Source organism: Apiospora hydei (assembly GCF_038363865.1).
Source record: "Apiospora hydei strain CBS 114990 chromosome Unknown utg000007l_segment0_segment0, whole genome shotgun sequence".
Lineage (NCBI taxonomy): Eukaryota > Fungi > Ascomycota > Sordariomycetes > Amphisphaeriales > Apiosporaceae > Apiospora > Apiospora hydei.
In genome coordinates, this window is record NW_027117366.1 from 658,861 (window position 1) to 1,149,434 (window position 490,574).

The following is a 490,574-nucleotide window of genomic DNA, read 5'->3' on the forward strand; positions in this document are numbered from 1 at the left end:
TTGTGGTCTATATCACGAAAGCAAAAGAAGTGGGCGGTGCTACACGAACAACTCATTGACACTCTCGCCAAGTCAGGCAAAGCTTATAAACCCTCCTGTCTGTCTTTCTGGAAGACGGAACGGAGGATTGGCCAACTTCCCTTTAACAGCAATGATGATGGCGCTTTGGTTGTGAAGCGATTGAAGATATATGGGTCTGCGATTGTGATCCGACGTCAACGTTGTGCGCCGGTGTCATTGTATCCCGGGAGAGCCCCTCCGATCATGCTGGTCGTCGTGCAAAACCTTGGATCTCTACAGAGCTGGAGTCCGACCTATGGCGTCAAAGCCTGTACCTGCCTATATACATACGCAACCGCAAGCCTACGGGACCTGCCATCCCCCCTCGGATCGAGTTCCGACTCGCCCTCCTCGCCAATCCAAATTTAACCGATTTACTTTCCGACATGGGGCTCTCGCCGTCTTCTTACACAGGCAGAAAGTAATACGCAATGGTGCAAGCAATGAGAACAACCCGCTAAGCGGTGCCTACAACCTGTACCTGCAGCGATTGGCGATCGCCGGGGGAGAACTTACGAGTCGCCCCGGAATACAAGCAGACCCTGGATCAGCACCCTACCCGAAACGCAGAACGCCTCCGCATAGACGTACTAGCATATAGCAGAAATATCCTACACTCACGGAAACAAGTACAGATATACACATACAGCACATACATGAGTACACGGAATCAAATGGCAGACGAATTTGACCCCATTTCCTCAATGTCCGAGTTCCAAGTGAAGAGTGCATGTAAAAAGGCTTTAAAAGGGGTAGGGGGAAGGGAGAGAACAGCAAGCTAGTGTCCAGTCACAAGTTCCGCTGACTGTTTCTCGAAACGCAAAGAGCGAGACGATCAGTCTACGAAGCCTTACACGCCCGCTTCTCCAAGTACTTATTCACTCAATAAACTGAACACACCTTGTAAGATAAAGAACATCATCATCATTGGTGTAGACGAACATGCCAATCAGTTTCCGACCAGTAGTAGAGTTCCCTTCTGAAACCCTTCATCTTTCCCCTCCTCATCTCTAACAGCATTGAAAGCAAAGGGTATCCCATTTGAATCATCGCATCGCATCGCAGCTTGCACCTCGTAATATCGTACTACAACAAACAAACATATCCTTCCCGTGCAAAACAGCCTCGACCTCGGTCACTAACCAATACCAATCTCCTTTGAAAACACCTAGAATCAATCTGAGCTACTCGCAAAGCTTTCTTTCCAAGCATCATATAAGCAAGCCCAGTATTGCCAGCGCCTGGCAAGGTCAGGCGATCGAAGGTGGTGTAATCGCCCGTGTCAGATCTCATTGTCGCTATCGATGCTGTCTTCAACCTCCGCCACGTCACCTCCAGGGTGCACTACATCCTCGAGCGCGAGGGCCTGGATGTACGCCTTGTCCGGTCTCAATGTGGCATAGAGTTGAGGCCGAACAAGAGCCAGGGCGCCGCCCGTTGCCGTCCCCTCAGTCGTCTGCATGCTTTTCAGAAACTGGAGTTGACGGCCGGCGATCCACCATGTCACGTTCTGCATGTAGAACTTCTTAAACATGACCGACGCCTTCAGCAGTGACCATTCAGAGTATGACCCCGTGCCGCCGCGGGTGAGAATTCTTTCCAGCGTGCCTGTCAGCTTCTTAGGCTGTATCGCATGGAAATCCTCGTACAGTCTCTCCATTTTCACCTCAAATGGAACGTCTTTCCACCGAGCTTGATTTCCCGTGCACTGACCATATAGAGCATCAAGATCGTTATTAAGTTTTGTAATGATTGATTTTACTCGTGGCTTGTTTTGGCCGAATTCATTGTATAGATCATAGAGCTTGACTAGGTCCTTGTCCCATGGTACCAATAGTGAATTTGGCTTGGTCTTATCCTCGGATAGGATGGCAAGCTCTCGCTCAATAATGGGTATCAAGACTGAAAACTTCAAGTGATCAATGATATGTGAGAACTTTCGACGGCCCGGGCATGAGTCGGATTTGTACCTCGGTTGGGGTGGTTCCGCCTTACCCCCAGAAGAGCGTTGCGAAACTTGGTCCAATCTTCATTCGTGAACCGGATGCCCTGCTTGGCCTGGTCGACGAGGTTACTGAGAAGAGTGCTGAGACGGACGGCGGCCTCGTCGCCCACTGAGCGCCTTGAATAACCGAGCCGTTCTTTGAAGTTGGTGCAGAGGCCGAGCAAGTTGGATTGCATATTGAACTTGAAGCTGGCATCAAAAAACTTTGAATTGGCCTCCTGTCCATATTGGTCAACAAGGTCTTTGTAAGTCTCCTTCTGCTTTGCTAAGACGCCCTCTTTGAACAAGTCAGGACATTCGGGCACTTCTGCGTTGACGAAATTGCCCACAATATTCGGGTCCCAGCATACCCAGGCAATATCGCCGTCATAGTCCCCTCCAGACAGCTTATCGGCAAGGGCAACATTGCCTTTCGATGGGAAAACGACCACGTCCTTCAAGGGACCGAGCTCGGGTCTAAACACAGCTTTCACCTTCTGGATGTCGCTCGTATAATGGGCAGGCGAACGAGCCACAAGAACATCCATTCCATGCAAGTATGTCTCTGAGAAACGGGAGTCATCATCCTGGAAGTTGGACGAGAATCCCAGATGTATCTCGCCTTCGTTGAGGAGGCCCCAGAAGTCCACGACCATGAAAGCATACGTCGAACGTCCGATCTTGATATTCATTCTTTTCTTCATTTCCTCGCACTTGTCCTTCCGAAGTTTGAAGGTCACCTCCCATAGCATTCGCAGCCGTCTTGGATCGAAGCCCCCATCGAGTAGAAAGTTGATCCTATCTTCGTCCTGCTTTGGCAGCCCCCTACGAATGGGACTTGGCCAATCTTCAGGCGCGCTTCCCGCAGCGAGCTTGTTGAATTGTTTTGCACCCAAAGTCGTAGTCTGCAAGGGTCTTGGATCGCCATCCGTTGCTCCTCCATCTCTTTGCATAGCGACCGTTCAAGTATATCACTGATCGCATTCTTCATGCCGTCTTTTTGCTTGGCTCTGTCGTGGAGGATGGGAAGGAACTGGTTGTTGAGGTTGGCCGACTTGAGTGGATTGACTTCGCTCCGCACCTCAAACGTCCTATGTTCTTCGTCCATGAAATCGCATTTCCATTTTCTTTGGGAAGGGTATAATACAATCCAGTCAAGATCTGTATCGTCCTGTATGTCAATAATCCAAAACCCTTTCGCACTGCCAATACGACCTTGGAAACCGGTGAGGTTACCGAATGAACCCATCATGGTCCGTATTTTGCGGGCAAGGGATTGCGAAATGCGGCCAATACCGTCGTTCATGACATTTCCAGTGGGTGATAGCCGATCGCGCTTTCTAATCTTGATCTGTGACTTTTCAAGCACGGCAGTGGCGTCGGTACGGCTCAGGCCCAGGACGATGCGTGAAAAAAGTTTCGTAGCAGGTTGGTCCATGTTCTTTGATATCTGTAGAAGCCATGCGATCATGTCGTGCTTGGTTGCCCTCGTATGAGCCGCAAACGGTTCCCCTTTGGGCGGGAGCTGGCCGGAAACTGACGGGCGGAAGTTGTCGCCATCCTCCGCAAACAAGTAGAACCGATGTTTCCTGGACACGTGTTGGACCGGATTGAACATATCCTTCTGGTCCTTCGCTGTTTCTTTCGTGTTGTTGTTGCGGTAGGGGCGAATGAAAAATCCCGACCAAACTCTGCCTATGAAGTAATGCAGCGTTTGACTGGCCCAATGACGGAGAATTGATTCCGCTTCACTTATATTCTTGATGTGGCTGGGAGATTCTTCTCGTCAAGAGTTGGGATAATGATTTCCAAGAATCGATCTGACCCGAATCGACGGTTCAGTCTGTGAGGCCTCTCGAGCCTTAGAGGATCCAGTTGGATTGCTAACACGGAATCGAGGTCAGAAGATGGGCTGAATTCCAGGGACGCAGTGAGAACAACGACCCGATGTAGTGTTCGAAAGTTATCGAATGCAGCAGTCCAAGCTTCGGCTCGAGATCGTTCTGGTAGGGCCCTGCCCCTCAGCAAAGGGTGAACTTTGAGCATTTTCCATAGGACATCTTGATCGATCCAGGACTCTTCGTAGGAGAGTTGAATATCGCGTGTGGCTACGCCGGCAAATATGAATACACGCAATATTTCCCAGACAATGGGCAAGGGGGCTTCGTTAAGGCCAGCGGGCACCGCCGGCCACACGGTTTTGAGACGCTCCTCGAAATCCATGGTCGCAGCCTGGAGCCGGTGACCTTTTGTTGCATTGGTACCATTGTCAAGTTCTGCCAATGTGGATTGGCCAATTTCGCTGGAATATAGATCGGATGAATCACTTCCAAGCACGAATGAGGGCTCATTGACCGGGTCGGCTTTGGCTGGTGACGCCTTCTCTTGGTGGACGAATGAATCAAGCAACTCCTGCTCAAATCCCAAAGAAGCAGGAAACGAGTCTTGGGTGGAGGGAGCAGGAGGGGGCAGTCTTCTCTTCTCTTGGCTGCTTGCCTCGATGGTTGTTTGCGTCGCTTGGGAAAGCGGTGGCTCCTGACTGAAGACAAGGTCAGCAGTCCTAAAAGAGTCTCGGCTAGAATGAGCTGAGGTACGCTTCAACGGGTTGGCACGCTCAGTAGTCTCTGCGGCCTGCTCGGTAACGGCACCTTTGCAGTCAGCAACAGTAACGGGATCGCCACTCGTATTTGAACTACTTCGAGCCCTCTTGGGAGGCGATCCTGGGGCAAGAACTGCATCCCGTGGACGCGGCCGCTTCGATGGCGTACGGTCAGACGGAGCAGAATCTTCAAACTTGGAGTTGAAAGACGAGACCGGGATCCGTCCAACAATATACTGGCCGAGGACATGATAAAGCAGATCAATCAGATCGGATCTCTCGTGTTCAGAGCTGGCACTTGGCAGGCCTGTCACCATCGGCAGAGTATCCTGGTCTGCAAGCGGTTTGTGAACCCATCTTTGAGAAACTGCAATGGCCTCTTTCCTAAAGGCTGCCAGAGCCTCAGGCAGGTTACCATAGAAATAGAGGTGTCGGAATCGCCCGTAGTAGATGCGGTCACCTTGAGGGCCGCCCTGCCTAAGCTTTGAGGGTGGCTGCGGCTTGTCGGACAGAGTCAATCCCAGATTATAGTTATCTGAGACATAGAAGAAAGTATCTCTGAGCTCCCCTTCGTCTCGCCGCTTGGTTGGCGTCTGCGGTGCCAGGGCCTGCAAGTCCATGACGGCGTACTAGGCCCTCGAGTGCATAAGGGCGAAGGTAAAGCTACTGGCAGTGTGACCTGCATTTTCCACTTTAATGTCAGGTAACGCACAAGGAGCCAGCCACTCACTGATGGCAGTTGGGAGGGGCAACTTTTACACACCTCAATGGGTTTTCCTTGTGGCCAACAACGAAGACCCCGGGCGGGCAGGCAGGCAGGCAGGCACTGGCGTGACCGGTCCCGGCCCAATCGGTACGTGTCGAAACAGCGGGAGCTAGTTGCTAGTCAGATCTTCGGGCCAAGGATGGCACTGGCACGCACAAGTGCTGTTGTGACGGAATCGCAAATTGGCCAATATGCGACGCGTCCAAGCAAGGTGTGGCTGTGGAGAGCAGAAAGCGAGTCGTCTGCTGTGTCGTGTTGCGTGCGTACCGGTGACCAGAAACCAATTGAGTTGAGAGCTCGATAGTTGTGATCGGAAAGAGGGGTCTGCGACGCGAAACGCGTCGTCTCATTTGATTGATGGGCAGCTCTCCCAGCTACGACTAGACATGAAGAGGCCTAGCGTGAGTAGGTAGCTATGGTCGTATTGAACTCTTGAAGTACTGGAGGTACGAGCTGCAACTTGCAAGTGCACTAGCAAGGGTCTGGAGCATGCCTGTCAGGAACTGACCGGGACGTTACTCTCAGATAAATCGTGAGCTGCTCCACTACCACCCGTCGCCATCGGTCGGCCCATCACCAGTTGTACTGTCGCCGCCGGCTAGTAGGTAAGTATACATACTTGCCAACTTCTTCATTTGCCACTACTTTTGGTAGGTACGTGCCTAGTATTGCACGTCAGTAGTCCCAGCGATGTAAGATATGTGTTTTCTCTAGCACTTGCACTGCCCTCTACCTACATAGGTACATATAGACAAGTTAAGGGGAAACCGGTACCAAACATATTCAACATGGAACAGTACAAACGTACCCTGCGCTAAGGCATCACATCGATTCGGGCCTAAGGAAGCTACCTACCTAAGGTATTGTGCAGCTGCACGTGACGTTACTAAGGAAGGAGAGAAGATGGAAGGGTTCTTCTGGAAGCGACAACCGGGCAGTACCAAGATGCTCGCCATTAGCTAAGCCTGTTTGGAAATGGCACGTCCCCAATTTATTTACATGCAATGGTCTCGGCATGGTCGGCCCAAGAGCTGTGCTGTGCCCATGCTACATGTATGCAGCTACTTGTACCTACCTAATCAGAAAGGAGTGTCGAGTGCAGGCAGTGTGCAATGCGCAGTTGGCAGAGTGCAGCGCAGTTGCAGCGAGCGAGTGCCAAGTCGCTCCCAGTTAGGCTCTAGGCTCGTTGGCTCGTGGCTCGCTCGCCCGCGCCCAGCTCGCTCTGCCGAGAATTGGAGCTACTAGACTAGCCTCGTTGGAAAATACGTCAACTTTTTGCATGTCGACCGCCCCGCCTCATCTTCCTCGATTTGTTTTGTCGGTCTTCAATTTACCTTACTAAATAATTAAAGATTCAAAGGCTCCTTTTCGCTCCTCGGCCTCTGGAAACCCTCACTTCTCTCCTTACTTCTTCGATTCGAATCCCGTCGTCGTCGGCTTCGCTGCCCGTTGGGCCAGACAGCTACTCGGGGACTGAACCCACGACTCCGCCCAATCAGACGATCGTTGCCACACTCTGAACTAAAAACTAAGCTGCCAGATTACCGCGCTTATCAGTCTGGTGCTTGGTGCTTGGCGAGGCCGGCATCCCGCATGCCGCAACGGAGCTCTGTCGTATCCTACCCTTTTCTTGCCCTTGCCCATGCCCAAATCACAGGACGCCCACGTTTCCGTGGAGGAACTCACCCCGGAAGAAGCTAGCCGTATTATACACTCCCATCGCAAAGTTCGATATGGCACGGCCTGCTGGCCCTGCCGCCAGCGTGCGTCTTCTCCCAAACTGCCCTCCAACGTGACACCTCCCTCTAATCCGGTGCGCAGGGAAGGTCAAGTGTGACAACAAGCAGCCGTGTGAGAATTGTGTAAAACGGGAGCACCCACAGCTGTGCTCCTATAAGCCAAACCGCTCCAATGTTGCCAAGCAGGGTTCCGCCGACATCACACATGGCCAGAAACGCCCGCATTCCCCGGATCCAAGTGCCGAGCCGGAGCGCACCAGTGACCATCAGCCCAACGGCTGGCCCCGGGCCCTAGGTATGCCACATACACCCCGATTGTAACTTCGCGGCATGTTCATGACCTGATGATTGCTTAGACCAGTCCGAGTCGATGGAAATACCGCGCTTCGTCGGGCAGAACAGCATCCCAGCTCTGCTAAGGGACCAATCTTCGCCTAACGAGACGAAAGATGGCATCGACATACGTCGAGACATGCGCCCCATTTGGGGACTCGACAATTCAGCGCCATTCCCTCTAATGTCGTCGCACCACCTAGATCGAATGACACGAGAGATCTCTGCCGAGCTTCCTTCCGATCGTGAGGTGCTCAAGTAAGTCGCTGTCGCTAACCGCAAGCAACAACTAAGAGCCGCACTGGTGGCTTTTCGTCAACTCTCTAACCCTTTATTAGACTCTTCAAGACCTACAAGGAGGTGCCACACCCCTTCTGGGGCTTTGTCATCGATATTGAGGATCTGGAGTCGAGGCTCATGATCTACCTGGAGGAACGTGCCAAGAATGCCCGCGAGGGCCCGGCAACTTCCCGACCGGTGTCCGCCTCGTGGCTAGCCATTCTATTCGCCGTACTTGCTGTAGGCTCTCAGTACCACGACTCGCCATACCACATCAGGACGACCGATTCCCAAAGATACATGCAGATTAGCATGCATTTCTTGCGTCTCGGCAATTTCTTGCTCAGGCCCAACCTCGACTCTATCCAGGCTTTGTTGATGACGAGCTTCGTGTTGCTCAACGATATGAAGGCAGAGGCGTCTTGGGCCTTGTTGGCTCTTACGTGTCGCTTGGCTCAGTCACTAGGGCTACACCGCTCGAACCCCCAGGATGGGCGTGAGAGCTCGTCAGGGATGTCGACGAAGGACTATGTTCGGCGGAAACTATGGTATGATTGATTAGGATTCTACTCAAACAGAAGCTGATATGTTGAACAGGTGGACATGCCAATGGCATGATACGTTGACCTCTTTGTCTTTTGATCGGTAAGTCGCGGGCTGGTGGTCGAGACGATCAGCTGTGCTAATGATGACCAAGACCCAATATGACCAACATTCAATGTTGCGCCATCCCACTGTCCCCCGATTCGACTGTGCAGGGCTTATCCTACCTAGAGGCCATGTATCATCTCACCAGACTTATCTCCGAGAAACTGAACCCCGACGCTACTGATACGATTACTTACGAAAATATCATGGGAAATTGCGAAGCGGTCGAATCAATACGGGACAGGGTGTATCCACAGTTACGAAGCAAAGAGGCGGCGAAAACGGCGATAGATCGATTACAACACTACGCTTGCCGCTTGCACACGGCCTTTGTGGTTTCTGTTTGCTGTCGTCCGGCTCTTCGAAGCGACTGCACCAGACTGAGTGCCGAAGAAAAGCAGATCCTGTCCGACAAATGCAAGGAAAACCTTACCGAGACCGTCAGGATGTTTCTGTCCATGCATAATATCTCGGTGATTCCAACGAGAAGCTGGGCATTCACGTACCATGGACTGTCCTCTGCTGTGCTCCTTGGTATTCTTTGCGAAACCAAAACTGATCCGGAAGTCCGCGGGCTGCAAGGCGATCTCATTTCGGCGCTCTCGGCTGCTGCTGCTAAGGAGAGGTCAAGTCCGCCACCAGGTCATATCAAGCACAGTGAGAAGGACATTGAGCTGTCGGGGCCGCTTTCGAGAGCACTCACGGCTTTGAAGAACATCTACGATTACGGTTCTTTACATGGCCTGTCAGGGATGAAAAGCGAAAACCCATCTGGCTCAAGGACACCCGTCACTCTATTGCAAAATGTACCACATGCGAGCCAGCAGCAGAAGGTGCATGGAATGGTGGATCCTCATCAAGATGCTGCACTTGCTATGGCGGAACTACAGAACGGAGCTACCATGCCCGATTATTCGACGTACGTTCATATAAATGTGCTCAAATCATCATCACACACTAATTGAAAACAGGAGTATGTCGTCATATCCGCCGGCTCTGCAACAGCAGCAACAGCAGCAGCAACAACAACAAACACAACAACAGCAGCCGCCGCCTATGGGTATGCAAAACGTAACGGACATGAGCCAGATGGACCCAGCCGCATACATGTCACCCATGGATCTCTATGATTCCATCTTCTGGGGTGAGTACATGTTTCCGGATTGAGCCCTGACGGAAGGAGGTCTGAAACTAACGTTTGGTCTTTCTCAAGAGTCACCCCCTGATCCGTTCTACACCGGCACGGATATGAACTTTGATTTCCTGGCTCAACCTCCACCCGGTCAGCCTCCGCAGCAGCAATTTTACTTCTAACCTTGTTTTAACTGTGGGCTTTCTAGCGCGTTGGGGCCAAGTGTCCTCCGGTGTCTAGGCGTTCAAAGGGACGACATAACATCGTCCATACACACAAAAGGGCGTCGGCGAGGACCTTGACGGGATGGATAGATTTTTCTCCTTTTTTATTTAAGCCAATGGGGTTATTTGAGAGTTTGTATGCTAGAAGGGATTTTGAAGCGAGTTTGTATTTGACATCTAGAGGCTTTCTATCATGCATCGATCCTGGAAATGAAAGCTTGCTCGTTTTACGTTACATCGATGAGGCTTGTGCTTGCTTAGCACATCCGGGACAGCCGAAGCTGCAGCTCCTTATTTTAAATCAGCGCTCCTTAGCAACTTCATGGCAAATAACATCATGTCTCGTATCTCTGTCATGACAAGGCGTCGAGGACTACTTTCACCATAGCCACGACTTTCTCTTCTTCAAGTCTGGGTAGCAATCGTTAATTTTTGTCCGTGGCATGGCGGTCAGGGAAAAAGTTGGAACTCACCTCCTTCCTATCAGCTGAAGGTTGATCGGCATGCCGTGTACCGCCTCTGCATGGTCTGGGCAGAGATAAAAGAGATTGTCAGTAAGGGTAAACAGTCCCCTTCGGCCGATCGATCGGTAAACCCAGCAGTGGACATTGGAAGAACTCACATTCGGATTGGATCATCTTGTCTACCTCGCTCATGGGCTGGTACGAGGACATGTCGAGCGCCTTGTCGAGGGCGGCATCCACCCTGATGCCGGTGGGGAAGCTAATGCAGGCCTGGTCTAGAACGTTGTACACACCCGTGTACCCGACTAGGAGCAGTTGGAAAGTCAAGTCAGAGAAGCAGATACAATAGATTCAGTTTCGGTTACCTAAGCCGGAAACGGCGACTTTCGAGGCCGATCACGTCACAGGGCTGAAAAGGTAGGGGGAGGGGGTGGGAGTGGAATATAGGGGGTAGGTAGGTGGGGATCAGGGACAGCGCAAAGCGCAAAGCGGAGAAGGGGGATGGGCGCTCTTAAGAGCGAGCGAGTGAGCGAGACGCGAGGTCTGTGGGAAATGAGGGCGAGAACGCACACGAAAAAGAGAAGGAAGCCAGAACAACGCAAACGAAAAAGAAAAGGAAGAGGGGGGAAAACAAGGTGTGGTAGGAGAGATAAGTTCTGAGATTAAGGAAAGAAAGAAGAAGAAGAAGAACCGGGAAACCCGAACAGAACCCCCAATACGAACGTACCGTGTCGGAACTTGCCATTCTCCACACTCGCATACGGCGTCGTGGGACACAGCAGCGCGTCGATCCCGGCCGCGTTCCAGCGGTCGAGGTGCCGCTTCTGGTAGGCCTGGCGCTCGGCGTGCAGGCGCCAGAGGTCGCGGGTGCCGAGCTCGGAGCTGACGGCATAGGCCTGCATCTCGGGCAGGAACCAGGGCTCGCCCGTCTTGGCGATCTCCTCGCGGATGGCGAGGCCGCCGTCGGCGACGAACATGCGGTTCAGCAGGTCGAGGCCCTGGGCTTGGTCCCGGGAGGACCACTCGACGATGTCGTGGCCGGCTTCCTGCAAGGAGGCGACGGTCTGCCGCAGGGCGCGCGTCACGGGCGGGGTCGGGAGGGCCATGCCGTCGTCCCACATGACGGCGATTTTCAGCTTGCGATTGTCACCGGAAAGGGGCGGCGCGGGCATTCGCCACGGAATGGGCAGGCAGCGCGGGTCCGCATCATGCCAAGGCTCTGCATCGACGACGGCGCGGCAGTAGATCTCGAGATCGCCCAGGGTGCGGGCCAGGGGCCCGTTGACGGACTGCACGGCCTCCTGGCCCGGCATACCCGACCGACAACCCAGGGTCGGGAACCGGCCGAACGAGGGCCGCAGGGTGAAGAGACCCGTGCAGGCCGCGGGGATGCGCAAAGAGCCGCCGATGTCGGTGCCGACGCCCAGGGGACTTCCCTGAACGCAATGAGCGCCGCTTCGCCGCCCGAGGACCCGCCGGGCGTCAGGCGGCGGTTCAGCGGGTTCACGGTGCGGCCCTGGACGTTGTTGACGGTCTCGGCCATCATCATGGCCGTGGGCACGTTGGTCTTGACGTAGAAGACGGCGCCGGCTTTCGTTTGGAGCAGCTCGGCCAGCGTCGCGTCTTGGTCGGCGGGCGCGTCCACGTGCGAGACGAAGCCCACGGTCGCATCTAGCCCCTTCAGGTGGAAGTTGTCTTTGAGCGAGACGGGGAGGCCGTGTAGGGGGCCGACGGGCTTGCCAGTCCTGGCCAGATGCTCGTCGAGTTGGCGTGCTGTCTTGAGGCCGCGGTCAAAGCAGGTCTCAGAGAGGCAATTGGTCTACTCTTCGTCAGTAAAGTCCTCATAATGCTCACCTATCTACGTTCTGGTTTCCTTTCGTCAACTTGCCCCTGTGTTCTTTCGTAGCACCCCTTTTCTCTCTCTTTTTGAAAGACACGATTCACTTGTCCTAATGTCTAATCTCCCCCTTCCCCGTGTGTTTTCCTACCGATATGATACATTGAGGAACGGAACTTACAAGTTGGTGGGCAGCTGCGGCCCGCTTGCAGAAAGCCCGCGTGACGGTCTCGGACTTGAGTTCGCCCGAGGCGAGTTTGGGAAGCAGCTCCAGCGCGTCGGAGTTCGTGATGGAGAGCTCCTCGGTCGTGAACCAGCCCGACGACTCGGTGAAGGTCGTGACATCATCTTGAGTGTCGGGCGGTAACAGGTGGTCAGGGATGATCCAATCCGCCGGTATCGAATCCATCACAGCCTTTCGCTTTCGCGCCGCCACTTGTTCCCAGGTCTGAACCTTCATCTTGACTAATAGTGGTAGGTACACGTGTTACGAGTTGCTATAAGAATAAACGCGTAGGAGTATGACGAGATTTGAGCAAGTAAATAGAGTATTCCGAAAAGGCCTTTGCTTGCAAATATCACATCTTACATCTTATATAATACAGCCTGGGAGCGATACCCGACTGCTGTTGTTGGTCTTGGGGGCGAGCGACGGTAACTCCGCACCATCGGCACAGGTCCGATGCCCGCTAGAGGGGGTGTCATGCCCATCCCTCCCTGCGCTTGATCATGTTTAGATTAGCCGACCGCCAAGATAGCCACAGCAGCTTGTATCTTCATGAGGTAGCATCACTCCGCAGTTTGGCTGCTCCGGATGGAATGATGGACGTCTATCGCATACCCCATCCCACTTACTCCGTCGTTGTTCGGGTACAGTGTCTGTCCCATCCATTGTTGTTCATTGACAGTGGCCAGCGTTCGTCTCAAGAAACCGGCAGAACCCCCAGTGGACAGTATGACGCGAACATGCATGCAGCAGAAGTCTCCTAGAACGACTGGGGCTGGAGACTGTCTGGGGAAAGCAAGATAGTGCATCTCCTAGGGGAGGGGACCACTATCTGAAGCGGGTCATGATTCGGTCCAGTCGTTATCATCATTTCGGCACTAAGGCGGTGGTACCCACGGCGGTTTTTGCACCTGGCTTTTTCTAATCGGAAAGGAGCGTTAGCGATATAGTCAAGGTCAGTTGACAAATTACAGGCGCGACACCCATCAAATGTTCGCCAAGCCCGACAGACAGTATCTTCTGGGCGCCTCCCGACGGCCGCATTGGAACCTCCGGCAATCTTCGCCGGTCGCAATTGCTCATAACTGCCTTATCGCATACCACCGATAGTCCATCGACATGTTTACGTCGGATCGGCGTCTTGGATACTGAACAGCTCGAGCATGGTAGCAGCCACCCTCGGCCTATCTTACGTGATACATATAAATAAGACAGGCGCTTCCAGCCGTTCGCGGGCCCCTGCCTGCACTTGCAGCTCTAGCAAGTATCATACGCCGTAAACCCGTCACCATTATGGCGGGGTTCAAATCCAAGCTGAGGGACTACCTCCACACCGAATACCGACCCGGCGAGCGGCGGTTGGTCATGAAGATTGACTTCTTCATTCTGACCTTTTGCTGCCTGTCCTATTTCACCAATTACTTGGACAGGTCCAACCTCACCAATGCCTACGTCAGTGGCATGAAGGAAGACCTGGGCTTTGTGGGCGACCAGCTGAACCAGATCAATACCTGCTTCACGGTCGGATATGTCATAGGCCAGCTGCCGGCCAACATGTCGCTGCACTATATCAAGCCACGGTATTTCTTCCCGTCCATGATGGTCATCTGGGGCTGTCTGACCATGATCACGGCTTCGGTGCACCGGCCCCAATCCATCATGGCCATCCGGTTCTTCCAGGGCATGGCCGAGGCGACCACCTTCGTGGGAACTCATTATATCCTGGGCTCGTGGTATACCGAGAGAGAGCTCGGAAAGCGGAGTGGCATCTTCACGGCATCGGGCCTGGCTGGGACCATGATTGGCGGCTTCATCCAAACCGGCATTTACCAGTCGTTGCACGAGAAGAACGGCCTCACTGGCTGGCGGTGGCTGTTCATCATTGACGGGCTAATCACCATACCTGTGGCCATCTACGGCTTCGTCTTCTTCCCAGATACGCCGCAGACGACGACCGCCTTTTATCTTACAGCAGCTGAGAAGGAACTGGCCATCGCGCGTGTACCGGCCGTGGAAGAGCGCTCTCCAGTATCCATCAGCTTCTTCAAGAAGGTCTTTTCCTCTTGGTACTGGTGGGGTTTCGTCGGTCTTTGGATCATTGCGGGCGAAACGGAGTCGTTCAGTACCAATGGCCTCATGGCGTTATACATGAAGAGCCACCCGACCAACAAGTATGCGGTGTGGCAGTTGAACAACTACCCTACCGCCATTCCGGCAGTGGGCATTGTGTCGACACTCTTCTGGGCGACGCTCACCGACTTCTTGCGCGGCAAGCGTTGGCTTGTGGGCCACTTCATTGCCATCATCGGCGTGGTAACGTCGGCCATGGTGCTGGCGGCGTCCAGAGATCCCGCCAACGCGGCGTCGACAACGGTGGTTTTTGCGGCGTACTACTTAGCCGGGACGGTGTACGCCTGCCAAGCCACGTTCTTCGCCTGGTGCAACGACGCGATGAGGTACGAAGACCATATGTTCCGAGCCGTCGTCTTGGCGGGCATGAACTTGGGATCCAACGTGATCAACGCCTGGTGGTCCATCGTCTTTTACGGCGCCTCCATGGCGCCGTGGTTTAAAGTAAGTGATGTGTTGTGGAAGCCTCCATGACAACATGAGCCCTTGGTTATTTCAGTTGCTGACAATTGCTTTACAGCGGGGTATGTGGGCCATGATCGCGATGAGCATCGCTTTGACGATATGGACGGGCGGGCTTTCGTTCTTGGACCGGAGGAACAGTAAAAGACGAGAGACAGTACATGGCGAGTCGACGCCTGTGGACGTGGACGTGGATGTGGATGCAAAGTCCGTCTAGATATTGTTCGGGATGTGCTTTAACAACAAATTTCGCCTGTTGTTGGTCGCATGCCTGGACCTACCCCGTTTGAGGGAGGCGTGTTAGTGCTGTTCATGCGACAAGGCCATCACCGCTAGTTGTCTGTAGGTACGGTCCCATTCGCGCGTCAGCAAGACTGAACAGGCCATGAATCCGAACGAACCAGCAAAACCGCCAAAGCATCTATCTGGCCGTAGGCGATGTGACCTGAAGTGCATGCCTTGGGTAAGTTCGTTGTTGAAAAGGCGTGACGGTTTTACGAGGCTCGTAAGTTAGCGGGCTTGCAGGAGGAGCTGGATGCGCTGGTCACTGGCCGCAGTGAAGTGAGTCTTGTCCAGCGGATCTTGCGGCAGTTTGCCCATTGGCGATTTGGCGATTTAGCGATGTAGCGATTGGCGAAGCGACCTTACCACCCGCAGTGGAGCATGATCAGGTTAGCGGGGAGGGGCCTGGAGGGGCTGGGCCAGATTGATTCGATTCGGCCCATGACGCAGGGTCTGGGTCGGGCAGGGCAGTGCAAATGCCTAAATGCTACCTACCTACCCAGCAGCATCCCCCTTTACCACCATAATCTAACCCAGCCTTGTTTTCTACCTCAAGCACCCAGATGACAATTGACCGGTCAGTCAGGGCATCACGCGAATACTTACTTACTACAACCCTAAAACAAGGCGAAGCTCAGCCGTTGCATGAATTGCCCGATATCCCGGGAAAAAACCTCTTGGAATCGCTAGTGTTTGTTGGGAAGACGCCTGTATCTGCCACGTGCGAGCGATAGGGATCGGCACTATTAACGGAGCCAGCTGCTACGTCAAATCTCGTATTGATCCGTTGGCTCTTATGCAAAAGGCCACAATAAACCGGCTACCTAGGCTTGGAATAGTAGCATCGAGAAAGACTGAGGAGAGTTGCCGTTGACTTCTAAAGTTAGGTCGTCCGTTTCTTGGGGAAGGAGGTTCATATAAGAATGGGATGCGCCCGTCCCTACTTCATCCGATTTTCAGTCCACCCACCATCCCACGATCTCTGTACATCCTGTCCTTCGTTACTTGCAAATACTCCAACAAGAAACTTAATATTCCTTAATATATAACCAACCACAACATCCCCCAAAATGGTTTCCATCAAGACTCTCGTCGGCGCCGGCCTGGCCGCTCTGCCCTCCGCCTCCGCCTACATCTACGGCTTCGAGGCCCCGCCACCGCCGCCGCCGGCAGCACCATCCAGGCCAAGCTCCTGACCTCGATCTACGTCCAGAACTATGTCGACTACTCCATCATCTGGGGCATCGCCCGAACCGGTCTCGGCAGCTGCGCCCCGGATGCCTGCGTCGGCACGCAGATCGGCTACAAGAACTTCTAGTACGTCTCTCCTCTCTCTTTCTCTCTTGGCACCTCTCTGCCTAGAGCGATGATGAACACATTTGCTAATACGGTCTACCTACAGCCCCGAGGAAGTTCCCCTGGGCAACTTCACCGTCGATGTCACCATCCCCAAGGACACCCCCGCCGGTGAAAGCGTCCTGACCGCCGCCATCCCCTACCTGGTCGGTGCCGGCGGTCTCACCAAGGTCGCCGCGTACAACGCCACCATTGATATCACTGCCGCTTAAGCGTGTCCGCAACCAAGTACGAAATTTAACGACGAAATGAAGCCAAGAAGTGAATCGGCATTTCACCTAGATTATCTAAGTCCTAGGCACGCTGTTATATCTTAATCAACTTACAAGCGCATTGCATTAACAACCCTGTATGTCTTTTTCACGTGACTTGTATGTGATGTGTATTTGGCCATTGGGAAGATAAAACTGCCGATGAGATCGTGAGTCAGGTGTTTCATATATGCTTTAACGTGTAGCAACCCCAGGATTCTTGGTGATTTAGACTTCGATATATAAAACCGCCTGCTACCTCTATCCTGTAATGGCTGCTCTGTACCCAAAAGGTTGCCTCGCCCCGTGCGATAATGCACCCACTTCTACTCGTCAGATCGCTCCTGTTGACGATCTTCCCCTCCACCGCGCCCACAGCCAAATGTTCTGCCATGCGGTATCAATCCAAGCAATAGAAACGCCAGTACACCAAGTACTCCTAAAAGTGTAGCCAACGACCTCGCTCATTGCCATGAGCGCCATTGACCAGCCTCGCAGCTTGTGCTGCAACCCGCACCGTGAACTCCTTGTCGACTTCTCTAGTTGATCCCCATCGCAAGTCCGATCGATCTATGGATGGTACTACTCCATCACGTGTCCCCACACCTGTGATGTCGATCCCTTGCTCCTGCGGCGGCGGTGGCTGTTCGTGCTTGTCTTCTCCGCGGCGTTCGGGTCCGACCCGCTCCCGACGGCGTTCCACAAGGCGTTCCAGAGGCCGAACATGATTCCGGTTGAGTGATGGAAGAAGTCGCGGTTGAAAGTAAGTGCGTTTTTGGTGTGTTGTTAAGAGGAAAGTAAGCAACTCGTGGGCGAGAGCTTAACGGGAACTGTTGTATGCCTTTCGTTTTTTGGAGAGTATCCAAGGCTGTCTGTGTTCTTTTCTTTGGAGGAGGACGAGTATAGAGCGGATTGAGTAGTAGTGTTTGTGCATGTGTGTTGTGTGTTGTGTGAGTGTGGGTGTGGGTGTGTATTTCTCCGAGTAAGACGAGAGAAGGGACCAGATCCAGCTGGCGAGGGTTAGAGATGATGAGTATTGGTGGTGAGGTTCGTTCTTGAGAGAGGTTTTGTGAGATGATGAGAATGAGGTCGGTTTACCAAGTTCCAACGTAGGCTGACTTATATATACCTCATATCTTTACGAGACAGGTGAGCTGACTGCCGACAAGGATTGCCTCACCTGAGGGCGCGCGAGTCGTCGCTGACAGGCGCCAAGCGATAGCCCTGGCTCGGCTCTGGAGAGCATCTACTGTGTCTGCCTGCCCGCGGGCTACCCAAACCAACATGCAACTACCTGGTCATCTGACGTTGGGTTGGGACGGGCGGATACACACGGGCCATGATCTGATGTGCATGTTCGCTTTCAAGGCAAACACGCATATACTCAGTACGCGGCGGGCTGACGGTCGAATGGTTATTGGACGAGGAGCAGAGGGGATCGCCAAACATGCGTTCATTGCTGACAGGGCGCAGAAATGGGGGTCGGACAGTGTCCACCGTGTTTCGTTCGGACCACTAATTGCAGCAGTAGACAGCGAAACAGCAACTCGCCTTTCAGCCGTCCTCGCTCTCGCAACTTGACACCAAATCCACCTGCAAGAAGAAGCTTCCCGTATGCATGAGCAGATCTCAAGGCCAATTGGGACAAACCCCGGAAGACACGGCTGCAGCTGGAAGTGCCGCAGCACTCCACTCCCCCAGGTTGACGACCAAGGCCTTTATTAACTCAGATGCCCCCGCCCTCTCGCTTCTTCGACGACCTGCATCTACATTTGATCTACATACATACGAACCTGCCCTGTCCGCGGCTGACGATTGGTCAATCTGAAGAGCTTTTCGTACGAGGTATACGGGCGGCTCACCAGCGTGTGCATGATTACGCGGATGAGCAAACTGCAGATGCCGCATCGTATGTAGCAGAGCAATACCCCCCACTTCTCAGAGGGATTGGGGTTGCAGCCTGGTCTGTGGCATGCGACGACTCTGGGTCGTCTCAATCCGACCCTCGACTCATCATCAATTTACCACGATAATGAGGCGATATCGCTTTTGAAACTATGGGCACTCTGTATTAAAACCAAAGTAGTCTGCGTTTCAAGAAATTAATACGAGCCCACAGAACCGCCCATTCATGACCCATACTGCTGCTGAGGCAAAAGAATGTCCGCGCAACCCGTACTCGCGAACTCTGCTGTCCTGAATGAGCCATTCTACTTCTCGGTCCTTCACCTCCGCGGCCGCGTGTTCCGCATAGACGGGGCGCCGATGCATGCACTCGGCCGGCGCTTCAAGGCCTTGCGGAAGCCCAATCGACCAAGGTAGCCGAAGGTCGCGTAAAGGGTTACCTGCGATTTGGGAGGACACAAACATCCCGCCTAGTGGAGGAATGTACTGTCGCAACAGCAGCAGAAAGATGGAACCCCCAAAGGTTGCAGAGCCGTTCTCTCACTACACTCTCAGTCCAATTGGAGAAGATTCGTTTCTCGAGTAAGACCTCGAGGGGAACATCTATTTCATCGAATTTCTCAGTCGGATTTGCCCGAACCAAAACCGAGTTGGATGCTTTCGACGCCCCCCCGAGTTAACCCGTTGATCTACAGCACATGCCGGACAAAAATGCGCCTCAGAGCTGCAATACTACGTGCATGTAAGCTGATATGCCCAAGCCGTGTACTCCGTATTGACATGGACACCGAACATTCAACATACACAAAGACCGTTGAGTCATCCAGCCTAGTTGGGGCCTTTTGCGACGGCGGTTGCAGGTACGCAGCAAACATGATGCACGCCTTCCCGAGTCAACCGAGATGATGTCACGGGACACGGCAGGATCTCGTTGTTACATGCAGCGGCGTTGTCGCCCGCTCTTACCCAAGAGGCCGAGCGAGGCCACAGATTCGCCAACCAAAGATAGGATGGTCCAATTGACCGAATCGCAACGGGGTGATGCAGGAGCAAGCAGATAAATGGCAAACATTGGATTGTACGTGCCTATCACATCCCGCCGTTTGACCAGTCTCTCTTTCGGCCAGCAAACGCATGCCCATTGGGCCGTCCCCGGAGCGGTTCGGGTCTGGGGGAATGTTTGCACCGTATGTTTGTGCTTCCAGGGTGCATGTGCGGCGGATGCGCACTCCATCTCGAGCAACACCAGACAATTATCGGCATGCAGCTGGTTATCTAGAGGTCGTCGTTGTTGCCGTTGTTGCCTCGCCACGCTCATCGTTCCTCAAGGAAGGCCACTCCCGAACACGTTTCTCCCTATGGATCGCGACACCTCAAAGTTGCAGGTCTAGACCGTTGGAAATTGCCTATCGCAAACGAACCAGATGGAAGGAACCAACCCGTGCGTGTGAGGCAGGCACATGCTGCGTGACCTCGTGGTCTCGACGGCGCCTTCCTCCCCAACGTGTTCAAACTGTACACCATAGGCCGGGAGAGAGTTGCAGCGCGTCGAGATCAAACCGTGCAACCAGAGAGACCGACTACATTATCAACCACCACGAATGATCCCCCTCTCAAAATAACGCCAGTATATCAATGGCATTAGCAAAGCATCTATTACTCAGTGACATCTCTTATCCAATCCACAGAGGAAACACGACATACAGACGTCTCCGGTTCGCTTCAAGTACACCATGAAGACCACCACCGCCATCATCACGGCTCTTCTCTGCCATGCCAGCATCGTATGGGGTCTGCCAAACTTCAATCTCACCTCCGCGTCTCCCGCGCTTCAACAGCCACAGCACCAGCCTTCGTCACCATCCCCGCCTCGAATCCAGGGGGAGACTTGGCAGTGCAAACCTATGTACGTGTGTGATGGGAGAATCCCCACCGAGCTTTCATCTTCCTACCTTGATCCCCCTTGCGCTCGGAGGAAGCGAACACAAGCTAACAGCAAAACCCCATCGTCTCCAACGATAAACAGTGCGTTCCCCGACGACTTGTGCCTCTGCGTGCCAATTGACTGCCAACTCGGCCCGCCGGACTGCTGGTCCGTCTACATCTCCAAGGGCGTCCTGGGTTGCGACCAGGCCTGCAACGGCTGTCGACCCGACGAGTGCCACCAGTCCCTTTGCAACTCTGTACATGAGTCCTGTCCCCTTTACTTTGGCAAGACCATTCTCTATGAGCTCGGATTTTTCCTCTTGTGCCTCGTTTTGCTCACGGTGTTCTTGAGTTATATTTACCGTCTTTCCTATTTTTGTTCTTGAACAACAGATACGGTATGCTGACTTGAGTCGCTTGAGCTACATAGACTGTAATGGGATAGAAAGAAGGGCAGCAACCAACGGAGATGTTTTGGCAGGCAAATTCAAATCAAGGACTGGACTAATGTCACGTAGCGGAGGAGTAAGGCGTCTGGAAGGGGTATAGGTGCAGGTGTTTTGGCGAATCCTTGGTCTTACGAATCCCCTAGGAACACATCAAATAAGTATTAAAAATTCTCAACCGTATCACGAAGTCCGTTGCCGACTTGTCCTTGTTTGCTGGAGTGTAATGTTCATTCAAACGTAACATATCTAGGGTGAGCGGAGCAATCTTAGCCATCTAGACCACCTCGACCAAGTATATAAAGAGATTCGAAACATGAGAGATATAGACAATCCTGAAAGCCAACCTTAACCTGTAGACCCAATCCATTCGCGCAGTAGCCAATACTCATGATTCGGAAATCATCCATGAAAGGAATTATGTTCCGATACCTGTAAAAGTTACAAGTAGCGCCCTCGTCAAAGCTACTATTTGTGGCAGTAGCTGTTTCTGTGTCCGATGCCTAATGGGGGCTCTCAAAAGCCGCTACGCGATTCCAAACCCGCTGCGCCATGCTCATAACGATTGTTACCAAAGGAAGAAATGGAAGAAAATGCACCAAACGTATCAAATGTCAAGAATCATGACGATTCCAGTCGCTTCTGCGGCGAGCAGTCGCCGCTCGCGCTATCGGGGGTCGCCAACGGAGTAGACTCCTCGTCATCCGAGGAGTCCTCTGAGTCCGCCTCCGCTCCATCGTCATGATTGTTGACCTTAAAGACAGGCTCATCCGTCTTGTTCCCCTCTTTGTTGTCGTCGGGCTGGACCTTCTCCTTGACGACGGCGGCACCGTCAATTATCTCAACTTGGTCTTTGACGTTGTCACCTTCCATCTTCTTCTCGCGTACGCCAGAGGCCGCATTGATCTGGGCATTGTCAATGTCTTGCGCGCCCTTCTCGCCCATGCCATTCTCAGCGAGGTCGCCGCCCTCAATAACCACGCGTAGTTCCAAATCCTCATCTTTTGAGTAGACGCGGAAGCCAACCACGCAGACAGCATTCCATGGATCAGGTAAGCCAGCCTCTTCGTCGGTCTCTACAGCCTTGTCGGTGCTCTGGGGAGGTGGTGGTGGCGGTGCCATGCGCGGCTTTTTAGAGAGGTCGGAACTATCATAAAGATTCTCCCAATCGGATACCGGGCTATCGGAAGAGTCATTGTCGGAAGAGTAGGCGGGCTTGTTCTCCCTCTCCTTCTCAGGGGCAGGGGCAGGGGCAGGGGTAGTAGTAGAGTTGCCGTCCACCTTCTTTTCGTCAGATTTATTGTCAGATGCCTTGGCATCCTCGGATTCTGTCTTATTCTCCTCCTTGGAAACGTCCTTTGAGTCTGGGGTACCATCCTTGGTGTCGTTGTCCTTCTGGCCCTTCGACTCGGTAACATCAGTTTGGACGCTCTTGTCCTCGCTAGCCTTGTCCTTCGGCTTCTCCTCTTCCTTCTTCTTGCGCTCGGCCTCGGCGGACTCTTCTTGTTTCTTACGCTCAGCGGCATCAGCCTCGTCCTTCTTCTTCCGTTCGGCAGCCTCGGCTTCCTCTTTCCTTTTGCGCTCTTCTTCCCTGGCGGCGCGGCGGCGCTCACGCTTCTCCTCATTCTTCTTCTGCTGCTTCTTGCTAATCTCGCGGTTCATGTGGCGCTTCTCCCACATCTTTCGACGTTCATACTGGCGCGAATTGCTAGCCTTCTTCTGGTCAGACTGTTGACGCAGCTTCCGCACCTGATCAAGGTGCGCGACACCCTTGGCATGTGCGAGATCGTAAGCGTAGCCGACGGAGGCCAGCTTCTCGTGGTCCGAACGCTGCTTACATTCGCGCTTGACGACATCCTCTACAGTCGACATGTTGGTGTCCCGCTCTCCGGCGACGCTCACGAAGACAGAGTACTTTCCGGGCTCCATGCAGGGCAACTCAATCGAAACTGATCGATCCATCAGGTAGTTGCCGTGCGATCGCACAATGTAGTCTTCCGCATCTGGCCGACCTTGTTCATGAATCCTGAAGTGCAGGCGGAAGTTATACTGCCCATGAAGACCTTTGTAGTATCTGTTATCGAGCTGCGATAGAACAAGTACCAAGGGCGACTCTTTCGTCAGGGTGATATGGAACTTTTCGTGATACTGTGCCTTCCACGGGACCTCGACACCGATCCAGCGCTGGCAGCAGCGCCAGTCAGGCTCGCGGAAGAGTCGCGTCCGATCGATGTGTTGAAACTTGCGAAGCATATCCTCGTACCGGATCCAGAAGACGGAGTCGTTGCCAAAATTGTGGCCCAGCTCCTCCTTGACATCGTTGGTCCATTCCTTGGAGCCGTCGCTCCAGGGACCATCCCAGATGCCCTTCTTCAGCTTACCCCACGGGTTTCGGAGCTTAACGAGGCGCTCGCCGCTCTTTAGTGTTCTTGCATCCATGACAACGTAGGCATGGCCCTCACGAATGCCATTTCGCTCACCATATCCGCCGTCGAGGAGACCCGTGGAGCAGCCGAAGAGAAATTCCTCATTGACGCGGCTCAGATCATCTTCCCAGAAGCCGTCAAAGTCTAGAATGTCACTTGCCAGAAGCTCAGTAGTGACTCCACCACTGAGGTCCTCCACGCCTTCACCAATCCAGCCACCAATGAGGGATGAGAAATCACCATGGATTTTGGCAAACGCCTTCTCCATCAGAGGGATCCAGGTTTCATTCTGGTCTTTGTTGCCACCAAAGAAGAGCGCCTTGGAGCCGGTCTGGTACGTCTTACGGTACCAAGCTTCGGCATCCTCGTGATCCCGGTCGATCTGGTTCAGCAGGTCACGTTGCAGGCTGGGCTATTGGCGAAGTGTATTAGTAACAGCCATTGTGGCATAATTGGTTTAATTCGGACTTACCGAGTCCCAATTGGGAGATGTCATGTATAGCTTGTCATCGACGATGGAATAAACCCACTCGCCGTCGCGAAAGAAGACAAACCCGTATATGCCAATGCCTGTAATTGGAATAAGCAATCGGATTGAGCCACGAAATATCATCGACATGGTGGTACTTACGAGTGTCATACTCGACACAGATCCTTTGAATGCCGTTCTCCACATTGGCGAGCGCACTGAAGCTAGCAATAAGCCAGCAGTTACCCAAAAAGCCTTGTTTCACATCACTTCCATTAATCTCCTTCATGAAAGTAGGCTTCTCGTAGATCTCGTGGACGCGCTTCACGGCCTTCGGGACGGAAGTACTGGAACTGAGACGAGGGCCCGCGACGTCGAACTTATTCGATCCAAGGTAATTGAGGGTGTTCCCCTTGGTCATTTTCAGGTCCCAATCCTAGTAGCGCAAAGAGCACCGTTAGCTTCTCCTACACGATACACCCAACCCCGTTCTACGTATAAGTGGACTTACAATGTCCCAGCCTTGGTCTCGGTATCTGGTGTTGACTCTTCGGCATTCTTGTATGATTTTCTTCACCTTCCGGCGACATTCTTCAACGGCTCGGTCGTATCCGGCGCTGAGCAGTTCGTTCGGCCGCTCGGGCTCAGCAGGCAGTGGCACCGGGTCGAATGGCAAGATTGCCAGCGCGCGGCTAAACTTCTTGGCAGAGAAGTGTCTCCAGATCTTGTTGATGCTTTGTTGGGGCGGCAGCTTGCGCTTCTTCTTTTCTTCTGGGTTTGGCCATTGCCGTTCGAGTTGTTGGACTTGCCGGGCAGTTCGGACTCGGAGGAGGAGGAGGAACTGTAGCCAAAGGCTTCCAGATCTCTTCGAGGTTTCGTCAAGGTCATTGTGTGTGTAGACTTCGATTACAGCGGGTATGTCACTAGTATATCTCTAATAGAGCCGTCAGTACAGTCACTTGTGGGGTCTACAGTACACAGTAGCCAAAGAAGCTGAACAAGTCAGTAGCTTAAAGTTGGAGGTTTGTATCTTACCAATGGTATCCGACCAAAGGGCACGCGAGGATGCTACACACAACGCACAGCACAACGTCGTATTCAATGCAATGGCAAACACTTTAGACAGGCTACTAGGTGGGAGGCAGCCACTCGATGGTGGTAAAGAACGTACAGCCTCAACGAGGTAGGAAAGGAAAGAATGTGGAAGAGATGATAAGAGAAGAGGAAAAACCAGGGACCTCACCGACTCGAAGGGTAAGAAATACGAGTCGTCCGGACTTAAGAACCCAAGCAGGTGGTCGTTGCTGCCGGGGGCCAGCGACATACCATGTCGTCCGAAAGAGAGGCGGCATGGCGGATCGATGTCGCGTTTCTGGGGCTCATTGGCGCTTCCTGGTGAAGCGTGGGGAACGAGGCAACGATCCAAGACAACGATCTTCACTCGGCCATTCGGAGTCTAGACCTGCATATCAAGCGCCATTAACTGGTGACTGGGGTCTTAGGTGCGCGTCGGAGGAGGTTGTACCATTGATAATCCAAGATAGCCGTCTTCTAGACTGGCCAGAAGACAAGCGGTGGCCCGGGTGGGGCACCAAGGGCTCCTCAGAAGGCGAAGGCATGGACCCTTGATTCTGGTCAGATCCATGTCAGGAATCTGGCCCTGCAAATCAGCCCGGCTCCTGTCCCTCAGCCGGACGGCCTTCCGTCTAGTCGTACGCGGTTGCAATGCCGAGAAACCCTCGGGTTGGGGCAGGATAAGGTTCCATTGGTTTCAGTCCCAGAGTCTGGCCGAATCGCATTGCGGGCACCCGAATGCGCAAACGACGACAGCGGACAACAAGACTTCTTGTTGTTGTCTGGAACAGACAGGCGTATTCTGGATGGCGCGGAGGATGCAAGTCAGCCTTGCTGACTAGAGAGGAGATGGACCCTTGTAGTGGAAGGGGTGGTGCGTGCCGTTCAGTTCAGCTCGAGTCGGAATGGGGCTGATTGGTGGCGGCACCCAAGCCCGACAGGCAGTTGCTTGACTCCGCGCGCCACCATCTCTAGAAGTCATGTCGGGTCCACCGCGACTCAGGCCAGGGCGGCTTCTAGCAAATATCCAATCGTGAAGGGCATCTCAATCTCCAGTTGCCAATTGATCGGGTGGTGCTGCCTGGTCGAGGGATGACTGATAGCGAATGTGTGAGTATACTGATCTGACGCGACGTCCGAAAGTGATCACGGGGTATCATGCATCTCTTCATGCATCTGGCCAAAGATGGATGTCCCTCCTCCAGTAGGTAGCACAACAGTTGACAGTAGTGGTCGAGGAAATAGAGTAACGGGGCGCACACTTCCCGGCATGAGACTTCAGGGTCTTTTTGCGGGCCAATGTTTTTGATTGGGACGTTGCAAGCCAGCCCGCTAAAACTCCAGCGCAGCGCCAGGAAACGTGGAGCGATAAGAGAAGCCGGATATAGAATTAGCAGCCTCCCGAATTGTCTTTTGGCTGGAATTGATTTGTCTAGAAATGAAACCGTTTCTTTCTCGGAGTAGGGTGGTGCAATCGGTATGGACCGCGTGGACGCCGGAGATCCCTATGAAAAGGAGAGGAAGGCATCTGCAGAAGAGGATGCAGTGCACTTTGTCGTGGCGGGCGTGCACGACTCGAGCTTACCCTCCAACTCGTACTCCCCGTCAGGGTCAGACATTGCATTAGCGCATCTGGTTATCAGTCACTGCGAACCTAAGCTACATGCTCCGAAATCGCTGGTGAAATTAATTGATGGTTCGCGCAACCGCAATTGGATTGTAGCTCTGCAAGCAGTTCCAAGAGAGTCCCCGTTATGCTGTATACGGCTTACCGATGTCGTGTTACCGCTTCCAGCATCTTATCTGGGGTTGCCAAGTGGCTCCGCATACATTTACTAACTGATGACTGGTGTCTCGTGTTCAAGCATCGACTGGTTCATTCGTGTGTTGCCGAAACGCCAAAGAAGACACCGTTGAGAGCAGGCTGCTTGCAGCACACCCTTCCCTCCTTGTCCTGACAACCGCCCTCCATCCCGTTGGGAGGGACAGTTCAGTCGATGAGGCTGCATGGGATGGTACCCAGCAGTAAGCTATCGGTTTGCTGCTGCTATCCCCCTATCTGCCCCTTCTGAGCTATCAACAATCGGTGTGGATGGACCCTTGGTCGATCGTCCTGGAGTCTGAACACCCTCTAGCCTAGCAACCCAGCCGCTATCCGCCGTCTTCTCCACCTAAAAAAGCGAACTACTGCACCCTGGAAGAGTCGGGAACAAGGCTTCGGCGGAGCGACGGACTGTTGTTCGTGTCTCGCTAAGTAGTCTCGCCCTCCTTTTTCCTTCTCCATGATTTGATGGTTCGGAAATCGCATGACCACCTTGTCCAGTCTTCCCTGTAGCGAACCACAGGATACCAGCGAATTCCGACATTGCCATGTGTGACCCGGGGGACTCGCCGACGAACAGCGGGGCCGTTCTCCTGACAGCCTCATGTGCTTCAAAACATTGAAACAAAAACAGCAAGTTACGTGCAGAGGGCAGGGTCCAGCCATTCATGCGATCTTCTCGGCTCGAAGCCGGGATACCAATTGCCAGAAGGAAGCAAGCAATCAACCCAGCAACCACTTGCAGTAATCAAGCAACCGCAAGGCCGAAGGTTCGAAACGCTATCCATTGGCTCAGAAGGTGTCAATCTTTCGGCCGCAATGTTCAAGCGCATGCACATACTTGGCCGCTTTCGGAAATGAATATCACGACAGCAATAGTTTCGAGCACCCAACCCATCTGTTTCTGGCCAGCGACAGCAAACGACGTGTACATATTGAGTATCGCGCCTAGATCTAGATATTCCTCGTTCATTCCCTGAGTGTTGCGATAGCCCTGGAACCCACACTTGGTCACTTGCATGTTCGGGTAACCCACCCCCTTGCCAGCGGATCCCCCATCCCGCGTTGCTCAGGCGTAGTAGTAACAGAATGGCCCATCCACGATACTGACCAGATCGCTGATCTTGTACACTTTGTCTGCAACGACGTCCAAGTCCACGGGATCTTCCAATTTCTGGAGCCGACTTCCCCATCCCATCATCGATGTCCCCCCTGTGAGTTCTCTCTTGTCAGTCTCGTCCGGTATATTCCATGTGCGCATCTAAGTAGGTTGCGGGTCCTGTTCATAAGATGCTTTTCTACTTACGGCGATGACTTGCATGCGATTGGGCAAATCCTGCATCTGCCAGATGGCCCAAGTCCGATCAATCATAGCGTGATGGAGATAGCTGTTGTTTCAACCCCATAGGTATTAGCCAAACCGGGAAAGGCAAAGAGGGTACATGGATACTCAGCTAAAACTAGCAAGCACGAAAGCGAGGACCACTTACAAGGCTGGGTCGCCGGGTGAAGTATAGAAATCACCCGCAGGATCACCGGCGATGGTGAAGTGGCCCGAGGTGTGCACGTTGTTGAGAGCCTGCATGGTGTTCTGGAACCGAGCCACGCCGGGACTCTGCGTGATGAGGTTGACGATGCTCTGCGCTGTCAGGTACTTTGAGCTCAGCTGGTTGCTGATGTCGCGACGCAGGCACCGCGGGTTGTGCCCGAAGCCGTCTCGGCGTGGGTTGGCTTTCGGGGCTGGGCTGATGGCCGGGCTCATGGGGCTGTGGTCCAGAAGACGGGTAGGGTCTTGGTGTTAGTCATCATGGTGCTTGCCATAGGTACGTATGGAACGGAAGCAGACCACGAGGTCTGGGTCATAGTAAAGGGGCACAACACATACCCAAGGTTCACAGTCATGCTAGTAGAGAGTACCAACGGTTAGCTGTCGTATCTGCGATTCATCCTCGTGTGGATCGTTTGAGTGTGCTTACTTCTTGAATGGCCCCGTTTGTACGCACCCACCTCCGTTGCCGGTTGGCACGCCGAGGCCTTGGTGGGCTATCTTCTCGCCGTTGCCGCTCATGCTGAGGTCGCTACCGTCGAACAGCGGTGAAGTCTCGATATCAGTGGTCCAGCGAGCCCAGTTCCAGTACTGTTACGCAACACTGATTAGTCTATGTTCTACAAGGATGGCAGCTTTTGCGAGGGACGGTTTCATACCGGCTGTGTCCCGTTGTAGCCACATTCGTTGCGGAGGGCTTGCTCATAGGCCCACGTGAAGTAGCGATGCCAGGACAGGAAGTTGCCCTTGATCAAAAGCCAGTCAGCGAGTTTCTCGTGTGAAATCTTTGGTAATGGTCTTGTGTGAACTAACGGTGCCATGGATGCTCATTGTCTGGTTGATATGGACAGCCACGAAGTCGTCGAATCGAGTTTTCGCGCCGGGATAGTTGGTAGGATTCAGCTTGGACGGTGCCGATGTAAGGCACTGCACGGCCGTGATGTAGGCCTTCTTCTCTCCATCAGTGAGGTCGCCCCTGTTAGACACCATGTTAGTCCTCTCAGGTTCTCCTGTTTCCATCCGCCTTCCACGGTTGTGCGTACCAGTCTTTCCGGACTTGTAAGTTGGCTCTCGTACAAGTCGGTGACTTATCCAGCTGTGCGTCCAGGGCAGACAGACCCTTGGCCCACAGATCGTGGACGGCATCACCAGCAGCAAAACCAAACAAAAGCAAAAGCTGCACAGAGAAAAGTGCTAAAGCTATGAGACGCGCCATTGTGGTGGCAATATCTTGTCTTGCTTGCTTGTCAGGGGCTGGTTTCTCACTGCCGTAGCTCAACCAAAACTATTGCTTGCTCATCCTAATACATGACAAACTTGGCCATACTTGGTCCCCTGATATAACGTGGACCGTGACAACGATCATCGTAGCAAAACGCTGCATTTGTCTTAGGGGACTCAGATTTGTATTTTGCCGGTAGTTTTTCGACATGTCGAAAAAGCTTGGCGTGCAGCTGCGGTTGCACTGCTGTCCTAATATACAAAGTCTTGGCTTAATATACCCCCTCGCCCCCGACTGGATGCAGGATGCACCGTCCAACAGAACTATGGATCTCGATATTGGCATATGGGGCAGAGCTTGGGTTTCCAGGGCTCCGGAGTCAGATGCAGCGGCATCGAAACCCACATGTCGTGCAAGATTCTGCTATTTATCCGGCCCTTGCTCCTGCTCCTCCCCGCAGACTGCGAGATGTGAAGTCGAACAACGCAGGCCTTATGACTGGTAGGACAATATCAGCTCTATACTATGCAAGACGACGCTAGCCTTACTGCGTTCGTTCGGGTTTTGCGGCAATGATGATCGTCGAATCAGCTGCCCAAACAGGAAACTGGCGGCCACCTTCCACATACGACGACTGGATGTCGTGCCGTGTGTCTAGGGCCAGACTGATCTTCGGAAGGAGCGTGCGCGCCATTATGGTGATTCTCTCAAAAACATACACGCCAAGTTTGGTTAAGCCAGGCAAACCTTCAGATGTTGATTCGGTGAAATGGGGCGCATGCAAGACCTCAGTTAATATCGGTTTTGTTATAGAAGCAAGTTCGGTTCCTTGGCCTGCCGCTTTTGATTTGCCAAGCTCTAAGTTGTAGAGAGCTGGCAAACGAAATATCATGATCTTGGGTATGGCAGTTGTTCGATTCAAGGGACAAGCCCTTTACGCCCGGCACTTACGCCTGTCCTCCTGTGATTCACAGAACTGATGACCCCGTGTAAAAATGATAGTTCCCAGGCCAACATCGTGGAAGGAGCAAAATCATACTGATATTACCTCCACTTTATATCTTGAGAGAAGTCTTTATAACATGGCCAAGTAGTTGGTTGAAACCCCTGCATATATCAGGTACAATGCTCTAGAGCGATGGCTATATAGACAAACTTGCATGGTGTGTTAGACACAGTGCAATATTTCTTCGTGCAGAGAGTATTACAGGCAGGAACATGTTGTTCAAAATAACTATTGACAGGAAAAGCAAATCATGGGAAGCTAAGCATCTGGTATAAGGCAGAGTTACACTCCTCAACTAGTGAAGAATAAATGGCATATTCCTTGAAACTATTCTATCTGGCAACGCCCGCATATGCCTGAATTTTCAGACATGAAACATATTATAGACTTGACTTCAGGATTGTTATTAGTGGCTAAGACTTCGTTAAAAAGAATTGTAAGTTTGCAATGTAGTATACGGGCTTGACTGCCCCCTTTCGGGCCGTTCATTCAGGGGCATATTGGAGCTTCATCTCCAGATACCGAGTGCATTCTTCGCATGAGCTTGCTTTTGTTTTAGGTGGTCATAATATATGAAGAGTAATAATCATATCATTATTGCCTTCCTTTCGTTCTTTTATCTGTCGCTAATATTCACTTAAGCAACGTAACTCCCATTGCTTCGAGAATCCAGTGATAGGGTAGCTGCAAGGATAGTCAAAACCATCAGACAGAAGTAAGTTCCAACAAGACAGGTCCTTGGTCCCCTACCTTACGCCCAACGGGCATACAGGCAGTTAATGGTAGCTGGGAATATTTAAGATGACCTCATCAAGGCGAATACCTGCCACCTCAACTATCCTACGCTTAGGTATTTATAATTGAGATTCTATATCGAGCTTAAGGCGCTTCTGAGTACGAGTAAACCGTGTGTATGAACAGAATTTATGATTAATTGAACAGGTAGGTTGTGCGAATACATGCATCTTTGGTGATGGGCCAGGGACCGGTCTGCCGGTGATGGCGTGCACGACGTACTGGATAAGGCAGCAGCGAACAGTAGCAACAGTAGCGGGATTCGTTGTTGGAATACATTGAATGCAGTTGGGGAACAAGCACCGAGAGATATGTCTCTATCAATCGCTAGCTTACCAAATCATCTCTCATAACTCTGCATCCAAAAGACAGTGGGCTATCATCATTGGTCATGATTTCATGTGATAGCTATGGCAATTCCCGTTTAAGCTTATCGCCCATTTTCGTGGTGGGTTCCTCAAGGTGGTTTAGTTCGCTGCTCATGACGTGGGGTTAGTCCAGATGTCAGATAGCATCAAGGAGGGGTATGCGCGCGGACGAGCTGGGTGCATGCTCGGGTATTCCCATGCCAAAAGGGAAGAGGGCAATGTAGCCCTGGAGGTCAAGATTTTCGCCGGGGCAGTTCCAATACCTCATTTTGGCGAATGGTGTAGGTTAAGGCGTAGCTGAAGAAGGTTGTTCCCAACTTTGAATCTGTATTAGATAAATACCAACAAATCTTGCCTCCCAAGAGATCTCCTTGCGTTCGGCTGGTCGGGTCGCGCCAGGTGCATTTGCAGGAGGAGCCCTTGCCTCCTTCTTACTGACCAACAACTGGCAAAATAGCATACGACGATTAAAGATGCCCTGTTGGCGTCTGCTGCCGAGGAGGATGGACGGCCTCAAGGGCCTCCCGCCGGCCGTCACGCGGGTCATCTCGCTGCTGGTGCTCGCCAACGTGCTAGTCTGGGTCGGCGTGGCCGTGGTCCTGAAGTTCTACCCGGCCATGATCTCGCCCGCGGTGCTGTCATACACACTGGGCCTGCGGCACGCCCTGGACGCCGACCACATCTCGGCCATCGACCTGATGACGCGGCGGCTGATCGCTTCGGGCCAGCGGCCCGTCACCGTCGGCACCTTCTTCAGTCTGGGCCACTCGACCATTGTGATTATCACGTGCATCATCGTGGCCGCGACGTCGGGCGCGTTGCGGGATCGGTTCGACAACTTCCAGTACGTCGGCAGCATCGTGGGCACATCTGTCAGCGCCGCGTTTCTGATCCTGCTGTGCCTTGGCAACGGCTGGGTGCTGTATCGCCTCGTATCGCGGCTGCGCCAGGTGCTGCGGGAGCCCGACCCGCACCACCCGGAGGAGGGCGACGAAGACGAAGACCGTGCGGCCATGAACCTGCAGCTTGAGGGCGCCGGGTTCATGGCCAACGTGTTTCGGAAGCTCTTCCGGATCGTCGACCGACCCTGGAAGATGTACCCGCTGGGGGTGCTGTTTGGTCTCGGTTTCGACACCAGCTCGGAGATTGCCATTCTGGGAATCGCGAGCATCCATGGGGCTCAGGGAGTCAGTCTCTGGGTCATCCTCATCTTTCCGCTATTGTTCACTGGTAAGCATACATACATAGTCCAATGGCATTTGCATCCCCAAGCTTTTCGAAACAACGACTCCTAACAGACTGGAGCGGGCATGTGCCTCCTCGACACCACCGACGGCGCCCTGATGATGGCCCTCTACACCTCCAAAGCCTTCGCCAGAGACACGGTGGCGATCCTGTACTACTCCATCGTCCTGACGGGCATCACCGTCATGGTGTCGGCCTTCATCGGCATCGTGCAGGTGCTGTCCCTGGTCCAGAACGTGGCGGAGCCCGAGGGTGAGTTCTGGGACGGGCTGAGCGCCATCAGCGACAACTTCGAGATCATCGGCGGCAGCATCTGCGGGCTCTTCCTCGTCGTGGGATTGGGGTCCGTGGTGCTGTACAAGCCTTGGCGCCGGAGGATGGACCGCCGCCGCGGCGCGCGTGCTCAGCAGGTCGTGTCGGACCCGGAGTATGATGATGGTAATGGGTTCAGGGACCATGTCCACGATGATGAAGAGGGTGTGATCACTTCCGAGCTGCTGGAGACTCTTGACTCGCCGGTCGAGGCGGCTCCGCCACCTGCAGGGGACTCGAAGAAGGGTCCGGCTGCGAGAGTCTCCGAAAGGCCAGGCAGTCCGAGCTTGCTACACTGAGGAGGGTGGGGCGCTCTTGTGCTTCAGGCACGTAACTTATGCGGTACGGGGAAGCCATGAGAAGAAGCGGATCAAGTATTAATAGAACAGTTGCGGACAATAACACTTAGCAATAGCCTCTTGAGGATAACATTATAGCATTGTGATAAACCTCATTACATCTTCAACAGCCCGTGCCAACGATGCCCCCACATTCCTTGATACATGGTTACATGTATCCCTGACGAACCATCTTGTATCGCGCCTCTTCTCCTTGAAGCAATCAAACATCAAATCATTCAAACCTCAATCGGAGTGCCGCTGTTCGGTGGAGCCTCCTCGGGGAAAGAGATCTGAGGCTGAGCGCGGCTCTCATCATCCGGCGGGAAGGGCGAGCTTGGGCTCGAACTGGGGGCACTCATTTGTAGGCAGTTGAATCGCGCGTGTCAATTAGGTGTCAATAATACGGCGCTTAACCGTGGGTAATATAATGTTTGAAGTAGCGATGTGTACTTAGAGATTGCCTACCTTGAGAAGAGCTGGGGATTTTATACTATACACAGACAGTGGAGAGCGGCCGGTCATCTTGAGCTGTATGCAATCAGGAATAGAGTTGCCGTGATGTCTATGCGATGCAGCTCAAAACGATCAGAAAACAAGTGCGTCAGAGATAACTCTGTCATGATGTCGCCTGAAGACAACAATTTCGTCAGCATCTGGCGATACACTTCTGAGGTGTTACTTGGTTTTCCGGGTGTTGTTGGTGGATCTAGTGGTGGATAAAGCGCCTTTCTTCCATCAATCAAAGGGTTCGGTAGCTAAGTGGTATAGCGTGGGATTGCAGTTTGTACACTGATTATCCTAAGGTCACGTGTTCGATCCACGTTCGGACCTCTCCTTTTGCATTTTTGTTCGATTTATCCTTAGCCATTTGCCATTGTTTATTTTGTCCCAAACCTCTGCATCATCGTTTTGTCGTGGTTTCTGTAAATCTCTGTTCTATTTGAAGGTAGAGGCAGCACATAATCGCGGCCTCGGCAACGTCCCATCATTTATAGAACATCCAAATACGATAACCGTCACTATGTTCTAGTTGTAGCTTGTGGTTTATCTTCTTAATGCGTACTGATGATCGTGGGCGATTATTTCATTTAATGTTTTACAGGAGTCTTGTAGTTTGGACAGCCTATTGGATACCCAAGATTTGTCTTTTGCGCGCGTATAGTCGCATTGCCTTCCGGATGCACGATGTGGCAATATCTACTACAACTTTGGTTCTCAACTAGGCTGAGGTGCGTATAAACCCCTTGACGGCTCCCTGATCCAGTGCATGATGCGTTTCCAGATCTCATCGCCGTCGTGCTCCGTCTCTATCTGGGCCTCGAGCTTAGCCCAGGCCTTCTCGTCCACGGCATTGAACCCGAACCACCTCTGGGTATCGTGCAGCCGCAGCCGGGCCGTCTGGGCGTCTTTCTCCGGATGGCCCTGGAAAGTGAGGATGGTGTTGTTATCATTGAGGAAGATCTGGCTCCCCTGGGCCAGCGGGGTGAATTTCGCCGGGGCGGCGGCGACTTCGCGTCGGTGGTGCTGTTGAAGACGCACGACGCCAGTCGCCGCGGCATGCGGGAAAAACTTCCGGCCCTCCTCCGTCAAGTTTATGGAGGTGACGCCCATCTGTACAAAGATCGCATATTAGAGAATGCAATAACTGGAATTACGCGCTTAATTGGTGGCTAGTAGTTACCTCTGGGACATCCATGTTTACAATGTCAGCGCCGAACACACGACCTATCGTCTGGTGGCCCCAGCAAATGCCCACGACCTTCTTGTCCGGGTACTGCGCTACGACGGTACGAATAAAGTTGTGGATCTTCAGGATGAAGTCCCACGAGGCCCGGGGGTCGACGTTGGCGCCGGCCAGGACGACCAGGTCGAAATCGATCGGGTCCGGGAACTCGCCCTTGTTGGCCGACTCGAAGAAGGCGAGCTGCGCGCCCGGCGCAACCCGGCCGAGGACGCGCACGTACGAGGCTTGGATCGCCGGCAGGAACCTCGAGTTGTACGAGTTGAGGCAGACGGCTATGCGGGGAGGAGGAGGATTGGGGTCCTCTGGAAACGATGATGGATACAGCATACTGGCGACACGAAAAAAAAAAAGCGATTAGAACGGCCCGAGATGCATCAGAGCTCAACAAAACAAAGGGCACAGCAGGAGAATGCAGCAAGTAGATTATGGAGTTTGTTATGGTTTAGCCTCACCGAAGATATCTGTTGAAGATATCTTTGCAGGCTTTCTAATCAGAGATGTGTTGAATTTCTGTTGCATTACGGCAACAGTCAGGAAGAGTCGCGGCTCGGCTGCGCCTGTGAGATATATAACCGACGGGCCAAACGATCAATGCTTGCTCTTGAGGCTGCAAGCGGCTCGTCTTTCATTGAGCGCTCGGGCCATGTGGATCGGTTTCGTGCCATATTTATGCGGTCACTGAGCAATCTTCGGAGGTTAGATGCAAATCACCAACATGATCTAACGATGAAGGAGACGGGGGGGAGCGGAGTCTTGTGGCTGAAGAGGAGAAACCATGGAGTGCTCGTAAAAGGAACGTAGGCCAAGTCCACAAGATGTGATACTGGCACCTACACATCGCCGTAATCCCGTAAAGTCAAATTGCGGGGTAGAATCTCAGTGGGTTGCAGCAAGTGAAGGTGTTGCATGCAGCGGTATTGCCCGCTGTGTCCGCTGCTGTGCCGCTGTGCCTGGCGGCCTGGTGGGCAGAGCGGGCTTAGCTCTCAACTGTCTTTTCGCCCCACGATCCGGCCAGAACTCTTAAATTAACCGGTAGGGGTAGGGGTACGACAAGCAATAGGAGGGACGAGACGGGCATTTCCAAGATTGTCTATAGGCTGTGGAGAAATAAATAGCACGAACAGAAAGATAAAACAATCTCCAAGTCTTTCCATCGGGGCAGTAATCGGGCAGCCAAGACATAGTAAAGAGTAGTAAAGACAGGAGCAACCGAAGCTATTGGGCGGCCTCATGCGCTCGAAATAGCACTTCGGTTAGCTGTGGAATGGTACGGTCGCATAAGGACACCAAGGGCACCTTCGCACCCCTGATTGGCCCATGTCTCATAGATGCTCAACTGACTCGACCAGGCACCGCTGTCCATTCACACGCCCTGCTTCAGCCCAAGGCCCTGAATAAGTGGCGATGTCAAAGATGTTGAAACCCATCAACCATGGGTCCAGCTCAGCCTAGCTGTTCGTGCAACAACGTAACCTTACGGTACCATTCAAAAGGGGATCACTTCTGAAAGTGGCCGTCAAGTCCGCAGAAGTCTTGGTATTTGGGCTTGCTGCTACCCAAAGCCACTGAGATAAATACTTGCACATGTCGCCAACTATGCACTTTTAGCGAGTCGCCGTTGTTGAATAGCAGCAGCAGCAGCTCTTCCTTTCGCTCTTCCAAATCTTGCGCAATCCGCCTCGGTCTTATCGATTCTGACCCAACAGACAGCAGCAGCTTCACTCCTTTTTCAACATGCGCGTTCAAGTCATCACCGCGCTATCGGCGCTCGCGGCCAACGTGCAAGGCATCCGGATCCTGCAGTCCAACGACGACGGCTGGGCCGAGCTCTACATCCGCTCGTTACACGAGTCGCTCAAGGGCGCCGGCCACGATGTCGTACTTTCCTCGCCCGCCGAAAACAAGTCGGGAGCCGGTAAGTTTTTCATGTCATGATCCAATTACCTCCTCCTTTATTTTCGCATCCGCGTCTCAATAGGGGGGACACGCATGGGTCATAAATAAGTAGGGACTATCTACTGACATATCCCGACCCTCTAGGCTCGCGCGACGAGGAGCCCGATCCGCGCAAGGAACCTTGCATGTACGACAGCTGCGCCGCCAACAGCGGGCCCGTCGGCACCAACGCGAGCGACCCGCGGCTGAACTGGGTGAACTCGTTCCCCGTGACGGCGCTCAAGTACGGGCTGTCGACGTTCGGCCCGCAGCAGTGGGACGGCGCGGCGCCGGAGCTGGTCGTCTCGGGCCCCAACGTGGGCACCAACCTCTGGGTGCAGGTGCCCTTCAGCGGCACCGTCGGCGTCGCCGTGCACGCCGCGCACGAGGCCAAAGTGCCCGCCCTCGCCTTCTCGGGCGCCTCCTCGGGCACCCTCCGCTGGGACACCGACCCGGTGCCCCAACGGTTGGCCGTGTACGCCGCCCTCGCCGCCAAGCTGACCGACGCCGTCGTCGCCTCGGGCGCCCCCTACCTGCCCGAGGACGTCTGGCTGAACGTCAACATGCCCAAGGTCGAGGGCGACTGCACCGACCCGGCCAAGTTCGTCTGGGTCCTGACGCGCCTCAACCCGGGCTGGTTTTCGCAGAAGGATGTGGATCACTGCGGCAGCACGCGACTGCCGACCGAGACGGATGTCGCTTTGTCGGGCGGGTGTCGCATTGCAGTTAGTATCGGCGATGCGACCGATAAGACGACGGCGCCGGTGGAGAAGCAGACCATAGTGCGGGACAAGCTCAAGAGCATGCTGACTTGCATGCCTTGAGAGGCCGCCAGGGGGTGGGCTTGTCTTGTCAGATATCAGATATTACGAGGATCGATTGTATACCACCTGTATGATATACATGATGAAAATTCAGTTCTTGGGAGTCACGTTTTCCTATTCGCATGCATCGAAATGACCTTATGTTGCCACGTCGCCGATGCATCTGGCCACAACGCTTGTTGCATAAGCCATACATTATCCGGGCCCTTGGGAGAGTCGCCTACTATCATTGGACCGTATCTAGCCTTCGCCAAGATCAGGAGCCGAGAAGGTGGGCTTGATGTCATGGAGGGGTGTGATGGCAGTCTTGACAGACTTGATATGTGACGTTCGCTAGCCTGCCTCTGCTTCAAAGACAATCAACATGTGGTTTTACCCCGGCACCCACCGAAGGAAGGTGGAAATGAACAGATGCCAACAAACAACCAAGTCCTTTACAAGTACCTACTTCATTGGTGGGTGCTGTATTCTCTCGTATACAAGGCGGTGCTATACTATCGTGATGTGGTCTGATTTGTGTGTGTTCTTTTGCTCGCTGTCTCCTTTCTCACAACGTTGCAGCAAAGTTCATTTGACTTCGAGCTGCAGGTTGACGAAGCCGGCGATCCCCAGCTCACTGCCAGAGGTCGACACCACACATCAGCTTCATGCGCGATTGTCGGTTGGGTGGGCCGGTTTAGGACGGGATGTAACTGTCCTTGCACTAAGTGCTATTGAACAGGGGCATACCTTCAACTAGATTGGCCCTCGATGGGATCTGGAGCCTGCCGGAGCAAAAGGGAGGAGACCAGGTACAGCTTGAGGGGAATCAATCAGACTACCAAGATCCAGAGCTGCTGCACATGGCTCAATCCAGCCAAAGAAAATTGCTCCTCAGGTAGGCATTGCCCGGACCAGGGTACCATATGTCGTCAGATCATGGATCAGCACGGGTGGGTGTTGTATTCGCAACGGGAGTGCGTGCAATTTGTTCGGGCACCTTGTAAAGTTGTGTCTGCAATTTGTTTTGGGACGGGCAATACTTTGATGATGTCTCAAACGGAGTGAAGGATGCATCCACAATGAGATGTATCGAAGGGCGATACGTACGTGTTGTACGGTTCTTCACGGTCAACCAACGGTTCATGTAGAACCCCACGCCGACCAGTCCGCCAGATGCTGTTGCGTTACATGTACTTTGCGGGAAGCTGACGTCGACATTGGACCGCAGATCTCTACCATCACTGGCTGTCTTTCTTTGCGTTTCGAAAGAAAAGTAGACCGGCAAGCCATGCGTCTACTGCGCCTCTTGAGTAGCAGCTGCGACACTTGATAACAGCGAAGACTCTGTTGACAATGACTCTTTCCCTCTACCAACGCTATCCGTAAGTGCCGAGATTGAGGACGCCGTTCTCGGCAGCTGTTGATCGTGATCAATCATCTCGGAATGTCCAGCCGACACCGTTAGCTGTCTGAAGTAGCCAGTGGGCACTGTTTGGATGACAGGGGCAGGGGTTTCCAAGATAAGTACATACATAACATGGTAGCTGGCGGGTATCGCTTCCGGACACGGGTTACTGGTTGTCATTGACGCCAATAGTAAGCAAGTACAACCCCCACCACGATACATGTCTTCTGCATGTCGACAGATGTGACCATGCGTTGGAGAACTGGTGCAGGTACTTCCCTCCTCGTGTTGGTCCATTCACAAGGGACAGAGCTACTCGAACCTTGACGTGGAAGGAGTCCGGGGGTGACATAAGGGCCAGATGACATGTCACCGCGGGTATCGAGTATACCGTGATATTAGGGCTTGGTTTTCTCGGTTTTCAACTGAAAAGATTTGCCGAGTAGGCTGTACACTGTTGCTGTCACAGATTAGCCACTCACTTTTCATCTAGTCGAGGTAGTAGTGAGCCTTATACTTCTGTAATGCAGGCAAAAGAGAAGGAAAAAGAAGCACTTCCTGAGCAAGATCTAATCGAGATATGATCGTGAAGGAGCCCGATTCCTGTTCTGAGCGATGATACTAAGATAGACATGGTGGAGGTACAACATGATACCGTTGATAGGCCGGCAACGGTTTCCCACACCTGCAGCTACATCTGCAGACTGTTGGCATATACCGTTGTGTATGTGTACGAGCTGGTTTACTTGCCTGGATTATAGTAAGCGGCTCGGCTAGAAAGGCAGAGGCTTGGCAACTGAGCAGACCCCGAAGAGCTGAACTGCCTGAGGCCATCCACCAAGTGTTCGCCAGCGTTGCGGAAAAGGCGCGCAAGTTTGGGCCCGAAATGGGCATGGCAGCAGCTCCCAAAGATGGACCGCTGCAGATAGCCGTTTAATGTCTTGACGTTTCCAAGAGGCCGGTCATTGCTGCAATAATCGCAACTGCCAACTGCGCGATACGGCCATCAAACGTGAAACAGGCTCCACGATAGCTGGGGTTTTTTCAAAGGAAACCCTGGCTTATAGTTCAGGTTCTAATGCAGTTTGCTGCACTGCAACGTCTAGCCGTCTGACAGGCAGCAGATGTTGGCTCCGTCGACGAGGAGGGACAGAGCCGCATAACCTCACATCTCATTTTCTCTCGCTGTATGCGGAGGTCGTCACAGTGAGCGAGCGCGGCACTGGCGATGACAGCGGCTCGAAGGGTTTCTCTATATCAGGACCAGGGAGGGTAAGAAGAGTTAGATTAGCGGTACAAGCATGTAGGTACATGTGGACGAAATATGTAGGTATGTAGAGGCGGATGGTTATTGTTGCCCGCGGCTGTTTGAACCAAGCCAGGGCGAGTCACGGGAGGGAAGGGCTGGAAGAAGTACGTGTTGACCGATTGGGAAATTCCACCATCGAATCGAGCAAGAGCGACCTCGCTAGTCACTCCTGCCCGCCTCCCGCCGACCTCCACTCAAGATTCCGCCAGACAAGCAAAGACAAGAAACGTCGACTGATCCCCACCTCCACCCTCCAGATGCGTTGAACATCAAATAATGTAGGTATGTAGGTACTTCAGGTACCTCATATTGGTGAATCAAAACAGGAAGTACTTACCTACATTGATACTCTCCCTCCGCGAGCGTGTGTGTATGCGACGGGCGGTTGATATCCTTCCTCCTTGCCATGCTCGAGGCCAGATTCGGAAAGACAATGGAGTCTGGAATCCTGGAAGCGTAAGTAGTAGATCATAATGATATTTGTTATGGTCTGGCGCGCGGGTAAGTCTACAGTACGGCCCGTCTCGAGCACTCTTCTTCTATTTTAATATCTTGTTCTCTTCCTCATGTCGTCTATATATCTCCATCCCCTCATTGTGCCATGATCCAGTCGGGGCATCATTCTTGCTAGACGTACATGCAGCAGTACCAGAAACACCCTTCCACTTCACCTCTATTCGCATGATCTTGCAACACGTTGCAGACCTCTCAAACACCCAAGACGCTGCCATAGGTCGTACTAGGGCAGCGGTCTGCACGTCCACCTGCAGCCATCGAAGACATCAGAGGCGAACCCATCCTATCACTTCAACCTGCCCATACTAGTCATCAGCTCTGGGTTGAGGCTATTGACAGACCTGTTTCTACCTATTGTGGGGAAGCAGTTCGCGGTGAACCTCTTCCACGGGAACCCGCACGAGATCTTGCATCGTTGCCGGCGAACACTGGGCCCTGACCGCCAGCCAGACTGCAAGCCTACCCAATTTCCTTCCTCTTCCCCCGTCTCCCGTCCCAATAAACGTCCCAGTGCGGGGGCTGCAAGTCATCGGCAACGATACTCACTGGCTCAGCCTGGCCGAGACTGCCCAAGTCGAGAGATCGGCGGTGAAAGCCTAGCGTAGATCTAGATCCCAGTTGCCCCTATCCTTATAGGAACAAGCCGGGCAGCAAGAGAGACGACGTAGGGCCGAGAGGGGTGTAGATTCGGGCAGAAAGTGGCAAGGAGAGGCATCTGGAGGGCTGGGTAACTGTCGGTGTTGCTTCGGCCCAAGACACATAGACGAAGAGCCCCCTCCTTTGGCAATATGTTTATCAACACGTCACAACCCCAGCTTGTCTGGGACGAAAACCTTAGACCTTCAACGGGTGACTTTAACCTGGGGTCTCAGTTGCGTAAAGAAGGCATTGCCCAACTCAACCACCTTACCCAACACGACTTCCGTGCCTGGGGTGCTGCACTCGCCCCAACTACGTCGACAACGACAACGCCAGCAGTACCAACAGCTGCAAAAGCACAAGATATCTCGTCAAACCGGTCGAAAGTTCAACACCATGGATTTCACCCAGTATGGCAGACGAAGCTTCTCATCACCAGCTGCTCAGTCGACAGACGATGATAATTATTTTGTAAGTACTACCTAACCATATCTTAATCATGATGTGAACCTGAACAATACCACTTGAGAGTTGGCGCCGCTAACGAAGCACCAGACCGAGGATAGCTACAGCGATTATTATCAGGGTATCGACTTCGATTCATTCCCAACGGCGCCGCCAAATGCCGTAACTCCCATGAGTGGCAGACTACAATCTCAACCTGGTCATGTCTCAGCTGCGTCAGTCGGGAGAGACCCGATTCATACCCAACATCTAGACAAAGGATCGTTGGAGGGGAACGATTTCTCATGGAACCCAACTACCATGAACACTGCCGGGGCTAGCACCATGTATTCCAATTCATTCAACAGCGGAGCTGACCTTCGACACCAACCCTTCCAGATGTCGGACCCTGCGTACAATTTCATGGGCCTCAACAACGGCATTAGCTATTGCGACGGCCTCCCGTCCAGCAGCGATGTCATGTCAAGCTCACATGTCAGCCCGACGGCCACTCATAACAGCAGTTTCTCCTCGTCGCATGGCACAGCTGGTTCTGACGTCTTTGGTTCGATGAACGTTGAGCCTATGCCGAGTGCATCGTACATTGTCAGCACTCCACCAATGCAAACCCATGCCAAGACCATCCCGTCACCCTTTGACTATTCTAGTTGCCAGTCTGTATACGATGCTGCCATCGCAAATCCCCAGATGGGTTATGTGTCCCCCAAAGACCTGCGAAAGCACCCATCCCCGTCCCTAATCCCTACAACGGCTTTCAACTCTTCAACCGAGTCACTTCCTGTACAGAACTGCCCGTTCAAGGCCGAGCCCGAGTCTCGCAACATTCTACCCTCCATGCCATTGCGGCTGACTGCTAAAGCCAAAGGCAGAAAGGAGCTCCCCATGCCAGTGAAGCTAAGACCCTCGCCTTCGCGGTTGCCTACCCCTTTCTCACGCAGCACAGTATCCCCGTCCTCGCCTTCATCATCCGCTTCCAGCAATGCGCCGGGCAGCTTGGCCAGTCCAACAGTGAAAACGTCCCTGAAGACGGGCTTGGCGCATCGCAGTAAGCTACCCAAGGACAAGCAGCCCGAAGCAGAAGAATCAGACAGTGAAGTGATCAGGGCCAATGCCGAGCGCGCCAAGAAGGACGAATTCCTGGTTCAGAGCAAGCGCGCGGGAATGACCTACCGGGAGATTCGGCGCAAGGGTAACTTTACTGAGGCCGAGTCGACTCTTCGTGGTCGTTACCGAACCCTGACCAAGGACAAGAATGCCCGAGTCCGCAAGCCCGAGTTCTTGGATAACGATGTAAGTTGATTCCAATTCATCAATGTCTATACTCCGTTTCATACTCGTGGGCACTCTGCGCTGTGTTTCAACTGTCATTGCTCATTGTGATCGACCGCGCTGACACTTTGTGCAAAATTAGGTTCTCCTGCTGAAGAAAGCCGTCCATGAGTTGGCCAAGGGCGACAGCCCCACGAAGGCCAGGATCCCCTGGAAACAGGTCGCAGATTTCATTACCAATAACGGCGGCTCATACCACTTTGGCAACGCAACTTGTCGCAAGAAGTGGGATGAGCTCGTGGCTCGAGGTGAGGCGGATCTTTAGTTGAAGTTGCCTACCTGATCTTACGTGATGATGAGAGTTCGTTTGTACGTATTGGGGAGGACGGGTTGATGAAGGACAGTCGATGTCTGGGGCAACAATGTACAACAGAGAGTGAGCGCGTGTTTTCCATGGTTGGTTGGTTATGTGCGAATGGCCGGATTAGGCGGAGATGTAATATTTGCTGGATGTTGAGGGTGTATTTACTTGCTCGAACTGGCCTGAACATACTCTTTCAAGAGCCAGTTCGCATTAGTGGTGGTACAAAATATCACTTCCCTGCCTGTGTAGCAATATGAAATACCTGGAACCTTGCGATCAGAGATCGAGTTCCACTACTACATTGCCTGTGCCCCTGGACACCAGTTCCATCGACCGTAAGTTCTTGCGAATGACTGCGTGTTGTTTAGAGATTGCTACCAGTTGCGACCCCCTTCGTAGAAGAAGACACGCCGATCTTGCTTAAGACCCCGAGTAACTTGTCCGGATCCTCCCTCAGTGCGTCCCATTCCGCTTCGTTCTTGACGAGAGCTGTGCCCGCCAGCACGGTGCCATTCAGAGCCACCGGTCCCACCACCTCCTCCCCGGACTTGCTCCGGATCGTCGCGCCTTCGACGATGCGCGGGCAGAGCGCCATGGTCGTCCTCGTCATGGCCAAGTTGTAGCTGATCCGTGCCTCCCCCTCGCCAGCGACGTTTTCGTTTTCCTCCGGGTGCAGTAGTCGTACCGCATCTTTATATAGGCGCACGTAGGCGGCATGCAACTGCTCGGCTGTGGCCCCCGACGCGATGCGGTCCGTTAGTACCGCGAACGGCACATCGGCATCGCTGCGGCTGCTCAGCGCGTCGGCCATGACCTCCCAGTCGGCACCGTTCTTGGCAGACTCGAGTCCCGCGCGCATCTGGGCCACGGGCAGGAGCTGGATGTGCCGGTGCGGCTGGCTGGCGCCCGAGTGCGGGCCCGAGTTGAAGAAGGCGAAGAGGTCCTGGGCTTTGTCCTCATCCTCATGGTACGCGCGGATGCACGCGTAGGCGGCGGCGATGTCATCGGACTCGAGCACGTGCGTCTGCGGTTTTACCGTACGCGTCGCGAGGATGAAGTGCTCGGGAACAATGGCGAACTTGTTCAGGACCAGGACATGGTTCGGTGGTAGCGGGGCTATGGTCATGGAAGGCAAGGGGTTCTCAAAGGGGTTGAAGGGCTTCTTCTTCTCCCCCTTGTCCCCTCCTGAAGGCGGAGGGGGCTTGGGCTTGGAGGCCAAGGCCGGGGAGAAGCGGAGCTGGAAGGCGATGCCGGAGTTGCCCGGCCTCAGGATGGCGACTTGGGTTGGGTAGTATGTCAGGTCGCCCGCGACTCGCGCCTTCTCGAAGGCGGCCTTGACGAGACCGGGGAGATTTGGCGGTGCTCTGATCCCGAGCATGTCCTCGACCATTTTGCTTTTCTCTTGGCAGCAATTACCGACTCATGGATAGTAGATTCTCGAAGTTATTCAGCGATCCTTATTTGCGACTGCTAAGGGGGTGGGTACGATCATGAGGCTTCGTGGCGTGAACAGTACTACTCTCATCATGATCGACGCCGTTACGCCATCCACTAAGATTATGCGATCTGGGGTGGCGGCTGGGATAGTGTCCCGCCAGCGTCCCGCCAGCTGCTCGTCGGCTGCGCTATCGTGTGGTCGCCCGCCCACTCGCTTAACCGCCAGAGAGTCCAGGTTGTTTTTTATTTAGAGCGACGAAGAGCCATAAAAATTGCCGCTGCACACATGGATTGGAGTGGAATGACTTGCTGGCCCCATCATGGATGATTTTGGAATTGCTTTGGACGGGGAAATCTCCGGCCACTAACAGATCGTACCGCATGCTCCACCGTTGCCATCCCAGACCAGGCGAGAACTAAGGTTGACGATCACACAGACCCTTGGCAACAGCCCCTTAGAAAGTTTCAAACACACGACAAATCATCGTCGTTTTTGACTAGTCATCATGCGTTGTCGCCCAACTCCTTGTTCGAGATCGCACCAGAACGAGAAACGAACACACAGCAGACAGCAAGCCGTGTGGAAGTGGGCACATGAAAGAAAGCTAACATGCTAACTGCTGATTTGTTCATACCTACATACTAAAGTACATCATCCTAGGCTTTGCGGATGCGAGAATGCGACGATGCGCAGGAAAGGATGTTGGATGTGGCCAGTAGGTAGCAGTGGGAAAAGCATCATCCATGGCACGTGGAGGATCGACGCACAGTCATCCTCCTCCCACCACCCCGCCTTCATGCAAGACCAGACCTCGTGGGTTTCTACCTGCGCCTTGGTGAGCCACCATTTGATTTGAATTACCTCATTACGGAGTGTCCGCCGCAAATGTCTGCTTCATTCAGCCAAAAGAAGCTCGAAGCCATTTGGTCCTGTCTTCGGATAGAGCGCATGAACAGATATCTAATGATAGTCAAGCAAAAGAAGCCCGTTATCAGCCGGCCAGCCAGGAAATTGCAGACCTGAGTCGGGATTGGTTGGTTGGCTGGCAATGCAGCCGGTAATTGTTACCTCAGGTAACGCTGGATTACCTGCAGGATCTGGAACGCACATTGGGCCTTGACGTTTCAGATCATCCTCCTCCCATATCGCTCGCTTCCAGCACGCCGTTCTTCTGCTGTACGCCCATCCTTCGCTTTTTGAGCCCGTCCTTTTATTTCCAAGAAAAAGCGAACATCTTTCCTCGACGGGCCGGTGTTTCTTGATCGTTTCTCCATATGCAAACCCTTTGACGTCGTAGGACCTGTGTAATAAGCGCCCTCTGACATCAAGATCCATCAAGCAAGCGCCCTCTCTGTGCATGTAGGGTGCGTGCGTGCCTGCGTCGATCCATCCGTCGCTCACCACGTCACCGGTTACTGGGTTACTGCACTTGGTCACTAGCGGTTGCTTGGCTTGTTCTACCAGACATTCTGCGATCTGCCAGCGCCAGATTCTAGATGTTCCACGAGGGAAGAACCACGATCGACAGCGTGGAAGCTTTGAGAAAGCTCCAAGCATCGCAAACCCTTCCAGATTACAGATCTATCTCGGTCGGCTCAATGAGGCTATCCTGTATTAGAACGGTTTTAGTATTGGCCAAGTCATAGTAAGCCGACCAATACGATTCAAGCTATTCGAGAGAGATGCTTCAACTAGTTGCACAAATGAATGCATGAACACCTGCGCTACAATAGTCTGGCATGCAGGAACAGACGTAAATCTTGCACGGATCTTGGTGATGGCGTCACAACAGTGCCAACGGATATGGTGCGCCATCGCGCAACTTTCAATGTTGTCTAACAGGTACTGGATCCTTCGGCCACTGTTCATCGCCCCATATGTTCGTCTTACGGTATGGCATCGTGGCCCCCTGGATGGCTCTCTGCCCAATGTTGCAACGGGCATGACAGGAGAATCACCGTCGCGTCCCACCTCGCCGCAACCTTATTACCGAGCGATGCGACTCTGGCGTTTGCTTTGGCCGGCGTGTACGGCTGCCGACGGAAGAGGACGTGATCAAATCCAGCAGCCCCTGTGACAAAGGAAAAGAAGAAGTTTGCCATTCAATGAGTCATGGTACATCGATGGATGCCTGATCATGGATGCCTGTTCTACTTGGTATGGATGTTTGGACGCTGGTTTGGTTTGCTCTAGTGATTTCGCTGCTGCTGCATTCCAGGTACCGAGAGTGTGTGAGAGAGAAGTGAGAATCCCGAGGATTTGTGACCAAGGAGGCCTATCCAAACCGATTGATCCATGGTGACACCCGGCCTCAACTCAGCCAACGAACCACCTGCACTACGTCGCTTCCACTCGCTTGCACTGCCGGACGGGCTTGGGTCTTGGCATCCGAACAATTAATATACGCGAATGCTGAAGATCGATGCGTTTCCTTCTGGGGGCCCCCTGGCCGCCTGGACCTTGTTGCCCTCCGCCGGCTGCCCGTTCCAGTTGCTGGCTCCTGGGTGGTGCGAGTTTGCCCCTGCCTTGTTCTTCTCGTCCAGCTGCTTGGTTTCTTCATTCCAGAGCGTGGACGGGTGGGCCACGCGCTTTTATGCGTGGGACCCCCCATGGCACCATGCAGCGATACTGCCCTATAATAGGGGGCGAAAGAAAAAACAGATTTGATACAATCACAGCCCGTGGTACATAATCTCAGTTAGGTTGGCAAAAGGCAGGTGGCCAGCATCAATGTGTACATGCAGGTTGGTTGGCAGCCATGCTCGGCAGTTTTCAGCCATGGCTGAAAACCAGTGGTTGACAGGCAAGACATCGCACCTCGCCAACCCGTCGGGTGATTGATGCACTAGGTTAGAACGGGAATTTCAGATCTCAGCGGCTCTGATTGAACGACTCGCTCTGCGTTGCAGCGCAAGGTTGCGGAAGGGGCTGCCCCTCCCCACATCGCCGCCGGGATGCGAGGGTGATGTGCCAGGATGGTGTGGTTGCGCAGGCCTGGGCAATTAAAGTATTACAGGAGCACCTGACAAGGATGACAAGTGGTGGGTAGCGCAGTCCGCTTTAGGAAGGTTGCCCCCCCAAGGAGCCGGCTGCTGAGTGGCAGAGGGTACCTGAAGTAAAAAAAGAGGCGGCGCCGGGCAGCTCAGCATCCCTGCACGGGCGGGTTTGGGTAACAGCCTGTAGCGCTGTGCTAAAGTAGCAGTAACTCAACCTCAGGTGGCTCCCAGTGACGGAGGGCCAGTCAACGCCCGCCGCTAGCAGCAATGTGAATCCAAAAGAACGGATGGGGGGGGCTCTCGGCGGTCGGATATGCTGTGATGGCCAGTCATACATGCCATGCTAAGGTCAAGAATAGCTGGAAATGAGCCCAGGCCCTGGTAACTGCAAGTGCTGTGCTTGTGTGCTAGATAAAGTAGACAGGATCTGATGGATCAACGATGCCTTCGACCCCGGGTATCCATGCCGCTCCCACTAGTTTGTGCGGAACAATCCAGTGCCATACCACGGCCATCATTAACTGAGCTCCATATCGACCCGACTGGCACCAGATTTGAGGCAACGGCGAGCTTGGTATAAACTCGATCGCTTCCTGGCCGCTTTCCTGTTTCCCGTTTCCCTCCTCCTTTCCCGTCCCAACGCCCGCGGCTTGTTTCTTATTTCCCTCCCCGCCCCCCAAGCCAAGTGGAGGTAGACTTTGATTTTCTAAATACACTCTACCTGCTGCTTCGCCATCCTATTCACTTCCACTTCACCTTGCAACAACACAAGCACATTCTTTTTTCACCAACACGTCTGGACGCATTCGTTTCGGGAGTTTTCCCACCTACGACCTACATTACTCCATCCAAGTCGGCGACTTCTTTCCTAGGACAACAACAACAACGACTCGTTCCTTGTCAACACCACCTTCGTTCTCGAAGCTCCTAGAACGCTGACGACGACTTGCCAACACGAACTTGACTTACCTCGACCCGGTTTACTGTCTGTTCGTTTCGTTTCTCTGCTGCCGTCGAGTCAACTCGACTGACATCATGTAAGTCATAAGAGTCCTTTGATCCACGCGTGATTCACATATCAACTTTCCGCCCACCACCTATTATTGATGATCGCGCCTCTTCGGGTAAAATTTCAACAACAAAGGTCTCGTACATTGGGGCATTGCTCGACCTCTGATTTAATCACTCTACCCTCCATGAGTTGATTGAGTGGTTCCTGGTCGACAACAATCATCATTGTCCACGAGTGTTGCTTGCCCATTCAAATCCTTGGACTCCCATTGTGGAAATCCAGTTCTTATAACAACCTCCCCAACACAAATCAAACCTGTGTTATTTTTTTCTCTTCCCCGTATTCTCAAGCAAACCAATCTTCTCAAAGACTGTTGGTTTTCTCTTTCGATTATTTCGTATTTTTCGGGGACGCAGTTTTCTCAGCACTCCTCCAACATCAACACCCATTTTGTTTTCGCTCTATATACTGATATTGATCGACAGCTCCTACAAAACACAAAACATTCTTTTCGGTGCACAAGTTATTGAAGACCATCCACGAATAGCTGGCACTAAACGTCAAGATGGGACTCTCCAAATTCCTAACAGCATCCGTGCTGGCCTTGGGACTTCTAAGTCCCACGCTGGCCGCTCCAACCACATCAGCCCTCGAGGCCCGCCAGGCTGACTCCAGCTACTGGGTTTCCAGTATCAAGCGCCAGGGCACTGTTCCTTTCGGCAAGGGCGACTCCAAGGTCTTCCGCAACGTCAAGGACTACGGCGCTGTCGGTGATGGCAAGACAGACGACACTGCCGCCATCAACAAGGCCATCCAGGATGGTGGGAACCGCTGCATCACCAAGTGCGACTCCCGCACTAACGCCCCTGCTTTGGTCTACTTCCCCGCCGGCACCTACATGGTTTCCAGCCCCATCATCCAGAGCTACTACACCCAGTTCGTTGGTGATGCCGTCAACCTGCCTACCCTGAAGGCTACCTCCAGCTTCAAGGGCATGGCTGTGATTGATGCTGATCCGTACATTGAAGGTCTTGATAGTGTCAACTGGTACGTCAATCAGAACAACTTCTTCCGCCAGATCCGCAACTTCGTCATCGACATCACTGCGCTGCCGCCCAGCGAGGGTGCGGGTATCCACTGGCAAGTAGCTCAGGCCACCAGCTTGCAGAACATTGTCTTCAACAGCAACCCCGACAAGTCTCCTGCCAACCAGCAGAAGGGTATCTTCATGGACAATGGCTCCGGTGGTTTCATGGCTGACCTGACCTTCAACGGTGGAGGTTATGGTGCCTTCTTTGGGTCTCAGCAATTCACCACCCGCAACATGACCTTCAACGGCTGCAACACCGCAATCTTTCTTAACTGGAACTGGCTGTGGGCGCTGCAGGACGTTAAGATCAACAACTGCAACGTCGGTATCGACATGGCCAGCGGTACTACGACTAACATCCAGACCGGCTCGCTCATGTTGATGGACAGCAAGATCTCGAACACACCTGTTGGCCTCAAGACACTGTACCGCCCGGACAACACCATGACCAACAACACCCTGGTTCTCGACAATGTCGACATGTCCCAAAGTGTCCAGACTGCCATTCAATTTGCCGGAGACAACAGCACCGTTCTCGAGGGTAACCAGAAGATCGCTTCGTTCGCCCAGGGTCGTGACTACAGCAGTGGTACTGGCAAGGCTATGCAGGCTGCTAAGAGCGCGATTCCGGTTCCCAACGGCCTCAAGAAGGACGGCAAGGTCTTCACCCGAACTAAGCCTCAGTACGAAGGTGTCCCCGCCAGCAGCTTTGTCAGCGTGAAGGCCTCCGGTGCCAAGGGTGATGGCCAGACCGACGACACCGCTGCCATCCAGAAGGTCTTTAACAACGCCAAGGAGGGCCAGATCATCTACTTCGACCACGGTGCCTACCTCGTCCAGGATACGATCAAGGTTCCCAAGAACATCAAGATCACCGGAGAGATGTGGCCCATGATCATGGCTGCTGGCACCAAGTTCAACGACGAGTCGAAGCCCACTGCCGTCTTCCAGGTCGGCGAGCCCGGTGATGTCGGCACTGTTGAGATGTCTGACCTGATCTTCGAGACCAAGGGACCTCAGGCTGGTGCCATTCTCATGCAGTGGAACTTGGCTGGCTCTGAGGCTGGTGCTGCTGGTCTCTGGGATGTTCACTTCCGAGTTGGTGGCACTGCTGGTACTGATCTGCAGTCAGACAAGTGCTCCAAGAACCCCAACGCCACCCACCCCGCCGACACCCAGTGCATCGGTGCCTTCATGATGTTCCACGCTACCCAGACCGCCTCCGTCTACGTCGAGAACTGCTGGTTCTGGGTCGCTGACCACGAACTCGACCTCGATGACCACAACCAGATCGACATCTACAACGGCCGTGGTGTCTTGATCGAGTCGCAGAAGCCTGTTTGGTTCTGGGGAACTGCCTCTGAGCACAGTCAGATGTACAACTACCAAATCACCAACGCCCAGAACCTTTGGATGTCTTGCATCCAGACCGAAACTGCCTACATGCAGGGCAACCCTGATGCCACCACTCCCTTCAAGGTCAACCAGAACTTCCACGATCCCGACTTCAGCAACTGCGATGGTTCTACCGAGGGTTGCAAGCGCACTTGGGGTGTTCGTGTAATGAACTCGACTGACATCTTTGTCTACGGTGCTGGTCTTTACTCGTAAGTTTTTACCCCCTGACCCTTATTCACGCATGCGCAGTAACTAACCATCTATCCATCAGTTTCTTCGAGAACTACGACCAGGAATGCCTCAAGACCAACAGCTGCCAGCAGAACATGGTCAGCATCGAGAAGTCGAGTGTCCACATGTACGGTCTTAGCACCAAGGCTTCCGTCAACATGCTCACTGTCGATGGAAAGTCTGTTGCCCTTGACAAGGACAACCGTAACAGTAAGTGCCACATTCCATAAGATCCCTGAATGCTCTCTATCATTGTTTGACTCGACTAACTCGTCTCCTTTACAGCCTTCTGCGCCGCCATTGCCAAGTACGAGTCCAATGGAGGACCTGCTGGTGGCGCTGCCCCCGGTGGCGGCTCCTCTGGAGGTGGCTCGTCATCCGGTGGTAGCTCCAGCCAGGCACCCAAGCCCAGCACGGCACCCAAGCCCAGCACACCTACTCAGCCCCAGCCTGGTAGCTCTTTGGTTCCTTCTGCTCCTAATGCCCCTCCCGCAGCTTCATCCCCAGGAAGCGGTTCCGGCTCTGCCCCAGCCTCCTCTTACCCTGCCAACCCTATTCCAGCTACGACTCCTCAGCCTAGCACTGGAGCTCCTCAGGGATCTCAGCCAGGATCTAAGCCATCCGAGACGACCATCCCCATTCCTTCTGGATCGGGTGGTTCCGGTTCTGGAAGCTCTGGGTCTGGAAGCTCTGGATCTGGAAGCTCCGGCTCTGGAGGTTCCGGCTCTGGGAGCTCTGGCTCAGGTGGTTCTGGCGCGGGAGCCCCAGTTCCTAGCCCATTCTACACCACGATAACAATGACAGCAACTGTCACTGTACCAGGTGCCTGCGGCACGTCGGCATAGGCGGCTACGCCCGCTCAGACTGGGCAATGGAGCGTGCCTACGAGGACGGCAAGCATCTATAAGGCAACCCGGCCGCCCACGACGAGGAGCGTTTACAAAGCATCCAGACCCGCAACAACTTGTTGCGAATCATACGGATTGTGACGATCTACCTGTTCTCTTCACTTCGACACAGCCTACTTTTCAGGCACTACGTTTTACTCTTCTCTTCTTCTTCACTTTTTTACTTCTTTATTTGGCCCCAGAGGCATTGACACGATCTTCCTATTTACGGAACAGGACAGGGTATGATTGCATTCACGACCAGTACGGGATTGGTCTAGGGAGTTTCGGCTAGACAAGCAACAAATCAATGGCAATGTACAGAGCGGGTGAATGCCCAGCAGCAGACAGTGTGGATACCCGATTTGTTTCTTGATGATACTTGAGCAACACACCACCGCGGACGGAGAGGCCTGACACGGATGATGGCACGGTGGAATAACAATAAAACACATGACACATAGGTTGCTAGTAGTATTCAATATTGAATGTTCATGAATAATTACGTATCCCATAAAATTGCGAATTAATAAGGTGACTTGACGACCATGGTGCGAATGGCCGAGTACGTCATACGTTGCGGTCGTCTCTCAGCCACAGCTCGGCAGGCAGCGCGAAGTGGCATGTGGCGTATTTTCCTGGCTGGCCGGTTGGCCTTTACTAGTGTCGTCCTGGCAAGACCACCTTGTAACGTCATAGGCAGAAAGGAATGCCTGTATGATATTTGCTACAGCCTTCTAGTTGGTGACCACACGACCACTGGTCTTCGGAAACAGCTGGACATCGATATTCGTCCACCTAGTTTTGCAACTAGAGGTATTTCTTCCTCATTTTCTAGACAAGGCAACTCCCCAGCTGCTTTCATTCACGGCCCAATTCCAGTCACCTTTGCCAACGAACAAAGACTCGTCCACCACTACCTACCTACCTACGCATCTTGCGCTTTGCCTCAGATCACTTTTCATCTGTTGTCAAGATTCGCTCTACGAGATACCTTTCCGATGGCCGACACAAATACATCATCCTTGCGGTCACGCTCCGACAAGATGGCAGCCACGAGTAACGGGCCCGAGTCTTCGGCTTCACAATCAACGAGCGCTGCGAAGAGAAACCCACCACATATCCCGACCGCACTCGAAACCCTGGCGTTGATCCTCTACCCGACCGTCCTCGCTTTCGGTACACTTTTCTCGGTGCTCAGCCCGGAAACGCGCGCAGCACCCTACGACAGCACGAGGCAGTCGCATGTTCAGGACCTGGCGCCCAGCTACTTCGCCCGCAAAGACAACCTGCTCAACGTCCTCTTCGTCAAGCGCGGCTGGGCCTGGATCACCATCGCCTTTGCGGCGTTCGTGGTCACCCACCCGGCCCTAACTTCGAGCACGACGCGAACGGCGCGCGCCGGACTGAGGTGGGCAGCCATCACCGGGTGGTGGTTCCTCGTGACGCAGTGGTGCTTCGGCCCGGCCCTCATCGACCGCGGATTCCGGCTCACGGGCGGACAATGCGCCATCGCGGAGAGCAACGTGATTCAGGGCGACAAGCACACGGGGGCGCGCGACTTCGCCACGGCGGTGGCGTGCAAGGCTGCGGGCGGGCGCTGGAGCGGCGGGCACGACATTAGCGGACACGTCTTCCTGCTCGTCCTGGGCAGCTGGTTCTTGCTGCAGGAGGTCGGCTGGGTCGCGGTGCGGGTTGGGGCGCTCGCGGGCCGCCGCGATGAGCGCACCGTCGTGATGGGCGATGGGGCCGTCAAGGGCGCGGGTGTCGAGGCCGAGAAGATTGAGGGTCAGGGGGAGACGACGGATGCGCACCGGACGCTGGGGCTTGGGGGCAGGTTTGCGCTCATTGTCGTGGGGCTGTGCCTTTGGATGCTGCTGATGACGGCTATCTACTTCCATACTTGGTTTGAGAAGGTAAGCCTCTATTATTTCCCACCTGCTGGCCATGCAGCAAGACCCGACACAGGTTTATAGTTTATACACATTGATGCTAACGATTCGACCCGTCATAGTTTACTGGACTCATGACGGCCTTTGTCGGCATTTACCCGGTCTACATCCTGCCCCGGTGGATACCTGCGCTACGGGAGATCGTTGGGCTTCCCGGCATATAGACGGACCGGTCAGTTCGATGTTGGCAATCATGGAAGAAAGAACAAGACTGTCGCGGACCAAGAGAGACTATCGATGATGTACACGACTAATGCACCGGTGTAATATAATAGAGCTAGAACACTACACTGTATTCTATACTGACCACCCACTACCCAAGGAGAATGCGAGAGCTGATGGATCATTACATTATGTGTGCCTGGCTGTTCGCATCCATGGATTTCATCACCTATCGTTTGGGTCTGTTTGAATGCGAACATGTCCCCCTCAATCAATGCATGGGCACACCCATTCCGCCCAAGTGCCCCTTCCCTCCTGATTACCTATTACTTACCGGACCATCTAACCTTGGAGGCTGTGCCGAGGAGTGAGCAGCACTGCGTGCGCTGGCATGGGCATGCTACAACCCAGGTCATTGACAATACTGCAGGCGGTAGTTGCAGCTCCTTGAATCAAACGGACGAGGAAGCCACGGGGGTTACTAATCTCCAGCTTGGTCCAGACATATTGACCAGTGCTGCTATCTGACTACCTGGGTACCTATCTGGCGTGACTCACCTTTGTAGTGTCTAGGTGCCAACGGGGAGATGGTAGTTTCCAATGTCGGCAACCTCAAGTGGCCCTATTACATACCCGCATACCTACTTGAGTAAGAACGGCAGAGATGGCGCAGGTCCAGGTCCAGGTCCATTCCAAGATTGCCTACCTCCTGTGCCTTCCCCGTCCGACATACAATATATGTATTGACCTACCTAGGTACATTTTGATGGGATCTTCACACTGCGCGGCCAGGTCTTGCTCCACAGCACTGGTCGATGACAGCCGGGTTCTTGCCTCGAATGCTTCCAAAGTTGTGTGTCAGGCAGTAGGTATGTGTGCGTAGCTGCATGTAAAAGGTGCCTGCCCCAAACACAACATCCTCTTGAACAGCTGCCAGTTGCAGCAATGCGGACAGAGATGACAGCTGCTGGAACTTCTCTTGATGACGTTCTCTCTCTCGCCAGAAGCCCGACCCTTAGGTATTTAAGCCTCGATTTCTCTTCTCTCTATCCTTCCCTTCCAAATCTTCTTCCTCCCATCATCCATTGCACAACACCAAATCTTGCGACGTGGTACCGTCAACAAGTCCAGTGCCTTTCTCTCTACGCCGTCTTCTCTTCTCGCCCAAAGAAGTCTTTCTCAAGTTACTCATCACTGGTGTATTGACACACCCTCCTTTTCCTCCTTCGTCGTCTTCGAATCCACTCCTCCAAGCTCTCTCGTCTACCCACCTGTCGTCAATCCATCTCCAACATGTTGTGGCAAAAGGTCGCTTTCATGATGAGCCTCATCCCCAGCGTTGCCTTGGCTGCAGGCATCGCCATAGCGAACAGCTCTACCTATGCTGGAGGCCTCGTTGCGCTACCCCAGTCCGATTCAGATACCGGACCTGCCGTCACGACTCTTGAGGCTACCTTTACTGTGCCCAACCTCACCTATGCTTCCGGTCAGAGCGGCAACGGTGACCCATACAGACTGGCCGTACAGTGCGGCATTTCTGCCGTCACCGACGCCAACCCCAACGCTGCCTGCAACCACCGTGGACCTCACATGGGTATCTTCGCCAATGTTGGTTACCATCTCCTTGCAAGATGGCATGATCGTGTCTCCTCGCTGACTAGTCATTACAGTTGTCATCTGCAGGACAAAGCCAGCAAAGCTGGTACAACTGGCCAAATCTTTCTGTTGAGGGCCTGAGCAGCGCCCAGGATAGTTTGCTTAACTGTATGTTTTCATCTAACTTCGTGCCGCGCAGATTATTTCTTGTTACTGACATGTCCTTTTCTTCAGTCACTGCCGGAGATGAGATGTTTGTCACGATCAGCCTCCTCAGTGCAACCAATGCCACTTAGTAAGTCCTCTTTTGATATTTTGTCACCTCTATGAACATCGGCTCGCCATACTAATACGTTGATACTGTCAGCACCTTCATGAATCTCAAGAATGAGAACGTTACAGTGACGGTAGCACAAGACGGTGGTAGTAGCCAGCCCATGTGTTCGGGCCAGGGCACCACTGCCTACGCTGGCTGTTATATTGGTGTCACGGATGCTTCCACCATGCCTGGTTTCGTGGAGATCGACTTTGAATCGGTAATGGTATACGATCGGTCCAACACGACGCATGACTTCGGTCTTGATCAAACGGTCCAATTCTATCAGCTTGTCGACAGCAATGGCAAGCTCAAAGCCATGCCCAAGCTAGATGATGCTTACGACTTCTCTGTAAAATGGTCTGAGAATCCTGACTATGGTTCGGGCACTGGTGGCGCTGGTACTCCCCCATCCCCAGATACCACCACCGCCTTACGTTGGTGAAATGGCTGAAAATTTGTTGGAGAAACGCCTAACTTGTTTTGGCAGATGGCATAACATTACTTGGGATCTGGGATCTGCCTATGGCTGTTGTTAATATATCTAGCAATGGGAAGCCAATGTGTCAATTGTCAGGAGAAGCTGCACTGCTTCTGGGGAGCCATGTCAGTTTTAGCTATTTTAGCTTGTCCCTAATCCAGGAATGGAATATATTCTCGTTACACACCACGTACATCACTAGCATACATGGGATTTTACACGCGAGTCCCTTTGTCAGTCACAATGATGTCTATGATGTTTTCAAATAGTCCCTACCCCTGACAAGCATCCCTTTGTCCGTGAGCTTGATTGTTTGCACCTCCACACTTCCCGTCACATTCTCGGTCAGTACAAGGTGCATGGTGCTGTCTGGGTTTTCGTATATCTCAAAACAACCTCGAGTATGGTTTGGGTCATAGCAGGCCTCCTTATCCTTGAGGCATGCCTCCTTTCCTTCCTTCTTGGTAGAATTATCATGGTTGTTCGCCCTTAGCACGTCCGCGGTGTCGCTCACAATGTCGCGGTTGTATATATACTTTCGGTCTTCCAGGAATCGTAGCGTTCTAGTCTCGTAGTGTTGCATTGACGCTTCTTCGGATACATTGACTGCCTCGCTCTTGATGGCCACAGATTCTAGAGGCAAACCTCGTAGAACGACTTCCACCGCCGTAGATTCCAGCCCATCTTCTTCTTCGCTTGGTACGCTAGGGACTGACAAGGAGGAAGAGGGGTTCAACGGGGGTGTGCAACACCCACGTCCCCATCAGCTTCTCGGAGACCACCCTGCACACGGTGCTGCGGTCGACCCATAGAATAGAGTCCAGTATGGTCTTTGCAAACTGCTTGACGGGGCTCAGATGGTCCAGGTCCAGGTCCAGGTCTGGCGGTGTTGGCGGCGGTAGCAGCGGTGCGTAGAAGGAGAAAACGAGGCCGTGGCCGAAATTAGTGGAGGGGATGGCGACGAGCTTGTGCAGGGATAGTATGTCGCCGTCGGCGTCGGGGGTGGTCGAGGCTAGAGTGATGGCGTGGATATGTGATTGTGTGTTGTTTATGTCGACATCGTCGTTAATGGTGACTGCTACCACGGCTTCTGCCGCGCCGCCCTTGGGCCAAACGTCTGCTTCTTCGTTGGCGGTGACGGTTTCTCCTGTCACTTGAGGGTTGTGGCTGGTGGCAAGCGTGGAGATGGAGGCAGGAGAAGAAGCGTGAGAGCTGTATGGCTTGACGACGACGAAGTTCTGGGTCGACACGGTGCTCCGCAGGGCGTTGATTTCGTACTGGATTTGGGTTGGGTTGTACAGGAGTCGGATCTCGAAGGCGATGCCCTTGTCCGTGTCCAGGTCGCCGATCAGGGTGTTAGGGCTGGTTTGCTGGAGGGTGGTCACGGGGGCAGCAGGACGGACTGGAGGCCGAAGAATGGGAGGTGGTGCCGGATCCAGGGAGCGCTTTGGTTTGGTTCCAGGGGCGGCCTTGGTGCTGGCGGGTCGGGTTGGGGAGGGGGTAATGTTGCTGTGTCTAGAGATGTTGATGGAAGAGGCTGGGACACGTTGAGGTCCAGCTTTATATTGGGAGATATGTTGATCTCGGGGGCTAGCTTCCCGTAAAACTCTACGTTGTAAGACGGCTGGTGGTTGACTGTTGCCTCGGGGTTACTGACGTTGGTTGTTGAGCCGCTGGGATGACCTGCTGCTTGCGGTACGCTATGCTGAGCGTGCTGCTGGCCTGTTATGCTGGGAGTAGCATTGTTATCGCTTAGTCCTCCCGAACCCACGGGGGCTAGTGTTGTTTGCTGGGTGTGTGACGCAGGATGTGCCTGCTGCTGCAGCAGCTGCTGTTGGTGTTGAGAAGTGACTTGAGCATAAAGAGCAGCGTTCGCGGAGAACTGATCAGGTGGATGGTGAGGGGCTGGCATAGTAGGAGCCGACGATGGCGTCGTGCTATACTGATGAAAGTCCCCGCTCTGCTGGGTCTGCTGCGGCAGCGCGGAGTTTTGAGGAGTGCAGTAGCTCAGTGTGAGCTCGACTTGGCCATTGTCCAGCCGCCCCTGAAAGGTTGGTTGTCCTGGTGTCTCACCCTGCTGCTGAAGCTGCGGTGGTGCAACAGCGGTGTTGCTGGCTGCTGGAACCGAGGTATTGGGACCAGTTGCCCCCTGTTGAGTGTGTTGCTGGGTCTGGGGTTGAGGTTGAGGTGCTGTCGAGTAGTTGTTGTTCATGGGCCCAATGTGCTGATTGGGGTTCGACACACCAGTTTGCTGAGGAACAAATGGCTGTTGGTACTGAGATGGCCCCGATGGGCCGTTGTAGGAAAAGCTGGGAGGGTATGGGTCTTGCGATGCACCTAAAGGTTCTGCTTGTGGGGGATTTGTTGCCGGCTGGGAAGTATTATGAGTAAATGCTTCACTCGGCTGTGTTGCTGGAGTGCTAGCAAAGCTAGATGCCCCGTATTGCTGTTGTTGCTGCTGCAAAGCAGCGTTGAGGAGCTGTTCTTCATAAGCCGCGTGTTCCTGTGGCGACAGCGTCGAGCTCTGTTGCGCTGCCGAGGGCGCAGGGTTTGCTTGTTGTGTTGGCTGCTGCTGCTGTTGTTGTTGCTGCTGCAAGATGGATGCTAATGCTTGAGCTCCGTAACTTTGGCCATTCGTCGAAGCCCCTTGCATGGCCGATAACAGCGCCTGGGTCGACGCCGTCTGTTGCTGCTGGATCGCCGCCATAAGGTCGGCTTGGGCTTGCGGTTGTTGCTGTTGCTGCTGGCTCAGTGCATTGAGCAACTGGGTCCCGAAGTCTTGCTGCCCCTGAGCCGACGATGGGCTGTTCTGCATGGCCGAGAACAGAGCTTGCGTCGATGCGGCGGATTGCTGCTGGATGACGTCTATGATCTGCTGCGAGGGGTCTGTCTGGACCCCTTGCGCACCACCTCCGACCAGAGTCCCTAGTAGAGATGGTGTCGCGTCGCTATATTGCTGCTGTTGCTGCTGCTGCAATATGGCCGATACCAAGTCCGGCTGCTGCCCGGGGCGGCCCCTTGAAACAGTGCAGTCAGATCTGGCTGCGTCTGCTGCTGTGGTGTACCTGCCAGCATCTGCGTTAAGGTATCGAGGCCACTATTTGAGTCCCCGATACCCATGGAACCATCACCACCAACCGCTTGCAGCATGGCATAGCCCGCAAGTCCCGCTGCTGCCAACCCACCCACAGCCGCGAGCCCAGTACTACTACCACTATTGCTGCCACCGGGACCTGCGGCTCCAAGTTGCTGCTGCTGCATCGTTCCCGGCCTCAGCGCCTGCTGGAGCTGGTACGCCGCGGCGATGTCCGGGTTCGTGGCCGCGAGCAAGGGCATGGCGGGCTGCGCCATCCTGTCCACCCACTCGCCCGTCTTGGTCGCGTACTCGAGGCCAGTCTTGTACGCCTTCTTGGCCGACTCCTTGTTGATGTACTTGGACATCCGCCTGAAGCTGCTGTTGCTCGGCCGCGAGTTGATGAGCGGGATCGTGGGGCCGGTCATACTCAGGCCGAAACTCGGGGTCGCAGCGGGGCCTAGGCTGGGCATGCCGCCGCCGCCGCCGCCGCCCCCGTTGGCCTTCTGCTGGGTGTGGGAATAGGGGAGTTGTGTCGTGGCGTAGGTTGGGTTGTAAGGGGGTATCGTTGAGGAGGAGGAGGAGGAAGAGGAAGAAGAAGGAGTGGTCACTGTGGGACTGCTGGACGAGGAAGAGGAGCCGCTCGAAGAGGGATTCGGCTCGGTGCTCTGCCCGGGAGGTGGTGGGAAGTACATCATATCCTCCTGCCGCTGCTGCTGCTGCTGCTGTGGGCGCTCATTGCTTGGTTGATTCGACGTTAAGAGACTAGCACTGGGAGCTTGCGGTGGTGGTGGGCCCGGAGGAGGTGGAGGGAGATGCATACTTGCTCCGTCTGGACTGTGCGGCGGCAACGGGATAGTACCAATAGCGGAGACGTTACTATTACTCGTTTGTGGACCCGGTATCATCTGAGAAGCAGCGATACTGTCAGCAGAGGAGTACGAGTTATTGCCATTATGAACCGCGGTGTTCCCCGCTGTTGCGGTTGCTGCTGAAGGCGGCGGTGGCGACAATGCGTAGGCAGGCTGTTGGGCTGCTGGTTTATGAGCATGGGTAGCAGTAGACACTGGTCGACGTCGAATCGCGAAGCTGTTCGCCCTCGGAATCGGAACAGAAGCAGTAGGAGTAGACGAAGAAGACATGATCCTTCCTGGACCTTGACTAATATGATTCTGTATAAGGTGATGTGGATCACCAGTTACTGCTGGCAGCGACACAGAGCTTTGAATGGCTGGCGCTGCCATGTTTATCAAGAGAAAAAGGCAATCACTTCTTCAAGTTACAATGATATGTATGTGTGGACTCGTGGTGACACTTCAAGTTCGAAGTCCGAGAAACATGTGGCGCCAAGCTTGAGATATAGTCCTCAGAGCTTAAAAAAAGCAACCCGTTCCAGCCAGGTCCGTGTCTTGGCTCATCTCCCTCCCTCCGGTTGTTGGCATGCTTCTGGTGTAGTCAAAAATGCCTGACGGAGCCAGGGCACATGATACCGCAGATGTGGTAAGGTGGTCTGCAGCTGAGTGTGGCTGCATACATATTGGCGCACTTGCCGAGTGAGGTTGGAGACTAGTTGCAGGAGCTGAAAATACCCTATTGACAAGGGGTCTTTTGCTTGTTGGGCACGCTTGCAAGTCCCAGCTGTCTTGTGCCAAGCCCAATATTTCCAATAGACTCCAATAGAGACGACCAATCCCGGGGCAGCAACCAGAACATGCATCATTCTTGAAAGAGGGTAGCTTTCTGCCCCGGCGGCCTCGCAGCTCCACCACATTCCGGCATCGTCGCGGTGCATGTATACGGCTGGAACAATGCTTGATCAACGCTATTATGTAGTGACGAGGCTGAGAAATTTGAAGAATGTAGCCATGGTTGAATGCAGGCCATAAGGTTCGAGCAATCAGTTGATATAGAAGGGGCCGAATTGGGATATATGACAAGGTCGGCATGTTCAATGAAGCAACATCCAATGCCTCTGGGTTATCACGCCAGGCTCCATCCCCTAGCGTGAGCACGCTCGGCCCTCTCCGTCAATTGGGCCTCCTGCTTCCCTCGGCCATCCTCTCCGCATTCCCGTCCTCCGGGATGCCATTGGGGACCGGACTCTGCAGCCAGCCCTTCTTGTCGGCCTCGAGGATGGCCTCCTTGAAGATGTCGCCCATGACGAAGTAGCCCTCGGTGGTCGGGTGCATGTTGTCCAGGCCCATCTCGGGGAGGTCGACGACGTGGCCCGGCTCGCCCCCCTGGTCGCGGTGCATCTCAGCGAGGAGTACCGGCTTGCCCTCGCGCGCGAGGTCGCGGCTCACCTGGCGGATCTGCGCGTTGGCGCTGCGCACGCAGCGGTCGACGTTGGGCCAGGGGCTCATGATGATGGTGCTCATGATGACGGTGGCCCGGGGGAGGCCTCGAGCAGGAAATCGACCAGGTCGCGCATGTGGTTCAGCACGTTGGACGAGCCCCAGGCGCCCTCCTGAAAGCAGTCCGACGAGCCCGCGTTGATGAGGATCAGGTTGGGCTGTATTGCGGGCACGATCTCGCGGGCCCGATCCAACGTCGGCTTGATCGGTTGGGCCCCCAGGCTTGCACGTCGTTATCCTTGAAATCGCCAAAGCGGTTCTAGACCCAGGTGTTAATGGAAATATTCTAGCGGTGAGTGAATGGAGGAAGACGTACAGCGCCAACGCAGTTTACTGGGTTTCCTTTGGATGCAATCCAGTCCCGGATCTGTTGTCGGTATCCCCTCTCGCCTTCACTGTGCTCTCCAAGGGTCATACTGGCGCCGATGTACATGATACGGATGGGCATACCACCGCCGAGAGACCCGTGTCCCCCAACACCGCGTACTAGGCTGCTCCATTGTTGGTTGACGTCTACTGTACCAGATTGGAAACCGCTCGCTGCTCGCTTAGGATTAATAAGCCGACTAGTGGAAAGTAGATGCGTAAACACGAGATACAGAACTTACCGAGCAGAAAAACCACCGCCAGAGTGACTGATACCAGCTTGTAGATGCTGGGGAGCTGTTTCCACCACGACACCGCCGAAGCAAACCGCGAAAGGAATGGCATGACGTCGAGCGCATGCTACGTTGTAGAAGCAATCTTTCGTAGATATCCGCAGGGGATTGTATTTTTCGACAAGTAATAGTACACGGAAATCGGCGGGAAAGTCGAACAAATGTAATCTGCGCTGCTGGTTTGGGGCAAACCAAATCGTTGGGGGACGACGGCGGCGGTTCAGGAGTATAAGAACCCTGGATGAATGTTTCGAACGCGCGTCACGGAGGCATTAGAAGGCAAGCGGGCGGCAGGTTCCCGAGCATGGCTCCCTGGTCTGCCGGCGGTTTAAGCTTCTTACGCGGTGTGTAACGTCGCTTGCTTTGATGGTGGAAATCCGATGGCTGATACATTGTCGAGCAGGCTAATGACTTGGTAGGTAGGTATCGCTGAAGACGAGTGCACGTATGAATCGAGGTCCCCCGAAAGTCAATTCTGGATTCTGGGGAAGATGGGTCAATGAATAGCGGGCATCTGAGATTAAGTCCCTTGCTTGCCTTAGCCTTTGGCGGGTCCGGGGTTGAGATGAGATCGGCAACCCTTTCCGGCTGCCACTCTTTTTCAGGGTCCTTGGCCAAGAGTTGGGCTCCAGCTGGAATCCAGGCAAAACTGCCACGTCAAACAATACGAGTAGGCAATATACCAATTATGATTGTATATCTTGTTCATAAAATATCAATAATATATGGCATTTAATGACGTCGTGCTTCCATCTGGTTCGACTTACCGAAGAAATGATCAAAGTATCGAAAAGCAATACCTCAATGTTGTTGAATCTCCACATCGGGACACGCTGGCCAGCTAAAGAGCCAAGAGGTTTGTCCGACTACTATTCGGTATCGTCGACAATCATATCATTAAGTAATCGTAAGGGTGCCAACTAAGAACTATTCAGAAGCTTTTCAACTGCCCATCTGACAGAGAAGTTTCGGATATCCGAATAATGCTGCCCAACACCCACAAACAGCACCGGCACGTTGGTCGCGTGCACAATGCTGACAAGCGTGCCCACCATATCGCCGACGGTATCGCACTTGGATATTATGAATCCGTCCAGCGTCCTGCCCTGCCCAAACGAGGCGTTAAAGTTGCGTGCTTGGGCAACCGAGTCGTTTCCGACCAAAGCCTGCCGAAAACCGGTTAGTCATTACAATCCAGCAAAAATAGGGGTAGCCCGTGTATCTTCCTGCTTACCTCGCCCACCATGAGAATTTTGTCCGGATTCGCCAACTTGGCAAACTTCTCCAAATTTGACATCAACCTCTGATCATTGTGTCGTCGACCCGCCGTGTCAATGAGCACGACATCGTACCCTTCGCTTGTAGCCGAGCGGACGGCATCTCGAGCCACCGTGGCCGCATCACCTCCATAGCCTTTCTCGAAGATCTCGACCTGCCCGCCCTCACGTTCCGTGAGCTCCTTCAGGTTGCGCACATGTACCTTGAGCTGCTCCACGGCTCCGGAGCGGAACGTGTCTCCAGCGACGACAAGCACCCTCATTTTGTTTTGTAACAAGAAGTAACAAATCTTGGACAGATTTGTAGACTTGCCCACGCCGTTCACGCCAACAATGGACATGACGTAAGGGCGCGCTTTCTGGCTGGAGAAACCCGAAGGCCTAGTCACTAACTCGATGTCGCGGAGGAGGTCAAGAGAGGACGTAGGCGTGAGCATCTTGGTCAAGCACACCTCCATGGCCTTCTTTATGCGGGTATCGATAGACTCGAAGCTACCGGTCTTGACGCCCAGCAATTCCTTCTCAACACTGTCGCGGAGGCGTACTGCTGCCTCGGGGGGCCACATTCTTCTTGATCAGATGTTCCTTCATGCCGTCCATTGGCTTGGCGAGATCTTCTTTTGTCAGGGTCTTGCCGCCGACAACATTGCGAAACAGGCTGTTGATGGTGCTCAGTCCAGATCCGACTAGCCCAGAATTCGCCGTGGTGGAAGACTTGGATTGAGCTGAAGCCAGGATGTCATGCACTTCGTCATCCAGGTCTCGAAGCACGAATTGTCCCTTGGAAGTCTTGGTGCCCCATGTCGACGAGTCCACAGAAGCAATGACTGTTGAACGGCCTTCGACTTCGCTATCGCTCGTGATGGAGTTCGGGGCGGCCGAGTAGTCCAGTTGCACATCATCCTCCTCGTCGGCAAAACCATCTGCGTCCCACTTCCTGCCCTTCTTAGGCGCCTTCTTTTTCCTGGCGGATGACTCGTCGCCCGATGACATGGGGGCAGAAGCACCCTTCTGCATCTTGCGCGCGCGTCGCGACATTTTACTTATAGGCCCGCCTTTTCCAACCACTAGATGGTTACCACCCGGAGTTGAGGGCCGGGAGCTCGTCGGTGTGGCGATCGGCGTAGACTCGACGGTAGAGGGGAGGTCGTGTGTGCCATCTTGAGCTTTCGCGCTGCGGTGCTTCAAGCCCGGAGGAAGGGGTGGTTCGTCGCCGAGGTTGCCCGATATGGTCTCGTCTGTTTCCAGAGCAAAGGTAGGCGCCGGGGCGCCTTTCGTGGCCGTAGTTGATTCCAGCTCCCTCAACTGCTGATCGAAGTATCCGTCGAATTTGTGGCAATGCACAAGAGTCGTGTTGGGCTTTTTGAGTTGGTCGCCATATAGATCGACGAAGATAGTCTTCAGGTTGTCGACAAGTTTATCAACCCACGACAGGTGTAGAAGCGACCGGTATACAGCCTATTGAGACATGTGTCAGACAAAGCAAGCGAAGGCGATTTAATTTTTGCCAAGTATGTAATACGTACAACGAAGATGATACCGAGCTCCTTCACAAAAGTCCACTTGAGCGTATGTTGGTCGGCCTTGTATGGCGGGTTTTGGGCGGCCGACTGGTTGTTCTTTGCACCGGCGATTGCGCCGCCTTTCTCCTCGATGAAGACATCGGTGATGAAGTTGTTGATTATGGAGGGGCTGACCTGCGCATACGACCGTGACCAGAGGACCACGCCTGAGGTGGTCAGGATCTCGAACGTGTCCAGCATACTTTCGGCGCGCACCTTATAGCGAGATAGGCAACTGGGCTGAGGAAAAGTTGAAGTTCTGAAGATTCGAGCTCGAAGGCTCAGCCACGCGATGCACAATGAGGTAGCAATGGGGACAGATGGATGGGGATAGATGATGCAAATAGAAGCCTAAGCCACAGCGCTTTCGGGGGCGCGTGGGGAGTGTATCGAATCAATTCTCAATTGACACATGTGCTAAAAGGTCCAACTCTGGGCCTACGCCACAGCAGTTGAAGCCACATATCCCCCAAGAATGAACTTAAAACAAACAGGTGCCTAAGCTTTAGCAGGGGTACGTATGCGTGGTGGGTGGTTACGGAGAAAGGCTGCTGTGACGGCACTTCCAATCAATTAATAGGTAGAAAACACCTTTCGCGATCTCAAGCCTCCCGAGAGCTCCTATCCTGGAAGTTGGAAGCTATTCTTTTTTCTCCGTCCTCGCCGCACTCGCCTCCCACTCGATCCCTTCACGACGCCGACTACTCATCTCCCATTTCAACACTCGCTTGAATCCGCTTTTGACGCCCGCGCTTGGATTTCGTCGCCGATTCACGATCAACCTCCAAAATGCAGCACCAAAACTACGGAAACTCTCCACCGCTTCACCATCCGGTCCCTCAACACGTCTCGACAGTACCTCAACTCAGGTCGCCGCCGCCGCCGCCAGGGTCGCAACCGCAGTCCAACAACTATGGCAACCCCTATCAGCAGGGCCAGCCCACGCCGGGCGGGAACGCGTTCGGACAGTACGGCAACTTCATGAGTGACCCTACGACGCAGATCGCCGCGCAGATGGGCCAGAACGCTTTCAAACACGGCCAGGAATATTTGGAGCAGAACGTAAGTATACGGTCTTGATATATGGTGCTTGATGCCGGGAGCAGTGGATGCTGACTATGGATTGCAGGTCAACCGATGGGTCAACTTCTCAGCGCTGAAGCACTACTTCAATGTTTCCAACTTCTACGTCGCCAACAAGGTGTTCCTGGTGCTCTTCCCTTTCCGACATAAGCCTTGGTCTCGCAAGCAAACTATGGGCCCTAATGGGCAAGAAGGCTGGTATCTACCGCCACGGGACGACATCAACAGCCCGGATATGTACATTCCGGTCATGGCTCTGGTCACCTACGTCCTCCTTTCGACCTTACTAGCCGGTCTCCGGGGACAGTTTCAGCCTGAGCTGCTTGGTTACGAAGCATCGACAGCCGGTGTTGTGGTCCTTATGGACATTATGCTGTTGAAGCTATCGTGCTACTTCTTAAGCATATCGAACGAGTCACAGCTTCTCGACCTCGTGGCGTACTCTGGGTACAAATTTGTCGCTGTCATCATCACGGTAGCTGTAGCCGAGCTCGTGAACGCTGGCAAGGGGACAGGTGGTTTTATCGGATGGGCTGTCTTCGGGTACACTTGGTTTGCAAACGCATTCTTCCTGGTAAGTGGCATCACATTCGGCCCCTAATGCTGCTATTGTGGAAAGATAACTACTGACACACAAGGTACAGATGCGATCTTTGAAATACGTGCTGCTTCCCGAGACAACTGGAGACCCGCGGTCAACGATGCAGACGGACTCGCGATCGAGGAGGGCGCAACGCACCCAGTTCCTTTTCATCTATTCGTTTGTTATCCAGTTCTTCTTCATGTTCCTCTTGACTAGGGCATAAAGGCGTTTGTTGTTATGGAGTTCGGGCACGGGCAGGCAGTGCTTAAAAGACTGGACTTGGTGTTCGGTAGATGGCTGGGTGGAATTCAGGGGTTGCTTTGACTAAACGGTAATCAATCCCTGGAAGATGATTGAGTCCGGCGTTGATATGGGCAGGCTCGATCGATGTAAGGAAGTAAAAGAGACGATGTTCACCAATGAAACTCGATGAAAATAGATATTACCAATATTCGTTTTACCAAGTACCTAGCTTTGGTGTATTCACAATGGATGCCCTTGGCATAGCAACGCATCGCCAGCGCTGCTGTGTTCGAGTCCAATTCGTATCTATCCATTGATCTTAGACACGCGGGAGGCCTGCTCCATTTGATGGCGTCATTCAATTGGTTGCTTCTCCAGACTCCGCTGTTGCCAGCTTTCCCCAACCCCCACTAGCCAGCCCAATCTATCTGTCATATCTTTCTTATTCCTCTACCTAGATCTTGCATAAAAGATACGTTGCTAACATTAGGTAGTATCCCGTGCATGTTCTGGCGCAGAAATCTGTTTTTCATACTTCGCATTCTAGAACCGATGACAGCTGGCCTTTGATTGCATTGCATCACCGGGCTTCAGAACGTGTCAGAGTTTGCATTGTTTGTATACATCTTTGTTGCTGAGCCGTTTGTCTAAAGGCCAACTCTTGTCTCGACTGCAACCTTGCGATTCGGGTAACGGCGTGTGTTCCTTGGACTGGAGTATACCGTTAGAACACTATCTCACTTCATAACGAGAGTCTACACCACACGAAGTAAAGAACGATAGTCGGTTGCTCCAGTTCCATAGGCACGCCCACAGGAGACTATAAGCCAATTTCTCCGAACCAGCAAACCATGGCTCCCCCGATCGTCAACGCGACGGTCCAGTCCGCTATCCTCGCTGCGACTTCGAACTTGCTTGCGCAGGCCCTCTCGGCGTACCGGAACGATGTATCGTTGGTCATAGACTGGGTGCCGGTCGTCCAATTCGTTTTCTACGCCATTATCAGCACGCCGCCCAATTTCATGTGGTTAGTTTCTTCTTCTTTTGCCTACAGATATGAATCACTATTACTGCTAACACTTAAACGTAGGCAAGATTTCCTCGAGTCCAGCTTCCCGGCCTACCACATGTCGCCCACCAAGGCGGCCGTGGCCTCGGCAGCTGCCAATGACGAGAAGGCCCTCGAGCAGGAGGAGCGCGAGGGCCAGCTCGTCGAGCCCAAGCTCAACATCGCCAACACGCTCGCCAAGACGGTGCTGGACCAGACCCTGGGCGCCTTCGGCAACACCTACATGTTCAGCCTGTACATCCACTCGGTCCAGGCCGCCATGGACCGGCCCCTCGGCACGCCACTCAGCACCCCCGACACGAGCGCCATGTACCTGGCCAGCCTCCTCTTCGGCCTCGCGGGGCCCGCCGCGGCCAAGAGGGTCCAGTACGGCAACGTGAGCTGGGATGCCGTCGTCCGGACCAGCCAGGCCGAGTTCTGGAGTATCGTAAAGGCCGGGTGGCGCCTCTGGCCCGCGGTCAGCATCATCAACTTTGCCTTCATCAAGAGCATCGAGGGCCGCAACTTGGTCGGTGGTCTGGCCGGTGTCGTTTGGGGCATCTACATGAGTCTCCGGGCGGCTTCGTGAGCACGCGCGTAGGATCTCCTCTTCACAATACTGTCAAACACGCCATATCTGGTAAGATGGTAAGATATGGTGGTATGGGTGATGCGGCGCACACACACGGGCAGGGAAAACGTATTATTTCCTCTTGCCCTATCGGAAGATACCCTAGGTTTTGGGGTTGCTTGGTTTTACTATGCCACTCATGTAGTCGTAGAGCTCAGGCACTGGGGGTTTTATTGCCTACCTTCAATTTTGACAGGTGATCCTGTCTACTATCTTCCTCTCACTTAGTCACACGCAAGGGCCTCCTCTACAGCATGACAAAGTCGAGCCTCTACTGCCGAAGCATGTACTCAGTGTCATCTTTTCAACAATGGGTCTTAATGTGTGTGAGTAAGATATCAAAACTATGACAAACGGTTATCGCGCATCTATAAGCATATAAATATGGCCAAATCCCGGGGACTCTAGGGGTGTTCGCTCTCTTACATCCATCAAGACTTGAAGACTCGACACTATCGCCAAGTTCGTGACCGACGAACGACTACGAAACGTAACCGAGAACACAACATACAAGCAAGTCCCACCTAATTGATATACCTGCTCAACGACTCAGTAGCAGACATGCCAAAGCCTGGTTTAGCTCCATTAATGCCCATACTGGGGACCGCGAACTCCAGAGTACTTTTGTACTTGAGGGTTCTTGTTGACTTCTTCTGGCGCTGGGTCAGGACAGATGTCAGCACTCTTGCAGCGTCTCTCGCTGTGCTTGGCGGTCTGAAGACCGGTCTCAAGACCGTATTTGGGACTGTGTCGGACCTCAGGAGGTACCTGAGCCACTTCTTTACCTCCTCCGTGACTATCAGCGGCGAAGACCAGTTGAACCGCGAGGTTCTCGACTGGCTCTGTGCCCATGTGCTAGAGCGCAAGCAGGCACGGTCGCTGTCGGCACATTCGAATAACAACACCGGGCTGAAACTTGAGGACCGCGGCCTGCTTTTCATGCCAGTCCGTGATGATAGGCCGAGCCAACAGCAGTTCGTTATTAAATACCTGCCCACGTTCCATATGCACTATTTCTGGTTCGAGGGGACATTTATCATGGTCCAGCGGAACCTTGCACAAAGATCTCTACGCAGCCTCTTTTTTGGCCGGTCGACCGATGTGCCCACAGGCAGAGAGCCCCCTGCTCATCACATCTATCTCCAGATCGGTAGACCCAATCAAGAAGTAAGTATCGGGGGTTTTGGTGCCTCTTTCTATCATATGGTACTGTACAAGTTGGTAGGAACTGACCATGATGCTCCTCGATAGGTTCTTGGCCATGTGTAAGCTGTCTGCCAGTTTCAATACACAGGACCATGTTGTGGTCCGAACCAGCACGCTTAGTATCTTATGGGACACGCAAGTGCTCCGATCGCCGCGCCCTCTCGAGACGGTACACTTCGATCAACAAGTCAAAGATGACTTGGTAGCAGACATCGCCCACTACCTGAAGCCTGAAACGAGGGAGTTCTACCAAGAACGTGGCATTCCGTACCGACGCGGCTACCTTCTCCACGGTCCCCCGGGGACGGGCAAATCGTCGCTCTCCTTTGCGATCGCGGGCCACTTCAACCTCAAGCTCATGTTGGTGGAGCTCCCCAACATTCGGGATGACCTGGCACTCTCATGCCTCTTCACGGACCTGCCCGTGCAGTGCATCGTGCTCATCGAGGACATCGACGCCGTAGGGCTGAAGCGGAAACCGTCTGGCGGCGGCGGCGGCGACTCCGACGAGGAGGAGAAGAAGGAGGAGAAGAAGGAGGAGAAGAAGGAGGAGAAGAAGGGCAGGAAGACCTGGTGCACGCTCTCAGGGCTCCTGGACGTCCTGGACGGCGTGGTGGCGCAGCAGGGCCGCATCGTGCTGATGACGACGAACCGCGACGACGAGCTGGACGAGGCGCTGACGCGGCCCGGCCGCATAGACCGGAAGATCTACCTGGGCAACATCGGGGCTGAGGCGGCTCGGCAGATGTTCGTCCGCATGTACGCGCCGGACCACACCGAGGCGCTGCCCACAGCGTCGGCGGAGCTCTTGGCTCTGGCCGACCGGTTCTCCGGGGCGTCCGAGCTCGATGGGAAGTTCACGCCCGCCCAGGTGCAGGAGTACTTGCTGCAGCACCGCGACTCACCGCAGGCTGCGGTCGAGGGGTTGCAGGCGTTTATTGAGAAGGAAGTTAGGCTCAGGGGGAGAAGAACAAAGTGCTGGAGGAAATGACTCCAAATGATCGCAAGGCCGGTGACAATGCCTTGGCGGACAGCAAGGAGATTATCACGACTGAGGAAAGCGACAAGATGGGCGGCGCGGCTGAAAAGGTCGAGGACAAGATTGACTCGAGCAAGAGTAGTTCGGACGTGGAAGAGGTTATGACCCTCTCCGCGGAAGGTTCAAGCAGCACCCAGTCTGACAGCTCGGATTCGAAAGATTCGCTGGTAGAGCCCGAAAACAATGACTAGGGCCTTGTTATTGATTTTTCCTGAGCAACTAAGGACACACTGTGCCTACTAGATATTCTACCGGTAGCTACTCCGCAGTTTCTTTTTACGTGCCATTCTTCCGTTACCTGGTATCACATTTCTACGTAGTTGGTTCGTTGACAGTTTGCCCACCAATCCCCTGTTCCCAGTTGCCTAACGCCGTGGCTATGTGAGATCACATTTTCGGGTTTCTTTGCTGCCACTATAGATGATGAACCAAGGCCGCGTCCAACAGTCATTCAGTGGTATAATCAGATCAATTATCCCCGTCCCGATCTCTTGCCAGCAAGACATCAAGTGCAAACTGTGGTACCTGGCTCAGGAACGAGAAGGCCCCGGGGCCAATCTTCTTCCGCGCTGTCTCGTACTTTTCATTATACCAGCCAACCTAGACAGACGTCGATGACGATTAGTCTGATACTCTCTCTCTCTCTCTCTCTCTCTCTCAAAGTCGAGGAACTCCGTTCGAGAGTAGTAGTCTCTTACCAATACTTTCCGGGCTTCCATGAGCCGGGGCGTCTCGCTGTCGGCCAGCTGCAAACCATACGCGTACTCGACGGTCTCGATGAACTCGGGCCAGCGCCGCCGCGTGCCGCCGCGGTTCAGGCATGACCGCAGACGCTCCAGCACAGCAGCATGGCACTCTGCGTCGAGGAGAAAGTAGTCGGCCACGACCACGAAGTCGACGAGCAACTTCAGGAGGTCATGGGTTGCGGTCTCGGATGAAATGTTGAGAGCTACGATGTTGTGTTAGATGCCGCAAACGGAAAGGGGTATGGAGGCGGAAACAGAGACTGGGATAACGAACTTCCAGTGTATATGTAGCATATCAGCATCTCAACCTGCTCCGTGGAAAATGTTGTCAGAGTCACTATGTTTGTCTGGGCCTCCTATGTACGTAAAGCAACTGGTTAGCGAAACCGCGCCTTTACTGCATTGTACCTCCCCCTTCATTCCTCTTTGACATTGAATTTCAAGGGTGCCCAAATTACCTTGTAACTGCCGGTCAGAGCCTTTTGGAACCATACGCAACGGCTGCATATTATGGATTTGTGAAGGTTCCAGGTCCTATCTCCGCATTCTAACTTGACATCAGAGAAATTGCCTGTCTCTAGGAGCCTAGAGTATGCTAGTAAGATTGCTGGACGAGCAGACGACAACAACTTATAATGCAACTTACTCCTTGTCGTACCGCGAGAAATCAGGTTTGCTGATGTCGGAGCGCGAGATTATTGTGAGTTGCATGGCCATACCCCGAGTAGTCGAGCTTTGTGGGAATGGCAGCCATTGACGGACTACCTTCTCATGTGTCGTTCTGATATATATCTACTCAAAAGGGAATGAGCAGGCTGTGCCGAACGCATCTCGGCCATCGATCTGGATTGTGACTGTATATTTCTGTTTCGTGGGATGGTAGGGAGGAAGGTCTTTGTCGACGAGTTCCAACACCAGCACCCTTTGTCTTGCCGATCGAACAATTTGGACGGACCCAGCTCTTTTTTCGTTTTCGGCACAGACGCTGCTAATTATATACTTATAGCTTATCTACACAACATAAGACACATCTTCATTCTTTACATTCTGCCCTCCCCTGGGCCCCACTTGTTGCTTGCCGCAAGGCCTATGCCGGAAGTGTCGTCCGTCACCGGCTCCGTGGCCCGTCCGCCCAACTCTTTGAGCCTCCGTGGAGGCATTTTAGTCATAAAGTAAGAGAAGCGATCCGACTTATAATGCGAATGACCTTGGCTTCAAGGATCGTGACATGAATACGGCAACGTTATGCTCCGGAGCTCTTCTGTGGGCAAGCAGGCAAGTGTTGGTTTTGAGTTTCATGGACTATCTATCACTGTCACTCTCTTATTGTAGTTAGCATCAACTACTTTCTGAGAGCTACAATAATGACTACGATGCATGCCACTGGTTTTCGGTGAGCTGTGCGACTGGTATTACATTGGCGTCTCGGAGATCGAATCACTGAGGCATATGGCATATACATGTAGTGACCGCTCCTTCTTCTACATCAGGATGTCAAAATCATCAAACCGTAAGAGCCTCAACGGCGCCTACACAATAAGTGTGTTTCGGGAAATTTCAACTAGACAGGTCGTGTTTAGTTATGGACCATGGCGGAATAAAATCACCGAATCGCGATCCCTCGTGGTTCTTTGTTAGCGGGAAAAGGCCGGGTTACCCAGCCCGGCGGTCGCTGGTTTCGACGGGGGCCGGCAGGAATAGGAAAGATCAGCGTGGACGTGTTCTAGGCCGCCAGGTGGTGCAACTTTATTCCCCTCTCGGGCGACCGCCACATGCCTCTTGCTTGGACCTGACACTGAGGCACAGATTGGAAGTACCGCATGGGGCAAATGTGGAAATGCCTTGAGCAGAAGCAGAAGCATGCTGTAAGCAGAAGAAGCGAGCCGTACGACGCCAGGTCGCCTGACGCATTTGCGGAGGAGATAACGCCATGGGTGAGGGAATTAATACACTCGCGACCGAGTGAGGGCAGGCCCGGCAGGCAGGCAGGCAGGGTCGAGAGGCGAGAAGACGACGAATGAGCTACTGGAGCGAGGATGGGGACATGATTTCACCGCCTCTTGTCTTGCAGAATTGCAAATTAACCCTTGACGATCAATTGAGCTTTTGCGGCTTCCTGCCCGACCGTTGGACCGAAAACATGATTTTGCACGCCCAGCGTGCCCTTTGTTCGATCATATGTGTAGATTGCCGAATGCGGTACTCGATTGAGAAGGGAACCGCAGCCGGGGTTGACGGTAGGCATTAGTATACATATTTCCTGTGTGCCGATTTACCGTTCGCACTTAATGTATCACCCCAGTCGGATACTATTTTTGGCAAGCCGCACCCTGCGTGGGCGGGCAGCTCGGGAATGCGAACAACGGTACACCGTACCTCAGCACCGCGACATTGGAAAGAGGGATCGCAACGGGAGTATGTGCATAGTAAGTTGCTAGCAGGTGGTCTCGTCGCTGCGGTGTCCGAAAGCCACGTATGCCGCGTGTGTGTGTCCCGGCCGAAAGTCAAGATACTGGACGAAGGCCTTGATGTGAACCATTTGCGGACCACATTCTGCGACGAAACCACCCTCGCTGCCGTGGCAGTGTGTTACGGCATAAACTTGCTGCAGAGTCAACAGTTAAAAGCGCACGTCGGTTGCCGCTTTGGATGCGATATGGCTTCCATTCGTCGTAGCGTCTATACATGTATTCATCCACTCGTTTCTGATCGGGTAGCCAGTAACCTAGGTAAGCATGTTACATTGACCCCTACCAGAATATCTGATACCTTGTTGCAGATCGCGCCAGCGTCTGGCAGGGCGGTGCGGTGCGCACTAACTTACCTCGGGTCCTCGAGAACCACCCACCTCCTATCTGCACTGCTATGCACTGCTCTCGGCTTATGGTGCGGACCAATTTGCCGGATAACGCTGCTTCAAAATGTTTGTTGAGCCGCATCTGGAACGCGCATCAGATGAGGCATGACTCGGGTGCGCGGTGCCATTCAGGGGAGGCATCACCTTTTCCCCCATCATCCGTGGGCCGCGAAGACCTTTCCCCGAGCGCGCCCAAGGCCTGGCAAACTGGGATCAGTGGTGTAGATTAGGCATTAGGCTCAAGTTTCCCCCGGAGACGGCCAACATACGATTTGGGCATGGTCTTGGTCTGCCTCTGGGGCGCGAACAAAGCTTCCAGAATGAAAATGAACGGGCCTATGTTTTGATCTTTGCATACATGTACATTATGTACATACCTGCGCATATGTGTCTAGCTGCCCACAGTAGGTAAGCACGGTATCGTACTAAGCGGCAGGTAGGCATATCCAAGGCGCGCGCCCTAGCAAGCAAGTTCTTTGACCGACGCCTTTTCCAGCCTGGCTTTCGTCAGCCCTTGCTGCTGACTTTCGCCTCGTGCTGGTGCCAGTCCATGGTCCGTCGCCGATGGGATGGGTGCCTAAAAGCTGCGCGCGCCGTGGAAACCGGATTGTTGATCTTAGGCATGAGAGTTAAAACGACAGTGTTTTTTTTTCTTGTTTTTTTTGTGTGAGGCCCAATGGTGCGGTGCAGCTCGGAGCTCGGAGGTGTCAACCATTGAACAAGTCATGCAACGGTCAACACGATATCATGGGAGTCCTATGGATACGTACCTACTCAGTAATGACATAGAACGTCTTTTACCGAGTAATGAGGCCATATCACCTTTGCAAGGGCTGACTCAGCTTGCATCAACGGCACCAGCCGCAATTTTTCCTCTTTGATGGGATACCCCCTTTTTCTTTCAGCCGGTGGAAAACATTAGGCCCAGGCCTCAGCAGGTACCAAATGAAGGAGGCCTGTCCCACCCAAGGGCAGTGGTATCTCGTTTCTGGAAGACCGGGGTACACGAGATCCGGTTCAGTCACGTCAGGGAACTTCAACGCCCGACACGTGAGTGGCCTTGCTGTTTGCTTTGCTGTATGTAATCTTTTGCCACCATCTTGCGTGCATACCTGACTGTGTGTGTGTGTGTGTGTGTGTAGATTCCACAGTCGCGGGGCTCGTCCACGAATGATTGACGAAACCGTCCAATTCCAAGGGCGGGTTTGCTTGCCAACGTACAATTACCGTAGGAAAACCAGGCTGGAGACATCAAATTGAATGTATTTCTCACGCACGAGCCAGCTGCACACTGAAGAACACGATTTCCCAAATAACTTCAATATCAAATCAACGCGGAATGTATGGTACATCGAAGTCCAGTCAGTAATGGAAATACGATAGGCAATTGCGGGAAGACTTGAGATTCGACCCAGCCATGAGCTATCCGACAGGCGCTTACTCTGCGTGTACAATGAAATCATGGTGAAGTCCAACCAGTTGCTGTTACGATTGAGTGATTTGCCTAGGTACAGTATTTGCGCCCTGCCGCTGAGCAGGTTGGCAAGGCACTGCACGAAGCTCTGTGAGTAGGTAACAAACCGGGCCCTGCTTAGCCGCGGGAGCCTGACTTGCCCACAATTTGCTGCCTCGCCGGACTGCAATGTCATCTGAAAGGGATTTGATTCAGATGCCCGTACCAGACAGCTCAGGAAAACGTCATATCCAAATGTGCTGTTCGTTCCGTCCAACATTGAGATCAGGAATAGGCCAGGCGCTTGAAGGCAGGAGTCGGACACACAAAGCTTGAGGACATTCCCTACTGCACGTCCAGTGAGTGCCAAAGTGCTCTACTAGGTTACCTAGCAGCTGGAACTTATTAGCAGCAGCGCGCTGTCTGGCGGCAGGCCCACTCTTCTGCAAAGCAGAGCCCTGGCCGAGCATTGACTGGGCATTGAGAGGGCGCTTTTGGGCTCCTTTCAATTGCGGTGTGTCACAAGAAGGGAAGAGAAGAGGGAGCGAGGGAGCTACCTACTTCCACACCCCCCATCGCCCATATCTGCCCACCCACGGCTGCTTTGCCTTTCCCGTCATTCATTCCCAATTCTACTTCTTCCGATCCCTCTCAGCAATTCATCAATCCATTCCTCCTTCTCCACCACTTCAGGAGGAGTCCGCCGACCGAGTAAACTGACATTTGACGGCCGCGTTCTCTGTCTCTTTTACCACTCTCACACAATCATCTTAATCTTCAGTATCTCACCAGAGCAGAGTCATCGGAGCAATTCTGTGTCTTCTTGCGGAATCGACGGGTAAGTCGTTGCCATTTTGCATGCCTTTCCCCCTCTCCTCTCTCCATCGCCCAGTCCTCTTCATTCACCCGCCCATTTGGTGTCAACGGTCGGTGCCGCTTATTCCTTGTGGTTTTTTTTCTCAAGGCATCAGGCTGCATTGATCATTTCCTACTTCATCTTCTGCACATCGTTTATGGTGCCCCAAGACCAATACTTCCACCTTTCCCTCAGCCCGAGTGCACACCAACCCTTCCCTTCCGGGTCAACAAACTTTGCTGCACTCCCTCAGCAACTTGCCTATCCCATTCCTTCCTACTGACACATTTCCTGCCCTGCAGCAGAACAACACCACAAAACGGAGCCTTGCTTGAGAGCATCTCCCCTTCGACAATTCTCCCGCTACAGCCACTCGCATACACTGCAGTAGCTGCACAGCTTCTGATACGATGACCACCATGGTAAGTTTCTGATAATAGTGGGCATACTCGATGCAGTGCCGGCTCGAAAGGTGCGGTGTTTTGCTCGTTGGTTGCTTGGTTTGCCTAGTCTCCCTGTCAACGCCGACATTCACCCGGCTTGACAGGACTGCATAGTGCTTTCTAGCCAACCAGACGAGCATGACTAGCACGTTACTCGTTACCTCGACCGCTAGCTAACTTTTCTTTTCTCTTGATAGGATCTTCGCGTCGGTAACAAGTACCGCATCGGTCGTAAGATCGGTTCCGGTTCCTTCGGTGATATTTACCTCGGTACCAACATCATCTCGGGCGAGGAGATCGCCATCAAGCTCGAGAGCGTCAAGGCCAAGCACCCGCAGCTTGAGTATGAGGCCCGTGTCTACAAGTCGCTCGCTGGCGGCGTTGGTATTCCTTTTGTCCGCTGGTTCGGCACCGAGTGTGATTACAATGCCATGGTCCTTGACTTGTTGGGCCCCAGTTTGGAGGATCTCTTCAACTTCTGCAACCGCAAGTTCTCACTGAAGACCGTGCTGCTGCTTGCCGATCAGCTCATTTCCCGAATCGAATACATCCACGCCAAGTCCTTCATCCACCGTGATATCAAGCCCGACAACTTCCTGATGGGCATTGGCAAGCGCGGCAACCAGGTCAACGTCATTGACTTTGGTCTGGCCAAGAAGTACCGAGACCCGAAGACTCACTTCCATATTCCCTACCGTGAGAACAAGAACCTGACTGGCACGGCCCGTTATGCCTCCATCAACACTCATTTGGGTGTCGGTACGTATTTGTTTCATGTCTCCCACCTATACAACGCTAATATGATTTGGCAGAGCAATCTCGCCGCGACGATATGGAATCTTTGGGATATGTCATGCTTTACTTCTGCCGCGGCTCTCTCCCCTGGCAGGGCCTGAAGGCTGCTACTAAGAAGCAGAAGTACGACCGCATCATGGAGAAGAAGATGACCACGCCGACCGAGGTCCTTTGCCGTGGATTCCCCAACGAGTTCGCCATCTACCTTAACTACACGCGATCGCTCCGCTTCGACGACAAGCCCGATTACAGCTACCTCCGCAAGATCTTCCGTGATCTCTTCGTCCGCGAGGGCTTCCAGTATGACTACGTCTTTGATTGGACTGTCTACAAGTACCAGAAGAACGCCCAGGCTATTGCCCAGGCTGCTGGTCAGCCCGCTGCTGGAGACGAAGAGGAGAAGGCTCGTGCCTCGCGCACCAACGCGGCTACGGCTGGCCAGCCCTCTTCTGCTGTCAAGCCCAACGCCATCCCCGGCTCTCGCCGTAAGGTGCTTGAGCGCGGCGCCCCTGGTGTTGACACTCCGGATACCAACCGTGCCGTCGGTGGAAGCGATAGGATGTGAGTGTCTTGCGTGCCCAGCCCAACAGCCTCAAGAGTTTCCTCGTAAGGAATCATCTTTTCCTTCGCCTTGGTGTGCTTTGATGAACCGCTGCTGGCCGAAGGAATTGCTGACATTGATGGCTGACACTTCAGTTTGCGGTAACAGGCTGCGATCAGCTTCTAAAGGTCAAGGCACTGGCTCCGGATACGGCTCGTACCGCCCGAAATGATTCGATATCGTGACTGGCACGCCCCCCTCCGACTCTCTCCGTCTTGTGCATTGTGCGTAAAAGCGGGAGCCATTGTACTAGCGTTTGGCAAGCTCATGCCGAATATCTGTTTCTTTTGGCACCTCCCGCCGTTCCCATGGTGATCTTGGGCTTGAGATGTTATACAAGTTTGGGAGACAAGCAGCGATTGTCGACCTGCTTTTCGACAATCCCCTCGACACTCATTGCCATCTGACACCGGAACGTACCGCCTTGCGTCACCCAAGCAGCGGACCCTCCTTTCATATCACATACATTGCTTTTCCTACCGTTCTGCGATGAATCCCCTGGTTTATGATTGCATTCCCTGGCTCGGACATGCCAGGATTCCCAACCCGACAGACCTCTATCGACGGCAACACCGATAACAGTCTCTGTCTTGTTGTGGATCCTCTGGCGTATGTCTGAACGGCATGCCCGGCATCCTGAATTGGTCGGGATGTCGATCAACAGAACATACGATCTGTTACCAGTACCTATCGTTTCTGGAATTTCGACACGAAGCAGTCCTGGGGTTCGCCTGTGGAAACCCCGACGTAAACAAGTTTATTCTTCGTGGGGGACCCAGGATATCGTTGCGATGCGTTAAGCTCAAGTGATATGGATTCGGTCTTGGTTTCTTTCTTTTTCCTTGATCAAAGTTTCGTGTTTTCTTCAATTCGGTTCTCCCCCCTCAACAGCCTGCCTTGGGGTAGGTGACTTAATTTGCGGCGGAGGATATGGCATCACGGACACTGTGGACACCCGAACGTTCAACCTTGGCATTCCTTACGACTTTTCGGCAACGACTAGGGCCTCTTGCTGACGGGCATCGATGTACTCTACATGAGCCATTGCGGCATCTCCTATTTCGGACGTACACCGATGCTCTCAGTCCGCACCATATCATTCAAGTCGTCCATGATCTCAGTTTGGCTGTGGTGGAAATGGACCTGCTATGGTTCAAGAGGTGCCATGGGATGGATAAGAGACTTGACCTTGCGCAACACACGGGGATACTCACCTGCGCCGACTTCTGATGACGATCTGTTCTAGTTCAGTACGTCGGTCGAACGCTCGGTGGGGTTCACGCATGTGCCAGCAGGCTTGTCTCGATCGTATTGAAGGCCGGCAACGATACACGCTACCTAGTTCTCAGAAATTGATTTCGCTTCTCTAACTAAAGATTTCCATTGCATGGTTTTGACTGTGATTCGATGTGGCGTAGCTTAGTAGTGTGGATGAAATACGGCTATTTGGGTGAGGTGTTGAGGCCTGGAAAGCCTTGGGCGCGATCAAGAGATGAAGAGCCCCGCCCCTGAAGGCAAGTGTCGAGTTCAACGCTGTTTGGCTTAGCGGAATTGCTCGTCTGTGGCTGTACATGGTCCATGAGGTCAGCTGGGCAGGTCGAGGTTCAATGTCCATTATGCCTTATGCTCTGGCCACCCACTCGCTAGTAACCTGTTTATACACTGCCCCGCACCTTGCTCTTGATCGGTCGTCGGTGGGGAGTCTGGGACCCAGTGCTTTCCATTTCAAGAAACCCGGCCCCTAGGCCACCCTCCCTAGGTACGGCTAGGTGGGCTGAGCTGAATGAAGCGCTCATCGCATTCTTTCACTCTTTGCTGCCGTGTATAGTCCTTACCCTTTGTGCGCTGCTTGCTGCCGGGTTCCCCTTCCCTCGTCACTTCCGTATATAGCCCGCTATACCATGCTGTTGCAGAGTTTCTCTTTTCGAGCTGCTTGAACACCAAGTTTCTTCGTACATACTCTTCTCCTGCCGTGACCTCTGCCATCAGCATTCTTCTCAACAACGCGCGAGATCAGGAATTGTCTAGGACACTTTACGCATCTGCGCCACTATCGAAAGCACTCGAAGCGGCGATGGCGTCCCTGGATACTTTCTACCTCACCTTCAACGCTGCCAAGCACTTCATATCTGTACCTGCGTTCGCCAATCACCTGTTTCGAGCTTTCGGCCAAAATGCCACGCATCTTCCTGAGCTGGTCGTTTTGTATGTCGCCCCAGTGGCCGGGTCTGCGTTTCGGACCCGGAACATGCATGACCTGAAGCTAACACGCGGACAGTTCGCTGCAAGAGATGGCTCCCATCTCGGCAGCATTCATCGGCTCCTACTTTTTGAACCCGTTCTTCGAACGATACGAGTCGGCCTTGAATATGGCAGCAGCAAAGTTTGTGGAAGCCGAAGAACAAATCTCCCAGCCCGGAGAACGGCTGTACACGCTTGTCAGGACACGCAATGTTGGTATGACCGGCATTATGCTCTTTGCTCGTGATCCGGCCGCCCTCACGAATCTACAAGCGGCCGAGGTTGGCTTCGGTGCTGGTGATATGGCCAACAAGGGAGCTGTTGGACTTCGCATGACGTACACCAAAGGCGGAAAGGAAACAGAGCTGACGTTCGTGAGCACGCACTTGGCCGCCATGGAGTGGAATCTGGAACGTAGGAATCGCAACTGGGAGAGCATTGTGAGCGGACTAGTCTTTGCCGACCCAAAGAAGATTGTCCAAGCGGATCACCCAGCACGGATCGAAAGGTCGTCACCCGAAGGTGACATAGAGCCGCTGCTTTTCCATCCAGAAACGGAAAAGAAGCTGCATGATGTCAGCATCTACAAACCCGGTGGCCACCTCTTCATTGCCGGTGACCTGAACTATCGTCTGTCAAAGACGCCACCTCCGTCGAATGCTGTGTTCCCCGTTGTGGACGACGAGACGAGCGAAGACTACTACCCGCGTTTTCTGGCACTCGACCAACTCACTGCCGAGAAAAAGGCGGGCCGAGCGCTTCACGGACTCAGTGAGGCACCTATCCACTTCCCACCCACATACAAGTATAAAGTGTTGCCCAAAGGCACAGCTGGGCCTGAGCTGGAGGAAGATAACGGCGACGAGGAGGTCAAGTGGAAGTTTGCCAGGCACCGGTGGCCTGGCTGGTGTGATCGTGTACTGTGGCTCGACATCCCCGACTGGGTCAAGGGCGATGGTGCCAGCAAGAAACGCCCCGATATGGAGGTGACGGCATACGACTGCTTGCCTGTGGTGCGCAGTAGTGATCACCGAGGTGTGTTTCTGAGAGTACAGGTTCCTGTACTCTCCCCAGACGAGCTCAAGCCGCCTGTCGACTTGGTCGAGGCCACGCTGCGAGATTCCGAAGTCGCAGGGCGTACCTCGCGTGAGAACGTAGCGGTAGACCCGAGAATACGGCTTCCTAAGGCCATTGACGTTGATTCGTGGGAGCATCGCGCATCTGTCAAGAAGTGGGAGTCGCTCGTGGGCTGGTCCATGTACATCTCCCAGTCCAAACAAGGCATCATGTTCTTCACGACAGCCTTCATCGTTGCTCTCGGCATATGGTGGTATCGTTCTCAATAGGTGGAGGGGGCGAGACGCATGCTGCACCGACTCTCGACTTGTGGCTCCAGGTGTAGGGAGTGGATCAAGGGCGTAAAAAGGGCCATGTTTGCGTGACAAGGAACGAACTGATTGCGGTATATGGAATGCATGGCGTTGGTATGAGAGGTCATTGTTTTTTATCACCGTTTTGGGGCGGGGTGTGTGTCGTGTGTGTGTGTGGGTTCGCATAGAATAGAAGGCAGGTTTGAGTAGTACAGTACGGATTGGCGTTCGCAGTGAGTATACCCCATTGGGCGCTCTCATCTTTATAAAGCCTTCGAGGGCATGGCTTCCCAGGACGTTAAAATAAAGATTCCATTATCCTGTACTCCTCGTTACCGAATCAATCAAGGCTGGTTTGGTGCCGTACGAAGCTCCCTATCTACCCAGGGGCATAACAGCAGCGTATACAGGCCATAGTAAATCCTTCAATGATTCGGTATACCGCCTTTCTGCCGAGGAAATGTCCGTAATTCCCATGGGTTAGCTATTTTTCGAATTGATAATGCATTTGTTACCTTGCTCAATGATGCCCACGTCTCGTCTCCAGAGCTGTCATCCGTCCACCGTGTGCGTTAATCAAGCAAAGAATTTCAAAAGACAAATACACTGGCTCCTGACATGCTGGCCCAATTGAACCATAGTTAATAACAGGACGAGAGTGAATTACCTCTATGGTTCTCATATACATACACTCGTAGTTGAAATAGTTATCCGTATCTCAAGATAATGGGTGATCGTAAACCCCAGAGCCTCTAGCTTGATGTCGACCTTGATGATACAGCTTTCGGCGACTTATACCCTGCCGGAACTGCTGGCTATTCCATCACGACTATTACCTATCCGGGTAATAACCCCTTTTCCTTCTGCTGCTGATATCCATGCTGGGAAGGCCGGGTAGATGCAAGACAGGTTTCCGTCTGACCCAAAGACCGTCTATACCCACGTGCCTTTGTAACATGCCCACACACGAAGTCGGAGCCAAAAAGGGGTCGCCGAACCCCTTTCGCCATTATAACACGCGGTTTGACCAGAGTTGGGATGGCTCAGTCACCAGGTACCCCGTGGCTTCGCCACTCATAATCCAACACGCCATTGTATCTGGCTGTCTCTGTAGTCACTGTAGAGTGATGCTGTGTTCACCCAGCTTCACGCCGTTCTAAATTGTACCTTCGACGATAGAAGCTTCCGCCCATGACCGTGGAAATCTTGCTGCTGCTTTCTTTCTTCCACCTTCCGCCCTCTGAAGATTGTGAAAAACTCAACCAGGCCAGCTCAACCGTTAGAGTCGAACAGTACACAGTTGGCAAGTTTCTTCCCATCACAGTCAGCCAACGACTGTTTAGGGAAAGAAGGATAGGCCGCCGCCTTAGGCATGTAACACCAGGTTGCAGCTTCCCACCAAACGCGACACTTCGAGTTCAGCATCCACGCAAGTAGCCTGTTCAACACCAAGTCCTCCGAGATACATCAAGTTGATGCTTCCACTTGCAGTCGACCCGAACTGCTCAACTGTCAGTCACGCTCTCACACTGTAAGCGGAGGGTGCCGCACCCGAGACTTGCCAATTACTCTGAATGACATCAGTAACTAAACCAATGCAGCAGCCCTCCTCAGTCAAAGCGAGTCGCTCCTGCCACACTTGAGCATCAAGACGGTACCCCACACAAGACGCCGGACACGGCATCGCAACTTTGGTAATGGCTCAACGTCGTTCCCTTCATCACCTCCCCTTGCCTCCTGGGCCGGGTTCGCCAGTCGTTCCCCCCGCCGATGCGTCGCTCCATGCTGGCCAACCACAACTTGGTCATGGTCCACCCATTTCTCTGGCTACCTCGCAAACATTGGTTACTGGAGACCAGCTGGTAGACTTATCGTTGGATCGCCAGTCTACCCCAGTGGATGACCAGTCCACCCAAAATCGTACAATGGCGAAGACATTCGACCTCCTCCAAACCAACCCTGAGAATCGTCAACTGATTTACTCGTATGTCTTTGCCAATGGGGATGGTAGGAAGTTGTGCGCAGCAGCCCCGATCCTGCGCAAAGAGGCACTGCCCATGTCACTGTGCAAGGAGGAGCCTCTTCGTCACCTGACCGTCTATATCAAGGCTTATGATCAGAAGACTCGCGATGACTGGCTCAAGATGGAGTGGAAGACGCAACAGAATGAGGTGTTCACCCATGTTTTCACCACTCTGAACCATAGCCTTGTCCGGCGTCTCAAGGCATCTGTCCGAAAGATCGAGCAGCTCAACATCATCATTGACCCCCCTGCCGCGGACGATACTGATGGCTCACAGATCCTTTACCTGTGGGCCAAGGTTCGAGAGGTGGCTTTCCTGCTCAGCAATATCAGCCATTGGAACGTCGATAGTCTCATGATAAGAATGAGTTCGGAAGGCCCCCAGACCTTCAATTTCTGCACCAAGCCTCTTGGCGACTTGTCTCTCAACCTGCAGTGCGATTACAACTTCTTGTCTCTGGTTCACATGGCTCTTCTGGAGCCGCTGTTCAGCGCCAGGAAAATGGGCAACACATCTCTGAGCTGGTATTGTCAGGCCCTTCCGGATGACGACTCAACTCCCGGACCCATGCTCGACTTGATCAGCCTCCCCGCGGCTCCGGAAGGGGGCGGATACCCGCGTCTCAGAACTTGGAATACTGGGAAGCCCACTAACATCAACGGCTTTTGGCATGAGTTGACCTTGAACCGAATGCGCGTTGAGGTGCTTAATATTGCCTTCAAGTTTGACGCGGCACTCGACTCTTTCGCCGGCAACGCTGCCAACCGCCTTCGCCTGCAGCGCTTCCGCACCTGGGAGGAGGGAGAACAATGCGCCCTCAGTCTCAAGAGCTGGAAGAAAACGGCGATGTCTTTGAAACAGAACCGTCAGCAGCTCCAGTTCCTCAAAAACCTCCGGCAGACTTCACTCACGCCTTTCGACCCCGCAGCTTTTAAGCGTAGCGTGGAAGCGATCCAGGATAAGGAATGGAACGACACTCTCATTCGACGCAACGAAGCAATGCGACTAAATTTGCTCCCGACCAGCCCTTCCTCTGCCCCCACCGCCGGCGGAAAGTCTCGGGCCTTCGTTGCAATGTGGACGCGAGGCCAAGTGAGAGAGCCTTCCGGTAAGATGCGGAAGCTCATCAGAAGCCATGCCGTCGATGAATGGTCCAAGCAATATCCACTCGGGATTCCCCAAATCTCCAAGATCCTCAAGCTCCAGGGTAGGGAGCATGTTGAGAACCATGATGAGAATGAGGAGTTTGCGTCATTTTCGGAAGCTTTCCCGGACGAGACTGATGATCTCGAGGAACGACTTAAGGAAGCAGATCCGGACGGCGACGACGACTTCGACGGCTGGTGTAATCTATGGCACTAGGTGCAGGCCTTGGACCAACCTGAGGACGGTGACTTGGGAATCACTGGCAGCTAACCAACCACTTTGCTCTGAGGCTCCCAAACTTCGCTCGTGTGTTCGATCGGTCAACATTGTTCATCGGCGATACCGCGAGTCGCTCACCCGAGCCGAAACGAAAATTACGAAAACAAAAGAAAAATAGAAACGAGGCAAGAGAACCAAAACAAAACTGGAGTTGAAGGAACCGCCCTTCTTGTCGGAGTACTGTACCAGTAACCAACCAAGCCGCCCGCAACCACTCCGCTCTACTGAATTAAGGCCGCTTTTCCACGACTGGCACCAGCTCCACGACAGCTCTCAGCTCTCATCTACTCTGTGGCCTAGGAGACTCGAGCCTCGTTCTCGTATTTGCATGGGAGCGAACAGTGGCTCATTTGATATTCCGTCCGTGGATGCCAGCGAGCGACACCGTATCAGCTGGACAGTGTCTCGAGGCCCAAGATCTAGCAATAAGCGGACCAACGCCTTTTCCCCTCGCTACCGAAAAAAGGACGAAGATTACGAAGAAAGGAAAAGTTTAGGGTATTATAAGGCAGCCAGACACGTTGGCGTTGGCTAAGCGTTTTTGCTTGATTTTCTACATGGCGATTCGTTTTGGCACCTTACTGCCGAGATGCCTTTTGTGTATATATAGATGATACCCTTTTTGCGGATAGATTGATTGGGCACATGATTTGATGCATTCTGATCATATTGTTCGTGTACGAATCTCGTGTACCATCGTGCTTTGGATGATGTACCTACAAATGTTGTGGACAATAGTTGCCATGGGTGGCTGCCTACGCGGCAAATGACATACGGCTGCCAACGGTCAAAACAAACAAGAGGTGCAAGCCATAGTAGAGAAATAAAGCGACGGTCCAGAATCGAACCATTGCGTCCGTCCGTTCAATTATTACACAAACAAGACTGGCCACACTATCACTATACCAATCAGCCAGCCATACATATTGGGATAGACATGTAGGGAAGGGCAGACAGCGCCAGCACATGGCCGCCCTTCCATCACAATAAAGTCCTAAGCTACGAGTGAAGGCAAGAAGAGTTGTTAAAGGATAGAAAAAGAATATAAGCGAAGGTGCCATCTTGTAAGCCCGGATGGTGGGCGCGCCTATGGAGCCAGATAAGGTGTTTGAGCTACTTCGCTGTTGTAAGTCGACTCTATTAGAATTTATATATGATTGCGTTGCTACGGATATTCCGAGGAACAAAGGAGGAGCCTCCAAAAGCAATACCCCTGCGCCATTCCACCAACGATACATCCAACGTAGAGTAGGGAGTCACCAAACACACGTCGCCGCAGTTTATCTTTTCTATAATACTTTTGACGACTACGGTTGCCATATGTGTCATACCGCGACCGGGGTCTAAGCACCGGCTGGCACTGGAAGGTATGCAAACGAAGAGTATGAAAAACAGAAGCAAAAGTGAAAGCAACTGCCCAGGATCGAACCGTCGCGTTTGGGCATATACTCAAATGAACAAAGCGCAACTTTTACCCCTATGCCACTCCGCCATGGTCGCATTGATGGACGTAGATAGATAGGGGGCAGCACACCGCCACCACACACATGTCGACCTCTCACCAAGATGATCATCAGACAACAAGCAGAACAAGTAAGTCCCTGTAGTTTTTGGATGTCCACAACACGAAGGATCGAAGCAGAAAAATAAAACAAAAAGCAAAGGAGCCATCCGCTATTAAGCCTCGGATGGTAGGCGTGAATCCATAATAGCAGCTACTTCGCTGGATTGAAAAGGCACTATCAGAACTTATATGGACAGGCGTTTTTGCTGTTAGGGGTGTAGTAGAACTCATTTGACCCAAGGAATCCCGACTGACACGCCATACCATTAAGCCACCATGCGAGAAGAGGATACCAACCAGTCCATGTGAGACACAGGTTTAGAAAGGGAGAGCGAGCCAAAAGAAAAGAAAAGAAAAGAAAAGAAATTCCCGAGAGTTAGGCATATTCAGGAGACAAATTCGATTAGGGGCAGACGACATGTCTCGTAAAAGAGAAGAGTGCAAAAAGCGAAGCCATCCGTGTCGGATGGGAAAGACTGCTTATTCATGTTCAGCTACTTCGCTGGGAAAAGATGCTGTAATTGGGATTATATAGCACTCTTCTACCTGCTTTGTAAGTACCTAAGGCCACATCGCAGTTGTTTGCCTACCCAAGCCCCCTGGCCGGCCAGCCACCGTGTAGCAAACAGCAAATAGTTTGAACCCCGAAGAGCCTTCTTTCCCAAGACCATATTCATATTGTATTGCCAATCCAGAAGAGACATAACAGGCGGCCTGAAACCAGTACTAGGACCCGACTTCTGCCTGACTACCAAGGAAAGAACAAGGGTCAAATACCAGATGGGCGCCAACAGCCACACCACCAGACTTGGCAGACCTCATCCCAGGATGCCATCCAACCACCAAGGACAATGCCACGCCCTCCCATATGTCCAGTGCCGTCATAAAAGGTACGGTATAATATGAATTTTAGTGTATTGACTCGTCCGTTCAGCTATAAGACGTTTCATCGCATGAGCCCCTATCCCAAAATTTACCCCAAACGAAGCAAGTTAAACGTGGTAAACCCCCATCCAAACTCCAGATGCTTGTGCTGAGCTCCCCCATGGAGTGCTTCCCCGTAACTCCTCTAACCGGTACACAACCACAACTGCTCCTCGCGCGCGACCCCCCCTCCTAGCGCCTGAAAAAAAAGATAATAAAATATATGGCAGTATGTGTATATGACAACATATGGTACATGGAACAAAATTTGTCTTGTTTGTTCCTTAGGAGGGTTCGAATTCTCGTCAGTCGTAAAAAATAGCCCATAAGTCAGAACCTACTATAAAAATCTCCGCAAGCCGAACTGCTTCAGAAGCCTTCAAAATACTTGTCGTATTTGTTGAGCAGCTCGTCCGTGTACGGCTCGCGCTTGCCGTCATCTTCGGGATAGACATCGAAGCATGACGCATCTCCGGGGAAACGCACGGCGGGCTGGATGGGCGGGTGTACCTGTCGTCGCAGCAGAATCTCCCAGTCGACCCCCTCAAAGAATGGATGTTCCTTCACCCGCACGGAACCGCCGTTGATGTTGCCGAGCCGCCGCGAGCGGTCCACCGTACAGAGTGACCGTATTATATGCTGCGCATTGTGCGAGATCTGCGGTTCTGCCGGGAACATGACCGGTTTTTCGACAATTCTGCGCCCAAGGTTAGCACAACCGCTCTATCATCTCCACCGTTGGCTGGGCCGAGAATGGATATAACACACTGTTTGTAGATTTCGATGGGGTTTTGGTGCCAGAATGGGGGTATCCCGTCAGGAACTCGTAGATGAGGATCCCCAACGCCCACCAATCCACGGCGGTCGTGTGGCCTTTGTTCTGAATAACTTCTGGGGCGAGGTACTCGGGGGTACCACAAAGGGTGTACGTCTCGACGGGCCGTTCGTCTTTGCTGCCCAACCGCTTGGCGAACCCGAAGTCGACCAGCTTCACATGGCCCTCGGCGTCCAGCAGCAGGTTCTCGGGTTTCAAGTCCCGGTACGCGACCCCGCCCTGTTGTTCGTGCAGGAACTCTAAAACGAGCACGATCTCGGCCGCGTAGAATTGCGCCCACTCCTCCGGGAAACGCCGGTGCCGCCTGAGGTAGCTGAACAGCTCGCCGCCGGGGACGTAGTCGAGAAGCATGTATATCGAGTCGCGGTCGGCGAAGGACGCTATGAGGGTCGTGATGAAGGGGTGCCCCGCCACGTCGGCGAGGATCTCGCGCTCGTGCCGGACATGGTCGATTTGCTTGAGCTTGATGATCTCGGCCTTGCGCAGGATCTTGAGCGCAAAGACTTGGTCGTTGTCTTCTTTGTCGGAGGCGGATTTGGGCCGAACCAGGCAAACTCGGGCAAAGGTACCCTTGGAGACTGTTAGCGGACTGGCGGGACGCCCCGACGCGCAAATACCACCACCACCGCCATCACCACGACCACCGCTGCTCCCACTCCCACTTGCGGATCTAGAGGAGGAGCAAACTCACCGTACCCAGAGTTCGCACCAAAGCAAAATCAGAAGGGCTGAGTTGCTGGTTGTGCGCGCCTAATTTCAAGTCCCCCGCAATTTGAGCCATCTTGATACCGCCGCCAGCCAGTTGGATAGGATTCGGTTGGGTTGCGACGGCGGCCATGGCCTGACGGGCTGAAAGGGCGGGATTCGTGCGTGCGTGCGTAGCCAAAACCCCGAGAGATTATTTTCCGTATTGTGCAGGACCGACTCGTTTGTGACGGTGGTGAAGTTCCCAGCAAATCAAGTTTCAGACGACGGTCCGCCGAAGGATCCTCTTCGTCTCGTTTTCCGGTGGGTCGGTTGACATTGATTGATCTGAATTAGAGCCGAGTGAGATCCATCCAGCAGCAAGTTAGTCGCTCGAGTGGGTGAGGGAGAGACACACGATGCACTGCCGAGGAAGTGAAGGGAAGTGCGACAGACGATTGAACAGCAATCGACAGGCAGGGGGTGGAAAGCTTTTTTTTCTTCTCCCTCGCAGAGATCGCGAGTCTGCTAGTTTAATAAGTCTTTTTTTTTTTGGCACCTCAGCTAGGCTACGACTATTTTACTACCTTGCTCCGACCCTCCTCTCCGAAATAGAGTCAAGTCCTGATGACGTTGTGCGCTTCAGCCGCGCCCGCTGCGGGGTGAGAGACGAGAAGTAACTTCAACGGATCACTTTATTTGGGGGTGGCATGCTAAGAGTACGTACCCGGCTGGTATGATACTATCGCTCAACTAGGCATCCCGACTGTTGGGTAATCGCTCCCCTAATCAATCGATTGATTGATTAATCGGATCTCAAAATAGTGGTCTCTTCCAGCCACGTCCCTGGCCTTCAGATTGTGTCACAGCGATGTTGAACGTCATGCAGAACCGCAGTGCTCAGCAACCTTGTCACATTCCATGCTGCATATGAAACTGATTTCCGTGATGGAAGGGCCCCTGCTGTGGCGGCATTGACGGGCGGTGGCTGGCCAGTCATCTTAACGCACATATATCCAGGCTAGGCTCGATCCTGTTGCCTCTCGCCCCAAGGGTATCGGGTATCGCTTGAAGGACGAAAAGTCGCGAGATGGTTCACAAAGTTCTGACCTACAGGAGGGTCTCTAACATACCTTTGTATCCAGCTTGCAGCATCTAGAACCCCGCATCCACCCAATTTCGAGCTGGGCGGATGAGCATATACACGACATGCATTGAATCTATCCGCACGTGGCATGTGCATCCGGGGGGAGGGGGACTATAGATCGGGCAGATATCACTATCGATAAGTACATCTTGTAGGCAGGTGTGGATCGCGAAGCTGACTATGACCACTGCATATGGCTACAGATTGTAGTAGGCTCTCCATACTGCTGCTACGATTTTTTTCTCTCCCTCTCTCTCGCTGGTGGTATCTACCTGCAGTGGTTTCTTCGTGAAATGACCCTGTTATCTTCCGACTCGAATCTGCCGTTTGGAGTTGCAGATCGATAGCCCTTTTCTGCGAGGACGACATAAGTGCTGCAGCTCCAATCGAAGAACAGATGAACTCTCATCTCATCTAGATAGCTACATACTTAAGTAGGCAGGTGCTGGAACCCTTTCATTGGTGGGATTGAGAGATGAGCGATACCGTTGGGTGTTCTGGAATCGTATTTTTGTTTATACACGTGCCAGTCGCTGCATACCGCTTACCACCAGTCATCCAGTCGTCAAAGAATCAACTACTTACCTCATTGCATCAAGGGGCGTCTAGGAACGCCCTACTACTACTATGGTCACTATGTACATGCAGGGACAACCGGTTGGTGTGTATGAAATCAACGTACATATCGAGCAACCCATGTATTCGATAAGTGCCCCAGTACCTTCTACTTCGTATGGGTAGGTAGGTAGATCCTCATACTGAATTGCCTAGGTAATCTGATAAATGATTATCGAGTCATCTCATTTCTCCGTGTCTTCGACTTTCGTAAAAGATACGCGAGAGCTCCAATTTGGTCTACCTATCCCATGCTCTCCCAAATTCAAAATGGTTTGCGGTATACGGCTGGAGGTCGGCAATCGGTTCAACTGAAGCACACAGCATCTAGGTACTGTAGCTTGGGCTGGAGCACAAGAGCCCCCAACTTCCAAGGGCCCTAGTTGAGCAGCTGGAAGCAGCACTACCAGAAAGCCCCACCCAGAGCCCCTGACTAAGCCGCCCGATCCTTGTACCTACCTATGGAATCAGCTAATGCCTTGTCATTGCTCCCGACTTACTACTAACCTTAACCTACCTGCTCCCCCTCGACGACAACATCCATCAAAGACATACAGCCAATAGAGTGCGTTTCTTTCAGCCGTGACCAAATAGACAAAGTCCATTTCTGCCCGTCAACCCGATAGTTGTTGATCGTTGCGTGCTATTGTTGCATGTTTCCCGACATGCTCTGACCAGTGGGTCCTAACAACGAGACCTTGGTCCAACAACACCACCGACGACGCGATGTTCAACATCTCGAACCTCGTGCAAAAGGCCCAGTCGGCTGCCCAGCAGCTGATTGACCCTATGCAAGGCCTGAACCTCACCAATTCCGACCGCAACCCTGCCAAGTCCACCCTGTTCCAGCACCAATTCCGCCTGCCCAGCAGCCAGACACCTTTGTACGAGATCCCCGCCGAGTTGACAATCCCCCCTTCCAACGTCACCCAAGGCGACAAAGAGCGCGATCGAGGCTGGCATTATGCTGGGAAGCTGCACCTGTCCGAGGCCTACATGTGCTTCTCCACCACTCCGTCAAGCTTCGTCAGCTCCGCCAGCACCTCGACTTCTTCGGCCTTCACCGGCCAAACCCACGGCGGCGGGCCAAGTGGCAATGGCTTCACATTTCCACTATGTGCCATCAGACGGGTCGAACGTCTGAACAGCCAGAGTTTCCAGGTCAGTTCATCGTGCCTTTCCCCACTTCCACGCCTCGGCGATTGTCATGTTCCTGTGAAGCTTTGAATACCGTCGCTGACCTATCTGGGTATTCTAGTTTGCGCTTGCCATTACGACATGGAACGGTATCCCACAAGAAGCGTCCAAGGACAAAGATGCACAGAAGGACAAGAGCCAGGTACGAGAGCAGAGAATTACCATTCAGCTCGCCGGGACCCGCCACGCATGTGAGAGGTTCTGCGATGGCCTGAAGAAGGGCTTGAGAGGTGGCGTTGGCAATGTCGGCAAGCTCAAGAAGGTTGTCGCTGAATGCTACTCTGAATACCTACTCCGACCCGAGGACAAGAAGGCCGCCAACCCACCAGACGCCGGCCTAGGGATGATGTTCAAATACCCAGGCGATCCCAAGAAACTGAGGGATAGGGCCAAAATGAGGCTATGGGCCGAATACCTACGGGACAATGGGCGGAATGCGACACTGATTCGCCAGCCGACATTTCACAAGCTGATCCGCGTCGGTCTGCCCAATCGTCTCAGGGGAGAGATGTGGGAGCTGACTTCTGGGTCTTTGTATCTGAGGCTTGAGAATCCCACCCTCTACACCGACACTCTGGCCAAGTTCTCGGGCAAGGAGTCTCTCGCTATCGACGAGATTGAGAAGGATCTCAACCGAAGTCTTCCCGAATATCCTGGATTCCAGTCCGAGGAGGGGATTGGACGGCTACGTCGGGTTCTCACAGCCTACAGCTGGGTCAACCCCGAAGTTGGCTACTGCCAAGCCATGAACATAGTTGTCGCGGCCTTGTTGATTTACATATCAGAATCGCAGGCCTTCTTCCTCTTGTCCGCTCTTTGCGACAGGCTTGTTCCAGGATACTACTCCACGACCATGTACGGAACTTTGCTAGACCAGAAGGTCTTTGAATCGCTAGTCGAGAAGACGATGCCTGTTTTGTGGGAGCATTTGGTCAAAGCCGATGTCCAACTATCAGTGGTATCACTTCCCTGGTTCCTATCGCTTTACATCAACTCGATGCCACTAGTATTTGCCTTTAGAGTTCTGGATGTCTTCTTCGTTGAGGGGCCCAAGGTGCTATTCCAAGTCGGCTTGGCTATACTACGTATCAACGGAGAGGAATTGCTGGACGCCACAGACGACGGTGCTTTCATATCTGTCTTGAAAGGCTATTTCTCACGCCTGGATGAGTCGGCTCATCCCAAGTCCGAAAACCCAAAGCTGAGAGCCATCAACCGTTTCCAGGAACTCATGGTTGTCGCTTTCAAGGAGTTCTCTGGAATCACGCACAGCACGATTCAAGATCTGCGGCTGAAGAACAAGGATGCTGTCCTCAATAATATTGAGAATTTTGCAAAACGAACAGCTATTCGGAACCTTGGGCCAGACAGCAAACTACTCAGCCCAGAGGAGCTCGGCGCCGTATACGATAGGTTTTATACCATTCTCTATGAGCGCCAACAACGCGATCACATTATCCAAGAAGAGAAACTCCGCCGAGCCAAAACTGCCAGACCCAGTGCAGCGTCCGCTTTTTCGGAACATCAAGACCATGGCGTCGAGAAAGGTCGTGTCGGTCTGGGTCCCAGCACTAGTCTGATGGACTACGATGCCTTTCGCGAATTCCTCGCCGCGATGTCGAAGTGGGCAATAGCCGACTCCCCGGCCACACCTAGACGCGATACATTCCCAGACAGAGACCAGAACCAATACTTCAACAGCTTTCGAAAGCCTAACACCAATCTTCTTTCGCCTTGGGGATCTGGGCCGGAGCCCGCCGAACACGAATTCATGCAACGGTTGTTCCGGCGGTGGGATGTTGATTCAACTTCGACATTGACGTTACAGAATGTGGTGACCGGTCTTGCTCAGATCAAAGGCAGACGCGATATTATGGGCACTATTACGTATTTCTTCGAACTTTACGATGACGACGGCGATGGAAAAGTTGACAGAGAGGGCATTCTACGAATATCCGAGGCACTTCTGTTCTTATCGCGCCGTGGTTTGGAAGGCACTCTCAGTGCCTCGAGTTCAAACCCATCCCTCAGCACATTAACGGAGACCAATGGCCCAATGAGCCCACCTATTGGCGGCACCATGAACGAACGGTTCCTTGGGAGCGTTAGTGCTTTCATTCGACGATGCTTCGAATACGCCGACCCGGATCACCCCTCCAACCAGTTAGAGCCTGCGACCAAAACCACCCGCCCAAAACAACAGGGTCAGATGAAAGCCAGACGCCTGATGACAGCGCATTTGCCATTGGAGATGACGAAGATGAGGAGGACGAGGAGGATCTCCTAGCATTTGATGCTCCCCAGGAAAGCCCTCAAGAGGCTCCCAAGGAGAGCCCGAGTGCTGCTAAGAAGAAGGCAGCTTTGCCGTCCAACCCCTCAGCCCTTGGCAAACCAGATACAGAAAACGAGACACAGCGCTCTGTCTCCAAGGCACAATCTGAGAAGGCGAATGTCGCTTTGGATCCTTCCAACCCCTTACACATGACATTACCCACCTTCCGCATGGTTGTGTTGGCGGACGAGCTGCTTGAGCAGTTTTTTGAATCGTCATTCCCGACGTCGCTGCACGTCACTGAAGGTCTTCCGAGTATCAATCCATCCACTCCTTCTCTCACTACATTCTCCAGTTTCGGACGCTCAGCAGCAAGTGCTCTGCCGATTCCACAGGCTAGCGCAAATAACGCTACCAGGGGCCTCCGCGGTGTCCTCGACAACATCGTTACTGATGCATCGAGGGTAGCGGCCGAGGTTCGCCGCCGTATGGAAGAGGCGCAGCGAGAGCTCGAGCAAAATGCTGTACCCGGGCAGAAGGATGAAGAAGAGGACGATGATGAAGATTTACGTGTGCCTAAATCAGCGGGCGGCTACGGCGGAGATGCGGAACGGCGCAGTGTACGATCATCGGATCTGGATCTCCTGGACGGAGCGGATGCCGAGGCAGGGGCCTCAAAGGGCCAAGAAGGGTCGAGCCAATCGATACTCAAACCTACCGAGGCAGCAAGTAGCCATTCGGGAACTGTGGACACGCCACCTCAGAGGATTGTAGAATTTGAGGGATGATATTGGCTCATCTGCTTGTCTCTAGGGAAATGGGTCTGGAATTACTGTAGCTGTTGCGTTTAGGAGTTGTTGCTTGCTTTGCGCAAGAGGGATTTCAATGGGGGTTGCCACTAGAGCAGTAAGGGTTGTGTTCAGATCAATTGATATGTTGTTCCCTCCAGATGGCTGAGACATGGTCTGGGACCGAAGAATCTGATGAGATACGACGCTGACCACGCCACGGATTGGATTCCATTGGACGTCTCGCACTACTACTCGACTAAACAGCTGCTTTTCCAGGGCAACCCCTTCCAGACTCCTGCCACATTCCCTAAGCTACTAGCCTAGGGTGTTTGGCATCGTGGCGACGGGCTTGAGTCAGGGAGGGAATGCTGCCCCCTACGGGAAACTAGATGACTCTCCGGCCAATCCAGTCGAACATTCCTTGGTCAAATGAGACTTCACGGAGCATGGCACTGCTCCATCCCTTTCCCAAGCGACTGGTCTTCAAATACCCCCGTCTGACGCTGTACGTTGAGCCCGGAGTTCCAATCTACCACCAACCGATCCACGCTCCTTACCGTTTAGACATTCGTTGTACACTTAATCACATCATCGGCCTTCTTGTAACTTCATTTCGCTTTGTTTGAGTGGGAGAGGCGCCGTTTGCTCGCAGAGGACTCACCCGACAAGATGGGGTCGTTTAAAGCCGCAGCGCTGACAGCCCTGTTGGCTACTGCTGGGCTTGTCAGCGCTCAGGGTTATTACTTCGAGGAACCAACCTGCTCAGCTGCCCAAGATCACCAGTACCTGGGTTGTTTTTCTGTCACCAAGCAACCGTTCGCATTCAACCCCCAGAACCCTATTGCACGGCCCGCCCCTGGGGCTCTTCAAGGTGGCGACCCTTCGTTCTCGTACTTTGGCTATGCCGCCAGCGGGCATGTGGATTCCACTGTCCACCCCAGAGGCTGCACCAGAATCTGCCGTGCCCACGGCTTCAAGTACGCTGCTCTGTAAAATGAAGGATGCCGCTGCGGTACATCCATTGCCACGTTGGGCTCCGCTGCTCTCAGCGAAGCACCGTGTCTCGCCGGAAACCCCAACCCATGCCCAGGAGATCGTCGGGAGAACTGCGGATCGCCCACAGGCGCTCGTATCTTCGTTGATCCCTCGTTCCAGGATGATAGCACGCTCACTGACCGCACCGGTGGTTATGGTAAACTGGGCTGTTTCTACCATCCGAACCTGCCATCAGGTGATGTAGCGGTTTCTTCCAAGGTTGTCAGCAATGCGGGTGAATGTCTGACGTACTGCGGTTCGCTTTCCTACCCCTTGGCCTATATGGCGAGAAGCGGTGGCAGGTAAGGATTACCCTCAATGTCTTTCCCGTCGGCTATTATTACTGACATCAATGGCGCAGCATCAAATGTAAATGTGGACAGGACTTTGGTGTAGAATCACGGTCATACGACGATACGGCAAACGGCAACTGCAAGATCAGCTGTACAAGTGGTGCACCGTACGTACTTTTCTCTACCCTACTCTTGATCTAATCGCTAACTATTTATAGGGACTGCATTGGCCAAGACTGCTGTGGTAATGACGGCGCCCAGGTCTATCCCGTCTACGCGAACCCGGCATACATGGGCTGCACCGTCCCGCGGATTCCAGGATTTGCAGCCGTCAGCGACTACGTCGACCCATCGAAACCGACGCCGACCAAGTACACTTGCATCTCCACCCCTTCGAGCATCGTCAACCGTCCGACGTTCACCGCAGTTTACGACGTCCGGAGGATCACCCGCTCAGCTTCGATCGTCGCCACGGCCACCGCCTCGGGCACCGAGTACGTCAACTACGGATGCTACCCTGGCGCAAATTTCTGATGGCGGTAACGTTTCCAGCGGCACCGTGACTGCTTCCAGTGGCAGCAACGTTCCCAGCGGCCCTGTGACAGTGACAGACAGCCCTGTGACAGTGTCAGACAGCCCTGTCACTGGATTCAGTACCATCGTTAACGGATCTTCGGCTACTGGCTCAGGTGATGCTGGGCCAAGCGGCTCTGCCGGTACGGGTGCATCTGCTACCAGCTCTGGCGGCGTTACTGGTGTTACCGATCTGCCCCAGGTGCCTGTCCTCCTTGCCGTCATCCCTGGCAGTGTCAACGTGACCAACAAGAAGCGTGACATGGCCAACATCTACCGACGCCAGTCAACTGGTGGCTTCATCGGCGGCGCTGGTCCTGTCAACCCCGCTTCTTGCAGCGATGCCACACCCTTCAACCTGACTGAAGGCCGTCTCACCAGTGGTGGCCAGGCCATCGCCACTGACCCGGGTGTTCCCTTCATACCGCTCAAGGTCTCGCCCGGTGGCAGCATTTCGACCGCTTTCTCCGTCGTCAACGGCATCCTGTTTTGGTCCAACCCGGCCTTCTTCGGTGACCAGGCTCGTTTCTGCCAGGTTCCCTCGGGCCAGATCTTCGCCACCTTCGGCGCTCCTGGTACCGGTCCCGCGGACTGTGGCGCTGTTTCCATTGCTGTCTACCAATGTACGTTTCCTCCTCCGCCTCCCAAAACAGAATGATGGTGGTGAATTTCATAATCACAAATGCTAACTTTCGAATCACAACAGCAACTCAATGCCAGAATGGCGCCATCAACTCGGCGATTCCCATTAGCAGTAGCGCCCAGCCAACTGGTACTGGAAGTGTCTCTGGAGGCCCGCCTACCGGCACCGAAAGCGGTTCCGCAGGCCAGACAACCAGTGCCGGAAGCGGTTCTGGAGGCTCTGGCGGCTCTGGAGGCTCTGGAGGCTCTGCCCCCAGTGACGGCGTTCCCTCGAGCTCGGGCATCTTCAGGCTCACCGAGAGTCCGACAGGCCTGAGCTGCGCTACCACCACGCTTGCCTTCGTCCCTGGCGCCCCGACTTTCGTGCCTCTTGCATAAACGGCTCGGCATTACCGGTCTCCATCAAGCTCACCTCGGGCGCATACAGCAGGTATGATATCTCGTCTAGTGAAGAGTTTGCCGACGACCACTGACAGGGCGATCCAGAAACCAACCAATGTGCGAGACATATACACGCACGAGATTGCCCTCGTCCCCCCCTTTTCGAAAACCAAATAAACAAAGTTTGGTCAAAGTAATACGAGCTATGAAATGAATGGACGATTGCCCAAAAAATCACCTGTTTCCCCCTTTTCTTTCTTCTCCTTCTCCTTCCCCTTTTCCTTCTCATTTACTCTACTTGTAACCAGATTGTCGACGGTGGAGCTTTATTCTCATCATCCCAGTCGTTTTCTATATTATTTGGGAGCGGGTTAGGCGAGGCGCATGGGATAGATTGAGAGGTTAATGACTTTTACCATCTCCCAAAGCTCCCAGACTGGCGACTTGTAGGGGCTATCTTGGAATTTTTTTGAATAGAATTAGTCTTACGGGATGTAATACGAACATGATGGGCCTCTTCTTTGCCATTACCGTCGCAAATCGACTCAGAGTGAGAAAGATACGCTGAGCTAGAACAGCAATCTATACTTGTCAAAGCAACATCCATTCCCGGCTGAAGTAAGCAGAGCAGGCCTCTCTCTCTCGGGGACTTCTGCTATCTTATCGATCCCGCAGCAGCGACTATACCACAACACACACTTCGCACTCTTTCTGTCGCATCTGGCCCAACCCCCATCGACCGATCATTCAATCACTCAGCTGTGCCCCCTTGGTAAACTGGAAAAGAGCAGCGCTGCCGCCCCGGCTCCTCGCGCGCATCGACCGCTTGGTAGTCGGCGAAGACGTGTTGCTCAGCAACGCGCCCGCCTCCTCCGCCGCCTCGACCGCCGCCGCCACCGCGTCCGCCCCCGGCGCCGGGATCTCGCCCTCGGCCCCGCTGCACACGGGCACGTTGATGACCTGCCCCGCCTGCAGGTTGAAGCGGTCGACGCCCGGGTTGGCCGCCTGCAGCGCCGCCGACGAGATGCCCAGGCCCGCCGCGATGGTCACGAAGGCGTCGCCCGCCTGCACGACGGCCGTGCCCGCGTCCGCGCCCGCGCCCTCGCCCGCCGCCGCGACGACGCACGTCGCGTTGGCGGGCGGCGTCACGCACGACGTGTCGTCGGGCGCGGCGAGCGCCACGGGCACGGTCAGGGTCTGATTCGGGAAGATGACGTCGAGGTTCGCGAGCGCGTTGGCCGTCGCGATGTCGCAGATGCCGGAGCCGAGCGACTTGGCGATCTTGCCGACCGTGTCGGCGGGCTGCACGGTGTAGGTCACGGACTGGCCCTCGGCGCAGAGGGCGGCGTCTGCTGCCTCTTCGGGAACGGCCTCTTCTGCTTCTTCTGGGACAGCCTCCGCTTCTTCTTCTTCGGGGGCGGCTTCCTCTGCGGGTGCCGCCTCCTCTGCGGGTGCCGCCTCTTCAGGTGCGGCGGCCTCTTCTTCTTCTTCTTCAGGTGCAGCCGCCTTTTCCTCTTCAGGCGCGGCCGCTTCTTCAGGTGCGGTCGCGTTTGCATGTGCGGCTGCCTCTTCAGGTACAGCCGCGACTGCGTGCTGGAACCGTCTTACGACGTTTGCTTTATCATTGGCGGCAGTGTTTCCGCGGACGTTTACGTTGCTAACGCTGGTGTTGCCGCGGACGTGCTTCAGTGGTATGTCAGTCAAGGCATAACCAAGTGAGTAAAGTGGATGGATACGCAGGAGGTGGTAAGGAGCGGCTTCGCTTCGAGGTTCATACACATATATAAAACGTGGAAAGAGTGTATGTAGAGTCGGTTAAGGGAGAGACGGAGTGAAGGCTATAAGCCAGGTGCCTGGGGTAGTCATCTAGAGTAATGACTTACAAGCTGTCGGAAAGGGGGCACGGCAGCGATGGCTTGCTCTGCCACGAGAAGCCACAGCAGGGTTGGGAAATGCATATTAGCGGTGTGTGTCGGAAAGGACAGGAGGGCTTGGGTTCGTTCAACGAATGTATGTTTGAGAGCCGGTCTCGGTAAGATGATATTCTCGCAGAGAAGATGTTTAGATGAGTGGATGCGCAGGGAAAGAATGAATACACAACAAAGCTCGTCCGCACCGATATATATGTAGATATTGGACATGAGAGTGCCACTATCTACAATAATAGCCTTGGTATATAAACCTGTGTCTCTCTGGGGAACTACATGGGTGGCGTAGAGTCGGGAAGTCTTGGATCTTGACTGACACACCGGCGACGCCATGTATCATCGACGCTTCAAGTTGCTGGCTTGGCTAACTAAACAACATTTGGCACATATCTTCTTCTGAAAGTACCCCTGCGATGACGGCAAAAGAGTGCAGTAGTTTCTATACAGACCGCATGGTATGTTCGCGAAAGTCAGAACCAGAACCGCAGTCGTTTATGGTTCAGACAAGCCTTTATTCGCGACGATCATTCACCGCGGCCAAGAGAATCCGGGGAGAAAACGTACAACAAGTCTAGAAGCGCGGAGGCAATGACGTATGGCACTGATAGGCGCTCCAGATGGCATCGTCCTATAATTAGTGACGTTCATCTCAGAATCTGAACACTTTGAAAGGAGATCTCCGAACCCGGTTTTAGTACCCATCTTGTCGTGTGTTCCAATCCCGAGTTATCATCGTTCAATCGATGATCCAGCGCCAGCGGCTTTCTCAATGACATAGTGGAAGGTGTACCGCCTGACGAGAAGCGCCAAGTACTAACCCGCCACTGACCATTGTCTGAAGACCTGTTAAATAGGGTAAGAGAAGAGCAGTCCACCCTCTTCTTGAGTTGCTTGTTTCCCCGGCATGACCGTCGATATGCGACAGACGCCGGGCAGGGTTAGACGAGTCATGTTTGGGTGACCCAATCAAAAGGAACAGAAACCGATACACGCCTAGGCCTGCCACAGCCTGCCAAAAACTTGGTCGTCAAACTTCTTGGTGTCCGCGGCGTGATGCGCTGCGTCGAGGCATACATACAAGCAGGCACTGTCGCCAGCCGGTATACATAGGCGACACGTATATCCCCAACGGCCAAAGTTCGTACAGTAACAAACAATTATACCTAGATAAAAGATCTCCGTATAAGCATAACTGACACTCCCATTCTCATCAGTCTCTCCATCCACGGCATTTGCTGTATTAGTGTTCAGACCTCTTGCTCTACGCCGTCAAAACAAGCCCGCCGAGTTTGCTGTGTATGTTTAATGTCAGGCCAGCGAAAGAGAACATAATCTTCTCTAAAAACGAACCGGCAGCTGGGTCGCTTCCTCCAAGGTCTAGAATCATGGCCAAGAGAAGTCTGGGCCTATGGCAAAACAATAGGGGAAACTGCGCCACCCGTTTCGTCGCCATATATAGAGCTCTTATGCAAAGCATACAAGCTATGCTATAAGGCGAAGCATGCTCTAGCATTCCTAATCTTGGGCGTCCGGATCGAGAACTTCTGATCACCTGCCATCCTCTGTTCCTCTGGGCGCAATACAGATAACACAAGATCCCTGGTATTCTCCTGCGCTACGTGAACACTTATCACGAATAGTTCAAGGGGGTCACGCCAACAAGGAATCCAAAACCTCTGCACCGGCTTCGTAGCTTTTCGATTTCATCTCGGTCAACCTCATCACACGCAAAATGCCCAAAATTCGAAAGAACGCCTATCATTAATGACTCCAAAAGCAACCCATCAAAATCCCATGGTCCTGAACCGTCTCTCAGTTTGGACCAAGCACAATCTACTTCAGTTTTCTGCTTGAACGCTTTCTCGTCCGGTCGAGTTTGTCAAGTCCTCGAGACCCAGCGCAGCGAGCCTTTGAATATAATTTCTTCCCAGCATAGCCGTAGGAGAACCTATCCTCCTGACACCCCAGAATGACGCCAACGCAAGCAGCTTGCACGCTTAAAAGATGGAGTTGACAATGTTGCCACCAAACGTAGCACCAGCACCGAAGAGAGCCGCATTTCCGAACTTCTTGCCCATCTTCTTGCCCATGCCCTCCTTCTCAGGCTCGCCCGCGGGCGCGGGTGCCGGTGCGGGCTGGCTGCTGCTCTCGGCGACGGCCATGGGCGGCACGCTCGAGTTGTAGGGGTTCTGGCCGGGGGGCGGTTGCGGGTAGCCGCCGCCGTACTGCTGGGGCTGGGCGTAGTTGGGCTGCTGGTAGTAGCCGGCGCCCGGGGTGGCGGCCTTCTCGTTGGCGTAGCCGTTGCTGCCGCCGTCGCCTTCGATCTGGACATAGTTCTTGGGGAAGATGCCCTCGGCGCCGGTGCGCTGGTTGCGGCCCATCCACCAGTCGGCGTTCATGTACTCGTGGACGGCGATCTTGTCGTCGCGCTCAAACGACAGGTCGCGGGCGTCGGCGGCGTTGTACTTGTACAGGGCCCGGGCGTGGGCGATGACGGGCTTCGAGGGAGGCGGGGGCGGGGGCGGGTTGTTGCGCGTCGGCAGGGCGGGCGGGCCGGTGGTGTTGTAGGCCGGGGGCGCGGGCGAGTGGCTGGGGGTCTGGGACAGGGCCAGGTTGGCCATCGAGTTCACGGGCGGCGACGTGGGGTTCTGGCTGGGCGCCGGGCTGGCGTTGGAGGCGGCCGAAGTGCCGCGCTGGGATGCGCCGGCGCCGGAGAGGGGCGTCTCGTTGGGGAGCATCTGGTGGATGCTGTCGAAGACATTGTCGTCTATCACGCCCTTCTCCAGAAGGTTCTCGAGTTCCTGGTTACGCTGTGTGAGTAGAGGATGGTGGAATGAGGGACTGCTCGTAGTAACCGTACATTCTTGATCAAGCGTAGCGACTTGTTGTTCGCAATAATTTCCTGGCGGTCGACCACCATTTTGGCGTTAGGCAGATAGATGTACTATCGATTGGGCTAGAGGATGCGATGCCAGGCTCCAGCGGTCGTCGTCGGGCTGTCTCAGACAGGCAATACAGAGAAGTCGGGGCGGGGTCAAGGACAAGAATAACAATGTGTATAGTATTCAATTCCCTAACCAGCGAGGATGGAGTATGTAGTAGGTTGAAGGGGGTGGAAAGGACGAATGGTACGGAATCACAGGATGGTTTGGGTGAATTGGCAGTGGTTATTTGTTTGATTGCGCTGGTCTGAGTCGGTTTCTGGGGTCCATTGATGCATGCTTCGCCCTCGCCCAAGCCCGAGAGTGGCCAACCAACAGCAGGCAACGTCCGCTTCGTACATACGTAACACCCGTGTTACGCATAAAACTGGCCAGCCCCCCACCCTTTTTCGATCCCTAGGTGCGTTTAGTGGTCTTGGGCCTGTTTGGTCAGTCCGCGAAAGCCGGCTTGGCAAAGGAAGCCTGCACCAAGAAACGATTAGGTATATAATCGATTTCCTGTTCAGTTCCTAATAACGACGGTAGCGGTGGAATGCCTGGCTAACTGATCGGTAGAGAGAGACATGTCTGGATTGGATTCTACGTGTTTCAAGAGCATAGTATGTTGTTATTCTGTCGTCACTTCAATAGACCTAGCGATGCTACCTACAGGCCCAAGTGGTGCTAAAAAACAGTTCCGGTTCCTACTCGACCCTTATAAAACAATATCTTTTAAAATTTATACTAAATTAACCACAACCGATAGAAAATCAGAGAAAGTCGTATAATATATAATGGTCACTTAAATATTTTATACCAATTATACTCTAATTTTACCGGTAAGAATTGATTTTATACAGATTTTTAAAGATATAGACCCAAAGAGGTTAGACAGAAACCGGAACTGTTTTTTAGCACCACTTGAGGCCAAAGAATGGTACTGATGGTACTACCACCAACTCCGCTATCAAGGAAACAACGCTTCACTGCATCAGTATGCGCCGCCGTTATTTCGGCAGGCAATAGACCTCTGACCTGTCCCCCAAAAAGCACATCGTGTATGATTGTTACCGTTCCCTCTCTGAACGCCGTACCGTAGGGTACCCGAGGGTAGAGTGGTGGCTGGCTACTGGACAGCGCACTCCCTACCTATATCCCAAATGTAAAAAATGAATGCCAAAATCAATCGCTTGGTTCTACGCCCTTGCTCATGTCGCCGACTTCGCACTCAGCCGCTGCAGCCCCTATCACCTCCTCCAACTTCCCGAGTATATTCATAGTGTCATCGCCCAGTCTTTGTGCCTTCTCCTTGCCTAGTTCGCCGCGTGGTAGCCACTCACTCCATCTTCCTACTCTTCTTCACTAATCTCACTCTCCTCGACCTGTTCCTGTTGAGCTCTAAGCTCGGCTTCGAATTCGGCTCTTACTTTGGCTCTCAGCTCGGCTTCCATTTCAGCTCTCACTTCAGCCGCCATTTGAGCCCTCAGTTGAGCCTTCATCTCCTCTTGCTCCCTCAGTTCCTGGTCCAGCTGCGCCTCCAGGACCTCAACCGTAACCTCCTGCTGTTCTTCGCCGCTTGGTTGGTCCTTCATGACGATATCGCTATCAGGAGCTGATGTATGAACATCAGATTTCTGTTTCTCGTCTCCCTGCTGTTCTCTCGTGTTGGTCTCTCTCTCAAGGGCCTGTGCATGATCATTAATTCCTGGATCCTTCATGTCGACATCGCTCGCAGGGGCCAGCGTATTGTCATTAACCTTCTGTTGTTCGGTTTCCTGTTGTTTGTGTATATCGATGTCGCTCCTAGGGGTAAGTGTCTGGTTATTGGTCGTCTGTTTTGCTTTCAGTTTGGCCTTCAGTTTCGCTAATCTCCTTTTGCGGACGACTCTCTTGCGGGCCGATTTAGAGTTCTATTCCTCTTCGCTGACCTCACTGGCGGCCAGTTCGGCTTCCAACTGCGCCTCCAGATCTTCGTCTGCTATGTCTTCGAAGCCATCCTCTTGTTGTTCTTCTTCCTCCTCCTCCTCGTCTTCTTCGGACTCTACTTCTTCCTGTGCTGGCTGCGAAAACTGCGGTGGCGAAGGTTCTTGTATTTGCTGTGATGACTGTTGCTGCTGCTGCTGCTGCTGCTGTTGTTGTGTCTTCTGCGGGTTCATGGGACTGGGCAGCTTGAAGTGCTCTTCTTCGCTCATGTCATCTTCCTCCTCCTCCTCGCCATCGGCGTCCTCGTCGTCCTCCTCACCGTTAGCCACGAACTCGGAGAAGCGTCGCGGTGGGAATGCCGGTGAAAAGTCGCGGCTCGGCTCTTCGCCGCCGGGGAATTCCAAGACAAGACCACCGTCGTCGTCGTCGCTGTCTTCCTCGTCGTCCGACTGCGGTGTGGGTTTCTTGGGTGGAGGCGCGGGTGCGGCAGCAGCCTTGGGTGCTGCTTTCGGCTTGGCGGCGGGTGTTTCCTTCTTTTGCTTCCCCTTCGCAGGTGCTGTGTTGGAGTCCTTGGCACCCTTCGCGGATGCTGCGGCTGTGGCCGGCCCCTTGGTGTCCTTCGGCTTCTCGTGGATGGGAATGTTGATATTGCCGGACGACACTTTGGCAGGCTTCTCTAGGTGAGGGAACTCCTGCCGTAGTTTCGCGGCGCTGTTGTTGTTGGGTGTCTGCGTAAGATTCATGGTGAAGAGCGAGTCCACCTTGTGTAGAACGAATACTTCGCGCGACGGGTCGAAGATGAGCACGTATTGACCGCCGTCGCCCGAGCGCGAGCCTTGGTATTTGTACATGCCATTGTCGTTGTAAGAGAGGTCGTATTTGGAAGGGCCGGCTACCTTGAGTTTGGATAATGAAGGATTCGTATCGGGCTTGTGGTTGTCTTTGGCGTGGGCAGTCGGTCAGTTGTACTGTTCCGCGAAGAACAAGGCAAGAGAAGAGTTATGGGTACGGCTTCTGCTTACACCTTACGCCAGTAAATGTCTCCGTAGACGGTTTACCCAGCAGTTCGTCGCTGAGGATCACCGGGTACTTGCCGGCCTTGGTGGGATCCACGAGGTCGGCCTGGCTGGCCATGGTCGCAATGGTTCTGGCGCAATTGAGAGTGGTTTTACGGTGAAAAAGAAGACAGGGGCAGGCGATACAGTAGAGCGAGAAAGGGGTGCTCAGTAGAGCGAGAAAGGGGTGCTCAGTAGAGACTCTGCGGGAAATCACTGCAGAACGAGAATATGTAGAAGCAAAGACAATAATGTTAAGCAGGAGTAGGCGGCATTGGGAGAGTTGGGGGTTAAACTTAGGTAAGTCCATGCATGCATGTGTTGATTGAGAGAGTGACGGTTTAAGCAGGTAGTAGCAACAATGACCGCCGATCTTTCTCTTTGTGGACCTGGGATCAGATGTGCTAGAGTCAGAAACGCTGAGCGCCCCGCCGGCCTCTCGTGTGGTGTTCTAAAAATGGTTTCCTGCCGTCGTATTAGCGGGATATCCGGCAAGGGTAGATGCTATGTACTCGAGAACATGATGACCATTTCAGGGAATGTCAGTACAGGAATATGTAGGCTCTATATATTGCTATTATATTAAGTACATACCTTTCAGTCTCTGTGTAATACACGAGATCCCTCTAGTGTCGGGTGTCTTGCAGTCAATCATGAGCCCACATACGCACTACCTTCTAGACGCATTCTGGCCGGCTATAAAGGTTAGACTTCGGCTGGGCAAGCAACTCAAATGGGCAGCACTTTCGTTGGCTGCAGTACATGTACAATGCACACCCAGGTAGGCAGGCCGCATGCGTTGATTGCCGTCACTAAACAGGAAGCCAGAGAGAAAACAGCCTTCTTCTCATAGCCATTGTGCACTGACTCAATCAGTACCTAACCTATAGCAAATCCGATTCTGCATATAAAGGCTTGTTTTCACGGAGTTCTGTTTGTCGCGATGCTCCGTACATGATGTACCTAGCCGTAGAGCTTGCAGAACCTGCAGATGATGGAATGGCTCCTGGTTCAATTTCACTGTTGGGACCACACCAGCAATTGACTCAAGACTCAAGGCCAAAGTAACGAAGTACTATGTGACCACATATTCCAGTTAAGTATATAGACTTTACCATCGTATATACATATAGCAATTAATGACCATATAAATTATATCCTACCTGATAATACCATGTCTATGGTCGTAGGTCCGAGGCGGCTCGAATGTCCGATCTTAACAGCGAGCCAGCGGTCCAGAAAGCCCTTAGCCGAGGGACTATTCAGCGGTACAGGGGTTAAAAGTAGAGCCCCTTGGCGCTACCCCTCCACCCACGGGGGGCGGGGGCTGGTCTGGCAGCTGGGGTTGGTCTCCCGAGGCAAGAGCTGGGGTAAAGCCGCCTGGCCGCTTCCCTCGTCAGCCAATCGAGCGCGCCTTGGAGAGCTCTCCTCCCTCCTACCACCTCCATAGTGGTACTCGCCAGACTTTTTGATTGATTTATTTCAAGCCGCAGAGGGAATTTGATCAGCAGGCGATAGCTTCTTCTTCTTCTTCCCTCCTCTTCTCCTCCTTCTCAACCAACTGCCTTGTCTGTCAAGATGTCTGCAGTCAACCGCAGCCTGCGAACAGCCTCGAGATCGTTGCGTACCTCTTCTCCCGCCACGGCCACTAAGCTCCCACGAACCGCAGCTGCGCTCTCGGCCTCTACGAAGCTCGGCACCAACCCTCTGTCGGCCGCCAGAGCTTCTTCCTCTCTACAACCATCCAACTCCTTCTCCACCACCACTCGAAAGCACTCAATGGCTCCCCCAATGCCCTCGGAAGGACGGGGTTACGACCCGGAGATCAAGGACATTGCCGACTATATTCACAACAAGCCTGTCGACTCCGAATTGGCTGTAAGTTTTCCCCCTTTGCGCGCACGCTGAAGGCGAACTCTGAGTGGGCTTCTTTCCGTTGTGCCGTACAGAGCACTGAGCCGGGAGAGCTTCATACAAGTTCATATGCCGGCTTACTACCCCGCGTCCCACCAATTCTCTCAAGCCGCGGCTAACCGTCGACCTCCATGACACATAGTTTGACACGGCACGATGGGTCTTCCTCGATACATTAGGATGCGGCCTTGAGGGCCTGCGATTCAAGGAGTGCACCAAGCTGTTGGGGCCCATTGTCCCCGGCACCGTCGTCCCCAATGGCACCAAGGTGCCCGGCACCGACTTCCAGCTCGATCCGGTCAATGGCGCGTTCAACATCGGTGCCATGATTCGCTGGCTCGACTACAATGACTGCTGGTTGGCCGCTGAATGGGGTCACCCATCAGACAACCTCGGTGCCATCCTCGCCGTCGCCGATTGGATCACGCGAACCAACAAGGCCGGCGGAAACATTGCCAATGGCAAGCAGTTCACCGTCAAGGACGTGCTCGAGGGCATGATCAAGGCCCACGAGATCCAGGGCTGCCTCGCGCTGCTCAACTCGTACAACAAAGTCGGCTTGGACCACGTCGTTTTGGTCAAGGTTGCCAGTGCTGCTGTAGTGTCCAAGATGCTTGGCCTGAGCGAGAAGCAGACTGCCGATGCCGTCACTCAAGCCTGGGTCGACGGACAGAGCTTGCGCACTTACCGACACTCCCCCAACACCATGTCCCGCAAGTCATGGGCTGCCGGTGACGCTTGCCAGCGAGCTGTCAACCTGGTCCTCAAGGTTATGAAGGGAGAGCCCGGTGTTCCTACCGTCCTGTCCGCGCCTACCTGGGGTTTCTACGATGTCTTGTTCAAGGGCAAGAAGTTCGAGTTCCAGCGTCCCTACGGCAGCTACGTGATGGAGAATGTGCTTTTCAAGGTCTCCTACCCCGCAGAATTCCACTCCCAGACCGCCGTTGAGGCCTCTGAGAAGATCCACGCTATCCTCAAGGACATGGGCAAATCCGCCGCCGACATCAAGTCTGTCACGTGCAGGACCCACGAGGCTTGCGTCCGCATCATTGACAAGCAGTTCAAGCCTATGGACAACTTTGCCGACCGCGATCACTGCATTCAGTACATGTGCTCGGTCATGTTGGTCTTCGGTCGCCTGGAGGCGACTGATTACACTGACGGTGGCGAAGCGGCCACCTCCGAGCTCGTCGAGTCTTTGCGCCAGAAGATCAAGTGTGTGGAGGACCCCAAGTTCACCAAGGACTACCATGACCCCGCCCTTCGAACCATCTCCAACGGTCTCACCGTTGAGCTGAACGATGGCACTGTTCTGGACGAGGTCGTCATCGAGGCTCCTCTCGGCCACAGACTGCGCAGGGAGGAGGCCAAGCCCCACATCCTGGCCAAGTACAAGAGGCACCTGGAGCAGCACTTTGCCGACGCCAAGGTCAAGGAGCTTGTGGACCTTGGTATGGATGGCAAGAAGCTGGAGTCCACGCCAATTGACGAGTATGTTGACAAGTATGTTGTCAAGGACAGCAAATTTGTCTAAATCACATCGCAGCCTAGGATAGGGTAAATTTAGCTGGCACAATGTTCAAATAAAGTTCTGTAGAAATTCAAACGACATGAGAAGGGTTACAAATTTTTGGCTCGCTCAGCCCCACCACTGCATGATACATGATTTTGACCAAAGACACCATGAGATCCCGCTGGACAGATCCTTCCGCGTCGGTTTAGACCCTGAGCGCTGCAGCCATGCTCCTCCTGTTCCCTGCCTTGAAGCTGAGTTTCTCGTTGCCCACGACGGGGTTCAGCACGTTCTTGCCGGCCACCTGGCCGTTGCCACCCTGCATGATGGCCGAGAAGCTGTCGGCCATGAGCTGGACGCCGCTCACGAAATCCTTCTCGTCGAACTCGCAGTGGCCGCCGTTGGGGCTGTTGTCGACAGTCTGGAGGACGCCGATCTGGTCGGCCGCGGCGCCGGCGCCCGAGGCCAGCTTCTCGTAGGCCGCGATGGCCTGGGGGATGGCGGGCTGGAGGCTCGAGAGCTCCTGCTGGGTGCTCTGGAAGTGGATGCGGGTCTTTGCGATGGCGGCGGCGTCGGCGGCGGCGACGTCGACCTGGGGCGCGAGGCCGCCGCAGTTGAGCAGGACGCCGCCGGAGGCGCCCTGGAACTGGGCCGCGTGGGCGGGGACGAAGAAGCCCGAGAGCAGGAGGGAGCCGCCGGAGACGCCGGTGAAGGAGACGTCGGAGGCGTTGAAGGCGGCGACGCCGGGGAGGACTTTGGTGACGAGGTCCGCGACGGCCTGGGCGTGGGCCACGCCGTCGGTGCGCTGCAGGCCGCTGCCGCCGCCCCAGAAGAGGTTCTTGTTGGGGGCCAGGACGGCGACGCCCATGAGGTTCTTTTGCACGGCTTGGTTGGGGAAGTCGAAGAAGGATTGGCCTCCGTCGCCTGCGGATCGGGGTGGGTTAGCTACCAATATATATATATAAGGGGGTGGAGGGACACTTACCATGCAGGAGCACGTTCAGACCCATGGTGCCTGGTGTCCCCGCGGCCGCGGCGCCGCCGGGCACGCCGGACTCGGGGTGAAGCCGGCGGCGGGACCGGAGATCTTGTAACGGATGTCGAGGCCACTAGAGATGGGTTAGTCTTGACCGTGTCTTGTAAATTCGTTTCTCCCGTTGTGTGCTAGCTATCGACCGCTGGTTCCAATATTGTAAAGGGTTGTTCTTTTTTTTTCCGCCACCACTTACTTGATAGTAACCGTCGTGTCCAAGATCATGGATCCGTCCGTCGCCTTCGAGACACCCTGCGGGATCAGGGCAGCCTGCTGCTGCGCCGTCTTGGCCCTGCCGTTGCCGCCCTTCTTCCGGCTCTGCGGCGAGGCGTCGGCCGTGGCCCACAGCAGACCCAACACCACGAGAGAGCGAATGGTCAACATCTTGTCTTCTTTTATCTTGAACTTCTTGTTTCGATTGTCGGGGAGGAAACAAATTATATATATCGTAAAAGAAATATATACGACAAAAATATAAACAACAGAGAATGGCAAGAAGAAGAGGACGAGCCCGGCCCGTACGAATCGAAGAAACGGTAAAACAACAGAAAAGAAGAAGATATCACCAACGACAGTCTTATCCCGCCCAATTGATGCCTAGAAATAATAATAATAAAAGAAGAAAGAAGGAAGAGAAGCTTATCCAGCGGGTCCTGCCCAGTCATATCCAGACTACCCAATTCATGTCACCCCAAACATGCATTCTCACCGCACTACCGGCGCTGGACAAGACGCGGGGGAGGCGGAGAACAGGGGGCTCGGGTCGAGTCGTCCGTACCTATCGCAAACCTCGAACCGCACACTCGCCTACAATAGCCAGCCCATGGGAAAGGGCAAGGAATTGCCGCCAATCGTAAGGAAACGCTGTCGCCGCGCTGCCATGATCATTCTGGTGCCTTTGCTTCGCGCCATACTCGTAGTGTTAGACATGCCAAGTTTTGAAACGCCATCTGATTCTCGCCTAGCTGGTTCGTGTTTCGTGACCACGGCCTGCTGGGCGTTTTTCTGGGGCAGGACGGGACGGTCTTGGCGGTTTGGAAGGCTTTGTGTGTTTGGGAGCTTCAGAGCTTGCACCCCAAAGACCCCCTCCCCTGGACTGGGTCGGGTAACAACACCCAAATCCAGAGCAGAATGGCAAATGAGGGCTGTAAAGCATGTCATTGCAGATCGACACCGTTCGCATATCGAAATTTCCGACAGGGCCCAATATACCACGGCCAGGCGAGTTTCACTTGTTAATTATAGCAACTGTAGCGCCCTTGCGGCTTTCCACAAACGTTCAGACCAGGCCAGACCATCAGCAATAAGGTTGCTAATAAGGTTAAACGTCGTGCTACGCTCGTTTGCACCCCAGCGCGGCTGTCGACAAAAGTGAGCCGAACCGGTGCAAACACCACGTCGGGAGGCGTCCGATGATGGAGCAAGTCATTGCTGTGGATTCGTAGCAGAGGAGCTACAACTGCTGCTGAAACCACGCAGTTTGGATTCGATTTTTTTATGTTCCTACAGTAGTACTAGAGTCGCTACCCGAGGAATATCTTGAATACACAGGGATGACGCTGTTTGTGGTATCCAATCTTCTAATCAAGATTGAAGCCAGTAATCCACCAACGCCATGCACTTTCCGCCAAACGCTAATAGCCTGAATGGCCCTCTGACAAATGTGTCCGTATTGCCTTTTCAAATGACACGAATTACAATGATACGTATGGGAATGAGGGGTAGTCGAAGAGGATAGGCCGAAGCGGCATCGGCGTCTTGGGGAGTCAAGACGAAGTAATACCGATCAGCCGAAGGAGAAATGGGGTAAGAAGCGAGTGTGATGCAGGCGGGCATTCGATGATGGTGGTATGGTAGTGGCAAGTCGACAATTTACGGCCCCTCGAAACCCAAGCGTACTCGATTCTTCACGAGTTTGCTTGGTGCTCTCGAAGCAGAAGAGAAGCATCAGCCTTGTGTCTGATCCATGGCCTCTGGGTCGATAGTAGGTGTGATGTTGTGTTTGTTCTGCATGTGCCTTCTCCAATTATCCTTGCGAGGGAATGCCTTGCCACCCTTGAAATAGGGGCACCCTACCTCGGGACAATGGAAGCCCTTCTTCTTCTCGTGTTTATCGTTGATGTGTCGGTCCAGATGTGTTTTCGTCCCAAACCGTTTATCGCAGTTGGGGTAGGGGCATTCATGCTTCCGATCGTGATACCGCTTATGATGATTCAGCTTGTGTAGCTGATCAAACGCCCTGTGGCATTCGTCACAGGTGTATGATTGTGGTGTTTGGGGCGAAGGCACAGCGCCGTAGCTCTCGGGAGAGGTGCTATTCTCCTGCTTGATGAAGATGTTCTCGGTAGAGGAAGGCGATGCCGTGATCCTGGTATCTGGTGTGACCCCAGCCGAAGGGTTCGACGAGCTTTGCCCCGGAGTCGAGTAGTCAACAGATGGCGTCAACCTGTGGTCTGGCGTAACTCTGTTCGGGTTATTGGTGAAGTTTTGCCCGTTATCGCCAGCATAAGTGGGATTTCCGCCGAGGTATGCCGTTTGGTCAAGCTGCATTTGTGTATCGTCCTCGTCTTCGTCTTCGCTATAGTCATCGATCACCTCATCTTCGACTTCTACTGGCCCATTATCCGTGCGCGTTCCAGCAAAATTCGGCGGTGAACTCGATCCTCCCATGTAGGTTGGGGATGATGATTTCTCATACCGTTCCAATTCCGCATGTGTATGGGCGGCCTTCTCGGCATCGTTGCTCGGTTGGAAGATGTCAATTGGCGCGATGAAGCTGTCCGACTGCAGAGGAGGTGAGTGCGATGGGCGCAAGGCTTGGTTATTTGCGTCATCGTAAGGCGCGCCTTCCATAGGCTCTGGAATATCAGGGCTCTGGAGTCGTTCGTTGGAAAATCTTGAAGTATCATGGAATGGTCCCGCTGGCGCGTCCATTCTGTGATATGCCGAGGACGGAAGCGAGGGGTCATGAGGCGGCTCGGTCTTCAAGGCAGTGTTCAAAGAATCCAACCTCGGATGGCCAGCCGATGAGTAAGAGTCGTCGTGTTTCGTCTTCTTCGCGCGATGTAAGTCGCTCCCAGACTCGTCGCCCATGGCCTGGGGCTCCGAGTACATGGCAGAGCCCTCAGCGCCCTCAACCGAGAAAAAGGGCACATCGGCCTGTCGCGAGAGAGGAGAGCCCTCAACCGGGCTAGCCAGCGAAGACGATTTCGAGGACCGTTTTCTCCGCAAAGTGTTAATCACTCGGCTCATTACCGACCCTTTGCTGCTTTGGCGCTCCTTTTTACGAAGCTCGCGTGCCTGCTTGAGCTGCTCCTGGTAGAGCTCCGTCATTTGCCTACTGGGAGGCGCCATGGGAGGGAGGTTCGGATCCGACTCCATAGCTATGTCCATGTTATAATAGCTGGCAGCCGCCGAGGGCTCCCCAATGGGATAGTTTGCATAGTATGCGCTCGCCGCCCCTCCTGGGGCTGGATCCTGCCCGAAACCTTGCTGGGGCGATTGTGTATAGTAATCGTTTGTCCCTCTCGCGAAGTTGTTACCCTCGGCGTTTGTGATGGGAGATGGGTGAAAGTTGCCCCCGTGCTCAGCCCGGGGGCTCCCGGTTCAACCCTCCCATTGGCAGTAGATGTGCCTTGTTCAACTTGGGACGCATCTGTCTGGCCAGGGAAAGAGACCCTCCGCTCTATAGGAGGCTTGAATGTGTTTAGGTCCGCCTCGGCTGCCGCCTGTAAGCGCCTCCGTTTATACCGGAAATAGAGGAACAGGAGGACCAGAAAGACCAGTGTCCCCCCAACGACTGAGCCTACTACGGCTCCGGCGATGGCGCCATTACTCAGGTCTGACCGCGGGGCGACGGCTGCCCTGAGACTCAAGGTGGGAGCCATGCTGGATGTGTTGACGCGGAGCCCACTTCAATCTGGAAGGTTGAAGGGACTCCGGGGTTGTCAGTTGAAACTCTGGACCGACGATGATCGATATAAGTCCAGCTGCAGCGGGCGCATGAAGATGCAGTGCAGCAACAGCCCTAAGATGCGAGACCCCGGGTAGCGACGTCGAGAGCGCGCAGCTGGGAGATCGCACGTGAGATAATAAGCGGGATATAATTGGCAGGTTTTCCACCGCAGAAGAGAGGCGCGGAAGGAGAAAGAGCCTGGGCTTGGCCGCGAAGCGGACGGACTAATTGCTGGGCTGGGAAGGGGGAAAAAAAGTGGGATGGGGGATGGATGCTAGGGAATGGCGCCGACGGTACTTGATAGATATAGGATAGACGCGCCGCGCATAGTTGGATTGACCGTTTGATTGATTGATTGATTGATTGATACGGTCGGGGGAGGGAGAGCTATGATGTCTTTGAGGTAGGACGTCGAAAGCAAGGTAGAGAGTGTGTGTGAGGTAAACCTGCTCTGCCTCAGCCGCAATGCAATATTGGCACACGCTGGCCGCTGTCCTCTGCGCGGGCGAATAGAGAAGCAAAACGTACCAGACGCCCACCGCTAAACCACATGCAATGCGACACGAGCGTGAGCGACAGGAGAGCGAGAGCGAAGGCAGCTCATTGGAGTCCTCCCGCCCCCGCTGTTAGAGTCGACACGCCCAGACCGCGAATTCAAGCGGCGGGACGGGGTACCGCACTAACAGATGGCCGCAGTTGGCTGCGAGTGGCTGGTGCTTGCAGACAACCAAAAAAGTCGTCACAGGCGCTACCGCTACCAAGATGGCTGGACTGACTGAACTCTGGCCGGCGGTCGGTCGATGAGCTGCCCCCCCCAAAACGGCGAGAACGGTTCGGCTTCAGCGACGAAATCCGATTCAAAAACGGTAGGTGTAAGTACCTAATTGGACACCGCCTCTGGGCAATTGCACCCGGAGACCCCTATGCTGGAAATAATGATTCCTCGCCAGCAACAGAGTTCGACTCCTGAGATGGAAAGTCTCTGGCGTCCAGGTCTGGGGTGCATCGGTGATAGGTTAGATGTCTGTCTGGACTCGGGACAGCGCAAGGGTTGGTTGGAACCCGACCAGGATTGGCCGTTCGAGTATCCGGTTAGGCTTGCCCTTTATCATTTTGACTGACACTCGGGTGGGGAAAGGGGGGTTGGCTGGCTCCGTCGCGGATGGGAAGCGAACTGGTCTGATTCTCGAATTCAAGATCTGTGGAATCGGGTGTGCTATTTGCGCTGTTACGAGATGTGCCACCTGGGAACCACACAATGGCACGTCGCTACTGTAATGCCTATCTATGCCCCCGCCTCTCATCGCCATATTTTCCAGGTTTCATGTAATGGCCAATCCACCCGAAATACCCGTGCTCTACGTGTAGATGAGATGATGCTGTCTCCCTGTGACGTCAAATGTTTATTAGAGACTTAAATCAAAGTGACTCCTTGACCTATATATAGGCAGCGGAATTGTCCGCATCACTGGTATGACCTCTTCGGCCGAATCGAGGTTACACAACAAGTGAGCACGGGAGGATATTACGAAACACAGAAAGGAGACAGACGGTAGGTAGCAAGTAGTTCATTATGCTTCAGCGTTGCATCATTGCTGGGTATTATCGTGAAGAGGGAAAAGCTGAAAGAAACAAAGCATGTTTAGCTATTCATGAGTCGTGCGTGCATCATCTTCATCACCGCCTGATAACTTCGACCTTCTCGAACTGCCGCACATCATCCGGCATCCTCGTAACGGCCAACTGCCTGCAGAACAGTCCCCATTCGCCCGATGTCCCATCCCGGATCGCATCGGACAGGTCCTGGCCGTAGCGCTCCCGGTAGGCCCGCTTGACAGCAGCCATGTGGTGGCGATCCCAGTGGTACCGCACCAAGCGACTGATGAGCAACTCTCGGCGCAGCCCGTCCTTCTTCGAAGACGTGAGCGCATGGTTCAGAAGCAAGGCATCGCGCACTGGCTTATTGATGACGCCATTCAGGATGTGAGCAAGTAGCTCGCCCTATTCGCATATGTGAGTCAGTTATGCTGTCCAGCACAGTACATCGCTTGTCGGGTTGGCTCGGGGAACTTACCACCAGGTTTCCGCTCTTCTTGAGCGCATCTCTTGCAAAGTTGCTCTTGTACGTCCTCTCGTACATCTTGAGAACGTCCCTCAAGTGCGAGTCGCTTCGCATGATGACTATCTGAATCATGGCCGTCTCGCCGCCCTTTTCGCTCTTGACGGCCTTTCGCAGGTCGTGCACATCATCCTCTACTAGATGCCTGTCAACTGGCAAGGGACGGCCGTACTCATCATACTCCTCCATGCGCCGCTCCTCCAGCACCATAAGGACCGCCTTCTTGAATTTGTCCTCCTTGAGTTCGGTTTTCATGCACTGCGACAGACTGTCACGGTACTTCTTGTCGCTGAAGCCATCCTTGATCTGTCTTACCTCATGGTTGGTACGGCCCATGATCGACTCGATCAGCAGCTCACGCCGCGTCTTGTCTCCTTGATACCAGAAGTTGGCCCAGTAGGCTTCGCCTTCCCATTGGCCCAGGGCGCAGGTGTAGCATGCCTTCATCAAGAGTGGGTCTTCGTCCTTAAGCCGGGCACGGATATGCTTCGCAATGTTCACGCCCTTGCGCTCACTACCGGTTTTTACCAGTCGCTTGTACTCTAAACGTAGATTCATGACCTGGCTGTGTGTCATGGCCGGTAGGATCTCGATGAGGGGCTCCGTGTCGGGGCGCCTATCACCCTTGAGGGCTTTCGCGAGGCTGGAAGCATCGTCCACCGGGTCATTGAAGCGAGCTCGTCGCTTCTTCTTCTCGCCACGCTCGTCGTCCGAGTACCCGGGCGACAGAGGCTCGATGGGTGAGCCGGTGGGGCCACGTGAGGCCAGAAGAAGTGGTGAGGGCATAGGAGACATGGACTGGTATGTGCCGTGATACGACTCCAGGAGAGGCGACGCAGGAGCATTCGAAAGTGACAAATGCGAGGCAGTGGCAAACCCCGTGTTGACGCTGAGCGAAGACATGCGCGCTGTTGGTGGTTGAGGCGAGTGCGAACGTGTGCGTGAATGCGAACGGTCTCTGCGGCCTGGCTCGACCGTCAAGACGTTTGCGCCGGAGTACCGCGGGTTCTCCCCGCCCCATGAGTTACGAGAGCGGTGCTTGCTCGAGCTGGACACGCTCGAACCAGACAAGAAATCCGGATTGGGGCTGGGTGATCTCCCCGGATCTTCTGGTCATGCGCCACAGGGTCGTACTGGCCTTCCCGGGCTGCATATGACGGCTTAGTGTCTGTGGCATCATACTCCCACTTGGGCGTGTTCGCAAAGGAGAAGTTGATGGAAGGAGTAGTTGGAGTGCCGTTAGTGGAAAAATTACCTGGCATAGTAGAGGCGGTACCATAGGCCAAATCTTCTTCCAATTTCTCCTTCTTGATCTTCTTCTTCAGCTCCTTGTCGCTGTCTGAGTCGCGCGTCACTAGACTGTCGAGCTTTTGGGAGTATTTGGCAGGGAGGAAGGCTGCAGCACTGCCCAGTGCCTCAGTCAGCCGGTGCTTCTCCTTGTCTGAGTCCCGGTCTTTCTCCGGGATTTTTCTGCTATAATTTTCCGGCTCGATACGCCTGGTATAATGGCTGTATTCATTATGAACATCAACTGCCTCGCGGCTTTGGCGGTAATACGACTCATCCGTGGGAGAGGTGACACGGTACGAGGCGTGACGGTCGTCCAAGTCATAGTCAGACCGCCGAGGGGCCCTCATCTCCATATTGTCGTATCTAAAGCCAGTAGGCGGCGACGGCATGCGAACCGCATCCATTATGATGGGATCGTGAGCGGGAGCACGACCGCGGCTACGGTCGCGCTCATCGTCCCGACGTCCTGGTGAGTGGGAGCGGCCTCTGCGGCCGCTGTCATCTACTCGCAGTGACATTGTCCGTGTCCTGAATCAGGGTCCTGCGAGTTGAGACTGCGGGGTACCAGCCGGCACGGGAACCAAGGCGCGTAACTTGGTAGGGCTGTCCGTCGGTTGGGATGAAGGTAGAGCAACCGACGAGACACTGAAATTACTCGTGAATGGGTGGGTGCAGTGAGAGAACTTTGATTGTTTATGAAATTTTCTGAAGCGGCGACCTCGAGAAGCGCCCGTTATTTAAGAACATCGGTGTGAGACGCAAATCGCCCAAATGCTTTCGGCTAGGTCCTCCAAGCTGCATGAGGGGCTGACCCAGCAAATTTGGGGGCTGTGAGAATAACCAATCGCAGGATGTGTGAAGCTCCTGGCTCCATCCTCTCAACGATGTATGGTGGCCAGGCTTAGCCTCCTGCGTCTGTGACCCTCACGGCCAACCTTGGATCGCAGTGCAGAATCTCATTGGGCCGTGGAACCTCACAGGTGCCTTCCTGCTCCGCAAACATCTCGACCTCATCGCCCAGCAGCCCTAAGGCACGAGATACGGGAAGAAGAGAGCTAGCTTCAATGCATCGACGGAGTGAGGCTCTCAGTAACACTCTGTCCGACGTGACCTTCCTCGGGCATCAATGCTGCGATAGGCGGCAAGCTCGTGTGGTTTGAGAGAGTCGGTCCCTGTACTAGCAATTAGTGGAATCCGATTGCGCCAAAGCGCCAAAGCCAAAATGCGGTGGGTAAAGATGCGGCAAGTGGCTGTGGATCAAGCCCAAGAGCCAGAAGAGCGAGACTCTCGGCCGCCTGCGGCCTCGGCCAGAAGCAATGTGCAGTGCATGCTCACGGGAAGCCCGAGTGAGGAGGATGGAGTGTCTTCCGGATCGGCCACCTCTTGTGCAGCCAAGACGGCTTGCAGGCGGTCGTCGCAGCTTTGCTTTGCAGCCAGAATGGGCTGTGCTGCGAGGCGCAAGCTTCGGGGAGAGCCCCGCTCTACACTTCAGAGTCCAGACCGACTCCCCGCGAGGGACAGTTGACAACACAATAGACTGGAAACGACATGTCATACCGTCATATCTGACGAGGCCATAACAAGTTCTCGCTATTCCATGGACAATATGCATTGTCCGGGAAGTTGACAAAGCCCCGCCGAATCAAGTCTGCCTGCAGAATCGGTACGTTGTGACCAAATCACGAGGTCCGATGCCGAGGCAGACGCTGGCTTGGCTGCTTGTATCAACATCAAAGACAATGCCGGTATCCGGTATCTGTAAAACGTTCTCGCAATACCCCATATCCTCTATAACATAAGTATGGATCCCATAGAATATCATATTCGCCGTTTGTTGATCAGGTTAGCTGGCGCACATGGGCTCAAAAGCGAAGAGCACGCGAGCAGCGAGACTATCCCGTCGGCTCGATTTTCACCTACAGTCGCCGAGATGCTGCCCTGGCGGTAATCAATCGTCTCTCGTATCCCTTTGCACAACACGTCCACATCTGTAGAATAAGTGTATCGGGGAGTTTGAGCTTCGAGGCGTGCCAATAAGCCATAAAAGAAGTAATGGATACTTCGTTCCCTTAGAGAGAACAAAGTAGCATCAATCCGTGCGAACCCTGCCGTGTTGGCGGTGTCTGTGTCCTACACGGGGACTGCGGGATCCCAAATGTATTGAGAGGAGATGGAATGTTGCTACAAGATTATCATGGTATGTGACATGACAGTTCAACCCAAGCGGTTCACGAGCCTCACGTTGCTTAGGCAGCGATGACGTCTCTCATCGCGGCAGTTCAACGTGACACTACCTTGTGTAGCCAACGACCAAGACAAATGAACGTTCGCTCTTTTTTGCTCAAGTGCCATCTGCAATATGTCTGACTCCAGGCGTCAATAACTGACTGTATTGGCGAAGCCGGTAGCCAATGGTCTGCCTCGATGAAGCCTCGCTCCCGTTGATAGGCTGAAGGTATCCGTCCGCAAAAACCGCCATTGATGCCAAACCGGTATGCCTGCATTTTTGTCATTAGATGTCGTGCGATCCCGATGAGACCTTATACTTCATAGTGTCACATAGGCTGGGGCAAAACCTCCTTTTCATGGCCGTAAACTAAACGAGGTCTTAGCCTTGAGCCGGCAGATGCATGCTCACTCGCCTACTAACATGATGCTAAGCCTCGGTTCGAACATAGTTGAACTCGACCCAGTGTCCAGCAGCTCCCGCCTTCGGGCGAATTGTTAGCTCTTCAGCAATCATATCTATCATTCATGGAAATCTTCCCCGAGGTGTTCACCAGTCGTTCATTGCATAGCCAACACTTCAAACCCCATCCCGAGACTGGTATCACTGAAAGTGGTATCTGCTTCCCCGTGATTTGCCAAGAAGAAAGGAGTTCAGGGCCGGCTTTACAGGTATATATCGACCATCCTTTTTCTCCGAGTATTTTACAGGGTTATCCCCCGACAAAGTCCTAGTGAGACTCGTATAGATATAGTGGTGCAACCGCGATGTTCAGACATAATTATGGATACTATGGTATTCTCTTATAACAGGCAGTGTGACATACGCAAGACATCTGGCATATGCCCTGGGTGACAGGCAGATAAGCAGAGGTAGTTAAGCAGGCAAGTGTCGGGTCTATTGCTGCTGCCATGACAACGCTGAACCTTCCACGCACCTAAGAAAGGCCCTCGTATGATTGTATTGGTGCACACACAATCATTGGTGATCTAATATTCGAGGACAGCATCCATGCCAAACCCGCACTTTCAATTGCTACAAATGGTTGAGGTGTAATCCGTCTTCATCTCGTCATTTCGCGTGAAACAACAGTCCGTGACATGCAATGATATAGGCACTGCGCTCGATTAAACTTATGGTATATATAAGAACACTGCCATGTTCTGCGACCAATGTTCAGATACACGTCATCCGTGAGCACAGGCAATGACGTTATCGGCTTAGGCGACGGGCAGTAAGCAAGTAGATCCTCGTTGCTGCTTATTATGGATGCTGGCGACTGGGTACTGAGTGGCCTGCCTGTATGCATTATGACAGGTTGACAGCTGTCTGACTTTGAGACCTGCGCCTGTCTTGTTCACATCATCCGGTCCGCCCACTTCGGGGGACCGATTCGACAACATTGCGTGCATATTCAAAACTTTGCTTTCGAAATTTTCTGCGTACCAGGCATTTGCCCTTCTAGGAGAAAGTGTAGTAGAGGTTCGAGATAGTAATGTATATCTCCAGACAACCCCATATCGCTCCTACCCGCGTCGGGTCGTCATCTCATTTCTTCGAAAAATCATGCCCATGCATCATTCGGCCATGCAACAATCCCCCAACGCCATTTCATGCATGGTCTGTATGCAAGACCCCCTTATAAACGCCTGCCAATGTGGTATCTCAAGAAAATTAAGGAAATAAGACGACTAAAAACCCAGCTGACTGCTTTTTTTAATTAGCTTGTCGAAGCGGGCTGGAGAGTTGGTGTCGATAGTTGTGGTACGGGGGACCGTAAAACATCGGGCGATGATGACATAGGCCTCTTTTCCTCGTCTCCCAAGCGGATGGCTCCTTCGTTGTTCCGCCATTGTCGCAGCCTGTCGAAGGTTAGCTTTCCTGTCCTGCAGCATCGCAGTTTGGTCGAGGGATATGGGCCAAAGTATTTACCTTGAGGAGACCGGAGTCCACAGTTCGATGACGGCAACCGCCATTAGGAAGACGGCCAAGACACCAACGACCACCATGTCTGCGTACTGGCGCACCAAGTGATAGTGCTGTTTACCCCCGTGCTTCTGGCAAGGCATAAAGCGGTAGAGGCGTTGCGACCCAGCAACCTCCTCTTCGACTGTGGTGGGGTTGGGCTTCGAGACGAAGCCCGTCTCGGCGCGCACAGTGCTGGACTGCTCCATCTCGGGAATGGGACTCTGCGAGTCCGAGTCCGAGCCCGACCCCGCCGAGATTATAAACGAGGGTGGCAATGGCCGGTGCATTTCGATGGCCTCCGAGGAACTGATCTCGTTGGAGGGGGCAACGCGATAGTCTTCCAAATGATGGCGGAAAAAGTCCTTGATGCTCATGCGCTCTCCCATGGCGGCCTTGGAGTGGATGCGATGCAGCACATCCCTCAGCGACGTGGTGGGGTTCACAGAGGCCTTGTCGCTGAACACTGGTGTCGGCGCGCCAAGAGCCATGGCGTAGAGGCCAAGAGCGGAAAGCATAGTAGAGACCTTCATCTTGTTTGCTGCTGGCGGGGTGTTGGCCAAACGAAAATTGAGTTGTTCTTTGAACAGGACAGTAAGACAGAGTGGAAGCGATTCCCCAAAAAGACCGAGTGAGGTGCCACGAAGTGAGATTATAAGTAACCTCGACTCTTACGATGTGGGCAGCACGACAAACTAGGATACCCTTCTTATTGTCTTGGCGCTTTAGAAAGACCGTCTAGACCGATCGAGGCGTATGTTCTGAGCTGGAGCGTCCCGGAAGGGCGACTTGGCACTGGGGCTGATGCTGTGGAATGCGATTAGGGGTGGGTACAGCTGAAAGGAGGGAGAGCTCGGTGGGAGACAAGATTGACCATGGACATAGGCATGGAGAACCGCAGGAGGGGGAAAAAAGGGAGAGCAATTACCTGACTATAATATAGAGCAAGTGTAGTGCGAATGACTAGTTGTGTTGCGTCGATATACGATGGATGATGAATTGATTGCAGCGGCTGGCATATAAGGTTCTCAGCAGTTCCCGTCCCGGGATGGCTGAAATGTAAGGCAGGTATGTAATGTAGTGTAATGCAAATGTGCTCTTGACAGGCGAACCAACTGAATTGCGTTGGCGAGTCGTGGGCGGGAAGGAGGCGGTGATATGTAGTAAGAGATGGACGACTGATGGTGTTCTTCTGCCAGAGAAGTTCCCCCGAAAGTCTATTTCGAGATTGCCAAGATGCTCCGAGTGCCCACAGCACTGGTTCTTTGCAGTAAAGATCTCTGAAGGATCGGCCGGCCTGAGTCCCTCTGGTGGGCGTGGACAGGGTTGCGTGCTGCTGCGGACGAACAAGCCGTTGGGTAACACAGACAGGCTTGGGGCCAGTCGGATTGACGAGATGATACGCACGCAGGAACAAATAAGTTGAAGTCACCCAAGTATGTAGTTTAATTTCTGAGAGGGCAGAAGAGGAGGGAAGGAAGAATACCACAGCACGGCTCCCGTCCTGGACAGCAAACCCGCCCGGCGATATATATGCTATAAACATTTCACGTCGACGATCTAACTTTGACGGCAACTATAGACGTTGAAACGTCTGAATGTGTTCTCGTCGCAATGGGACCTTATGGAGTGCGTCTGTCTTGTCTCGAGTGGGTGGAGGAGTCAACTCATTCCACCCACACCCACCGAGCCAGGTTGCCTGTTGCCTGCCTGGAGGCGTTGGAGGGGGACCCTAGAACCTAGCAGCCTAGGTTGATGCTTGGTTGATGCATCAATACATATTGCTTGAATCCCTGCGCTAGTGCTACATCGATACCTACCAGTACCACTAGAAGCAGGTACGGCGAGAAGTGCGGTTCTGCACAACGGACATCATCCGCGAAGAAATATACGACTCATTAATATACCATCATGCTGCCCGCTGCCGTTCGTGGTATGCCTACCAGCGCTAACCGTGGAGACGAGAGGAGATCGTAGTTTGCGTCCTGATGACGGCCTTGGCGTTGTTGGCTTGGTTTCATCTGACACAACATGTTTATTCCTAAAGGTACCTCAGTAGGTTCTGTTGGTAGGTAGGTAATACGCCGTAAAACGCATAGCCCTTTGGCAGTGCAGGTATTTATCTATATTTGGTATTCATCGTCGCGCCTCGTTTGTACATAGTAGTAGAGAGCATGGGCATGATAAGCGTCGATCTGTTGCGATTGACCCAAACACCAATGCAGCGGCATGGAATGGAATACGACTCTACCCTAGAACTACTATCGCTCGGAGGAACCGCCAAGCCTCTCAGCTTCTCTCCCCCAGCATCTCATCATGCCAAGTAAACCGGTCGCCAATACCAACCAGAGGCTATCGCACGTGGAGATTTGCACACCTCGGGCATGCGCAGTCCAAGCTGAACGACCAGTCGTGCTGCTAACGAGCGAGTTGCTCCCTTCCGCAACAGACTATTGGCTGTCTCTTGGCTCCGCTGATCACTAAGCTGCTGCTCGCGCGTTCCTCGAGAGCTGAAGCAATGAGGCTAGACCGGTCCCGGCACTTACAGGTTGAAAAACAAAACAACTTCGAGGCGTCGGGTAACACGAATCGGAATTTTAGCATAATGGTTTCCATTCCCTCTTGATAGTTGATCCTCGAATGGTGCATAGCATGGGTACTAGGAGAAGCGCGACCCCCGAATACCGTACTAAGCACTAAGCAGCTAGACGTGATGTGATGTGTGCTGACAGGTATTCTGACTTGCCTCCAAAGCGGCATGATACCACAGGTAATAGATCTGCGCAGGGGAGGTTATAATGCCTCACTCTTTACCGGAGAAACACCACTTACGATTGCTCAATGCTAACCAGGTTGGAAGTCGTGTTGCATGCACAGATAAGCTTGTCCGCCTGCCAGGCCCAGTAGCAGGCCTTCCGTTTCAACTTCCAACATGGCAACTATCAAGCATCATCATGAGAGCAGTGGCCTGGTCAGCACTCCAGGCCAGGCCAGGCTGCGCCTGTTGTTTGAAACGGATGGTCAACATGCACTCTGACCTGTTAAAGCCAGGCTATTCCCGCGATGCCATCGTGAGGACAGCGTTAAAGTTACAGTTCTCAAACCACCCCACCACCACCGTCAACCCACCAGCTGCCGATCTCTCCCCACCACGCCGGGACTCGAAACGGCAATCTACGCGGGACGACTGCCAAGCCGTTACCAGTTACCCTGTTTCGTGATTTGCGGTGTTAGTCTCGCATCCTTTTGCTTTCTCCTATGTGTCAGTCAATGCTGGCGTGGAGAGCGAGAAATGCATGTATGTCTCGCTCTAGCCATAGCCGCAGCATAAGCTACATCAATGTAGGTATGTCTACGATCTACACGCATGTAGCAAGCAGAAATGACTGCGGCTCTTCACTACCCAAAATTTGCACTTCGATTCCAAGGCAGACGGGACGAACGGCTTGGCACTTACTACATCTTGTCGGCAAGGCCTCTGTTTCGACCGGCAAGGATAGAGTGGTATCGCTTCCGCCGACTGTGGAGTGGCCGTCTCGGTATTCTGGATTATGTGCCTGAGTGTAGACCGGGGCAACATGCTCCGACCTGGGCTATATTACGCCTACCGCGCCGGGCAATGCCTACTTTTCAACTTGGAGGAGTGGGCTGATCCAGGGTCTCGCAAAACCCAGTCGAGGAGAGGTTGAGTTGTGGCATGACCTCGTTGGCGGTACTGGAAACGCTGCGTAGCTGGCCCCTGGAGCTCGCAGCTTTTCACAGGTTCTCCGAAGGCACCGTGGGTTGCTTCAGCGCACTGCAGTAGGTCAAGCGCCGACTTACCCCAATTACCACCAGTGATCGTTCTACCCACTGCTACCCACTGCTCCATATCGCTTACAACTGGTTAATGCGTGGTGTCTTTCCAAACTGCGCCAGCGTCAGGACAGACTCAGGCATGTGGAATCCGAGGTGGTATTCGCATCTAAAGAAAGCAATAAGCTCAAATCCGGCACATCGAAGGTGCTTCAATTGCCCGAGTGCCTGGCGGGTCGCCTTAGGCACATGTACCTATCAATCATACCTAAATTCCATGTGGGCCCGGCATTAGGGGCACTAGCAGCGTCGGGAAAAGGGCTCCAGAGGCACCGACAGGCGCTAAAGGCCAACTGCCCATCAAAAGAACAGAGTTCTGGGTTCTGCTGCTTCACCCCATCCCATCACTCAGGCCACTTCAGAGATCAGCGCGACAAGGCTGACGCACACACTGGCCCGCCCGGTTCCGAGCTTTCCCCAGTTGAACCTTCTCCAGCTCTTGTCGGGTTCGGAACCCTCGGGAGTCCAGTGGTTCCTTCGTTGGTTCGATTGTCTCCTCTATCTGTCGTGTCGTTCCAAACCATGGCCGGCACTGGCATGCGCCAATCCGTAGTAGGACCCTACTCGACCCTGACGCCTGCCGCTGTCTTGCCCTTGGACCACCTCACCACCTCACCGCGCTCGTCGCGCTCCCATCTGGCCCCCGAGGACGCCTTCAATGCAGCCTCGCCCCCGCGTCGCTCGGGCGGCTTCGACCACAGCAGCAATAATAATAACAACAACATGAGTCTCTTGCGCGACACCGTGGCCGCCGCCGGATCCGGCGATGTGCGGCCGTCTCGGCACCAGAGTCCAAGTTCGGCAGCCGGAGCCGGAGCAGGCGACGGAAGCGCAACTGGAAGAAGATCCTCTGGGTCAAGCAGTCGTACCCGGACAACTACACGGACCAGACCACCTTCCTGGACAGCCTGCAGCGCAACCCGCGCCTCCAGCCGTACGAGTTCTGGCCGCTGGTGGCCGACACCACCGTCATCGTCCAGCAGGTGTGCTCCGTCACCATCTTCGTCGTCTGCTTCGTGGGCATCTTCACGGAGCGCGTGTCGCCCGTCGCCGTCGTGGGCTGGGGCAGCTTCGCGACCTTTGTCGGCTGGGCCGTGTGGGACTGGTGGGTCGGCCAGGAGGGCGAGGACGAGGTCCTGCAGCGCCAGAACAGCCACCGCAGCCGCGGCGCCTGGCAGCCCCGGCAGGACGGCGGCAGCGCCAACTCGACCACGGCGCCCACCACGCCGTCGGCCGCGAGCTCCGTCACGAACCTGGGGTCTACGGAACGGACAACCTCGCAGGGCAACCTCATAGCCATGCGCAGCCAGCATGGCGGGTCTGTCACATCCTTGCATTCTAACGTATCACATACCAGTCGTCTCCTGGATCCCCAGGACGGCTTGAGACACCGTCCATCATCGCCTCTTCGCAGAGGGCGTGCGACCCTCCGCCTGAGCACCATCAAGTCTGCGTCGTTGATCTACTTCACTATTCTGGGCTTATCACCCATACTCAAATCACTTACCCGCTCGACCTCGCCTGACAGTATCTGGGCCATGTCGTTCCTATTGCTTGCCATCAATATCTTCTTCTTTGACTACTCGGGCGGCGTGGGCGTCAAATTCCCAGCCTCGCTATCTACCAATGCCGCATTGATGGCATCGACCGTGTTGGCCTCTCGTCTCCCGTCGACCGGCCAAGTTTTCAGCTTGACGCTATTCAGCATCGAGGTGTTCGGCTTGTTCCCCGTCTTCAGGCGATACGCGCGGCATCGTAGCTGGCGTTATCACGTTACACTTACGGTGCTGCTCACGGTTGGGGCTGGTGGAGGTATGGGCCTTATTCTTGGCGAGGGAGAGATGGAGTATGGCCTTGGAAGAGCGGGCTCCTAGGCGTGTTAGTCAGGGCATTCATCGTCATCGTCGCCATGGGCGCATCGAGTTGGTGGCTCATAGGGCTGCAAAAGTACAAGAACGCCATGAATGGACCATGGGATCAAGCGCGCCCTATCATCATCAGTCGGCGTCAATGGGAGTATGACTAGCTAGTGAAGCGCTATATATAGATATAATTCAAGACAACAATTTACCTCTGTTATATTCACTATCCAAGCCTCCGCCGAATACTAGGGGCCTTGGTGTCTTCTCTGTGCTAACCCTTGCCGATCTGGTGCGTGTTGCACTCCATCTCTCTGGTCTCGACTTGACAAAGAACTGGCGTTGGACCAAAACACCGACCGATCCGTGACCCCTTTGTTTATAACCAGCACCCAAAGAAGCCTTACGTCATGTGCCGATAAATTGTAACGGGGGGATGGGTAGCGAGGTCTTGTTGTCCGGCGTTACTACACCCAACAATACTCTGTAGTACCTCGGGTTCTTTCATCATGAATCTCACAGCCCAGGGAAGGGTCTTTGCCAGACTCGCTTGCAGACCCTCCGCGCATAGGGCAAACTTATTCATACGAAGGCGCATTAAAGAAATGAACGACAATCGCCACGGCAGCGTGTGGTGTGCTCTTGGTGTATATATAAATGCCATGTATGCAACACCAATACGCAGATGGCAACAGTACGGGCTGCTGAGTTATATTTCGTCCCAAATATCGTACCTCTCCGTATCATTTCTATACAAAATACTATTAATATCTTCTTCCTTCCTTCTATGCTCCTCTATTTCTGATCCATCGCGTTAAAATGATATTACAACGAGCCGTGGCTGCTGATTTCCCGGCGAAACTGCACATTCCTGATATCACCAGAGCCAGCAACAACCGGCCTCGATTACCGTGCCCGAAAAATAGGCGGAAACAGAGGGTATCCTTCAAACGAAGTAGGCTTCGAAACAACTGGCATGGGCTTACGGAATGCTATCAAGACAGCCTGGCAGCGCCACCCGCAGAAAAAGTGAAAAAGACAGACGACGGCGACGACGAACGAAGGAGCTTCGATAACAGAACAATAGGCCAACATTCTCTCAGTACTACTTCTATTACTATGCGGTCCACAGAGCCGCCAGTCATCACACAGCTGGAACAACGTCATCTCGCAAGCAACGCCCAGGGAAAGTGATTGTCACTACTATACCGCTTCGCCTGAAGCGCACATGGATTTACCACCTTGTTTTTCGCAAGTTCGGCCAGGAGGAACAGAACCAAATCCCCCCTTTGCCCCGCGCTGGAGACGCCCAAGTCCACGATCCAGACCGAGGACCTCCTCTTCTTCGGCATCGGCAGCCAGTTCGACGATAAGGCGTCCTCGCCCCGGCGACTGTCGTTCGTAACGACTTCGACCCACAGCCAGCATAGCTGTGTCTCTTCTACCAGGTGCTTATCGCTTGGCCCAAACGTTTGTTCGCCAGTCGACACTGCCACTAGCACGATGGCCAATAGGGAAACGCCTTTCCTTGACGGGTATCAAGAAGACGACGAAGACGAAGAATTTGATGCTTATGAAAGCGAAGAGAGGTTCGTTTCACTGGACAACGGAGAAGACCTGTCTCGTCTGTCTCTCTTGCGCGACAAAAAGCCGCTCGAACTCAATCCTACCACCTGTATGTCGAAATCCGGTTCCTACCGTTGTAGCCTCCCAAGACCCTGGCGTCGACCATGCGTCGAGTCTTGGCAGGAGTATGGAATCTGTTGAGATGGAAAATATGTGGCGGGTTATGCGTGAGCAGTAGCCATCGTTTTCGTCACCATGGACAGCAGAAACAACAGGGTGGGGAGAAGAAGCTCCAATAAGTGCGCAGACTTATATATTTGACTTGATCCCGTAGTGTTTAAAAGTAAACAGCATTCTTATCTATTCCTGACCGTACCTACTTGAGGAAATCCGTCGCTAGCCATGAACCCGTATCCATCTACTTTTACATACCTGCCTAAGCAACAACAATAAGAAAAACAATGTAGCTGGTCGGCCGAGCCCCTTAATTTCCAATCAAGGGCTCTTACTTTGCCCCACCTTGCCATTTCGCCTCATCCAGACGGAGTCTCGCTCGCAGCTCGGCTCGGAACCCTCGAGGGTCGTCCCGCGAGCCCTGTCCCAAGATCACGGAGCAAGTTCCCCAGACTCTCGACCAGCGGCGGTAGGGGCTCCGAACGTACCGGGTAGTTCTCGCGAAAAACATTCCGCGCGATATCGAGCACCATACCCGGGTTGGACAGCGACTCAGCACCTCCTCCACCTTCGGCCGCCGAACCTAAGCCCGTGGATAATCCCGGTATGCCCTTATCGAGCTGCAGGAACGCGCGTGTCTCGCGGCTCTCGTCGCCATCCAGCAAGACGTATTTCGTGGGCGGCGGGGGCGGCATGATGGCTGATGTCGCCGCTGTGGAGGAGGATGTGGAGGAGGTTGCGGGAGCAGCAGAATAACTAGCTCCAACCCCGTCCTGTTGCTGTTGCTGGCCCTGCGTATAATACGAGCATGATAGCAGGCCGTATACCCAGAGCGTCAAGGAGGCGAAGTAGACTGCGATAGCATGAAAACCGCGCAGCGAGGCCGGCGGTAGGGCCCTGGCATGCCGGAACACCTGTCCCGCGTGCCAGACGGCGTGGCGGGCATCGCGGCTGCCGGCCCAGGGGTCCTCGAGGGCCATGGCGGCGTGGCGGGCCTCGTCCTCGCCGTATTTCCCGGCGAACCGCTGCAGGTCGTCCGGGTGCACGTGCAGTATCATCATGAAGAGCTCCACGAGGATATAGAGCTGCGTAGTTGTAGTCGTGTCCCTGGTTGAGGCCCTCCTACTGCCACTGCCGCTCGCGGCGGTGATGGGTAGGCTACTGACAAGCGTGGAGAACTCGTTGATATCACGATAGAGCTCCTGGTACATTGAGGTGAGCCAGAGACGGTGTGTAGCATTGCGAGACGAGTGCATCGTTGAGTGCAGCCGCGGCGCAGCAGCAGTGCCGTGTCCGTAAAACCTGACCGCCTCCCTGTACGAGGCTATTTGGCCCCAGAAGCCGTAAAGCGCAGCTGCATAGCAAAGTTCCACATCGATAAAGTCTTCGAACTCCTCGAGGATCGTCATACAATTCATAATGTCAGAGATTCGAGGAACGGTAGTATCGGCCGCGAGAGGCTTCTTTCGAAGGTACATATTCCGCCATGCCTCAGCACTCGATGCTCTCCAGAGATCACGAGACGCAGGCAGGCTGAAACAGAGTTCTGTGTACGTCATCAACGGATTCTTCTGCAGCGCGATTGATGCTTGGACGTCGTGAAAGAACAAGTGAAGAACGAGTCTATAACAGTATTAATAAACCGTTATAGGCTGTGGCATGGCCAAGATGCGCGCCACTCACCTCTTGTACGACTCTCTTTTGATGAACTTGCGCCACTTGGATTCAAGGAGCTCTGGGGTGTCCGATGGAGTTGGAACCAATGCAGGCGTGTCTGCAGGGGCCGAGAAAGTTCCAGCTCGGCGCAACATCTAGTCAGTGTGAGCAAGACAAGGACTGTCGGTAAAGGGGTTACCACGGAGACAAACCGTCATCACCGGCTGGAGAAAACTCTCGGCAATTTCCATCTTGCGTTTAAAGCCACTCCATAAGCCGATATCAAGGATTTGCATGAATGCTTGCAGGCATTGCAGATCCCGCGTATATGCATTTCGCGATTCGAACTGACCAATGTGAGCTTGCGTTTAAGGCTAGGGTTGCTACCTTGCAAAACGTACGAGTATAGATAGGGACGTCCTCACAACTTCTTGAAGCGCGAGTCCGAATTGCCATATGGAAGGCACGGCAATGAAGCCCGCTCCACTAGCAACCAACATTGCCAATAACTCGGGCATAGCTGTAGAAGGGTCCAATGAAGCAGCGTGGATCCAGTTATCCGTCTCATACTCATCATGGACAAAATGGGTTTGGAGAAGATAGTTGAGTAAATCTAGCGAGGGAAATGAGGGAACCTTGCCCGGGCTCTTGTCTGAATGACGTCTTGGGTCAGCATTTACTATTCCGGTGCGGAAAAAAAGGAGGGGAATCTCAGTCAGGAGTTGACTTTCTTCAGCGAGTTGATTATCCTGAAGGGGGTTCTTACGCTGTGCTAGCACAATGGCGAAGAGGCGGTCTCGGTCCGCAAGTCCCATCTTCAAGCGTTTGGAGCTTGATGCCAAGATCTTCTCATAGGCAGGTGACCCGGCTATACTCTCTTCATTGACTGCAATACTCTCAGATTCCCGAAGAGCATTGTCTCTCGACTTTGGCTCCCAGAGCCAGGGAGATCGTTTGAAGGCGGCATGACCTCTCGATGGATCTCTCGGTAGCCGCGCGTGCCTAGCTACCGAAGCCGCCGACGAAGACTGGGGGCTCGGACCTTGAATGTCGACTTGCGGTATTGTGTAGCTATCGAAGTTTAGGTCCCACGAGGTAAAGTCCATATCTTGGAAGAAGTTGTTGTGCGTGGGATTGTAGAAGAACATATCGTCGGCGGCCGGGTTCATAATGTGGTGGCTGGCAGCATCCTCGTAGTGTGGGAGGTATGTCGGGGCTCCAACATGCAGCGTGTCTGCTTGAACTTCCTCCATCTGCGGATACGGGACCCCATGCTGCACATTCGGCCTAGACGACCCCATATAGTGCTGCATGGGCACGTTGTTATTAGCCTCAATAGGCTCTTGATCTGCTTGCGATAAATTGTTGGTGGACTCGGGACTATCTGCAATGGAGCCGTCTCCCCTAGCTGTTCAGTCAATGATTGGTCAGCATATGTCGACCAAAGACGGGTTAATACCACATCCCACAGACGGGTCAGTGTATCAGGGATCGTACCTTCACTGGGGGTTCCGTAGGTCAATGTTTTTCTCGTGGCCGTCTGGCAGACCAAGCTCTTGCTTCGACATCGGCCACACGGTTTCTGATCGTCGCATTTCGCCTTGCTCGCGGCGCAGTTCAGGCAGGCCTCGGCCGCCCGATCGCTTCTTCGAATTACCGGCCTTCCCTGTGCTTGGTCATCGCGGTCGTGTGTCGTCTCGTGCCGCGTCAGGAGATCACTACCAAGACGTACGTGTCGTCAGTATCCTCTTCCGCCATCTATTACCAAGATTGTGTGTGTGTGTGTGTGTGTGTCGTTGGGAGAGTGTTTGGGGATGGATGGCTTAGCACATACGCTCGGTTGAACCTCTTGGGACATCTTGAGCACTGGTAAGGCCTCGCGTTCTCGTCTGGCGCACATAGTTAGACCGACCGACCATGGACGCGCCAATTGGTAGTGGAGGTACGAGACTAACGCGATCGAAGATGTCTCGTCAAGTGGTCAGCTCTAGAAGGACGCGCACACAGTCAGCTTTGTCACGAAGACGACGCGGGTGGGGGGAGGGCGCGCGAAGAGGTGTCCGGAACCTTTCATATACGCGCTTGCAGATATGACAAACGTGCGCCGGGACTGAAGGGGATGCGTCGTCGGCGATCTTGATGCGCTTGGCTCCTCGTCCCGACGACGGCGGCGGCGGGCGCAGTTCCTCTTGCGGGGAGGAAGAGGCCGGGAGGAAAGTACTGAGAAGCAGGTCCGGGCCGGCAGCGTCGCAAAGTATATCAATGCCGTTCTGCGGCTCGCTCATGGTCGACCGGCGATGGCAGCAGAGCTCGAGAGGCCCTGCGCAGGTTCCGGAATTGATACTGTTAGGGATTGAAGGATGAAGAGTGAAGATGCGCGTCGGGCCATGTGGAGGCGGGGCCCGGAAATAGGTTGTTCGCGAGGCTTCCCGGCTAATGACGTGGGGAAGGTCCAGCCAAAGTCTCGCAAAAGTCTAGCAGAGTCTGGGGTAAAACAAGTAATGCACCATCGACTCGTCCCCAATTGGTCAGCCACTCGATGCCAATGCGGGATATCTCGACAGCGTCGGTTAGTGCCTGATCTGGTCATTGGTCAGTGGCTCATGTGGTTTGGAGAATACCCGCCCGATCAAGTGCTTAGTCAGTAAGCATGCATGATGTACCAACACCGGCACCTGGAAGTTGGATCAGTGAAGTAAAGAAAGATGTAGGTATCGCGATTTGTCTTAGTGCTAGCTAATGCGGTCGCATGACCCTATTTCTATTTGGCAGCTTCTCAATGCTCTCTCTACGTTGACGTGTATCATTTCCGCCACAGAGCCGGTATATAGCCGGAAACGTTCCATCTCCTTCCTGTAGGCTTGTCCGCTTACGTTGGTTGTCCGGAGCTGAAGCCGAGCGATCAACGATCCGAGTCTTAGTTCCTGAGCCAGCGCCCAATCACGGCTCAAGCCCTCGCTCTCGACGAGTCACAGTCCGCCTCCAAAAGACAATCAAGCGATTGGCGGCTTCTCATTCGCCAGCCAGCCCAGGCCACGATGTGCAACATGTGTGATAAGTGACTAGCGCGTGGGGGAGGGCAGAGAGCTGGCAATAGGCCCCAATACGCACGTGGGAAGCAGGCCGTGCCGTATGCGACCCCCGTGGATTGCAGAATCTGCAAGACTTGATCTGGGGAACTAAATGTACATAGAGATGTATGTATATGTCAACTCTTATTTGTCTATGTATAGAGAGCCCGTCTTCGGATAGCTGCCACGGCCCTCCTTGGCCAAGGCCTGCCATTCGAATTTCGGCGTTCCCGCGCCCTCTTTCGATACTTGACAGGATGTGGAACGACAGGGACTGCCGACCTGCCGCGAGCCGTAACTTGTCGAGCTAGCTCCATGGACCCCGGTTCGACGGGCGTGCCTCAAGCTGAGATGTCATGTATCATTCAAAGTCACTCGGATGAGGCCCGAAACCTTCACTGCCTGGGGCAAGATGATATGGGGTCATGATGGAACCACCTTGATCCCTGAAGAGCCGGACCATAATAGCGTACATAATAGTAAGCAGTGCGTTTTCGTTTTTACCTGCTCCCAACCTCCGTTCGTTTCAAAGGAGAATTGACTTGCAAGTATGCGAATTCAACCAGCAGTCGGCGAAGAACCCTCCGCTTTCTGTATCGCAATATGCAGTCATTTGCAACTTCAAATCTGTGTTGGAAGACAGTGTCGGGCTTACTGCTTTCTGTGTAAAGGGAAAGAAGCCCGTAATACACGAGGCTGACCCGGAAGCACCGGAAGTCTTGCCATGTCAACTTGAGGAGAACAGTAGCGTTTTAAAAAGAACAACATCGAGGAAGAAGAGAAGATATTGATGATCAAAAATGAAGCAGTAACACCTATAGTTGGCCAGGTCACGATCAAGAAGGCCAGACTGCTACTCATCCATAAAACATATTTAACCACGTGGCGTACAACTAGTCGCAGCGCTCAAAGAATAATGTTTCTGTTTGCTGACTTAACGATGATAGCCATGTACAGAGTGGCAACTCTATGCTGATGCAGACCATTAGAATTATAGCTCCGTATCTGATATCCCAGGCACCACACACACACACATTGTAAGTGCTGCCAGTGCTGCCAGACCACTTGCCGAGGAGCAAGAGGTTTAGATGACCTCCGCGTTGGACCTTGGTGACGACCTCAATCTACCATCCTGCGACGAAGGGCTCCCGTGCTTCCATTATCTCTGAGTTGGCCAATTGCACAGAAACGCCCGTTTTCCCCCTGCCAACTCAGTACAAGCTCCATAACCATAATCGAATAACAAATGCGTGGTGTCCCCAAACGCCCCTTCCCTATATGCCCGGAACTAAGACGACAATGAGAAAACCGGTATGGGTGCAGATATATGGCAATGGTATTGGTTCATAGACCATACTGAAATGAGATCAGTCCCGATGAACGCTTTATGGCGGTAGCGTGGGGAAGTTGGGCTTAATACCTCTCACAGCCGCTCTTGTCTCAATAGCATGGGGTGCCATCGTTGGGACAGGCTCTTCCGCGGAGAACCCAAGTGCCGCATTTCGGACACTGGATACTGGGGGCCTGTGGTCTTGACTTAGCATCTATCCATGAGGTTATTCGCCGAGAAAGGGGAGGTGCCATACTGTTCCGCTGTCGCCGCTGACGGGACGCTCGACCGCTTCACTCTTGGAGTCGACGGGGTAGCTTGGGATGGCTTGACAACACATGTCTATGGTTGGCGGCGAGGTGGGCGAGGTATAGAGAAGTAGCTGTGGTGTGGAAGAAAAGGTTGAGGATATCTTAGGTGGGCGATGATAGAAGGGAAGGCACCGATGAACTATGACGAAGAGAAGAGGCGTGGAGAATGGTGATGGGTAAGGCTGTCTTGACGAAGGAAGCAGACCGTATTTATAAGTGTATGCTCTACCCATTAGCCTAGTCGTTCCCCCGGGGTACAAGACCAGAGAACAAGAGAGAAATGAATTAAGGGGGAGGGGGAGAAAGTCGAGCTAGATCGCCAGAAGGTTTCCGTACCGGTAACGGCTTGTATGCTTTTCTTCCTGCCGCTTCATGGCACCCGAGGGGACTTGATTGGGCTGTACCTATCCGATATGCGATATGAGAGAGGGCATATGTCAAAAGTAGTATGGGACCACGTCACGGAAGGCTGGCCACAGGCTCGACAACGATTGTGCTGCTGGAGCAGGAAGAAACAATACCTACATCATGGGTGCCAAACCATCCGGGCGAAAGTCCGAACGACTGACCAGTGAGTAGTACATTGGATGGGGGATGGGGGATGGGGACGGAGACGGAGACAGCAGAGAGTACGAAAGAGAGAGTGAGGGTGAGAGGGAGGAAGGCCACTGCAGTGGGGTTGTTGTAACAGGTGAGCATTTCGCAATTAGGGACGATCGCACGATAGATTCGGATACCATTCCGCCTTTACCAAGGAAAAAATGGCACACTGGTTTGCTGCTTGAGTTGGGAGTTACATGGCGCTATTCATTAGCCAGGACTCGAGTGCCGGGTACCAACGACCGACCACTAGACCCTCCACCATGGCGATGCTCGGAGACTTTTTATTTTTATTTTTTATTCTTATAAGAGCACTAGAAGGGCGGACGGGTGGGCGTGGCATACGGGCGCGGGCGTTGGGAGATCTAAGTCCCAAGTGGGGTTTATTGTCAAGGGGACGGTGGTATCTTGGGAGAGAACTACGGAGTACCAGTCCTGAAATCCTGAGACTGCAAACAAATAGAATCATGGGCAGCTAGCTGGCTGGTCGTTTCGCGACCAGGGGTGGTCGAAGAGGATGTGATAGATCATCCCAAGCTGGGGTGTACCGTACTTGGGATGATGGATCGATAAAAGAAAGAAGCAAGAAGAAAAAGCAAAAAAGCAGCCAGGGAACAACTGCAGGCAATCTTCGAAAATGGGTCGTCTGCGATTGTCTAGCAGCCAGGCTCCGTGTCGTTCCGCTCCGAGCCTCAGGCTCAACAACGCAAGGCAATGCGAGGCAAGGACCGAAGGCGCAAGGCGGAAAGACAATGGATGTTCGCAACAAGCCCCTCCGGGGGCTTATCGACCAGTCACATAGGAAGATTGCTCGAGTCACGGCCTCACTACCTACACATCACCGAGTATACAATATGAGACACGTCACGAGCAATTGCCCAGCGCGAAACGTCATGCCATTCGGCGTTAGCCTTGTTTCGCCGCCTCTCTCGGCATCCGTCCAGAATTCAACCGTGTACTTGTAGCGAGTTCCGCTTATTTGCAGGAAAAGGAACCATGTGCGGATATACAGCTCGTGGCATGGAGGAAGGGTCAGCGACCGGGACGGGAAGCGGGAGATTGTGTGCAGCGCAGCGCTGATGGTACTGTTGACGGCGCATAAGAAAATGGTAGAGACGAACTGCAGCCAGAGAGCACTGTCACTGTAGTAGGTAAACATATCGTGGATGTAGGGATGCGTATTCCCCTGCTGCGCTGCAACCCAAACATTCATCGTGCAGACCGCACAACCGGGGACCCGGGTCGTTTGGGAGGCAGGATTGGGAAACCGCGCCCAAGATCTCACAGTGATCGGGCTTCCGGGAAGTGCCTTTGCCCGCGCCCGCCCAGCCCTCAGGCCCTCCTCCTCCATCCAGCCTGGGCAGGACTGCGCTGGTTGATGGAATTTGTAGCAAGCAAGCAAGCAAGCAATGCAATCAAGTCAAATCCAAGTCAAGCAAACATGAAGCAAGCAATCACGATTGGCATATGTCTACTGAAGTAAGTACTTTGATGTCAGGTCGTCGTAAATATTGATTAGTCTTGAGTAGGCAACCGTAGTTCGCTGGATTTTTCCCTCGAATCTGCATCATTCCGAGTGGCCGAGAGTGGCAGGCAGAAAGGAAGGACGGCAACAAGCCAATCATCCCGTATTTGGCAAAGAACGATATGCGACGTGTAATCTTATTTCTTTCTTTCTTTCCCACCTTCGACTCCGACTGCTAGCCTTCGGCCTCGAATCTGGCTGGTCTTGAAATCGGAAATTCCCTCTGCCCGCAGCCCTCCAAGTCTGCCGCCGGTCCCTTCGCAATTTCTCCTGTACCCAGGTATTCCACCCCGCCAAGCCGCATGGTTTCTTTTTTTGCTGCACTGCAAACCGTTGACACATTGACACACGATATGTATGTCACAACCGTGTCTTATGTATGTGGCTGGCTAAGTAGGTATCGATTCCGTCTACGCACTCCCCCGTCCTCGCCCAGGCCGAAGGACAGGAAACGCAGCAAACCGTGACTGCGCGCCAGGTTCGGTTCGGTCTGTATCTCCAAGGCTCAACTGCTATTGTCTCATGTACCCTCAGGCATGTCGTGGTCAGCCAGTCACCCAGTGTGTGTGTGTGTGTGTTTCCTTTCTTTTCTCTGGCCTGCTTGATCCTGAGCGGAGCCCATCACACCACCAAATTCAGCCGGTGAAAGGTTTCAGACGGGGTTGGCCTGCCTGAGAGCTGCTATCTTCCAAATACCTGTGCTGTCTGCTGGCCGTAACAGCTGCTTTTGTCTCTTCGCTTAGCCTGCGATGTGTCGGCCATGTAACCGTATAGGTACCAACTACCTACTGCCGCCTGCCTATAGCCAAGGTACGTGGTTTATATCGAGCATCCCTTCCGACTATCCACTCGCGTGTTCAATACGGGATGCTTTCTGATTGGACGCTTTCCATCCAAATACGACGCAGTATAGTTCTCCTAGACTGTCGTCTCGTTACAGTCTGACCAATCGTGCCTCGATGTCAGACTCCACAGTTACACCGGCAGGGCCTCTATCGCCCTTCGGTTATATAACCTGCACGGAATTATAGCACGCATGCCTAGCCACAGCGCCGTCTCTTCTTCGCTTTCAGCCTTCGCGAACCTAGCAATGCATTTCCGTGTTCCTCCGTGTTCCCACCTTTCATCCTCGGCAGCCGCCGAGGCCATGGTCTCGTTCGATTGAACACTCATATCTGCCCAGCATAATTAGAGCACAACCGCTTTGTCAAACGGTGCATTGTTGGGCTTATCTTGAACACTGAGCCGCAACTTGCAGCCTCCCGTCACTCTCGCCAGAATACCTAGTCTGCCCGGGCTAAAGGTACACTTCCGTTTCCTGAACCCCGCCAGACTCGTGAAGATTTCCCGAAAGGAACAAGCCTCGTGTGAGACCCGGTACTTCTGGGGGCTACCTGGACCATGCAGTCAGATATGATCTTCTTTGGTTGTCATTGCAAGGCGCTCTTGGTACGCTGATCCTGTGGATTACCTTGAATATAGTGCAACGCCCCCTGCAAGCTGCATGTGGGGCGAGAGAGAGAGAGGAGGTTTCCCTTCTGTAGCCGCGCTTGGGGGTATAACCTTACCCTATCTTCTGTACTACATACAGATACATGATGTACGCCATTGCTGGATGATACTTAACCGTCAAGGTGAGCATTGCTTTTTGGCTGTGAGATATCGAAAAGGGGGCCGCATGGAAACTCTGTCTTCATCCAGAAGGTTGTATAGATTGGGATTTTGCTTTTTGATCTTTTAGGGGTAGTGCGCTATGATGCCGCCAAAATGTGACAAGTCGCAACGGCCGGCCCAGTTTGCCTAGAAGCCTTGATTTCCCGCCGTTCTCGAGCCGGGATGTTCAACCGGTGTAGTTTAGTTCGACTGCCGAGACCCTCGTGCTGCTCCAGAACACCAAGATATCCTCCCTTCCATTGCGTGTTATCTCCATGCAAGATCTGACGACATGTCATTACTTACCTTGCCCACGAGGCGGCGCCCCTGGCAGCCACATTTACAGTTTGGAACAGCATGACTCTCATCCTTACCGCCAGCCCTAGGTTGAGCCCTCAGACGCTTCCGGGTGGTTCAGCTCCTCGCACTCGATCCATAAAACGCCCCGGAATCGAGACCTCGGCTCCCTTCGCGCGTGTGAGACAAACGAACGAAGCGGTGATGCGTATCGCTTCAACTCCCACTTTCTCTTCCGCCTCTGTCTCTCTCCGCCTCTCTGCCTCTCGCTCTCTATCTCCCGCCGGGTGCAGCTCGGGCTTCCACAGCTACACCGGTATCACAGCCAAGGGTGATCCTGGGCAATGCAGGGAACCAGCAGGTTGCGTGCAGATTTGACAGGCCCGAGCTGCTGGGACGAACAAGCATTCTTCTCCCCTCGTTCATGGCCCCGACCACGGCGCGTGTGTGAGGGCGAGTGAGTATACATACATACATACAGACGTACGATGTGCGTGGAAGGCAGAAAAAGAATATTCTGCGTGGAATGGGAATGATCTGCGAGAAGAGGGTGCCACGTCGGCGCGCCGGCCCATAGGCAATATCCCGAAGGAAGCCCTTAGTCTTTCCATGTCACCTCACGTTTCGGTTTTATGTGTCTCGCTCGGAGATTGGAATGTGATCTATTATCTTCTGACTTGTCGCTTTCTCTCTCGCGCGCCGGGGCAGACTGGCTGGCAGGCCGACAGCCCTCCAATGAGAAGAACAATAGCATTGCAAAGCGACGTCACAGAGAAGCAGGGAGGTCGCATAGAAGGATCTTTCGTGCAGTATTCTCCATGGCTTTCTCTGACCAGTAGTATCCGGCTGTTTCGTGCCGCGAGACCTCGAGCTCGTTGCTGTCTTTGCCCATATTACGAGAGTCAGAGGCCTGCGGCAGCTCGTGGAAGTTGCATGAGACAAAGCCGTTGACTTCTGCTGCTGCTGCTGCGAGACGGCTTGCGAGTGGCATACTAGTATCGACGATTACCCGTCTCTGGAGTGTCACCGCATTGCATACTGCATATGCAAGCTACCACCGGAATGCTTAATTGCCCACTCAGGTGCCAGGTATGCGTCAGCCAGCAAGCTTCCTTCTCTCGTGTCCCTTATCCATGCCTAAGGTATTGATTTCCCTTGTGGATTCTTGACCCGTCCCGCCCAAGGGTCTTTTCCTTCTTGGCCGACTCGTGCCGTGGGATATCAACGTGGCTGACTGGCCGGCCGGCCGACTGACTGACTCGGCACGTGCGGGCCCAATTGATCTATCAAACCTGTGGCGGCGGCTCTTGGTGAAGTTGCTCCCGAGACGGGCTACACGATACATGGCATGGCACGAGGCTCTGTGGGAAGAAAGAAAGCCGTTCCCGTTTTCCCACCGCTGCTTTCCCAGCTGCTGCCCGTTTGCACACCACGCCATGTGCTACGTGCAAATGTATGCGGTATCTGGATACACACATTGCCCACGGCTAAATTCACCGATACGTCCCCTCGGGTTGTGGCGTCTGTCAGCTTGGCTGGGCATGGTGCTGGGATACGTAACCGACACAATATGCTGTTGCCAAAAAGAGGAGGCGGCGTGAAAAAAAAAAGCAAACTGCCAGAGAGATAAAATAGATCAAATAGAAACATGCTGGATTACTAAGTAGCGCAGGTTTGTACTCCGTACCTGAGTTGTGAATATACATGTAGGATTGTTTTCGTGGAGAGCGGCTACGCACCACACCCGCACCAATAATGCAAACCATCTGTCGGATTGATCTTCATAATCGAGTCGGTCGACTGGCTGGCTCGCTGGCCCAAGGTAGAACCGTACATACCGAGTCAGATGGGCGAAGGGGCGTGTGTGTGACGGAGCTGGGAGCCACAAACCACGCCCTCCTTTATTCACCACACTACCCATCCATCCCCTTCCGACATTCCATTCCATGGATCGATTCTCTTCCTGCTTGCTCCCAGCCGTAGATTTGACAGGTCCTCGTGCTGTGAAACCCTTCTTGTGTCGCCACTGGCGGGCATGCGCAGCGCGTGTTGATCTCCGCCGGCCGCACAGATTCCTCCCTTCCGCCGTGCAACAATAACAACCTTCCGGGGCCAGGACATTGCCTTTCCTTTCGTTCCTAGACTTACCCTGTCCCCACTCGGCTTCTGGCGTCCTCTTGCCAGACGCGCCCGCCCTTGAGCGAATTGGCAAAAGGGACAGATATGACAGGCAGGCATACAGACAAGCGGACCGTACATGAACCCTGCTTTCCCGATACATCTGCGCATATCCCTCTCCTATACGTATGTGGGGGAGAGAGAGGGGGAAAAAAGCAACCAAAACTGCCTTATATACAGCGCTAATCCAACTTCGTGTGTATACCCCGAGAATTTGAACCCCCAATGAGCGCGTGTGGGCATTCTGCAACAGATGCCGGCTACTTACCTACTAGCCTCCCTACCCTGGCCCCCTCCGGCCCCCTCCCTTTTTGCCATATGGGTCGGGATGAGCCGTCTGACAGCAGCAGCACCGGCGGGCGCGGCGTTCTTTCACTCACAAATAAAAATAAAATAAAAGTAAGAGAATTAAATAAATCTAAGCACGGGTGTTTTCTCCAGTTTTGACTGGAAGAGAACAGCAGCAGTAAGCCACCCACATACTTCCATGCATACTTACTTCCCGCCGTAGCCACGGCTCATCGGGGATATAAAGTACATGCGTGTAAGCCGGGAAGAACCATATCCGCACTCCGAGTGCATATACTCCATTGCACTGGCGCCTAGCCCCTTCCAGTCTTCTTTGCGAAATTCTACGTACATTCATGTGGCTCCTCTTACTTACCCAGACGGAGGGAGAGAAAGAGGGTACGGCTTCGAGGCCCTGTCGCTTATAAGGTTTTGCTTGATGGATACCTGATGCCGATGAGAGCCTGAGCGGAGTCACTGTCACCACCGAGCAAGGATAGTGGACAATGCCAATAAGCGAAAGCCTGCCTGTAACGGGTATCTCGTGATATATTCAAACACATTGTATAATCGTCAGCGATCAGCCCGCCGGCCTTGTTCAAGTTTCTGCAGTGGGAATCCACCCCTTGGCCTCCCCTCTAAACCCTTCGCTTCCTATTCTATAACCGGTCTAGCTCGGACAATCTCCCAAGAAAGGAAGAAGCTGTCAGCCCCCACGTGCCATGGTAAAGGTGACGCTTTCGACATCAACTTCTCATTTCAACATGCCCCCAAAAAATCACAGGCCAGAGGGTGTACATGGAGCCTATAATTACACGCCAAACGCCATACAGAGAGGTATCCGTTACCCCTTCTCTGTACATGATATGCTCCCAAACTCCCGAGGCGAAGCACACACGGCTCTCCTCCAAACGCATGAATACAAACGAGACGGGAAAAAGCAGCTGTTCTGTTGCAGAAAGCAGCAGCAATGACGACGCGAATACGACCCGGTCAATATGGGGCAAGCACAGGCATCGCCATTGTCCACTCGTGCAGCAGCAACCGGATTCCGACAACAGGGATCATGACTTACATCACCCGCCCCCTCCCCTAATGGCAAGTAAGGATCATGATAACACCTTGTCGACCCGAACCAATAAGACACCCTTGGTCGGGTTCCCTTTCGGATCCTTGAGGTGGATGAAGCGATAGCCGGTCCCTAGCCGGTCTAGACGGATGCAGGCCCAGCAGGCGAACGGGTCTCGATGAATGGGTATCCGAGAAGCGCCGTCCTCAATTTTGAACCTGAGAAAAGTAAAGTCACATTAGCCAAAGCTGCCCAAGTATGATGGTTGGGCTTCAAGGGATTAGGAAGGTCGATTCCACTGCAGGAGAACCGGTGCACGGCAGGAAGGTGACAGGTGTGGCAACCATCGCATGCGGCAGAATATGCCTCGTTTTCTTCCTCTTCTCCCTGTCGTGCACAAGCAGCGTAGGCAGCTGCATGTGTGATGGACGCTTCCGCTGCTGGACGGGCCGTTGCGTATGCCAGCTCAACCACTTTCTCGCTTGAGAGCAAGCTGCACATGCTCTATTGGCTATGGGGGCCAAGTAAAATCCCGACGGGTCGGATGAAATGCGGTGCAGCGTGACAGAGGAGGGCCACAATGAATTGGGCAGGGAAATGGTTCGAGTGAAAAGGGACAGGACGATCGCGAAAAGCATTCTTACCTTACGAAGCTGAGCTGCTCTACCACCTTCGGGACACCGATGAACTCGAGCAAGTTCTTGGTACTGCCGAAGTCGGGGTGATCAGTCTTGCCGGGTACTGTCTTCTGCTTGAAGTCGTCGAGCGCACGGCCGTTTCCATCGATAATAGAGGCACTGGACCGCTCCTCGTACTTCTCGACGTGCAATTCGCACTTGACAAAGGGACGGAACGACCTCGTATTGCCATTAGCGCTGCCGGCACCCTCGGGCAGTGGGATATGCTGGCCGGCGAGAACGGTGATGCGCAGCGCAAGCGTCCGATGAGGAATGGCATCAGCCTGTGAGGTCGACAGGTCGTCGCTGCGGTACCCCGGAGGCTTCAACACCCATCCGTGTTCGCCCGAGAACATGCCATCGTTGAGCATCATGGCCTCGTCGGTGGATTGCCAGTTCAGTGCCACCATCTGCACTCCCTTGCGCCAGTACAGCGATGGGTCCAGATTCGACGAGTCGAACCTCATACCTTTGGGGAAAGCTCGCATAAAGTAGTCCTTGTTATGAGTAAAAAGTTCTTGGGGCTTTGTTTGATGAAGCTCAATATCCTCCCCTCGCTCACCGAGAAGATATGCGAGGGGGGTTTTGGCCGCTGGCGAATCGAAGCTCTTGAAATGCTCGCTGTGGGTGTATATTCCCAAAGCACCCAAGGGTTCTCCAATGAGCACTTTTGCTTTCTTGATGCTTGACGAGCTCCCGCCTCGCTCGTCCTCCGAGCACGAAACATCATCGTCGATGGTGGGTACGGGCGCCAGTGTAGCCATTGGAGCAGGCGCGTCCGGCTTGACGGGCTTTTTGACCTTTACCAGGATCTTGTTGAGCAGCTCCTCCAGCCTTGGCATCCTGTCCAGTGGGCAATCCTCAAACAGCTTTTCCACCAGTACTCCGGCCCATTCCTCCTTCATGATCTGGACCATAAGTTCCTGTTGTTCAAGTTCTGCATGCACTTCAAGACTGACGATAATGGGCAGATTTGACGTCTCGAACGCGGTCTCGCGGACTGCCTTGCAGACCTCCCTGAACCCTACCGGCCTCGTCAGGGTATAGCCATGCATTACAATAGGTTCCGTGGGTTTGAATGACTGCCTCGACGTGGTCCTCTCCAACTTCTCAGCGAGCACCGACGGGTCCAAGGATGACGAGCTGGCCTTTGCAATGTCTCGTGTGCTGTCTCTAGCGCTGTCTTTTCCCAAAAGCAGAAGGCGCATCTAGACTTGTGAAGCTTGGCGTGCGACTCCGAGGTTTCTTCTCGCCCAGCAAATGTTTGCTGGTCTGTTCAATCTTCTCCTCTATCGCGTCTTTCCATGTCGCCGCGGCACTGTGCCAACTGCTACCGGAAAGATGCCGCGCATGCTCAGGCTTCGATCGAGTTTTGGACACCAAATCTGGAGTCGAACTGGGCGAATCCCCATTCCAGACATCGATCTCTATACACCGGCAGCCCCGTCGGAGGACCCTCCTATATGCATCCGCACTGCTCTTCCCGGCTAGCTGGTTGCCGGACAGGTATGTATTGTGGCTGCTGCTGATGAAGTAGTTGCTGATAGGCTTAGTCAGGTCCTTCTCTGAAATTGGAGAAGGCTTTTCTGCCTCCAAACCGAAGCGCATCCACCACTCTTCCAAAAACTGTTCGAATTTGTAGGAATCTCGGTCGAGTTGCGGCGCTTCCTCTCCTGCTCGTGAATGAGAAAGTACTCAAACTTCTTCCGAGATAATTGGGGCTCCTTATCCCTCAGGTAGTCGAAAATCTTCCTCAGATGTTTTTGTATCGCAGCGCTTAGGTAGATGGATTGCCTTCCGTCTGGCGTGCCGTCTCCTGGAAAGTGTATGGGCGTTGGTGAGATGAAGGTGGTCAAATCTACAGCTCTCTTGAGTGCCTGGAGATGTGCACCGGCGGTGGGGTTGAAGGTGAAGTTGCGGCGCATCGTGGTGGCATCTTTGGTAGTCGTGGAGGTTTTGGACTTGGATACCTTGAATAGTTCACGACGTTAGCCGCTGGCTCGACCCCTGGCATACCCCCTTCCGAATATGAAGTAAATAAACCTACCGAGAGACACATAGGGGTTATTTCTCAGATTTAGTTGAAGCTCAACCAGTCAACCTGCAGGTCGGCGTTTGTTCAAAAGCCAACGGAGGAGGGAGGATCTGGTAACGCGACGCGGATATGATTCGGTGATACGGCAGCAGCTGAATAATCGAGTGAAGTCCAGTCGAGCCGGACGGTGCAAGATAGCTGAGGTTGGCTACGGTATTGGGTGAGTGTGTACTTGGAAAAGGAGACCAACCGCACAACAATAAGGAACGAACAGGTCCAGAAACGATTGAAGGAGTGGCAGAGCACGAAGAGAGCTCGCCAGATCTCGTCGAGATAATAAGATTGAGATGTAAGACAGGTTCAGCTCTGGGCCGGGGGTCCAGGAGTGGTGGAGCGCAGCCTCGCCCCGCCGTCAACCTGTGAGCCTGTGCCTGTAGGAGGTCAGGACAGGGATGCAGCGGCGATTCGGGGACTGAGTGCAGGCCGTTAATGGAGTAGCGCTGCGGATCCAGGCCTTCATGGGCTCCTATTTGGGCGTTTTGCGCTCTGGCACCTTATTAATAGTCCAAGCCTTAGCTCTATAGGGCTGTGACGTGGAATGGGCGTGTGTCTTTCGACCGTCATGCCCAATGCGAGCCGAGGACGAAGGACGAAATATGAGATGTTAGAACAAGTTCCCATCACGGGCTGCCTGTCACACACGTCGTCGCTCTTGTTGCTGCCATGGCGGAGGCGAACCAAATGCTGACGGCAGCTCAGATGCGACCGCATGTATGTACATGAATGTATGTCTGTTGGATGCAAGATGCCAAGTTTGGGGGCTGAGCAGCAGCAGCTAGCCAAAAACCGTTACATCCCCCATCAGCTCCAGCCCATGGCCCCCAAATATAGACTTGAATGTAAACAGGCCCAAAAACGCTCTGTTTGCTCCTTTGGGGATCTTCTCAGGCTCACATCACAGGTGCAGTAGTATCCCGATCGGACAACATCCACCGATGAGCGCGTATGTTCAAAGGGGCTATCAATGCTTGGTTGCAGTGCCCCTCCGCCAATTCGTCGGTATGACCTGCATCGAGAACGGACGTTGCTATTTCTGTTTGGAGATCGACAGGAAACAACTGGTTTACTGGGTGGATAAGCATTGCTTGTATGATTGCATTGCTCGTGAGACCCTGACCTCTGGAGCCAGCCAGTGCTACCTGAACGGTTTGGCTTGATCGAGCATTGGATTGGACCTTGCCAACATACGCGGCCTTCTGAGGAAAGGAGAAGGGCTGGACTTTCTGCCATCATGCGATTTGAGCTCTTTTCCGTTTCAGATCGCGCCCAATGTGATGGAGTTCAATGTGGTTTTGCGTTGGTTGGTCCCCATCCATTTGAGCAAAAGCAAAAGCAAAAGCTCGACCGAACACATCACTCAGCTGGCTGTCAGGTACATGGATCAATGATCACCTTGAAGGGTTGTTGTGTGAGTGGATGGCTTGCTTAGGTAGCTAGGTAGGTATGTAGCTTGGCGGAGGGTGGGATCGGGGGTTGGCAGGTTGGTTGCCGTCTGCCGTCCATCCAGCTGAGGCTGAGCTCCTTGGGGTCTACCCCAAATGGTAAGCAAAGACATCACCAGCCTGCCAGCCTTTACGAGTTCTTGTTGTTGTAGTATGCATTTGTGTTGCGTGTGCATTCTCCGTTTATGCAGACGTCAGCAGTGGAGGCACTGACATAAGGCCGTCTGCACACTGCTTCACAGCCACGCCACCGAAGCTATCAAATGCCAATTCACCACTTCTTCTGCACCTCGAAAATTTTCCTTCCAGATAAGAGAAAAGATCATCAATCAGACTACATAATTGTGGTGCACGGAAAGTCACATTCGCAATGCAGTCCAAATCTCGCAAGGAGTATGAAGCAGAGGTCCGCTCATGGGGTTTCCCGCACGTCTTCACCTGGACCGATGGGCCGTACGTAAACAATCGTTGCCGGCCGGATAGGTTACCTACCTGTCGCGACGCCTTGAATGAATGAACGGAGGCTGACATGAAGCATGGGAGCCCAGCAACGCGCATTATAGCCCGCATTCTCACAGTGGCCTGACCACGCACCTGATATTGAAGGGCCAGCTGACCATCACATACCCTAATGATGCACAGCCCGAGAAGAATACGTTCTCAGTCGGCGACCGAATTGATGTCGAGGCTGGGCGCGTGCATGAGGTCTGGATGGGCGCAGACGGCTGCACCTACGTCATTGGAGAATAGGCTGATTGAAGTCTGCATATGTATGAGTATGCGTCAGTCTGCAGTCTGCAGTCTGCATCGCAGCTCATAGGACTCCGAATCACCACTTCTGCTCCTCCGTGGTGCGGCAAGTGCAAAGGTGTTGACTCTTGAGACGAATCGGGCTTCAGGGAATCGCTGTTCAAGGGCCGATGGTTTAGACACGTCTTTGAATGAAACGACGAGTAATAACCAAGAACTCCCCGTTCCTGCGGTGACAAATATTATGGCATTCCAAACCTGGGCACAAGGTCGCCTCTCGAGGTTGAGATTGGCCAATTGGTCAGACAGGAGACTCAGTTTCCCAATCGCGTGCAAGCCTTGGGAAGGAGAGTTACTTTTCCGCACCAAAGAGGCATCAACTTCCGCTGGCTTGCGATTTGTGCTAATCGCAATGTTAACTAGGGGGCTTGAACGTCCGGTAGGGCTCATGTATAATCTTGATGCGATGGCCTCGAGTTACATCAGGGGTAACGGAAGGAAATTGAATGACTTGCGTCGAGAACCAGATGCGTTTGCAGCATGGTCGGGGGATTGAACAAACAGTGGTTTGCCGTTTCAAGGAGTTCATGCACGTCACGGGAATGGCCAATGTGCCAATGTTGCAGCGTACAGGAAATTGCGGATAGGATTCGGGGGAACGCTCCAAGTGCCTCTTTCCTACTCGACGAAAGAATTCTCCGAATATGTAAGCTGGGCGGAAGGGCTAGAGGGTTTGACTCGCTGAGACGGAGGGCGAAACTTCAGCTCGGCGCCGATCGCGAGGAATGAGGCGGCTCAGGAGTCAGAAGGGCGGTTATTTCTGCTGGCTTGCTGGCGCGATGGATTTTGATTCTGGAATCTGGATTCTGGAAATGCATTTGCTCCACTTGACTGGCCGACCGAATTACTCGGTGAAAAGGGCGATCAATGATCGGCAGGGTCAAATACATACATACTTTAAATTTTGATATAAGCGCGTCTTTGAGCACATGAGTACCGAGTCAAGACGGCGCCTATCGTCATATCGTCATGAGCTCGTATAGTAAGCGGCAAATGCCATTTGTCCGAGTATACGGAAGATTGATAGACATACAATGATGATGATGATGATGGAGATGTAACCAAGGAGGCATTCATGGGGTAGACAGATTATGGTATAGACTAAACAAGAAACGGATACATCGGCCATTGATTTCTCTCTACCTACATACCTCTAAGCGGACCCCCGAAACCAGTTTTTGGAAGCGTGCAAAGCTGCAAACCCTTTTTAGCGCAGTAGGGAACATGACCTCAGTCTTCAGTATTCGGGCGAAAGCTTCCGCTCTATCACGAACAACTGACGTCAAAGAACAACCGTTACCTCGTGGCCGTGCTGGTTCGGCGGCAGCGGTGGATTGGGTGGATTTCGTCCAAAGGACAGAGTAAATTTCGCAATCTTGAGCGCGAGAGAGTTGCCAGAGTGCTCACAATTTGGGTCAAACACGGGCCGTCTCTGCTCAGATGGCCTCGAACTCCGGAGATGGCGCACAGTCTGCACACTGACCGACAGTCCCCTGCCGCACATCTGCAATAGGATTCTAAACAGGCAAGGCGGTGGTAATCACTGCGAATAGACGTGAGCATCACCCGCCACCTGCGCGCAGGAAGAGGAGGAGATATGCATGCAGCTCCCGGGGTGATGCTGTCCTGTGTCCTGTGCCTGTGCCACATGAAGGTGCAAAGGCGCGAGGTCATACCGAAGACCGTCGCGCCGTCCAGATCAGACCACGGGCAGTCCAGCATTAACCGAGAATGACGTCTACGATGGTCTCACTATTCTCGACCCCAAGGCCGAGTCGTTTTTTTTTAATTACCAGGTGGACCGCCTACTCTCCGCGGGTGCGATATAGCGGCTTCATTACACGCCGGCCAGTATGTCCGGCATGTACTTACACCAAATCGATCAGTGATGGATGGATGCGGTTACGATGCGATTACATGTAGTAGTCGGTAGGTAGTGTGGGTTTCGAGGTTGGTTGCTGTTGGAGTTATCCCGCGCGCGAGATTGATCTTCCTGCAGGCGAATGCAACGTGCTACGATCCTTAACCTTGAACAGTTCTAGTTATGCTTGGCTAGTTCAGCCACCACTGCTCTGGCCTCTCGCCTTCCCGTTTGACGAGGCGCGCCAGCCATCCGACCTTGATATGCCGAGAGCTAATTGAGACGACTCCAAGTCCTTGCACTCGCGTAAATCTGGATTTTGCATTACCTCCTCCTTGCTTGGCTTCATGTGCAGTGCATGCATGTATGTATGTATTTGTGTATGTGGAAAAGAGGAGGTAGGTTCGCGGAGATGATGCTCGCAGCACTCCGTAGTATTCCGTTGACCGGAGTAGTGCTGCGGTTGGTTTAGCCCCCGCGCAGGAAATATGCAAATAATATGAATTCCAAACACTTCGATAGTCAGTAAAACTACAGCATTCGTAAGATTACCGAGCTTGTCTTTAATCTGAAGCTCAGCGTACGACTCATGGACGACGAGGAATGAATGTAGATGACTACTACATGTACCTAAAGTTTACGACATGAGATGCAGTGGCTTGTACTCGTAGCGAGGAAAAGAAGGGAGAGAAGAAAAAAAAAGCACTGACGGCGCGACCGCTAGTCTGGTCGCTGTAGCTGAATCTGTCAATCCAGGAGTGCCCGGCCAGCCCATGTCCACTCGTTAGAACAAGAGCTAGAGAGAACAAAGTCTGAAACGACTCCCACGTCAAAGATATAAGCCACGAGAAATGCACTTCTGCTGGAATTGCGCTGCCTAAGGCGGACTAGCTGGATGTAGCTCATGCGCCGGCGTGCTGGAACAATAATTGGAGGATTCCGGCCATAATGAGCCAGCTACAGGATATAGCGCCATGGGCTGATGCTGCTGGGCTATAGGAGCCAACGGTATTGCATTCGCAGTTGGGCGACACGACCCAGAGCCGGCCGCGTTCTGGTTCAATGGGAGGAGCGGGAGGGCATGTGCATGTGTCCTGTGTGTGTTGTCGAGCAGTCGCTGTCACCCAAAAGCAGGCTTTCTGGGTCCAGCGCGGCGTTCCATCTTCTGATGCGCGGGAACAGTAAGACAGTCGATCCAATCCGGCCCCCCTGTTGCTGCCGACCAGGGCTACCCCCGTGTCAGACTTTCCCCACAGCCCAAGGCGGTCTCCTCTAAACCAAACCCATCGTCGTGCAATCCTCCTGCACTCTCGTTGGCCTGTCTGAGGTCTGCCCAGGTCGGAACCCAGGTCTGAGGTCTGTACTTCTGCCCGTACCTCGCCCTCGCTGCAGGGGGGAGCACTCGGGAGATCAGACAACTTCCCAAGGCCCCAAGCCAGGGAACAAAAAACACACGGCGGCCAGGCGGCTAGTACGGCATCAAACCCCCTCTTTCCAAGGTGAGAAGGCCGCATGCTCGACTTCTTGGTCCATGTCGCATCCGACTCTTGTTCTAATCTCTACGATCTCGATTCAGCATCCGCATTCTGGGCTTCGTTCTTTATCCGAACTGCTGCTGTGGTAACTTCCAAGCAATCGATTCAGGTTTCTTCTCAAACCCGACTCTCTACTTACCCACCGTCTACAGTACAGTACTTCCTTGCCTGGTCTTGACACTTGCACTTGTACTTGCCTAGCCCACTTGAATATATCTGTTTTGTTTCGGCTACTCTTCTAGACCTTTTTTCCTTCTCTCTCCTTCTACTAACTTACATCGTAGACGCCCCTGTCTCGATCTAATATGACCTACACCTACCAACAATAAAGCCCAGCAGGTTCCTGCTGTGTGTTTGTAACCCGCCCTATACTTGGCCCTTGTCCTTACCTTCTCTCTCACGTTGTGACCTAATTGCTCTGTGGCACTGCCGACCTTGCCTCTCTCGAGATATAAGAGTATCTCTCGACTCGAACCTTCAGCATAATTATTGGGTTGGGGCGCTGCTACCTCGGTTGCGCGGCATGGATTTGAAGAAATAGGCTACTTGTCGAACCTCGGAGGATTTTGTGGCATGGGCGCTGTGCAATCGTGCAACAGTAACGATAACGAAGGAAGGCCTTTTTCTAGTCTTCCGACCCAAGTATGGGAAATGTCCCCTCCAGCGAGTCCCCAGAGGGGGGCCGGATGGCTCCTCACAAGCTGTCCAAACCCCGAACGACCAACATAACGACAGCTGGACTGTCGAACACAAGTCGCCCGGCAGACTTATCCAAACGACGCTCACTGTCCTACAGGACTTGTTCCGTCCCTTATGGCGCTTCTCCCTCGTCCTCCCCCGTGCCAATGCCGCCAATGCCGCCTCTCCCCCACGCTGGCGACTTCGACCAGACGGAACCTGCCGCCAGGCCAGAAGGTGCCTCCCGAACCCTGTCTGTCAAAAGCATATTCCGGTCTCGATCTTCGAAAGGTGTCACCAAAAGACCCGGAAGGACAAACAGCGTCGGCCCTTTGATGCCTTCGCCTTCGCCTGTGCCAAGTACACGGCCAACCAGAGCGAATTCCATGGTCGTAGACGGTAGTGGGCACTACGCCCAAACTGCAGGGTGAGTTTCCAACCCAGCTGGGGTGTTATACTCTCCAATGTTTTGCTGACAATTCTACTCCAGGTGGCCAACTACCGGTGCCAGCTCTTTCAACTACGATCCCACCTCTTACGAAGCAAAACGCCTTTCGTACCTAATGGAGACTCCTATCTACATTGAAAACCTTTCAATGATGTCAGATACCCAGACAACAGGAAGCCGGAGAAATTCACATTCAGAAGCCAATCCCGCGTACTCCTCGACCGCTGCTATGCCACGGGCCAGTTCAGATATGTCCCTATACACCCCGATGAGGCGGCGCTCGCTTCTTACCCCTGGTCTCGCCACACGCGCATCTCCAACACCCCCGGTTCCGCGTAAATCTAGAAATAGATACAGTATGCCGTCTACACCATCCCGGCGCGATTCTTTCGACGGCCTCGAGATAGGCATGTTCGCGATGCGTCCGTCTTCTGCTACTCAGCCAGAGTCAATCCCACGCGCAGCAACACCATCTGATGATGAATATGCCCAAACTGGTGCCTTTAAGCTGGGTACCCTTCGAATCACCAATGGTAGTCCTGTGACTAGCCCATCTTCACACGTAGAAGCCGAGTTCAATCTGGCTTCAGGGGTAAAAAAACCAGGACTACTTCCAACAGCCTCGGATCCCGGAATTAGGGGCAGAGCCGTCAGCGACTGAAGAGGGTTCTCTTCATGCAACACATCTAACTCCCGGATATCTCCCGCAAATATGCGTGAGCCCAATTCGGCTTGACGAGGTCAAGATGGAGGATGTCGAAGGATTGCAAACCACAAGCAAGACCACAGCGGTTGAAGACGATTTGTTTGAGGTGGAGCCCGATTCCCCCAGAGCAGAGGTTCTCGATGTGCGAGTTGACCCCAGCGCAAAGTCTCATCCCCGTCCCAAACTCGCAGCCGGGGCGAAACATTCGAAGGATATTGGCCGATCCGATAGTGGCGTTGTTGCGAGCCCGACCTCGGAGTACTCGCAACAGTCCTTGTCAAAAGCCGATTCTGGCTATAGTTCCAACGTCTCATTGCGTTCGTTCTCAAAGCCGCTCGCTGCGAAAAAGACAGAACTCGCTAGCAAATCTGCGCTCGATACACCACCAGATACGCCGCACAAAGAAAGCGCGATTCTGCAAATGCCTATGTCGGCTAGCCCAGATCTGGTCGATTCATCTTCCTCGAGAGAGGGTACCCCTCCACTTGTCCAAGAGAAGGAACAGCACAAAGACACCCCTGGGCGTCACAATATGTGGTCTCGGGGTCGCACAGCCTTCTCGAAGAGAGTCAAGAACTCAGCACCATCCGCCATCAACCCTCACAGCCAGATCAGTGCTCTTCAAGCACCTGAACCGTCGCCGCTAAGCCCAACAAGCTCGATCATGTCCAAAAGCAGTCTCAGTAGTATCACACGCCGAAATGGCAAGCTGCACCGTTTCCTCAGCAGTGGCCGCAAGCCTCACGAAGCCCAAGCACCTTCGCAACCAGAGGAGACCGATGTGCCAACCGCTTCGCAGGCTGTCGAAGCCAGCTTCGCAGATCATGTCGGCCCACTGCCTCTTCCCAGGAAAAGGTGGGATCTCAGAGCCGAGCCTAGTAAGGAGACTCTTGGCACAATAATGAGCGTTGGCAGTGCCGAGTTCGACCATTCGCCCACTTCACATCGAGAGGTGGTTGTACCGAGTACACGCAAACCTAGGACCGATGGCCAATGTACTACTACGAGCGCTGCACTGCAATCTGCCACGGAGCCAACCGTTCGCAAGCATGTACCTATCTGGAAATCGATGACGACTCCTCAGCAACCTTCGTCCACGAGCCCGTTGGCAACGGCAATGTCGCCCGAGCCGGAAGCTCCCGCTGTGCCCCCAAGCAGGTCCCCGCCGTGGGAGGTAGACTAAGAACTGCCACCACGTCTTCTTTGGCTAGAAGCGGCCTCCGCAAATCGCACGTCCGTCAGAGATCAAGTACCTTGAACGCACAGATCGAGAAGGACCTTTCGATGCGATACTCAGTTTCGAGCAATATTGCGTCAAATGTCGCTGCTAATGAAGTGCCGCCAGTGAGCCAAGCAGACATTGTCAACAAAAGGATCAGATCGCCTCCACCGGTGAGCATGCGGACACGGAATAACGGAGACTTCATCAAGCCTCTGACCAGAGCTCAGTCCACACCTCCGGCAGCTATGAGACAGCTCCTTTCCAGGAAACCCAGCCGAGAAGGCATTCAGAGCTACCCTTCAGTTGTCAGTCAAGAGCCCAGTCGCGAGGCCATCCACGGCTATCCCCCGGTAGCTGAAGCTTACCGTGGGTGCGCTCCAGTCTCTCCGACAATGCCCCATTTGAATCGTAGACTCTCCGTGGTTGTCAACACCGAGTCGGGGTCCTTCCGAAGACCCAATTGGGATGTGCAGCCAGAACACCACAGCGGAACGTGCTCGGGGGCATCATCGGTTGACCAGAGCCGACACAACTCTCTCACCAGTCAGACCAATCCACAAATGCGTGTGATGGCACGACCAAAACTAGCGCCCCTTCACCAGAGGTATAGCTATGATGGCTATAGTCTCCAGCAGTTCCACGCGAACGAGGATGCCGTCCTTCCCGAAACGGAAGAGATTTTGATTCGAGACAATGGGCCTTACCCATCCATGCTTCATAAGGACGGCCAAGAATACGTCACCGACCCATGGAGTGGTCGTCCTATGCCACAAGTACTTGGTAATCAGGGTCGCTATCCGCCGTATGTACCCCGAGGGCATTTCCGAAACCGGAGCATGGGCGCCGATCAACATCCAGCACCATACCGCGTGCTTCACAGCTACAACTCTCCAGCATATAAGAATGCACCCATCTGGGGCTGATTCACATATGTATATGGAAACACTTTTGGGGCCGTCCCTTGATTCCAGCAAGCCCTCCTAACTTTCGATCTTATTGCATTTCAGGAATCTTTTGCATCTTCTGGCGTTATCTTTTAGCCTTTTGATTTTCGTTGGTCATCAGCGCCCCATTGGGCCCTTCTGTTCTCCAAGAACACGACTCCTCACTTGGAGATATTTCTTTTTTATTTTACACCGGTTGGGTTCAGGACACTATATGAACCTTTGGGGAGTTTTGGCAGGCTTGCCATTGATTTTTGTTCTACCGGTCTGGCTGCGGTGACAGCGTGTTTGGTGATACCAGGATATACCGTCATGATGAACCTTTTTTTTTGCTTTTGTTCTCACATTTTTTTTCTTTGTACATTGAATGAGGATGAGGCGAACCCGGAGTATACGCATACGGAAAATCCCGTCGGGGGCCTCGGTGGCTTTTGTCTTTTTATTATTGGCTAGGCCGAGAACGCGTTGGGTACGAATATCGTACAGCTCCATACTTCTCATTAGAAGATGGAATGCCTCATAGAAGTCGAGCCTAGCTTATGGGCGGTCGCTTCCAGGATGAGGGGGGGAGGGGGTTCAGGGAGACAGGATGAACCCCCAGGCGTCGAGACAATCGATGTCTTGTCAGTGTCGCGTTGTGTACTACTACTATATCGCCGAAAGCGGGCTTGGTGCTTGAGCCTTCTATCATTGCAATATACGACGCAACTTGGCATTGAAATCACTTGATGATACACCTTTCTTCTTGCGTGACAATTAACCTACTTATGTGACTTGCCAAAATGTCCTACCCTTCGAGTGTAAGCAGTAGCGACTTGATTTAGTGTTGTGTATTGGGGCTGGCAGCAAAGGACTAATAAGGGAGTAAGCATAAACCATAAAGGAGGTCTAATGAACCTCTGGGCGGGTGGAACCACATGAATTCTGCCAGTCTCTCATCGCCAGGGGGATGTTCCGGCTCACTTGGCCTCAACTGTTGCTCGGTTAAGGTCAGCCACTGACGTAAGTTCTAGCCGTGAGACCTGCTACTCATTTTTGTTTCCGGTCTCGTCTGCTCGGGCGTTTGACTTCGTAGCCAGCCGGCTTACCAATGGTCTTGGGTATATGAGTGTCATGAAATATACAAGCAACCCCCATATTTGACCTCGACACAGCAAAAAGGGGTAGCTCGTATTTTTCGATGTTGCTGCTTCTGGGCACTGAATTTCCAACCAAGCCAGAACCGTTTTCGAGTCAAATAACAACACCAAATGTCCTCCATTCTGCCCTGGGGTCGTGACTATGGCTTAGAAAGTTCTGGACGTGATTCTATGGATGGGCCCATAAGGTATTACGAGCCGCCTTGATTGCTGCTTCACCAACGAGCCGGCTGCTCTAGCGAAGACAACTGATGTAAACATGACGAGACCCAACATGCGGCACATCACAACATGAACATTGATAGTGGCATCCTGCTTCTCACCTTCACACCCTTGTTCAATAGTCATGGGGGAGGGAGACATATACCCGGCTATAGTTTCTGGTGACACGGCATTTTGCAAAGCGGCTCGCCCTGCCGGTCGCAGGAAGCTCATTTGTCCACCACCCACATGAGATTGGTGACGCCTGCATGCGCATAAGCCGTCTCTGCTGCAGAGGGGAAATCTGGGGTAACGTGGCCGGGGCCTTGTCCAGCGAAAGGGGTCGAGCCGATTCGTACTTCTTTCCTGTGAGCTTTCTATCGAGTACGGCGCTCGAGGGAACATGCTTGTTGGGGGAGCCGCATGGCTGACCTGGTCGCTGCATGAAATCGTTTGCCCATACCCTCACGTCAGAGCAGCATTTCCCTTCTCGGGCGCTTGCGGCAGATCCAGAGGAGGTACGGTGTGGCGCTGCCACTGGTGCTGACGGGACGGCGGTTTCTGACGAAGTCTTCTCAGAGCCACGCCCAAAGTGAAGGAAAGTCTGCTACGAATATGTTTGCGGCTGCGTTAGCACGCAGTTCAATGATGGAAGTATTGCGGCATTTGCAAGAATGTAGGATCTAGCTTTGCGATTTGAGCGGTGCTTATGGCCCAAAACAGGCTGAACGTGAGCTACCACTGGGTGTAGTAGATCGCCCTTGAGAAGCTCGCGGACGTCGACTAAAATCTGCATCGACGGTCGTCATGGCGCATGGTCTCGGGAGCAAACGAAAAAGAAATATGAGACAAGGGGGAGAAAAGGAAAAGGTGACAGATTGCGTAGAGCTTTGCAGCAAACGTGGTGGTCATTACTGAGTTGACGCTCACCGCTCATGCGAACCGAATCAGCTTGAGCCGTACGAGACCCATGGGAAACCGCAGCATTTCGGGGGCGCCTGGAATTTGTGAGTACATGTAAGTATAGAATGGATTGGCCGTTGAGGTAAGCGAACCCAAACACCACATGGCGTCTTATTTTGCTTTCACCCGAATACGCATTCGACATCTCGGTTCGGTGAATGGGACATGCGTTGGCATTGCCAGATGCTGTGGCACCACGAATGGGTCCTTTCTAAGCAGATCTGCCACAAGATCTAACCGGCATACAGCAGGCTAAGGGATCTCACAGCGATCTCAGTCATGGATGTATAGTTGAATGCCCAGGTAGCCAGTGGCATCGGCATCCAGATAGATTGCAGGCGCACGTGGGGATTGGAGATTGGATTGGTCCATGCAGGCCGGTTCACGAGACGCACTAGAGAATTGCGCAAGAGGGTGCATCAGAGGGAACCGGATGGTGAAGTCCTTGTCCTTCGCGATGCGGAAAATGCCAATATGCCATGTTGATCGAGGGTCCCGACAGCTGGGCACGCCGAGACGCACGTCGCCGGGTAGGAGGGTAGTCATGTCCGGCTCGCAACATTTCCCGTTCTGCTTCTGCTTTGGGTAGATCGCTGACGAAGGGCCATTGACGAGCTCTCGATGCTGGCAGAGTGGTCTGGCCATGTTTGTCTTCTTGTCGGTAGTAGCAGCAACTGTGTATTGCTGACAGAACTTAGAAGACGGGAAGCAAGAGGTTATCACTTTGACCAAAAGAGAAGCGCTAGTTGTTAGGTTGCTGTGAGACACGGCATCGGAGTGATTGGACGGTTTCTGTGCGATCGCAGATCATGACCGTTGACGTAGTTCCGAGCTAGAGCTTGGACCCTGGAATTAGTCATGTGCGTACGTGTAGTGCCGTCGTATTTGCATTGCAGTATGCGATGGATGCGCGCGAGCTGACTGCCAGAATCATTGACCAATGCAACCCCGATTTGTGTGGCCGCATCGAGGCAAGCAAACAGCTGCCGTCCCGGCCAGTCGAGGGGAGGCAAAGACAGCCCCGTTACCTACATGATGTAGGTAGGTTGGCAGGTAGGTAGCCATTTGGATGAAAGTGAGGCGGGGTCCACTATGATACCCGCACCCGCACCCTCAGCCAGAGTTTGGTCATGATGCCGCCTCCGACTTCTGTCTCGAGACGACCTTCTGCAACATTTGAGCAGGCGCATTTCAACGACTACAGACGTGTCGTAGTAGGATAGAAGGCACAACTGATTATTGTTATCAATTGAACAGACAGCTAGGTCACGAGTCACAATAGGTAGGTCTGGTGCATGAAAACCAACCTGGAATCTAGGTTAGGGAGTACCTTATGTGGGTTACATCAGATACTTACCTTACACCGAGTCCTCAACTCTTCTCCTGCTGAGCCCTCCCGCAACTGCACCGCACCGGCCAGAAAATGCAGCATGTCATGGACTTCTTTAATTTTGCAATTCAGGGTCCTGCAGGTTCCTGCTAGCGCCTCCCTAAGCTCCTGGGTCCCGCCTAGTGGGAAGGAGCTCGCTGCACGGCCTGCCCACCCTGCAGGCTAACAAAAGCCCACACCCAACCAAAGCCGCCAGCGAAGGGCCATCCATCCGATCGCCGTGTTATTCTATCTTCTCGAGATCTCACGCTTTCCCAGACCATCATCCATTCCCTCCATTCCGCCGCCCTGGACAGCTAAACGTTAATAAGACCAACCATGACCTCTCCCTCTGCTAGCAGAACCGGCCGCGGGCTTGCCCGTTGTGTGTCTCCGTATTCCGGTTCTGGTTTTGATACGCCTTCCAGGCCTGGCCTGTCCTGACTTGTCTTGCCCTGCAACTACGTACATGCACACACACGACTTGGTCCTGGGCCCTTATCATCATCATCATCGCTTCCATTGTATGCGCGTCTCACCATGACCCAAAGTCTATTCCCCTAACAGACCGAAGCCCCTATGCTTTCCATTACCCCTCCAAACATCATAGACCTGTACCGAGACCATACGGTCATTCCATTATCTGGTCCCTTGCGCTGCCTATTCGTTTGTCTGCCTGCCTATTCGGAACCCAAATTAGTCAGACCAGTCCCGAGTGTCTGTCTCCATCGCCCACTACTACATCTTCATCCGCAGCTGCTCCATATACCGACAAGGTGGACCATTCTGGCTTCTTGCCTCCACTCTTGAGCTTTCCAAATTCGATGAGATTCTCATCAGTGACTTTGGCATCAGCTCAGATTAGGCCTCGCTGGTCCCGTTAGAGCTGTTTCCTGGGCCTTTGTCAAGATACTACTTACACATATTGTATACCCGACGTCATCGCCTACGAGGTTGAGGTTGGTGGGAGATGTCGGAAAGCAACGTCCTCATCTACTTGGTTCGCCGGGACCTGCGAGTTTCGGATAACCCTATACTGCACCACCTCGCCACGACCGAGGGCCATGGATTCACACATATGTTGCCCGTCTGCGTAGTCACCCCCAACCATTACGAGGTGTCCGGTTTCATCAACGATGGAAGCAGTTCGCCTTTTCCCGAAGCCAGGAGTATCGTGGGCGGCTTTTGGAGATGCGGACCACATAGGGCCAAGTTCGTTGCTGAGTCGATTTGGGACCTAAAGAACTCATTTGAATCCCTGGGCAGCGGGCTTGTTATCCGCGTCGGCCAGTTTAGCGACACCCTGAAGAGTCTGGTCGGCGGTTTGAAGGCCGAGGGACTAAACGTCGGAGCAACGTGGATGGTTTCCCAGGAAGGATATGATGAGAAGCTGGAGGAGGATTCCGTCTCAGCATACTGTGCGAGTGAGCATATCGAGTTCAAATCTTGGGTGGACGAGAAGTACTTCATCGACGAGTGAGCGACCCCCGACACATGCTCCCCTTTCCTACTTAGCCGCATTGGCTGCAGGCGACAGTATGGTTGCTAACCACAAAGCAGCCGTGACCTGAATTTCGAGAATGCACAGGATTTGCCGGACGTTTTCACTACGTATCGGAAAAGCATGGAGCCGCTGCGAGAAAGGCCGAGACAGGCGGTTCCAAAACCCCCACAGTCTTCGCTCCCAGACTTCCCTCCTGCATCGTCCATCGCGCCTCAAGCGGCACCATTCGAGATTCCAACTGATCTGGATGCGTTCAGGGAAGCAATGCTGAAGAAGGTTCGGGATTTCATACAGTTTCTTCCTCCGTTTCCCGAGGACGCGGAGTCCGCCCATCCGTTCTCTGGCGGAGAGACGAACGCGCTTGTTCGCCTTGATGACATCATAAAGAATGGTGTTGTCCTTAGATATAAGACATCCCGTAACGGTCTTGTGGGGACCGAGTTCAGTACCAAACTCTCAGCGTGGCTGGCACTGGGTTGCATAACTGGGAGACAAGTCCACTGGCGAATGGTTGATTACGAAGACGGCAAGGATGAGACCTTTGCTGAGGCCGAGGGATACGGAAAAGGTGAAAACGAAGGATCGAAAGGTGTGCGGTTCGAGTTGCTGTGGCGGGACTACATGCGTCTTTGCCACAAGAAGTTTGGCAAAAGCTCTTCTATCGATCCGGCTTTCGCGAGGATCACAGCCATAAGTGGAAAGCGCCCGTTAAGAAAGAGGGTACCCAAGAGCCATCGGAATCGGACGCGGCGGAAGACGTTGATCGGACTCTCCAGCGTATCTTCGACGGGACCACTGGTATGGGCCTGATCGACGCAACCCAGCGCGAACTTCTGCACACTGGCTATACGTCCAACCGAGCCCGCCAGAACGTGGCTAGCTTCATTGCGAAGCACCTCAATATCGACTGGCGCTATGGCGCCGAGTGGTACGAAATGCTCCTTGTCGACTATGATGTGTCCTCGAACTGGGCGAACTGGCAGTACGTGGCTGGAGTTGGAAATGATCCCAGAGGCGAGGCCAGAATCTTCAACCCCGTCAAGCAAGCCTTCGACTATGACAAGGAGGGCACCTATGTTCGGTGCTGGGTCCCCGAAGTGCGCGCTGGAGAGGCTCGAGCACGTGTTCCAATGCTGCACGACGCCCAAGGAGGATTGGGACCGTTTCAACCTGACCGGTCTCGTCATGGCCGAAGATCCCGTGAAGAGGATCGACTTTACGGTGGACGGCAAGCCCAACAAGCATGTCAAACGGCCCTTTGACCGACGCCGAAAGGATGGCCGTATTCGGAGTGCCACCAATACCCAAGTCGTGACTGACCGGCAGCCTCACCAATCCGAAAACGCGGCGAACGCGCCCAATGGTAATAATTATGGCAGCCAGTACGGTCCCCAGGCGAGGCATTTCCCTCAATTTGACCCCCACGCAGCCCAAGAGGTGGAGGGTTCCGGGGAGGTCGAGGAGGAGGTCCTGGTGGAGGCGGTCGTGGAAGAGGAGGCGGCTATGGCGGTCCTCCAAACAGAGGGTTTCCGAGGGGTGGTGGGGGGTATCGAGGCAATGGCCGTGGGCAACCACAGTTCTACCCAAATGCATACGCCCAATACGGGCCGCCTCCCGGGCCCGGAAGGCCGATGCCATGGGGTCCTGCGCAAGGTCCGGTATAGAGTGCCGCGAGCTTTGCTTTTTACCCCATGCCACCATCATCACCACCATTCCTTGATCATCAGATCACACCTCCGCAGTCACCTCTTCTCCACCATCCTGATGAGATGGCGTTATACCTTCCGTATCAGGTTTACTCCCATGTGATGAGTTATGACCAATGAAATTTGAAAAACGAAAGAAACATCATCCGCGTTATTAACATCAACAAACAAACGGGTGACGCTGACAAAAGTGGTGGTCAAGACAACACTTTTCGATGTATGTCTCGGGTGTTCCAAAGAAGAGAAAGTGTGTTCTCAAAATTCAACTGTACTTAGCATACCATATAGGCGTACTGCGATGCATGCTGCCAGGCGTGTGGTGTTTTGGGGATGAATGAGGTTTATGTAAAGACAACAAAACAATTTCAAAATTACGCACATACGGAGTGCTGGGTCTCTCTTCATATATTGATTTGTCGTTCTACGCAGAGCTCGGTAACAGCATAACGTAGCAGATGCGGTTTCCATCCACTTCTACAGTACGGATCCGAATGATTACTGATACGCCGAATTTTGATGCCTGCCTGCCTCCACCTAACCACCAGTTCCATTCAACGAATTACCACTTTCTTCACAATCAACGTACATGCATAACAGTTGCTAAGCCGTAGGCAAACTCATACCAGCAGCTACCACCGAGCCTCCAGGGGCGCCAAGTTGATACCCTTGGGCACGACGAAGAGGGCGCGGGCTTCGACGCAGACCCTGCCGTTCTCGGCCTCGACGTGGCCGTGGACCCAAAGCTTGCGGTCGCTCTTGCGGCTGCCGTCCTTATTCATGGCCTCGGCGCCCTCCTCGACGACGGGCCGCGTCCGCACCGTGTAAAAGGCGTTAGTCACGGTGGGCTTCTTGTAGTTGAGCTCGAGCCGGGCCGTGACGCCCGTGCGGCTGGGGAAGCGCAGGATGGCGCAGCGGCCCAGCGTCTCGTCCAGGACCGTCGCGAGCGCGCCGCCGTGCACGACGCCCGGCCAGCCGGCCGTGCCGCCGCCAAAGTAGACGACGTTGACCAGCTCGCCCGTGGACGCGTTCCAGAAGACGCGCTGGTAGGCCAGGCCCTTGGAGCCGGAGAGGGCGCCCGCGGTGACGCTGCCCTTGCGCTTCTCGCTGTTGCCGCCACCGCGGTCGTCGTACGCGGCCCAGGACTCCCAGGCCGGGTCCGCGGAGAGCTGCTGCACGAGGGGCAGCCTCGCGGCCCGCTCGTGGATCCCCGACGTCACGTACAGGTCCTCGGGGCGTGCCCCGTGCTGGGAGCGGGGGCGGGGAGATGGTGAGCCGGAAGAGCGAGCCGACGGTGGCGCCGAGGCAGGCGAAGACGACGGCGTAGATGAGGCCGCGGCGGCGGCGGCGGGGAGGCGGCGGTGGGGGCCGTCGCGCTTCTTCTTCTGGCAGTGGTTCTTCGGGCGCTGTAGGTATTTTGGGGGGCCTCGGCGGCGACCGCTATCGGGCTTGGTTTGCCGGGTTCATTGGTGCGGACCTCGAAGCGGGCGGGTGTGGTCGCGAAGGAGCGCTGCCATTGCGACTTCAGCCTCGGCTGGGACAGGGACTGTCGCTGTTGCAGAAGCTGTTGGGCGCAGCAGCGTGTGGCTGTTGTTGTCGCATTTCGGGCTAGAAGCGAGTGCGAGGGGGCGAAAGGCCGGCAGATGCGTAGGTTCGTCGGATGTCGAGGTCGGAACATGGCTGCAGGTCTCAGGCGCATCGGCAAACAAAACTTCACGATGCTGCTGCCACTACTGGCTGGGTAAGGTACTACGGGGTACCTGAGGTTCACTGGGTTATGGTGGTGGTGGGGTGCATCACCGACCGCTGGGACTCGGATCTTTGGGCAGGTCCGGGTCCCAAGGTCCCTAGGCTCACAGACAGCCCGCTAAAGAAAGTCGCTAGCTGATAGGCAGCCAGTCCACCAATCACTGATGGCAATCGGGCAGTTTCTTAGTAACTCCGAGTTCGCATTGCTGGATGTAATTCGCTCAAGCAACCTTGGGAGCGTCGGGCATCGGTGTCGCCCTCAATTGACCCATGGACTGGAATGTTACATGCCGTAGGCCGTACCATAGAGCTTCAACCAGTATCAGTATCCATCAATCCCAGATGATCGGCTTGGTGCTTCTATAGTGACATCTCAGAAGCAGGGTTTGCTTGATTGGATAATTGACCCATGCATGCACTTTTCCCCAATCCAATTGGGCAACACATCGTGAACGGCACATCTATCTACAGTACATCGCATTTGCAGAATCCCGTCCATCCAACGACAACTAGATCACCCTCGGCGACTGCTGCCAGTGCTAACGAAGGAACTAGGATCAAGCCCGGTCTTTCGGGAATCTGGCAAGTGACACTAGAAGGGATAAAAAGGCCAGTCGCGGCTGCCCGTCTTACAGGAGCTTACTATCGGATATCTATGACCTCATTATTATGACTGCCCAAGAGGTTGTATATATGCAAGGCAATTAATTGTGGCCCCTTCCGCCCCGACTATTGCATAGTGACAAGTGCTCTCGACAACATGGATGGTGTTGGATGCAAGGTATGCTCTGCCGATTACCACCCACCAGACAAATGGCCATGTTCTATTGCGCTTGTCATCTCTTGCCGAATTCCAAGAGAACGACAATCATAGGTATTTGTTTTCACCAGTCCGTCGCCCACTTTGCTTGACGAATTCTCCTTACCTCATGCCATCTTCACGAACCGAAGCCCGCCCCGGCCAGCAGCCACACACATACACACCCCCCAAGTCTAACTTTGGCTCCCACTACTCCATTGGCGCCTACACTTCATACACTACAGCCGGTGCCGTCGTACCTGGCTACAGATACCTCCCTGTGGATAAAAGAAACTCGCGCTATACCGATAACTTCTTGGGTGGACGCTGTCCCCCGGCCGCTGGAGAACACCTTGCTTATTCCCCTTTGCTCCCATACCACGCTTTATAAGGTTATAGTTGCGCAACTTTGAAAGCTTTCGCCTGGTCCTGCACACATTGCCGTAACCGTCTTTCCCTCGAGATTTGGGACAAAGTTGCCCACCAGTGATCTATTAGGCCTGGTATTACTAGTAACCCCCCCAAAAGAGGCGTCTTCCATAATGGCGTACGACTATGCGCTCGTGTAAGTTGTTGTCCATCGCATTGCCGCACCCTTATTTGCTTTCCTCGTGCGTCCCGACTAACGGCATCTCCCTGTAGGCACCTCAAGTACACTATCCCATTGGCTGTGGTGCTCACTCTCATCCAAAAGCCACTGCTCACCAGGCTGGACTTGTACAAGACATTAGCACTTGTCGTCGTCGCCTTCACTGCAACTCTGCCGTGGGATTCCTACCTCATTCGCCATGGAGTCTGGACGTATCCTCCCGAGGCCATCATAGGCCCGAGGCTCTTCGGTGTGCCTGCCGAAGAGCTGTTCTTCTTCGTGATTCAGACATATATCACATCCATGTTCTATATACTGCTGAACAAGCCCGTGCTGCATTCGCAATATCTGACCAACAGGCACGACTCTTCGCCAACAGTACGAGCAGTACGAACTTTGGGTCAAATTCTCTTAAGCGCCAGTATCGCGACAGGAGCATACCTCGTCGCTAAGGGCGGCGAAGGGACGTATCTGGGACTGATTTTGGTTTGGGCATGTCCATTTGCTCTTCTCACGTGGACCTTCTCTGGATACTTCATCGCTCGCCTGCCAACTTTTTGCATCACAGCCCCCCATTTTTATTCCTACGCTCTATCTCTGGGTTGTGGACGAGCTGGCACTGGGCCGGGGGACCTGGTCGATCGAGTCAGGGACGAAGCTGAATCTTCGTCTCTTTGGTAGCCTTGAGATTGAGGAGGCGGTCTTTTTCCTCGTCACAAATGCCTTGATCGTCTTTGGCCTGGTCGCCTTCGATCGCGGAATGGCTGTCATCAACACCTTCCCGGGACTTTTCCCCGAAGCGCCCGGGACCCCTTCGCCACGTTTGCTTCTGAAGGGTATCCTCACCCGCCCGGAACAGTACGATCTGCAACGTGTCCGTGGAATTCGTGAAGCGGTTGCCACCCTGAAACGCAAGAGCCGAAGCTTCTATCTCGCCAGTGCAGTTTTCCCTGGCCGACTACGCATTGATCTGATATTACTGTTGGTAGACGCCGCGATTCTTACAAGTCAGTCATGCTAACATTACATTAGGTATTCGTTCTGTCGCGTAGCGGACGACCTGGTTGACGACTCGCCTACCAGGGCGGAAGCACTCGAGTGGATCAACAAGATGACAGGTTACCTTGACCTCGTCTACCCGACGGAGAAGACCATCTCACCTTCGGATGCCAAAGTGCAGGAGTATATCCGGAGCAACTTTCCCAGGCCAACCCAGTCTGCTTTTGAGCTGCTTCCAACCAAACTGATGCCTAGCAAGCCGTTTTACGAGCTGTTGGATGGTTTCCGGATGGATCTTGCCTTCAACCAGAATAAGGAGAATGGCCCCCACATGCCGGCTGACTATCCTATCAAGAACGAGGCGGACCTGGAACTATACGCTCACCGGGTTGCGAGTACAGTTGGCGAACTCTGCCTATGGCTTGCTTTCCATCACAACGAAACCAAGCTTTCCCAAGACAAACAGGAGATACTTGCCCTTGCCGCCAGGACCATGGGACACGCGCTGCAGTATGTCAACATTGCCAGAGATATTGCAGTAGACGCCGACATGGACCGGGTTTATCTCCCTACGACGTGGCTGAAAGAGGAGGGTGTGACGCCGCGTGACATTGTCAAAGCACCGAGACAAGCCATTGTTGAGACGCTACGCGAGAGACTGCTTCAACTTGCATTCAAGGAGTATTCGAGGTCCCGATCCAATATGAACATGTTACCGGCCGACGTACGCGGACCTCTCATTGTGGCGGTGGAAAGCTATATGGAGATTGGACGAGTACTGCGGGAAAAGAAGGGCGCGTGGTCACCCAAGGACCCCAAGAGAGCGACGGTGCCGCGTTCGAGGAGGATAATGGTGGCCTGGAAGGTGCTTGCCTCCCAATAGCTGTGTACTTTTGGTGTCAAGATACCCCCGTTTCCTATCTGCACTTATGGCCAAGGGCGTATGGAGTTCTGGCTGTCACCCCCACCCCCACCCTCCACCTCTTGTTAGACGTAATATAGATTACCTAAAATAGTAACTCTCTTATAACGATATCGCATTCACGAGGCCACGAGCGCTAGGGTATTTAGCGATTGCGGGAATAGCTGGGAACTCGGCCGCTCATTTGATCTTCATTTCCACCACTTCAGTCTTCCGATATCACGGCCTCAAGTGTTTTGAGATGGCCTCAAGCCACTAAGATTGCAACGCACGGGAGAAGGCTATGCAGATCTGAGTTTTGGCCTGATTCTCCATTGTTGGTTCGGCGCTGGACAAGTCAATATATGCGGGCAGGGATAGGCTGGTTGCATTTTGCGCGCGGGCAGCTGGGGTCCAATTTCCCCTTGGATCTTGGCTCGAAATGATGATTCATGAACAAAACACACGACATCCCCCTCATACCACTCTGCCATTTGCAGTCGGTCTTCGGGCATTCCAACCAGTCCCTGTCTCGTTGGGCCGTAAGCGAGCGGTTCGCACTCGTTTTCCTAGGGCGGTGGAGACTGGTTTTCTTACGTGGTACAGGACCGGTGATGATTCAAGACTTTCTGCGCCGGTGCAAGGAGTCTCACATGCAATTCTGTCACTAGTGAATATGTATATACCCCGTAAGCTGGGTGGTGGCTGGGCTTGACAGACGGCCGAACAGAAGTCGGTACTATCTAGTAGTGTCATACTAGGATAGAACCGCTTACTTGTGCCTGTCAGATAACCCGGAGTTATTATTAATACAAGATACCAGCCAATCACTTCTTACGCCCAAGAGAAACCTGGTAGAAAGACAACGACATCTACTACGCGCACATATACACACGCAAACGGGGAAATCGCGTATGTGCGTGTAAGTGATCTATCGATCTCTAGTTGATCGCCTCCCAAAACTCAAAAAAGCCTTCCGCCTACTAGTCACTTTCCTTACGGGAAGACCGTCCGTCCATACAGCTCATTACGAACTTGTGTTTGTCTTACTATTGCTTCAAATCACGAATTCAGGGGTTCTTCGGTCGTTTCGCTTCACCAGTTCACTCCTTCTCTTAACAGCAACAAGTGGTTATTTTGGGCGAATATTTGGTGAACCTCACTGCGCGCCTCTGTACAGCTTGGTGTCTCTTTTGAAGTCTCATAAACTCCAAATAATCGCAATACGCTAAATCCAAACCCATCATGTCCAAAACAGGCCAGAAGAAGGCCATAGTCATTGGTAAGGAATACTCCCTCCCTTTTATTGGCTTGCAGCAATTGACTCTTGGCCACAGGCGCCGGCGCTGGCGGCATTGCTACGGCCGCAAGATTGGCCAAGTCAGGCTTCGCCGTGACTGTACTGGAGAAGAACTCCTTTACGGGCGGACGCTGCTCGCTGATTCACCATGATGGGTACCGCTTTGACCAGGGCCCGTCGCTGCTGCTCCTGCCGAAGCTGTTCCGGGAGGCCTTCTACGACCTCGACACCACGCTCGAGGCCGAGGGGGTCGAGCTGCTGCGCTGCCCAACCAACTACAACGTCTGGTTCTCCGACGGCGAGAACTTCGAGCTGTCGACGGACCTGGCCCGCATGAAGGACCAGATCGAGCGCTGGGAGGGCAAGGACGGCTTCGAGCGCTACCTCGCCTGGCTGCGCGAGGCCCACCAGCACTACGAGCTCAGCGTCTCGGACGTGCTGCACAAGAACTTCACGAGCTGGTGGGACCTCGCGAACCCGTCCTTCGTCTGGACGGGGCTCAAGCTGCACCCGTTGCATAGCATCTGGAACCGCGCCAGCATATACTTCTGGACCGAGCGCCTGCGCCGCGTCTTCACGTTCGCCACCATGTACATGGGCATGAGCCCCTTTGACGCCCCCGCCACTTACTCTCTTCTCCAGTACACCGAGCTCGCCGAGGGCATCTGGTACCCGCGCGGCGGCTTCCACTCCGTGCTCGCGGCGCTCGCGCGCGTGGCCGAGCGGTTGGGGGTCGAGTTCCGCCTCAACACGGCCGTGTCCGAGGTCCTGACGACGGCGGACGGCCAGACGGCCAACGGCGTGCGCCTGGCGTCGGGCGAGCGCCTGGACGCGGACGTGGTTGTCGTCAACGCGGACCTCGTGTATGCGTACAGCAACCTGTTCCCGCAGACCGCGGCGACCAAGAAGTTCGCCGCCTCCCTGCGCGAGCGCGCGGGCTCCTGCTCGTCCATCTCGTTCTACTGGTCCCTCGACCGCAAGGTCCCCGAGCTGCAGACCCACAACATCTTCCTCGCGGACGAATTCCGCGAGTCGTTTGACGACATCTTCACTAAGCAGTCCCTGCCCGTCGAGCCCAGCTTCTACATCAACGTGCCCAGCCGCATCGACCCGACGGCCGCACCCGACGGCCGCGACGCCGTCATCGCGCTCGTGCCGACGGGCCACCTGCTGAAATCCAAGGGCCACCCGAAGTCCGCGACGACGGAGAACGGCATGCTGCGGGACCAGGACTGGCCGGCGCTGGTGGAGCGGGCGCGCAAGTCGGTGCTGTCGACCATCGAGGCGCGGACGGGGTGCGCGCCCCTCCAGGGCCTGATCCGGCACGAGATCATCAACGACCCCTTCACGTGGGAGGACAAGTTCAACCTGGACAAGGGCTCGATCCTGGGCCTGAGCCACTCCTTCTTCAACGTGCTCAAGTTCCGGCCGGCGACGCGGGCCGTCGGGCTGGCGAACGCCTACTTTGTGGGCGCGAGCACGCACCCGGGCACGGGCGTGCCCATCGTGCTGGCGGGCGCCAAGATCACGGCCGAGCAGATCCTCGCGGACCGCGGGCTCGCGCCGGGCTGGCAGACGCACCCGGACCAGCTGGTCGACTTGGGGGTGCCGCAGAACCGGGACACCAAGATGCTCGATCGGGTGCGCAGGCCGTTGTTTTGGCCCGCGGTGCTCGTGGCGTTGTTCGCGGCGTGGTTCGCGCTGGCGGTGTATTACTGGACGCCGCTTGTTGCATTGAGGAGGTAGAGGAAGGAAGTGGGAGGCGAGTGAACGAGAGGCAGGGTCTGGAGAGCCTCCTTAGGTTCCTGGCCCTGGCAGTGGGCGGGCTTGTTTAAGCCGTCCTGTTGTTCCCCTGAGATGTGTTGTTGCCGGTTATGATATTATGCATATTATGTCACGTTGTTCCTGGTCTTAGGATGCTTAGGCGTTGTCGGGTGTCAGGGTATAGCCAAATTTCGGTCATATAATATCATATAATCAAGTCTTTGCCTTATCCCAGCCAGATATTTGGTTTCGAGAAGCGTTTGTAGTTCTGGGTTGCAACCCGTGAGACTTGGCGAGTGTGGCTAGATTGCAACATGATGCCAAGCAATGCAACAAGTTCAAGAGGTTTAAGAGACTTGAAGTTGTGTAAGTGTTGCCCGTTGGTCGAGAAGTCAATCCTACTGAGAGTATCTTGAGCAGAAGATCCCGTCCGCTTCACCTCCTCCGTCATGTCCATGAACGTACGGCTTGTAACTGATTAGCGTTGGTATTATGCAGGTACGTGGTCGACAGTCGGACTCTGTTTGGACATGGCCAGCAAAGGCATTTTCGCACGAGCAACACTCTGCAGGTCGACTACCAGATACTTATCCGTCCTTGGCTTACAAGACTGGCAATCCCGTTAGCTGTCATGGTTATATTTCATCCTTTCGCCATCTTTTCCAGAACATACGTAGTGAACACAATTTGCTTTACTATACCAGAGGTTGTATAGGTCCAGACCGTACTGCGTTGCGCGGCTTTGATTGTCACTCGAAGGTCTTGCCACCCTGCAGTGTCACCGGAGTTGCTTGCTCTACCATCGTTTCGATGGGCTGTCACTGCATAACAACGTCTCAGGTTTTGGAGGAGAAACCGGGAAACCCGATGCAGACCTTTGCAGGTCTTCCTTACTTTTTGCTTTTGTTTGTATCAATGAGAGTTTGTGCGCAAATGGCAGCCACGCGGGAAGCTGCTTCAGACACTCGATGCCGCGTTTTATATGGACCAGCGTTCCTGGACGGAGCGCCTCGGTCGGTCAGCGACAGCTATCAAATACACCCAAGGCGGATTTGCGTCGATGGGGCGGGCGTCTCTTGAACACTAGCAGGGGGCTGGCTCGGCAATGTTGATGTTGAAACAAGACGTTCTGCGAGAAGCCGTGAATCCTGACTTGACTGGCAGGTCGGAAGCACGAGCGCCCAGACAATGGGAAAGTGGCATCGGATGGAATCCCAGGTTGCCAGGCAGTAGCCAGGCACAGGCGACCAGATTGGATCCGTCTCATTGTGTGGGGTGTGGCGCTGGACGGACGTCGAACTGTTTCGTTCCATCTCGAAATGGACATTGCCTATTGCTCTGTACTGCGACAGTATATTCTTTTCCCACAAGAAAAGAAAAGAACCGAACAGGCACCGACTGCATTGGTGGGTGCCGGAGGAAAAGCATATGCATCCGAGAGGAGCGATCCTGTTGCTATCCGGAGAAAGGGGAGGCTCCATAACCTTAGGTAGGTACATGTATCAACGTATGTAGGTATGGACTTATGTAGAACTCACCCAGGCATCGGCATCCTCATACCGGAACGTGCATTTATACATGGGTCCATCCCTATCAACGGTGGTTCTGCAGATATTCAACTTTCTGCCTCTGCTATCATCTGCCACTCCACTGCCATTTGCTGAGAGTGACAAAATAAATATAGTACTTCGACACAGGTACTTGTTCGCCCACGAATTCTCCCCTGGCTGGCCCAAAGCTCGGCTCGGGTCCAGGGAATGCCTGGTGCGTTAACACCTAGCAGCCAATTCTGCGCATTATTGTCCGATGTTCTTGGAGCCAGGACTTGGGGCCAGGAACTGGGGAGGTTCAAAATGTTTGGTAGCCGAACCTTGCTGTGCAACGGGCTTGACAGCCGTTTTTAGCGCCCCGTAATTTTCTGCCTGGGTAAGGCTGGACGTCGGGACGTCGTACCTGGCTGCGCTGCTCCGAATTATTATTGGCTCGAGGTGCTGTGTGTTCGCATTGCACGAGGAGGGAGGCATCAATACATCGATCGATGCCCCTCCGTTTCAATCAACGTAGCATTTCAACTCAATACGAGCAACTGCTGCGAGCTGGAGCACACACGCGCGCGCACACGCACGCACACACACACACATACACGCAGAAAAGAAGAGCGGACATCTCCAGCAAACTCGCCGCTGCGGGAAACAATCCAATTCTTGCCGTATGCTGCATGTGTTGTGTGTCGAACCATCCTAGCGATCCTCGCCAGTGGCATAATTGCACAGCCACGCAACCGCTTGATTTCGATCCGCCTCGTCATCAAAGCCCAGAGCAACTCCCAAGCTCTAAATTGAAGCATAGCGGCCGATCAACTTCGAAGCAACGGGATCCCGGCGAAACACATCCGTTCCGCATTCCAGCCAGCTGTTTACTTACTTTATCCAACACCCTCCGCCCGCATCATGGCAGACTTTAGCCGCCAGTCCCCCGACCTGTCCTCCCCCCCCCTCCAGCCGCAACCAAACAGACCGCCGAGTATGTCGTTTGGGAGCTCGACCGGTCCAGCAGCCGAGAACGAGGCATCTTCTTACCCAGCGAATGGCCCTGCCGCCTCTGCTCCCACAGGAAACACACCCGGCTCCGCCATGCCCGCCGGCGCTGCCACGGCCGGCGCAAAGCCTGACCTGCCCGCCCAGGTTCAGGACGTGCTTACCTCAGATGTACGTCAACTGAGACACGGGAGTATCGCAATATCGCAGTACCGCACTCGCTAACCATCCGTCGCAGATTGGTGTCTCTACCATGTTAAATCGGCTCAAGCAGAGCATAGCATCCGCAAGGGTTGGTCAAACCATCTGCCACCTCGTCTCTCGCTCTTACTCACAACGTCTCCACAATCTAGGAATTCGCTACGTTCCTGAAGAAACGATCCGATCTCGAAGATGGCCACTCCAAGGGCATGAGAAAGCTATGCAGGATGACACAAGACAACATCCACCAGATGGACCACAGGCAGGGCTCTTTTGCTCATGCGTATGATGAAATGCTCAAGATCCACGACCGAATGGCGGAGAACGGCGCGCAATTCGCCCAGTCATTACACCAGATGCACGAAGATCTGTTGGAAGTCGCCAACATCGCCGAGAAGCATCGCAAGGGCTGGAAGCAGAACGGTTTGGCTGCCGAAGCTCGACTGCAGGACATCGAGTCGGCCATGCGCAAATCCAAGGCTAAATACGACGCCCTTGCGGACGAGTACGAGCGGGTCAAGACCGGCGAAGCGAGGCAAGGAGGCAGGTTTGGCTTCAAGGGCCCCAAGTCGGCCGCCCAGCAGGAGGAGGACCTCTTGCGCAAAACGCAAGCCGCCGACACCGACTACATGACCAAAGTCCAGAACTACCAGGCAGAAAAGGCCACCATGGACACCTCGACAAGGCCGGAGGCCATCACGGCTTTGACCGATTTGGTGCGGGAATGCGACTCGGGCACGACTCTTCAGATGCAGAAATTTGGTAAGCGCAACTCTCCTTCTTTGCCCCCTTTTCTTTTCTTCAAGAACGTGTAAACTGACCTGCGGCAGCTTCCTTCAACGAGAAACTACTTCTGAGCAATGGCTTGGTAATAAGCCCCCTGAAGCACCAGTCTAGCCTTCCCGGCCATAACAGCCGGAGCTCAAGCATGAAGGAGGTGATCCAAGCCGTCGACAACCACAAGGATCTTGAAGAGTATCTCCTGAGTTTCCACAGCAAATTACCACCAAAGCCGGCTGAGGCCAAGTATGAGCGCAACCCTGTGCTTAACCCGCAACAAAACATGTCCATGTCGCAGATGCACCAGCAATCCCGACCGCAGTCCCAACATGCAGCTCTACAAATGCCGCCAGTCGGATCCATGGGGTCGCGAACCGGCCCCTTCGATGCCTCGTCCCCCGCGGGAATGCCGTCGCCAAATTATGGTCAACCTCCCTCCATGCCAGCAGCCAGCCAGCACCGCCCAAGCTCGCAAACTGGGCATGAGCGAAGCCTCAGTCACGGGGACATGCTGACCCAACCGTCCATGGCCTTCAACCCATCGCCCATGGCCTCTCAGCAGCCGCAAAACAACCGGAACTCGACTCAAGCTGCACCACCCTCTCATGCAAGGTACGGAAATGGCAGTATAAGCCAGTCTGGTCCTCCACAGCTCGGGGCTCTGCCGTTCCAAACTCAACAACCCCCGCAAGGGCAGTCGCCACCTCGTCAGACCGGTCCGCCGCTCTCCATGCAACCTATGCCGCAGCAACAGCAGCCGCCGCCGCCGACCGGGCGTTCAGCCTCACCCCCTGGTGCCCTCACAGGACCTGGATCGGGCGGCATGTCCAAACCGAAACAAGTCTTTGGTGTGACCCTTGATCGGCTGTACGAGCGAGATGGGCTGGCAGTCCCCATGGTTGTGTACCAGTGTATCCAGGCTGTCGATTTATACGGTCTGGCCGTGGAGGGCATCTACAGATTGTCTGGCTCAGCAACACACATCCAAAAGTTGAAGAATGGATTCGACACAGGTTCGTTGCTTTTCTTTTGCCCAAGATTGTACCCACGAACTAGTACTAACTAATACTACCCAGATTCCGACTCTCGGAACCTCGATTTCCGTAACCCGGAGAACTTTTTCCATGATGTGAACAGTGTCGCTGGTCTCCTGAAACAGTTCTGCCGAGATCTGCCCGACCCCCTTTTCACTGGGGAGCATTACGCCGGCTTTGTTGAGGCAGCCAAAGCGGATGACGACATTGTACGCCGAGATAGTCTTCATGCCATCATCAACTCACTGCCCGACCCCAACTACGCAACACTGCGCGCACTGACGCTGCATTTGCACCGGGTGATGGAGAACTCGGGCGTCAACCGAATGAACTCGCAGAACCTGGCTATTGTGTTTGGTCCTACTCTCATGGGCACAGCACCGGGCGCCAACATTGCGGACGCTGGGTGGCAGGTCAGAGCTATTGACACGATATTGCAGAACACATACCAGATCTTTGATGAAGATTGAGATTGCTAGATGGAAGGAAGGAGTATGCGACTCTCTACGGAGTAATGGTTAGAGGTCTTGGCCCGATGGAATTTCTAGACGACTTTTCGAGGAATTGTCATAATACGGTTCGGGCTTTCTTTCGACGAGCCATTCCGCGACGGCTAACTGGGTTTTATTGGCACTTCAGCGACCGAATGCTGGCCAGAAGACCCAAACAAAAGTGGCAGGCCGCCTGGAGAAAGAGGAAGTGTCTATATGTGGCTGGCATCCTCCCGGGCAAGCAATGCAGCGGTGGGGGATATGAAGTCTTTTCTTCTGGAAAAAGGGGTTCTCGATTCATAGCGTGTGTAATGTATTATTCGTCGGTTGGCTTTGGGTCCTACGTGTATCTTAATGAGACATACCTCTTGGTCTATTCTTGCAAACTGATACTTGGTTTTGTTTTTCTTCATTCCCATTTCCAGAAATTTTCTACGCATGTGTTTGTTCTGAAGTAGCTCACCCCCTTTTTGACGCGAGTGTGATGCTGAACTGTAAGGCAAAGATGACAGCTGAGAAGATCAGCAATAACGGGGTGGTGACGGTAGGAAACTATTGGGTATGGTGTCTTACCCCTTTCCGCCAAGTATACGACTGCCAACTGGACATACCCAGCAAGTCTGCTCTAGTTACCAAGGAACGGATGTCCAGTCTATCCTCCGGTGATCGGGATGACCTGGAGAAACGACTTGTCGATAATGGTGTTGGGCCAGCAGCAGTGCAGTGTGCATTTGTTCCAGCTCCCGGCCTGTCCAGTCTGGAGCTCCTTCGCCTGTGGTCCTCGTGCATTGTCCACGTGTTGGGGAAAGGCTCGCCAAAGCGAGACTGTACGAGTTACGTCCATGTGCAATGAGAGGCAGGCCTCTGGTCTTATTGACGAATGCGATATGGTTCAGGGGGTGTGAGGGCAGCTGGTTTAGCCGAACAAGGCCGACTATGCTGTATGGCATGTTTGAGGTAAATACTCCTCAGAAATCAGTTGTTGAGCGGTGGCTAGACCTTTGAGTCCCCAGCCCGTAGAAAGCATGCCGGAAATATACGAAAAGGGGCGAATGGACTGCTCGTACTTGAAGGCAATTATGCCCTAGCATATTGGTATTTTTGCTTCATTTCCCATAACAGCAGTAACGTATGATTTTTGGCATCGCCATGCTGTTTTATTTGTACATATTACCAGAGCGACATCGTTGGAGGGGGCACACCCATACACACACTCCTTGTCTGTCTGTCTGTCTCGGAATACCGTTACTGCCGGCGGAATACGCTCTTCTCTTTTCGCAGCACCTTGCGATGTAATACTTGGGTCCGATTCCCTCTTGCAGCTGTTCCCATCCTTGATGGCGACTGTCCTCTCCGCGTTGTCCGCCATTATTAGTCCATTCCCTACATGCTTATCCCACCTCTTACGCTGCGGCAGGCGCCGGTGCTCCAGTCGCGGTCCCGCCTGATGTATTGGGCGGTTGCGGCAAGAACATCGGAAGGTAGGTGACACCGAGGGCCATGACTATTATGAGGCGTTGTTAGTATCGTCAACATTCGCAATTGTCGCCCCCGAAGGGCCTTGCCGTCTTCTTCGTTCCAAGGATGGGAAGGGTAGCCAGAACTTACGCGACATGCCAATGGTGAAGTAGCCAGGGGTGCTGGTGTTCTTGGTCGTATCCTCGCTCTCGCCCAGCCAGTTCTGGATGCTGAAGACTACCGAGACCCTATGTCACGCAACGCATATGTTAGCTTCCTGCGGGTTTTGTACCTGTTTTGTTTCATTCTTGCTCTCCGATGTATGTGCCGATCCACGGACGGTCTTCTGCCATGGTGGTTTCCATCCCCGTCTTCTGCCAATTCGGAAAATATATCTGGACAGGTGGCTCGGGGAAACTGGGGCGGATGCAGGCGCGTCGCATCACACATACCATCCGATGTACTTGTTGCGCGTGAAGATGGCGGCCATGGGGAGGGTCGAAGACAACGTGGAACCGAACTCGACATTGTCACCGGGCTTGCTGATGGGCTCCTGGTACGGGACGACTGTAGAGAACGAATGCGACGATTTGTCAGTCCTGGTCTGCACTTGCCATTGGCGACTTGACGCTGGCTGGGCTGTTGCGTGGGCAAGGAATAGACTTACCCAGGTCCGAGCGACGCATATCCTTCTTGTTGACCGACATGATTTGGGGAACGATGATCTGGCTGTTTTGCTGGTTGGTGGTTGATGTCGTCGCTGGTTGTCAATTGCGACATGTACTTTACTTAGTAAGTTGCAAACTAACCTAACAACAGATCTAGGTATGTGGCTTGAGCTCTCAAACTCCCAGACTTCCAGGGAAGTGTGTTAATGGACAGGGGCCCCTCCGGACCGCTAGCCCCCAAATTCCCAAAGCTACAGCAGCAACAGTACCGCTGCGGGGTTAGCATCTCTCTGGGCCCGGCCCCGAGGCCCCTTTTGTTATGTAAGTGCCCTCTGCTCAATAGGGCAAGTGCTTTCTAGGTAGTGTCGGTGTTATCGCTGATGTTGGCATATTGGTATCAGGTCAGATTGATTTGTCACATATACACCTACACTTCCAAGGATACACCGACTTCTGGATGGCTAGTGTCTTTTTGTTGCTTGCTACGAAAATGTGCCCAGCAAGCAAGCAACAAGCAAGTAAGTGCCTGCATATGCGGCAAGCTGCCGCACCCACCGGCAGCAAACAGCCTGAGAGGAACAAGTCCGCAGGTGACGATCTGGGATCCTATTGGCCAGGAGCCCCGTTTCATGGCTGGCTGATATATAGTCACCATTGCTGATTTCTCCTCTTGCAACGTATGTTGAGGTGTGCTTTTGTTGTCAGGATGTCCTCCCGGCCGACCAATAGGCGGCACCAGATTTCATTGTCTCGGGTGGTAATTGGTGTAATTAGGCTATCTCGACGATCGCCCCGTGAACCACCCATTGAGACAAATCCGACGGGGGAACGAGGGTCCTGACGGGTCGACCTTATCATCATCCTACATGGGAGACTGACACATCTTTTTCGGCAACCGCGGCGTCTTACTGAATTGGGTGCTCGTATCGCCGGCCAAGATCCCGAAGCGAGCGGGTACATGCTCACCAGACTCGCATCCCTCCGGCGAGTCGAGAATCCTTCGGGGACTGCTGACCGACACGACTGCTGGTTGAATCAGCAGCGTTTGGCCTGCCCTTCGGCATAGCAGCAAGCAAGCAATGAGGCGTTCCTGACGGCATCCCCATGGCCCAACAGGTGTCTGTCTTCTGTCGCCCGTGTAACCCAAATAGCCTGCATGGTGCAAGCAAGTATTACCAGTTGCAGAAGGTCCTGAGGGGGCCAGGGGGCAGGGGGCCACGACAGACTCGGCTCGGGATGGCAAAGGTTAATCATGCTGCGCTACGGTATCCACTAGCCATCTAGGTAGATGCAGATGGTTGGCCGGACAGGACGAGTGTCCGCCAGATCGATCGCCTTACTAGTTACGTTGGGTTGCACTGTTGGGCTGGGACAGGCGAGGCTTTGTAGGCAGCTCTGTCTGCTTCTGCATGCCTCATCAACATTGATGCAGTGTTGCTTAGACCGCCCGACGAGAAGCAGCGTCGCGTCACGAGGAAGCTAATACTGCACACGGTCGACTTCAACGGGGACGCCACCGCACCTACTTGTTAGAGATGGATGGTGACGCTGCATAGCGCCAACAACCGAGAGGTTTGTTTCGCCTCCGTCAGCTTACCGCAGAAGCAACGCTCAGCGGGAGAGTATGGGGTACATCCATCATGTATAAAAATACCTTATGCAGGCTTGGCCGAGAGTAAAATATCAAATTCGACGGCGGTGCCGGGACAGAAGCCGCCGTGTCGCGAGTTGCTTTTGGAGCACTGTGCAAGTGCAAGCAAGTAAGTAGGTAGGTATGTGTAAAGTATGTATGTATGTATGCCATGCAGCAGCGACGCAGTTCTGTTGATGCTGTGCCCAATGTGCATCATCTTTACCGACTCGGAATCTAGCCCTCGGTCCGTTGCTATGCTATTGAATCGCCCTCTGGCTTGTACTGTAGGCAGGTCATACGTTGGCGTGCTTGGGCTTGGCGACCGGAATCATCCCCACCGCAGCCAGCCAGTGTGGTCCGTCTGTCTGTCTTCGCTATCCATCCATCCTCTCCTCACGTGCCTGTGCCTCCAGGCCAGCCAGACCCGGGCCCAGACGAGCTGCACTGTCGTCTCCATTCATGTTGCGCCGCCACCCTAATTCCTCCTCTGTAACTGCTGCTCCACCTCCTCCCGACCCTCTGCGAGAAACAGGAAACCCGACTCGTTCGCAACTGCTGCTGCCAATTGAATTGCCGCCGCTGCTTGCTCTGGGCCGCCCTGCTCGCCTTGCTGTCTGCACATTTCCAACCACGATACCATCTCCGGCCTGGCTTGCTCAACCCACCACCCCCCATTTGCCCATCCGTCCTAAGGCTCCATCCACTCTCCTTGCATTTGCTTGCGGCCGATCCCGACGTCAGCCTTGGCTTCCACTTTCGCTCCGACGAAACGACAGCGACGCTGCACGACTCAGGTCTTTGCACCATCCCACACCAACACCCCTTCTCCGACCTCCTCTCGCCATCTGCCACGACCGACAGCAATGACTACATCTTAGAGAAAGACATGGCGCCTCCGTGTACCGATACACGATGACCTCGCGGCCCCCATTGGCCGTGTCGCAGCGACAACCACAGCGCTCGCTTTCCGGGCCCGGGTTGTCGCAGAGGCCCCCCACCAACGAACCATTTCCCAGCAGCAGCACCTACCCCCGTCGCCCATTCGCAAGTCGGAGGGCTTCAGCGACTTCGCCGCCGCCGACGCCGCCGACGGATCGCAAAACCAAGCACGCTATGGCACCACCCCCCGGCGCGGTGGGTCCAAACTCAAGCTCGAGCTGGCCAACGATGGCATCGACCACGCCGGCTTCAGCGAGAGCCCCCAGAACCTCGCCTTTACCCCTCGCGCATCATGCCGCCCATGAACGACGTCTCCGACCTGGGCGACCTGAGTCCGAACCCCTCCCGCTGCCCGACGGCCGACAACGACGCCGCGCCTCTCCCCATGCCGCCTCGGCGGGCGCGCTTCATCGTCCCCGTCTCCAACTCTCGCCCTCCGCCCGCCACCGCACCCACGCCCGCGGCGCCTCCCAAGAAGGACGTGCGGCCCAAGCCTTTCGTCCTGGAGACCCCCTCGGCCGCCCCGCGGTACTCCAATATGGGCAAGCAGGAACCTACCGGCTTCGCGGACTTCTACGCGTGGCATGGCAATCATCCCGAGGACAAGTTCAACGACAACATCATCCGCCACGGCTATTTCGACAAGGCTCCGCCGCAGATCGGCTCGGAGTACACGTCGGCCAAAACGCCCCTATACCCGGCGCTGAAACACAAGAGCGGCCTTCACACCCTATCTACTATATTTACTACCATCATGAACCAAAGACGGCTCGGCGGGCAGATCACGTCTGCCTCGACGTTTAAACCGCCTCCCAGAGTCACTCTTACCGACACCAAACGAGAGGTCTGGCTGAAAGATCTCGCCAACCCCGCCATCTCGCTCCGGCGGCTGAGCAGGACCATACCGCATGGGATCCGAGGCAAAGTCCTGCTGGAGCAGTGCCTCAACAAGAATGTCCCTACCGACCGCGCCGTGTGGCTCGCCAAGTGCGTCGGCGCGAACGAGATCAGGGCTTTCAAGAGGAAGGGGGTGAACGGCACATTCGTCATGGGCGGCGAGACCAAATGGATCCGAGACTGGACCGTTTTCGTGGAACAGTTCATCGAGAGCGTCGTCAGTGCCTTCGGGGAAGCCAACTGGAAGGCGAAAGTCACTTATGCGTAAGCTCTCCCTTTCCGCCATTCACAGCATACCACGCTAACCTACCCGCAGCATACGTCTCGCAACCCACCTGTACGCCGAGTTCTTGATGGACCGCGACCACTACTTAGACTGGCTCGTTTCCGGGCTCGAAAGCAGCAACCAGGCGCGGCTGCCGATGTGGATTCTGGTTGTGCAGATCTACTGGAACGACCTCCTTCGGTGCAGGAAAAACGGCCGGCGGCTGGTTGCCACCATCTTGAGCCACCACGAAGCCATATACCGCCATCCGGATCGCGACATTCTGCTCCCCTTGCATACGCAGCTGTCGTCGCTCCTGCGGTCTCTGCTCCTCGCCAACCGAGAAAACTTCATACACCCGACGACGTGGTCGAAACATCGAGAGACCATACTGGCCTCGGCGCCCGTCGACGACGACGCCTACAGGCTTTCTTGCGACGTGATCGAGGCTCGCAACGATCGACTCACCAGCACCCAGATCAAATCCCAGCCGGCCGTCCGCGGTACGGTGGTCAAGCTGCTCGACAGCACCCCTCCGAAAGCCCTTCACCAACGATCTGGCCACGCAGATATGGAAGGCCAGCGACGACAAGTTCGGGCTGGCCAAGGTGGTGGTGGAGTGGTGCGTATCGCTGTATCGCCCCGGTGTCGCGAAGATCTTTACGGCCACCGCCATTTTCAGGTCGTGGGTCCCCTTCGGTATCAACATCACCGGGGCCATCATCGACTTCCTGGCCACGGAGGTCCCGCGTGAGCTCGAACGGAAACACTCCATCTACCATCTCGTGTCGGAGCTTATCCGGGCTGGTCAGTTCTCCGTGCCCCAATATCTGCAGTGGCTCATCGCCAGGGGCGGGTTGGGAAACCCGTCCGAGATCGAGCCGGACGGACCGTGTCTCACTCGCCTCCTGGTCGAAGTCCCCACCCATTCGCTGAGCGAGTCGATGAAGGGCCTGCGAGCGTCGATTTTGCGGCGCGCCGGATACTCCGTCGAATACGAGGCCAGCGACATCGAGAGCGCCGTCAAGTGCGTCAAGTACTCGCTGGGAGTCCCCCTCGAAGCCGACGACCCTCTGCTGCAGAGGAAGCCGCCCAGCGTCAAAAGGTTGACGAGGCTGTTGAAGCTGAGCAGCCGGGCTTTGCAGTCTACCGTGGGGAACTGGATCGCCAGCGAGTTCGTCCCCAATTTCGCCCCCAACCCGCAACTCGGCAAGGCGGGCATCGAGATGACGAGCCACAAGTTCGACTTCGTCCGGACGTTGCTGGAGGCCGTAGAAGACTTCACGATGCTGGAGCGTGCGCTCACCACCCTGGTTGCCTCGTCCAACGCGGAGCTTCTGGCCGCCTGCGCCGATACCGTCAACCGCCACCTCCCGGTCTTTGCGGGCATCGGCTCCGCCAGGCGCCTGTTCGACGCGTTCCTGGGCCGGCTGAAAGCCTTGCGAGAGGAGCAGGGAATCGGGGCACGTCCGATCCTCGCTTCGCTGGCCAAACTGGCGCCTCGCATTCCGGGGCTGCCGGAACTGGCAGCGCAACTCCAGAACGATCTCGCCAGAACGGATCGCAGCAGCGCGGTCGACGCGTCCTCGCCGCTGTCGGACAACATGGCCACTCAACTGCAGGACGACGAGACCGAGCTGAGCGAGTCGATCGAAAAGCTGGCGAGCTACACCAGCGCCGACCGCCCGACGATGGAGAGGCTGTTCCAGACCATCATCAACCGTCTGCAGAACTGCTGGGGCAAATCCGACGAGCGGCAAAGGGCGTACTGCGTCCTGTTGACGAGACTGCGTGTTTTTGACACGCCCCACTTCGACACGATGATGAGGGGCTGGGCGCTGCATATCCGGAAGCTCACCAATCGGCCCCCCATCTCGCAAATATTTCCGCTGCTCGTCAGCTCCGGATGTCTGGCCGTGGCGATCTTGTTTTCGACGGCGAGGAGCATGATGCAAACGGCCCAAAACCAGCCGGGCCTGGTCGGCTTCGCCTCGATCTACACGCAGGAGATTTTGCAGTTGCTGATACTCGAGCCCTCGCCGAACCGGTTCATGACGCACGAGGACTGCTACCGGCTATGCATCGTCCAGGAACAAGTCAAATACGACCACGTGAAGGAGCTGATGCTCCTCACCCGGGGGCGCTCTTACGGAGTACTCGAGTTCCCGCCAGCAGCAGCCTCCCATCGAACAGCCGCTGGACGACGAAAAGACCCGGGCTCGGTTCCTGGGGCTCCTGCGAAACCTCATCCTGGCTGACTCGCACGCCATGAGCCAGACGCTGGCTCTCAAACATCCGGATTCCAAACTGACTCTACTAATCGACACGTTGACTACGAATTTGCTTATCCCCGGAGGCGGCAGCGAGCAGCAGACGTTCGAACAGGTCCTCGAGTTGGCAAACGAATTCACCCTACCGTACTGTCAAGTCAAGCTGTCGCTGAACCTGGCCTTTGACGATGCGTCCGGGCCCGACGGTGCGGAGAAGCTCCAGTCGCACTTGGCTTTTCTGTCGAGGGCGATGGACAACGCCATCGAGGCAAACAATATCATGTGGACGGGCATCCTGTCCTGTCTCAACTCGGAGGTGACGTACCACATGAAAGGTCGCGCCGAAACGCGGTTTCTGGATCTGCTCCCGTCCGCCAAAACGATGGCCTGCTCGGACGGTACGGACCGAACCAATCTTCACATGGCCGAGAACCTCTTGGCGGTAATCGAGTCGATCATACGAGGGGTCCCCAGTCCCAAGGCGGCGCAGCTCTCGAGCGCCATGGCGGAGAAGCTGGCCGACCAGTGGGAAATACTCGCGACCGCGGGCCCCGAGATGGCGGCGTGGAAGGACGACGTCATTTCGAAGTGGCTGCCTCTCGTTTTGTCGTACGTCACGCTGCACGTCACTTCGTCCGGAAGCACGGCCGACGGCTCGAAGCCCGCCCAGGAGACCCGCGCCAAGGCGTGCTTGAGTCTGGTGGGGCTGGCGCAGGAGCTCGACCTTGCGCAGTCGCCCGCCGTGGCCGAGCGCGCCTTCGACCTGGCCCTCGTCCTGGTGGACAGCCTGGGCGACGAGGCGCGCCAGCAGTGCGTGCGCGCCGTCAAGGACTCGGCCTCGGACGCGCGGGTCCGGTACCTGTTCAGCTTCGCGGCCAACCCCGCGGACAGCCTGATGCTGTCGCACCGGGAGAAGCCGTCGCCGGCGATGAGCGCCAACGAGCGGCGCGCCATGGCCATGGGCATCGGCATGGGGATGCTGCCCGAGCGGCTGAGCCCCTTTGTGATGCGGCGGTGGGAGATCCTCAACGAGCCCACGCCGAATGTGGGGGAGAACGACACGAGTCTGAGCCTTCATCTTTTTGAGGCGCGGAAAATCGCATGACCATAGCATGGTCTTTCTTTCCTTTGTTTATGAGAGAGATGTAGGAGTATATGATCAGGGGTCTTGGCCTCTCGACTCACGGGCGAGAGTAGGGCTAAGAGGGGGCGTATTGGAGGGGATAGGACGGCGACTGGCGTAAGCATCGTTTAGGTGTCTGGAGTCCTTCATTCTTTTGGGGGTTTTCCTCCGAATTTGGGGCATTTTATCTGGCGTATTATCGCGCGTAGTGTATGACGAATATAGATGTATCGCATTTTCCATTTGTCACGCTGCCGTTGTCACTCACGGGGCGATCTGCCGACAGTGATGATCTAGTCGAATTAATTACTATACGTATTTTCAAAGTGGCTCACTCTATCTTCATATCTTGGGATGTATCGGCTTCAATCCGGCTCTGGCTCTGAGTGGCTCTGGTTCTGAGACCTAGCTGTAATAGGAGTGGCGTCCGAGTCTCGTTCACCATAGTGTCTTGAAACTTTTTGAGCCCTTTTCACCAACTTTGAAACAAGCAATGTGGGCTAGATCCCATACACGCATGAACGTGCCAAGTAACCAGGCTCCTCCGAATGTACGACTCCGTATCTACTTGCTTTGCATGCACGGCGGAGTAAGGCAAGACAAAATCTACACTCGACCCATTTTCAGTCTGTGTGGAAATTTTAGTGGTTTGTTTCGTCTGTCATAATTCTATATAGTACATTTTTTCGCACGTTGGTGGATATCAAAGAAGAAAATTAGGGAAAAATCCGTCCAACATTCTGAAGCTATTAAAGTCTAGCCTCCTCGCTGCCACCACGATTCCCAGGGAAAGTTAGTCAATAATTAACCCTGTTGGCAACTCGCCTGCTGCGCCGTACAATCCGATAGGCTCTTCCCTGGCAGTTGACCTGAATTGACAGCGTCACTGCAACTGTTCATCTGAATAGAACAGGCACGGTTCAGTGCTTCTGACTTTGACGTGAATAAATTGCCGTCGACAGAGAAGGGTCGCGCCGGGTTGCCGCTGTTACCGATGGGGGAAGCGTCCGAAGCCTTTTCCGAAGCCTTTTTGTTTTATAAGTCAGTCAAATCCAGGCAAGATATTGCGCAACTCGGCCGTATCGCACACAGCCGATAGCTCAAACTCTGCTCTGACATACGCTTAGTTGCGCCCACGACCACGACCACGACCTAAATATGTTAGTTTTTGCAGATTCAAAAGTGGCAGGTATGTGGAGTTGGGCTAGGCTGAGGAGGCTGTGTCTGGCTAGAGGCTGTGTGACGATATGTCGGACGAGTGCGATGCGAATGCTGGAGCGGATGGGATGCGAGGAAGGAGTGTTGAGTTGCAAGAGGGAGATGTTGGGCTCGGACGGATACAATCCACCCCGTCGCCTTGTTACCACCGTGTCTGTGTTGCTCTGGCTCTGGCCCTGGCTCTCGACAAACACAGTGGAAACGAGCGCGGGGTGTGGAAAGGGTCATGCTCGAATGGAGATGAGAAAAGGGGCGATGTTCGGACTTGGGAAGGAAGCTGCTGTGAAAGGGTTATTGGGAGAATGGGATTCGCTTACCTTGACCGCCGTTGCCTCCACCGAAGCCGCCGCCACCGCCGCCGCCGAACTTGTTGCCGCCTACCGAGTCCCAAGGTTAGTATAGATCCGCAGGAGGTGACTCCGTCTCGTGAGAGCATACCGTTGTTTCCTCCGTTGCCGCCGTTACCACCGTTGCCACCGTTATTGTTGCCGCCTGTCGAGTTAATGTCAATGTTGCTTCGTAGGAAATGAACAAGTCTCGTCAAGAACATACCGTTGTTGTTGCCATTCCCGCCGCCGACGGTGAATTTGTTGCAGCTGATCTTAGAGTTAGTACGAAGCTGCTAGAAATATATGAATACGGCAGGCACTTACTCGTCTTGGGCACCGCGCTGAGCGACGGGCATCAGCACAGGCTGGTGGTTGGCGGAACTGACCATGGTGCAGACACGGTAGTTGCCGGCGGGGAGACCGCCGGTCACGGTGGCCTTGAGCTGGCCGTTGCCGTTTCCGGCGTCGTTGATACCCTTGAAGAAGACGAACTGCGAGGCGTCGGGGGTTGTTGGGGTTGAGGGTGTTGCCGAGATCCTGGACAGTAACGTGGGTGTGGCCGATGATCTGGCCAGCGCCGTTGAGGTCCTGGGGCGCGGAGTAGTAGGTCGTGTCCGGGTTGGTGAAGGTACCCGGGGCGAAGTTGCGCATCTGGACGGTGATGTCGAAGTTCTGGTTGGCCTGCACGTTCTGGTTGTGCTTGGGGTTCTGGAGAATGGCAGACACCATGTTGTTCTGGGAGGGAATCTTGCCCATGGGGATACCGTTGCAGGAACCTTGCTTGACCTGCTTGCCGTTCGTCAAGGTGGAGCCTTGGCAGAAGTTGATGAAGTTGTTGTTGTCGCTAACCGTGTATTAGTATCAGTGGCCATGATGACCGAAGCGAACAACTTACGTCTTGGAAGCGGCCTGGCCCTTCTCGCCGTTGGCGTTGCCAGAGGATGCACTGGCTTTCTGGATGACGTTCTGGTTCAAGCAGTTCTGGCCGTTGTTGTTGTTGTTGCCCCCATTGTTGTTACCCCCGTTGTTGTTGTTGTTGTTGTTGCCCCCCGTTGTTGTTACCCCCGTTGTTCTGCCCCTGGCCACCTCCGCCGAAGCCACCGCCATTACCGCCGAAGCCTCCGTTGCCACCCTTGTTGCCGCCGAAGCCGTTCTGGCGAACCTCGAGACCCTCGGAGCGTCTAGCGAGGAGTTTATCGAAGGGTCCAGGAATAGCACTAGCAGCAGCCGAAGCGCTCAGCAGTCCGACCACTATGCTCTTTGCCAACATCTTGTCTGGTGTCGGGGGTCCAGGTGACTAAGGAATAATAGGATACTTCGGTTGTTGGGACGGAAGATTTCTAGAAGAATAGAAGTTGCAAAATAAAGATGCAAAATAAGACTGTCGCAGACAGTATGATATTGAATAGAAAAGTCGAGAAAAGAACGAAAGACGAAGCACAAACCAGATCCCACGGATAAAATCGAAAAGAATGTGGAATGGAGGAAGCAGGATAAATGTGCAATGGAACCGGCCAAGCCATATATCTTTATATCGTGGCCTCGGACTGGTGGGTTAGCCTCGAGGCGACAGGGGTTCTGGAAGCATGGCCGAGTGCCAAGCTTCTGTTTGCAACCATGTTAGTATCATGGAGCAAGGAGCTGTACCCACCCCGTTGCCCAAACGTCGTCGCGTCGTGGTCCTACAGACGGCAAAGATAAGTGTGTGTGTGTGTGTGTGTGTGCCGTCAAGCCGTGTGTGGGAAAGGCGGCCGTCGAGCGTTGAGGCCACCAGAAGTCGTTAGGATGACAGTGACACTGCTGACAGGGGGCCCCCGGACCGGCTGTGGAACCCTGACGATGGAGACCCCTGGCCCGGGACTGGCCCCAGTCTAAGGACCAAGCGAAGAAGGGCATCTCGTACCTCCCTGTTCGTCCAACCGCCTGGGCGCTCTTGCGCGCCAAGGCAGGCCGAACAGAGCGGTTGCTGCTTGCAGAACAGGATGCGACCGACTTGTTTGGAACGTCACAGTTGTACCACCCTCATCCCCAACGTTCATCGCGCATCGGAACGAAGGAAGGCGTTTCAATTCTGCACGCTTCGCCAGATCGGCATGAAGTTCCAGCTCCAAGCCGGCTGCTAGTCGCCCAAGGGCTGATAGATCTTCGCCAGATGGCTATTTCACCCGACGGTGGTGAACAGGCACCTTGGCGCACTCACGTCGACTTCTTGGCCCGGCTGGCCCGGCTAATCATACTGCATGCGCCCTACGGCTGGTTGTCGTGTGCACGATGCGGCATTTGATCTCGCATCCGGCATTGGGAGCAGCAGGCAGCCAGCCAGCACCTGTCGTTACAGCATAGCTGTGTGCGGCACTCCATGGACAGCATAGCCCCCTGCGGCCGCTAATCGAGTTGCCAGAAGTAAGGTTAGAGGTTATAAGGTTATGTGTATAGTTACTTTGGTTAGAGTCGAGTGGCCCCATAACTAAGGGAAGGCTGTTTTGGGTTGGGAGGGGGGAAAGGGTGAAGATTCCCGATCCGTCAGTTCAATGTTGCATCAGACCAGCGTTCAACCCATGTTCTAATTGCGTTGTTGCGTTTGGTGGAGGGCGGCCTGGGCGGCCTGGGCGACCCCCAGCCCCCGGCACTGCTGACCGGAATCTGTCTGTTCCTTGCGGCTCAACTTGTCGCAAGTCTCCGCCTCGACTCCAGCTGCTAGCGCGATGCGCCAATCAGCAGGGCCGCGTGCCTGCGACATCAGGCGAGCGACGTTTCGAACCCAGGCGGCGATGAAGCAAGTCGATACGGTGCGAGCCCCTCGGACGTTCCAAACAAGCTTAATCGACTCGAGCTTCTCCCACTCCAGGACGACGGTCGTCCCGCGCGAGGGTCGGGGCCAAACTCTGCAGAAAATGGCAGGAATCGTTTCTGACGTTCGTCGCTTTCGATAGCTGACTGACTCAAAGGTCGGATCGCCACCGGTCACGACCTGCCAGCAGCAGATCAAAACCGCCGCGTTCGGTTCTTCTTGTTGGTTGTTTGCCATGTTCGGGAACGGCTGGCTTGGGAGCGTTTTTTCTCGTTTGCTTGCCGAGAAGGTCGTTCCCCGAGCCCGGCCGCACTTTCCCTCGCCTCCCACTCCTGTGCCATCTATCGTCTATCTACATATGCTCGCATACCTACATGCCTACCCACTTTTCCCACGGCCAGGCAAAGGCCGTCCCACTTGCACACAGTACGCAAAACCCCCGGTCAATCAGGGGGTTCTCCACTCGCCCACCCATTTTATGGTTATTTTCCTGATGCGAAATCCCCAACTTCCGTTGAGATCTGATGAATTGAAAGATTTCGGATGGCTGAGTGAGCCTCTCCTGCTCTCGTGGCAATGGTCTGACTTCTCCCACCGGCTCCAGGCTGGTCTATTGAAATCTCATCGAATCCGTCCAGAAACAAGTTCCCCCACTTGCGACCTAATGATGCCATCGGCACCGGATAAGTCGCCGGAAAGAATGGTGCCGATTGAGGTATCTTCGCGCCCAGCCAAGGTTTGTCTAGAAGTCGCTATGCCCATGTTAGATTGTCTAGGCAGAGGTTTTGGCCGCGGTGACGACGACCCGCGGTAAGAACAACAAAGCTGTCGGCAAGATGTACGATCATTTCATTGAAATAAGAGCCCAAGCGGCCAGCTGCTGCGAATGGTGTGGCCGTGTGCGCGATCGCAGAGCCTCTCAAATCCGGGCCCACCGCCCGCCGTTATCCCGCCAACAGTCCTCCGGCCGACAGACCCGAGTCGGAGGGGGCACGCCTAGCACTGCGCTTGAGGGGGCCCCTGTCGAATCTCCCAAAGGCGCTGCCGAGAAGATCTCCTCTCTTAAAGTTGGTCAAGTTGGGACGACAATAACGTTTTGGAAACACAGAATCCTCAGATGACAGCCAGGATGCCAGGAAATAATCAATGCGTCGATTCTCTTGTCTCTCTCGCTGTTGATCGCCTAAGCGACAGCTGTCTGTCATGCTTCATGCGCGGCGATGCGGCAGTTCTACTCGGTGGGTTCCCACCGTGCTTGGGTTTTGGGGGACGCTGCGTTCCTATGAGGTAAAGTCACATTCATGCGAGATTCTAATCTCTTCATGCCTATTTGGAATCGGATTGCCGCTACCTTTTGGTCGCAACGGTCACATTGTTGACGCCCTGGCCCACAAAAGCAGCAGTCGGGGTGAAACCGAGAGCCCCGTTCAGATACCTGGTACCAGAACTGGGCAGAGGGAGATCATCATCGCCCTGCCGCCGGGCCCTGAGGAATCGGCAGCGCCGCATTTCCGTCTGGGTACGTATGTACGTGGCCCAGATCGCCAAGCAGAAGGATTCACCCCGTCGCGCTAACCCGGTGGCTGTTCACCAGCCGCGAAGGCGGCGGATTTATGAAACTGATCGCTCGGAAAAGCAAACACCCCCGACTCGAAACGTTTACACCTACTTGCTGACTGGCAAACGAAACGCCAGAGCGGGGCGCCGGCCTTTCTCCTGAGCCTGACCTGCCGTCCCGCCAACTATGGGCGATCGACCCTCGAGGTTTCGGGCCTGTTGCCGTGCACCTAGCTGGCTTCTCGATGACATAGGCACGATAGGCATCACTCCACAAGGACGTCGGGCGTGCGAACACCAAGATACCTAGGTAGTTATCCACTGGGAACCCGCCAAGGCCTCCTGTGGAGCTTGGCGTGTGAAGCCGTGCTTGCTCTCACTTGTAATATATGGTCGCATTCTCGCTGTTGGGATCTTTGCCCTTGTGTCTAATCCCCTAACTACGAAGAGCAACCAACCGACATTTACAACTCATTTTCGGCTGGGCTTGGAGCATGGATACGCTCGACGATGAGGTCCAGCCACTGCGCAAGCCTATAACCGGCACGGGCCACTTGCAACTCGACAACGGGCGCGGCACGCTCAAAGTAACCACCAGCGAGCTCTTTGCCGACAATGGCAGATGGCCCATCGGGTAGCACTTTTATTTTCACGACATTGTCAGCACGGCAGGCTGTAGGAGTTGCAGCAGCACGGAACGGACTCGCTCACCTGTGCCACAAACAATGGCATTGGACTCGCGAGCCCACAGCATCGCCGTCTGGATGGGATCGTCGAGGCTCATGCCATCCGCCCAGGTTTTGCTTTGCTCCGAGTACTTCCCGTTTTGGATCGCGGCGGTCAGATTGGCTGCCCAGGCGTGTGCAGCTGGGTAGGGCTTCCGATGAATGCCCCCAGCATCTGCTCGGCGATGCTGGAGTCCCAGACGTGATGTAAGTTCAGATCGGCGCCCTCCCACCGAACATGGATTCCGTTGCCACCCTGTGCAACATTCTCCGCGTGCAACGGCTGGGAAATATCCCCGACGAAGTGGATCACGAACTTGGCTGCCTGGCTTCGCCGCCAGGGCATCAACTCGCTGTCGAGCAATTGCCGGGTGTAGTTGTCGAGAGACGACACTACGCAGCCGTCCTGTTTGATTCACGACGTCAATACAGCTGGATTGAAGCCGTAGACGCAACTGGAAGTACCTTTTTGCAGTCGCGATCAAAGTCGACATGGCAGTTCGTTGGTGGTGCGTCTTTCGCATCGATGAAGTGGAAATTCTTCGTGAATTGGCCTGAACTCCGTTTAGTGACACCTTCCGAACGACTCTTGCGTCGGGACAGAAAGTCTAATTACCCCATTTCGTGTAACGAATCTGAACAAAGTCATGGCGTTAGCATCGCTTTCGCGCAACGAGGTACAAGGGAGTACCATACCGTATCTGCCCACGTGGCCACGCCTGTGTCGCCCAGGTTAGTGTTGGAAGCGGAGATATCCAAATGTTTTGATAGAATTGATCATGGGTTCCTCTGAAGAACACCCCGATCTGTGACAAAATTGCACTGCAACGATGACTAAAATCAGGAGCTGTAGAACAAGGAAAGTATAAACAAACCCGCCAGATAGTCCACGGTATCATTCCGCAGTAGCTCTTTGAAGTAAGTCGCCGTGTCGTCCTGCACAAAGTTGGTGGCAACATAGGCGATCGTGATGTGACCCAAACTGCCCCAGCAGTGAGCTGCGGGGAGGGCGACGAGAAGCCCGATAGCCGCTGCGGAGAGTCTCATGATGGAGGCACAAGGACGAGCACAGCGCTAGGAAATTTCGCGATGGCCGGAGAGTACAAGAGGAACAGTTACAATCATGTAAAATAGACGATTGGTAGTTTATTGACGTGGGACCGGAACACAGGCGGCACGGCACGTCTACCTCGTTCATTAAGATCAGTGGCGGAGATACACGTACGGTCGCGTTGGTGCAGGTGGCTCTCCTGCGGCTGCTGGCGGTTGCTGAGGGAACGTCCTGCACCCAGCCATCGGACTGATTCGCTCATAGCGCACCAGTCGAGAGCGGAACCTCAGATGACACTTGCTGCAGGCAATGACAAAGGCAAATGCCGCGGGTGACAAAGGACGCCGGGGTTGACCCCGAAGTGACTCAGATTTGCTACACGTTCACCAGCAAAACAACCCCCACCCCATCCCCGAACTGCATACATGCATCGAGGAGAGAAGGCACTTGACTTGAAGATGTCGCGGACTCGGCTGTCTGGTTCTCGTTGGAATGCAGCCAGCCCACGTCGGGCGTGCTGGCAGGTGGTAACGAAGCTTTCGTGGGCGGCCATGCGGGCAGCCCCGAGCACTCGGGATCTGCTAAAGCAGGTGAGCTTTTTCGAGCGGCAGGTGACGGACGATAGACAACGGATGGCCCAGATCCGCGTGAATTTATTGGACGGCCTGGCGAGGGTGACTGCGGGAGCATCTTGGGTCAAACCGGGTTGCATTAGGGCGATTCCGGTTTCGTCACTGCGCCCATTTAGCTTTGGGGCTTATCTTTGGGTGTAAGTCGTAACGACACCAACCACATTGGCTGATAAGGGAAGGAAAAAACGGGCAGCCTCTTTTCGTTGCAAAGCAGCCTATCACGGTGCGTACAGGTCCAGCTGACTCCCTTCCTTCTCGCTATCTCGTAGCACATGGGACACCCCACGAACAAGAGGCGGGCCCACCTGACGACTCTGATAAGAAAGCCTGTCCCCGTTTTCGCAACTAGGTGTCTATCTATCCTGTCATGGTGATCTAAGTAAGGGCTGGCAACCGAGATTCTTCCTATATACTTTCTCCTCCTCCAAGACCGGCCAGATTGACCACCAGTCTTTGCCATCAATCCCTCGCAGCTCCTAGAACCTCACTTCTCATCACCACTTCGACTCTGCCTCCCGGGGACCGATCAATCGATATGGCTGTCGTCCACGGCATTTCGGTGCACGAGGCCATGTCAGGGGTCTTTGGCAGCATTTCTCTTACCGCCTGGATATGCCTCCTGGTTCGTTATTTTTTTCTCGCCCCTTTTGGCCTGCTGCTACGTCACTCGGACCTGCTGCATTGGATCCGGGCGGGACTTGACTGACCTTTGGTGGTAGCTTCCCCAACTCTTGACGAATTACAGGGCACAGAGCGCCGAAGGCCTCTCCATGCCATTTCTTCTCATCTGGTTGTTTGGTGATATCGCAAACCTGTGTGGTACGTTCAAATCTCCTGGTCTTATCTTGCCTGAACTATCGTCTATGCATGGGCGGGATTTCGGCTTTTCTTACGTTGGATCGCAATGCACCTCTCACGAACCTTAAAGACATGCTCGGGGCTACCAACGGCCATCTTGCATGGAACCTCAATCTCGTCCCTAGCTGCATCGGCACGTGCCGTTTTGCTTACCACTGCCCAATTCCGCAGGCGCCCTCGTGACCGGTATCGCGCCCACCGCAACAGCCCTGGCAGCGTACTTCTGCTTCTCGGATCTCGTTTTGATCAGCCAGTGCCTATACTACAACACGCTGAATGCCCGCCGCGCCCGCCAGCGAACGGCATCCAACGCCACCGACGCCTCCGAGGACGAGCCGCTGCTGCGCCGGAGGAGGGCCTCTTCTGGAGCGGCCCTTCCGGGCTCCCAGCGCCGCAATTCGATGCGCCACGAAGAATCCGGCTTCGATCCCATCCGCCGTGTCGTCACGGGCGAGGACGAGACGCCCGACAGCAACCCGGCGCTCCACAATGCTTTGAGTGTCGCGGCCGTGTATATCGTGGGAACCCTCGGCTGGTTCATCTCGTACAAGGCGGGCGCGTGGGACGCCCCCGAGTCTCCCGACCTGCCTGCGGCGAAATCGGCTGTTGCCATTGTCGGCATGTCGCTGGGCTATTTGAGTGCGATCTGTTATCTCTGGTAGGTCGCGTGGGGTTGGAAGTATCCTGCATGTGCAACGCTGACCCCTTCCAGTGCTCGGATACCACAAATCATTAAAAACTACCGGGAGAAGTCCTGCGAAGGTAAGCTGCCGCATACGCGAGCGAAGCATGAAATGTTCAAGGCTAACTGGCCCCGTCGCAGGCCTTGCATTGCTGTTCTTCTTGCTGTCTTTGACGGGCAACCTTACTTATGGCGCGAGTGTCTTTTCGTATTCGCAGACTGCCGACGACATCATCAAGGCCGTCCCCTGGCTGCTTGGGTCTTTGGGTACCATGGTGGAGGATTGCATCATATTCTACCAGTTCAGCATCTACTCGCCGAAACGAGAACCACCAAAGACCAATGGGACGGTATAGGTGGGCTGAGCCAATGGTGGCCGATTCGATTGACGAGCATAGGGCACAGGCGAGGTTGACTGCATAGTGCATGGGTACGGAGTCTGATTTTGTTCATTACCAGCATTGATACACCGGCAGTCGGCGATGACTTATTGCATTAGACATGTTCATGCATCGGATAGATTTTTATACAAATTGACTTTTATGGGTTAAAAAAGCATCACAGAATTGATGATATCTATACTTCCCTTGATGAACACTCCTGGGCTTATATGTGTTTATTGTTTGGGGGTATAATATTGAGGATTATTACATCAACGCAAGTGCCGCGTCGCAGGGCAAACGGCTTCACTCTGCAGCAGTATGGAGTCCGAAATTACTGCTCAGTCCAGTCCAGCAGGCTTGTAACTCTAGCGATCAAGCTCCACCTTCGCAATCAGAAAAAAAAAGGCCACCAGATTGGCAAGTTTAAGCCAACCCAATGACTCGGTCGCTTTCATATAGTCTGGAGCCCTCCTGAGGCTGCCGCCCTTGAATGACTTGTACTGGCAAGGAATGGTCCGGGTGAGTATAATCCGGGCCCGGATGCGGCGATGGTAAAAGTATGGCATGCGCAAAGCTATTATATGGAGCCAAGATGTCGTGTTCTGTTCTTCGACATTTCTTGATGAAAGGGGGATTTGCAGCGCATGCGCATACGGTCCGTATCCATCATCAAGATCACTGCTTCTTGGGCGCGGGGACGACGCGGCTGTTGCGCAGAGTACTGTTTGTTCCCGGGTCGCATATTAGCAAAGGCGGACATCATACTACTCGGACAATGAGGAGAGACGAAAAAACTTACGCGCAACCTTGAGGCGTCGTCACGCCGAAGAAGCAGTCGTCGGCAACCTTGGGCACGACCTGGTCCTGCAGGATGGGGGTGATGACCACACCGGCCGAGGCGAGGGACGCGGCGGCGGCGAAGAGGAGAGCAAAGGCGGTCTTCATCTTGGCTAGCGGTGACAGTGATCGATGCTAGGTGTTTGTGTGCGGCGTCGACTATGTATTACTTGCTTGCTTTCCTCAGACCAGCTGCTTCTCTTTTTTCAATCTTCTCGATTATCGAAAAGATGGGGCTGGCTACGGTATATAGTGACAGAGAGCAAGTGGGCTCGCGATGGAAGTAATATATAAGTGTGGTAGTAATAGAAGAAAACGAGAGGGTAGTGGTAGAAGATCACGGATCTTGTTACTTAGAATGGAATACGCACAGCGGAGGGAGAAACGGGCGACGGCGACGACGAGAAGATTATACGAAAAGAGAAGAGGACTAAAATGAATCCATCACGGACAATGCAGGCAAAAAAGGGACACAGGCCGAATGAACTGGTCTGCCAGGCGTGGGTTACCGTCGGATAGTAGACGGGGCCCAACTCGCCCCGCAGAGGCGCTTGCTTCGCCGCCATGTCTCGGCTTGTGACGTGACATAGAACGACTCCATACCGAGGGAGGTACTTACAGGTATGTAGGGAAGAAAAAGCTCGGATGGTACGATGCGACCCATGGCCAGCGGACGCTTGGGATCGCAGCCACCCCCAGCTCAGGGCTCCTCTCATCGGTCGCCCCTAATAAGCCCAATGCTGCTACAGGCGCTGCTGCTGCTGCTGCTACAGCCTGTGCCGGCCAAACCGAGAGTGAGAGGTAGGTAGCAGTGGCATTTCCCTTTTCGCTTGGTGCCTGTTCTGGGCCTTCACCGACTCTGCGACGGAGGTTGTCGCAGGGGCCCGGGCGATCAAGCAAGACCAAAAAGTGAGGGTTTCAGGAAAAAGGCAGGCAAAGTGAAACGAAACGGGGCCGAATGGTGCTGTTGGTAACAGTCTACCGTCCGTGAGTCTCCCATCTTCGTGCTTGTATCTTCGTGCACGCTCGCTCACAGGACGATGGCACTTGAGGCAAAGATGGAAAAGCAAATGCCTTGAATGATCACGGGTTGCTCTTGGCTTGTCGGCGTGTGCCGCCACCCGCCAGCACTTTGGTGGTCGAATGGACGGGAGAGACAGGTCGACGATTGGAGGTTGACAGATCGGGTTGCGGGTGGGCGTCTGGGAATCCTGCTCGTGGCCCCCAATCAATTCATGCAGGAACAAAAACTCCATCTCCTCCAGGCCGCCCGTCCAGGTTGTGGTTGTCTCTGCCCCCAGCATGCGCTGTTGCAGATTCAGGGTTCTCAAACGGGAGCGGCAGGGATATTGTCGCTTGTCTAATTGGGCGGCAACATCGGTCGGCATTTTGCTGCCGCCGTCGACGCTTGCTAGATTTGTAGTACAACGAGAGAAAACAGCCCCAACCCACCCTACAAGCTACGCCGAATAAAGTTACACACAGAAACGGGAGCTAAGGGCAGGAGCAGGTCAACAACGCTTTGTGTAACGGATCTGCCGAGGAGAGGCTCTCTATCGTGCTACGGGGGGTTATTGCGAGCGCGCGGTAATTATGTTGTCGAGCGATCGATGACGACAATGCATGATGCAACAATAGAATTGGCTTTTGCGCGCAGAGGCATCGAAGAAACGAATGCAAGGGGAAACCGTGTTGACAGGCTGGGATGAATCTGTTCGGGTCGATCAAGGCGGCTTGGCTGCCCTGTTGTCATCGCGAACTTTGGGTGACAATACAAATCCCAATACCTACATAATGCAGGTACTCTCCCCAGTCATGTTATGAGTTCACGTCATCGTGGTTGTTGATCAATCGTCTAACAAACGAAGCAGGCGTATACTGGTGCGAACAAGCCTTGACAACTGCATCCTGAACTGCCGATGCCACTCGCTTCTTATTCGAAATCCACTGCGGTCAGAAAATCCAAGCTTTTGGTTTGGGGTATAATATTCGATCCCTCACAATGTTGTCCGTGGTGCAATTTTCCACGATTCGGGTTTGGCGAGAGTCATGTAGAAGTATCGAGTGTTTCCATTATATCCCAGATCAGACGACAATCCAGCAATATAAGTTCCCTCGGGCTCTCCCCCTTGCATTTCGCACGCTGTTGGTTGCAAGAGCGGCTCCTTACAAGGTCACGACAGCAATGTTGGATGTTGGAGGTTGAGCATGCGCTACCTTCTGTTTGCAACAAGTACAGGCAAATGTCCCGAATATACGGGATTTAAGGAGGGTAGAGGTTTCATTCGATCTTGGGTTTCTTCACGTTCCTCGCCCGATGAGAAGGCGATTGGTGGCTTGAACTGTGGTCTTACGATGCATGCTCGTACGATAAGATGATCCTCACCACCAACACGCACTGAGCGCAGCCTTGCTATACTCTAAATCATGCGACTAATTAGGAAACCGCCGGAGTTAGTATATTGAAGGCTTTTCAGTGTCTCGGTCTACATGATACACGCAATTTATATATCGATGTGATCCCCAGGTCTAAGCCTGGTTCAAGCCTCGCCGAATATATTAGATATAACCCAATACCACTATATACTGTCTATCGCCGTAACAAACAAGACCAAAAGGCCGAGACAGCAAACGACCAGAGATAAAAAGAGGACGTATAACCGGCAGTATCAGATCGACTTGCTCCGAACCAACAGCAATCATGAGCCCAATGGACAACACCCAGACATCTGGCATCTCGGAGCCGACGAGCCGGCGCCGCCCGTCGACGTTGGCGGGACCCGAGGGGCCGATCGCGCGCCCGCGCCGCATCCACATCCACAAGTCGCTGGCCAGGACGGTCGACTGGGAGCTCTACGACAGGCGGGCGGAGCGCGAGGCGCGCCGGTACACCGACGAGGAGGTCCTGGTGTCGCTGAGCACGCGCAACGCCCTCGCCCTGCACGGCACCCTGACGTCGCCGCTGCTGTCGCCTGCGTCCTCCACGGCGTCTGATTCTTCCTCTTCCTCGAGATCCTCCACCTCGACGACAGCGACGACGCCGTCTTTCTCCCAGGCCTAGGGCGGCGCCAGGAGCCCGGACCAGAGGCAGCCACTGGCTGGAGTCAATCGACCGACGTCGTCTCACATTCAGTGGAGGACGGGGGTGGGAAGGAGGTGGAGGTTCATCGAAGAAGGAGAGGTGTGGAGTCGTCGCGCTTCCCGGACGTCCGGAGCGCAGAGAGTGCGATGCCGAAGGCCGTTGACCCAAAGCCGTATGGAGAACCTGGCTTTGGGGCTCTGGACATATAAAGAGAAACTGGTGGTTTTTTCCTCAACCTAAACACTGTTTCGATCTCCTTTTCTTTCACCGATTACCCTTGCGCCTGATGGCCCTTGGCAGCAGGCGATCGAACCCCTCGAACCTTGGACGATCATGCAACTAAAGAATACGACTTGACGACCGGTCCCTTGATCTGGGGCATTGGATCGAACGACATTCTCTCTCAGGGACGGTACGACGCTCGGATTTCTCGATTTTTTGCAGGAGGACATCTTATGGCGCAGCTTCACGACGACTTCTCCCTGGGCCCGATAGGAGAGTGAGGGTACTCGGATACGAAGCGGACACGGCCCGCAGCTACTCGGTCGGTCAGCAGTCGCAAGGAACCTATCGCCAAGGACGCGTGAAGCTTGTATGATGCATACTGGGGTCGACACGCCGTTTCATGGTGCTTCATACGGAGCCGAGATTCGTGTTGAGTTGGATGACGGATTATCTCGCATACCTGTTTCGCCTCCCACCCGTCAACGAACACCTATCTTCCATCGCGTCGTTTCTGTAGCATGCAGAGATGACTTCATGGGAGGTGGCGATATGTTGACACCTTTGTTGAAAAGGGGGTACCGACAACCACACCGCTGTTCAAGTATGCCGCGTCCCACGACACCGAACATCGCACGAACCATGGCCGATACGACAAACCAGGGACACCACAGCCAGGGACAACGCGTCTGGATGACTAAGGTAGTCCGGTCAGAATTGCCTCTTCGTCAACTCCTATGGACGAGGACAAGATTGGGACATCGACAAAATGCTCCCTTGTAATAGGGTGAAGACTTGGGATGCCATGGGCACTTGCTTCCAGATGGGACGAGGGCCGGATCTGATTCCAGTTTCCTTTTTGCTGGCTGAACGGAACGTACTCGAGAGTATCGGTTTATCGTCACGTATCTCTAGTTCATGCCCAGAACAAATAAAGAAGACGTTTGCATCATTGGCTATGTTCGTGTCACTTGTTTGCTTAATACAACTCTTTAGGATTCAATATATTGCGTTGACATCTGGCAATAGCTGTCGTCTTGCTAGAAATCATTTTCGCTTCACTTTGGCACCAGTCGATGTTACCAATCTTGGGGCATAGTTTGTGTGTGGGATGGGATGTTGCCAGCCCTGAGTGAGTGTGAGCTTCAGGACCACGTATGTCGTAACTTGACCCAGCCACTAACTTCAAGCCATAAACGAGAAGGCCACTGGTAAGAGCTATTGATGATGTACGGTCGGGGTTAGACTTGGGTCGTCGGCCGTATTGCAAACTGCATGTGCTCCGGGCTGCGCTAATAAACCTTCGATCGCTGTGGTTCAGGAGATGGACGTAATTGGGATGAAATGCATGTATGTACCTGCTTCAGCTTCAGGGGCTCTGGACCTGGACCGTATTGGCTCTGGCTTACTCACAGACAGACATCCCGAAAGAAGCAAGTAGCATCAATGCAATGGAGATGATGTTTTTTTACGCCCAGATCCGGTCCCATGTGTTCATTTCGAGAGGAGGGGGGAATCGTTGATATTAATGCTGGAAGCAATTGGAGGGCAGCCCCCATGCATCGGGGGAGGCAGGAACATGCAGTTGCATATGCAATTTCAGAAGCGTCCGCCGTCAGCACCTTATTTCACGTCAGCTCATATTGATATTTGGTCCGATGTGAGACGGAAAAGTGTACATAACTCGACGCACCTTGGGCGCAGGTTAGCATTTGCCCTTTGGAGACATAACCGAACAAATCGGATTGGTAGAACACCCAGCCAATAACATTGAATATTGTTCCGTCTCGCACACATGATAATACATGGCTGATATAGTACCTGAGTGCTGAATGCTGTTGAGGGCACAATTACCCCCAGCTCATTCTGCAAACGCTCTATCGCCAACCAGAAAAAGAGGTTGCCTAACATCAGGCTGTTTGTTAATTCCATGCCCTCCATGCGTTGCAACGGCCAGACTGCATTCCATGAAGCTCGCTCGGTACCACGTCGCAGGAATCGCTGGCGGGCTCCTATCACGGTTTATAGCGTGGGGCTTACTTGCAAAGAAGGAGCCCAGATACAATCATGTCAAAAGTGCCGATAGGGTTTGAGCCTGCCTGTACATTTCTGTGTGTATCTGGTCCTCGGCACTGATATGGAGCGCAGGGCACGAGAATGAGTTCATCCATCGTGGCCCGTGTATTTTATTGCTTTTCTGTACACAAGTTGCTTTCCGTCTTTTCCCTCCCTCCATTTTTCTTCCTCTTCAAGGGCTTACACTCCCCAAATCACAGCGGACAGCGGGCTGTTGTGCGTAAAACTGATCTTGACATTTTGGTCGAGAGGATTTGACTTGTCATCACAAATCATCCCAGTTCTGTTAGCTCCATGCCGACTTCCCCGGCCCCATGCCAAGAAGGGAACAGTGGGGTACGGGCAGTGCAAGTTCAAAGTTCTAGGGCGATCATCAGCCGGGGGCTAGGCATGCTAATGTGATGGTCGATACGCCGACCAATCAGATCGCAATAGATGGTTGCCTTTGTGCGATGTATACTCGAGAGATCATGTGCCTTCCTTGTAAGTGCTGGGAAAGAAGCAATGTCCAGATTGCGTTCATCTTAAGAGCAAGGTGACTGATCCCATCTTCGCCAGACGGATGGCACCCCATATCGAATTGGACCGTCCTGACGTCAAGAATGAGACAGACCCAGACTGCTGGGCCTCTTGGCCTTGAACTTCTCGAACGACCAGCACCGCGTCGAGGCCCTTTACATCAGCGAGTGGCCTGCGTCGCCTCAGAAACGCCTCACGCCCAGGGTGGGTGGTGACTTTGAAAAGCAAGTAAACGGACACGAAGCCGCCACTCCTGCCCTGCTCTGATCCTAGCTGAGGACTGGGAGATACACTTCAATGGACAAACGAATCAAATAAGATTTCCCGGGGCATCGAGTCAAATCGAGTATCGAGACCGTCGCGGACACTCGCGGGTTTGCCAAACGAGCGACAACCAATAAACCGGATTACGTCTTCCTGAATATTGGTGCACCAGACCACACCGCGAGTGCCAGAGTGCGTCGCATCGATAGTTGATCCCACCCACCACAACCCGATAGCGTCGTTGTCATCGGCCGCAAAATGTGTGACAGCACGAACCACATCGTAAGATGGCTGAACTTCTTCTGCTCAAAAAGAACTGCTGCGCTGCTGGGGCCGATCGTGCGCTGGCTGCCCACACCCCCCTTGCCCTTGTGCAAACCACTGCTGTGCTTGCTAATGTTGTTTCCCTTTGGCCCAGATACGCCCCAGAGGCCCAATAGAGTCACATTGGCGGGGGGTTATGACAGCTCGTCCCCCGGTGGCCCCCGCCTCACCCCGACCATCACAGAGTCTATCTGCAAAGGGCACAGGAGCTAGGTGCTCCATCTACGCATCCCAAGCCAGCACACTTTGGTCCAGCTCGGGTCTAATCGTGCCAATTCCCCAATCAAAGTCCCCTAGTGCTGAGCTATTCCTCGGGATCTAGGCTGGGTAGTATAAACAAGTGGTTGGCTACTCCTCGCCGGACACGGGCGTTGGCGGGACCTATCCCTTGTGAGAGGTACTTGATGTTCTGACTTGGACCCCTAAGATTTGAAATACTTTGCCCATTGAAGGGAAACCTTAAAAGGGTCGGTGACATGCCGGGACGTCTGAACTGGACTGAGTGCGCCTGGTCACAACCACACCCTGCTGAGAATAACCTTGGGGTGTTTGTTGTGTGCTACGCTTGCTGCTGTACCGTTGGGGAGAGTTTCTGCTGTGCAGCAGAACAACACCTAGGGAGCTGCATCCTGCCTTGAACTAAGAAGGCTACGCGCAGTTATTTGTCCGGGTCGCCGACAACTCAAACCAGCGTATCTTCTTGTGCGCCTCTGCAAAGAATAAATCTCCGCGAGTGCTGGCAAAAAGGTCGGGGAGTGGAAGGAGTACAGGCAGAGGGATTACCTACCTTTCCTTAGGTATCTTCTCTACATGCATCCCGCTCCTGTCTGCGCCGGCGCCAGCTCCAACTCTAAGGGATGTACCGCTCCTCTGGGCGGCATCGCTACCTAGGTACAGAAGACGGACAGACTATTCGAGTCCTCTCCCTCCCACCTTCTCCACATGAGGTTGTCTTTCGCTTCTTCCCACTCACCCTTTCAGCCAACCACCCACCGCCCGCCGCCCACCGCCCAGCTACACGCTCACGCTTTCGATCTCGTCTACCTACCCATTACTACTACCACCTCTAATACAGCACTACGCCGCTTCACTTACACGGGCCCAGGCACTTAGGTATTCTCCCAGCCAAGCCAAGCATCAAGCCCTCGAAATCTAGGCCGTCTGCTGGACCACGACAGTGCCTCGACACTTGCTGTGTTTTACGTTTACCAGCCCAGACACTCTGCTCGACAGCCCGGACGAGCAACAGGCTGCCAAAGCCATACATACCCTTCTTCCGTCACTCACGTAACCACAACCCGGGAAGGGAAGGGAGGACAAACGGGACACGACGGGACTTTTTCTTAGATTGGCTTTGGTTTCCCATTGATCGACTGCCAGGTTCATCTCCCACCCTCTTCCTTCTTTCCCCACTCTCCACCTGGAAATCTCCACCACCAAGTCAATCAATCCATTCGCTCCCGCCCGCCTACGCCTACGCCAGGCACTGGCAACTGGGGCGTATAGCTGCCGTCCTATGTACTGGGGCCCTTTCTGTATAGTGCAGTTGCAGTACAGACAGCTGGACTGGGTGTCGCATAACATTGATTGAAAGTCCCCCCACCCTGGCTGTTGACCGCATTCCGCATCGCAGAGCCAAAGCCGCCCAACCGATCGGTAAACCTGCCTAACCTGTGCTGGCTCTATCTATCCGACACGCACTCGCTCGCTCTCTCGCTCTCTCTCTCTGTGTCCCTGTCTCTGTCTTTCGACTTTTCCCCGACCCAACAGTGATGCATGGTTGAACCAATCCATAACAGTCTTTCCCATGACTCGGCCGTCTTTTTTGTCGACGAATTCGACGTCTTGCACTTCCTTCGCCCTGCCTCTCGATGCGAGCGCGATATGGCTCTACCCGCCGTCTCCAAGCCCGCGCTGGCCGAGACACCCCATCCTAGTCCCGCCGACGGCACCGCCCCTCCAGAGCTGTCCGACGCCGACTTCCTGAGCCAGGTGCTGCAAACAAGGGCCGACAACACTGAAAGATGGCTTGATGATTTGATCAACAAGGCCGCCTCTTTGGGCATTCAAATCTCCCGTCCCTCAACTGCGCTGTCTGCGCCGGCGGAGCCCAGTAACTTCAGGACTGCCGAATCCAGCGTCACGCTAGACACGAGCCACACTCGAACGGCTTCAACTGGATCAAATGGATCTTCTAGTACCGCCATGACCTCCGACGATGATAATCACCAGCACTTCCCACCGCAGAAACCTAATAATAACAGCACCACCACCAATAATAACAATAACAACAACAGCATCTTGACGCGCCGGCGGTCGCGAAACCTCACGTTCGCCCACTATGACAAGTACCTGGCCCAAATAAATCCCAACATGAACCAGCCCAAGTTCCTGTCCGCACTACCACCTCCCCCAGAAAGGACTTTGGCCCCCAGTCTGTTCAGCGTCAGTACCAGAAAGAGTTACAATGGCTTGAGGAATGGCTTCTTGAAAATCCGTCGCAAGCGGAAATCCATCAGCTACCCCGACTTGACCATGTAAGTAGCCCTCGCACCCTCGCACGTCCTATTGATGTCGCTAAATATCATTTGTAGCACTTGCAGCGCATGCCGCGAAGACTTCAAGCCTGACCAGCCGCTCGAGAGGCTCCCCCTGTGGACACACCTATTGCAGCAAATGTCTATGTATTATGATAAACCAGTCGTGTAATGACGAGAGCAAGATGCCGCCGCGATGCTGCACCCAACCGATCCCCGGGCCCATCGTCAAGTCGGTCCTGAACCGGGAAGATCAGCTACTATTCCTGAAAGCCGTGGTCCAGTACAGCACGCCATGGCAATCTCGTATTTTCTGCTGCAACCCAGCGTGTGGCGAGTTCATCCCACCAAGGAACAAGGTAGAACCGAAACATCCATTTCAAGTCATCTGCCGGAAATGCCGAACGAGGGTTTGCGTCATGTGTAAAAAGGGAGCACACCCTCTAGGACAAGACTGTCCATATGACTGGGAATTGGATGCCGTCTTGAAGATGGGCGAGAAGTCGGGCTGGCGGCGCTGCTACAAGTGTAGGAATCTTGTCGAGCTCAACCAAGGATGCACTCACATCACGTGCCGGTGTAAGGCTCAGTTCTGCTACATATGTGGAGCGGTCTGGGATCCGGACGTCGGCTGCCCCAATTTCTGCAACGGTGATGAGGAACTCGAGCGGCGGCAGCAAGAAGAAGAAGCCCGGATTGCAGCGCTGGAAGCCGAGCAGGCGCTGAAAGAGGAAGAAGCCGCGAAGGAGCTGGTCGAGAGGGAACTAGCAATGCAACGCAGCAGGGAAGCCCCCGCGTTTGAAACACTGCGCCAGGAACAGTGTACAGAAATGGATAGGTTTCTGCTCTTTGAAAGGAGACAGAAGTGGCTGATGTGGACGCGGCACGCGCAGCAGAAAGTCGCTTTGGTCGAAAGGCATTCGGCCGCGCTTGAAAAGATGAAGGAAAGGCATGCCAAGACGGCGGAAAACCTCGAAGACCGGCAAGTCGCTGCCGAATTCGAACTGCGATCCTCCCTGGAGACCGAACAGAGGAATATCCGCATCCGACTCCGGCACATGGAGGCATACTGTGATGGGCTAGGCAAGAAACCTAGCTCCGATATGCCATCACGAGTAGTCACCGAGCGCGATCTACGGGAGCTCGGCCAACAATACAACGTCGAGAAGAACATGAAGCAACTTCACCAAGCCAAAATCAACGTCATGCGGGACCGGCAGGCCAAGGCTCTAGAGGACCTCGTGGAGCGTCAGGATACGGAGCTCGAACGCCTCACGGAGAAAGACCGGCAAGAAGTCGAAGGCCTCGAGTCGAACCAGACAGACGAGGAAGACCTGCTCACCGTAACATTCAGCCGGCGCAGGACTGCTATCGAGAAGCGATGGGAGGTCGCGATAGAAATGGTACGAACCCAGCTGGAGACTTCGAAAGGGGTCAGGTTTGCGGCGATCCCACTACCGGAATGGCCCCAAGAGAAGGAAGAAGAATTCGGGCTCCCTTCGTACGCTGATGAGTTTGTTGATATGGAGGATATGGAAAAAGCACTGATAACGTTTTCATGACATGATTTCAAGTCTTTACGAAGCCAACCATTTCCTTTGTTTATTTACCAGCTTTGCATATCTGCCGATGGCACATTTGCCATGATTTTTACTCGTTTGGGTTTATATTGCCGAGATACCACAAGAGGGCAGGAGTTACCTGGTTCATTTTCCCTGCACAAATGTTTTGAGATTTTAGGGTGCAGAAATACTGAGCAATTGGGTCATGCTCAAAGCACATACGGATGATTGGTTGCTATACCCCTTTTATTTGTTGGAGCGGGGCGTGCTTATTGATGCGCCGATTTGGTGGCTCTACGTTCTCTCCTGCGGCAGATAACGGAGAGCCTTGCACGGGGGTCCAGCCCTATCGAGGTGTGGGCAAGTAACAATAATCTTAACTCACTTCGCTACGTATGCATCGGGCATCATACGTGCTGGAAAAATAGGACATATGTATTCGGCGCGACAGCTGCCTCTTCATGGTTCTTAATACACACACACACACACACACACACACACACACATACTTCTCCATATTTGCGAGGCCTCAACCAAAGAAAAGTCAACAGAGTGCATGTGGTTTGGTCCGCAAGGGTGAACCGGGACAGGAGCTGGCGTGTTGACCAGGTTTACTTTGACATTAACCCCGCGCAGGTCCAATATCTGTCAACCATCTTGGGCGGAAGAGAGTATTCTTGGAAAAGAAGAGGTTGCGTTTTGGCCACTCAAGTTACAGACCAGTCCATCACTATTGAGGTGATCCGTTGTCAGTTATATCGGAAAGGAAGAAGAAAAAGCGATATACGTAACGCCTAGAACCCCAACTCGTGCTCACTGTACATAAAGGGGCAAGTTGCAGTGCATTTGATGACATGCCCATGGCAATGTAGTACCTAGTAATAAGTCGCTTACTCAAGGGCTCATGTTGATTGACCGCAGACTCAGGTGGACCGGCATATAGCGTGCTGGGAATGCAGTCGGGAATATCTCGCTTTCGGGGTGTGTAACTCCGCCTAAACAGGCCAGAGGCTTATGAACTCTTCAGCAAACGTCACGATGAATTCAAGAACCGTGGCTGGGCTACGTTGACTGCCAGATTTCCATCGTGTCGATGGCGAAACGGAGGAGACCGATTGGTTAGGTAGTCATATGGATCTTTTGGTGAGTGTGAGCTCTTCAGGGAATATCTAGTACAGACTATACAGGCAAAGGAGATACCGGCAGTCCGTCTTCGTACTAGGCAACTTCTCAGAACGAGTAGGGAAACTTCTGCGTACGATGGATACATAGGTGAGGGCTCGGGAATCTCGTCCTTTTTGTTGGAAGGGGGCAATGCTGATCCCGTGAGGAAAATCCATAATGAATCAAGCCTGGGGATATTTGATGTAATGCGTGTCACAGTTTCTCCTGGTCAAAATGCAGTCCCCCTTTCACATTGTCGACCGTCCCGAATGTTTACTTTGGGGAAGATCGCCACGCAACCCAACACAGATATATCTCCGTGTGCCATACCAATAATTCCAGACATCCATTACTGGTTCCTAGTTACGACTGGCGGGAGATGTTCTCGGCGAGGGTGAGTCAAGCTTCGGAGGAAAAGGTGGGAAACTTTCCGCATTGTGGCGCGAGAAGCGACCAGTGAATCGGGTAGCCGTTTGTTGTTTCGTTGATTCCAGCTATTGCAGTCCATCAAAAATTCATTCGCACTCTCCATTCCCATGAAATCTCGATTGTCATTTCAAAGGAGACCACTTTACTTGTCTACGAGATGACGCCGTCCGGAGGGCCGATCTCGGCCGCGAAAGGAGTACCAATCTACGGTGTCTGAAACGAGGCAGGTATGCGTGTATTTCAGGGACGATCGCGTTGATGGCCGCAGGTTGTAGCTGTGCTCAGCAATATGTGTATGCAAGAGCCGCGTCATCACCTGGACCAAGTGGCATGCCCCAATGCTAGCCAGAGACTCAGAACCTATAATATGGCCATGATCGAGTCTCGAAACAAGCACGATGCTCAAGCTAGAGCAGCCATTGACATTGGCACATAAGCCCCTATCTATGTATAGCTACATAGCCCGTCACAGTCCCGGGCTCTTCCGTCTTTCTCCAGCGAAGCATCCACAGGGGGGCTCTGGTCGATGGGACAACCGCATTTTATCGCCGCGCCGAATCTTATCAGATCCGATTTGGTCCCCTCCTGTACTTCCTGTATGCAGGACCGCCAACCTGACCGCCAGGGTGGAAAGGGAACGAGGAATCCTTGCCTGCTTGATGGGGAGGAGCTAATTAAACCGGGATCCACCGACCTTCCATCATACATGTGTCAGAACAGCCAGTAGCACGCAGATAGGCTTGCACTTGCATCCGACGGACCCAAGTGCCAAGGCTGCTGCTGTCCCGGCCGAGTGGTCTTGGCCCCTTCGAGAACTCCTCCCTTGGCTAGATGTCTAAGATACTTAAGGTATGGGCATGCCCAGGTCGGTATGGTAAGGCGGCGAAGTTGCAGTTGGCTTGCTGAGGGCGGCAACACAATGTTGGATCACCGCCTAACATTAAGTACCTAAAGCATGCAGGGGACACCATAAAAACCTGGCCACGAGACTTACTATTCAAGGAAGACACGACCACTCCGGGCTCGGAGGTCCACACAGCTTCGGGGCAGTTTAATTCGAGATGTCAGAATGCCGATCAGGACTACGGCTGGCATACTAGGTTGCCGGATAGGAACTTGCTCGGCCATCTGATGACACCAACCTCTTCTTCTTTCAGCGAGACATACCACCGGCTTTTACACGACCACTTGGTACACACAAAACAGCCCTAGTAGGTACCATGTGCCCATGCTTCTTATTATCTACAGTGTGCTCCTACTCCGTACGAACACAGAGAGGGGGAGAAAAGACTCTGATCTGGTCGTATGTAGTGAAGTTGGATAAGAGGCCTTTGGAAAGGTAGGTATTAGACTTGGCTTTCCTTAGCTCCATAATGGGCCGATCTGATAAAAATTTTATCAATCAGATAACGCCCATCAGCCCCACCATGCAGGGCACTAGCTGGGATCATCTCCGAGGTCCAAGCAGCCGGCCAAGGAAGGAAAGGATCACTGTCTTTTGGGGGGGGACCCAACCTGTCAGAGCGAAGAACGCGTTCGCAAAGCTCAAGATGTACGGAAAGGCTTCAAAGAGGACTTTCCCACGATTCATGTTGGAAACGGCTACTGATATGGGTGAAACTGTCTGGCGAAGACCACTCACTCTACAGCCGCATCGAAAAGACAGTAGGGAACCCGGATCCGGTGACGTCGCTACAAGATACTTAAGAAAAAAACCACTCACCTCTCTACCCTACCTGAGGCCCAGCGACACTAGGTACTGCGACCGATTCCGACCTGTCCCTAGCCTCCTTCCCCTTAATTGAAGTGGGACATCCCCATCTGGCGCACCACAACATGGGGACTGTACGACTCCATGTACGACTTTACGACTCTGTCATACCTTGAAGCTTGGTGCTTGGGGCTTGGTGGCTTGTAGTTCACCCGCCCAGGGCCCCCACAGAAACACGACCGGTGCGAGTGGATGCGGCCTGTAAAGTCCAGGATGCAGTTCGTAGTCGAATCGCATGATCAGTGGTGATCAGAGGCCAACTAGCCTATTCGAACTGGGGCTTCCGTCCCGGGTTGGGTTTGTTGGCAGGCTGGGTCCTTGCATGCATGCATATGCGCGCGAGAACTGGGAGCGGGAAACTTTCAGCTTAGACTTCCTGCCGTATAATAGGTGGCCAAGGTTCCTCGCCCAGGCCGCTTGCCTATGCTTTTTCCCCCTTCATATCCCTCGCCAACCAATCCCGCCCCGCTGGTCGCGTGCATCTCTATCTTGCTCCATATTGCTACGCGGCCGAGGCCTTCCGAGCCAGACGTCGTCATACACTGATACGTCTTGGCCTTTCTATCGTTCTTGGACTTTTTTTTTTCTTTCTTGTCTTTCCCGGAAGGAGGGAAGGTAAAAGCAAAGAAGGAGGAAAAGAAAAAAAGGAATAAAAGGACGGCAACATAAGATGAGGTTTTTACTAAGCAGCGCGGGCCCGTCGAGGCTCCGGTCGTCGAGGAGGAAACGCCAAAGACCCGCGCCGCCGAACCCGAGGCCGCCATCGGCACTGGATCCGGAGAAAAAGCACAGCAACTCAACGCCACGGACGGCGATGTCTCCGACAGCGATGCCATCTCGAGCGATGCCCAGGAGGGTGTCAAAGACATTGAGGCCATGACCAAGGTCTGGCCCAAGTCCCACCTGGCTCTTGCCTATGTTCTGATCTGGATCATCTACTTTATGAACGCCCTGCAGCAGGGGACGGTTAACCTGCTGTCAGTCTATGTGACCAGTTGGTTCGGACAGACGTCCTTGACGGCCGCTACCTCTGTCATGTCCAGTCTTATCGGTGGCCTGTTTAAGCTGGCACTGGCCAAGATCATCGACCTGTGGGGTCGGCCACAGGGCTACGCCTTAATGGTTCTGTTCATGACCATCGGGTTGGTCATGGAGGCTGCTTGCCAGAACCTCGAGACCTACGCAGCTGCTCAGGTCTTCTACTGGGTTGGGTACGTGTTTCGCCATCTTGCTGCCGATGTGAAACGTTGCTAACACTATCTCCCCTTACTATAGCTACAACGGCCTCGACTACGTGATTAGCGTTTTCGTCTCGGACACTTCGTCGTTGAAGAACCGAGGCTTGATGTTCGCATTCGTCTCGTCGCCTTTTATAATCACGGCCTGGATTACGGGCTATCTCGCGGATGCCTTCCGCGAGGGCCCTGGCATCCGATGGTGCTTTGGCGCATTCGCCATCATCATGCCGTTCATCCTCATGACTCTGTGGGCCCTTCTCATCATCAACTACCGCCGAGCCAAGAAAATGGGCGTCATGCCTGTGAGGGCTGCCAGTGGTCGCACCAAATGGCAGTCTTTCATCCATTACGCGGAAGAATTCGACATCCTGGGCGTGTTCATCCTTGTGGCTGGACTGGCCCTGTTCTTGCTGGCCTTCAATATCTACTCGTACCAGACGGAGGGGTGGAAATCGCCCATGATCATCTGCTTCATCATTTTCGGTGGCCTTCTCATTTGCGGGTTCGTCGTCTGGGAGAAGTACTTCGCCCGCGTCACCTTCATCCCCTTCCACCTGCTGATGGACCGTACCTGCATGGGCGCCTTCATCGTTTCTGGCAGCGTGTTCATCAGCTTCTACCTCTGGGACAGCTACTTCCAGCCTTTCCTGATCATTGTCAACGGCCTTAGCACTGTCCATACGGGCTACGTGCTTAACATCTACACCATCGGCTCCTGCCTCTGGTCTTTCATTGTTGGGTGGGCCATCCGCTACACCGGTCACTTCAAGTGGATCGCTGTCTACTTTGCCATCCCCTTCACTATCCTGGGTGCTGGTCTGATGATCAACTTCCGGGAGCCCGACGTCAACATCGGCTACATCATCATGTGCCAGATCTTCATCGCCGTCGCCGGCGGCGGTATCGTCATCACGGAGCAGGTCGCGGCCCTGGCCGCCGCGTCCCATCAGTACATTGCCGTCGTCCTGGCCATCGAGGGCATGTTCTCCAGCGTCGGCGGCGCCATCGGTACCACGGTGGCGACCGCAATCTGGACCGGCATCTTCCCCGGGAAGCTGGAGGCGTACCTGCCCGAGGAGGAGAAGGCCAATTACCTGACCATTTACGGCAGCCTCGACGCCCAGCAGGCGTTCCCCATCGGCAGCCCCGCCCGCGACGCCCTCGCCCGCGCGTACGGCGAGACCCAGAAGCTCATGCTCATCGCTGCCACCGTGGTCTTGATCATCCCCTGGGTCGCCGCCATGTGCTGGAGGGACATCAACGTCAAGAAGTTCAAGCAGGTCAAGGGCACTGTGGCATAAAATCACAAAGCCCGCCCCTCTATTCAAGGATTGCTCTGCTATCCTCGTTGAAGTTCTCGTTCGCATATGATTATAGTATCCATAGATACCCAATGTTTTAACGAAGTAGACATACGTTAGGTGGCGGGAGGTTATGTATGATGAGGAAAACGAGTATTGAACCGGGTCTCTTTCATAGATCTGCTTAAACATTAATATACCCAACGTCATGAAATAATACCCCCCCGAGATTTGCAATATCTATAGAAGGAGGGAACAAAAAGGGATGTAATGGCCTATACGTTTTTGTAAGGGTGAAAGAGGGGAAAAAAGACTGCATCGTGTAGATAGGGCCTTACGATGGGGACACTGCGCACCCCGGTGGAAGATTTTCGATACGGGGATCCTCGGCCGTTGTTGCAAGAACTGGAGGGGGTCGGAGAGGAGGAAATGGAGCGTGTTTGTTTGAGGAAGAAAACCCAACCATCCACGTGTTGGCCATTGGCGGCCGAACGTCGGACGGGTGAACGAGCGAGATACTTGCTCAGCGGCAAGGGGAGGTTCTATTTCTAACGACGCTATTGGTATCGCGTGTACACCCTCGTTAACCGACTGCTGCTGCATCCTGCTCTTTCTCTCTCCTCCTTTTCTATCATGGGCCGCTAAGCTAAGTAAGCCCCTCCAAGCGCCATGCATGTCGACGGACTGTATCGTGCTCAGCAGCAACCCCAGCAGCCACAGCACTCTTCGCCGCTGTTGCAGCAGCTATGGAAGGAGGGACAAAGTGGTGTCAGTCTTGGTTACGGACCACTTCTAACATCAATGCGGGTAGGGAAAAAGAAAACGAGGAAAAAGAAGAAGCTTGCGGGGGAATAACTAGGCACTTGGGCTCGCGCGCAGCAAGGGGAAGCGGACTAACACCGGCGGCGGCGATGGGACTGGCCTGCACAGAGGCAGCTGCCGCCAGCATGACGACTATGGGAGCGAAGGTGGCGAGCTGCATTTCTTTTTGCGTTGGATCGAATGGTGTGTTTCTGAAGGATCCCAAGCCGTTATCCGACACAAGAAAGTATGTACGACGAGACCTACGTAACAGGAATTGACGTGGGTATACTGACAAAAGGGCGACGGATAGGTCTCGTTTGGGAGAAGAAGGGTAAAGAACAGATCTGATAACGAAGACTGGTGATCTTGGTAAGAATAGCAGTGACTACATGTTGTTCGAGGCGGCTCTGGGTTGTCCGTCTTCTTATATACCCCGAGTGTCCATCTATCGGGGCCAAACTGACGAAGGAGGCGTGAAATCACTCACTGGCAACCAACATGGGATGCCGCTTTAGGCAGCGTACGACCAACAACCAACATCACGGCGGAAAAGATCGCACATGCAGAGGAACTTTTTCCATCATCGCCCCCTGACATTAGGTTACGCAGTTGGACTTACATATATGTACCAAGCGTATGTAACAGTTTCCAGCAAGAGGATGGGGCAACCTCTATTGGTCCACCCGCCCGCCTCCTTGCTTGGTCACATTTTGGTACATGAGTTGGTTGGCTTTGAATCCTTCTCCTCCTGTTAACGAGCGAAATTGGAAAAGGCCCCGTTATTGGATCGAGGTTCGGTAGTTGGCGCTAGTTCTGTTCACAAGACCTGCCGCCCTCGACTAGAGGAGCCGCATTTCATCAAGGTGCGCGAGATACAGCAGAGTTAGGAAGGGAGGCAAAGCTACTTCGCTTAGTAATGCCTGGCTTGAATGTATCTATTATATAATAATACTCTCAAGCTCCCGGGCGAACGAACAATACTGTCCGCCAAGGCCAACTCGCCCAGTCTGACCCGCTCCGGCCGGGCCATGACCGGCCAGCATCCGCTTTGTCCGCGCCGTGCCCGTAACGCGCGTGCCTGTCAGGGTCCTCGCCGAATGGACCAGGCATCCTCCTTCACCAGCAAAGGAACCCAGGTATAAGACAAAATTACACATACGCACTCCTGCGAATACCAACATCTGGAGAGCATCATGTCCCATGCAGCCACCAGGGGTAGCGCGCATCATAAATGTTTCCAGTATTGCCACGGTCCATATTGACTGAATATTACATTATTAAGAGCTATCTAGCTTGTAGGCGCTCAAATGACTATTGGAATCGAATGCTACATTTTGTGCTCCAAATTGCTATCCAATGATTTTTCAGCTCATTGCAGTGCATGCCATTCGACCAGGATCACGCCCTTTCCCGATAAGGTTCTGACATTTGGCAGGCGTGCCTTGAAACTCTTTTTTTCTTCTTCCGATGTCCAACTATAAACTACAATGCAACAGCAAGTCCGACCATGCCAGCCAAGACTCCGCCCACCACCCTCGCGACACCCTGGGTAGCCGCCGCGTTGGCGGGCGCGCTGGTGGAAGAGGCACTAGCACTGCTGTCAGCAGAGGTGGAGGCCCCGGTGCTGCTGCCGCCCCCGCTCCCGGTCGACGTCGTGACCGAGGCGCTGCTGGTTATGGACATGGACATGGACCTGGACATGGACGCCGTCACGTTGGACGGGATCGAGGTCTGGATGCTCATCAGTGGCTCGCTGAGGGTGGTGCCCGAGGCCGAGCCCGAGCCCGAGGGGGCCGTGGTCATGGCGGCGCTGGCGCTGCTGGGCATGGGCGAGGCCGTGAAGGTCAGCTTGCCGGCCGAGTAGCTCGAGCAGATGTCGTTGCCGGCCTGCAGGGCCTGGCCCAGCTCCTTGGCGGAGCACTTGCTCTGCAGGCAGGGGCCCACGAGCGGCACCAGGGCCGTCTGGGTGTCCGGGCTGCACTGGCACTTGATGTCGCCGGCGGCGCAGCCGACCTTGCCGATGGCGTCGGTGAGGCAGGGGATCTGTATATTTTGGCGAAGAGCGGGTGGTTAGTGTAAGCTCGGGATATGTTTATCCATAATGGCTGCCTGCCGATACGTCTCTCCTTTGCATGACGAAACGAAACGAAACGAAACCTTCGAGGGCGAGTCATGGGTACGGGGATGAAGCAGTGGCTACTTACAGCGCAGTCAGGCTCGCCGACAAAGTAGCCCTGGGCGGCAGCAAGGGCCGCGGTAGCGAGGATGAGAACAGCCTTCATTGTGTCTATATATGTGGTGAATGATCGAGGGCAGGTAAGCTTTTGAACGGAGAAGGAACGAGCGCAATTGACCACAACTGTTGGTTGAGGAAAGAGGGGGAAGGTGTAAGCGGGGAGAAAAGGGACGCTGTAAGGGAGGAGGGAGCTGAGATCAGGTTATATAGCATCCAATGATGGCATGACGCTTGGCGTTGGCGGCGAGAATGGACGGGAAGCGTGCTCTGTTGGGCTGATCAGCGGCCGGAACTGGCATGGATAGGCCGCGCAACACCTTTCTCTTCTCTCGACGTTCCATTGCCGTAATTGGAGAATCAATAAAAGTCATCTCTGCGATGGGCAGGCCAGGGGGACGTTCCAATTGGCCTGGCGAGCAGGCCGATCGGCTGCACGCCACCCACTGTCTAAGATGCACACTGCAGTATTGGTTGCCAACCTGGACTTGTACCCAGACACCCGACCCGGGGGCGTTTACTAGTTCCCAGCCAGGTACGACTGTCTGGGCGCAGTTTGCAGGGGCATGCATGCTTGGGCAATACGAGCTCAAAGGCTAGAGGCGGGGGTTAGAGAGGTACTTGAAGTTGTGATATATTCGCGGTGTTGGGGGCAGGTATTGCAGTATCAGAGCATCCCATCCCCCGCATCAGAGTTCAATTGGGGTTTGGGGTTTGGAGTTTCTACCCGCGCGACCCCATCCCGTTCGGGCAGTCGACCAAACAAGAATTTTCTAGCAATTTTGTCTTGCAGCTTCCGTCCTAGCATTCATTTCCCTTTAAACTTTCCCCAGGGCAAGGTTGGGTGTAGTAGCTTCCTCGTCGTACCGTCTCGTACGTCGGCCACATTCCGACCAATTCCTACCTATATTGGTACTTCTTGCCTCCTGGCAGCCTGGCCGTCCAACAACTCAATCGAGATCATGAGTCCGCAGTCATACGCTTGGAACTACTTGGATTGCCACCTACCGATTGACTCCTATCACCACGCGGACGACGACTGCAACAGCTCTTCCCTTTGCGAAACCGCCGGAGTATTCGCCAGTTGATGCAAATCGATACCGGTATCCCTACGCCCAGGCCGACCCCGAGACCAATGGCAAGCCTGTGATCTGGTTTCTGCGCCGGGCCACCAGCAGGGCCAACATCAGTACCGGATCTTGTCGTCGGTAGGGACCACGCCTGGGTGGTCGTGGTAGTCGGCAGGCCGGGCGAAGCCAAAGCCGTGACGGTCGTCGTGGTCAGGAGTGTCGTCCGCGCAGGGGGCCCTGTGGAGTTGCACAGAACACTTGCGACGGAACTTCCCGTGGAGAGATGAGATCGCGTCCCCCGAGAAAACTTTGAATCGGTGCATGGAAGAGCCGCTGACGTGGCGCTTGTCGTTGCCCAGGACGTGGCCCCGGGGATGAAAGAAGCAGAAGCAGAAGCGGTGGAATCGAGCTTGCTGCTTGATTTGTCCAACGATGCGGTGCTGCTGACATATTCAGCGTGGCTTGCGGACGACCGCTGCCCAGCTCGGAACGCCTCGCAAGACTTGGCAAAGGCGTCCAGGGCGTTCAGCTCTATATCGTCCGTCGCCGCCCCCGGCCCGCACAGCTGGTGGACCAGACTCCTCGCCAACGACATGATCCGGTGCTGCTGGCGCCCACACTGGCAGTCGAGGGTCCAGAGATAGCAATTTTGGACAGAGGAGATCGCGACTGCAACCGCATATCGCTATGTACCCGTCGGAAAGCGTTAGCTATCACAATACTTGCAATCTCATCGTCTCACCTGCTGGTAAGTTATGAGGGGGAAGGGGCGGGGTTGTCCCTACAGCGCATTGCGGCTCTCCATAGAATTGGGCTGCACAAACGCCCAAGAGCAGTGACACGATAATCACGAGGCCTTTCATAGCGGCTTCATTATATCTCATTACAATAAGTATATCTGGTGCATTGACTATGCAAAAGGGCATCGTCATATCCTCAGGAACATACATATCCTTTTTATACTAATAGAACGGTCTTCTAATGATCCAGAGAATAGTACTTTCAAGAAGGCACAGGCATGACAATAGAAGGTGTTCGCATGGCTGACTGAGACCAGGTACACAATGGAGTCAAACAAGGCCAACGGTAAGAGTCATTCATCACCGAGAATGAACGAAGACCCTCCATAGTGAAGTATTGTTTTGGTCATATTCAAATTGCCTGCGCTGGATTGTCCAACGCCAGTCTGCCTCCTATATGCTATACAAGATCGTGAAAACGTTTCGAAAACCTGACTCCCATGCCATCCTGGAACACATCAATCAGCACTGTTTTTTTGCTGTTCAATCTCTCATCTCTCATCTATATACATATATTCATATAACGAATAAATCTCCTTACTTTGCTAACTAGATCACGAGGACCAGGCCCGACGCGACAACCGCCGACACCAGACCCAGGACCTTGTTGAAATCGCCGGCACGGGAGCTGACTCCCGCGCTGGTCTCCTGGATGCCGATGACGGCGTTGGGCTGGTAGCCGCCGGCGATGGGCCGGCTGTCCGTGGTGCCGTCCCAGCAGTGGGACTGGAAGCACTCCTGGCAGGCTGCGGGCATGGTGGTGTTGGTCTTGAGCATGCTACGCTGCAGGACGGCGCAGCCGATGCAGGTGCGCCACTTGGTCGACATGTCGCCCGTCGTGCCGTTGCCCATGGTCGCCACGTTGAAGCCGTTCTGGATGATGGCGTTGCGGTCGGCGTCGCTGTAGCTCATGGTGAAGGTCGAGACGTTGCCCCAGGCCGTGTAGGCCATGAGGGCACGTACACGATGAGCGGCGGCAGGGGCCCGTTGGCCCGGCCGCCCGTGGTGTAGTTTTTGGGGTCGCACCCGAAGAAGGTCGGGCGCTGGTTCAGGGCCCTTGTTGATAAAGGTCTCGGCGTCCGGCACCACGGGGGAAGCGGGTGCCGTTGCTGATGGGCTCCGCTGTGCGGTCAAAGGTGGCTCGCAGCGCCGTACCGTTGGGGAAGTTGTTGTCGGTATCGGCCGACGAGTCGACGGCGAAGATGACGTCGAGGCCGCGCTCCGGCTGAATGAGGGGGTGGAGGGGCATGTTCTGGAGATCCTCGCCGCCATCAACGAGGGTCAGGGTCTTCTCCTCCGCGGACGGGTTGGTCTTGGTGTTGTAGCGGTAGAAAGGGTTGGGAGAGTAGACAGCGATGTCATCGTTGGCTTGGCCAATACGTTCTATGAGGCCCTCGATCGCGTTGGTAACGAAGCTTGGGACTTTCTCCGACGAGATGTTTCGCAGGGCAATCTGGTTGAAGAGCGAACTGCTAGTGCCCATGACATACCCATACTGGTCGAAGCCGCTCATGCATCTCTCGTTGTCGGGAATAGATCCAGCCGAGAAGTTGGATCCGAGGTACTGCAGGGGCACAAAACCGAATACGCTAGGGTCGAACGAGCCCATCTCCCACGGATTGAACTCGTACACGGTCGAGTTGAGCGCGACGACCTTTTCGTTGGGCAAACGGCCATCCGCCACCAGGATCGGCAGAGGCTGGTTGGCATCATTGAAGCCAGGTGAGCGCGAGATGGACGAGAAGGTGTAGGAAGGACCGCCGTCCTTTGCATTGATCAGCTGATACGAGAGCGTGCGGCCCCAGTAATCGGTGATGGAAGCTTCGTAGCCGGCATCTCGCTTCGCGTCGACGGCGTCATGCACGTCATCCCAGTAGGAAGCCGTGTTGAGGATGGAAATGCCGTTTTCCTTGGGTCCTTTCAGGATGGATCGACTGAATTGCCACAGGTCGGAGCCGGCGCTGCCATCACGGAGCTGGGGCACCGTCGAGAAGTTGTTGGCGTATATGGAACCCACAAGCCAGCCTCCGCCCGATAGGCCAGCTAGGTAAGTCGTCGACTGCAGCAGTCCTCCAATACCGTGTTGGTCGGTGGAGCCGGCGACGCGGCTGTCGGCGGCGGCCACGAAACCCGCCCCGTTCATCAGCGCCCTGTAGCCTCCGCCGGACAGCGCAATACCCACATTGGGCAGTTCCGTCAGGTTCTGTCGGTGGTTGTTGATGTAGGTCTGCGCATCGAAACCGGCGATGTTGGCTCCACGCAGGAAATCAATCATGGGCTGAACGGTGTTGCCGCGTCGTGTTCGCAGCCAGTCGGATTCTTGCTGTGAAACATTTTTGGCGCTGCGGACTGTGGGCCGGGTCGAGGGACATTTGACCTCGGCCGGCGCGTATCCTCCAGAGGGCGAGTCCGGGAGCGCCCGACGGATTACATCTCCGACTTCAGACGAGACGGAGACGAGGCTCGGCGAGGCCAGGGCCAGCGAGGCCAGCGATAGTAGTGAAAAGCTCGAATGCATCGGGCCGTGCCTGTGTTTTCGTTACGCCAGCGATGCGTTGCGCCCGTTCAAAGGGAACAGTGGGATAGGAAAAGCAGGTGCTCGAAAGCGATGAAGAGAAAGAGAAAGAAAAAAATTAATCAATCGAGAAACAACCAAAACTCTGAGCGAGAGTGAGCAAGGCCGAATCTAAATATATCAATAGAAGAATGAGTCGAGTCGACAGCGTCAACAGCACCGGAGTGCACTGCCCCCAGCCAGCCCACCGCGGCTCACACACGACGTAGGATGGGAAGTATGGAGTATTGGTTTCGCTGGTGTCCTATTGCCGGGAGTGCCGGCAAGGGTCGGTGTTATGATGGGGACTTTTGTCGGTAAGGAGCCAGTAATTTTGACGCGCGCATGCGGCGTAGAGGCAGGCTATGAAGAGTAAGCAAGAGGCTGCGCAAAAGGCTGATTGGCCGTTTGTGTAAAAAACGCGACGCAAATATCCGTTACAGACCTAATGAATTGGGTAAAAAGTGCTGCCTATGTTGTGTATCCAACCAACGTTTGTTATGATCATCGATCTCGAGAAAAAAAAGCGTCTCTTGTTTTTTTTTTGTTAGGTACAAACAAGGCCCAGGTGGAGTAGGGGGTGATCCTGAATCCTGATGATTTTCAACTAATCATGCAGATATTAGTTAGCGATCTCTATTATCGGCATTTTATTGAGATGTCCATCCATGCCCGTACCACGGCACGCGGGTAAGACCCGTCGAGGCACGGTACCTGTGTCGACAGGCAGTTGGGTATCGCTGGTGCTGTGGCTCTTGGCTGGGCGCGTGTGTCTGCGAGCTAAAGGGATGCTAGCCAGCTAGTGCTCGTATAAAAAAGGGTTGCTGCTGTTGTCGACTGACTGACTGCGCACCAAATTGCGGCTTGCATTGCCAAGTCAGTCATCTCCGCCGCATCCTAGTCATGTCAGCTTCGGGTTGGCAAAAGGCCCAAGAGGCCCTATTTAACACGGACCACACAGCTTCTTGGCCGGTAAGCCAATGATGTAATAGGCTATGGCCTTTTGCTGTTCCCATCTCATGAAACGGCGTGGCTGTCGTCCCCGAGCTGCCGAGAGCACATTCCCCGACAAGGATGACAGCATGCGTTTCAACTTTCGTATCTTGCAACCATCTGCCGAAAACGCACCACACACCCTTCCTCTCGTCGTGCCTTGCAGCCGGTAGGGGTCTGACTCTGGTTACTGTCTGGTGGCCCTGAGGCGTCAAGGCGTGTGGCCTGCGGACCGTAAGGGGTCCTGAGGTTGCACTCTCCGGGGTAACGCAGATCAGAGGTGCCGCGTTTCCGTGCCTGTCGCCTGCTCCCTAGCCCGGATCAGGACATAACTGACGCCAAGGCGGCCGCAGCCCCCCTTTTCCGCCTTTCGCCTCGTCTGTCTGACTGACGGTCAGCCATCAGATCAAATCAATTGCCATCACGTCGCACGCCTGTCAGCCCAACCTAACTCCTCCGTGGCTCATTCATTCCTGTATCGCCACAGCATCCATATAAAGAAAGACCTACAAGACATACACATGGCGTGGTGCTGACAGATAAAGTGCTGTGTGCGTAACTACGCCTTTTCTTGCGTAATTCTTTTTCGCAGTCTGTTCCTGTGTTCCATCCAATCCCTCTTATTTGTCAGCTATCCAGTCCATAGGACGAAGACAAGAAAAAGAGTCGGGGACTCGGGGTGCTTGCGGCAGCCACCACGGTCATTTTGATCAGGTGCGAAAGCTAATTGCCTCGGGTCGTGAACCTTCAAGGCTCGATGTATGATCGATCCTGCTGACTCTCTCCTCGGCAACAACAAGGCACAAGTTGTACTTCTTCGAGCGCAACGCCCACGACGCGGTGCACTCATATTCCCCGACACGCTCATGCTTCCGGAGAACGAACTCGGGCGCCTATGCTGTAGCCAAAAATGTGCTCCTTCTTTCCATTTACGGGTATCGTAACAATGCACGCAACTTCTATGCGATAACCTAATACACGGACAACTCCTCTCCCTCCCTTTGTTGCTGGATCGGGGAAGTAGCCAAAAACAATCGGGGGTATTATGTGAGCACGAAATCGTACAGTCCATCTTTCAAGCCAAGCCAACTCTTTCTTGCATTCGTCAGGGCAGCCATTCATCATTCGGTGAGACGTGAAACAAAAAGAAAACGAGAAAAACAAAATCAAAAACCCCAGGTTGGTTGCCTCATCCACATCTGACCGGATACATCCTTCTCTTTCTTTCCGCCTTGTCTCTTTTTCCTTCCTCCTCTTAGTAAGTTCGTGGCTCATAAAGTCGTCCTAAATTTTTAGGGGGGAAACGTAATTTGGTTCAAGCGGTGTAGATCACCTAAACGTATGGTAGGGACCATCGACCTTCACATCCTTGATGCCTTCCGGTAGCATGCGAAGCCAGTTGGTCCAGCTCTCAATATTGAGCGTCTCGTCGGTTAGTCGAATCGACAGGTTCAGTTGAGGCCCCCATTGGCCTCGGGACTAAATAAGGGGGTTTGGGTGGTGCGAGTTGCAGCGGGGCTAACGTAATCGAGGGAAGCCTCCAGTTCCCTGACATCTGCAGGTGCAACGGCGATGGCGTTCTAGTAACAGTGTCCAGTCCAAGGTGCCTCTCGTGGACGATTCGGGGTAGAGTGCCAGAAGTCTCGAGTGAAACTCGGCTGCCGAAAGAGCATCTGATGGCCTCTGGTTGATGCGAGAACGCAATTGCTCCGTCAGTGCCCGCGTGAGACTATTCCTGCCGATCAAGTTGTATTGTTCCTGCGAGGTAGATGCGGCAATGATCTCGAGAACACCCTTTTGGCGTACCATCTTGAAGGATGGATAGAATGGCGCATCGATAATGACTAATGTGTCCGAGCAGGCTTCTTCGAGGGTCTGTTGGAGGCCGTTCCATCGGATTGCCGACGTTCTTTCCGTGTCCTCCACACTGCGACGAGTCAGCTGTGTCATTGATAAGAACAGTCAAGCGACGCTCTCACCTTGCCAGAATCATCTCCCGGTTTTCGTCCAAAAAACTGCCCCCATTATAATACACGACCTTCAATACATCTCGCATATCACTATGATCAATAAAGTCATTGATCGTACGAGAAAGCCATCTCGATGAATTCTTGCAACCATCAGACGACGAAGGTGGGATTCGGATGAAGTCAATCGTGTAATGGTACATCTTGCCAAGTACATCGGCCAGCTCCTCGACGGCGGCTGCAACGTTTGCATCCGTATCATCTTGCCAGCAGACAAGAAGTACCAAGATCAAGCTATACCGTCCCTTATGGGGCCCGGAAAGAATCCGAGAAGCGGTTGTTTCGAGCTCGGATTTGAGCGAGTCGATATTGGGCAGAGCTGTGTACGATGGCGGGCCAGCTGCAAGCGAAGGCATTGTCATGGCCTTGTCTAGCCTGGGACCAGATGGCAAAGGGGTTCGGATGCGTGAGTCACTCAACGGCGCGCGGCCGGGCGTGGTCTGATGAGCAGGAGGGGTTGGAGTCGAATCAACGTCCATATCCTGAGGATCTTGTGCGTAGGGATGCCGCAAGGCAGCGTGGCTAGATGCCGGGCTGATTGGTCGGCCCGCAAGCGGTACCAGTTCCTGCATCGGGCTGTGAGATCGATACTTTCTCATGGCGTCTTCCCAGGTCATATTGTGGTGGTTGGGATGGCACTATAGATCATGTCAGTCGCCGACCCTCCCCTCCCCATTACTTCTTGCATGGTAACGGCGTGCGAAACGCAAGGGGGAAAATCCAGCTTACAGCAACCCGGCGTCGGCGGCAATCCTGGCAGGCTCCTAGCTTGCGTATTAGAGCGGCCTTTTCCCTTTGCTGGGCCGAAAGGGGGCCGGTACGCCGGCGGCTAGCGCGGCGACTATTGGAGATTTCCGCGCCATCTTTGACCGAGAAAATCGACTGTGATGATTCCACGCTGTAGATTGTTGCGTTGGTGTCAGACGAGGCGTTGGTCACGGCTGTAGCGTCCGTCACATTTGTAGACGTGGAGGAGTCCGTGTCTTTCCTGCTGGGCCGAGGTGATTGATCAGGGGAAGCCGGCATATGATTCTCAGGTTGATGGTGGGGTAACGGCTGCTGTTGATGTTGGTGTTGCACGCTCTGGTCTTCAGACTGCATCTGGCCTTGGTGTTGGTCCGGCTGCTGGGACTGAGACTGAGGCTGGGACTGGGACTGGGACTGGGACTGGGACTGGGACTGGGACTGGGACTGATGCGGCGGCGGCGCTCTAGGATCTTCCGACTTGGGGAAATGCCTCTACCAAGCTCGGGGCGGGATGCATTGCGCGCGCGAACGGAAAGCCGACTACATCATAGGGAACGTGTAGCAAAGTCACTCGCCTAAGAGCACGTGCTCCACACTGGATAAAGGTATTTTTAAAACAGCCAAAATGAAGGGCAGAATTCGATCTCGGCAGCAAAAAGTAGGCAGAAAACGACGATGGCTTTGTTGTTGTTACCCAGCTGCACGGCTTGCCGGTAGGGGAGGAAAGGGGGAGAATCCTTTTGGGCACAACTTTGGACGGAAGCGAATATGCTGCTGCAGATACCCCTCTCTCAAATGCGCGTGGAGAGGAAAATGTGCTTCCTCGGTGGAAAATCCGGGCCACAACCAAAAGAGAAAAGGTCTGGGACGGATAGGGTAGTTCAGGTACCCGCAATGTCGACTCGTGGGAATGGAGACGGACTACCTGAGGAGGCACAGCAGTCAGTCAGTCAGTAGGTCGGCAGGCAGGCAGGTAGGCAACAGGTAGACCTCTCTCCCTCTGTCTTGGGTATCTTCTTGCTGGCGGTCTTTCAGGTGTAAAAGTAGCCTAAGTACATATAGCTTGTAGTAGGTAGCAGAAGCACCTGTGAGGGTTTCGTTCGCTCGTTTGCCGGACGGGCGGCAGGAGCCGAGCAGGTCCCCCGCGCTAAAACGTACAATAAAAATAAAAAATAGACAGGGAATGGGGAAACGGGGACAAGCCGATGCTCGCGATCAAGACCACCGCAACACCAAAAATTACAGGACTCCAAGAGAACAAAAAGAATAAAAAAAAAAGCAGGCGTGCACCGAAGTAACACCCGTAGCTCTGAAACAAAAATACATATGCATAGATGGAATGGCCACGAAGATTTCGCAGGGCCGGTAGTGGTAAATAGTGCCTACCTGTCTGTAGTGTAGCAGGTACGTATTGATATCGGGAGGTAGGTTTCTTCAAGACTGACTAACAGGATGTCAAAGTCTAGGCGCGGCGTCGTTTGAGCGATGCCACATTAACCTCGGTCAACCATAAGGTAAGTACTTGAGACATGGACTTTGGCAAACAGCAGGAATGACTAGGGAAGAGGCTGGCGAAGATGGTGAAAGGGCGGACGATTTGTATTCACCTGGATTTCCAGGTGCAGCAGAGCAGCGCAGAGCAGAGCAAAGCCGAGCAAAGCAGACCCAGCAGCCCTAGGGAATGGGTGTATGTGTGCGACTTCTTGGAAACGCACTCTGTCTTTTGGCTAGTTCCCGTCGAGGATAAATACATGCTTATCAACTCCAGTCGCACCTCGTCTCGCAAGTCTGCCTTGGTGGTGATGTACCAGCAGGTCTGTCTGCCAACAAGCTACCTACCTCCTAACCTGCCTACCGCACCGCACCCAAGGTAAGTGATGCAAGGACGGTTGATGCCGTCCTCCTCCAACTGTGCCATTCACAGGCGGTTGTTTTGTTTTCTGGCCCTTTGTGCCCAAGGCTGTTGCAGGAAACACCAGCCACGTGGGTGTCGTATAGTCGTCCCTTCCGCAATCCACGAATCTGACTGCTCAGGTATCTTGGGTATCTATTTTTTTTGTTTTGTTTTTTTCTCTCTTTTCTTTCTCTGGAACGAACCCCTCGCGGGCGCTCGATTGCGTTGTCAAGCCCGCCTGGCCAATCAAATTAAGGGCCAATCAGGCACCTGGTCCGACCGCTGTCTTCGGTGAATGGACAGGATTCTCGGGTGCTTCCCACTCCACCCCCAGCAAGGTCAGTCCGGAACTCCAAATCTGGTAAAAAGGTGGTCAACCATCACCCACCCGGCCTGCCACCCCTACCACTACCACCCCCTCTCTCCCCCGTCGTTGCTTTTCCTGGTCTGTTTTACCGGCCAAGGAGGAAAAGAAGAGGAAAAGAAAAAGAAAAAAGAAAAGAAAAATCTTCAACGACGAGATCTGGTGACATCTCCCTGTGGGGAAGGAGACAGGATGCTGTCACACCTGGGCAAAATATCCTCTTCTCCGTCATCCACCAGACCCCGTCATGTACCTCCTCCCACCGATTGACCTCCTCGACCTATCGACCCATCGACTACCTAGTCCCCCTCTGCCACTTGTGACGGACGACCACACGGGCTTGGATCTTACACGACGGCCACCAATCTAATCTGCCACGGCTCGACAGATCTGTTGTTTCCGGCGTGACAGGCGATGCATTTTCCCGCTTCATCACACCGTGCTGCTGCATTAACACTTTCCCAGACAAAGAATCTGCATCGCGCCATCTGTTCCTTACAGTCCCTGAACTTCATGTCCCCAACCACATTTCTCCCTTGCCGCCCTCTCTCTGCCTCTCTCTGCCTCTCTCTTTGGAGGGCTGGCTCTGCTGGCTGGCTGGCCGTCCGTTGCTGCTGCTGCTGCTGCTGCTGTTTCTGCTGCTGCATATTGTATGTATGTATGTACTGCTCGCTGGCACGATACCTTTCCAGGAATAGAAAACCACCTGCCGTTTCCGTTGCACACTCCTCTTCGATGGGCGCGTATTGCACTCGGTAAAGATCGGGACGAGCTGCACCACATTTCCCAGTAGACCTCTGCGAGGCTGGCGGGACTCTCTCTTCCTCTCCCTCTCTCTGTCTCTCTCTCCCTCTCTCCCTCCCATTTCTTCTCTCTTTTATTTGGTGGAAACCGCGGCAGCGCCGAATGGCTCTCCGTCATGCAACGTAGTGCCGAGCTGGCCCTTTTGTTCCCACTGCCTCACCTATCAGCGTTCGCTGGGCATCCATCTGGCGCTCAGTCTCTCTCTGGTCATCCATTTTGCAGTGGGTTTGCGTTACGAATGTGTATCAGGTCATGGCAGATCGGCCCGGCAATATGTTGGCATCCTGTACTACAGAGCAAAGATGGCTCCTCGTTATCGACCGGTGAGGTAGACGCTTTGGATGTTTGTTGTCTCAACAATAGAGGCTATAGGGCGAAGCCCAAATAGTGCTCATCCCTTCCCATGCGTTGTTGCTGCATTCGCCCAGTCTTGCATACGCACGTAGTCTGATCTGCAGAATCCGAGATTACCTTTGGGTTTCTATCTGCTCCAGACTAGGACCGCACCCCTCGATAACGGTAAACCGTCCCGAATCCTGTGTGCCGTAAAATGCTTCTGTTTCCTCCTCACTCGGGGCGGTGCTCGTACTTCACGAAGACTGCAGCTGCTACAATGGTCTGTCTCCTTGCGACCTGGTCTCCCCCTTGAGCGCCATAGCCGACATTCGCCTCTGCCCCAGTTCTTCTCTTCGGCCTTGGATACACGCTGCATGACAGGTGACTATTGCTTCAATACTCCAGCCGGGGTAGCAATCGGCAATTGGCCCGGAAATCACTGGTTCTTATCGAGAAGACGGTGTGGTAAATCATTACTTTAGACGGCGGACTATAGAAGAACAAGCGAGACTGCCATGTCTCTTGGTCGTCTTTGCCAACCCTTGTGGGGTGTTCGACCGGCCCATCTCGCCATCCTGCTCGGACTACTGACCCGGTGATACTCTCCCAACCCCTGAGCAGTGTTCCTACATCGAGGTGGCAGATCGGCCAACTCACTCGAAGCCCCCTAAAAGAAAGCACCAAAGATCAGAACAGAAACTGACTGAGAGAACAATCCAACCGAAACCGACCTTCGTTGCGGGCCTAACCTCCTATTCCCACAACAGCAGCTGACCTTTGATTCCTCCACCCCCAAAACCCCAGATAGTTCCCCGTCCCCAAAGAACGCCCAGACTATCAGAAGAAAAGAGACCGGAGCTCCCCCGACCCCGCTGCTCTCCTCTCGAAAACGACGCTGTGTACTTTACACGCCCCGTGCTCGACCCCTGCGAGGTATCTTGCGAACGTCCCCGTGTGCCTTCCCACGCCGCCCACGGCAACGGCCACTGTCTTGCAGACAGCGTTCTCCTGTGGGCAGCGGGGCCACGGTCCCCCTCCTACCGCGACATGTCGGCCCTCCAGAAGAACCATAAGCTCCTGTGGCTTCTCGCAACAGTGGCAGCAGGCCTTTCGGTCTCTCCCCTCGAAATGTTCGAGGGCTTGATGTTCTTCTCCTCGAAGGAGGCCAGTCGTTGTTGCTCCGGGTGATGGGCGGGCTGTTGCTGCTGAGCCGAGAAGTGCTCGTACAGGCATTCCATGGAGCGGGAGTCAAGCATCTTGATGGAAGTGTATATTGCCGTGTGTGTATGTGTATGTGCTTGTGTGATGGATGGGGCCGTGTTTGTATGTGTGCACGATAGTCGCTAGGCTTCTTCCTAGCCAACAACAATGGAGGTGGGTAGTTGTGCTTTAAGTATCACCACTGCCGGAGTTGTTGTTGTCTTAAATATACGGTGAAGAGATATAAGTAGGTCACGTTAAGGAAGAAGAGTCAGTCAACGACAAGGCTAAGGCGATGGATAATTGTTAGGAGGACGGAAGCCGATGCGGTGTTCCGTATGCTGCGGCACTTTCTCGAGTCAGGGCCATTTATCCATGGGTACAAGGACGAGAAGGTCGTCCGTTTATAGTATTTTCTTGTCTTACTCTAACTCTGGCAAACACCAAGCACATGGCTCCAGAAAGCTGTGTTGGGTCTAAAGAAAGAATTGTCTTCTTACAGCAGCAGTTGGTTCGGTATGGGAGAGAACCAACAATGCCATTGGCGGTAGCGGTGGTGAACATAACAGCACTCCATGTGCTTCCAAAACAGATTCCAGGACTTATGTGACTGCAACGGCTGTTATCGTATGGTTTCTCTGCGCGAGAACTCAGCCTCCCCTTACTTGGGGATGAGATCAGCGAGTATACCTACTTTGCTGGCGTGCTCAGCCCGCTCAGCCCCCGAATCCGATCAGCCCTATGCGGTACCCGCCGCTGGTAAGCTTACACACGCACACACGCACACACGCACACACGCACACACGCAGTCAGCAAAACGTGCTGAATCTGCAACAGATCAAGTGCACATACACTTTCCCATCCACCCTCTCTTACAATTTTGGCCATGGACCCCAACTTCTCTGGCCGCGTGAGAGTGGACTGTCAATCAATATTGCGACTGGCCGTTTTGAGGTTTGTTGTGTAGGATCGCAACTGGCGTTGATTGTGCGCTTCCCCCAGGAAGCATCCAATGGGGAGAGTTGCGCCACTCCCAATACGACATTGAGCTTTGTGGCAGTAGCAAACAAGAACCCTCGTTATTCGCACCTTTCATTCCTATACCTCTTTCCAACCGCCGTTGCTCGGCGCCTGCATGGTGATACTCTTTGTCAAGGACGAACCCCAACTTCACACACACACGCCTTACTTGCTTGTTCAATGCCAGGGAAGGAGATGGCCGAGACTTGACCGAGTAAGAGGGAGTGGAACCCGTCCGAGTCGGCTACCTACCAACTACTTACCTACTTGCCTACCTACCTACCTACCTGTTCTCAACCCATGCCGTGAGCCCTGTCTGCGCTGCAGCGGCGATCCGTCAAATAATCAAGCCAGGGAGTGTCAACGCAACCAAACCATGGAACCCCCAAATGAACCACACCATAATCGTATACCGTTGCCCTCGTCCAACGGGCCGTTTCCCCTTTCTCGCCTGCGAATCAGGCGACGGGGATGCTCGACAGCATTCCTCTTGGCCCCCAAACCTAATATTGGACGACGCACACCCAGACGTCGAGACCTTCCATCAATATATCCAATATTGGCCGCATTCCTCCGGGAATCGACATGGGATAGGCAAATACCACTGGCGAACGACGCTCCAGGGCTAGTCGAATCACCCGCTGGGCGAATATCAGTATATACTGTTCGTGCGTTTGGTCCTAGGTGCTTCGATGAGCCACCTATCAAATGTTACATTGAACAATCGGAACCTAGCCGACTGTTGTTGTTGTTGTTGGCCATGGGCTTCTTCCCTGTTGTCTCTGATGAACAACTAACAGTAAACCATAGTAGTACGGGATTGAAGCTGAATTAGCCTAGGCTCTGGGCAGGTACTTGACTAGAGAATATATCAACAAGGAGACAGGGATTGGGGACATCCTTACAAAAAACGAGAAATCAACAAGTTGGATGCAGAAACCGATATCTAGGACCCGTAGCATCGTTACACGCCACCGAAGAAGAATTAGTAGTGCAAACAGTCACAAAGCGAGGATAGATATCAACGATCAAGTGTAAGTGTGCCATGTGAGGAATCTATGATTGACCGAAACCTCAACGATAAGTCCGTACATGAACAATGACAAGTATTGGTATCAAACAACAACCTGAACGCCAACCGCCACGTCGCTGTCGCCTTTGACGCGTGTGCGGTTTTCCAATATCCTGTTCGCCAGCCGTCTTTGAGAGCCAACCCAGGCATGGTCAAAGCGAATGTGTGATGAATGCTTCCAGTCATGCTTAGTAGACAAATACAAACTCAAACAACCCCAAACTCCTCCTAACAAACAGCCGATTCTACCCATCGTGGTTCATGCAGTAAAGTCTAGTTCTTCCAGGCCTTGCTTAGAGGACTGGCAATCTTGGGCGCAAACTGCAGGCTCTTGCGCCTCGCGGCCATCAGTCTCATCATTACACCCTGGTCCTTCTCCCGGCCCAGCAGGCCCTGGCCAAGTCCGGCGTAGAGGCTGGGCTTAGGCGGTGCAGTCCGCATGAGCATCGCGTCCTTTTCAGGCGAATCGTCATCTTCAGCATCTGTCTGAGCAGCCGGGGTCTCGGGAGCCACGTCCATGGCAAAACGAGCAATGGTCTCGGGCGCTGGCGTCTTGGGAACTGGGGTGAGCATGCCAATGGCATCCCAGTCTTCTTCGCCGACCGCGTCCATCTCCTCGTCTTCGTCGCGATCAGACGGCGTTCGCATCCATGCGGTGCTATCACGGCGGCTGACGTGGTTGTTGGGCACGGTTTGGCAGTCACGGGGCGCCGAAGTCTGCTTCATGGGCGTAACGAGTGTGCCGTTACGGTTCGCCAGAGCCTTTGGTTCCATGCTCTTACGGCGGCGTTGGCCACCGCGGGGCACAAGGCTCGTGTCAACGTAGTACGGGGCCTCATCCATCCACTCGTTCTCGCGCTCACAGCTGTTATGATCGTTAGTTCTGAAGTCCAGCAGCGTGTTTGAAATCGTTGTACTCACTCTAATACCCAGCCGACTCCAACGCACTGCACGACACCACCAGATTCGCGAACCTTCTCCATTGTACGTTTACCACCATCCTTGAAGACGACGTGAGTGATTCCAATTTTCGATTGCGAAGACTCGCTTTCGTTGGGGCTGCTAGGGTTCCAAGTCCAGGTCTTGACGCAGCGAGCGCCCATCGAGGTGAGAAGATCGACAAACACGGCACTCGCGTCGGCGCCTTCAGTAGTGTGCACATCCACGAAGCAGACCGCGCCTCGCAACAAAGCGGGGTTAAGATCCTTGCGAGGTGTGCGTGCTGGCGTGCCCATCGCCGACCAAAGGTCGGACTTGGACGGGGGTGACGGGCGGCTGCTCATCGTCTTCGTCATCCAGATCCATTTCATCATCCTCAGACTCCTTCGTCGGCGAGTATGAAATGACGGTCGCGTTTCTAGAGAGACCTCCGGGGCGCTTGACTTGAGCACGAGATGCGCTAGCACTGCGACGCTTCGCGCTTCTAGGGGGTGTCATCGTCGGCTGGTTTAAGAGGGACCTTGGTTGTAGTGTTGAAGGTGCGCATGGAAGAAGGACGAACTGGGGTGGCAGGAGGTACACCAGCGATTGTCACTCGGGACCGGCCAGTAGCACCGCCAAGCAAGGCTGGATCGATGGGCACAGCGTTCTCGTCTCCGTACTCCTGGCTAGCTTCAGAGATAGAATCGTCGTTGGGTTGATGCTCAAGCACCTCGTCGGCCTGGTCAGGCTCAACGAGCGACATTTCATGGGCCTCGGCGGCGAGCTCCATGTCTTCCTCGGTCACGGGGATGTCATCAAAGACGGGGTCATCATAGTTTGCACCAATGTCGGCCTCCCAAGGCCGCCAACATCTCCGCATCGGCATCGAAGCTAATTTCGGACTCATCGGCTTCCATCTCTGCTCTCACTCTCATCTCATCCTCAAAGTACGAGCTCTTGGCCGGTGAGGCGCGATTCGACTTCGGGGTGCTGTTTTCGACCAAAGAAAGGTCCTCCTCGCCAGCATCTTCTGTTGGTGTACTTGATTGGCTGCTGCCAAGCTTGAGAGGGCTGCCTGCTCTCCAGTCGCTCAGTTGCCTAGTAAGAGGGGTGAAGCCGAGCTTTGAGCCTCGCGAGACGGATCGGATGGCTCGATCAGCAGCCTTGATGGCGCTCCTGGGCAGGACGTTCCTGGGCGTCTTGGAAGCTCCCGGGGTGGGGGTAGCAGGGACAGCGCTCAATGTGAGAGTTGCCTCATCCTGAAACTTCCGTCCACTAGAGGCAAGCTCATCCTCGGACTCGTCAGAATCATAAGGAACCATGTCCTTCTGTCGCAATCCGAACATGGGATTAGTTGGTTTGATTGCAGAGCGGGGAGGGGAAGACTCTGGGCTAATGTCATGAGCTTTATCCTCCTCGGCATCGTCCATGTCGACATCCATGCAGTCATCCTCCTGCGGTGCCTCGGGGTGTGCAGGTACCGGCTCAGGCTGCGCTTCAATCTCGGCGGTGTCGGCCGCGATGGGTTGTTCTGTTTGGGCAGGAGCTGCATCAGGGGCCGCCGAGGGCTTCTCCTGCAGAGCAGGGTCGGCATGTCGAGGAAGCACAGCAGACAAGCGACCGGGGAACTCGAGCTGCTGAGGGGAGTCAAAATTGATCTCCGCGTCAGGCTGCTGCTCTACAGTGACGGCTTCGGGTTCAACCGAACCGTTGTCCATGCTGTCATTTTCTGCTACATGGATCTCTTCCTGAGCTTCAGACACTTCTGATACTTCATGGCCCTCGTGTTCCTCAGCACTGTCTTCCCCAGAGGTGCTCACCGCAGCTGTCGAGGCCAAATCCTCAGGCTTGGTTGCTGCAGAGCGGATAGGCGAGCCCAAAAGTTTCATCGGAGATGCGGGACGTTTGGCGGGAGACCCCATAAGAGACATCTTCAATGGTGACTGGGGCCGGTCACTCTCGCCATTTGTCGGGGGTTGGAATCGGGCTAATGGCGCCTGAGGTCTCTTGGCAGGAGACTGGAGCAAGGAAGCCTTGGTGGGTGACTGAGTCAAATCTGAGGCATCCTTGGATGGGAAGAGCAACGACGGAACTCCCTCGACTCTCTTGGCAGGCGACTTCATCGCATCCTTGAAAGGCGATGATGCGGGCCTTCGAGCTGGGCTAGTAAGAACTGTGCTGGCAGGAGCGTCTTCGGCTTGGCCTTCCGCTGCTTCCTCTGTCTCGTCTCCCTTCTCGCTGGTAGGGAAACCAAAATCGGCCATCTTGAAAGTGCTGGGTGGCTTGACAGGGCTCTTCATCATGGGCTTGAGGGGTGTTTTCTCGTAAGTGGCCAACTCATCATCCGAATCTGAGTCTCGGGATAAAGACCGGTTCAAAGTATCCTTCTTAGGGCTTAGAGGAGCTGGCTTTTCCTTTTTGTCGTCGTCACTGGTGGTTGTCCGCGTACTCGCGCGCGTTGCCCTGGCCGCAGTGCCAGCTGTCTTCCGCACTGGCTTGGCTCGCATGCCCGTCGCTGTCTCGGCCTTCTTATCTTTAGCTTTCGTTGTTGCTGTGGCCGTAGCAGCAGGCACGACGTTCTCCTTCTCCGGCTCCTGGAAGGACACCGACTTCTTAACGCTGACAACCCTAGAAGCGGGCCGGGAGACGGCTGACTTGAGGCCGGGAGTGGGATTCGTAGTGGCGGTAGTGCATACAGTGCCCGACTTTTTGGTTACGGCAGTTGCACGAGTTCGCGCCGACTTCTTGGGAGGCTCTGAAGGCGTATCGGCCTTGTCTTCGTCAGGTTGCGCAGTCTTGCGAGTAGTGCGGGTTCGGGTCGCCTTGGCCGGCTCAGGGTTCGCGGGCCCTGTGGCGGGTTTCTTTGCCCTCCCACGAGTTGCCCGCGTTGACGCTGTCGCAGTGCTGGAAGTGCCGGCAGCGCTGGCAGATTCATCATTGGTCTGCTCTGGCTGCTGCGTAGGGGCAGGCTCAACAACCTTCCTGGGCCTGCCGCGTGCTCTGGGGGCTTGTTCATGGTGTCTGCTGATGTGGGCGCCAGCTCATCTGCGGTGTTTTGGGATTCCTCATCGTTCTCTTCGTCGGCTCTAGTTTTCCGTTTGGTCGAAGGAGCTGTGCGAACTGTGGTGGTGGTGGTGGCGGCGGTTGCCTTGGTGGCGGCAGCTGCCCGGGTTGGTTTAGCCGTTGGAGCGCTGCTGCTGTTGCTGGTGCTGCCGCTTCCTGCCTTTGCAGCACGAGCTCGCGTCATCCGTTTCGGCGGACTCTGAACATCCATCTTGGGCGGTTTGAGGAGGGTGTTCGACCGTTGTTGTGGTGACTTTACCTTACCGTTTATCCATCAAACGATGAAGAGAGAAAAAAAAGGACATCCAGCAATTAACGGCTAAAAACCAATGGATGGGGATGTTTACGGAGAACGCGAGCTTCTGTAAGTGGATCCTCACTCACCGTTCTCGGTCGCTGGGCAACGTTTTAACCAATCACCTGGAGGCGAGGCGGGGGGGTTTTAACGCGACTGGGCGTTACCTAAATGCATAATAAATATCACGGTCAATATGGACTTAGGGCTCCTCTTATGCCCCTATCCCCTTAATAGCGACAACGCTGCCTCTGGTATAATAAACACTTTCCGCAAATAATCGATAGGTCTACTTATCTAGTTACGTGTTATGTCCAGTAGGATAAGCACCATGTCTAGTAGGATAAACATTAATTCCCTAATGTGTACAGGGCGGCATGGCATGGTGAGGGTAGCGCTGTCGCCATTAGGGGGATATCTACACCATCCTCCTCGTGCCTATAGCTATGCATCGGGCAGGTCGTTAATGGTTCCTCAGTGGAAGGAATCTCGGGTGTCTGTTTCTTAGCATGGCGATGGCAACAGAACCATGGAATGATCCGAGTCAACAATTCCCAGAAACCACATCCCACATAGACGGTAACCTTCCGTAGCTTTGCTGTGCGCTATTATATAATAATCCCATAACTGGCTGCTCCAAGTCCAGTGTTGGTGCTAATATGTAGGTCATGATTTGTGTTCCTGCCGAAACAAGAAGGAGAGAGAGTCTCACAAAAATACTGAGTTCACAGTCTGTTAGTCAAGCTCGTAAAGTGCATGCATGACTTGAGTCACTTTTATTCAGCCGTTATGCCGAAGGACGCGGGACAGCCGATGGAGACATTTCGATACGTGGGCGGCAGGTCGTAAGAATGGGGGTTCTTGCTGTATGGTACGATTCGGAACTTGTAGCAGCCGGAGCCGTGACCCAGGCCGAACTCGATCGATATCGGCCTCCGATATTAGTTTGGAGAAATTCCCGGGCAATGCCACCCGAACGGCGGTCACAAGCAAGACCCTTGATGGATCCGTGGCCAAGAGGAACAAAACTCGGGTGCGATTACCAATGAGTCAGACATAACCCGCGGCATATGATGGCGATGCTGTCGCTTCCAGTTGCTCTACGGATTAAGTTCAAACCAGGTATGAGGGGAAACGAGACAATTACGAGACATTTGTTGGCAAAGCACATATGCGGGAGGTCCAGAGGTATGGTGACTACGGTTGGTCCCAGCTAGTTCGCCTGAAGGCAAGGATACTGGCTGTCGGCAATCACTCATAATCTAAACGAAAAAAATGCTTTACCACTTGTTTGTTTCGGCATACGTGCCCTATATAAGGAGGGAGGGACAACAATTGACGTTCCTAGAACTGCAGAGGAGAATTTGCCCTAGATCCAACGCTTGCAGCAGGAAGGAAGAAGGACACAGGCAGCCAGAGCAGGAGGAGCGCCGCGATACCTGGTGCTGCATCTCTTGAAAACGAAAACGACCCGTCAGTTTGGAGTGGCAACTACCTCTTCGGCACCTGACATCACATCACACCTTCGTCCCGCTGGGTCCAATTCAAATTCCAGCGGCAACTACTCCGTTCTCTCCCCCGACCCGAGCCGACAAGTTCCATCAGTGATTGATTGATAACACTCATCACCTTTTGACGCCTACGTACCTACGTACCTACGTACTACAAGTACTTGTCTTCTTCCTGCCCGTTCTTACCAAAGTATCCATTCCCGTCGCAATGCATCGTTGAGTTGTTCTAAGTTTCGTAGGTGGATTAACAGGTCCATAAAGACTCGAAACGCGCACAATCCAATCTGCAGTCGCCTCCTTCCCTGACAGCGACGATCCCACACTACCACGGTGCGCCAACGGACTCTACGCCCTGGGAAAGTTTCCCTTCCTCGCTCGTTCCAGCGTGCTTCACTACGCTTTCAGGTCCCTGCATCAATTCCCCGCAGCTCCTCCGTTGAGATACTGGGCCGAACCACGACGCCCCATTGTGTTGACCATCAATGTGACTATTTCAGACGCCTTATCCTCCGTGAAACAGGCTTATCATCCTCTATACAACCCTCCTGACGATCTCAACCTACGCTCCACCTATACCATCCGAGCACACTCGATACGACCTGGTTTAAGAACCGAGCAGCCTCGCACCCAGCGTCGCTTGCGAGGAATCCCAGAATCATACACATCCCGCAAGACGCGACAGCTGGTGTGCAAACGACAAGATGGCCTGGTCCAAGTCGACGCGTATCGGCATTATGCTGGCCATAGACTTGGTCTTTTTCCTCATCGAATTGATATCAGGACTTATCGTCGGTTCGCTGGCTCTTCAGGCAGATGCTTTCCACATGCTGAACGATATCATTTCTCTGCTTGTTGGACTCTGGGCAGTTACGGTAGCCAAGAGAGCGACCACGAACAAATACTCGTTTGGTGTAAGTAACCCCCTTGCTATTGCATCTGCACTTGATGGACGTGAAAGCGTACAACCAATGCTCGTACACGACAGCTGACATGATTGTTGTAGTGGCTGCGTGCCGAGATCCTCGGTGCATTCTTCAACGCCGTGTTCCTCATCGCCCTCTGCGTTTCTATCATCCTCGAAGCCGTTACCCGATTACTCGATCCTCCTACCATTGAGCAGCCCAAGCTAATCCTGATTGTTGGGTGTACGGGCCTGGCTTCAAACCTGATTGGGTTTTTCGTACTTGGAGGACACGGACATTCTCATGGTCCTGGAGACCATTCGCATGGAGGCCATGAACATACTCATGACCACGACAATGCTCATGCTGCGGAGGAAGGCAGGGTAGGCCACGCCGATGCCCATGTCGCTAATGAAGCAGGCCCTGCTATGGATGCCCTGCCTCATGTAGCACTTGCCAGAGCTGCCAACGGGAACGACTCGGCGGAGACTGTCCGCCGCATCAATTTCGCCGCGGACAGTGACGCTGCTGAGCGGGGCGACAGCCGATCTTCCGGACCTAAACTCGACGGTCGACGCCGCGCAGGCAGTCTTAAGCACACCCGCTTGCAAAGCATTGACGACCTCAACTTGTACCCCTCTAGCTTCCGGCAGAACATCATCGATCGTAACCGGTCGAATATGGAAGAGTCGGAGGGAAGCTCGGTTGACGGTTCTTCCACCGTCAATGACGAGGCCCAGGTAGATGAGAACTCACCTTTGGTAATTAAGAATGGTAAGGGGGGTTCCGTCAGCCCTCACAGTGGATACGGAGCTGGTGAGAATGGTCACCACAAGGGGCACTCATCATCTCGGCAGCCTAGAGACAGACGCGACTCCGCGGGGCATCACGAGCACAACCACAACAAGCCGCGGAAGCCAGGCAAGAAGGGGCACGGACACAACCACGACGACATGGGCATGAACGCCATGGTGTTGCACGTCATTGGAGATGCTCTTGGCAACGTCGGTGTTATTATAACTGCCTTGATCATCTGGCTCACCGATTGGCCTGGAAAGTACTATGCGGATCCCGCCGTCTCTCTGTTCATCACTTTCATCATCCTACGATCTGCCATTCCGCTTACCCTCGCCACATCAAACATTCTGCTACAAGCCACTCCGGACCAAATTGATATCCAAGACATCAAGGAGGATATCCAAGCTCTTGAGGAGTTATCAGCTGCCACCACGTCCATGTCTGGCAGCTATCGGACACCAAGATTATAGCGTCAATGCATGTTCAAGTCGCATTCCCTATCACGGAAGAAGGCGGCAAGAAATACATGAAGCTCGCCAAGTCAGCGCGCAAGTGCCTCCATGAATATGGCATCCACAGCGCTACTATTCAGCCGGAATTCTGTCTTGACGAGACTTGCAATCACCTCGACGTGTCCATGACTACGGACGGTACTTTGGATGGACAAGCATTGGCGGCGAACTGTGCCAACGGCGAGAGTCCGCCGTGTCTTCTTGAATGCGTGGATGATTGTGTGGGACAGGGATGCTGCTCTGTACCCCCCGTCACAGAATGGCGACGCTGGCAGCCACAAGTCCGGCCATTCAGGTCACAGCCACAGCAATGGCCATGACCACGGCCACGACCACGAACATGGCCACGAGCATAGACATTAGTCATGTTTACCTTGGCTCATGTGATTATTATATGGGCGGCTGGGATCTTTCCTCGAGCGATTATCATAAGAAAAGCCCCGGTTGTACTACCGGCGAAGGGAGGCATGGTTCTGTTCGGCGCTTTCTGATACTGAGCGGGTTTGGGCCATCATCCATTGTATGCATTGGGAGGTTACGTTTGGTTTTCATTTGTGACATTGTACTATATAGAGGGAGCGGCTGTACACCTCGAGCGAAGAAATGGTTCGCGGGCTAGACGCTGGCTACAAAGGCGCTTTTCATCTGATGTCACTACACGTCATCCGATAGAGATAATAATTTTGAGACGACATCCATTAACAAGGATCGATTGCGTGCTCGGTAGTGAATGGCCCCCGAGGGGCCGTGCTGACCTAGTTTGTGAGATAGAGGGATGTTTTGTAGAACTGCTCAGGATCAACAACAGCCCGCATCCGCAAATTTCTGTCCACCTCGTGCTAGGCCAGTGTTGCATCATTTTCTGATCTGCCAATGAGCGTATTCGTTCTTGGGCCAGTATTATGTGTTAGCCATAGCAGAAGCATGTGGTGAGATCACATCAGACACATATTGATAACTCAAAGCACCATGCCGTGGATAAGGAAGGGAAAGAGGAGCTGATCGTTCTTCTTTCTCGGGTTTCCCCTCTTGCCTTCACGTCTCAGCATGGCAAAATAATGATGAAGCTCTCGGAGACGTTCGCCTCTTAATTCATCGTGTAAGGCCATCCCCGATATGATATGCAATCTATTAGATTACCGCATACCTGTCTTATTAGAACCGGGGTATTGAGGTTGATGTGGTTTAGAGTACCCTGCATGGGCTGCGTGATGTGGTGCATCAAGCCGTGGGGCAAACGAGTTTGGATTCCTCAAAGAACGTACAGAAATGGGAGGAAGTTGCGGTACGCTCTGGGCCGTTTGGGGGCGGGATGTATATTTATACGAGGGCAAGTTGATTGGAGTATGCGTGTAGTAGGCACTGCCGAATCGCAATGTCGTGGATCTGGGAGGTGTCGCGTCAATAGAAGTCAACGGGATGGCCCCTACGTACACATGATGAATGCAACCCCTCCACTGCTTCGGCGGCGGCACGGAAAAATCTTGTCAAACCGTTTAGCGAGCTATATACCGAGTCTGGTATTTGTATATTATACAAGGAACAAAGCTCCGGTAACCTAGCGGAAGCAGGTAGGTATATGGGCCTGGACCTCCTTTTCTTGATGCGTGTAAAGCTGACCGAGAGGCTTGTGGTAGGGAAAGCCCCACAGAACATTGATAGGGTAGCGTAGACACTCGCTGAGGTTCTGTCCATCAGTGCAAATGATAATGGAGCGGAACAAGTACCCAGCAACCCGATAGTGGGAATACATTGCATCGCTTCGATATCTGCATCATGCATCGTCGGATATGTGTAAGGTGATGAAAGCAACCAGGAGCTTTCCATACAAGCGTAAAGCCACGGTTAGCTGCTTATGGCCGTTGAAACTAGACCTTCGAAGAGGGTTTCTAGATGAGACTCACAGCAGATATGAGGACGGCAGGAGATATCAGCTCTACACCGCCAACTAAAGATTTCCCGTGCACTAGGGCCTGTTGAAAGCACATAAAACGGCAAGCACCACAGAGCAATATCCATGTAGCAGATGAATAGCAGGCCAAAGCCAAAGCCATGCCGGATTCGTCTCGATGGAGACTCTTATCGGGCTGTTGCAGCATGTGTAGCTGGGCTATCATGACTCCCGTGAGCGCTAATATCGAGGATGTCCTCAGATAAGCCAGAAAGGTTCGTTCTAGAGCTATGGTTAGATAAGAAGATATGTCAGCCGGTCTCGAACATGACGTGGTGGTCTTCATAGGGTATCTTCGCGGCCCCTTTGGGCCCGGACCAACTGCCCGCATCCTATAACACTTGTCGCAAAATCTGGCTAATATTTTTGGGGGCATGGAACGACACAAACAGGCGATTAATGGGGTTGGTTGTGGTTATGGGAAGTCCCGCAAGCCATTCACCTGCAGTATAACGTCCATGCAAGGAGCACCATGACTTGGTAAGGCACCTTCCATGTAGGGGAGCCCTTGGGCAATAGCCTGAAGGAGGATAGGCCCAAGATGCTTTGCTGATCCTCGAACAACTTAGCTGGCTCATCACCAACATGTCATGGGTGGTAGAGTTAATATACCAGAAGCAGGGGGTGGCAAAGTGGTTGCAATCTACGGGATTCCTTCCCGAGCTGATCTGGCCAATGACACCGCCGACTAAGCGGTGAGCTGTAAGAGGAGGAAGATGATGCGAGCCGGAGATATTGGGATTGACGCACCGAAATGGTCACGACAGGTGCCATGATCTACGGTCAGCTTGATGTAAGTCGACCACAAGCGTGGCAAGTATCTCCCAGGCTGAGGGGAGTCCGGCCGAGACGACGGCACGACGGTGCCGGAAACTAGGTCGATCAGCTCCAAAGGTAGCTCTGGCGATTCGCTTATAGACTGTTGGACATGGAGACGTCGTAGCGGGCTTCCATGCAGATGAGGCTCCTGCGTGGGTGCCATGGCAGCATTTGCTTGCTTGGGCGTGATGCCTCCTGTGTAGCTTCCTTAGTAATCTCAACCTTAGGAGGTTCTTGGGGTACCATCGTCCTTACAGCCGAGCTGGAACGTAGAGCTATGCAATACAAAGGCAGGCAATCGAATACGGGTTCGTGTGTTTGTCGCCATCAAAGCCCACGATGGCGTGGGTCGAAGGGATGAAGATGTGGAGGTACGTTGCCATTCCACCACTCGAGAAGCCAAATTGCTGGTGACCTCCAGATCAGATCAGGATGTAGGTACTTGGGTGAGGTAATACGTAATACTGAACATCTTACTTCCGCAGACCTCGCTTCATTTAGTGGGTCGTGCCAGGAATGCATCACGTGTGGTTGAGCTCTTGGAGGATGGCGGCTTCCATATTGACGACCATATATTGGCAATCCCCGTGCATCGTACATGCCTTGTATTGCCCTACATACCTAGTAAGGTCGCAGCTGGGATGAATTGGCGAAACGCTTGATGCAGGTCTGGAGTGACCTTGGCTTAATATAAGGTACGTTTGCAGATTGCGGGTGTCCTGGGGCGGATATAGCACTGGCTTACATTGATATCAAATACTCCAACTAGCCTCCGCTCCGACAAGCCGCAATGTTCAAATCCATGGGCCAGCCTAGACCCAGGTAGCGAATTGTGCTTTCACAGTCGAGATGATTACTAACAGGCTAGGAACTCATCATCATACCTTCGATGCTTCGATGCTTCGATGATACTGCAAGCAAAACTGTAAGAACTCGATCATGAAAATCCTGTGCAAGCTCCCGAAACGCGGGAGATTTACGATGCACTGGGGGCGATCTTCCGACAACCAGATATTCGACGCGGCGCATTATCGCTTGGCTCATGTATGTAACAACACCACAGCAAGCCCCGACACCCCTGCTGTCTGCACTACCACGACATTCAGGCTTCCAGCGCATGGTACCTATAGCCGAATCGGGTAGCATGAGTTTGATGCTGCCAAGTCCGTCAGCATATACCTAACGTGCTTCCGGCAACATCAGTCCCGCTTCAAGCCCACTGAGCCCCAGTCTGTGAACACGAACTTTCGCCTGTGCCACCCTCGTGTACCAAGGTAACAAAGTCCACCACTCTGATTCATGGAATTGCAGACTCGCCGCAGCCTTTGCAGCTGGGGTGCGTTGCATTTGAGGCCATTGAGATCGAAAAGCGATCTTCGCTGCACGAATTGAAACTTTCGCATGCTGCCGACATCAATATCGCATGCAGCAAGAAGCCCACGGGTTTCCCGTTACGTTGCTGCTAAGCCCGCACACGCTCAAGGTACCAGTTCGCCGCCCTTCCAGCTTACATTAACACGGGGCCCAGTTTTGTTGAAGCTTTCGGCCCGTCGAGCCGGCTCGGTAACCGGATCCCTACGATCAACCACCAAATTGACGGCCTACAGGAATATGTTGGCAAACCAGCTACTTGGTACGCCAGGATGCATTGGGACCTGTCGCCGTACCCACCAGCTTATGTGGCATTTGTACGCCGACAAAGCTGCACTTTAGCGCCTGTGATATGTAAGAGCAGGCCTACCATTTTACCTGGTAGCAAAGCCAGAATGCTTCCTTCTGCTCCAGAGACGGCCAGGGGCTCCGAAGTCTAGCGTCGATATCGCATAGCCTAGCTTCCGCTGAGCAGGGGTTGAATCTTCGTCTCCGGGACTTTGGTCAAGCTCGCCCGTGACGGGGCCGGCTAACGTCCCACCACCATCCCACTGACGGACGCTACAGTGTAATTTCGAATGATGTCCAGATCTGGTCCCGATCGTCCTTCAGCAGGCCCAGATCAAGTCGTTCATCTAGTCGACTCATGCCACCTAAGCAGCAAGACAACTGCCGGCTCTTTGTTGCCACCGACTCGGTCTCGTGGGGTCGTACGCTAGATATGTCAGCACCCAAGGCGGGACCCGGACGGATTCGATGAAGTTTCAGAGCGTCAGCCATTGCTCCACGGCCCTGACACTGTCTAGGACGAGCTGTCCGTCTTGGCCGATGACCCCTTGTGCTGTTTGCCGGTGGGGTGCTATCCTGAATACAACACTCCACAGGACGTTATCGATGTACCATGCATAAAGCCCCTAGTGTAGAATGCCTGTGAAAGTCCACTTGCGTGACTGGTCGCCGCTCTACGGACCGCTCCTACCGATGGGACTATTTCGTTGGACGTGGGACGAGCAGGTAATATAGTGCCCTTTCTCTGGGAACAGGTCAAGTGACACTGTACAATCATCAGGACACTCCCATGTAAGCGACTAATATCGAAGGCACACCCATATTCACTCCCCACGCTCTGGCCGTCTTGTTGGATGCCTCAATGATCATGAATACTGGCCCGGGGTATACCGGGAGGCTGTACTCTGGAATTGGTGTGCTAGGTTAAACCCTGGCAAGAAAGGTACCATGCGTCGTTTCATTCATATCCCCATCATGTCATCTTGAGCCCTTATGATTTACACAAGCCACTGCCAACATTGAGTTGTGTTGCTTCTCTTGCCCATTGGCTGTTCGTTCCATAAGTCGTTTATCATACCCACCCATACCTGATACCAGATAGCTCGATATAAGGCAGTGGTCACGTCTTGGGCAGATGATCTGGTAGTTGCGAGCTGGATATAAGAGGTTCAGGGTATCCTGGGCAACAAGGGATCCTCTGCTTCGAATCATTCCTTGCTCATAGATCCACCCAAGCACCCGCAGCCCTCCTCAACTTATGTTTGGATCTTTGGGTACCTAGACGTGGTACACGCAAAGTCTTTGGTTGGAAATATAGAACCAACGCCCTGATACAGCTTGGGTTATATCATATCTATCCAACAAGACCTGGGTGTTTGGGCCTGCTGCATCAGGACACCGAACATTGGCCTAGATTTTGAATATGGAAGATATGGAAGGACAGCAACTCGATGATGGGTTTGACCCTAACCCATCGCCATTGTCCAGTGTTGAGAGCGCAACCACACCAGATACTGTATTCTCCCCTCCCGAGAGTCCCTTTGAGAAGACTCTTGAGTTCAAGAATGCAAGATCTGTTGCCCATCGCAAGCTTAACCTCCTGTCCCTTGATGAAAAAGTACAGACAGCCTCGAGGAAAGCCCCAGACAGAAGCTAATATCTGCAGGTATCACTGCTCACTGCAGCGGACTTCTGGCGGACCAAGTCTATTCCAGACAAGGCAATACCGGCAATCAAAACCAGCGACGGGCCCAACGGTGCTCGAGGCGGCATCTTCGTCGGTGGAACAAAGGTTCGTTCGCTTATGGACCACCTCATATCGGATTGGAAAACTGATCTGGGTCTGCCTCAGGCTGCTCTTTTCCCGTGTGGTATTTCTCTAGCCGCCACATGGAACAAGAATCTCATATACGAGGTCGGCCAGCATCTCGCCGACGAGGTCAAGGCAAGATCTGCCCACGTGCTCCTCGCACCTACAGTATGCATGCACCGACACCCGCTTGGTGGCCGGAATTTCGAATCTTTCTCCGAAGACCCTCTCCTCACTGGCAAACTAGCATCTCAGTACATCCAAGGCCTGCAGTCCAAGGGCGTGGCTGCAACTATCAAGCGTCGGTGAAACTTAGCCCGTCCTCGGCTCCGCCAACTGATTGAATATATAGATTTCGTAACCAACGAACAAGAGACTCACAGGTTGACGATTGATTCCGTGTTGATGGAGCGGCCCCTAAGAGAGTTGTACCTCCGACCGTTCGAAATCGCAGTCCGAGAAGCGAACCCCTGGGCTGTGATGACATCATACAATCTGATCAATGGGGTGCATGCCGACATGAACGATCATACGCTGAGGGATATCCTTCGGGGCGAATGGAAATATGACGGGTAAGTGCTCTGCCGCTCGGAATCCGAATACATATAGCTGAATTATCTTCCAGGACTGTGGTGTCTGACTGGGGTGGTGTAAACTCAACAGTCGAAGCAATAAAGGCCGGCTGCGATATCGAGTTCCCCTATTCGGCAAAATGGCGGTTTGAGAAGGTTCTCAAGGCAATTGAGGATGGAAGTCTCTCGCAAGACGACGTTGACCGGGCGGCGGAAAACGTCCTTACCCTGGTCGAACGCACACGGGGCGATGATATGTCTCCAGAGGCAGGAGAGCGAGAGGATGACAGGCAAGAAACTCGAGAGCTGATTCGTGAGGCAGGCGCCCAAGGTATCACTCTGCTGAAAAATGACAACTCGCTATTACCTATCAACCCTAAGACAGCAAAGGTGGCTGTCATTGGGCCCAACGCCAACCGTGCCATTGCAGGCGGTGGCGGCAGCGCCAGCTTGAACCCCTACTACAACACACTACCGCTCGACAGCATCCGGGCTGCCACTGAACAGGAGGTAGTATATGCTCAGGGATGTCACATCCACAAATGGCTCCCTGTCTCATCGCCGTTCTGCACTGACAAAGCAGGCAACCCTGGCGTGACGCTTGAATGGTTCAGCGGTGACAAGTTCGAGGGGAACGTCATCGTTCAGCAAAGAAGGACCAATACAGATCTGTTCCTGTGGGACTCGGCGCCGCTGGCTCAACTGGGACCCGAATGGTCGGCCATTGCAACAACGCACCTGACCCCAACTGAAACTGGCAAGCACACTATCAGCTATATGAGTGTTGGGCCCGGGAAGCTGTTCGTTGATGGGGAACTCGCCCTGGATCTCTGGAACTGGACCGAAGAGGGCGAGGCCATGTTCGATGGGTCGATCGACTACATGGTCGATGTGGAAATGCAAGCCGGCAAGGCTGTGGAGCTGCGGGTCGAGATGACCAACGAGCTACGGCCCATTGCGAAGCAGAAGCAGTTCAACATGACCCATAAGTATGGCGGGTGCCGCATTGGTTTCAAGCAGGCCGACGCGGTCGACTACCTCCAGCAAGCCGTCGATGCTGCTAGAGAGGCCGATGTGGCAGTGGTCATAGTCGGACTCGACGCCGAATGGGAGTCCGAAGGATATGACAGACAAACCATGGACCTTCCCTCGGACGGCAGCCAAGACCGCCTTGTAGAAGCAGTTGTCAAAGCGAATCCCCGTACCATTGTCGTCAACCAATCCGGTTCTCCGGTCACCATGCCGTGGGCCGACCGGGTTCCAGCCATTGTCCAGGCGTGGTACCAAGGCCAAGAGGCAGGAACGCGCTCGCCGATGTGCTTTTCGGGTTCAAGAATCCCAGCGGAAAACTTCCAGTAAGTTGTTGTAAATTGGGGACCCCTTGGATACCGGCTGCTAATTCTCGTACAGACCACTTTCCCGAAGAGGATCGAGGATGCTCCTGCATACCACAATTGGCCCGGCGAGAACCTTCGAGTGATGTACGGCGAAGGGATGTACATGGGGTACCGGCACTATGAACGCGCCAAAATCGCGCCGCTGTTCTCGTTCGGTCACGGCCTCTCCTACACCTCTTTCGAGTACGGCCGAGTCTCGCTCAGTCAGAAGGTGCTGGCGCCCGGCGCGCCCATCCACCTCATCATGGCCGTCACCAACACTGGGCCCGTCGCCGGGTTCGAGACGGTGCAGATCTACATCCGCGACGAGAAGTCGACACTGCCGCGGCCCGACAAGGAGCTTGTCGCCTTCGAGAAGCTCTACCTCGAGCCGCAAGAGACGAAACATATCACGGTCCCGTTGGACAAGTACGCGGTGGGCTACTATAACGACTCCATCCCCGCTTGGATTGCCGAGGAGGGCAGATTTGATGTGCTGGTGGGAGCTTCGTCTGTCGACATCAGGTGAGCTTTCTCTTCCCCGCTTCTCGCTTAATCTATTCGATTCATTCCTGATGCTGACGATCACTTCCTCGCCACAGACAGAAAGCCTCTTTTGTTGTGCAGGAGCCTTTCACTTGGGTATTCTGAGCCCCAAGGGTTTACTATATGACCCCTTTTCTCTGACTTCTACGTACAACACATACTCATAATGTTCCACGCCGACAATCATACTACGGCATTCAGGGGAAGCACTGGAAGATTTCTTCTTTGCGAACAGGTTATTAATGTATTGGAGCCAAGATAGTCAACTGCATGCGCTTGGTACAGCATGTGGTGACACGGGTAAGCATAGGCAAAGGCACATGAGTTGGTTCGCTTTTCTACGGATTACTACATCTATTGTTTTGCTGGGTCTCTGGAAATACTGCCACCAGATTGACATCCCTCACACGCCCAGAATAAAGGCGGGTACATATAATTATTGCATCATTATCACTCTTGGTGTGGTATCTTCGAGCAAACCCTACCTCTTATTGCCATGGGGTCCAGAGGGCCAGTATGCAAGATGTTGTTTGTTGCTTGATGAAGGCCAGCGCGAGAGTTGCACTTAACATTTACAAACGGAGAAGGCTTACAGAGGGAAAACAACGGGATATGGCAGGAAGGTGTCCCGTATGACCCTTCTGTAGTACTCGACTACGACTTCGCTTATAGTTCTTTATCAAAATCAGATAGGGGATAGAGCTTCCGTCATTCCGTTTCGGGTATCTCGGGCTCGGAATCCTGGACCACCCAGGGAAAAGGGCGATGAAAGCAAACTCAACCCCCACGGACCTTCAATCAATATGGCAGAGTAATGTGGGAAGGTAAGAAAGCGGTGAACAAATCGGAGGCTTGGGATAAGTGGTACAACATCTTACTCCGGCATGGGATAATCACATAGCAGGCAGCCAACGGCCTAGTTGAGGGCGTAGCATACATGCATTCATGCATGGAAGTGCGCAGGTTGCATCCGGGATATGTATGAAATGCCTCCTACTGATCAGCCTTATGATATATGGCATGTTCATGATCCAGTGATATTAGCTGCGACCCGCGATACTTACATCCATGACGACTTGTGTTCGGCTGAGGTATCCGAACATCCAGCGAATACAACTGTAATCGAGATCGAGGCTACTGGAATCGTGTTGAACTCCCTGATACCTGCGAGGAAGCCACATAACGAAACCATCTTCAGGGTTAGACATGTAAGTGCCTAGTCACAGCAAGACGACTCCATTGCTCCCATCTGTACGCAGACCAACTTCTCTTTGCTCTATTTGGGGGGGCAGGGCAGCTAGAACCGAAGAAGTGCTGTGTTCCCTCATGGCATATCTACTCTAGGCCTGGCTCTTGAGTGCACTTACAGACATTCGCCGGTACATACGACCATATGCACCTGATAGCTAGGGATCCCGTCCGCTCTCCCATATATAAGCAGGTGACAGCCGGATTAGTAGTTGCGTCGGTGACGAGCAGCGAATCCCTGGTGTTGTATGTTTTGTGTAGTGTTTTTGCCTTGTGTTTTGTTTTTGGACGTTTCGTCCGAACGCTCGGCTTGTCTTGTCGTCCTGGAATTGGGTTCTACGATGCATTGACAGATAGACATAGTCCCATCAAGCAGTTCAAGTACTGCCGTTGTTTTGGTCCCGGGGGAAGCCGAGGCCCCCTAAGCCTTACTTTAAGTACCCAAGTAATGCCTAATGAAGTCTTCCTATCTCATGGATATAAAGTATGTACAACGTTGAAGTGGTGTATTCTCGGGTGCACATACTTTATACAAAGGAACGATGCATAGGATGCGATTGTAGGATGGCGACCTACTTGGATGCTAGGCATCGCAAGCTGTCAACTGACACGAGCTGGAGTTTAGGGACTCTCTTAGCGTGCAAGGCTTCCCCACAACGGGCCCCTGGTGCCTTATGTACTGTAGTCTGTAGCTAGCTACTATGGTGGATATGGCGGATACATGATACATGTATGCACCTAAGATCACTATTACAAGGTATTGCTGATGGACCCTCCATACTTACCTACATACATGTACCTACTTACGTAGCCTGTCCGTCCGTTCTTGCATCCATCGTCTGTTAATATACATGCCATCAATTCGTTCAGCATCTTGCTGCCTCGCCGATTTTCCGCATTTTATCGCGTCAATGGGTTTATGAGTCGGACTTGAACTATGAGGCTCCTTTAGCCGCCCCGTCGGAACTTTCGAGCACCCCCAAATTCCCCAACTAACCATGGCGCCTCCGTACGGCAGTAGCAAGAATGGAGGCTACGGCCTCCCAACACAACCGCAACAACCGGGCGAGCCCAACCTACAGGCCGTCCTCAAAGACATCGCCACGAAGGCCCAGATCACTGCGCGCCGAATCAAAGCTTTCTGGAACGGCCCCAACGGTGTTCGACTGCGCAATGTCACCATGAAGATCGCCAGGCAGGTCCAGCTCAACCTGGCGGCGCGCCGCCTCCTGAGCTTCCCGCATTTGCTCGTCGCCTTCTGGGTGCTGCTCCTGCTGTGGGGAGAGAGATGGAGCTTCGCCGCCAAAGTGAGGAGTTGCGATTGGGATCATTGGGAGAAATGGGTAAGTAATCCAACAACTGCGTCACCTCCCCATGCGCCAAGTGGCCTGTATCGGGCCACGGGGCGGTTGGGTCCATGCCCGAAGTCCTACGGGACTTATACATGACTGCAGCTCACATATGTGCGTTTTCGTAGCCCAAAGGAGCGACACCGCACCGACTCGTCTTCGTCGCGGACCCTCAGATCATCGACCCGAAATCATACCCAGGCCGCCCGTGGCCCGTCAACCCCCTGACGATGAAAATCACGGACAACTACATGCAGAGGTCGTATATACAGCTACAAAAGGTGCTACAACCAGACACCGTGTTTTTCCTGGGCGATTTGTTCGACGGCGGAAGAGAGTGGAAGACGGCGCGAGGCGACTTTAGCGATCCGGAGTGGGCCAGCCGCCACCCGGCCGACGAGCGGAAATACGTCAAGCAGTGGAACAAATGGTACGGCCAGGATTACTGGCTTCGGGAGTATGGCCGGTTTGGCGACATCTTCTACAAGTTCTGGCCCGAAGGCGGCTACGAACCGGGCAAGGGGCAGAGAGGCCGAAAGATTATATCAAGCTTGCCCGGTAACCACGACTTGGGTTTTGGCGCAGAAGTGAAGGTGCCAGTGAGGCAAAGGTTTGGCGCCTTTTTTGGAGAATCGAACAGGGTCGACGTGGTGGGAAACCATACGTTCGTGTCGGTTGACACGGTCTCGCTGGCCGCCGATACCTCCGCGATGAAGGACAAGGTGGATTTGAGTCCTATCCATGCCCCGGTGAACCAGTTTCTGGATGGGGTGAAGGCGGCAAAGCGAAGAGCCGCCGCCAAGGAATTGCGGTTCTGGCGTGGTGAAGTTGAGGAGGTCCCGTTTGAGCACAAAGTCGAGGAGCTCAAAGATGTCGACTCCAGGAAATTGCCGAGCCTCGATCGCGGGGAGGATGGGCCGGACTTTCCGACCATTCTTCTCACTCACGTCCCGTTATATCGAGCGCCAGGGACGCCTTGTGGGCCGTTGCGCGAACACTGGCCTCCACAGAAACCGCCTAAGGGGCAGACAACACCAGTCATACCGGACCACCGGAACGCCATCAGTGTGTCTTCGGGCTACCAATACCAAAATGTGCTGAGCGAGGAGGACTCGGTCAAACTGGTCAAGAACATTGGCAATGTGGTCCACGCTTTCTCGGGAGACGATCACGACTATTGCGAGCTTGTTCACTCGGAGGCAAAGGACAATGTCCGTGAGATTACGGTCAAGAGCATCAGCATGGCCATGGGTGTTCCCACGCCTGGCTTCCAGATGCTGTCGTTGTGGAATCCCATCGATGAGAACGGCCGGCCCTTGCCTGGAGCCGGGAAGACCACGCTGCAGACTCACCTTTGCCTACTGCCCAAGCAGCTTTCTACCTATACCACATATGCTGCCGTAGGCATCCTAACCATAGTGATCCTTGTGGTGCGTGCTGCCCTTGTCCCGATCCTTGGCCTGCAGCAATTCGCGCTCAGTCCGTCTCAATATGCCAATGGAGCGGTCCTGCCTCTCTTTAAGGACAAGGTTGAAGCCGACCAAGAAGCTGGGCTCGATCATCGCTCCCAGTCCTCGGGAACCTCCACCTCGAAACTCATTTCGGCCAGAACCCGCGGTCGTATCCCGTCCATCTCGTCCACGAACGGCATTTCGCGCAGCAACTCACGGTCCAAGACGGCCGGAGGAAACCAATGGCCACGCATCGAGATCCGCCGCGACCCCTACGACGATGGCAAGACGGGCGGGGCGGGAGGAGGCTACTGGAGAGCGGCGCCGCGCACCAGGTGGCAGTCGACCCTACAGTCTCGCGCGTCGCTCGTCTGGAGAGAGATGTGGACGAGCTGCTGGCGGGTCATCTGGATGGCGATTGGTTTCTACGCTTACTTGACTTACAAGGGCTGAGTGAGGGATGGCCACGGCCCGTTCGTTGGTCCTTGGAATACTGCTACTACTACTACTACAACGACGTACTATACTACTATCTATCTATATTACAGCCTCTCTTGTTGCTTTTCGGGTTCGGAGTTGGAAAAGGTTTGGCTATTCTGCATAACAAAAAAGAGGAAGGCGAGCGATGGGATTGCTAGCTGCTCTTTTATGGGATAGAAAGAGGAAATGCTGCCTAGCAACACACACACAAATGAAGTGGAAGTAACGTCCGCGTTCATTCTGCCATGAGTTACTCACCTGTTCATAAGTTATACTGGACTACCCGGGTGGATGCGTGGGCAGCCGGTATTAGAAGAAAAGGGCATGGCAAGGAAAATGAATGGCAGGCATCATGCGGACCACCGAGGGTTAGCAAACAAGCCGGCCGCCTTGGGCTTTTTTTTATTTGAACTCGATTGTAATATTGTATAAAAGAGGTATAAAGTCGCAATCCTCACATTAGCTTCAAGCTTAGGTAGCAAGGCGCAATAGGAATCGTTACTTTTTACAGTATACATGCGCCCCTGGAATCTCAGTCAGACAGTTTTTCTTCTTTTCCACTTGGGGGTCGGTCTATGCACACCCCAGATACAATTGCCATACTCACAGTTGTCTTGACTATCTACATCCACACTCAACCATGCATTGATGTAGCCACTCGGGACTCAAGAGAGGCTGGCTTGGCTGAGAGATCGAACACTGGATAACCCCATCTTAGTTACGACAAGGAATGTGTCCTTTTGTTGACGGGTGAGGGAGCACACACGATTGACACACCGGGATCTTGCAGCTTGTTAGCTTCTCGTCTGAGAATGAGGAAACAAAACAAGAAGGCAACACAGAAAGGGTCGTGAGTGGGTGGGTGCGTGGGTAGGTAGGCAAGTCAAGAATGTTAGGTCAAGTGGACAGCATCCTTATCGCTACAGAAGCGAAGCAAAGGAGCAGGAACAGTCAGTAGTAGGCATTACTGGCCTGCTATGCCATGGTCGTTTATAGACTTGCGTACATGTACATACACCATTAGCCAATATTCGATAGCGGGTGGATGCGGGTTACAGGAGCAAGCTACACATTGTGTACACAGGTTCGGCAGAAGGCTCACCGGCGGCAAGCGTCATTCGATAGTAAATGGTAGATTTCATTTGTCCCAAGCAGAATGTCCTTGATCTCTTCAAAGCATTGCTAGGTCCTCTCATGCCTATCGAGAAAAAAAAAATGAAAAAATGATAAACGACATTTGAGATAGATGAATATCTAGATGGCGTAAGATTGTGTCTGTATGTTTGCCACCGGCATCCTCGTCAATCGATCGTGATTCGGGATGGGACAAGTATCCAAAGTTGGACTGCGTGCCTCAGCAGCCTCCGTCGTCATGGGAACCAACCAAATTAGTAATAAAAGTGAACATTTGGTTAAAGCTGGTCCCCTGATGTTGGAAAACCCAAAACTCCAAGTATCCTTTCCTTTGTTGGCCTTCCCCATGGGATATAATATAGTATAACAGTTAGAAAAGCCCCTCCGTTGGTATTTCGATTGGACATGGCTTCTTTGGTAACTCTCCCGTACCCCGTAAAATTCGCATCGTTGTGTTCCCCGTGTAATGAATAAGTCAATCAATCAAAGTCATCCAAGTTTCCCAATGTGACCTGAACTCCGTACGTCGAACTCCAACGCTGGTAACAACCCGGCCCGTAATCGCGTGTCGGTCGGTCTACGTAGCAGCGCCCACCAAATCCCTGGAGTGATCCATAGTCCGTTGAGCGAAAAAGCGATAGTATAATCAAAATCAATCCTGCCGGCAGCCTCATCCCGTCGTGAGGGGCATCAGGGCGCAAAATATGTGTGTGTGAAGGCGTGTTACGCCTTTCAATAGCTGAAGTCGACATTCCCCAGGCCCATCTGTTGTATCGCCTTGTCCTGTTGTGTCATGTTTCCGTTCGTTGACGTGTCCGTCTCATTCGTTTGCTCCGTCGAGATGCTGTCCGCCGTACTCGACCCCGTCACCGAGGGTTGTAGCTCGTGCTCCGTTGGTGGTATGCCGCTGTCCGCAAAACCTTCGTCGCGAAGCTGCTGAAAGCTCCAGCTGGGCTCGAAGCCTTTACTGTTCCAGGCATGGGCGACGCGCTCGTACATCTCATCAATCTGTTCGAGACTGATCTTGCTGGTCTCATACACCATGCAGTAAACAAAGACGCCGGCCAGGACGCAGAAGGCGCCCCACACGTAGAAAACCTTGGGCCCTAAATCGGCATAGCCAGCGCCCGACCCAATAATATACGGAGTGCCATATGCGATGCCGAAATTCAACAGCCAGTTGGATGCTGTCGTGATAGACATTGCCTTGGCTCGAACCTTTAGGGGGTAAATCTCGGCGGTGACGACCCAGCACACCGGCCCCCACGATGCAGCGTAGAAGAAAACGAAGAACATAACAAACACGATGAGGATCTTGCTGGAAAATGTTGACACCTCGTTGGTGCTGGGGCTGCCGACAGCTGAGGAGTAGATGGCGATGACCATTTGGCATAACGACATGCCAACCGCACCGACCAGGAGTAAGTTCCGCCTTCCCCAAGTTTCGACTACGAACAGCCCTGGTATCGTAGAGATGACGTTGACAACGTTGGTGATGAGGGCGATGAGGAAAGGGCTGTCTATACCGGCGCCATGGAAGAAACTTGTGCCATAGTACATGATAAAATTGATGCCCGTTAGTTGTTGTAGCATCTGTAGACCACAACCTGTGAGAGTCCTGCGGCCGAGGTGAGGGGCGCCTAATAAAATATCGCGGTACGAGTCGGGGCCAAGGGTGAGTTCGTAGTCGTGGTTCGCTTGTATCTCGGCCAGTTCCTCCACGAGAGCAGGATGCGTGATGTCGAGCCGTCGCAACCGGCTGAGCGACAATGCAGCGGCTTCGTTCTTGCCGCACTTGATGAGGTACCGGGGCGTCTCGGGCAGAACCATGATACCGACTACCAACACACAGGCCCAGGTCAATTGAAGGCCCATCGGAATTCGATATGCCGCAGCTCCGTTGATGGTTTGGGTACCAATGTTGACGATCGAAGCGCCCAGAAGACCGAGCGTGATGGATAGTTGGTAAGCACACACTAGAGTGCCTCGTATCCATTTGGGGGCCATCTCGGACTGATACAACGGCACGAGGAGCGACACAGCTCCAACACCGACTCCGGCAAATAGCCTATTGTGTATTGTCAACATTGCATCCTGTGTACAAACCAGCGAAATTCCGAACGTACCGGCCCACCAACAGCATCGGGATCGCATCGGCGCAGACCTGGAATATGACGCCGAAGCAGAAGACGCCCACGGCGATGAGAAGTGATATGCGACGCCCTATTTTATCGGCGGCCGGGGCTGCGAGTAACGAGCCGATAAAAGTCCCTACGCTCAGGATTGCAACGATTATGGCGATGTTTGGCGGTGATATGGCGGGAAGGTTGTCGTGTTGGGCGTCGAGGTAACCGTTGTTGAACTGCTGCACGAATGATTTCATGACCAGAATGCCGTTTATCGTTCTATTATGCAGAAGAGAAGGCAGTCATTAGTATTGCAGCACTGTCTCCGACCGCAAAATCGCGTCGTACGACTGTTGTTGTTGAGGCTCACCCAGTATCGTATCCGAACAGGAGGCCACCCGTGGCGACGAAGAGGCCGATCATGATGGCCGGGGCCGAAGAACCGGCGACATTGTCGGGTTTCTGCCAGCCCATGGCTATCGCCATGGTGAAGGGATTAGCGACGTCAGGCCAGCGTGGCTGATTGTATCTCGAGGGCGACAGAGAAGGAGTTGTTGCCTGGAATTGGGAAGGTTGACGTTGAAATTTGCGGGTTCCTCATCAACCGCACCGATAGAGGGTAGAGATGTGATTGATAGATACAGTAACGTAGGGAGTGGGTAATAATAGAAAGAGTTCCCGGAGTGGAGAGGGTCGATATCGAACGAGGGAAAAGGCGGGAGACCTTGGGAAAAGAAAGGCAGAGATCAGCGCGCAGGCGACTGGGGGTGGGCATCAATTACCACGGAGAACACCCTCAGCGCCGCTTCTGCCAAGTGCCAAGGGATGAGGCCGTCCTATTGGCCTGACCGGCTGCTGGGCACGCTTAAGCGAGTGCAGCCACCAGACGAGAGCGATGCCATGTTTGGAGAGGATAGGTAAGTAGATGGGCGCCAGAGCCACTAGCGGTAGCCTACTGGCCTGCTGGCGAGAGGGCGAGCTGCGAGCCGTCCATTCCCAGCCGGCTCGACTGCCTGTCTCTGCCTCTTTTAGCCCGTCCTATCCTCTGCCTGGTCAGCCAGTCAGCCGTTCTACCGTCCTGGTGTCTGGGCGAAAGAAGAAGGGAAAAAGGAAAACTGCTATAACTCCTAGCCCAACTGCTGAAAGTATCAGTAGTCAGTCCGGGGGAGAGAGGTAAAGATCATCATCATGCCATCTTCAACGTTGGATGCAACAGAGTCCCAGTGAAAGCCCAGACCGACAACGGAGAGCCTTTGTGAATGTACAGGTTATGACTACGGTTACTGGCCCTCTTGGGGGCTGGCCGAGCGCTCACGGTTTATTGGAGCCCAAGCATCCAGAAGCAGCAAAGTATGCCACTGTCCTAGTTGTTGTCGCGGGTAGAGAGAGAGAGAGAGCGACGGAACGGTCGCCTTGCTTTCGGGCACTTCTCTCCAACATCAATCGGGGCAGCGCTGCAATGTAAGGGTAAGACGGCCGCTCGTTTCTCTTATTGCGAACAGATGTCATCATCCGCAAATCAGTAGGTGACCGGCACAGGGGGCCTTTCGGGGATGCCATCCAACCGGCTTCCCCAGGCGTGTGAAGGAGGGTGAGTAGTAAGGGTTCAGATACAGTGCCTTGTTCCAGTGTGCTTCTAGGGTAGGGTTCTTCGTCCTACCTGTGATGGGCAGATGCGGCATTGCTGTGTCCGCGTTGGTGCTAGGGAAAGTAAGTTGATGGGCGATCCTGAAAACTGGCATGGCATTTCGCCTGTCGACTAGGGAGACTAGCTCCTGGGGAGGAGCCGGACTTTTGGTAGAGTGAGACTATTCATTTGGGCAGGCTGGCAGTATGCAGGCGGAAATGCGCGAAAACAACGCTAAAAATGGCATCGAGGGACAATTGGGACATCAGCCAACTCAGCTGAACGTCCGCATGACATTTGGGCGCGCAATCTAAACCCGCACTGTCGTCCGAAGCCTGAAGCCTGCCACCTTCTTTTCGTCGTATCCCTTCTTTATTTCTCTCTCTTCTTGCAATTACGATTTGTCGAGAAACAAAAACACATCAAGTCGAAAAGATGGGCATAAAACGCCTTGGTCCAGTAAATAAATCATCACGGGCAACTTGGACGTTCGTTATCCCACTCGCTTAAAACTTTAATCATATGGCGCGGGGAAGGGGGTGTGGAGAAACCCCGAGGAGGATTCTTGATGATTCAATGAAGCAAGGGAGAAAGGGACTTCACCCGCAATTCGCTGGAATGCACCCAGCTGCCTGGCTTGTACGACTTGTGCAACCTGGCTTGAGTTCTATTGATTCGATAGGCTTGGTGGTCTGCATGCATCCTTGTTGTTGGCCATCCGATCTCCGTCTTCTTTTCCACGCCGTCCAGCACACAGTATGTGATTGTATCCTCTCCGGAAACTCCGGCCAGACTAAGAAGGGGCAGCCTGAGGCGTCGGGCTGCTGGGATCGCTTCAACGCCTTCTTAAGAGGTGTGGATAAGCCCCCTGATCTTTTTGACCACCCGAAAGCGTAGAGACAAACCACCCTTGAAGACCAAGACCCGACCGCGGATCAAGGTGTTGCCGGAACTACTTACTTCAACAAGTGGGCACAGCCACACACGAACGACAGATCAGTAGCTTGTTGGTCTGGTGCTTATTGTACGGTTTGTTCGATCTCATGATTGGACTTGCCTGAGAATAGGGGGCTCGCCGTACATCGGCATCCCGCAGTGCTACCTACCCGAGCAACCAATTGGAAGCGATCCATCTAGCCTATACTCGGGTCCCCTTTTTGCCTGTTAACGTAAATCGAGGTCGCCTACGACATAGGCACATACGGTCAGCATTCTCGCTGGGAGTATGCCAAGGGGGCGCTGCTCTTGTCATGACTAAAGGCGGCCGGCCATGCTGTGTGCCTTTACGAACGGGAACGCACTGGTAGGCAGTAAACGCCCAAGGCGCCCCTAGTGCAACATGCAACGACTCACAGGATTCCCGTCCCGTCCGTCCAGCCCCCACGCCGGCGAAGAAGTCCATGGGTGTTGCACGGCTCAGGCTGCAACGGAAATGGCATGATCCTCTTCAACGGCCAAGCAGTCGTAGCTAAGGGGGTATTGCGTGTAAGGTGACCGTGAGCGCAGTCTTGTTTCTCTTTTAAACACCAGACAGGAGGAGACTGCACACACTAACTTGCGGATGTGATATGGGAAACAGGGAAGCAAGTTAGACGAACCGAGCCCAGGCAGTTGTGCCACCTTCCCATACAAGAGATACAAGCAGTTGGTTTTCTCGTGCAACGCCTTCATTGGCCCGTTCCGTAGGATCGCCGGTGTGCTCGTTCTTTGCAGATAGTCACAAATCACACAGAGGCATGTGCGGCTGACCTCACCGCCGAGAGCCGGGTACACACGATGAACAAATAGATTAGACGGCTGTCAGCGCTATTGCAATCACTGTTTCTGGCGTTCTTTTACTACCGCCTCGGGAAGTTTTAGAAAGAAACCCCTAAAGTTAGTATATAATCAGACAGCGGTAAGTCCTCTTAGTTCATTGGGGAGGTATCAGGAAGCGAAGCTCAGGTCAAGTTCACCACGCCACTTGATGCCACCTTGGTAAGTGTATGAGTAAGCCATCAGGGATATTGCAGCCGAGAAAGAACCTTCTCAGGGGTGACTCGTCCTTGTGACAGATTCATAAAGGGTGACGAAAATGCCTACCTCTTCGCTCAGGAAATCAAAAGATAACCAAGAACACTTCTTGAACGTACGTAGAATGAAGTGTGGTATACATCCCCTATTTAGTCAGGTGTTAAGAGATATAACTACCTCGAGATTGCCAAAGTAATCATTATATAAACGATCCGACTTACCAACTAGCAACAAATACAGTGGTGAAAGTCCAACGCCCATGCTCGAAATACGCCATTACATGCTTCTACTATTACTAATAAATAACACGGGCAAGCCTGCCCAGTTGGCCAAGCGTAGAGAGAACAAGGTACCAACCTATGGGAATGAATAGGCTCAGTTAGTTATTATTGCTTTGCCATGGTCCAAGGGCTTATGGAGTCCTCGTTGCTCATCTTCCAACGTGCAAAGACACGCCCTAAATACCTAGAAAAAGTACCAAGCGAGCAAAATGAAGCATATATACGTTTCGATACTTTGATAAAAGTGCCAGGGAACGCTGGGTAGTCGCCTACGAAAATCTGTTAGTCTTATGTTTTGACTAGTTAAAGCGTTGAACGAACACCAACATTCTAGGGAAGAACTACAAGTCAGAAGCGCTAAAACATACGCGCAGTAGGATGGCATCGAATAATATAAAGGAATGTATCTTGTCATAACGCATTGAAGAAACTTATGTTTACTATAGGATACAATTTCCATCGAATAAAGCCCAAGTACGCCAGGTATGTTGTGGGAATGAAGACCCATACCAGTCCTCTCCACAGGTTGCAACGTCAGGCTGCGCCAGAAAACACCGAGGAAAATCCTACAATACTGACATACATAGCACTAGAATGGGGTTTCTAGAACTCAAGGGTAGGCTCCTGGCCCTTGACGCGCCCTATCACCTGCTGAGGCGCATACTTGGGGATAACCTCATCATCATGCAGCATTTCAAACTCTTCGGTAGCATCCCGTCCCATGAAGTTCATGATTGCCTGAGGACCACCTGGATGCTCGTCGAGCCAGTTGGAGAGATCCATTACGACACCCTTGACGACAACCCAGAGGTCCTCCTTCTTGTTGTGCTTGGCAACCTCCTCCATGGTGAACTCCTTCTGCGGGATCTCGAACTTCTTGGGATTTTGGGCCTTCGAGGCAGTTTGGGAGGACTTGCCGGCATCGGCCTTGGGAGTGGGACCAGCAGCACTCGTCGTTTGGCCAAGAGTTGATGCAGATGCCGACGAAGCATCACCACCCCACTGAACACTGAGACGGCCAGGCTGCGAGGGGTCGATGTGCAATGAAATTTGTCCAAGACGCGAAGCAGCACCTCCAGTAGCACCGGAAAGGGCCTGTTGGAACAGGTAGTTGCTGGCAGTGTCACCAGCAACACGGCCATAAACGACGCAACCCAGAAGAGAGGAGCCACCCAGTCTGTTGGCACCGTGGACGCCACCAGCAAGCTCACCACAAGCAAACAAGCCTTCGAAGGGCTGCTGCTGCTGATTCAGGACCTGGGCCTTGTCGTTGATTTCAATGCCACCCATGGTAAAATGGAGAACGGGCTCCATCAAAGAAACGTGGAAATCATCGTTGATGTCCAAGGGTCCGTTGTGGAAGAACTTCTTGCCCCAAGGATCCTTCTGCTTGCCATCGGCGATGGCATTGTACGTGGTAAAGGTCTTCTGAAGATGGTCAGGCGAACAGCCAATCTCCTTGGCAAGCTCCTTTCCAGTCATCTTCTTCATCAACCCGCGGCCGGAGTAGTGGCGTGTGTGGAAGTCAAGGACGTTGGAGGCCTTAGAGTTCAAGATGAGTCGGATGGGGAACTTGTTCTTCTCCTTCTCCTTCCACATCATGCCCGAGACATAGTCTCGGTGGCCGAGCTCATCGCAGAACCGATCACCGTCGGCGTTGAGCAGAAGACCACCCTCGCCGCGCAGAGCCTCGGCGGCCAAGAACTTCCACTTGGAACCAGGGTCCTTGGGATCAACCAGACCTGTGGGGTGGACTTGAACCTTGTCCATATCGATGCCGTTACCGCCAATGGCCATGACCATCTTCTGACCGTCACCGGTCGCATGCGTACCGTTGGTGGTAGCAAGTCCATAGGTGTCGGGGCGGTGTTTCTTGAGCAACGAGGACTCACTGAAATCAGCAGCATAGCCACCGGTGGCCAAGATGACTGGGCCATCTAATGTAGCACTCTCGCCGTCGTGTTCGTATGTGACACCAGTAACCTTGTTGCCCTCCTTATTCAAGCTGGTGACGCGTGCCTTCTTGATGATCTTGACGCGCTCGGGCTCGGTCTCGGCGAGCTCTTCTAAACGTTGCATAAGAGCATAGGTGATGGCCATGCCAGGGAACTTGGCGTCATGTCCTCTGTGAGTTCGGGGTTGCGAGTGACCTCTGTTCAAAGACTTGTTAGTAAAAGTGAGAGATGGGGCCCCTGATGGGCATTGTCGCAAAACCTACCCAAGCCGAGAAACCAGAGTCAGGTCCAAGTTGAAAACATCTTGCAGCCACTCAACTGCAGCAGCAGACTTGTAGGTCAGAACCTTGATCAAATCGGGTCTGGCCTTGTCGCGGGCTGACTTGAGGGTGTCGTCGTAGAACTGCTTGACGCTATCCGCGATCTTATTGTCGACCTGCGTCCGCGTCAAGGCGCCATTGATTCCGCTCGTGGCCTTAGTCGAATTTCCGCCAAAAAATCCTAGGTTTTTATCGTCAGTGATGGTCGAGGATAGTCGGCGAGTCTTGGAATGTGGTGGTGATGTTTTGTTGGGGGGGAGGGGGCGTTGAATGTGATGATGAGCGTACCTTGCTTGTCCAGGACCACTACATTACCACCGGCCAAGTAAATTGTGTGCGCAGCACTAAGACCGGATACTGAGATGCTGTCAGCTTCATTCATCTCGCTATCGTATGATCATGCCGATGACCAGCGGCATAGCCGAGGAGCGAGGGGTGGATGTCATAGGGAACCTACATCCGCCGCCTACAACGGTAATTGCAGCCATGTTTGCGCTTGTTGTGAAAGACTCGAAGTGCGACAGAAGACAGAAAATAGGTCGGTTGATGAAATGGAAGAAAAGAGTGAGAAAGGTCGTGAGAATGGGGATTGGGGGAGGAATGATATGTTATGTATATCATGCTGTTGGTTGCCGAGGTACCTAGGCATGTGACCCATGTCGGTACGCTGATGCAGTCCCCACTTAACTGCCCTGCCCGCCGAACTTTGAAGGGTCTACGGCTGTCTGCCTCAAACATAAGAATGCATTATTCGCCGCACCTTGGCTGACGACTCGGTCCAGCCCGGGAACTTGAATCAGACGATAGCTGGTTTCCATTGCCTATTGCTTTCCATGTGTGTACAAATGACAAGCTGCGCGCATTAAGCAATATTGATATTCCTCATGCCGACCGCTACCGCCAGTATGCCGAGGCCCACAAGGGGCGCTTCGATGCACACAGTCGTCAGACCCTTTTTCCATCCAGATTCCCATTCAAACTGGGCAAAACCGGATTTCAGATTATGAGAACAACGACAGAATAGATTTCATTTCTCCGAGAATTAAGAAAGAAATCGAGTTACGTAGCTATTTAGAGGCTATACATGGCTGGTGGTGCATTTACATCCTCAGGAGCGCGACGCCGCCAGGGGTTGCCCCTAGCTCTACTGTGGACGGACCGATTCAAATCATCGATTGATGATTGGACAACTTATGTTGTTAACTGCTCGCATGTTCTGCAAATGGCATATCCATCCTGCAATACATCAATAAATGATGCTGGAGTCACCGGGTCATTCATTTCCATAACGCGGAATGCCTGTATATTCGAAGCAGATGCGCCGCGCGGTTCTCGTTTGACATGTGATTCAGCACACGTAAAGCTGCTCCTTTCCCCAAGCTTACCTCCTAGTACGGTAGTAACCCCCCAGATTCCCCATTGTGGGGGAAGACCGCGTCCGGTCCAATCGGCGGCGCATCAAATGACACTGCCGGCTAGTCCATGGGGGAAAGAATACATATCAGTGATCACCGGTTGATACGCCAGAGACAGCACTTCCTTGCGTTTATAGTCCTTACATGTGAAAGGTAAGCCTTTTCGTCTAGTTTTTTCAAGTAGGCATAATGAGTCTTGCTCAGCTCCCTAACTTGAAATAAGCAGGCTTATTAATTTGCTAGCCACCAGCTATTCTAATGGCGACCAGTTATTCCAGTGGCAAACATCTATTCAGTGACAACTAGCTATCCCAATGGCAGCCAGTTATTCCAGTGGCAACCAGATACCAATGACAGACGGCCTGTTGTCTCAATGACCACCAGCTATCCCACATGCATTACCGGCCATTCTCTTACTGATCATTCCACTTTTATCTGACACCGACATGAACTTGCGTAAACGACCATCCTTGGGCTTACTCTATCTTGTGCCTAGGTAGTAGGTGTTGTTTCCCCCAGTCATGTCGCGGGAAAATGCACTAGGATTGGAATAAACGGGCACGTAGAGTGCGTAGGACACTAGTTGACCACCATAATATTATCGCACTCTATCTACATATATACGCATCATATATTTGCTCAGGTAAAGTAACAGTTTACTCCGTACGCACCCAAAATACATCAACGTCATGAACTCACTGCATAGAAACATGGGTGGGTGGTGCATATGCACTGCGAAAATGCTGGAGCCTCTGGAAAAGGGAAGTCACGACAAAAAGCTGGGAGACATCAACATATTGGATGTCAACGAGATGCCGGGCTACAACGCGGATGGCTGCCTCATGACGCTGAACTATAATTCTAGACGGATTCGCACAACACGGGCGCCTAGACGATCCAGGCTCGATTTCGCGCGCGGGCAAGGGCAAGAAAGCGAACTTCAGCACCAGATTCACATTGCTGGGGCAGGGCGGCGTCTGGTCGGCCCCCTATATGGACCACCAGGTGAAGATGACGACGGTGGAGGTACTAGAGGGCAACAGGCTATGGACGATAGGCACCTTCGCTGCGTCAACTATAAAAAGTCGAACGGAGAATGATGCAGGCCAAACTCTAGTCCGTCTCCGAGATCACCACTCTCTAGGACTGTCTGCTCTGGGTTCAAAAAGAGCCCTAAAGCACAGGGTATGCATCATACTTGTCTTGTTGGGCCGGCTTCATCAAGTTGCACCTATACCATTGGGCACGAGTAGGTCGACTGAGGGATGTAACGTTCAAGCGTAGCAACGAGATCAAAACCTGGACCCTTTCCGGGCCCTTTTGTGTATGAGAGCCACCAGATAAAAGGCATAGTCAACATTATCTTGAGTTGTCTGGTACAGCTGGGCATGTGGGAAAACCCTCAAAGCCAATGCTGCCGTGGCCAGTTGCAGTTCGCAGAGCGTGAGAGTTTATAGCAACATAAGAAACAAAACGCGTCAGCCGATCATCGTCAGTTCTACAAGAGGGTTTAACTTGGATCCTCTTTACATTTACTTCATTCCGAGGCACTGCCGGCTCCCTTAAGAAAGACATAAGATGTCTCTCCAGGGTGTGGTTCTTCTGGCCCGGTATGGGGTCAATTCACCGCCCGGGTTGGTATTAAGAGTTTGGAAATACATCTTCGTCGTGGTGCTGGATCATGGAACTCATCCCGATAGGGGTCCCTCTTGGGATGGCATAGTTACTTTTTATACTCCCCTTTCTGGTATACCAGTATTTCATTTCAAGTGATGTGCAGGTTGCGACGAGAGATGCTGCCTGTGAGACGCAAAGCCTTGTATATGATGCCCTAGAGGTAGCTTGACTGCTCGAGCACGCTCCATTTCAGCTTCTCAGGGTTGGCACCACTAAGCTCTGCCTTTGGGCGTGCCAGCTTCTCAGGATGGGCCAGCAGAAAGTAGGTGATCATCACAAACATTGTCTTGTTTCATTACTTCCATATTCCCAGATTCGCACACAAACTATTACAGTCCGCAAGCTCAAACTGACTGCCTGGGAAAGGCAACCTACGGCTGTTGTCTCTGTTCCAGAAGACAGCAGGGAGAAGCCCTCGCCAGCTAGACAATACACTGTCTTTTCTAATTTGGGCTCAGCGAATATCCCCCATTTCCCCGGCCGCGCATCGCTCGTTCCACATGACTGGCCAACTTCACCGTCATTTGGCTCTTCAAAAGCTTCATGTCTCCCTTCACACGTCTACATAGTCAGATAAGGGGCCAGAAGCACCAGATAAGAGCGAAAGCGACATGACATGCTTAAAGATGCGCGGAAAGCCGCTTTGAAATTGGGCTGCCACCCGTCTTACTCCTTGAAGCCCAGCGGCTGGCCGAACGCGTATTGAGAGATGGTATCATCGGTGAAGCAGTTGTATGCCTCGCTGACGTCGAAGGGAGTCTGCTTCCACCGTCGCATCTTGTCGCAACGGCGTTGAGCTAGTTCATGTACTTCAAGCTCAAGCTTCATGATCTGGACGCGTGAAAAGAACAGATTGACTGTACCATGCCGAATTCGGTGCGTTTCGTGGTCCCGTATACCGAACGAGGACTGCGTCAGGGGTCCTGCAATTGTGTTGAAGTAATACTGTTGCTTTCGCGCACGCGGTTTCCGCTTACGTGGATGGAATCTACTATATCGTAGTTAATAGAGTGAAACTCGTCCGGATTTACACGGACAATCGGGCCTATATAAATGGATTATTGCTTTACATGTCTAGAGATCCGATTGATAGGTAATGTTTCATGAGATCCGCATCCACTTTAAAGAAGGAAGAAGTAGGGAAACGAAGGAAAAGAATGAAAAGGAAGGAAGAAAACGAAAGAAAACGTCAAGGGCGATTTTCTTCTATTATGGGGTAAATAGGATGACTGACCAAGATATATATAATCTTCCTAGACAACACTCAGAACAATAGCATACTTCCCGTGTATTTTTTTGATATCATGACTGTTTCTCCCCGTATGAGGACATAAGTCAAACCAGGCTTCGTATGCAAATGTCAGAGCCGTGAGTCTCGGCCCTGGAAAGTGATACAGGGGATGTAGTGGCGATATATTGTAGACGACATGGACAATCCGGTATGCTATTCAAAGACCAAAGAACCACAAGACGTCAGAGAAAGCGGAACTTACGAGAAGGCTGCTACTACTGGCCGGGGACTCTCGTTTCGGTAACCACTATTATTTGTTTGGATATTAATGGTCGACGTTGAGCTTGGGGTTATAGTACGGAAGGTAGGCAGCAGGGAACGAGCAAGAGGCCTTGTGAGATCCAAGAGACCCGAAATTTAAGAAATCGCATGGAGATGAGGGATTACGATCCAGGACAGCCCAGGGTCGGACATGACGCTATTGTTTCTACAGGACCGGCGCTGGACGAGGATCATCAATCCATGGATGATGGGGGCTCGGAACGGAACCTGACGTAGGCAGTGATACGTGGAACAGGTATCCAGGTCGAAAGGAAATGGACTATTCATAGAATTTGAGGCATAAATAGCAACTAATCCACATTATGATAATTGTGAAGTCCTCCTTACTACCCGCCTCCCTTTAGCGAGAGTGCTGTTGAGATCTAGCCATGGTGTTGTAGTTCTTTCTACATTGGTCATTCTCAAGTCTACAATACACCCAAGCCCCTATCACCTTGAGAAACCTCCGAAAGGAGAGCCAGCTAGGCATGCACAAGGCGGTCTATATGGGTTGGTATAGGCATAATTCGACCAGCCGTCAGAATCGGAAGTAGATGGGTAGAGATATGCAGGCTACTTGTCATGCATAATCCACAGGCATAACGCGGGATGATGTCATTGCTGCGCATGCTTCAACATGGTGTCACTAACACACGTCGGAAGCAGCACGACTTTCTTAACCCAAATGTTATCAATATGAAGCCAAACACACTCTACTATTTCCACCTGCTCATAGCGCTATCGTTTCCACAGGGAACCGCACAGTCACATATTCGTATTTCTGAACTGAACCTCGCAGACAACCCCCGACAACATCCCATCATGGCATCCTCCTCAGACCAACCTAGAATGCAGCAGAACAACGTGATGCTCTCCGACGTCATGAGCCGCGATCGAAGCATCAATATATTTGCCTCACTTACACGAGACGTGGCATCAATCGAGCAGCGACTCGAGGACCCGTCGCAAAACAGCACGGTGCTTGCGCCCTTGAACTCACAGATCGATGCCCTCCCGCGGAAGCCTTGGGAAGATGCCCAGGACTATGAGACTTTCGGGGCTGCTGCGGCGTACGAAGGCGACGAGGGACGAGATCGCGCGCAGAAGAATCTCAAGAAATTCGCCGAGGCGCACATCCTGCCCCTGTCGCCCTGGCAGGAGGGCGAGAAGGTCAAGAGTCTGCTGGCAGGCGACAAGGAGATCTGGTGGGAGAACAAAGATGGGAAGAAAGTGGTAAGTGACTCCAAAAAACAGGAATAGGGATATTGCTGCTGTCGATACTGGTGCTGACAACGTTGCAGATATACCCCGATGGCATCGAGGTGGATAGTATCGCTGGTAAGGTCGGGAATGGAGAGCTTTGGACGCTTAAAGGTGTCCGAAACAGGTCTTGAATACTTGAATATATTCTCATGCTTGATTTGAAATATGGTGATTTGCGTGGGGAGTGACATTACTAGTTTGTCCCTGAAAGCGTGTCGCGCATACCCTTCCTGCTAAACCGATGAGACCCAAGAGTCCTGCAGACCAGCTACTGACATATCGTGCACGTCTTGAATTGAGTCGGACAATTTACTTGTTGTTCTGTTGTGAAATATAATCAACTACCTCTGGCAAAAGCTCAACTTGGTATTGAGCGTGCTGCTCTACAAATACCTGATTGCCTCACATTTGGAGCTACTGTGCGCTGCTTTTGGTGATAAAATTATGCCGATGGCATAAATGGCATAATTGAGATTGTCATCTAATGAGAGCGGCTTCGGCGAAGCGTCGGGTAAGGACTAACTATTCAACCGCAAGGTCTTATCTTATCACAATCTAGCAGCGGGTTCCGAAGCTCCTGCGAATTGCTGGAAGGTTGGCGGTCCTCACACAACCCTCATCGGCGCGTTATAAGCACTGCGCTCAATTCTATCATACTTGATCTAATGTAGAAGGTCTGTCCGGCTTTACTTGCCTCCTTTTGCCCCGTCCCTATATCTGAGAGCTCTGCAGTCGGGCTGTGTGCGGACAGTTGCAAAAGAGCCTGTCTGCGCAATAAGGAGCCAAGATTGGACAGCAATCCAGTCGACCACGTCGCATCTCCTGACCGGCAATTGCACGGTGGAAATTGTTCGCTCGGGGCATTCGCTAACATGATCCGCAGCAGATAAAGTCCATATTCAACCATGAACCCTCATCCGGCTGATGAGATGTCGCATCGTGATCGGGATTCTGCCGAGCGGCATCATCGCGACCAGTCCTACCCAGCGCCTACTGGCACCCCCCACCACAGCAACGCCGGCTCCTTACCGATTCATCAACCCGTCGCTTCCAGACTCCCTGGAGCCATTCACAGCCCTGGCGGCCTTCTCGCAAGCCATGGTTCTGCACCGCCAAACGTGCCCCTAGGCGCGCCGGCCTTTGGCGGCGGTCCTATGCCCTCCGAATCGAACCGATCCATACCCAATAAGGCGCAGACAGCATCGAGCCAGATGTTCGGTGCTCTGAGCGGCGGCCCTAACCCAGGAGCGCCGGCTTCTTCGTCTGGTGCGGGCTCACTCTTTGGTGGCCCGTTGCAGCAGGAGAGCAATCGGCCGCCTGCGCAGGGTGTGCCGTTTGGACCCGGTGGAGGTGGCCCTGGGGCGCTGCAACAGGGACAGCAACCCATTTTAAATGTAAGAATGGCTGGCTTTGGCGCCTCATAGTTTCGCATAACCATGGCATGTTAGGAAGGAACCAAGTGGCCCAACCTAACCATCCCATCCCATGACGCGACACGTCCGTGTGTTATTCAATCTGACCCCGCGAGTCGCCTTCCTTGTTGTTGCATCTCCGACCGGATAGTTTCCCACGTGAGGATCTCTGCGCAAAGAGGAGTCAACGTCACTGGACGGAACCCCCCCCTTTCCACAACTTCCAGGAGACATTCAAATCGTCGCGTCATTTGTCACGCTCCACGATCCGGTGCCAGATCGCGCGAGGCGCATTGCATCAAAGAACTCCCTCTGTCTTTGCCATTTCACAATTTCCTGCCCCTGTCTTCTGAGTTCTGATGAGGCCTGTCTACGCGAATGTCTCGCTCAGGATTTACCCTCGGCGGTGTTGCCATACCATGGCCTGGGACTCGGGAAATCCCAGAATATCCAGTACTATATTCCATCGAGCGCCCAACCGTGTACACGTATCAACCATTTACTAATTCCCCTTTCCAACTCAGGATGCGCTGAGCTACCTGGACCAGGTTAAGGTGCAGTTTGCGGACCAACCGGACGTCTACAACAAGTTTCTGGACATAATGAAAGACTTTAAGAGCCAAACGTCAGTACAAGATCACACCCGGAAACTTGCATGGAAATCGACGACAGCTGATCTGTTCTGCAGCATCGACACTCCGGGTGTCATCAACCGCGTATCCGACCTTTTCGCCGGCCACCCGAACCTCATTCAGGGCTTCAACACGTTCCTACCCCCGGGCTACCGAATCGAATGCGGCGAGGGAGGCAATCCGAACGCGATTCGCGTCACGACGCCCATGGGCACGACCGTGCAACAGATACCCGCGAAACGAGACCACGGCGACAGTTCACATTTGGGTGCCAGCGCGCCATTCTTCAATAGCCACCGACCGGGGAATTGGCAACAGCAGCCTCAACAGCAACAACAGCAGGCGCCAGCGCCAGTACCGCCGCCACAGTCGCAACAACAAACGCAGCCCCAGCATAGCATCGAAAGCCCTGAGGCGACGTTTAGCGCGCCAGTGTCAAACGGCCCCGGTATTTTCGGACAAGGTCAAGGGGCCAGCCAAACGGCTCCGTTTGATGGACCCGGCTCAGCGCAGCAACAGCGCGGTGCTTCTCAACTTCCGCCAAACAATTCTACCACTCCCAACGCTCCCGGCACACGCAACGCCCTCACACCAACTCCTGGGGGGCAGAGTGGTACAAATGGCTCTGCTCAAAATAGTGCAAGCATGGAAAAGCGAGGGCCAGTGGAGTTCAATCATGCCATAAGCTATGTCAATAAGATAAAGGTAAGAGAAAAAAAACCACCCAATCTTAATCCAGCGCAGACCATTGTTCGGATTCGTTTCTACTGTTGATTGTACAGCACTATGTCGTTTTTTACTTCTCCCAGCCATTCTAAGGAACAATTCAATAATAATGCATGACTTTTCGCAGAACTCAGCTTTTACTGACTTTTTCTGCTACCCACAGAACCGCTTCCAGGACAAACCTGAAATCTACAAACAGTTCCTGGAAATCCTCCAGACCTACCAACGCGAACAGAAACCCATCCAGGACGTTTATTCGCAAGTCACGAGTCTTTTCAACACTGCGCCCGATTTACTCGAGGACTTTAAGCAATTCCTTCCCGAGTCGGCTGCGTCCAACAAGGGCCAGCACCTTCGCTCAGAAGAAATGCTTGCAATGACCGGCTTTACGCAGACCACGCCGCAACCGAGCCACACAATGCGCGACGGCCAGAAGATGCCGCCGGTCGGCAGCTTTGCGCCTCCCGCCAGTGCCACCAAGGAGAACAAGAAGCGCCCTCGTAACGAGAAGCCAGCGCCTGCTGCCGCTACACCAAGCATAGTTGACAGCATACCTCCGGTCAGCCAGCGGTCCATTCCGGGCGTTGCAACCGGAGGCAACAAGCGAACCAAGCTAAACCATAAGCCTCTGCCTGCCGACGTGCCTTCGATCGAGCCGACTCTTACCCCCGTCATGCCCGAACCCTTGCCTCCGACCTCGACGGGCAATTGCTCGTCGGACGAGCTCGCGTTTTTCGAGAAGGTCAAGAAGTTCATGAACAACCGCGGCGCCATGAACGAGTTCCTGAAGCTCTGCAACATGTACTCGCAAAGTCTTATTGACGAGAACGACCTGGTTCACAAAGCCAGCAATTTCATTGGCGGAAACCCAGAGCTTATGAGCTGGTTCCGAGCTTTCCTGAACTATGAGGGTAGCGACGAAATAATTGAGAACCGGCCGAGGCCACCCACTGAGAAGGTCTCTCTCAGCAACTGCCGCGCAAGCGGCCCCAGCTACCGCCTTCTTCCTCGTCGAGTAAGTTAACATTATATTATCGCAATAACCGTTCGCCGGTGACTGGTCACTCACGCATCTTTCTTGTAGGAAAAGCTTAAGCCCTGCAGCGGTCGCGATGAAATGTGCAATATTGTCCTCAACGACGAATGGGCCTCGCATCCCACTTGGGCCTCCGAAGATTCCGGATTCGTCGCCCATCGAAAGAACGCTTTCGAGGAAGGTCTTCATCGCATTGAGGAAGAGCGCCATGACTACGATTACAACATTGAGCTGAATGTTAAGTGTATACAGCTGCTTGAGCCGATCGCCCAACAAATGCTGAACATGAGCCCCCATGAGCGCGAGACATTTGTCATGCCACCCGGTCTTGGAGGCCCTAGCACGTCCATTTACAAGCGTGTTCTCAAGAAGATCTACGGCGTGGATAAAGGAGCCGAAGTCGTCAACGACATGTTCCAGGATCCCTTCTCGGTCGTACCTGTTGTACTAGCTCGACTGAAACAGAAGGACGAGGAGTGGCGGTTCACGCAGCGAGAGTGGGAGAAGGTCTGGCAAGCCCAAACCGAGATCATGCATCTCAAGAGTCTGGACCATATGGGCATTCAGATTAAGCAAAATGACAAGCGCAGCCTCTCCGCAAAGCACCTCGTCGATGTCATCAAGACAAAGAACGAGGAGCAGCGAAGACTGCGCAGTGCTAGAGCCCAGGTTCCTCGCTACCAGTTTGCGTATGAGCTTGGCGACCAAGAAGTCATCCTCGATCTGCTCCGTTTCATGGTCCTCTACGGCACGAATAACGGGCACCACAGTACATCCGAAAAGGAAAGGACTGTCGATTTCTTCGAGTCCTTCATTCCCCAGTTCTTCGATTTGCCCGAAGACAAGGTTCAGGAGCGACTTCATGACATTGACCGCGAGTCTGCCGAAGAAGATGCTGAGGAGCAATTGCCGGCCGAGCTGACTAACGGTCGCTCGACTCGTCGCAACGGAAAGAAGTCAGATCTGTTGCGGGGTGTACTGGATCCGGGTCGCAACGGAACCAAGACCCGCAAAGATAAGGAGGATAGTGCCGCCTCTGGCAGCAAAGAGACAACGCCAGACGTTGGTTCCGCGAACGAAGACGAATCAGGGGATGCCCACGAGGATGCTGTACCGTCTGAGACTACAAACGAGAGCTGGCTGCCTATTGTGCCCCGTGCTTATCTTGTAAAGGGAGACGAATCTCTGATCGACGGCGACGGCGAATTGAAAGCCGATGGTTTTTTCCCTCGTCCTTGGTACAACTTCTACTGCAACCAGACCGTATATGTCTTCTTCAGCATCTTCCAGACCCTGTACAAGCGGTTGAAGGATATCAAGGAGAGCGGTCAGAGTGTCAGGGACGAAATTATCCGCGCTAAGAGCAAGAAGCCCGCCAAAGCCCTCGGCATCTCCGTCAACGAGATCAATTACTTTGATGAGCACGATCCGGAGTCGTACTGGCCGAAGACGGTCGAGCTGATCGAAGATTATATCAATGGCGAGATTGACGAGAACCGGTATCAAGAGGTTATGAGACATTACTACCTTAAGAAGGGATGGACTCTGTATACCATACAAGACCTTCTCAAGACACTTTGCCGCCTATCCTTGATCTGCACGAGCACTGACTCTAAGGAGAAGACGCCTGATCTGATTGCACAATTCTTGAGCAGCCGTTCTCAAGAAGAGACTAGCTATCAGACAGAGATCAGCGCTCGCACTTTTGCGCAGAAGTGCATCAAGGAAAACGACATGTTCGTAATTTGTTGGGTAAGTTTGTTCTTTTTCGAGATGTGTTATTGGCAAGCAACTAATCTAACGTTCCGTAGTTCCCCGGGAAGTCGGAAGCCACAATCCGCTGGCTGCAGCGTGACGATACAACATTCTACATGGATGAGATGGAGCTGAAGGAGCGATGGCAGTACTACATCTCTTCGTACATGCGCGTGGAACCCACTGAAGGTGTTCCCCGGTCTCGACTCCAGAAGACGGTGCTCGCCCGTAATCTCCCCTCTAGTGATGTGGATTCGGACGATGGCGACCAGCCAAAGCCTCTTCGCTACGACGAGAACTTAGTGCTGCGGATCTGCCTGAACTCGAATAAGATCCACTGGCAAGAGGAAACCTCCGAGTGGTTCATTTACTCGACCGAACCGGATACGGATGAGGAGAAGGCCAAGGCGGCTGAGCGGGCCTCTGCCATTACTGAACATCGCTCCCAATTGTTCAGTGAGAAGTTCGTCATGAATTCTGCCTGGATGCGCAATGTCAATCCGGACGAAGTGCAAAAAGCGAATGAGAAGTTCCAGAAATGGTTCAAGGAAGGCGTTGCCCCGACTTCGGACGTTCGCGGCCAGAACGGAGAGGGTGCTGACAGCATGGAAGGTATCGAGTAGTTCAACTCACAGCGCACTTTGACTCGTTCATTGTGTGCAGACCTACCCGTGTGTCTTCTTCTCCCAACGGGTATTCACCCAAATGAGTAGAGAGTTTTGCGGCATCCCGTTCGGCGTTCAGGAGCTCATTCAGCATTGCGAGAGCGCTTTGCACGCATCAGCATCCAATTTGGCATTTCCATTCGAAGCATACCCGGAGACCAACCACCTACATGATTGTGTTCCCTTCCCGCCTTTTTTTCTCCTTTGATTTTTTTTTTCTCTTTATCTCTTCATGGAAAGCAGCGGTTTTGGGAATAGGATCTTAGTGCACAGAGATGAAACGAGATAGGTGCAATGGAAGAGATGACGGTGGTGTAAGGAAGTAATCAAGACTCAGAAAAGACCGTCACTCGCGTATCTGTATCTGACGTACATGATTTATGATGAAGATATAGCAAGAGAGAGAAGCGGTAGCAGTTCTTTCAGTCTTTAGCCGCGAAACATCCGGCACAAGGGTTTCGCTTTGTATTTGTACTATAGAACGGTTCTAGGCTAGGCATTTTCAGCTTGCTTCATTATTTTTTACAAATACTTGCACATATGTATGGTATGCAGAGAAGATGGAACCCTTGAGTTCCATGTTGTAATGTGGCAAAATGTGTTGAAGGTGGGGTGGTAATAGGGGTTTCTCTACTTGAGCTGGAGGTCAGTCATGTTGTAAACTTTCCATGCAAACTTAGATTTGCCTGCATAGCGAGACAACTCAACAGGTGACTACAGCCGTGGAAAGCGAGAACATGAAAGCGAGAAGACAGCATTGAGATTCATTTGTTCATTATTAATTAGCACGTTTTGGTGCAAGAGGTCTATGTGATAGGTACGAGCACTCCGAGGAGCCTCTGGGCATCCCCAGCATCATGTCGTGACATACTACACTCATGTGCTCGTTCAGATGCCGGCACCTATATAGGTGTTAGTAGTAGTATTCGTTTTCGTTTTGCTTCGTCAATTACAACATCGAGCTGTCTTGCAGCTTACTGCAGGCTCTCAATGACAATGGCGCTGGCACCACCGCCACCGTTGCAGATACCGGCACATCCAATCTTGGCCTTCTTCTCGCGCAGGACGGTGGTCAGGGTAGTGACGATACGGGCACCGGAGCCTCCGAGAGGGTGGCCAATGGCGACGGAGCCACCGAAGACGTTGACCTTGTCGGCAGACAGACCGAGCAGCTTCATGTTGGCCAGGGCGACAACAGAGAAGGCCTCGTTGATCTCGTAGTACTCGACATCCTTGTCGGTCAGACCGGCGTGCTTGATAGCCTTGGGGATGGCCAGGGCGGGGGCGGTGGTGAAGCGCTCAGGCTCCTGAGCGGCATCGGCCCAGCCCAGGATCTTGGCGATGGGCTTGATACCCAGCTCCTTGACCTTGGCCTCGGACATGAGCACGACGGCGGAGGCACCATCGTTCAGGGGGCAGCGTTGGCGGCAGTGACGGTGCCATCCTTGGGCTTGAAGACGGGGCGCACCGTCTTGAGCTTCTCGGGGTTCAGGTTCTTGGCCTCCTCGTCGGTGGTAACCTGCACCGGGGGCTTGCCACGGCCGCCGCTGACCTCGACGGGGACGATCTCGGTCTTGAAAACGCCGGCCTCGGTGGCCTTCTGGGCGCGGGTGTAGGTCTCGATGGCGTACTCGTCCTGGGCGGCGCGGTCGAAGCCGTGCTCCTCGGCGCAGAGCTCGGCGGACATGCCCATGTGTTCCTTCTTGTAGGCGTCGGTCAGGCCGTCCTTGAGCATGCCGTCGACAATGGTCTGGTCGCCGAACTTGGCGCCGTTGCGCAGCATGGGCAGGTAGTGGGGGCGTTAGACATGGACTCGGTACCGCCAGCGACGACAATGGAGGCGTTGCCGGTCATGATGGTTTGGGCGCCGAGGATGATGGCCTTCATGCCCGAGGCGCAGACCTTGTTCACACCGGTGGCGGCGACGGACTGGGGCAGGCCGGCGCCGAGGGCGCACTGGCGGGCGGGGGCCTGGCCCAGGTTGGCGGACAGGACGTTGCCGAAGAAGACCTCCTCGACATGTTCGGGCTTGATCTCAGGGACACGCTCGACGGCAGCTGTAGGAGGGGCAAGGTGGTCAGATTTCTGCGTCCGAGGATCGGAGGATTTTCAGCAATCGGGCGAGAAGGACCTACCCTTAATAGCCTTGGAACCCAGGTCGATTGCGCTCAAGCTGGAGAGCGATCTGCGAGGAACGAAAGATGGTCAGTCTTGGTTGAATATGGCGAAAGAGCATCGAGAAGGGCGGGCCATGTCGAGGGGGCTAAAGCCAAATTGCAATCTGTTCTCGAACTTACCCAAGGAACGAACCGACGGGGGTTCTCGCCGCGGAGACGATGTAGACGGTAGGAAGACCAGACATGATGGGCAGCTGAGGAGGAAGATGTGGATAGCTTCAAGAACGAAGTGAACAGGAAAGCAGGCGAGATAAGGCAACGTACGTCTAGAAGAAGAAAAAAAGAAGGAGGAGGGTAGGTACAGGTCGGCAGGTTGGGGCGGCCGGCGTGTTGTTATTTTTTCTTTCAACGTCTATAGAAACGAAGTCGGGTCCCCTAATCTTAGATAATACTGCTAGAAGGTCTATTTACTTCCAATTGCCCCTCACCTCACCGCCAGGACGGCCCCTTGCAGAAGAATGAATGGCAGGAAGCTTCCGCCGACGTGGGGTCTTACTCGGGTTTGTCCAGAGCTAGCAATCCCCGACACGCCACTTCTGATGCTAGCGCCCTGTTTGGGATATTGTTGTCCTGTACAGAGTACGGCGCAGGCAGGACTCGGGCTTGCAGCAGTCGGGTATTGTGTAGTACGATACTACCTCACCTCGCCTGTCGGGGATCCTCAAGGTTGGTTGTACGCAGTCCAATCACTATCTCTCCATGCAGCCAGTAGGTGTCACGTCGCGGCTGGCTTCTAGGCATTGGCAGCCTACAAGTCCCTAGCCCGGCTGGCCAGGTCTGGCGTTGAGGACGCAATTGCTCTCAAAAAGGGTCGCGTCGACTTAGGAGTAATCTTCCTTGTCGAGGATGGGCAAATGGACCGATTTCTGCAATAGCCAACCTAGTCTAGTCATATCATGGGTTTCAACCAATCACATTCACCAATCGCTGCATATAGCTGGGCCCTGGATGGATTCTGTTGGCAGCGACGCCAGTCTTTTATGTAGGCCCCTTTCGCTCGACTACCCAGTATCTTGTCTTGAGGATGGCTTCGACCAAAGCAAAGAAGCCCTGATGAGTAAGTACTGATCTTGTTGTCTTCCCATTCATTCGGATTGCAGCTAGGTACTAGGTACCTACCTACATGTAAGATGGATCAGATGGATCTTCCCAACATGAAGGTGGCTTCAATGTTCAGCGACTTGCTGGGTGGACGTCAAGTTTTATTACCTAATCGCAGCTGGCTGGCCGATAGACACTCCACTGTAAACCAGGCCCGCAAAGCCACAAGCGATAACCACTAGCCCCACTAAAGTAAACACTGGGAGCTTCGAAAGCTCTCTCAGCCTTGCATCAATCGCAACTTTTTGAGCAACCTTGTCTACAGGATCGCGTCGTTTGCCCAATTACCCGCGTTTCCAAAAGACATATCCCACCAGAAGCCATGGATGACCTCTATGATGAGTATGAGCCCTTGGAGAATTCCATATAGCCCCTTTGTGCCAAATACTGACCCTTCTCCCTTCCTCATAGGTTCGGCAACTTCATCGGCGAAGAGGCCGATGCATCAGAAGAAGAGTCCGAGCATGGCGTGGACGCCGGCGCCTACGTCTACGATGACGACCAGTCCGAAGCTGCCCACGAAGTCACGGGCCAGGAGCTGATGGAGTTGGACGACGAGGGCCCGTCCAATGCCGTCATATTACACGAGGACAAGCAGTACTACCCTACGGCGCAACAGGTTTACGGAGAGGATGTCGAGACTATGGTGCAGGAAGAAGATGCGCAACCCCTCACACAGCCCATCATCGCCCCGATAGACACGCGAAAGTTCAATATCGAGGAGGACGACCTTCCTGATGTCTTCTACGACCGAGGCTTCATGACCGATCTCATGAACTACCCAGAACAAATACGGAATATCGCGTTTGCTGGCCATCTGCACCACGGAAAGACTGCCTTCATGGATATGCTGGTCTTGGAGACGCACGACATCTCAGATAGGTTGGACAAGCGTCAAGGGAGAAAGCGGGATGAGCAGCTACGATACACAGACGTTTCCATGCTCGAGCGAGAGCGCGGAGTATCAGTCAAGGCAGCCCCTATGAGCTTAGTGTTGCAGAGCACAAAGGGTAAATCGCACCTTTTCAACATAATCGACACTCCGGGTCATGTAAACTTCGTCGACGAGGTTGCCGCTTCATTGCGCCTGGCCGATGGCGTGGCTCTGGTGGTGGATGTTGTGGAAGGCGTCCAGGTCAACACCGAACAGATTATCAAGCACGCTGTCCTCGAGGACATCCCCATGACGCTAATCATCAACAAAATGGACCGCCTCATGCTGGAGTTGCGTCTGCCGCCGAATGACGCCTACTTCAAGCTCAAGCATGTGGTTGAAGAAGTCAATACCATCATCGAAAACACTATTCCAGGACTCGGCGAGTCCAGGCGATTGAGCCCCGAGAAGGGCAATGTGCTTTTTGCGTGCGCGGATATGGGCTGGTGCTTCACTCTTCAGTCCTTCGCGAAGATGTATGCAGACAGCTTTCCTGGGGTCAACACCGAAGAGTTCGCGAAACGCCTCTGGGGCGATGTCTATTTCAACCCGAAGAAGAGAACATTCAGCCGCAAGCCAGTCGAAGATCGTGCGAAACGTTCGTTCATCAACTTTGTGTTGGAGCCTATCTACAAGATTTACGCCCACTCCATTAGCCAAAGTCCAGAGGACCTCAAGGAGACCTTGGCCACATTGGGCATTCACTTGAAGCCGTCACAATTCAAGACCGACGCCAAGGTACTCCTGAAACTCGTATGCGAGCAGTTCTTCGGGCCCTCGACAGGATTTGTCGACATGGTCGTCCAGCACATTCCTTCGCCTGTAGAAAATGCGCAGAGGAAATTGGAAAGGTACTACACAGGGCCGTTGGACACAAAAGTGGCGAAATCTATGCAGAAATGCGACCCCGACGGTCCTTTGGTCATGAGTATAACAAAGCTGTTCAGTGCAACCGATGGCAAAAGCTTTACATCCTTTGGCCGGGTCATGAGCGGCACTGCGAAACCAGGAGTGCACGTGCGGGTTCTCGGCGAGGGTTACTCGATAGACGACGAGGAAGACATGGCTATGGCCACCATATCCGGAGTGTTTATCGCAGAAACGAGGTACAATATTCCAACGGACGGCATTCCTGCTGGAAACTGGGCTCTTCTTGCAGGTGTGGACAACTCGATCGTCAAGTCTGCTACGATCATGCCGCCGAAATTAGACGACGACGAGGAGGCTTACATTTTCAAGCCCGTCGCACATTTCACTGAATCGGTCTTCAAAGTGGCAGTCGAGCCTATCAACCCATCAGAGCTGCCAAAGATGTTGGATGGCTTGCGGAAAATCAACAAGAGCTACCCGCTCATTACGACCAAGGTGGAAGAGTCGGGAGAGCACATCATTCTCGGCACGGGCGAACTCTACATGGACTGCGTCCTACACGATCTACGACGATTGTATGCTGATATGGAGATCAAAGTCTCGGATCCGGTGACACGGTTCTGCGAAACGGTCGACGAGGCTTCAGCAACTAAATGTTATGCCATTACGCCTAACAAGAAGAACAAAATCACAATGGTGGCTGAACCTTTGGACGACGGTATCGCAGAAGATATCGAGGCCGGACGCGTCAAGATGCAAGACGGCACCCGAAAGGTTGCCAGATTCTTCGAGGAGAAGTACGGATGGGATCTACTGGCTGCCAGAAGCATATGGGCATTTGGTCCAGACGAGATGGGACCTAACATTCTACAGGACGACACTCTCCCCTCCGAGGTATGTTCAATTTCTCTGTTTTCTTTCCCACCGCGAGTCTGCGCGTGCTCTATCCTTGATCTGGGAGTCTTCTGGTGGAGCGTCGCATCGCTTCGACCAGATGAGGCAGGCCGTTTCGTCATCTCTCGTGGCTCGGCCAGCTTCAACATTTGGGCGCGGGCATTCGACAGATCGATAAAAAAAACTTTGTTCTTTGGCCTTTGGTAATGGTACCTAACATGTTCGGCAGGTCGATAAGAGTCTTTTGAAGACAGTACGAGAAACCATTCGACAAGGATTCAGCTGGGCTGCTCGCGAAGGTCCTCTTTGCGAAGAACGTGAGTTTACAACCCGATCTCTTTTGCGTCATCGTCCCTATCATTGCATTTCCGCACACCTTCCCTACCCAACATTACATCCTACCCTCTTATCCCTTGGGCTATTTTCTTCCTACCCACCTGCCTATTGCATCCCATTCTGTAAAAGTATGCAGACTTGTCCCACCTCTTCGAGAAGTGGGTAGCACTGGCCAAAACGGTACTACCTATCTACCTTACATCTCGATGCCGGCAAACAGGGGCAAATGGCGGAGAGCCAGCAGAGACTCGAGAAACTACCGGGGTCTCGGCACGCCAGGCGAAGTTGGGGCCAAGTACGCCGGCACCCCTTGTCCTGCAGCTGGGTCAAGCCTGGGAAGCATTTGGGGTTTTACTATCCCCAGTGCGTCAGGGGCTATTGGCTATTACTTCAAGGCTCAATAAAGACGGTGTCATTGGTGCATCCGGGGCCCTGACTGCGGGATCATTCCCACCTGTACCTTGCCTAAATCCCAAAGTCGCAGCGGCAAATACCGTATGTTGTACTGCGGCGTTGCTGCAAGCGAAAGCTCTGGGCTGTTCTCACTGGTGCGCAGTATTATACTAGCCGCAGCAGGAGCCGGTACCAATTATGTGAACCACACATCAAGGCATCGCTAGATTGCAAGTGCTTTCGGGGCAGAAAGGCAATAAGGGCACACTCATGAAGCCCTGAATGTGCCTTCGAGAGACGAGTTCTATTCCCTAGGCCTAGCCCATGCCAAGCAGCCGGGAGGGGGGCACGCAAGGGTTCTGCAGTTGTCCAAGACGCAGCATTTGTTCAGCATGTCACATTATCCGCGTGTAATTTTTGCTAACTCCGCAACCCCCAATAGCCATTCGCAATACCAAATTCCGCATCATGGACGCTTCGTTAGCGTCCGAAGCCATCTTCCGCGGTGGCGGCCAGATCATCCCGACAGCACGTCGCGCCTGCTATTCTTCATTCCTCATGGCAAACCCGCGTCTTATGGAACCGCTATATTCGTGTTCTATGACAGGACCTCAAGACTCGGTGCCCACTCTATACAACATTTTGGCGCGGCGGCGCGGTCACGTGCTGCTCGACGGCCCCATCGCAGGGACGCCATTGTACCGGGTGAGCGGTCTCCTACCCGTCATCGATAGCTTCGGGTTCGAGACAGATCTGCGCATCCAGACGCAGGGTCTGGCTTCTGTGTCGCTTGTGTTCGAGCGTTGGCAAAAGGTGCCTGGTGACCCGCTTGACCTGGATGTGGTGCTGCGGCCCCTGCAACCCGCCGATGCCCAGGCGACTGCGCGCGACTTTGTGCTCAAGACACGGCGGAGAAAGGGTCTGAGCGAGGACGTCAGTGTCGCCAAGTTCCTCGAACCTGAATTTTACCAGAGTCTGCTGGAGAGCGGTGCCCTGGGCAACTCATGAGGATATCAAGACGTGAGATAAAGAAACATATCGATTGCTCCTCGATCTGCTCCCGTACACCTCACGAACGTTTCGATCTAGGATCTTGAGAGTTTTGGCTGGGGGTCCCTGTTAGAGTGCAGCAAGAAAAGAAGTAAGCAACAGCAAACCCCGTTCGGTAAGCGAATGGGGTTGCGAGTCCTGGGGCAGAAAGTGGATATCCTCACATGGGTAGGCATTGGGTATATGCGCTCTGGTGGTGTGAGCTATCAAGGCTAGGGGAGCGAGGGAGTGTCCTTTCTTATTCCTCCCGACGGTCTCCGGTAATCCAGATCCCGATAACTAGCTTAGTATAGTCGGGGTTAAACGACGACGACAACGTGCCTTGGAGAGTGGTGTTCGGCACCATGCACTCACTCACTCCCTTGTACTACAAGTAATTTACAGAGTAGCAGCCTCTTCGATTGGAGAGGTGTGAACACCAGACAGCGTTCCAGGCTTGTCTACTGTTGGAGCGTTTCACTGTACACATACACACATAAATGAAAGCGGACGAGGTGAACCATCTATCCTGAAACTATACTCGACTGTCCCCTGGCTAGGACGATGGTGCTCGTCGCATTTTCTCCCACTCTCTCTTTCGCTCTCTGCATATGTTCTTACCCTGTGAGGCGAGCTCTAGGAGTCCCGACCCGCAATCGGGGGGCAGACTCTGTTTTGCTTGCTCGCCACTTGAGAAAGTTGATTTGTAAGACAGCAAAAAGAAGACGTAACGTTTAGGATATGCGGCTGTGTTTCTAACCTTTTCCCTCGATGGAAAGAAGATAGGCGCCTTTGTCCTGCCTGCGTGTGCGACGCTGTTCCACCTTCCGACCTTGTTTGTCACCCCTGCTCGGTCCCGCCCACCCATCATCCGGATTCGAGCTGCCGCTTTGGTTTGGCATTGTACGCGCATCCATCCATCTATCTCGCATATACTACCCAGACACCACCGTCGTTGCCATTACTGTACATATGTGTGTGGCCATCGAAAGAAGAAAACGACGATCTGATACTCGTTTTGTTCAGGTGTCATTCATGCCCAGATGTCGTAAACGCTCGTGTATTCCTTCCCAATTCCCACAGGGCAGGCCCAGGTGGGTTCAAATGCGACAGTGTAAATAAACTCTTGGTCATGTCGAAACAGAAACAGCCCAGTAGTGATATCAAGAGCAGCGGAATAGCTTCTGCGGAAACGGAAAGGGGATAAGGAGAGAAACCGAAGGGCCCCCTGTCTGTGTAGTCTAATGTTAAAGCGTGGTACACACAGTACAGAAATCCGGGGTCGGTCAGGAAGAGGTGATTGAGAGAGGGTTCTTCTGGCCTTAGCGCGAATAAGGGAAGAGGGATCCTGGTGTCTGGGTCGGTCTCTAGCTGTTTGTTCCCTCCTCGATTTCCAACTTTGATTCCTGCAAACAGTCGCATGCCACACACACACACACACACACACAGCTTAGTAATTAGTACCTGCAATAGTTGGGCGGTCATTCCAGATGCCCAAATGGTGGAGATGTCACATATCGTGAGCTGGAGACTGACTCGTGTCCCGGAAAACTGGCATGCAATATTGATTCAAGATTCGACAATGCATGCATTTCATCTATATGGGATTTGCGGCGTAGTTCGGTCCCGGCTGGCTGGGTGGAGTTCAACGGTGCAGTTGAAGATGTATTTGTCCACCCTATGACACACACAGATGGAGCTGGTTTGGAGTGTATGTGCAGCCAGTCTGACCGACCTGCTTTTGGCTGCTCTCCAAAGTGGTGAAGAGGACACTCCGTAGAAGGCCTGAAACTCGGATGCGCGACGGTCTGCAGCAAAGATTCAGGCGTTCAGTGTTCTGTATGTAGACTGATGAAAACGAACGCTGTCGTGGTCTGAGTATCTGCGCATATAACTTCGGAAAAACAAATGAAGTTCGTCTCAGCTCGCGCAACACTACGCAATGTGTTGTGTGATGGCTGCAGTCCCCTAAACCGTAGTCCGTGCACCGGCCAGTGTTGAGCCAGACTATCGAAGGATCGACGCGAGTTCATAATGCAATGGACCGTTCTCCAGGTTCTGCCAGGTTCTGAAAATAGCTTTCCCAGATCCTCGTTCGTTCACCACGCATGCCACCTTAAAAGAAACACACAAATGCAACCGCAATCCGGTTTGTAAGAATCGTGTAATAGCCCTCGCCAATTCCACCAACTGCATGTCTGCTCATGTTCGCCTGATACGTTATGTCTGTATCAATGAATGCGTTGGCCTTGAGACCGCTGCAGATGCAATAAAGCAAACGTAGTATCTGAAATGCTGATCTTGGACGATCCTCTCGAGAATACGATCTTCTCAAAAGTATCTATTCCGTCTCGGACCGGGCCCCCGAGCACCATACATGAGACCGGATGTAGTATTGATGTGTGGCATTGTTCCCCTTGACTTTAAGAAGGAACACATGGACTCGTAGCTACAATTGCCACCCAAATAATGATTGGGACGAAGCAGTAGCCGGTTGGCGATGGTAGGACGTAGAAGCAGTTTCGCTAAGCTGCTGATATTTTTTCGCGGAAGCACTGCCTCGGGATAAGGTAGTGCAGTATCACGTTTGTGTAAGTACCGTTTATATCAAGGGGTGGCACTGGCTGGCCAGACCATTGAGCTCTCCCAGCTAAAGCTCACACAGAGCCGTCGCGCATGAGTTGGCATAGGTGAAGTCTAAACGCAGGTTTCCAGCATTTTGTCCAGTACACCCTTGAGTGTGTCGTTCTCGAGTGCTGCAGCAACTCTTTTCCTTGTCGGCCAGCTGCTTATTGACTTGATCGTCCTGGCTGTGGGATCCCTCCTTGATCACGACATCAACGCGGTAATTGGGCGGGAGTGCCTGCTCGAGACGAACTCGGACACCCAGGCCTAGAACGGTTGCCAGTGAACAATGAGTAATGGTAGGAGTAACCTTCACGAGCACCCGTCTAAGTGCATTGGGGTCACAGGGTGTTGAAGGGAGTGGGGTTATTTCCACGTCAGGTAGATTGACAACCGCCAATTGACCAAGAGATATGGGATGCTCAGGATCGGTAATATTCGATATCAGATCTGATCATTATTAGCTGTTTGATCTTCACCAGGCTGCGAATATATGTGTGTGCGTGCGTGCGCGTGTCCTATGCGCGGCATACATGATGAGGACATGGTGATGGGATAGGAGCTCGATATACAACGACAGTTGGACGAGCGTATGAGCATCTGCAGGTCATAGATGCTTGGGGCAGTACAGTGCATCTTAGCTGAGCCCCCGTGACAGGGAGATGAGACGAACGGTGATGGATGCATGCGAGATTGGCAAATGGCAAAACGATGTGTACTTACCGTAGATCTCTTGCTCGTCTATGGGCTCTTCGATGAACTCATCCTCGCTTTCCGTGCCATCCGACCACGACACATCACAAAAGGGGTCTGATAGAAATAGTGGCCTGCGCGAGACAGCATCTGCAAACTTGGCATCATCGGCGCTGGCCGGCGACTTTCTCTTCTTGATTTGCCTCGTGGGCAATTCAGATGCCGTCAGAATGGTGGGGTTTGCGTTGTCCTTGTTATCCATGGCGGGGTTCTTCTGCTCGCTCCTGCTTTTGCTTCTGCTTCTTGTAGAAGAACGGGAGCCACTGACTGCAGGCGCTCGGTTTCAAAAAGGTGTAACAAGTGAAATGAGAGATGCAGCGTCGTGATGTGATGATTCCTTCTTTTTCTTTTTCTGCTTGTTCTTCGTTTATCCTAGGATGGGGGGACTGGAAGAGGTAGACTTGGGCGGCAATTGATGGGTTTGATATGCAATCCGAAGATATCAGCCGCCCCAGCAATTGCCACTGCACGCTGAGATAGGCACTTGACATTAAAGCCAGCCGTTATCGCTGGGCTCGGACCGGTGTTAGTCCGCCATACAGCGGCGCCTTCCCTGTCTGGTACTTGCCAATTGAATTCAATTTGATGTTGCCCGCCGCGCCCACCTGCTACCAGTGCTTGCCCTTCTCACATGCTGCATCGAGTATTTTCTATCCTATCGATAATGGATAATGGCCCTTGTTCATGTTTCCTCGTGCTCTTTCATTAACACGGGCAGGTTCCGTCAGGGGCATCCAGTTGATATCTCTCTGTGCACTGTATGTATATATGTACCCTTACCTGAGACATGGTAAATTTCACGTAAATCCGGTAGCTCTGTACCTCGTGTGTGTACTACTGGAGCGAGGGAGCTATGCTCAACTTAACGAATACTAAAAATCCCTAACCCACCACAGGTACTATTGGTGGTAGATCTTTTACCATTCAAAGAGTCGCATTCGCCCTTCAGCCCTGATTCTCGGGTTCTGCCTTGGGTAGCTACTATTCTGGCTATGCATTAGAATGCCCCGCCGCCGATGAAGTCTGTCAAGACGGATTGGGCGGTGCTCATCTCGTTCGGTTCGTGTCCTTTGAATTTTTCCGTCAAGTAATTTGCGCGATATGGGAAGCCGTCGACGAATTTTCGAGATTCTATTAGAGAGCAGAGAAAAGTTCATGCGAGCCCACCTTTTGAGGCTGAATAGTTGATGTTCACAGGGGTTTTGGTCAACCACACCAAGCCTGATCTGTAGTGTTCACGCGAATTTGATGATCGCCGTGTTGCTCTCGTGACTGAAAGCACCGCCTTGCTTGCTTGATTAATTGTCTTGGTGATCGCCGTTGGGATGGTGGGTTTATGTTCAAGCGTGGCGTGTCGTCAAAGCATTAGGTATGCCGTGCATGAACTCAGCCTCCGTCCGCCCCTTGCATAGAAGCACGGGAGAAGCTTGTGTGCCGGAGCACTTGTAAAGATCGAGTTCGGTTGGTTCGCGATACCCTCTTTAATAAGGCTACTAAACAACGCGCACGAGGTTAAAGCAGCCGAGCCGAGCTGGATCTGTCCTTGCTGTCCGTTCCCGTCTTCGGGTCCAGCTGCTCGCCAGGTACCAGCCGGCCCATCACGGCCACCATTACTCGATATGGCCAGTTTGGACCGACAAGGCCCGGCATGCCCCCCCGGGCTGGACTCCAACAGACGGCTTCCTTCCGTTGCTTGCTTCGATCCCCCATATTTTGTTGCTGCATGTAACAACGCCTTGTGCGCAATTCTATAAATCGAATTCTCAATGTTCCCACAGGTAGCATAGAAGCCCTAGGGGGCGCGTCGGCATCGACCGGCCGAGTGATTGGGATTAGCTTCGCTACTACGGTAGTATGATCAAGGCCAGACAATCTTGGCACCATCATATGATTCTGTTTGAAACTGTACAGAGTGGACTCGCGATTGCCTGTCACCCCGACATGGGCAATGCCAACCAATTCGATATTATTATTGCTCGCCACGAAACAATGCGAAAAGGAATGCGATGAGAGATATATGAGTCCTGGGGTACAAGTTCATCATGTACATGCCCCCTGCTACCGGGCAATATCGAACAATATGTCTAATACGGCTCGATCAACAGGATTACTACTTGCCTAGGCAAACATGCCGTAATGAGTGATGCTGGGTATAACCAACGCCGTTACATGTAAGTACCTACTGTATCAGCAATTGGCTGGCTACCTCCTAGACTGCTGTCAGCCAATTGCTGATACAGTCGCCATGCTTGTGGACTGGCCTAACTGAATTTGTTTCCAATTGCATACAAATGCACCAGGCCACCATTCCCCTACAGTAGATTCGTGAAGTGGTCGACGAGAGTGAGGTCAGTAGCCGCCTCCTGCTCTCCATCGACTTCTTACAGGCCAAGGTATGTAGTGAGGAGTAAAGACCCCCAGCAGTTTCGGCCGACGGTGGCTGGCAGGTTGCAAGTCTGGCATGTGATGGAGAACTGCCAAGGCGGGGACCGTTGATACACATCTGCTTTTTTTTCTTCTTCCAACGCTCTGGGTTCGTCACAGCTGAGCGACTTTAATTGCTGGAAGAATTGCCCTGCCCGCACGCGCCATCTTGCCTTCCACCCTGTAAGAGATGAGCAAGGATGCACAAGCAGGAACAAGAGGCATCCGGCCTTCCTGGCACTCCAGATCAAGGTGCCACGCCTGATGCGAGATCAGTGATTAACTTGCTCAATAGATGATGCCGGATATCCAAGCAGCCAAGTACACCGAAGAAGAGCCAGTGACTGCATATGCAGGTGCCAATGTGACAAAGCGCTAGGCGTATACACGCATATCTGAGGTATGTGTACTCTGAAGCAGCTGGTCTCCTTGCTCAATGGCGTATGACGGCACACCCGGCAGCAAGTTGGAGGCTCATGGATTGTTCATCATGGGCGATGGCGTATTGCTGTGGCCATTGATGGCTGCCGGATGTAGCTCCGCAGCGATCATGGTTCATGAATTGTTCTGATTCCAGGAACAAGAGCTGGCGGCCGACATCTTCGGGAGGGGGTTTTGCCCGCGAGGCAGGTTCGGTGGATTGACTGACCATTGGATCCTCTTGAGAGCAAAAGTACCGCTGCACAAGTCACAGTTCCTATGCCAACCAGCTTCCTGCTGGAAAGCCGGGTGGATGGGATTGAGCGACGATTTGGTACGGGAACGGGGTCGAGATGCTACAGGTGAGTGCTCCACTACACAATCCATCTGCCCCTGGGTGGTGTCTTGTTTCGTCCAGATCCAACAATTCAACGTTGATGGGTAGGTTCACGGTGCCAAGCGAGGCGGTATCCCGACGCGGATTGCCAACGGAAAAGGACCTGCCTGTGTTGGGCTAGGGGAGATTATAGTGTCATAACCAACGTGCCTCCCACGATATAGTAGATTACCGAACGCCAGCTCGTGGGCGCAGGTGCTTTTTTGAAGTCTGCTTCCATCTGTCATGCGAGTCCTACATACATCATCAATGTACGTAGGTACAGCCTGTGCACATTTCAAACCTGCATCCGAGGCAGATAGCGAACCGCCGGCCGACTGATCAAAAGTGACATGGAGAATGACAGATCGTAGCGTAATTGCTACCTGACGTAGTTTCTTCTTCAACCACCAACCTCTGTCCCTACGGAGTCCAGCATTGAACACCTCATTAGACTACACCCAGCCGAACGACGCCTCGTTTTTTTATTAGCACGCGGTACGGACCCGAACATTCCAGCGGTCGGGGAAAAGCGCATGACACTGTGTTTGATTAGAGAGCTACTGTACTTACTTACTTGGGAGCGATGACAACACTGTGCACTATTACCCAAGAGCCCGGTTCGCTTGGGGGAATCATCAGTCGAAAAGTAGCGAGCAGGTTCCGTAAGTATCAGACCAGGTGCTTGCCCTAAGGCAGGCTAGTGCCCCCTAGCAGCTGAAAGCACACACCTACGGGCTAGCTACGGTACCCAACACTACGCGCGAGGTGTGCAGGCAGTACCTGTGTAGGAACCTACAGTACTGGAAAATCTTCAAACAACAATTGATTGGACGGTCCCCCCAACACGCCATTGTGGGGTCGTCCCAAGTCAAGCGCCATCGTTTGACACTTGCTTTACCCGTCCGCCATCCAAGTGTCGTTGGACCGGAACCAGACCAGACGACAGAGACTGGTAGGGGCCAGGTTCATCCAAGATTGGGATGGCAGTTCGATTTGATCCATGTACGTACATGGCATGCCATGCTATGCCATGCCATGCCATGTATGCATGTCTCAAAGAGGACTCGACAAGGCCTGGATTTACGCGCGGGGCTTCGACTCGACTGCAAGTTCCTCCCTACCTGCATGCATGCGTGCATCTACCACCCATCTGCCTTGGGTAGGTATCTATCCTGATTCCTACGTCTCTTCATACGACCCACGAATGAATGCACTGCGAGATCAGCAACGTCGATGGACCATGCTCGACTCGTACGAGATGATCAGGTACGTAGCCAGGTAGGTCAGTAGGTACAGTGGTGCATAAGGCTTACCAAGGGGAAACAAGCCGTTGATGGACGTCTGTTGGCTCGGGTTGACGAAACCCAATGTTAATAATAACATACTTCCTATGCCGAGGCACGCACCTTGCATATACCGACGTTTACAGCACCCGTCGAGCAAGCTTACACACAGCTTATTAGGCCTATATATTACTGCCGAAGTGTAATTATCCCTGAAGTTAATGCAGTGTGCCAAGAGGCATCGCTCAATCAGCTGGAAGCCCACAGAACCCAAACTGATCAGGGGCTTTTTCTTGTCCAGACTGACTCCTGCGAGTGCCACACAGCAGCAGATTTGAGTCGGTCCGCCTCCGCACACACACCTTTTTTTGATCTATCCCTTGTCAATCAGCAGCGGCTCGACCCTCTCACGTCCATGGCCAGGCACTGGCCAGGCCCCTAAACCCTACCCTGGCCACCCCTACAGCCAGCAAACCCCTGAAGAAGAACAAGGAGACAGGAAGAGGAAAGGATGGCTGTACTTCCGAGGTACATGTTTGAATTCATCCCATTCCGACGTCTCTTGTCATCATCGCCCAGGGCTGGACTGGGCTGAAATGACGGCCTCCCACCCCACACTGCACTTGTCGTGGACCTGCTGCACTGCTGCCGAGCCCGTTGAGATGAGAAGCAAAGAAAGATGAAGAAGAGAGACCGAGCATTCCTCTCGCTGCGCAAACCCTGATCTCCCACTAGACCGTTTCATCCTATATCGGAGCTGTTATGAAGGCAGCCAGCTCTCATGCCCAGCGCGCTATGCAGTATCAAGTGCTGCAAGGGTTGCCACAAGATAATCTTTGACTCTCCTCTCTTGGGTTCGCCACATGCTCATAGCCCCCTGGGTCGCAGATATGACATTGCCATGCTTCTCACAGGAATTCGCGGTGCCTTGTCGATATCCTGGAACAAGGAGCAGGAGAAGCAATAGCACGGCGGATACATTAAAAGGGACGTCTCAGCACCGTTGATATTTACATGGTAGTTGTAGTATTGCAGTCATTATTATCCTCACCTCCTTGAGCCACCACAGTAAAACATAGCACAGCACAGCGCAATATACTCAAGTCATTTGTTGCTTGCTGGAATACTACTAGGTTGCCCCTAGTCAGTGCCGCCGTTTGCGTTTACCGGTAGACGGGGTCATCGCGCGGTGCCTGGCGTGAAGGCAGGACTCTAGCGAACATTCTTTGCTTCTTCTATGCAAGCCTTGGCCAGTGTGACGGGCAATACCACCCCAACTTCAGGCTTGCAACCTCCCCTTGTATACAGGTTTTGTTTTTTCCCATTCCCATACAACATCAAACGCACCCTGCCATATCCGACGGCTACATACATACATACACGCATCGCATACATACCTGTATGTATATATATATATATATATATATATTAGGTACACGACTGATATCACTTCTTGGACCTTCTCAACGACCGACCTCTCCGACCTCAAAGCGAACGAACGAGAGAGCAATAGTAGTAGCCAGAGACGGAGACCGACAGACCGAAACAACTGCAACAAGACACAGCAGACGACAAGACTGACGGCGCAGCCCAGACCTTGCCAGCCCCGTCAGCGCCAAAACACCTGCCTAGCCATCCGATCCGTCCCTTCATGCTGCTTAGCTTAGGCTAGCCTATTTTCTGATCAGAATCAGAAAAACAACCTGGTCGATCGCTCCACACACGACTGGAGCCTCGCCATCCAAACCAAATCCATACCTGTTACTGGGGGTTTTCAGGCTGGGCCAACCCTGCCAGTCTCCCCTTCGTCGGTTGGCGCCATCCCCATTCTTCGGACCAGTTCATAATAAGGGACCGCTATCCCCTCACTGCCACTGGCCGTCGGCTTTTCCCACTACCGATGAGGTAAAGATTCAGCTGTTTCTGGTCCTTCAACGTCTCTCTCAACCTCTACCTGCACTTTCTGGCTGGCAGCTTGCTTTATAAGGAGAGGAAACCGTTGGATATTGTGGCTTGCGAAGCGACCCTGCTCCCTGGAATTGACTTTCGAACTGCCGTGGCATATGCCGCCGCTGCTCCCGCCGCCACCACCCAAAATACCACCACCACTCCCACGATCGTTACACAACTCTATTCGTCAATGACAACGGCTTAGCATCGACTGGCTCCCGACTTTGCGACAGCGCCATTCTTACCAGCCCTACTATCGCTACCACCACCATCGTTACTACTATCCACAGCGACGCATTCACTGCACGGCGTTGCATGCACCTGCCCACCTTTTAATCTCTAGCAACGAGGAGCAACCAGTCTGTCCAAGATGAATGAGGGAACCATGTCAAATGACCCCTCAGCCCGGCGACTTCTGCCTCAGAACTCGCATCTAGGTCAATTCGCTTTTGCGCCGCAGAGCTTCCAGCAGCAGCCACGCGAAACACAGAAGAGTGCGCATCAACTCTGTCCCTCGCCTCTGGGCCCCCGATTTGCGGACGTCATGAACTAACTTGGTCGGCGCAGATTATGTTTTCGTTGATGAGCACAACCGTCACAAACGACTTAAAGGTGAGAACTCTTGTCGTCCCATTGCATGTGACCATTGTTTACTGACGCGTTTTATGTAGTAATGAGGTATGCTACATAACGGATCATGAATATGCAGCAATGCTTGGTATGTTACTAATACGTTGCATGAAGGGCGTGTGAGGGGTGCCGCAGAAGGAAGATCAAATGCGATGCCGCTACCACGAACACATGGCCTTGCTCTGCTTGCATCCGCCTCAAGCTTCACTGCGTGCGGCCGAACGGGCAGTACGAGGGCGGACCAGACTCACAGGCCTACGAGCAATCGCCTGCCGACTATGACCAAGGCTTCAGGCAGCAAATGCCCATGCAACAGCAACCCATGATGGGAGGTCAACCCAAGGTCGCCATGTATGGTGGTCAGGCGCCTTACGCTGAGGCCCAAGATGTCTATCAGTCGGTACCATACGGCGCCCATTCAACTGCCCAGCCTGGCATGCATTATACTACGATGGCTCCGGCTACTGGCGTCATGGATCAGTCATACGCGCCCTCTAGCGTCTTTCCGACACCTCCGATGCAGCACCACGCAGGTCCGCACTCTGAACCGTCGCCAGAGTCGTCGTATACGCAAGACCAGTATGCGCAGTCTGACCTAGCTGATCTTCTCGGTTCGCTCAAGATGGATGCTAGGGGTACCGGTAAGTATACGCCAAACCGGCAAGTTGAGTTAGCATGGAAACTAATTCATGGGAAGCTCCGTACCTCAACATTAAAAAGTCCATCAAAAACCTAAGGGAAGAGGAGCCAGTTGTGGAGGATGAACCAGATGACTTTTGCGAGGCGCTGCCATCGATGCCCTCTGTGCCAGGCTCCAAGATCCGCATCCCGCCAGAGCTGATGCCAGACGAGGAGACGATTCTGCATTACTTCGACTTGTACTTCGCCAACGTCCATCCTTATGTACCTGTGCTCAACAAATCACAACTCATGCAGCAATGGCAAACGGACAGGCAGTCCATTTCCCCTCTTGTACTGGAGGCGATCTTCGCTGTGGCGGGCCGCTTGGCGGATGAGCCAGCCCAAGGTCAACAGTGGATTGCGATGGCATCGAGTGAGTCGCGCTAAAGGGAAGCACTTGGTCGATCTCTGAGGCTAATGAAGTATAGGACACGCCGATTCGTTCATGGACGTACCACGACTCAGCACCCTACAGGCTCTCCTGATTATCCTCAAGGCCCGCGAAGCCCAACCGAAGCGGGGATATTACTACCGATCCTGGGTGTCCATAGTCAACTGCATTACTATGGCCAAAGACTTGGGTCTCGACGAGCATTATGAGGACCACCAAGCAGGAAGACACTGCGACGAAACACCAGCAGAATGTGTCACGAAAACTCGTATCTGGCAGACCGTTTTCATCTGTGAATTGATGATAGGCAGTTCTCAAGGTAAGAGGGCCTCGCTCTCCTCGATATTTGGCAAGTAGGTTCTGATAATCTGCGCAGGTCGTGACGATCTTACGGTATACCCCGAAACCGTGGACCTCAGCATCCCGCGACATATACCTGGAGGTGATGATGCCGAGTACCACGTTACGCGGAATTTCACCTACTTTGCACGCTGCGTCCGCAACGTCCGACAGATGAATACCGTCTACAGGAAGATCAAGAGAAGAAAGGATTGGGGTCTTGACCCCGAGTTTGTTCAGCTGAACCCTGCAACAAATGCCTGGCTTGCCGACCTTCCTGCCGATCTTGCACTCACATTTCCTCCTGATGGCTCACTTCCGTGGATACCCTCGCACTTCATCGGCAACCTGCACTCGTACTACTACTTGAGCGTGCTTATGCTTCACCGGCCCCAGCTGACGTTCCTGGACCCAATGGGCGCGGACGGCCAGTGGAAGAACCACATGCTGCTCTCGTACTCTTCTGCGAAACTACTTTGTCGGATAGAGGAAGCTATGCTGCAATCTTACGGCCTAAGCGGGCTACAGTGCATGCAGAGGGGCATCAGTTTCACCATCTACGCTATCCTTACCTGCATTCCTATATACCTCGTGCGTACTCATTTTTCTGTTATTATTCTCGACAAGTGTAAGACTCGGCTAATCGATCTTCGTGTAGGTGGCTTTGACCTCGCCAGATCCAGAATTCAGCACCGACGCAAGGGATTACTTTACTCGCCACATGCGCATCATGGAGAAGACTATGGGGTCTTGGCCGATTCCCGAGATGGTCAAACAGATCGAGGCGGTCCGAGAAGCCTTCTCTGCCGACACACGTAAGCCATTCGTACTAAAACCAAGCTTCCCTTACGGCAGCCCCTCGATCAGCCACCAATCGACTCCGCCCCGGGCCAGTTCTTTCAAGCCGCCGATGATCAGGACAAGCCCGATGTCGATAGACCAAGGAATGAGCAGCCTTCCAGCATCACAAGCGCAAGTCAGTTACATCAACCATCCTATAACACCTCCTGTATCCGCGGGCCCTAAAAGCGACTCTCCTGCACAGTCACTCGTCATGATGGCCAACGGCCAAACATCGCAGGCGCCCTCGCATGGGATCTCGATGACCGAGGCTCCGACATGGAACCCTTCACGAATCTTCGAGTAAGTTACACTCCCCTTGCAGGAGAAATCTCAACGCTCCCGGAGACTGACAATGAACCTATAGTCAATGGAACTCCACATTTGGTACGCAACCAGCTCAGACCTCAGTGTCCCCGCAAAGCAATTCTCTAAGTATCCCCCCATCAGGTGCACCCGAACTTCCGAATATCCAGGCCAATCCTGCGACCCCCATGTCGGCCGGACCACACAGTATCCAACCCCAGCAATACTCGGCCGCCCCCGTCCAGACTTTTGTCACCCCGGCCATGTGGCAGCAGTCCGTTGCTAGCGTATACGAAGGCGGGATGAAGAGGCACTACGATGCTTAAGCCGCCCATTGGCCATACAGTGGATCTTGCTGCCCTGGACTCATGAGCGGAAAGTCGATCCGTCCTTCCCCTCGATATGCTCCGGACCACGATACGACAGTTATGACACTTACACCGGTTTGTCCTTTTCAACAACGCCCTTGAAGGACAGTCTTACAACCAAACCCGCACCCCCGCCCGTCGTATATAGCCTCGACATGTTTTATTTTTTTCTCCGATGTACAACAAGCGATTTGGAAGGACCAGTTTGGGAGGGGCAACGCATGAGCCGATCGCATGAAGACCACGACACCATATGTATCGAAATAATGAGCGGTTACATAAAATTGCAGGGCAAGGGTGAAGGTAGTTGGTGGGAAAAGCCAAGGTCTTGGCTGCAATTTCTGGCAAAGATGGGGGGGTGTTATTTTTTTTCTTGGTGTTAGCAAGAGGCCGGGGGTTCGGGTTCTTTGAGAAGAGGCTGCTCTAATTCTTATTCTGTTTCGTCGTTCTCGTTTGGCGTTGGGAGATTTTGAGGGGCATGCATTATATCTGGTTTTACGGGCACAAAGAAGATATAGCCACATGAAGACAGACGGGGGCTTCGAGTCTATTATATACCTATACTTCACTCTCACGCACATATGTTCATACATACATACATATATACATACATACGACGCGTACGAATTGATGAGAAGGGGGGCAAAGGAGGGTACTCCCGGTGTATGTTATGTGCAGCATATAGCTCTGCCACATGACGCTGGCTCGTTATGCCCTATCTGCAAAAAGGGTTTTCCAAGCAGGAAAGAAAGAAGACATGAAAATGTATCGGGGGGATGCATACGGGGGAGGGAGGCCATGATACCCTTATATACAGCCAATCCACTAATGCATCCGTCCATGCCTGTCCTCTCTATTTGGTTTGATGTCTGAAGATATTTCGGGCCGTACACTTGAATAATGAATGATCGACAAAAACAAGACTTTGGTTTGATGCGTCTAGTCTTTATCATACGTAGGTAGGCCTTGGTACCAAGACTTCTTGATTCAATGTGCCAAGGAGATCCCCAAACGGCTCCAAGCAACTATCTACCTTCTCGTGTCGCATACTTCGCCCGGTGACAGACAATTGCAGATATGTACGTGTATACGGCCTCGGTATAGGCGAGTAAAACATAGTAGAGGATCGCAGCGTTCCTCGGGATCTTCTTCTTTAGCGGCTGTGATCCACACGAACAGGCATCCTGGCCAACGGTCAGTGGGACTGTGTGCCAAGGGATGGATGAATGAGAGAGCTTTTGTTTCTACGTTTGCATGAGTAAGTGCTTGCTGACGTCCGCTCGCCAGGCACACAGTCTCAGCGGTACGGGTCAGCATCCCCTTGCCATCTAGGTAGAGAAATTCGCTCTCCTTCGTCCCCGGAAGAGTTGCCGGACTCAGCCGTGTGTCATTGCATGATGTGCATCGCCGCGGAGATCACGCAGGGTTGTGTCTGATTTGTATTTACAGTCGAGGACAACCGCATCCAAGATGAGGACTTAGAAGCCATATTCATGACTAGAGAAAGAGCGATAAAAGTATGTTGGAGAATTAGAAATGAATTGCAGACGTCTCGCGCTCCTCAACATAGACTGTACCTAACATACTGCTATCGTCAGCCGCGAGAATATCTTCAACAACTTGCCTTTGTGATTGTCCTTTCTGCCTGAGAATCGACACCAAAATCAAATGCATGCGAGTCTCGACTCGACTGAATTGACCGATGTGCATCTAATATTACACCACCGGGTACAGGCGTACGTACAATGTCTACAAGTGGGGTATGCTTTTTTTTGAGGTGCTAGTGAGAGGTACATAGTGGCTGATAAGCGCACCAGCTTCCATCAAATAACTACCAGTCTGTTCTACAGACCTCAATTCTCGGTAGTATAGTGGTCAGTATGCGAGCTTGTCATTGGATCTTCCACTACGATAAACGCTCGAGACCCGGGTTCAATTCCCGGCCGGGAAGCATTTTTTTTTTTTTCAACCCCATCATGGTTACGATGATTTTCCTGGTGTCTTCTACCCTAAAAAAAGAATACCTCATAATCCCTTCTCTGCTTTGCTCTGTTTTTTTCTTTTCCCCTCGGAAACGTTGAAGCACCTCTCGCTTCTTACATATGTATATAGAATATATTAAATGGCGAGAGAGAGAGAGAGAGAGAGAGAGGCCTGGCCTTATTAGGTCCAAGGTCCCACCCATACGGTATGTACTACAGTGAAGTCCTCCCTCAGCCCTCCTGATACAGGCAGATAAACAACTCCTTTGAGAACCAAGAGGCGAGCTTTTGTAGGTGCTGACTTATCGTAACCAATATCGGCTTGCTGGGTCGGAGGGGCCCGCGCACACGGCACTCACTCGTGCCATCCCATTGCCCTGTCTATCTTGCCTCCAACCTACAGTATTCACATAAACACCTACCGCCAACGAAAACTCAGGAGCAATCGACAATGTTGACAATGGATGGTAGTTGCGTCGTTGTTGTAGATACCTACCTCCTACACGTACTTATATCCATACCCATCCCCAGGGATGCATGATACGGAGATCGGAAATCGGACATTGGGAGGCCGGTCAGCCGGTCAGCCACCCCACTGCGGGAGGCTGCTGGCGTTCGGCAGTCTCAGCTTTGGCTGATCCGATTGATGTGTAAAGAAAGAAGAAGAAGAAGAAGAAGAAGAAGAAGAAGAAGAAGAAGAAGAAGAAGAAGAAGAAGAAGAAGAGAAATTGCATCCCACGTGCCTACCCTACACAGCCGTCGTCTTGTCTCGTCTAATGCACCCAATGATGCAATTGAGTCCAATGGCATTTGGCCTCTGCGTCGCGGGCAAGCGCCTGGCGATACGTGTTTCTACAATGAACGATGTCTCGAGTGGTCCTTGAAACGAGACTTTTACTGGAGGCACCTTGCCTGGGCTCTGGATTTGGGTAACCTACTCACACTCCACTGTGGTTCGATGCCATGGGAAAAAGATGGAAATTTCGACCTTGTTCAACAGCAACCAGTACTACGCGAGTCCAGATACAGGGCAACATCAATGATTGATATGCAACGGCTTCAATCCAACAACAACTCAAGCGGCTTAGCCGACAAGCCGAGTACCTAGGTATCATGGGCGGGCGAACCAGGCCGACGGCACTCCAATTAATAAGCTCAATACCGTTCAGCCCCAACTGGTAGGCTGCATGCAAGGCAATAGGCCTCTCTCTCTCTCAGGATGCTTCATGCTCAAGCAGCCAAGAAAGCGGATAACAAATACGACGACAATTTTTCTCTCTTGTCAAATTGGGCTGCTTATCGCCGGGTTTTCAGCAGCTTCCGCCCATTTATCCGCCAGCACTGGGCCAGCAGCAGCACACAGCGCCTTTTTATTGTGCCGTGGTTCGCCGGACATTTCGCAGGAGGGTCTGAATCTCAAACGCGCCCCGTCAGGGGCCTGTCTCATCACCGGCCTACGACCCCTGCCAATGCCGTGCCTGCGCGCCTGCGCGCCTGCGATGCCCGGCGATCTAGCAGAGTCTGGTTGGGCTGCTGTCAGAGCCGCATCGGAAAGGGCGGGCTTTCCTAGGCTCTCTCCTAGGCTCTCCCAGGCTCTCCCAGGCTCGCCGTCCCTTGTCGTCCAGGCCCTCCACTAGCATCCCAGGCCTCCCTGGCATCCCTGCCACTCTGCATAGCTCGGCTGTCAAAGTACTTGAAGCCCACCGCAGTGCAACCTATCGCGATGCCGCAATCCTAGTCGAAACGACGCCCAAACTTGGCTGCCCGTTGTCTCCTGGTGCAAATGCGACCATGCCGTTCCTGCATGCCAGACCGTCCGTTGTCTGTCTCCTTCGCGTCTCTCGTCCCATTGCTTCCTTTTTTCTGCTCACACATACTTTCTTCACAACACACTTTTGCGGTCCCATGTTTCTTCTCGAAGAGATGCACGTTCTTTAGCCAGTGCTTCGGCCTTATACCCTCGATGCTAGTAGTCCCGACTGTTGACGTGGAGATCTGGTACAGAATCCGTCACTCCTTTGCATTATAGCTAGCTGGCTTGGCCATCTCATCTTTCCCCCGGTTTTGCGACTCGAGACTTTCTCTCTCCCACCCCATAATCTCGAGGTCATCCTTTAACATCAACGGATTCGCCATATACCTTCGCTTCTTGTAACGGGTTGATCCCTTAATTTTTAGACGGCTGGACTGTTTATCTTACCATCTCACCCGACACTCGTTTGCACAGGAACGAGTACCGATATTGTGTCTGCCCAAGTGGTTGGAGAAATCGGGGTGCAAAGGGGCGACCCGATCGACATTGTTTTTTTCACGATGAAGGGCCATTCTTATTACCCCGTAATCTTCGCGTTGGGTCTGCTGTCGTTTGCTCAGGTTTGTATTTGCGTATCTGCCCGTCGGGATCTCGATGCTGACTGGACCTACAGGCCGACTCGGAGGACGACTTCAGCGCGCAGCATTTTGGAGGAATAGCAGGGATACCAGCAGGAGTACCAGCAGGAGCAGCAGGAGCACAAGGAGGACATCTAGGTGGACAAATAGGAGGAGCAGGCTTTTTGGACGCCCTGTTGGGGCGGTTGGGCGTTGGCAATGGGCAGAAGGGCGCCCAAAAGGAGACGGTCACGAAAACAATGAAGCAAACGATCACAGTCGGCGCTGCACCAACCGAGGCGGCAGGAAAGAACGGGACCAACGCTGCCGGAGGAGGAGTCAAGACAGTGATTCAGACCATCACGAATGGAGCTGCAAAGGCTTCGCAACCTGCGGCCGCCGCAACAGTCACCGTCACTGTCACCGCCGCCGCTGACGCGAAAACGGTTACGCAAATGATGACCGTGACCCAGGTGCAGACGATTACCATGGTCCAGATGATTGCGGGTGGAGTGAGTCTAGGAAACCCCGTCCCGGCCACTCAGGCTTCTGCTATTGCCTCGTCGGCTGCCGAGGCCGCATCGTCCGCCAACAAGCAGCCGCCGCCGGCCGCTTCGACGCCAGCGACTTCTGTTCCCGTCGTAGCACCGTCTTCGGCATCGTCGGTGTCTACGGCGTCTTCGGTCGCTCAAACTTCTTCGACCAAGGCCGCGCAAACCACGCCCACTTCTACTTCCACTCCGCCTCCACCTCCACCAACGACTACGGCCGCCAAACCGCCAACGACAGCCCAACCTGCCCAGGCTGCCTCGTCGCTCGTCTTGCCCGTTGCCGGCGGTGGAGCTGTGGCCGCACCTGCCGTTTCGACAATGGACCCGGCCGGTCTCCAGGGAGTTAACAACATGCCGATCAATCTCGACGGACTCACGCTGAACAGCAACCTCAACCTCGGTGCTATCGCCGCGAAAAAGACCCCGGCTGCTCAAGGCGTCCAGGGCCTTGCTGCTGCTGCTGCCCCTGCTGCCACCACCACTGCCGCCTCGGAGCCGTACAAGCTCGTTCTGTCAAGTTAAACAACGCGAGAAGGGCACATCGTCACCTTCCAGAGCAAAAGCCAAATTTCCGACCGCCTTACAAAAATTGCTCGAAAAAAAAATTCTTTAACCTATATATATCTCTCTCGTTTGTTTCTGCGGAGCGGCACTTTAGTGCAGGGTAGACAGGCTTATACATGTCATTGGTCTTGCGAAGATGGCAAATTGCTGCTACTACTACTACTACTACTAACTGCTACAGCACTTTCTCTGCCGTTTCCCCAAATGCGCGCGATCCAGCCAGCCAGCCAGCGAGTTACTCTTCTGCAGCACCAAATCTTCCCCAGCCAAGCTGCTTGCTGGCTTAATGTACATAATTTCGTTTCTCGCTTGCCTATCCTACCACGCTCAAATAGCTTCGACCATAATACAAGACTCTAGTCGATCTAGCTTATCTCTCCCAAACTCCTATATGAACGATGACACCGTGATATGCTTTCGGGTGGCCCGAATCCTTGACTTTTCGCACTCTATCTCGTTTAATATGGTCACGATCCAGCGCCCATGCAACATCTACCCATATCTCGTACCGGATATAAGGCACGTTATCTTGGGCTTAAAGTTACATCAATAATACGTTATCGTTCATCTTATTCATTTTCAGGGCCAACCGACCGAACCAGGGGAAAATCCGTCCCGTTGACTTGGGGAGAAAGAACCCCTTTGTGCATCGAAATCTTAATTATTGGAGGAGATAAGAAGTCCGAAGCGATGAGGAACCGGCAACTCGTGCCGGTCTTGTTCGGATGTGGTTACGACAGAGGCGATGATATGAACGGATAAGTTTCCTCACGATGTTTCACTTTGTTTCAGGATGGAAACAACGGTTGGAAGAAGAATCGCTTTCTTTTTCCGCCCTTGGCTCGGGTCCCGGAAAGGAGAAGATCAACAGTTTGGGAGTTGGCTACCTCTCTTCGCATTTAAAAATTGTCGTGACATGACATATGCGAAGGAGCTCACGAATCTGAGCAGGAAGTAATATGACGAAAACAAAAGGGTAGTAGCAATTAGCTAGTCCGGGGAATAATACAAGAAATCAATACTGGTAGAGGGGATGGTCTTTCCCCAAAGCGACGCGCGTGTGCTTCTCCCAACGCCTTCCTATGTACCGCACCGCTCTTGAGACCTAGAGTGAACGGCCGCCGCCCCTCATTTTCAGGATGAGGTCTTGGTTGGTGATATATGGTCACAATGTGTCCAGCGGTCGGCGCTTCTCCTCCCTGCGTGACCCGTTGTTTCTATACAGCATATATCCCAGTTCTTCGTGTCGTTATGGCCTCCCATGGGCCATACGGGGCACCTCTGTCGTCGGCACTAGCTTCTTCGTCGTCGGGAGAGAAGAACGGTCGCTTTAACCGTATCGCATGGGCTCCTGCTGTTGCCCCGGCGGCGGCGGCGGCCCTTGGCCCCATCCCGGCGGCGGACCGCCTCCTCCGTTCTGCATCGGTATGCCGGGCTGGCCGCCTCCCTTCATCTGCAGGACGTCGGGTCTGTTCTCGAGCGGTTGGGCGAAGTTGCAGATGTTACAGGTCACATCTTGGTAGCCGTGGATGGAGAGCGGGAGGACAGGCTGTATGGTTGCGCAATTAGAGTTAGGTTCGTCATGATCATTTTCATTATCGTCGGTGTCGCAAGTGTTTGCTGTCGCCCACTACCAACAGCCACGCAGGAAGGAGGGAGATGCTGGTACTTACGATAAAGCAGAAGGTGAACCACGGGTGCGTCTTGATGACATGTCCGGACCAGTTGCCGCAGTTGTGGCATTGGCAGGTAACGCTCTCGTAGCCTTCGACTTCCTTGCGGAAGGTGTGCTCACCACACGTGAAGATGAGACACATGATGTAGTAGTATTGGTGGTGGTAGCAGAAAGGAAACCGGCTTGCGCTTTAGTGTAGTCGGTAGCTGGTTCAAGATGCCGCCGAATTAGAGAGGGAAACATGAGCTTGCTGGTCGTGCTAGCTGCAGGCAGTCTTCTTGGTCGCACGCGACAATAAGACCGGTCTGGTTGCTAAAGCAAAGTCGGGGCGCCGAGCGTGGACTCTTGTTTGTTGTATTGATGTAATTACAGCTTGTTCAGTGGGCGCTGCTAGGATCTTCGGAGATTAATGGAGGATTTGATGATGGGAAGTAGGACGCGCGCGATGGAACGATGCAAGACGATGCAGGTTGGGTCAATGTCGGCCAGCGAGCGTCAATCAATTCCTTCGCTTAATTTACAAAACACCCGGGCTAGATAAGTAGAATAGGTCGCCAAGCGATTTCACCGTCTGCTCTGCAGGAAAAATGAACGAGATGCAGCCAGGCAATGCGCGTCCACCGGGGCTGTGCTGGAAAGCCAAGCAGATAGTTCAGTCACCGGAGGCGAGTCTCTCGACAACGCAACAGGCCTCGGAAGCTAACATGGATTGGGGAAACGGGATGGCAATTTGACAAGAGCATCAATGAGCAATGAGCGTGAGCATGCGCGCATCGCATCGCCGACACACTGCTGCCATTGGCCCTCGAATGCACTAATAAGGCTGATGCAAGGTACCTCTTCCCCCGTTTGGAGCGAGTCAGCTGCCTGAACCTCGAGCTGTAAGGCGCTGGAGACCCTGAAGGGCCCCCGCAATCCAGCGGCTGCGCTGGAGCACCAGAGGGCAGAGGCCCACCAGAGAAGACCTCTTATCGATTGCAGTCAACTCTTCTGAAATATTTCCGACATCGAACTTCTTTCGGGAGGATCGATAACAACTAAAAACACAAACCTACCACAGCGAAGGGGCCGCATCTCGGCCGGAGCAAGCCAGAAAATGCTCTACGACCTCAACATCGCCTGGTTGCCCTCGACCACCCAGTCCGAACTCACACAGACCCTCAAGTTCAGTGCCTCGCTCGGCTACAACGCCGTAGCTCTCAACCACCTCATCGAGAACGTCCCGCCGCAGCCCAAGAACCCTCTCCCCGCTTCCCCTCCCAGGCGTCGCAGTCGCAACCCACCAAAGCCTCGACCGGAGGCGACGGCAACAACAACAAAGGCAAAAATGCGCAACAAAAACAAGGCCAGGCGAAGGACGATCCCTCGCTCCCTACCGTCCTGCACCGCGCCACCGTCTGCATGAGCGACCCCGCGGGCGTCCAACGCATCCCGCAGCTCGCCTCCCCTCTACGACATCGTCGCGGTGCGGCCCACCACCGAGAAGGAGTTCTCGCACGCGTGCCAGGAGGTCCGGATCGAGGTGGCGTCGCTCATCTCACTGGACCTGACGCAGCGCTTCCCCTTCCACTTCCGGCCCAAACCCTGCATGGCCGCCGTGTCGCGGGGCCTGCGCTTCGAGGTGTGCTACGGCCAAACGCTGCGAGCCGGTGCGAGCTCCGACCCTCGGACGCGCGCCACCTGGATCGGCAACCTGATGGAGCTGGTACGGGCGACCCGTGGGAGGGGCATTGTGATCAGCTCCGAAGCCCGGCGCGTCACCGAGCTGCGGGGCCCCGCCGACGTCGTAAACTTACTGGCCGTCTGGGGCCTGGCCGCCGACAAGGGCATGGAAGGGCTGGGCGTCAACGCGCGCGGCGTTGTCGTGAACGAGGGGATTAACCGGAGGGGCTACCGGGGCGTCGTGGACATCGTGCAGGTCGCGGCGAGGGACGACGAGGAGGGCGACAAAATGGAGGGCGTCGAGACAGCGGGTGAAGCTCAAAAGGGTAAGGCTGCGGCGGCGGGTGGGAACGGCAAGAAGAGGAAGGGCGGCGCGAACGAAGGCCGCGGCAGCGGGAACGGCAATGCGCCCCCTGCGGACGGCACCATGAGCAAGAGGCAGGCCAAGAAGCTCAAGAAGCTCGCCATGGAGGAGAGCGGCGCAACAACTCCCGAAGAGAATAAATCATAAGACATATACATAGACCGGCTGTTTCATGGGCCTATGAGGTTGGCGTTTGGCAGATACCCTGAATTGCATTTGAGATTTTCGCTTGCGATATTGTGGGATCCATCGTGAATGCCTGATTTGTATTCCGGGGCGCATCGATCGGCCAATTGTCCAAATTGGTTCTGGGGCGGTTCTTAGAGGTGTAGATGGCTCACCTCAGAACGGCTCTCCATCCTTTTCTTGGGACAAATCCAACAACACCTTCGTCTTTCAGGACATCAACCCCTTTCCGACCCGTTACCACACTCCTCTCCACTTCGGACCCTTTGACATAGAAAGGGAACTGCAGCCTGTGTCTCATTTCGTCATCCTCTTCATGTACATGCCCCTGGTCATCTTTGTGGCCAGTATCTGCCACCGTTTCATTCTTTCCCCATACGACGCGGCCATGCCGTCGCTTTCTGACGAATCCGCACGCCTGCCGGTCTAGCGATAGGAACCACCTCCGTTGATGCACGCTGTTGATGGTATTGGCCGCCCCTATGTAGGCGTTGGTCCGCCGCACCTCCTCGTCCTCAAGCTCGCGAACCTCTTTCTCCATGACAGACATGTCTGCTGTGGCTTCTTCGATGGGTTCCTTCACCTCTTCCTCTTCTCCGTATACTTCTTGCTCGCCCGCCACCCCCCGTTTGGCTTTGGTGGTCTCCGTTTTCGCTTGCTGGGCCCAGTCTTGATGCTGTTTCCTTCTGATGGTGACGGCGGGTCGCCGTCGTTGTCCGATGAGCTCGTCAGGGGCGGCGGCACAGGTTCCTCGTTTTTCTGGAGGGCCGGGCGCCGGCGTCGCCGCCGCTGTGTCGTTGGTTTTCGCTCCGCCTTGGCCCGCCCTGCCGCATCTTCCTGGGTGGTGAGTCGCAGGTTCAGGGCATAGTTCTGCGGCAATCTTGTCCCGTGGAGTTGAATGCGGATCTTGCGATTCTGGAAGGCGCGGTGGAGCTTCTCCTGCTCTGTGAGCTCGAGTGCGCCAGAGTCCTGGGATGAATCACTCTGCTGAGAGTCGGGATCCTCGGCGGGCGCGTGTTTGCTCTTGCGGTCTAGTACCGTGTAGTTCCCCGTGTCCCAGATCAGAAGCGAGCCTGTATGGACAGAGGCTGTCTCTATAAGGTGGTTCTGTATTGCAAGTCAGTGGCAGCTTCTTTGGTAGAGAGGAGGTTGGATTGTGTTATCTCACCCATAAGCAGTGAACTCGCGTCTCGGTAGCATTTCGCATCAGGCGCTGGCTGTTCGGGTCACCTGGCAGCCCGTACATGATAGCCCACGACGCACTGGAAGTCTCGTTGATTTGGAGACGGAGGTCGTAGTGTACCCCGGCCACCGGATGGTCGTGCTGGTGAACGATGAAGTGGGCACCTCGAGGGTTACCAAAGTTGTCCTCGTACAGCTTGCGGTATCCTGCCACAGACAGATGCGACAGGCAATCCGGAAACGGGGACAGCGTCGCCTTGCTGAGGATACCGCTGAAGTAGCCCACGTGGTCCTGGATTTTGGCGCCACCTGCCTCCACGGCAGCAGACTTAGGCTGCTGCCGGATCTGGGGAAGGCCGGTTGAGGACCGGGCCAGTCCCACTCATCTTCCGAACTGTCGGTGGCCGCATCCCGAGGCGAGCCGGTCAGTTCGATGGACCATTCTAGATTACGCTGTTTGATAATCGAGCACGAGGCCTCTGGTTTTGGGTTCGACGGGTCTTGTTTTTCATGTGCCTCCATTGTTTAAAATATCAATACAACATCCAATGCTGCTTTTCCAAGGCATGGATGGCCCACGCATGCCAGAGAAGGTCAGTTGAATTCATCAAAGCCCAGGTGGGCAAAGGGAAAGTCGCTGGAGAAACAGTCCGGTCCCAAGGGAACTGGTTACTGGTATTCGGACACAGTCTTGAATATCTACCCTTTGTAATGCAGAAGTAGTCTGCCCGATCTCATTCGTCAAAATATGGTTGGTATAAACAAAGAGATGACAACCAGCAACCCCACCATGTTCTATCTTTAGCCAAAAAGCGTAGGCAGTAAACACGTGCAAACGGTCGAACTTTGCAGGTCAAAATTGACGAAGGCCATATCCAAAATCCATGCATAACAGCTCTCATGTCAGAGTAATGGACATATGGGAATTCGATACAGGTAAGTGCGGTAGGATGCGGACGTTTCGGCCAACCCGAATGCAACAACATTCCCATCGCCGCCATGACACAAAACCTCACCTACATTTGGACGGTATACATGCAGAGAAAATCTCTGATATGCAGCCACCATGGGGTAGCCGATCAGATAGATCAGGGAAGTAGAAGTCTCGAGGAAAGAGCATTGCATTGGAAGTTACACAAACACCCTGAGTTCACACCTTCTCATTATGATTCATTCGCGCTAGGCCTAAAATGGAAATGCCGTATACTTGCCTGTACTCTGTGGGAAAGGAGAAAATGTTTCCCAAATACCTACCTATTTAACATGGAAGGTGTCGTCCTGTTTTTCAAGGATAGAAGAAGGTCATCAGATCGTCACATTTCGCCTCAGACTCAAATCAGAGCATTGACGACTTCACAGCTCTACATGCCAGACAACACAGACGGCACGACCACCATGACGACCACCACCAGCTCTATGGAGCACAACCAGCAACCACACCCCGACCACACACTGGGCCGACCAGAAAGCGGCCAGCAGACGATTTCAATGGCACCGACAACTCCCGCCGACCAGACCCCTCCCCCGGCCGTCCAGACCAAGAAGACCTGGCGCTTCTGGGCCATCCTCGCCACGCTCTCCTTCACGGGCCTCATGTCCGCCATCGAGGGCACCATCATCACGAGCGCGCTGCCGACCATCACCGACTCCCTCGGCGGCGGGGACTCCTACGTCTGGATCCCCAACGCCTTCCTCCTCGCCCAAGTCGCCGTCCTGCCGCTGTTCGCCCAGGCCAGCAACGTCTTCGGCCGCCGCAACCTCCTGCTCGGCGCCGTCCTCCTCTTCACCCTCGGCAGCGGCCTCTGCGGCGGCGCCAGCTCCATGCGCATGCTCATCGCCGCCCGCGCCCTGCAGGGCATCGGCGGCGGCGGCATCAACCTGCTCAACGAGACCGTCCTCACCGACCTCGTGACCCTGCGCGAGCGCGGCAAGTACATGGCTCTCGTAGGCATGGGCGCCACCGTGGGCGCGACCGCCGGCCCCTTCCTGGGTGGCCTCATCACGGAGCGCTCGTCCTGGCGGTGGTGTTTCTACATCAACGTCCCCATCGGCGGGGTCTCCTTCATAGCCCTCTTCTTCTTCCTCAATGTCAAGTACGAGCAAAGCCTGAGCATAGCGGCTCGGCTGCGGCGCATCGACTTCTCGGGCAATGCCATCTTCATTGCCGCCATGGCCTCTGTCCTCATTGCAACGACGTGGGGAGGCACGCTGTACAGCTGGAGCACTTACCACGTGGCTGTGCCCCTGGCACTCGGCCTGTTCGGCGTTCTCCTGTTCACGGCCTTCGAGTGGACGCCTCGGTTCTGCCCCGAGCCGTCTTTCCCCCGCGACATCGTCTCCAACCGCACGTCGGCCTCGGCCCTCCTGCTCACGTTCATACACGCTGTCATTTCCTACTTCTCTTACTACTTCCTGCCGATCTACTTCCAGGCGGTCATGGGCAAGTCGCCGATGCAGTCTGGGGTTGCGACTCTACCGAGCTTCGCCGGCAGTCTGTTCTTTGCGCTTGCTGGCGGCATTCTGATGTCGGCCATTGGGCGCTACAAACCCATCCATCTTGTCGGCTTCGGCGCCAGCGTCGTCGCGTTTGGCCTTTTTCAGCCTCTTGGATGTCGACTCAAGCATCGCGGCCTGGGTCTGCTACCAGCTCCTTTTCGCCATCGGCGGAGGCGGGCTGGCAGGCTGTCTCTTGCCGGCGGTCCAAGCACCCCTGGACGAGAAGCACGTCGCCACGGCCACGGGAACCTGGAGCTTTGCTAGGTATTTCGGGTGCATTTGGGGCGTGGCCATTCCGGCTGCCATCTTCAACAACGAATGCCGACGTCTGGCGACCACTGTGAGCGACCCCAAGATCGCGAGCTTCCTGGCGGGCGATCGTGCCTATCAGCATGCCACGGGTGCTTTCATCCACTCCATTGCAGACCCGGCTCTTCGGGGCGAAGTCGTTGGAGTCTTCACTGGAGCGCTGCGCACATGCTGGCTGGTTGGCATCGCTTTTGCCGGACTGGGCTTCCTGGTCACATTCGTGGAGAAGGAGATCACCCTCCGAGACGTGTTAAATACCGAGTTCGGCATGGAGGATAAGAAGAGCCCTGAGTCTTTTTTATATGAGGGAATTGATTTACCGGCAGTCAAGGACTCGCGACCGCCGTCAGCTTGAGTTGATGGCATGGCAATTGCTAGACACAGAGCTAGTTAGCATGTACCAGTTATAAACGACATATATATAGACATTATAGAGATAGAACGTGATGTTCTTGGCCTCCATGTCCATACTTTGCTCATGATTTTGCTAGTGACCCTCCATATACGCATATTGTATGTCGCCTGGCGGAAATTATGAATAGGCAGTCGCATCGCTTTTGTCTATTGTGGAAAGAAAAGCCGTGAGAATGTGTCAGCGAAGGGGCAATCCGCAGTATGCAAGAACATGCAAGACAGAATAAAAGGGAAAAAATAAAAGAAGAAGAAGGGTAGCATGCATGCACAGTTCTGTCTCGCGATGCATGGCAAAAGGACAAAAGTTATAGTTGTGACAAGAGTGGGATTCGAACCCACGCCAGTTTCCTGACTACGATGTTTGGAGAAGATCTAGAAGATCCGGTTCCTGAACGTAGCGCCTTAGACCGCTCGGCCATCTTGCCTTGTTGTGCTTGTGAGTAGGTTGGGCTTATGGAGTACTATTATCAGTGCTGCAGTTGAGAGTACCTGGACTGTCAGTACGCTGAATAGGTAGGTAGGTTTCGTAATCCCTGGGGAAATGCGTGCCCAAGTTAGATGTTCAATGACACAACTGTTTAAGTTGCAGGGTGGGCAACAACTAGATCTCGGCACTTAACGTTAAGCAATGAGGGAATGTGGATTGAGTATGTGAGGGGCTTGGTCGGCTGGTCGTGGTAACATGGACTAGGAAGAAATTCCCGACTTCGGTACGAGCTGTCGTTACTTCCGGTCAGGGCCACTGAGTGGCATACCTGCAACCAAAATTACAATTATCTCACCCTACCAGCATCTGCTGTACCTTCAAAGAAAATGAAAAGTGAGTCGTCGTATACTTCCTGGGGAAGTGCCAACAAGTGTCAACGAGTAAGTGACTGAGTAGCGTTTTCGCCCTCTATATATCTAGATGTACCATCAAGAGATCATGGGGAAAAGAAGACTATAGCACCCAACAGTATACTATCTTCCACGGCCGCTGTGCTCGTAGCTTCCCCTTGGATCGAGCGCACTGTAAGAAGAGACTAGCTCCAAACCTTGTCCACATAAAGAAAACCATCGCCAAACACCATTTTACGCCTCGCTCAGTCTTAAGGGGTCGTCTCTCGTCATTACCAAACCGACGTTTCAGTGGTGCATTTTCATCGACTCGGCAGGGGGTACTTCCGACCCCCCTACCCCGACCACGAGAGGACTCGAGCCTCTTTCCCTGTCCTGGTCACGCCACCTCTTCCTGTCCCGATCGTCGCTGTGCGAACTACGTCGCAACTCTCCCTCGCGTCCTCGATCCCGGCCTCGCTCGCGATCCCGAAGCCTGCTGTCCCGCTCTCTCGACTCCCACCCGTACTCATTCGAGCGCCGGTCTACGTCAACTGCACTGCTCGTACGCCTATCTAGTACGGGGCGACGCATGTAGCCTTTGTCCTTTCTGCCCCTCCTCTCCCGTTCTTCTTCCAGCTCGCGCTCGCGGTGCTCTCGCTCTAGATGCCGCTCAATAGTGCGCTCTAGGTCGCGCTCACGCTCACGGTCCCGTTCGCGGAGCCTGTCTCTGTCGCGGTCTCGCCGTTTGGGCTGCTTAGGTGATACATCAGAACCGGAATCAGACGCGTAAGAATCATCCGAATAGCTCCGACTGAGACGCGAGCTGTGACGCTCTGGGCGCGGTTTGTCGCGGGAGCTACTATGGGGCCTGTCGGACGAGCCTGGCAAGAAGGAACTGAGCTTTTGCCGAATGCTGCCGAGCGGGCTCGTGCTGCCCGAAGGCAAACTGCGGCGGCGGGAGTCAGGAGGTCGCAGCTCGGCACGGTGTGGCCGCCCGACAGGCGCAGCCGGCGGAGGTGGCGGCCCCTCGGGAGGGAAGACGCGCACTGAGTGCTTTGGCCGACCTGGAGCGACAGATCTAACCCTGGGGCTTGGCTGCACATCCGAATCCGAATCCGATGGGGTCGGCGAAAGATTCCTTGTTTGGCTATGTCGACGGAGAGGAACGGGGTGTCGTGGATCGAGATGCGTAGAAGTACGAGGCACCTCTGGAGAGGAGGGAGGATAGTCTGAGAAGCTCCTGCGGCGGACTGCTGGTTCTGGTGAGCTACTGTCCGCGCTGTCATGACGACGATGGCCCGGTGAATGTGCCGGGCGGGCCCCGATATTTGCTCTGCTTCCTGGTAAATGGGTAAATGGTACCGAGGGTCGCTCTCGTTCGAGATACTCCTTTTCAGTGGCTGGCCTAGCAGGTGCAGCATGAGATCCACGGACGTGAGTGAAGTGGACTCGAGGGTCTGGGCTCGGCTGGGATGTCGAGGGAGCAGCTTCATGGCGCAACTTCTCGGCACATCCTCTATGCCATGCATCTATATATGGATCGCACTTCGAAGGGAAAGCCTCCTTCGGTAGGTCGGTTGGGAACGGCACTCCGGTTTCGGGGTGCTTCAGCCTCCAGTTGCGCACAGCAAATTGCATGTACGGTACATGCTCCTCAGGTTCCAGTAGAATTTGGAGCGACTCCCATCGCGCAAAGCCCTTTGGGGTAAGCACTGGAACGGACGGTGCGACAAAGTCATTATCCCCCGGGTACAGCATGTGCTGTACCCCAAGCGCGGTCCATATGTACGCGATAGATTTGTCGGGTGCGTCGACAAAAAGAGAATCGTAATCGCCGCCGACTACTTTATAAAAGGCAGCAAGTTTTGTCTTGTCCAAGAGCTGTTTCTTCTTATCGCCAATCTCGGCGATCTGGGCGGAAAAGCAATATTAGCCTGTGATTTGTGCGTGCTTGGATGGAAAGGGGCTCAAGCGGTTGGGTCATATATGTGCAAGGCATCGGGCACCGGGAGCAGCGCCGGAGCGACTGCATATGCACCCGAGAAGAGGGGCAAAGGTTCGGGATCCTACAATGTGTTTGGCGATGGCGCGTAGCAGCGCATCAAGCAGCTCCGTGGGTGTCCTGTCCTTCTTGATAAGATATCCGTAAAATGACTTTCCGTCAATCGGCGGAGTCTGCGCCGCAGTCTGCGGTGGAGGAATACGGTCAGACTTGAGTGGAGGTGCGGCGGCGGCGGCAGCAGCGGTCGCGGTCGCGGGCTTGGTGGTTGGGGCATTTGCAGCTGGGTTTTGTTCGGCCGCCATTTCGGTGGGACAGGATTAAGCACCTGGCGCAAGGAATGGCAAACCGATTGTTCTTGTAAGTCGCAATTGAGCAGAGTAGGAGCCGCCAATGGTGAAAAGCAACATGATAGAGCGAACAGCAGCGCAGCAACGTCGCAGGTGCTCTCTCTTCCAACGACCGAGTCCGGTGGGACAAAATCACATCAGGGTAACGAAGCACGATCGAGACAGCCGCAGCAGACGCTCAAGGTTGGGTAGCACGATCGTCTATTTGATATATGGGCGAGGAGTCATAAAGCGAGGAGGATTGATGATCAGGAGGGTCGAATGAGTCGTCGAAGGGAAAAGCAATACGAGAGTTGGAGGAGAATGCCTGGGAAGTGAGGAGTGAGCCTGTTGTCGACTGACTTTCCAGCCTCTGGCAGTCGCAGTCGCATGCAGCAGGCATCATGGATGGCGGGCTGGCGGGCTGGCTGGCGGGATGTGGGATGTGGGATGTGTGTGGTGTGGATGGGTGGATGACGGGCTGTGTGTCACTCACACAGAGGTTGGAGGCCCGGTTGGCGGCCACAAGTCCCAATCCAGCACCCAAGGTACCCAATTCGAGCTGACACGTGCCCCCCGGGCCCTCTAAATCCTGGCAGAGATCGTCACTTCACTAGCCTTCCAAGATTCTGTCTGCCTGGCCCTCCGTGCGTCGTTGTTACAAAAATATCACACAGCACAGAGATCGGCAAATGCTTGAACTGTTCGGACGCTTTGGCAAGCTGACAAGGCTGATTTCAGTGAATTAGAATTTTAGAAGTGGGTACATGTATGGTTCCCAAGGATGATAAAAGCTAGCTCGGCGCCAGATCAGCTATATTTTGGGTATAAAACGGATAATTCTGGGATATTTTTGGTGTACGCCGGGGGCTTTACGCACATCTATACCGTTCCAGTATTGAATTGTTACGATCGGCCGTACGGTCGCTGTACCTCTCCGAGTAAATTTTGCGTGCAGCGTACGACGAGAATACGGATCGCTATATCGTGTATATAGCGCGACGCTAAGTTTTATCACCCTTGTGAACCATAGATAGGCATAAAAAGTCGTAATAGTAGTGCGCGCATCACCCAACGCTCGCAGTCTCGGATGAGGACCCGACCATAGTCCGTAGTGAATCCATCCCACCTGCAAATAGTAAAGTAGTTGTGGCGGGTCGCTGGAACCCGTCACCACTGAATTGGTAACCCGAGCTGCGCAGATGAATGTACAGCAAAGCTATCATTCAGTATGATTGATCGTCATCCCATAACTCAGACGATCAAGTTCCACAGCGCAAACGCTGCGCCGGCCAGAGGTAGGAAGCACCGGATAGCATTCCGGTCCCGCCAGCTCCTGATCAGCTGGCGAACCTTATCGTCGCTCATCCGCGATTCCTTGCTGCTGCTGCCGTGCGCCTCGGCCGCCGCCAGCACACGGTTCGTGGGCATCACGAGGGCCAAGGTGAAGGGGATCAGAGCCGCCGTGAGCGCGCCCCCGAGCGCGAACCCCCGCCACTGTCGCCCAGCGGCCCAGCGGCCGTACGACACCGCGACATGGCTGAGCCCCGTCGCGACAGCGGCTATGGGTATGAGTTTGCCGCGATGGAAGATGCTGAACCACTGGCGCAGCATGACATCGGTGGATGCACCGGTGTTGAGCACTGCCGGCACAGCAAATGCGGATAGACTTGCTGTTGCGCCTGTCAAAATGTCAGAAGTGTGTCTCTGTATCATATGCACATCGAAAGCCTACCGGCGATCACAGCTGAGCTGAGAATATTCGTAGACGCAATTAGCGTCTCTGAGGTGGACGATGTTTGCATCTTGGCGGAAAGGGTTTCTGTTTCTGTTTCTGTTTCTCTCTGTAATCATAAAAGGCACCACAGCTAAAACCTGTAGAATAAAGGGACAGAATCAAAGATCATTAGGTATAACGATATATATATCTCCTGGTCTAGAATGGGTTGTTTTTCGGCGCCTGTGTAGTTGGAGTCCCAAACGGCGCTTGCAGAAAGATGTACAATGCCGAGTGAAGTCTATTACAATGACGAGTGTCTTACGGCCCCCCTTATTAACTATACGCAACATCTGTCGGCCTCTCCCATCGTCATTTAATAAATCCTGGAGCCGAGCGGGCCTGGTGTAATTTCTTGCCAGGCAGGAAGGTTGGACGCACGGCTAAATGGCCAGGGGTATTGGAGTCGTATCAATGCATTCAGCTTCGAGAACGTAAAGTTGGCAGGCGGATACTACCGAAGCGATTGCGTACAGATTGCCCAGATCTGTCGGTGTGTACACCGATAGTCTTCTATAACATCCCATATATGTGCGATTGCGTACGACCAAGCAACACTGATTACATTTTCAAGAATCTCTAGTGCATATACACATCACAACACGATACGGCAGGAAATCAAAAGCCCGGGTTTGTGAGTTTATTGGTATTGACAAAATCGGTGACAGCCTACCTGGGGAAGGCTGTTTGCATATTTCCAGGGAGCCAGAACTTATCATGGCCTTTCTTCATTGGAAGGAATCTCCCCGTAAAGTTGGTCATTGCACGTCCGATTTCCTGCCCTTTGCAGTGCATGCGTATCCAAACAGAGAGACGTCCTTCCCCTCAAACCCGACCCGACTGTCGGGCTCCTTCCACTCCTTGAACCGTTCGAAGCCCGCCTTCTCCATGACCCGCCAACTGCCCGGATTGTTTGCGTCGACCATTGCCGCCAGCATCTCAGGCACCACTCTTCCCCCGTCTCCGTCCTGCAAGCCGCCGCTGCCATCGGCGGCGGCAACGGAGCGCGCATCCACCTCGACCTCGGCCTCGGCCCGGGGCAGCGCCCACCAGCGCTCGAGGTAGGCGCGCAGGAACTCGGTCGCGTACCCCTGGCCCCAGTGCTCGCGCTTGAACTGGTAGCCCAACTCGGGCCAGCCGAGCGCGGGCGAGGCGACCCTGTGCACGCCGCCGAGGCCGATGAGCTCGCCCGTGGCCGCGAGGCATACGGCCGTGTTGTACGTCTCGCGGTCCCCGCGGGGTGGCAGGAAGTTGTCGAGCCGCTCCTGCGCCTGGGCTATGTCGGTGTCGACGATGCCCCGGGCCGTGAAGATCATGACCTCGGGCTGGGTGCGCAGCTCGTGCACGGCCTGCAGGTCGTCCTGGGTCAGCGGCCGGATGAGCAAGCGCTCCGTCTGGATGGGCTGTCGGTCCGCATTTGGCAAAAAGGGCTGCTTCGGCAGCGTGGTTTTCACCCTGATCATGTTTGAGGAGGCAGCCATGTCGGGTTGTCTTATAAGAGTGAGCGGCTACAACTGGTTTATCTCTCCGTCGGATTGTGTTGGAAGAACACGGCAGGCCTTTTCTCCTCTGACTGTCTACTCAAGCTCATGATGGCCTTTTATATGAGGACCACAGATGACTATAAGCCATGCTACAGCAGGTGGAATTCCCTGGTCAGCTCTTACGACTGACTCATAATACCTTGACCTAGGACTTTGCCCGAATCGGGAGGTCGAGCCGCCACTAAATACCACGAACGGCGGCCTGTCAGACCGTCTTATGTGCTGAGTGCACAGCTAGCTCTGCTACTACTGTACAGAAGGCATAAGTATACCTAACATCAGTACTTGTAGGTTAAATATGTACTTACACAAAGTATGATTAGTAGGTATTGATCCTAGATAAAAATACTACCTATACCAATAGCCAGGCCCGTTTGGCCGTTTACATATTAGTACGGCACTCGGGAGGGGCCCACAATTGCCCATGCCACAATCAATCACTGATTGTTATTAATCGCTCCAGGCAGTTGGCCAAGACCGTTGGAACATTAAGCGAGATACACCCACATCCTCCTCCAAACCCATCAGTCATCAGCGTGTGCGACTGCCCGTTGCTAGGTATCTCACCATATTATGTAATTTGCTTGCTGTAGATTGCCTCTCTGCATCGGATCGTCACTTATTCTAACGGCCTGCTTAATTACAATCATTCGGTGCTTTCCAATTTGGCGGGTCCCCCGCCCAGCGTTGTCAGCCTATTGCACGCACATGCGGCCGCGAACACGTTCACCATGGAGACTACGTCACCTACGGCTGCGGCAACTTCATCCTCGGGAACAAGGCCGTCCTTTAAACTGAGCTGTACCACGTGCCGCTCTAAGAAGATAAAATGCAATCGCGTGCACCCGTGCTCGCATTGCACCAAGTCGGGCATAGAGTGTGTCTTTCCCGCCCGCAAGCGCATGGAACGGCCTAGGAAGACAAGGAACCAGGAGCTGCTTAACCGCATCAGCCGCCTCGAGTCCATAGTGGGAAAGGTGGATGTCCAGAGTCTCAAGGATCTCGATATCGATATATCTGATATTAATCTGTCAAACACCCCGGATACGTCTGCCACGGCAGCGGAGGCGTCGGCGTCGCCATCGGTGACTCGGCCTGGGCACTCGACGCAAACTCCTGGGGGCTCACCAAGCGCCTGCTCATCCCCATCAGAATGAATCACATACGGCCAGGCGATATGTCGGGGGCGACTTTTGGCTGAACCTTTCTCATGAGGTCGAAGGCCTGAAGCAGGCATTGGAGCAGCCGTCAGACACCGACTCGGGCGAGGAATCAGAAACCGAGACCCCGGAGTCTTCTATGGGACAGCAGAAACCTCAGCCTTTTGCCACACAAGGCCTTCTCGTTGGCTGCAAATCCCCGGAATCTAGCGGCTTGATTCATCCGGCTACCGCACAAATACTGTATCTGCTCTCGGTCTTTTTCGACCGGGTCGATCCAATACTCAAAATTTTACATAGACCGAGTATCCTGGTGATGCTGCCAGCTGGACTGCCAAGGCTAACCCTGGCCCAGGAAGCACTGGCGTTCTCTATATACTTCGCATCCATCACCAGTCTTACACCAGAGGCTTGTCTGACGAATCTCGGCCAAGACCGTGCCACTCTGCTGAAGACTTATCAGCTAGCGGTTGAACGAGCACTTGGCGCGGCAGATTACCTCACCAATACGGATCTAGAGTGTATCCAGGCCTTGCTCCTATATGTCGCCTGTCTGCGAGTACACAATCAATCACGGGCCTCATGGGCCCTGACTGCGCTTCTCCTTCGCCTGGGACAGGGTGCTGGTCTCTTACGCGACGGCGAAGGGAGGGGCTACTCGCCGTTTGAAGTGGAAATGCGGCGGCGTATTTTCTGGCAAATTGTCGTGCTTGATGTACGGGCGGCCGAGGACCGAGGGACCGAGGCCATGATAGCGACGAGCATGCTCAATATGCGCTTGCCTTTGAACCTGAACGATGATGATTTTGGCCCGGATAGCCCGGGGCCCCTTGTTGAGCGGACCGGCGGGTCTGATATCACCTTCGCGTTGGCTACGGCGCAATCCTCTAGCATCTTCCTGTGGCTGGGACAAACTCAGTCACAACCCCTGGGCAGCACCCCGCCCCAGCAGACGGAAGACGAGATGATTACGCATGCCCAACGGCTCGAGACCAAGTATATCACCAATGCGGATATGTCTCACTATCAATCGGCCATGGCGGCAGGGCTCATTCGACTCATCAACCTCAAATTTTGGCTGGCTCTGCAATACCCCATCAACCCGCCCGCTCAACCAGCATCCTCTTCCCCTCCTACCCCCTCCCCGTTGCCTCCGCGCCCGGAGATGTCGCACTGCCAAGCACCGTTAGTGGCGGCGACGGCAGCGCCGAATCCAGCATTGCGATCCAACTGCGGCAGCAGCAGCAACAGCGAGAGCGTCGCTGGCCCAAGGTCTCGCGCGAGGCCATGCTGCAAACGGCCGTGTCGGTACTGGAGCTCACGCAGCGCAACGGGAAATCCCCTTCGCCGAGCGCTTCGGCTGGTGGAGCAACACGTACGTGCAGTGGCACCCCCTGGCCGTCTGCCTGGCGGAGCTGTGCTCGCAGACGCGGGGGCCGCTTGTACAGCGGGCGTGGGCGAGCGTCGACATCGTCTACCCCCTCTGGGCCCATGTCGTTGCCGATACTCGGCGCGGTCAGCTGTGGCGGCCAATCCGCAAGTTATACAAAAAGGCCAAGGCGGCGCGGGTGGTTGTGCTGCGCCAGGAAGAAGAAGAGTCCAAATGGCGGCAACAAACCGGGTTCAACGATGATGTGCCCTGGATGGCTGGACCGTGGATGACGAACCCCGGGTATGACGCAGGTCTCGATGGGAATAGTAGCACCAAAGTCAACACCCCTGCAGCAGCAGCAACGCCAAACACGTCCACCATGACCGGAATCGGCATATCATCTGCTGCTGCGGTAGGCTCCGAGCCGACAGTTCCCATGGATACCAGTGGCGATAGCAGCAACGGCCTCGGTATGCCTGCCGCCGTCGTGCCGGGGATGAATGAGTTGTCCCCCACATCCATCGACCTGGACCTGGGTCCAGCCAGCAGGTTCACCGACCCCGGTATGGGCTGGCCGGGCCTTAACAATATCAATTTCGATATGCCGAGGGACGGCGGTTTCGACTTTGTGAATTGGGGCGTATGGAATGAGTTTATGAGCGATACGTTTGCAGAGAACAAATCAAGGACAGGGTCGAGTGAGGACAGCTGAGGAGCGACCGCATGGGGGTCTTGAACAAAGATATCAATGTACAATGTACTAAGAGAACATATCTCCCAATCAATATTGAACCATGAGGATGAGTCTCTGATATGTTTGCATCAGTGGAAATCATAATATGTTTTTGGATTGAGCTACTCGGAAGACATTTTCCTACGTGCTCCTCTGCTTGCATAGAAGCCTTCTGCCATACGAGTCTCTCCAGTCATTCGCCCTTAATCCCTTGATTCTCGGATATGTAGCATGTCTCAGCATCGGCTAGACGTTTGACATGGCGTGAAAAAGAGCACATTGACTTCGTAACGAACCATCTCTCATTTGGGTGGCATTGATTTGCTGCTCTATCTATTGAGAGCATATGCTGACGTAATGACATTTCCGCAAGACCGTAATAACACCAGCAGATCCATGACCACCTGCATTTCATTCCCAGAACCCAGCAAGACACCAACACCCATTTTATGCGAATGTGGAAGGTCGGGTAGCACTGAAGATCTTCTTGGTGCTGATGCGGGGGGATACGGTGAGGAAGGGGGAAGCTCAGGCCCTTGGTGGTGAGCTGGCGGATGTAGGGGCGCTTGATGTCCTCGGTCTTCTCGAGCTCGACGACGCGGAGGATCTAGTCATGGTCAGTACAGAACTCTGGGTGATTCGTCCAGTCGGGGGAGGCAAAACATACGTGGATGGATCGGAAACGAGATCGGTGGCGGGCGGCCATGTCGGAGTACATGGACTCGACGGCAGCGCAGCGGGACATCTCACGGTACTCCTTGTACATGTTGTGGGTACCGGAGCGCGAGTCGTAACGGATCCAGATGCCGAAGTTCTTGACCTTGAGGGGGTGCTTCTCGGCGATCTTGTTCATGGCAACGATCTCGCCGTTGGCCTTCTTGACCTTCTTGAGCTTCATCAAGAAGTACCAGAAACGGGACTTGGCAACGACCTCATTGGGGGCAAAGATGCGCATGCGGTAGAGCTTGGGGGTGGGGTTGCTCTCGGTGGGCAGATGGCGGCCAATGACCTGGTACTCCTGAAGACGACCTGAGCGAGAAACCGGCGTTAGTTATTTGAACATTTCAACATTCGACCAAAACATTGCATGACCAGACGCAATTCTCCCTGCCACCAAATCGTGAGTGTCGTCGTTGTCGAGGTGTTGGATTGCAGATGGGCATTTCTGCTCGTGCCGCAATGTTCCATCGAACGCGGTGTTTCCTTTGCAAAAGTATGTCGTGGCCCGCAGTGGCCTAGGTCTTCAATGCCAATGCTCCATTCTCGCAACTGAAGCAATGCCGAGTGGGCTGTAGTGGTTGAGGAGACCGCTGCGCGTCGCAGCGGTTCGTCTGTTTGTCGTGATGATTGCTGAAGATTGTTGTCGAAGTCGGATCGTCGGGCGAGCACGCATTCATATCCCACCTCTTTTCCCGGTCATATCAAGCATCGAGGAATAGAAAATCGCTTACCCATCTTTTCGAATGTTAGCGACCGAGTCTCGATGGAACGGAATCAAGGGTCAACTTACTGTGACGGTGTTTTGGTTAGTCGTCGTCGTTGCTGGCTGGTTGTGGAGGAAATTCCGGCTTTGGGGGAGTGTGACTTTTTCGGCCTGGGGAACGAAGATTGGATTTCTTTAGAAATTGAGCTTGTGTCCAACTAGGGTTTTTGCCAAAGGAAAATTAGGCAAGTGGCAGCCCGGCAAATTCCATTCGCCATGTGTGGCCCGTGTGGCAGGTGTGGCATATGTGGCATGTGTGGCTGGGCTACGGGTTCCCGAAGTGGGGTCATATGTGGCTGGTACTCTGGGCAGGTGCAGCCCAAATGCCAAGACCGCTAGACAGACTGGGTGGGTGCTGACCTTCCCAATGTTTGTCGCTGGCCAATCAACAATTGGCATGCCCAGCACCTCAGAGAAGCTCCCTCGCTTCAATGTTGTTAAGGCATCTACGTCTTTTTGAGACCACATACTTCTGAGAAACTAAAGAATGCAACTACAATAAACGCAAATTTCTACAAGCCTAATTCCTTTCGTTACTGCAGTGCGAGCATAGTCAGTGTCTATTTGGGGATAGCAGCTCGTGCACTTGAGCCGATTCGACCCTTGGAGGTCTTCATTCGTTATGGATAGCCTCATCAAGGAGTTTAGAGCTGCCTATGCGGACCAACTGGGCAATGATCTGGCCAAGACCCTCACGCCCGACGTCCCAAACAATGCCGCCCAGCTGATGTCCGTGTGGGAAAGCGGCAACTCCCAGTCCGTCAAAGACGACCTAAAGTTCTTGTTCGTGCGCGATAAGTCGGCGCGGCTCAACATGTCGTCGGAGGAGGCAGTGGGATGGCAAGAGATTTATTATTCGTACTGGAAAGCTCTCGGCGAGATCTTGGCCGCCGAAGGTTTGAGGAAGAGTCGAGTCAAGGTACGTGACCATCCCAACCAGTGGCTCATTGTTAGCTTGGTCAGCCCATCTGAGCCACTCAGCACCTCGAAGTCTCCTTGGTCGATTAACAAACTGACATGCAGAATCTTAACACAGACCTCATGGACCTCGGTGTATGAAGCTTGGAAGGAACTTACCTCTCAGATAATACGCGGCTACACCAATCATGAATTCGAGAACTGGACCATCCCTTGTTTGTACGTTGCTGGCAAGTACATGCGACTTTACGCCATGCGAGCAGACGCGGAGAGAGGAAGCAATGGTGATGAGATGGTTACCAATTTCCAGGATGATTTCGATCCGGAAACTGAGAAGCACAAATCGCTTGAGGACTGCGCCAGACAGCTGAACCGCATCTTCAACCTGTGTCTGAGTGACCGGTACGTAACACCCTGATCCCTCGGGATATACCTCTCTGACATCTCTTAGGGCACCGTTGAGCGAGTCCCGGAAATGGGGCATCTACTACGCTATTAATCTGCTCTTCAAGACTTACTTCAAGCTCAACTCGGCTGCCTTGTCCAAGAACGTGCTCCGAGTGCTGTCGGCTGGACGAGGAGACATGCCGGACTTTGAGAGCTTCCCAAAGTCACAACAGGTAACCTTCAAGTACTATGAGGGTGTTTTGGCCTTCCTCGAAGAGAATTACGAGGAAGCCGAGAGGCATCTCACCCTCGCCTGGCTCTTGTGTCACAAGGGTGCAACACGGAATATGGAGTAAGTGGGATCTAGCCGACTGGGCGATAGCCGAGTAATGCTAACAACTGATAGACTCATTCTCACTTACTTAATCCCATGCCACCTCCTGACAACACATACGCTACCCAGCGCCAAACTCCTTGCACCCTTCCCAAGGCTGCAGGCGTTGTTCCTGAAGCTTGCCACGGCCATCAAGAAGGGTGACCTACGTGGATTTCACCAAGCCCTGCAGGAAGGCGAGGATGAGTTCGTCAAACGACGTATCTATCTCACCTTAGAACGTGGGCGCGATATTGCATTGCGCAATCTCCTTCGCAAGGTATTCATAGCGGGAGGTTTTATAGAAGGCGCTGAAGGGGGCGCGCAAGTCCGCCGGACTAGAATCCCGGTCGCTGAGTTTGCAGCGGCGATACGCATGAGTGGCGGACAAGACATAGACACTGATGAGGTGGAATGTCTTCTAGCTAACATGATCTACAAGGTAAGCTCATCGAGTCGCCCGACGAAACCCCACGCACATAAGCTGTCCGCATGTTCACCTTCACCCACCCTTTCCCTCTAAACGTTGCCCGTACAGTATCGTGGTTCATCATGTTGCCCTTGTCATCGAGACGTATGGGTTCCAAGCTGGGCAGCTTCACCTCTTGCTTTCGTTGATAGGCGCATCCTGGCCAGAGAATGACTCACTAACCGTATGCACCTCACAGAACCTCATGAAAGGATACATTGCACACGAACGCGGCTTCGTGGTCTTGAGCAAGAACGGCGCATTCCCTGGAACGGGGGTATGAGTCAACATGAGGGTTTTTACAGCACGGCAGCCCCAGAAATGACAGGATTTTTGGCATGCTCATGTATGGTCGCAGGTGTGCGGTCAATCAGAGCGACGCATTATGCCGAGAACACTCTGCACAGATCATTCGCCGGATAGTCCACTCCAGTGCCGGGAGAAGTTGATGGTCGCAGCCCTTGAACTCAAAGGTCGTCCCTTTGAGCCCAAAAGTAGCTTACTGCTCATTACATAAATTATACAGTTTCCAGATCTTGGTAAGCTGCAGCTATGGTGCTGTGACCCTCCCCAGTTCGTCTGGCGGGGCAAAGGAGTGTCCAGCATCCCATTAGGGACCATCGCATTACACGGTGCGTGGAAGGATGATCACTACCAACACACAATAGAATATACTCGGGTTCTCATCTGACGTGTATGCCATCTTTATGTCCACGTTTACCACGAAAGTACCAATGAAAACCACGGCTGCTGGGTCTACCTTGTCGCCTATTCGAATTCGACAGTCATGCAATGTGGTGTGGGCGGGTTTAGTCGAGGCTGAAGGCAGACAAACGGGTGCGTAGGCCGCCGCACCCTCCATTTCTTTCTTGCTAAGCGAAAAGGCAAACCGCCTTTTGCTTGCTCGATCATCGCAAAGGTGTCTTTTCTCCCGTACCGTCGCGCGGGAAGATGTGTAACGTGAAGCCTCCTTCACCCGCTGTGTAACCCCAACTAAAACATCCACACCGGTTCCCTTCTGCTCTCCTTCCCAGGGACGCTTACCGACCTATTCCTAAAGCATATGTCTACACCGAAGTGCCAGGAGTCATTCCTGGTACCCCAGAGGACTACTTCCTCTCGGCAGATGGGAATCTACTGGGGCATCTTCCAGTGCAGTCCACACTCGGATACACTTCAGTTCCGTCAGTGAGCCTTGTACCAACGGCTGTCAAGCAAGCAAGCAAATAGGTACATTTGGAGGTACATCTTACTCACACAGTGACTCACGGTCCCCGACGGCAACCCACACCCGCCTACCGAAATCTGACTGCCTGGCTGGCTGACAGGCATCCTGGGGAAGAGACGGAGGGTCCGAGTTCCACACAGCCCTTTTAGTGCTATCGCCCCATGCCCTCTCAGCAAGCACACTAATGCAACCACTTTAACTTTTGTCTCATTTACTTTTTTCACCCTCCGCCGGGATCATGGCTCTCTCCATTGGCGAATCACGCCCCGAGTTCATATCTCGAGGAGTTGGTCAGAAGTGACAGGTCGCTCGGATTCGAACCCGCTCAGTGAATTCCAAAAGGGGCTGTTTGCTGTGTCTTAGCCAGATTTGGGACATCCTGCGAAGAAAGGGATCACAGGGACTTGACTGTCACGTTTTCTGGTCTGCCAACTTTTGGGGTTTTTGTTGTGAATATGTACAGAGAAGGTAGAAACTCCATCTGTTTGTTCTTTTTCTTCGTTCTGGTCCTGATCTGGCTAGAACTACACCTCCATAACGATCGGGGCATGATACACGATCAACGATAGTCGTGAATGATAAATGTACAAAAGGACATCCCCCGTAAAATCTTCTCAAGGTATCTTGTCTCGTCAGTCTAGAAATCTCAATACTCATGCCATAAAATCCTCCAGGCAGGTTGGCCAGTCAACCCCGCTGCTGGTATCTTCTCAGAAGATACCGTCCAGAATATGGGTGCTCGTCTCGTACAGAAATGCAAAAACGCCTTAAGTGCTTTTTTCAGGGGTTTCTCCTCCATGAGGTTGCTCTCTCTCAAATTCCACGCCGGGATGTGGGAGCATTAGCAATGCTAAGTACGAAGCATGAATGTGATGATAGTAGTACAAGAATGTTGTTAGGAAATGGAAAGTAAGAAAGCCCACCCAAGGGCTCAGCCAAAAACCAGTACGCCGTGAAATGGTATTCGTCCACGTTCGAATCCCAGGTCTTGAACGAAGAGAAAGGAACTGAACATGAATCATTAAGGTTCGAGGAGAGGATTAGACGCTTGTAAAATGAGAAGTGTGCAGGGGTAAGACGAAAAGACATGATCGAAGCAAACTGGCTGCAGTATGTGGCCTAGAAGAAGTGCTTGTTGCTGCGTGGGGTGTTTCTAATGAGCTACATTAGTGACGGGAATGGATATGATCAAATTGCATGAAAACTTACGAGGCAGTGGAGATGTCATCGACATGGTTGCATAAGGCGACGAATAGATCAAAGAAGAGCTGAGTGCCGCCGTTATACATTTCAAGCTGCATCGTGCCGCTACGCTTGAACGTGCTGCGGCTCGAATGATGAGGGCAAGGTAATGTGCCCTCAGCTTGGAATCAGTGTCGGGCGTGTTGGCATAGGCATAGCGAGCTGAAGCCAGGATGGTGCTGCACTGGATTCCGGACTCTAAGATAGATGTTAGCCTTGGATGGATAGGGGATGAAGAGAGAAAGAGAGCTTACGGAGACCTTGCTTCCGCAAAGCGACTCGCTTGAGTTCCTCGAGCCCGTATCTATCTGCAGTGCAGTAGATGACAGTATCCTTGAGGAGGTCGCCATCGGTAGCATGATGATAGACAGTCGACTCGCCACGGCCATCACTCTCGAGCTGTTCAATCTCCCACGAATTTCGCTTCTTGTTGTGGACCAAGCGAGGGTAGTAGTCCCCTTTGTACATGTACTCCAAGATGGACGAGAAGATCTCGGGCTCCTCGTCAGCCAAGAAGATGCGCTTGTTGTTCGCCGACTCTGGGTCCAAGTACATGTCCGACAGATGGCGCTGGAACCATGGCGACGCACAAAGGACATCTTCGTGGGCGGCGAAGATACGTTGATCTCTTCCGATAACGAGAGTGACGATGGAAGGCGTCAACGTGCTGTGAAGATGGAAAAGTTAGACAACTGCGAACAAGAAATGAAAGCATCAATCATGTTGATTTTTATTTTGATGGATGATGGAATTACCTCGCAGGGGACATGCTGGCGTCATGAGCGGATGACATTGTTGCCGTTGTAGGGCGTCGTCGTGGTTCATGACGACTTTTGGAGACACCAGCATGGCTCTTATTGAAGGAGGAGCTCGATTTGCTGACTTTGTGAGTTTTCGAAGAAGATCTGCTGGGCGGAGCCTCGTAACGCTTGCTGGTGCTGAACATCTTGATGGTTTGGTGGGAGATGTCTCGGTTCGATCGATCAATGTCACAGATTGCGATTGGGTTTTCGAACGGCGAAGATTTGAATCACGGACGAGCGACCGCAGAGAAGGGCGGTTTGCGGGGATGTGGTGGTTTAAATAGTTGCGATTTGGAGCATGCGAACGACTTACACCGAAGAAATGATGGAATGACTGAGAAGAAAGGGGAAAAAGAGATGTGTGACGACGAGTTCTTGTCTGCCTACCTGAGATGCCGAGGGCGCGGATAATTGGAAGGAAGAATTTGATGGGCTGGATGCCTCTTAAGTACTCCCCGGTCCATCCTGGTTACAGTGCACATCAGCGACTGACTGCTCCGGTGCAGGCAACTATGAGGCCTTAGGAGTACGCGCTGGATAGTTGGAGGGAACGCGTAAATTAAAGCGGGCCACGCCCGATATGTTCACGTCTTCACGTGAGTTTTAATGGGCGACACTAGGCGTCTCGAGGTCCGGTATTTTAGTGGGCAGCGCCGCCAAACGCAACCTAAAGCTGGCCTCCGGGGAGGGATGATGGTGCACTGTGAGTGGCAAGGAGCCCTTGTAGCCGAATAAACAGAGTGATTATTCCACCGTTCAACCCAGCAACAAGCATAGGGAAAATTGGAATAATACCCTAATTGAGTAGAATAGCCAATTCATATTATTCAAATACTTCAAGTACTTATATTTCCTCTGAACTGAACAACTTTGGAATCACTGATATGTATCGACTTTAGAATAGGTGGCATAAATAATTCTGGTGCAGCTATTGGGATTGACTAGCAGGAGCCCTGAGAGGCAGGGATAGCAAGGGATGGAGCAAAAAATAGTGCCATTCGGGCGCACTCCCAGTTCTTGGTAAAGCACTTGCTTCAGGGGCACGGCCCGGGATCTTGCTGATGGCGTCGTTTGGAAAAAGTATCTGTTAAAGGCAGCAACAGGTTGCTTGGCCGTCTGCTGCCTGTACACAGATGTGTATGATGTACTTTGAAGGGATTGGCCGATGAGCCCCGTGCATGGCAAACGAAGATAATGGTTTCCAGGTGCGATCAATTGAATGAATTGATCTCAGCAGCTGTTCCTTTCTCTTTTCCTCCTCCTACGAACTACCAGGTATCGAATTGCCGAGCACAGAAGGCGCTGCTTTGGGCGGAGGAAGGCGAATCTGCAGATCTCGGATCCCTGCCTTCGCCCCCGTGTTCGTCCTTCACAAGGCCCTCGGCCAAGAGTTAGTGTCAGCACCCTTTTACTGCTTACGCCCAGTGTGCAGAACACATTTGCTTAACAGCTCCTCGAGCATTTCGATCCAATGCTCACTCGGCTGAATGGGCTTGCGCCGGGGGTTTGACCCATGCCATCGCCCCAGTCTCATCACAATTGTTTTGAACCGGGGATCGCTGTACTTCGTTTCATTGCTTTTCAATGGCCTCATACTCCTTTTTACTACCACTAGCCACTTGGCCTCTTGTGAGTCACATCTCCGGGGCTCAAGGCTTCGAGAAGCCGGCCGGGGATGTTGCATTAGCATCATGACATACCTGCATCGCCCGCATTTCAGATACATCTATATAAAGTCCATAGGCCTTCTAGCGCACCCACTCTTGTTACCAACCGTGTATCAACTGCTGGGTCCTTTTGCAATATCTGTTCTGCTATCTATAGCGCTACCATATTCCACTCTGCTAGAGTAAATACGGGGAGTGTCCATTTTGGGGGGTGATTGGTCACGCAGGCGCATATGATTCTCCTATCGCTTTGGCTACATATATATATATGTGGTATTGTCGGTAGCCACTCGGCAGGCGCGCTGCGAAACATGGACGGGGTTGCCGATGAGGTTGGTGACGTATACGGACCTGTTGGGTACCCCAATGAGGGCCGGATGCTTGCTCAACGGATTGGGGACGAAGCAGAAGATGCGTCGGTTTTGATATTTCCCCCGAGCTGATGAGTAGTCTTCGACGAACGGAAAGCCACAATCACCAGTATGGTCATCGAACTATCTTCTTGCATTACATGATATGCGTTGAATGCCTGCTTAGGTATATGTTAGTTGCGCTAACGCACCAAACGAGAACGTATATCCTCAATCTGGCCGTGCTTGGGTGGGTGTATACTCCAGAAATCGTGGCCGAAAGCAGACAACGCCCCTTCCTGACATCCTCGCCGTGTTTATGGCATTTGCATGAATGCCATTAGCGTCATAACAGTTGCCTGTGGTAACCTCGAATGCAAGCACTGGCAGTGAAGATATCCAAGTCCTCCCGGGCTTATCCGTGGGCCCGGAATCAACCAATACCCTCTGGCCGAAATCATTATCGACTTCGCGCATAACTTGGGCAGGAGAGATGTCTCGCTGTCCATTGACCAGCTTGGAAAGAATCAGCGAGTGGTATCTCCAGGAGTAGCCATTAGACCCTAAAGTAACCACTCGACCCTAGTGCAATCATGGGTAATCGCTTGCAGTAAAGGAGACCTAAAGGCGAAGACAAATGTCAGGTACCTCGTGATAGAGAGTAAGATGTGTAATATATAGGAATGCATGTATATATACGGGTAAGTACTTATGGGGAATGGTGGTGGTATATAAACGGCGCAAAAGAAAAAAAAAAAAAGTAACCCGAGAAGGGGTCGAAAAAGTGACCGCAGAGGGAGTTGAACCCTCTTGTCTTAACTATAGGAATAAGAATACTACCGCTAGGCTACCCCGGCCCGGTCAAGGAATGGATGGCTATTTTAAATATATAAACCCTTTGGCATTGGGGGTGATGGTGGAAGAAGAGGTATCTAAGGTTTGGCATTGCTATGGTTCGCTGAGTAGGTAGGTTATGTGCCCAACCCAGTGACTGATTTCCGGCCCTACTTTGAATCATATAATCCAGTGTGGTGCCTTTGTATTAGGTATAGGCGAATCTTCCTATCCCTTTCGTAGCGAAAATGCTGCTTTTAGTAGACTCCTTTTCGTGGATAATCGACGAGCCGCCCATACCTTTACATATTCTAAGGAGCCATGGAGGGGATGTTACATTAGGCTTGGCGTTGACGATGGGTGAGTCGTTACTCACAGTGAATGAAAATAGACGATGATTACCCCCTTGCTTCTGAGATCCACGTAAGGCAACCAAAGATCTGTAAGGATCTACTAAATGACCATCATCTTCAAAGGCTAGGGATAAGTCGGCGGATCTGCACAAGCTGTAGCATCCCCCCCGCCCCCTTCCTGTAGGCCATCGAGTCTCTTGCATTCGTACCTTTAATGACGTGATATCCCCTTAATGGCGAAAGCGCTGCTCCCAATATGGTGTGCCATACTGTATGTAGCAGGGAAAATCTACTGCAATTGGCAATTGGTATAATGGTTTTCCTATGGTATAATACTTGCAATAAACGATCGACAGGCCTGTTTGTTCAATTAGGCATCGTATCTAATGAGATAAACATTGTGCCAATGATACTAACAATCCTGGTTGCTACAGTACGGAGGTAGGTATAATGTGGTATAATTTGAGGTACACAGAAAAGCGAAAAACAAGACATACACTTGACCCAAGTTAAAAGCACGCAGGCGTCTCTTTTACATGTATTCCGAATAGTATTTAAAGGCTTGCAATATACAGCTTTATCTATGTACTTTGTCACGCAGGGAGTGCCCTGAGCTCATATCATACATCTTTTGGGTGGGGATTTGCCATATTTCTATATTTGTTTTACACCTTCGTTTCCCCAACGACATCCTCACACCTCCCACAGAGCTGGTCCTCGACGGGTGCGATGTACCTCCAGCACCGAGGGCATTTGACATCCCTAGGCGGGAGCACGGTGGCTGTGCCCATGTGACCGTTACCGGCCTCGAACTCGTGTTCGTACTTCCACGCAGCCTGGCCGTCGACAGGCGCGTTGACGTTGACCGAGGACACGACGAACATGACGTCAAGCTCCTGCGCATACCTGTCGAGTACCGTCTTTACTGTAGCAGCCTCGTCAGGCACGGCCAGGATGACGGAACTCTGCAGCGACTGGCCCAAGACCTTGTCAGAACGAGCCCGTTCGAGTCCGGCCTTGATCGCGGCATGGACCGTCATGAGGACAGGGATGTCACTGCGAACAGTGTCGAGGTCCAGAGTAAGACGGCTGGGTTTGACAAGGGGCTCGTTGTAGAGCTGTTGCAAGGGATGAAGAGCCGCACTGTCGGAATTGTTAGTCAGTCATGTGTCACAACGAGTTCTTCAGATCAGCTATAGGAGTCCATGTACTTACGTGTCCTGTTTGAGCCAGTTCGGGCGGTGGTCCCAAGCTTCCTCTACCAAGGAGGGCGTCATTGGCGCGAGCATGCGCAGGAATCCATTCAGAATGGGCTCAAGCACGCCACCGCCGTCTCCGCAGTAGAGGCGGTCCTTCAAAGCCTCGAGGTAGAATGCCGAAAAGTCGTTGTTGACCCATCGGTTGATGGCATTGAAGCCCTTGTAGAACTCATGATTGGCGAACGCAGCCTCAACCTCTTGCATAGTGTCCTGTAGTTGCACGATGGCAACGTGGTCAGTAGCGCTCAGTGGCGCCGATCGCGCCGATTCATGCATTGAGCCCAAGAGCATCTTGATAATGGTTCGGTATTTGACCAAAGCCGTATGGATAGCCGAGAGCACCGGGACGCTGATCACGACATCTCGAGTGTAGTCACTACTGGCCGCCCAGAGTCTGAGAGCGTCTGCACCTAGTGCATCGTACTGGGGCGGCCCTTGAGCAGCTTTGCCCTTGAGCTTCATGGGTGGCAACAAGGTACCGTCCATGACCTGGTGCGGCTCCATGACATTGCCTAGGGACTTCGACATCTTCTTACCCTCTTGATCCAAGGTAAATCCATGGGTAATCAGTTGTTTAAAGGGGGCCCTTTTACAAAGTCGGAACCTTCAACTGCTCCAGCAGCGATCCGTGTGAGAAGACTTGACTGGAACCAGCCCCGATGCTGGTCAGAACCCTCTAGGTAGACGTCAGCTTGGGCAGGCATCATGCTCCAGCTACTGCCGCTATCGAACCACACATCCATCGTGTCAGTGCCGCGGCTGTACCCTCGGCCATGCAGGTCTGTTGGGATCCAAGCAGGGTCATCTAATTCATCCATGTACCATGCATTGATACCACGCTCTTGAATGACACCGATGATATGGCCGACGATCTCCTCACTGACAATCGCAGCGCCGTTGCTATCGTAGAGTGCTGGTATGGGCACACCCCATGCACGCTGTCGCGAGATACACCATTCACTCCTCCCCTTGACGAAGCTTGATAAGCGATTTTTGCCTGACTCTGGCACAAAGCGCACATTCTCCAAAGCAGCCAGGGCCTCGTCCTTGATGGATGCAACATCAGCGAACCATTGTTCTGTAGCCCTGATAACGACCGGTCGCTTCGTCCGCCAGTCGTAGGGATACTTGTGCTGATACTTCTCCGAGGCCAGAATGTCTTGGCCCAACAGATCGATGACCGCTTGACTAGCGCCATCAATAACCGAAGGGGCAGTTGTCAATCTCGAGGGGTCATCGGGGTACGCCTCTTGCGTGAAGACTCCTTCGTTGTTGATCGGAGCAGTGATTGGCAAGCCGAGCCCCCGGCAAACTTCGTAATCGTCAAAACCGTGACCAGGCGCCAGATGGACAAGTCCAGTTCCTGAATCTGCCGAGACGAAATCGGCGTGTATTATGGGCTGGGGCCTTCCCGCCTTTCCTTGCGCTGGATTTGTGTATTTCAACCCTTTCAGCTGGCGGCCTTGAATCGTCACTGAGCTGACCTTGCCTGGTACCTTGGCCAAGGAGGATTCGACTCGGCTAGCAGCTGCCGAGGTAGGCCACGCCATTACTCTCGACAATGACATACTCAAGGTCGTCGTGCACGGCGATGGCCTGGTTGGCTGGCAGCGTCCATGGAGTGGTGGTCCATATGACTGCGTACAAGCGCGTTGCTGGAGAGACAGACTCGGCAAGTGGCGCGAGAGGCGAATGCGTTCTCCAAGACTCATCAATGGGGAACCGTACCCAAGCGGCGTTCGAGACATGATCATCTCTGTATTCCAGCTCGGCCTCGGCGAGTGCGCTCTTGGAGGACGGGGACCAGTAGACGGGCTTGTACCTCCGGTATATCAGGCCCTTCTTGACCATCTTCTGGAACAGCCGCAGCTGCCTGATCTCATAGGCCGCGTCCATGGTCGTCCACCGCCGGTCCCAGTCGCCCATGACGCCGTACGAGCGAAAGCTCTTCATCTGCTTGAGGACCGTGTTCGTCGCTAGGTTCCGGGCCACCTTGCGGGTCTCGATCGCCGACAGCTGCTTGCCATCGGACTTCTCGATCGCCTTCAGCTCGATGGGGAGCCCATGACAATCCCAGCCGGGGACATAGTCGACCTGGCGGCCCTGTTGGATCTGGACACGAAGGATCATGTCCTTCAGGATCTTGTTCAGGGCATGGCCGACGTGGAGGTTGCCGTTGGCGTACGGGGGCCCATCGTGAAGTATGAACTGGTCATCGGCTGGGCGGTTCGACTTCTGCCATTCGTAGTAGTCGTCGGCCGATCTCTTGACATACTGCTCCTTGAGCTGGGGCAGAGGTCTCGCTCTATGCAGACAAAAAGGTTCAGTAAGAACGAGGCGTGGAAAGGCATTTCACAAAGGGCCGCGTACGGGAAGGTGGACTTTGGCAGCCTCAGGGTTGCCGTCCATTTCTTTGACATGACTACCTCGGGCTCATGGCGGGAAGGCTCGATATACAATTCGACTTTATCAGTCGCGTCTGGTGCGAAGCTTGCTCGTTTTTTTTTTCCTTTCGCAAAGAGCTTCAATTGGCTTTTTGCGCCCGCAAATCGGAAGTCTTACAGCTTTGGCCACCAATGGCGGAATTAGACCCTCAAGTGCTTGGTGGGGAGCTACCCTGAACCAATCAGAAAGCAGGAACTGACAGCCCAGCCACAGGTGGGCATGCAAGGCTACAGCTCACCAGTTCCAGGTATCGTCATCGACAAGTGCTGAGATGCTGATGTTGTTGTTGTTACAATACACCTGACCCCGAAGCACCAAATCCCATCTTGCAAGTCCGCAATGAAAGATACTCATAGCTCATAATGGCCCCAATCCGGCGGTATCTTCGCATCACCAAATATTCCGTCATCGAGTGCCGCATTTATCTGGACAACCCGGCACTTGCCCAGACATGGCTTCTCAACCCGCGGAAACCAGTCCTGCCAAGGGTCATTGAGAGCGTACGCCCACTCGTCCTGCCCAAGCTCCGTGAGGAAAGAGAGCGCAGTCGGAACAAGCGCAGTACCAAGAAGAAAGCTATCAAGGATCTTGTTGTCGAAGGTAAGTGAGTGAATGAGTGGGTGAGTGACACAACTCATACAGGCCATGAGGTCATGCATACTGTTCCTGCTTCCCAAACCACTGTCTATCAGAGCTTCGCAGCTCGCGATGTACAGTACATGGGGAGAAGGTATCCGCCCCCAGCGGCAACTGTTACACGCCCCCATATGAGATCTGCAAGTGTGGACATACTCCAATACGGACGGTAGCTATGTTTCCTTGGGGTTGGAGATGCATATGTACGTTATTCCAAGTTTAAACTGACCATATCCCGGGTGGTGGGGTATCACTACAGATGACTTCGAGGTGTCCATCTTCCTCACCGAAACAACCACGCGCCATTCGCTGGTGACGAAGCACAAACACTTCCATGATACGACGCAGACCAAGCTGACGTCCAACTCGGGGCGCCTCGTTGGAGCTACGCACGAAGCGCCCCTCGACGTGGACATGCACGCAGCGTCCGGGGTCATCACCATCCTGCGCGAGGAGAGCGACGACGAGGATCTGCAGCCAGATGCGGTCCCTTTGGCCCCCGCGTCTGTTACGGTGGCGCGGCCACGGCCGCGGCGGCTAGCAAGCGACCCAAGCGGGCGCGGAGAAACACGGCAGATGCGGAAGCCGAGGATGATGAGCAGCAGCAGCAGCAGCAGGGGGGCGACAGCGACTTTGAGGTTATTCCCTCATCGAATGAGGACGGGGATGATGCATACAACGAAGGGGGCCGGCGCGATCAGTTACCAGTGGCCAGCCCCCTGCCAAGCGACGCAAGGAGGCTGCCGCGGCAGATGAGACTGACGGGGATGATAAAAAGAAAATGGCCATGGACATCTCGTATGAAGGCTTCTCCATCTACGGACGAGTGCTCTGCCTGGTCGTTAAGCGCCGCGACCAGAGCAATGCAACGGGAAGCGGTGGGGGCGGAGCGATCGGCAAGGGCGGCGGTACAGCCATGATGGAGAACTTTATCATTTCGACCCAGGTCCCCGCCGGAGCCGAAGCAGAAGCAGAAGCTACATCGTGATCTCTGGCGCGGAATCATGATGTTTGCATTGCATGCATTGCATGCGTGCAATGCACTTACTACGACCGCAAGCTGCAAGTATCGTACTATATGTCGCTACTAACATAGTGCTCTTAATCAACAAGGCCGGCCCCAACGAGGCCCCTTGATGGTTCCCTGTCCAATAACCTCTTCAGCTGATTCGTCAGCGGCTTGCAGATGTGCAAGTGTTGTCCTTTGAGGGAATTGGATTGATATGGGGAAAGGTCCAAGCATCAGATTCACCAATCAAGGAACGATATAATAATACGTTTTATGGGGCGAGCAGATGATGTGGGGATCGCAGGTCACACGGCGCGTCACACAGCCGGTCACACCCCAAAATACAATCTCGAGATGCCAAGCAAGCAAGCGACCAAGCGACCAAGCAGGCAACCTTGCGTGGAGTGGAATCCGATTTTTGATGTGATTGACGGCTGGATGGGTGGAGCGAGAGTGTCAGAGTGTGGGGGGAAGGACATTGCATGGTTGCATGGAGTTCGTTCCTTCCCGTCATCGTTCATGTTGCACCCAACATGCGGTTTGTCGTACACATCTCCTGCACTCCTGCAAGCCCGGCCTGCAGTTGGTTTGCACGTCGTCGTCGTCGATCTGTTTCATCAGCATTGAGCCGATGCGCTGCCTACCGCACCCCCTTCCCAATATTAGTAGATTATCATGCATTCGATTGATATCTGTTGGCCAAGCTGCATGAGCTGAGCAGGCTTACGGTGCATACTATTGATATAGGTACAACCTCACTCACCTATACATGGCGGCCCCTCATCTTCCCCATCCTGACGCCAAAAAGATAAGTGCATGCATACATCGTTCGATAGCCTGCCCATTCGACAGGGTTGCTGTATGATAATCATCCCGCAATGTTTGCTTGGTGTGTGAGTTGTACGTGCTCAATAGCCTCAATCATATGCTACCCCAGCGTCGATCAGCGCAAAATGAAACACAACTCCACGCCATCGGCGCCCAGTATGGTAAGAATTGCATGCTGCCTGCCTGCCGACCCCCTCCGGCTTTGCATCTACCACGGAGCAACAAGTCCTCGGCCGGTTGAGACCCCTGCTGGCCTGATCACGCGGACACCAAAAACGACCGGCATTCTCTTATGACTTGTATCATGATTCATCACGCTAATTGTATAATCCCATGCAGCTGGCACTGTTCCAATGCGAGATGGCCATCCAGACTTTGACCGAAAGTAGACGTAGGGGTGGTATCGGCTACGTGGAAGTTTAGGTATTGTTTATTCGGGCCACCATCCATCTAGTCATGGCTGGTGTGTGGCCTCTTCCCGATGCGTCTCCGTGATCGCCAAAAACCTGCGCCATCGGATGTCTCGCAGACTAACCAGCTGCCTGGGACTGCATGGCTCGTGAACTACCTGCCGAAATGCTGGCGAGGCGGGACGTCTTGGGCCCTGGCTTCTTTCCCAACCAGCAGCCCATAATCCTGGTAAGCACGCCTTCTCAGATAAGAAGCGATTGGAGAGCCTTGCCAATATGGAAGCAATGGGTTGCATGGAGCTGACAGCAAGACACGGCACACGTCTGTAATTCCTTCTAATGGGAACACGGGCGTCGATAGACCTACAAGCCAAGCTAGTGGAAGCGAGGTTCCTATCTCGTGATCAAAACGTAGGAGGTGGCTTCATTTGATCGCTCTGTCTCGCCTGCAAGCCGATGCCTTGGGCTGTAGGACTCAAAACCATATGTCCTTTAGTATCATTGTTGAAACCGGGACCTGTGAGCTCAGCATAGCAAGAAAAGCACAGAATGCCACTGATGTGCTATTCGGGAACGATACCCCTCAATCACGGAGGTATCTCCAGCCAGTGGTGCTGAAATCATGCGTGATTGGCTGTCGATAGACCGTTCTGGCCGCAGAGGTCAGCCGAGGTGGTAGTGATTGTGTCTTGATTTTGTGTACAAAGAGCCCAGAGGGTCTCCGGATACCTTGATAGGGAGAACCACGACCTTCAGCCAAGAGATTGAGAGCAGTATCTCATTGGCTGCTGTGCTCAAGGCAGCAACTTCCTTCCTTTTCCTACGGACTAGCTCAAAGGGGCACGGCACATCAATTTGATGCTGGTACCATCCGAAACGATGCTGACCGCCGATTTGGTGTGTGTGTGTGTGTGTGTGTGTGTGTGGTAGGATATTGCCTTAGGTATTTTACACCCGGCTGACTGGGTCGTGTCTCTGAACGGATTGCCAGAATAGTCTAACCCAGGCGGCGGCGTTGCAAGGGGTTGTCCCGAAAAAAGCAGCCAGCCCCTGCTCCACGTGGGAGCAACTGGTAGGTAAGTAGCACGGCACAAGCAGACAATGACCTGGTCGTATAGATGTGTGCCTTGCTTTTGCCGATCTCCGCCAGCACTGGTGGCCGTTGGAAGACTGCGATTGGATGAGCTGCTGCCTAGCAGGAATTGTTAATCAAGCAGCTTGTAAGTTGCTGAGCAAGCTCGCCATATGGCCGAGCACCGAGATATCCGCCAGAATACGACATCTCGTAACGCTCGCTGCTGCCGAATACAAGGCATGGCGTGGTTCATGCCCGGTTTATTGACTTCCTCATACTTTGAAGATGTCGGGCGTACGGCATGCGCGGGAAAAACAGCACTGTCGTTCTTCCCCATGACGAGCTTGCTTCCATGCACCACCGTCGAACCACCTTGGAGCTTGGTATGTCGATGCGTGGCTGATTACAAATTGCACAGGTGGTACCTGAAAACAGAACACCAAGGATTGTCTCCCGTCAGCTGACAGGAGGCCGGGGTAAAGACGCTACCTTAATACGAGTACAGCACACAGAAATGATGACTCAGTCTCAGCACGTAACACGAACAAATCAGAAGCAGCCTGTCCGGCTAATGCAGCCATAGAGTACACATCTTGCTAGCAGCTGACCACCACCCAAGAAGCCGGATATAAAGGCACAATAATCTTGGCCGAAAGCGGTTTCCCAAACCCCTGTTGCAGGCCTATGGGAACTTGTCAGCTTTTGACGCCAGCCGAAAAACAGGTTCGTAACTCACGTAAAACCGATTACATACGGCATGCCGTGGTCACTATCTCAGGAGGAAGTCGATGACCCCGCTGAGGAGCCGAAGTTCCCGGCTTATCAGATAATCATGTGTACAGTAGGTAGCTGTCGTAACGAGCGGTGACGATATTGACTCCTGACTCCTCGGAAAACTCCAGATCAACTAAGGTTTGAAGTGGGTAATAACATCAGATGAAGATTGAGGCTCCGAAAGCCAGGGACGCAGGGACGCAGGGACGGTTCACTCTGCTCCATAACAGACGATATGATGACCAAGTCTGAAATTTGCCAGGTTTCCAGTTCCACACTGGGGGAGACAACCCACTGGCTAGGAGTAGATGTCAGAGCTCAACTACCGAAAGGAGCTGGCGGGTGGTGGTGGTTGGGGAGACTGGTTGGGGTCGTTGCTGGGTAAGAGATAGGTATCGTCCAATTTGTACTGTACATGCCTCACACAGTAGGGCTGGATGGGGACATCAGATGACTGTTCGCTTTCGGCGATGCGGCGCGCAGGATTTTCAGGGCCACACAGCAGGGTTCGAACTGGCCAAGCCAGAGAACGATTCATTCAGCAGAAGGTTCATGTCGTTTCGGTGATCCAGGGGCAGTGCATTCCTAACGCAAACAACGACGCGCAGAGAGAGGGAAAGCCCTCCTCCTGTATCGCATTGAGCATTGTAATTCCGTTGCGGCCTGCTGCGTAAGAGTAATATTGGCATTTTGGGATTTTCAGGGGATGCTCTGCACGACAGGCACAGGCACAGGCGCAGGCGCAGGAGGCAATGGGATGAAACAGTGGGCACGCATTCGCCTGTGCCGATGGCTGGACATCGTTCCCTAGTCGAGACTCAGGAACGAAAACCGTTGCAGGACCAGTAGCGAGATGGGTCCGTGATGGAAGCCTTCTGGAAGGTTTCCTCCCCCTCCCAGCCTTCCATCCTGCCTGACTGAGTTCTTCCTGGCCTTCTTTTTTCCTTAGATCGGCTCCACAGCGGCCGTGCTTCATCTCGGAAAAGTGGCGCATGTACTGTTTTTGGTGTCTTTTGGTGTCCTTTGGTGGCAAATGGGTTGAGCCCAGCGCTAGCGCCTCTGGCTGTCTGGCCAGTTAGCCTCTGCCGCCAAACCACAAATGATCTACCAGCTCGGCGCATTTGTGCGCTGGAAACCGTCTCCATTAGCATTGCTGTTTGAGCTTGCCGACTCCACCGTAATTTACCACAACCGCCGCATTTGGGATTTTGCACGCTTGAGCAGGATTGACATCTGGCGCTTGGACATGGCTTGCCTGCATCGCGACAGTGGCTGCACGCGGGTTTCTGCCCTCTCTGCCTCTCTCTCCTCTCCTCGTCCTTCTTTTTGTTGAGTACCGTGCGGTCTCCTGCGGCGTGGCCGGCGCGATTGGCCACTGAGTGCTAACAACGCCAGTCCCACTTGGCTCGACGTCAGTTCCCGAAACTCGGGTTATGAGAATTCAGGGTCCAGCTCGTATGTGAAGTGACAGCTTTGCCTACTGTACTCCTTTCTAGAACTCCTGAAGATAGTGTCCGAGTGTCACCGATCGCTCAGCAGCATAACCCAGGAGCGGGGTGCAGCCACAACTGCCGATCTTGTGTTTATTACGATGTTGAGTTTTTGAGGCTGACATTCGTGACATTGCGGGCTGTTGCGAGCCGTCTGTCAGCCATTTGACCGCAAGTGACCGTGCTTGAGTGCGACAGTGGCATTGTGCCCGTCTCGTCTATGCCGCCAGCTCAATGTATACTGGGCAGCAGCAGCATGCTCTCTTCCCAATGTGCTTCATCCTTCTCTACGGGTGTATTGGGTATTATTAGATAGTATGTTGGAGCCACGGCATTTGTTCTATAATGATTGTCTCTGTGCTATGCTGAAAGACTGCCAAGAGACGGGCAACGGCTGCGTCACTGCGTGTCTCTCTGTAAGTCGGCCGTGTCGTATCTCCGCTAGCGCACGTAACGGCTGGATGAACCCAGCATCAGCTATAGCCGCCTTCCAGAGCCCGTCCCCAGTGTCAAGCGGGCTATGGCTATCAAAATCCTAGGGCCACCATGGCTATTTCTAGAGCAGCGAGACAGCACAGGAATCATGCAGTCAGCCGCAATCAAAGGTGTTGCAGAACCCAGCTTCCGAGTCAATCAATTTATCCCGAGGGGGTCCGTGCCAAAAGCCTTGATAAAGTCGCAATTAGAAGCTCACAAGCACAAGGGGTAGGGAGGTTGCGTCTTACTGAGGCTTAGACAGCCCGTATTCCCTTTACATATCAGCATAGCGTTTCATTAAATCGTACATACCTACTTACGACCAAAACCTACGTGCTTACATGCGACATGGGGATATACACAATATCGGTACGGATGAGCATGAAACCCAAGTAGGTAGGTCCTGCCCACAGACAGCAAATTTCCATCTCAGTCCTACGTCGGTCAAGGGTGTCAGCCCTGTGAGATACCGTCGTATATACTTTACTTGATATTGTAACCCAAGTAGAGTACATACAATGTGGGAGGGCCAGATCAGCTGATACGTGCGATGGTCATTTCTTCTTCCGTTGCCGGCTTCCCAAGAGGCGGCCGGGTTCACGACCATGTGAATACTGAACCCGTAAGCAAGCCGTCTCGGCCTGGCCAATCAGCAACGCCATTGGCCTGTCCTTCTTCAATTGAAGAGGGATATACGTCGAACAGCACATTGTGACTCACAAGCGCGTCACTGGTGGATGTGCTGTCTAACTGGGGGCGTTTCTGGCGCTGATGCGCGAGTCTGGAGATGTGAAGTGGTATGCCCGAATATACCTATCCTATCGCATTACATGCACAGTTTTGCTCAACAAGTGCATTTTTTTTCGACGTTGGTGGTTGGGTCGGTGTATCGGTGCGCGACCGACTTGTATCAGCTGCAAGTGGGCCGCGTTACCAAGCTACTGCACATACAGGCTGCCTAGGACAAGGGAAGCTGAAAGCATTCCATCGCGGAGCTGCTAGCTGTCGAAATGTAATTGCCTGCTCCTCCTCCACCAGCCGGTTCGATAAGCTTAGCCACCACGTCGACGCAAGAACTCGTAAGGGCTTCTAGATTCGGCAGACCCGGGGTATCGATCGGCGCGGGACACATTTCGAGATGTCATCGAATAATTCCAATCTCCAGACACCTGGCTACGAAGAAGGAGAGACGACCAAAAAAGAAAAAAGCGGTCATAGACAGACAGACTTTCAGCCTGCCAAACCCCCAGTCGCCAGCCCAGCATCCAGATCGCCCGACGTAGGGGCAGGTTGCTTCTTCCCTCTCGATCTGTCGATGCGGCCAAAAGCGGAAACAAGCAGATAAAAAGCAAGACAGAGCGCCCAGTTTGTAGAACGTGATCTCCAGAGGAGGAATGCTATTGCACGTACAGACAGGGGTCACGACCCTGTAACAGAGGCCGTTTCCAGGGCACAGAGGCCAGCTGACCTACAACTAAGTCCATGCAACTTTAATGAGATTTCGTGTCGCGGCGTGTACGACCGGCAGCTCGCAGGCGACCAGAATGCTGTCTCACAGGGCATACCAATTCACAGGTTGTTGTCATACGAGAGGCACCTTTGCGAAGCCCAGCAGTCTTTTGTCCGTGTTTCACCCAGCTCCGGACCACCCGTTGTTGGCCTGAACGTCTGTCCATCGAGAGCCGCTCACTTCATGATGATAGTCGTACTATGGACCTGGTCTATGCAGTTCGGCAGACGAATCAGCGGCCTCCTTTGGCCGCTGGCCCGCTCGTTCCCCAGGGCATGCTGTAATGCTGCCCTACCTAAGCTGCCTACGTCTGACGTGACGAGAAGAAAGCAAAGAAAAAAACCACTTTCAGGCGCATTATCTGGGGCAGAGGGTGGAAAGTGAGTGGAGATGGCATTGTTCTATGAGTCTTCTACGAAGTGGGGATGCTCATTTCAAGACTCTGCTCACCTCATCGCTGCCGCTCTTGCCAGCTTTGCCTGGAGCCAGGCTACAGAATAGCACCAGCATGGGCTTCCTGGTCGCAGAATTCTGGATTTTCCTTCTCCCTCTGGCTCCTCAGCGCTGCGACCGCCATTTCGCAAATCCCGTAAAAGAATTTCATCGGTCAGGAAGTGGCCTAGCCTCTGCGCTTAGAGCAGTTGGACTCCCAGGAACCAACAGCGGATTTCGGGGGCCGTTGGTCACGCCGACGACGACCGACCGCACAGAGAGGGAGACAGGCCGAGAGGGTTGAGAGACAGCCAGAGCGACAGAGAGCGCGAAGTAACAGCATGTAACATCTGGCTCGAGTGCCTCTCCATGCGGGCGTAGGTACTGTACATTGTCGCGGTGTCTGACAGGGCTCAGCACATGGTTCCAGGGGCTCATGCTTGTTTCATTTTCCTCTGGCTTTTGCATGTACAGTACGGTGCGGTCGGTACAGAGGTACGGGCTGCAGTGGTGTGGCACACACTCGCAACTGCGTCACTACGGACCCCTGTCAGGGCAGGGAGATTATTTTTGTCAGTCAAACCAGTGAGAGCTGAGCTGTTGCAGGGGTACCCTTTGCACAAGAGACGGCCTGCGTGTTCATACCATCACGGTGGAGATACCTCCGTACGCTGCTTCGCAAACCGGCTTGTACCTAATGCCAAAAGTCTGGCGGTGTACCGAAGTACCCGTTGGAGCCTTGATGCGAGCTAGCAACAACCTTGGAAGTATCGCCCAAAAAGTATATTTCATTAAATCTGGACAAACAGATGACTATCACCGCCGGCTACCTACATACATAAGGCTTCCTCTCCCCTCTAACCATCAGACAGTTTCGTTTCCAATTCACCGGATCATCAGACCATCATCAGTTGCAAGCAAGAGCCTACTCTACTCTACTCTACTCTACTCTACTCTATATAACAACAACATCACTTCGACATCTTCACAGTTGTCCAACTTACACCCACTCTTACCAATACTATATCCATCTACCTCCTACCACCAACAACAGCCCTTCCGTTGCTACTATAGCCCCGGAAGACAGCATCTCGCTATACTATACCAACGACACTTAGTATAACCCGTTACAACCGTCAAGCTGGCTACCTCAACCTTCGAAATGCCTGCTCAGCGCCCTCGCAGCTGCCTCCCTCCCCCGGCCCGCCGCCAAACCGACCTCTGCCTCCTCTGCCCAAGAGAGGCTAGATATAAAGCCGGGGATCTTGGATGAACTATACGATACACACACACACCATCAGAACGAAACACCACGAGGACACGGGCACTTTCACTGTCATCACTCTATCTATGATCGGTTGACTGGAACCAACCGATCTCCTGGTTCTTCTGTTTTCGAGCCGCCGCCTTCTAAGATGCACATGTCTTAGAGGTCCACGGGGCTCTCGCCGTCTGGGCTGAGGAGCAGTTACATCACAACCTCCACTCCCACCATCGACAACCACGACAGCCGGTTGGTCATTACATGCGCGCACCTGACGACCGTTGGCAGCTTGCATTCCAACAGTAGTGGCAAGCAGCCTGGCGTCCCGCATTACCAATCGCGCTCGATGCGGCACTCTCAAGTCTCCTGCCGTTCACTTAATCATACTGCGAGCTGGCTCAACGGATTCTTATATACTCTCCTTGTCATTTCACTTGACATATGAGGTGTTGTACGATAATGCACTGGTCGAGTCGAGAGCTTGGGGTCACTGGACCCGCGCATACGACCTTCCATCAACGGGATATGGGAACAATTGGTTCATGATTTGGAATGGGAAGGGATCTATCTTTTACAACAAAGGGGTGTTCGGGGGTTTCTGGGACCATGTACACATAGAAAGCATCGTCATGGCGTCTTCTGCAAAGAATTGGCTTGCGTGCGCGGATACCCCTGGGGACGGGAAGCTGAGTGATGATTGGGCACTATTGGATTACAGCTGGGGGACCATTTGGGGGTCAGGAATCTCTACTTGGCGACAACTGGTAATCGGTTAACCGACGACTGAAATGAAGATACGGAGCATAGTACAATTGCGACGATTACAAGAAAAAAAACACGCATAATACTCAAAATCTCAAATTTAATGTCAATCATCTCGAAACGAGCCCTCCGTGATCTTTGTGGTCCCTTATTTTTCTTTGGTGTCCCTCAATCTCATTCCTGCCTGCAGCTGACAGGGCCAACGAATGAAAGTGATACAATGCCCGCGCCGATCCGGCCTCTTTTCTTTTTCTTCCATTTCCTTTTCTTCGGCCCCATGCAGGTGCTATTGGGCAGCGGGCGACCGACAATCCTACCAATGGTTTGAGCGCAGTGGAAATCAGGATCAACCCCTCTTTCTTTTTTTTTCCCTCTCTCGTACCATACCTGCCACAGCGGCCGCCAATCGAGGGTCGTGAAAGCCTCCAGAAAAAAACGCCTGCAAGCGCGGGAAGCAGATCATATTCGCTAGCCATACCGCCCTTTCGGAAATGGCAAAGGAGGGGTTCGTCAAGGTGTTAGCGGCTCATCACTCGACATGAATTATCCAGAGTTACATCATGATCACAGATTTGATACATGCGCATGTGCGGAGCTAATATTAAGCAGCTGCTGCTGTGGGGGAGAGGAGGAGCAAAGTACTACAAGTAGAGCAAACTTGAGACTCGGTGCGGCCAAACAGACAACATGTGAGAGCGAGTTGACCTTGGAGGGGGGGAGGGGACGGGCAGAAAGAGTGGAATGCGCGAGGAGCGTGCAACAGCGCATTAGGTAGGATCGGCCTGAATATCAAAAACTGGTCGCGGGAATATAATTTCATTTTGTTCGATAGCCGACTATTATTCCTCTTTGTGTGAGGGTGTGGTGGGCACCGTCTACCCAGTCGTCGAGCCGGGCTTGCCAGAGACGACGTAGGTGGTTTCGACCAACGTGGCCTTGGAATTAATAGATCAATTGATTTCTATTTGTTCGCGTTTCCAGTCGCCGAATTATATCCTGATTCAATCGCCGGGCACTGCCGCCGTCGTGCAAATGGCGAACAAACTGTGTATGTAACAAGTATCGCCCAGCCGAAGTGCTGCTTTTGGCCTGGCCGCCTCAGGTGGTCACTAACACCCTTCGCGACGCCAAGAACCGTTTGGTTCCTGGCTGCAAAGTTGGCTCCGGTCTTGTCTGGCAAGTGTATCGGTTCTTGCCAGGACAGACCATGGACCGCGGGGAACCTCGCACTACGTCCAGCACTACAGTTTTCTTTTTGAAGCATTACCTAGCTCGATCGTCGATAAAGAACAAGATCGCAGCCCGCTGGAGTGAGAGCAGTAGTAGGTAGCAGTAGCATGTCGCAACTAGATGTGTAGTAGGACGTAGAGGCGGCGGGATCCTGCGCCTTGAGTCATTGGAATTCACAATAGTCCCATCGATTCATCAAAAGGCCATGTCCTTCCTCGCTGTACCACCATCCATATGCATATGCAAATGTGTACACGATGGCCCGATTGTCATGCTATTATCGGCTTGCAGGTAGCTCGCTGCCGACAACCGTCTGTCCGTCCGTCCGTCCGTTCATTCAGAAGTCCGTTCCCCTCCACCCCTTGCCCTTACATTCCTTGGCTGCTGCTGCTGAGTGAGCGAGGCCTCGGAAGGTGTGCTGAATCCGGTAATTGGAACTAGGTTCCAGTACCTGCGAGTGTTTAACAGTCGCAAGGTTGGGGGCCTCAAACCTTTCCTCGTACCTTTTTTTCTTGCGCTCGGCCGAAAAAAGGATGAAGCAGCAAGGTTAGCCTGCATGGATGGATCCAATAGGTCGAAAGTGGTAACCAGGTAGGAATAGGAAAAAGAGAGCCTGTCCTCTTGCCAGCCAGCCAACACCAACTGGGGGTCTTCGTTGGCTGGTATGCCGAACAACCGCGGATGGCTCGGCCAATTATCCAACTCTCAGCGGGCATGGCATGGCATCCAGAGTTCTTGGTCGGTCGCCCGCTCTTTGCATACATGCGAAACGACGCCATAGCATACCAGTCACATTCTTCAAGTCCAACAGGCCCCGGTTTGAATGGTAAGGTAGGAAAAGAGAAGGGGAGAGGAGGAACAGCTAACAAAACTTAGGTTCGTGCCTGGGAAGAGACCGTCTGATCTTGGGAAGGCTGGACGTTCATAGCGTGTGCGTTGCCAAGGGCCAAGCAGCCAAGGCCGGGCGCCTCTGACGAAACACGCGAAAGAATTCTGTTCGGGTGCAAAGAGTCATGTCGGGTCGTTCTAGCGCTGGCGCCTCCCCGCGAATTGAGCTGACGCACCATCAAAGTCAATCTCTGCCCATCGTACGTACGCACTTACTGCCCAATGCAGTTCATACTTACATGTACATATGTAATGTAATGTAATGTACGATGCCACGGTTGAGGCTCAAACGCATGGATGACTATTCACCTGCATGTCAGACGGGCTAATGTGGATTGCGAAACATGCAATGTGTGTGTAAGCAGCTTTTCCAATGGCCGGCATGTTCCCACAATACACCGGGCAGTCGAGCATGTTACAGATACGAACAATGCCTAGTCTTGCAACCCTCAACCCCCGAAATGGCACCTCGCCGCTCGCATCCATCGTCTCGTGATCATGAACTGCTGGGAACATATTTCCCTGCTGTTACTTTGCCAACCAACGTACCTAGCGGGCGTTGGTAGTATAGTAGTGCACGCCAATGCCTACATTACTTCGTAAAGCATAAAATATGGATGTGCCGACCTTCTCCAGCCTCGAAACTTGTCAAGAATAAGCGACAAGGGCCGGTATGCGTAGGCGTAGGATATCACGTCAAGTGTCTGTCACTTGGGTTTAGTGACCGCATAGTTCGTTGCCTTGCGCGTGCCCAAGGAAGATTCGCGGTGCGTTCCGGGTAGAGTACCGAGATTGTGCCAGTCTAGGCAGAGGCTGGGCGGTTGGCTATGTGATAATAGGCTTTGGCCAGCAGAGCTAGTGATATCGCTCTTGAACGCAATTCACGCGCCAAGAGTTCTCCAGGTGCGACATCTCGACCACAATGGACCTCCAGGACCTCAGCCGCCCGAGCTGCCGAGAATGCTACTTGCCACCCCCTGATCGTCAGGGACAGCTGCCCAGCAAGTGGCAAATTGCATTGTCTTCCCCTAAAACAGAGCCTTTAAAATTAGTGGTCATGGAGCAGTTGGTGATTGGGGATGGTGAAATGCCAGATGCAAGACGGTTTGAATGGAGCGCATCTTACTAATCGGCAAATCGATCAGAAAAAATGGCCCACATCCGAGCCAGTGACGTCAACTGAATCGCGGAGAACATAATTGGGTAACGGCTGGGAAAGTGCATCCACGTGCTGATAAGAAGCGCTACTGACACTTCACGAAACACGCGATAAAGCCCAGAGATCCAATCACAGCGAAGCGGCGCCGTTTCTGCATGTTTTAGAGCATGGTAGGCCGGTAATCTTTCCCGCAAATCTACTACGAACTGCAGGCCGCCCTTGTCTCCTTGTCCTTGGATGGAGAAGATCTGAGATCGACCTTGCCAGTTCCCTGGGACGTACATCCAACAGCAGCTACTGTATTGCGCCGGTTGGTCACTTGACGCTTGACATCCAGACACCCACCCCTGGGGCTGAAGCTGGAGCTGGAGCTGGAACTGGAGCTGGAGCTGGAGCATTAATCTCCGGAGTAGCCTCTGCTGACTGCAAACTGCTGCCCGATACGGTACAAGACAAACCTGCTTTTTGCTGCTTCAAGCCATCCTCCGATAGTTGTACAATAGCTTCTGGGCCTCATCGAGATCGCCGCCTCGACTAGGACTTTCAGCCACCGCGTAAGAAGCCTCTCGACACTCATGGAACTTCACGTTTGGGGCGAAGCCTTTGGGCTTCCATCCATTGATCCGGAATGCCTAGCTGCCATCTCGTATCTGGACCACGTTGTGCCTCGGAGAGATTGGTCTTTGGTTGCCAGCAACGACGTCAGTGTGTCGCCTGACTGTAAGTCCATCTATTCTCGTCTCACCGTATAAACATGGCCATTCCATTAGGCGAACTTATTTGGATGTCGTCCCCACCATCATCAGGCTCGTTTCGAACGATCTGAATCAACCCCATATACCTTACGACTGGAGTCTATTCCTGTAGCTAATCCCAGCACCTAGATGTACTCCCGCACTGCACCATGACGGTACCTGGACTTCTGGGTACCTAAACATTGTCCAGTACCTTGCGGCACATACGTCCTTCTCATCAGCAGATTGTGACCTCACTGAGGCGCAGCGAGCTGACGCCCTGGCATACGCGTCCTATCTCTCATCACGCGGGTCAGCCTTGCTGGCGTTCTTCCTCTATGTTTCGCCCAGCGCTTGGACAGAGCTCACGCGGCCTGCCTACTCATCGTTACTCCGCTTTCCGCTGACATGGACGGTTCCGCTCAAGCTCCGCTCCGCTGCCATTGCAAAGACGGAGCACCTCGGCTGGATCACCTGGCAGCCGACATCGACCCGGAAGATGGGTCTTCGGAGTCCAAGGCCACGGCTCCGCTAACGGCGACGGGCTTTCTGGAGGCTGCCCACGCGGCCCAGCGTCAGCGACAGCATGCAGCCTGAGCAAGCAGCCGCTATTAGATTACAGAGTCTCCTCGAAGACTTCTTCCTGGCGTTAAACGAGTTGCGCGGAAATGACACATACGCTTTTGGCGACGGAAAACCCTCTTCGTTGGACTTTCTTGCATTTGGATACTTGAGGCTTCTGCGAGTGCGGACACCGCACCCGTTTGTAGAAAGATGTATGAGCAGGAATCCTGCTGGCTCGAGGTTGATCAAAGTTCTCGACACTATGCAGACCGAGGTTATCCAGTGGAAGGATGGTCAAATCCAGGATACCTTACCTTGGACTCAGCCAGCCTCACAGAGTCTCGTCAATATGACGAGTCGCTTCGCCGACGATGCCACAGAGCATATTCCAGGTGTTGGGGACTCTTGGAAGAGCTGGCGAGGCGATGGCGTCAAAGATTCTGGCGAAATGCGTGATCCGACACAGGTGCTCTTTGCCGTGGGTGCAGCGGTTGCTGGACTCGCTGCAGTGGGCGGTGCCGTGATTTTCAAAGCCCTGTCGCCGTTTGGCGCGGCTACACATCGATGGGAGGCCCCGAAAAGGGGCCTGTACCAGTTTGGCGATATTGGAGCAATTTTCAACAGCTTGCCTGGTTTCGATGCTCCTGTCGCACCAGCTCCGACCCCGTCACCTATGGAGCGAGATACAGTGTATTAAGGGGAAAAGGTTGAGGTCGCTATCGATGTTGAACCTTAGACATGAGAGACGCAGTAAAAGATAACGTTTGAATGAATATTGCTTAATGGGCTGGTGGTTGTTTCTCTAAATTGAGAAGCATATGGCACTAAGTGGTGTGTTCTTCGAATGCAAAAAGGGAAACTCTATCATATGAGCAGAAAATGAGAAATGAAGCAAGGAGAAACGATTCGCAGAGGAGTCGACATCGGTAAATTTCACCTTCCAGGTGCCTCAACATAACCATACCGTTGTTAGAAACCTGTCTAGTCCATGGAGAAATTTGTTGATAACGTGCATAAACCACCCGGAGTTGGATATAATGGTGTCTCGATGCTAGAACCCTGCATCAGGACGAAGCCAAGTTCAGCCCTGGACAGTTTGAGCAACATTTGTGCCCGAACAATCCAGTTGGTCGGTGGGTACAAGAGAAGCATTTCCAGTAAAATTGTATATGTGAGATGTACGCAACCATAAACATGTATAGTGAATCCCGCGAGAGTAAGACGTCTGACTACTCCAGGAGTTGAGCCTATACCCCCCTTTCCTTCTGCGGCCGGTTGCCGCGAGAGCTCGTGAAAAGTTGCATATATCATTAGGTTTACCAAAATCACCATTGTGACTGTCTTTCATCAATGTATGAATATTCTTACACCTTAAAAGGGTATAGTCTTGTTATATACGTCACAGCCAATTCGCCGCCGCTCTTCAGCGTACTTCTCGAAGCTTCTTTATGAAGTTCACCTGTAGATATTTACGCGCCAAGGGCCAGCTAATATGTGATGTTACTGGTTACCACGTTTTCAGGACGAGGGATCCATCTATCCATCCGTTGGCCTTTTCTTTCATGATAATGCCAACAATCAACTCGTCATGCTATGTAGAGTTTGTATAGATTTCCCTTTTCCCTTCAAACCATCGAGGACTTGAAGTAACGCGCATCTATAGCCCATGCGACCAAATCAAACACCAACAATAACCATAGGTTACGAAGTAGCTTCTGTCGGGTCATCTCCAGAGATTCCTATATCTGCCGGATTTCCTTGCCGCGCATCTCGGGCCGTTCAACCTCCCACTCGTCGCGCAGGACCGCAAAGGCGAGGTCGCTGACGAGCAGGCTGAGGCCCAGGCTCCATACCAAGGTGATGGCGTAGAAGAAGTTCGCGTTACCGCTGCCGGCGTAGATCCAGAGGTGGTAGAAGGCCGGCCCCAGGAAGGTGCCGTACAGGACGACCGAGGCCGTGACGAAGCTGTAGCGCAGCAGCGGGAAGACGTGGCGGAAACACGGGACCAGGCTCAGGAACAGCGACGTGTCGGCGATGGACGGGTAGGGTTTGAAGATGGCGAAGATGCCGAGGAGCAGCGTGATGACGGCGAGCGGCTGCTGCCGCAGCCGTATCGTGAGCGCCGGGGTGTAGGACGACAGGTGCAGCCAGAAGACGCCGAGGAAGAATGACCGGAAGCTGTCGAACATCTCGGTGAAGAAATACCACCAGAGACCCGCGTTGGGGGTCAGGTCCGTCAGGGTCAGCTGGATGCCGTAGGTGGAGGAGAGGAACTCCCACGATCCAGTCAGGGCGTAGGACGAGAGGAAGAGGAGGGAGAGGCTGACGCCTACGGCAAGTGTACACATGCCAGCAAGTTGGGCGAGGGACTTCGGCGCCTTGGGGTTGTACGTCCGGTCATAGGCCAGTATCACCATTGGCGGCAACAGCAGTAAGGGGTACATGGAGAGGTAGGCGGCGAAAGAGAGGGACAGCATCGAGGTAAAGATGTTGCCCGAAAGCGCCTTGGCCACAGCATGCAGGATCACGCAAGTCGTGAAGACGCTGGTTGGGCGCCCTATGCAGGTCGCAATGGTGAACGGGTTGAACAGAAAGAGGGCGGCCACGACGTATCCGCTCCATCGCTTCTCCTTGCGCGGGGAGGAATAGAGGCGGGACGCACCCCTTCCCCGGACTCGGCGATCTTATATAATGCATTGGCGCTTAAGAGGTCCACAAGGGTGTAAAGTATGTACGTGAAGATCGGGTACGTTGACGGATCGGGGAGGAGCGAGAATAGCGGCAGTAGAAGAGGGGCCTGGTGGTAGACGCCACCATCGTACGGAGAGACATTGTGATTGTAGAGGAACAGACCCTCCTGCACTTTATGTTCAAGTTAGCGATTGTCCGTGTTCTATGGTTTCCAGTGGGAAGCGGAAGCACTGTACATCTTTTGAAGCTCGTCACGGGGTCGAGATCTCGACGCGACCAGTCAGTAGGTTGGGCAGGCCAGGGAAGGCAGTGAACAGCAGCAGACGGAGAGCCGCGGCGACGACAAAGAGACCAGCTGTCCCCGCCGTCGCCTGGAAGCTCATCTTATCTTTGGGCATGACGCAGGTCCATCGCTATAGGCAGAAAGAAAGAAAGAGAGTAGGCCAACTTGCACGAGGTTCCTGCCGGTGACGCAGCGCAGGTCTGTTTCTCGTGTCGAAGGTCGTCGTCAATAATCGTGAGCCTCTCAAGTAAGTACTCAAGTAACAACCAACAACCTGGCCTGTCCCGTCTTGGCCCAGCGCCCTAAGCCCAGCTTCAGACGGCCCCGACGGAACGCTGTGAGCGATTGAAACGGAGTGGACCCTTACTCCGTTTCCTCGCTTCAACCCCATTGGCCATTGAGATGTGCACCGTAATGGCGCCCTAAGCCGATGCGGTAGGCGGACACGATAAAAAGACTGATACCAATGGCAGAAAAAAAGTTCAGAGCGATACAGTCCATTTGAACTTTTTGGTGGGGTCGCAGCTTTGCTCAGATTCTCTGCCGACAGATCTGGTGGTTGCAGACAGCAAGAAGCAACACAATCCAATTGGGAATATCAATCTCCCACTATTTCATTCGTCGCGCTGTCACAAGTTGCCGCGCTTTCTGTACCCCCCAAAAAGATTTAACTATTTAGTCCGAAACACCCTCGTTCTTCGCTTTGCGCCATGGGTCGGATCAAGAAGAAGGGCCAGTCCGGTGCGGCCAAGAACTACATCACGAGAAACCAGGCAGTTAGGAAACTCCAGATCAGTCTTCCTGACTTCCGAAAGCTGTGTATCTGGAGAGGAATCTTCCCCGAGAACCCAACAACCGCAAGAAGGCCAACAAGAGTTCTACTGCCTCCACCACCTTCTACTACGCCAAGGACATCCAGTATCTCCTGCACGAGCCGCTCCTTCAGAAGTTCCGCGACCAGAAGGCTCTGGAGAAGAAGATTTCTAAAGCTCTGGGAAGAGGCGACGTCACCGATGCGGCAAGACTTGAGCGCAATGCCGCTCGCCCAGAGAAGACGGGCAGGCCACCGTATACTCTCGACCATCTTGTTCGCGAACGATACCCGACCTTCGTTGACGCATTGAGAGACCTGGACGATGCTCTTTCCATGCTGTTCTTGTTTGCCAGCCTGCCTTCCACTCCGGCGGTTCCCGCCAAGATGATCGCTCGCTGCGAGCGCCTTTGCCTCGAGTTCCAGCACTACTTGATCGTCTCACAAAGTCTGCGCAAGTCATTCTTGTCCATCAAGGGTATCTACTACCAGGCCACCATCCAAGGTGTTGACATCTTGTGGCTGGTGCCTTACAAGTTCAACCAAAGGGTTGTTGGCGACATCGACTTCCGTATCATGGGCACTTTCGTGCAATTCTACATGACCCTGCTCAAGTTCATCAACTTCAAGCTCTACAGCTCAGTTGGCTTAGTCTACCCGCCCAAGTTCGACCAGAACAGAGACGAGTCTGCCGCCGAGCTGGGTGCCTTCACGCTTGAAGGCAACGCAGCCAAGGCTCTTGCTGACGCCTCGGCTCAACCCATGATCACTGAGGGTGAATCTGAGAAGTCTACAGACCCCAAGACCCAAGCTGCGGTGAACAAGCTCATCAAACAAATGAAGGATACTGGAGTCGATGGCCAGCAGGATGTGGCTACAACGAGCACCGACGCCGAGGACGCTGCCATTGACAAGTTCGAACCTGCTGCCCCGGGTGGTGACATACTGCCACAACCAGTGCATTCCAGCGGAGATCCTGGTCAACTTTTCGCAAACTGCACTTTCTTCCTGTCTCGTGAGACCCCGAGACAGCCTTTGGAGTTCATCTTGAAGGCATTTGGCTGCAAACGTGTGGGCTGGGATGCCGTGCTGGGAGATGGAGCATACACTACAAACCCCGAAGACCCTGCTATCACTCATCAGATCGTGGATCGACCGATCGTCCAAGCCGCCCAGGATTCCGGTGATAACCAAACTGCACAGAAACTAGGCCCGAACCAGCGCATGCCTGGTCGTATCTACGTGCAACCTCAGTGGGTATGGGATAGTGTCAACGACGAAGAGTTGAAGCGGCCCGACCTTTACGCACCTGGTGCGCAATTACCTCCACATCTGAGTCCGTTTGTACAAAGCACCCATGGTGGTTATGACCCTACGATACCCCTGGAGGATCAGGAGCCAGAGGAGGAAGCCTTGCAGGATAGCGACGAGGAGCTCGAGTCGGACGAGGACGAAGAGGAGGAGGAAGACGAGAAGGCCGATGGCGATTTGGCTGTCAAGGCCATCAAAGGGAGCAGCAGCCGATGGCATGGATGTTGCCGGGTCTGACGATGATGACGAGGATGAAGAGGGCGGCGAAGGCGACACGACGTTTGGCGGCTTTTCAGAGGGTGAAGACGCAGAGGCTGATGATGCCGAAGCTGAGGAGGAAGATCCCGAGCTTCAATATCAGCGGGAGCTTATTGCTGAGATGACTGGCCAACCCGTCGCTCAGAAGCCTGCACTGAACCCGAAGGCCAAGGCTAAGGCAGATGCCCGGAAGAAGCTTCTGGCCCAGGCCAAGGAGGAAGCAGAGGACATTGAACGAGCGAAGGGTATGCTCAGCAAGAAGAAGCGCAAGTTGCATGACCAGATGATGTACACCAATAACAAGAAGAGCGCCGAAGACCAGAAGCTGAGGGAGAAGCGAAGGAAATTGGAGAAGCAAAAGGCTAGACAGGCGCCGGCATAGTTGAGGAGTTATACAAGGGACTATAAGAGGAGTTTCATGTCATTTTATTCATATTTGCACGGCTTAATCCGGCGTCTCAATGAACGACTTGAGAGCAACTTTCCTGCATCGGCAAGCCGGACGTTGTTCCAGCTTCGTTCTCGTTAAGCGAAGTCATCACCATCAGCCGGTTTCTCTTAATTTTCAACATTTCTTATAGCCATATTGAATCAAGATCGGTGTCAATGTAGATCAGCAAATTATTAGATGGAGAGCTGGGGTATCCAGAGGCACAGCACAGGCACTCGACCGCATTGATTTATTACTCGCTATTAACACCCTGACCTGACGAAGTGGTACACACATAGTAGGCTATCATTGGCCCCTGGACTGTGGTTGGTCCTCTGTCTGAGAACCGCCCCAGTTGAATGCAACCTTTCGGCATTCGAAAAAATACCACGAAAGCTTTCTTGATATGGGCCAAAGTCGGCAGGAGCATATACGCTACTAACCTTGGATGGGTGTCAGCGGCTGTGGACATACAACGTGGTTTACTAAGATGCAGAACAGTTTCGGATCTGACGACCACGAATTGGTCGAAGACGACGGCAGTGGCTCTGTCCCTCAGCCCACAACAAGTCGAGGGCAGCTCCTTTGGCGAGCATGCCCCTCTTGTCCCGCGGTCCGCTGCTCCCCCTCGCAGCCCTTGCCGGCAACTACACATCCTCTTCAAGCATCTGCGGATGCCGGCCAGTCCAGCTTCAGAATGCCAGAAGAACTGATACGGATTCCTTCCGGCGCTTCCGTACAGACCCATGACTCTATTTTGGAGGCAACAGGAAGGACGTATCAGTCTTTCCGAGAGGGCCGATATTTCCTCCCCAATGATCCCGTGAGCACGCACACACACATACCTCGTGATCGGAAGGAATATGGAGAGGCCACTACTCACCACAATACTACAGGCAGAGCAAGACCGACTGGATCTTCAACATGCCTCTTTCGAGCTCGTATTGGAGGGCAGGCTCGGTCTGGCGCCGGTACACAATCCCAAATTCGTGATAGACGTAGCGACGGGGACAGGCATATGGGCTAATGATTATGGTATTCTCCACCCTCCCCCTTCAAAACACAGACTCGTACCCTCGTGAGAAGGGACAGGACTGACGCGCATGTGTGCATGTGTGCATGTGTATCTCGCAGCCCGACAACATCCAGATTCTCATGTCGTCGGGACAGACCTGAGCCTGATCCAGCCAGCCAATTCGCCACCTAACTGCGAGTTCATAAAGGAGGACTCGGAAGACGAATGGGTCTTCCCACAGTATAAGTTCGATTATGTCCATCTGAGAGTGGTATACATGCCCGACTACACTACCTGCACAAGCGACAACCAAGGAGACTCACTCACGTGTTTATCTAGGTATACACATGCTTCAACGACCCTCGCAAAGTCATGAAACACGCGTTCGATAACCTGAACGAAGGAGGTTGGATCGAGTATATGGACTTCGAGCTCGAGCTCACGTCCAATACGCAATCGGTGGAGGGTGAGTTCTAACAAGACAAGACACGGCGAACAACGCAGAAAACAATCATTCGTGACTGACACGATGTTTTCATCTAGGCTCGGCGGTAGGGAATTGGGCAGGACATGCGGTCAGGGGCGCTGCCGCACAAGGCCGGGACATCAAGGTAGCAAGGCATTACAAGGACTGGCTCGTAGAAGCCGGGTGTAAGTACTGAACACACCACGCGTCCCCTCTTCTTCCTCTCCTCGTGTCAAAGGCAAATTACTAAATAACAATGCCTTCCCCAGTTGTTGATGTTGTCGAGTGGAAGTTCGAGATGCCGCTCGGCACCTGGCCAAGGGACCCTCGCCAGAGGCTGATCGGCGACTACACACGGACTAACGCCTACGAAGGGGCCCGGGGCATCGGCCTGAAGATGATAGCAGGCCTAGGACTGCCTCCGGAGGAGATTGAGAAGATCATCGAGGGTGCCAAGCACGAGATCAAGACCAACATCAGTGATTACGAGGCTTACTTTCCGGGGTAAGTATGACACATCAGGGAGTTCATCCCATTTGGATACAGTAGACGAATTATGCCACTAACAAAGCACATGCTAGATATGTCGTGTATGGACGGAAACCATAACAGTCGGAAACGAAGACATGAGGCGTTGCCTAGGTCACCGTTGCGATAGGCATTAGTGGATGATGACTTGGAGTAGACTAACTTATTGAGAATGAAGCGCCGTGACCAAAGCTTTATTGCAGGACATGGACCGGCGGCGGCACAAGCTGCCTGCATTGAGGAAAAAGCAAGTCATCGTCCCTGAGCGATATAAACACGGAAGAGTAATGAAACTCTGGGAGGAGTATAACAGACCTGTACACGAGTTCTGTCATCCCCGTGGTATTGAAGTGTTAGAGGAGGAAAGGATGGCCGACTGCCTCTGGAAGCCCTTGCAAACGGCAGATTGCTTGAACCCGCCTTTCATGCTCCTAACGAGGAGCTTATAAAAATATATATACTAATTATGAATTATTTAATTATTTCAGGCAATATTTTAGAGTATATCCTATATGCTTGGGAGTAGCAAATAAGGCATGTTTACGCTATGTCTATAAATTTAATGGATTAGCTTTAGTGGGCCCAACTTAATCCTCCCATCCTGCACTTCTGTTGCTCAAAAACGGCTTCTAACCGTAACAGACGGAATTCCACAGAAAAAACTCCCAACCATCAACCATCCCATCAGAGAATGAAGTTGTAGGCAAGGAGGATGCGCCTGAGCTCCGATTTGCGACTGCAATTGCCTTTTCCAACACATCACTACACGGAACTATGGCATCGGCTTCGTCTGACGAGTATGAGCCGTCATCTGACGAGGATGGCCACAACCGCCCAAATCGCTGGCATGGGCCATCTTCCACTTGGTTGGATATGACCAGCCAAGAGATCGCCACCTCGGTTGCGCTGGAAGACATCCGGAACCGTGATCTCGCCGTGCATCTGTACAATGCATTTGCCCTCAAGCGTGAGGATGGTGCAAGCCGTGCGCCAATACCTGAGCTGGTAAGTTCTTAAGTGGTTGGGATAGGAGATGGATGTTGTTTTACAGTCGGGCAAATTCGACTGACATGAGAGGATGCACGCAGGATATCAATGCTCAGACAGGCGAGGCGATTCGAGCTGACCAGCAGTGGAAACCCCACGGCAATTGGTCCGCGTGGCCTATGCCCGCGGCCACTGTGCCCCCGACGACTTCATGAAGCGGCCTGAAGATCGGGACGACGGCTTCACGATCAGGCGCCCCGTCACTGGCGCCGAAGGTGCCGCAAGCTTTGCCCTGGAGGAAGCTGTGTCGGCCACGGTGCTGAGGTTCGCCAAGGAGAAGTTCCAGGCAAGGCCATGGGATGAGGATGACATGATCCTGACCGCACCCGACGACACGGACGGGAAGGAGGAAGGTCATGAGGTACTGGATGAGTCGGATTCCGACGGAGCTTCGAGATCGCGGCCGGGGTCGAGGGCTTCGTCGCTAAAGAAGGAAGAGCAGCTTGACTCCGACCTCGACAGCGCGTCGGATGGAGGCGCGAGCCCCGTGCCTCGTGGGCCGCACTACTTTAAGCCTGTCGTGTCCGCAGACGATGCACTGTCCTACGACCTGCTCCGACCTTCGACCAGGCACATACTATCCAAGCTCGACGCCACTCTCATGGTCCTACACAAATCCAGGAGCGCATCAGTTAACTATGCATCGGAGTCGAGTCGGACAGCTCAATCGCATCTGATGCAACAGCTAAGAGCTCGCAACAGGGCAAAAGAGCACGTGGCCGACCTGCAAGATCAGCCCTCGCCATGAGACTGAAAAGGGCCCAGTCAAAGAGGCCGATCCAGCGTCCAGCCAGACTGAGGACCCTGGAACCATGTCTCGTGGAGAGGACAGAGAGGATGAAACCAAGTCCAAGAAGACAAGAGGCAGGCCTAAAAAACAATACCCTCGAATCCCTGGAGAGACAGATAAGCAATACGCAATCCGCGTAGCGAGGTTGCGGAAAGAGCCCAGGCCAGTATTCAGCGATGACTCGGAGACTGGCATTGAACCGCAGAGCGATGCGTCAGAACTCAAACGGAAACCGACCGCCAGGCCCAAAGCCTCGGCATCGCGCGACCCATCCTCTGACCGGTCCAGCACAGGTAGGAAGAAAAGGAGGCGGCATAATCTGCGCGACTGGAGAGACGTGCTGGGCGCTGCGGCCGTTGCAGGCTTTTCCCAGCCCGCCCTTGACCGTGCCGCGAGGCGATGTGCCGACCTATTCGGCCAAGGTTTCGAGCTACGAACCATGGAAGAGGATCCGGTATTTCCTGACAAGCTGTTGCAATACGCACCAGGGATGCCCTTACCCAACATGACCCAATTCCTTCACCAGGAATCCGAGGATGAGGAAATAGTGGAGGATGGGCGCCGCCGCGGACGATCCTCCAGCGTAGTTTCCGACGGCTCGAGGGCACCTTCACGCAACGCATCGCAAAACCGGGAGCGCAGCGGATCCGTGTCTTCCACGGGGGCTGGCCACCAATTCTTCTGCACGGTCGAGGGCTGCCCCAGGAGCACGCAAGGCTTCTCGCGGAACGCCAACCTGCTGCGGCACCTGAGGCAAGTCCACAGCCTCCGCAACGACGGTATCAAGCCCATGGATGTCGACAGCGAAGATGAGATGATGGGAGGTGTGCATGTGGATGGCTTCCTGAAGCCCATCAAGGCGCGGAGGGGCTGGCGAGGCGAGGCGAACCGTACTGCTACTACGGCTCCGCCCGAGAAGAAAAGGAGGGGCGGCCGAGGAAACACGGCGGCGGGCCCAAGAGTAGTGAATTGGTACAGTCTGATAGTAGTATGGACTGATAGTAGCCATGTCATGGTTCGACTTATGACGACGACAGTACAAGGACGTCTCATAATATGAAGCTTTTACCAGGCTCGCGCCTACACGAGACTTATACTGTTTACTTTACATTCTGCTTTGCCGCAAACTGTTTCTCCACCTCCTCTGTGAACTGCTCAATAGTATCAAACCGCCACTCGTACGCCGCGCGGTCCTTGAATTCTTCCTCCTCATCCCCATGAATATCATCTCTCCCGCCGCCGCTCTGCGTGCCCCTGGAGATCCACACGCTCCGCAGCCCCAGCTGCTTCGCCGGTACGTGGTTGATCGAGATACTGTGCGCCACATGCAGCACCTCGTCCTTCTCGACGCCGAACTCCTCCCGGAGCTTCCGGAGCAGGTACTCAAAGTTCCGCAGGTCGGGCTTGTACGACCCCACGTCCTGCGCTGTGCAGACGGCATCGAACCGACACCCCTCGAGGGCCCGTCCCAGCGTCGCCGCCATGTTGCGGTTATCGACGTTGCTCAGTATGCACAGCTTGTACCGCCCCGCCCCGCCCGCGCGAGCCGCTGGAGCCCCGGCACGTTGTCCGGGAACGCGTCCCAGGTCCCCGGCGCGTTCCCAAAGGGCTACGCGGCCCCGTCCGACAGCGTGGTGATGCCGAGCTCCGACGCCAGGGCGCTGGCGCACTCGACCAGGAGCTCGTTATAGAGCAGGCCCGGCTGTGCCCGCTCCCGCTCCGCCACCAGCTCCGCGAACCGCTGCAGCGCCAGCACCGGTGCTCGGTCCGCCTCCGCCTCCCCGTCCTCCTCCCCTTGCTTGCGGTACGGGTGCGTCGGCGGCAGCTGCGAGGTGATGGCGCGCAGCGGGGCGGAGAAGCCGCGCTCCCAGTCTATCAGGTGCCGTAGCAGTCAAAGCTAGAGAGAAAGGCAAGTCGATAAGTCAACTACGGGAAACTTACACATACGGATTTGTAGTCGGAGAAACTCACCTGAGGGCCTTGAATCCCGTTAGATCTGGACTCTTGCCGGGCTCACTGGCCATACTGGAAGTTACACTCGGATCAGATGGAAACTCAAGTAAGCTCAGAGCACCAATTGCTTGTATGGTTTTGAGCTCTGGATTGTCGTGTGGACGATTCTCTTAGTAGTCGGCAAATGCTGGACAGTCTCTGACTTTCAATCACATAGTGATAGCTGGATGACAAAATGTATTCATTTACAGTGGTTTTATAGTCACGCCACTTCCCCTCCTACGTAAGTTGGTGCCTCTATAGCGAAAGATTGACATCACCGCTTGGCATGCTGTCACACTCGGTTCCCCTCATTCACGTACCGGCACTGATCAACATCAAATATTCAACCAATTAAACAGAGCAGATTGATGAATAAAACATCAATGGTATTTGTAAAAGCATGTATATACTGTGGACCCGCAAACGTCAGGGGTATCAAGCATACTGGCTATCCCTATCGACACAAAAAAAGCATCCCGCCACCAAAAGTATCCACACGTATTCCCCGTGTCTGACTACATACACTCCAACACGCCAAACACCTTACAGTATAAGAAAAGCTATGTACAGCTCCTGGTAAACCCTATCGAAACGCTGCCTGATTCTACTCAGACTCTTTTCTCTCTCTCGAGACACCGGCCTGTCGACCATGCCAGCGACAACTTCTCCGTGCTCCATCTAGTTCAGCCGGGGCTCTTTCTCCTAGAAACGCTCTGGGCGAAGATCTCCCCAGCCCTGCCTGCAGAGCCAGAGCCCACAACTGTCATAGGAGGTGGGACGTTCTCGCGGCCTTCGATGGCGGCTATGCTTCTTTTGGTGCCTTTGCCACCCATGGAGCGGGTAGTCCGGCTTTTCTTAAAAGCGGCATTTCAATGTCCGCGTCCGACGTATCGTTTACGACCGAACCGGGCCCAATAGCCACACTGTACCCTTGGGTGCTGCTAGCTGTGCTGGCTCGGGGGTTGTAAGCCGAAGCCGTGGTAGAGTTGACGTTTGGGTGGATCTCACGTAGGCTCATGGACAATGGGTTGCGGTCTTGTAAGGGGACGATCTGGTCATCTGAGGATTTTCGACGCGATGGGGAAAGCTTCTCGCTAAGGGCCTGGTCCGCATCAGCGAAGACACCACTCGAAGGATTGGCCGGTTGGTTAGGCGATGGCGCCCCATGGAGCTCGGCAATCAGCTTGTCATGGTCCTTGGTTTGCGGGAGGTCTTTCGGGTACTCGTAGGCCATCTTCTTGGGGGTCTCGCCTGTAGGGTTGTATTCCTGCAGTATAGTGCCACTGATGTCTTCACGCAACTCGGACAACGGCTGGCAGAGGTTCTCCTCCAGGGGCTCGAGGGCATCCTTGGCTGCATCCGTGGCGGAGTCCATCTCGGATTCCAATTCTTGCACACGGGAAAACGTGCCCTTGAAGTGTGCGCCGATGTTGCTATACGATTCCTCGACCGTCTCGGATAGGCTTTGTAGCGATTCGCCGTGTTGACTGTGATGCTCCGAGTTCTGTAGCTTCGCGCGTGTGACGAAGTCATCAAGTGATGTCATTTGTTCGTCCAGGTCCGTCTTCTGCTCATCCACCACACGAACAGTCTGGGCATGGACCGACTTGGTCGTGGCCTGGATAGCGGTGCTGTACTTGTTCGCAGCCTGGGGATTTGTCAGTAAAGACCCTCCACGGAGAAGGACAAAATCACTTACGTTCCAATCATCTTGCAGTCTCGTCTTCATCGTATCTCGCGACTTGGCCACGTTGCTCAAAAGCTGTCCTTCCTTTTCATTCCAGCCATCCATGGCCTGCGAATAATTCGAGATACTGCCTTCAAAATCGCTGTTGATTTCACGTACGCTCTGCTGAATCGAGGCCGCCCTGTTGGCCAGCCTGGACTCCTGAAGTTCGGCCTGAGAGTTGATGAGCCTAGTAATCTGCAGTAGTAGATTTTGCCTTTCTTCGGCAGCTTGGCGCCTCTCCTCGCTGATGACTTCATGGATCCTGCTGGAAATAGACTGATTCGAGAGGACAATTGTTTCACTGGCTTCCTCAAGCTGCGTTCGGAGACTATCCGACTCCTTCTTTTGCGAAGTGATGTGTTTTAGTAAATCCTCAAATATCGACTTGAAGTCCTTTCCGAGAGACGCATACGATGTATGCAGCTGGTTGTGGAAGGCGCCCAGCTCACTGAGGACATCCTGAGCGATCTTCTCGGCAGCTCCAGCAATGGTCTGAAGGCTCTCGCCAACTCTCTCCTTGATGTGATCACGGACTTCTTGGATCTCTTCAAGGACTTGGTCCATCTCCTCCTTCGACCTCTCTTTACGCTCCGTAAGCTCCTTCTTCGAATTGGCGAAGAGCTCCAGATTGGACTCGAGGAAGCTCTGTGTGGAGGACAGCTTCTGGAGTTCGGATTGCACAAACGATTGCATCCTCTCGGAGATATTAGAGATATGCTGCTCCTGCTCGCCACGGAACTCTTCCACCCGACTCTCGACCAGTGACGTGACATCAGACACTTGCTCCTGGGCTGTACCCCAGTTGTTTCGATTCAAGGCCTGGAGGTCCGACTTTCGTTTGTTCTTGGCATGCAAGCCGCTGACATGATTGACAGTCTTCTGAAGGGTCGAAATCAGTTTGCCACCGACCGCCCGCATCTCTTCTTCTGTCTTTTCGTGCGCCTTGCGGATGTGATTCTCTTCCGCAAGCGACTTACGCGTCGCTTCCAAGACCAATTCAGTCTGGTCCAGCACACCCTGCGTGTCATCGAGTTGAGACCTTGTCGCGTCGTGGTCTTGCTTCAACCCCATGAAATTGGATGTCAACGAGAAGAGTTCCTGGATCTTGTTGCGTAGGTTCGATTCTAGGGTTTCGATCTTGGCGCCTTGTTCCTCGGTTTGAATCCTCCTCGACTCGCTTTCAACAGTCATCTCCTCGTAAGCCTCATTTGACAGATATACACCGTTCCTCTGCCTCGTGGTGATCAATTCGCCCTTCAAGCGCTCGATCTCGTAAGCAAACTCCTTCAGTAGAGTCTTCTTATTGATCATTTGGTTGGCCTGAGGCTTGTTGCGAATGTTTTTGGCCCTGAAAGCATAGTCGAGTGTTGATATGGTTTCCTCCAAGTTGGTTCTGGCAGGAGATATCGTGGCAATAATGCAGGTCTTGGTGCGCCCTCCCAGCGAATCTTGCAGCAGGCGGGTGAGTTTGGATTCTCGGTAGGGGATGTGTGAGTTGCGGTCAGTTAGAGCGTTGATCACTCTACCGAGTGTGAGTAAACTCTTGTTGATCAAGCCAGCCTCGGCCGCTCGCTTGTTCTCGGCACCTGATCTTCCGATGTTTTCACTGCCAGCAAGATCCACCAAGTTCAGCTTGCCAGCACTGACATAGTCTTCTCCGTCTTCTCCAGTCCTCTTGATGCAAGCAGTGATTGTGAACACGGTGTGACTGCGACTACTCAGATCGTTGCACTTTGTTGCAGCAACTTGTCGTTTCAAGCTCCCTTCCTGGAGGAGTTTGATACCATCTGCTGCTGACTTGATGTGCGACTCTTCCATTCCCTGTACGACTGTCGTAGCGTGGCCTTTTCGCGATGTATCGTCGTAGATCTTGAGCTTGATGTTGTCTTCTTTGGTGATAAGATCGCGCAGCTCCTCGTTGTAGAGTTCGATAAAGGAGCACTTGACAATACTATCGGTCTCTTCCAGCTGCTTGAAGAGCGAATGTAGTACTCGGGGTATGATACCCGCTTGATCGGCTAGCATGCCAAAGGTGGTCGTCATGTCACCAGACATGGTGTATGTTTTGCCGGTTCCAGTTTGGCCGTAGGCGAAAATGGTGCAGTTATACCCTCCAAGCATCTAAGCAGGTAGGTTAGCCGTGATTCTTCCCCGAGACGGTGCCTTGTGTACTTACTTCCTCCAGAATGGGCTTGACAACATCGTCGTAAACTAACGCCTGGTCGGCTGCTTGCGAGAAAACGCGATCGAAGTTGTATGACTTGTTGCTAAGGGCATTTGGCCCCATGGAGAGCTCCACGATATTCCCTTTGCGGCCTTGGGTCTCGACAACGACGGCGCTGTTCTCCTGGACTTCGCGCTCGTTGCGACCTCGGCAGCGCACAACAACATTGATGTTTGTCTCTTCACCGATACCCTCAATCTCGAATTCGCGGTCCTTGCGCTTGCCGCTTGGGGTAGAGGCTACGGACAGGGCGGGCGAGGGCGCGGCAGTGCGATCTATGCGGGAGGCGGGGGCGTTGTGCTGCACTGGGTGTCGTAATGCGGACGTTCGGTTGTTAACTGGCCTCGTGGTGTCGCGTGTGCCATTGTTAGCTGGCCTCGCGCTGGCGCGCCCGGCAGCACCAAGCCGCGTGGGAGCGGCCGAGGAGGGTCTCTCGCTCCGCGTGGAGCGGCTATTCATGGTGACAACAGAGGTAAGACAATGTTTGTTGAGTGAGTAGGTTGTGGGTGGTTGAAGAGATTGAGTGATACTAAGCAAATCCCCCCAAAAAAAAACACTCGCGCGCACGCAGCTACTGTCGCCAAATGCAACAGGACTATTGGGAATCGCGAACAAGATTTGACAAAGTAGAATTAGGGAAGGGTGACGTCTGCACGGATGTTTTGGCTGAAAATGTAAGGTTGAGCGTCAAAACCGTCAATTAATCTGCAAGCAATGGTCGGGGCGCGGCTTTGCTGGCGGAATTCCAGTCGTCCCACTGCATAATCCCTATCCTCCCCACTTGGGAAGTCGCGATCCGGGCTCCCCACAACTCCCAGTTCATAACATAAACTCGCGATTGCTGTAGCAATTATCGGTGCAGGGGTGCGGGCTTGGCATTCACTTTGGGTGCTTATCGGGGAAGGTGGGGTGGGCGCTGCTTCCCTCCCTCAGCTCCCCCGACAGTAGGGAAAGTTGCACAAGCCTGAAGCCTGACGCCTAACGGGCGGCTTAAGGCGTAAGGCTTACAGGCTTACAGGCTTACAGGCTACCTACGGCTTGAACCTTGAGCGATGCTCATTGAATGGCCATTGGCATCCGATGGCATGCGCGCCTGGTGACCCCTCTTCTACCACGGTGCCACCCCCGTTTCCCCATTCCCCTTGCAGGGAGCACGAAGCACCCATTTCCCGTTTCCCATTTCCAGCAAGTCAACCGACAGCTGCGACTGGCCCGTGACCCCCAAGAACCCCCAGAACTCCCCATAGCTCCTCCGGCCGCGGCAGTGCGATACGTCAGATGACGATGTTGGCCGCGCCTGGCATGCTGCTCACCCCTTATGTAAACCAGTCATCCCCAGCTCTCAATAGTTTGCTCTGCCTGTACTTATTCAAGCCAGCTGCTTGCTGGTTTCCTCCTGCGAACAAGGTATGACTCTGCATAAGGCTTTATCAATCTGATTTCCGTTGATTCCTCAAGCTACTAGGCCACCAGAGCTACCCAAACTCTAGGATGCACCGACAGTGTCCCGTCACGTAATCTCCATCCTGGCCTTCACCTCAACATTATTGTATAAGCCTCGATCCCGCCTGTTTAGCTTGCCGTCGTATTAAGCCATCATTCCTGCAACTGTAATCAACCACGACCTTGTCTGACCACCGACCTAGAGCCCAGTTCAATATAGTGCTGGCCCTTCGTTGCTGCTGCTATGTCGGCGGCCACCTTCACTGCGACGCTTCACCCGGGCGTTGCGTTGGGGTTCCTGGGTGAGCTCTGCCTCCATCGAAATAAGGAAGGCCATAGCTAACATTCCAAAAGTGCTCGGCGCTTCACTTCATGACATTCTGACCCGCCTGAAAGCCGAGCCGCAGCGCTTTCCGAAGCTTGATCTAGTCTACTCGCCGACGCAACCCGTGACCGAGCCCGTAATCCTGACGTTGCCTGCGAACGGTATCCGACTACGCTTTGATGGCCCCGAACAGCGCCTGAGGCTCATTGAAGTCATCGATTTCACCAAGAACCGCATCACATATGGACAGTCCGAGAAAGAGCTGGTGAAGCCGCCGCCTCTGCCCGGTCAGGGTATATCGTCCCCCAAACTGGGTGCGGAGTCATCGTCGGGTCCGGGCTTCAGGACCATCTACCACCGCTTGATGGGCCCTACATATGCCGGAGAATACATCCCACCTGCCGAGGGCGACATGAATGGAGTTGGGACGTACGTCTTGTCGTACCCCGGTGTTGCGTTTAGTTTCCCTCTGCCCGAGGACATGTACTCTCCGGACAAGGACGTCGTAGCACTCCTGTCATCTTCTGCCAGCCAGACAGCCATTTCCATGGCCATCTTCAACGGAAAGTCCTGGGCCGAAGCCCGCGAGACGTTGTGGACTGATGTACTCCCGACCATCAAGTCGGCTTTTGTGTTCAGCAAGAGTAAAGATGTGGTTCCCGATGAGATCTCTCTAGTGAAGATTCACGGAGCTGGTCGATTGCAATTCTACAAGAAATGGACCAACTCGTCCGTGTGGGTGATACTCGGAGATACCACACCGCAGGAGTTGGTAGCAGAGTTAGGCCCCCCTGATGCCATATACCGCAAGAACGACCAGCGCATGTACATCCATAAGACACGCGCAGCTAGCCACAGCCGGTCAAGGTCGAACGGTAGCAACTACAAGCGACCGGACGACCTTACAGACACCGACCAGTCTTCGGCCCAGATGACAGGCTCTGATGACTCGGAGGATGAAGCCATCGAAGAAGAGTTTGTCGGAAATGTCTCTGGAGAATGCTTTTTAATTACTTCTATTTGGGCTTTGATATTCTAGTCTCTCCTCCGGTATTGCCTTCACGGCCGCCGCCATCTCGGGCATCAACGGCAAACGGGGATGTATTACCTGGGGAAAGACCCATCAAAACAGACATGCCAGATCGACTTGTGGCTACAAAGCTTGTACTTCACTCCAACGTACCCGGGTCTTATCCTTTCAACAGGCATCGCCGTTGCCGATGGGAGATTCCTTACCTGTCCTCGGAAACCGACCCAGTTGCCAATTCAGAAACCGTATTCAACGACCTCGAAGAGCGGCTACGGGAGGAATGGAAGACCACATTTACTTCGGAATCCGAAGCCAACCAGCGGCAGCGCGGTATGGTTCTCAACCGCGGTTGGGGAGATAGTCCGGGAAGCAGCTGCGAGTTCTTGGGTGGTTGGGAAGACAGCACAGGCGGTATGGCTGCTAAGAAGTTTGATGGTAGCGAGGATTCTACAACTACCTTGTATGGATTTCCTGGTCTGGTGTTTGAAGTGCTCAAGAATGGTTACGTTAGTGCGGTAACTGTATTCTGAAGCTCGTTTGGCTTTTCACGGTGTTAAGGAGTTTGTGGACATGCATGGGTTGTTGCTGCAGGCATACAGTGGCCTGCACGGCAATAGGGGTTACAAAGGGGACTCTAGAAATTGTTGATGCGTACGTCACGCCTAGACCAGCAACCAAGATTAGATTCGATGGTTAAACCATACTGATTTGCCATTTCGTGAAGATATGGACTCTCGACGTGATGGATGAAGTGTTTCGGTCCGCATACGTGCATATCAACGAAACCCGTAACTCCGCAGCTTACTGTCAATCACTACTAATTTTATGTTGCTAGCTATTCCGAATATCACGATGATTGTTTGTACTTGAAGTATTGCATCTAATATTATAGGCTTTATAAGGGGGCATCTGGCTCTAGAGTTCGTAGCAACGCGCCTACCAAATGCAAGCTACCTGTAACAAGCACTATCGTCTTCTCCATCGTGTCTTCTTGAGCTGGATCGTTCTTCCTTACCTCGAAAACCGCATCCGCAACATTGTCGCAGACTACCACCTGGCTGTTTGGCGACAGTCGGCTCAAGGCTTGTGCCCCAGCATTCTGGACCGTTACATCCCTCTCGGCCTCATCGGTTGACCGCGGATGTAGCTCGTTGCGAGTAAAGACTGCCTTGTCGAAGATGGCCGTCGTGTCTGGCGACGAGGCGCTTTGCTGGATACCGGAGTACAGACCCTCCAACAGCTTGGCGGCATCTCGCTCCTGCTGGTTGAACAGCAGGACGTGCCGGGAGTTTGCCGCGGTACTGCGCTTGTAGGCGAACCAGCGCGCCACTTCTCGCAGACTCTCGGCCGTGTGCGCGCCGTCTATGAGCCAGGTGACGTTGTCTTCTTGTCTCGTTTCGCATCGGCCCCTGAGTCGGGCTTTTCGTAAACCCTCCGCAAACTCCTCGGGGATGGAGCTGAAGTCAACTACTGCCGCTGAGATGTCGTTCTTGTTGTTTTCCTGTTCCTGCCCAGCAAGGATTCGGAGGTGCTCGCGCGCCGCGGACACAGCGAGCGCCTGGTTGTACCTTTGGAAGTCCCCTCCAGGCCCCCGACCTCATCGGCCCGGACACCGCCCCAGGCCTCGACAGCCTCGTCCGGTACCTCGACTAGCTCGGCGCCGCGCTCCGCAGCCCTCTGACGCAAGACCTCCATCGTCTTCGTCGCCTCCTGCCCCTCCCCACCCGGGAGCCTCCGCGTGAAGCACCGCCGCCCCGCCTTGGCCACGCCGATCTTGTGCCACGCGATCTCGGGCAGGGTGGCGCCCAGCATGCCGACGTGGTCGATGCCGAGCTGCGCCACGACGCTCGCCGTGACGGCCTCGGCGGGCAGCACGTTGGTCGAGTCGTACTCGCCGCCGATGCCGCACTCGACGACGGCGCTGCGCACGCCCTCGCGCAGGAACGCGTGCAGGGCCAGGATGGTCAGGAAGCGGAAGTAGAAGGGCTTGGTTGCGGGGCCCTGCAGCTCCGCCTCCCGGAGCCGGTCGTTCTCGGCCCTCGCGCTCTTGGCGGCGGCGGCCCCAGCGCTGGCCGGTGAGTGCCAGTCCCCCGTCTTGCGGCCGAGCTCTGCCCGCGCCGCTTCCGTGAAGGCGTCCCAGACCTCGAAGAGGTAGCGCGCGAACAGGTCCGGCGCCAGCGGGTGGCCGTCGATCATGATGCGCTCGCGCACGGAGACTAGGTGCGGGCTCGTGTATGTGCCCACTTTGCCGGCAGCTGTGGCGTTGCTCACGAGGATCGAGGTCAGGAATGCGCAGACGGACCCCTTTCCCTTAGTACCCGCAACATGAATGCACTTGAGCTGGGCGAGGTCGTTCTGCGAGAGACCGGCGCGGCCGAGCCAGGCGAGCATCTCCGGGATGGCGAGAGCATTGAGGTCTTGGGGCTTGCCGCTGCTCTGCGACGGGGGATGGAGGTAGCAATGGAACGGAGAAAAGAGATGTCACTGCTTTGTTGGATTGCAGGGAGGAGAGGAGCGAGAGCGCAGATTCGTAAGTGCGTGCCATGGTTGGCGAAGAAGAGTGCCGCCTGGTCAGAAGTAAACCCCGTGTAAGTGACAGGTTACTAGCTGTTATGGAAAGTCTGGTGGTCTTCTGGTTGGTGAATGCAGCAAAGAGGCTCGTAGATGGAGCCTTGACCATTATCAAACTCAGGTCTCATATCCTCCAAGGCATTTTTTTGGAGTTGCTGCAATTGTTCGTCTTCTCAATTGGCCATTCTATCAGGGTCTTCCGTGTTCGGCGAGTTGCGGAGTACGTGATGCTGTTGAGGGTCTCTCTGTTCTGGTGGATGGATCCTTTCGCGAGTCAGATTGCTATTCAATATTTAGACAGGTGCTTGCCAGCTGGCAGATATCTCCAGGTGCAGTCTTATGATTACTTTGAACTTCTTCACCCCTTTTTGGTGGCAGTTGTATGAGCTTCTGGAGAATACTTTCAATAGACTTGGTCCTATGAGCCTGACGATGGTATTCCACGTGAAAGTCGATATCATATGATCGATGGCGGTAAGCTGCATAGCAATGGCAATGATGTCCCAAGACGTATAGAGTTCTTGACCTCTGGAGTTGTAGGGGCAAATGTTCAAGACTACCTAAACATGCTATACATAGTTGTACATGCCCTTCATCAAGTTGCGTGGGTGAACTCTAACTTAGACGCACCCGACATGGCACAACGCTTCTTGCCTCTCCAGGCCAACAAGAAATGTTGCCGTAGAGATTCGGAATCGAAGGACAGTCAAATGGACAAGACTTCACTTTGTAGAGGTTTCAGGCGGCTTGCTTAGTGATCATGGCAGCAATCTCCTCCCAGATCCCGCGTACCCTGGGCGACATGTTGTGCTGCACATTGAACTTCCCCACAGCCCTGAAGTTGTACCACTTGCGCGTGGCGTTCTCCGCCGTCGTGTCGCGGACGTAGTTGACGATGCCGAGCCGCTGGTTCGCGGGGCGCAGCTCCGATAACTTGACCTTGCTGACCCGCGGCTTCGCGATGGCGCTCATGGTCGTGATATCCAGCTCCGTCGTCTGCGCCTGCGCGGGCAGCCGCTTGACGAAACTGCGGAGGGCCTCCTCAGACACCCGGGCGAAGGGCGGCAGCCGGAGATGCATGAAGGAGACGAAGGGCGACGTCAGGTAGCCCACGATGAGCAAGGGCCCGACGGCCGCGGCCATGGCTGTAGAACCAGCTGTGTTAGCATCTTGCGGAGTCAAGAGTCCAATGGGAAGCAGATTCTCTTACTTCGCAGGGTGGTGTCACCCCATCCGGTTTTCTCTATATAGGTAGGCGTCACTACGAAGCCGAAGAAAGCGAAGACGAAGATTGTCGACAGCTTCAGGCATGCAAGAAACGTGACTCGGCCAGTCCCAGCATGATATATACAGAGCCGCTCCGGGTACACTATTTATCGTTCGTTTAGCCAATGAGCTGGTGGGTTCAGTCTATTTGAAAAGTAGGAGGGCTCACTGTATTTCCGTTCAGGTGCTGCCTTCAGTCCATTCGCCACCGGTTTTGTTGGAGTGGTGGACGCAAGCCTTCGACATAATATTTGGCTGGGACTACGCGGCGACACAAAACGGGGCGCAATTGAGGCACGACACAGCCGGAGACCCATGGGCCTCAACTGAACATTTCTCAGCGCTGTTGTGAAAAGCATAATGCCAATTATGTGGAATGCGCTGTCATCGTCAAGTCTTATCGAGAGATGAGACGAGGCACGTCGAAGTTCTGAGTTTTACAGGGTTGCTGGCCTTAGCGCAACCGCTCATAACGCACCTGCAGCGTCAGAATACCACATGTAGTTGAGACAGGCACTGCCCAGCGGCAGTAACACATCGCAATCATTTCACAAGGGCAACTATGAAATAATTCCGTATAGATAAAATAAGAGCATTATAGTCCATTAATCAGTCTTCGTAGTCACAAAACTTCCTTGCACCTAAGACTGCTTCCACCATAACTACCAATCAAACGACGTTCTTGGTCAAGAACTCGGTCCACTGCTCCTTTGTCCAGCTTGAACTGATGTCATTCGCGACAAGCCCATCGTAGACCACGGTAGGCGAGACGTGGATGCTCACCAACCGCGCCATCTTGATCAAGACCTTGAGGTCGTTCGTGACCTGATTACCGGAGTTAAGCGATCCGTCCGGGCCGGGCTTGTCGCTAATCTCGAGCAGCTCGTAGACTTTGGCCTCGTCGACGCCGACGCCGGCGGCGACCTTGGCGAGGCGCTTGTAGGTCTGGTTGCGGGGCTCGTTGACGACGCTGACGTCGAAGAAGTCCTTTGCTGCTGAAAGAGGGCGTCGCTGAAGGCCCAGAACCTCTCGGGCGCCACCTTGAGGACGGCGACGGCCGCCTCGTGCGTCAGCGTCGACGACGGGTGCCACGGCTGCACCTGGTGCCGGAAGATGATCTCGAGCCCCGCCGACCACTCGGCGCTCCCCTGCACCAGCGGCACCACCATGTGGTACAGCGTGTTGAACTGCTTCGCGCTGAAGGGGCAGACGTAGTCTAGGTAGACCTCGAGCGTGTGCATGCTGGAGCTAAGGCCCGGGGCGGCCTCGCCCGAAGCCGGGGCTCGGAAGCGCAGCTTGTGGGCGGCGTATTTGGGAGGGACAGCCATGATTTCGAGTTGATGCCTTCAAGCGGTGCGTGCTGTGAGATTCGATTTTTGGGTTAGTTATTGGTCAACAGGTAGAGAGTAATGTTCTGAATGTTACAAGAGAAAAGGGATCCTTCCTCGTTCTTATCCCACCTGATCTGCAGGGTATGACGCGATTACTGATTAACCTCACACTCCGGTGGCGCCGTGGCGGGTAGGAATGCAAGATGCCATCCAATACTTACCTCATTGACGCATCTCGACATTTTCACATGCTGCTCCAATCCATAGGACAAAATAAGACCACTTCAAACATTGTGCAATATGATTACCTAGTGTTGGTTAGCAATCAAGTATAGCAATAGCAACTATTTCCAAATTATGCTCGGGATATCCGAGGCAGTCATGTCTCTCGAGTTCGAGGACTCACTGACTTACACGCTTACAGGATATCCGGATCATTGTATCTCTCGCTCCCGCTTTCTGCAAGATACCAGCCACGAGCGTGTTGCTCCATACCTGGGCGCACCTCAACGCGGTTGTGTCACACCAACGTAGATTGACATCGGCCCCGCCACGCAGCAGTCTCCGGACCAGTTGGATCTGGGCGCGATACTTGGCTCGGTGCGTGCGGGGACCTGGGGGAGGGCATCTGCAGCAGGCGACCAAGGCCGAACATGTCTTCCGGGCATTGGCCCCAAGATCCAGCAGTCGGAGGGCCAATTCAAAGTCCATCTGTTCACAGGCGGCATCAAGAACTTCGGCGGGCTTGAGCGAGGCGGGCTTGAGCGACCTGGCCTGCTGGTCCGGATCGTCACCGAGTTCCGTTAACCATTCGACAGGCCCCAGGAGCCATGTCCAGTTGCCGCGGTGAAGTGCATAGTGTAGCGGGGTCCGTCCGGCCGCATCCCGGCCGCTCAAGTTTGTACAGAAACCCTCGCGCCAAAGCATCTTCGCCACGGCCCATGCTCCGTATGCACAGGCCATATGCAGGACATTGTTTTGCGAAGCCGGTGTCAAATCGGGATCCTCCAATTCCTCGGACAGTATTAATGGTTTATTGGCGTTAGCACCGCGCGAGAACAGATGTCGCACGACCTTCTCGAACCCTAAGCTGGTTGCTAGGCCGACTGGTGCGGCCATCGCGATATCCAGTTGCATGGCACAAACGAATCCGTATTCGAGCTTATTGTTGATTCGTTGTTCCGTTTCTGCAGAGCGACCATGGACACAAACACCGGCTTCCAAGAGGGCATCGATCATTTCGTAGTTCTGGCAGACCACAGCATGATGCAGGGGCTGATCCACGTTCGATGTTAGCCTTGATCATTCGGGAAGTCTATCACATGTCTCAGGAGGGAACGTAGGCAACTCCACGAAGAGCCGCATACTCATCCATCAACTGAAACCCTGGAATAGAGGGAAAGCAATGCCCAAAGCCGTACCTGATACAAGCATCCCATGATCTCAGTGTTCTTGTCATCATCAGAAGACCGCAGAAGAGTCCAGTTTGTGCCCAGCAGTGGAGCATCTGGCATAAACCTCGCGATGGCTGCTTCGAGGCGTGTGTTGTTGCTGTCATGCGAGGCGGAGTTTCTCTGGTGTGCGAGGAACGTGCTTATTACAAGTGACTGCGGATTCGCGCCTACCTCTAGCAGCTTCTGTAGTGCTTTTGGTTGGTTCTTGGAGATTGACCAGAAAATGAGGCAGTCGCGGCGTGTTTTGTCCAGTTTGCGATACAATATAGGGTCTGAGACGGCGTGGAAACGACGGTTGAGCAAGGTATATGGTAATATGTTGTGCGGTTGATCGTGCTGATCATCCACCAGCATGAGTATCAGCTCATTCGGAAGATCGGTAATGCCCACCATGATAACGAATGAGCTTGTGATCTGTATCACCAGATACATTTCAAGAGCGACGATCCTTCCAGAACACGCCGTGCTCGATAGGGGCAAAGACTAAGACGACCAGTGGGTGATTGCTGCGAGTAACAAAGCAGCCGATCATTTTTGGAGAATGTGAAAACAGTTAGAAAAGTCAGGAGATATGGCTGGATTATCAACACGAGCCTAATCCAGAGAAAAAGGGCAAGGGTTTCCAGTTCACTGTTTTCTCTGAGATGGTCGAAGAAGGTTCATTGCTACAATGGTTACAGAAAACTATAGGTCTCATCGACAACCTATATACTGCGCTCAGGGAGACATTGATTTCTCTATATCGGGAATACCTAGACTGTGTTTTTGGCAATAATTCCCCTTGCAAAATCGCCAAAGCTTATGTGTTGGTCGAGATCGACTTCGTCTTCTAGGTTTGGCTGGGTGAAGACAGCCAGGGTGTTTCGAGCAACGCCCTTGCTGTATGCTCCACGTACCGAGTGTTCCACGGCCTTGAACTTGCCGCGCGTGATCCTCTCGAGCGCCTCTCCGGTCTGAAAGGCGATGCAGTCTCTGGGGATCTTGACTTGTACGGGCTCGCCCTTTCGGTTTTTGATCCACAACCCAGCTTGCGGATCTGGCGACTGTGCGAGTTCGTCCAGGGTTGGTAATCTGTCTGGGACGTCTCCACCGAGATCCGGGACTTTGGCGTTGACTTTCAGCTCGTCTATGAACATGGCGGAAGTCAAGCCGGTCAAGCAGCCGTGGTCCTTGTGGACCGAGCACCAGTTATCTTCCTCATCGCCTCGCTTCATGATCTCTTCCGTCATCGGGTAGTAATGCAGGAGACGCGCCTTGGTCGTGGAGGAAGACTGCACAACATTTTCCAGGTAAGACTTGGGGTACTCCGGGATCTCCTTCTCGGCAAACCTGTCGCAAGCCCTGGCCACGAGCACGGCCGTGTCGATGATGAGACGGCACATCTGCTCCATCGTCGGCCTGAAACCCGGGAGCGTCTCGTTCGGCGGCCAGGAGTTGGGCGCCAGATACTCGGGGAAGTCCTTCAGAGTGAAGCGCTCCGTGGGCGTGGCGGCCTCCCGGTTGGGGTCGACATAGAAGGCGCAGTTTGCGTAGAACGACCCCTTAAGATCATCTGCTCCACCATTCTTCAACTGCTCACGCCCGAGCGACCACCCAACAAGATACTTGGCAGCCTCGTTCGTGAACTTCTCTATGAAGAAAGTTCGATAAGTAGTTGCTCCGACGGCAAATCGAGTAAGTGTTTTTGTTCATACCAAAGTCGGATTCGCTCAGGTTGCCCATGTACGAAGCATAGGACAGGAGTTGGTGCCTCAAGCCAGCGAACTCTTGGGGCACGTCCTTCACTACCAAGATTCCCAGGGACTCGGGACCGAATGCTTCTTGCAGAGTCTCGAATGAGATATCTCCTGTTATCGTGTGAGTAGAATCCACTAAAGGCACGATTCCCCAAGTAGATCGGGCCTTTTACCATTCTTAAGGTCCTTTAAGGAGACGACGACTGGCTGTGCTGTTGCCATAGTGAAGCGTGTTGTATTTCAATGAATCTACTGAACTTGCAATGGAAACTGGAAAAGTAATTCGAGTCTTATCGGAACCAGAACTGAAATGCAGAGCTTCGGAGTCAAATAAATCTGTAGTGAGTGCCCTTTAAGTGTCTCGTGAATGTCCACAGGAAACCGTCGGTATTTGAGCGCCGATATGTAGGCGCTCCAGGTAAGATTATATCCGAAAGAGGAGCAGGCATCTTCCGGGACCTGGGGAAAGCACTAACACCACACAGGACAGGGACTCGTTGCTACCCTGGACCGAGTTGTAGTGCCTACACGATTGTATTAGGTAATCAGAAGACTGCTAAACCGACGTCCAGGCCCCACTACTGGCAGCTGGAGTCGCTTAGCTGCCAGCAACCGTTAGTTAGCACCTTCCTTACTTGCATCTACTTACTACACCTTTCAACACCCTGGTTGTAATCGCCGCAAGTTGAAGTCTTTCGCCATGGTAAAGCCATTATCCTTCAAAGGCGACAAGAAGCCCAAGAAGCGGAAGAGAACAGAAGCCGAATTGTCGAATGCCGAAGCTGGACCAAGCGAGCGCGCCGTTGTAAAAACCGAGGAAGCTGCAGGCGACGACGACAGTTGGGTTTCTGCCGAAGCTGTAGGCGATCTTGTGGGACCGGTCATGTTCGTGCTCCCGACTGATCCTCCGACCTGTTTGGCATGCGACGCGAATGGTACTGTGTTCACGGATCCTATCGTGAACATCATCGACGAAAACCCAACGACGTCGGAACCTCATGACGTGCGCCAGGTCTGGATCGCCAACAAGATTGCCGGCACAGAACAGTTCCGATTCAAGGGCCGATATAAAAAGTAAGTAGTGTCTTAAGTTGAAACCAGTACTGGCCCTCAAATTACTAACGAGAATAAAACAATCAGGTATCTTAGCTGCGACAAGTACGGCATTCTCAGCGCGACCTCGGAGGCTGTCTCGCCACTTGAGACCTGGAACGCAATTCCCACGAGCGACACGCCAGGAACTTTCCAGCTGCAAACACTCCGCGAAACCTTCATCACGGTCAAAGAATCAACCAAGGTCAACGCTGCACCCGAAGTTCGCGGCGACGCTACTGACATCACTTTTGACACAACGCTGCGGGTCCGCATGCAGGCGCGCTTCAAGCCCAAGTTGAAGGCTACGAAAGAGGAAAAGGCGCGGGAGAAGATCAGCCGCAAGGAGCTAGAAGAGGCTGTGGGCAGGCGACTTGAGGAAGAGGAAGTTAGAACTCTCAAGCGGGCGCGACGGGAAGGCGACTACCACGAACAACTCCTTATGCTCAAGGTCAAGAGCAAGCATGACAAATTTGGCTGAGGTGCCTGCATTTCTTGATTTGAAGGGTAGGTTGAGGCTATGCTGCGGCTTTCCATGACTTGATATACCCGTCCTCCCCAACGCTGAAGACCATTTGTGCTTCATCGTAGAAGCAGAAGCTTCGTACAATTTCGGAAGAGTGGGCACCAGGCAGTCCTACGCTGTTCTCCTTGTCGAACGCCCACTCGGTACCCTTGGTCAGATGGACCATCTCGAACATTTGGTTCCTAGCAGCACACTTGTCAGCGCTACAATTTTATACCGTCAGCGTACTTGACTTACTCGTGAGTTCCGGCACCAATGACGGCTCCTGCACCGTTGGCCTTGGCAGTAACGTTGGCGATATATTGACAATTCAACACTGGTCTCATGTCTCCAAAATCATTGGTTGCTGAACCCTTCTCCTGGTCTTCGGCGATGTTGTATAGCGCAAATCTCTCATCGTGCGAGACGGCGTATACCTCAGTATCGTTCAGGAATCCTGCATGGTGTATTGATGCATCATGGTTCAGTGTCTGTATCACAACTTCGTCTTCATCAGTGATCTGGGTGTCATAGATGTTGACCAGGCCGTCTGTTGAACCAGATAGAAGAATATTATGGTTCGTAGGGTGGAAGTTCAGCTATTTTTTGTCAGTCAGTATATCCATCTGAGCAATAAGGTTCTCTAGCCAAGCTCACCTCGGTAATATCGTCACTATGAACCTCTTTATATTGGTGCCGCGGTGTGGGTGTGGAGCGTACATCCCTGATATCTTGTAAGCATGAGTTACAATCACACACCAAAACGCAATTGCGCGCACCAGATGAGTATGGATGCCTGGCTGGACTTAAGCTCAGTGCCTGCTACAACGGAGAAGCCTGTACTTGAGCAAGCAAGCGAAAGCACAGGTGCTTGGTTGTCTACACAGCAACGTTAGCAACCACCCGCCTTTATGTAGCCCAGGAGTTCTCCGTTGTACCTGTTAAACGAGCGACTTCAGCTTCGCGCGGATCTTTCCTCAGGTCCCATAGTGAGACACTGCCGTCCTCTCCAGCTGTACAAACGACCGAGCCGACCAAGTCAAAAGCCTTTGCACAGGTGAGGTTGCCATGCTTGGTCTGCAGCGTGGTTACGGGGCCTGGTCTAAGGCTGAGCGGGTTGAAGGCGCAAAGCTTCTGGTCGGACGAGATGGTGGCGGGCCCTTGTGCCAAGGGTATCAAGTCCAGGACATAGACCTCGTCTGAGCCGGGGTATCGGAACCCATCTACACACGAGAGGTTGAACATAGCTTCCCAGATGCTTGAAGTCCCAATGTGAGCCTTTGTAGCTTCGGTATGGAAATGGCCCTAGACGTGATAAAAAAGGGTGGATAGCACAGGTCCACAGCAAGACAATCGATCTTAGGCTGTCGTGTTTCAGGAATCTGAAAACTATAGGTTCTTCCAAGTGATCGCCGGTTCGCAATTCACCTCTATAAAATTCAATCCTCGATTTGAGCCTCCAGTACCAAAAATAGAGGGTCAGCCTGCCCCCACCAGGAACACCTAGAAGCTGCTGCTTGGCATGTCGCCCCATTTTACTGAGTGCGGTACCTAATGCTTTACATCTTGTAGTACTTACTTCAGGTGCCAGCAGCCAATTACAGGGGGCTCTAGGCTGGTCGATTAGTGAGCTTGGCCGTCCAATTCGGCTGACGTCGCGCCCGTCATTTGAGGACAGCTTGCCCAGCACAGCTGCTTTGCTTGTCAGTAGCAGTCAAATCATAAGCAGGCGCCTCAACTCCCGGATAATCGTAAAGTGACCACGTTGGACTGTTCGATTCCGGCAACGCAACCAACACCGTTTCCCCTCTCGCTTTTTATTTTCCCAGGGCACTTTACCAGGTACCATGACACAATTACAGCTCCTTAACTTTCGCATATAGCATAGTTAGCCATCATGAGGCGTTGGCTTCTTTCGGTCTTCCGTAAGTACCATGCTCCAGTCCATAGATCTAGTCGCGATCTTGATTCCACATGGCAAATGCAGCTGACTCTTCGCTTTTCTCCCAACAGTGCTTTTGCAGGTTCTCGCCATTGCGTATGCTACCGAGCAAAAAGTTCTCGGTAAAGATGGTTCCACCGACAAGCTCCCCACCGATCAAGTCGAGTCGCAAACGAACGTCGGCTACGAAGCCCAGGGAGGCTGGACTCCGTATCAAAATGGTAGGACCTGGCCAGGATAGCGAGAGCATACCAGCAGAGGCAGAACTAACAGGCTATCAGGATGGGAGCTAGTTGATGCCGCCATGGTCGAGTTCCGGAAGGTCAAGACCCCCTTCTACCGGAAATCGAAACGACAAACGGGCATGTTCGGATCTATCTTCAACCTTGCGCTCAAGGCGCTACCGAGTCTGCGCACCAGCGCACCGCCCCAGGAGCCGGCGGCGGCGACGGCGACCACCACCATCAGCGGGCCCTTGCTCGAAGGCGTCAAGCTGCTCCAGCGGTCCGCCGACCAGAATAACACCGACGCCATATACCTTCTTGGCCAACTGAACTTCTTTGGCAACTTCTCCCACCCCAGGAATTTTAAGGCTGCATTTGACCACAACAAGAGACTGGCCGAAGTCAACGGTAACAGCTCAGCTCAACATATGGTTGGGCTGATGTACGCAACAGGCCTCGGCGACGCCGTAGAGAGGGACCAGGCCAAAGCACTCCTGTACCACACCTTTGCTGCAAATCAAGGCCATACGAGAGCGGAGATGACTATAGCGGCCCGTCATCACAGCGGCATTGGAGTGTCGAAAAACTGCGACATGGCCTGCAAGTATTATAAGAGGGTCGCCGACAAGGCCATGGCTTGGATTAGATCCGGGCCACCCGGAGGAATGTCGATTGTTCAAGAAGGTTACAGGATCGCCGACGAGGATGGCGGTGTCTACGGAGAAGGGGCGAGTTTTGTCAGCTCGGGAATCAATGCCCTGAAGCACAGCGTGAGCTCCGACGCTTACGCCTCGATAGACGACGTCATCGAGTATCTCGATCTTATGTCGCAGAAGGGCGACTTCAAGGCCTCTTTCAACCTAGGACGAATCTACTACGATGGCCAACGCGGGCTTCCAAGGGACGTCGATGTGGCCCGGCGCTATTTCCTGGCCGTTGCTACAAAGTTCTGGCGTGCCAAGGACGGTCGAACCACCGAGAATTCCAAGCCTGGCCTGGACAAGTATGCAGGAAAGGCCGCTGGCTATATCGGTCGTATGTGGCTGAGAGGCGAGGGCGGTCAGTACAAGCAAAACTTCGACCACGCGAGGAAATGGTTCGAGCGCGGCATTAAGTATGGTGATGCTCAGTCACAGTGGGGATTAGGCCTCATGTTGCTGAAAGGCTATGGTGTTGAGAAGAACCTGAAGAGAGCCACAGATCTGCTCAAAGCCGCAGCAACGGACTTCGGTCCTGCTCAAGTTGTGTTGGGTGCTCTCCATCTTGACCAAGGTACCCCGGACGATTTACGTATTGCCGGCTCTTATTTCGAGACCGCTGCGCGCTACGGTAACATCGAGGCGCAGTATTATCTCGCCGAGATGATCCACCATGGAGTCGGCCGGGACAAGACCTGCAACCTGGCAATGCAGTATTACAAAGTCGTTGCGGAGAAAGCAGAACCGTTCGTGTCGTCCTGGATGGAAGCCAATCAAGCGTACGAGGACGGGGACTACGAACTGGCTTTGTTGGACTATGTTCTGGCTGCCGAGCAAGGATATGAAAAGGCCCAGAACAACGTAGCCTACATGCTGGACACTATGAAGTCAAGCTTCACGGTCCCGTCGTGGCTCAAGCGCCCAACACCACGATCTAACCTCCTGCAGAACTCAGCACTTGCCCTGATCTACTGGACCCGATCGGCTGTACAAGCTAATATCGACTCGTTAGTAAAGATGGGCGATTACTATCTCAATGGAGTGGGTACTGAAGCAGCTGCCGACAAAGCTGCTCAGTGCTATTCTGGGGCCTCGGAATATCTCCAGAGTGCACAGGCTCTGTACAATCTGGGTTGGATGCACGAAAATGGCGTCGGGCTGGTTCAAGACTTCCACTTGGCAAAGCGTTACTACGATCAGGCCTTGGAGACGAATGACGAGGCATATTTGCCCGTGACACTGAGTCTTCTTAAGCTCCGTATGCGCAGCGCTTGGAATACGTTCACGCATGGCAAGATTAATTCCATCCGGGATGAGCCAGGTAAGCATTTTCTTCTTCCCGTCTAAATTCAACGCTGTCCAGCTAAGATGGTGTCTTCTAGCGCCGAAGAAGACTTGGTCTCCGAGTGAATGGATCGACAACTTCTTAAGAGACGAGCATCTTTACTATGAGGACGGGTACGATGACATGTATGACGAGAACATCGTGGGAAGCGACGGAGAGCCTTTTGGTGAAGAGTTTGACGAGTTAGAGGGGATCATTGATAGCCTCATTATCCTGGCCTTATGTGGCATGGTTGTCACTCTACTGTTTTACCGGCAATGGCTGCAGCGTCGACGAGCCCAAAGAGAAGCCGAGCAAAACGCAGCAAGAGCAGCCGGGATGGCGCCTCCGCCTCATCCGGGGCCAGTGCCACGAGGGCTTGGAGACCCCCAATTCCAGCCATGGGGTATGGGAGGAGTAGGACACTGAGAAAACCCAACTCATAGCATTCATTCTACCACGAATTGAGATACCACGACCAACCTAATCCAAAGTCTAATCGCCCTTCGGTCATCTACCGGCTGACATACTTGAACAATGATCCCAGAAGAAAAAGAAAAAGTCCCGAGATATCTACCGAAACGCAGGACTTGACTGGATCTTGACCCGACTCTGCCAGTAAAGTTGACGGATGGGCTGGTGCCTCACCAGCCTTAGACTCTCGGTATCAATTCCGCTCCAAGGCATGACACTCCATTACGACAAGTCCTGCATTCTTGTATAAGCCCTTGCAATTGCTAGCCGACCTACCACGCGGTAGGGGTATGTTTACATGCGCCTGTCAAGTACCAAAGCTAGCTGTCGCTCAAGTCACAATCCAAGTGAGGAGGGTATCCTTCTATCCGGGCATATCGCCACCTGTACCGCCGCTACCAAATGGTATTTCGTTATCTGGTAGGGGAAGGTAAACGTAAGCCTGCAACGTGGTAGACCAACCTTGAGCCAAATGCTGCAAAGGTATGTCACCTTATCCTGGACCACCCGTGGTGATAACATCAGGGGGGCTACGTACAAAGTAACATGCCTGCTGGGGCGTTGAGGTGCTGGAACACTCATGGGTTGTAGATTTGGCGCCGTTGTGATCATGCTTACGAAACGCGTACTGATGCCAGACAGCTGATGCCAGACAGCTGAGGCATCCAAGTCTTGGCCAGCGGCATTAGAACGGCCTTACGCGCAAAACCCGACGGGGAGGGCGCCCTTGAGAGGACAAGCTTCTCTTCTCTAGCCCGGTATTCTCGGCGCCGAAGCAGATATAAGCTTCATCAAGTTTGGCCAGATCCATTGCTGTGGATTTGTCAGCCCTGTCTGATCTAACTAACCGACAGATGCAGACGATGCCACCCCAAACCCAAATCTCTGTCATGAGAAAAAGGGGGTGGGGAGGAAACATCTATTCTCGGTAACTCCATCTGGACTTGAACCTTTATTCTTGGTAGGTTACTTCTGGCCCACTCCTACCACCTTACATGCAGCAAATGCAACAAGGAGGCATAGGCCGGACTGATGGCGGGGATGGTGGGTAGGTGGCCCAGGTTTCGTCATGACCCCTAACCCATCGTGCCATTACAACAGAATGACCCAAGAGCCACAGCCGCGGGTCCGAGACCGCGAATTTCTAGCAAACTCTGTTCGGGCGGAGGTCAACAATAAGTCGCCGGGCCAGGGCGCTCCACACTGTCCTCGGTTGAGGTAACGTCGTTCTCCGCAGTTGTCCGCAGTGCTGCCGGATCGTCGAACTCTGTCGATAGCCGTCCCCTGGTTGCTGGGGCCGGCATCTACGGAAGGGGGGAGGGGGTATCCACCACAGCCTTAACCGTCGTTACGCGTCTTACGACTTTCCTTCCCAGGAGGAACTTCATCTATTCCCGACAAATGATCACGACGCAATTCTAGATCTCCAGGTCGACATGTTACCTCCGCGAAAGTTGGAGCTACGACCCTCCGGCAAACACGGCTCCGGTTGCCCAAGTGAGCGATGGGCGATGAACTAGATGCTTCACACATACCAATACACATCGAGGTACCTTGTGTATGGCGACCAGAATGTTTCTGTATGACGGGCATCTACGTGAATGAATGGATGGGTGGATGGATGAAAGAAATGAGGACTACTATGGCGCAATTTACTAAGCTCGAACGTAAATCGTGGAATAGGGACCGCCATGAGGAAGGCCGGGCCTCTCGAGCTCACGCCAACGAGTATATAAGCCTGGAAGAATCGCATGCCAAGTCCAGCTTCTCTTCCTCCCTTTTTCATAGCATCTTGTTCACAAACTACTTTCGTCAGACCCAAACGGAATCTCTGTAGTGGTCTCTACGACAACCCCATAAAGCTCTCGTATATTCTTGCATCCACCCAACATAAGTTATAAGATCCTTCGTCATCATGGTCAAGAAGCAGACACTGGCCGCCGCCCTCCTCTTAGGCACCAACGTTATTGCCAACCCCATCCCCGGCAATGGAGTTGAGCCCGTGGACAAGCGGACCGCAGGCCCTGAGGGTAGTCACCACCACCACCTTATCACTAAAGGTGACCGGAGGTGGTTTCACACACACACACACACACCCATTCAATCACTTATACACTCATCCGAATATACCATAAGCCTTGGAGATTAACACGTGATATTTCAGACCCCCGAGCCCCTGAACTTGGCTGCCAAGAGGGAAGACGCCAATGCGGAGACTGCCGAAACTGCCAACACTGCCGAGACTGCCGAAACCCAGGACTGGAATGGAAAGAAGTACGTTTCATGCGCTCTTGTTTTGACCAACAACGCACACACACACCTTACTTGCCCCCTTTTTTCATGTTCGCTGGTATGCAGCAACTACCATGAGAACTATTGGCTGACCCGTGATGCACCTACTTAAAGTGGCTGGGACCACCACGGCCGCCCCTGGTACAATGGCAAGGGCCATCCATGGGACAACGGCAAGGGCCACCCCTGGTACAACGGCAACGGCAAGGGCAACGGCTATAACAACGGCTGGGGCAAGCGAGATGAGGAGTATGGAGGAGGCGGTGGTGGTGGAAGCTACGGTGGTGGAGGAAGCTACGGCGGCGGAGGCGGTGGACACCACGGAGGAAATGACAAGAGAGATGACGCCAATGCCGAAACTGCCGAGACGACCGATACCCAGGATTGGAATGGAAAGTACGGAAAGTACGTTTTACGCGCTCTTGTTTTGATCAACGACACACCCCTTTTTGCCCCCTTTCCCGCTGCGCCCCTTTAACGTTTGCTGGCATGCAGCAACTACCATGAGAACTATTGGCTGACCCGTGATGCACCTACTTAAAGTGGCTGGGACCACCACGGCCGCCCCTGGTACAATGGCAAGGGCCATCCATGGGACAACGGCAAGGGCCACCCCTGGTACAACGGCAACGGCAAGGGCAACGGCTACAACAACGGCTGGGGCAAGCGAGACGAGGAGTATGGAGGAGGAGGCGGTGGTGGACGCCACGGCGGCGGAAGCCATGGTAGTGGAGGAAGCTATGGCGGAGGAGGAAGCTACGGCGGCGGAGGTGGCGGACACCACGGAGGTTCTGAGAAGAGAGATGAGAACGGAGGTGATTGGGGTGGCCACCACGGCTGGGGCGGTCACCACGGCTATGGTGGTCACCACGGCTATGGTGGTTGGGACAAAGACGGTTGGGGCTACTGAGCACTACATGACCAATTTACGCTGGTCCGGTCCAGGCTCGTCGTGGTTACGCCCACGGGCCTGACCGACACTCATCGTCGTCCTCATCTCGCCACCACCGACGCCCGCCCCGGCCAGGGGTCGCAACTTCCTGCCATGCTATACGCTTTCCACTCATTCAAACCGTGTTCGGATGCCAGAAAATGGGAAAGGGGGAGAAAACAATTAATGCTAAGTAACAAGTACGAATCTCGGCAAATTAGGGAAGGGGGTTTATTAGGGGATGCAAGAAAACATATCATCATAGTTTTAATTTCTAATTATTTTTGCTCTTCGACATGGCTGTTATAGCGAAAACACATTTGATCAAATATTATCTTATTCACCCACCGAAGACTAGCAATCCAAGCATCAAGCTCAGCCTCGCTCAGCCTCGCTCTACATAGCCTTTCGGTGTATACGTTCTTGCACCTCATAACAAACTGCGGAGCTTAGCGTGCAGCCATCCAGTCCCGAAAGTTCCGGAAGTGGCCATATGTGTTGAGCTGTGCTCTTCTGATTAGACCAGGCATCAGGATGCGACCGAGTCTGTACCTGACTCGGGAAGGGGCCAGACGTCGCAGACGGCGTCCTTGCTGTGAAGCTGTATCGAATAATCATTATATCATTGCAAGTGTGCCTGCCGCTATATAAACCCAAATATGATAACCTGGTAACATCACACTTCTACTTCGGCCTCTGACTGATACTCGTCCGACTGCACCTTCCTAGACTGGGTCTTCTGGATCAGCGGAATACCGAAGCCTGTCCACAGCGTCAGGGCGATCACGAAGGCCAACGCACTACCCCAGCCATGCGTGGCCTTGAAATGCGGCGCCTGCGAGCTCGGGAACTGCAGCTGCTGGAACGGGATGACCACGGCGCCGCCCACCGACGTCATCAGACCCAAAATGAAGGCGCGCTTCTGCTGGTCGCCGCCGCAGCACTCGTTGCACCAACTCGCCAGCAGGGGCGTGAAACAGCCGTAGGTGCCCATGGCGATGAAGACGAACATGCGCAGGCCGTGCGGCACCTCCCACGCCGCCAAGACCGAGTAGCAGAAGATGAGGATGAGCCCGACCGCCAGACAGACGGGCCCGCGGCGCCCGATCTTGTCGGCGACGAAGCCCGTGGTCAGCATGGTGATCAAGTTGACGGCGCCTAGCGACGTGGGAATGTTGTTGATCTGTGGGATCGTGAACCAGTGGGTGGATTTGAGGTACAGCGTGAAATACTGCATCACGTACGATCCTACTGTCAAGCTCCAGAGCGCATAGCCCAGGGGGAAGACGTAGACCTGCCAGCTGGTGAAGATGCGCTTGAAGACGGAGAGGTCGAGCTTGCCGACAGGCTTGCGGCCCTCCTCCTCGATGCGCTCGCGCGCTCTCTGTCGCTCCCATTCGTTGAAGTACCAGGCTTTGGTGTTGTGAGGAGTGTCAGGATGGCAGAACTATAGGCATGGAAAGTTAGCTCCCTGGGGCGATTATGCACGTAAAAGTGAAAGGGAGAAGCATATGTTACATACAATACCATATACAGCGACAGGGATGGCGAGGATGAAGTCAAAGATGAACAGCCATCGCCACGCTGACATGCCGCCATGCCCCTCCATGCCGCTGTAGAGTGCAGCCTGCAGGTAGCCCGAGAACATCTGACCCAAGACACCGGAAATCACAAAGAGGGCCGAACGCCGCGCCAGCTCGCTTTTCCTGTACCAGGAGCCCAGGGTGAACTCGATGCCCGGCCAGGCAGCCGATTCAAACAAGCCGATGCAGAACCTCAGCGCATAAAACTCGGAAGCGGTGTTGCACTTGTACAGGAACAACACAAAGAGGGACCAGCAGGTGAGGCAGAAGGGCAGCCAATACCTGGGCCGTATGACGGTGATGACGAGGTTGGCGAACGGGGCGCCGACGAGCTGGCCGATGGTGAAGTACGTGTTCATCCAGGAGAGCTCGTTTCCGGGGCCGAAGCCAAGCTCCTCCTGCATGCCCGAGGCGTACGCATTGGTGACGTTGTTGCTGTCGAGCCACTTGACGAAGAAGCAGAGACAGGAGTAGGACAGGAGGAACCAGTCCAGCTTGAAGAGGAGCCGTTTCTCCTCGGGGCTCGTGCCGGGCTCGTGCCAGTGGAACCATCCCGACAGTTTGGTTGAGCCGGACGCCTGCGGCGCGGCTCCTGGCGGACCCGAGGCCGTGGTACGGGCGAATTTCTCGTCCTCGGCCGAATGGTGGGAGCTAGACGGCTTCTCATTCGCCGGCGCATCGCGTCGTTCGCCGCGCTTGCCGCCGGCCGGGGCAGCAGTAGCTGGAGGACCCGTCTGAGCGTCGGCGCCGACCAAATTGGCGGCCTGGATCTCCTCGACGGGGGCGGACATGGCGGTGGTGGGAGGAGGAGTGGGCACCCCAGGCAGATTGGCGAGGGTGTCAAAGGACGGGGTTGACCACACGCTCGGATTTTGGTCTCGTAATGGGAAATGGCAAGACCCGCCGCCCGTGCTGGCGGCCGTACGAGGGCTAGGAGGGAGGACGAAAAGGTCGCTTTATGAAGAGAATTGGCCCCATGCTAGCTGCTATCCGTCGGGCCTATTCTTCCGTACTGATTCATTGCAAAAGGTCAAGCGGCAATTGTATCATACCGGGGCTAAATCACCACAAAAGCCACTTGCCTGGGCTTCCCCGGCCGCGAGAAACGGCGCGGTGGTAAGGCGAAGCTCAGGTGCTGGGCGTTAACTCGACTTGGAAAATAGTGTCGGGCTACCTCCCGACAGTAAACTGGGGTAGATATCGCTAGTCGGGAATCCCTACAGTGGGATGGTACTGGATGGGGATAGCAAAAACCATGATTGACATGGCATTCTCGGTTCATGTTGCTCGCAATTATTCGAGAGGGCAGGTGCTGCTTGCCTGATCGAGGGCATCGACCGGGCTGCGACAGGCCGAGGGAAAAGGCCAGTGGATGATACGAAGAATGGCGTGCGAAAATTGGGCTTGTGAACAATGTCTACAGTGGACTGGCTTGACTGTAAGTAACTACCTAGAAGTCAAGCACCAGACTCCAGACTGCAGGCTAGCAGAGGCGGGTCGGACTATACTCCGCTTGGCGACAAAGTCCAATCAGTCAATTGCGACACTCTTCTAATACCTCACCAGCGGACAACTGCCGACCAAGGATAACACATGCTGCTTGTTGGAGACGTGATTGTTGGCGATGGGGTCTAACATTGTTGATTACCAATAATCAAGTATAGCCTGGACGAGGTTCTCGTTTCTTGACGAAAGACGGCCCAGTGCGTAGTGGTGCAATCATCCAAGCGCAACATCAAAGTTCGGGGGTGCCGTACTGACTTGCTTGGCCTTATACACCAATATGGCAGATATCAGAGTCGCGATAGATCGGGGCGGTACCTTCTGTGATGTGGTGGCTCAAGTCGAGGGCCGCGAGCCCATCATCTTCAAGCTGCTGTCTGAAGATCCCTCAAATTATAGAGATGCCCCGACGGAAGCCATTCGCAGGGTGCTTGAGGTGGTCGAGGGTAGGACAATACCAATAGGAGACAAGCTCGATGGTTCGCGCATTGGTGAGATCTCCCAGTACCAGCATCGTGACTTTACCAACTTGCAGCAAGGCTAATGCAACATTGTAGCGGCTTGCAGAATAGGCACGACAGTGGCTACGAATGCACTGCTCGAGCATAAAGGCGAGAAATTCGCTTTCGTGACAACCAAGGGTAATGCAGTCCGAGATCAGGCTATCATATAGATGGGGGACTGATTCATTTCGCCACAGGCTTTGCGGATGTCTGCGTCATCGGGGACCAGTCGCGCCCCAAACTCTTCGACCTCAACGTCCGGAAGCCCAAGGCGCTTCATGCGACGGTCATCGAGGTCGACGAACGCGTCACCATCGAGGACTATGATCTCAACCCGTTCCCCAAGGAAAGGACCGTGGCAGCAGCGGCGTCGTACGATGACCCCGATCTCATCGCCACGCCCAGCGGTGAGATCGTCCGCATCCTGCAGCGCATCGACCCGGCCCGCGTCCGGGAGCAGCTCCAGGACCTCCGGGATCAGGGGTTCGAGTCGCTAGCGATCTGCTTCATGCACGCCTACATCTTCCCGGACCACGAGGACGCGGTCGCCGCCCTGGCGCGGGACGTCGGGTTCAAGTATGTGACCACGTCGGCCCAGACCAGCCCCGTCGTCAAGCTGCTCAACCGCAGCAACTCGACGTGCTCGGAGGCGTACCTGTACCCGATCATCCGGCAGTACGTCGAAAACTTCGAGTCCGGGTTTGCCCAGCTGCCGCAGCGGGTCGAGTTCATGTGCTCGGACGGCGGCTTAAAGCAGGCGCAGAAGTTCAAGGGCAACGAGGCGCTGCTCAGCGGCCCGGCTGGTGGTGTGGTAGGGATCGCTCGCTCCTGTTTCGATGAAGTCGAGGGGACACCGATCATTGGGTTCGACATGGGTTAGTAACAAAAATACCGGTTCCCTTCCCTTCCTACCCCTATTTTGGCTCACTTGCTCACGATATACACCATTAGGTGGTACGAGTACTGATGTATCCCGATTCGATGGGAAATATGACCATCTCACCGAGACCACAATAGCTGGCCGCACGATAGCTGTGCCGATGCTCAACATCTCCACCGTCGCCGCTGGAGGAGGCTCGATCCTCTTTGCGCGGAGTGGTCTTCTGGTCGTTGGGCCCGAGAGCGCAGGCGCACACCCAGGTCCTGCTTGCTACAGGAAAGGCGGACCCCTGACCGTGACCGACGCAAATCTGTTCCTTGGCCGGTTGGTGGTCTCATCGTTCCCGTCTATCTTCGGAGAGAACGCCGACCAGCCGCTTGACCGCGATGTCGTGGTGAAGAAATTCGACGAAATCACTGCGGAATTCAACCAGCAGACCTCGCAGGGCTTAACGGCGGAAGAAGTCGCACTAGGGTTCCTGAACGTCGCCAACGAGGCCATGAGCCGGCCGATACGGAACATCACCGAAGCCAGGGGCTTTGCGCCGGAGCGACACAATCTGGTCAGCTTCGGCGGTGCAGGTGGCCAGCATGCCTGTTCGATAGCAGACAAGCTGGGCGTGAAGAGGATACTGATTCACAAATGGTCCTCATTGCTCTCCGCATACGGCATCTCCCAGGCCGAGTTGCAACATGAGTCTTACGAGCCGTACGCCGGCAAGTTCACCATGGAAGGACTTGGCCATATCCGGGAACGGTTAAAGGGGCTTAAGCAGCAAGTCTCGGCCGAACTGCTGTCTCAGGGGGGCGGAGTCGAGCTCGATTACCTATGACGAATCGCTAGTCCTTCGCTACTTTGGAACTGATACAACTATCACGATATCCAAACCCGAGGACGAGGATTATGGGGCTGCTTTCATAGCGCATCATTTGCGCGAATTCGCATTTACTCTGAACCGTAACATTGTCATTGACTCAATCAAGGTCAGGGGCACTGGATCGGCTGGTGCCGTTGTGCGCGATGTGTCGCCATTTGAGGAACTGGTCTCTCTAGCCGCAAATAGTAGCAATGCTCTACAAGCTGAAGAAACGCAGAAGTTATTCGTCAGTGGAAGCTGGCAGGAGGTGGGCATGTTCCGGCTCGAGAAGGTCCCGAAAGGCTCCGTGCTAAAAGGACCGGCCCTGGTCATTGACAAGACCCAGACCATTTTCGTGGAGCCCAGGTTCAAGGGGTATATCTTATCGAATCACGTCATTCTTGAGAAGATACAGAACGAGCTGCCGTCGTCGACACCTAATGCTCCTACGACAATTTCAGCAGACTCGATCAACCCTATCCAGCTATCCGTCTTCGCACACAGGTTCATGTCTATCGCTGAGCAAATGGGCAACACGCTACAAAGGACGTCCATATCCACCAGCATCAAGGAGCGCCTCGACTTCTCCTGTGCCATCTTCTCCCCAGACGGCAAGCTAGTCGCCAACGCACCCCATATCCCGATCCACCTGGGTTCCATGCAATTCGCGATTCAATACCAGCACCGGCTCTGGGAGGGCAAGCTGACTCCCGGAGATGTGCTCCTGACCAACCACCCGCAATGTGGCGGGACCCATCTGCCCGACCTGACGGTGGTCAGCCCCGTCTTCTTCGACGAGCAGATTGTCTTCTACGTCGCCTCTCGGGGACACCACACCGACATCGGCGGCAAGGGCATCACTTCCATGATGCCCGAAAGCAAGGAGCTGTGGGAGGAAGGCATCAACATCAAGTCGATGAAGATTGTGAGCGGCGGCCGCTTCCTCGAAGAGGACGTTCGGGCCGCCTTCGCCAAGGCGGGCGAGTTCCCCGGCTGTAGCGCGACACGGCGCATCGCAGACAACCTGTCGGACCTCAAGGCGCAGATCTCGTCGAACCAGCGAGGCATCACCCTTTTAGGAAAGCTGTGCGACGAGTTCGGCCTGTCCGTCGTCCACACGTACATGCACGGCATCCAGGCCAACGCCGAGGTCGCCGTGCGCGACTTCTTCAAGCGCGTGTCCAAGGAAACGGCACAGAAACCCCTCGGGGCGACCGACTACTTCGACGACGGGACGGCGATCCGCGTGCGCATCACCATTGACGCCGAGACGGGGTCCGCCGTCTACGACTTTGCCGGCACGGGCCCGCAGACCTGGGGCAACTACAACTGCCCCGTGAGCATCACGCACTCGGCCATCATCTACACGATCCGGTGCCTGGTAGACGCCGACATCCCACTCAACGAGGGCTGCCTGGCCCCCGTCTCGATCCGGATCCCGCCGGGCTCGATCCTGAACCCGACGCCGGCCGTCGCCGTGTGCGGCTCGACCCTCGCGAGCCAGCGCGTCGTCGACGCCATCCTGCGCGCCTTCGGCCGCTGCGCCGCCTCCCAGGGCTGCGCCAACAGCTTCGGCTGGGGCATGGGCGGCCGGGACCCGGCGGACCCGGCGAGGGTGCTGCCCGGCTGGAACTACGGCGAGTCGCTGGGCGGCGGCGTGGGCGCGGGCCCCGGCTGGCACGGCGAGTCGGCCACCAATGTGCACTCGACCAACACGCGCAACACGGACCCCGAGGTGATCGAGAAGCGCACCGCGGTCCTCGTCAGGCGCTACGGCGTCCGCCGGGGCAGCGGCGGGACCGGCCGGTTCCGCGGCGGCGACGGCGTCGTGCGCGAGATCGAGGCCCGCGTCCCGCTCAAGTTCAGCATCCTGAGCGACCGCCGCGTCTACCGGCCTTACGGCATGGCCGGCGGCGGGCCCGGGGAGGCGGGCCGCAACTACGTGTACAAGTTCAACGAGGAAGGCGAGCTGGAAAGGATCAACATCGGCGGCAAGGCGGTGGTGACATTAAATGCCGGGGAGATCATGCAGATCAATACCCCGGGGGTGGCGGTTGGGGCACCCTGACGATAATGATGATGTAAAAGGTGATTGTCAGGGCGAAGAGCAGGAACAGTTGGGTTAAAGGGATGCATGCGGATATCTTGTGTTCTTTCCCAGGTCGAAATGCTGTAGTTGCACCCTTTCTGCCAATTATTCTCCTAGTAACAGGACGAGGGGGGTGTATTAAACCATTCATGGTTTTATATGTGATATTATATACTTATATACGCAGTTAAGTTATAGACGTACGTGCCAAGCAATCAGACCACTTTACACATTGGATACTTTATAGTTACATTTGTTGTTGTTTAGTTTTCTTTTTCTTTCTTAAGAAGAACTTGCGCGAGCATTGTCAGTCCGGAGGCAGCGTCGCCACCCCCGTTTGCTGGATTTCCTCTCCAATGGCCGTGGTGTCGTAGGAGATATAAGTAGAGCAATGCGAACTCAGCGGCCTCATCTCCGGCTGCACTTCGCAGACCACATGCTCTGCGCTCTTGTGGAGCTTGCCCGGAGGTTCTTGAAACAGGGTGAGTCTCTTCACGCGAATCGTCCCGCTCGATGATGACATTGACGACATAGTTGCCGCCGAGTATACTGAGTCGGGATACGAATAGGGACGGGGGCTGGAGCCTCTACCATCGTCATCCTCCTCTTCTTCCTCCTCGTACCTCTCCTCCTCCATAATCTCCTTATTAGCTGGTGGCATCACCGGTGTCTCGGGAGCCCAGTGCACCATCATCTTCAAGGCCCACGCTGTCGGTGTCGTCGAGGCAAGGTCCGGGATGACCTTTCCGCTCATGAGTACGCGCCGCAGCGGGATCGAGTGGACAAAGGTGCCCATCATCCACTCGTCGATTTTCCGCGCCAGCGTCTGGGCCTGCCGGAGTTCTCGCTCGCTCAGCGTGGGGTCGCGCGCCAGCCGGAAGGGCCTGTCGATGGCTCTGGCATGGAGACGGCCCATGGGGCTCGCGGCGGGCGACCGGCTGATCTCGGTCTGGAGGCACTCGAGCATCCGCGCGATGGCGTGGGGACCGGCCCGCCTAAAGGCCTCGTCTCGGTCGTACGTGTGGTTCTGCAGACGCAGGGCGTCCAGGAGCGTGGCGCAGTATACCGGCCGCTTCTTGTCCTGGAGCGGCAGCCGCCAGCAGGAGTTTACCCGGTGCGTCGCCGCATATCTACTGCCCGTGCTCACGGAGTGGCAGAGCGCGTCGTGTGCTGGGGACTTGTACGTTTCGAGCGTCAGCAGCTCCTCGTGGCCCGTTATCGTCAGCTCTTCTTGCAGACAGCCGATTAAATAGCAGACACGCGAGTACTCCCGCCGGCCCAGGATCTGGGCGGTTTCGTCGTTATCTAGTGTGGCCAAGGCAATGCAGAGTTCGGTCACGCTGGCAGATGGGTTCCAAGGATGGCCCGTCAGCTCGCCTTTCGGCATGTGATAATAGTCGGTGCGCTGTATTAGACCCGATGATTGCAAAATCCTGGATATGTCACTGAGGAGCGGGAGGGAGGAACCAGAAGCGTGACGTTGCGAGGGGCCATCGAGCCTGGTGGTGGGGGTATCGGAAGGCTCAGGGGCGGAACCCCATCGGCGGAAGAGGTCGTCAATCCAGGACTTGTTAGGCCACTCTTTGGGAGACCCTTGGTTGAAGTCGTGAATCATGAACTGGTGGCAAACCACCAGATGAGTCATAAAGTCGGCTTTGTTCTCGAAAGAAACCATGCCCCCGCAGCTCCCGAGCGCATGACGCTTGACCAGATGTTGGCCTTGTCGGACGAAGCACTCGTCGTCGGTCCAGTAGAACTTGAAGCTGCAGAGTTTGCAGACGGAATATCCGTCACTGCCGTAGTACTCAAAGACATCGTCGATGCCATTCAGGGCATCGCAACTCCAGTGACACACCTTGAGTGCGGGAGGTTTCTGCCCTAGACCTCGTAAGGGTTTCTGCTGCATACTATCGATACCGAACCCATATTGTTCGGGGCTGGCCTTGCTGCTATAGGATGAGTCGCTCTTCTTGGCCCCCTTTTCCGCATAATCGGAAGAGCTCGATGTCGTGCGGTCCGTACTTGACTGGATATCAGACACGTCGTTCGGTACGAAAGCGACCTCTTTCTCGAGCTGCTGTAGCTTCTGTTCGAACTGGGCATTCTTTTCGGCCACAGTTTCCTCGTAGAATCTAGAGAGAGTTGTCAGAACGTGTGCCTGCAGAATCCAGAGGCTTGGTAAGGACATGCCTTCTAAGAAAGGTAAGATGGAGCCATAGAACGGCCCGATGCGCAGCCAGCTTGGTCGACAATTCATCAAAGACTTCTCTATAGCCGGCGTACCTTACTCGCTTGAGGAATTCGTTCCACTGGCTGCCGCAGGATGGTTGCAATGCCTCGTCGGCGGCCCAGTCATTGATTTGGTTCAGGCAGTCTTGTAGGTCGGTCTCGAACCTGCTGAGAGACATCTCAAGCCTGGGATCCTCGGGCAATACATCGTTGTGTTTGTTAAGCAAGTCGACGGCGTTCTGTAGTATCTGCTCCAAGGACTGCAAATCTTTGAGTACATCTGCTACTGACGGGGGCTGGTATCTCATGCGTTTGATGTGATCCCTCAAGACGATGATGGCTATCAAAGTGCTACAAGAGAGCCTTCGAATGCTGTTGGCCGTCTTGGCCACAGCAGCCACCTCGCCCAGTTCATCGTCCATGGCTTATGACGCGGAGGATGCAATTCTAGCTGAGGTTCTAGGAGAAGCCTCTGCCGAACGGATATGGCGGCTGTCTGGGACTTGATATGTAATGGCGCCCAGCCTTGTGATAGCAAAGCTTGGCTCCAAGTGGTCGAATCCAGACGAACCCCAGTGCATGCTTGCACCAAACAGGAGCTATGCGAAGGGACAGACGTGCATCTATCAGACAATATCTGAAGCGGAGCGCCATCAACAAGTTGCAAGTAGTTGCTTGGTGCACAGATATCGTCCAACTTGGGCAACCAGTCGGAAATCCATACGTCATGCGACACTCTCGGGCTGTTGCCTCACCCCCTCACGGACCTGCTTGCCCAGGAAGCCTTTGAGCGCCAGAGCCGGATCTCTGATACTGGGCTATATCACCAGGAAGGCACATGATACAAAGCACCGGATCTTTCATCGGAAGTGAAGAGCCTTAGACGGCCGACTTGGAGACACGGTTCGCCGGTGAAATAAATGCGACATTCGCTGAAGTTTCCCGCAACAATAGTATTCGTCCGTTTCAATGCTACTCAGACTGTGATTGGTCCTGGTATACGAGTATAAGCTTGCGACACATTGTCGGCAAGCAAGCAAGTCAAATCGCACAGCTGGGTAGGAAACAAGCCACGACAACAAACATGGCATGGTTCAGCATATATCCGGGTCCTTGTGGCGTAATGGTTGTCGTTCAGGCACCCGCTCTTCGCTCGTAGTACTAGATACCTGCCAGACTTGTTGTTTGTCGTTGTGGATAACTCCCACGATCTTGTTTCTTTACGAGAACAAGCTTGACCAGGACTTGGGTATCGATCGTGTGCTCTTGGCTCGGCAGCAAGTTTCGCAAGCAGGAACCCCTCAACCGTTGCCAGTAAACTTTGTCATCTGATGTACGAAACATTAGCAATGAAACATGTAAGCCTGACAAGGTGGCTAACAGACTTCGTACTCGAGAAAGAGCCGCAGAGACGGTGTTTCGAACTCTAATCCCTTCAGGTCTAGCCCATGCCGTGCGGATGAAAAGGGGCGGATTGCATTTCGCCGAGGATGGACGGGCGAAAGCCGACATTGCCGACATTGCCGGATCGCCGGACTCGTTGTGAAGAAAGGGGGTATTTTGTTTTTGATTACAAACTGTACTGCTCATCCAAGCTCTAATAGATTAAACTAAGCACGGATATGTTCCCGTAGCCTCCTGTCTGTCGTCAATATACAACTGACTGACTAATGCTGCTGGCTACTCCTGAACCCATGTGACCCAACCCAACCAACCGACGCCGGAGCTGATGCTGTACAAGTAACGACAAACGAAAAGAAGAAGTAAAAGAAAGGTGGGAGTTACAAAAATGAAAACATCGAGATGAATTAGAACCATAGAAAGGCGTACAAGCCATGTAATTGCTCATGAACGCAGCAGCGACAATGCCGGAGTATATCTTCGAGACTCTCCCGCTCACATGTTTCGTTTCGAACCTCTCGTAGAGTAGCAGGTCATCACAGCCATAGCAGCCACTTCACCATGCCTATGATACCGCTGCCAATGCCCATGAAGATCCTTGCAATCATAACGATGAACCACACGTACCACATGAGCCCGACTAGAGCCCACTCGACCATAAGCCAGCCGCCGCGCGCTCGCCCACCTGAAGCGCCGCCGCTTGCGCCGCATCAGGTTGTCGATCACGTCCAGGACGTGCTTGACCTTGAGCCGCTGCCCGTCGTTGATATCCCGGGAGCACTCGTCGGCATCGTCGGCAGCGCGCCGCGTCATATCAATCAGCTCCGTGGCGATGCGCTGGTGCAGCGCGTCGGCGCGCCCGTGCAGATGCCGCACCTCGTTCTGCGCGAAGGCATGCATCTGATTCTCGAGAGTGAAACTGGACGTCTCGACACCAGAACTGAGGATGCGTGCGCTGGTTGCGTACAGATCTCGCTGCGAGACGGCAAGATTGGCCTGCTCTGCAGGGGGTGAACTGCGCCAAGTCATCCCACGATAGGCCGGCAGGCATCCCCTGCAGCGTAGATAGCGCACGCGGTTCCTCGAAGCGGCGTGCGATTTCCATAGCCTTTATGCCCGATGAAAGGACAAGGGCACGAAGGCGGGCTGCTTCGCGTTTCGAGAGCTGGGTTTTCCGCTGCGGTATCGACGACGGATCGGAGATTGACCAATGGCGCGAGCCGCCCAAGGAGTCGCGCTGCCCTTCGAAAGTGCCGGTACGGTCATTACGGCATTGAGTTGGCCGGTAGAATTCCGCGCTCCGTCAACTACCTGTGTTCTTTGTTCGTCAGATTCCGACTCGGACACGCCGGAATCAAAAGGATCGCCCTTCAGCTGCGCTAATGGCGTCGATGCGGGCGATGCGCTCATCACATCAATGCGCGGAGGCTTGAGTTTATCGAAACGGCTTGAACGACGATTTGGGGGACTCGACACGTTCACGGGGACGTCAAGTACGCCGGCTTCAGGAGAAGCTGACTTGTCGACATCCGATGCGGATTTGAAGGTAGGCATCACATCCAAGTAGTGCTTGGCTTGTCGGTTCTCCTGGGGTAGAGTTGATTCCGTCTGCGAACTGGGTTCCGGACCATCGGATCTTTCTCTAGAGAGCCCATGGTGTGATTCGTCGCTAGATGTATCGGACGTTGAGCCATCGTCGTCTTGATCCTTCTTCCACAAAAGATCCGAGACTTTCGACACACCACCGCGAATGATGCCATCAATCTTGGCGCCTCCTTTGAAAATGGTTCGTAGTCCGATTTGGTCATCACGCCCCAGTCGGAGACTGCCCATTGATTTATGGGACTTATGGCTCTCGCCAGTGTTGCGTGAAGCGATTTTTGGTGCTGGGCTACGGGACCTTGCCCTCCCAATGTTCCCAAGGCTCTCGGTGGAAGCGGGGGACAGAGTGGATGATTCGACTGGCTCAATAGGGCTACCAATGCTTTCTTCTTTGATGACGTTTATCTGGTCAACTCCTCTGTCCTTTTCTCGCTCCCCTATCGCGACTCCGATCGCGGAACATGCTCTTCACTTTCGAAAAAGGATTGCGCACGGGAGATGAAGGGCGGCTGCTTTGGGGCGACAGGTCCGTTCCGGTACCTGATACGAAGTTGTTACGTCGTTTAATTGGCTTGAGATCTGGCGACGGTGGTGCAGAACTATCCAAGTCCATTGAGAACCTGGAGTTGAAGTCAGGGACTTCCAAGCTTTCACGGAAAGACCGAACCGGAGAACTTTGCCTCCCCGGGGCGCGCATAGTCTTCTCCGGGTCTCCCTTTATCGTCTGCCCGCGAACCCACACGAGTGTGTCCCTGTGCTGGAGGTTCGAAAGATTTGTCGGGCGTCATATGAGTTGAGTGGATTTGTTTGCGGTTGTCAGTCTCCTCGTCAAGAGACCGTTTCCGCTCCTCTATAGCCTCGCGTGCCATCAACTCATTCATCTGCTTCTCTAGAACAGCCTTGCTATCAGCACTGACTGTCCCACTTCGCCCTCGCCTCTTGCGATCAGTCTCGCTCTCAGACGTATCTGAGAACGAGCTCCTTCGAAAGTTGAGAAAATCATGATGGCTGTGCACAGAACTATTGTGCCGATGATGCATGCCCCTGAGCTCATGAAGTTTGTGCCTAGCCCTCTCTCGCGCACTTGTATGTGACAAATCAGTGTCCGCCTTCGACATCGCGTTAGAATCCGAAGGTTTTGGCTCTACATAGATATCATCATGACCATGTTCAATACTTTGGCGGGCTCGTAGTGAACTCGCGGCAGATTCTTCTCCCTGGTGTGACAATGGCCTTGATGAAGAGGCCGCTGGCGTGGGGAAAATACGAGCGTAGTGGCGATCTTCAAGAAGCAATTTGTTGTCGTCTTGTTCTACCCAATTGACATCGGCGAGCATATCTGCAGGATCGATTATCCAATCTATCCTTGGACGCTTGGGTTTCGCAGTGGCTGAAACAGGTACAGGTATGCTTGACGGCTGTTGCTGAGGGTTAGATGGCATTTGCGCACCAGAAAAAGGGGGTATAGGAGGGGTCCTGGTCCTGGCATGAAAGGGGAGGCAGCTGCACAGGCGGCTGCGTGATCTACCCAGTCTGTAACCCTGGACACATCGGAGAAGCCCTGAGCTTCGCCATCGATTGCTCTTCTCTCTCTTGCTCGAACCTTCCGATTGCGTATGTACTGCAGTGGGTTGTAAGGTCGACCTAGGGGGCACATATGAGTTGGAGTTAAAAGGATTCTGGGAAGAAGTGCCGTTTGTAGGGGAGTTTGGTAAGCTGGAAGTTGATGGGCGGCTGTTTTCTTGTAGGCCGTGGTCTAATGGGGGAATTAACTGTAGAAGACGCCTATGCTGAGCCATGAGCTCAAAATGCTCTTTCGCTTTCTGGGCTCTGTTCAGTGTCGACGCAGAAAAGTGATAAGTGTAGTTTCCCTCAGGGTCAAATGTACCCTGATGAAGAGGGCTATTGACACGAGGATTCGAGGCCGAGATATTCTTCAAGGGAGCATTCGTTTCAGGCTGTGGAGACAAGTTCCGAGAAGTTCGCCTCTGCTTTTGGAGGTGTTGCTTCAAACCTCCGCCACTGGGGCTATCAGGCAGCGGCGCAAGACGTGGAGGCGCAGGGCTGGAGACATGCCTGCGCTGGGCTATCCGCCTCGACTCGCTGAGGTTTAGAGCCATGTTGACGATCTGGGTTGAATCCATGTCGAGGGAGGCAGCGTTTGGCCTTGGAGATGGGATTCGGGAAGACGAAACGGGGCGCGCATTCGGACTTGGCCGGCGCTCTTGACGATGGCGAGAAACGGCATAGTCCCCCTCCATATCTTTTGCGTCGGTGCCCATTTCAAAGGTTGAAGAAGAGCTGGAGTCACTCCTATCTGAGGTAGTCCCTACAGGGCTCTTCCCTTTCCGCCGACTATCCACGGGTATTCTGGATCTCCTGCGTGCTCCATCTTGACGTGGCAATGCCTTTTCACGGGGCCGAGCCGGGCGATCATTGGCGACTGAGTTCGGAAGAAGGAAGCCGCCTGACGGCCGTGGCCGGTACGAGCGACGTTTGTTCCGGGCATTGTCGTTGCCGTCGGGATCTCCTCGCAACGGCGGGGATGGGTCGTATAGGGCGCTGGCGTCGGCGCTTGACTCGCCCGTTTCGTAGCTGCCGTAGCTGAGTCTGGATCGGGAGGTCGAGGATTTCGAGTAGCGCGGTGCGGCCTTGACACGGAAGGTTTGGCTCTCATGATCTTCTGCCATGGCGCTACTCGGCCAACGAAGCAACGCGTCCAATCAGTCGCATGCCAGGCTCCCGGATGGTATCTCAAGAGTGTTGGCCGTGCGGATGATAGCAGCAGGGGCGCATGTTCTCTGGTTGTCCAAACGCAATTCAATTGATTCGAGACATGGGCGATATGCTAATAGGGAGGAGGTGGCGGCGGTGCGGTACGGTACAGCTTGGCAAATTGCGAATTTGCCATGTGAAGGGGGGATAAATGAAATGTGCAAGCCCCCAAGTGCTGTAACCGGCGCAAATGCGTTGGCGTGATGGCCAACCCAAAACCAAACGGGCGAAACAAGTGGTTGTGGACGGGTATGGACTCTGGAGTGGCATGTGTTCGAGGCTTTTGGGCGCTGCCTCAGAACGTTAGCTAGCTTCCATGCTCATACTTAGTACCTCTTTAGGTACTTAATGTACCTAACATCACTAAGTATGTAGCCACCTGCACTCAAACCTAGCGCACGGCACTCATTTGCCTGCCCACGGAGCCACGGAATGGTTGCGCGCGTCACCTCCGTCGCTCAATTTCCCCTTTCTGTCATCTCCGACGGGGGGCCTCGGCTCTTGGGTTAATACACATGTGCAAGCCTGGATAAGGATACATCAGGCACAAATAGAAATATCCCGACAAACTGTATACATATCTGCATGGTATACACAAATGCAACCTTAAATGCCTGCTGTGTCGTATGGATCGATTATCTAGTTAACTAGGTAGCACCCGACCTGGGCCTGATTGATATGCAACATTCAGACTGGAGGAGTGAGTGTGAGTGCATCAAGTACTCGTGGCGCTTGATGCTCATTATATCGACCATCATCAACATCAGTCATCCAAAACCATGCAAGACAGTAAATGATAACGGTCTTTTTTTTCTTTTTTTTTCCTTTTTGAGACAATTGCATTACACAAGCCCAAAACTAGGGACGTACAGAGCAACGAGCAGCGTTCGCTGGGGCGATGTGGTGTCACCATCCAAACTGCATGCCAGCAATCACATGGCAGGCAGGCTGCCTTGCTGGGCAGATGTCGCAGATGAATAATGAATGCCTTATGATTTTGCCTAGAGGTGATGCAATCCGACAATATGGCGAAGGACTCGGGCACGATGCACGATATACGGTGCATGATGCATGATACCCAACGCATTGAGATGATGCATCTAAGAGCCAGGCCTCGCTCTGTCTCGACTATGGCAAGTATTGGCAAGTATTGACAAGATTGCAATCTCCATCCTTCCATCTTTCACTAGACGACAAGCAGTGAGCCCATAATGGCCACCGGATTGAACGGGATCCCGCTGGGTAACCCTACACGAGGTGGTTACACCAGACTTGCGAGTTTCATGGGGGATTACCCCAAGGTCGCCATCTTCAAGCGATTCTCCTCTCTCAGTACTCTCAGTCTGCTGCACATGCAGGCCGAGCTTGAAGTTCTTCAAAAGGAATTACAAGAGCAGGTCAAGGTAGACTCCTTGGATCCAAACAGGGCTCGTTGCGATCTTAACTGGCAGGATCTGATCAGCTCGGCATCTTGTGCCGACGATGAGGGGTCACGGCAGTGGGAGATTCTACAGAAGATTACCAAGCTTCTCCATGATTACAGTACGTCGATCAAGACTTCCTCTGAGCAAGACCAAGCACATGATATAATAACGTGACGGCTTACAGGAAAAACATTGCTCCAGCAGCATGAACTGTACAAAATAGCGTCGCCTGCAAAGCCAGAACTGAACTCCCTGCGTGCTTGGATGGAGTTTGAACAAATGGGCAACATCTGGCTCAGCGGCCCTGACCGAGAGATATGGACTGCCAGCCCCCCTTTCGGAGCTTATATGCCTTCGCCCGGAAGCGGGCCATGGTGCGTTCGTGAGATTCATCGGCCACAAACCTTTGCAATGGTACCATCACACCTTGGGCCAGCTTTTCCGGGTAAGAATGGAAGAAACCCTTGCGAGGCACCCTATCTTGCCAGCCCGTTAGGAGCCGGTTTACCTTTGTGAAACGGAATACTGACGTGTTATTCCCATCAAGAAACCTGACTCTGACGGCTCCCATGGCGATACGGTCTACTATTCTCCACGCGGACTGACACGACTAGAAGCTGTTGTGAGCACGGCACTTGCATCATTGCTCCCTACGGCGTCTATCGCTGTTCTGTATGTCGTGACTAACATGACGCAACGGCTGGTTATGATCCAGTTGATCTTCGCGGTTGGGGCAGGCGTGTTCACTAACGGTAGGATGATTGAAATTTTTGCATCAACAGCAGCGTAAGTATACAGCACCGACATCTTTGTGCCTTGAATATAAGTACTGACTTGTAGATACTGTAGGTTCGCAGCTATACAAGTCGTGTTTGTTGGCAGTGCAACCCAGCAAGCCCCCTGATGGTACGGGAGTCCCGACCATGTAACCTGAAGCCACTTCTTTCATCTACCAAAGAACATGTTCTTCGCTACCTGATTTCATGTGGTTGGTCATGATCAGCCACAACTACGTCTACTTTGATCTGCTGGACTGGGAATCCCCTGAGCGCGACTCCTCCTTGCCCTTCTTTTTCACTGTTCGTTTCGTTCATTGGCGGCACTCGCTTCCATATCACGCTTCTTGTTATTCTCATCCCTTTTGTTTTTGTCCGCTGGAAAATATCAGAAGGGCTTGACATCAATATAGAACGCATATGTAGTGGAACAACTCACTTTTGCTGATTTTCTTGGCGTTGAAAACCGGGCAGATCAAGTCTCGGTTTACTTGCAGAAGGCCAAGCTCCTGGATGGCATGGTCGCCCAGTATGATCTCGAAATGCGGCGAGTTCATGACGAGGAACCGAGTCAGGGTAAACGACCGACTAGATCCAACAATTTTCCATGCCAGCGTGATTTTCCCAGAAAAGGTCACATTTTGCCCCTCTACGCCCGTCCATGTAGGCGCTTCTGAGAGTCCCGTAATCTTGGAGCACATGTTGAGCTCCTTGACAGTTTGGGACGATATCAAGTTACCGGCTTGGCATCCTGTATCTAGCAGTGCTGTAAACTGCCTGTCTTCGCCAGTTTGGTTTTTGATACGCAGTTGCGTTTGCCACTTCTGCAAAGTGTTAGGGCGGGCGATGAACACGGGGTGCCGAAGCAAGGGAGAAGCTCACCTCAGGATCATGCTGCCACGAGATTTCGGCCATTGATACCGTGCGGCTGCTGGAAAGGGACTCTGAATCGAGCTTCGCTTCCACCCTCGAGAGCGAGTCTTGGGCTTCCTTGCGACCCCTTCTCCTGCAGTACCAATAGTACACGCCAGCGATGGTCAAGAGAAGCAGGACAGCTAGACCGACGGAGATACCTATCATCAAGGGCTGTTTTGACGGGTTCGGGGCATCCTTAGATAGGCCTGGACCCGACAACTGTGTGTCCGTTGGTATGGCTGTCGCTGACGACGATGCCGGCGATGGTGTGCCCGTGCTAATGGTGGTCGTGAACTTTGAGGCACCAGCACTGGTGCCAATAGCAGAAGCAGGGCTCTGGGGTTTCACATCTTCCATCTTGGCTATGGACCAGCCCTCGTATTGGACACCTATCAACACGGCGTTCGTGTTGTTGATCGTCTCTTGGTGCAAGGGCAAACCTGGAAATACCTTGTTGCTGATTTGGATGGTGTTCGGGTCTTCCCCCCTAGTGATCCAGTTAGTCTGTGGCTTTCCTTGTGCATCGTTTCGCTTTCAGGGGTTAAGTTACAGCTGATAGAATCCAATCCTGAATCGGGTTATTCTCTCCCGTTTGGGCCATTAGCAAGATCTTGTACAGATCAGCACCTTGCCAGATTAGCTGCAAGTAGTTGGGGATTGCCTTGTTGTAGATGGTGTAGTGGCCAGGGCTGTTGGCTACAGGTTCGAACCGCCATAGTGAGGTTTTGCTATTCTCGGGGCCAGAGCAAGCATCCACACGGACAGGGAAGTCCCTAAGGCTTTTGATCGATGGATTTACGACAATGCATGCGCTGTCGTTCCCGGCCGACATGAGTCGGACCCAGGACTGTGTCGGTATGTCAATCATGGTCATACGGTAAGGTAATCGAGTATCCCGAAGCACATATAGCCATAAATTTGGACGAGGAGTTGCCCCTATACGTGTGCATTTGGTTGCAATGAAGCCCGTTTGGGGAAACCCAAGGGCGTTTATAGACGTAAGAGCTCTCGCCCGAATCCAACAGCCCCCAATACTACGAATGACCGCACGTGTTGGTGTGGGCGCTTAAACATTGTGCAAATTATAGTAAGCTAATAATAGAAGTGATTATTTCCTAGCAAAAGTCCTAAAAGCAGTAGAAACAGCTGATTTGACCGAGTGGCTGATGCTTTTCCCGCTGGAAAGATCCTATTTCTGGACATGATAATGAATATCGGTCGTACAGTGCTGACTCACACAGCCCATGCGACCTATAAGTAAGACCGCTATGAGACAAGACATGGCATTCCTCCGGCTGGCCCTTATTAGCTGTGAATCCCTTTCTTCCTTCCGGCCCCTATCTTGTACTTGACTTGGAGCAAACATCAAGGAACGAAATTCACAGTAAGACCGCCCGCCCCTGCTCGTGGGATCGAAAAACAACATTTTGGTGAAGCAATTGGTTGAAAGTGAAATATGCATCACTTCAGCTACGGGTGATATGTAGGACTTCAGTATATTAGTAGCATCCATCAGACGAGCCTAGAATATGCCGGGGGCAGCTACGGACATGAGCGGCGTATCAGGTAAAGATGGTGAGAAGGTGGCAGATAACTCCTTGCCCAGTTTTCGTCTTTCTAATCCGCGGTCTGGGCTTTCTATCCCTTGCCGCGCCGGGCTAGTGGCAGCAGGAGCCCTAGCAGAGACTCAAACATGTATCCTACTGCGGAACGGAGGTAGGCCATGGACGGGAGGACGAACAGCATCAGGTTGCATTATACTTATATCATGTTTGGGCAGATTAACGCAAACTGCGTGGACTTCAACACGGACACAGTTATTCCTCGGGCAATTGGCTAGATCTAGAGCACTTAGTCGTGCTCTGAATACGACCAGTCATTTGTCAAAAGGGGCGGATGATGTGCACCCATTCTAACCATAGGCCATGTGCACTTTTGAGGCTTCGAGACACTGTTGTGGGGGTCATAAAGGGGGCGGGAGGGCTTGGCAGCTGTCACATCACATGGTGAGTTCCCAGGTTCTCGAGTTGCTCTATATGCAAGGTACAATTGCAATCAACCTTACGGTATACAATCCACACAAAATGCACTTCTTAATTGCTTCCCAAAATTCTAAAGCAACATCCGTTTGCTATATTTTAGGTCGCCCCTACTTAGCCTGGGGCCACGTAGTTGTCAGATATGCGCCAAAAGGGGCTCGGTGAAATACAGATGACGATCAGCTTCTGGCAGTTTACCTCAACTACTGGGGACGATAATGCCACACGTTCTCGACAATGAAATAAGACAAAAGAAAACAACGTGCTGTAAAGGTCTATTAATTAGTTTACTAAGTAATACAATCCGAAAAAACCCTACACAGCCTCGGAGCATCGAAGGCAAGAAACAAAAGATGACCCTGGCAAGTTTTCTCATTTCGGAAAAATAAACAGCCACTCCCGCCTACTCGATTCTCTTCTTGCCCTCTTCAGCACTGAGGTACTTCGCAGTGCTCAAACCCCGTTCGTGCCTCGCCACCAGCGGCCCGATCAGCTTGTCCTTCCTGATCTTGCTGATCGTGTCTTGGTAGCCCCTCGACAGCCCAAGGGCGGGGGTTCAGCTTGGGCCAGTTGACCTGCAGAGTTGATTAGTACACCACGCCAGACAGAATATTGCAGGGGAGCAAACACAGCAGGCGGACTTACATAGAGCATGCCGTTGCTCAGAATGAATTGGCCACACCAGGCTGCAACGACTGTCCAGAACAGGATGAACAACCGCATGGTAATCACAGAGGCATCGGCAGGTCGGCGTGTAACCAGCGCCAGGAAAATGAAGAGAACGCTGAAAGCAAATACATAGGGAATGCTCTGGATGAGAACCGGTCGACGGTCCGCAAAGATGAGGGATGAGCCAATATTACCCTCCGAGGGCTCGTAGGCACCCAGGAACAGGTCAAATGCGTCTTGGCGCGGCCCGTCCCGGAAGTTGTTAAGGTAGAAGCGAGTGATGGCAATATTGCCATCTGCCAATTTACCCGCGGTAGTGCGTGTGCCCATACGGGTGATATCCGTCTTCATGGCACCTGTGCCAGCATAGGCGCGCGAGACAGTATCGGCGTTATCAGCCCAGATGTTGCGGAAGAGAAAGTAAAAGTCCGTGTCGGCAGTGGCAAAGTCCTCACCGCGCTGCAGAAGGCCGAGGTCTATGAACATGCGGTCCAGCGTCCAGCGGGCAAGCATGCTTTGCACGACATTTGTACGGTCCAAGGAGTCCATACAGTTGGTTCGCACGATGCTGGTCTGGAAGTTACGGGTCTCTAAGCCCCCATTGGCTGGCATATCGACACCGCGGAAGTACTGTTGCACCATCAACGCATCTTTGAGCTGATCGACAAGCAGCATTGCGCGTTGCATTTGCATGCCTCTTGTTTCGTGGTGGTAGTCGAAATAGACATAGTGCAGGCGGTCAAACTCCTGTCTTGAAGAACTGGGCTCAACCACGTGGAATTTCTCATCCGTCCTCGAGTCGGCCTTGGTACCTTCTTTGGGCGAAGACACGAGCGTCGACACCATCTCCTCGTAGGCGTCCTTCATGCGCTTCTCCCGCCCCTTCTGGTTGACCAGGTTGACCAAGTAGTTGTCACCATAAATTCGGATTTGCTCGTCGAAGTGCTTCTTGGCCGCCGGAAGCGCCATCTCACAAGACTTGACCTGTAGCTTTGGCGTATATTTGAGTGCGTTAACTTCGGCCCAGTACGTCGGTATGCTTCCTCGAGTCTGCACGTATGAGAGGATCTGCATCTCCTTGCCCTCGGAGCCACCAAGCTTTCCGCTTTGCATATCGGTACTCCCAGCAAATCCGCCCATGCCACTTCCTGTGTCGTTCAAGATGACGATTTGTTCCGTTTCGTTGTAGTTGGCCGCGTGTCCCTCCGAATCGAGTCCTCGCGTGAAGTATCTCGTTCCGGCACGATAGCGAGACTTGCGCGTGACAAGACTGATGGTCAGAGGCTGGCCTTTGAGGGTGGTCGGTCGAATCTCCAGAGTGCCCCACATGATAGGGAGGATGAAGGGGTCGGCAGCGGGCTGAGCACCGTGCTGCGATCGGCTGCCCCTTGTACGGAAGTCCATGAGGTCCGTCTGGACGAACTTGTTCCAGAAGAAACGGTCGTCGGCTCGCATCCACAAGGGTTTCGAGTTGTCTATAGAGGCTTGACGCTGGAAGCTGTTGGTGAGGTCGAGCGAGTAGGAGAAGTACATGGGTCCGGTCATGACGAAGGTCTTGAGCAAGGAGAGGAACTGGTCCTCGTCGGGGTCTCGGATCTGACGCTCGCGCATGGGCAGGAAGTCGGTTGAGATGACTTTGTATACCATATGGCCCTTGAGGCGGCCCATGGGCTGAGCCTTGGTGATTATAATGACATACTTGTCCAGTCTCAGCCTGATCATACCCAGGATGCCTGCAATGCTGGTCTGACGGGTGATGCGCTTGTTGGGATAGGAACTTCCCTCGCTCAAGCGCAAGTCCCCGGTGGGACGGTCGATGACTAGAGCTGGCGCATTGGGGGACGAGGGCGAGGTGAAGGTATAGGAGTCCGGCGCCACCTGGACGTTGATATCGCGAAAGGGGAGACTCATGATGACGGTGATGAGTGGGCGTTGATGGCCTGAACCTGCCCGGTTGGGGATTCCAGATGCGATAGCGGACTGTGTTTCTTGGATGTCGGTCTTTCTTAACGCATAATCTTGTCAAGTTACAGTACAAAGTCAAAGTGAATCGGGAGCAGGAGCAAAGGAGTGTTTGTTGGAAGTAATGTAGTCTGGTGGTGGAGTAGGGATTACTTACATCTTTAGCGATGCTGCCACGGTCCCCTGAACTTATTAACACGAATTGGCTTCCAGGGGGCTCTCGAGGTTGCAATGGGGAAACCTGGCAAGCTTGTGATGCCAAGTCGAGCGTTCAGTGGGTGCTTTCGCCCAAGTAAAGCAGCACGGGCCGTGACCTCATCTACGTGGTAAGTGGGTGCCAATGTGTGTGCGTGTGCGTGTACAAGCGCTGCTGAGCCACATCTTTCAAATGCGCATATGTTCATCGACGCAGCGGCACGTGGATCATTCGACCGATTAGGTGATGGGCTTTCCAATCCTCACCGAAACTGGCATTCTTGACATTCACCGTACTTTGGAGGTAGACTGCGTAGAGCATGTGCAGCCATCAATCATCGTCATCGTCATTATCGTAAAAGCGAATGCAGCTCCGGTACCTGTCTACATGTAAATACATCAATAGACATTGACATAAATGCCATCTTAGACATGTGTTGGGTCTGGAGGTCTGGAGGTCTGGTCAACTATCACCTGCTCTCCAGTTAGAGGCCTTTAGTGCATGTACAGGTGCACAAGCGTGTGGCTAAGGCCCCCAACAGCGGTAATCTTCAGCGCAAAGCAGCGCACCGAGCCCCCAGAACGCGAGCACCCGACACCCGCAGCCCTTGGAACTTCCGGGTGCCACCTGCATTCGTCCAACTGACGTGGGCCAGTTGCTCAGCCAGAAGACTGGAACAGCGGGAGCTTCAACAAGGCAGTCACATTTGAATATCGGCCTTCCTACGTCGAGCCCAAACGAAACCATCTACACTTACTCGGCATTTCATCACCAAACCCTCCCCAACAAAGACCGATTTTCTTCTCACGCCACCAACGATACCCTACGTCGTCGCCTCTGTAATACCATAATCCTACAGCATTCGCAGCAAAGCGACCCGTCGCAACCTATCGAAGATAACCGCCGACCTTCTTCCATCATCACAATGTCTACCAGAGGTGGCCCGGCAGCTGCGCGTGGAATGAACGCACGATTTGCGCAGTTCAAGTTGGTTTTACTAGGTAAAGCCCATTTCGGTCTCTGCATTGCGCCCTGATGCTAACGACATGCCCTACAGGAGAATCCGCAGTCGGCAAGGTAATGAACGCTCTTCCTGGTTGATGCGACGCTTGGAGCCATCCTTACTGACTCTACACGGGCAGAGTTCGATTGTTCTCCGTTTTGTCAAGGATCAGTTCGATTCCTACCGAGAATCCACCATTGGCGCTGCCTTCCTCACACAGACCATCTCTCTGGATGAGAACACCACGGTGAAGTTCGAGATCTGGGATACGGCAGGCCAGGAACGCTACAAGTCCCTGGCGCCCATGTACTACCGCAACGCAAATTGCGCCGTCGTTGTATACGACATCACACAGGCTGTACGTAAAGTCATAACCCAGCGAAAATATTGAAGACACGAGACTAACCCGTCTTCGATAGGCTTCTCTCGATAAGGCCAAGTCATGGGTCAAGGAGCTGCAGCGACAGGCGAACGAGAATATTATCATCGCTCTTTGCGGGAAATAAGTTGGATTTGGTAACCGAGCAGCCCGACAAGCGGGCCGTACCCGCGGCGGATGCCGAAGCGTACGCCAACGAAGCTGGTCTCCTATTCTTCGAGACCTCGGCCAAGACTGCAGAGAATGTACGTGAGCTCTTCACAGCCATCGCCAAGAAACTGCCGCTGGATCAAGTCGGCCCTAGACATAGCCGTCCAGGGCAGCGAGCAGGAGGCGTAAGTCTGGGAGCGAGCGGTGAGGGCGCAAACACACAAGCCGGGGGCTTGCAGCTGTTAAGAGGCTTCAGCTGGGATTTCTACGAGAGGGCTGCAGACCCGGACCCGGTATTCTTTCTTGTTATCGGAGTATCATGAGGTTGGACGGCATAAGCTTCTTTTTTTTAATACACTGCGTTGATTCGAGTTTGATATCCATTTAGTGTCTGATTAGGTAGGCAGGTAGGCAGGGAGGTTGGCAAATCGCAGTTAAACAACAAACATTTCTTGAAAACATACATCCACTGGAGACCCCGAGTAAATACGATTGTAGAACACCTACAATCTGAGAAGTATAGCTGGAATTATAGGCAGTCGAATGTCTAGAGGAGGTGGTGGTGATCGGACATAGGTCACGGCAGTCATCACACGCATGGCCTATCACTGGCGGACCGGTTGCCGCCGGACCTTTCCCAGCTTCCTCTCGACATCAACAATAACAACAACGTAGAAAATGCTCGTCCTAATTAACGACAGCCTCATTCCCCCGTAGATTTGTCGTGCATTGTGTCGCCAAATTGAGTAGACGAGGCATCCAAGATATAGACTGGTACTCTGTTTGACCATATCCTCACTGGCAACGGGGAAGCTTGACTGACTGCTGCTGCTGCTGCATTACGTATGACCTGGCTTCCAATACTTGTACCTGTGTACTTGCTGTACTTGCTGTCCGGGATCCACCAGGAACGCAAAAAAGCTCCATAGCCCGTCGACCGAACCCGAGCTCCCCAGCAAGCACAGCGTTTTTACACCTCAATCCGTGCAATACCATCACCAGTCCCATCCACCACAACTGCTCCTTGGACAGTTCCTCGATGTCCCCATGTTGCGGTCTTCGTTGCGATCCGTAAGGGCAGTGGGCAATGCGCCCATTGCCTCTGCTGTTAACCGCCAATGGCAGCCTGCAATCACCTCAACTGTTCGCGTGGCCGGAAGGGTACGACGATGATGCAATCTCCCCAACATGCTGCCACGGACATGTGTCACTGACCACAATTTTTACGCAGAGATTCTACGCCGACGAGAAGAGGATAGACGATTCAAAACTTCCCAAGTCGGAGACTACCACTTCTGTCGCCAGTGAACTCCCTACGCTGAATACAGGAAGCGAAGTCGCATCCAAGGATGTTCCTCTCACCCCTCCCGAGCCCGAGGCCATTGCATCTTCGGCTGCGACTGGAGCAAAGCTGCCTACGCCCCCGCCTACTCCCGTTAAGAAGAAGAAGGGCTTCTTCCGCCGTCTTCGCAACTTGGTCCTTACTCTGATGATTCTTGGCACCGTGACCTTCGGCGGCGGTGTTGCGTATTCGCGCATCAGTGACAACTTCCACGACTTCTTCACCGAGTATGTGCCTTTCGGCGAGCAGGCTGTTCTATACTTCGAAGAGTTAGATTTGAAGAAGAGGTACCCCCGTAGCTTGAGTGGCAACTCATCGCGATCGAAGGATACTGGTGCCGAAGTCAAGATCGCTCCTCAGAGCGGAGCGTCTTGGAGAGTCGCAGACAGCGGGGAGAGAACATCTAGCGCTGTCGGCAAGTCCTCGCTCAAGAAAGAGACCAAGAGCAAGGGTGAGGCGAAGCCTGTGTCCGAAGCTCCGGCCAAGGTCGTTGAAAGTGCACCCACGAAACAGACAAAGTCTGCGGGTTCTTACAAAGCTCCCGAAGTTGACGAGCCTTCTCGGTTCCCGCCTGCTTCCCCAATCGACCCCCTTACGGTTAAAGATGCCGAGGATCCCGTGGTTCAGGATTTGGTCAAGATGCTCAACGATATCATCACCGTGGTCAACGCCGATAACGCAGACGATCGCTTCTCTTCCACCATTGGAAAGGCTAAGAATGAGCTCAACAAGATAGGTTCCAAGATTCGTGCTCTGAAGACCCAGGCCGAGGAGGAAGCTGCCTCCCAGGTTGCTTCCAGAGTTAACGAGTTCGACACTGCTGCTAACGAGCTTGTATCACGTGTTGAGAAGGCCTTGGTTGCTCAGGAGAGCGCCTGGCGCGAGGAGTTCGAGGCTGAGATCAAGCGCCTGCACGAAACCTACAACTCGCGCATCCAGACCGAGATGGAGCGCGAGAAGCTTGTCAACGAGCAGAAGCTTACCAACAAGCTGCTTGAACAGGCTGTCCAACTTAAGCGCCAATTCCAGTCGGAGATCAAGAAGAGCGTTGAGGCCGAGCGCCAGGGCCGTTTGGGCAAGCTGGACCAGTTGAGCGGAGCCATCAAGGAGCTTGAGCAGCTGACCACTGGTTGGAACGATGTGGTGGACATGAACCTCAGGACACAGCAACTGCATGTTGCTGTTGAGGCTGTTCGTGCCAGTCTCGAGGACACTGAGCACCCCCGACCTTTCGTTCGCGAGCTTGTTGCTCTCAGATCTATTGCTTCCGACGATGACGTCGTTAACGCTGCTATCGCATCTATCAACCCTACTGCCTACCAGCGCGGCATTAGCAACCCCTCTCAGCTCATCGACCGCTTCCGACGTGTGGCTTCAGAGGTGCGCAAGGCCAGCCTCCTGCCAGAAGATGCTGGCGTGGCGAGCCATGCCAGCAGCTGGGTCTTGAGCAAGGTCATGTTCAAGAAGCAGGGGCTGGCGGCCGGTGACGATGTCGAGAGCATTCTTACGAGGACGCAAACCTATCTTGAGGAGGGCAATCTGGATAGTGCAGCGCGTGAGATGAACGGGCTCCAGGGCTGGGCCAAGACATTGAGCAAAGACTGGCTCGGCGAGGTGAGGAAGGTTCTCGAAGTCCAGCAGGCGCTTGACGTAAGTTGCATCCGCTCTTTCCAACCTGACATTCAGTCGTCAATATTCTAACTTTTTCTTTCAGGTTATTTCTACCGAGGCTAGACTTCAAAGTCTTAAGGTTGAGCAGTAATTATGAGTTGTAAAGGTTCCCTATGTCGACTGTACACTTGCCATTCCAGCGTGTCAATGGGACAGATGCGTCTCTAGAGATGAAGGATGGGGGCCCTGGAGTCTGTACTATAGAAAACATGAATAGACCACGATGCCTAAGATGAACGGAGGACCTCATCTTGTTCGTGAATGTCCCGCGTTGCTGAAACAATAAGCAAGACACCTCTATACTGCGGGTTGTGGCAAACGATGTGGATTCTTTCTTACGGATCTTTGATGCTGCCTCTATCCTAAAAAAAAAAAAAAAAAAAACAAGCATAAACGCCGTACGCAATGCTACAACAATAAAATCGTACAGAGTTGTGTCGCAGTAATTCAGCCACTGGTTTCTCTAGCTGTCTCATCTTTATAACTCGTATGGCCTCCATAAAGAACCTCGTTTACGCCTGCCAGTGGCACATCCATGACCGCATCTGTTCCCCTATTCCATATGCGGTGCCAATCGAGCTCCCTGGTCGGCATGTGATGACGCTTGCTGGCACCCTTTTCATCGGCAGGGCCAGCTCCTCTTCCTTGGCCCCTGATGCGGCCCTTGGAGTCGATGGTAGCGACGTTGGCCGCATCGTCGACGATGGTCTCGAGGTCCGTCAGGGGCAGCGTCAGATACTCGACGTTGTAGGCGGCGAGGGCGACGTAGATGTAGACGATGAGCATGACGAGGAACGCGGGGATAGCCAGGGCCCACCAGCGGTTCGGGTAGTAGTAGATGCCCATGGCGTGCAGGAAGGCCGAGGGCAGGTACGCCCACAGCAGGTAGACGAGGAACGTCAGCGTGCTGAACAGGTACAGCACGAACCCGTAGTACTCGTACGTGGGGACCTGGGGCGCCGCCCGCGGCACGGGCTCCAGCTCGTCGTCCGAGGCGTCGGGGGTGGTCGGCCGCGAGGGCCGCAGGAGCGAGGTCAGCGAGGGCGAGGGCGGGAGCGGCGTCGGCGGCCGCCCGTAGAAGGGCGGCGCGAAGTAGTTGGACGAGATGGGCGGCAGGGGCTGCGCGTCTTCGTCCGACGAGGCTTCTTCCGAGGACGTCTCCGGGAAGTCGAGCGCGGGGTCTTCGTCGGAGAAGTCGGACATGCTGGGCGAGTTGCGATAGTGAGTATGCCGGTTTTCGCAGCAGCCCGTTGTATGCAGAGGCGTAGATGGAGACCACGGTCTCTCTGGTTGTTGGACTTGGCGGCTTGTCTAGTCGGTTGGAGGTACAGTTCAGGGAACTAGGCCTCAGCTTTGCTGGACCGTCATACTTCAAATGCTGAGTTCTTTATTGTCTTAGCAATTGTCGGAAGCTGGCTTTTTAATCAGATAGCGCGTTTCATAGATCTCATCTGCCGTCCAGGATGGTTGCATGGAAGCTCCCCCACCACCCACTAACTGAAAGCTCAATTGAAGCAACCTTGACGCTGCGCGGTACCTGAACCAGCCTAGAACATAGAACTTGGAGCTGTATGGTGCACGGACCCCTGCCTAGGTGCCTACAGTCTGCTGCTAACCTAGCGGGCAGTCGCAGTCAATTAGTTCGCTAAAGCTCAAGCTGCCTGCCACTTCCAATTCGACGCACCAGCCACGCGACGCGGTCCAACTCGAAGCTATTGCGATTCTAAATCCTGTACATCGCTTTTTGTTCATTTTGTAATTGCCAACACAGTTTGAGGCAGCGATACTATTAATAACGCTTTCGACACATCGCCACCATGGCTCAACCCCTCACTACGGCGTCAGTGCCGACTGATATCTATGGCGGAGGTATGTTGTCAGAGGAACAGCCTCGCAGTTAAGTTGGTGTAGAGGTCGGTGCTGATCACCAACAACAGACGAAGTATCGGCCCTTGTTCTCGATGCAGGATACTGCTCAACGCGCGCCGGCTTCGCGGGCGAAGATGTGCCCAAATCCGTGCTCCCTTCCTTTTACGGCTCCATCAAGGATACCAATGCCGCTTCGGGCTCCCGCAACGTCTTCGGCGAAGATTACTTATTCGCCCGCCCCGACTTCGAGATCAAGAATTACATGTCAAGGACCGAGTCGGTCGTAGAGGATTGGGACACAGCTGTGCAGGTGTGGGAGTCCATGCTCTTGGACCGCTTGCAACCCGAACGCCGCCAGACGCAGCCCTCTAAAAACGGCCTGAACGATGGCGCCGACGGCGAGGGCGATGTGTCCATGGAGGATGCCGCTATATCCGCCGAGAATGCCGAGAACGCAGAGAAGCCTCTTGCTGAGAGCCCGTTGCTCATGACCGAAGCGCCGTGGAACCAGGGCAAGGCCCGGGAGAAGGCCATCGAAATCGCCATGGAGAACTGGGGCTGCCCTGCGTTTTGGCTGTCGCGAACGCCAGTTTGTACAGCCTTCGCTGCTGGCAAGGCTAGTGCATTGGTGGTGGATGTAGGAGGTGCAAACACGAGCGTAACTGCTGTGCACGACGGCATGATCCTGAAGCGATCTATCCAGAAGTCGCATGTTGGTGGCATTTGGCTCTCTAACCAGATCCGTTCCATGTTCGACAGCAACGACCCCAAGATCGAGGTCAGACCCAGCTACATGATTGAGAGCAAGGTCCCAGTCGACGCCGGCGCCCCAAGCCAAGCCGTTCTCCGCAAACTCAACTACGAGCTCCATCCCTCGTACCGTGCTTACGAGGATGAACGTCTTCTTACCGAATACAAGGAATCGGTAGTAGAGGTGTGGCGTGGCCCTGGCCGCTACTCGAATCCCGGAAACGAAGATCTTGTCAAGACGCAACCCGGTCGCATTTTCGAGATGCCCGACGGCTCCAACCAAATGTGGCGCGAGCAGCGTTTCCGTGTCTCTGAGGGCATGTGGGACGAGACTGCCCAACTGCCTACTGCCTCCGAGGAAGAGCGCATCACCAAGGCCCAGACGGTCCCTGAGCTGATTCGTGCCTGCCTTAACGCTGTGGACGTGGACTTGCGACCCAACCTGCTTGGCAACATCGTCGTCACGGGCGGCACAAGTCTGCTGAACGGATTCAACGACCGCCTGAACAACGAGCTGATGGCCATGTACCCGGGTATGCGCGTCAAGTTGCACGCGGCTGGTCTGACTACGGAACGACGATTCGGAGCGTGGATCGGCGGCTCTATCCTGGCGAGCTTGGGTACATTCCACCAAATGTGGATTTCGAAGAAGGAGTACGACGAAAACGGTGCCGGCATTGTCGAGAAACGCTGTAAGTAAGGCGTTTCTTCGAGGGCTGGAGGCTAGGAATAGATGGAGTATGAATCCCCCGAAAAGAAAAAACACTGTTACGGATCGTCGTTGAGCCTCTTTATTCTCCATTCGATACAGTGAGATGCGTTTCTGGAGGTGCAGGCGTTTGGAGTAATAGGTCTTGAGATGGAGTATTTCTAGATTAGGAGCAGTCTTCTTAGTCTAAAGTAGAAGGTTATAAACCTATTGTACCAGATCCCCAGACCGTTTTGAAAGAAGAAAAACATCAGGGGTAGTCTATGAAATCGCAATTGCCGTCTTAGTTGGCATCTTAACGGTCTGTCTATATATTGAGTGGTAATCTCCAGTGCCATATTGGCTTTCTTACGCCGATCGAAGTCGTCTCTAAAAACGCGGCATGGCGATAGCAGGATTGAGAATGTCAGGGGTGGACCGGATGCTGGATCGAGTCTCAGTCAAATGAAGGCTAATGCACATCACCATCCACTCCACCGCGGCCAAACATCAACAATCTCATCCTCGCGGCCCCTGTTTCGACTGTCCACGATGAGGTACCAACCATGCTGAGCACCCGTGATACAGGCGTGGTTTGGCCAAACCCGCAACCTTTGACCGACGTACAAGGGGGCGCGCTTCTGCTCTTCGGGCCGGCCGGCCCACGTTAAGATGCCATGTTCCTGCGTGACGCGGCCGACCTCCCAGCCCTCGTGCTCGGCAGGGAAGCCCAGGCCGGGCACGGGTTGCCCGCCGCAGTTCCAGGGGCTCACGAGGCCCCAGGCGCTGTAGTGTTGCCCGGGCGGCGACCCCTTGTCCTTGCAGGGCTCGCGCGCGAGGGGCCAGGGTGCCGCCGTTGATGAGCGCCTCGGCCGTGTCGCCGTTGTTCCGCTGCGGGTACAGCGAGACGACCTCGACGAGCACGGTGAGCGCCAGGGCGGCCGAGTTGAGGTAGTCGGAGGAGCGGGCGTGCGAGGCGAGCTGCTGGACGTCGAGGGTTGTGTAGACGCCGGCGTGCGCCTCGAGGGTCAGGTTCTCGGCCTTGAGCGTGGAGATCAGGTTCGACATCTTGTTGACCAGAGCCTCGGAGGGCGTCGAAGGGGTGCTGCACGCGGGCGCGGGCTCGCTGAAGCCTGGGTGTTGGAGCGAAGTCACCTGCGGCGAGGCACCGACGGCGATGATAAGGGGGTGGTCGGGCCGCTCTTTGCGGACTACTTGGGCTGCGCGGTACACGGCGCCAAACTCGGTTCCTAGGTACTCGAGCGCCTCCCAGTCTGAGCGAGTGTCGTAGGACTGGCTAGTATGGGTATAGACGCCCATGAACTCGCAGCATCCCACTGCTTCGGAGACGAGAAGCTTGTCGATCAAGCTGTTGCATTCGGGGGTGTCCGGGACCACACCGGCCCGGTCGCTCCCGCAGTTGACCTTTAGGAACACCAAAGGCGGGTTTCCGGATTTGCTGGCCAGAGCGGTGAGGTGCTTGATCTGGTCGGGATGGTCAACCATCACAGAGAGGCCGCCTGGGCCGAGCTGGGCTGATATAGGGGCGAGGCGGTCCACACATGTCGAGTAGATTGGGAATGCGAAGAGTAGCTATACACACACACAAGTCAGAAACCCGGTGACTAATTTAAACAGAGTGAGAGAGGCATCATAGCCATGCTTCTTACGTTGACTTTGCGACTGCTTTCCTGGTATTCTTTCAGGAGCGGTACGATATTTTCGGCCTCAGCTAGTGTTGATACCGCCAAGTTGACAGGGGTACTGCTCTTGTCTCCGACTTGAAGCCGTGTAAGTTCAGTTGTCTATACTCTGCATTAGTTCATGGGCCTAGAAATCAAGGGATCGAGAGAAAAAGAAATGCCAGTCCAGTCTTTGTCCTAAAGGGCACATTTCAAGCCAACTTGGGATTAGCCCCAGGTTGCTTCGAACCTATACACCTTTGGGGTGCATCCCGATTTGGCGTGGTGCAATAAGGCTCATAATGCTCCTGCCCTCTCCCGTGGAGCCATTTCCAGAAAGATTTGTAATATGCGGGTATAGAACAGTAAGTACTTGCTTTATGAGTCTTGATATGAGCACGCCAGTTGAGGTTCAGCCTCTGGGCTGCACCCAGCATCAAGTTGCAGTTGGCCTCGACCTTAGCCAGGTCAAGAACCAGGGCCGGGGTGGGGACGTTATACAGGCTCTTGCCCACATATTGCGCCTTTAACAAGTCCTTCGCCATTGTGTCTGTGTGTGTCTGTGTGTATGTGTGCACGCACGCTCTGGCGCAATGTCAGGGCCAATGGAAACGGGAACGATCAGAGAATTGCTTGGTAAATGTTCGCAAGAGGACTTGAGGTATCTGCCAGAAAAGGAAACATGGGAGTTGGACTGCGATAGCGGCGGCTGCTGGTGACATGGTGGTGCTTTTACCTACTTTTCTTAGTCTCAAGGGCCCGGCCTAAGCAATGTTCTACATACACTTGTCTGCTGGCTGTGAGGCCTGGCACGGCTGGGTCTGACTCCACTCTCTTCCATGGTGATCCAGACTTGGTTGGATTCGTTCATGTGTGGGATATTCTGTTAATACCTGAGGTCATGTATGTCAAGTATGGCATGCATGTACATACCTACATACAGGTCCCATGTCGTGTCGTGACAGGTCCCATCTCAAGCCTATACCTACCTACCTACTGCCCAGGTGCCTACTTGATGCACTAGGTAAGCCATTAGGTACATGTAGTCGACATACCACCAGTGACTAACCCCTGGCCGCGTGGTATCAGAATCGGAAGTCAAAGTAAATCACGGATCACAGAAAACCAAGTTGTGTCAAAAGGTTAACGTCAATAGAAGTCAATTAAGCAACTTGGTATACAAGAAGGAAAAAAGGAACCTCATCTTAAATCCACCACGAACGTACTGATCTTTCTTTCGGGAGCAGATATGATATTTTAGCCTGTTTCCATCCATCTGGGTTGACCCCTTCTGGAGTCTGGACTGCCGTCAGCGACCGTTCCGCCTGGATTGGAAGGACTCGAGGCAGGAAGACGAGCCGAGGTAAGTGGGAGAAACTGACCAGCTTTATCAATCTACATACATACATGTACCTACGTCCTCCTACCTTCCTACCTGGGTTGCCATGGTCCAGAACAATCAACAATTAGCGAGTCAGTCAGATTTGATATGTTGCTGGCAAACAATCTACGGAACAATCTGATCAATCAATCTACATACACCTGCACTTCCACACCTCGCTTCCATCCGCTACACTTTGAAATCACATCTTGTCAGCCACATTGACAACCACTTTGCGATGTTTTGTTGCTAACAATGACCGCCAAGGTTTCATTTCTGCTTCCTTCTTCCTAGTTATAGGCGCTTTTATTAGTACAAGGCATTCACTTTTACCCACCTACAGATTGATACTTGACAGCGTTGCTCATCCACAGTCGCTTACCTAGCCACATCTTTTACCGCCACATACCGTCAGCTCCCGGCGCTGTGTTCCCCAGATCAATCAATGGGTCGTGGTGGCTAGTGCAACAACGCGCTACCTAGGCACCATCGGCTCCACCACGGTCTTGGCAACACTTCTCGTCACCTCTCCAACATTCATCGATTCACGCTTCCACGCCGTGTCTAGCAACATCTTTCGACTCTGGCTGCGTTGGCCACTCCCGACACATCGCGTCAACCCGAAAACGTCAGATCTACAGGTAGCGGCACGAAGCTCTGCGTTTTTCCGGAATGAAATAATTATTCGGCCTGTCCGAGGTCACGCGCGCGTGATTCCAGACTTTCTAGAAGGGCTACGACTGTGAAGAGAAGAGGAAATCCGACACCATGTCCGACGAACTCGACATGCTGGCCGCCGACGGCTTTGCCGGCGCTGAAGATGTGGAAATGGCGGACGACTTCAGCGAACTCAACAACCAGCCAGTAAAAAGTGTCAAGGCCGAAGCACGAGATTCCCCCGAATTCGATACCATCGACTGGTCAAATCAGGCCGTCGAAGATGACAAGGCGATCGAGACCATGCTGGCTGGAGTCAGCGGTGGACAAGGCGCAAAGCTGAATCTCGAGGGCTTTGGCGACAAAAAACTCGACCAAACCGACAAGGCTGACGATGCCATCGATTACGAGGACATAAGCGACGATGACATTGCTTCGGAGGATGGCGGTCACAAGGACCTTGATACCAGCATGTCTCAGATTCCTAACTTGACTGAAGATAGCGGTACCAGTCACGACCAGGACGGGTTCGACGATCTGTTCGGTGATGGTGACGATAATCTGATTCCTTCGTCGCCGCCAACAACCGAACCTCCAACTCAGCCCACACAGGATGACGAGCGCGACATTAAGGGTGAACCCGACGGTGAAGCCAACCGGTCTTCTGTACCTGCTGCGCCGAGTGCTGCTCCTGTCGATGCCAACGTCACCGACGATGACTGGAATAATATGTCCTTCGAGGAGCGTATGCGCCTCAACTTCCCCTCAACAAGGCGAAAGTAGTGTTAGCGCTTGGGTCAATGAACAGTCGAACCGCCAGGACCATTCTGCCATTCCGATCCCGCCTCAAAATGTCGACGAACTGCTCGAACAAAAGTTTCCCAGCTTCGCACCCCATAAAATTCTCTATTTTAGGGAGCTCTTCCAGGAATGGCCCGCCGAATTTAGTTATAAGGAGCCTGCCAAGAGCCCACCTGCTCTAGTTCCCACCAAGCTGGAACTCGAACTCGAAGGGGACTCTGCCAAGTTGTTCCGTCTCTCTGACAGCACTATTGCGGCAACACAGAAACGGCCGCAGCAGCAGTACGGCGAGGAAAACGAATGGAGTCGTTTCATGGGTTCCATCGCTATGGACATGGAAGAGCCAGAGTCAGACTCGGAAGATGAAAATGAGCCTGTTGGGGGTTTCACATTGGCCGAGTTCGCAACAGTTTGCGACGACTGGGACAGTATCCATGACCCAACGGCAGTGCTTGATAGGGCAAATGGCCTTGTCACACCACCGCACAACGAGGATGAGGAGATGGATGATTGGGATCGTGAGTTCCTGCAGCCGGATCGTCAGCAGACCAAGAAAAAGCGCAAGATTGAGATTGGTCTGCCTGACATCTCGTCTTTCGATACGTCGGGTATCAATAATTTCGCCGAGGCTACTAAACGTTTCGGCCAGCGAGTTCGACTTGATCTTAATGATCCCTACTTGCTTATAGAAGATTTGCAGTCCGACCGCCCCAAGAAGCGCCCAAAGATCGAGGAGAAGACGACGCGTATGGCGAACGGGCAACTTGGCAGGGATGTCAAGGCCCGCTTCAATATTTCCAACGACGACGCCTACAACGCGCTCAAGGCTAACAACAAGAGCAAGGTCAGAGCTACGCTTGGAAATCTTGCGGTGGAGCACAGTCTACCAGCTCTTAAATTGACGTTCCCATTCTACCGAACGAAGCTTGAGGGCAACTTCTGGGAGCACCACCGCAAGAAATTCGACTTGGAAAAGCTTGTGCGCAGTGCTATCACGTTTAAGAAACACTCCAGGACGAAGCGGAAAGAGCTCAAGAACAGGAGCATACAGGATATATTCAAGACCAGCAAAGATCTGAGCCTCAACGATAACTCTTCGGCCGTGCTATTCGAATACTCAGAACAAGCACCCGTCATGTTGTCCAACTTCGGCATGGGAAGTCGAGTAATCAACTATCATCGCCGCAAAGATGACAAGGAGGAAGACAGCAAGACAGCCAAGGCTGACATTGGTGAGCCCCACATACTAATGCCCGAAGATAAGTCACCATTCTCGATCTTTGGCAAAGTTGAGCCTGGCGAGACTGTCCCAACGCTTCACAATGAAATGTACCGAGCTCCCATCTTCAAGCATGAGCCGAGGCCAAATGATTTCCCTTCTCGGCTTCAGCACAAACGTCCATGACGGTCCACGATTCTACTTGAAGGCCATCGATCACATCTATGTCGTGGGCCAGACATTCCCTTCGGTCGAGGTTCCTGGCCCTCACGCCCGCAAGGTCACTAGCACTGCCAAAAACCGACTGAAGATGATATCTTATCGCATGATGAGGAAACGGCCAACCCAGGACGTCGATATTCATGAAATCACACCTCACGTATTTGACAAGTTCGACCCTCAGAATAGGTGCGTTGACATTAACGATCATATCTACAATTACCCCGTCCCCCAAACAAACGAGGGTCAGATATCTCTCAACGAATCGACCATTTCTACAGTTTCACAGAACAGAAAGCCAACAAGTACGAACTAACACAACGTAGACAAAAAATGAAAGAGTTCCTGGCCTATGACCGCGACTCCAAGACCTGGAAGTTGAAGGAAGGCGAGTCCTTGATGGACGAGAAGGACATCCGCGCTATGATCAAGCCTGAGGACGTTTGCTTGATCGAGGCGATGCAAATCGGACAAATGCAATTGCAAGCAGCCGGGTACGACGTGAACAGAAAGAACGCTACTACCGCGGATGACGAAGACGAAGGCGGGGCCGAAGAGCCTCTGGCCATCAAGATGGCTCCTTGGAAGCTCACGTCAAACTTCCTCGAAGCCAGTGCACAGAAGGCCATGGTGGCACTTCATGGTGAGGGTGACCCTACGGGCCATGGCCTCGGCTTTAGTTTCATCAAAACGTCCATGAAGGGAGGCTATATCAATGCTGTGCAAGGGCCACTTGCCACTAGCGCTGATGCCATCGAGAAAGAGCGCAAAGCAAATGGTGGTCATTCATACAACGTGAAGAAGCAACACGACATGTACACCGCTGCTATCGGAGACATCTGGGAACGACAGAAAACGACACTGTCGGATCCTACAACACATGAGGACGCGGATGTGTTGGACACCACAAATGAAGATGATCGATTTAACACGAGGAAATCTGACTACACACCAGCTGCTCATGTCGATGACGGACGCAGTCAGTTCTCACGCACTAGCGCTGGCAGTCGACTTCAGACTAAACGCAAGTTAAAGATCAACCGTAAGGTGCGAGATGAGGATGGCAATGAGGTGATGGAGTCGGTTATTCTAGACAACCCGGCCGTCATCAGGAACTACATCAAACTGAGGAAAGAGACGGAAGAAACCTCCCGAGAGTACGCGCCCTCTGCCCTTCTTGTGATGGATCACTGCTAACAGATATACACAGTGTGTACAGTCTCAAAGCCACCGGCGACGCTGATGCCGATAGGGAGCGCATGAAACTGTAAGCCGCCTTCCTATGCCTAACTTGTGCGAATGCGCCAACTAACTTGGTATAGTGTCGAGAAGGAACTATCTAGGCTGCTCAAGAACCAAGATCGACGACAAGTGCGCGAGAAACAAGGCAAGGGCAAGAAAAAGAAGAATGCCGTGGCCGACCCCGATGCAGCATCCCCGGATCCGTCTGGTTCTGCCGATAAGACGGCAGGCGGCACGACCCGGAAGTGCGCAAACTGCGGGCAGGTTGGACACATCAAGACCAATAAAAGGTTTGTCCATCGATGCGATCTTCAAACCTCCCATGCTCCCCTCTCCCCCGCCTCAGATACCTGGGGTCTGTCTCACACGGGAGCATATGTCTGCGAGAAATGAGACTGTCCTCTGGCTGCTCTCGTTTGCTCAGTCGCCAAGTGGCAGCTTTCAGTTGGAGTGTACCTATATGGGGAACAGCTTCCCTTCATTTCCTTGACTATATCTCAAGACCCTAGAGGTTTGCGGCCAGCATTGATCGCTAACGTATATGGACTCACAGCAAATGTCCTCTACTCAACGGCACCATCACTAATCCCGATAGCGCCAATGACAGCGGAGGCTTTGGTTCTTTCAGCGCCCCTGCGGCTGGGGGCTCAGCAGCTTCCCCTTAGTGGGTTGTCGCACAGTTTCGCTGAGAAGGTGTCCAGGCGACGCTATACGGATCGGCTGGGAACTTGGTTACCAGTGCGCTACGAAACGTATACATCGCGAGGGCAAGTTTGTACATTCAGATTGCCGCCGAAGTCCACGCCCGCACTCATCATCAGCCAGCGTCGAGAGTTCACCATAACACTATATTTAGACTCTGGGAGGTCATCCGGCTTCCATATTCAGTCGGTAGTCGAGGCCATCCCGTGTAAGTGTAAAGCGAGAGGAAGGTGGGGGGAGGGGTTTGTATTTGGATTTGCATATGCAACTCTGGCTTTTTTTTCTTCTCTCTCTCTCTCTCTCTTTCCCTCCACGTCTGGAGCACTCCGTATGCGGACTTTGTTGCAAGGCCAGGCGTTGGGGTTTATTTTCATGCTCACAGGGCACATGACTGGAGGGTGTTTAGGATGGATGATGATCCAAATATGGAAGCGAGGGTACCTGCATGGGAAGGGCAAGCATCAATATTGGCGTTCAGGTTTATTTTTTGCACATTGGCTTTTCTCACTTGCATCGTGAGGCCCACGATGTAACACTCTTGCGATCACTTGCGACAAAGAGGGTTGAGAAAAAGCATCATCATTATGATAGGTCGCTGCCCAATAAGAAGAGCATTCTGCTACAGCAACCATTAATACACACAATACACACAAGCCATTACGATAGGGCAGACATAGCTCGTCGTATCGTTGAAACAATACCCCCAGAAGAATGCGGGCTGTTTGACGACGGGGTGATAAACATGGTCAGATGTGGTCATCAGTGTCCTTGCAAGGATGTGAGCGCCTAAAACATATACAACCTATAACTCGTATACTATCAAAAACCCATGTACATGAGTATAGACCCCCTAACGAGATCACCAAAGGGTCTAGTCCTGCCTGTATCGACCCAGATGCAGTTGGATAGGAGGAACAAAACTCTGTTTGTTGCTGGTTGCTGTGTGGGGTGGTGTCGGTGGTGTTCTGATAAGACCGTCATTTACCAGGCCTACACATCATGTAGCCATGGTGCCGGGAATAGATAGCAGCGGGCGTGCAGGCGTGCATATCGAAAACATGAAGTGAGTGCAGTAGCAGCGTGGCCTAGCGTGTGCGTGTACGTAGGTCGAAAGAAACGCATGCAGGTTTGCCATTGCTAAACATAGTACCCGAGGGATGCGGTTCCTGCAGCTCGGGAGTGTATTACTCCATGGTATGGTTAGTTGCTAGGTGCGTGTGTGTGTGTGTGTACGTGTGCCTTAGCTTTGGGACGCGATCATGTTCTTTGGCAAGTTGCACCACCCACATTGCTGTGTCCTTCTCTCTTGACTGACTGATGATGATGATGATGCACCAAGATGGATGATGGTCACACATCACATTCGTTCAGGTGGGAGGGGGGTTAATTAGCCCAGCTTACGATCTCGATGTTATTTGGGATAATACCCCGCGTGCGCACATACACACACACACACACACAATATGCGGTGTACCCAGTAGGAGGATCCCCATCACAGTCAGGTTGTTGGAGATGTAATATTGTCCGACCACCTGCCTTGGTATCTACCATCAGCCCAAGTGCCTGCTGTACTGTACTATCCAGGTTTCTTCGTCTACCCTCTCATGCGTCTTCTTCTTGCGGTGTGCAGTACCGCAGCAGTCGGATTGTTAAACATCCGGGCTCAGGAAAGGGCCGGCCGAGGGATTGCCGCGTACGTAAGATCGATCCCTCTCTTATCAAAGGAGGGTAAAATAATATATATATATAAGAAAATAGTAACACTATAATCAAATGCCGAAAGTACAACAGGCTGTCCGCTCTGGTTGGATAGGACCAGTGAATCCCACCAGCCCTTGTTTTCCCGGGTCGCAGCCGATCCATACCAGTCCGTTGGATACAATGTATGCATCAATGTGAACGAACCTACAGCGAGTACAGTTCGTTTGTGCGGTGGTGATCCTTGCAGGGGAAGTTGGCTCGTCAATGTATATTGCCCAGTTCGGCGGCTAATCCACGACGATCAAGTGTGATGTCGGTGTGCCGGCGCTGTTCGCTTGCTCGCCCGGTAGGCCTGACAAATCCCGTACTCATAGACAAACCCGATGAACATCATATGCGGGTCAAAGGCAGATACCAACGTAAGATATTATGACCCCCCCTCGCCTTAATCGTTTGTCTGGCTGTCGATCTGGAGATGGACCACAATGGGATGGGGGGAGCCGGCGGGCGCAACGCAACAAACTCGGTTCCATGAATCGGGACCGTCCAGACAGAGACAGAGATTTTCCAGACACCTGCGTACAAGGGCAAAGGAAGGGGTGGCTCACTCACGATCCTGGGAATCTCAGCGTCGCATTGTCACAAGCTTCGCTGTTCCCATAAGCTGAGGCCAGTGGGAAACGAGGCCGTGAGTGTTTAGGTTCGCCGGGCTAGCGTTGGCTGGCTGGCTGGCTGGCTGGTGTGTGTGAGAGAGCAGGGAAGGGGTTGTTTCTTGTTGAATGGCTTTGCCCAGCATGCAAGGATCACCGCGGTCGTTTCTTCTGCTTGGATGATTGAATGAAGGCTTGGCCGCCGGGCTTGGAGGGCTATTTTACCCCACTTGAGCCCGGCGGCGCTCGCGGGCTAATTGGCCGGAAGGGGACGAAGGTGAGAAAGTTGTGCGACATTGTCAATGCAGGCAAGCGGGGGCATTGGCTGCTTTTGTTTTTTTTGCTCTTGTTTCTATAAATAGCTATTTTTAGCAACAGCATCATCGCGTGGTTGTGTATGTGTGTGTTGTGCCTGTGCTATCCAGATTGGCGGGGGTGGAATCTTCCACTACCCTCCTAGGTAGCCTTACCTCACACACATACATTGATACACGACGCCAATCAGCATCGACAAAGACTTATCCCAAAGACTGCAAGGCATCTCAGATGGCCAACTCGCTCTCTAGCGTCCCGTAACGCCCGGCGCTTAACTTTGGGGATGCTCGATTCGTATGTACCGAATGGTGACCCGGTGGACTCGGTGTTGGTTAGTACGCTGCAGCCATATCGAAATATACCATCCACGAGCTTGCACAAGCGAAAAAGAAGACTCCCTGTAATCTCGAAGTTTATCAATCAAAGTGGTATTTGCTGCAGGGCCTATGCAGGCACCGATGTCTGTTGCTTACTCGGGACCGGAGCCAGAGCGCAGTTCGTGGTACCTACCTGCCAACGTCAACCTTCAATCGACCGACATCCATGCAAGCGTGACATGAACGCGACGGTTGCATTATCAACCTGCCTTGCGCAACCGGTCATCCGTCTTGGCCCCGTTTTCGGCTGGGAATGCCGCATGTCAGCAGAGGGGGAGAAATGAGATGTCCCTTTATCGTGCTTCGGCTATCTAAACTTGGTGACCGGATGACGAAAACGTTCTATATCGAGCATCCCCAAGCAAGGTCTCGCTTAAGCCTGATGGGCGATAGACGCCCACTCCTGTTGCCATTGGCCGGGAAGGGATTGCTTTCCATCCCCTGAGAAGAGCAGAAGCGCGGCTCTGGGAAGTAAGGGGGAGATTGGAGAATCGCGTGAAGATCGTCAGGGCCATGGAAGAGTAATCATGAGAGAAACGCCTTCTCGAAGCAATGTTGAATGCCCAAAAATAAACACAGCCACCATTGAGGCTCTAGGGGTCTCGGCTGTGATTGGGGACATGTTTCGCAACCAAAGATGCAAGTAACAGGCGGCGATGCATCTACTAAGCTGCAGACCCGGCGGTCCTTGATTGGTAAGGCTGAAGGTAGAAGGTAACAGCTGCCCCCCGGGCCACGGTCCCCCTTAGTCATCGTCATCTGCCAATAGTGAAGGGGGATGAGGCAGCCGACCGGATCTTGTTACGTGCAGACAGGTCACGCACATCCTGACAGTGAGTGTCCAAGAGAAGTAATGCTAGGTGGTGGGTATCCCACCAGCTTTGGCAGGGCATGTGACGATGGCTGCAGGGGGTGGGCAAAGCAAACACTCTCTTGGCTTTGCCCAGTCGAACGCTGATGAGAGTCTCACAATAAGCATCATCTCAACCCGCCAGGACGGCTGCTCTTTGCGAGACAGAGTGATCGAGGTTGATGCGAAGTGGACTGCACGGCAGCGAGAACATGTAACTAACAGACATACTTACCTAACCTACTTACTTATTAGTGTACGTTGTCTCGTTGCCCGTTGTGCCGTAGGTCGCAAGCAGGCAAGGTCGCAAGACGGGCCACAATGTACGGATCGAGCACTTGAGGCTTGCTGGGGACCCTGCCGCAGTGCCGCATCTGGCACATCCCGGACTTGGTGGTGAGCAGTGCTGACAAGCCACCAGCAGCCGTTACCGAAACCTGCGAGAAGAAGGAAAAAGAGCAAAACCTTGTTACGCACCCATACCATGCATGCCTGTGCCTGTGCCTATCACATTTGATATCTAGGTAGGTACTATTGGTACTAGTCGTAGCACTCAATACATACTTACAATTGGGCTTGTTCGAGGCTACATGTACCTATCGTACCTATCCTCCAGCCGCCTCCCCTACTACTGCAGGGTATCTATCTGTGGTACTCGGTAGTGCTGGGTGGGTTTTTCAGTACTCGAAGTGCTTTAGCCTCCATCCAAGGCATTAACCACTACGAGAAGGTGGGGAGCGGAACATGGAAGCAGCTTCAATGTTCGGAGGCAACGGTTTCTCGGGATGAGCAAAATGTGGACAGGCTATCGACAGGCTATCCCCCATTGGCCCAATTGATTACATGTACTTAACCTATGAGACCAACTTCCAATGGACGGCACTTTCCATTTGATGCCTCCCTCTCTCATTCGAGCCTGCATTTGCTTGGCAGCACTGGACGTGTTGTATGCAAACCCTGACGGCTACAGGAGTCGCGCACCAGAGCCTGCTGGCAGCGGCAGGTACATGCACGCCGTACTGTACATCAATGATGGACCCCCCCTTCCGGGCCTGGTACCAGACGGGACAGTATGATAGGTAGTCCACTGCCCGTAGTAGGCACTAGGTACATGTAGGACTCGACTTGCTTGATTCAATTATGTTGACCTCTGCCAACCTCAGGCCCGCCCACTTTCTTGAGCTGCCTTGGTCTTGGTGAGATGAGCAGCAGCAGCAGCAACAGCAGCGAAAGAGAACAGGGTGCGAGAGCCAGAAGTGAGCGAGGGCGTGTGTGCCGTGCCGTGCCCATCGAAACCCCCCCGCCCTCACTCCCACCCCCCGTTTCCCCCCTTCCCATTCCCTCCAGTCTTCTTTTTTTTGTTCTCTGCTCCCATCCCGAGCAAGTGACAAGACGTGGTGAACACGATCCGTCTATTATTAGAATCAACCAGCCAGTTCAGCCCCATCGCCCTGCACAAGCACCGACGTCTGTAAGTACATAGCGTTTTTCTGTTGCATGTATGTTTGTCTGCATGTAGCATTGTATCTCTCTCTCTGTGTCTCTGCCTCTCACGCTCTCTGCATCGCGAGCATCGACGACACCAACGCCTGGCTGCTGCCGGATAGAGAACAGAAACATCGCGCACCCGAGTGAGCGGGTGGTTAGCATTGGAGTCGGCGCGAAATCGTTGAAAAGCAGGCGTGTGCGCGCCCGTCTCGTCCCTCTCGTCCCTCTCCCATCCATCAAGCCCCGTTTCATATTTTGACCCGCACCCGTTCCCTCTATTCTCTCTCACACACACTCACTCCCTTCTCTCCACAAGACTACGTACGCAACGGGCTCTGTTCTATTCATCCTTGGCCCCAAGGCTAGCAAGGTCGTCACCTTTTTTTTTCTATCTTTATCTTCTATACATACACACAGACTATACATAGATCTCTCTCCATACACACGCACACGCACACGCACACTCGACTTTGCTTCGCTTTGCCTGTTGTTCCTGTATAATCTACCCATCTGCATGCCCAGCGCCCTCCCCCCAAAGTCAAAAAGGCCGGCTTCCACTAGTTCCAAACTCTGTTGTTTCTTATTGCATTTGTTAGAGCTTGGTTTGACAGCGCCCACCCGACATAGTCTGCCACCTTTTTGGCGCGCCAACTCCCCGGCACTTCGCTATACTCATCTTCGCCCTCCGCCGTCGCAATCGCGCTCTGCCTGCACCAGTCCCAGCCCTCTCCGACCGCAACAGCAGCGCAGCATTGGGCGACGACCACCCCCAAGGAGCCTAATAATCCTGGCGGAACTCCCGTCGCAATTGTCCATCTAGCCCCACGGAACGTCGCGCTCTATCGTCCGTCTGCCCGGCAAGCCAGCCATCTAATCCAAGATGGGGCGGAGAAAGATTGAGATCAAAGCGATCAAGGATGACAGGAACCGCTCGGTGTAGGTTTGCCCCCAAACTCGCGCGCATTGCGACCCGAGACTGACATCTTCTGCCTGCAGTACCTTTTTGAAGCGCAAAGGTGGTCTGTTCAAGAAGGCGCACGAGCTTTCCGTCCTCTGCTCCGTCGATGTGGCTGTCTTCATTTTCGGCAGCAACAAGAAGCTCTATGAGTACTCCTCGGGTGACATGCGCGAGTTGATCACGCGTTACACATATGTGCGTATCTGGTTATCTATATCGCAAAGGCCGAACAAGGCAGAACTGACAGGAGAATCGTCATTGCAGCACGGTGGGCCAAATGAGCACAAGGGTCCGACGGACTTCAATGGCGGCGATGACGATGACGATGAAGATGGCGACGCCACGCCACCTCACGGCCATGAGGGCTCCGTCGAACCGCAGATGATTCCTCCTCACTACCAGACACAAGGGCAGCCCCCTTTCCGCAGTTACGAGGGCACACTCCGTCAGCCTCACCGCCCATCAACGGTGTCCCTTTCGTGGCGCGAGGTCACACGCCGCAGCCGCAGATGGGATCCAGACCCTCCTCGAGGACCGACTTCAGACGACCGACCGGACAACATGCGAACGGCTATGCTTACATGCCTCACCCCGCAATCTACAACCCACAAGGCCAACCTGGCATGTCCAGCATACCGCATATGGCCGCTCATCAGCCAACCCAGTTCCCGTACCCGCCTCCTCAGCACCACCAGCAGCCGCAGCCTCCGATGCCCCAGTATATGGATGACAGGCGCTCTTCGGTTCCTCCTCCCAGCTACTCTCAAGGTCCTCCGCAAAATCAACAGATGCAGCGCCCGCAAGCTTCACCACAGCCTCAACCACAGCAGCTTCCTCAGCAACCTCAGCCCGTGCCGCACATGTCCCCTCCGCAACCACAGCATCAGCATCTTGAGCCGCCGCAGATTCAGCACCATCCGCCCCCGCAACCGCCACCGCAACAAGAGCCTCAACAGCCTCTGCCACCTATGGAACCCAGACCTGATGCCGCTCCTGATAGACCGAACCGCTTTCTCGATACCACTTCTGCAATCAAGAAGTTACCGGCACGCAAGCAGCACAGTATCTTCACTCCTATAGACGAGAACCGCTCCATTCTGTCCCAACACCTCGAATCTTTTGGTGCAGAGCCTCGCAACGGGAAAGATGAATCTGCCGCTGGAGGTAACCGAGCTCAGTCTGTGGATGTAGGCGCTGTTCAACGGAATAATGACCACAGCTCCCCGCCGCCGCCGCCTCAAAGATCCAACACATCTAATGTGCCGAGCAATCTGGGTCCCGGGCCCCGAAAGTCCATTTCTGGGTCTATTCCAGAGACTACTTTCACTCCTCCCTCGCGATCTAATAGTCTCAGAGTGGGTGGTGGTGCTCCAAGGCCCAAACTCAAAGTGCAGATTCCCGATGAGGCCTCGGAAGCTGGCAGCAACACCCAAGATTCAAGCACGTCACCGGCAAACCCTTCAGAAACGGCGACACAAGCCAACCGCCGCAGTAATGCCGAGTCTCACGGCACTGGTCCCGTTCTTCCGCCGCCGTCTCCGTCAGCTTCTGCACTGCTTTCTGCGGGAGCAACAGGGCCCCCAAATCCTTTCGCAAGGCCTCTGCCTCAAGCCCAGACCAACAACAATATGAATATCGATACTCCTGTCTCGGCGCTACCTTCCCGTTTCCTCAATAATGAGTTTCTGCCGAGCCCTAGCAGCTTCTATCCCGAATGGAACTTCCGGGGCAACGACAGCAACACTCTACCAAGCCCCCTGAATTTCGCTACTCCTGTACATGGTTCTGGTCCGTCTTTTCTAAGGGACGAGAACCCCCACAAACGCAAGAGTCCCGAGATTAACACCGCTGGACCCTCGTCTGATGGACCAGAAGGTGTAGAAGCCAAGAGGGTAAGGGTCGACTCCTAGACTGTTTCACCACGTTTTCTTTTTGGCTATTCGTTTTCGTCGCCGCAACTACTAAACGGACGATTTTCTCCGCATCACTCCTGCGGACTGTACAACATAACCACATCATACTTCTATACCTTCGAAAAGCGGTACGCTAGCATGGCCATTCGGCCTCGATCCACTTGACCGGCGTGTTTATCGATTATCCTATGGGCTTTTTAGGGGTTTATCATTTTATACCGTACGAGCGATGTTCGCTTGTTCTCCTTTCTGAACTTTCGTTTGGATACCGAAGCATTGTATGGCGTCCTGGTACTGTTATTCTATTTGGTCCGACAGCGACTTATCTTTGTGTGTGGATTGTAATCAGGGCTTCGGGTATTCTGATATAGAGGGGAGGGGAGGGGAAGAAGAAGAGGGAGGGCTTGGGTGCTTGTCAAAGTAATGGGGCTCCTTTCTCCCCCAACTCTCTTCACGATGTTTGGATGCTTGCATTTGTAAAGACACGGGCGAAAAAAAGATGAATTCACGAGTGGGCGCATTGGGTGGGCGTTATACCGGCGTTTTTATTTGCCTGGTGCTTTAATCGCAAAGAGAGAGATTGTACGTTAGATCAGTGGAATTTGAAGTTCGTCCACTGTGGTTACTATACTTATGTGTTGGAACTTATATTGACCAAATTTTACTCTTCGCATACTGAGATTCCCTTGCCGTCTTTTCAAGATCGTAATATGTTGACACTAACCTGAGATCCAACGTGAAGGCGGCAACAAACAACGATTGCTCGATTTATCAGTGAACGCATGGACGCGATGAATGCCTGCGCCATTAAGAATGCCCAGGAAGACAAGGATTCTTACGTGCTGAAAACATCACTTGCCGCATGCTCATCTGGTCCACGTTTCGCTAGTCACATCGGTACTGAGTGTCAAATATAGGTTGGCCAACTTGACGAGGCCAAGAAAGTTATGGTCAGAAAGATTATTATTGCTACAAATCCGCTCCCCCGTGGACGATTACATAATTTGCCCCACTCCCGAGCCCCTTTTTGGTGTGTAGATAGGAATAGGGGGCAAAGAAGAAGAAGAAGAGGACAGGCAAGGCAAGGCGCGCTGGTATATCGAGAAAAAAAGGCAAACAGACAAAAAACTTTCTAGTGGTATCATCGTGTGGTTGGTGACAAATCTTGATGTGTCGGGAAAATTAGAAGCAAGAACAAAAAAAGGGAGGCACCCAGCGGTCCGCGCCGCCAGCTTGACGCGTCAACAGAACGTCGTCAAGAGTGTGCTTTGCGTCAACCCAGAAGATTGAAAGAGAGAAGGGGGAGGAAAGGGCCTGCCGAGGAGGACTGGGCCCCCCAACAGGGCAGAAAATTCCAAAAGAGTATTATCCGTCGAGGTGCATCACAAAATCGTCATCCCATATCCGTCCCTAACGTCGAGAAGGAGGAGTTCGAGTTCCTGGAGCAGAGGTATTTTCCATGTTGCCCGTTAGCTCAGCCACACGGGCCTTGATGCGAGCTACTCGAGATTCGATGGCTATATCTTGTTGTTAGCATAACCGCATGTGCAATTGTTAGGCCTTGAGGAGGGGGCGCGGGTCTCTTACTCTCTTCGCCACTTGTCTCATCATCACCCTCGGTCGTCGCCTTGCTATACCCACCCCTGCTGCTTTGATCCTCGCTCTGTCGGGCGCGCTCAGCAGCGTTCTTCCTGATTTGGGCCCATCGGTCCAGGGCTGGCACGCCAGTCGTAGCCACCTCTTCCTCGGCTTCTTGCCTAGGCTTCTGGCCGCTATGATCACGTGCGATAGGCGGAGGGGCGGCCTCGTCATCACTGCCATCCACTTCCGGAACGAACGCCGGCTGGTCAGAAAGAGGTCCTTGGTCGAACCGCGAGAATGCTTGGTTGGCTTCTGCCGCGTCCGCAGTATCAACCCGGGAAACGTTCTCATCCACCGAAGGCTCGTATGCTGACTCGTGCTCATGATCATGGTGTTCCGCCTGGGTGGGAGTTGGAGTGGCTTCCTCGATAGGTTCCATTGGGTGCTCGGGAGCTGAAACCGGGGCAGGCTCAGATGGGACAGGTTCAGGTTGCTTCTCAGGGGTGGCTGGTGGCGCCTCCGCAAGCATCTTGTTGACATCGCTAGCAGCGTTGTCCGGCACCTTTGAACCACGATTCTTATTGCGACCGAAGAGTTTTCGGAATCCACCACCAGACTTCTTCTCTTCCTTTTCCTTGTGGAGCTTCTTTTGTTGTTTCTTACTCTCTGGGCTTTGTTTTGCCGGTTCAGGGAGATCATGTTTGATCGAGCGGCCTCCATTGACGCGAAGTCCTGCGGAGGGGCTGGCAGTGGAGAATCACGCCCCGTAGCCTCCGGCCTCTGAAGAGGGTGTACGTTATGAGAAGCCACGGCCTCCTGTTCGTAATCTCGAGGAGGCTCAGGCGTCCTACTGCGGGATCCGTTGGCCTGTTCTTGGTGAGGCGGTACCAATCCCGGCGACGGCTGAGGCGACATGGTGGGCGACTTGGTTGGGACATTGGGACGAAGCGAGCCATTGGTCATCGAGTTGTTCTCCGAGTGCCCATTTGTTTGCATGGTGGCTTGCTCCAGACCGCGACCGAGATTGGTACTGGAAAGATACGCATCCCTGATCGCATCCTTGTCGTACTTGTTGGCCCATTTCATTGCGGGTGAGGCCTCCTTCATGACGGCGGGCTGTAGAGTGAGAATACTGGTTGTCTTCTCCCTCATCAGCTCCGTATCTGTCCGTCCACGTCGCATTGGAAGGGATGCGTTCTGCATCTCGTGGTGCTCCTTGGCCTGTAGCTGTTGCGCAGCAGCCTGTATTCTGGCCTGTTGGTCCGGCCCGATGCTCGTCTTACTCAAACCTCCATTCGGATTAAGTTGGCTTTGCTGTTCAAGCGCGCGCTTTCCCGCCACCGTCTTGCTGCGAGAGAGCCCCTTGTCCTTGTTGCGCTTGGTCCAACCGAAAAGGCCCTTCTTCTCCGCCACATAGGCACCGGCGTCGGGTTCTGGGGCAGCCCCTTTGACCATCTCCTCCATGACGAGCCAGCGGCCGGAGCGAATGATCGTTTCTATCACAGCGCATCGACCAAAAGCCGATTTTCGTTCGGGTGTTTCTTCGGGTGCCAGACTGCTCATCCACACCCACCAAAACGCCTCGTCCAGGTCGAATTTAGTGATGTTGGCCAACTCACCAGGCTCCAGGAACTGGTTGGTTTCGAGTCGCGGGTTATGAGACTGGGAGCTCTGCTGGCGGACAGTGGTGTCGATCGGCGGGAGTACCTTATCCGGAGGTAGCAGCATCGAAGGACTGTTTGGTGAATCATCAACGAAGCCGGATGACAAGAAATCAGCCCAAGAGGGAGTGGTCGGCCGCCCTAGGTTGGTTGCACCTGAAGCTGGCGTTGATCTTAGCCCTTGAACGTTCCGCTGGCTCTTAGTTCGTGCGGCCTCATCGTCTTCATCCTCCTCGACAGCCCCGCCAAACCCAATGTCCTCAAACCGAGACCATGAAGCGTCCCGCAAGCCAGTCGAATGTTTCGCGCTAGAAACCTGCGATTTCTGGTTTGCAAGGGAGATGGCTTTCAGGACTCGGCGGCACTCCTCGGTAAGCGCCTTCACAGGGTCATCATACTCGGAGAACTGATGCAGGGCTCGGTCATTCTCACGGTATTGGAAGTGGTTAGCACGGCGCAGCAGCGCAAACGGAGTAGGCGAAACAGAGTCAACAATCATAACGACCCTATTCGTGGTGGATTGCATGAGAGACGGTTTTTGTGGGGGGTACTCGGTTTCCTGCAGTAGCTTCTGCAACGACATAGGCAGCATCGAGATGGCGCCAAGGGCTGGTTGTGGCGCCAGTGACCGCAAATAAGCAAAGAACATGTGACTCGTGGCATCGGCAGCGGACAACCATGATCTGTAGCCGCCCTCGAAGCCATTGCCGGTATCCTTGTGCTCAAAAGCCCACCACGAGGCCATGCGGGAGAGCTTGCGGCCTCCAAAGCCGTTCATCTTGCCATGCGCCGCAACTGCTGAGAGGAGGTCGAAGTAGTCGAATATGATGCTGGTGCGTACCTCGTTGTCGACACTCAAGGGGATAAATGTTCTGAACGAGTCGCGAGCCATATTCGAGTCCTGCTCTCCAACCTTGAAGAGCTCATAGGCGTCCCATCCCACCACGCCGCCCTGTAGCCGACTCCAACACCATTTAAGAACACCGGAGATGACCATGGGCTCCGTCATGCGCAGTTCCTGGACGAGGAACTCGCCCCGCGCAGGTTGGGCGCCATCGAAGAAGTGTCGGATGAAGTTGCGCACCGCGCTCGGGTCCGACGTCGGTCGGAAAGGCAGAAGAAGGAACGGGAGGTCGAGGGCTATAGTTTGCGACATACAAATCAGTCCAAGTAAACTTTGCGTTTGTTATGTTGTGCAAGGTGGGTAAACGGATTTGAACATACCCCTGGCCTTGAGCTCCTCGGTACAGGCATGAATTAGTTCGCCAACTTCCTCTGGATCGACTGAGGTTCTTGTGTAGGCATCATCCCATTGCGGTTTTTGGGGCAGCTGGTGGGTTAGGTCGTCGATGTTGGAGCCTTTTTTTGGACTTTGTTTTCCCCTGGCCGTCTTTGCCCCTAATTCGGGAGAAGAGGCCCGGCATTATTGCTGGTTTGGAATGATACGGCGGCTGGGGACTTTTATCCTAGTATGTACAGTACCAAGCGAGATTCTCCGTAAATCATGTGCTTTGCACTTTCGGGCGAGCCTGTCGTCGTCTGCTCAGATCAGAACAAAAACCAAGTGCTGGTTGTCGGCTGGCGATGAGGAAATGACATCAATGGGGAAGTAAAAGGGACGATGGTTGTCGCTTCCACTAGAGCCAAGTCGGATGGGAGAGAAGGATTTCCTTGGAGCAGGTTTGGTAGAATAGTTGGTCTGGTATTGGACCGGGATAAATGCGTCTGGCGTCGGGAAAGTAAAAGTCGAGATACAGTAGTCTGGTGGATGGGGGGAATGGCCGAACGACAGACGGCACGAACGAATAAGTAAACTTGACTTGAAGGAACGAATCAACGACGGCTCGGAACGAAAATGACAGGCGAGGTGAAAGTATCAATCAATCACACAAAACCCTGAATAAGAGGAACTCGGTGCCAACGCTCGTAGGTTTCAATAAAGAAAGGATTGGGTCGAAGTCAAAAACAGAAGCCGACAAGATAGACTTGCGAGGGGTGGATATTGATGGATGGGAAAGTACTCTGGTAGTAGTGTAGTAAGTATGCAATGTAGGCAGTGTGACGGGGAGAGAGGCATCCGAACATGGATGGGAGCAAATCGTCCAAATCACCTAGGAGGTACTTACCCCCTCCCTGGGTTATTAGCTAGGTAGGTAGCTTTTTTTTTTGTTCCTTCTTCCTTTCTCTAGGTAGGCAGGCAGGCATGCGTTTTCCTCCCTTCGCTCTCTTCCTATCACACGCACTGCGCAAAGCAAAGCAACCAGGAGAGATGAGAGATTGTTTCGATTTGGCCTGTCCACCCGGTCCTGCAAGTCCTGTCGTGCTCAGGCCGGGGGGTGGACGCGGAACGAATGATGGGCCAGCAAAAAGTGTTTCTAGCTGGGTTGTGGTTGATGCTGTCTGCGTCTGGAAATGGACGCTCGTTTTGGACCGGATTGATTGGCTCAGACCCCAGTAAGGCCGAGGTCCCCTGAATCTGATATTGAAAGTGCTGCCTGATGGAGACAAGCGGCCTCGACAAACACAAGCATCTTGGTTCCGGCCTGCTGCAGTGGAGGCGCTGGTCACTGTTCCGACCCCTGCTAGCCACTCGACCACTGCTGGCCAGGTACTAGGTAGTTGCTTAGTTGACAGGAGGTGGGATGTGTCCAACGTCAAGCGTTGAAGATATTGACGCGAGCGTGCATGTGTGACGGGGAAAAGGGCCTCTAGTGTCGAGGGGCCAAGCTGGATGCAGCAAGCAGAGGCCTAACGCAAGGCTAGGTTTTATTATCCCATCAGGCCTGCCCGAATTCTCCTTGCTTTGCTTGGCCTGGCGGTTTGATCTGGCGTTGTTTGCTTCTAGTTTTCTTGGACCGAGGCGCGGATAAGCAGTACGCGACTGCTCAGGAAATTGGAGGATGGCTTGAGGATGGGCTTGTCTAACCTCGGGTCTAAGCTTCTTTGGGACACACTTCACTTTTGTGTCTTTTTTTTTTTTTTTTTACCACTTCCTTTCCATTGCTCATTTTCCTCCGCACCCCCGGTCACCCACAAGGATCTAAAATTACCACGTCCAGGTACCTATACACTCGCTTACCTATCTCGCTATAACCAAGTCATTCCATATCTCTCTGACAAATGGTGTTGGATCCTATCGGCACCTGTCGTTTATTTATAAACACCTGCCTACCTATGTATATATATATCTTATCGATGCAGAATCCCTCAGCCCAAAGAAATAAGAAGAAGAAAAAAAACACCACTGTAGGTCTGGCTAGGTCATACCTACATACACCAATCTTGCTAGAAGTCGACTGCAGCTTGGCAATGATGCTGCACCTGGCAGGCGCAATCTGAGTATGCGGCCCCGGTATCACCGACCTGAGAAACTCCAATCTCTTCAACCTCCTGGCCGTATCACGCTCAATTTCCGATGACGCCATGGACAACATATTTGCCGCGCAGCATGCAGGCACTGCAGAGTGCTTCGTACGACTCCTGCACGCCAGTGGCAGTCAGTCAATTTGCTGCTGCATCTGGCACGACAGACCATGACGAACGAAACTCTCCTACCGCTGCTGCTGCCGCCGCTGCTGCTGGGCTTTGACAAGACGCATACGCCTACTCTTCCTGCGTGTCTCTCAGCTACTTTGTTCCATGCACGAGGTAAGAGGTGTCTCGTCATTGGCCAGGCAGGCGATGAACAACATGTCGAAGAAGCCAAGGGTAACGTAGACACGGAGTTATTCACTGGTGTCACTGAAAGGTGCCAGCACTATGCAAGCCAGCTCCCCACCTTGTCCCCACCGCAGCCCCTTTTCCCAGCCCAATCGAGAGCGCAGGCCTGCATGAAGCACACAGCTCATCAAACTGATGATCGGCCGTCTGACGATGGCTATTGGCCCCAAGGCTGCCCTTTTTCATGGTCAAGACCGGCAAGATGTACGAGTGAGTTGGCATTCGCTCAGACTGCACAACACACAGGCACACACAGGCACACATGGCATGGCATACATTGCATAGCATGTCCGTGCCAGGCCAATGCCAGGCCAGTGCCATACATAGACCAGATAGATCCCCGGCGAGGGGCACGCCACCTTCTCTGTCTAGACTCTATCCCGCACCTGCGCACTCCAGGTAGATGCTGACGCCGGCAGAAACACCATGATCCTAATGGGGCAACGTATCGGACGAATAGTCTAGCGAGCCCTATAGGAATTGCATATTGCCTTAGCACTATTACTGTAAAAAGGCTGTTGGCTCGGTGAGGCGAAGCTTGCTGGTGCGTCATCCGTGTTGATGCTGAACACTACTTGGCCCGAATTCGAGAGACCGATCTACCGCACCATTTTAGGTTCCAAGGTTCAAAGCGATCGACGCCAGGCTGCACCGTCGACTACCATGCCCATCATCATTCTGACCAACGTCGTCGCCCAGCTGATGGCTTCGGGGTAGGGTCCGAGAAGTTTCGCGAGATTCTCCCACGTCGTGTGGAACTCTCGAGGGTCTGATGCATAGGTACTGACAGTGAATATCCATATTATTCGGCTATTTCTTTGCCTTTTTTTTTTTTTTCCTATACGGAGGGCCTTGCAGGCCCATGTATATTGAACTGCAGATGACCACACGTCACTCATGGTTGTGCATCTCAGTACCTGCAGGGCACGAGCGTGCGACGAAGAAGCCCAAGCTTCGGCTTCCTCTGCCCACTTTCAGTTTCGACGCCCTCTGGTCGGTTTTGCATACCGTCCTCATTGATCATTTCGCAGCCCGTCCACTCTCCGGATCTGCCGCCGTCGTCGTCTGCTCCACCGCCAACGGGTACCTGTAAATGTAACATGGAATGGAGAGACGGACGAGTCGTGCCTATGGTCAACATATCACAGTCGCATCCTCGTCCAAATATTGCGGGGTCTTTTCCTCCCAAGGTTGAAGGTTTGCAGGTACAGACAGACTGTGTTTCCGAAAATACCACGTTGGTGCAGAACCTTTTTCGAGACACCTGAACAAAGACCTCTCCGGCTGTGGAGCATCGGCAATCAAATCATCAGATGATGCTATCCCAATATCTGACATGTCGCCCGCGTTTCATCATCCCGACCTCATTGGACAAGGCTCAAGAAGCACGTTGCAGTCTTTGTGAGCACTTCTTCTTTTTCGGTTATTCTTTCACACATTCATCTTTTGCTTTCTTTCTCGCTTCGTATTCAATTGCGTACCCGCCCCAGCGATCCGAATAGGGAGGAATGGAAGGGAAGTATATAGGCATATTATACTGTATACGGTGATTCTGATAAGAAGAAGGAATCCTCGCCCCAGATTGGAAGTGTTTGATATCCCGATAAGTCATTTCCAGCTTTCCGGGATTTTTGGTTTCAGATGGCGCTCTCAGCCCGCCTTCATTATTCAATGTCTTACACTTGCGTGCATCGTACTTTCCCATCTTCTCAATTCGCCCAATCAACTTGATGTGGCATCTGGCGTTGCACATGATCTACTTACGGTCTATCTATAAGCACCTTAATCTGCATGCAGTAGTATGTCTTGGATAATCTCCAGCTGAACAGGAATGGGGCTCGCTCCCCCTTTTTCCCTTCTGCGTCATCATATCAATATACTTTTACTTACCCAATCTTCGTAGACGATCCATCTAGAACCTCTCTTGAGCCCTACAGAGATGCGGGAGGTGTGGGCAAAGGTGAACTGAGTGGCCTGAGTTCCAAGACAATATTGATGATAAAATCTCCCCTGGTTGTACACCCGGCGGCTAGGATACTACCAAGGTCTAACCATTGAGCTGTACACTCCGGTCTCACTCAGTGCGCTGTGATCTTGGGAAACAGGGTCTTCCGAACCTCATACCGTACCATCAAGGGCGAAGATTGCACCTCGAAGCTGAAGTGGTGCAGATGAGTTGGTAGCTGGTGTGTCTGTGAGGTATTCCTCGCCGCCTCTTCGTCTGGTCTGTTTCCCCCGGAGTTTTTCGATCGCGGGGAGTGCTTGATTCAGGGGAGGACACATCGTGCTCCCATGAATGCGTCTTGTGGTGAAGGAGAACCAACGCACCGTACAAAGTCAGACTCCCTGGTGTGGTTAATCATCCCCCTTCTTGACGGTGTAAATACAATCTGATGGCGCGTCAGTACTGTGATGGCCAACGAACAAAAAAAGGGGCAGGCAAATAGTCGGTTGGTACTGTAAGCTTTTCCAAAACCCCCATTTGTCTCGTTCGGTCAACGTGGTAACGGGACTGCTTGTCGAGGAGAGAAGATGCCGTGTTATTGCCTGACCACTTGGTAGTTTTGTTCGATTCATCCACTTACACATGTGACACACTATGTGACTTCACATATTGGCAGTCGAATCTTTATTGTTTTTATTTTCCCCGGTGTGATATTGGTACGGGAAGCCAAAAACGGGTGCGTAGTCTACACACTGCGTCCATATGATTAGGACGTGATGTTTTAAGGGACTTTCCGATTTTAAAAGGAGGTGCGAACAACAAATCGGCGGAGATGGAGGTTGTCGCGCAAAGGTCACTCGTATGTGAGATGCCAACAAAGCTTGTCGAAAGCGAGGTGCTTGCTTGATCTGGAGGCTTTATCTCTTGTCTGAACCCCCAACTACGTAATAAAAGAGCCCATCTGCTTTACACGCCAAATCATTCCTGGCTACCTAAGATATCAATGGGTGTCACATGCGAGAGGGGAGCGTTGGCTTTGACACTTTCTGCATCACTGGTATGTACAACTGGATTGTGGTGTTGTGGCCCAGGTAGTAACTATCCACGCAAGATGGTCACTTGTTTTGATATTCTCTTTAAGCGAATAGGAGCCTCGCCGTACTTCACCATCGAGATGAGTGGTTGAAGAACCCCATGGTCACCTAACCTTACGTGTTCCTGCTCAATGTACCATCGTTCTTTTCGAGTTTGATGTTTTTCTTAATAGACGAGGTAAAAGACAGGAATACGAGGTAAGCAGGAGAAGAACTAAGTAAGATAGACAGGTGTAAACTGTGTCTACGTAGACATATCGCAACAGCAATAGCCCCACGAAGTCGGATGCGGCTGTTGATGAGCCCCCCTGATGGCCAATCCCGTACTGTCCCATTGACAATACGAAGGCAGCAAGTCTTTATCGGTAGTATAAACAGGGCATGGCCACCCCAGACCAAACCCCTAGGAAGGATTAGCGACGCAGTGATCCTTGTTTGTAGCATGCTTCACTCATGTGTGTCTTGATCATCTAGTTCAACCGCGGCCCATGTAAATACAGTATTTACTGCATTGAACTGTCATTCATATGGGCAAAGCTGCCCGCCCGGATCGGGCAGCATTGTAGAGCTCACTATTTTCGTTATATCCTCCTCGATCGATCGACCGTCATATCATATAGCCCCAGAAACCAATCATCCAACCATGCCTATCATACAAAGTTTGTGTGTAGAAACAAACACATTCCCCTTCTTCCTCTCACTCTTTTCCGGTAGTTCCATCATCCACATGAAGAAACGCCCTATTACTCCAGAACAGGCGGAAATACCGTAAGCCAATCATGTTCGTTGCGTTTTAAGTTGTAGATTCGTCATGACCAAGTTCCTCAACACCTGATCTGGGAATGAGTGTATGTGTGTGCAAAACCCATCGCTCGTTTTGACCGCGCACTCATGCATCAAGAATTTTGCCGTGTACACCCTTTAGATGGAATCCCCCTATTTCTCCTCATCGACGGTCGGGTTCTCGCCCGCCTTGTCCAACAACTCGCTCTTCTCATGTACACTGCCATCCTCGCCTTCCTCGTCGGTACCCACTACGACGACGGCAGGAGGGAGGACGACGTTCTCTTTCTCCTTCTCATCCGTCTCCTCGGCCTTGCCTTTGGCCTTTTCCTCAGTCTTGCCCTCAGTCTTGCCCTCAGTCTTGTCTTCATCCTTGCCTTCAGCCTTGGCTTCCGGTACCGGGGCCGGGGCCGCCTTCTTAGGAGTCAAGTCCCAGTCGATCTCCGACCCAGCCCCGTAGCGCGTGGCGAGCCAGTCGTTGGCCTTGCGGAAGTGACCGCAGTCGAAGAACCCGCGGGGCGCGCTCAAGGGACTGGGGTGGACCGACTTGAGGACAAGGTGACGCTTTTGGTCGACCTTCAACACGCGCTTTCCCGCGGGGGTGCCCCAGGCCACGAAGACAACGCCCCGAGTGCGGCGGGCCGCGACAAGGTCGATGACCTTTTGCGTAAAGCGCTCCCAGCCGCGGTTGGCGTGCGAGTTGGCCTCGTGGGCCCGCACCGTGAGGCACGTATTCAGCATGAGTACGCCCCGGTCGGCCCAGGGGGTTAAGAGGCCCGCGTTCTTGGCCGGCACCACGAACGACGGGTAGTCCTTCTTCAGCGCGATGAACATGTTACGCAGCGAGGGCGGCGTCGGCGTCGGCGGCCGCACCGAGAAGGCCAGGCCGTGCGCCTGGTTAACGTTGTGGTAGGGATCTTGGCCCAGGATGACGACCTTGACGGTATGGAAGGGGGTATGGCGGGACCTAGAGAGTGAAGAGGATCGTGTTAACTATTTGTCGTGTGTGATAACATGGTAGGGTACCAGACAGGAAAGAGAGAGGTGGGGGGAGGGTAGCAACATACCATGAGTAGATATCCTCTGGCGGCGGGAACACTTTCTTGCCCTGAGTCTTCTCGCGGTCAAGGAACTGCTTGAGGTCCAAAAACTCCTTGCTTGTGATCTCGTCCTTCAGGTGAGCCAGCCAGCTGACGTCCAAGGTATCGATCTCGAGCTGTAAAAGTTTCTTCTGCTCTGGCGTCAGGCTAGCCACCCACTTGGCCTTGTCGAACTTGAGTGCCGGCGGCTCGGGGGCAGAAGCTCCTGCTGCCGAAGAGGAAGAAGCGCCATTGGTGGCGGCAGGCTTAGGGGCCCCGAAGAAGGATGTGATGCTGGCATTGGGCTTCGACTTCTTGTTGGCATCTGTAGCGGCCGCGGCCTTTCGTTTTAATGTCGACATTGTGGTGGTGATGTGCAGGCTGGAGATTGAAGGACGGAGATTATAAAGATTCTCTGGAGCAGAACGGGGCCGTAGCGGAAGGGCCCGTGGAGAAAGAATAAGGCCCTGTGGGTATCGGTAAGGGTAGGGCGAGGAGGAGAATGAGAAGGGAAAACGTCGATATACACGTGAAACAGCAATCTTGAATTGGCTTATTTGGGCAGACGCCGAGGATCGTGGATACTGAAACTGAAACTGCGAATTGTATCTGGGGAAACAGAGAAACGGCAGTTGAGTTTGGACAGAGCGGTGTGCGGGTTCGGAGCGTAGCAAGAGGAGAAAATGGGAGGCTGTAGGGACGGCAACACGTAGCTACTAAAGTGGTACTGGGATTCTCGACGTCAGAGCGCGTTTTGGACGCGACGTGGAGTTCGTGTGCGGAACGCGAAACGGCCGCGGCTAAGCTAAAGTGCTTGCATAAGGTGCCACAGCCACAACCAAGGTATGTAGACACAATATTTGCGTCACCAAACCCAAGTATTGTGAAGGACTGCGAGCCGGACTGTACTGGCAGAGAATGTTCATTAGGGGAGATAGGCATTGGAGCGGTTCAATTGCTACGTGAGCTACCTGCTTCGGGCTTTGAGGTCTGGCTAGTGTACAAACATAAAACATCTCTACTATCGTATCGTTACACGGGCGCCAAAATGTCCCGTCTATGAAGTCATCATCTATCCGGAATACTCGCGTTCCCGACATCTATTTCGACTCCTTGGTTCCAAGTCGCAAGCTCCTCAACGCTTCTGATGTAGGTATCGTGTGAAAAAATAAGGCCTGAATAAACGCCTGCTAATGCAACAAAATCAAGGTATGAGTGGAAATCCTTTGGTGGTTCAGGGGTCTCGCGCCCGAGTTGCTCTTTGGCCTTCTTTTCATTCATGCCACGGAATACTCGTTTGCCCACTTCGTAGCTGCTGATCATGATAGCACATGAGGGCGCGACCTTGAGGACGCGCGGGAACCAGCCTTTCCATAGGCCCGACACTCCTTCGGTGGCGATGATATGGCGGAGTAGTCGCAACATGGATTGCTCCTCGGGTGCCAAGTTTTCTGCTCCGGTCGCAGCCTGTTTAGAACCGTCCCGGAAGACTTGTGTTCTCGTCTTGCCAACGTCAAAGGGCATTGTGACAATAGTCGCAAAGGCGCCCGACACAGCACCTGCGGCAAAGCTATCCATAAATGTTGCCGTATGGTTCTCCCTGCTCTGTGACCGGCTACGAGCTCGTGTTTTCGAGCCATCTTCTGGTAAAACCGACCGACCGCGACGCTCCTCCCGCATGTCTGTAAGTTTCCCTCGGATGGTCTCGTATCCGAACCAGTACATTCCAGAGAAGGGCACATCGCGCCACAACGTCAAGGTGATGCCACGCCAGAGGGAGCGATAGCCGTGTTGAGCGACCATGTCCTTCACGCCGGTTACTGTCTCGGCCATAGCACTTGTCGCACTGGCTCCGCGCGACGCCTGAAGACGCGTGCGGAAAAGCTCGATCGGGTTGATAGCTGAAGCTGCAACCACTCTGGCCGTAGCCCCTGCGAAGAGGGGCGCTGTGGTGTCTGAGCTGACCTTATTTATGGGGCTCGATTTATTATACCGGAGCCATTCGTAGCCTGTGAAATAGATAATGTTGGCCGGCACGGCCATGACCAGTGTCGGCGAAAGACCCCGCCAGAGAGTTGTGATGCCCTCATTGCGGGCGATCTTCCTGATGCCGTCGAAGGTGGAGTTGAAGGTTCTTCGTTGCGCATGTTCCACTGCGCAATCGCCGGGCACCTGCGTCGTCCCTGTATTTGTTGCAATGCACGCTTCGGCGTTGTTGTTCATGAAGAAGACCTCCCGGCAGCAAGCCGTGACGCCTAAGTTGGAAGGGCGGAAGACATTCGGGGTTGAGATCGCGAGTTTTTTGCAAATCGGCCGTGTAAGCTTGCGGTTGAGGCGAGACTTGGGATTGCAGTCGGACGCGCACTACGTCAAGAGGCGTCACTATTCCGAATTAGCATACGAATTTTGCGCATGGGGTTGTACAGCAGAAACGCACTCAGCATGGACGTGAGCAAGCTGCCGGAAATGGCAGATAGCATCTTTTGACCGGGGGTGATTTCGACAGGCGCGCCCGGGTCGTCGTCTTGAGATGAGACCATTGTCGGACCAACGAAAGCATCTTCGGGGTGCCGTGAATGGGCTGCGAACCTGTCGTGATTCAGGCCACTACTGAGGCTCTGTGTGACGTTACTCATTGTGTGGGCGACCCCCGGGTTGTCCGGGCAAGGTCGCTTCGTCTAGTCGCAGGGCAATTGTAGGGAGGAGGTTCGCTTTACAATCTGGCTTTGTGTCGGAGGAAGAAAGAGCAAACAGCAAAGTCGCTCAGGTGAGAGGTGAGAGGTGAGAGGTGAGGGGGCGAGCGAGGCAGTCAATGGCGAAAAGGGTCAAGGACGGCGATAGTCGATCGTCCAGAGCGATTGCGGACTGAATTCCCCAGGCCGTCATGTACTAGGGCGGGAATTCGGGCCAAGACTTTTTTTCTGCGCAGCGCAGTGCAGCTTGCAGGAACCCCGAGATGAGAGGACCCGCCGGCTTGGATTCGCGGGTATCAGCGGGGGATGTGAAGTGTGAAATGCCACGCTGACTAACGGGATTCTGACAGGACTCAGGGCTGGTGGCAACTCTTCTTCTACATCTGGCGAATAGGTTCCATACCAACACAGGGCCATTGATGAAGGGAACAGGCACTCTAGAGTAGATTGGCTTTGGCTTCAGAGTTATATTCCTCCAAAAAATATTGCTACGCAGTACTTCTCTTGAGATCCCTCCTCATTAGTCTCCTCGCCCATCATCAGGAGGAGCAATCCAAGCACTGTCATGATGTCATCCGTCAATCAATCGGTTGGAGAACCCATCCAATACTGTACAATACCCCCCGTTTGAATAGTGCCTGTACTACGACAGCGGCCAGTACTTTCGGGTGCATGTAGTCGCAAATAGGCCAGCCTGGATAATATTAGTAGCAGCAGTACAGAAAAGTAACAAGATATGTGCATGCAAGATAGTATGTACCTACGACTTGTAGTCAATTGATGCATCACGACCACGCAGCGTTGAGTGGAATACGGTCTACACCTGATCTTATCAATCTCTCCAGCAGGAAGTTGCCGGGTTTGCGAGTTATCAATCTCCGTGCCTTAGCGCCAGGCTAAGCTGTGATTATATAATCATTCTGGGTCCGATAAGGTAAACATAGCTCCTATCATCAGCACCCTCGCCGGGTGACTCTCATGCCGGACGACTCCACTACGGGCTCGGATTTATAAGGTGTTTCGAAGAACTGCTCATAGAACCCCGGGCCAGTAGGATCTATAGACATCAAAACTGATCTTGCGATTACAAAGCTGCACAATATGGAGTCCGAATTAGAGAACTTCAGAGAACAGTGGCGAGCCGAGGTGGCCCGTTCTAGGAACACGGCCGCCACCAGCGGCACCCAGCAGCAACAACAGCAACGTCCCCAAAAGGCCCAGGCGGCTTCGTCATCGTCATCTAGAGTCCCTCCTTCTAGGAAGCATGAACCGTCTGCGAACCCAAGAATTGCCTCCAAAATTGCATCGCACCAGCACCAAGAAGACGATGATGACCTCACCAGGGGCCAGGCCTTTGATGAGCCGGCTGGCCCGGTAATAGCCCCCAACACACTGGCGGCGTTCGAGAAGGGCTCTGGAGAGCTTGAGAAAGAGCCAGAGACGGCTCTTGAGTTCTACGAAAGGGCCGTGGACAAGGAGTCCGCCGGAAAACTTGGTGACAGTCTCCATCTCTACCGTCGCGCTTTCAGGTTGGACAATCACGTGGAGAAGGCCTACCGAGACAAGCATTTCCCAGGCCGATGGGGAAAGCAGCCGCAGCAACAAGCACCAACTCCAGACACGGCAGCAGCCATCAACCCGTCCAATGCACCCGCCACGGTCCCAAATACTGCCCACCATTCCCTAGATGGACCCCCTCTATCATTGCCTGACCTCATCGCCAGCTTCGCCGGCCTGAGCATCCAACCCGCGTCGCCGGAGGTGGAGGGGATGCCGGCCCCGCCTTCACCTCTGTCGGCGCTGCCCGAAGAGATCCTGGTCCACATCCTGCGGGACGTGGCGATCCTGGACATTGCCGACTTTGTGCGCCTGTCGCAGGTCTGCAAGCGCTTCGCCTTCCTGGTGGCCACCGAGGACCGCATCTGGCGCCGCGTCAGTCTCGGCGAAGAATTCGGCTTCGGCGCCATGGTCTACCACTTCCAGCGGGGCATCTCCTGGGAGGACCTGAGCCGCGACGGCCCCACGACGCTCGAGGAGGCCGAGAACCTCCTGAGCCTCGAGGAGCTGCGGCGCCACCAGAAGGCCGAGGCCGAGGCCACGACCCTCGAGCTGGTGCGGAGCAGCCTGTACGCATCGTCGTGGCAGAACATGTGGCGCCGCCGCCCGCGCATCCGCTTCAACGGCTGCTACATCAGCACCGTCAATTACATCCGGCAGGGCCACTCGACCGGCAACCAGATCACCTGGAACAGCCCTGTGCACATCGTGACCTACTACCGCTACCTGCGCTTCTTCCGCGACGGCACCGTCATCAGCCTGCTCACGACCGCCGACCCGGCCGACGTGGTCCACAACCTCACCAAGGAGCTCGTCCGCCAGCATGAGAACAAGGCCATGGCCCACCTGCCGACCGCGGTCATGTCCGAAGCCCGAAAGGGCCGCTGGCGCCTGTCGTGCCCCGCACTCGACAAGGACCCCGACGCCGACACCGACCTCGCCGAGGTCGAGGGCGACCTGTTCGTCGAGACGGAAAGCGCCGTCGGGCCCAAATACGAGTACCGCATGGACCTGGCCCTCAAGAGCGCTGGCAAGGGCGCGCGCAACAACAAGCTGATCTGGAAGGGTTTCTGGAGCTACAACCGGCTGACGGACGACTGGGGCGCTTTCGAGCTGAAAAACGACAAGGCCTACTACTTTAGTCGCGTGAAGAGCTACGGTTTTGGTGGTGTATAGAAGAAGGCCATTTCCTGAAATTCCGAGATGACTTGACTAGCCTGGATTTTATCTACCTCATGAGCAAATGACATAATACAAAGGCCGTGCCGTTCATCATGCATGGCACCCGACCGACTTTTAACCCTCTGCTTCCATCTCGTAGCTGTTGGACCTGTGCTTCGGCTGGAAATTGAAACCAGGATGGGCCGGGCCAAGATACATCTCGCTGAAGTTGGGGGTTAGCATTTGGTTATTCGAGAGTTTCTAGTGGTGAGGTGCGTGCTTACCTGATCTTGATCCAGTCCTTGTAGTTATCACTCGCCAAGAGCGTCTCGAGCTCATTACGACCACGGTACGCCGGCGGTCGTTCCTGCAAGCTGGGAGGAAGGTGCTCCAAAACCCCAATGGGGATGTAGCGGTGCGTGAAGCTCAGCCACTCGAGCAAGAACCGCCGCGTAAAACCGATGCCCAGCTCGTCAGAGCCCCAAGCCTCCATGCCGAACTTGCAGAACTTCTCAATGTAGCCCAGCCGCTCGGTGGCCGACTTATCGAGATACTGACCCTTTTCAATCTCCTCGAAGATCCACGGCTTGATCATAGCACCTCGGGCAATCATGACACTGTCAACCTTGGCGTTGTCAACGTGATCAAAGTAATCGACATGGGAGTAACAGTCGCCGTTGCCGAGGAAGTACATCCTCCCATCGGCCGTGTTGGCCTGCGTGCTGGCGTCGGGCTCCTTCGCCGTGTCCGTCAGGTCGTCCTTCTTCTGGTTGTACGATTTAACCATGGCCGCGCACTCTGCGATGTATGACCAGTTGGCGCTTCTTGTGTAACGCTGTTGACGGCTTCGGCCATGCAGCGTGACCGCGGCGCATCCAGGGGCCCCCAGATAATCGCGTTGCTCCTCGCCGCCGAAGGCCAATCTCTCAATGGTCTTGGCCGCGTTCGGCTTGGCATCACGGACGCCCATGCGCAGCTTAGCTGTGATGGGCACCTCGCCAGAAACAGTGTTCATTCCCCGAATCATGCGCTCCATCTTATTAGGTGCGTCAAGGAGTCCGGAACCAGCGCCCGTCGAGTACACCATATCGATCGGGCATCCGCAGTTGAGATCAACTACTCGCAAATGGGGCAAGAAGCTGGTGAGTGCTTCGGTTGCCTTGATTGCAATCCAGGGCTGGTTGGCCGAGATTTGGGCACCGAACTTGAGGTCCTTTGCGTTGTCATATCCCTTTACAATCGACCCCTCCGAGGGTGTGTACCGGGGAGGGGCGATTTCAGACGAGGATGCCTTCATGAGGGCCCAATCTCCCTTCTGTCCCTGAATCAGGGGCATACCCATTGCCATTTCCGAATACGTGACCTGCGCACCAAGCTCGACGCAAAGTCTTCGGAAGGGAAGATTGCCCTGTGTCGTCAGCGGAGCAAGCACTGGTGTCTCGCGACCGAAGTAGATCTTGCGCTTTTCGCTGGCCTTGAGCGGCGGCTCCACGAACTGGGCTCTGAATTCTTCGCGAGCTGTCTTCAAATCCTCTTGATTTTCGGTACTGGGACCCCCCCTTTTTGTTGTGGAAGTCTCTTGACCGCGAAGCATCGGCATTGAGCCACTGAATGTATTTGTCGGACTTGTCTAGGTTTGCCTTCTTCTTGGCGAGGCTCCATTTTTGATCACTGGTGACGGCGTTGACTGTTCCTGGGCGCATGTCGGTAGCATCGTCGTCTCCAGAAAAAGGCTGGGAAGATTCACCAGCACTGTTGAGAACGAGCTCCTTCCGGCCGTCTTCACGTTCAATCTCCTGGGAGTGGCTCTTGACAAAACGGCATTTCCAGCCTGACGGACACCTCCCGAAGGACTCGAAGACAGGACATTTCCCGCCAAGGGTATCAAGATCCTCGCGCCTTCCCTGTGCCATGTAGTCGCGCAGGTTGTGGCCCATGTTACACCTCTCCCCAAACTTGCATTCCCTAGGCGAGAACTCGTTTGAATAGGCAATGCTGTTGCAAAGCTTGATGGCATCAGAGAAGTGACCATATTGGCGATCCTTGTTCTGGCCCTTCTGCTTCTTGCGGGGCTTGTCCTTCTTCCCGTTGTCCCTGTTGTCCCTGTTGTCCCTGTTGTCACGGGCATCACCACGGGCATCGCCACGAGGGTCTGGTTTGCCATTGACAGGGTCGCTGGTGCTGATAGAGCCCTCAGCTGCATCGCCGTCGACGACATTAGTCTGGGCAATATCATTGGAGATGAGGTACCTGGGCTTGTTAGTACACTGTATACAGGTGATGTAGGTGAAGGTCCTTATGGGCGGTATGGCACTCACTCGGCCTTGATAGCTGCAATGCCCCTTCTCCTGGTGTCGGCGGTGCTGTCCAGGGTTTTGAGTTTCTTAGATGCTGGGCCCTCAGTTCCGTCTTCAGGTTGAGTGGTCTCGTTGTCATTTTCTCGCTTGCTGGCGGGATGAAGCGAGCCATTCACGGATGAGGAGGTACCTTCATCCATCTTTACGTCGGAGGGACCCTCGCTAGCCATGGTGTCTGGTGTGAGAGCCTCAATCATACGTGCACCGAGATCTCCTAACGCTTGTTGGCTATGCCAGTGTAACTTTGTCATAAATTTTCAGGTCTGCCACTTGGTAGGTCAGTCTGCAGCGTACTTGCACTAAGCTGGTAATTGCAAACCTTGTATGGTCGGTACCTCTCGTTAATCGATAGGCAATGTTCCAAGTTGATGTGCCCCATTCAAATTGGCCTGGTACCTGCTTCAGGTTCCTTTTTCCTTTCCACCGCAGCAACATCAATTGAACCAAGCAACTCGCCCATCGCCTCCCGTATCGTATTTGATCGCACTACGTCGCGTTGACTAGCACGATCAGTGCCCTGCAACCTTACCCCACCTTCCGAATGAGTACCTACTTACCTTACTTTAGGTAACCTACATGTTGCTGACCTATGTTGTTGCCTTCCAAGAAGTGTCTCCAATAATTCCATTGATCAATATGATACATGTAGGTATGCAAGTGAAAGTAGGATTTGCTCCAAAACGAGGCCCCCAAACCCCAATTTGATAAATCCTAATTTCCTGCGGCCCAAACCCTCGCCTCCAACTTGTGCCTCGTGGTACCATCCTCGAGCGGATGCAAGACAGTGATGTAGCAGGTCATCAGCAAATTAGCATCGTCGGATGCCAGTGACGGTGTGCTCGGAAGATCCCGTTTAAGCTCCGAGGCCGTCACCTCACAAAACACACCAGTCCTCCAAGTCCAAGCTTACCTACATACTTGCTAACCAGACGTAACTTCCATGAGCTGGAGGACTCGACCAACTTCAGATGAATAGGTAGGGTACGTGGGTAGTAGTATTCCATGTGCACAGATTGCATGGAAGTTACATGAGTTGGAGTCGAAAGTGAGAAGGACCAACAGCATGTTCATTATTAATCAATCAATCTCATCATTCTAAGTTATCAGATTCCTGGCCAAATCGAGGGCACGGCCGCCAATACTTGACTCCCAGTCGCATTCGATGTAACACTGGAGGAGGTGTACGACGAGAGCAGAGTCCGAGGGCGTTGTTCAGCTCCTGTAATTCCAGAACTGTAATGCAACCCCATCTACGACTACATACATGAGCCATGAGGCAGGTAGACGGGACGAAGGCAGGAATCAACATCAGCTGCATGCAGGGGGTGGGCTGGGCTGGGCTGGGCTGGATTAAGTTCTGAACTCTGCGGTTCGGATAGGTACCTACTTAAGGTACCTGTCCATACCGGGCTGAGCTGTCTACGGGCGGGCTACCTGCCTAGCTCCAGCACTGACAGTTGATTGAGCAGACCAGAGCGCACATGACATGACACTCGCTCGCTGATTGACAGCAAAGCCCCTGGCCGCTGCCCTGGCCGCCCTGGCTGCCCTGAGCTTCTGCCCTGAGTCCCTGACTTGCCCTGGCTCGCCCTGGCCGTCGCCCTCTCAAATGTCTCAACCAAACCGTCCGCAATCCACAGTGAACCCATCCTTGTATCCGTTCTTCCTCCTGGTCGGCAGTCTGCTGCGGTTCCAGCTGCAACTAAGCGTCTCCGCAATCTCTCTTCGTCGCCCTTTTGGTTTGGGATTTGGAGGAGGGGCCCAACCAACAGGAACAGACAAAACAAAACCACACACAGCTGTATTGCATTCCAGGCCCAGCGCACTGCTCCAGTACTGCTGCTCCGTACCGTACTCCAGTCGCTCCAGCACTCGCCAGGTCAGACCAGATTAGACCAAGACCAAAACCGAGACCGAGACCAAGACCAAGACCAACCCGCGAAGACCACATCGTTGCTGTCTACCTATCGGCCTGCCACGCACGCATTGACAAAGTTCATGCTCCTTTTCCTTCTTTCCTTCTTTCCAGCTTCTGTCCCATGTCCAGTCGCAGCTATCTTCTTCCATACCACCAGATTAGGCGTCAAGTAATTCGTTTTGATTTTGCTGCTTTTCTTTTTCCAATTGGGTCCCGGGTGAGATCTGCGCCTGATCCTGCATTGTCGCAGTCTAGCCCACTGTTGACATTGACGTCGCGTGCCGGTTACAGTGTTTCGTAACGCCCAAGCCTGCCCCAGCCTGCTGTCACCGATACACTAGCAGCTCCTCGTCATTGCGACCATAAACACGTTCTTTTTCGAGTTCTTACACTCAGGGGCAACGACATGTCACTATCGCCTGTCCCAGCTTGCTGATCAACAACCATGGCCGACACCTCCCGTCCTACCTCATCCTCAAAGACACGGACAGTACGCTCCCAAAAGATCCAGCTTCCTTCTCCCACCGTAGCCCTAGGCCAAGCCCCCGACCAGGACGAGTCGCTCGACCGCGCCCTCCCCATCCGAAGCCACACACCGGGCCATTTGTCCTCCAAGAGCCAGAGCCACGGAAGCCGGCGCAAGGCCTCGGAGAGCTCGATCCGGCAGCGCTCTCAGTCTTCAGCAGCCAAAGCTTCGTTTGCAGCGGCAGCCCCGCCTCCGCAGCCGGCGCAGCCGACGCCCGTCTTCAAGACGGCTTCTACCAATGGCGACACCAGCGCCAGCGCGCGCTCCTCGGGTGATATATATGCTGGTTCGTCAACAGAGGGTGGAGGCCGGGATAGAGACAGCGATTCGAGACGACCGTTAGCCTTGCGCTCCACATCTGCCATTGCCAGCAAACCCCCGCGGCCAAAGAGAATCCCGCACGAAAAACGAGCCTGGCCGCCCGCGCACGTGGTCCCTACATGGCCTTCCCTCCACTGCAGGATCCCGCGACGGCGCCTGACGTCCCCGCCGCTCCCGCGTCCGGCATGTACTGGTCGCGAGCCCCTGTCTCAGGGGTTGCCCACACGCCTCTCCGTGCTCACACGACGACGCTGGTCGGAAGCAATGTCTACGTCTTCGGTGGTTGTGATTCTCGGGCCTGCTTCAACGAGCTATACGTGTTGGACGCCGACTCCTTCCACTGGAGCAGCCCTCATGTAGCGGGCGACATCCCTGTCCCGCTGCGGGCCATGACGTGTACGGCGGTGGGCAAGAAGCTGGTCATATTCGGCGGTGGCGACGGTCCAGCATACTACAACGACGTCTATGTACTCGACACGGTCAACTTCCGGTGGCATCGACCAAAGATTGTCGGGGAAAAGGCGCCCAGTCCGAGGAGAGCGCACACGGCATGCCTGTACAAGAACGGCATATACGTCTTTGGAGGCGGCGACGGCGTCCGCGCGCTCAACGATATCTGGAGACTCGACGTTTCCGACGTGACCAAGATGAGTTGGAAGCTCGTCTCGAGTCCTACGACCAGCAACCCCAACAGCACAGCGGCGAGGGACAACCGGCCAAAGGCCCGAGGTTATCACACCGCGAACATGGTGGGTAGCAAACTGATCATCTACGGCGGGTCGGACGGCGGGGAATGCTTCAACGATGTGTGGGTTTACGACGTGGACACCCATACGTGGAAAGCCGTGAGCATACCGATCACCTTCCGGCGGCTGTCGCACACGGCCACCATCGTGGGGTCGTACCTCTTCGTGATAGGAGGTCACGATGGCAACGAGTATTCCAACGACGTCTTGCTGCTGAACCTGGTTACCATGACTTGGGACAAGCGGAGGATATACGGTCTACCGCCCAGTGGGAGGGGTTACCACGGCACCATACTATACGACAGTCGCCTAGTGGTGATCGGCGGCTTCGACGGCAGCGAAGTGTTCAGTGACGTATGGATGCTGGAGCTGGCTGTCCATGCTTATTACTCCCAGATCAGCCATTTCACCATAGAAGTATGATGAGTCATGTCATGTTGGACAACGAAGAAGCAAGCATAATGGGGTTCGTCAGCAAACTCGGTCGAATTAATGACCATGGATGGATACCCCAGCTCGAGTCGGGGCTGACGCCCCTTTTTGGGTACCATCTTGTGCCCATCGAATGGGACGTCAGCTCGTCAAAATTTGATTGTTGGAGTACGATGATTACAACGCGAATACGAGGAGCTCCAGCCGTTGCTCCCTTCAATGCCGAACTTTGCAGTCTCTATTGGATTGCCTTATCTAAGATGTCCACCCACCCCTAGAGTGTTGGACTCGGGGAAAAGGTGCTCGATGGGGTCAAGTCAACACTACAGAAAGGCCCCACCGCCTGCTCTATGAACAACATCTGGGCGGCTGCTACACGAGTTGCAGAGATCGAAAAAGTAGTAGCAACCAGTTATTCACAGGGGCATAAGTTCTCTTTTATTTTGGATACACCATATCTGTTGGGCGGCATTCCTGTGTATTTTGAGGGGAAGGAAAGCGTTTAACGATTGATGGAATAGCGGGACATCTGTCATGAAATACCCCTTTCTTCGATATTTGAGCCGGAAGAATTGTATAATTATCACATTATTCCTAACGATTAGCGTGCCTTTTCTGCCGTGAATGAAGATGAAGAACATGATCTCAAGCGAAATAAGAAGGGAATGTATTGGAATCTAGCGGTGATCGGTCTGAACAGGTCATAAGCCTACCTGGTCTTGATATATTTCTTCGGCTGCTTCTGGTTAACCAGTCCCTCAACTGGCGCGCCCAGGGGCAGATAACAAACGCGCCTTCTCAGGGCAACCTCCGCGATAGGGCTGCTGTGATTGGAAAACTACGCTCCCGCTGACGTCGGGCTCCTTGCCATTCAACGTCAGAGTCTGGATAGAGAAACCACGTGGAGCGTCAGACGCTACTGCTCGTTGTTGCCTTATTCTAATCCATACCTACACCCTCTCGCCCCGAGGTAACACTCCCAGCATTTATACCCAAGTATGGGGCATTAGCCTTACATGCACATATCAAACTATCGTATGTCATCATCATCGGTGGGTTCGTAGACAGCGAGTAGCTTCTTTTCTTTTCTTTTCTCCCCTCCTATCACAGGCTCCTCTGCTCGTGGAGCCGGCTCCCCTCGACATTACCTGTCTTGCATGAACAGAGAGACCCCTCCTTATATGCATCATCGCATATACGTACGTGTAGCTACTGGCTTGAGGACAGCAAGCAATCTCGTTTTGCTGGTGGGAACAGGTATATGGAATGATCTTGGATTGAAATACCCACTACATAATATACGTACACATACCTCTGGCATGATACAACAAACGTCCGACGGTGGCTCTTGAGTGGTAATGAGGCCGACTGCTAGTCTTGCGATCTTGCCACGCACGATCTGCCACCGCACTGGAGACATATATACCAGTCGCCGCCCTAAACCATCTCCGTTTCTCCCTTTGAATCTTTCGTAACAGCGTCCTTCTCCTCTCTTGGCAACGAGGCTCGTTCATCTACAGACGGATGTTACACCGTTCATTTCACCTCGAAATACTTCATTTGCTGGACAACTGCAGGCCGACAAGCAGCAAGCAGTGATCATGGTGGATATGTAATGTTTGCACTGCGGTTCATTCGCTTGTTCTTCTATGTCTATCCAATACACCGCATAGGTCTGTCTATCTTGATTTTGCGTTTTATTCCCAGCCCGCCCCCGTTCGGGAGCAATTCTGTTGCTTTAAAGGGGCGGGCCACCGAGATAACTAACGTACAAACAAACAAATGGAAAAGGTATGAAGTGAATCAACCACCCTCGCCATGCGAGAAGCAAAAAACCTCCAACTCCAAGCCATGTAAAGCAATGCCGCGTTGTTTTGTTTGTTCAGGATGTCCCAACGACAACATAATGCCGTTCAGTTAGCGAGTTGCTGCTCACAGGGAATAGCTACATCCCTTGATTCCTCGCGATTATGAATCAAAAGCAAGATCGATGAGATGAGATGAGTCGATCTTATTTCTGCACGCCCTCCTTGCCTTCGGGCGTCTTGGACTTCTCGCGGTCGGCGAGGCGGCGTTCCTCGGCGGCAACCATATCCATCCAGAGGTCCTGGCCCTCGTACTCCTCCTTATGCACGCGCTTCTCGATGATCTTCTTGTGCTCGGGGTCATCGGGGTCGAGCACCTTGACCGTCTCCCAGCGGCCCTGGCCGGAGCGGGCATCGGCGGTCTCGAAGGCAGCGGTGGCGATGAGGACGGCGAGCGTCAGACCCTGGGCGTAGACACGAGCCTGGACCAACTTCTGCGACGTGGACAGGAACTTGTTACGGCCGACCATGGCGCCGGCGATACCCATGGACGCGAGCCACGAGACGAAGACGATCGAGTAGCGGTTCTCGCGGCCCCAGTCATTGAGGCGCTCCGACGTCGTCTTTTGCTGGTCGGCAATCTGGCTCACTTTGGTGGCCTCATCGACGTAGAAGTTCATGGGGTTGTTCAGCTTGTGGAACTCGATGCTGTAGCGCTCGGCGTTGACAATGGCGCCGAACGTCGAGGTCGACGTCACCAAGAAGGAGCGGAACGGCAGCGTCAGGCCGCGGAACGCCGGGTAGCGCTTCGAGGCGCCTATCACGCCCAGCAGACCGAGGCCCAGGCCCAATCCGCCTCCGATGAATCCGCCCTTAAGCACGGCATTGTAGTGGGCTGTTTCCTCTTCCTGCGAGACGACCTTCATAGTGGCGGGGGGGTTTTTCGGTAGGCGATCCCGGGGAAATGCGGTGATATCGAGCGAGGTCGAGTTATTGAACGTTCGACGAGAAGAAAACCAGGTAAAGCAGCGCCCGGTGTTGTTATCCTCTTTCAGCCCCTTTTGCAATGGGCTATTTTAGGGTACGAACGATGGTCGTCAGATGAGCGTAGGTTTGTAGATGGAGCTGCAGGTCCACACGTTTGTGTCGAGGCGACGGCGGTTTGCGGAGGAGTGGTATGATATGAGAGATATTTGATACGATATAGAAAATGCGGGAGAGGGACAAGAGCCTGGGCCTTTGTGTCGCAACCAGACGATAGATCTGTTATATACAATAGAGGATCTTAAGGAGATGTAGGGATAAACAGTTTGCAGAAAAAAGCCTTTAGGTTTACGGGAGATCCAGGGCAGGTTTTCGTTGGTTGGCGGCAAGCTGAGTAAGTTGGACGACGGATTTCTTAGGAGCTTGGGAGTCGTTTAAACATGCATCATGCGATTATTGATGATATCATGCCAGATTTGGGAAGCTACGCATTCGCATTCTCTTTTTTCAAACCCCGAGCGTACGCCGAGAGCCGGCAGCTGGCACCGAACTGTGCAGCCAGTCCTGCGCCACCCGCCCGACAGCTGCCGGCTGGGGCAGGTTCCTGTGCCTTCGCCGTTTGGTTCGCTGTTCGGCGTTTGCTTGCTTACCTTGGGTAAAAACAAGGTAATCAGCCTGTCACCGGGCGGCGCATTGCGACAAATAGGCGGGAACAAGCGCCATACTATTCGCGAAGTCCCGGGACAGAATACGGGGAGGCCGTTTCTTCCGGACGCCTGGGCCCGCATCCATTCATCCAGCTCGCGTGAGATATCCAACGATATGATCTCGCTCGGCTGCTACAGTGTAACCTCGAATCTCACAGCTCGTTGTTGGATACAGGCTGCCGACTTTACCTATCTTTGTCCGGTAACATGCATACCCAGCCAAGTCCGGACCCTACGCCGCGGGATTTGGTTCGTCGGTCTCTGGAGGTAGCGGGTATAGGGTATTGCCTCAGCGGAAATGTAGACAGTACTTCACGCCTGACCGACCGCTTGACTTGAGCATTAGGAGGGACGGATCGTAATCCATTCGTACATCAAAGGTCATGGGAAGAAGACAGTAGCCGTCGAAGGAACCAAGAACGATTTGGAATCTTAAGCATAATAACACCTGACCTCGATGTACGACAATCAAGGAAAGGAAAGTGCGGGAAAGTGCGTGTGCGTGCTGCATTCAACGAATTATTATTCGGGAACATGGGCCAACATCAATTTGATTTGATTGAATGAAGTACCTACAGGATGTAGCCGTGCTGGTACCCTAGAATTTTTCTAGAAGTCCACCCGCCGTCGGCATCCCGGGCATTCGGCGAGACTGTGGGCACAGCCCATCGGCAAGGCTGATTCCCAACGCTGTACCTTGTCTTGCCTCGAAACCCGAGCGATGGGATCCCAGGCCAACAGCCAGATCCCACCTGAGACTGTCCAGACAGGGTCCCCCAAGTGTTCTGTTTGAGGAGCACAGCATGCGGTGTGTGACACTGGGCCCCCAACAACCGTTTGACCGCCACGATGTCTCTTCAGGCGGGTGGATGTGCTGCTGAACTGTTTGGCGGGAGTTGCATGTGTGTGGCTGGCACTCACAGCATGATCGAAACAGCTGCAGTATACCGCGAGTCAGATAGGGTGGGCATTCAAACAGTCACTTGTCGGCATAATATGATGTGGTGACTACATGTATACTTCTACTGTTGGGCAATATGTGTGTTCGTATCGGTGAGGGACATCTGAAACTCGGGATAAGCCATTGGATCGTGGGATTCTTTATGCCCGCCAATCTCGACGACCAGGGGTGGCAATACGGCACTTCGAGGGTTGACGATGACGAGTTGAAACATTGAAGACAATCCAAGGCACGCTGTCTCCAGGGTTTTCGCATTCCTTGAGCTGTATGTCACGCCGAGTCCCCGCATCAATGGTGACACAGCTGGACTGGCTGCTTTAAAGAGCAATCGAACGACCCGCAAAGCCGTTGGGTGGTGCTTTTTTCTGGGAAGAGGTAGCGTGGCCCTTTCCCTGTAAATACATATTGCGCTGTATATAGGTGCTAACCGGAGATATGATCGAACCTCTCGCATTTACTCATACAAGGGCCGAAGATTATGCAAGGTCAGGACGGACCAGTAGTAAACATCCATCTATTATCCTGTAAACGAGATCAGTCGAGCCGCGGCAGTCGTGGCGCATTGTCCATTTGGCGCTGGGAGCTGCTATGGAGCCCAATGTGAATGTGACGACCTGGTGTGTCCCGGCACGATGGTTTCCACGAGGTCACGCTCGGTGAGGGGCGTCCAGGGTACAACGAGCCAAATATCCATCAATCGGCCTGAGCGAATCGGCCATTACGTTTCAAAGACTCCATGTTCACATGGAGAGGGCCAGCATTGAAACCCACCGGATTCCCCCTCATCCTCCTCTTCCTCTTCCTTCGACCTCCTCACCTCTGATCTGTCCATAGGCCGAGTCGCGACGACCGCAACGACCACGATGCTCATTCGAGCGGAGAGAGAGAGGAGATAAAGCTGACACGGCTTGGCTTTAGGCAGTAGTAAACAGGGCAGAGACACCCCACAATTGACAGTGAGCGAGAGGCTGTCCGTGTTTCCTCAGGGTCCCCCCTTCGACATCAACAATGACCATACGCATCGGGAAATGAATTACCCACCATCATCAGTGGCTGCCGCGCTGCCGAGGCGGGAAAACGCCAAAGGCGGTGAGTATGCAACTACTCAAGCGAAATCTCCCTGTGATCAATCGCAAGCGATGTTTGAGTCTAGGATCCCGCGGTAGATGGGGGTGGGAAGGGCAGTTGGTGATGTCAACCTGTCGGTGAAGTTTCCGCAAAGAAAGAAGCAGGTTCTTATTTCGTTTTTTATTTTTTATTTTTATATTTTTCGCCTTGTTATTTTCTTCTTGTTGACTGGCAGGGTCCGTCGTAGGGCCATTCTTTTCTTTTGACCGTGCATATCGAAACGGATTTACGCAGACCCCGTCTGCCCGCCGGTCCGCATAAGAATCCCTTACTGTTAATATTGCTTGGGGAATAGATTATCATGTGGGTATCTCGGATAGATCAGCCTTGAGAATAGCGCCAAACCCTTCGGGATTGGAAAGACTCGGTCGGATATACGTTCTTGAGACGAGTCCCGCGACAGTAGGTTACTTGTCAAGCGGGCAAGGGCAAGGCGTCAATGCCGCCTGGCCGTGTCCGATATCGAGATAGAACAATGGACGGAAGGGTTCAGCGGAACAGGACCTCGTGGAATGGATGGATGTTCCCGTCTTTCTAGACCAAGGTAAGGTCATGCCAAGCGTCTGGCCAGCACCAACTCGCCCGCTGACTGGCTCGCATCATGTCGCGGTTGCATGCAGATGCGGCTTATTCTTTATTGCTCGAGCGGCTACGGCACTTGCAGGTGACATAATACTTTATCGATATGATATCGAGTGAGAGCGGCCTGAAAAGTTGAATCATGTTGATGCATGATCGACCAGAGATGTCTCCCGCGTCCGCAAGGGAGTCTGCTGGCTGTTGCACTGGTATGAATGACATTTCCTTTTGACGGTCAGCGTCGAGGGTTGATCCTTGCGGAAGGTTGGGTCCTCAAAGGGTCCAAGTCAAGAGAGGCACAGAATGACGGACGAAAGTCTCCACCAAACGCCGAGAATGGCATTTGGCATCGTATCACGGCGCTTTCGACGTAAAGAGGTAGGTAGCAACACCAACAGATGGACAGGAAACCGTGTCTGTTTGGTTCACTTGCCTGCAACCTAGAGTATCGGCCATATCCTGACGATCATGGTGCCCAAGCCCCGTCGTCGGCTGCAGTCCGACCCGGATGCCACACTCGTGTGTACGCTTGGGGTGTGATCAGCCCCGATGCTATGCGGACTGCGCTGAAGCCTCGCTGCTAGACAGGACGCGAGGGGCGTTACTAATGAGCCTGCTGGCCACTACTCTTGTCCCTAGGCCGGGCCGGACTGGACTGGGGCTTACACCAGTGCCGCTCCACGCCCAACTTCGTCTGATGGCGCTCCCGTTTGATTGCCGCCGTTGTTTGTCGCCAGCGGGATCGTTTGCTTCGGATACAGCCCCAGACCATCTTTTCCGCGGGACAGGCCAAGCGACTCGACGAAGACGCCACCGCGGGAAATAGAAATCCCGGGTGGTTGGGCAATGAGAGCACACGCGTTTCCAGCTGGCTTGTTGGTTAAGCTTTACCTGCTCTCTGGCAGTACTACCAGCTCTGGGAAGTTATGCCGCGATGTAGTAGGTAGCAGGTATGCAGGTACGGTACATGTTGCTCACGCGTTGCGATCTATCGTGGCGTGGTATGTGCTCTGAACAGGGGGGTTTCCTGTAGCATCCGTGACTGGAGGTTTGCCAATGCCAAAAGTACAGCACCTCGACTACCTAAGGTTAAGAGCCGATGAGTACTGGGCCGCACACGACTAGTTCAGCCTAGCTGGATTGAATGGCTGGGCTACCTCGGCCAATGGGGTGTAAAGGACCCATGCTGTCAAAGGCCACTAGGCCAGAACCCAAGCTTGGTAGTCGATGCAGCCCCATGAGTCAAGCGGCCGTTAGTACGCTGGCCTGGCAGAGAAGCACTGGAGAAGGGCGTTTGAGTGGATTGTGCGAAACGAGATCGAGATGTCGCCGGCCGGTCGGTCCAATTCCTGCCTCTTGACGTAAGTGCGCACGTCGCGCAAAGAGGAGCAGGCCTTCCTGCCTTCCCTGCGGCGAGCAAGATCGTATCGTATGCGTCTATGTACATCATGAACCAATACGTTATGTGTATCCATCCAGAGAGAGAAAGAAGCGCTCCGAGACGCCAAGTTCAGAAAGGCGGCGTTTTAGACTACTGTAAGTCCCGTACTGTATGTGCGCAACACCAGGCAGAGGTCGTGACTGGGGGATGTAGTCATAACCATACTGTAATAGTAAACTCAGTCGAGTCGCCGCCGCCTGGGCTGCCTGGGGGGGAGAATTTCGTCCGAAGTGGTTTATTCGAGAAACAATACGGTTGCCGTGGCACCTTGATTCTAGCCTCGTTGGGCTAGTTGCGCATGCTAGCCGACCCAGGGACTGTGTATCTACTCAATCACTTCGTCACTTCGAACAAAAACTTAGCAGCCGGGCAGGCGGGATGATGTCGTCGCGGATCGACTCCGAAATCATACTTCCTTCCCTTCCCTAGGTGGTAGCTGCCAAGTCCAGTCCAGGCAAGGCAAGAAGGTTGAGAACTATCGACTCCCGGGATCCCGGCTTACCTGCATGAATGGGTCTCACCATCAAATTGATCATAAGTGACTCGCCCATAATATCCAAGTGTAACCCTGACACACTGGCACTGCACACTGACTGCACACCCTCTTGGGCATCTGACATGCATACATGAGTCAGGACTGAAGGCAAACAAGTTGACGATAATCGGGAAGTGGCCGTTTCGCTCACCTCGAACGTCAGCGCTGAACCAGGAGCAGGGAGGGGGTTGACGATACCTGCTTTCTTGGGCCTGGGCGGCCAAACCGCGCTCTCTTGGGGGAAGGAGATTATTACGAACACTTGATCGATACATCCGTAGCAGGCAGAGCGTCCATAGCGTAGGTGCCCTGAAATTGCTTCTGTTATCCTCAACGAAAAGTGGCTCTCGGCAGTAGATCATTGGCTACCGTAACTGAACCCGGCTCGCTGGCTTCAGTCCCCCCTGGCTTGATTGAATCCTCCGTGCATATGTTGAACCTACGACATCGAACGTCAGATGGCCTGAAGCTGTCGGTTCCCGAGGGCGGAGGAGGTCTGCATCTTCGTAAACCGCAGGCTCCGTGGGTTACTCGTCAACTCAGGTCGGAGCCGAGCAGCCTATCAGGCCTGGACAACACCCATAGCTCCATGTGCCCTCCTCCGGTATACCCAGATCTGCACTTCCACACGAGTACAGGGCCTGAACCCACGAGACGCGCAACACAGATATCTCCACAAGTTGAGGTGCAAGGCGTCAACTTGAGCGCCACATCTATCATCTAAATGGGACGTGTGTGGTATACTCCAGCTCCAGTTCCCCATTTCATCTTATCTCCTCATCTCGTCCCAAACCCAGGGACAGGCTGTCGAGGCTCTTGCGTCGCAGTAGCGGCTCCCTCGCCGACTCCGAGGGTCGGGATCGTCTTATTAATCCGTGCATGCGCCAGTTTGTCCATTGCATTGTGCGAACATATTGCTCGTAGCGGCAGACTCGAGCGGGAAAGCAACCAGGCCAGCCAGGCCGCAGGCCGCAGGCACACTCGACTATGAATGAACCTTCATACTCGACTTGCTCGACTTGCTTGTAGGTAGCGTAACCCATCCCACTATGTGCTGGAATCACCAAGGCCTAAGAAGTTAGAGGCAAACCAACTTGACTCACCTCTGGAATAAGGTTACCATTCCCATGTGGCATCTGCAGCCACGGACCCTCAGATTACATTAGTCCTCACTCCAATTCATTTTTTCGTCTAGGACCAGTGCTGCTACGTGTTGCCGTACTTATAAGACGGGCGGGGGATGGCATGTACTGTATCAATGTATGTATGTCAAGTACATCAATAGTTTTGGAGCCTCCACGCATTCATAAACTCTCCCAGTCGCCTGCCGAGCACCCTCCCCCAGCACTTGAGATCAGAAACAAACGGGAGAAAGGTAGCTAGCTGCTTTGCTCTTGATTTCTTGATTACCATCTCCGTTGACGTTGCACCGACCGTACTGGTAGTGCTCGTCGTAGCCCAGTCCCAAGCAAGACGTCTGAGCCGAATATCTTGCACCCCGTCCGTCCCTCGACATTTCTTCCTGCTCTGCTTTCCACTCTACATACCTACCACTGCTACCTACGACGAAGAGCCTTGATCCCGGGCTGCTGCTGGCGTGGTCGACTAGCCACTTCCCTGGACCTTGAACCTGGACCTGGACCCTTTGGAAATTTAGTCGCGTCAAGCCGCCGCTGGCTTAAACGACTCCGTTTTCCCTCCAGCCCAATTATCCATTACGCATACCCCATAACTGCTCATCTCCATCCATCCATAACCCCGACCGCCTCCCTCGTAAAGCCTACGGCGGCCACAATTTTGGGAACCCATCCTGAGTCCTGACACTGCCAGGCTCGGGCAGTACTTTCCCCTTCAGTCTGAGTCTGGTACCAGCTCGGTAGAGAAACGAGCAAGTAAAGATCCCGTACTTGTGACCAGTCTTGCACCAAAGCCTAACCCCCATAAGCGGCAATTCACACAGCGAGCAGGGGGGAGGTGCATTGGATGTGCATGCAGGCGGTAGGTACTTAACCAGACACACATACGTCGGAGACACCTACCACAATCCATACATAACATCTTATGAGACCTCATCAAGTCGACATCCCTCGCATCCCATCCGACGTCCTATTTCCGACTTTTCTTATTCACAACACAAACAACCGCCTGCTGTGAACCAGAGTGGTCTGCGGGATTTGGATAGTATACTTTTTTCCTCTTGTTCGTCTTGGCCTGCCTGCGTTGCATACCTGCCGCCCAAAAAAAAGAGGCCTGCTGGCGTTTTACTTGCCTGCCTGCCTACATTACCCATCAGCATCCGTACTACTTTCCAGAAGTGCCCTAGCGCTCCGGCCTGCTTGTACTCGCTCCTCTCTCTGTGTTGTCTGTCTCCCACTCCCCTCGCGCATTGCCTCTTTCCCGGATATTATTCAGAGGAACCCCACATCGCTGCCATGAGAGGCATTGGTTCTTGGTTGACAGGCAAGACGGGTACCTCCACGACAAATAGTCCCAGCAGTCACACCCCGAACACCCGTCTGCCAGCCGCACCAGCAACGATACGTTTGCAGGCGATTCCGCTGTCGCCGCCGCCGCTGCTCCTACACCATCCTCTTCACACTCTCTCGACTCGCCCTCGCCTTCACCACAGCCTGCGACGCCCGTCGATACGACCAGTAGTTACATTTACAGCCACTCATCCACTAAGTCGCAACCCATTAATATCGCCACCCTGAACATCCGCTCTTCACGGTCGCAATCACCCACCACTCTGAACGACCTTGACCACCACAACAGCAGCAGTTCCCACAACCAAAATTTCCAAAACAGCCCCCTCCAAAAACAGCTGCACAGCAATCCGGGCTTCATTGACGGAATTCCCAACGACTACGTCCCAGGTGACATAGCCGGCGACCTCGACATGACTGCACCAGGTCTTGAGACGGCCTTTGGCCGTGGTCGTCATGATTCCTTTGTGAGCGCTGGGCCGAAGCCCATCTCCATGAACGCCAACCGCGACCAGGCACGCGGCCGCCGCGAAAGCCTCGCCGGCAGTCTCATGAACGGCATGAGCTGGGGAGGCCTGTCGGTCGGAAGTTTCATCAAAGAAGAGTAAGTTATTGCCATCTCGTGTGCCACAACCCCGCGTCGATTTGCTCGTGTTTGAGACATTTGCATAGAGTTCTTGACGTGTAAGTCGCATCGTCCACTGACACTTCTGCGACAGCCTCATGGTAACCGGCTCACCCTTTACGGGCGCACAGCCGTCGTCTTCGTTCCATTCTTCGTCGTATATTCCTAAAATGGAGGCCGAATACTTGCGCAATTTTGTATGCTGCGATCAGAAATTGGATACGATGCACGATCTATTACGCCATTATGAAACAGTCCACACGAACAATGTGCAACCAAACCGGACAAACGTTATGGGCCAACGTTTGTCGATGAGCAGACCCTCGGTGTCCGGCTCCGCGATGCATGGTGCATCACATAATGGACAGTCCTTCGCACCCACAAGCGGCGGCTTCGGCCTCGGCCAACAGGCTCGCAATATTACAAGCAACGGCAATGGCTTGGGCTTCGGTGGCATCCAGATGGGCCGGCAACACTCTGGGCTTGACAGCTCTTCCCATAAGCAGTCTCAGCTGCTGAATGTTCAAGCCCACGATGACCTCGACGCGATGGGCGACATGGAGATGGAAGACGCTGTCGGACACATGGAGCTCGACGACAGCACCCAGCGTACCATTCAACAAACCCGGCAAATGTTTGGTCAGCAACAACGGCCGCAACTGCAGCTCAACCTGAACGGTACCAACATGCAACAGCAAGCGCTTCGGACCTCGCAGCCTTCAACCCCCGGCACGTCTGGCTTCGGCTTCCAAAATAACCCCACTGTCTCGTCGGTGAACACGCCGACACTCACCACCCAGCAACCGAATGGAGTCGATGATGGCCTTGGTGGAATGGGCAACATGTCGGATTTTGGCGACTTTTCTCAGGATCTCGGTTTCTTCATCGACGACCCAGCCAAGCGTCTGTACAGCCCGAACGGAGCTTCTGCGCAACAACGGGCTCTGCAGCAGCAGATGGCGCAATTCGGCCTGGACCAATCTCAGTTTGGTGACATTACTGATCCTCAGCAACTCGCCATGCTCCAGCGTGCCATTGGTGGTAACCCGGGTGGTCTCATGATACCTCGCGAAGAGGACAAGCCGTTTAAGTGCCCTGTCATTGGTTGCGAGAAGGCGTACAAGAACCAGAACGGTCTAAAGTGAGTTTTCTTTATCTGGCACAATATTTTTTGGGGGGTTCCGTCACCTCGCTGGAATGCGGTTGCTAATCGATTATGCAAGGTACCACAAACAACATGGTCACCAGACACAACAGTTGCACGAAAATGGAGATGGCACGTTCTCCATTGTCAACCCAGAAACATCGGCCCCCTATCCTGGAGAAATGGGCATGGAGAAAGAGAAGCCACATAAGTGCGAGTGGTGCAATAAGCGATATAAGAACCTGAACGGTTTGAAATACGTGAGTGTTTTTGTTTTGTTTTTGTTTTAATTTGAGTTTATCCCTTCGGGGGCTATCGGGTCATCTAGTGGCTAACCTTTGCTGCAGCACAAACTGCATTCACCACCTTGCGAAGCCATGGCTCAGATGGCCGAGTTGAAGGCTTCACTAGCCGGCGGCAATGCCACTGGCAACCCGATGAACCTCAACCTTCCGGACACGCTTAACCTCAGCGCCCTCAACATGAATATGTCGCATGGATTACCCGGTATTGGCGAAGAGATGCAAATGTGACCGGGCGCGTCTCTCGACAAGACCATCGCACGTGATCGTGTGTCACCCTCGGCAGCGGCTCTTGGTCGTGTGCTCACACCAGAGACCTCGCGCTGAGCTTCTCCTTCAAACTAGACATTTTCACACATAGACTGGATACAGCTGGCCCTTTTTTCGCCACGGCCTCGGAGGCTTTTACTTTACGGCTGGGGAAAAGTCATGTTTTCCATTATGCATTGGGGCTGGCGTTCGAGATTGCTTTTGAGCGGTTAATTGCCGTATATACCCCGATAGACTTGACGCTTGCATCACTCGGTATACGAAAAACACCTTATCTGAGTGAGGTGAGGAAGGGATGGAGGTTTACTAAAAGTTACATTTGTCTTTTGTTTGATGTTACAGCAGCGTTTCTGCCACTGTATTGCAGCGCAGTGCAATCCTCTCAACTCGTTTCGTCCTTTATACTTTTGCTTGCTTGCTCGCTTGTACGTATACAAAAAGCAAATAGGCGGTTTTTTCTCATGAATCTACAGCGACTACTACTATTACTGCTGCCACTGCTGCTGCGTTTTCTGGCCGGGGCCAGGAGCGTGATACCTGATCTCCATGTCGGATACGACGAACGGACGGACCATTGTGGCCGGGAGCATGGTTCCCCTACGTCAGCGGTTCGACCGTCGCCATGTGAAGTTCCAAGGCTGGAAGTTCGGCAATGGGTGTTCGTGAAGGTGGACCGATAACCCGGTAACCCACCGTACAAGCAATGACTCGCGTTACAAGCCTGGGCGCACTCTGGCCGGCGCTAACGCAGGGCTTGCAACAGAGCCCCTGCACGACGTTACCAAGTAACAAGGCAGGACTGTCTGTGCATAATACCAACTGACGTGCATTCCACCTCACGACCACCGTACCCGTACCCGTAACCGTGAAGGACATGCCCAATACGGCTGCAACTTCATGGATACTGTTGGGTGATGCCTGTTCGTGACTGTATGTATGTATGCATGTATGCATGTATGCATGCAAGTGGACGGATGAATGGATGGATGGATAGATGCATGGATCCGTTCCACGCACCGCATGGAAGAAATATATGCCAAGGTATCTCAGATACGTCCAACGCCCGTTCGCTCGCTCGCTCATTCGTCGTGATGGCGATGGAGGCAAGATGGGAAAAGCATGGCTGCCACGCTGCAGGGCATGTAACAGGGGCGGGCGGCGGGCGGGCGTGTAACATGGGACCAGCCCATCCACTGCGACCGCTACCACCGCTACCACCAACCGGCGCCGATGCGGCAAGACCGCCTTGGACCTTCATTGGCCCGCCCTTCTTCATTTTTTTTCTTCTTTTTCAGCTGCGACGCGCACCACGATCCCTTCGTCTAGACCGAGGGCCTACAGATCGCTAACTTGGGCTCATCAGCCTCCTCCTCCTCCTCCCCTTGCCCCTTTCTGATTACACATTGCTTAGTTACCTGCTGAGTCTGTCCTCTTTCCTCTTCTCCCGGCTTTCAGTAGTGCGGCCGACGGTGACGGATCATCCTCATTATCCAGCCTGACCCCTCGCCAGCTCCTCTGGCCAACCCTCAAAAGAGCCGAAGCTATTACGTCTTCAGTAGCCAAGCAGCCAAGTCCCCCCGAGATATCACCATGGCAAGCGCCGCCGGGGCGGGGAGGGAGGGGCAAGGCAAGGCGTGGTAGTGGATTTTTGTTCTTTGGTGAGCTCCTCCTCGTGGACACACACTCACTCTCCTCCTCTTTCGAACGCGAGCTTGCGAGCTTCAGTGGCTTTTTCTTTTCTCTCTCATTTCCATACAGTATTAGCGCGTCTTTCTGGATGGAGGACGGATCCGTTTCAATCTCACTCTGCGCATGACTTTTTCCTGGCTGGAGGACGCCACTGCAGTTGCACCCGATGTGCCCAACTAGGTGCTACTGTGCACTCTTGTTGCCCACATTCCCATCCTATCCATACCCACCGCCCACATACTACTAAACCACCCTTGCCCCCGGTAACCTAGTATATATATGGAGTGTCCCAAATGGAGAGAGATGGAGGCTCTCCAGGCAGCTAACCTAGCCTTTCTCCCTCTCTCTCTCTCTCAACGGAGGAGACAGACCGTGGCCCCTCCCCGCGCAGCTGCGCGACACCGTTCCGCACAGCTGGCAGGGTTTCGGTCCATCAACATCTACTCCGTAGTAGCAGAAAAGAAGAAAAAACCGGTTGTGCTTTGTCATCTCTCAATCTCACTATACACCCATGCCATGCATGCTATACCCATCCACTCACCACGAGCCAACCTATGCTACTTGCTTCTTCTCCTCCTGCTTCTTCGGCATCGTGAGAAACGCACGTACCGTACTTTTCCTTTCTTTTCCCTCTTTTCCCGTGGGGCGAACCAGGAAAAAAGAAGATCGTTAATGCCATTGCGAAACACGATGGCGAACAGAAAAGCCCCGAGAACCAAACTTCGTCCCCGTGCCGGCGCCAGGTTCGCGCGGCAATTCATATATTCAATTATTGGTAGCATATAATTTTTGATCATGATGATAATTTCGCGCTTCGCCCTCGCGTCCATCCTTTCTCCTCCCCTCTCCCCCTCTCCTCCACTAGACTCTGGTCCCTCCCATCTGTGTCCGTCTCCGTTCTCGCCGTTTCAGTATCCACGCCTGGCCCATGAAGACAGGACCCTGACGCAAACAAAGCATGAAACTCTGGACCCCCCAAGAGGAGACTCTGCCCGCCCATCCATCCAAAGTCCTTCTATGCAATGTGTAATGTGGCAGATTGTGTCCGAAACCAAGATCATCCCCTCCTCCCATGCTGATCAAATCTGGAATCACATATGCCCTAGTTTTCGCCTGATGGACCGAGTCTCTCAAGGAGTCTTATTCGTCGGCCGAAAGCCACGGGTCGAGCGTCTAAACTACATAATTCTACTGTACAGTGCGTCCAGAAACCAGCAGGAAGCGGCACTTTTGTGTATCCATCTTGGCGGTGCTAAACTAGTAGTAATACACGATCATGTGGATAAGGACCCCTATTCTCGAACGTCGCCTGTCTTTGATGAACATGTGAACCACCCCGCATATGCCAAATTCCTTTTCCCAACTCCGAGCTAAATGTCACCGTCGTAAGCAAAAGATATGGGCTGTCTTCAGACAATGGCGCATGTCTGCCATGCATAAGCCCTCGTAGCTCATACCGCTCATGTAAATCATACCCTTCTTCTACCCCTCACCGTCGGTCCCGCTCGACGACCTGTGAGTCAAATCAACGACCCCTCTATTGACGGGGTAGCGCCTACATCTGTCAGATCTCCTCCCTGTTACCGGGGTCAAGAGCGATGGGCTTACTAAGCAAGATCCATGCCTTCAGAGTCGTCCATGTCGGACGGCAGAGCCTGTGTGCGCTCACTGCTCATGCTGTCTTTGCGAGACATGCTGGAGTTGTCGAACCGATTCCCATAGCTTCCATCGACATACTCCAGCTCTTCTCCGCCAATGACGCGGCCTTCCGTGTCGATCTCCTGGGACAACTCGACCAGGGCCGAGCGTGGAAGTCGCAGGAAGCCTTGCGTACGGACGATTCTTCCCCAGTTCGTAAGGCAGAACGAAGCAGCCCTCTTTCTCAACCACTCCTCGTTGGCCAGGCCTGCACAGTACCAGATGATACAGGCGTGAAGAACGTCTAGCTCCTTGGCCAGCCTGTTGACACATAGGAGGCGGAGATGGGGGATGTTGTAGATATTTGACATGACGAGCAATCCTGCGACGTCGGCAAGGTCGGTCACGCCGTCGTCTGCGTGAATGCTGTCCGTATATAAGTAGTTGAGAAATGCCTTCACTACGCTGTACGGCTCGGGAATGTGCATCTTCTTGGTGTGGAATTCGGCCATTTGAGCATTGTACATGCGCGCGAAGTGAGGCCACCTCGCTTGAAGGATGAGCTTGTGCACATAGATAGGTGGTGATGTCGGCGCATCCGGGGAGAGCCAGTTCTGGTCGGCGGGAACATCACTGGCCCGGAACTGGCCAGCACTCATCATATCATCATCCTCATAGTCTCCGGCAAGAGCTGTGATGACGAAATCAGTCCCGCTACCTTCTTCGGGCGGCCGGTTGAACAGCTTCGCAAGGTCGGATCCTAAGCCCTTGGAGGGTTGTTCTTGCGACCTTTGGAAGGACGGCCGGGATGACTCAGCTCGGGGCTCGGGGGCATTGTTCCCCAGGAAACCATATCGCCTCAGATCAATTTCTACGATGTCGCTCAAGTATTCTTCAGAGACGGCAGGAACCATGTCATGGCCTGAATTGTCTTTGGGGCAGCCAAGCAACCAGGCCTTTGTACCATCCTCGTTCATGGTGCAATAGTGCCAGTCGTACCCAGCTTTGAAGATTTCCCGTCCTTCGGCTAGCTTCTGCCACCGCAAAGCCCCTAGGTCAAGCGAAGATAAGGAACATTCTTTCGGGGCTATAGTAGCTGCTGGGGTTACAAAGTCGAGAAGCGTTCCTGCTGAATAGATGTGGAAATGCCTCCCAGCGCCTTGCGACGGAACATTGGCGCCAGAGACGAACTTCATTGCCGATATTGACCCAGGTGCCATGGGGGCATATGTCTTGAGCTGGAAGGAAGGGGTGTTGACTTGTGCCGTCCTAGAGTTAGCGGCGTAGCCTGAAGCCCCTATGACCGTGGGGCTGCTGATAGAGTACGGCTGGCGTGGCGAGCCCGTCGTCCGGCCGATAGACGAGTGCCTGTCCGACACGCCCATATGAGGACTTGTTTCAAATGCAGGGCTACCCTTAAGATCGAGCCACCACAGATCACCAGTCTTGTCCATATCCTCGCTGAGACCGCCGAAGACCCACAGCCTGTCACCCCAGATGTAGGCGGAATGATCGAATCGGCTTACAAAGCGCCAGGATTTGGACCATGTATAAGTCTTGAGATCGAGGTAACAGATATCGTCGAGAACGTAGTTGTCATGGCCCGTTATACCACCGATGATGAATAGCTTGTCTTCGTGCAGAACGGCGGCGTGGCGGGCTCTGCCTTTGGGTACAGGGCCATTGACATGCGGCTGCATCCAGTGCGCCGTTTTGAGATCAAACACTATCAGATCCGAGAGGTAGGTGCGATGCTCGTTTTCGCCGCCGAACACGAGCAGCTTGTCGCCCTGGTATAGCGTCGCGGTGTGGCCTGCAATCATGTCTTAGCGGGGTGAATACAGAGCCTGCGAGTTGGACAAGACCTACCCATTCTGACGCCCGGGATGTCGCCAAAGTTATCCACGAGACTCCATTGGTGGCTAATAAGATCCAACTTCAGGACGTGGTTGTAGACTTCGTCGGTATACTGGTCGAAGCCGCCAAAGGCGTATATATGGTTGTTGCCGCAATAGGTTACGGAGGCGTTGACAAGGCATGCCGGGCGCGAACCAAGGGTCCTTGTGACTTTTGGCCGATAGCTTCCGTCAATCATAGCCCGGTTCTTTATCGGGGAGTTGGGCATGACGAATGTGTTGTTGGAGGAGGCGACAGAAGCCGGGGTTCCTGCGTTGGAGGCCATCGGGGAGAAAGATGGCACTGCAGATGGAGGGACGGGGACTTGGGGAGGCGGCAGCGCGAGGGCAGTCGATGTTGACGATGGGGCCGAGGCCGGGGTCGGGGCCGGAGGACCGCCAAAGAGGGACGTTTGGCAACTTCCTGGTTGCTGGTCCATGTCGGGTCGGTGTTGGGGATTCGAAAGGCAGGCAAGCGCGGCTGTCCAGATGCCTATGCGGGCATCGCGTTGGGTCGAGGAAGAAAAGCAACAGACGATGCTGAAAGCGCCAACTGGGTTGAGTAGCGGAACGTAGGTCTGGTACGTATAAAGAACGAGAAGGCGCGGACCCGCAGTGCAGTCGGTGTCGGTGTCGGTGTCGGTCGAGGCTGGGGAGATGCAGCGGGACTTTTTGAGTTACGTTATCACGAGAGTGTCAGTAGCCTTGTCTTGTGATCTGATCAGGCCATTTGCCATTTGCCAGCAGCATTTGATTTGATTCCAGTCGCGCCGGGCTTGGCAGCCAGTCGAGTCGCCAGTCAGCGCTGGGCGCTAGGCGCTAGGCGCTAGGCAGAGAAAAAGTCAGGGTTCAGGAGCCACAGCGCACAGACCATGGAATACCAGCCACAATAAGGGATGACGAGCGGGTCGCGGGTGGCTGCTTCCCCCACTTGGCTGGGTTGCTGGTCGGTTGCCGCCTGCGGTTGCCCGGTCAGGATGCGCAGAAGGGGAATCTTGTTTTGATTGCCGTATAAGTTCACCATCCCGACTCCTTGAATGACCATTACTCTCTCTCCCTCATGCTACATACAACATCTCTCCCTCACACCCTACTGAAACTCTCCACAACCTGCTGCTCTCTATCTCCAGTAGAGAGTCAAGTCAACCGTCCAAGCCTTTCACAAGCCCACCCGATCTCGGTCCGCTAGATCTCATCGCTGTCCTGCCAGCCATCTGATCGCCCTGCCGACGAGAGCCGTTCTTCGTGAAGGCTGCCTTCGATTCATCGAGCACAACCACGACAGATTACTAACACTGCAACAACAATTTCCAGGAACCATTAGCTTGAGTCTCTTGGAGCTCGCTCGATTTCGTCGGAGCCCATACTCACTCTTCACTCTACACATTCACACACACAACTCCGATACCATTCATACAACATGGCATCCGTCGTAGTTACCACCCCTCTCAAGTCCCACACGGGACTTTTCAACTCCCGCACCGCTGGCGGCCGCATGCCCCTGACCCCCTCGCCCCGCCAACGCCAAGTCACTGCCTCCAACATCGGCTCATCGCCCTTCACCCCGGAGAGAAAGTCCAGTGACGTCACTCGTCCATCGACCAAGTCCGTGTACGGAGGTAACTTGTCTTCACACTTCGCCAAGGCCTCTTCAAGGTCGCACCGTGACTCGCCCAAGCAGTCCGGCAAGTCGAGCAAGTCCAACATTGCCCGCGAGACTTCCACTCCCCGCAAAGCCCTCGAGCTCGGCGTCTCAGACTTCACCCTCGTCGGTACGGGCAAAGCTAGCGGCAAGTCTAAGAAGGCGTCCCTCCGAAAGCAACAGACGAGCAAGACCACTGTCACATACGCTGCCGACCGGTTTATTCCCAACCGCAGCAACAGCTCGGCTATCTCCAACGCTGGCTCGGGCAAGCTCGACGTCCAAGACAAGCAGCGACCCAAGTCTCTCACCAGCGAGTCTTCGGCTGTTCTCTCCACAGCCGCAGACGAAGCCATCGCCGCCCTCGAGGGCCTCAACATCAACGATGACGATACCACCTCGTACTCGCGCCCCTCGCCCAACAACGTCGCATACCAAGACTCACTCGCCAACGCCTGCGGCGTCAACCTGAACACTCGCATTCTGCAGTTCAAGCCTGCTCCCCCGGAGTCGTCCAAGCCCATCGACCTCCGACAGCAGTACAACCGACCTCTCAAGGCCGCCAATGCCCCGGCTCAGTTCCGTCGCCGCGTCGCAACTGCTCCTGAGCGCGTCCTCGATGCTCCGGGTCTTATCGATGACTACTATCTGAACCTCCTTGACTGGAGCAGCGGCAACCAGGTCGCCATTGGTCTGGAGCGCAACGTCTACGTCTGGTCCGCCGACGAGGGTAGCGTCAGCTGCCTGCTCGAGACCAACCCTGATACCTACGTCAGCAGCGTTAAGTGGTCTGGTGACGGTGCCTACGTCAGCGTTGGTCTGGGAACTGGCGAGGTTCAGATCTGGGATGTTGCCGAGGGCCAGAAGATTCGAAGCATGTTCGGTCACGACACCCGCGTTGGTGTCATGGGCTGGAACAAGCACCTCCTCTCTACTGGTGCTCGCAGTGGCCTCGTCTTCAACCACGATGTTCGTATCGCCGAGCACAAGGTTGCCGAGCTCGTGTCCCACACTTCCGAGGTCTGTGGCCTCGAGTGGCGTGCCGACGGTGCCCAGCTGGCTACTGGAGGCAACGACAACTTGGTGTCGATCTGGGATGCCCGGTCCCTAGTCGTGCCCAAGTTCACCAAGACCAACCACAAGGCTGCGGTCAAGGCCCTCGCTTGGTGCCCCTGGAACGCCAACCTCCTTGCCACCGGAGGTGGTTCGTACGATCGCCACATCCACTTCTGGAACACCACCTCTGGTGCCCGCGTCAACAGTATCGACACTGGTTCCCAGGTGACCAGCTTGCGCTGGAGCACGAGCTACAAGGAGATTGTCAGCTCCAGCGGCTTCCCCGACAACTCGCTGAGCATCTGGAGCTACCCGACTCTGGTCCGCAACGTCGAGATCCCTGCTCACGAGAGCCGTGTCCTTCACAGCTGTCTCAGCCCCGATGGCCAGATGCTTGCCACTGCCGGTAGGTTTGCTGATACCCCCACGCCTATACAATGTGACCCCCTTGCTAACGTATTTGACCAGCTGCCGATGAAAGCTTGAAGTTCTGGAAGGTCTTCGAGAAGAAGGCCGGCGCCTCTGCCGGTGTTGGCGGTGCCAGCGGTTCCTCGGGCAAGGCCGAGATGACCAAGCAAATGACTATCCGATAAGACCATGGTCGGTAGAATAAGTGTGAATGTCAGATCCCACGTCAACAGAAAGAACAACAGTAGGTATTTACGGTTTCATTCTGGCATTTCCGGTACTGCGGGTTTCAGGTCTTAAGTCATTTCAGCGAGGAGTTGGGATACAGCATCAGCCCCGATTTTGGCTTGGTCATGAGAAACGATTATTGCGCAGCACAGCACGCACGCCCCGAGGGGCACAAAGATACCACCATCCATTGGAGTTCAAGATTGTTTGATTGCTTGTATGTATATATAAATCATGGGGCGTTTTGGGAAATTTGAGGACAATGCAATGCATACACATACACAGGGCTCGATGGCCTCCCCTGCTGAACAGGTTTTCCCGTACCGTAACCCCGTAGATAGCAATGAAGATTATAATAATGAAGTGCTAGTGTCTTTCTTGTACATGATTTTCGTATGGAGTATGCCCGGTCAGTCCATGCTATATAGCTATATAACAAGTACGCTGTAGTGTCCTTGTGTCTGATCTACGGCTGCCGGAGACTGTCTAATGTCCCCAAACACCACCTGTCTGCAGCAGCCTTAATATCTATCATCACTGTATGTTACCCGTTGGCTCCCCGCCCGGTAAAAATAACAGTCGATGCCACTTACTCGAAGAAGTAAGTCATAGAGGATTAACGGTATCCGGTGAGTGTGGCCAACAATCTGGCCCTCTCATCCCACCTTCTTCCCACCCTCCCTCATTTTGTACTTTCCTTCCCCTTTGCTCCTTTTCTTTTTTCGATGTATTCATCAGCCAATAAAGGCACACAAGGTTTGATAACATCCGGGCTTCTCTCAAAGCCATACGCCCGTAGACTGACTATATGAGCGAGGAAACAAACAGGTACTGCGGCCAATAAAACAGACGTACTGGCTCATTCGTTCCCTTGGCGGTCTGCTTTGGTGGTTTGGCATTACGGCAGGATGCAGGATGACATGAGATTTCAGACTTATCGCTCGCTTGTGCTTTGCTTGCATGTCCATCCTATAATCTATAGGTATGTACGCTGACTGCTGCTGCAATGAAAATGTAACCAGACGTCATTTTTTTCGGCTGTTGCTGTTGTTGCAGTCATGCATGGGGCTGAGTAGTGTTTTTTTTGGCGACACACGCCGTCACATAAGGAGAGACGACGTTGCGTGTATGCGGGTGGTGTGTCCGCGTATGCGTATGCGGGTGAACGAGAATATATGATATGAGCATGCGGTCGGTCTACCCCATCACGCGCGAGAGACATGGAAGTGTGTGTCACCACCCGAAAAACCAAGAGACGCAGCAGGCGCAGTAGGCGCAGGCGCAAGTCTTCCACTTTCTTCCGGCGGCCCAATCCCCGGGCTTGCCGAAGCTGCAGCCGGATGTGCAGTGGCAACTGCTTCCCCGGGAAGGACATGTCGGGCGGGCGCCCTCTTTTGCCTTTCGGACCTCCCTTGTTTGTATCCCTTTTTCACGACCCAAGGGGGAAAGCCGAAGAAGACCGGCACGCAACCGGTGTCGTAACGTAGATGCATCAGAAACCAGCAACCATGCAGGTAGCTGTAGTATATAATAGGTGGATTTCGAAATAAAGGAGGGTTAGAAGGGGGAGGACAGGCCGAAGCCGACACTCCCCGATAGCCATCATGCAATGCGTGCGCGCCCTGGCGTATCCATTTCCCCTTTCTTCCTTTTTTAATCTACGTCCAGGAGGAGAGAATATGCATTGTAGCAAACAAATAAATCTCTTGCCAACCTCCCCTCCATTTTTATATCATGTACCGTCGCATTTCTCAGGCGGTACTTTTTGCCGCGACCTCCTGCCTGATACCGAATGCGGATAGATGATTACATACATCTATATTGCTTCGGTCAGTGTCTCTTGGGCACAGATAACGTCCATCAGACCAATCACCAGACTGGATATCCTTACCGGTCGAGCCGTGCCATTTCGCAGCCAATTGCCACGACATCCGCGGATCCCATGTGTCGCAAAAGGGGGAAAGGAGTCAACACCATTTTGGGGCATCGAACTGGCTGGATGGGTGGTACCGAAGGATACCATCTTCATCCAAAGCGACAACCGGGGTTTCTTTCATGATCAAGAGTGCATGCACTCGTACCGATCTGTCGTCTGGGGCTGGCTTGAGGTCAGAAGGATGGATGGATGGATGGAAGGACGGAGCAAAGTGATAACCCAGGTCAGCGAGCCCCTTGTTGCTATTGCAACGTGGACGCATCTTGTTTGCTTACTCTCTCGATCATGGTGTATGTACTGAAGGGGTGGAGTTGTAGCCCGAAGCCACGATCCTGGCTGATAGGACTGAACGAAGAACCAGCAGGATGATGGGACGTCCTTCCGAGTACGACATCGCAAGTAAGCCCTCCCTACCCCTCTTCTACGCCCCATCCGCACGTGTTGGAACAAAATAGATTGGGTATGAACGATGGAAATTGGGTAGGACGAGAGTCAGACCTACCCCCGGCCCGAGTGAGACAACGGGATCTTGGAGGTAAGACATGCGTCTCCCACCCGTGATCGCTTGCATCCCCCTATTCCCATCCGGTGACTAGCACGCGGCTACACGGAAATTGGAGGAAGGGGGTTGGCAAGAACACATAACCACCTTTAGGCATCTAAGAGTAGCTGAGACGCCCCAAGAGGGGAATAAAACGAAGGACAGGGAAGCCTAACGAGAGGGACGACACCGTGACTGACAACTGTCCTTGCATTGTCTGCTGCAAGCAGAGGCATCACGCAAGGAAATTAAGTGGCCGCCGAGTCCCGACGGTCTGGGTAAGTGCGGGTGGGGAATCGTCCATCCGTGATTCGTCTTCAGCCAATTCAGCGATGATGATTGCGGGGATAGGACAGGCTTCACTCCCGGGCGAGGTTTCCTCAGACAGCCCTCGAAGCAGGTCATATGACAGTCTTGTACATAAGTAATTCGAGCAAAGCGCTTCATTGGGTCCTCGGCGCCAACGAGGGCGCTGCGTATCAACAGGGCTGCCAGGTGGGTATCGCGTAAAGCAGCCGAGCGACGGCGGCTAGCATCATTCTTCAGGGGTGCCGGCCGCCTCCCTGGAGCTGGTCTTGTATGTGTGTATGTGTGTGTGATGACCTGCAAGGCCAAAACGTTACTTTGAAGGCCCTTTGAAGACCGACCACTGCTCAAGTCATTGTCGATGATGTGTCACGGGAGTGCATGGTGACGTCTGGTGACGTGGTAAATAGCACCTGGGCGGTAGGTAGCAATGGTAAGTATATCAAGGTGAGATTCAAAAAAGAAAAGCGTCTTGGCTTGGCGTTTCCACCTTTCTGATCGTTGTTGATCATGGCCTTGCTTTGCTATCAGGCCGTCGTAGGTGATCATGAAGGCCAACCGAGGGTCTTGCCCCCAGCAAGACCACAACTGCAGGCCGGCTTCCAAACGCCAAATCTGGTTCCCAACTCTGGAAAAACAAACAATACAGTTTTCTCGCCAGTCAATGGTCAGTCTCGGCCGATACAACATCAGATATGACAACAGCCGGATTAATCCATGCCCAACTCTTTCCCATGTGTCTCTACCTCTCGAACAAACACATCCCTCGGCACTCCCAAGCCTCATAACTCGTGGCCTGACAAGAGACCCCGTCTTTGCGCGACTACTTCTGCCTGCAGGGGTGCCTGGAAAGCCGATCGTGAACAATCGAGATGAGGGGGCCAGGTTAGGTCTGCCCTGTAGAGAAACCCCGTTCACGCTAATCGTGAAAAGGGGCAAGTGTAGCATCAATCTCTGAAGAAGCTACCCTTGGCGCCGTTGCCTGGATTTGCAGGAGACACCGGCATGCGCCCATCTCATTTGCCAGAATCTCGGCCCTAGATAGACATTCATCATGGAGGTCCACGAGCTGAAGATGCCCAGTACCTGCTCGCCAAAATGCAGCAAACCCTTCGAGAACTGCCAAGCTCAGTAAGTGAAATCTGGCTCGATGGGATCAATGGAACATCTGAAGATGCGACAAGATTGAGCAGTGGGGTCCTTATTGGTCGATATTGAACTCATAGCACTAACGACCACGCTGGTCTTTGGCTCCTTGTAATGGCCCCGACAATAGCTTAGCCTCTGCTGTCCTTGTCAAAGCTTGAAGGACATATATTCGTGCTGCCATGACCAGCATTGTAAAGGGCCCTTTCTTTAGGATTGCCGGCTAGGCTTCCTGAAGTGGCTGTGCAAAAATAAACAGCAACCTAGGCGACGTTTTGGGCTGTGATGCGTACACACTTATAGTTGCCATGACGAAAGCGGGAAAAACGTGCTGCCACGTGGCTTTGCAATTATGGCTTTCTTGCAACCCAGACATGCCTTGACTTACGGTTAGTACACACAGAAGGTTACTCATCCAAGAAGAAGGATAGGAATACTCACATTCGGCATGAGATCCTCTTAGGCCGCATACAAATCTCCCGCTTGACCTCGGCGTTGAGCTTCTCGACTTGATCCAAAGTCATTCCGGCATAGCGAGTCAACGGCGCAATTGACATCGCGGGGATGGCTGATTGCATGCCAAGGTTGAACCATCGTGCGATATTCTTGAGGCGCTCGTCTTGGGGCCAGGGATGATATGGAATCTCCTGTACTTGATGTGTAATCTCCACGAATCCAAGCTGCTGGAGCAGAGCAGGAAGATCATCTTTGGGGAATAAAGGCTTCCCGTACTGTTCGTAAGCCCCGTACACTTCTCTCATCCAATACTCGATGCTCGAGTTTTCGGGCAAGCTATTGTCAGGGCTGAAAGGACGGTAGTCGATCTCAATATGCTCGAAAAGCCCGGTACCAGGCTTCAAATGCCTTAAATCTGCCGTCAGTGCTATTTTCCAGTCGGCAAGGAGGATTTTGACTGACTTGAAAACATTTTGGTATACGGTGCGCCAGTCAGCCACGCAGCCTCCGAGCAGGCGCATGTGAATAAGGTCCATCGAGTTCGGATCAAGATCCCACGTAGGGTCTGTTATATCCCTCGGTTGGAATTGCATGCCAAGTGCCATGCTAGAGCTGTGTTAGCAAAGTATTGGAAGATATTGACAGGAATCATACTTCGCAGGCTGCATCCTCATACTCAAATCCCACCCAAGAATACTCGCACCAGGGTAAAGGCTGGATGGATAGCATTAGTTGATGAAACTTTGGCCGATTGAAGATGTGGGGGAGGCTATGCCCATACTCGGCCATGTCAATACACCAGATACCCGTGCCACAGCCGAGATCAAGAATCTTCGGCGGCCCATTGCACAGCAGGCGCCGTGCGTGAAGACCTTTCACCGAGCGTGGTTCACGTCCTGGCTTCTGGTCTTCATCTTCACGGGTGACGGTGAAGAACTTGTGTTGTATATCTTGTCTATCTTGTTCGATCTATGGCCAGTCAGTCTGCGAATGCGCTTCGATCCTGGAGGGCGGGAAAAGGACTCACATCGTCGCATGGGAAAGGGCAGTCACCGAAAGATCCATAACCTCGCTTGTTCTCCACGTAGAAGGACCTGGACAAGGCCAATATGCTGTCATAGAGTAAGTTGGTATTCGCTCACTAGTCTGTTTCTGTGGTGTTTGCGGAAGCAACATACTCAGGAGGAGTGTTACCGCTGGTCGCCATAGTTGCAGGAAGCTGAGGTCGCCGACGCCAGTTCTGTGAAGCTCCCCGAGCCAGGTAGGCTGAGCTGTCCTTAGGTTATTGCCCGGAACGCGCCGATGGAGTTCGGAGCAAGTTCCGCGACACGGAGATACGAATGAGTGAAGAGGGCCACGATGGCAAGCCTGAAAACGCAGGAGGATAGTCGACGAGACTCTTGCAGGCGTGGTGGTGGCGGGGTTTGATTCGCGAAACAACGGTGTTTTTTGGTGGCGGGTCGATGGGAGGGTGTCGCAAAGCAGAGGCAAATCTTGAAAGCTAGGTAAGGTTTGGACGGCAAATTAGGTAGACTTTGGGGTTTGTACGTGATCGAAGACGCCTGCAAGCCTAGAAACCATGTCCTCTCGAAGTACTTTATATGCGAGTCCAATGTGCTGTAGCTGTGGGCCTCCGCCATTCGCTAGACAGGAACAAGTATTGATGTAGGCACCTACCTACATGCAAATCATTTCCAACGTGTTTACTAGGGGCTATCCATTTTAATAAATGTGCTATAAGGAGGTAGGTAGGTATACTTTGCTTTTGTTGAAATGTGGGCTCCTTTTCCCCTGGTCTTCTTTTCCCTGGCACTGATCTAAGCTCGGGTTTTAGAGCAGAGTAACCTCAGGTACAAAGTAGGCGATAAATCTGTTCAAATAAAAATACGGATCTTTTTAGGCAAGTTTGGGCGCAGGGTTCACAACGTCCACCTGCCCCATGTAGGCAGTGGGTATATACATATACCAGGTACTTAACATGTAGGTAAGTAGGCAGTAGCAGTTGGGTACTTCCATACTTCCACCATCACCATCCACCACTGCTTCCAAGTCGTATACAGGGCACAGACGTTCTTTTCTTCCTTTCTGGCCGATGAATAGTGAATCGAGATGCACAGAGCTGCGTGGGAATTGGATTGCTTCAAACATGCTTTACGTCCATGCTTCCGGAGTCGATGTTTCGGTCGCGGGCGTCCCCAACATTGAAGCCTTCCTGCTTGACGTACCTCAGCCCCAGCAAGGGACCTATCGCGGACCTAAACGATGCGACCACCCGCTCGCGTGTAACTCGCTGGTGGTGATATGAGTATGAGCAGCGGCCAGGCCACCATAGCAACCCCTTCCTTACTAGGTAGACAACATACAGCTTGCGTGTCATTCCAGGCCTCAGGCCAGGTTGGGTTGCTTGAAGTGAGAAACCAACCGCCGAAATGCGTTGTCCGATGATGCGCGATACGTCAGCTCAGCCCAAGCAAGTGCTTGCTCTCTGTCCCTCATTCTTGTCCCCGACTCGACTTAAACACGTCGTCCTTGTCCAGGAACAGGAATCAATCGGGGCAGATGCCATTTCTGGGTGGCCTTCTTGTCCACGAACGAAAAGCCCCTCGAATGCGCTCCCAGATAGAGTCGCTACTCGGTGGTTGAGCAAGAATTCCCTCGCAATTTCCACAATTAAGTTACGTTCCATTCTCATATCGAGAGGTCATACTACGTACCGCGACATTGCATATTCTGGAAATTGGTCATGTCGTTATCGATATAGAAGCAACCGACTTGGCCATCGCCGTCCTTGTTGGCGTCGTTTGAGTGATCTATCGTCGTTGTATTCCCGAGGTAGTCTCGGCGTTTTGGTTCTACAACGACCAATGCCAAGAACCACCTACCCTGGACATATACACCTAAATAAACAAATACTACTATGCATGTAGCTCCGACCTCAGCAAGTAGTCACTGGTTTCCTCCGAATCAACTCGGGCATTGGGCTCTGAGCTTCATGCGACTGAACTTATTTCGTCATATGTAACTGTCAATTGGCCTGTTGGCGTTGGGGTGGATCATTCAATCGAACATACTTGTACATACATTGATACAATATCGTGCTATGTACCACACCGCTTCGAGCCTGGTCCCGCTCAGCACCAAAAGGACCAAGGCGCATTCCAGACTGCCTCTGCGCGCTCAATTTGTATCTTGGTAGGAACACGCGGAGGAACTGCGAGATTCACCCTGGTTACTGGTTAAGTCTGTTCAGCTCGATTGAATGAGGCAGCAGGCCGGAAAGTCCGTTTCTATTCTATTAATGTCTACCGCCAGTTGGAGATGGTCGGACGGTGAGGTTTGCGCTGCAGTATCGCTGCAGTGTCGGGTACAGAGCTTCCGACTCCTTCGGCTCCGCGTTCCATGTTCCATGCTTCAGGACGCCAATCTGCTCTCGTGCGCGCGCGCTTTGAGGGGGGTTCTTCGGGACCCCCCGCTGTCTGTGCCTAATACAGGGGACAGCAAACAGACGTGGCAGGTAACCAGGGTGGGAGCAAACAATGGCCGCGGCAGTGCGCCTAGCAGAACTTCTTAACCGAGCAATAATGCTCGCGCTGCCTCGCGCTTACGCCTTGCAAATCCACACACCGACTGGAGCGAGTCGACGAAGCCCCCTTGATGGATTAATACTGGATATGTCTTGCTGCTCGTTGTTTCATACAGAGACGGTCAGCGCCAAAACGTACCATTCTTGGGTATCAGTTGTCGCCGGTTGATTAAGAATCATCGATCAGGATAGGCCAATGCTACTGAGACAGCAAGACAAGACACGTAGTTGATGCACGCCGAGTTCGTCCTGGCCGGATACTGTAACCTGAAATGGCTGGCTGATGTGGTTGACCATGCTTTTGGCCTCATATTCTCGCGATCCAACAGGCTACCATCCAGGTTCCTTGCGCTGGCAGCCATTGGCCATTCAAGCAAAGTCGGACTTGTGCGCAGAAGACTTCCAAGGCCCTTCTTACATATGCACACTCCAGACTTCCAATCCTAACCTTACATCCAATCAGCCACCTGTGCAATTGCTGAGAGCAGGTACGATTTACGGATATAAGCGGGTTTGAGCGAGTTAGCTCATCCGTGATTGGTTGGCAACTAGCTTACCAGCCAGTCGGGAACCAATGAGCGCGCTTGAACTTCGGGTGGATTTGGAGGTACATCCAAGCCAGAACCCGCCTTCAGGCCAGTATTCCTGACCACCTTCTTATGCATTTGTTATTACCGTCCAAAGGCATGTACCTACCGGCCTACCTAATCCTGAAAAGCCCTCCCAGTGTCTCTAGACTGGCCTGCGTCCGCGTGTGCTCCTATAGGGCTACAACTACAGGTCTATGCTACACGAGATAGGTCGTGCTTGCAGTGATTTGGTTGTAGCTCGGTATGTACTTCTACGTGAAGAAGCATGGGTCTCGAAGCAGAAATGGACTGATGAGGTACGTACGTCTGGCGTATGTACGTGGAAATGTTCCCGAATGCTTCTCACCGGCACCACAACGCAACGTGCAATCTACGGAGACGCTCAGACATCAACTTCTCCTGGCTTGCTAGCCACTAACTCTATCGCCCTTCCTCCTGCCGCCTCGTGTTCCCAGACTCGTACGATTTGTTTGGGTCAAGGCCACCACCACCCTCTTGCCTGCTACATCAGGGCGGCCCCAGATTCCCATGTCCGTCCATGCCCATGCCCACCGGCTCGAGCAGCCTAGCCTTGCCAGCTCGCCTCCTGTCCGATCAAGGCTTCTTGAAGAAGGCATCCAGTTGGTTGCAACACTACAGGTCCGTGCCGTCTCCATAATCGGAAAATTGCCGATGGGGAACATCTCTTCTTAATCTGCATGCCCTTCTCCAGTTCCTGCGGGACACCATGGCACCATGGCACCATGGCACACTGCTTGTGTCACGAGTCAGGGTCGAATTGGCCTAGTGCCGCAATGACGCAGGGTAGAAAGTGCCCGATACGCCCTTCTCTTTCTGGACTGATACAATAGCATACCTGCCCTAGACCGCTTTTTGGCTAGACTCCGCCAGCGCTATGACGGGCATTGCTTTAGTTCGGTGGTAGTTGAACTTGGCAACCCCCCTTATGTAAGTGTGTAGGATGTGTGAACTACATAGTGCAGGCAGGAGTGTGGATGTGGATGTGGATGTGGATGTGGATGTGTTCCAGCTGCGATGGAAGCGGCAGCCGCACTTCAACCGCCTGCCCCTTGTGGAAGACTACTGAGCAAAGCATTCATTACCAACCTGGAAAGCATGGGGAGGGCGAGTGAGCAACACGGAGACAAGCACCCATCAAAGATGTCTGTCTACATCATACGCCCTATTCATGCCTGCCTGCATTGGGTACTTGCCCTTACATGTAGGTAGGCACCTGCACTCTTTTATTGTTGATCGTCCCTCGATAACGGCAAATGGTTTGGCCCATTAAAGACAGCACTTGAGACTTTCAGCGCCAGACAGTGATAGAGACCACGGCCAAGGTACTATGCCATGGTCGGCCCTGGTTTCTTCACTGTTGCAGTTGGCTAACGGAAATCCTCACATGGCCGCATACTCACCTACCTAAGGTATGGCTTCCCTCCTGGGAACTGTTGGCGCCCCCGGCGAAATATTGCCCTGAGTGACCTGAGGATTGACCGGTGCTCGTTCCACCACTTTCTGATCGAGGGTACGGAGATGGGTACCTGTGTCACCAGAACGGCGGCCCGCGCGACAAATGGGCGTCGATCCCTACCTACCACGACCCGACCTCTGCAGCATCGCCATGCTGGAACATCCAGCAGCAAGCGAGTTGCTACCTCCAACCCTTCTCAAGGAGGACAAATATGCCAGCAACAATCATCACACCACTGTATTCGCCGTGCATCCTTCGACCCGACATGATGGTTCAATTATTTCGGGGTGTCTCGGGGTATTTCGGCTCACCTGCCAATCCTGGGCAAGCGACGAAGCATCGGCATTTCAACCATCGTTGTTACATGAGCATCTCATGCAACCGGGGGTCGACCACTGGAATGCATGCGACGTACGCGCACCACCCAAAGAAAAAGCCTCGTACTGTCGAACTGGCGACGTCAAGGGACCACAACTCTTGGCATCCACCTGGTCTCAGCTGAACTTCACTTGCTATAGCCTAGTCGGGCGCCGCCCACCGACAGATCCGGCATTCACTTCTCTCTGCCCAGCTCGCAGCAAGTGAGTAGCAGATAAAGCTGAGTTACTTGCGGCCGGCACTTCCTCAGGACCTTCACCGTCGCTTGATGGATAGTGGGTTGCCGCAGAGCTGAGAGGAACTGCGCTTCTCGCAGGCCTCTTCAATATAAACGCCCTGAAGGCCCTGGAGAGGCATTGGAATATTCACGCAAGATTACCAGCACTCAAAGCTGAACCTGACAAGAGTGAATATGTACGTACAGCTTAGCCGCAACACCAATACTGTCACACCATTGGCTCCCCTGTCTACTGTTCATTCTCTTAGCCGAGTACAGCTGACTGCATGTGGGCAGTTCAGCGGGTAGGCGTTTACAAGTGGGCACTCACAGTGCGATCCAGAAATAAGGCGAGACAAGGCACATTGGAAGTTTCGCCCGAGAACCTGTCTTGGTTGTTCCGTCCAGAAACTGTTTTCCATGGATCTTGAATTTCGCCAGTTTTTAACTCCATGCATACAAACCCTGCTACTCGTTGCATATAGGTGGAGTTGGGGCCCTGGCAGCAGCGGGAATCTGTGGACGATCATGAAACCGCGACCACGTTCCTACGACTTGAAACCTTCAGGAACAGGCAGCTCGAGCAGACTCGAACACCGTCTGCTCACACTGTATACAGCCTCTAGCTCCCACATGAGCCACGAGCATGCTCAAGGGAGACTGCATATGCCAGAAGATCTCAAAAGCGACTCTGCGCGTATCTTGCATCAGCTTCTGTGCTGCTGGATTGCCAAATAGGCTTCCCGGCACATAACGGGAAGACATGGACAGGGTTCTGTGGGAACTGGTGACCCGAGGCTGAGCCAACACATGATGATAATCTCATTTCGGCCGCTGGACAGATAAGGCGGCTGCAGTCCGACAATAGCCCCATTACGGCAATCGACTGACGTGGAAGGCCATAGACAGGAGCCATGGGCTACCGTCGACGGCATATCGATACGCTAAGGGCCAGCCTACGTCGAAATAGGCCTTTCCCGGCTACTACACCTTGATTCTCAAGTCACTAGGATGCTGTGTACCATGACGGGGTACATCCGCGGGAGTACTTAGCTGGGGGGCTTGATGATATTACTCGATTTGGCAAGTCAGGATCGCAACAGGCATCAGGCCAGCGCTACATCCAAGTCACTATTTGTAACCACACCATCGCCTACTCAAGCCAATATCCTTTGGACCCGACGGTCTGGATCCGAAGACTTAGCGGGAAGGGATATCAAGCGAATTGCAAGGAACATGAAATGACTTGTGTATGGGTACACGGCAGTGCAATCTCTTGCCCTCTGTTTCCCATGTCCTCCCTCCTGTTCGCCGTTGAAACCACTGCGACGGGCTAATACAAACGAAAGCATCCAGCACATCGACCTCTCCAGCTCTTGAAAGCCGTTCGTCGGTTCTCCTGCCGAGAGCCCTTCGATGCGTCCACTAGTGTACTAAGTATTTCGTGCCGACCGCAATACATTGCTAGGCTAAGGGTGGTGCCATTATCTCAATGAAGAAGTGAGGCACGACGGCAAATTGGTCAACACTTTGACATTACTAACGATTGACTGTTTGTGATACAGCTGCCTCGGTCTGCCGGCTCCAATGCACATGCATGGCTCGCACAAGGCGGCCTCGGCCCCGTTCTTCCACCCCCGGGCTGTAGCTCACCCACGGCACGAGCACAGGTACCTCGTCGAACCGATGGCCTGGGTCCCCTAGGATGCAGAGTACTTCTGAAGCCAAGCAAGTCAGTAGATGGCAAGGTGTACTTGTTTCAAAGCCCAATCAGTTGGGATCCAGTCTCTGGACTCAACGCCCCTTTCCGTATCTACGATGGAGGTAGCCTTACGCTGCATCTTGTCTTGGTCGACACGCGTACAATAACAACAACCCATGTCAGTGGAAGACGTATCGCATTGGATGAGGGAACTGCAACATTATAGCGAGCCTTTAATTCTCAACAACTCAGATACTCGTGCTCACTTTAATGAAACACAAAGCCCGATGAGTCGGTCGTGGTTTGACTCAAAGAATGACAATCACCCGGATTCCAAGCAAGCACAGGTGGGTCTAT

At 53.7% G+C, this 490,574-nt stretch overlaps 145 protein-coding genes across 145 annotated transcripts; 71 read left to right on the forward strand and 74 right to left on the reverse strand.

Annotated features, from left to right (window-relative positions):
* Positions 1-1,342: 1,342 nt before the first annotated feature.
* On the reverse strand, positions 1,343-5,263 carry PG997_009284 (RNA polymerase-like protein; the record flags this gene model as incomplete). Its single annotated transcript, XM_066813599.1, has 4 exons — positions 1,343-1,962; positions 2,031-2,959; positions 3,004-3,735; positions 3,870-5,263. 4 exons carry the CDS (start codon positions 5,261-5,263, stop codon positions 1,343-1,345), a joined length of 3,675 nt encoding a protein of 1,224 aa, XP_066665561.1.
* Positions 5,264-7,051: 1,788 nt separating this feature from the next.
* On the forward strand, positions 7,052-9,722 carry PG997_009285 (fungal specific transcription factor domain-containing protein; the record flags this gene model as incomplete). Its single annotated transcript, XM_066813600.1, has 8 exons — positions 7,052-7,172; positions 7,231-7,443; positions 7,505-7,739; positions 7,820-8,308; positions 8,358-8,405; positions 8,458-9,327; positions 9,380-9,552; positions 9,622-9,722. 8 exons carry the CDS (start codon positions 7,052-7,054, stop codon positions 9,720-9,722), a joined length of 2,250 nt encoding a protein of 749 aa, XP_066665562.1.
* A 395-nt stretch (positions 9,723-10,117) lies between these two features.
* On the reverse strand, positions 10,118-12,525 carry PG997_009286 (amidase; the record flags this gene model as incomplete). The annotated part of the gene is given in 6 exon segments (XM_066813601.1): positions 10,118-10,175; positions 10,238-10,292; positions 10,387-10,533; positions 10,956-11,659; positions 11,671-12,047; positions 12,247-12,525. The coding sequence occupies 6 exon segments, from the start codon at positions 12,523-12,525 to the stop codon at positions 10,118-10,120; spliced, it is 1,620 nt and encodes a 539-aa protein (XP_066665563.1).
* Positions 12,526-13,584: 1,059 nt separating this feature from the next.
* Positions 13,585-15,100, forward strand: PG997_009287 (major facilitator superfamily transporter; the record flags this gene model as incomplete). The annotated part of the gene is made up of 2 exons (XM_066813602.1): positions 13,585-14,865; positions 14,942-15,100. 2 exons carry the CDS (start codon positions 13,585-13,587, stop codon positions 15,098-15,100), a joined length of 1,440 nt encoding a protein of 479 aa, XP_066665564.1.
* A 1,135-nt stretch (positions 15,101-16,235) lies between these two features.
* On the forward strand, positions 16,236-16,733 carry PG997_009288 (uncharacterized protein; the record flags this gene model as incomplete). The annotated part of the gene is made up of 3 exons (XM_066813603.1): positions 16,236-16,313; positions 16,379-16,482; positions 16,568-16,733. 3 exons carry the CDS (start codon positions 16,236-16,238, stop codon positions 16,731-16,733), a joined length of 348 nt encoding a protein of 115 aa, XP_066665565.1.
* A 3,677-nt stretch (positions 16,734-20,410) lies between these two features.
* Positions 20,411-21,048, forward strand: PG997_009289 (uncharacterized protein; the record flags this gene model as incomplete). Its single annotated transcript, XM_066813604.1, has 3 exons — positions 20,411-20,583; positions 20,704-20,860; positions 21,034-21,048. The coding sequence occupies 3 exons, from the start codon at positions 20,411-20,413 to the stop codon at positions 21,046-21,048; spliced, it is 345 nt and encodes a 114-aa protein (XP_066665566.1).
* A 622-nt stretch (positions 21,049-21,670) lies between these two features.
* On the reverse strand, positions 21,671-25,327 carry PG997_009290 (calpain-like protein; the record flags this gene model as incomplete). The annotated part of the gene is made up of 5 exons (XM_066813605.1): positions 21,671-23,887; positions 23,948-24,045; positions 24,107-24,380; positions 24,456-24,878; positions 25,271-25,327. The coding sequence occupies 5 exons, from the start codon at positions 25,325-25,327 to the stop codon at positions 21,671-21,673; spliced, it is 3,069 nt and encodes a 1,022-aa protein (XP_066665567.1).
* Positions 25,328-27,909: 2,582 nt separating this feature from the next.
* On the reverse strand, positions 27,910-29,602 carry PG997_009291 (Di-copper centre-containing protein; the record flags this gene model as incomplete). Its single annotated transcript, XM_066813606.1, has 7 exons — positions 27,910-28,101; positions 28,147-28,228; positions 28,331-28,606; positions 28,817-28,977; positions 29,046-29,132; positions 29,200-29,362; positions 29,430-29,602. 7 exons carry the CDS (start codon positions 29,600-29,602, stop codon positions 27,910-27,912), a joined length of 1,134 nt encoding a protein of 377 aa, XP_066665568.1.
* Positions 29,603-32,250: 2,648 nt separating this feature from the next.
* Positions 32,251-33,633, forward strand: PG997_009292 (uncharacterized protein; the record flags this gene model as incomplete). Its single annotated transcript, XM_066813607.1, has 2 exons — positions 32,251-33,007; positions 33,083-33,633. The coding sequence occupies 2 exons, from the start codon at positions 32,251-32,253 to the stop codon at positions 33,631-33,633; spliced, it is 1,308 nt and encodes a 435-aa protein (XP_066665569.1).
* Positions 33,634-34,890: 1,257 nt separating this feature from the next.
* PG997_009293 (gmp synthase) lies at positions 34,891-35,746 on the reverse strand (the record flags this gene model as incomplete). Its single annotated transcript, XM_066813608.1, has 2 exons — positions 34,891-35,286; positions 35,357-35,746. 2 exons carry the CDS (start codon positions 35,744-35,746, stop codon positions 34,891-34,893), a joined length of 786 nt encoding a protein of 261 aa, XP_066665570.1.
* A 1,407-nt stretch (positions 35,747-37,153) lies between these two features.
* PG997_009294 (survival protein sure-like phosphatase/nucleotidase) lies at positions 37,154-38,178 on the forward strand (the record flags this gene model as incomplete). The annotated part of the gene is made up of 2 exons (XM_066813609.1): positions 37,154-37,334; positions 37,460-38,178. 2 exons carry the CDS (start codon positions 37,154-37,156, stop codon positions 38,176-38,178), a joined length of 900 nt encoding a protein of 299 aa, XP_066665571.1.
* A 4,694-nt stretch (positions 38,179-42,872) lies between these two features.
* Positions 42,873-44,088, forward strand: PG997_009295 (uncharacterized protein; the record flags this gene model as incomplete). The annotated part of the gene is made up of 2 exons (XM_066813610.1): positions 42,873-43,784; positions 43,906-44,088. 2 exons carry the CDS (start codon positions 42,873-42,875, stop codon positions 44,086-44,088), a joined length of 1,095 nt encoding a protein of 364 aa, XP_066665572.1.
* Positions 44,089-44,491: 403 nt separating this feature from the next.
* Positions 44,492-45,517, reverse strand: PG997_009296 (uncharacterized protein; the record flags this gene model as incomplete). Its single annotated transcript, XM_066813611.1, has 1 exon — positions 44,492-45,517. The coding sequence occupies one exon, from the start codon at positions 45,515-45,517 to the stop codon at positions 44,492-44,494; it is 1,026 nt and encodes a 341-aa protein (XP_066665573.1).
* A 4,621-nt stretch (positions 45,518-50,138) lies between these two features.
* Positions 50,139-53,137, forward strand: PG997_009297 (uncharacterized protein; the record flags this gene model as incomplete). Its single annotated transcript, XM_066813612.1, has 3 exons — positions 50,139-52,270; positions 52,333-52,502; positions 52,578-53,137. The coding sequence occupies 3 exons, from the start codon at positions 50,139-50,141 to the stop codon at positions 53,135-53,137; spliced, it is 2,862 nt and encodes a 953-aa protein (XP_066665574.1).
* Positions 53,138-54,180: 1,043 nt separating this feature from the next.
* Positions 54,181-55,295, forward strand: PG997_009298 (uncharacterized protein; the record flags this gene model as incomplete). Its single annotated transcript, XM_066813613.1, has 2 exons — positions 54,181-55,095; positions 55,194-55,295. The coding sequence occupies 2 exons, from the start codon at positions 54,181-54,183 to the stop codon at positions 55,293-55,295; spliced, it is 1,017 nt and encodes a 338-aa protein (XP_066665575.1).
* Positions 55,296-56,586: 1,291 nt separating this feature from the next.
* On the forward strand, positions 56,587-57,650 carry PG997_009299 (uncharacterized protein; the record flags this gene model as incomplete). Its single annotated transcript, XM_066813614.1, has 4 exons — positions 56,587-56,901; positions 56,964-57,057; positions 57,124-57,184; positions 57,257-57,650. 4 exons carry the CDS (start codon positions 56,587-56,589, stop codon positions 57,648-57,650), a joined length of 864 nt encoding a protein of 287 aa, XP_066665576.1.
* Positions 57,651-57,936: 286 nt separating this feature from the next.
* Positions 57,937-61,901, reverse strand: PG997_009300 (uncharacterized protein; the record flags this gene model as incomplete). Its single annotated transcript, XM_066813615.1, has 5 exons — positions 57,937-58,390; positions 58,443-59,276; positions 59,344-59,408; positions 59,458-60,761; positions 60,803-61,901. The coding sequence occupies 5 exons, from the start codon at positions 61,899-61,901 to the stop codon at positions 57,937-57,939; spliced, it is 3,756 nt and encodes a 1,251-aa protein (XP_066665577.1).
* Positions 61,902-62,786: 885 nt separating this feature from the next.
* PG997_009301 (uncharacterized protein) lies at positions 62,787-63,824 on the reverse strand (the record flags this gene model as incomplete). The annotated part of the gene is made up of 4 exons (XM_066813616.1): positions 62,787-63,084; positions 63,144-63,289; positions 63,430-63,653; positions 63,722-63,824. 4 exons carry the CDS (start codon positions 63,822-63,824, stop codon positions 62,787-62,789), a joined length of 771 nt encoding a protein of 256 aa, XP_066665578.1.
* An 868-nt stretch (positions 63,825-64,692) lies between these two features.
* PG997_009302 (SRP54-type protein) lies at positions 64,693-66,812 on the reverse strand (the record flags this gene model as incomplete). Its single annotated transcript, XM_066813617.1, is given in 4 exon segments — positions 64,693-64,938; positions 65,007-65,600; positions 65,614-66,507; positions 66,576-66,812. The coding sequence occupies 4 exon segments, from the start codon at positions 66,810-66,812 to the stop codon at positions 64,693-64,695; spliced, it is 1,971 nt and encodes a 656-aa protein (XP_066665579.1).
* Positions 66,813-67,400: 588 nt separating this feature from the next.
* Positions 67,401-68,500, forward strand: PG997_009303 (ER to Golgi transporter Yif1; the record flags this gene model as incomplete). Its single annotated transcript, XM_066813618.1, has 3 exons — positions 67,401-67,673; positions 67,741-68,268; positions 68,339-68,500. The coding sequence occupies 3 exons, from the start codon at positions 67,401-67,403 to the stop codon at positions 68,498-68,500; spliced, it is 963 nt and encodes a 320-aa protein (XP_066665580.1).
* Positions 68,501-69,371: 871 nt separating this feature from the next.
* Positions 69,372-70,157, forward strand: PG997_009304 (Mpv17/PMP22 family protein; the record flags this gene model as incomplete). Its single annotated transcript, XM_066813619.1, has 2 exons — positions 69,372-69,547; positions 69,611-70,157. 2 exons carry the CDS (start codon positions 69,372-69,374, stop codon positions 70,155-70,157), a joined length of 723 nt encoding a protein of 240 aa, XP_066665581.1.
* Positions 70,158-70,760: 603 nt separating this feature from the next.
* On the forward strand, positions 70,761-72,635 carry PG997_009305 (uncharacterized protein; the record flags this gene model as incomplete). Its single annotated transcript, XM_066813620.1, has 3 exons — positions 70,761-71,366; positions 71,425-72,354; positions 72,414-72,635. The coding sequence occupies 3 exons, from the start codon at positions 70,761-70,763 to the stop codon at positions 72,633-72,635; spliced, it is 1,758 nt and encodes a 585-aa protein (XP_066665582.1).
* Positions 72,636-72,912: 277 nt separating this feature from the next.
* Positions 72,913-73,901, reverse strand: PG997_009306 (uncharacterized protein; the record flags this gene model as incomplete). The annotated part of the gene is made up of 5 exons (XM_066813621.1): positions 72,913-73,044; positions 73,143-73,393; positions 73,465-73,546; positions 73,649-73,775; positions 73,837-73,901. The coding sequence occupies 5 exons, from the start codon at positions 73,899-73,901 to the stop codon at positions 72,913-72,915; spliced, it is 657 nt and encodes a 218-aa protein (XP_066665583.1).
* Positions 73,902-78,675: 4,774 nt separating this feature from the next.
* Positions 78,676-80,615, forward strand: PG997_009307 (uncharacterized protein). The gene is made up of 4 exons (XM_066813622.1): positions 78,676-78,778; positions 78,997-79,558; positions 79,612-80,155; positions 80,304-80,615. Exons 1-4 carry the CDS (start codon positions 78,767-78,769, stop codon positions 80,365-80,367), a joined length of 1,182 nt encoding a protein of 393 aa, XP_066665584.1. The 5' UTR covers positions 78,676-78,766; the 3' UTR covers positions 80,368-80,615.
* A 1,654-nt stretch (positions 80,616-82,269) lies between these two features.
* On the forward strand, positions 82,270-83,782 carry PG997_009308 (phosphatidylinositol phosphate phosphatase; the record flags this gene model as incomplete). Its single annotated transcript, XM_066813623.1, has 2 exons — positions 82,270-82,400; positions 82,474-83,782. 2 exons carry the CDS (start codon positions 82,270-82,272, stop codon positions 83,780-83,782), a joined length of 1,440 nt encoding a protein of 479 aa, XP_066665585.1.
* A 1,949-nt stretch (positions 83,783-85,731) lies between these two features.
* On the forward strand, positions 85,732-87,192 carry PG997_009309 (uncharacterized protein; the record flags this gene model as incomplete). Its single annotated transcript, XM_066813624.1, has 1 exon — positions 85,732-87,192. One exon carries the CDS (start codon positions 85,732-85,734, stop codon positions 87,190-87,192), a length of 1,461 nt encoding a protein of 486 aa, XP_066665586.1.
* A 4,017-nt stretch (positions 87,193-91,209) lies between these two features.
* On the reverse strand, positions 91,210-91,416 carry PG997_009310 (uncharacterized protein; the record flags this gene model as incomplete). Its single annotated transcript, XM_066813625.1, has 2 exons — positions 91,210-91,248; positions 91,270-91,416. 2 exons carry the CDS (start codon positions 91,414-91,416, stop codon positions 91,210-91,212), a joined length of 186 nt encoding a protein of 61 aa, XP_066665587.1.
* Positions 91,417-93,750: 2,334 nt separating this feature from the next.
* On the forward strand, positions 93,751-97,281 carry PG997_009311 (GTPase-activating protein; the record flags this gene model as incomplete). Its single annotated transcript, XM_066813626.1, has 3 exons — positions 93,751-94,185; positions 94,283-96,425; positions 96,473-97,281. 3 exons carry the CDS (start codon positions 93,751-93,753, stop codon positions 97,279-97,281), a joined length of 3,387 nt encoding a protein of 1,128 aa, XP_066665588.1.
* A 672-nt stretch (positions 97,282-97,953) lies between these two features.
* Positions 97,954-100,205, forward strand: PG997_009312 (uncharacterized protein; the record flags this gene model as incomplete). The annotated part of the gene is made up of 6 exons (XM_066813627.1): positions 97,954-98,273; positions 98,334-98,621; positions 98,681-98,779; positions 98,831-99,106; positions 99,165-99,808; positions 99,892-100,205. 6 exons carry the CDS (start codon positions 97,954-97,956, stop codon positions 100,203-100,205), a joined length of 1,941 nt encoding a protein of 646 aa, XP_066665589.1.
* A 750-nt stretch (positions 100,206-100,955) lies between these two features.
* Positions 100,956-102,166, reverse strand: PG997_009313 (uncharacterized protein; the record flags this gene model as incomplete). The annotated part of the gene is made up of 2 exons (XM_066813628.1): positions 100,956-101,891; positions 102,092-102,166. 2 exons carry the CDS (start codon positions 102,164-102,166, stop codon positions 100,956-100,958), a joined length of 1,011 nt encoding a protein of 336 aa, XP_066665590.1.
* A 1,967-nt stretch (positions 102,167-104,133) lies between these two features.
* PG997_009314 (SH3 domain protein) lies at positions 104,134-105,056 on the reverse strand (the record flags this gene model as incomplete). Its single annotated transcript, XM_066813629.1, has 2 exons — positions 104,134-104,946; positions 104,997-105,056. The coding sequence occupies 2 exons, from the start codon at positions 105,054-105,056 to the stop codon at positions 104,134-104,136; spliced, it is 873 nt and encodes a 290-aa protein (XP_066665591.1).
* Positions 105,057-106,406: 1,350 nt separating this feature from the next.
* PG997_009315 (uncharacterized protein) lies at positions 106,407-106,775 on the reverse strand (the record flags this gene model as incomplete). Its single annotated transcript, XM_066813630.1, has 1 exon — positions 106,407-106,775. One exon carries the CDS (start codon positions 106,773-106,775, stop codon positions 106,407-106,409), a length of 369 nt encoding a protein of 122 aa, XP_066665592.1.
* A 192-nt stretch (positions 106,776-106,967) lies between these two features.
* PG997_009316 (RNA polymerase II transcription elongation factor-domain-containing protein) lies at positions 106,968-108,114 on the reverse strand (the record flags this gene model as incomplete). Its single annotated transcript, XM_066813631.1, has 2 exons — positions 106,968-107,920; positions 108,003-108,114. 2 exons carry the CDS (start codon positions 108,112-108,114, stop codon positions 106,968-106,970), a joined length of 1,065 nt encoding a protein of 354 aa, XP_066665593.1.
* A 1,499-nt stretch (positions 108,115-109,613) lies between these two features.
* PG997_009317 (uncharacterized protein) lies at positions 109,614-111,483 on the forward strand (the record flags this gene model as incomplete). Its single annotated transcript, XM_066813632.1, has 2 exons — positions 109,614-109,913; positions 110,092-111,483. The coding sequence occupies 2 exons, from the start codon at positions 109,614-109,616 to the stop codon at positions 111,481-111,483; spliced, it is 1,692 nt and encodes a 563-aa protein (XP_066665594.1).
* A 184-nt stretch (positions 111,484-111,667) lies between these two features.
* On the reverse strand, positions 111,668-112,879 carry PG997_009318 (uncharacterized protein; the record flags this gene model as incomplete). Its single annotated transcript, XM_066813633.1, has 3 exons — positions 111,668-112,407; positions 112,448-112,571; positions 112,703-112,879. 3 exons carry the CDS (start codon positions 112,877-112,879, stop codon positions 111,668-111,670), a joined length of 1,041 nt encoding a protein of 346 aa, XP_066665595.1.
* A 1,563-nt stretch (positions 112,880-114,442) lies between these two features.
* Positions 114,443-116,382, reverse strand: PG997_009319 (uncharacterized protein; the record flags this gene model as incomplete). Its single annotated transcript, XM_066813634.1, has 2 exons — positions 114,443-115,987; positions 116,038-116,382. 2 exons carry the CDS (start codon positions 116,380-116,382, stop codon positions 114,443-114,445), a joined length of 1,890 nt encoding a protein of 629 aa, XP_066665596.1.
* Positions 116,383-118,127: 1,745 nt separating this feature from the next.
* Positions 118,128-120,377, reverse strand: PG997_009320 (Annexin A7; the record flags this gene model as incomplete). The annotated part of the gene is made up of 3 exons (XM_066813635.1): positions 118,128-118,451; positions 118,525-119,656; positions 119,704-120,377. The coding sequence occupies 3 exons, from the start codon at positions 120,375-120,377 to the stop codon at positions 118,128-118,130; spliced, it is 2,130 nt and encodes a 709-aa protein (XP_066665597.1).
* Positions 120,378-123,806: 3,429 nt separating this feature from the next.
* PG997_009321 (uncharacterized protein) lies at positions 123,807-124,584 on the reverse strand (the record flags this gene model as incomplete). Its single annotated transcript, XM_066813636.1, has 2 exons — positions 123,807-123,948; positions 124,019-124,584. The coding sequence occupies 2 exons, from the start codon at positions 124,582-124,584 to the stop codon at positions 123,807-123,809; spliced, it is 708 nt and encodes a 235-aa protein (XP_066665598.1).
* A 3,844-nt stretch (positions 124,585-128,428) lies between these two features.
* Positions 128,429-129,932, forward strand: PG997_009322 (uncharacterized protein; the record flags this gene model as incomplete). The annotated part of the gene is given in 3 exon segments (XM_066813637.1): positions 128,429-128,633; positions 128,696-129,752; positions 129,770-129,932. 3 exon segments carry the CDS (start codon positions 128,429-128,431, stop codon positions 129,930-129,932), a joined length of 1,425 nt encoding a protein of 474 aa, XP_066665599.1.
* Positions 129,933-131,864: 1,932 nt separating this feature from the next.
* Positions 131,865-135,446, reverse strand: PG997_009323 (uncharacterized protein; the record flags this gene model as incomplete). The annotated part of the gene is made up of 7 exons (XM_066813638.1): positions 131,865-133,128; positions 133,189-133,316; positions 133,374-133,508; positions 133,563-134,569; positions 134,659-134,879; positions 134,996-135,050; positions 135,167-135,446. 7 exons carry the CDS (start codon positions 135,444-135,446, stop codon positions 131,865-131,867), a joined length of 3,090 nt encoding a protein of 1,029 aa, XP_066665600.1.
* Positions 135,447-142,714: 7,268 nt separating this feature from the next.
* On the reverse strand, positions 142,715-142,939 carry PG997_009324 (uncharacterized protein; the record flags this gene model as incomplete). Its single annotated transcript, XM_066813639.1, has 1 exon — positions 142,715-142,939. The coding sequence occupies one exon, from the start codon at positions 142,937-142,939 to the stop codon at positions 142,715-142,717; it is 225 nt and encodes a 74-aa protein (XP_066665601.1).
* A 2,584-nt stretch (positions 142,940-145,523) lies between these two features.
* Positions 145,524-148,085, reverse strand: PG997_009325 (1-phosphatidylinositol 4-5-bisphosphate phosphodiesterase 1; the record flags this gene model as incomplete). The annotated part of the gene is given in 4 exon segments (XM_066813640.1): positions 145,524-145,701; positions 146,128-147,343; positions 147,375-147,776; positions 147,788-148,085. The coding sequence occupies 4 exon segments, from the start codon at positions 148,083-148,085 to the stop codon at positions 145,524-145,526; spliced, it is 2,094 nt and encodes a 697-aa protein (XP_066665602.1).
* A 1,982-nt stretch (positions 148,086-150,067) lies between these two features.
* On the forward strand, positions 150,068-150,447 carry PG997_009326 (RmlC-like cupin; the record flags this gene model as incomplete). The annotated part of the gene is made up of 2 exons (XM_066813641.1): positions 150,068-150,191; positions 150,233-150,447. 2 exons carry the CDS (start codon positions 150,068-150,070, stop codon positions 150,445-150,447), a joined length of 339 nt encoding a protein of 112 aa, XP_066665603.1.
* Positions 150,448-154,547: 4,100 nt separating this feature from the next.
* PG997_009327 (uncharacterized protein) lies at positions 154,548-157,880 on the forward strand (the record flags this gene model as incomplete). Its single annotated transcript, XM_066813642.1, has 4 exons — positions 154,548-155,008; positions 155,072-155,621; positions 155,650-156,687; positions 156,717-157,880. 4 exons carry the CDS (start codon positions 154,548-154,550, stop codon positions 157,878-157,880), a joined length of 3,213 nt encoding a protein of 1,070 aa, XP_066665604.1.
* Positions 157,881-160,477: 2,597 nt separating this feature from the next.
* PG997_009328 (uncharacterized protein) lies at positions 160,478-160,849 on the reverse strand (the record flags this gene model as incomplete). The annotated part of the gene is made up of 1 exon (XM_066813643.1): positions 160,478-160,849. One exon carries the CDS (start codon positions 160,847-160,849, stop codon positions 160,478-160,480), a length of 372 nt encoding a protein of 123 aa, XP_066665605.1.
* A 1,694-nt stretch (positions 160,850-162,543) lies between these two features.
* PG997_009329 (DASH family cryptochrome) lies at positions 162,544-166,054 on the forward strand (the record flags this gene model as incomplete). The annotated part of the gene is made up of 5 exons (XM_066813644.1): positions 162,544-163,049; positions 163,134-163,666; positions 163,717-164,174; positions 164,227-164,730; positions 165,431-166,054. The coding sequence occupies 5 exons, from the start codon at positions 162,544-162,546 to the stop codon at positions 166,052-166,054; spliced, it is 2,625 nt and encodes an 874-aa protein (XP_066665606.1).
* A 1,816-nt stretch (positions 166,055-167,870) lies between these two features.
* PG997_009330 (Terpene synthase) lies at positions 167,871-169,799 on the forward strand (the record flags this gene model as incomplete). The annotated part of the gene is made up of 4 exons (XM_066813645.1): positions 167,871-167,893; positions 167,971-168,403; positions 168,486-168,898; positions 168,950-169,799. 4 exons carry the CDS (start codon positions 167,871-167,873, stop codon positions 169,797-169,799), a joined length of 1,719 nt encoding a protein of 572 aa, XP_066665607.1.
* A 1,263-nt stretch (positions 169,800-171,062) lies between these two features.
* Positions 171,063-172,863, forward strand: PG997_009331 (Phytoene desaturase; the record flags this gene model as incomplete). Its single annotated transcript, XM_066813646.1, has 2 exons — positions 171,063-171,099; positions 171,155-172,863. 2 exons carry the CDS (start codon positions 171,063-171,065, stop codon positions 172,861-172,863), a joined length of 1,746 nt encoding a protein of 581 aa, XP_066665608.1.
* A 2,468-nt stretch (positions 172,864-175,331) lies between these two features.
* PG997_009332 (beta-chimaerin) lies at positions 175,332-177,903 on the forward strand (the record flags this gene model as incomplete). Its single annotated transcript, XM_066813647.1, has 5 exons — positions 175,332-175,589; positions 175,657-175,710; positions 175,772-176,381; positions 176,450-177,412; positions 177,476-177,903. The coding sequence occupies 5 exons, from the start codon at positions 175,332-175,334 to the stop codon at positions 177,901-177,903; spliced, it is 2,313 nt and encodes a 770-aa protein (XP_066665609.1).
* A 1,424-nt stretch (positions 177,904-179,327) lies between these two features.
* On the reverse strand, positions 179,328-180,089 carry PG997_009333 (uncharacterized protein; the record flags this gene model as incomplete). Its single annotated transcript, XM_066813648.1, has 4 exons — positions 179,328-179,428; positions 179,533-179,630; positions 179,835-179,949; positions 180,050-180,089. 4 exons carry the CDS (start codon positions 180,087-180,089, stop codon positions 179,328-179,330), a joined length of 354 nt encoding a protein of 117 aa, XP_066665610.1.
* Positions 180,090-182,142: 2,053 nt separating this feature from the next.
* Positions 182,143-182,550, forward strand: PG997_009334 (uncharacterized protein; the record flags this gene model as incomplete). Its single annotated transcript, XM_066813649.1, has 1 exon — positions 182,143-182,550. The coding sequence occupies one exon, from the start codon at positions 182,143-182,145 to the stop codon at positions 182,548-182,550; it is 408 nt and encodes a 135-aa protein (XP_066665611.1).
* A 364-nt stretch (positions 182,551-182,914) lies between these two features.
* PG997_009335 (transcription mediator subunit Med12) lies at positions 182,915-187,159 on the forward strand (the record flags this gene model as incomplete). Its single annotated transcript, XM_066813650.1, has 4 exons — positions 182,915-183,783; positions 183,836-184,287; positions 184,313-185,937; positions 185,963-187,159. 4 exons carry the CDS (start codon positions 182,915-182,917, stop codon positions 187,157-187,159), a joined length of 4,143 nt encoding a protein of 1,380 aa, XP_066665612.1.
* Positions 187,160-188,300: 1,141 nt separating this feature from the next.
* On the reverse strand, positions 188,301-189,994 carry PG997_009336 (uncharacterized protein; the record flags this gene model as incomplete). The annotated part of the gene is made up of 7 exons (XM_066813651.1): positions 188,301-188,329; positions 188,713-188,772; positions 188,834-188,991; positions 189,049-189,167; positions 189,217-189,568; positions 189,620-189,674; positions 189,787-189,994. 7 exons carry the CDS (start codon positions 189,992-189,994, stop codon positions 188,301-188,303), a joined length of 981 nt encoding a protein of 326 aa, XP_066665613.1.
* Positions 189,995-191,287: 1,293 nt separating this feature from the next.
* PG997_009337 (uncharacterized protein) lies at positions 191,288-191,752 on the reverse strand (the record flags this gene model as incomplete). The annotated part of the gene is made up of 1 exon (XM_066813652.1): positions 191,288-191,752. One exon carries the CDS (start codon positions 191,750-191,752, stop codon positions 191,288-191,290), a length of 465 nt encoding a protein of 154 aa, XP_066665614.1.
* A 1,784-nt stretch (positions 191,753-193,536) lies between these two features.
* On the reverse strand, positions 193,537-194,844 carry PG997_009338 (nuclease S1; the record flags this gene model as incomplete). Its single annotated transcript, XM_066813653.1, has 5 exons — positions 193,537-193,745; positions 193,784-193,985; positions 194,036-194,203; positions 194,263-194,351; positions 194,673-194,844. 5 exons carry the CDS (start codon positions 194,842-194,844, stop codon positions 193,537-193,539), a joined length of 840 nt encoding a protein of 279 aa, XP_066665615.1.
* A 1,171-nt stretch (positions 194,845-196,015) lies between these two features.
* PG997_009339 (vacuolar amino acid transporter YPQ3) lies at positions 196,016-197,376 on the forward strand (the record flags this gene model as incomplete). Its single annotated transcript, XM_066813654.1, has 5 exons — positions 196,016-196,102; positions 196,200-196,299; positions 196,510-196,996; positions 197,051-197,100; positions 197,162-197,376. The coding sequence occupies 5 exons, from the start codon at positions 196,016-196,018 to the stop codon at positions 197,374-197,376; spliced, it is 939 nt and encodes a 312-aa protein (XP_066665616.1).
* Positions 197,377-198,078: 702 nt separating this feature from the next.
* Positions 198,079-198,348, reverse strand: PG997_009340 (uncharacterized protein; the record flags this gene model as incomplete). Its single annotated transcript, XM_066813655.1, has 2 exons — positions 198,079-198,124; positions 198,203-198,348. 2 exons carry the CDS (start codon positions 198,346-198,348, stop codon positions 198,079-198,081), a joined length of 192 nt encoding a protein of 63 aa, XP_066665617.1.
* Positions 198,349-200,941: 2,593 nt separating this feature from the next.
* On the forward strand, positions 200,942-201,301 carry PG997_009341 (uncharacterized protein; the record flags this gene model as incomplete). Its single annotated transcript, XM_066813656.1, has 1 exon — positions 200,942-201,301. The coding sequence occupies one exon, from the start codon at positions 200,942-200,944 to the stop codon at positions 201,299-201,301; it is 360 nt and encodes a 119-aa protein (XP_066665618.1).
* A 5,310-nt stretch (positions 201,302-206,611) lies between these two features.
* PG997_009342 (uncharacterized protein) lies at positions 206,612-207,268 on the forward strand (the record flags this gene model as incomplete). The annotated part of the gene is made up of 1 exon (XM_066813657.1): positions 206,612-207,268. The coding sequence occupies one exon, from the start codon at positions 206,612-206,614 to the stop codon at positions 207,266-207,268; it is 657 nt and encodes a 218-aa protein (XP_066665619.1).
* A 487-nt stretch (positions 207,269-207,755) lies between these two features.
* PG997_009343 (uncharacterized protein) lies at positions 207,756-208,826 on the forward strand (the record flags this gene model as incomplete). The annotated part of the gene is made up of 1 exon (XM_066813658.1): positions 207,756-208,826. One exon carries the CDS (start codon positions 207,756-207,758, stop codon positions 208,824-208,826), a length of 1,071 nt encoding a protein of 356 aa, XP_066665620.1.
* Positions 208,827-212,255: 3,429 nt separating this feature from the next.
* Positions 212,256-214,729, forward strand: PG997_009344 (siderophore iron transporter; the record flags this gene model as incomplete). Its single annotated transcript, XM_066813659.1, has 3 exons — positions 212,256-212,264; positions 212,881-213,401; positions 213,466-214,729. 3 exons carry the CDS (start codon positions 212,256-212,258, stop codon positions 214,727-214,729), a joined length of 1,794 nt encoding a protein of 597 aa, XP_066665621.1.
* A 2,286-nt stretch (positions 214,730-217,015) lies between these two features.
* Positions 217,016-217,815, reverse strand: PG997_009345 (uncharacterized protein; the record flags this gene model as incomplete). The annotated part of the gene is made up of 2 exons (XM_066813660.1): positions 217,016-217,576; positions 217,738-217,815. The coding sequence occupies 2 exons, from the start codon at positions 217,813-217,815 to the stop codon at positions 217,016-217,018; spliced, it is 639 nt and encodes a 212-aa protein (XP_066665622.1).
* A 911-nt stretch (positions 217,816-218,726) lies between these two features.
* On the reverse strand, positions 218,727-219,431 carry PG997_009346 (uncharacterized protein; the record flags this gene model as incomplete). The annotated part of the gene is made up of 1 exon (XM_066813661.1): positions 218,727-219,431. One exon carries the CDS (start codon positions 219,429-219,431, stop codon positions 218,727-218,729), a length of 705 nt encoding a protein of 234 aa, XP_066665623.1.
* Positions 219,432-220,185: 754 nt separating this feature from the next.
* PG997_009347 (lysophospholipase) lies at positions 220,186-222,154 on the reverse strand (the record flags this gene model as incomplete). The annotated part of the gene is made up of 2 exons (XM_066813662.1): positions 220,186-220,745; positions 220,792-222,154. The coding sequence occupies 2 exons, from the start codon at positions 222,152-222,154 to the stop codon at positions 220,186-220,188; spliced, it is 1,923 nt and encodes a 640-aa protein (XP_066665624.1).
* Positions 222,155-224,512: 2,358 nt separating this feature from the next.
* Positions 224,513-226,449, reverse strand: PG997_009348 (uncharacterized protein; the record flags this gene model as incomplete). The annotated part of the gene is made up of 4 exons (XM_066813663.1): positions 224,513-224,655; positions 224,707-225,110; positions 225,163-225,848; positions 225,940-226,449. Coding segments are annotated over 4 exons (1,743 nt in total), but the record flags the coding sequence as incomplete, so codon positions are not given.
* Positions 226,450-230,392: 3,943 nt separating this feature from the next.
* Positions 230,393-230,611, reverse strand: PG997_009349 (uncharacterized protein; the record flags this gene model as incomplete). The annotated part of the gene is made up of 1 exon (XM_066813664.1): positions 230,393-230,611. The coding sequence occupies one exon, from the start codon at positions 230,609-230,611 to the stop codon at positions 230,393-230,395; it is 219 nt and encodes a 72-aa protein (XP_066665626.1).
* Positions 230,612-232,920: 2,309 nt separating this feature from the next.
* PG997_009350 (uncharacterized protein) lies at positions 232,921-233,882 on the reverse strand (the record flags this gene model as incomplete). Its single annotated transcript, XM_066813665.1, has 2 exons — positions 232,921-233,512; positions 233,569-233,882. The coding sequence occupies 2 exons, from the start codon at positions 233,880-233,882 to the stop codon at positions 232,921-232,923; spliced, it is 906 nt and encodes a 301-aa protein (XP_066665627.1).
* A 188-nt stretch (positions 233,883-234,070) lies between these two features.
* PG997_009351 (uncharacterized protein) lies at positions 234,071-234,358 on the reverse strand (the record flags this gene model as incomplete). The annotated part of the gene is made up of 1 exon (XM_066813666.1): positions 234,071-234,358. One exon carries the CDS (start codon positions 234,356-234,358, stop codon positions 234,071-234,073), a length of 288 nt encoding a protein of 95 aa, XP_066665628.1.
* A 40-nt stretch (positions 234,359-234,398) lies between these two features.
* Positions 234,399-236,842, reverse strand: PG997_009352 (uncharacterized protein; the record flags this gene model as incomplete). Its single annotated transcript, XM_066813667.1, has 2 exons — positions 234,399-236,490; positions 236,547-236,842. The coding sequence occupies 2 exons, from the start codon at positions 236,840-236,842 to the stop codon at positions 234,399-234,401; spliced, it is 2,388 nt and encodes a 795-aa protein (XP_066665629.1).
* A 2,296-nt stretch (positions 236,843-239,138) lies between these two features.
* PG997_009353 (uncharacterized protein) lies at positions 239,139-240,607 on the forward strand (the record flags this gene model as incomplete). Its single annotated transcript, XM_066813668.1, has 2 exons — positions 239,139-239,348; positions 239,441-240,607. 2 exons carry the CDS (start codon positions 239,139-239,141, stop codon positions 240,605-240,607), a joined length of 1,377 nt encoding a protein of 458 aa, XP_066665630.1.
* Positions 240,608-240,612: 5 nt separating this feature from the next.
* Positions 240,613-241,012, forward strand: PG997_009354 (zinc homeostasis factor 1; the record flags this gene model as incomplete). Its single annotated transcript, XM_066813669.1, has 2 exons — positions 240,613-240,787; positions 240,837-241,012. The coding sequence occupies 2 exons, from the start codon at positions 240,613-240,615 to the stop codon at positions 241,010-241,012; spliced, it is 351 nt and encodes a 116-aa protein (XP_066665631.1).
* Positions 241,013-246,501: 5,489 nt separating this feature from the next.
* PG997_009355 (uncharacterized protein) lies at positions 246,502-249,487 on the forward strand (the record flags this gene model as incomplete). The annotated part of the gene is made up of 6 exons (XM_066813670.1): positions 246,502-246,696; positions 246,745-247,189; positions 247,241-247,460; positions 247,514-248,815; positions 248,888-249,361; positions 249,439-249,487. 6 exons carry the CDS (start codon positions 246,502-246,504, stop codon positions 249,485-249,487), a joined length of 2,685 nt encoding a protein of 894 aa, XP_066665632.1.
* A 2,141-nt stretch (positions 249,488-251,628) lies between these two features.
* Positions 251,629-253,883, forward strand: PG997_009356 (manganese ion homeostasis; the record flags this gene model as incomplete). Its single annotated transcript, XM_066813671.1, has 2 exons — positions 251,629-251,973; positions 252,108-253,883. 2 exons carry the CDS (start codon positions 251,629-251,631, stop codon positions 253,881-253,883), a joined length of 2,121 nt encoding a protein of 706 aa, XP_066665633.1.
* A 1,893-nt stretch (positions 253,884-255,776) lies between these two features.
* On the reverse strand, positions 255,777-257,656 carry PG997_009357 (glucose transporter rco-3; the record flags this gene model as incomplete). Its single annotated transcript, XM_066813672.1, has 3 exons — positions 255,777-257,112; positions 257,171-257,449; positions 257,541-257,656. The coding sequence occupies 3 exons, from the start codon at positions 257,654-257,656 to the stop codon at positions 255,777-255,779; spliced, it is 1,731 nt and encodes a 576-aa protein (XP_066665634.1).
* A 4,038-nt stretch (positions 257,657-261,694) lies between these two features.
* Positions 261,695-263,854, reverse strand: PG997_009358 (Fumarate reductase; the record flags this gene model as incomplete). The annotated part of the gene is made up of 4 exons (XM_066813673.1): positions 261,695-263,243; positions 263,310-263,547; positions 263,655-263,723; positions 263,824-263,854. The coding sequence occupies 4 exons, from the start codon at positions 263,852-263,854 to the stop codon at positions 261,695-261,697; spliced, it is 1,887 nt and encodes a 628-aa protein (XP_066665635.1).
* A 1,667-nt stretch (positions 263,855-265,521) lies between these two features.
* On the forward strand, positions 265,522-265,881 carry PG997_009359 (uncharacterized protein; the record flags this gene model as incomplete). Its single annotated transcript, XM_066813674.1, has 1 exon — positions 265,522-265,881. One exon carries the CDS (start codon positions 265,522-265,524, stop codon positions 265,879-265,881), a length of 360 nt encoding a protein of 119 aa, XP_066665636.1.
* Positions 265,882-266,140: 259 nt separating this feature from the next.
* On the reverse strand, positions 266,141-266,545 carry PG997_009360 (uncharacterized protein; the record flags this gene model as incomplete). The annotated part of the gene is made up of 2 exons (XM_066813675.1): positions 266,141-266,383; positions 266,441-266,545. 2 exons carry the CDS (start codon positions 266,543-266,545, stop codon positions 266,141-266,143), a joined length of 348 nt encoding a protein of 115 aa, XP_066665637.1.
* Positions 266,546-268,832: 2,287 nt separating this feature from the next.
* Positions 268,833-269,404, forward strand: PG997_009361 (uncharacterized protein; the record flags this gene model as incomplete). Its single annotated transcript, XM_066813676.1, has 2 exons — positions 268,833-269,243; positions 269,312-269,404. 2 exons carry the CDS (start codon positions 268,833-268,835, stop codon positions 269,402-269,404), a joined length of 504 nt encoding a protein of 167 aa, XP_066665638.1.
* Positions 269,405-270,178: 774 nt separating this feature from the next.
* PG997_009362 (uncharacterized protein) lies at positions 270,179-275,457 on the forward strand (the record flags this gene model as incomplete). The annotated part of the gene is made up of 5 exons (XM_066813677.1): positions 270,179-270,667; positions 271,210-272,022; positions 272,207-273,058; positions 273,128-274,831; positions 274,891-275,457. 5 exons carry the CDS (start codon positions 270,179-270,181, stop codon positions 275,455-275,457), a joined length of 4,425 nt encoding a protein of 1,474 aa, XP_066665639.1.
* A 1,016-nt stretch (positions 275,458-276,473) lies between these two features.
* On the reverse strand, positions 276,474-276,881 carry PG997_009363 (acetyl-CoA C-acetyltransferase; the record flags this gene model as incomplete). Its single annotated transcript, XM_066813678.1, has 1 exon — positions 276,474-276,881. The coding sequence occupies one exon, from the start codon at positions 276,879-276,881 to the stop codon at positions 276,474-276,476; it is 408 nt and encodes a 135-aa protein (XP_066665640.1).
* A 26-nt stretch (positions 276,882-276,907) lies between these two features.
* PG997_009364 (acetyl-CoA C-acetyltransferase) lies at positions 276,908-277,861 on the reverse strand (the record flags this gene model as incomplete). The annotated part of the gene is made up of 4 exons (XM_066813679.1): positions 276,908-277,261; positions 277,330-277,556; positions 277,635-277,684; positions 277,797-277,861. 4 exons carry the CDS (start codon positions 277,859-277,861, stop codon positions 276,908-276,910), a joined length of 696 nt encoding a protein of 231 aa, XP_066665641.1.
* Positions 277,862-279,099: 1,238 nt separating this feature from the next.
* PG997_009365 (uncharacterized protein) lies at positions 279,100-282,215 on the forward strand (the record flags this gene model as incomplete). The annotated part of the gene is made up of 4 exons (XM_066813680.1): positions 279,100-279,119; positions 279,189-281,475; positions 281,705-281,792; positions 281,941-282,215. 4 exons carry the CDS (start codon positions 279,100-279,102, stop codon positions 282,213-282,215), a joined length of 2,670 nt encoding a protein of 889 aa, XP_066665642.1.
* Positions 282,216-282,672: 457 nt separating this feature from the next.
* PG997_009366 (pre-mRNA-splicing factor CWF10) lies at positions 282,673-283,212 on the forward strand (the record flags this gene model as incomplete). Its single annotated transcript, XM_066813681.1, has 1 exon — positions 282,673-283,212. One exon carries the CDS (start codon positions 282,673-282,675, stop codon positions 283,210-283,212), a length of 540 nt encoding a protein of 179 aa, XP_066665643.1.
* A 2,671-nt stretch (positions 283,213-285,883) lies between these two features.
* PG997_009367 (uncharacterized protein) lies at positions 285,884-286,813 on the reverse strand (the record flags this gene model as incomplete). The annotated part of the gene is made up of 2 exons (XM_066813682.1): positions 285,884-286,308; positions 286,582-286,813. The coding sequence occupies 2 exons, from the start codon at positions 286,811-286,813 to the stop codon at positions 285,884-285,886; spliced, it is 657 nt and encodes a 218-aa protein (XP_066665644.1).
* Positions 286,814-293,452: 6,639 nt separating this feature from the next.
* Positions 293,453-296,580, forward strand: PG997_009368 (uncharacterized protein; the record flags this gene model as incomplete). The annotated part of the gene is made up of 8 exons (XM_066813683.1): positions 293,453-293,561; positions 293,635-293,734; positions 293,812-294,338; positions 294,395-294,751; positions 294,807-295,088; positions 295,146-295,699; positions 295,767-296,251; positions 296,316-296,580. The coding sequence occupies 8 exons, from the start codon at positions 293,453-293,455 to the stop codon at positions 296,578-296,580; spliced, it is 2,679 nt and encodes an 892-aa protein (XP_066665645.1).
* A 4,654-nt stretch (positions 296,581-301,234) lies between these two features.
* Positions 301,235-302,047, forward strand: PG997_009369 (uncharacterized protein; the record flags this gene model as incomplete). Its single annotated transcript, XM_066813684.1, has 1 exon — positions 301,235-302,047. One exon carries the CDS (start codon positions 301,235-301,237, stop codon positions 302,045-302,047), a length of 813 nt encoding a protein of 270 aa, XP_066665646.1.
* A 1,372-nt stretch (positions 302,048-303,419) lies between these two features.
* Positions 303,420-303,906, reverse strand: PG997_009370 (uncharacterized protein; the record flags this gene model as incomplete). The annotated part of the gene is made up of 2 exons (XM_066813685.1): positions 303,420-303,638; positions 303,763-303,906. The coding sequence occupies 2 exons, from the start codon at positions 303,904-303,906 to the stop codon at positions 303,420-303,422; spliced, it is 363 nt and encodes a 120-aa protein (XP_066665647.1).
* A 954-nt stretch (positions 303,907-304,860) lies between these two features.
* PG997_009371 (RNase P subunit p30-domain-containing protein) lies at positions 304,861-305,937 on the forward strand (the record flags this gene model as incomplete). Its single annotated transcript, XM_066813686.1, has 2 exons — positions 304,861-305,141; positions 305,202-305,937. 2 exons carry the CDS (start codon positions 304,861-304,863, stop codon positions 305,935-305,937), a joined length of 1,017 nt encoding a protein of 338 aa, XP_066665648.1.
* Positions 305,938-306,127: 190 nt separating this feature from the next.
* Positions 306,128-306,526, reverse strand: PG997_009372 (uncharacterized protein; the record flags this gene model as incomplete). The annotated part of the gene is made up of 1 exon (XM_066813687.1): positions 306,128-306,526. One exon carries the CDS (start codon positions 306,524-306,526, stop codon positions 306,128-306,130), a length of 399 nt encoding a protein of 132 aa, XP_066665649.1.
* Positions 306,527-306,555: 29 nt separating this feature from the next.
* PG997_009373 (abc1 containing protein) lies at positions 306,556-307,680 on the reverse strand (the record flags this gene model as incomplete). The annotated part of the gene is made up of 3 exons (XM_066813688.1): positions 306,556-307,083; positions 307,145-307,467; positions 307,527-307,680. The coding sequence occupies 3 exons, from the start codon at positions 307,678-307,680 to the stop codon at positions 306,556-306,558; spliced, it is 1,005 nt and encodes a 334-aa protein (XP_066665650.1).
* An 873-nt stretch (positions 307,681-308,553) lies between these two features.
* PG997_009374 (major facilitator superfamily protein) lies at positions 308,554-310,318 on the forward strand (the record flags this gene model as incomplete). Its single annotated transcript, XM_066813689.1, has 2 exons — positions 308,554-309,743; positions 309,781-310,318. 2 exons carry the CDS (start codon positions 308,554-308,556, stop codon positions 310,316-310,318), a joined length of 1,728 nt encoding a protein of 575 aa, XP_066665651.1.
* Positions 310,319-311,502: 1,184 nt separating this feature from the next.
* PG997_009375 (uncharacterized protein) lies at positions 311,503-313,500 on the reverse strand (the record flags this gene model as incomplete). Its single annotated transcript, XM_066813690.1, has 2 exons — positions 311,503-313,107; positions 313,267-313,500. The coding sequence occupies 2 exons, from the start codon at positions 313,498-313,500 to the stop codon at positions 311,503-311,505; spliced, it is 1,839 nt and encodes a 612-aa protein (XP_066665652.1).
* Positions 313,501-314,778: 1,278 nt separating this feature from the next.
* Positions 314,779-315,329, reverse strand: PG997_009376 (uncharacterized protein; the record flags this gene model as incomplete). The annotated part of the gene is made up of 2 exons (XM_066813691.1): positions 314,779-315,206; positions 315,260-315,329. 2 exons carry the CDS (start codon positions 315,327-315,329, stop codon positions 314,779-314,781), a joined length of 498 nt encoding a protein of 165 aa, XP_066665653.1.
* A 730-nt stretch (positions 315,330-316,059) lies between these two features.
* On the reverse strand, positions 316,060-316,782 carry PG997_009377 (acyl-CoA N-acyltransferase; the record flags this gene model as incomplete). Its single annotated transcript, XM_066813692.1, has 1 exon — positions 316,060-316,782. One exon carries the CDS (start codon positions 316,780-316,782, stop codon positions 316,060-316,062), a length of 723 nt encoding a protein of 240 aa, XP_066665654.1.
* A 794-nt stretch (positions 316,783-317,576) lies between these two features.
* On the forward strand, positions 317,577-320,089 carry PG997_009378 (Bikaverin cluster transcription factor bik5; the record flags this gene model as incomplete). Its single annotated transcript, XM_066813693.1, has 4 exons — positions 317,577-317,930; positions 317,998-318,248; positions 318,306-319,380; positions 319,454-320,089. The coding sequence occupies 4 exons, from the start codon at positions 317,577-317,579 to the stop codon at positions 320,087-320,089; spliced, it is 2,316 nt and encodes a 771-aa protein (XP_066665655.1).
* Positions 320,090-320,423: 334 nt separating this feature from the next.
* On the reverse strand, positions 320,424-321,565 carry PG997_009379 (60S ribosomal eL20 domain-containing protein; the record flags this gene model as incomplete). The annotated part of the gene is made up of 3 exons (XM_066813694.1): positions 320,424-320,717; positions 320,778-321,139; positions 321,562-321,565. Coding segments are annotated over 3 exons (660 nt in total), but the record flags the coding sequence as incomplete, so codon positions are not given.
* Positions 321,566-322,215: 650 nt separating this feature from the next.
* On the forward strand, positions 322,216-324,023 carry PG997_009380 (Protein CSN12-like; the record flags this gene model as incomplete). Its single annotated transcript, XM_066813695.1, has 4 exons — positions 322,216-322,913; positions 322,963-323,250; positions 323,305-323,713; positions 323,940-324,023. The coding sequence occupies 4 exons, from the start codon at positions 322,216-322,218 to the stop codon at positions 324,021-324,023; spliced, it is 1,479 nt and encodes a 492-aa protein (XP_066665657.1).
* Positions 324,024-325,989: 1,966 nt separating this feature from the next.
* On the reverse strand, positions 325,990-327,156 carry PG997_009381 (uncharacterized protein; the record flags this gene model as incomplete). The annotated part of the gene is made up of 4 exons (XM_066813696.1): positions 325,990-326,015; positions 326,178-326,408; positions 326,465-326,877; positions 326,966-327,156. The coding sequence occupies 4 exons, from the start codon at positions 327,154-327,156 to the stop codon at positions 325,990-325,992; spliced, it is 861 nt and encodes a 286-aa protein (XP_066665658.1).
* Positions 327,157-330,882: 3,726 nt separating this feature from the next.
* PG997_009382 (Isoleucine--tRNA ligase) lies at positions 330,883-333,896 on the reverse strand (the record flags this gene model as incomplete). Its single annotated transcript, XM_066813697.1, has 5 exons — positions 330,883-331,360; positions 331,433-332,015; positions 332,081-332,997; positions 333,047-333,781; positions 333,847-333,896. 5 exons carry the CDS (start codon positions 333,894-333,896, stop codon positions 330,883-330,885), a joined length of 2,763 nt encoding a protein of 920 aa, XP_066665659.1.
* Positions 333,897-334,283: 387 nt separating this feature from the next.
* PG997_009383 (uncharacterized protein) lies at positions 334,284-335,313 on the forward strand (the record flags this gene model as incomplete). Its single annotated transcript, XM_066813698.1, has 2 exons — positions 334,284-334,521; positions 334,817-335,313. The coding sequence occupies 2 exons, from the start codon at positions 334,284-334,286 to the stop codon at positions 335,311-335,313; spliced, it is 735 nt and encodes a 244-aa protein (XP_066665660.1).
* A 25-nt stretch (positions 335,314-335,338) lies between these two features.
* Positions 335,339-335,545, forward strand: PG997_009384 (uncharacterized protein; the record flags this gene model as incomplete). The annotated part of the gene is made up of 1 exon (XM_066813699.1): positions 335,339-335,545. The coding sequence occupies one exon, from the start codon at positions 335,339-335,341 to the stop codon at positions 335,543-335,545; it is 207 nt and encodes a 68-aa protein (XP_066665661.1).
* Positions 335,546-348,440: 12,895 nt separating this feature from the next.
* PG997_009385 (uncharacterized protein) lies at positions 348,441-349,134 on the forward strand (the record flags this gene model as incomplete). Its single annotated transcript, XM_066813700.1, has 2 exons — positions 348,441-348,585; positions 348,743-349,134. The coding sequence occupies 2 exons, from the start codon at positions 348,441-348,443 to the stop codon at positions 349,132-349,134; spliced, it is 537 nt and encodes a 178-aa protein (XP_066665662.1).
* Positions 349,135-349,185: 51 nt separating this feature from the next.
* Positions 349,186-349,860, forward strand: PG997_009386 (uncharacterized protein; the record flags this gene model as incomplete). Its single annotated transcript, XM_066813701.1, has 1 exon — positions 349,186-349,860. The coding sequence occupies one exon, from the start codon at positions 349,186-349,188 to the stop codon at positions 349,858-349,860; it is 675 nt and encodes a 224-aa protein (XP_066665663.1).
* Positions 349,861-350,902: 1,042 nt separating this feature from the next.
* On the reverse strand, positions 350,903-352,252 carry PG997_009387 (GPI transamidase component-like protein; the record flags this gene model as incomplete). Its single annotated transcript, XM_066813702.1, has 3 exons — positions 350,903-351,793; positions 351,826-352,025; positions 352,180-352,252. 3 exons carry the CDS (start codon positions 352,250-352,252, stop codon positions 350,903-350,905), a joined length of 1,164 nt encoding a protein of 387 aa, XP_066665664.1.
* A 595-nt stretch (positions 352,253-352,847) lies between these two features.
* Positions 352,848-354,899, forward strand: PG997_009388 (pescadillo; the record flags this gene model as incomplete). The annotated part of the gene is given in 3 exon segments (XM_066813703.1): positions 352,848-352,932; positions 352,953-354,442; positions 354,459-354,899. The coding sequence occupies 3 exon segments, from the start codon at positions 352,848-352,850 to the stop codon at positions 354,897-354,899; spliced, it is 2,016 nt and encodes a 671-aa protein (XP_066665665.1).
* A 538-nt stretch (positions 354,900-355,437) lies between these two features.
* Positions 355,438-356,936, forward strand: PG997_009389 (uncharacterized protein; the record flags this gene model as incomplete). The annotated part of the gene is made up of 5 exons (XM_066813704.1): positions 355,438-355,918; positions 356,082-356,233; positions 356,302-356,428; positions 356,506-356,613; positions 356,698-356,936. The coding sequence occupies 5 exons, from the start codon at positions 355,438-355,440 to the stop codon at positions 356,934-356,936; spliced, it is 1,107 nt and encodes a 368-aa protein (XP_066665666.1).
* Positions 356,937-357,730: 794 nt separating this feature from the next.
* On the forward strand, positions 357,731-359,853 carry PG997_009390 (RNA polymerase I specific transcription initiation factor; the record flags this gene model as incomplete). The annotated part of the gene is made up of 3 exons (XM_066813705.1): positions 357,731-357,941; positions 358,090-358,607; positions 358,696-359,853. The coding sequence occupies 3 exons, from the start codon at positions 357,731-357,733 to the stop codon at positions 359,851-359,853; spliced, it is 1,887 nt and encodes a 628-aa protein (XP_066665667.1).
* Positions 359,854-359,893: 40 nt separating this feature from the next.
* Positions 359,894-360,277, reverse strand: PG997_009391 (haloacid dehalogenase- type II; the record flags this gene model as incomplete). Its single annotated transcript, XM_066813706.1, has 1 exon — positions 359,894-360,277. One exon carries the CDS (start codon positions 360,275-360,277, stop codon positions 359,894-359,896), a length of 384 nt encoding a protein of 127 aa, XP_066665668.1.
* Positions 360,278-360,402: 125 nt separating this feature from the next.
* Positions 360,403-360,738, reverse strand: PG997_009392 (HAD-superfamily hydrolase; the record flags this gene model as incomplete). Its single annotated transcript, XM_066813707.1, has 2 exons — positions 360,403-360,665; positions 360,735-360,738. The coding sequence occupies 2 exons, from the start codon at positions 360,736-360,738 to the stop codon at positions 360,403-360,405; spliced, it is 267 nt and encodes an 88-aa protein (XP_066665669.1).
* A 733-nt stretch (positions 360,739-361,471) lies between these two features.
* PG997_009393 (putative kinesin-related protein bimC) lies at positions 361,472-365,200 on the reverse strand (the record flags this gene model as incomplete). The annotated part of the gene is made up of 4 exons (XM_066813708.1): positions 361,472-361,637; positions 361,676-362,436; positions 362,488-364,638; positions 364,694-365,200. The coding sequence occupies 4 exons, from the start codon at positions 365,198-365,200 to the stop codon at positions 361,472-361,474; spliced, it is 3,585 nt and encodes a 1,194-aa protein (XP_066665670.1).
* A 1,228-nt stretch (positions 365,201-366,428) lies between these two features.
* PG997_009394 (uncharacterized protein) lies at positions 366,429-368,069 on the forward strand (the record flags this gene model as incomplete). The annotated part of the gene is made up of 3 exons (XM_066813709.1): positions 366,429-366,486; positions 366,539-367,484; positions 367,508-368,069. The coding sequence occupies 3 exons, from the start codon at positions 366,429-366,431 to the stop codon at positions 368,067-368,069; spliced, it is 1,566 nt and encodes a 521-aa protein (XP_066665671.1).
* Positions 368,070-368,434: 365 nt separating this feature from the next.
* Positions 368,435-370,084, reverse strand: PG997_009395 (uncharacterized protein; the record flags this gene model as incomplete). The annotated part of the gene is made up of 3 exons (XM_066813710.1): positions 368,435-369,015; positions 369,108-369,975; positions 370,025-370,084. The coding sequence occupies 3 exons, from the start codon at positions 370,082-370,084 to the stop codon at positions 368,435-368,437; spliced, it is 1,509 nt and encodes a 502-aa protein (XP_066665672.1).
* A 764-nt stretch (positions 370,085-370,848) lies between these two features.
* PG997_009396 (uncharacterized protein) lies at positions 370,849-371,735 on the reverse strand (the record flags this gene model as incomplete). Its single annotated transcript, XM_066813711.1, has 3 exons — positions 370,849-371,267; positions 371,321-371,479; positions 371,546-371,735. 3 exons carry the CDS (start codon positions 371,733-371,735, stop codon positions 370,849-370,851), a joined length of 768 nt encoding a protein of 255 aa, XP_066665673.1.
* A 310-nt stretch (positions 371,736-372,045) lies between these two features.
* Positions 372,046-372,704, reverse strand: PG997_009397 (uncharacterized protein; the record flags this gene model as incomplete). Its single annotated transcript, XM_066813712.1, has 2 exons — positions 372,046-372,346; positions 372,403-372,704. 2 exons carry the CDS (start codon positions 372,702-372,704, stop codon positions 372,046-372,048), a joined length of 603 nt encoding a protein of 200 aa, XP_066665674.1.
* Positions 372,705-372,722: 18 nt separating this feature from the next.
* PG997_009398 (uncharacterized protein) lies at positions 372,723-373,826 on the reverse strand (the record flags this gene model as incomplete). The annotated part of the gene is made up of 2 exons (XM_066813713.1): positions 372,723-372,736; positions 373,130-373,826. The coding sequence occupies 2 exons, from the start codon at positions 373,824-373,826 to the stop codon at positions 372,723-372,725; spliced, it is 711 nt and encodes a 236-aa protein (XP_066665675.1).
* A 1,087-nt stretch (positions 373,827-374,913) lies between these two features.
* PG997_009399 (uncharacterized protein) lies at positions 374,914-376,119 on the reverse strand (the record flags this gene model as incomplete). Its single annotated transcript, XM_066813714.1, has 3 exons — positions 374,914-375,791; positions 375,856-376,008; positions 376,071-376,119. The coding sequence occupies 3 exons, from the start codon at positions 376,117-376,119 to the stop codon at positions 374,914-374,916; spliced, it is 1,080 nt and encodes a 359-aa protein (XP_066665676.1).
* Positions 376,120-376,597: 478 nt separating this feature from the next.
* PG997_009400 (Protein frg1) lies at positions 376,598-377,470 on the forward strand (the record flags this gene model as incomplete). The annotated part of the gene is made up of 2 exons (XM_066813715.1): positions 376,598-376,971; positions 377,038-377,470. 2 exons carry the CDS (start codon positions 376,598-376,600, stop codon positions 377,468-377,470), a joined length of 807 nt encoding a protein of 268 aa, XP_066665677.1.
* A 37-nt stretch (positions 377,471-377,507) lies between these two features.
* On the reverse strand, positions 377,508-378,739 carry PG997_009401 (WD domain-containing protein; the record flags this gene model as incomplete). The annotated part of the gene is made up of 5 exons (XM_066813716.1): positions 377,508-377,697; positions 377,753-378,093; positions 378,152-378,218; positions 378,274-378,373; positions 378,433-378,739. The coding sequence occupies 5 exons, from the start codon at positions 378,737-378,739 to the stop codon at positions 377,508-377,510; spliced, it is 1,005 nt and encodes a 334-aa protein (XP_066665678.1).
* A 652-nt stretch (positions 378,740-379,391) lies between these two features.
* On the forward strand, positions 379,392-382,111 carry PG997_009402 (Protein sel-1-like 2; the record flags this gene model as incomplete). The annotated part of the gene is made up of 4 exons (XM_066813717.1): positions 379,392-379,419; positions 379,508-379,657; positions 379,718-381,679; positions 381,741-382,111. The coding sequence occupies 4 exons, from the start codon at positions 379,392-379,394 to the stop codon at positions 382,109-382,111; spliced, it is 2,511 nt and encodes an 836-aa protein (XP_066665679.1).
* Positions 382,112-384,071: 1,960 nt separating this feature from the next.
* Positions 384,072-385,358, forward strand: PG997_009403 (uncharacterized protein; the record flags this gene model as incomplete). The annotated part of the gene is made up of 4 exons (XM_066813718.1): positions 384,072-384,149; positions 384,321-384,430; positions 384,563-384,853; positions 384,992-385,358. The coding sequence occupies 4 exons, from the start codon at positions 384,072-384,074 to the stop codon at positions 385,356-385,358; spliced, it is 846 nt and encodes a 281-aa protein (XP_066665680.1).
* A 697-nt stretch (positions 385,359-386,055) lies between these two features.
* Positions 386,056-387,753, reverse strand: PG997_009404 (uncharacterized protein; the record flags this gene model as incomplete). The annotated part of the gene is made up of 2 exons (XM_066813719.1): positions 386,056-386,826; positions 386,902-387,753. The coding sequence occupies 2 exons, from the start codon at positions 387,751-387,753 to the stop codon at positions 386,056-386,058; spliced, it is 1,623 nt and encodes a 540-aa protein (XP_066665681.1).
* A 992-nt stretch (positions 387,754-388,745) lies between these two features.
* Positions 388,746-392,772, forward strand: PG997_009405 (uncharacterized protein; the record flags this gene model as incomplete). The annotated part of the gene is made up of 4 exons (XM_066813720.1): positions 388,746-388,956; positions 389,166-389,843; positions 389,920-390,604; positions 390,651-392,772. The coding sequence occupies 4 exons, from the start codon at positions 388,746-388,748 to the stop codon at positions 392,770-392,772; spliced, it is 3,696 nt and encodes a 1,231-aa protein (XP_066665682.1).
* Positions 392,773-393,184: 412 nt separating this feature from the next.
* Positions 393,185-394,042, forward strand: PG997_009406 (uncharacterized protein; the record flags this gene model as incomplete). Its single annotated transcript, XM_066813721.1, has 2 exons — positions 393,185-393,275; positions 393,495-394,042. 2 exons carry the CDS (start codon positions 393,185-393,187, stop codon positions 394,040-394,042), a joined length of 639 nt encoding a protein of 212 aa, XP_066665683.1.
* A 2,876-nt stretch (positions 394,043-396,918) lies between these two features.
* Positions 396,919-400,715, reverse strand: PG997_009407 (uncharacterized protein; the record flags this gene model as incomplete). Its single annotated transcript, XM_066813722.1, has 3 exons — positions 396,919-397,477; positions 397,553-398,462; positions 398,762-400,715. 3 exons carry the CDS (start codon positions 400,713-400,715, stop codon positions 396,919-396,921), a joined length of 3,423 nt encoding a protein of 1,140 aa, XP_066665684.1.
* A 1,296-nt stretch (positions 400,716-402,011) lies between these two features.
* PG997_009408 (uncharacterized protein) lies at positions 402,012-402,740 on the forward strand (the record flags this gene model as incomplete). The annotated part of the gene is made up of 2 exons (XM_066813723.1): positions 402,012-402,342; positions 402,409-402,740. 2 exons carry the CDS (start codon positions 402,012-402,014, stop codon positions 402,738-402,740), a joined length of 663 nt encoding a protein of 220 aa, XP_066665685.1.
* Positions 402,741-403,834: 1,094 nt separating this feature from the next.
* On the reverse strand, positions 403,835-404,272 carry PG997_009409 (uncharacterized protein; the record flags this gene model as incomplete). The annotated part of the gene is made up of 1 exon (XM_066813724.1): positions 403,835-404,272. One exon carries the CDS (start codon positions 404,270-404,272, stop codon positions 403,835-403,837), a length of 438 nt encoding a protein of 145 aa, XP_066665686.1.
* Positions 404,273-406,382: 2,110 nt separating this feature from the next.
* PG997_009410 (uncharacterized protein) lies at positions 406,383-408,534 on the reverse strand (the record flags this gene model as incomplete). Its single annotated transcript, XM_066813725.1, has 2 exons — positions 406,383-406,529; positions 406,600-408,534. The coding sequence occupies 2 exons, from the start codon at positions 408,532-408,534 to the stop codon at positions 406,383-406,385; spliced, it is 2,082 nt and encodes a 693-aa protein (XP_066665687.1).
* A 1,172-nt stretch (positions 408,535-409,706) lies between these two features.
* Positions 409,707-413,417, forward strand: PG997_009411 (MICOS complex subunit mic60; the record flags this gene model as incomplete). Its single annotated transcript, XM_066813726.1, has 7 exons — positions 409,707-409,782; positions 409,839-409,858; positions 409,924-410,142; positions 410,292-410,498; positions 411,346-411,474; positions 411,545-413,305; positions 413,370-413,417. The coding sequence occupies 7 exons, from the start codon at positions 409,707-409,709 to the stop codon at positions 413,415-413,417; spliced, it is 2,460 nt and encodes an 819-aa protein (XP_066665688.1).
* A 356-nt stretch (positions 413,418-413,773) lies between these two features.
* On the reverse strand, positions 413,774-414,529 carry PG997_009412 (uncharacterized protein; the record flags this gene model as incomplete). Its single annotated transcript, XM_066813727.1, has 1 exon — positions 413,774-414,529. One exon carries the CDS (start codon positions 414,527-414,529, stop codon positions 413,774-413,776), a length of 756 nt encoding a protein of 251 aa, XP_066665689.1.
* Positions 414,530-415,143: 614 nt separating this feature from the next.
* On the forward strand, positions 415,144-416,645 carry PG997_009413 (uncharacterized protein; the record flags this gene model as incomplete). The annotated part of the gene is made up of 2 exons (XM_066813728.1): positions 415,144-415,195; positions 415,264-416,645. The coding sequence occupies 2 exons, from the start codon at positions 415,144-415,146 to the stop codon at positions 416,643-416,645; spliced, it is 1,434 nt and encodes a 477-aa protein (XP_066665690.1).
* A 470-nt stretch (positions 416,646-417,115) lies between these two features.
* PG997_009414 (uncharacterized protein) lies at positions 417,116-418,860 on the reverse strand (the record flags this gene model as incomplete). The annotated part of the gene is given in 4 exon segments (XM_066813729.1): positions 417,116-417,524; positions 417,535-418,226; positions 418,304-418,413; positions 418,689-418,860. The coding sequence occupies 4 exon segments, from the start codon at positions 418,858-418,860 to the stop codon at positions 417,116-417,118; spliced, it is 1,383 nt and encodes a 460-aa protein (XP_066665691.1).
* Positions 418,861-420,464: 1,604 nt separating this feature from the next.
* Positions 420,465-424,499, forward strand: PG997_009415 (uncharacterized protein; the record flags this gene model as incomplete). Its single annotated transcript, XM_066813730.1, has 7 exons — positions 420,465-421,084; positions 421,143-422,483; positions 422,545-422,781; positions 422,874-423,749; positions 423,803-423,859; positions 423,915-424,124; positions 424,388-424,499. 7 exons carry the CDS (start codon positions 420,465-420,467, stop codon positions 424,497-424,499), a joined length of 3,453 nt encoding a protein of 1,150 aa, XP_066665692.1.
* A 6,298-nt stretch (positions 424,500-430,797) lies between these two features.
* On the forward strand, positions 430,798-432,785 carry PG997_009416 (uncharacterized protein; the record flags this gene model as incomplete). The annotated part of the gene is made up of 3 exons (XM_066813731.1): positions 430,798-430,853; positions 430,914-431,320; positions 431,488-432,785. 3 exons carry the CDS (start codon positions 430,798-430,800, stop codon positions 432,783-432,785), a joined length of 1,761 nt encoding a protein of 586 aa, XP_066665693.1.
* A 1,413-nt stretch (positions 432,786-434,198) lies between these two features.
* On the reverse strand, positions 434,199-437,399 carry PG997_009417 (uncharacterized protein; the record flags this gene model as incomplete). Its single annotated transcript, XM_066813732.1, has 4 exons — positions 434,199-434,305; positions 434,376-435,101; positions 435,131-437,170; positions 437,255-437,399. Coding segments are annotated over 4 exons (3,018 nt in total), but the record flags the coding sequence as incomplete, so codon positions are not given.
* Positions 437,400-439,563: 2,164 nt separating this feature from the next.
* Positions 439,564-440,467, forward strand: PG997_009418 (uncharacterized protein; the record flags this gene model as incomplete). The annotated part of the gene is made up of 2 exons (XM_066813733.1): positions 439,564-439,960; positions 440,265-440,467. The coding sequence occupies 2 exons, from the start codon at positions 439,564-439,566 to the stop codon at positions 440,465-440,467; spliced, it is 600 nt and encodes a 199-aa protein (XP_066665695.1).
* Positions 440,468-443,725: 3,258 nt separating this feature from the next.
* On the reverse strand, positions 443,726-445,013 carry PG997_009419 (uracil-DNA glycosylase; the record flags this gene model as incomplete). Its single annotated transcript, XM_066813734.1, has 2 exons — positions 443,726-444,539; positions 444,640-445,013. The coding sequence occupies 2 exons, from the start codon at positions 445,011-445,013 to the stop codon at positions 443,726-443,728; spliced, it is 1,188 nt and encodes a 395-aa protein (XP_066665696.1).
* A 706-nt stretch (positions 445,014-445,719) lies between these two features.
* On the reverse strand, positions 445,720-447,287 carry PG997_009420 (Carrier protein- mitochondrial; the record flags this gene model as incomplete). The annotated part of the gene is made up of 3 exons (XM_066813735.1): positions 445,720-446,834; positions 446,884-447,033; positions 447,089-447,287. The coding sequence occupies 3 exons, from the start codon at positions 447,285-447,287 to the stop codon at positions 445,720-445,722; spliced, it is 1,464 nt and encodes a 487-aa protein (XP_066665697.1).
* A 1,158-nt stretch (positions 447,288-448,445) lies between these two features.
* PG997_009421 (F-box protein pof7) lies at positions 448,446-450,077 on the forward strand (the record flags this gene model as incomplete). Its single annotated transcript, XM_066813736.1, has 1 exon — positions 448,446-450,077. One exon carries the CDS (start codon positions 448,446-448,448, stop codon positions 450,075-450,077), a length of 1,632 nt encoding a protein of 543 aa, XP_066665698.1.
* A 120-nt stretch (positions 450,078-450,197) lies between these two features.
* Positions 450,198-452,589, reverse strand: PG997_009422 (dihydrouridine synthase; the record flags this gene model as incomplete). The annotated part of the gene is made up of 4 exons (XM_066813737.1): positions 450,198-450,285; positions 450,347-451,564; positions 451,617-452,312; positions 452,381-452,589. 4 exons carry the CDS (start codon positions 452,587-452,589, stop codon positions 450,198-450,200), a joined length of 2,211 nt encoding a protein of 736 aa, XP_066665699.1.
* A 2,193-nt stretch (positions 452,590-454,782) lies between these two features.
* On the forward strand, positions 454,783-456,353 carry PG997_009423 (host cell factor 1; the record flags this gene model as incomplete). Its single annotated transcript, XM_066813738.1, has 2 exons — positions 454,783-455,153; positions 455,207-456,353. The coding sequence occupies 2 exons, from the start codon at positions 454,783-454,785 to the stop codon at positions 456,351-456,353; spliced, it is 1,518 nt and encodes a 505-aa protein (XP_066665700.1).
* Positions 456,354-458,373: 2,020 nt separating this feature from the next.
* PG997_009424 (uncharacterized protein) lies at positions 458,374-459,093 on the reverse strand (the record flags this gene model as incomplete). Its single annotated transcript, XM_066813739.1, has 1 exon — positions 458,374-459,093. One exon carries the CDS (start codon positions 459,091-459,093, stop codon positions 458,374-458,376), a length of 720 nt encoding a protein of 239 aa, XP_066665701.1.
* Positions 459,094-466,934: 7,841 nt separating this feature from the next.
* Positions 466,935-469,290, forward strand: PG997_009425 (C2H2 transcription factor (Sfp1); the record flags this gene model as incomplete). The annotated part of the gene is made up of 5 exons (XM_066813740.1): positions 466,935-466,971; positions 467,052-467,592; positions 467,708-468,754; positions 468,837-469,017; positions 469,105-469,290. 5 exons carry the CDS (start codon positions 466,935-466,937, stop codon positions 469,288-469,290), a joined length of 1,992 nt encoding a protein of 663 aa, XP_066665702.1.
* A 3,335-nt stretch (positions 469,291-472,625) lies between these two features.
* PG997_009426 (kelch repeat protein) lies at positions 472,626-474,991 on the reverse strand (the record flags this gene model as incomplete). The annotated part of the gene is made up of 2 exons (XM_066813741.1): positions 472,626-474,469; positions 474,526-474,991. The coding sequence occupies 2 exons, from the start codon at positions 474,989-474,991 to the stop codon at positions 472,626-472,628; spliced, it is 2,310 nt and encodes a 769-aa protein (XP_066665703.1).
* Positions 474,992-475,971: 980 nt separating this feature from the next.
* On the forward strand, positions 475,972-477,842 carry PG997_009427 (WD40-repeat-containing domain protein; the record flags this gene model as incomplete). The annotated part of the gene is made up of 2 exons (XM_066813742.1): positions 475,972-477,655; positions 477,718-477,842. 2 exons carry the CDS (start codon positions 475,972-475,974, stop codon positions 477,840-477,842), a joined length of 1,809 nt encoding a protein of 602 aa, XP_066665704.1.
* A 4,322-nt stretch (positions 477,843-482,164) lies between these two features.
* PG997_009428 (methyltransferase LaeA) lies at positions 482,165-483,477 on the reverse strand (the record flags this gene model as incomplete). The annotated part of the gene is made up of 6 exons (XM_066813743.1): positions 482,165-482,192; positions 482,256-482,876; positions 482,925-482,984; positions 483,052-483,239; positions 483,298-483,382; positions 483,449-483,477. 6 exons carry the CDS (start codon positions 483,475-483,477, stop codon positions 482,165-482,167), a joined length of 1,011 nt encoding a protein of 336 aa, XP_066665705.1.
* Between the last annotated feature and the right edge of the window lie 7,097 nt (positions 483,478-490,574).

Excerpts from the sequence above, each read along its gene's own strand:
- PG997_009307 (XM_066813622.1), top strand. Across the intron at positions 79,559-79,611 it reads CAACACTCATTTGGGTGTCG|AGCAATCTCGCCGCGACGAT; the intron begins GTACGTATTTGT and ends ATGATTTGGCAG. Across the intron at positions 80,156-80,303 it reads GTCGGTGGAAGCGATAGGAT|GCTGCGATCAGCTTCTAAAG; the intron begins GTGAGTGTCTTG and ends TTGCGGTAACAG.